Consider the following 549,111-nt stretch of genomic DNA (forward strand, 5'->3'; position numbering starts at 1 on the left):
CCTTATGGCTTCTCAGATCTGATAGTGCTTGACTCCTTCCAGGCTGCAATCAGGCCAGCAGCCTTAATGAGGTTTCCTGTAGTGTCATTGACCTGCCCTTGTCTTGAGGCCTTTCTTCTCCGGAGTTTTGTTACCTCTTTGGAAGGCGCCATCTGCTTTCGTGTTCCACAGATCCTTCCTCTGTTCCTCTAGTCAGAGAGAAATTCTCCCTCCCAGTGTCTCCAGATTCTTCCCTTTTCCATGTCCCCATTTCTCTCTTCTGCATTGTATGTAAAACCTTTAAATTATTTGAGTTAGTACTTGAGAAACACAAATTCAGAGTTAGCTATGTCTGTTCATTCTTTCCCCAGGACCTGCCTGCAATAAGTCAAGGTAAGCAACCACTTGCAATAGGCAGAAGGAAAAAAAGCAAAGTAAGGAAACTTGCAATGAGAAAAGGTTAGTATCTTAAAAATATCCAGTCTAACATAAGTCAGCACGAAATGCAAAATTTTGTTATTATTCATTTTGTTACTCTCTCAATTTCAAATAGGAAAATTAAAATCCAAACCAGAAATCAAATAATCAATCAATCAGTCAATCAATCAGTCTTTCCCAGGTAGTATTGTTAGAGATGTAATTTAAATCTAGAGAGGCAGGCTACAGATGTAATTTAGGACTTGGTGCAATATTATGGAAAGGTTGAATATATTTGTGAGCATCTTAGTTATTTGGATCATTGTAAAGTCTAATTAACTTTTCAATTATGAGACGGAAACTTCCCCAACATTGTTTGAAAGTCAAAACAGGTATATATGTTAAATACTTTTGCTTTTAAAACAGTTTTTCTCACGAACTTGACTAAGGCTGTGTTGACGTCATTCATATCAACCCAGGAAAATATATTTCCAAGACAGTTTGACAAATTTTCACACAGTAGAGGATTTAAACAAGAACAATGGCTCAGTGGGATGTTGCTTGCCAAGACTCTCCTGCCTGCTGGGTTTCTGGCTTTCAGGCATTTTGACAATGATGTAGTCTTTAATTGGCCTCTTTGTGAATGTCTGCTCCTCACTTCTGGCATTAATTGCTAATTAATAAAAGCATGAAAATGTCAGTATGTCAGCACATGAGCCGGTACCTTCACACTGAGGAAGTGTGCAGAGAAGTGGCTTTCAGATTTGGAATAGGCAGAAAAGCAAAAATTCAACAGGTTACAAAATCCTTTCTTCACATGTGCCCTGGTGTGACTGACGGTTCAACTTTCACAAGACTCTCAGCAACTTCTCTTCCCAAGAAAGTTTAGGTAACTAGTTTCTGCATAATCCATAAACTATGTGAAGATTGCTGTATCCTTCAAGGTACTCCATACACAGTGAGGGATGATTTTTGTAACCTGAAATTATTATTTGCTAAACTTGATACTAGTATAAATACACAGAGGTCTGTTGGTACAGAGTATGGACAGGCAACTCAGTCAAGTACAGCTCTCTTTACCAGAGGACTGAAGAAAACACCAAGGCCAATCTCTCATTTTCTATTCACCAGGTCTTCTTCTGATACTCAATGGAAGAACCTGACAAACATACCTCAGGTCAGGCTTTTGAGCTGATTGTGCAGTCCTGGTCAAAGATTCCGTCAAATATTTTCTGCTTTCCCCTGCAAAGGTTCTCCTTCCTTAAGGCAATTGAGAGGAATATAGTAGCTGGAAAAAAATGACAAGTTTATGAAACTGAGGTCTTAAAGCAGTTTACTAAGGAACAAAGCATGAAAAGAAGCACTAAAATGAAAGCATTTTACTCTTTTCCTAAGGTGCAGATCTTTGTAAAATAGCTATTTTCTGTCTATTTTCTTCCTCAGTACACTTGATATACTAGGTTAGTGAAAAGGAGTTTGTAAGGTATTTTCAAATCATTAGATTCTGAATATCAGCTCACTTTTCAATCTCAGTTCTGTCCCAGTCTTAAATGATGCTGTGGTATTTGACTGGTTAATAAAACTGCACAATGTACACTATAGAGAAACAGATACAGATACACAAACAACCACACATACACACGTACTAATTATACACATTTGATTTTCTCTTTATTTCAGTTTCTGGTACCTGAGATAAGATAGATTTTGCCTTGGAAAACCTCTAGGCCACCTAAACCACCAGCTCTTGCTCAGATTATCAGAGTTCTAAATTGCAGTGATAAGCAGGAATCCTTTTGGTAAGGAAAGGATACCTCAAGCTTTCACTTGCTATAATAATTTCAAAAATCTATCTGTTAAAATTCTCATGAAGAGTTATAAGCTTGAAAATGTTTCTCTGCTCAGTGTTCACTAAGCACCAGGATGTACTATTATTTAAATTTCAGAATGTTTAAAAAAAAAAGGAAGAGCTCTTTTTATCTGTTCTTTCTTATGCTATGAAAACCTTCTGTCAAAGCAAGAAAAGTTATGAATTAAAATAGAAATAGAGGACCCAGCATTTTTTAGTAATCTAAGAATACTCAACCTGAGTTGGGCTAAACCCTATACACCTACTTGATGAAAAATACCCACTGCCAAGTATCATGGCAAACTGAAAGAATATCATCATTATTGCTAAAGGAAAATCAATATTTGATCAGAATTTTATGAATTCCAAAACCACCGAAAAAATAATTGACAGAGCTTTTATGCCCCTCACTTAGTCTCCCCTATAGTTGGCATTTTAAGTTACCATGATGTGTTAGTCAAAATTAAGAAACCATTTTGTAGGCTACTATTTGCTAACTCTAAACTGGACTATTTCACTAATATTCTCACTAATCTTGTTCTAGGATCTAATCATGAGCATCAACTACAATGCTTTTCATGACAATGAAATGTTTGACTGCTCACATGTTTTACACTGTCTAAACGAACTAGAAATTGGATTAAGTCCAAATGGTAGAGATTGTCAAGTTGTTCAGCAAGTACAAAAAGAAGATATTATCTCTAAGAACATGTTTGTTTTTAGCTGTTGTGTTCCTGGTAGATCCTCCAAAGACTAGGAACCTTGAGATTTACATAACATCCAAAGAAAGCCACTAAGTAGAAGTTCAGTGAAAACAATACAAGAGTTAGAGGAGTCCTTAGAAATTACACTCAACACAGATGAAGACAGACCAAGCAACTTACTAAAAATAAAAAGAGTAGCCTTATTTTTCCAAAATAGTTAGGAGGTAGTGTCTCCCACTCAACAGTGTGAAAGATGTAAGAAAGATTAAAATATACACAAAAGATGAAAAGCAAGAGCAGATAAGATGAAAGCCTCCAAAAACATCATCTCTTGTAGGAGTTGTCATGGTTTATGTCTGTGTCCCCCAGGCCTCATGAGTTTGCATTGTTCATTTGTGATAGTTCATTGTATAGTGCTTGGATTGATGGTGTCAGTGCTCCACCCACAAAGGAGTGGAGCCAGAATGTGATGTAATGGCAGGAAGAAGGTATGTCTTTCTCTTTGCCAGTTCCTGTTTGCTGTTTGCAGCCACCATGAAAGGCGGGCCAGCCATGCCTGCCTGCCTGGGAGTCAACTGAGTGTGGACTAAAACCTCCAAAGACTGTAAGAAATAAACCTTTCCTCTTCCAACTTGGGCATCAGTATTTTGTCTCAGTGACGAGCATAAAGTAATCAAGACAGAATTTGGTACCAAGAGTGGGGTCATTTGCTGTGACTATACCTGACCATGTTTTTCGAGAGGCTTTGGAAATGGCTTGTGGGCGGGGTTTGGAACCGTTTGGACGTGTCGCCTGGATGCATAGAGCTGGAGCAGCTTAGGCTGTGCTGTAGAGGAGATTCTGGTCAGAGCTCAGGAGACCAGAAGGCTGATAGAAAGCCGGATGGTAAAGACCAGGCTTGGGAGGTTTCTACTGGGAAGGACTGCATTGGTCATTGGACTCCACATGATTTGTGTTATGGCTTGGCAGAAAGTTTGTCTGCATTTTGCTCCTGCCCAGAGACTTTGCCTGAGACTGAGACAAAGGGCAATGGACTGATTAATCTTAAAAAAGAAATTAAAAAGCAATTGAACATTGAGGCTGTGGCATGGCTATTGTTGGGGGCTTTCAGCCAGCTTTATGTTTCAAATCAGGAGCAAAGAGCCCAGCAGGATAATACACAATGCTGTGAGTTTGGCCCAAAGGAAAATTTCTGGAAGGGTGTGGATTGTAAAGACAGAGTTGAGATTTTGATTCCTGAGGAGAAACAAAGAGATAAGAAAGATGGCCCTGGGGCATCCCAGGAAGCAGGTCCCCACCCTGTGCAGCCTCACAGCAAAGGAGAAAAAATTTGCTCAGAGGAAAAAGCTGCAGAGTGCCACGTTCCAGAATGGTGACAGAGGCCCTGTTTGTAACTTCTGGAATGGTAATGTTTATCTTGTGCCTTTGCATTTCAGAAATGCTTAACTTTGTTTCATTTGTACAGGGTCTTACAGTTAAGAGTTTACCATAGATCTTGGTGGAGACTTGGGACTTGGACTGTTCAACAATGCTAAAACTTAAGACTATGGCAACTCTTGGAGGTGGACTAAATGTCTTTTGTATAAAGGATATACATGAGTCCTGGGTGCCAGGGGTGGAATGTCATAAACCTTTCCTTTCTCAACTTGGGCATCAGGTATTTTGTCTCAGCAACGAGAATAAAATAACCAAGACAGGAGTGAAGCCATGAAGCTCCTGTCACAACTAAGAAGTGCAGAAGCTGCCACAACTGAAGGTTGGTGATTCTAGAAGTATGATTGGAAGCCTATATGGACTCTGGAACAGGATGAAAAGTAATGCAATATGAAATCCTTTCTTTAGTTTTTAATCACTTAAAAATATTTCTATGAATGTTCACTGTTACATACAATTAAGTAACATTTAAGAAACCTATAAAATGCTCTAAGATTGGTACATAGAGTGCCTCCCTTATCTTGAAGCTATAGTTTTTGTAGTTTCAATCACCCACAACAACAATGGTCCAAAAATACAATACAGTACAATATAATACGATACAGTACAATATAATACAGTACAATACAATAACATTCTAAGGGAGGGGGACATAGTCACATACTTTCTATCATTTGTTATTGTTTCAATTGTTCTATTTCAGTATTAGTTATTGGTTTTAATCTCTTACTATGCCTAGTTAGCACGTTACTTTTTATCATAAATTTTAATGTAAAGAGAAAACATAGTATATACATACAGTTTGGAACTATTGACAATTCTGGACATCCACAGGAGGTAGGGGGATGGGAAATAACTCTCACATAAGAGTGGGATGCTACTTAAAGTTTGTTTTAGCTACCACACTGAGTCAAACCAAGTGAGACATACTGAGAATCTCCACTTTGTACAAATACAGTCAGTCAGCTGGATTTTTCAGTTATTTTCTGGAAAGACTATTCATACTGAGTGGTATCACTAGTGTTGTCTTGAGTGGTGATGTTTTCCCTTCATGGCAATTCTTGCTTTTTAATTACAAAACATTGACAATTTAGCTTCTTCACTAATAGTTTAGTTTGGGATTATTTGGTTTCTCTTGCAAATGGAATTCAGCACACTCACATAAACATTATTATTTCAGCCTCCCAATTCATCCTTTCCATTATTTAATGCTAAATCATTCACGTTGTTAAAACAGAAATACATAGTAGTTGCCAACATCTACTCCTTAAAACAAATGTATTTAGATGGTGATACTTTAATTGTTCCCACCTACATTCTTTTTTCTAAACTAAATTGCTTTAAAGAAGACTCAGGGGCAGAATGCAAAAGAGATGTGGTATGAACTGGTGGTGGTAGCTTCCAGGGTGAATCCAGTATCCAGGGAAATGTCCCCGCAGCTGGAGTCAGAGGTGGGGAGAAGGGTGTACACTGGGGCATCAGGACCATCTGCTACAGCAACACAAAAACTGTTCTACACCTTCATTCTCAGCCAGAGTTTCCCTACTTTCACTGTTGTTATTCTCTTCCACTTTTGGGGTGGTCTATTTGTTTTAGTCTCATTTCAAAGTAGCTAAGGAAACCAGTGTACAAAAGATGAGTCTTACGTGATATTTATTATCTACATATTTTGTAGATCACATATCCTATCAATTAAAAAATAGTATTTAGAATTTAGTCTAAAAATTTATATTTTCCAATATTTATAAATTATATACAAGTACCGTCACACTGTTAAGTGAAATAAATACTGCATTATATAACAATTTTATAAAGTTTAATAAATATTAATAGAAATTCTAATCACATTTTTCTTTTTCTTTTTTCTTTTTTTTTTTTTTTTTGTCTTTTTCCTTTTTATCGGTATCAGGGATCGAACTTATGACTGCCTGCTTTACAAGGCAGGCGCTTATGCCACTGAGCTAAATCCCCAGCCCCCCTAATCACATTTTTCCAGCTTCAATATACCATCTGATACGGTCATATCTTACATTCAGGATTTTGATATTTATATAAACATATATTTAACATTTTATGTAGCTGTATTGTATACTTAACATTTTACATAGTAAAAAAGAATACAATGCATAATTCCTGTTTAAAGCTTGCTTGCAGTGAATAATTAAAGTCTACCAATAATTGCATTTTACATGAAGCTCATGAAATTGTTATAAACTCCATACCCTAATTCTTTTTCTCCTTGGTAATAATATATTGATAAAAGAAAGTATGTCCTCATACTCACTAAATTTGCTTTCACCCTTAAGCTGCCTCCATTTTCCACTAATCAGGTTAATAAAGTCATTCACTTTTTCATTTCATTGAATAAGATAAATCTACACTAATTATATGCTTATGATGCTGCTGTATGTATGCAGACAATTAAATACTCTATACAGTTCTCAGAAGAAAGTTTTAGCAATTTCAGACATATATTACAGATATTCCCTAATATTTAAACTTATACAAGGGAAATTTTTCATATTTTTTTTTGTCTTTTTTGTTTTTATCGGTACCAGCGATCGAACTCACGACTGCCTGCTTGTAAGGCAGGCGCTTATGCCACTGAACTAAATCCCCAGCCCCCAATTTTTCATATTTTTAAGAAAAAAATATGAGCAATGAGTGAGTATTATTCTCCATCTACAAATACATTTTATCTATGCACAAAATTGGTAAATTGTATTGGTCAGCATTATCATTACTAGAACAAAATTCTTGACACTGGCAATTTAAAGGAGAAGAGACTTGTATTGATTCACGACTTCAGAGGATTCAGTCCATGGTCTGCTAAATTCAAAGCAGAAGCATCATGGTGGTAGGACTTGGTAGACAAAGCTGCTCAGTAGGCAAAGCACAAGGAAAGAACACTAGCTGCAGATATATAGCCTCCAAGGGCAAGCCCCCAATGATCCACCTCCACTTCCTCAAAACACATTCAACTATGGTTACCAAAGGGTTAATCCACTGATGAGTATATTACTCCATGATCCAATCATTTCTCAAGGACTCTCTTAATCCAGTTAGATTGACAATTAAGATTACTTAGCACTATAAGTAAGCTTATTTGCCAAGGTTGACTGAAAAGCAATTTACTTGAAGAGTATTTTGTGAGAAATGTGATCTGACCTTGTTAATTATTTTCTAACCAGCTCTTCGGAAAGCTATACTTAACTCCACCCCTAATCTCCAGTCATGCTTTTTTCTTCACTGCTCAAGTTGTTTTTCTGACTGCTTTATCCTCATCTTACTTGTTTTTAATTTTTTATGTGCTGGTGTTTACCACTTGCATCACCACATCATGGTGACTTTTTTTCATAACATCTCATTTTTAAAATATTATTTCAGAAATGAATTATTTATCATATCTGTCTTTCAATGCCTTTACTGATTCTTTGTTATCAGCAATGATGAATGTTTATTCAATCTATTACATAATTTGGCTAAATATATTTACAGAGATTATATTACTTTGTTTTCAAACTTGTAGCATATAAGAACAGATGGCAGGATTTTCCAATATTTAGGTACGATTATTCAAAACATTCAAAAAAAGCTTGAATTTAAACAGTGCAATTATATATAAGAAAATGATGGTAAAGCAAAATTTGTATGGATTTAAGGCTTAAAGTTCCATATTACCTCCATACTGATAGGCAGGGGGATTTAATCTAACATTATGAAATAAGGAGAAGGAAAAGGCAGATATTGGCAGGAGTATAACAACTCAGAAGTTGCTATCACATCCTTTTCCTGTTTCATCGGTTTTTTCCCTGTACCACAACACATCACAACACATGTGACTGTTACTCAGGCCATTGTTCCTCTAGGACAGAGGCATTACTGGAAGGACAGGCCCAGGGAGAGCATGATAAAGAACACGTATGTACCTGCAGGAAGAAAAGGTCCCAAATACGAGGGATCAACAACAAGACTAACAAAAATACATTTTTTTCCTGATTAATGTGCAAAATCCTAGAAATATCTCAGTCGTGAGTATTATAGTGGCTAAACTCTTGGTTTTAGCTAAATCACCTGGATCAAGTGTCTGCTTCATCATTTATACAGTTCAATAACTTTGGGCAAGTTTCTAAAATTTGCTGTGCCTCAGTTTCATCTGCTGCAAACCAGATTCGGTAAGAGTACTTATTCTGGTAAAGTTACTGTAAGGATTAGATTGTGTCTATATTTCTGAATGTTTGTAGTACATGGTATATAAATGTGATGTATATTTTATTAAGTAAAATATTATTATAATTAAAATATCCTCCTTTCTTGAAAACTTTCTGATTTTTTGTTACCTCAGTATAATACTCAAAGTCATTCCAATAGTCTATCTGCTCCCCACTCTTCTCTGAATTCATTTCCTCTGTTCTGGGACTCAGACAAATGCAGTTCCTAAACCCCTTTGCACTGTGTGAAATTATATAATGACTCCTGGCTATAGCCCTGCAGCATCACAGGTACTTGTAGGGTTGGCCTACAGTCACAGAATTTCCTGGTTTGCCTCGAGCTGGTCCTATTTAACAATGAAAGCCCCACATCCTGGAGACACCCACATTCCTGGGCAAATGAGGACACTTAGCCTCCCTAACCTATTAAAATCTCTTTGAAACTGTTCACACTCTCTTTTACTCTCTGCTAGATACTAATGTCCAGAGTTGCTTAAACCTCTCATGTTGAAAATAACAGAATCTTCATTAGCCTGGGTTTCTAAATAGAGCGGCTTTGCCCTTCTTCCTCCTGAAACTTATTAAACAAAAATAAATTTCTAATTTGATAAACCACTAAGATTCCACTGCTAGCTTAATCAATAAACTAATTTGCAGTCTGGTCCCCTTGTTACTTGAACAAAATAAATATACATAAAATAGCCATTTACTTTGCTCAGAATGTTCCTTTTCAGATATGTGCAGAGCCAGCTTTTGTCTTCTTTGTGCAATATTTAACTCTGTTTTCTAGACCTCTTGACTAGTTTATTCAAAGTATTACCCCACCATATATTCTTACTCCTTAAGAAACATTTTGTAGCAATATTTTCTCCTCTCCCAAAGAATAACTAGAACACAATGGCCCATAAGAGTGACCAAAATCTTCGCACATGGTCTGTTGTATAGTAGGCACTCAGTAAATATTTTTGAAATGAATGAACTACTTTATTTCATTTCCATGGTTTACCAAATTGAACATAATAAAACAAAACTTGACACTTGCCTGCAAGAGGTAGCACATTAATAGAGACTTCATGTGAAGATTCCTCCTAATCATTTTCAGAATAGTTATGAATTGTAGCACTTATATACAGAAAAATCCTAGTATTTGCTATTTCACAATAACCTTTGTTCCTGGTTTCCATCCAGTTTTTCCCAGAACAGAATCTAAACTAAATTGTGTTTAAAATCAAATATTTAAGTCTATAGATACCTTGGCAGTTGTAATCCTCTTAATTTTGGGCCAGACTTCCTTGTGCTTGGCATCATGGTCCCTAATTTTTTTAACGTTACAGCATTAAAGCTGTAACTTACTTTTGACATCTCCTGTCTTGCTGCCTCTGCACTCAAATCACTCAAAATCAGTGACTCTGGGTTTTCAAAGAACATTAGAGACATAGCCAATATTCACCATTTTACAAGTTGTGAATTCTTATGCAAGTCAGAGGCATAGAACCTTGAAGCAAGGTCAAAGACATCAAGGTAAATTTATTCTATTATTATGTCATTATTTCAATATAAAGAATATGTTTTTAATATTTAGTTTCTTGCTTGGAGCAAGTATTGTGTACCAGTGTTTGTGGAAATGATTACAATGCAGAGAACCACAAGTTACACATTGTGTCTTCTTTTCACCTCATCAGTAAACAGAACACAAAGTATTGTTCTGTGGACACTCTCTGGTCCAAGTTCCAGCTAAACACGATTCAGAGTTGGCACGAATAGCATCCCTGAGTAATTACTTTCAGAATGCAGGAGTTTTTGTATTCAAAGGAATGTTACCATGGTGAAAGTTCTCCATCTACTGATAGAATCAGTATGATTCTGGAAAAGATTAAACAGCTCACCACTGGCAGTAATTCCATTGTTTATTTATATACCTCTGAGAACCTTTTCAGAACTGCTGTTATCACTGAAGGGTGCATATTCACAGATTCTGCCTAATGAGAGATAAGTTTTGAATAACCTGTTACAGAGGATCTGATCCAAAATCTTTCGGAATTAATTTTTTATGATGTATTTTAATTTCTTCACCTGTGTACTCTCCCAATCAACCCCCAAATAGACTTTCCATGCAGAACTGGGCTAGGTGTTGGGGTGATGTGACCATCTCATTGTAAAGCCCCAAGGAGCTTGCACAAGAGTGACAAGGATAGAAATGTGTGACACGGGGGTGCAATTCAACAGCTTCCCAAGGTGGAAAGAGACAAACAGAATTCTAAGCTGTGTGTGGTTGTCCAGGTAGAGAAGATAACAAGTGGTGGCAGTGATGGCGTATGCATCAGGGGATCCACAAACAGTTTCCTGTGTTAGGTCCTGGCTGTGGAGGAAGTCTGATGGGACAAACAGGCGAAGAGAGCTTGCAAGATGGGATGTGTCTATGTTAGAAAGGAGTTTAAATTCCATTATCAACATAGAGAAAAGCCAAGAAGCAATGCCATCAAGTTTACCCTTTAGAAAGTTCTACAAGTTGTGATCAAAATGTATGGAAGCCTTTGAAATACGGAAATCATTTGTTTTCATTTCTTTCTTTCAGAACATTCACTTTTCTCTAAAGAACTAGAAGAATTTAAAAAGGTTTAAAAATAAATGGAGGGTTTTTTTTAACTGGCTTTTTTTTTTCAGTACTGGAAATTGAACATAGGACCTCCATATCAATGAATATGCCTAGCACTTTTTACTTTTTACTTTCAACAAAGTCTTGCTAAGTCACTGAGTTGCCCAGGCTTAGCTCAAACTTCATATCTTCCTGCCTCAGCCTCCCAGAGTGCTAATATTACAGGCCAGCATCACCATATCTGACTGAGAGGCTCTTACTGAAGAGATGCAACACTGGTGACTTAAAGAATGAAATAGCAATAGAAACAATGGAGAGAAGTGTTGGTACAGATTGATTTTGCCATTCACCAGGACAGGAATGTTTTAAGAGTTCATGATACAGTTTGGAAGGTCTTTAAAATCTGAATTATTAGCATAACTGAAAGGCATCCATTCTTTTTGTATTGGCTTTACACTTCTTAACCATGCTGAATGTGCAATTAGGAGGAAATTAGGAAAAAGCCAATTGGGAGAAAAAAGAATTCTCTGTGTCAGGGGCTTTTAAATTTTTGATTGCAGCCTGTAGTAAGAATTACATTTTCCATCATTACACACAGACACACAAAAATGGAAACAAAAACTACACAAAACAGTAATTACTTTCATTATGAATGCACTCTGAGATTTTCTAATCTGCTGCTATTTTTATTATCTCTTCACAACATAGCACATTTAATGATTCTGAATATAAAATTTCAGCTTAAGTAACAGGAAGTGTTCTGGGAACATTTTGTTTTTAAGGACATAAGTCTTTATACTGGAAATTAAACTGGAAAAAGACCTGGACTTCTAATCAGACCTAGGTCAATCCTGGACCCTAATTTCCTAACTATGCCTCATATAACAATATTCTTACCCCTCAGGGACACATTGCAATAATATTGCTTTTCACTGATTATTTTCTCAATCTCAGGCTCTGTATTAGTCCACAGAACAAACAAGGAATAAAGAATACAGTAATGACACCACATTAGAAAACTATTGTTCTGATGAAATAGAATGGATCCTAGAAAAGAGTCAGAAATGTATTAGTTCAGAAATGAATGAGTAAAAATATAATGTGAAGCATGTATTAAATTCCTATTAAACAAGATCTGGTTTATTTCCTACTATAGTTATTTCAAACATTCAAAAGAATATATATATATATATATATATATATATATATATATATATGTCTTCATTGTATGGAGATGCATATATATAATGTGACCATTCATCCTGATAGGTCAGCTTCATTGATTTAAAAAACCTCCACCATATTCGCACAGAATATTCCTGGGTATGAGTTTGGGAACTATATGGAGTTGCCTGCCTTTTTCTCTCTGGCACAGTTTTGCTTCCTAGATATCATGAAAGAAGCATTGTGCTCTTCTGCTGTGATTTTTCTTCCTTTGGGTTACTGGATCAAGGACTGAATCTCCATAAAATGTAAACCAAATTAAACCTTTAAATTGTATATGTTTGGTGTTGTGTCCCAACAACAGAAAAGTGATATGTAACATATTACATGTATTTGAAAAGAATGAAAACAAAGCTTAAACACACTTACCCAATAGCAAAATATTTCCAGAGCCTCTGAAGTGCCCTTCGTGCTTTTCCACATAATGTTGCCCTTCCAGCCACCAGAAAGTAACCACTATCCTGCGTTTTATATTCCTTTTCCCCTGGCTTTGCTGCATTGTTTCCCCACATTTATGCAAGTATTTAAAACTGAATTGTTTCCTGTTTCATTATTCTGAAGTTGCCTGTGTGGAACTACTCTGTGTTATTTCCTCTGTGACTTGATTTTTTTTCCCCTCTCAGTGTTGAATTCATGATATTCATGTAAGAAGACACACATGACAGCCATTCAAACAACTTCACTTTTAAATATCCCACAGGTTTTTTTGTGCATTCTTCAGAGGATAAGTGTATGATTTCGTTTGCTGCTTTGCTTTTGTATTATGAACAATGCTTCTATGAGTAGTTTTGCACATGTTTCCTGTGTTCATGGGTGTGAGCTTCTAGAGTCCTGCACCAAAAAAAAAAAAAAAAAAAAAAAAAAAAAAGTACACAACACCAAATCAAAACCGGATTTCAAAATAGCCATGGGGATATAGGCCTGTTATCCCAGTACTCTGGGAAGCAGAGGAAAAAAAGTTACAAGTGAGCCAGGCTGGGCAATTTAGCAGCTTAGTTCCTGTCTCAAAATAAAATATTTAAAAGGCCTGGTGTGTAGTTCAGTGCAAAGTTCCTAGATATATTTCCCAGGACCACCAACTGTATATATATATATATATATATATATATATATATATATATATATATATAAACAAGGAAAGGTTTATTTTTTAATATAAGTATGCTCCATGTAACATTTGAGACACATTTATTGTAAAATTTGTCATTTTTCTGGATTAATTTAACTAGACAGCCCATATTTTTCTTTGCTAAATCTGGCAACTCTAGGAAACTTTCACACCTGGGAGAGGAATCGTCAGGCCTCAGGGAATTCATAGCCTCGACCTTTCGGGTATTACCAAGATGATTTCTGAAAGAGTCAAGCAATGTGCTGGCTCTCAGCACTGAAGTTCTCATTGCTTCCCATCCTCAGTGCTGTGGACTGAGCTGTGCCCCAAAAGTCATGCATCAAAGCACTGACCCTCAGGAGACTGCATGTGACACAAGGCATGTAGGGAGAGAATTAAGGTTAAATGAAATCATAAGGAGGGGAGTCTAACCCAACAGCACTGATATCTTTATTGGAAGAAAAAGAGATACCAGAAACTCTATTTTCTTGTGCCTAGACTAAAAAGACCACATGAGGATGCAGCGAGAAGGTGATTATCCGTAAGCCAGGCAGGGAAACCTCACTGGAAACCAGCCTTATTGCCAATTTGATTTTGGACTTCCAGCTTCCAGAACTGTGGGAAAATGAATGTCTCATTACTGTTGTATTTCATTATGGAGGTGCTGCAGACGACTATGCTCTCCAGTATCTGGTCTACCTGGTATTTCCATTTTTGTGAAGCTGGTGGTAGAAATGATATGTTCTGTTATCTTAATGTGTGCACCTTAGATTACTGATGAAATTAAACATTTTTCATATTCTATTGCATTTTGTATTTTCTCTTTTATGATGCACCTACCTGTTTTTTTTTGCCTATTTTCCTTTTGAGTTATTTGCCTTTTAAATTTAAACTATTGGTCAGTAGCAATCCTTGGGTAATTATATATGCTGTAAATGTCTTTTTTGTACTTTGTAACTTGTGGTTTTGTACTTTTATGATATCGTTTGATGAATACCTTTATCAATTCTTTATTAATTCATCTTTTCATTTATAATTTGTTAGTTCTCTTATTTAGGAAATTCTTTTTTAACTTGCCCTATATTTTCTTTCAGAAATTTAAAATTTTTCTCTTTTGCTTTTTCACATTTGATCTATCAATATTTGATTTTTGTATATGGTAGAGAATAGGGATCTAGTTTCACTTTGGTTCCCGTCTGCCATCGGTTACTAAATTAAACACCATTTCTAGAAGAGTCTAGCATGTCTTTTATCTTATGAACTGCATTTAAATGTATGCATGAATTTGTTTTTTTGGCTTATGTTCTGTTCCACTGGTCAAATATGCCAATGCTGATCCATGCTACACATTTCTTAATCATTTAGCTTTATATTGTCTTGATAGGTAGTAAATCAAGGCCTCTCATACTTAAGAGACTTTGCCTCTTTAGGTCTTTGTTATTCAAATTCAGAATCATTTGAAAATTTTCTTATGAAGCTTATTGGAATTTTCATTGCTTTGAATTCATAGATCACTTTGGGAAAAATTTTACAATGTGAAATATTCATGTCCATGAATACAATCTAAAATGTCACTTATTATAATGTTTTCAAAAATTCACTTAAATAACATCCTATAATTTTTCCAGTTCTATTGTTGGGCAACTTTTGTTGGATTGGTTCCTAGGTAGAGTCTATTCTACTCCAATTCATATTTGTAAATGTAATCCAAAATAGTTCATGAGTGATTGTTGCAAGATGAAATGGTGGTAATATATTGAAATGAAATCACAATGGTTTATAGATTTTTTCCAGCATTATATTTCATATCATCAAGTAGCAACATCTGAACACAAAGTATATAAACACAGCTAAATATAGAAAGCAATGGAAAAAATCTATATGCAATATCCACTTATCTCTGTTCTTCCTCTTGACTCAATGCTATAGATTTGCTATTGTTTCAGGAATCCCCCAAATTTTGTGTGCTGGAAACTATGTTCACAGTATGACGGTATTAAAGTGATGAAATGTTTAAGAGCTTGGGCCTAGTGTAAGACAGGTAGGTCATGGGAGCTCCTTGCTCATAAATGGATTAACAATGGTCTCATGGAATGAGTTATTTCCTGAAATATAGCAGGTTGTTATTGAGAGTACACCACACTTTGGTCCCCCCTCTGCACTTAACTAGTTCCTTTTATTTTTGCTTCTCCATCACATTGTGATGCCACTGAGAGAGTTCTTTACCAGGATGTATGTACTATGCTATTTATGACCTGCAGCTACCAAACTTGTGAGCCAAATAAATCTCTGCATTGTATAAGTTACATTGCCTCAACTACAGTCTATTATTGCAACACAGAGTGGAAGAAGACATCAAGTTTTACTACATGCTTTTTCCTATATTATTTATTATACAGTTCTCCTCAACATTTAATCAATTTGTTCTTGTCTCCATAACTCCACAACCTCAACATTTATTTATATTTCCCTTTCATCAAGTTTCCTGCACCTTTTAAAATAGTAAGCTCTTCTATTTATTACATTTCTTTATATAGAAACCATGCAGCATCCTTTAAAACTGAGCAATGCTTTAATTATTTGCCCTTCATATTATTGATCTGCTTGCAACTTTTCTCAGAATTCTATTTTTTAGTGCACAGTTTAAATAAAGCAAGGAAAACCCCATGGAACTCCTGGAGATAAAATTCACAGAAGTGTAAGGATCCTCTAGGGACCAGTCCTCTAGTTTCCTCCTGTCAGTCTTGTCCACACTGAGCCTCTAGCAATTTGTCAGCACCCTGTAGGCCTCTCTCTCCTGATACTGGTTCCTCATAGATTTTTGCCCCTGGATTTCTGGTCTGATAAATTATGATTCTCTGTGTTCATTTAGCTATCATTCCAATTTGATTGAGAATAACTTATCATATAACCTAATTTCACTAGTGAATATAAATTGTTGAGTTTTTCAACTTTTTACTAATTTTTAAGATAGGATAAATGCTGAAATGGAAACTAGAAGGCCAATATTTTTATTACTATTATTATAATGCTATTTTTAGTCTATAGGTTATATTTAGCTTTCTGAAGAAAAATTTTGTCATCCATTGAAGCAAATAGAAACTGCTTGCACCATGTTTCAGAGTTTCACTCTACAATAATGGAAAGTATATTAGGCAATTTATACTCAGATAACAAAGAACTAACAAACCTAAGTGTTCTGAATAAGAACTATTTGCTTTTTGTCAATGTGTCTGCAGGTCAGCAAACGCAAAGAAGGACCAGGTTGTACATTGCTGGGTTCTCCATGTCCTCTTATCCAAGACTCAAGTAAAAGAACAGACACACTCCAGGACATGAAGCTTAAAGCCCAGCCCACAGTCAATAGCAAAGCCACAGAAATAGGGTAGAGATGCATTATCTTACTCTGGAAAGTAAAGGGAAAGGTAGAACCAATACTGGCTTGTGCCACCGATACTATTTTCCTTTATCTCTGTTTCAAAAAGTTCACACACTTTTGGAATATTTGGTTCATTGACAGAATATAAAAGCTTCTAAGTCAAGGTCATGTACATCTACAATCCCAGTAACGCAGAAGCCTGAGACAGGAGAATCACAAGTTTCTCTCCTCCCTGAGTAACTCAGTGACTTCATGTGAGCTTGTCTCCAAATTTAAAAATACAATAAAAAGGGATAGGGATGCGGCTCAGTGTGAAGGCCCTGGGTTTAACCCCCTGTCCTACCAAAAGAACAGAAGTGTTTTACTTGTTTTTGCAGTTGAAGGAAATTTAAATATCATTGCAATTTTTTTATGGCATTGTCTTTCAGATTTTTTTCTCATTAAATGAGTTAGATTTCTCTAGAAATATATAGGCTACATTTGGTCTTGAAAAACTACTTGAATCAAACAGATTTGATAGTGTTTGTTTTGCTAAACTCTGCTGGACCCATAGTTATATATGATTCATTCCTTTTGACAAAATTTGTCTTTTTTTAATGTTCCATATCCTTATATGTTTTTATATTTCACTAACTTTTTTCAAAGAACTAACTTTTTATTATCAGTGTACTATCATGAAATAACATTATGCTTTTCTCATTAAAATGAAATTTAGTCTAATTTAAAAAAAAACACTTTCAAACTATGCTATATATATGAAGCACTTGATCCATATAAGAAGCGCTTATGTATAAAATTATGTCCAGTTATAGGGTTGTATCATTTATTTCAAAAGTTGGAGAAGTTGTCAGTAAACCAAGTGCAAATATCTAAGTACAACCTATCTGTAGTACAATTTTCTTTCCTGTTGCCTATAATAATCTTGGCTACGCTAATTAAAATTTTCAAATAATCTTTCCTGCACCTAATATATACATGTTACAGAGAAGTTTCTATTTATGCTTGAAGATAGGTAATAAGTATACACATGTGTAATATGCATAGATGTATGCTTCTTTGGTTACAGTAAATGTTATTTCTCTATGCTGAATTAGAGTTACTCTGCATGACATAAATGTATGAGAGAATATTCAAAGAAAATAGATGCATGAGAGTAATTATTTTGAGGTTTCTTAAATACATTATTGTTAACATTAATAATGGCTGTTTATGCATATTAGAGAATGTTACAGATCATACAGCTACCACTAAAGCAATTATTTAAGAAAAATACTCAAATATTTCATGATTCTATGGTTATTATTCATACTTTTGTACATTTTAAATGATCAGATCATTCTAAAGTTGTTCTAAATCGTGGCTTACTAATTTAGTTGCTTTTTGTCCTTATGAGATTAACACAAGTGGTATGCCATCCTAGCTTATCCTTTGAGATCAATTATTTACACTGAAGGATGTCTTACTATTTTTCATTTCCCAAAGCATTTAGCAACTTCAATAATGTTCTTGAGTTGCATAAACCTGAGAAAATAAGAGTGAAGCTAATAATCAGAAGAATCAAGAGTTAATTTTATACTTTCTGCAGAGAATCTCATGATTTTTTTGTTTTGCTTGTAAGTTGATTCACCACTAAGAATTACTTGAAATGTAAATGAGTAATCAAAGTTATCTTAAGTTTTCTTCTATACCTGTAAAATATTATATAGCCTGTAGCTGGGGCTTGCTCTTTATCCAGTCTAATATTTAAGCCATTTATATTAAATGTGATAAATGGACTGAACAAAAAGCAAGTCTCAATTATATGGTACCTGAGGGAAAACCTATATTAAATATAAAGATATAAAAAGTTAAAAATAAAGTTATATGAAAAGATACATCGCACTTACACTACCATAATGTAAAATATAATGGCTATATTATTATTTATTTAAGAGCAAAAAACTAGCAGAAATAAAGTCATTTTTTCTTTTAGCAGTCAATTCATCAACAGGATATAAAACTTCCAAATATTTATATACTTCATTTCATAGCTTCACAACACCAAAAAAGAACAGAAATGAGAAACAGATAAAGCCACAGTTACACCACCCCACTCAATAATGAATAGAACAAGTAAAGACAGGAAAGATTTAAACAACTGAAAACAAGGGCAGGCTGGAAAGTTTTAATTAAGTTTAGGAACCCAGTTCTCCTAAGGAGAGGAGGAGAAATCAACAGAGCAATGCAAACTTTACAAAGATTGAAGCGTGAATACTCCCAAGGATGCTAGAGAGGTTAGGAACAAAACCAAAGTTGGATGAATCATCAAAGAAGGAACACAGGCATATACCAAAAATAAAAAAATAATGGTTTAGAAGCTTTTGAGTAGAGCAGTGTGAATTCAAGGAAATGTATATATCCTTTTTCTCTCTTCCTGCATGTAGGTTACTTACAATTCTTGCAAACTGTATGTGGTCCTGAAGATGAATGCCAGCACAGGTTTACAATATTTGAGGTCATTTTCACCGTTAGACTTTGTGTTATGCCTTTTAATGAACTATTGGCAACTTCTCTTCTCCTTAAGGACTATGTTAAAATTTCAGCCTCAGCCCTCTTAGGAAAGGCACTACAAGGCCCTTCCTGTCTGAGTCCTGTTTGCCTTCAGATCTACATTTTTCTTTCTCCTGCTCTCTTCTGTATGTCAGAAGGCTGTTCTCTGCCTCTACTATTTTTCATGTTTGCTTCTGGTTGACACTGCCACTGTAAAGTACAAGTACAATGGATTAGCTTAGACGGATTTCACTCTCCCTCTGTGCTGTGGGCATTTGAAGTTCTTACACCACCACTGGTCTACAGAGCCAGTGTATTTGTCTTGATATACATAATATGCCGGAACTCACATACTTAAAAATAGGCAATATGAATCCACATAATGTATCAAATAAGTAGAATCAATAATTAATAAAATTCTAAAATAAAACACTATGTCTGTTGGTCTTTAACCTACCAATTATTTAACGAAAAATATATTACAACTTTCTACTATATCTTCCACAAAATAGAAGAAGAAATAATATATTCTAACTCATGTATAAGACCAGTATACTCTAATTCCAAAACTAAATATATCACACAAAAGTAAACTATGGATTCATTTATTTCATGAACATCAATGCAAATACCTTCCACAAAATATAAGCAGATAAAATACAACAATATATAAAAAGAATTATACACTACAACCAAGTGGGATGTGTCTCAGATAAAAAGAAAAGGGTTGTTGTGTCAAAATAAATTATTGTAATGTATCATATCAATAGGCTAAAAAAATCACAGGATCATACAGTAAAAATTATTTAGGAAATTCAACATTTATTCATGCTAAAAAGGGGAATTTAATAAACTTTATAAAGAAAATTTATACAAAATCTACAGTTACTAGCTAGCATCATACAAAGATAAAAAACTAGAATTTTTCCTGCTAAGATCAAAAAAAAGATAAGAATGTATCTTTTCACTATTTACTTTAATTATCATGATGGATATCCTAGCTAATGCAAAAAAGAAGAAAATATAAAATAGAGTGATTTGGATTACATAAAACCCTCCTTATTTGTTCAATTAAAACTCTGTAAGAATTGACCAGAAAACTCCTGGCACAAAACTTAATACACAAAGTTATAACTTCTCTATATACTATGAATAAATAAGTGGAATCTGACATTAAAAACACATTGTATTTTACAGTAGCACCACCCAAGATATACTTAAGTATAAATCTATCATCATATGTACAAAATCTGTATGAGGAAAACTATAAAATTCTAAGGACAGAAACTGCAACAGTATTACATATATCATAGGATATTTAATGTCAGCAATAAGAAGAATCAATGTTTATCAAAGTATCAGTTCTTTCTAATTTGATCTATAAATTCAATGACTTCCAGTCAAAATCCATCAAAGTTGCTTTATCTATACTGACAAACCAATTTTAAAATTTATATAACACCACATTAGGACTAGAAAAACTGGACATATATATACAATAAAGAGAAAGAAAAAGAAAATATAATAATCATACCCATTACAAAAATTAACTCAAAATGGATGATACATCTAATTGTAAAAGGCAAAATTATAAAGCTTCTAAAAATGATATGAGAAAACCTAACGACATTTAGTATGATGATGACTTTTAAGTATAATATCAAAATTATGGTTCATGAAAGAAATAATAAATAAGCCAAACTTCATTAAAATTAAAAACTTTCCTCTTAAAGACAGTATCAGACAATGAAGAAAAAAGATGCACACTGGGAAAAATATTTGCAAAATACAAGAACTTACATCTAAGATACAAAAAGAAGTTTTCAATCTCAGCAGTAAGAAAATGAGCAACTTTACTTAAAGCCTAGACAAAAACCTGAACAAACACCTCATCAAAAAGATATTGATATAGCAGTTTATTTTTTTAATTTTTTGCTTTAAAAAGTAAAATAGGGAAAAGGATAGAAAAAAAATACAGAATTGCAAAAAATAGTAGAAAATTAACTCTAGTTAATGTAATGCATATTTTGTTATCTTAGAAGTAGTTGTTCAGGTTACAAGATTTAGGCATAAAAATGATCAAACAATCAAACAATGATAGCACAAATTGTTCTTTTTGATGAACTAACAAGAAATTAGTAGTCTATCTTATACTACTAGTATATCTCCCCCACACACATAATGGCAAATATCATACCAGAGTGACATAAATCCAAAAGACTAAAAGTAATAAATGCAAACAAGGATGTAGAGCTGGAGCTACTCTCATTCATTGCTGGATAGAATGTAAAAGTATATAGCTACTTTAGAAAGTAGTTTAGGAGTTTCTTACTTAATGAAATATATAGTTATATAATTCAGCAATCACACTCCTTGATATTTAATCAAACATATTTAAAACTTTTATCCACACAAAATATCCACAAAAAATTTTTATCCACACAAAAGATATTTTAATATCTTTATTTACAACTGAAAAAACTTGGAAACAACCAAGATATTCTTCAGTAGATGATAGACACATAAACTATGACACATTCAGACAAAAGAATATTGACAAATGTTTGACTAGTGCCAAAAGAGAAATGAGCTATTTCATGAAGAGATATGGAGGGAACTTAAATGTATATTACCACATACAAGAAGTCAATTTGTAAAGGCTTCATGCTGGAGGGTTCTAATCATATGACCTTTTGGTTCAAGCATAACTAAATGGGTAAAAAGATCCATTATTAAACGAGTTAGGTGGGAGAGAATAATAGTGATCAGGTAGAACAAAGGGAATTTTAGAGCAGTGAAACTACTTTGTACAATATGATAATAGTGGATACATATTAATATAACATTTGTCCAAATTTATAAAGTGTACAGCACTATGAGTGACCCCTAAAGGAAACTGTCTTAGTTACTTTTTACTCATTGCTGCGACAAAATACCTGATGCCCAAGTTGGGAAAGGAAAGGTTTATTTCTTACAGTTTTTGGAGGTTTTAGTCCACACTCAGTTGACTCCAAGACAGGCGGGCATGGCTGGGCTGCAGCCCATAGCAGCTGCAGACAGCAAGCTGGAACCAGTAAAGAAAAAGACACACCTGCTTCCTGCCATTACATCACATCCTGACTCCACCCCTTTGTGGGTGGAGCACTGACACCATCAATCCAAGCACTAGACAATGAACGAATAACAAATGCACAATTCAAACTCATGAGGCCTGGGGGACACAGACATAAACCATGACATGAAACTATGTTTTTGATAATAATAATGTAGCAATTTAGGTTCATTGACTGTAACAAATGTTGATAATAGTAAAAGTTTGCATGTGTGTATGCGTAGATAGAAGATACATAAGAACTCTCTGTACTCTTTATTCAATTTTTATGTAAACCTAAAACTTCGCTAAAAAGTAAAATTTATTAACTTAAAAATATAAATCTTGATATGAGACTACAAGGGATTAAGAATCTAACTATAAAATATCACTATCTATGCAATAGAATTGCCCAAGCTGAATTGATTGTAAAATCTTTAGTCATTAGTAGGTTAACCCAGGTATTCCAATGCTAGCTACCTTCCCCAAAGGGTTAAAGACATCAAGTCACAATGATGTCAGCATACCCATGTTTATAACAACTAATTGTAGCTAAATCTTTGAAACAGCCTATATGTCCATCAACAAATGAGTGGATAAAGAAAATGTATTTATGTAAAATGGAGTACTCTGCTGTAAAGGAGGATAAACTCGAGTCACTTATAGAAAAATGGGTGCACCCAATGCCATAGTGTTAACTGAAGTAAATCAGACAGGCAAGCTTAAATATTTCATGGCTTCTTTTATCTGAGAAATAAAGTACATAAATAAAGTAAAAAATAAAAAAACACACAATAGGAAAAAGAGGGAGAAAAGGTTATTGTAATCTAGCATAAACAATGTGTGCCTTAGTACAATTGTCTAAAAATGCAATTATCTTATGTGTTTTGTATGGTTTAGGTATTAGTCTGATTTTTAATCTTTATATACAATAATTAACTTTTAAGGTCTTATAAATAAATTAATCTGCTGCTGAGAAAATAAAAGAGAAAAAAGAATTGAAATGTGTTATGTATATGTACCAATCTCTACAGTAAATGTAATCATTATGTACTATAAACATGTATTAATAAAAGTTTAAAAAGCACAAGAGAATTTTTTAAAGTACAGTGTCTTGTACAGTACAAAAGATACTTGGGACTGAGTATGATGGCACACATGTAATCCCAGCACTCTGGAAGGGTTAGATGGGAGGATCAGGAGTTCAAGCCATCCTAGGCAATTAGCAACTTAACAAGACCATGTCTCAAAATAAAAAATAAACACAGGACAGAAATATAACTCAGTGTAAAGTCCCTAACTTCAGTTTTCAGTAACACACACACACACACACACACACACACACACACACACACACACATACCAGGAAATAAAGGGAAAAAATACAGTGAAATCTATCTCAGGCTTTCTAGCCTGCAGTAGTAAATGTGGCTCAGATTGTCATTTTACCATAATTATACTGACATTTCTCTTTCACTTCCTTTCCCCAATTTCCCAAGAGATGGGTGAACATGATAATAAATAATGATTATTGGAAGTTGCTGAGCTTTGAGGTGGTATCTTGTAAAACACTAGTTGAAGGGCACGGAAGTCCTAGTTCCAGAAAGATAGGGGACACTGTGATCAGAAAGCATGGTCACATGCACCTTGAAACTAAAGCTAAGATTACCACTTTGGGGAAGAAGGGATCCCTCTGTTCTGTTGTTCTATGAGCTCTGTGGTTGGATCTAGGAGCTGAATTTATACAAGAGCTGAGCAATAAGAGAAAAAAACCACACATTTTGTTAATTATACATATCCATGAGATCATTACAAAAGTGAAGTCCAAAGATCAAGACATAGGGGCTGGGGATTTAGCTCACTGGCATAAGCACCTGCCTTGCAAGCAGGCAGTGGTGAGTTCGATCCCCAGTACAAAAAAAAAAAAAAAAAAAAAAAAAAAATCAAGACATAATGTTCTATTTTGTTTTTAGACAAAATATGACAAAGTTATGAAAGAATGATAGAAGAATGGATATCTGGGTTAGAGTAATAAATTCCAGGGAAGTTCACCGAGCTCTGTGGTGGGAGGCAGGTAAAAAAGTCAGTAGAAGATAACTATTATTGCAGAGAGTGGTTCACTGCAGCTCCAATTATGTCACTGATGTTAAGGCTATTTCCCTGCCTTGCTGTGTGGACATCACTCACAAGTGAACATTTAGGCTTGCTGTATGTTCAAGGAGACAGATCAAATGGTATTTCCTGCATTTAAAATTCTTGAGTGATTTCAGCTTGAAATAATATATAAATTTAGCTTATTTGGAGATAGCATAATTTTGACTCCTTACTGTCCTTCACTCTGAGACTCTTTTATTGACAGTCAAAAAAGCATTTCTGCTTGCAGAGCAATCAATTCTTATAATCATTGTGAGTTACACTTTCTGCTATAACATGGAACTAGAAAGAATACTCCTGAAACATAACAGTCACAAAAACATTGCTTAGTACATTCATGCCCATTACAACAAGCAGGTACTTGCAGCAACTGCAGTATGATAAAGGCAAGATAACCAAACTCTGAGAGTAATCAGCAACAAAAGTCTATGTTTTTCCAATAGACAAGTGACCTAAACCAGAGGATCCTCCAGGTTAAGAGATGAAGAAATCTTAGAATGGTTTGTGGAAAAGAATGATAAACCACAGTATCTTTAAACCATCAACACAAGTAAGGACGAAAGTTCTTTGACTAACCCTTCACTCAAAGCCCTTTAAAATAAGGGAAAGAGGAAGACTGATCTTTTTAAACTTTTTTTTTTATTTTAAAGAGAATAAAACAAAACAGAGCAAATCAGAACAGAACAATGCAAGCAACACAGAACTTCACAACAAGACCACGCGATATCAACAGTGGCTACCATAATGTCTCTTGTTTTCTTTGAAATAGTTGACCATACCTTCACACACAATAATATCAAACATAACAAAATAATATAAAAGCATTCAGAAGAATGAAAGTATTACAGGACTTCAAAACCAGGTAACAGAAAGTGAACAATGGCTACTGCAATATCTTACTTTCCTCAAAAGAGTTGTCCATACCATCACACATAATAAAATCAAATAAAACACAACAGGATAGAACCAATCAAAACAGAAGAACAAAAGCATGATAGGACTTCAGAACAAAATGATAGGATATCAGCAATGGTTACCATAATGTCTTGTTTTCTTCAAAATAGCTGTTCATACCATCACACACAATAAAGTCAAACAAAACAGAAGAGAATAAAACTAATTAAACAAATGAATAAAAGCATTATAAGGCTTCAAAACAATATAGTAGGAAACCATGGTTACCATAATATATCCCACTATTCAAAATAGCTGCTCCTATCATCTGACAAAGTAAAAATCTAATAAAACAAGACAGAACAAAGAAAAACTAAAAAGCTTGTGAAAACAATACAATAGTTCAAAACAAGACAGTGAGAAATTAACAGGAGTTTTCACCTTTTCCTCCCAGGTGTTTCCTCCTCTGTCATTGTTTTTTTTTTTTTTTTTGTTTTGTTTTTTGGGGATCGAACTCAGTACTGCCTGCTTGCAAGGCAGGTACTTATGCCACTGAGCTAAATTCCCAGCCCCTGCTCTGTCATTCTTATAACTATTTTGCTTTTGGATCCCACTAATTCCTTCTGTTTCTTATGCTAGGTCTCACGTATATGAGTTCAAAATATTTTGCTAATGAACATAATCTCCAGTTGCCTCCATTTACCTATGAGAGCCTTGAGATTATTCTACTTTATAATTGGGTAGCTTTCCACTGCATGGAAGTACCATATCTTTCTTATCCATTCTGCAGTTGATGGGAAAGTGTCCTGGCCTTCAGATAAGCCCACGGAGATCCTAGAGGGGGAGTGGGGATGAAAAGGGAACAAGAGAGGCAAAGAATGAAGACAAGACAGAAGTCCGATCAAGTCTCGTTTATTCAAGGAATGAGTATCAAATATATAGGGTATTGAGGAGGAGGGAGTTGGGTTCTGAGACGTCAGCAGGTAACTTAGCAACAGTGGCAAGACTGAGGGTTATAGGTTAAATCAAATTTTCAGATTTCCCACACACGGGCTCATAAGCATAATCCCTGAATAGGCCAGGTCAGACAAGCTACGCAAGGTGCTGCTTAGCTACCAAACTTAACTCCTAGAGGGAGTTAAGGTAGTGCGACCTGCAGATATAAGGTGGTAGCCAATTACAGGGCTTCCCACAGGCAAGTTACTCTTGCTTTTTTTTCTGGTCTCCTGTCACATGGAGCAAATGTTTTCTCTCCTTTGATTTTCAGTCTATGAATTTCCTTTGCAGTTAAATGTGTTTCTTGTATACATTATATTGATGGATCTTGTTTCTTGATCCACTCTCTCTGTGTTTCTTTTTATTGATGAACTGAGGCCATCTACATTAGTGTTACAACCAGCCTACATTGGTTTGTCTCTGCCATGCTACTCTCCTGCTGTTGGCCCTCCATTTTTTCCCTTCATCCAGTTTCCCATCTTGTTTGGCAATCCTCCTCTGCTGCTGTTCCTGGAATCATCTTTATCTCTCTCTAGAATACTCTCTATAAGGTTGGTTTGGTAGTCATGAGTTCCTTCAGTTGTTCTTTATCATGAAAGTATCTTATTTTTCCATCAACTTTGAAAGATAGTTTTGCAGGTTATATCAATCTGGATTGGAAGTTGTTTTCTTTCAGAGTTTGAAACACTTCTCTTCTTGACTTAATGGTTTGTGTTGATAAGCCTGCTGTGATTCTGACTGGTTTTCCTTTATAAGTGATCTGTTTCTCTTCTCTGACAGCTTTTACTATTTTGTTCTTCTGCTGAATTCCTAGGATCTTGATTATTATGTCTGGGTATAGATTTATTTTGGTTACAGCTAGTTGGAGTCCTATATGCCTCAATTATCTGCATGCCAGATCCTTTTCCCATGTTTGGGAAGTTTTCTTCTATTACTTCTATAAATAGCCTTTTAATTTGATTTGTGTTGACCTCTGCTTCTTCACCAACACCTATTATTCTTAACTTGTGCTTCTTTGCATCACCTTACAGCCACTGAATTGTTATTTCTTGATTCCTTGTTATTTTTAAGAGATCTTTCCTTTCACAATCACTAGCTGCAATCCTACCTTCAAGGTTTGAAAGTCTATCTTCAGTCTCTTCCAAGCATTTTTGCCAGCTTTTGATTGACTCTTTAATTTCCTGGATCTCTCTTTGAAACTGTTTCATGCATTGTAATTCCTTTCTATATTCATTCAAGGTTTCTATCATTTTTCTATGCTCCTCTTTTTATCTATGTGTACTTTAGACCTGCTAAACAATTCTTTAAATATGTTTGTGATTTCTTCTTTTACTTGAGACATTATTTCTAATTTGACTGCTTTTACAATCTCATGAAGTTGTTTCCTTACTTCAGTTGCTATCGTCTCAAAAATTTCAGGTGTGTGTCTTCTGATTTCTTCCAAGAGTGTATCTCCCAGACTTTGTCTGTGTGGGCTGGAGGTCTGAGATTGCCGTATACTCCTTCATCTTGACATACTCTTGGGCTCCTCCCAACAAGCTGATTGTGGGGCCCCAGTCATTCACTGTGTTGGCTTACCCCTCCACAGTGTAGGGGAATATGACAAGGCATCTGGGTTTCTCTAATCCCAGATTTACACGGAGGTAGCAAGGTGTAGAGTGAGCTTCTCCAGACCTGTGCAGCTATACTGGGCCTTCCCTGATGATCAAGAGTATGTGGAGGTGGGGATGCTTCTCTCAGCCTATGCATCCTCGCTGGGATTCCCATGAGGGTAGCAGGCACATAGGGGTGCATTTGTTTGATTCCACTGGTGGGTGATGGCTGCCGGATGGAATCAAGGGTCTCTAATGATGGCCTACAGGTGCTTACTTGGCTATGTGTCCCTGTTTTTGATGGCCTCCCACAGGAAAGAACTTTCTGGTTGTGGTGCCAGGCAGACGGACAGTGATTTTCTGGCTCACTCTGCCTGTGCTGGCTGCCCACTTTCTGCCCTACTCAATGAATCACCTCTGCCACTGTTTGGCTCAACAATGGCTAGTGAAGTACATGCAGCGGCAGGGCTGTCCCTCTGCCTCCTAGCTGGTTACCTGAAGGGATCTAGGATGATAGTTGCTCTAGTGCACACAAGGGGGTGGGGCCAGAGCCCCCACCATAGTTATTACAGTGTGTGGGGGGTCAGGCCAACCTGGTTACTAATGGGGAACCTCAATGATGGCTATTGGAATTCACAGTGGTGGGGCTCAGTCCAAACAATTTCCACAGGACTGCTCCCAGTAAGGAGCTGCTGGAGGAAGCCAACTGAAGTTTGGTTCTGGCTTATCAAGCCTGACTCCAAAATGGCTCCCAGTGAATCACTCTCTCCCTCAGGAGAACTGAGCCTTCTGCACTCACCACCACCCAGTGCAGTCTTCTGTGTCTGCCACCACAATCACCATGACCATGTGTCCCTGCTGGTTCCAACAGTTCCTCTCACACAGTGGTCTGGCTCCAGATGAAGGTTCTGCCAACTATCGCCTTCTTCTTTGCTTAAGTTTTTCTTTTTTACTCTCTGTGTGGGCTTCAATTCTCATTTTAGGTTCTTCCTGGGCCCAGGGGACCCACTTTCTTCCTTCATGTCTTCTCCACAATGCTATACTACACATCTGGGCTGTTTCTCTCAGAGAGGTTGTTTACTCTGCTGCTTACTGCTCTATCATTTTCCTTGAAGTTCCAAGATTGATCTTTTTAGACAGTCTGTAATTCTGTAAAGAATAAAAAAGTAAAAGAAACTGACTAGTATGAAGAGTATCTTGGAATCCAGGAAGGAAAGGAGCAGCAAAGAAAGAGAGAAGGAAGGAGGGAGAGAAAGAGGGAGGGAAGGAGGAGAAACAAAATGGGTTGAATAGTATCCCTTCAAAAGATAAGTCCAAGTCTTAAACCCAGTACTTATGAATGTGAACTTATTTAGAAATAAGATCTTTAAAGACATAATTTAGCTAAGAATCTCAGGATAAAATCATTCTGAATTTAGGGCAAGTTCTAAATCTGGTAACTGATGTCCTTATAAAAGAAAGGAGAGGCATATTTGAGATACAGACCTACTAAGGAAAGAAGGCCTGGTGAGGACAGAAAAAGAAGTTAGAGTTATCCAACAATAAACCAATAAATAACAAAATCCACTGGAAGCTGAGTTCATAGAATTGTGAAAAAATAAATATCTATTACCGTAGGCCACCAAATTTGTGCTGATTTGTTTCAGTGACCCTGAAATTTTATACAGGAGTAAAGAAAATGAATAAGAATTGAAAATACTTGAAAATAATTGAAACATTTACACAATTTATAAAATGAAAAAATATTAAGTTATAATAATTCTTCCTAGCCAAAAACATTTACAAGTCTAATAATATTTTGCATTAAACAGATATAAATACGTTTTTAAGGAACTAAGGAAAAATGAAGGAGATGGACTTTTTTCCATTTTTTAAATTCGTACATGCTTGCAGTACATAATGATTTTATTCCTTGAACAAAGGAATGTACATAATACATCTTAACACATCTTAATTGTTTCTCACTTCTTCCTTTCTTCTCTCCCATTCCTGAATCACTGTAACATGGTGTTTTTAACTTTTGGAAAGATACCTAGAAAGAGAGTAGCTGGGTCAAATAAAAGTTCTAGTTTTATTTTCTTGAGGAGGAAATTGTTCTTCTAATATATAGCCTTCACTTAGACCATGCTGCAACAAGGGTCCCCTGCAGTTTGAGCTGAATATAGATCTTTGTTTCAAAGGTAGAAATAAGATAGTTTCCTTTAAATTGTCCTAAAAATATAAAAGATTGCCCTGCCAAGAATTCAACAAAGACAATTTGATTTAATATGTTAAGTAAATATATAAAGAAAAATCATCTTAATTTTGATGTATAGGACACCAGAATAAAAGAAAAATAGAAAATATTAGTGAATGTAATTTTGTTGTTAAACAAATATTTTTTGATTTGTTGATACACACACACACACACACACATACATATATATATATATATATATATATATATATATATGAACTTTAACGAACTGTCCTCCAGTCCTAATATTAGATTTTAGTTCTACAAGTAAAATAAGTACATAACTTTTTACCTCTATAGCACTTAATTTTACTAAAAAGGAAATCAAGTTTTAAAAAAGATATTGCACAAGGTCTTAGGCAGAAGTGTTCAGTAAACACACTTAGAATTTGTTTCTCAGAAATTCAATATGGAGAAAAAACATTCAGGCATTCTGGTACTTTTTGAATACAGTTAGTTGCAAGTGGTAAGATTTCCCTTGCTTATATATAATTTTATTAGCTACATGTTTTTCCAGTCCAATTGCTCTCTGGTGACTTCACCCAGTTTCACAGTTTTAAACATGATCTTATTATTGACAATTTGCAAATTTGTGTCTCCAGCTCAGACTTCCCCAAACACCAGACTCGTGCATTTAACTCATGTGTTTATTTCCATGTACAGGTTGAATAAACATCTCAAGTTTGACATGTCCAAAATACCTTATCTCTTCAAGTCTTCTGTAATTGTTTATTTCTCCATTTTTGTCATTAGTTTCTCTGTTTCTACCATCTTTTCCCCTCTCAATTCTTACACCCAATCCTTCAAGGAATCAGTTTTCTCTCCCTTAATAATATTTCTAGAGTCTCAGCCCATATCTTTCCCTCCATCCTACATTGATTCCATCATCTTTGACCTGGTTATTGTAGTAGTCTGCAAACTGCCATTTCTACCTCTTTCTTTGATCTCTTACAATCAAATTCTCCAACAGCTATGAGGAGGATGCTTTTAAAACTTCTTTATTAACATATTCTTCCACTCCAAATTCTTCCACTAGAATGTTTGCCCCAAATTCTTGTATGGCTCACAGAAATCCTGAATGCCTGGTCTCCTGCATGCTTTTGCTCCAATGTCACCTTACTCAAGTCTTCCTTAACCACGTGTGCACATTTGGATCCTCCAGAAAGCAGATATGAGATGGGGTTAAATGTGGGAGTGAGTGTTGATCAAGAAATAATGGAGAGGGAACATGGGTAGGAATCTGGAGAAGCTGTGAAAACCATCTCAGTCTGACCCAGAGGGAAAGAGGTTGAACGGTTTGTACAGTTTTAGCCACACCAACCTCTGTCCTCTCCACAACACCTGGACTTTTGTCACTTCAGTACACATAATAGATTATTGTAGTGTACCTAGAAGGCTCTATCTCCAGCTTTTGCTTGACAAAGTACCTCTTATCAATTTTCTTCTCAAATTAATCTCATTCTCATAGAGAAGTCTTTCGTAATCTTCCCAAGTTTAAGTAGTTTCCTTCATGTGACCCTTGTAATTATCTTTATTTTTTTTTCCCTTGGAAACACTTATCCACTTACTAATATCACTTATTTCTGTGCTTAACATTTTAGTGTTCTCTTTCTGTTGCCTTTGAGTTATAAGTTCCATCAAATTAATACTAAAGCTCCCTTTCTCACCACTGTGACCCCAAGATCTAACTAGTACCTTCCAAGAGAGTGAATTTTTGACACATAGAGAACACTTAGTAAGTAAACAGTGAATATTTAGTGAACATCAATCACTATAAATAACCTCATAAAAAGGATATATATGTTTTTATATATGAATTATATATATAATGTTTTGGAAAATAAAATAATACTGTTAAAATATATAGAAGTCAGAGACTAAGGAAGAGGGATAACATGTTCAGGGACGTCTCTGAAGATGTCCCCATCCCCTCCTCAGATGTCCCTGACCTTCACATGGTAGACCTGCATTGGTTCAGCATCCAAACATCTCTGTGATTCTAGCAGTATAATTCTGTCTTCTCTGCCACTAGGAGAGACACCTGTGTATTAGTCCGTTTCCTGTACACCAAACACCTAAAGTTTAAAGAACATAATTTGATTCCTAGTTTCCAGTGGACTTAGTCCAAAGTTGACTGATTCCAATGCAGAAACTTTATGGTGGAGGACAGCTTCTTGTTTCATGGCAGCCAGGAAGCAGAGAGAGAAGAGAAGACCCAGGGATGGGATTACACCTTTCGGCACACTAAGGGTTTTGCCCTTAGTGACCCGACCTTCTTATTAGGTCTCATCATTGAACAGGAGAGTTAGAGGACATCACCTATCTATTCCTAGGACATAAAAGGTGCTTTATAAGATGCCAAATGGGCCCTAAGATTGTTTCATGTGCTGACACTTTCAGCAGTATTGATCAGATCATTTTATAATTTACAAAAGCCTACACACACACACACACACACACACACACAATCATACTTGTTCTTCCCACAATGCCATCAAAAATGGCTGTAGGTAACCACTTAGGAACAGAGTTGCTACCTTATGTTCCAGGACAGTAACCCCTCTACTTGCTGCTCAGTGGTTAATGAGCCAGACTGAAATGCTCATATCATCAGCTATTTCCTTGGACCATTGATGGTATCATTTTTGCTAATCCAGGTCTTCTAAGATACAGATGCAAAATGAGATTATATGCACATGAAAGCTGAATATCCACCTATTCCAGCTATTTAAGACACTGGGGTAAGAAGAGCGCGTGAGGCCAAGAGTTCAAAGTCACTCTGAGCAACACAGCAAGACTCCATATGAAAAAAAAAAATGTATGTAGGTTCTCTTAGGGGAAATTCTTGTAATATGTATGATCAGAATAAAGAATAAGGAGAAAGAAAAGTAGGTAGAGGCATCCTAAACTTCTGCAAAGGGTCAGAAAGTTTTCATAGTCTTCTAAAGGCCCTCAATTTGAAGTCATCTATTGGAAGAATGTGTTCCAGTAATGGGCCTTAGTATTCCTGCCATACAGCATTGGCTTCACAACCCATGGAGAACATTGCCTCAACACAAATGCATTTTGGATTTTGTATTATGCAAGCAGCCCTTAGCAGTGAGAGAAGCTCCAACTGACAGCCAGCAAGGAAGTAAGAACTTCACTTCTATTACTGCAGGAAACTGAATTTGACAGTGATTAGAATAAGATGCAAAGTCAGTTCTTCCTCCAGAAACCCCAGGTAAAGGTTCTGATTTTAGATTTCAGCCTTGTGAGATTCAGGGTAGAGACATCAGTCAGGTTCTATCCAGTTGTCTGATCTCTATGAAACATTACACAATAATTTTGTGCTGTTTTGAGTAGCAGGTTTTGGGATAACTTGTTGCAGCAGCCATAGAAAACCAGTACACATTTCAGAAAGCTGGAGTCACATTCTCCAGGTGTGTGCTCTACATGTTTTAAAGTCACTGTGACTTTAAGTGGTCAGACAGATGAATGCTATGGTGAACAATTTTAGTCAAAGTGCTGATAACACTGAGACAGGAAGATTGCTTGAGCCTAAGTGTTCAAGACCAGACTGGGTAACATAGTAAGATCCTGCCTCAAAACAAATGAACAAATAACCAGCCCAGTCCCTTATTCCTTAACTATTAACTATGCTTTATTACCCTCTGTGTACATAAATCACAGGCTTGTTTTGTTGCCTATTTCCATTTTAAAAGGCAAAAAAGATCATTTTTATGTTCATTGCTGAATTTCAAAATACCACGTGAGACCTTGGACTAAAAATGCATGAGCAGTGATCACATTCTTAGCAGAAGAACATAATTATTCTAAAATTTTTACAAATCAGGGCATAAATCAGGAATATAAATACCTCAGTTTTTCTCTCTTCTTAGTCTTGAATCCCTTGCAATCCCTCACTGGCCAAACATAAAATACTTTTTAAAGTTGAATGAATGAATGATTATTGTCACATTTTTCATTTTATTTAGACTGATGTAGTATACTGTTAAACGCAGGGAACAAGAAACCCAAAACTGGAAGAAAAGTTATAAATGAGTATTGATGTTATTGATCTACAGACTTCCTACCTAGGATTTATGTGATCACTTATCTGAATACTATTAGGTCATAGGTACAAGTTTATTTCAAGGGACACCCAGCTACAAATATTTTGGATGACTGTCAAATACCTTAGGTAGCCCCTATTTCTTCACTGGTCCTTGGGTAACTGGAGCTGCCCATGTAGTACAAAAAAGCACTGAATTTGACATTTTATAATTTATGACCTATATCGACACCATTCATGAGGTTTTGTTAAATGTTCACTGTTTTCCATCTCAGATTCACCCTCTGTCCCTCTGTATTCTTCTCTGTGCCCTGAAAATCCAGTCTTTATAAATCAGTTGGGCTCCTTTAATCTTTGCTTCTCGTTAGGTTTGGCCAGTGAGGGATTGCAAGGGATTCAGGACTAAGAAGAGAGAAAAACTGAGGTATTTATATTCCTGATTTATGTCCTGATTTGTAAAAATTGTAGAATAATTATGTTCTTCTGCTAAGAATGTGATCACTGCTCATGCTTTTTTAGTCCTAGGTCTCACGCAGTTTTTGTGTCCACCCCTTCTCCTCCCATTCGCCTTCAAGTTTAGGGATTGGAACAATAATGACTGTTTGATATTACCAGTCCCAGAATGATTCATCAACCCATGCTGGTTTTCCTTAATCACCCATAGCTTTGTAAACAGCCAGCCATTAGGCTCTGTGTTATCACTGGTGAGTAACCACTGTGTCTTACCCTGACTTTGATTAACACAGTCATGAATATATTCTCCTATATATTCTTGTAATAATTTTCAGTGTCTCAATATAATTTATTTATGTATGTGCTATGAGCTCAGGAACTAATTTCATTTTGTCCAAAATGAGAAACCATATACTGAATAGTCCACTCTTTGCCCACTGATTTATAGTACCACTTCTGTCATACACCAAGGTAACATCTATACTTGAGTCTTTTTCTGATTGATAATTTAGTTCAAGAAAAGTAAGGCATTTAACCTTGTGCAGACAGTAGTAGTATGTATTTCATATCAGTGTTGTCAAGAATAGATGAGTTAATTCTTCTGTAGTTTGAGTAGGATGCAGCACACAATAAGAGCTAAAAAAATTTCAATTGTTATTTTCACTAATCTGTGATCTTCCCATAAGTCCTACATTTCTTTAACAGCTACAGTTTTATAATTAATGCTGATATCTGGTAGGTCTTTGCCTATTTTTGTTTTTTAATCAAAATTTTCTTAAATATTTAAAAAGGTTTTCACTTAAAACTATAACATAGGCATTTTAAAATGTTGATAAACATAATCTTTAATAATTGTATAAAGATGGCATAATTTTAATAATTATATAATATTCTATCATGAACACATAATTTATCTATTTTCCTAATATTTTTAACTTATAAAGTTTCAAGTTTTCATAACTAGAAGTAATTTTATGGTAAATATTTTATATAAATCTTGTATTTGTATTTCATATTATGACTTTATGAATCTCAAAGTAGGCTAACTGAGTCAAAGTGAGTAGAATTCAGAATGTTAAAGACCAGATATTTTCCACACATTTGAAACAATAAACAACTATGAGAAATGTCTACTGAGATAGCAGCTTCTGGACATTGTATGTGGTGTGATGTGACTACATGCCCACTGCTGTTGGAGTGCAGAGTTGGAGGAAATTACACATGGAATCTACTGTAAGTAAATCAAATACTCAGTGAGTCCTAGGATGGGCAGGACAAAGTACTGAGTGGAAAAAAGATTAATACTTACCTGGGTTCAATCCAAGGAAAGGGAAACTACTGCTCTTTTCAGAGTAAGAAGTACCTGAAGCAATCAGCTTTCATCAGGTGGCTGACAGCTCTTCTTAGTTATGGTAATGTACAGGAGTCTTAAATCCAGCCTGTACCACTAAGGATTGGATAACTGGAAGCAGCTACAGTCAGTTATAGTTACTATCAATTTGCTCATGCTGCTATAGCAAAATACCACAATCTGGGGGACTTAAACAACATTCAACTTTCCTCACAGTTCTAGAGGTTGAAAAGTGTAAGCCCAAGGTATTAATCAATGTGTTTCTTGGTGAGGGGTTTCTCCTCACAATTCAGATGGTTGACTCTTTGATATGACCTTTCTCCAGTGCATGTATGTAGGAAAAGAGGGAGACCACTATCTTTTAAAAGGACACCATCATAATGGCCTCAGTCTCATAACTAGTCTAACCCTATCTCCAAAATGTCTCCTGTCCAAGTACCAACATATGAACTTGAGAAGAACACAGACATTTTGTCCAAAACAGTGAATGAGAGAGAGAGAGAGAGAGAGAGAGAGAGAGAGAGAGAGAGAGAGAAAGAGCAAGCCTGAGTTGTTGAGCTCACACAAAGCCTCCATTCTCCCACAACTATTCCATTTATGAACCTATTGTGTAAGTACTAGAGTATCCAAGGATAAAGATTGGACTGTCATTTACTGGAATAATTGTTCAGTCCACCTATAGGCTTGTGGCTTTCTGTATCAAATACTGTGGGGTGAATGTTAACACAAGATATAAAGATCCTGACCCTTCATGCCCACTATTGATCTGTTACCATTTCTCTCCCATAGGCGTCTTTGTGCTCAACCTTTCAAACTTAGTTTTTTTTTGGACCCCTGACCAAGACATCCAAGCTATTCATCTACCACCATCCATAAGTACAAGTAGGTCCTTACCTCTGGCCATTTAGTTCTTAGAAAGCTTTCCAGTAATGTTATATTTCAGAATCTTCCCCAAGAAGGATTACATTGCTGGCAGTATTCTATTTTCAGTTTGTACCAGTATGTCAAACAATGAATTAAGCTCATGGGTTCTTGTTTTGTTTTGTTTTTTGCTTCTAACAGCTAGTCATAAGAGTCCTCTTTGAAGCTCCAGATATGATTTAAGGGAGAGGGAGTGGTATAAATGGGACTGGAGGCATGAAAGTCTGGGAACTCCTTGGCTCTGAACTTTGATATGTTTATTATATAATAATATATGTAACAGAGCCCCTCCAACACTAAGTGTCAGTGAGTCTGAAGTACTCACATAGTGATGGTCGATCTAGTGTTCACAGTGATAGGATATTCCGTGGTACACACATTTCAAGTGTACTTTTAGTTCCCTGCCATAAATGAAATTATCTTAGAATAGAACCTCAAGATTCATATTACTACATGTCTTTTGTGGTTTGCCAAACATTCACTCATAATGTTTTTATCTTCCAAAACATCTGTCTAACCTGATGTAACTGTGATCTCTGTGTCATTGAGGTCAAATAAAATTGGCATCAAGAATATGATTTTAGGTGAATTTCCAGAGTCAGCCTGATCTTGCAGGGAGTTAAGTAATACAAATAATGGCATAGAGTTTGTTCCAGTTTGAGGAAGTAAACTGAGCTGCGTATTTCTGTACCAGTCATTAGGTTGCTGCAGTTTGGAAAGAGAACATACAGATTTCTAGGCATTTACATCTCAGTTGTCTAGAACAAGCAATTTGAATAGCATGGTTGTGTTTTTTGAAGACAGTCTAGTGGAAGCAAAGCACACTGAAGCAGGCTGATGGCAAAATGCTTTTAGTGGCTCCAATATAGTCCCATCACAGCAGGTTCAAGTGTGGTGCATACTGAAGACATGAGCAGCTCAGGCTGCCCCAGTGAGGTCAGATGGACCAGCAAACAGCTGTAGACAAAACCAGTCCTCTATACCAATAAAAACAAGCATTAACCTCCCAAAACATAATCCAAAAAGTTCTGAGGGATTTGTTTAGTGTATGTATAGACAAATGCAATATTTCTAGTCCCTTACATTTTTCTTTTTTGACTTATTGTTCACAAAAGCAACTTTCTGTTTTAAATTTTTTCACTTTGTGCCTTAGAATTAAGTTTTCTTTGTTTCAATTTACCATATCAATATTAACATTATCCTTAAACAGTTGAAGCCCTATGTTATTACATTCTCTAGGTTTAAACCCAATACTTTGCAATGAAGATAACATTATTGTGGAATTATTATCAAAAATAGTCGATCTTCTGAAAAAAACCCTCCCTCTAGTACTTATAGTGTATAGCTCCAGTTTTAAAATGAAGATAGATACTTCAGTGATATCAAAGGAAAATTATCTATGGTTTTGTCACCCATGAAGAAAAAGAATATGTGTGCATAGCATAATTACAGAGAGATAAAAAGAAAAAATAGTTTTTTTACAATTTCAAAAAAAGAAAAAAAATTTAATCATGATAGATCCAGATTTAATTTCACTTAATTTTAGAGACAGCTATTTTAACATTTAAGAGCAAAAACCTTCTTATTTTACATAACTAGAAATTATGCAGTATTTAGGGTCAAATTTTCAGAGAGACTATGATAAATAATATGACATTTTAAAAGTATGCTTAAGCCACTAAGCTAATCTCAAATGAAAAAATGAAATGACTTGTTTCATTAGCCCCGAGAGATTGCAAAACTATTCCTTCCTTCTTCTGGCATAATCTCTGCCTGCATTGTTTTAAGCTGTTAATTCTCTGAGGATGCTATTAGTACTCAACTTTTGTATTGTTTGTCCCACACTGGAAATAGTACAGGTGTTATTACTGTCACTATATTTCCAAAGCACAAGTCTCTATTAATCATTTACATTTATGGTTTACCAAGAGCTAATGTCACTGTGTGATAATGCGATATCATTAGAATTATGTTATATGATACTGGTTGTTAAGTTTTCTGGCACAATAAAGGAGCAGAATATAAGAAAAAGTAACCGTGGCCTTTTTATTTAAAGGACATGGAGAAGTGTCCACAAACAGCAAAGGTTTGACTTTCTTCTCTCCCAGGATGTAGGGGGTGTGAGGTATATATAATTTTTGACCAGATGTGGTTTTGGGGCAGGAATTGAGGATGTGTGAGGAACTGATTGGAATTTTCTTCTCACACACTGGGAAAGGAAGGAGGAAGTTGTAACTGGGGAAGGAGGTAGTGGCCATCAGGGTAAGCATCCCCAATTTGGCCTTCCACCATGTTGAACTACAGCCATAATGTCCTGTAATTTATTGTAGGGTAAAACTCCTTCACTGAGATTTCCCTAAGAACAGCATACACTTTCATGCCTCTGTGCATTGGTGTGTGCTGTCCCTGTGGCCTAGAACCCTCTTTTTTCTCTCTGCTTTTGAATTTCTGCTTATAGTCAGAGACAGATCAAGTAGCAGCTTGTGAAGCACTCTCTTCTCCCTAGTAGGAAACAGTATCTTCTCATTTGCTTATACAAGTATTTGAATACCTATTAAACTCTGTGTGCCTCTCTTGAATCTTGTGCTTGCTTCTTTTCTGTCTGCTCTGGCACAACCTAAAATCTTAGAATGGATCCTTTCCATTTTCATTTACTTAGAACAACATTTGCTAAACAGTAGTTAATCAGTGAATGTTTACACCGCACATCCCTTTGCTTTACCAGTGCCTTTGTCAGTACCTGTTTGTAAATGTTTGTCAAACTTAACAGAATCTATTTATATAAAAGACCAATGCTTGATGACTATTTTAATTTCCTCAAACTATTTACATGGCACTGAGAACAGCAGACTGATACTTATTTCTATTGCTATGGACAATCTACAAGTGCATTTAGGAATGAGTATTTAGCTCCACTTTTTCAGTAAAAGCAATAGATTAAGCCCATTATACATGTGTGATGTAATTGGACAACTAAGTAAATGGATGGCAGGTAGTGAGAGATTCCTTGTTAGAGTGAAAGATTGTAGACAAGCAGGTGGAAAGGCTAAAGTGATCTAGATGATAAAAAAAATCAGGATTGAAAGAAAGCAATGTGATTTCGTATTTGCTTAGTATAATATAGATGGCATAGATGGATATGTATGTGTGTGTACTCATGGACTAGTGTGCTTTCATTTCTGAGAAGGCCTCCTTAGTTTAAAAAACAGAGTACCTAAGATCCAAAATATACAATAGATATTGTGAAGGGAAAAGAGAAACTGCTCAAAAGCAAAGAACAATTGGGATAGGGGAAAGGAGAAAAAAAGAAGAAAAAAGATTATAATACAGATAACTATTCTACTAATCTCTGTTAGTTCATCATAAAGAACAGTTTGTGCTTTCATTGTTTGATTGATCATTTTTGCCTATATTTTGTAATCTGAACAACTGCTTTGAAGATAACAATATGTAATACATTAACCACTGTTAATCTATTTTTTCATTTTTTTAAAAAAAGAAAGAATATTAGATGCTTAACAATTTTTAAAAGAAGAAAGAAAAGAGATAAAGGGCAGAGGATTTAGCTCAGCAGCATAAGTGCCTGCCTGGCAAGTGGGAGGTCTTGAGTTTGACCCCCAGTACAAAACAAAAGAGAGAGAGATAGAAAAAGAAGAAAGAAAGAAGAAAGGAAGGAAGGAAGGTAGAAAGAACACTCCAGGAGCCATGAGCACATCCATTGCTTAGATCTTTTTTCTACTATCACTCTCCAATACGCAAAATTAGAACTCAGTAGAGGCATAGATGGTTACCCAATAGGGACAGGAAATATGCAAGTTGAGCATGGAGCTTATGATAGTGCCAGAAAGTGAGGAAAAGGTGATAAAAACAAGGATGATGACAGTGATGATGATGATAATAATGGAGATGATGGGCTGTTTGAAGGGAATGGGAGCCAACTGAAATAAGTCAATGGCCAAAGATGAATCAATTTGAGCAAAGAATGAATCAGGTAGCATTTGGTTATACTTAAAATAAACAATAACTATCTATATGTTTACATTTATCTAGGAAATAGTAACAGAGTGCATGAATGAATTAAAAACAACCCTGTGCAGAAGAATTCCTGTAGTTTTTGTGGTTACTTTCCCTCAAGGTAGTGGAGAATGGTTTCTCATTCCTTAAGTGTGATTTGCACTTTCTGCCTTCCAAAGTTACAGTGTGGAAACGTAATAACAGAGCACCTTACAGTGGAGAAAATTAAACAACTAACAGAAAATGAACAATGGTTTCTGTATATTCTCCTTGCCTATAAAAGTTTTTGCTTATATTATCACATATAATAAAATCCAATAAGATACAACCTGTTAAGACCAATGGAGACAGAAGAATAAAAGCTTGATGGGACTTCAAAACAAGATGATACTAAATCAGCACTAGCTATTATGATGTTTTGTTTTCTCCAAAATAGCTATTCCTACCATCCAATTTTCTCTGCCTCATTTCTGTTGACTTCTTTTTCTGTCATTTGTTTTCAGTTTGTCTTGTTCATTTCTCTTTCTGCTCTATTCATTGTGGCCTCTCTGCCACTATTTCTGGAATCTTCGTATTTTCCTTTTTTAGACTATCCTGCAGTATTCTCTGTAGAGTTGAATTGGTGGTTGCAAATCGAAGCACTTTGTTTTTCCATCAATTTCCAGGGACAATTGTGCAGGGTATATCAATCTTGGCTGGAAGTTATTATCTTTCAAAGCTTGAATTATTCCCCCCCCCATGCTCTTCATGATTTGATGGTTTGTGCTGAGAAGTCTGCTGCAATTTTGATGGGTGTTCCCTTGTAAGTGATCTGCTTCTTGTCTCTGACGGCTTTTAATATTCTGTTCTTATATTGGATTTCTGGAATTTTGATTATTATATGCCTGGGTGTAGCTCTGTTTGCATTGTAGGTGGCTGGGTCCTGTATGCCTCATACTTCTGAGTATCTTTACCTTTTGCTAAATTAGGGAAATTCTCTTGGATTATTTCTGTGAATAGCTTTTGTAGTCCATTTGTTTGTGTCCCTACTTCTTCTTTTATGTTCTTAGTTCTTAAGTTATAGATCCTCTTATCATCTTCTAGCCTTTGTATTATTGCTGCTTGTTTTCTTGTTATTTTTAAGAAGTTTTTCATTTCATGCTCCCACATTAAAAATCTGCCCTCTAGTTCAGATAATCTATCCTTAGTTTCTTTCAAGCTGTTATACCAGCTTTCAATAGTGTTTTTAGTTTCCTGGTAATCTCTTTGAACCTGCTTCGCGTATTCTATGTTTTCTCTATTTTCTCCATCAAACAATTCTCCCCTTTTTTTCTGTTCTTCCATTCCACCATCTGTTTTTGCTTGAGTGGTACTTAGCATTTCTCTAACTATTCTACTTATATCTTGCTTTACTTCATTAAATACTTCACTTTTGAACTCATCTATGAGGCTCTGGAGATAGCGCTATGATAGATTATGTCTATTGGTTCTGTGTCTGATACTGCATGTTTCTCAGGATTGGGGGCTGAGGACCCTTGCTTGTTGCTCCCTCTTCTCATATTTTATGTTCCTTCCATACAAGTGTATATAGGAGGCCCAGTTTCTTTCTTTGACGGCTACAGATTGTTTGAATTGTGCCAACTGGGTGTTCCCGCCCACTGCAGTGTACTAGGGAGACACAGACCTGGGCAGCCTATGCTTGGCCCACCCCTCCAAGTCAACCTACTGGAGGCTTCACTGCTAGGGTGCACCTCCAGGCACTGGAACGTGGTTTGGGCTAGCCTACTGGGTCTTAAGTCAGTGGCAACACCCAGGCCAAGCACTCTCCACCAATCCCACTTGAGAGGGGAATATGCAACTAAGGACACTGCAGCGTCCTGTTCTGGCTAGTCTGCCTTGTCCCAGTATGTCCTTTGCTGAAGCCTCCTACTCTATGGAAGGGTCCCCAATCCGCTCACTCACCACAGGTCGATGCAGGGCTCCCGGCCAGTCCCTCTCTCAACTCGATTCGCCACTTCCCACTCTCAGAGCTTTTGTGCCTCTCTCCTTGCCGTGCCAATTGAGATGCAGCAGCGGCTGCAGGAAATTCAAATCATGGTTTCCAGTGGTGCAGGCTCCAGCTTCTGTGCTGAGACCTTATCTGTTCCTGTTATAGCACCAGGATTGCATTTCCAGTTGGTTTCTCTTAGTTTAGTTTGTTCCTGGGTCGGCAGGGTATATCGCCCCCTGCTTAGGACTTCTTGCCCCGCACCATTCCTGGATTTTAAGTGGAGTATCTCAGAGAGCTTCCGTAGTTGCTGCTATCTATCTGCCATGTTCTCCCACAGTAGAGATATATTCTACAAATTATTTGACACGTATTCTTCAAAACTTTCAAGATTATCAACAAATGAAAGTTTTAGAAACTGTCACAATCCAGATAAACCTAAGAAGACATAACATTAAAAAGTAATGTGAAGTCTTGGATGGACTCCTGAGACAGAAAAGGAACATTAGGTAAGAAATGAGGAAATCTGAATAAATTATGCAGTTCAGTAAATATTTTAATACCTATGAATACACAATGTAAAGAACCCATATACAATGTATAGTTTGCACTGAAGCATAGTGGACATTTAATTTGTCATTTATATATTTTATGCAGTAACTATGTAATATCTAAATATATAATTTTTATAATGATCATTGAATAAAAGAATGAAATATCCTACCTTATGTTTATACTTCTCACCCTACACATATAAGGACCAAATGTAAATATATATATTTCTATGTATGCCCAAATAGAAATCTACTAATAAATAAGAGTTAGTAAGCTATTAAATACATTTCTTGTCCATTGGCTTGGTTTTATGTTCATAATTTGAGCCATTTATTTTTATTCTTCTATTGTCATTTCAACAGGTACAAAAAAAGCATTTGACAAAAGTCAACATGAACATGGAAAATATTTGTAATAAGACAGGGATTCCATTTTTTATGCACAGTGCTGAATGTCCTACCAAGAGCAATTAAGTAAAAGAGAAATCAAATCCAATTAGAGAAGAGTTGTTACAAAAAGTTGGGGAGGATAATATGAAGGAAAGGATAGGAAGAGACTGAGTTATTAGAAAGAAACCTATAATTAGATAGGAGAAATAAATTCTGATTTTCTATTGCACAGCAGGTTGACTATAGTAATGATGTCTAAAATGTTAAGAGAGAAGAGGATACTGTTCCCATTACAAAAAAATGATAAATATGAGGGGGTGATTATGCTAAATATATGATTTGACTATCATGCAATGTATACAGGAATCAAAACATCATATATGCCTCATGATTGTGTACAGCTGTGGTCCAATTAAAACAGATACAAAAGATCAATTAACTACTGGGATTATAGCATATCAAAAAGGGAGAAAAGCAATTCTCATTCTAAAATTATCCATGGACAAAATAGACACTGACCTAGGGCAATCCATAAAGAAACTTCAAGAGTTAAAATTTTTCTAATTCACAATTTGGCATCTTATAATATTGTTATACTAGATACATTTTATTAAACATCAAGAGTAGCTTAGAAAGGGAAAGCTAAAATACCTTATGAATCATGAGGAGAAAGAGAATCTCTCCAACTTAAGCTGACATGGGCAGAAAGTTGACACCTAATTTGCACATACACATGGGCATTTGGTCTTTTAACACACCAGCCTGTGGAAACTACCTGTAGGCTAGATTGTATCTACATCTTGAGTGTCTACTTAGAAGCTTCAGCAGGTCCTCTACACAGATTGAGTGAAAAATGGTCATCATAGTTTGCCACAATCTAATATGGCTCTATGCTTGCAGAACTGATATTTGTGTTCACTTATATACAATCATCCCTTTTCATTCATTGGTAATTGATTCCAGAACCCCTCCAGGATACTAAAATCTGCAGATGCTCAAGGCCTGAATGTAAAATGCTATAGTATTTGCATATTACTTGTACATATCTTCCTATGTACATAAAATCATACTTATAATATCTAGTAAAGATATGACTGCTATTATATGTAATACAATATAATAAGCATAGTATTGTTTTGGGAAAAATCACAAGGAAAGAAGTCTGTGAATGTTTAATGCAGGCTCAATTTTTGCCAGGATTTTCAATCTGGGATTATTTGAATTCACAGATGTAGATGGGACTTGTGGGCACAGAGGGCCACATAGTCTCAAAGTCTTTGGAGAGCACAATGGCTTAGTGAGACTTAGTAGCATTTGAGAGATTAGAAGGTGAGATGGAAAGGGAGAAAAAGCAAAGAAAGGAAGAATTATAGTCTTTCTTTCTTCTTTATCTTTTTCCAACAGCGTTTCTATTACATGATTTAATAACTTACATCAAAACTAAAAAATGTGATGACATGTTGAAATATTCCTCTGAATTAATTTCTGTCAAATCTGTTTTAGGATACACCTTTCCCAAATAAATAAAATTCGTACACAAATGCCAGTTTTGAACTTTATCATTTCTTACTTCTCAGTAAAGTCTGCCGTTTGGCCCGTTTAACTATTAAAGGCCCATCCAAAATGATGAATTTCTATTTAACACTGATGGTTCTTTAAATATTTAGAAACAGATTTTATGTCTCCGATGTGCCACTTAGTACTCTAAGTGGAAATAATGTGAAACTTGTTTATTAAAACAAAATATAACTAAGACAGTAGCTTGCAAATACTAAAAGAATGTGTTTTAAATTTCTCTTCACATAAATTTCCTTAGCAACTATTCATTACTGACGTCTCAGACAAAGAAAGAAAATGCCACCTAAAGAGAAAGACTGCAAGAGAAAAGGAAATTGGAAATCCACACCTTCCTGCCGTGTGATTGCAGGAAGGAGAAGAGGGCAGAAATAGGTGAAGCTGGTCTATGAGGCACAGAGGAGGAAGAAATTTTAGGTAGAGGAAAACGAGCAGCTAAAGAAGGCAGCCTCATAATTTGGCTGACAGAGTAAAGCAGCAAAAGACAGGATGTGCCCTGGCCACATTTTAATTGTATGTGGAAGCGGCAGCCTGTGACAGCCTGCAGAACTTGCAGTCCAGAATCTGTGTGGCCAGAGGCTGTCACAGCAATGAGGAAAAATGATTCCACACGGGAGACTACAAGACATCTGGTTTAGGCTGCACCAAAGTGACTCACAGCACAGCCTCAAAAGTCTTCAGCCCCAAAGAAGACAAAGTTTAACCCAGCTCTCAATAGGAAGAGCCTAGGCCCAGATGTGAGCTCACCAGTCACGTGCATCAGCACCACCTGGCAGTTGACCAGGCAGTGACATTGCTCAGAGACCTAACAACACTGAGGAACGATGAACAATATTGAACAATATTTAAGGATTTGAACAATATTTGGGGATTACTGTACTTCTCATCTTGCTCCATGTACTGCACAGACAGTCCATTTACTCCTGAGAAAAGTTGCATGAAATGCTTTGTCCTGTTAGCAGAAGAACTAGGAAGCACAACCTCTGGATTTAAACATAGCTTATGTTCTGAGACTGAAATCTGGAGGATAATCTGTATTTCCTTAGAATAGAGTTAAGTTATTATTCAGAGGTAGTCACTCTTTATTCTGCATTTCTACTGGTGATCTGTTAGGTACATCTTCCCCCTTGACTTTGGGCTTAGTCAGGTCACTGTGGAAAATGGAAGGGTGGTGGACAACTATGACAAAAAATTCAAGAAGTGCCTGTTTACCTGGGTTTACTTTTCTAAGCTTCTGCTATTGTCATAAGAAGACCCTCTCGAGAACCTGTCCAAAGAGTATGCAAAATGCAAGTATCAGAGAAGCTGGGCCAACTGGAAGACTTTCTGCTTGACTGTGAAATTTTTTCTGCCAATACCTCTCTGAGAAAGTGATAAGAAGCTGGGAGCACAATTTAAAAGTCTGAGTCATGATTCAGTGATTCCTACATGCATATTCAGGAAAGCATCACAAGAAAAATCAGTGTCAAAAATTAATTCTGACCTGAGGAAACAACTGGAGGTCCAGGCAGAGTCAATGTACAGTGCAAAAGAGCTGATGCAAAATAATATGGTTCTCATGATAAACAATCACTGCTGAGGATAAATTACAAGATGTACAAGAAAATGATCCACCTTATTAAAAAGTCATCTGAAATAAGAAACTGCCAGGTTAGACTGTTAAAATATTATCATATTGGGCTGGGGATTTAGTTTAGTGGAAAAAGCACCAGCCTGATAAGTGAGACATCCTGAGTTTGATTCCTGATACCAAAAAAAATTAACATATAAAGAGTCAGAGAAGTAATTCTATCTAGAGTATTAAAGACATTTTTTGGAAAATGGAAACACTACAGAAGAAAAAAAAACTCAAGCCATTTTGGAAAATAACAGAAAATTTTCTTAAATAACAAAATATGATACCTAGAAATAAAAATCAAATTATTTGAATTTAGAAGCTCAGTGAATATGTTGGACTTCAGGTAAGACATATGAATCACAATATCTCAAAGAAAATTTATGCAGAGTAACACAGTGAAAAAAAGTTGAAATTTAACTGTTAGGAGACAAGAAATTAAAAACAAAGATAAGAAGCTTATAAAAATTAGACTATTAAAGGACATGTTTGGTAATTTTTCAAACTCATGTTAAAAAAATCTTCAGATTAAAGTAAAATTGCTTAGCCTACTTAGGATAAATAAAAGTAAATTCACACCTGGAAAAATAATAGTAAAGTCATGATATAGTGATAATAGTGAAAAATTGTGACAAAGCATCTAGAGATGAAAACTAGATCACTAACATAGGAATCTCTGTGCTGATAATTGTCTTCTCCTTGACAAAAGTGGAGGTGGCAGACAAGATAATATTGATATTAATCAAACTGCTGACAGAAAAGAACTGTTATCTTGAATGTTAAAAGTAATCTTTTGCTTAAGAGTTATACAAGAACACATTCTTAAGTATTTTTAAAATGCAAACAAACATACTTTGGTGTTATATAATAAATAAACAATGTGGAAGGAAAAAAGATGTGAGAAACCGTGAACAAAAGAAATAGAAAACAGTCACATAAATCTAAATAAACTTTGGCTATAAAGATGAGTAAAGATTAATTTAAAGTGAAGAATTAAAAATTAAAATAGCTCCCAGCCCTTTCATGGAAGATAGAAGATAGGAAGATGGGTAATTTGAGTTTAAGTGTTCTAACTTGCTCCTTATTCAAAATGAAGTCAGACTCATTAATGGTAGTCAATAGTTCTTCAGAGTAAAGCTAGTAGTTAGTTCTTTAGAGTTAATATCCTTGTTACAAATGTAAAGATAATTGCTAAACAAATAAAAACGAAAGCTAAACTAATTGAGGGAGGGTTAGAGCAGTGAGGAATAAATAAAACTTGACTGATCTAAAAATAATGCTCTGTAATTCACAATCCTGCTTCTAACTACCCAACCTGAAAAAACTCCAACATATACCATAAGAAAATAAAGACCAAAACATTCATTGCATCATTCAATTTCATCAATAACAGGATAAATAAATTGTGGTAATAACATACCAAAAGAACACCACAGGTAACTGAAATAAATAACTACATTGGCATAAGACAATGCTAGACCAGTGCTGAATATAAAAACAGGTAGTAGAATGCTGAATGATATCAATTACATAAACTTTAAGCAAAAAAGAACCCTGTTATAATAGGTGCATGTGAACATATCAGCAAATTATAAAATTGTGCACAGAAAGGGTCCACCTTCACATTGAGGTAGCAGTTACCTCTGTGGGGAGTTTGAGAAGAGTGAAGACAGAGTGTAAGTGAAATAACTCTAGATTTATCTGTGACACTTCTTTTTAAAAATGGGGTTGAAACAAATATGTCAAAATACTGACATTATCTAAATGATAGGTAGCCAAGTGTTTTATATTTTTTGTATTTTTCCACATATTACATAGCTATTTATTTGAAAATATCTTTAAAAATTCAAATGATCCACAAATATGTAAACCAAAATCAGTCCCCTCTCCCTCCTCTGGCAGTTTCTATGTTTCCATATTTCTTTCTCTGTATAAGAATATGACACATATTATCCTGTAATTTACTTTTTCACTCATTGTATTATAGAAATTTAGAAGTTCTTTCAAGTCAATACACATACATATACTTCTATTTTTCATAGTATATTTTATACACTAATAACATTTAGGTTTTTTGTTTTTGAACAGATTTTATTTTTCGTAAGAATTTTAGGGTCACAGTAAAATTGAGTGGAAAGTACAGCAAATTCTCACAGAATCCTTGACCACCATGCCCACTATGAACATCCTGCACCTCAGTGTGACGTTTATTACAATCACTGTGCTCATAATTCTCACACAAAGTCCCATTAAGTTTCCATTAAGGTTAACTGTTGGTGAGGTAAATTCCTAAAAAAGAGAAAAAAGGAACAAAAAGGATTATACAGAATTTCAAAACAAGATTCTGAGAGTTTTTATATCTGTTGTTTTATGTTTTGGGTGAGAAATGCTGTTGAAACAATTCTGTGTTAAACAAATTTGCATATTTACCTCTATACTCTGAAATTTTATTTCTGTCAGATAAAGTCCCAGAAATGAGGGGGTTACATGGAAGAGTGTGTAATAACTATCACCAAATTGTTTACAACAATAATTAAAATATTTTAGAGTTCCACAAATCGTGTATGACAATTCCAGTTTCCTATGTCCTGTCTGGCACTGGAAGATATCAGTCATCTTCATCTTTACAATTCTATATTTTTGATATATTTTATTTCATCTTCCCAACAATTTGTAAAATGAACATCTTTCTTATGTTTACTGGACATTTGTGTTTCCTCCTCTGAAAATTGTCTATTAGTATTTTTTGAATTTGTTAAATAGAGCACTATGAGCTGCTTTGAAGACCCAGAGAGTTCAGGGAAATCATAATGCAGCCATATGATGCCTTAGCTATTGGGTCTTGTGAATGAATAGAAATTTGCCAGGTACTTTCTGAAGTTGAGAATCTGCAAAAGAAAAAAAGCCTTTCATGTAGAAGAAGGAGTGTATATATAACCATCCAGATATGGAAAATATAGATTAGCACTTAGGAGTCAAAGTGCAGGGACAAAAGATCAAGAAGAGTAATTATCACTTCTAAAGCAGAAAAAGGATGAGGAATTTGAAGAACCTGTGGAACACCCAGCTGCAGACGTTCTGTAGACAGTGTGACAAATGTGTCTGGAGCAAGAAAGAATGGTCCCAGAAAGACAGATTTGAGAGTCGTTAAGCATATGGGGTAATTTGTCATTAATTATATCCATGTTGAACTGCATCAACTTTTAGGATTTCCAGAGTGTGGACAGGTTTGTCAGCAAACTAAATGGTCTCCAACTGCTTTCTTTTCAAGCTTTTGTGCCTGTTTTATTTGTTTTTAAATGTCTTTTTCCTTGCTTTTCGTAGTTATTTCTTGGTGCTGTCAAGTACCTATATTGCTCTCTTAGTTTTTTAAGTGCTCTGTACATAAAAGTTGGCTAACCAAAAAATGTATAGGGTTATGTGTAATTAATGTCAAAAGTTATTTGCAAGAAAGGGATAGCAATCTGTCTTGGTAAAATACCAGAACATGAACCTCATTTTATTTAAAAAGCTTTTGATTTGTATTGATTTTGGTGTGTTTTTCAGAACAAAAGTCAGTCTTTGGTTCTAGCTCAATAAAACTTTTCTATGTTAAAGACTCACCATTTTATAATTAACTTCACTTTATAGATAATCCACTTACAAATGGAAGTTTTAAAGAAAAGCATTTAACCAAGTAATTTCCTCTTGAATTTCTGAGACACTCTTGGATGACCCTGCAGTAACTTCACTTGGAAGGAATGCACATGAGGAGACCCATCACTGGCTCCTGGCAGACCAAATAATACTCCGTAATCACAGTTATTCTGATTTACAAATACTAATATGATCTTGTATTTTTATGTTACTATATTGTGCATTTTATTTTACATTATCAAAACAAGATGTGCTTAAGAAGAATCTAAACAAAAGGCATGTAACAAAGTCTAGTTTCCCCATCTTCCAAGTCCCCCAGTTTGCCCTTTACAGGGAACTCTTTAAAAAAGTCTGCTACATGTTAGTTACTTTAAGGTTTTTCAATCACTCTTTAACTGGCTTATTAATGCTTACTGCTTATTGGTGTTTGTGGTTTTCCAATGTTTTTAGACTAGCTCTCTATGATAAAAGATATCTATGATAGTATATCTCTAATCTATACCTCTTCACTTTACCTTATCTATTTCTTCACTTTTCTATGTTGTTTCAGAACAAGTCATACTTCTGTTAGATACTTTGCAATTTAAAATAATTTAGGTAAGTCTATATTTCCTAGCCTAATAACCATCGTCAGTGTTTTTTGACATCCACTGTTACATGCCTATTATCAAAGTAGATAATCTTTACATTCTTTATTATATAACAGTTATATCCCTGACTTGTCTGCGGGCTAATAAACAATTCAAAGTTTATAAAATGAAAATTCTGTTTCATATATATTCAGTGTCAGAGTTTCTGTGCCACTCAAAGGAAATACTTCTATAACCAGTTCCCCTTTTCTTTGTTCCTTCACATCTTTACCATATTTATAACTGGATCTCTTTCTAGCCTAAGATCTGCACTGATTCCTTGCTCCAGTCTAGACTGATTCCCCTTTGGCCCCAGTAAAATTATTATTCAGGGATTGTTTACCACTGTTTTGCTTTGTCTGTCTTTCAAAACTATCCTACCTTATTTTCCTGGTTTCATTGGAGCATTTCTTTAAGCAACTGTTTAAAAAATGATGAGCATCATAAAGAAGACAAATAGATCCATGGAACACAATACAGACACCAGAAGTAAAAACCCACATCTAGAGTCAAATGGTTTTCAACAAGTTTGTGAGTCTATTCAGTGGTAGAAAGCATACTCTTAAATATAAACTAAGACTATAAAAAATTTTAGAAGAAAATTTTAGGGAAATATTCAGGCATTGAATTTAGCCATGATTTTTCTTGGCTAAGTCACCAAAATACAGGCAGCAGAATGAAAATAATAGATAAGTTGGGCTTCATTAAAATCAGAAACTCTAGTCCAGTGGTGGCGAATTTACAGCACTCATGCTGCAATGGACACCCAGAGTCCTCTCTGTTGTAACATAAGCCAAGTTGTTCCAGCAGCTAAGCATGTGAAAACAGTTGTTTTTTCTAAACTACAACCTCAGCATTCAGATTAATTGGAATTTTGGCACTTTTTAATAAACAAGTCAATTTGGGGTTGCACTTTGGATATTCAGACTTTGAAAGTTTCACCACCACTGCTTTAGTCAGTCAAAGAACACTATCAAGAGACTGAAAAGATGACTCATAGAGTGGGAGAAATTGCAAATTACATATCTGATGAGGGACAATTTATTAATATATAAAGAATTTCTACAATTCAACAATGCATAAAGCAGTCACTTTCTTTAAAAAAAAGGGCAAAGGACTTAAATATCTCTCTAAAAATTAATCCAATGAGCATTAAATGGTCTATATCACTAATAATTAGACAAATGTAAATCAAAACCATAAAAGTATTTCACTTCATATCCATTAAGATTACTACTGTAGGAGGAAATAAAAAAGGAAAATAATACATGTTGGTGAGGATGCAGAGAAACTGGAGTCCTTGTGTAGTACTGGTTTTAATATAAAATAATGGAACTACTGTGGGAAATGGCATGGAAATTCCTAAAAAAAATCCCATAACAATCCATAACTTTCTTTTCTGAATACATAACCAAAAGAATTCAAAGAACTAGAATAAATACTTATGCCCTACTGTTGATAGTAATGTAATTCACAGTCAAAAGAAACAAAATGAATGCCCATTGGTGGATAAGTGGATAAATATAATCTAGTACTGTATATACACACCAGAGAATATGAGTATAAAAGAAAGTAATTTGGTATATGTGGAAACATGAATGGACCTTGAAAACACACTAGGTGAAATAAACTAAACACAGAAACTCACAAATTGCCTGATTTCACTTACAAAGCTATCTAAAGGGTCAAATTTGTACAAACATAAAGTTAAATAGTGTGCTAACCAGGACTTCAAGGAGGAGAATGATGGATGACTATTTAATGGATATGCAGTTTCTGCTTGAGATGGTAAAATCATTTTGGAATGGACAGTGGTGGTTGCTGAACAGTGGAAATCTACATAATGCCACTGAAATGTACACTTGAAAAAGGTTAAAATTGTACATTTTATCATATATGTACAAGTATATATATTCATAGTAACATTTATAAGAATGTGGAAAACTAAACTAATTTAAATATATTTTTAAATGATGAAAAAAAGAAAACATTTTTTGTCTTTCAAAGTCCAAAATTTTGGTTCGGGGATCTAGCTGAGTCGCACAAGTGCATGCCTGGCAAGCACAAGGTTGTTTGATCCCTGGTATCCCCACTTCCAAAGGAAAAGCCATTAGTAGGAAGTCCAAAGCTATATTTAATTTTTCCTCAGACTTCATTAATAATTCAGGTATAGAATTCTAGGTTGGAAATTGTTTTTACTCAGAAAAACCTAAAGACATTGTCTTCAGATATCTAATGAAAATTTAATTTTTTTTCATATTTCTTGAAAACTCCTAGGATTTGGGCATGTTTTCTAGAATAACACATGCCTCCCGATGCCTAAAATATTAAAAAGGACTGTTTTCTTATATTTTAAACAAAACATAAAACTTCAAATTTCACTTACATAAATTTACTATGTTAAGAAATATAAAGATCAGTTCTGGTGTTTAAAAATTCAACCCAAGCCAGGCATGGTGGTACATGTCTGTAATCCTAGCACTTGGGAGGCTGAGACAACTGGATCATTGTAAATTTGAGACTAGCCTGTGCTACAAAGTGAGCTCAAGGCCAGCCTGAACTGCATAGTGAGACTTTATCTCTAAATAAATAAATAAATAATAAATAAATAAATAAAAATAATTCAACCATAAACTACATATCTCTGCAACTAATTGGTCATGCATATTGAATTAAGATAGAATTTTCCATATGTATTCCAGTAAGGAGTATGAATCTTATATGGGCATTTTTTCTTCCTTTTATGTTGGGTTAAAACTTAAGAAAAGTAAAATCTTACCTTCTAATCAAGCACTATAGATCCTAACAAAAAATTAGCACTGAAAATCAATAAATTAATCATTAACTCTAAAGACAAAAGCACTGTTGGGACCAATTTTTTCAGGGGAGACTGCTCAATACTTTTTGATATTAGAATTTTAATTAAAAGTGATATGGGTTTTGATTTTTCATTTCCTTCCCTTAAATGAGAAGACTGCCAAGCCTGAAGGCTTAAATACAAATCAGAAATACTTAAAATATATAATAAAGGCTACACTTTTACCTAAACTTTTTCTCACGTATGTGCTTATGATATAGTGGAATGAAACTCCCAACCTACTATGTCCGATATGAGTTCGTGCTCTCTAAAACCAAAGAATGAATTTTAGGAACAAAGGAGGATAAGAGCAGAATATATTTATTACTGGAGAGAGAGAGAGAGAGAGAGAGAGAGAGAGAGAGAGAGAGAGAGAGAGAGAGAGAGAGAGAGAGAAGAGGTCCTGAGCAGGTTGCTAAGGACTCTGTCTTTTCTAGGGACTTTTACCAAGTAAAATCATGAGGATACATGGGTCAAAGGTGGGGAAAAATGGGAATTTGCAAGATGGGCATAAGGCGGGACAGAACTGTGGTCAACAATAAGATTAATTGCTCAGGTAAAATTGATTAAATATGTAATAAGTGGGCATGTTTAACAGCAGTGACTTTCTGTAGAGGGATGGGATGCTGACTCGACTTCCTCAGGGTAATAGAGAACTATTTGGACTGTGGATCCTTAGGATGGGGTTGTATTTGTTTTGCCTTCTGTCTTGACATCTGGCCCACAGCAGGTGATTGTCTCTTCCAAGGCTACAAGGTATCTGAACTTCTGCTCTGGCTCCTTTGAGGGCCCAGCCCTGTCTGACTGTCTATAATATTTCTAACTAACTCATCTGCCTGTAACACTTATGCTGAATTCATTTTCAGTAGCTAGTAGCATTAACTTCCCTGAATTGTCCCCTAAATATTCCATGTACAGAATAGACATTACAACCATGGCAAACATAGCTTACTTCTTCATACAATATGCTTTTATGTTATTTGCTGTTGCCAGGCAAATACAATCTTTCTGCCACTAGAAAGTTAATGTCAAGTGTTCCCCAACTGGCATCAAGGAATACTACAAGAAACATTAATGATTATTATTTGTTCCTTAATTTTGTTTACAATTTCATAATTTCTGAATTTGAATTGAATTATCTTTGTTCCTTAAAGCCAGATTAATTACCTTCACATCCAGCATCACAGCAGCACAGACAGCTAGGGTGCTGCCTTTCAGTTCTTGTACAACATACAAACGCAAGATCGTCCAATGTACAATATACAATATACAAGCACAAGTTTACACAGGGAAGCTCCATCACTGCCATTCCCTTGTTGGTCTTTAGGGCTCAAAACAAAATGCATGCTTTTGTTTTGCAACATTTTATTGAATTTTCTGCCTACTGGATTTAGATTAACTTGATGTAATGCTATTACTTTTTTTCCAGCAGTCAATGTTGTCTTATACTACATTTAGTAAACAGTTAAATTACATTATTTTATTTTATGGAATTTTAGCTTGCTTTTGAAATCTGGCAGCAGTGGCACAAGAAAAAAAAGAAACACAAATAACTCATATTACAGGGATCACTGCCTGAAAATAACACTGATACTGTTATTTTCCTCATAGCTATATTACCAAATGAGTCGATTTCATCATTTTATTGTTAAGCTCCCATTGCCTCTCAGTTATCTTTATAGTTATAAACCATCCAGTATATCTCACCAAATCTAACTTTAATGTAGTATAACCAATGAAATAGGACCCATTATTAACATTTTACATGCATGTACTTTGTATCTTATAGATGGTATTCTGTATATTTAATATCATTAATCCTCAAAGAAATTCTATAAGAAAGGAATTGCGAGTCCTATTTTGGAGATGAGAAACTAAATTTCAGTGGGCAAAAGTATTTTGCTTGCAGTCGCACAGGCCCAGATAATACTGCAGTCTCTGAAACCAACTGCAAGTACCTATTCTGGTTGATTTCTACATGTTCCCAATGCAGCAAATTAAAATGAGAGCAGGAGTTCATATGAGTCTTTGTTCAGATGTTTCAGTGTTTTACTTCAGATTAACTGAAGAAAATAGTCTGTGTCTTAACAATCAAGGTTTCTGTAGTTTGTATTAATCTGCATTTTCAACTCTTTTTTATTTTTATTTTATTTTATTTTTGAGACAGTCTTCCTATGTATTTCAGACTGGCCATGAATTTGCAGCAATTCACCTGCCCCAATCTGAGTGCTGGATTTACAGACTTGTACCACCATGCCCAGCTGAAAAATTTGTTTTCTAAGAAATAGAATTTCCACCAAGTCCTCATTTGAGGGAGCCACTTAGAGGGCACATGAGGGAAAAGAATTTACCTTCTATGATTGCTATCTTTACAAATGTGATTTTAAATTACATAGAAGATAAGCTTTCAAAGCGGGTATATCTTTGTCCTTTTTACAAACTAGGAACCTGACTTCCCCACTCATACTGCAATATTTTGAGCTTACTTTGAGTTCTGTAGATGATTATAACTTCAAATCTAGTGGTTTTAAATGTTTTCTCTACCAAATTTCTCTCAAAATATTGATCATGTAGAGGAGCAAATGACCTTTGAAAGTATAAGCAGTAACTATGAGATAGTATTTAACATGTACATAATATACAATATGTACATAATATATTTAATATGTACATAATATACAATATGTACATATTTAATATGTACATAATATACAATATGTACACAATATATTTAATATGTACATAATATACAATAAAAATATAATTTTAAATGTTATCATTTACTGGAATAAATTAATAGCAGATAATATGCTATAGTTTAGAGGTAAACAAAAACCTTTATGCCTATAATAGTTAAGTAAGTCAGGAAGTAAGTGAATTTAATTTGAACTTCTCAGAAATTTGATTGTTGGAGAAGGATGAAAGCATATTTCAAGGTAAACATATAGGACTATTGAAATTATCTGAAAGATGAGAACTTCAGGAATATGTGTGGAGGATGGGGTGAAAACAGGTTGGAGTCAAAATCCAAGAAATATTCACTAACAAACTGGGATTTATCCAAACTGCAGGGAATCATTCTTAAGCTTACCAAAGATGTTCTTAAACCAACTACTAGTGATATGGGAATGAAATGCCCGAACTACTATGTCCACGAGTTGGTGTTCTCTAAAACCAAAGAAAGAATTTTAGGAACGACAGAGGTGAAGAGTAGAATATATATTATATATGTCATATTATTTAAATAAACAAGAAAAATATCACATTTCTTAGCTGTTCCTTTTATTATCAGGAAAAAACTATAATAAACATTTTTTCGGGACAGTATAAGCAAAATAATTCTGTATTGTAAATTACCTTCTTTAATTTTGTTTTGTTTTTATAAATTGGTTTAAAATATTTGATTATCTGGAGAAGAAATACTTTATAATAAATTTTCATATCTTGAAAAGTAGATGCTTTAAAATGGGAAAGTTTATGGGATTTATGGTTGTTCAGGTTTAATCCTCATCTCCCAAAATTAAATTTAGTTACTTTTAATCTTTATCATCTCTATTCTAAGGCACTGAATATTATTTCTATATTATACTCATACCTATAGCATTCTTTGACTAGTGGATCTCCATATTTCCTTTTCCTTTTCATTTTTTCTAGTAGTACACCATTAATGTTCCTCTTCCTATTTTCCTCTTTCATTGTTTGTGTTACTGCTTTCCAACTTCTTTTAATCTGGTCACATTCTTCTGGTAATAAAGTTCACAGTATTGATTGTGCTTTTCCAAGTCAAATCTTAAGAGTGTCATTTAAATGTTAACAGTCACATTTTTCAAATGAGAATTCCAGGAGTATTTTATAGCTTTACAAACCAAACAATAACAACACCTATGGGCACTCGACTTTCATGCTTTAGGGAATGAACTAAAACAGTTTGTAAAGAGAGGAATGTTTCTTCTTATCACTTACTAGTTAACTAATTCAATTTAACAACCATATATTTTGTTAATTTTTTGTGTGTTAGCTTCCAGTGCTATAACTATTGGTAATTGCCATGGGTAATACAGAAATTATGTAAGCCAATAACCTGGCACTGTATAGAAAATTCTTATGCCTGGGAATTCTATTGTGCTTCTAGGTCTTAATAAGGAAATTTCACTTTTTTATAGAAATACATTCTTCTCCAAACAATAATTTCATGATATATAGTACCTTTCAAGTTTTAAATGAATTTTGTGCAAAATACTGAACTTTAAAGATTTCTCATAAGAATACAAGTATTAAACTAATGAAACTTATAATAAGGAACATGAAGGGGTTATATTAGCCTTCTTTTATATCATGTTACTAAATGCATTATTATTCCATTTAGTAGTTTTAAAACCACCTATGAAAGTGACATATTTTTCTTTGTGTACACTATAGGTAGCTGCATATCCTGGCACCAGTAATGCCCATTACCAGGTACCATATTGAGTTCTAGTGTGGTAGGTGAAATAGGTAGTGCAAGAAGGAACAGGAGAAATCCACCAATTTCAGTGAGATTTCATCATCCTACCCCAGTTAGCATTAACAGTGGCAGGATGTTTTGACTTTTGTTACTTTTCCCTGGAAAGTTTTTGTTTAGCTGTTTTGTGCCATGGAATGAAATGTGTTAGACTGAGCCATGGCTGACCTACAGCTCATGAAGATTTGCTTCTTTACATAGACAAATGATTTTGTCAACACAGTATCATGAGACTGATCTACTGGCGGAGCAGTTTGGGGACTTCTTGTATAGCTGCAGCAGAAAGTCAAATTAGATGGCTTTCATGATCATTAAACTCACTTAACAGGCTGACTTTCCATAGTTGACATTTGATTTTCTTCAGGGTCTTAGTTTTCTATAAGCAATGTGATTAACTAAATCAAAGATGAAATGCACAAATGCTAAAATCTGATTGGTCTTGTTCAGCTCTATATAAAGCAGAAGCATGATGGGGGTAAAATAATCATTTATAGAACTTTAAAATGTTTTTAAAATTTTTGTATTTTAAACTACAGATTAAGTCACTTGTTTTTGTATTCTAAAATTTTTTGTTGAAACAAATCTTCATTTTTAAATTGAAAATTACTAGACTCTTAAACAGAACACCTAAAATGTACACTGACAATATTTTACCTTGTCATACATATAATATACAATAGACATGAAATAAAATTTTGAGTATGAAAGCAAAATGAACATATGTGTTAAATATCATAAACTGAAAATATTAGTAATTAGGCAACCCAAAACAGCAGTTATTTTTTTAAATCACTTTTTCTCCTCTGTAATATATTTAGGTAAAATTTGCTTATATTTGAGTGTGTGCTTTATCATACATGGCTAATCATTTTTTAATAGTTACATCCAGTCATTGTTAATAGCAATTGTTTTTTCAATAATTACTTAATTTTAGTGAATTACTACAAAGCATTTCATATTTATTACAATAACATGTTTATACAGAATATCAAAACATAAGTTTAATAATGGGAAATGATAATTGTCACACTATAGATCCTCTACTTGACAATGCCAAGGTTTCAAAAGCAGAATATCAACTAAAAGAAGGCCAAGAAATATGGTAGGATTATTTTTCACCATTCTTACAATTAATGGTCTCTTTGGAGGTAGGTTTCTGTTGAATGTATTGTCCACTCAGGCTTTATCTTCAGAAAGAGAAAAGGCACTGTTATAGTATCTGCTACAATTTAAACCCAATTGCTTTGCTGAGTTCTTTGTAGACTCCTGTGTCTACATGGAAATTTCTCAGCAAAGACTGTGGGTAACTAATTTAATCTGGCTTTTCATGACTCTGATATTGCCTTTTCATAGACAAGGTCCTTATTGCCAGAAGAGACATATCATTAAATCTACTTTTTGTTTATTAATGATGTGAAGTCTGGGACTAAGAACAATGTTTTTGATTTGTGGTACAGCTATTTCACTTGTGGTTCGTTGCGTTTCCTCTACTATTGGAGATAATTCTATCCCCTTTTTGTCCTGAGCACAGGAAATGTTTTAAATTCACTTTTTCTAAGAGCTCCAGGTTTCTCATCCATTGTGATAAAGGTATGTTGACAGTCCGAAGCTGTTTAGTTCTTTGAGTGGACCATGATTTATAGATACCTTTCTGTGGAAGCCTAAAAGCTTCATCCTAGTCAGTGTCAGCATGCCTCATTCCCAAAGTGTCTACCCTTGTCAGATCAAATCTACATAGGACAATCATGCAGCTAACAGATGAGTCATGTGGATAGATCAGCATCAATCAACCTGTTAGCAATCAAGATGCTCATATCCTACGTCTATCCCTCTTGGGGATCAGCAACAAGTTTTTCTTCTTCAAGCAGCTTGCATTTTAAAATTTTGACATTTATTGCAACTAAACTATATATCTAAAAATTTAAAACATTTTATGCAAAATTTTCCACATTGACTTGCAATAATCTAGTGAAATATGCATAAAAATGTCATCAATATGAAGTGAAAGAGGACATGGAACTTTAGGTCAAAGTTTCAATTTGGTCATTTAACAGTATGATCTTGGGCTAGTAATTTAAATTCTACAGTTCAATCACCTACATTATTAACTGAATAGTAACAACAGTGACTCTTTTAAACAGGCATGATTGAAAATAGTCAACATCTATAAAGAATTTAGTCCAGTGCCTCACATGTAATAAGGTTTGGGTAAAACTTGACTGCTAGCACACAACATAAATACATGACCAAAATAAAATTCCAATGTGACTAAGAATTCACGCTCTATCATTCTCCTACAATTTCAGATCCTAAGCGGTACAATTTTTAAATTTCCAGTTCACTGGCCTCTAGAAACTCCTCACCCTAAAGAGGATCCCCTAGTTAGACACAATCTGGAAGTAGATGTAAGGGTGAATTCAAACTATAATATGACAGGAAAATGTGTTTAAGCACCTGACAATTTTTCAAAATAAGTTCATGCTTAGAACAAGAACTTGTTGTTGTGCTAAGACAACATTAACAAAAACACCACCACTGCCAAAAACAACAACGATGACAACAAATACAGTCAGTATGGAGTTTCTTTCTCTCTTTAAATCTTCAAAGGACAGTCAAATGTGAATCAGTGAGATAGTACTTACCTCTTCAATGAAACACAAGAAAGGCTCATTTTTCAAGCCTTCACTGTAGTATGCATGTAGGATTTTAGTGGCCGCTAAGATGCTGAGAGTTGCTCAGAACAACCCAAATTTTCTGACATTTTTATTTAGAAGAGAAAATGAGTAAATGAAAGCAAATTAGGTCTAAGAATATGATTAACTCTAATTACTCTTCAGTGGTTGCTTTCTTTTTATGACAATAAAAACTATAACAGTATTTGCTCTTATGTTTCTAAAAATTGTAGTCATTATTTATAAACTGGTTTATGATTAAGTAGCATTTTCATGTTTAAAGAAGATTAATGCCCATCCTTCTTTTGGTATAACAAGGTTATACCAGATAAAGCCCAACTGTCGAGTAGAAATAACTCTTTTAGCTTGTTAATATATCCCCTTCCAGAATTTAAAACACATACATACCACTCACATGTTTGTATATTTTTCCCTTTAATGAGATTCACATCATTTTAAAATATTCTTTAGAATGTGCTTTTACTTTTCCTTGGTTTTATTCAGTGTTTTATACTTTCTTCCACTTGATTTAAAAAAAAATTAAATCAAGTTCTCTTTATTAACCAAAACTTGTAAATTATTATCCTTTTGCTCTTAAGATTTTAAAAATATGCTAATCCTTTATACTGCACTATTTATACTGCATTATTCCAGTCTACATACTCTCTGTCAATAACTTGTCAATGCAAATTCCAATGAGAAATTAAAATATAGCCAATATTATTCAGGCTACACTAAATATTTTCAAATACTATACTACACAACAAAGAAGCAAATAACTTTTATGCTTTATGTTGTGTATATACATATTCTTATATTTTTCTATATACCAGTATTATAATTTAGGGGGAAACACATTTTTATTTAAATTGTATTTACCAATATGCATAGGAATATTTCAGGATAAACTTGTATTACCGTGATTTATCTTATCAAACTTTACAAGGGAAGTATTTTAATATACTAATCAGGCATTTCTCTGCTTTAATGTGATTTTGTCACATCACAAGATAAATCTGAGAAATTAAAATAAAAGCAAAAAGAACATTTCTATAAATCTCAGTGAAGGTTTAAAAAAGATGAGCTATGGAGCCATCAGAAAACATGACTGGTTTTTAGCTATATCATTTTAATTTATCCTTTGAAGAAAATCCAAATTCTACTACTAAAGAGGTGGAATCATATAATAAGAAACATAAATGTCATTCAGAATTCAAGGAGTGCATATAAAGAATCCTGCTATTCCAAACAATTTGTATACAATGGGTTATTCTAACTCATTGGGGCATTGAATAACTCAGTAAGAAAAATTAGAATTTTCCACCAGAGTTTTTTTTTCCTTATAATTGCATGCTCCTGGACACTACACTGGATGGATATATAATTTATTCATAGGCCCTATAGCTTGTCAGAAATGGAGATAATAACATATGTTACACGATAGATGAATTATTCCTTGACTTGTGACCACTCATTCAGGTTTCTTGAATCTAGAGAAATTTAAGGTAAAAAATGTAAAACAAATTTTGTCAAATAATTAAATTCTTACCAAGTTGACCAGTAATACTGATGTAGGCTACTAAAGTAAGGAGATTTTTTACCATGTGTAAATTTATGAAAGATTATGAAGCCACTTAAACAAATCATAAGACATCTTTCTAGACTTATTTTACAAATTCTGTTCAATTAGCAAATGTAAAGTTCCTGACAAAAGTTACAAAATAAATATTTATTGGGTGAATACTGTATTTCCCTGAAAATAAGACCTAACCAGAAAATAAGCCTTTACCTGATTATTCAGGATGCTCACAAGTCTTACCCAAAAATTAAGCACAGTGAATATCTTCAGCCATACAAGCACATTTAGTATATCTGTTGCAACACACGACAGATGTATGGAATTATAAAATAATATTACTGTATAATAATATTGATATTACTTACATGATAATCTAAATTATAACTATTTGTAAATACCCAAGTAGATGTTTTTAGAGGAAACAGAGACACCTATATGAAGAGATGAGCTGGAGACCTATTGCTGAATAATGAATCACAGTACAGACAACACCTGAATAATGTGAACATTTGATAATTAATAGATGTGGTCGTGTCTCATGAATTTTCATAATTCAATACATCATGTGTTGTAATGGACATACTTAATGCACTGGTGAAATACAAAGTTTTTTCTGAATTTTGTCCTGCAATTTAATTTTTCATCGCTTTTATGTGCATCAGTATTTTTTTTTCCTTTTTGAGACAGGGTCTTGTTAGGTGTTTTAGGCTAGCCTCCAGCTGACTTTGTAGCCCAGGCTGGCCTCAAAATTTGCAACGATTCTTCTGCTTCAATTTATTGAATGATGGGATTACAGATGTGTGCCACCATGCCCAGTTTGGATCAGCATTCTTAACTGTCATCATTTTTGTTGCCAGTCCTGTCTTGTAAGGCCCTAATTCACACTTGATTTAGAGAAAGTTAGCAAAGCCTAGCCTGCAAGAGGTTATGATGTGTGGGAAGAATTCATGGGATAAAATCACTGATAGCAGTGTTGCCAATGCACTAAAAGCAGACTTCATGGACAAGAAGTGCTCATTTATTAAAGACAGCTGTATTGCTGGACATGAAATATTGGGGTGAATGGTTCTACAGGAAATGGAGAAGCAAGAAATTTAGGCTGAAATTTAGGGGTTAGTTATAACAGTGTTATACAAGAAGATGGCATAGCTGTACATTTTTGTTCCTGAATAAATTTATGTTGTTGTACATGAAAATAAGCCCTAATGCATTTTTTGAGTAAAAATCAAGTAAGTTTTGGTCTTATGGGGGTCTTATGGGGGGGGGTGGAACACGGTAGGTATCTCTCTGAAGCAGTATATGGGGCTTTGAGTTAGATGTAAGAAATGATAAATGATAAAGAAATATGGAATCAGCTCCGAAGGAGCTTATCATTGAAAATGTAAGATATGTACATAGGAAATATGCTGTTATATATATATATATATATATATATATATATATATATATATATCCTGTAAGGAAGTGATAGGCGTCTTTCAAGAGAGCTGAAACACTGTCCTGTGGGTGTCAAAGGAGAGAGATCACAGAAGAGGCAAAGTTTGAAGCAGGCTTGGAAGAAGGTACAATGATTTGAATCTGAAACCTGAAATAAACATTTAAGGACAGGCGTAGGTGTGGAGTGTCACAAAGGTGCGCAAATGCTGTTTAATGGGAAGCCAAGAAATATTTGAAAATAGAGAACTGTTACCTCCAGGCTTGTGGACACCGGCAGAGCCATCTGCAGTGTGTGTGAACTGCCCTGGAGGTTGGAGCAAGTACAGAGAAGGGATCGGACTTCAACAGATCTCTGGAAATGTAGAGCCAGGGGTGGGAACAGGCTAGACTCTGATGAAGACTTGAGATCCTGGGCTTTTCTCGCTAGTGTTCCCAACTGAGAAGCCCTAAAAGAGGCACGGCAGAGGGCCAGAGCAGGTTCTACTGGAGTGTCATGGTATCAGAAAGACCAATTTCCATGTCAAACATCCCCCTCAACGTTTGAAATCTCAAAAAGACCACTCACCACAAAGTAAGGCCCATCAAGAGGTAAGAAGTCAAGTGTGGAGAATCTGAAAGGAATGTGCATTCCTGTGTACATCACAATTAAAACAAAAGTAATTATTAAATGGAGAACATGTAAAACCGAGTGCATTTCGACTTACTTTAACTTCCATATTTCTTGAACTAAAGAAATTCTGAGGTCCCAAGTTTAAACATTATCATATGCTTGCAATATGTGTTTTTCAGTTACCTTGTTTTCTTCAAAGCCCTATAGCTGTCAGGTTGTCTCTATTTCCACCTGTTAAGGAGCACTACAGCCGAACAGTGGTAAGGCCCAGTGCTGGTTCAAGTTCCGTGTCCTCACCTGAATGTGAGGAAGGGGCTGGGTGTCCACTCTGAGACCTCACTAAGCAGACATTTGGCATAGGTAAAGCTGCTAAGTAGATGGTCAAAGAAAGCAAGGCAAGGTTTGAATAGCGCCCCCGTGGGAAGCCAGATTTAAGGCTGCCGACGACCCAGCTTTACCCTCAAGCCAAAAGCGAGGTAATTTGGGCTAGTGATGGTCCCCCAAGTAGAGCTAGAAGTGTCAGGAAGAAAGTCCAATCTTATCTGCGCTCCAGTTCTCCTGGAAGCTCCTTCTCTGGCAACCTAGCCTGCCTGCATCATTCAGGAGCCAGCTGTCTTCGCCCGGGTCCCCAGAGTTCAGTAGCCGGCCCTGGGTCACAGCCCGGTAGGGGCCAGACGAGGGAGAGCCCCGCAGCTGGAAGCGGAAGGGCGCAGGGAATCCCGCGAAGCCTCCGGGGCTTTCCCGGCCGTCGAAAGCGTGGCGGTCGCGGGGCTGTGGTCCTTCGCCCGGTGCCACCAGGTTGAGCGGCAAAGCGAAGCAGGTGGGTGTGGAGCCGGGCCGAGACTGCGGGGAGCGCCGGGCTCGCAGCAGCCGAGAGGGAGGCGCCCGTGGAGGTGTGGGCGGTGCCCGCCCGCGCCCTGGCCGCGCCCTGGGCACCGGCGCTCCCTTCGGCCGAAAGGTTCGCTCTGGGGCCGCGAGGCCGAGGCCGAGGCCCGCATCCCCTCAGGTGCCCGCCGGCGCACGGCCCGCCGCCCCACCTGGCCGCCCACCTCGAAAGCCGCGGGCGCCCGGGAGGAGGAGGAGGAGGAGGAAAAAGAGGAGGAGGAAGTGAAGCGCGAGCAGAGAAAGAGGAGGCGGCGGCCGCTGCTCCAGCCGCGAGTGCGCGGAGCGCGCGCGGCGGGAGGCTGAGGTGGCCGCGGGCGAGTGTGCGCGCCGGGCCGGCGAGCCGCGGGGCGGGGGACGGCGCCCCCAAGCGCCCCGCCTCGCCTCCGGCGCGCAGCCTCTCGCCGCTCCTCCACAGACAGACACACACCCACCGTCCGCCCGAGCGCCCGCCGCCCCCGCCGGCCGCCGCCGCGCCTGGGCAGCCGGAGCGAGCGGCAACTCCGCGGCTGGCGCGGTCTTCTCTCCGGCTCCTTCCCCGCGGAGAGCTCAGCCGCGCCGGATTTTTCCTTCTCTCTCCCAGCGCTCTCCTGACTGAGTGGTGGTGGCGGCAGGGGGATGGGGGCCCCGTGCGGGGAAGGGGGTGAAGATCCACGAAGATTATTGTTCTTTTAAAGGATGCCTTAGCTTCTTCCCGCCGCCTCTCCTTTGAGCCTTGCTACTAGAGACGGTGCACCAGAGTCAGGGATGTGACCAGAGGGGGAAAACAAACGCCAGGAGCTCCAGCCAGCCGGGGAGACCCTCCTCTCCGTGGAGGGGAGGGGGAGTTCCAGCGACAGATCATTGGCGAAGGGACCGTCGCAGGGAGAGCAGCTTTGGAGGGAGCGGGGAATCCCACATCCCTTTGTGGCGCCCGAGCCAGTGCCGCCCGCTGAGCGGGGTCTCTGGGAGCTAGGTAAGTGGCGGGGAGCTTCGCCGCTCTCCGCGGGGTCTTCCCGTAAGAACGATCCTGTAAGAACGAGCCTAGCCAGACTGGAGTTGCTAAAGGAGCTGGAAACTGCCATATGGCGCCCAGTGGACTTACACACAAAGCGGACTTAACCCTGACAAGGTTACTGGAGTAACCTTAACCCACTGAGTGTTAGCCCCCCGAAAAGCTTCCCAGCAGCCTGACTGGGAAGGGGTGGGAAATATTTATTTCTAGGAGACAGCTCTCGTTGCCTTCTGTTCATTTGATGGTAAATGCCACACTCACATGCACACACTTGTGGGACTGGATTAGGTAGGGAGAGTGATGTCTCTGTTGCATGCACAGTCCTAGGAACACAGACATGCATGCGTTTTATTCCTCAGACGGTGCGCAGTCTTGGTTCTTGAGGGCGAAGAACAGATCTCTAAGGAAAGCTTTATGGTTGTTTCCAACACACTCTGCTGGGGGACTTGGGAATAGTTGCCCTGAATGACACCAATTTGCTTCCTCATTTGCTCTCAAGGCTTAAAAACCTTTTCACAATAGTATGTTGCTATCCATTTTGTCGAATTAGGAGCATTTGTGGGTATCCATTCATAAAAATAGTTAGGTCAACTGCACAAACATGCCATTTAATGCAATATTTATGACTGCACAAGTGTTTTGAAAGTATAATAATAAAGACAAGATTGTACTGGAAAATTTAGTAGGCATAGCCATACACTGGATTAATTTCATTCAGGTACAACATTTCTTCTAATCAAGTTATGCAACACGTTCAATATTTTAAATAGCTTCACGTTTCTATTTTTACATTAAATGGCTTTTGGATTTTGTGCAGAATCTTTTTTTTAAAAGCCCAACTCAAAATAAAAGTACGCATTTTAGTGTCACAGTTTTAAAATGAATAGTATTGTATGGGACCGAGAGCTCTTAGTTTATTACCTGTAAACTTCAATCAAGATACTATGTTTCATAGGCAAATGAAAGGTTTCTGTCAGATCTAGTCCAACCTGTCAGTGTAGAAAAGATTTTGAAAGAAGGTAATAGTTTAATAAATAGTAGATAGATGGATAGACAGAACTACGTATACTTATATAAAGTTTTATCTGTTTCACTCTTTAGGTATGTGTGTGTATGAGGAGGTGTGTGTGCATATGTATGAATAAAGTTGTCCAAAGCTTAGCTTATGATGCTTGAATAAAACCTGAGACATCTAGAGGGTTCTTTGTCCTTGAATTAACCAAAGCTTCACCCACAGCTTGGCACTGTATACATGTGTATGGATTTCATTGCTGCTTGAACTGGTGTTTTTAATGTGTAATGTGAATAAAGTGCTTATTGATGTGGCTACACAGACTTTCTGAGAATATTGAAGGCCCAATGCAAAAATGTTCCTTTTAATGTATCTGAAAGGATCCTCATCACCAAAGGAGTTAATATGCACTCTTAATGAAAATCTTGTAAGTCCTGCTCTCATTGGGTTGCATAGAGTTCAGACCAGTTGTTTATCACAACTAGGATTGTCTGATGCACTCTTCTCTCTAGTCTGGCACTCTTCAGACTTTTGGAGAAACGAGTGAATCATTTGGCAGCGTACTTTGCTTCCTTCTTTCCTTCACTTTCACCCTTCTCTCCTTACGTTACTGTCCCAAATATCCATCATACACAAACACACACACACAATGACTTCAGAAAATAACTCCATGGCCTGTCACTTTGAGAGTTCTCATTCTGACATCTTACTTTTCTATATTGCCTCTTTTCTCGTTTTTTGGAGAGAAACAATCCATGCATCAGTTGAAACTATTTCCAAATTCATTTTTCACAAAATCCCACAGTTTGATTTTTCATGCATACTTATCTACTGAATATCCAGATGAGATTGATAGAAATTATTATTTCATCCGTGCTTTGTTTTGCTTTTAAAACTTTCTCGATGCCATGAAGTTACTGTGAACATTAACCTGCCCTTATAGTTTTCACTATGATAATAAAAGTAAAAATGCTAGGAAAGATAGAAAAAAAGAGCAGGATATGGTTTCAGTCACATTTCTTGACAACTTAAAAGCACATCTGAGCAGATTTTTGGTATTTGTAACTGTATATCTGTAAATGTGTATTTGTGGAGCATTGAAAAATGTATTTTCTTCAATGTGTTTATAACACGTTAAAATGATATTACAGAGAGACTGGTATGTGTATATACATATTATGAAAGTAGATCAAGTGATTGGGAAAATCAGGAAACTTACGCTTCATTCCACCCCAATGGGTATTTTTTGATAAAGAAATAATTATTTTCTGGAAATTCTCTGTCTCTTAGAGGTTAATTCCTAAGGAAAATTGTTAAAGTTAAAAAGAAATCTATGTGCGTTCAAAGCTAAATAGATATTTTAAGATAGTCTTTATTCCTGAATATATTATCATTAGAAAATTACATTCATCAAGTGGAATTTGCATAAAAGTGTGATGCCTGTTATTTTCACAAGGACTTCAGAGGAGTTAAGTGTACAAATGTGTATTATGTGAAGTTTTGTTTGTTTCTTTTTTTTAATTCTGAGGGTTTTTTTTAAAGGATTAGTCTTTATGGCACTGTTACTCCCAAAGTGATAAAATAAATTTTATACAGCCGAGCATCTTAAATTTTTTAGTCATATCCTAGAAGTATCTTCACAGTCTAGATCTGTAGCTTATTCTATTTTATTGCTTATTTCCTCCCTGTGCTTCTTAGATATATGTTCTTGCTCTTTACTGCTAGTGTAGGTTGTTAGATATAAAGTAGCACATGAGACCGTTGACCCATGAGGCTAAAGCCTTCTGTAATATCTTGAAAAGTGACTGTTTCTAAAGGTTGAATTGTACCTACCTTTATTATCTTATTTAATCCATGTAGCTACTCCCTAACTCATTCATTAATTCATTTATTAGTTATTAAATATGCATAAGAAGAGTGCTTGACCAGAACTAACAAATGCAGAAGGTACAAGAGACAGTCCTTTCCCTCAAGGATTTTTCATTCTGTAAACAATTCAAGATAACTTTGAATTACTAATTGAAAAGTTGTAGTTGTAGTTCACAATGAGAATTCTCTTTCATACAGAAACACATTTAGAAATTTCATATTTAATGTTAATTAAGATAAACTCATGGAGAGCATCATGAAAATTTGTCACAGTCTATACATTTGGGAATTATTAGAAAATAACAGCAACAACCATAATACTACATTTGATTAAAATATATAATTTTAGATTTAAGTTAAATTAGAATATTATAAATCAAAATATTTATACTATTTGCATAATATTGTAGCCAACACTTAGTTGAACTAGATATTGTTTTAAACATTTTGTAAATGGTATTTTTATCTCACAACCACTCTATGATACAATAAATGTATCTTAATTACATAGATATGAAAAATAATGTTTAGAAACATTTCTTAATTTGTCTAAGGGCACATGGGAAATAAATGTTAAAGTTCAGCTTTAACCCAGGTGTTCTGGCTCCACTCGAACCATTATGATATTAAGGAGTATTGGGAAGAATGATCATGAACACAATAAGAAAGGTGTTTGCAGTTCCTAGATTTATTTGGGAGCTACATCTTCTCATGAAAGGAGAGCATCTTTATCACGACAGGGGGTTGTTTAGGAATGGCCAAAAGTAATGACTTTTTTTTAAGTAGGAGAAAACTCCCAAATTTTCAACAGAAATTTAAAGTAAGATAGGTTAGAGACTGATTTTTCAGATGTGAGTTTTCATCAGAATTGTAACACCTTAGAGCATTACTAGCCTTATTTTGACTATAAGAATGAGATCACCTGACACAGATGGCCTAATGGGTAAATTTCTGATGGTAGTTCTTTCTGTCCCAGTTTTTGTTTAAATTTTATGAATTACAGTATAGTGTTAGAAATATTTTAGTTATGTGTCATATTATAAAAGCAAATTACCAGATTTGGAGTTTAATTTTCTTTTATGTATGTCCCATATTTTTACTCTATAAAACATAATCCCAATATTTTAATGGAAATTGAAATATAGTCACTTAGTGGATTTACTTCTTAGTATACTTTTAGAATGCATTTAATTTATTACATGGCAAATAACTAATAAAATTGTGAAAGCATAAATCAACTTATACATGAGATTTTCATTAGGAAAACTGTATGTGATATTTCAAGTACAGCTCTTTCTAAACAGCTCCTGTTCCTGTTTATGTGAAAAATACCATCTGAATTATTGCCTAAAGGATGCCATAGGGTCAAATGCTTAAGACACATCTTTATGAAAAATTGATATTTTTGTTTTTTGCACAGATGTGAGTTCTCATAGGCTAAGTGACATTGTGTGCCAACTTTCAACGCTTGGCTTAGTATAAAAGTTCACTTCAAAGCTTACATATGCTTCTTCATAAAAACTGGCCTTAAAAATGATATTTAGTTTCTCAGACTAATCAATCAAAGCCCTTTTAATCAATAATATACCTGAATTATAATATTCGTGATACTTAAAAAACATTGACTCCAGTGATATTCCTGGGGAATTATTTGATCTGAATAATGCTTATTAACAAACACCCTCTTGTTGAGTCTCTTGAGATGCATAGGTGTATGTGGTACTTCCTAGGTCCACAAGAAGGACAGGAAATTGGGAGAGTTACACCCAAGTAACTCTGGCATTAGGCAGTATAAAGAAAACTTTGTAAGATTGTTTTAGGCGAAGTGTTGAATAATTGATTTAGACTTCTATCCTGAGAGCCATGGACTGCATATTCCCCACGTAGAATTCTTATTTGGTATTTCATTTTAATGGGATGTACTGAGCTCCTCTGTGCCAAGTCCTAAGGTACTTGTTAGGGACATAAATATGCGTGAGACATTGTGTACTCACAATCTATCAATGTGGATAAAGAAATGCTAATAAAATATCATGAATGTTTTTGGTGGAATTTCATCACTGTTCAGCTGAGTAGCTTTGTAACAGAAGGATCCCAAGAGTAGCAAAATATATTTGTCTTAGTTATGTGTAAAACCATGATTCTGTACTCAGTCAGGCCTACTGTCCCCTTTTATAAGCAGTATTTTGAAATTTCTTACTGCAACAAAAGGAAAGTAATAGTAGGGAAAATGGTAGGTGTATCAACATTTATGTGCTAATTTATACCTACAGTAGAAGACATGTTAAAATAGATGCTTGATCCTGAAAATTTGTACATTTGGATCAAAAGATAATTTAGGGTAAGATAAAAAAATAAATCTGCATAAGGTAATATTCCATTGAAAATTGGTGACATTTGTATACGTGGCATTTTGAAATATGAGTAAAATAAATACATTCATTGAGTGTGACAACTGTAACTGCAAGCAGGTGTGGGTGTTCTGTAGTAGTGAATCAGTTAATATGAGCAGCATTATAGGGTGACATAATTTTCCAACATGGTGAACAAATCTTGGTGAAGTTCCAAATGTGATAGTTACATTGCTAGAAAATTCCTCTGGTGTGTACAATATGATTAGGATCTAGTCACAGATAGTAGAAGCAAGTTCTTCATATATACAAGTGTCTTATGAAAAGTATAAAAATTATGGCAGGGTTCTTTGCATTCATGGGTCTTGCCTTTAAAATACTTGACACCTTTAAGAAAAAACTCACTGCTGAAAGGGAATACATTAAGCATATTCAGCATCACTGATTATAGCTATATTCTCCCACTAAAGAAATCTATCCAATTCTTACACATGACTGGCTAATTTGAAAAAAAAATATTTTCTAGGTTTTTTGTAAAAGAGTAAGTTTAGTAGCTGACTAACAAAAAACAAATTTCAAGAAAATCAAACCATGTAGACTGCTAATTATTGGAGACATCCTAATAGTAGACACATTATATAAACCTGACTGATAGAGATAATCTGATCTTAACTGTCAGTGTTTCCTTTCTGTGTGGGAGTGTCAGACAAGACTTCACAGATGAAGTGACATCTAAGCTCATTTTTAAAAGATGAGTAGGCATTCTCCATGCAGAAAGGGAGGCCGATATAGTGCACTCTATCTGAGGAAACAGCATTTGCAAAGTAGTGTGGTAAAGAGGGCCAGGCAGGTGATTGGGACTCAGCTTTGGCAGTTGTAGGAAAGTGATGGAAAAGGAGACTGGAGAAGAAGATTGAAGATTAGATTTGAAGGGTGCTGTGTACTACCCTAAATCACTTGGACTTTGTCCTGTAGGACGGGTAGTTGGGGTCAACTGCAGTTCTGGAAAGTGACATAGTCCACTTCAACATGGGAGACAAATCTCTGTGCTGAGATGAAAAGATGTACTATAAGAAGAGAAAATTCTTGCCTAGGGAAGCAGTTAGGAACCTGTTGTAGGAAACAAGAATAAGGTCCAGAACTTACTTAAATAGGGATAGTGAAGAAGGGAGGAGAGTTGGATTTCTGATGGTACACACTTGCAGTCCAAGTGTCTCTAGGTGTTGGCAGATGTCAGTACAGGACACAATAGCAAGCATTCACCATTCTCCTGTGTCTTCCAAAGTTGTCATATTAGTTGAGGTAATCTGAGCCTTTGTAATAGGTCATTCTATTTCAGTGGTCAATAGGCATTCAGTTTTCACTTACATGAGACTCCAGCATGCATGTCTAGTATAGTGATTTAGAGCCCCAGAATTTTTATATTGACACTATAAAAAGGAATTCTCTGTATAACTGGCAGTTGTGGAAGAGGTTGAATATAGAGCGGCATACCAAACAGGTGACACATCTTGCTTCCATTTTCATCCTGTTGATGAGGTAGTCACATTGGTCACCTGCCTACGGAATTATGTGACCCTAATCTGGGCAGCCACCCTCAGCAACATTTCTATATCATAGAAGCAGAAACACAGTTCTTTGCTAAATAGCTCTTTCTACCATATCTGCCTCTGGCCACAGGTAAGAAAACTTCAGCCCTAGTCCAACTTGCTATTGAGTCCTTCAATGTCTGGAAATCTTTGAACTAAAATCAGGTAATTTGCCTCCTCATAAACATTGATGGATCAGATTTGGGATAATTGATTCAAAGTTCTCATTTGGAAAAAGGAAGAATGAACAGTCATTGGCCTGTAAGCTAAAGATATCCTAGCAGATGTTAAAGAATTCCTGATCCAGCAATGGGAGAAGTTGATTTGTTAGATCCTAGTTTCACTGTGTCTTGGAAGAACCTTGTCATTGTTTTTGGCAGCCCTGGCTCTTCATTTTCCATCCCTCTTCCTGACCATATCTCATGTGGGTGTTGGGAAATATGCCTTTCCTGGGACTTACATTATTTTATCAGTCTGTTTTTTCTTGGATCATGTATAGTGCTTGGAAGTTGTGTTGTAGTCACTGCTTTCTCTCCCTCCTTCCCACCTTCCCTCTTTCCCTCCTTCCTGTGTGCTCTCTGTTTCCCCCATATTCTTTTGTTTGACTTTTAGTACCTTTTTTAGGGGGGGTGCCAAAAATAGAATTCAGGACCTCACATTTGCCAGGCAGGTGCTGCACCACTGAGCTAACTCCCAGCCTTGACTCTTAGTAACTTTGACAATGCAGTTCCTTCAAAATCTTTATGGTTACTTATCTGTTTGTCCTTGAAGTTATAGTGTTAACTGCAAGGCAAGATTTTTCCTATTCATACAAATTTTTTTTCTTTTTGAGGCAGTGTCTCGCTATGTATTTCAGGCTGGCCTTGAACTCATGGGATACTCCTGCCTCAGTCTCCTGATTGCTGAAATTACAGGTGTGCACCATTAAACCTAGATTTCCTATTTAATAAATTTTGAACTTCATTTTTTTTCTCAGCAACTCATAACTAAAGTAACCAGTTACTTTGGAGTAATATGAAAAATAGGCTTGGGGTGTTAGGTACTTTATTAGTCAGATATTTATAGTAGGGTGAAGTCATTTTGTCTAACTAGAAGGCATAATGGACTTGAGTTGCTCCAAGTTATTTTTTCTTATTGTTCCTCGCGTTTATTGTCCTTGAAACAGTGAGTTTTTCCAGCTTTATAGGTCTTAAGAGTTCTAAATGTTGGCTGTTCCCCATTGTCTCTGTTTTCAAACTAGCAATACTTTCCTAATGTCATCAATTTTTAATGACCTGCTATGAGTAGTAAGATGCAACTGTCATACATTAACATTTCCAACCCTTTCCACTAGTGCTGCAGATTTGCCTTTGAAGTTAATGCACTTTTTAAGGGTTTACTAAGGTTCTAAGTCTCTGAACTTCCTTATCTGTTTCCTTACTGATGGCCACAGCTATCTGTTTAGATTATTATAAAGGCAGCACTCCTGCAAGGTGTTGTTTTCAAAATGAGTTAGGAAAATACTGTCAACTGCAATTAACACCAGAATATTAGCAATTTGTCACAGAAAAATATATTTATGAATCACATAAACAAATGAAGATAACAAAAGCACAAAAAAAGGCACAGCCACTTCTTTAACATCTAGGCTCAGACATGAAAACCACCTCTACTTACATTCTAGTAGTAAGAGTTCAGTTCCCAGCTAGATGCAGAGAAAGTGGGAATGGAATACCTAGCTTAAGAGGAACTTTGCAGTGACAGTTCTCTCTGATGAAGGTAAGTCATAGATTCAGATAGACAATGAAACATTCCTAGTGTAGTACTATTCTTTTAAACTAAATAATGGAACTAGGGGAATGGATGTGTGTTGAATTCACTTACTAGTTAAGCCATGCTGTAGGTCACCTAGCCCCTACCTCACTCCTGTCTTCCCTTTGGCTTTTTTCCCAGGCCTCTTGGACTTATTCCTCAGACACATCTTCATTCATTCTCTGAAGGGTCCCTTATAAGGCTCTTGTGTATAATGGCCTCTAGCAGAGCACTTTAGGTAATTATGGCACAGACATGAAACTAATTTGAATTAAATGGTGGATGTCACTGCTCCTAGAATCTATTTACCATTTCTCACCACGAGGGTTTTTTTTTTTTTCCTGCTCATTTCTCACTGGGTTCCAGACAACCAGCCATCTGTTAGGTCTCTTCCTTCTTATAGCCGTGTTCTCCCATCTTTTCACCCAGAAATTGTGAGATGTCCTTGGAGAGGTCTCAGGGTGCCAGGGTATGACTCCAGAAGTCAAAGGTAGTTCCTTCTGCAGAATTATTTGATCTCTTGTTTGTCTCTGACTTCAAGGGAATTTACCTATAATAGCTAAATAGTCCATTATAGTTTCTTTTTGTTTTTTTTTTTTTTTCAGTTTTCTTCCTCTGAAACAAAGAAGCAGTTCTTATAGCTTCATATTGTCCAACTGGTTTGAAATTGTAGCCAGCTTTTTAAAGCCATGCACTCAGAAAATACTTATTAAGCTCTTGTCAGAGGTAAAGCACTCTGTTGGGTCAAGAGGTTAAATAAGCTTAGTCCTTACCCTCATGGGGCTCCCAGTCTATCTGAGAGCAAATATGGAACACCCAGGTCTTCTCCAGTGCTAAATCAGTGAGTCTGCCTTGGTTAAAGGTCTGGTGGTTCTTTGGCTCATGAACTATTTTGAAAGGAAAGGTAAGAATCTGCATCTGGGCTGTACTGTGCTAAATTGGCAGAGTTGAGACATTCTGCCATGCTTCCTCAAATACACTTTTTTACTCTGCTCTGATACCTGCGTCTTTTTTTTTTTTTTTTTGCAGAGACTATAGGAAACTACTGTTTCTAAAAAATAGTCTCTTTTTCTATTTCTAACACTCAGAATTAGATGATTCGTAAAGGAGATAATCCTTTTAATACATCATGACATCTGGAAAGAATGAAGTACATGACAGGATGGCAGTCCACACAGGCAGAAAGTTAGTCTAAGAGATATTAGAGCGTGACTTAGCTGGACATTAGAAAGGTGTTTGGGAGCAAGTACTTTGGAGATTCATGCAGAATTTAAATGGCCCAGCCCTGTAAGTGCGGAACGTTATGGTTTGTAAAAACGTAGAGTTGGAGAAATCTAGCCTAAGTATCTAGCAAGTGTGTACTTATTTTATATTTTCATTCATAGGAGAATTGGATGATGACCTTATTATCAATGAAGGGGTTCAGATATAACGAACAGAACCATTTGTTTTTTTTTTTTTATCTTTTTATTGATACCGGTGATTGAACTCACAACTACCTGCTTGAGGCAGGTGCTTATACCGCTGAGCTAAATCCCCAGCCCCATAGAACCATTTCTTATAACATTACCCCTCTTTTCTAAATTTCACTGCAGCTCTTTACCAGAACTTTTGGCTTGTTTTCTTGGCCTTTTAAGTAACTTGGCATTTTCCCCTTTTTTTTCTTTTTAACAAGAGGTAGACCTTATCTTGCTATCCTCTACTTAAGTAATTTCTCATGTTTCTTTTCTTTTTTGTTCTTTTTGCCTGAAATGTTTATACTCATGGTCTATATTCTTCTTGACAACAACTAAGATGTTCTTAGAGTCAGAAGTCACCAGAATCTGCAAATAGAGGCCCAGGTTCTACCACTGGGGGGAATGGAAGTGTTTGTTGTATGGAAATATAGGTAAGACAAAATATGATAATTTTAGTAATTGTCTTTTCTTCATTAAAGACAGAACTGTTTTTTCTTATTTAAGAACAGGAAGATTTCCAGTAGAACTTGATGTAATAATGGAAATGTTCTATATCTGTGCTGTCCAATAGTAATCATAAGCCACAAATTTAAAAAAAAAAATTAAATGGCCACATGTGACTAGTGGCTATCTTACTGGAGATAATGCAGGTCAGGACTATTATTAACATGAACTAATATGGGAAAATGTAAGTTTCAAAAGCAGTATGATATGTTTTAAATTCTAGAAATATCCATTTCCATCAGTGTGGGCCCTTAATATGTACATTTGTCAGCAATCTCTGGCACCTAGTGTCTACACTGATCTGATGAATATCTTCCAGGCACATTCAACTAAGGGGATCTAAGTGTACTGTTTTGTGTTTCTGTCCATAGAAGTTGTTCTTTATTGGTGGATTTCTTTCTTTATGTGAGCTGCACACACAAAAAACTATACAACTGTAGAGCATTATCTTTGTTAATATCTATGCAATAAAACCTTAAATACTTTTTCACACCCACTTGTCCTGAACAGAACTTTTCTACTCTCTTCTTTCTCTCTATTTTGTATCCTCAATTCCTTTATAACCTCTAAAATGACGCAGACACACCAGTGTCCTTTACCAAGTTCCTTTTGTTTTGCATATCGATTTCTTTTCCTTTGTGCTTATTTACAAAAGCTGTCTTATCAGTTCAGTTCAATGAAAAAAGAAAAAGTGAAACAGACCAAAAAAAGTTTAGATTTAAATCATTAACACACATGTACACAAAATTTCTGAAATGATGTTACCTGTTGGAGATCAATTAATATATTTTGGTATTCATATTAGTTATATTATTTCAATATTAATTATATGAAGAATGTGAGATACTGTACTGACCTAGAATTTTCCCATTTATCATCTAGATGACGGGGTTGCTTTTTGTCCATTTGAAAGTGTCCATTTGACTGACTCTTGAATTCTTTGACCTGCTTCTCACATGTACAAAGCTTTCCAGAGAGGTAATCCTGGAATGAGACTGTGATGTTTAGATGGGAGTGTTGAAATACAATAGTAAAGTAACATTTTAACAGAGATAGTCTATCTTCTTTTTTCTATTCTGAACAAATGGGTCCAGGGGCTTTCATGCTAAATGTATCCAGTTCATAAAACCATGATTATTAATCAGACTATCATTAAATATTAACTTACTTTTGAGATAAATGTCACTTTAAATTTGGAATCCTGGATTTTTCTAAATCTAAGGAGAGCATTTTCATTAGGCTTTATAGAAAGTGTGCACATAAAAAGTTTAATGCTACTAAAAAGCTATTTTTAAAATTTGGCTTCTGGTTTAATTCAGGCCCAGTAAACTTTTTGCTTTTCAGTATAATAAGTATAGTTTGTAATCACATTTACTAAAGTAAAACACTTTAGGAAGAGCTTTTGCTATTTCTTTTAAATCTAGGGAGCCATTTTCTTCAAGTATTTTATAACATTTGGAATCCAGTGCTTCATAGGCAGTGGCTGCTTAACAAATATTTATTGAATGAGTTTAAAAGTTAATACAAACCCAAAGTGTTTTTAAAATTCCAAACTGTGATTTAGACTATAATTCCCATAAATTAAGATTGAACTGCACAAAAGCTCAAAAAAATATTGGTACCATTTACTGAAATTTTGAATTAGTGTCCTTTCTTTTGCAAAGTATCTAAATCAGGCTGAAAACTTCAACTATGTGCTAGATAAATAAATACTCAGCTGTATATTATCCAAACCTAAAGAACATATGCTAAAAATATAACTCCAAAAGCAACATCCTGTTTTGCAGAGAAGGGAAATTAGGAAATAATGAATCTAAACTTGTATTTCTTATTTATATTTTATGTTCTTTTCCATTCTATGATTGGAATGGCAGAAATTATAGGTATATATTGTAGCCAGGAATCATCAATAATTAGGTTCAACTTATCAGTATTTATAGTTTAGCTCGATATTATATAGATTACTCTTTTTTTTTCTCATTCACTGTTTTAATTTTATATCTATTTTTGGTGTGCTGAGGTAGTAAGATCTAATAAGAAGAACTTGGGCTCAAGAGGTTTGGCTACTGAATAGATCCTAGAAAGACTATTTAAGTCCACTGACATTTGCCCTTTCCAAATACAATAACTTTATTTTTAACATTTAAAATATTTCTAAGAATCTATCATGATTATAAATCTTGAATACTAAGAATAATACTATTATTTCTGAAAGTTATGTACTGAAAAATGTGTTTTAAAATTTAGAGCTTTAAAAACATTTTCCAATCTTTCTCTATCCATAAGAAAATTGTAACATAGTAGAGTCTATACATGCTAATGTAGGAATTGTTTGGTATCTTTTTTCTTTCTTCTGCATCATAGTAGGAGAGCGCTATTTAATATTGAACTCATATTTCCATTTATTTATCATTCTGAAACCTTTAGACTACTGTCACTTGTAGAAAATTCCCGATGTCTAGCAAAAGGAACATGGTTGAGGTTTAGATAATGCTGAGTTTGGGTTGGAATCCTGTGCCAGCATTTATCAGTTGTGTCATTGTGGGCAAGAAGCTTACTTTTCCGAGCCTCAAGATATCCGTAAAGTACAAAAACTTATCCCAAGGTGGTATGAGAAATAATGAAAAAACCTTATTATCAGAAATAAATGGAATAGGTACAGCGGGTGCATAGAATTATTCAGAATTTGGTAGATGTTGAAAATGATAGTCATTGACAAAATTTTAACAAAGCAAATGAAATCGTAACTTTGGCTTTCCCTCAGATACAAATCCAAGAATATCCTTACCTTCTAGGAACTGTAAATCCATCTTGTGGACAATCCAAATTGTAAATCTGAATTCCATTAAATAGCTTATTTTACAGTAACAGCCTCTTGCATTATAGTTGCTCTACGAGATACTTGCATACACAGTGTTTTAAATATCACTATATTCAAATCTAGAAAAATCATTTTTCCTTAAATAAAAAAAGGAGAACAACTTGACAATATTAAAGAAGAATTGAAAAAGATCCCCTTTTTATCATCCTTTACCCACTGCTCCTTTCCACGGGAACTCTATCTGCCAATTTTTTCGGAATATGCTCTCTCTTGGTCCAAAGTAAAATTCCCAATTACTGTTGGAACCATAATTTTTGTGATTTTTTTCCACACTGTTTTTCAAATTAATTATTTCAAGACTGTATCATCTGGTACAAATCACATGAACTCAGGGCTTCAATCAGTCCATCTGTGGTTCCTAATTTTCACATTTTTATTTTAGAAACTGTTGATAGAAATTGACAAATTCATTTTTCTCATCAAATGCTTTGCTGTTATCTTATCAAATTGTGCTAAATTGTATTATTGGCAGTAAATTTAACATCCCAAGATTCATAGATGCTAGGAGGTCATCTCATCCATCTGCTTTATGTTGATACCATTAATTATTTATATTGTTGTGGATTCCTAGCATTCTGCACAACAGAGACACGGGGTAGAATTAAGAGAGGTGGCAGGAGCAAGGGGAAGAATATTTATACAGTGCCATGAACAGATGGATGCTTGAAAATGCTGCTTAATGATTCTCACTAATGACAAGGGTAGATAAAAAAATAATATTGACAAGTGATGTGGAGATGGTGGTGCCTACAGTTGAGGGAATCACTTCCCTTTTCTACTTAATAATAAACAAAAAACCAAGTGGATATTATTTGTGAGCATTTCTGATATTTAAATCAGTTACAGTAATACTGCTGATTTGTTACAAAGTGTTTTCATGCTAAAATGTAAAACACATCATTTCAAATATGTTCTTCAAATATATTCTTTCAATCAGAAAGAAGGCATGTGGCCACCTATGCATTATATGCTGGGGAAGATATTCTGCTTTATACCTTAAATTTTTCCAACTCAAATGCTTCTCTGCATCTTTCCATTAGTATAGGGTTATTCCTTTGAGTTTTCAGTGGAAATACGTTAAATTATTTAAAAAGAAAATAATTATTGTTGCAGACTGTAAGTTTATCTTTTGAAAGATACCAGACTCAGTAACTTTGACACTTTCTTTCATTCTTGTATCAGTGGAAGTTGCATCATATTAGTTTTATTTTTCGGCCTGAATGTCGTTTCTATGAGTGGGTAAGTGTAAGCTAAGAAACAAAATTCTTCATGAAATTTTAAGTTTAAGAAACTAAGGGCTTTTATCCCATTCCTCATATGTCCTATGGGATAATGTAGAAGAGTAGTATACTCACAGAAATCTCATAGTACCATAGTATCTCCATGATAGAAAGAACTATGAAGGCCATCCTTCTTGTCAGCTTCACCATGGGGTAAGAATCTGTCCTATGCATACAGGTCCAGAGGTCTCCTGGGGTCCAGTTGAACGTTACTAGGCACTGGGTCCTATAGTTTTTTGCAATAACACCTTTTGTTGTTGAGTAGCTTATTAGAGAGGAATTGTTAGGGAGACCTAATTATTTATAATTTATTCTCTACCTAGTTCTGAAAAATTTAGCTTTCTTTTATTAGACTTGACAAATCAGGATCAGCAGAATTCACAAATAAATTGGAAGTTACTATAATAAATAACTTTTAATGTTAATCATTTTCATTAGCAAAACATTTGACCAAAATTTTTAAAAACCACACACAGACACACACACACACACACACGATACTCATGGTTGAAATTCATTATTCATTCTTCTGGTGATACACAAATATTTGTTAAGCATGTGCATCATGTGACACACTTGGTAAGTAGTAAAGATGCAAATACAGTAAGAGATATCTGTCCCTTTTAAATAACTCACAGAGTAGTGCATCTGGTTATAAACTCACATGGTACCTTCCTTTCCATTGTAGTTTTATCACAATTTTAGCTAGTTGCTTACATACTTGTTTGTAGAATATTGTTTACCTCCACTAGAATGTAATTCCCATGTTTGACTGTACCTTAAGCGGAGCAGAGCCTCATAAATATCTGAAGCTAAGAAATAATTCTAACTAAATAGTGATGTTACAAGCAAAGCATTATAATAGATAAAACATACTGCAAACTTATTAATGCAAGAGTGGTTCATTTTCCTCAGAGCAGGGGAGAAGGTATTTGCTATTGACCTTAAACATGAATAAGGGTTTCTCAGAGAATATGGAATCATTTTATACATGGAAATCATATTTTATTTGGGGGAGTGGCTGATAATATGCAATGGCTGAAATTAAGGAAAATGATTTATAAATAAATAAATATAATCTACGAATCTGATTTACTTTTTCAGTTAACTAATTCTTGTTGTATGTCACTTAGGGTACAAAGGTCAGATCAGATGCGATCACCTGCCTTAAGGAACTTGGAGAGGATGGATATTAGGCAAATAATGAATCATCCTCACAAATATGAAATTCAGTGTGACAAGTACTGCTACAGGTGAAAGTTAGCTGACTCAAAAATTTTAATAGTAAGATTATTAGAGGACTAGGAGGCCAAAGGGAGCTAAGACGTGATTCGAAGTTGATGTCTGAAGGTAAAGATGCAAAAGAAAAGATACATACCTCTATGTGATAGATGTTTCACTAAAAGCAATAAGAGAAGGTTCCAGAACTTACTAGAAACCAGGAGGCAGTATGACACAGGATAGAAGCATAGAAATAAGCAGTGTTCATTCAGTATTGTGATCTTTGTGCTGCATCATTTATTTTATTATTTATTTATTTATTTTGTTACCAGAAATCAAAGTCAGGACCTCACGTGTACCAGGCAGGAGCTGTGCTGCTGAGCCATATCCCCAGCCCTTTGTGTTATTTCTTTATCCGAGAGCTGGGGAGATATGGAAGTATCTTTTACAACAAGTGGCCCTGGCCTGCTCCTATATGGACCTGCAGTGTACAGAACCAATGGAAGAGGTCCAGAGCAGATGGATACAGTTATCATAAAAGCCAGTGCCAGGAAAGCAGAGGTAAAGAAAAGTTCTGTGAGGTGCATCTCTCATTATGAGCACAGTCAAGCTTCCTTACCGCAGCCATTCCCCTTCACTGAAAAGAACAGTCTGTAGGAGACACCACAGCACAGCTTGGTGTAGTTTGAATCAATATTTTGACATGGGGGAAGATGGAGAAATAAAAGCTTTTTAAGACTTCAACTGGAAGGTGAAAAGCAAAGAATAATGAAGTAGAGTGTTACGGAAAGAGACTTGCCTAGATATACACATCTGTTCTAGTTCAAACTCAGCAGCTACCATATGATGTCAGTTAAGTCACGTGACCTCACTGGATATCAGAGTTAAAAGGTACAAATAAAGAAATTGCAGCAGAGCATAACCAAGCTCCCTTCTGCCACGTTCTGTGATTTCAGTCTCAAGACATGGGAGTACATAAATCATGGCATAATATCCTAGCCAAGCCAATCACATGATCTCAGTACTCTAGGAGGCTAAGGCAGGAGGTTTGCAGTTCAGTGTGAGCTGGGGCAACTTAGTGACTTAGCAAGGTCCTGTCTCAAAACAAGTGAACAAACAACAAATACAATAGTTTTTGTTGTAACTCAGTGGAAAGCCTCTAGTTGCAATCCCAAAATTAATTATCAATATTTGAACTTTTAAGAGAGCTGTATTATTTATCTTGTGTTAGATCTGTTAAACAGATCTCAACTGAGATACATTGCCTGTGAAAGAATCTTCTAAGCATTTCAGATGGATCATTGCATCATCTAAGACCTAAATTACTAGAACAAACTTAACAAAATGCTTAACTATTATCCAAATTTCATAGAATTTTTTATTTTATTTCATAGAGGCGACAGCTACTTTATGCCAAATGTGCAAATGGCATAGGAAATTTAAGTCAGTTACCCAACTAGCAGGTGGTATCAACCACATAGAACACCCGATAGTGGCCGAAGTTTGTGGTTCTTTTTTTATCTCCCAAGATAATACAGTGATCTGTTGTTTGCTATTCCTTTCAGTGGAATCAAGAGTTCCTCTGAATGAGTTTTCTTATGCCTTTTTCTTATAAACTTTCCTGTTTGTTTATCCCATTTACTCCACTGTGAAGACTTTTGCAAAAGAAGACAGGTAAAAGAACACATTTTAGGCCCTAACGAAAAGGGTAGCATCACAGTCATAGAAAATCCACTGGCTGAATGACTGGATGTTCCTATATAAATTGAGCTTTGTTTTTTGCATACATTTTGAAACAGATTGAAAATTTCCAGCCATGACTATACCTTTTAGTTTATAAAAAGTCTAAAATGGTTTACAAATGCCATATTTAATTTTTCAGAATAGGAAAAAAATTTTTGGTCAACTATTCTTATAAAAAGCCATTTTTTTCTAAAAGAAATTCTAGTATATTATTCTCTAGTAATAGCATATATATAGTCTAATTCTTTTAATCTATACTCCGATGAAGGAAATAGTATCTAAATAGAATATTTATAAATTTAGAGACATCTGTGATATTGAAAGATGCTCATATTACGTATTCTTATTACCTGTGTTTTCCTCTTCTTGCTGCAATACAATGCTTCCTTTGACCACTGAAAGCCAAGCTTTCAGGATTTCATTTGAGTGTATCTAAAAAAAGCATTGGTTATATCAAGGATAAAAGTACTGGGTTTTTAAAAACTGGAGTAAATAGTTGTGCTAAAATTGAGGAACATATTGACATCAGCAGTCTTTGATTGCAGAAAAGAAATGCCACCACTTATTTTTTTGAGGACAAGGGCAGAATTTGAGTTATTCCTAGAACTTGACATTGAAAGCCAAAGAAACTCATGAATATTTCTAAATCCTAAAGCAATCCAGGTATGTTCAATTTCTTTGAATAAATGAAAATTTCCAGGAGCTTCCTTTAAGATATTATATCCATATAATACATTTGATATTTTTAAACCTGTTAAAGTTTCATTGTTTTTCATTACTACATTTTGGAAGTGATTTTTAAAATTTCAAGTGATAAACATTTTAAAAATTTTATTGCATTTTATCTAATAGTTGCGATTCTTTTCATCTATCTACTGCAAATCTCTGTGACTCTCTGAAACAGAAAGTTGCTATAAAAATTTGCTACTGAATATCATATATGCAAATTTAAGAAAATTCTATAGAACTATACCCAGAGTGGTATGGACTTAAAGGTCTCAGAGCAGCTTGTTTGCAAATGCCTGCTCAGTGTTTACTAGCAGCCCCAAAATGAAACATTAAACATCACTTTGACCTTTAGGAAAACTGGCTTTTTATCTTCACAGAATTGCACATGTGACTTACCCTGCCTGGCTACACTAAGGAAGTGGCAAGTGTATGACACAATGCTCGTAATTTTGAGACTACAGTTTAAAAAAAAAAATCACCCCCCCCTCAGAACCTCACGCTGTAATTATGACGCTATGATCAGAAAGTTGTGTTTTGTCAGATTTGACCCTGAACTTGTGGCAGCATAATTCCACACTGTTGGTAGAGGAGCAGGGTGCAGCTGTGCAAAACTCAAATGTTTGTTGTTGTTTATTGTTTAAAGAGTCACTTTTGTCTCTAAGAGACTAACAAAGGGATGTTTAGTACATTTGCACTGCCAACTGATTTGTTGCAGGCTTGACTTTCAATTACACCAATGAGGTAAAGTAAATCAACCAACTGGCAAGAGAAAATAGTAACTGAGATTTCACTCATGACATAAATACATGTCTTTGGTTTGTAACTGACCATTTGTGTATATAAATTTTAACCAGCTGCATAACATCTACACAGTTTAAGCATTGGATTATTAAATTTTTTATTATACTTACTAAATTGAATTACATGATTAATTCTTATGGGGTAAAATGATTATGATAGACATAATTTCACTTATAAAATTATATGTGAGAAAACATAGCATTGTATCTACTTTCATTACTAAAAAACAAATTTTGCAAACATCCATGAGTGATAAAACAGGATATTTAACCTAGAGGGAACCAACAGATTCATTGTTAGAAGTAAAATTAATATGGCAGAACAGAACGTAGATTAAAAGTGAAACGTTATAGTACAGGAAAATCAACTAAACACTAAATTAAAAAATGAGAATTGTATAATGTTTTGAAGGTAGTCTGGTGCAAGCCATGATAAAAATTAGAGAGTTGTTGAAATGAAGTAAGAAAATCATTTTCTTAAGAAAGTAAACATGCAGAATGCGTTCACTGACTCTGAGATAATATATGTATACTTCTACATAAAATAAAAATAGTAATTGGAAGAGTAGGGTGGTAAGGTCCATCTCATCACAATGAGAAGAAAAGAATTGTGTCACAAGAAATCATAGAATTTTTGACATGTAGTAAATGGCATTGTTTATTGGATGGAGGAAACTGAAGTCTAGTCAGAAATGTGAAAGGGATGAAAAAGTTCAGCGCAACTGGACCCAAGTGTCCTGAGTTTTACCAAACTGCCCATAAAAAACCACCTGTCATGGTTGGTGCATATCTGTGGTCCTTATTACTTGGTCCTTATTACTTGGTGCTGAGGTAGGAGGCTTGATTGAGCCCAAGAGTTTGAGACTAGCTTAGGCAGTAAAGTGAGACCATGTTTCCAAAAAAGCATGAGAAAAGCAGTTATTGTAGAGGCTGAGTGTAGCTCAGTGATAGAGCATGTGCTTAGCATGAAAGAGGTCCTGGGTTCAACCCATAACAACAACAACAACATCAACAACACACACACAATCTTGTTTTAGATATCTTCTTCTGGAAGACATATATTTTCAGCTCAGGAAGATTTTATATTCAGATAAGATACAGGATATAGAAAACTTTATGAAGTATGTACAAGTTTAGAAATACATAATTTGGTTTTGCAGTTATGCTTAGGTTTTGAGGATGGAAAGAGCTAGAGAACAGAATAATAAGAGAAGAAATGGCAAAAATAAAAATTGTAGTGTTCAGCTTAAGAGAGATGGGAAGGCATGAAAAATCCCCAGAGGAAGGGAGAAGGAAGTATAACAAGAGGACAGACAGGCTAAGTGTCAAAGGCATACTTGATCTCGCCTTATGCTCTATGGTTCATCTGAATTATTGTTTTATTCTGAAAGCTTGGTTAACTTTCTATTCACAGCTTTTCAACTGCTTAAGAATTTGTACCCCTGAATCTCCAGTCTTTATTGGGTAACCTGCAGGACATTATGCCAAGGAAAAAATTAAAATTTTAAACACAGTAGCAAATAATTAGACTAGGTCATCTTTAAATTACAAAAATCAAATAAACAGGCCATTCTCCAACCCTGAATTTCTTTTTTCCTGGTCACTGAAAGGACACTAAATTTAATCCTGTCTTTTATTGTAGGTTTTGTAATCAACAATGGATTTTAGGGAATAGAAAGTTCTTGATCAGTGAAGAAGATATTTTTAAAGTTAAGTCTTATGACTTCTCTTCACTTGAGACACATACTCTACGAAAAAGAAAATCACTATACATCATAGATGTGAAATTATTTAAGACAAATGATGATTTCCCAATAACTCTGGCATGGCATTTGCTTTTAGTGATGGCTTTTACAAGGTAGCAAATCACACTATGCCTTTGACAATATCCATAAGATATTTCTATCAGATTGGAGTTAGCTCTCTTAAACTTTGACATTATAATCAAGTAAAAGAACACATCTTTTTCACATTTGTACAACGCATGATATTCTAAATTCCTTTTATTTTTATATCCAAATTACAAATGGATTGCTCTTACTGCCTTATTTATATGGACTAATCACATACGGCTTATTGAGATATCAGTATACCTAGAGCTAAGCTAGTTAATGGAGACTAGACATTTGAGTTCATCACTGGAATTGCCCATCTCCAGTATGTTTATTGGGTATTTTTTGCCTGATTTTGATATTGCTGTTTAATTTTAAAAATATTTGTAGTTCCTTACCACATACAAAATGCAGACATGAGCATCAGTGGCACCAATATGTATATTATAAGGTACTTGTTATGTGTGGGTACAATGCTCAGTACAGAAAAAATGGTACCACAATTCTAAGACGCATAAATATATACTCATATTGGAGAAGACAGAAGATATACACAGGTGAAAAATTAAAAGCTAAAATTTTTTTAATAGACACAAACGTATCTTTTAATCTTCATTTTCTTTCAGTGGATAGAAATCAAACTTCAGGTATAAATATGAAGATACTTATACTATTCAAATATATCTCCCTATATCAAGCACTTTGCATAAGCTCTCATTTAATTATTATTGAAACACTACCCATGATACTTCTTGTAGTCCAGGTTTACAAGGGAAAGAGTTTAAAACAAGACACATAATTTATAGAATTATTTTATAATAGTCACCCAAAAAGTCAAACACAAAAAGTGCAGGAAATGTTTTCAATACTAAAGACCCCAAAGAATCCATCCGAGGCCTTGGATCCCAATGGCCTACATAAGTGGCGCAATGGCACAGTGTCCTACATAAGTCCAGAAGTCCAGCTGAAGACTAGAGCCCATGACAATGTCTCATGCAAGTCTGTTTCATGGATCTGCACTGGGAAGGCCCAAATGTCAGCATGAACCTAGAAGGTCTGTGTCAGTAGAATAAAGGATCTGTGTGAAGGTTCTTCACTGGAGCCAGGAGGTGATACTTCAAAGTATGAACCAGAGCTCCCCTGAAAAGTACCACAGCCATTCTCAGCTTCAGTGAGGTCCTGTGGTCCTCTGATAATGAGAACAACCAAGTTCATATCAGGAAGCAAATGTGACAAGCTTCTCCAGGTGATTGAATAACACACCATCTTCCTCTCTAGAGCCAGGAAGCAATACTCATATAGAACCAAAGCTCTCCCAAAGTGAACCACAGCCATTCTCAGCAATAATAAGGTCCCGACCTCCTCTGATGATAACAGTTCATATCAGGAAAAAAGCTCGACAAGCTCCTCCAGGAGAATCAATGGCAATAGGACGACCAACAATACCTCTTCTTCCTCTCCAGTTCTCCTTATGTTGGCAACAACCCTCAGGTGGGCCGTCTTCCCCCAGCACCATGCTGACTCAGTTCAGCTGGGTGTTAAAAGTTGCCCACCATTTGTCAGTCCAGCACAGTAATGTTGTCCCCATTTTGTAGATTAGGAAATTGAAGCTTAGAGAGTTTAAGTTACTTGCCCAATCATTATATCTCCTCTCTAATTTTATAAAATTAGGCATATTTGTCATCTGTGAGGGAAGTATATATGTATATGCCTGGAATATTCCAGTAACCATGTAGTTGAAAAACTCCCAATTCAAATATATTTACGGCCATTTTTAAAATAGTTCTTATTTAGTCCATCTACACTTTTTTCACAAACCTAACATGTTCATTTGAGAGGATACTTGCCCTCCAGATGGAGAAATAAATTTAACTTTCAGGATGTAGAAACCAGAGGCATACAGAAATTGGTGTGCATTTTTAAAAGACTGCTATTTATAAGAACTTCTGAAATCTAAAAGTTCTTTCCTTTGGTATAAGCCATTGATTTATGAAGCATGGTGTTTTACATTAAAGGTAATGTTTGGAGTTCATGATTTTCCACAAAGCATTAAAGGAGAAGATAGGTATGAAGCTTCTAGCTGCTGCAGATCAGAATAATAGATCAATAAGGGAGAGAATACTAGAGCAGTAATGTTTTAAATAATTAGCATACAGGAGAAAAGAGTTGGAAGTAAAAGAAGACAAACATTGTGATATACATATATACATAAAGCATAAGCATAGAAACATGCAATTTAGGCAGGATATTCCAGTTACTTCATTTATGCATTTTCTGGCCATATATATTTAAAGAATTGATTTGCTATTTAACATCTATTAAATATATAAAGTGGATATGCATTATACTCATCAATATGGAAATAACTAAATAGAGAGGATAGTCTTGATCTTCAAGCACTTCTAGCATACTGTGGAAAAAATGTTATCACTGTGGTGTGGTGACATAGAAAAGACATTCATGGACAGTTTCATGTTCCCAGAGGGAATATTTTTATAGGAGACTGTCTGGAGGGAGGGAAGTGTGACCTGAGTCTTGAAGAGCAAGCAGAAGTTAGTTAAAAGGAAATGAGAGAAGTGGAAGCGGGAGAAGTGTTATATCCTTCCAGAACATAACACAAACACATCAGAACTTAAAACAGTGATACATACAGTATGGAATTGTTGCTGTGCAGAAATTTCTCCTTAATGTGTTATAATTTCTGTGGCTTAAGTTAATCATGGGCAAACAAGGTGCAAAAGTAATACATGGAAATTTCAGAAATTCATGAGTTAAGTAATTTTTATTATAGCATATTATTACATGTAATTGTGCTAATTTACTATTAGCTCTCTTACCATGCCTAATTTATAAATTATATCTTATGCATGTATAGAAACGAACATAATTTATACAGGGCAAAACACTTTTTGCACTTTCAGATCTCAGTAGACCCCTTATTAATGGCCAGTGCATCCTCTAAAGATAAGGGGTTATTGTAGAATGGGAGAGAGAGAGAGAGAGAGAGAGAGAGAGAGAGAGAGAGAGAGAGAGAGAGAGAGAGAGAGAGAGAGAGAGAGAGAGAGAGAGGAGGTGAGTGTAGGGAGACAAATAGGCAGCTCTAACATAGCTAACTAGAGTTTTTGTGCTAGTGAGATTTTTACTTCCCATAACAATGAGTCTTTGCAGCCTTTCAAGCACATGAGTGGCAAGGTCAAATTTGTATCTTAGTAGATCATTTTAACAGCTGTATATAGTTTTTAGATGGCCAAAATCAAAATTGGTACCCAGTAAAGAGGCTGTTGTAGAGATGTAGCTAAGAGGTGCTGAGGGTTTAAACCAGTGCTTTGGACGGGAACTTGATAATTTTGGTGGAGGACTTTAGATTTCTTTAGGAGCTATCATTGGTAAGATTTGTGCTTATTTGAATGTTGGTGGATGAATCGAAATTTCTCAGACTTTGAGCTTGGGTGATGGCATGCAGTGGGAAAAGCCATAAATCTGACCATGCATGTTGAAGGGATGGTCAGTTAATCATCAGCATATGTATATGACATTCTGCAGTTTGAGAATGCAGTATCTGGTGACTTCTTTGAGAACTGTCACCTTACAGCTGCATATGGCTGAATACATGGCTTCTTCTGTGTAATAATACGTTGTGTCACACCCCTTTCCTAGCCTATAGCAAAGATTTATAGCTTCAAAAAATAAGCAGTCATTAATATTATACCTTCTGGTTTTAACAGCAGAATGATCCTGTAGAAAAGGAAGCTTTCTAGGAAAAACTGTGAGTAACCAAATGATGGTTGTTTTCTTCCAGGGGTCAGTGGACATGCCTGCCTCAGAGAAACACAGCTGCAGCTGACCTCGTTTTTTTTTTAAAGGACCTGGCTGTGCAGCTTTGTCCAGTGCAAAATGGCAGAAAAGGTCCCCCCGGGTTTAAATAGGAAGACTTCCAGGTCGACGCTTTCTCTCCCTCCAGAACCTGTGGACATTATCAGAAGCAAAACGTGCTCACGGAGAGTGAAGATCAACGTGGGGGGCCTCAACCACGAGGTGCTGTGGAGAACGCTGGACAGGCTGCCCAGGACGCGCCTGGGGAAGCTGCGGGATTGCAACACGCACGAGAGCCTTCTGGAGGTGTGCGATGACTATAATCTCAATGAGAATGAGTATTTCTTTGATCGACATCCCGGAGCCTTCACGTCCATTTTAAATTTCTACCGGACAGGGAAGCTGCATATGATGGAAGAAATGTGCGCGCTCTCTTTTGGCCAAGAACTTGATTACTGGGGGATTGATGAGATCTACTTAGAGTCCTGCTGCCAAGCCAGATATCATCAGAAGAAAGAACAGATGAACGAAGAACTGAGGCGAGAGGCAGAGACCATGCGCGAGCGAGAAGGAGAAGAGTTTGATAATACCTGCTGTCCTGAGAAACGGAAGAAACTTTGGGACTTGCTGGAGAAGCCCAACTCTTCGGTGGCCGCAAAGGTACGGAAATCATGGTATTGGTAAAAAGGTGGTTCCAAAATTCCAGAGGATATGGGTTTCTTTATTGCTTTTCTAAAATAGAACCAGATGTGCCTGCGCGGATGGTGAAAAATTCTTTCCAACTTATTTGGTTAAACGTAGCCATTCTTCCTGTGTGATGCCACAAAGTGGTATTATGTTTGTAAATATAATTATCTGCAGGAAGAGGCCTGTGCAGCAGAGTACAGAAGAGATTTCTAATGCCAAATGATGTTGGTGACTGGTGTTGATCTGGAGGATGAGGAGAAAGCTCTAGCTCTTACCCATTAGGTACGGAGCCTCACAGAAGAGCTGGACCAGGGCACCATCTTGCATAAGGAGAAAGGGTAGCCATTATAAAGATAGCAGGTGCTTCCTAGCATGGTTTTACAGAAGTCCAGGGAAAGAGAGGAAAGCATGCCTCTCCCCAGTGGCTCAGAGGGTTGGGAGACCATACACAGAGGATAGAGTTGTCTGATTCAGCTGCATAATGAATAAATGTATGTTCAGAATGCATCCATTTATCTCTCCTTGTGAGGTATACTTTAACAAGGGTGTGTCTGACTGTTGATGCCTATTTTTGTTTTATATTTGAAGCATTACCATCTCTCTGGGTTCATAAAGTACTCTCTTGAAGTAAATTCATATTTTTCTATTGTGTCCATATATATCTAAGTCTCAGGCTAAATTTTTGGTCGCAAATCTCAATGTTTAATTCAACTGCATGATCTTGTGTATCTAATTTTATCTAGAGCATTGGGGGTTAGTGCAAACTGATCTGCAGTATGAATGGTAATTTTAAAAGTCAAAAGAGTCATGTTTAGCTGCAGGAGCCTTATATTGATGTTTTTGCATAATATAGGAAATGGTATATGGAGTGGAAAAGGAAAGAATGTGTCATCATATGAGTTCTTTTTATTACATAGTGTTTTCAGATATCTTCTTCCTTTTAACAATAGTGGTTACATAAATATAATAGACCATCTGAACCTTTTAACTAGAAATTATGATTCTACAGGATAATCCTGAACACATTGAAATTATCATAGGGTGCAGATGATAATAAAACTGTTTCTTGCATTGTTTGATATGTCTGGTTTTGTTTCTGATTGACTTCTAAAGGAATTTTGTTTTCTGGCCAGAGGACATGAACCTAAATGAAATAAAATGTCTTTCTCTTGTGCACAATGAAAGAATGTGTATTTTGTGCCAATAGGTGATTTAACTAGGTTATTTGGTAGTTATAAATCAGTGTTTTATTATATTCATTTTACTGGTGAAAGAAATAAGTTGCAACATTTGTGGGTTTGAAGGAGGGAAAGACTATTGCTTTTTCCTATGTCAAGTGTTGACTTGCATATTTGAGTAATTGCTAAAAATATGGAGTGAATTTCAAAAGTAAATGAGATACACTCTAGATGTGAGTGAGTATTGTTGGTGTTACAGTAACTTCTATAAGGTTTGAGGCAACTGAAGAACAAATTGTTTTTCAATCAGAAGTGCTGGAAGAATTTAGCCAATGATGTAAAAATAAGCATCAAATCAAATAAAATTTGAAAGTTTAATGTGATTTATTTGTTCATAGCAACATTAACATATACCTCAAGTCAAATACTGCTACAGAAAAATGTTTCAAATGTATATGAATTTTTTCATGATGAATTTTCAGTAAGACTAGAATAGGGTCAATAACCTGATTTCCCAGGTAGGGTAGTATATTTAATTTCTAAATTCTAGAAGCAGCAGCCATCACTTGATCGCTAAGAATGTGATGTTGTTGTGAACTATTTAATATACTATTATATTGCCCCATGCATCAGACAGATCATTTAAACTTGCTTCAAATTATGTATTTTCTATGGATAGGATTTCTGCCTATAATAGCACCTACGGACACTGATTTTGGAAGTTTCTATGTAGTTATAAATAATAAATTTGTCTCCCCATTATTAAGGAAGCTAAGTGAATCTTTGTTACCATGAGTAGATTCTTCTCTAAAATTTCTGAAAGTATTTATATTTGTTTATTTAAATGTCTACACTACCCTCTGCTTGAGTGGTACAGTAGTATGGCAATTATTTTCCTTGGATTATATTGTAGATTGGTAAAAATGTTGCTTATTTGTCTGGTTTGGAGCCTTTTGCATGCTCTGTGTGAGATATATATATATATATATATATATATATATATATATATATATAACTACCACCTTTTTCTTCATGCTTCTCAAATCAGATAACTTGTTACTTCTCTGGAGTAAATCTTGGTGAAGAAGGTACTATTGCAGGTATGTGGGATTATAGGATTTTTAGAACTTAAAAATAGTAGGTTTATTACTGCTATATGATGATACTCTAGCCCTTTCTGTGTACTTTACATTACGGTATGTCAGGCCCTTACATATGCATGAAGCTCTTGTGTAGGTATGTGCAATGAATCTCTGTGTTCTTCCTTATTGGCTTAGGAGGTGAAGTATCTTTGGAGGAAGTTGCTTGTTTATCTTGCCTTTTCAAAGACTGCTTATTCAGTTTGGTTATTCGATTGAACATATGTTCTTCATGTGCTATACAGTATACACATAAAAGTAGGCACTTAGCCACTCCATTCGTCCCAGAATTTAAAAAAATATTCTGTTATTCTGTTTTTTAAATAGGAATTTCATGCCACTGAAAATACTTGTTTTCTCTCTTTTGGTTTTCCTATATTTTCTAATATATCTATAATATTTCTGTAATAGAGAAAGCATAAAAGTTTTAAGACTGTCAAATTCCTGGTAGAAGTAATATTCTATCAGACATTTCATAAGGTAGGCATTTACTTACTTAAATATCATATATTCAATAATTCAGTGGTAATTGCTCAGCTGTTGTCATGTGTATCTACTATAATTATTGTACAAAATTATTGCAGGGCCCATTGATTTCTCATACTGTTTTCAGGTATGACCCTGACAACAACAGTTCAGTTGTAGAGAACTGGCTCCCTGATATCCCAAAAGGAGCCACTTTAATTGAATTTTCTTGTGCATTAATAGCTGAAAAATGCAAAACTAGGCTTGAGAATGTGGCATACTTGAAATGTCTATTATTGATAAATTAATATTGTGTACATACACAAAAGATTATTAAATATTATTGTACTTTTCACAAACTGTGACAGGATTAATATAAATTGTTATTGTTTAGCTCTCAAGGGTGTGGATGATCCAGTAATGCAACACAAATTCATGTCTGTAAAATTCATGTCTGCTTTCAGTCCCATGGTGCTTGTGTATACTCTTATGTCGACTGTTTAAATTTGAGGCTGTGGTAAATATGTGGCCCAGCAACATGGGACTGGGGAGTAGCTGAAACAATGATCTGGATTACCTCCACAAGGGATTGCTTGCTCTTGTATCTTTCACAGAAACCTGCAGGCGAGGAGATGGGCTTAACTGGCTGCCATTTCCTAGCAGTGACTTAGAATCAGACCTGATTTTGTATCTCCTGTAGGCCAGGGTAATTTATTCAGTATCTGGATTCAAAACTATTTTTCTCTCTTTTAGTTGACCTCTTCCCAAAGGATGTACGGTAGCCATTCCCCTGTAAATACTGCATGCATTGACTTCAGTCTGAGAGATGTTTAAAAGCCTTGAAGGGAAATGTGTCCTATGGTGTGTGGTAATATCAGGCTCTGGATGAAAAGAGAGTCAGCAGGTAACATAGCCCACCTGAGATCTGAGAAAAACTAGGCTCACCAGTACCAGACAGATCTTCATTCTGGGAATCTGAAGGTCAAGGACCAAGGAAATCATCTGAGCCCCTGGCATGGCTATGCCTTAACCTGGCAGTGTGGATGGATAGAGAGTGAAGATGTTGTCTCACAGCAGAGTGATCTTTGGGCCCAGGATAGGTGAATACATGGGAAGCTACACTATAAGTGGCCCTTGTTTGATGAGAACAACAGAAAGCAAAATCTGGAGAAACACATATCTGTTCATCAGAAGCAGACAACTAGAGCCCCCTAGCATCCTTACTGGGCAAGATATAGGGCCACATGAGACACTGTGTGTTATCTCTGTTATAGATTATAACTGGATGTCCCCCAAAGCCTTGTGATCATAGGTGGCACTTTGGGGAGGTGACTGGGTCAGGGAATTAGCCCATGAAGAATTTATAGCTAAAATTGATGTTGGTAAGTAAAGTCTGGCCTGGAATCACGTATCTCCTTTCATTGGTCTTACTCTCTGCTCCCACCACCATACCATAAGCTGTTTCTTCACTGCCATGACACCCTGCCTCAGAGCCAGATGACTGTGGACTGACACCTCGATAAACTGTGAGCCAAAATTAACCTTTTTCCTCTTGCAGTTGTGGGTGTCAGATATCGTGTCTTAGTGACAGAGAAGCAACTAAAGCAGTCTCCTCCTCAGTTTACTCATTATTTCTCAGTTACCACTTCTTACATTTTCCCCATTTTTCTGCCTTCTTCTCTTTTTCTTTATCTGCCTTCCCTTCCTGTCATTGTCTTCTTCCTCTCTTATTGTTTCTCCTCCTTCTTCCCCTTGGTCTCCTCACTCTTTTTCCTTTCTTACTTGTATCTAAAAGAAATGGCTCCATGTCTTCCTCCTGCCCTAACTCATCCCTTTGTTTCTCCTACTTGTTCTGTTCTGTACCACCTCTATGTTGCATCCTCAAGTAAGCTCTAACTAAGCTTAAGGAGAGAGGGAAATGATTAACTGGATGAATATGTCTCAGTTTATTTTTGTTACTAGACCTTAAAGAGAAAAATTAAGTTAAAATTAAATTCTAAGGAGAGAAGAGGAGCTAAATCATAATAAGATGTAATAAAACACTGTCGAGCAGAGCAAAGATACGAGGGCCACTTGTTAGGCTTATAGGTGTATACATGGTCACATGGAAAGCTTTGGCTCTGTAACACTCTGCATTTAGTTTTCTGATGCTTTCTTTTGTGATTAAAAACATAATAGCCATTAAAACTATAAGTGTCCAGAAAGGGGGGAACTCATGGGCATAACTACACACAGAAATCTGCATTGAGGTATCTACGGGTATGCAGTAGGTCTCAAGTTCTGACACTGGGCTGATTGGCACGCCAGTCTTAATGTTTCAGTGTGGATTGTTAGCCTCTCTTCCTTTCTTCCTCTCTTCAACCAGGATGATTAAGTTGTTTGTGCTCTCCTGGTAACAGTTGCAGCAGTTCAGGGTGCTAAGAGGAGAGGGAATTTAAAATAATTTGGCTAGTCTGTGGAGGTTGAGCTTGGAGATTTATTTTTTCCTTTTTAAAAATATATCATCCATGCAGATGGAGAGGGCAAAAACATGGAAGAAATGAGGCATAAAAGAAAGAAATAGATAGGTTTCAAAACAAAAATAGAGCCAGTCTTGATTTTCATGAGCTTTTATATCTCTCTTAAAAAAATCATTGGATTCCGCTAATATTAAGGGAAAACATTCGTATTGATTTCATACTTGATTTTAAATCTCAAAAGTTATCATTTTCAAAGCAAAGAAAAAAAACTGAGGGTTTTTTTCTACATTACTTAATATTATCACAAACCAAAGTACATTGGCAGTATTTAAGTATTCTGACTTTGAAAATCCTTGTACACTGCTTTGGCTATTAACAGATTTGTTGTCTGTATTTCAAGTGAGAGACTTTGAGAGGTGAATGATCTATTTTAGGTAAGCGTAAGTATTATGAAGAAATGGTCACAATATTTAATACCCTCCACTTTGGTATTGGTAGACTCTAGAAGGTTTTAAATAATGTTTTTGAGTAAATGCTCTCATCTGAATCTTAATTCCAATTTAAAAAGGAGGAAAATACATTGTAAATGTTGTTTTTTAAGTTCCCACAGTACATGTCTTGACCTCACGTAGTTTCTCTGTATTGTTTATCTTTTCCAATTGAACTTTTCTCTGAAAGTTCATCTAATGATTGAATGAAACCACTTTGGTTCTTCTCAGATGTGATTAGTCATTGTATCACACACACACACACACACACACATACACACATATCTATCTCTCTCTCTCTCTATATATATATATACATATCTATATCTATCTATCTATATATATTTTTTTATTTTATTTTATTTTTTGGTGCTGGGAATCGAACTCATTATCTCGCACTTGCCAGCCAGGTGCTTATGCCACTGAGCTAAATCCCAGGACCCATTTATATACATTGTTACCATGTGACTTCTACCCAACATGTTAGAAAGAGTTGAGGTCATCCCTTATAAGGGCTGATGTATTAATATGTAATATATAATGATATACCGATATTCACATTCTTGATTAACACCATGATGTATAGATATGGCAGTTGGTTACACTGTAACTAGACATGAGGAGATACTGTTTTTGAATGTCACTGATATTACCCCTTTGATTAGTCATTTGTATTTCATAGAAATATTTGGTAAATAGTACAAAGTGAAACGTCTTCCCTAATAAAATGTTAATATGATTATCATTGAATTAGTTTTTATTTACTGTTATGAGTTATATATAAAATGCTGAATATTTTATTAGATGTTAAATATTGCATGAGTTGAATCATCAAAAATAAAAAGTTTTGGACAGCTTATTTATTTTTAATTCTTCTTTCTACCTTGTTGTACAAAAGAGAGAGCCCACTAGAAATATATGCATATATACTGATTGATTGAATAAAATAACAAAAAAACTCAATGCAAAAAATAGAAGTAGCTGAAATATATTTAAATTGCCATAGTAACACTAAGCAATGCTTCATTTTATGTAAAATGTTTAAATGATTTCAATTAAAAATTATGGCCTTACAATTTTTAAATGGAGTTTGAAATTCATAAACAATATTTGCTTTTATGATGAGGAAACCCTATCTCTGTGACCTTAATGAGCATTGTTAACTGACTAAAAATAACACAGACCCTATGTACCCATTTGAATTGATCATTCTGATAAAGAAGATATTTCCAAAATCATTAGCCAAGTTGATTCTAAAAGAATTACTTGAATAAAAATTCCAGTTGTAATCAAAACATAGCTCTGTGGAAAAACAACTGCTAAAATACAATTCATAAAGTAACCATAACGGACAAAATAAAATTTTGTTTGGGGCACTGATTTAGCAATGATGATTTTATTATATTTGAAAGTCCTAGAGTTCTGTGACATACAATGATTTGTAATGTGCTGAAGTACAATTCTGGGTTTTGTCTAATGTGAACATGGTCTGTAGAAGCTAATGACTTTGATAATGAGTAAGCTTAGCTGGCAACCCAGCATCATCAGTTTAACAAAATTTATTTTTCTCCTCATTGTTGCATATATTGTCATTAAATGTTACTGTATTTAATAAGGGAGATTATATATAGTAGTAGAGATTTTCAAAGCTCTCACTTCAACTGTCTTATCTAAGTATTCTAAAAGGTCATAGGAGTTCTTAAAGGAATATTCAGCCTGGATATTATTTTTGCTCACTAATATCCTAGATTAAAGCCCTTTCTACATCTATAGCAAGATAGAGAAGAATGAAGGTGTCTCCAGGTGATGACGGCAAACATATTTTATATAGCGTGTTGGAATTGTAGCCAAGGCGCCCTTTTTGTTACTAGCAGCAATATCCAGCCCTTTCCCTTTCTTCTTCTCTTCCTAGACTATCGTGGATGATTGTTTTATAATCTATAAATAGGCAGAACCTTGAAGGAACTTAAAGAGACTGAGACTCCTCAACAATTGCTATTCTACCTATGTTAATCAGCTTTCCATCACTGTGACAAAATATCTGACATGTAAGTTAAAAAGAGGAATGGTTGATTTTATTTTACAGTTTCAGTAGTTTCAGTCCATGTGTAGCTGGCTCTGTCCACAGACACAGTCCACAGACACACTTGGAACTGTGTTTAATTAATTTACTAATTAACTTCCTAGATATTTCTCCACACAATTAATTTGACAATTAAAATTAACCATCACACCAGCCTTAACCTTAACCCAGACATAATCAATTTAGAATAAAGCAGCTATATATGGACCAACAGAGAATACAGAAGTGTGGTACCTGGCACAGAGATAAGTAATGAAAAAGCAGAAAAAGATTATGTTTGCTTTTCCCTCTTAAGTTTTTCCAGGAGACATTAACCACTAATACCAGAACTGTATTGTACTTAGTATATATATATATATATATATATATATATATAACTTAGTTTGGTTGTGTGTATATCTACATTTAAATCATTAACTAATGCATAAGGCAAGTGGAGTTTTGCTCCCTTAAACCACCGCTGTAATATCTTTATAAAGTGTTAAGTAAAAGAACTCCTCTGTAAAGGAGTGACATGTTAAGAAATTTATTTAAGTTCAGGTTCTAGAAGTAAAAAAAAAAATCCACCTGATGGTTGTATTCAAAGTTTTGTGTCCTAAGGTGAGAAACCAGGTGGTAGCAGCCCCCACTGAATAGTATGTGAACTAAATGAGTGTGTGTGTGTGTGTGTGTGTGTGTGTGTGTGTGTGAGCGTTTGTGTGACATACTGCACCTCCCAGTTAGAACATGTTATATTATAAAGAATTCAACTTGCAGAAAAGTCTTATGAACTTCTTCATGCATCTGGTAATTTGATATAAACGCAACTTTGTCATTCAAGTAAGACAGCCCATTCAGAATATAAATCCTTCTGATAATCTGATCAGGCATGAAAATCTATGGGAAGTGCTCTAATGGTCCAAGAATAGAAGGAAGATGTATTTTTATCATTCTATCAGGATTTTGTTTCAGGACACTAGAGGTCATTGCCACTCTAGCTGTCATATTTTAACTTCTCTCTCATTGAGTCACTCCTGACTCAACCACAGTGTTGAATGCTACTTTAAATAGTTTCCTCAAGCCTATCACACATCAGTGCCAAGGACAGCAACGCGATCCCAGCACCACTGTGGATGGGCTTGCTTGTATGCAGCATCCTCCACTGCAGTGAACCTCAGGATATCTGCACATGAGGGGAAGAACGTGTAACCCTCAAATCATTGTTTTTGCTCTAATCAGTATAAAATGTAGAGTACAGTTTTGAGTATGTAACTACAGTTGTCTTACTGGCATTGTCTAAGTTAAGTACTTAACTAGTAGATACTTCAAATACAGATTTCTGTTTTAACATTCAAATTTTAATCTATATCTTAGAGTTACATCTTCCTCTGGAAACATTTTGCATGGTATTATCTAACTTGCTTGTTAGTGTTAGAACATGTAGTTTCCACTAAGATATGGTCAAATTGAAAACTAAATCAATACCAATATCTATGATATATAGCAATAGATTAATATTATGATAAGTCAGATGTGTTTCATTCATGCAATGGAAAATTTCATTTTGGGAAACTAGTAGAGATCCCGCATAAGAAAAATGCTTGAGGTGAGCAGCCTGTTCCATCCTGTACAGTTTTTAGTATAGAAGCAGAAAAGTATTGGTAGACAGTCTTGTTTTTTAAAAAGGTGACAATTTGCAATACTACAGATGGAATGAAGTACATATGCAAAGAAAGAAAATATGTAGTAGACTAGAATCTAGGCTAACTTGAATTTGCCATTTCATATTTGTGTGTAAGAAAGCTAGCACACTTTATTACATTTCTTAAATGAATTCTGCAGTTGTGAAAATTATTATATAATATAAATGAAACAACTTCATTATGAATAATATTAAAATTCAAAGCAAAATTCCATATAATCATTGGTCTTTACTTTTCAATCTCTAGTTCATAAGCTGTTATAAATATTCAAAAAAAGTTTAACTCTGGGGAAGAGACTGGTTATTTGATACCTAAAAAGTAACAGATGCTTTTCATAACAGAAGCTGTTAGCTTCTGTTTTTAATGACTGCTGTGAAGTATGCATACACCTTCCTGCTTCCCATCATAGCAGTTTTGCAGCACTTACTCTGTCTTTTTTTTTGTATTTTTTAAAATTTTACTTAAGGAGAAAAAGAAAAAAAAGCAGAGAAAGGGTACAAGTTATACAGATTTACAGAAAAAAATAAACAGTAGGAAATCACTAGTTAATGGATTACATTTTGTCATCTTAGAAATAATTGTTCTAGTTACAGAATTAAAGCTTATAAAGTGGACATTCCAACAGTGAGACTGCAAACAGTTCTGTTCAATGATCCAATAAAACTCAGTAATATCATTATCTATCTTATACACTTAAACATACATGCAGTTATATCATTTAGAGCACTTTCTTTTCCTCTCTTTTGTACAATGACAATTACACATTTTGGGTTTTGTTGCTCCCACAGTTCTTATTACTTTTTTGGAAGAGAGTAGAACCAAAAGTGACATAACAGAACAGTCAGTCAAATCAAAAGGGTGGATGTAATAGATAATGTAAAAGCATAATACTAGGTGATCAACAATGGTTACCATAATGCCTCCCGCTATCTCTAATAGAATTGCCTATATCATTAGTTAAAATAAAATTTGAACAAAACAGTAAAGAACAAAACCAACAAAACCAAAACATTGGAGACATTATAGGTCTTCAAAAGTAGATAATAGTCAACCAGAATGGGCATCATAATGAATCCCACTATCTTCACAGCTGTTGCCTAAACTTTGGAACCTGATACTATCAAGCAAAACAGAATAGAGGAACATCAGTCAAAACAAGATGGTGAGAGCAATACAGGGTTTTAAATCAAGATAATGGAAAGTCAAAATGGGTCACTATAATATATCCTGATATTTTTAAATTTATTTTCCCTTAATTAAAAGGATAAAAAATAATAAAATGGAGATTGAGATAAAAGAGGGCATAACAGCAAATCAGCGCAGATCAAAACATAACCATTTAAGCAAAATAGTGTTTCACTACAAGATTATCCCGACATAAAAGTAGTTACCATAGTGTCTCTTTCCTTGAAATCTTTGAGAATAACTTCATGTACTGTAGCATCAAATATATCAAAACAATGTGAAACCATTTAAGAGAATGACAGTATTACAGGGTATTTAGAATCAACTAACAGAAAATGAACAATGGTTTCTGTATAATCTCCTTGTTTATAAAAGGTTTTGCTTATACTATCATATATAATAAAATCCAATAAGATACCACCTGTTTAGACCAATGGAGACAGAAGAACAAAAGCTTGATGAGACTTCAAAACAAGATGATACTAAATCAGTATTACCTCTTAAGACGTCATTTTCTCCAATATAGCTGTTCCTATCATCCAATCTTCTCTGCCTCGTTTCTCTTGAGCTCTTTTTCTGTCATTAGTTGTCAGTTTGTCTTCTTCGTTTTGTTTTCTGCTCCGTTCATTGTGGCCTCTCTGCTGCTACTTCTGGATTTTTCATATTTTTCTTTTTTAGAATATCTTGCAGTATTCTCTGTAGAGTTGAATTGGTGGTTGCATATTCCCCTAGTTCCTCTTTATCCTGGAAGCACCTTGTTTTTCCATTAATTTCCAGGGATAGTTGTGCAGGATATATCAATCTTGGCTGGAGATTATTATCTTTCTAAGCTTGAATTATTTCCCCCCACGCTCTTTGTGATTTGATGGTTTGTGCCAAGAAGTCTGCCATAATTCTGATGGGTGTTCCCTTGTAAGTGATCTGTTTCTTGTCTCTGACGGCTTTTAGTATTCTGTTCTTGTATTGGATTTCTGGAATTTTAATTACTATATGCCTGGGTGTTGCTCTGTTTGGGTTGTAGGTGGCTGGGGTCCTGTATGCTTCATACAACTGAGAATCTTTACCTTTTGCTAAATTAGGAAAATTCTCCTGGATTATTTCTGTGAGTGGCTTTTGTAGTTCATTTGTTTGTGTCCCTACTTCTTCTTTTATGTTCTTAATTCTTAAGTTATAGACCCTCTTATCATCTTCTAGTCTTTGTATTATTGCTGTTTGTTTCTTTGATATTTTTAAGAAGTTTTTCATTTCATGCTCCCATATTACAACTCTGCCCTCCAGTTCAGATAATCTGTCCTTAGTTTCTTTCAAGCTGTTATGCCAGTTTTCGATAGACTTTTTAGTTTCCTGGTAGTCTCTTTGAACCTGCTTCACGTATTCTATGCTTTCTCTATTTTCTCCATTAAACAATTCTCCCCTCTTTTTCTGTTCTTCCCTTCCACCATCTGTTTTTTCTTGGGTGGTGCGTAGCATTTCTCTAACTATTCTGCTTATGTCTAGCTTCAGGTCATTAATAACTTCATTCCTGAACTTGTCTATGAGGCTCTCTGTCTCCTTACTGTGAGAGTAGTTTTCTGTCTCATAACTTGTGGGAAGTGAACCTTGTTCCCTGCAGTCCAAAATAATGAAGTGAAGGCCATGTTCTCTTGTTCCCTCAATGATTAGTTTTATCTTCATGAAACATAAGAGGCGGAAGATTTTATATAGAGCACCTGTGTGCCAAACTTGGAGATTGGGTATTTTGACATCAAAGTAGGCAAACATTTTCTGTGAAGGACCAGATAGTTGATATTGGCGATTCTGTGGCTATAAGATCTCTTTTGCAACTACGTGGTTTTGCCACTGTTATGAAAAGCAAACATAGGCAATATGTAAACAAATGGGCCTAGAAAGTGCAAGTAAAAGTTGACAAGCTGGCTAGATTTGACACAGGTTGTCTTGGTGAATTGACAAAAAGTACTGCTTTGAGTCAGCACTATGAGCAAACATCACATATACCATTATGAGATTAAAAACTCAGAAACAGAAATTTCATGTCTAGTAGCCCACACTAACTGGCTTATCAGCACTCATGTCCATCACTTACCCAAAGGTGTTTCCTCACAATGCTTCTTCCTGTCTAGTTGTATTTTTCAGCCATTTCTCATCATTGTCCACTATCTCTGTCACTCCCTGATATTTACTGAAGATGTTGGTTCATGATTTAAAATTGTCTTGAAATTATATCTCCTAGCTATGCTGCAGGATGACCTTCAGTCATAAACCTACTATCAGTGCTCCACATGGATGAAACTGCTGCACCTCCTGAACTCTAATTACAACCACTGAGCCTTGTATGCCCTGCTAAATCTATACTTTGTCCCTACTGCACACTCTTTTGCCTTTCTTTGTCCTGTTCATTTTCAGTTGAGACCACTAGAGACACACTATAGTTTAGGCACTGATAATCTCGTACAAACTATCATGGTAAATCTCCACCTGTCAGTTAGAAACCATTCTTTATTTAGTCAAAAGAATTACCTGTTTAGTAAAACATGTCTCTGACCAATCCTATAGGATCCACTCCTAACTTAAAAACTACAGTGACTTCCTCTTGCCTGCAATATAGTTCAAGCTCATTGTCATTACATGGAAGATCTGTACCACCTTCTTTTACATCTGTATGACTTACTGCTCTTTAAATGCAATGCTTTTGTTGTCCCAGACTACCAGCCACTCCTAAATACAGAACTCTGGTCTGACAGATGTTCAGGTGCACAAAAAGCAGTACTCCCACTATTCTGTCCAGGGAGAACAACCTTTTTCTTATTTGAACAAGAGTGGCTGCACAGGAGCTGCAGAGTATTCACACCTCTGTAGCCACCGCTGCTTCCTGAGCCTGGAAGACTCTACCATTTCTCTATCCTTGTTCTATCTCAGCTCATCATTTCTGTGACATGTCTCTCCACTCCCTGCTTTCCCCTAATTCTCAATTCGTATTACTGAGAGATTCTCTATGTTCTGTGCCTTTCTAGCTGGGCTGAGGGATCGGAGGCATCAGACCACATACCTTCATTTTCTGATATTACTATAACTTCCAACACAGAGGAAATACTTCCTGCCACAATGGCACTCAAGGGCAAAACTAACAGTGTGACTACATATTTCACAATATTTCTATTTCCTTTGTGAAGGAGAACAACAGAGATTGAATGCCTTAGCCTAGTGAGACCTGCGTATGGGTTTGTTTGTTCCTGACAATTTAAGAAAGATGGAAATTTATCAGTTTTAAATGGCTTTATGTTTTCAAATCGGGCAGAATGCCATTGATGTGAGTTTTCCATTTAACATTGTATAAATTCACTATCTGAAATAGCAGTGTAGGCTGCTGTGTATGCTGCAGAGTTTATACAAAGAATGGAATCAGGCACTATTTAGAGGAGCTTTCAGATACTTTGCCTTGCTAGAGTTGCTTATTTTGTTAGCAGAACTGTAGGTTCTGGGAACTGTTGTCACAGGCAAAATGAAGATTTTGTGTAGATGGCAGGAGAGCTCAGTTTGACCCCAAAGATGGGCAGCCCTTCAGTGACATAGAATATGAGTAGATCATTTCATCATATGTGATCACTCATCTTTTGTAGGACATTGGGCCCAAGTGAAGTTTGTGAAGCTATTTTATTGTGCACTGGGACCACTTTGTCTGAGATAGTGAGAAAGAAAACACAAAAGGTTACATGGAACATATTTATTACATATACATAAACAAAAAAGTGTAGTAGAAGCCAAGGATTTGGGATGAACTGTTCCTCCAAGGCTGAAGGTGGATGGAGTGTTGAATGTGAGTGCCTTTTTTGTACCACAACTGAGGGACCCTAAAAGGTAGCCTGACTTTGGTTTCATAATCCCAAAGCCAAAGTACTGAAGAACTTGTATTTCTAGAGGAACAGTGGAACAGAGTCTGCCTCAGAGTACTGTCAGTGGAACAGAGCCTGTCTCAGGGTATTGTCATGGTCATTCTACAGCTGAGAATCATATGCAAAAAAGAGGGGAATCTGGGTGCAGAGAAGTGGCAATCAAGGTTACCACATTAATGCAGGACACTCACAAATATGGATAAATCCAGGATATGAAATAAGATAGCTCTTCATGATGATGTCATTTTCCAGATATTTAAAACGACTGAAAAATTCTTAATGCCACACTGTGAAAAAGGAAAATAAGGAATCCTTATTTTTTACTACTAAGATTGAAAAATCATAATGTTAGCTGTTTAGGAAACCTGGATTTTATTGTAATTCAACAAAAATATTTTCTGGAAGCATCAAGCTTGAATCTTTTTTCATAGAAAATAGGCATCTCTTTTTCCCTCAAAAATTCTTACTATTCATGTGCCACTTAATCATCAAATATGTTCAAATATTATTCTGATATTTTGAGTAATGATTATGGTGTTCTCTAATTTATGTCTTAGAGAAAAATCTTTAGTCAACCTAATTAAAAATTCCCAGTCACTTAGGAAGTCACTCAAGTATTTTAATAATTCATAAAATTATTGTTTGAAAAGTTACTTTGTATATAAAAAAGGTTTAAGCCTAAGTGTCTTCCAAGAATTTTAATGCAATAGTTGCTAAGAGTAAAATAATTTTAATTTGTAAATCCTTGATACTTGTCTGTTTGAATTTTAGAAGCATCATATCACAATTTAATTATTTGAGAATTCTGCTATAGAAGTGACAAAAGTAAACTGTCAAGTTTAAATACACTTCCAATTCTACTATTAATAACTTGTTTACTGATCAAAGAAAAATAATCTTTGAAGAAATCACAAGCTTTAACAGGAGACAACATTGATAGATACACAATGACCAAAAGACCATCTTTATACAAAAATAAATTCAAGCAGATGTCTATTTTGGATGGTATTTGGTATTTCAGGAAAGGGACTCAATTATGTGAGTTTTCACAGAGAAGTTAAGTACACAAGAAGGGATCAAATAGGAACAGAATAATGGAGAGGAGGGAAAAAGTAAACACACAGCCAAAACGAAAGGTATTCAGGTGCTGGGTGAGGGCACAGGCATTTGGGAAATTGTCAGGAGTAGGAAGAAGATAGGAAGGAAGGGAGGGCTGTGCACTGCCCCAACTTGAGTCTACTTCAGAGTCTGCTTTCCCACAGAAGCTCATCGCCAGGCAGAGTCCAGCCTTGCACCTGTCAGTCAGTGTTGGAAAGCAGGGAGGGAGGAGTGTGATGCGCTCGTTAAGGCTCAGGCTCCGGGATAAGATTGACATGGAGGGCTGCTCTCTAACCAGTGTAGTGACCCTGCCAAACCTCAGATTCTTGAGTGAACAGTAAAAAGGATAGTAGTATGTAGTTACTGTGAGAATGCAAAGAGCTAGAATAGATTACCATTGTTACTCAGAATAATCATCACCAAGAATATTCCTGTAAATAGGATTTCTATTGCAATTTGAGAAATTTTATTGGACTGTGATAGACAACATCTGTATAATAGGTAATAAATTCTTTTCATCTTATTTTAAAACTAAACCTTTTCAGAGGACCTAATTGAATTAATGTGTATTGATTTGTCTAAATTTTCATGAAAATGATAGATGGATCTAAAAATAGGTGGCACCAGGAAAATCTTAAAGGCCCTATTTTCTTTCTTTCTTTCTTTCTTTCTTTCTTTCTTTCTTTCTTTCTTTTACTTTCTTTCTTTCTTTCTTTCTTTCTTTCTTTTGTACATGAATGCTATTAATGGAAAAATATGAGAATAAAAAAATAAACAGACTGACATTCCAAAGTTTGATGACAGTACAGCATTTGTATTCAAATGTTCTGTTAGCCTGATAATCATCATCATGTTAATCACCAAATTAACATAACTGTCTGGAATTTGAACACCTATAAATCTGTTCTTTTTCACAAACCTTGCCTTTGTTTTGAGAGAAGCTAGTGACAAGTCTATTACTTTGCACTTTTTGGTTGGACTAGGGCTCATATTTCTTATCTAAGTATCTATTAGTAGGGTATGATATAAAACACAAACCACTGACCTTCTAAAGCCTTTTCATTGTGATGCAATGAAATACTAGAGAGATAGAAAGATGGATGAGAATATAGATAAAAAGAGAGACATAGCAAAGTAAAGAGAAAACTGGGGAGACTGGCATATAAAAATCCATAGTGCAAGTGCCTCTCGCAATTAGACCTTGGGCATTCTTCGTGCCAAAGCAAACAGGAAAAGACAACAACAACAGAAAAGAACAAAATTCCTTTGCACTCTCATTGTTTAATTGTCTACTTTCTATGGTTTAATTTTGGGGCTTGAATAAATATTTCTAAGATGACAGTATGTAATTTATCAACTACTGATTTCTTAGCATTAATCTCTTTTGAAATTCTGTATTATTTCTACCAAATTTTTCTGTTTCACTTTTGTTTTTCTTTAAATAAAAAAAAATCTGGACTTTGCTGACAGGACTTCCTCAGTCAAGTCCTGTGGAAAGAGAAGAAGAATGTACTGTCAGCTCTTCAGATGACTGCTCATTTATTGAACAGATATTACTGCACACTGGGTGCTGTTTTAAGTCCTGGAGATCCGGCTCAGATCAAATAGACAAAATTCAGCATCATTATGAAGGGAGGATACGGGTAATAAATGAATACATATGTAGTCAACCCACTGCATCTGTGGATTTCACCTCTGTGGATTCAACTAACTACTGATCAAACATCAGAAGGGAAATTTGCATCTGTACTGAACACATAAAAGGTTTTATTTTCTTTGTAATTATTCCCTAAACAATACAGTGAAGCAAGTACTTACATAATGTATTAGGTATTATAAGTAAGCTAGAAATGATATGGGAGATGTGTGATATGGGAGATGTGTGTAAGTTATATGCAAATACAATGACATTTTATATAGGAGACTTGTTATTTAGAGTTGCACAGTTATGGATTTTGCTATCCACAGTGGATCCTGAACCAACTTACCAAGAATGCTGAGAGTAGGCTATATAACATAGTAAAAAAGAGATCAATGATATAGTGAAAAGTAAAGCAAGAAGCAAAGATAGGGAGTTTCATTTTAAATGAGCTTTGCAAAAATGCCTTCACTGAGATGGTCAGTGAAGAAACTGTGGATGTGGAAAGGAGAAGGTCCCAGGAAGGAGTAAGAGCCTGACAGGCAGCTGTGGTTCCAGATCAGGATAATTTCCCACTTCAAGGAACACTTAAATGTGATGGGAGAAGCTTTTGGTTTGCAACTTTGGGGAAGAATTGTTGCTATAGTGTGGTGTGACAGGTCAAGATGCTGCCAAACTTTCCACAGTGCACAAGAGACACCTGTCCCTGGACAAGTGGACAAGTATTTTCTAGACAAAACTGCTGGTGCCGAAGTTGAGAAGCCATAGTTTACTGAAGGAGGCTGCAGAGAAGTGTGTCTTGGGAACCATAGTTCAGAGACCTCATAGGAGTCTAGATCCTAGAAAGCCCTAGACGATCTTATCAGGGTCTTTGCTGTTCTTCCTAAGAAATTAGGGAGCAATAGACAAGTTCTGAGCAGGAGTCACTTGATTCCCACTGTAACCTTACCCCACCTTCTGTATTGAAAAATATAGTTTAGCTGAGGGGAAAAATAAAGATGGTCACTACTGGAATAATTCTGGAGAGATACTGAATTACATGTAATAAAACTATACAAAATAAATCAGTATAGCATTTATTCCATTAAGTCACCCAGAATGTTTACATTGTATATTTTTCACCTTAATATTGGCATCTATGGGACATTGTTCTATTTACCCATTTTTTAAACTAGGGGTGAAAAGAGGTGTCTGTCAAAACTTGGATTTCAACATTTATAACAATGGGCTACCTCAAAAGATACAAAAACACCTCTTTCATAGATAGCACCTGCTGAAGAATGCAGGTAGATTTGTCTTCAGTAATCCTTTTCATCAGTTAGCTGTGTTTAGTGCTTTCTAACAAAAAGCATTTAGAAAAATGTAAACCTGAGTTTAGACAAATCCAAAGGTCTTCCTAATGTGATCTAAAAGGGATTGTTTTTTTTTAAAGGTCCATCGGAGAAGACAAATAGACAAATACATGTCCCCAAAAGGCAAACCTATTATGAATAAACGTGAGGGATTCCATGAAAGCAGGAAACTCAAGCAATGAAGTGTTGTGCACCTTTATTTGACTGTGGTGCCTTGAGAAAAGCTCAGAGCTGATATTGGTCAAGGGCTTTTTCCACCTCAGCTCCCTATTAAATAAACTATTGTGATTTAAGTAATCTACCGTGAACCTTTTAGTTGTTCTTAAATATGTAATGAAAATATTTTTTCTTACCTTTTTTATCCCCTTAACTGTAAATGCCAGTAATGAGTTACAGGAAGAGGAAAGTGTTTTTAAAAATTTGGACCAAAATTCACTTAGCGATATTCTAAATCACTCACTACCCCTCTGCAGGAACAAGGATTGCCCCTCAGGAGATATCTTTGTAATCATGATTCACTGAGCAAGTAATAAAAGAGTGCTGTGTTATTGTATGAAAAGACATGTTTTTATGCATTTATAATGTTTAAAATCATGGAAAACAGTTTGGTATTTGCTGAGTAATAATATGCTACTGGCAAAAACTACCATCTGGAACCTAGATTTGAAACTGTTGAAGATGGGAAAAATAAAAACAAAAACAAAAACCTTTTCTCATTTCTCTTTCCCGTCTCGCTTGGCTGTCTGCTCTAAATGATTCCAAGGAGTTTAAAATGGTTAAGAGTGGGCCTCAAGGGCCTTACCCTCATAGCTCCAGATTCAGAGTGACAAACTTGCCTCTGGTGTGTTTGCGCCTTGTGTCCAACATGGAGTGGTCCAGTCCCAGTCTTAAAAGCCTTGTTGAGGATTGATGTGGTTAATATGTCATTTGACTTAACATAACCTGGCCCATAGTGAGCACTTCTAGATAAAGGGGGTTATTGTTATTGCTCTTTTTATACTGTAATGATTTATAATTATATCTGTCCCTGGTTAAGTGGCATAGTATAGGTAAGAGATGTAGCCTTCTTTGTAAACAACTTGTAACGTGAAGAAAAATTTCAAGTATTTCTCTAGGAACTATTTATAATATATCAGTTGATAAAGTTTTCTTTTTTAAAAAATCATGCATTTATTTGCTCCCTTTTAAGTGCATTTTCTGTAAATATGTCTTATTTTCCCTAGTTAAATCTTAAGCTCCAAGGACTGAAACCCATTGTTATTTTCCCCTCTCTCTCTAATACTCAAATTATTGTTATATTGTTGGGCATAGTGTTAAACACATAATCAATAGTACTTCAGTTTTGACTTTTTAAGGCAGAAATTATCAATAATGAAAAAGAGAAAAAATACCTTAAGATTTTATATTTATGGCAACATATGCATTTTTTTCTAGGTTTTTTTTTTTTTTTTTTCTAAACAGGTTTGGAAAACATCTTATTTTGGCCAAATAATGGCAGCTGACATTTGTTTGAATTTGTCGTTTGATTTTTTTATTCTGTATTTTCAAAAAAGAAAGGAAACTGACAGTTTGAAAAGGCATAGTTTAAAACATTTTAAAGGATATGGAATTTTTATCTAGTCACATCTTTTCAAAAAATTAATTGATATTTTTTATGCTCTCTTTCACTCTAAAAGGCTCCTATTAACCCACCAGCATTCCTAAAAAGTGACATACTGATGTTTCTCCATCTGGAGGAGAAAAGTATCCACACTGCCGGATGCCTTGCTCTCACCAGAAGGCACTCCTACATTGCCTTCTCGTAGTCCCCTGACTTCTAACTGCAAAAGAAAAAAACCTTTACAAAACGAACCATGTATAAAACTGTGGAGCTGGTCAGTGTGAAACTCATGCAAGTCTATTTTATGAATCTGCACTGGAAAGGCCCAGAGGTTAGTGGTGGAAGCTTCAAAGTCTATGCCAGCAGGGTGAAGGAGCTGTGCCAGTAGGTTGAGGGTTCTGCACTGGAACCAAAAGCAATAAGGACCAGGGCTCCCCTAAAATTAAGGACCAGGGCCCCACAGCCATCATCAGTGACAGTTAGGTCCCTATCTCTTCCAACAATGAGAACAACCAAGACCATATCAGAAAGCCACTGTGACAAATTTCTCTTGGATATTGAACAGCATACATCTTCCCCTCTGGAGCCAGGAAGCAATGCTCAAAGTAAGGACCAAAGCTCCCCCAAAGTGAACTGCAACCATTTTCAGTGACACGGTCCTGAGCTCCTCCGATGATAACAGCTGAGGTCATGTCAGGGAAGCCAAGGTCCTTCAGGAGAACCAGCAGCTCCAACAGCTCCAAACAACACTTATGAGAACCCAACATCATCACTTCTTTTTCTTCTTCAGATCTCTTTGTCATGCTGGCAACAGTCCTCAGATGGACTTCCATGCTCAGTACTACACTGACTGAGGCCAGCTGGTATTACAAGTTGACCACACTAAGCAAGCTAGTGTGGACATTCCTACTCCATGTTATTTTATTTTTACTACAGCATCTCTCTAAATTTCCAAGCTGTGTAGCCACTTTTTTTTTTTATTATTGAGGTTTTTTAATGGAGTTCCTGGTGATAGTTTGATTAGGGTTTGTTCTGTTTTTTACATAATTCCTAAGATAATTGAACTAGTTCATTAAGGAGATAATAAAGTTTTGGAAACAAATGTGTTGAACTTTTTATTTTCTAGGCACAGACAAAAATAAGCAAACAAACAAACAAACTCAATAGAAAAGAACTAAGCAAATGAAGCGGTGTAATATGATAACACCGAAGGATGAATCCTGTGGGAAGGACAAGTGTTAATTGTCTACCGTGCTACTTTCTGTCTTATCTCAGCCACACAATAAACTGACAAGATGAGTGCTCTTATTCTGACTTTGGAGGATGAAAATCTAAGCATTTCCAAACTTTCTTATTCTGGTTTGAGTAATTCCATCACCCATGCTGTCAAGATGGTATAAATAATCCTTGCAAAAAACAAGGCAAACTGCTGTCAACAGTCCAACCACATCATCTTTATTAAAAGCCTCCTCAATGCTTAGGACTGAGGTCACTTCCGGAAGTCATTTATTTAATTTCTGGCTGTCAGAAAATACCATCCTTAAGTTCTACAAAGAGATAATGTATAGTATCTTTTCAAAGGTTGCTCCGTACTTGCTATCCTGGTTTTAGCAACCCCAAGTTCTTTTTTAAAATATAATTTGTGGAAAGCAAAGATGAAATCTTAAATGTCCTACTTGATTGGTATTATAGTGCATTGCTATCAAGAGACAATATATACAGTTTAGACAGTGGAGAAATAGAGAACTTGGACATTGTAAACGTGAAAATACTTCACAGCGTGGATGTCTTAGCTCCTGCTTTCTTTGTTGACATGACTTGTCACTAAGAGATCACATGGGGCTGCCTGTCCACCCTGAGATAGAAAGTTGCTGTCCACTATTGGTAGCCTGTGGTACAATGGCAAGAGTGGTAGGTTCTCTGTGAATGTCGACTCAGTCAAAGAGTGAGTGAATGACTTTGTTGTAACTAGATAGAGCTTTTAGTATAAACTAATAGTATAAATATTAAAATATGTAGTTTTTAGTGCAAATGTTGAACATGTAATCTCCACAAAGGGCATAAAGGTTGAAACTTCATTCTTTAAGAGGCTTCTTATCTGTTATAGTTGTTACAAAATTGTGTTTACACATTGTTTTACTTGATGGGAGCAGTACAAAAATATTATGGAAACACACACCCACAAGGAGATGACACTAAATAGGAGAAGAAGCTCAACTGGTCACTTAAGACCAAAACCAACAGTTCATATCTTACAGGCCAAGACAATATTAGTAAGTGCATCCTGACTTGTGAGTAGTGTAGGTTACTATTTCCTCAGAAGGTACAGAATATATGATGGCAAATAAATAAATTATTTTGACTCATTTGGTAGGTTTATTTGTGATTTTGGACTCTATCGATTGTCTGCATAGAGTCAAAAGTTTGTGTGTATGAGAGATACTTGAAAAAAATATATATATAATCACTTTATGTATACATTTATGTATATAACTGTAAGTAACTTTCCAACAGTTACTTTCCTTTCAACCTCATATGCAAGTTGGAACAGTGATTCTCCATTAGGATAGTGTCACTTTTTAAGGAAGTGGTGCTGGGTGAACTGTCTCCACGATTGTGACACTGCTGACACTTAGTAGGAAAAGACTGCAATCCTCTGCTTCCCTTTGTGTGTGCAGCCCCCCACAGAGTGACAGAGAAAGTGAAATTCTCTGAGCCAAAACCTAATTTTGTGGACACTGAGTTTTAAGACCCAGTCTTAATAAATATTGAATTTTTCTGGAATATAATTGAAGTAATAATCTAAAGATTTGGTTCTGAATTTGAGAGGGTGTTCAACATTTCTGAAAACCACACAGGGGTTACAGCACTGCCCGTGGGATTTGAGTCACTAATAGCACATATTTTCAGTGATGATACAACTAAGGACAGGCAGGTAACTACTTTGTGACTGCTTTATTCTGTTTGTCTAGTCAAGGTATTCACTTTATGGAAATACAGATTATTTTATGTTCAATTATTTTCCTTTTATCTTTTAGTTAGGTCTTATAATGATTTTTAAAGTATATGTATAGTTAAGTTACCAGTGATTTTGTCTTGGTATGTTGCTATTGACAAAATTTAGAATCCCTAGGCAAAATGCTATTTGCAACCATACAAATTCAGGATTATTAATTTTCTTCTGTATAATATTACATCAATTTATTTTTTTAATATTACACCAATTTAACCATTGGTAATGTATTTCTTTCCTAGGTAGTATGTGGTATAATTAAATTATATGTATGTATATCATCAGGCTCAGTGATGGCGAACCTTTTAGAGACAAGTGCCCAAACTGCAACCCAAAACCTAGTTATTTATCTTAAAGTGCCTACACTGCAATTAAACCTGATCACTGATGTTTTAGTTTAGGAAAAACAATTCATACACATAACATCTTTTGTCTTAAAAGAAAAGCAAATAACATGCATGCAGAGTGTTCACTACCACTGATCCAGCTGCTTTGTAATTTGTTTAAATTTTACTAAATCTAGAAGCAATACAAGAATGCAGTCATCTTCCAGAGATGGTGTTCCTCATTTCCCAGCTTCTTTTATTTATTTAGTTTAGCTCTTTTCTGGAACAACATTGCAGTAGGAAAGGACCTAATAACATAGAAAAGCGTAGAGTTTGTTTTAAAGGAAAAGTTGATTTTTCACAGTGGTAACTAGCATATCATATGGCATATGTGCCACATAGTCCATGAAAAATGAATTATTGCAGAAAAAATTTCCTATCAGAACATAATGAGAATTTTTGTTAGTGTAGAAAGGACTGGAATAAAATGACACCTTAGGCTGGTGTGAGTCAGATAATTCCTGAGATACCTTGTAGCATTTTACTTGTAGATTGTAAGAGATAGCACTAGCATTTCAGTTTTTAAAATACCTAATGAAAATGAAGCATGTGCTCTGACTATAAGATAGTACTGAGCCCTCAAAATGGCAAATTCCCACTTCCTATGTGGATCTGCACAGAAGGGGAGAAAATTCTAGGACTTGTTTAGTCTTCATTTTGTATCTTAGGTTGTATATTTACAGTTGTTTACATATTTAAATTTTTTTTTGTCTTTTTCCTTTTTTTTTTTTTTTTTTATCGGTACCGGGGATCGAACTCACAACTGCCTGCTTGCAAGGCAGGCGTTTATGCCGCTGAGCTAAATCCCCAGCCCCTACATATTTAAATTTTTAAAAAAGCAAAAGTTAAAAGTAAAAGCTTTGGTTCTGACTTTAGCATGTAACATTTGACAAAGGATTGATAATTGAAGGAAAGAGAAATACCTCCTATGAAGTACTTTGCCTCTCATCTTGGGAGAGGTCAAAGTGAATATTGTGAAAGTTATTTCACATTCCTTTTAATATACTTTATCCTTTTCACATGACAACAACCGTTGTGCAGCCAGCATTTTTTAGTTAACGTCTCTAAAAGTCTCTTATAAGTGGTACTTTGAAGGTGTACTTTCTTAATTTTTTCTTTTTGTCTTTTTCCTTTTTATCAGTACCAGGGATCGAACTCATGACTGCCTGCTTGCAAGGCAGGCGCTTATGCCGCTGAGCTAAATCTCCAGCCCCCAAGGTGTACTTTCTTAATGCTAGTACACTTTACATTCAGTTTCTTAGACATTCAGATTCTGAGGTGGCATCTAAAGACTTTATGAGGTTTCGGATCCCACAGCTCAAATACGCTTTTAGAGCCAGACATTGGTCTGCTGCTTTGGAGGCATCCAGAGATAGCTTATACAGGGGCTAGATTTGAGAATTTAAAAATTTCTTTATAAGTATATGTTTCAATATATAAATAACTATTTATAAATACAAAAATATATAAACCAACATAATTTAGCTTGGTAGTCTGAAACTAAGGTGAAAGTTGATGAATGCATAAAACAAGATGGATTTTAGAAGTAATAGAAAAGCGTGTTATCTACTTTGGAGGTGAAACTTATTTAGTAATCCAATGGCAAAAATCATAGATTCTCATAATTAATTATCAGTGAAAAGTAAGGAGTTCTACTTCTTTTTTTTTTTTTTTATTTAAGAGGAAAAAGAGAAAAACACAAAACAAACCAAAGCGGCGTAAGGGTACACGCAATACAGAACTACAAAACAAAACAAAACAAAACAAAACAAAAAAACATAACAGTAAGAAATTACCTGCTAGTAGATTACACACTATCTTCTTGAAAATAGTTCCTCAAATCACAGTATCAAAGAACACAAGGTAGACATTCAAACAGGGAGACTGCAAACAGCTGTGTTCAATGTTCCAAAAACATTGATAAAGTCAGCTATTTAACACCCCCAAACACACTTGCTGTTATATCCGTTAGAGCTCTTTTTCTTTTTTTTTTCCCCTCTCTTTTTTACAACAAAATTTACACATCTTGGATTTTACTACTCCTTAGTGCTTATTACTTTCTTGGGGGTGGGGGGAGAATACAGTCAAATATGGCAAAACAAAGCTGTCAGTCAATACCAAGGATAGACATAGCACATGGTGTAGAACAGAGTACAAGTTTATCAACAATGGTTATCAACGTTGTCCCTTGTTTCCTTAAAAAGAATTGTCTATCTTGTTAGATATTATAAAGTTGGACAAAACAGTAGAGAACAAGACCAATAAAACTTAAGCATTGTAAACATTACAGGACTTCCAAAGAAGACAATAGTCAAACCAGAATGGGTATCTTAGTGAATCTTATTGTCTTCAAAGTAGTTGCCTATGTCTTCAAACTTGATACTATCATATAGAATGGAACAGAGTCTAATGAGTCAAAACAAGATCGTGGGAGTACTACAGGACTTCAAAACAAGTTAATAGGAAATCGAAAAGAGTTACTATTTATATATCCTAATTTTTTTGAATTATTTCTTTAATTAAGACAAACATAAGAAATGACTAAATAATTTTTTTTTGAAACAATAAGGGGGAGATTGAGATGAAACAGGACATAACAATATAACAATAGAGGTCACAGCATGACTGTTTCAACAACCTAGTACTTCACCACCTTATAACCTGACTTAATAGTAGTTACCATAGTGTCTTTTTCCTTGAAATATTTGGATAAAACTTCATATACTCTAGCTTCAAATATTTTCATATCAAGAAGCCCAGAATAAAGCCTTTCTAATTAATGAGTGAAAACTTTATAAGGCTTCAAGGCCACCTAATGGGGAATCATGATTACCACATATTTTTATATATTTGAATCATTATTTACATTAGGGAAACTATTCGGTATTCACACATGCGAGATTGATTTATTTCACTAATGAGTATGGTCTCAAGCTGCACCCATTTATTGATAAATATCTCAATGTGATCCTTCTTTATAGCTGAATAATACTCCATTGTATAGAAATACCACAACTTTTTTATCCATTCCTCAGTTGATGGGCACTTGGGTTGTTTCCAAGATCTGGCGATTACAAATTGTGCTGCTATAAACATAGGTGCACATATATCACTGTGGTATGATGCTTTCAGTTCTTCTGGGAATATGCCTAGAAGTGGAATAGCTGGAATAAATGGGATTTCCAGTCCCAACTTTTTGAGAAATCTCCAGACAGATCTCCACAAAGGCTGTACCAGTCTACACTCCCACCAGCAGTGCAGGAGAGTTCCTTTTTCCCCACAGCCTCTCCAGCATTTGTTGTCAGTTTTCTTGATCCTGGCCATTCTTTCAGGAGTGAGATGGTATCTCAGTGTGGTTTTAATTTGCATTTCTCTAATGACCAATGATGATGAGCATTTTTTCATGTATTTATTTGCCATTTGCATTTCTTCATCTGAGAATTGCATATTCATCTCAGATGCCCATTTTTGGATTGGATCTTTGAATTTCGGAGGTCTGAGTTTCTTTAATTCTTTATATGTTTTAGACAAGAGGCCCTTGTCTGAGAGAGAGTTCACTAAAATCTTTTCCCAGTTTGTGGGCTTTCTTTTCACTATGCTGGAGATTTCTTTTGACATGCAGAAACTTTTTAATAAGAAGTGGTCCCAGTTATTGATTCTGGGAAGTATTTCCCGTGCGGTTTGAGTCCTGTTCATGAATTCTTTACCTACTCCTATGTCTCCAAGGTTTCTACCTATTTTGTCTTCCAATAGATTTAGTGTTTCTGTTTTAATATTCAGATCTTTGGCCCATTTAGATTTTAATTTAGTACATGGTGATAGACATGGGTCTAGCTTTAGTTTTTGGCAAATGGAGAGCCAGTTTTTCCAGCACCATTTATTAAAGAGACTGTCGTTCTTCCAGTGAAACTGCTTGGCTCCTTTATCAAAAATAAGGTGGTTGAGCGTGTTCGTAGTTGTGGTTGTATCTTCTAATCTATTCCACTGATCTTCAGCTCTGTTTTGATTCCAATACCATGTTGATTTTACTACTGTTGCTTTGTAGTAAAACTTCAAGTCAGGGATTGTGATGCCTCCTGCTTTGTCTTTGCTGCTTAGAATTGCCTTTGCGATTCTAGGTCTCTTCTGGTTCCAGATGAAATTTAGGAGTGATTTCTCTAGATCTATAAGGTATGTTGATGGTATTTCTATTGGGATTGCATTGAATCTGTATAACAGTTTTGGGAGAATGGCCATTTTCACAATGTTTGTTCTTCCTATCCATGAGCAAGGGATGTCTTTCCATTTTCTGAGATCATCTTCAATTTCCTTTTTCAGTGTATTATAATTTTCACTGTATAAGTCTTTCACTTCTTTCGTAAGAGTAATTCCTAAATATTTCATTTTTTTGCTTGCTAATGTGAATAGTCCAGTTTCTCTTATTTCCCTCTCTGTAATTTTGTTGTTCATGTATAGGAATGCTATTGATTTCTGAGTATTGATTTTGTATCCAGCCACATTACTGAATTTATTTATTGTATCTAAGAGTATTTCAATGGAGTTTAGGGGGTCTTCTATGTAGAGTATCATGTCATCTGCAAACAATGATAATTTAACTTCTTCTTTTCCTAACTTTACCACTTTTATTTCTCTTTCTTGCCTAATTGCTCTGGCTAGTACTTCCAGTACTATATTAAATAGGAGTGGTGATAAAGGACATCCTTGTCTTGTACCCGATTTTAAAGTAAAGGCTTTCAATTTTTGGCCATTTAGTATGATGCTGGCTGTTGGTTTGTCATAAATGGCCTTTATTATATTGAGGTAAAGACCATTTATTCCAATTTTCTGTAAAGTTCTTATCATGAATAAGTGTTGGACCTTATCGAAGGCTTTTTCTGCATCTATAGAGATGATCATGTGATTCTTATTTTTGGCTTTATTGATATGGTGGATTACATTTATTGATTTGCGTATGTTGAACCATCCTTGCATTCCTGGGATGAATCCCACTTGGTCATGGTGTATAATCTTCTTGATGATTTGCTGGATCCTATTTGCCAATATTTTATTGAGGATTTTTGCATCTGTGTTCATTAGGGAGATCGGTCTATAGTTCTCTTTTATAGTTGGGTCTTTCTCAGGTTTTGGTACTAGAGTAATATTTGCTTCCAGGAATGACTTAGGAAGGATTGCTTCCCTTTCAATTTCATTGAATAGTTTGAGGAGTGTCAGCATTAGGTCTTCTTTATATTTCTTGTAGAATTCTGCAGTGAATCCATCTGGGCCTGGGCTCTTCTTGGTGGGCAAGGACCCAATTACATTCTCAATTTCATTAGCAGAGATTGGGTTATTCAACAGTTTTATATCCTCTTGATCTAGCTTTGGTACTTCATATGCTTCTAAGAATCTGTCTATTTCTTCTGTGTTATCAAACTTTTGAGAGTAGAGGTTTTCGAAATAGGTGTTGATGATCCTCTGTATTTCTATTGGGTCTGTAGTGATTTCTCCTTTTTCATTTCTTATTGCATGAATTTGAGCTTTTTCTTTCCTTTTTTAAATAAGGTTGGCTAGGGGCTTATCGATTTTATTTATTCTTTCAAAGAACCAACTCTTTGATTCATTGATTCTTTGGATTGTTTTCTTAGTCTCTATTGCATTGATTTCTGCTCTGATTTTTATAATTTCCTCTCTTCTTTTGGCTTTGGGCTTGACTTGCTCTTCTTTTTCTAGCTGTTTGAGGTGTAGCATCAAGTTATTTATTTGTATTTGTTCTGTTTTAAGATGTGGGAACTCAGTGCGATAAATTTTCCTCTGAGGACAGCTTTCATTGCATCCCACAGATTCCGGTAAGTTGTATCTGTATTTTCATTTTCTTTTAGGTATTGTTTAATTTCTTCTTTAATTTCTTCTGTGACCCACTGATTACTCAAGAGTGTGTTATTTAGTTTCCATGTGTTTGCGGAATTTTTGCAGTATCCTTTGTCATTAATTTCTAATTTCAGAGCGCTATGATCCGATAATATGCAAGGGATGATTTCAACTCTTTTGCATTTGCTTAAATATGTTCTGTGAGCTAATATATGGTCTATTTTAGAAAATGATCCATGTACTGCTGAGAAGAATGTGTATTCTGATGTTGTTGGGTGGAACATTCTGTATATGTCTATCAAACCCATTTGTTCACAGGTGTGATTCAGTTCTGTTATTTCTTTGCTCATTTTCTGTCTGGTTGATCTGTCCCTTGGTGTCAGTGGTGTATTAAGGTCTCCTGTTACAATTGTGTTACTGATAATTTGAGTTTTCATTTCTGTTAATAATTGTTTTATATAACTGGGTGCTCTGGAGTTTGGTGCGTATATATTTAAGATATTTATCTCTTCCTCTTGGAGTTTTCCCCTTACGAGTATGTAGTGACCTTCTTTGTCCTTTATGGTCATTGTTGGTTTAAAGTTCACGTTGTCTGCAAACAGAATGGCTACTCCTGCCTTTTTTTGGATTCCTGCTGCATGAAGAATTGTTTTCCATCCTTTGACTTTCAGTCTGTGAGTATCTTTCTGGGTTAGATGGGTTTCCTGTAAACAGCATATGGTTGGATTTTGTTTCTTGATCCATTCTGCTAGTCTGTTTCTTTTGATTGGTGCATTGAGACCATTTACATTAATGGTTATTACTGTTAAATGCTGGTTAATTGTAGGAATGTTATCTCTCTGCTGTTGCATCTTTATCTTTCGGTTCTGTTTAATTATTTGCTTTGCTTAGTGGTTTTTTCCTTTGTGTATCTAAACTGTCTTTCAATATTTTTTGCAGGGTTGGTTTGGTGTTCATGAAGTTCTTCAGCTGTTCTTTGTCATGGAAGTATCGTATTGCACCATCTATTTTGAATGATAGTTTTGCAGGATATATCAGTCTTGGTTGGAAAACATTTTGCTTTAGGATCTGGAATACTTCACTCCATGCTCTTCTTGACTTTATCGTTTGTGCTGAGAAGTCTGCTGTGATTCTGATAGGTTTTCCTTTATAAGTGATTTGTCTTTTCTCTCTGACAGCTTTTAATAATCTATTCTTGTGTTGGATTTCTGGGATGGTGATTATTATATGTCTGGGTGTAATTTTATTTTGATTATGACTGTTTGGAGTTCTATATGCTTCACTGATCCTGATGTCAGTTTCTGATCTCATGCTTGGGAAATTTTCAGCTATTACTTCTCTAAATATCCTCCTAACATCCTTCATGTTGTCTCCCTCTCTTTCATTATTCCCTATCATTCTTATGTTATTCTTCTTTGCATCGTCTTGCAGTTGTTGAATTGTTGTTTCCTGGTTCCTTGTTATTTTCAAAAGATCTTTCCTTTCCTGTTCACTAGCTGCAATCCTGTCTTCAAGGTCTGAAATTCTATCTTCACTTTCATTAAGGTGGTTTTTACAACTTTCAGTGGAGTTTTTTATTTCCTGTATATCTCTGTGCATCTGCATTATGTATTCTGTTTGTTTCTTATATTGCTCGTCTAGGGATTCTATCTTTTTGTTTAGTTCCTCCAATTTTTTATCTGTGTTTTCTTTAGATATATTTAGAATCTCTTTCATTTCTTTTATCATTTCTTCTTTTATCTGGGAGATTATTTCGAGTTTGAATTTCTTTAAAGCTTCCTGGAGTTGCTTGTCAATTTCAGTGGCTATTGTGTCCGATATATGAGGTGGATGGGATATATTATCTTCTATATACATCACTCCTAGGGTTTCTTGAGATGGGCTGGAGGTTTGAGGTTGTAATTTGGTCTTTCGTTTTGTCATTTTCCTATATTTCTGTGTTTCAAGTGTTATTTGAAAGCTTCCTCAGGATCTGTTGAAAATCCCCTTCTATGTTTGGAGCTACTGAGACTCTGGCACCGCACTACCCCAAGCCATTAGGCCTACAGAACCAGTAGCCCTCCTCTGCCTGCTCAGAACTCCGCAGTTCCAGACAAGCTGGGCCTCAGGGACACTGTGCGCCCACCTGCCCCTTGGAAGCTCCACAGTTCTTCAATCGCAGCCGGGTTAGGGTACTCACCACAGGCCGCAGTGCTTCAGGAACCTGTGGGCCCTCCCTGGTTGCAGAGATATCCAGAGTCCTCCAGACACGCAGAGAGGCCAGTGAGGGCACCCCAGATCTGCCCAGCTCCTCCTCTGCAGACCTATGGCCAGGCGCGGCAGCTAAACAGGCTGGGCTAGGCTGGTAGTGTGGGCCAGCCCACCTATGGGGAGCTCAGCAGGTCTCCAAATGAAGCCGGGAATGGGGAGGCTGATGTGGAAGCCTCAATCCCACCTCTCTCCTTCACTGCACCTGGAAGCCTGAGGGAACTCCAGCAGTCTGGGCGCAGATATCCAGAGTCCTCCAGACACGCAGAGAGGCCAGTGAGGGCACCCCAGATCTGCCCAGCTCCTCCTCTGCCAGGAGTTCTGCTTCTTAATCCTGTCTTCACCCTCCCCCAATTTTTCTGTTATGTAGACCTTAATTTTCCAGACTTTAAGGAGAGAACTGTCTTAGTTACTTTTCTCATTGCTGATGGAATGGCAGAGGAACGTTGCAGAGGAAAGGAAGTTCATGGCAGGCCGAAGGCGACAAGGCAGCAAACCAGCAGAATATTGAGGAAGCAACAGCAGCAGCCTGCCGCTGCCTTTGATTCCTTCTGGGCTCCCCACCCTTTGAATAGTGACACCTGCATCCAGGATGGGCCTTCCCTTATTCACATCCACAACTATGTCAAACCAATCAGTGGACTAAGTTAGCCAATTACACTTTTTATTAAAAAAAGGAGTAAAACTAAACAGAACAAAACAGAACAAAGCAGATCTGAAGAAAACAATGTGACACAGATTACAAAACAAACCAACAGGAGATCTACAATGGCTACCATAATGTGTCTTGTTTTCTTCTAAATGGTTGTCTATACACATACACACAATGAATTCATACAAAACAAAGTAGTATAAAACTGATCAGAACAGGGTAATGAAAGCATTACAGGCCTTCAAAACCAGACAATATGAAAATTAAAGATGGCTGCCATAATGTTTCTTGTTCTCTTCAAAATAGCTGTCTATACCTTCATGTATGTTCAAGTTAAACAGTACAAAACAGAATAAATCACTCTGAACAAAGAATAGAAGCATTATTGGATTTCACAGCATGATGATGTGAATCAGCAATGGATACCATAATGTCTGTTTTTCTTCAAAATAGCTGTTCATTTCAACACACATAATTAATCGATTCTATAAACTGTTTAGGAGGAGTTCTAGGCATATATAAGCCTCTGCATGTATACCTATCCTTTCTGTATCACAGCAAAAAAAAAAAAAAAATCAGATTACTAGAAAGATAAGAAAGAAAAAAGGCAAATAAATAACAGTAGCAAAGAGCCCAAAACAGTAATGATACAGGCCTTCAAAACATGGCAGTAGGAACAGAGCTAAGGTTTATATTTTACATAGTGATCTTCAAGAGTTCCTCAGGTCACCTGACACAAACATACAATTGGTCCAATCCTATGAATATTAACTGCTTAGTTCTACAAACTTACAGAATTTGTAGCACAGTCATCTTAGCTATCCTAAGTATGTTTATACAAATTTAGATACTATTTCTTTTCCCTTCCTTTTTCTTTTTCCTGCTTTTCCCAATATATTATTTTTTTCCCTTTGAGAAGATTCTTGAGAAGATTCTTTCACTGTATTTATTGAAGATTTTGTATCTTATGTACTTTTAACATTCTTACACTAGGGAGATAATATGGTATTTACTCATGTGAGTTTGATTTATTTCACTTATGAGAATGCTCTCAACTTGCATCCACTTACTTATAAATATCTTAATGTGATCATTCTTTATAGCAATCACACTTTTAATGCCAGCATCACACATACTAGATCCAGCCACCTCTGAGAAGCCCCAACCATGACTGCACGATGCTTGAGAGTGACTTTTAGACCTAACCTGTAATAGAAGGAAAGGAAAGTAAGATTCGTATGCATAATGGTGAAAGTTCATTGAAAGGCAGCCCAAGCCTATGTACCAGCTGACTGAAGAACACAGTCATAGCCCATTCAGTTTTGGATCCCTTGTAGGTAGTAGAGGGCTTTGTGGAAACTCAAAATATGTTTGATGAATTTAAATTATTTTGATTATTATTTTATATAAAGCTCTTCATATTATTTAGCCCTTTAAATTATCAGAATGGTATCACTGAGAATAATCTTATGTAAGTTTATATAACTAAGAGCTAGATAATCCCTTGAAATGAATATTTAGCTACATAAAGTATACATCCAAAACTTAAAGCTTGAGAAATTTACATTTTGGCTTGAGAGATTCATATTATTACTGAATTATGCTATGTCCATCTGCTCAAGTGCTGGATATATTTAGGTTCCAGTGAGCCAAAATGAAAGATTCAATGGATTATTCATCTGCCTCATGCTCTGATACATAGAAACCTTCTGATTTGTAAATTTCAACCAAAAATCTCTTTATTTCATGGTAAGAATACTGTGAAACTCATACTTGTGTTAAGGATAAACTTGGTAATTTTCCTTTTTGCTCTAACAGAGAGAAAATAGAGTTAAAAACACTACAATGATTGCTTGTGCTGGGGATGGATTTGAGAATGACTTTTCTTTTTTTTTTTAGTCTAATATTTTCAACCACACAGTACTATATAACTGCACATTGTAGAGAGTAGCTGAAAGCAATTAAGATGGGGTAAAAAAAAAAAAGTAGAAATATGATTTAAGGGGAAAATAATGATGGACTTTGTGTGTGTGCATGTAAGTGGTTCATTTCTGAGTTCAAATTCTACCTAAAATTGCAATAGTCATCATTAGGACTGTTAATAAATATTTTGTCATGTAAGATATGAACATGTGACTTGTTTTAGCTAGTGAATGTGAGCAGTGTTACCGGTGCCACTTCTTGTTGGGCACTTTAAGATTCAGAGTGAAACTGTGTGTTTGCTTTGGCATGTCTTAATGAATATGAAAAACTATGTTGTTGAGCTTGGTATTCTATCAGGAGAGTTTCTTAGTTACTGTTGAAACTGCACACTCTGATGGTATGTGTTTAAACAGTGAGAATAAGAAAGATACTTTTGTATATCAAGTGAGAATTTGGGAATTTTTTTTGGTACCATCATAATCAAACCTAGCCTAACATGCTTCTGCAAAATTTAAATTACTCATTCAGACCATTTGTCTTGTCTTCCCAAAGGGAAATGCAGGCTTTCCAGATGTAATCATTTGTAAAAGAATCTGGAGGAATAAAAATAAAGGCTTTAGAATTTGAGCTCCTTTAAAATATGCAAATGTGTATATTAAAGTTCTTTTGTGAAGTTGTCAGAGGAGAAAATGATATTTAATGGAAAAAGTTTACTTGTTTAGCATGCTTGATACTTGGTAGTTGAAATTAGAAAATAACAACACTATGCTTATTATTCATGGTTGTTTGTAGATATCTTAGTAAATTTATATAGTAGTTAGATTTAGGATGATGTATTAAGCCCAGTATCTCTATCTGGAAAGAAGTACATTAAAGTACAAAAAAATCGTAAAAGAAATAAGACATATAAAGAATTTTATTAAATTCTTTTTAAAAGCTTTTATTTATTTTTATTTTAAAGAGAAAAAAATCACACAAAAGTTTTTACATCTTTGAGATGACATTTTGTTGAGAGCTTCATATCTCTGTTACTTTAAGATGTGTTCTGTGGTATCTTGTCTTTAGCAGCCATAAGTTCTTCAGCAATTAAAATTCAATAAAAGAAAAGACAGACTTGAATGTTTCATTCTAGTGAGGTGAATGTTGGAGAAATTAGTATAAATGCTTTTCTCTCATTTCTGACTTAATTTTTGGGCAACTACTGGGAGACAGTTAAGAATGCATATGAGATCTGGGTGGGGCTCTGTTAACCTTATAACCTTTCAGAAAGCTGAGTTAGATATGGGATAGCAGAGGGCAGGACCACAGAAGGGTCTGGGTCAATCTCCAATAACCTCTTCCTGGTCTGGTTCATGCTCTGCTGCTATGGCTGAATTGATTTTGAAAATGATCAATGGTTAAGAACATTGTTACGGCATCTGAAATTATTGGATGTGCTGGGTTATGGTTAATTTCATAAATATTAAATGAGCTAGCTTCTGCCAAATGGCTTTGCTATGTGGAATATACAAAATGGAATATACAAAACAAATAGAAATATGCTCTTTTTTGTTTAGATTGAAGGGAAAAGAAAACCTGTTTAGAATGTCAGTTAATACAAATGCTCAGTGAAGGTTGCTTCATTTAATTCCACTCAACAGTAATTAATTTAGCACCGTATTGTGCTAGACAAGAAACAGAAAGATGAATAAAACTAGCCTTAATTTCAAGGAATTTGAGTCTAACAGAGGAAATTATAATTTAGTTATATACCTCATCTGGATTTTGCATATGACTCAGCTTCACTGATATTTATGATGGCCTTTAAAGGATTTGAAAGTGAAAATAAGAGAATAAAACAAGTTTCTTATAAGAATTTAAAACACTTGTCTTAAATTTAACTCTAAAAATTAAAAATTTAATTCTGCTGCGTGACACACAGCAATTCACCCATTTCTGCTCCTGTCATCATTCAAATACATTGCTACTTATTTCTGTGGCCCAGGTCATTAAGAATATGGTTTCCAAACAAAATACAATTATGGAGAATACTTTTAAATAGCCTTGACTTGTGGTAAGTAGTCTTGAAGGTATGACTGAGTGGGGAGGGGGGATACAGATGGGAAATGACATTTCAGATACACTTTAATGGAAATAAGGAAATAAAGTATTTATTTTGATAGCTGTAGGCCAAGCCTTCCCACCCCCCTTTGTCAATGACCAAAAAAAGCAACATGAATTCCAGCAATATGTTCAAAACACTGTGGTACTTTCCTTGCCTAAGCGTCTTTTTGACTCAGGCATGAGATAGCTAGTAAAATAGCTCAGACCTCTAGTCCTCTCCTGTTTCTTACTTATAAAAGTTTTCTCAGCCAATTTAAATACTCTTTTTAAAAAAGCAAAATAAACCATCTCAGAATGTTGAATGGCTTTAAATAGTGCATTAAAAGCACCAAGTTAGAAGATCAGAAAAAAAGTTCCCTCTGTGTACTTACACCAGGCAGAAGTGATGTTTGACACACATCTAGACAGCAGAGGAGACAGGAAAGCTATGAAAAGCTGGTACAAGAACAAAAAGATCACAGTCTGGGGCCAAGTAGAGGAAGAGAGTTGTTCCTCTTAGTTCAGAAGTCTCTGATGGTGCCATGGTTTTACAGAACAGTGATGTGGTGTGACCCGTCACTCACAGAGGTGTAAGCAGCAACTTTCTCTGAACATTATGTCAGTTAACTTTCAGGCACTGTGAGAAAATTCTTGAAGTAAACAACTTAGAGGGAGGAAATATTTATTTCTGCTCACAGTTTCAGAGATCTCAGTCTATATTTGCTTGACACTTGTGCTTTCAGTCTGTAGCTGCACAGTGTCATGGTGGAACCATGTAACAGAGGAAGCCTATTCACTTCCTTGCAGCTAGTAAGTGAAAGAGACAGGAAGGACTCTTCAAGGCAGGTCTCCAATTAGGAGCCCTGAGCCCCTCAACTAGGCTCCATTTCCTAATGGTTTCATCACCTCTAGGTAGCACCATGTGCTGGGGACCAAGCCTTCAGCAACTGTGCTTAGGGGGGCATTTAAAATGAAAACCATAGTATGCATCACCTCTAAACTCATTAACAGAGCCCCCACTGATCTAGCGCCCGCTGACCCCCCAGCTTGTTCCTGCCCACCATGGTTGCTGACTTTGCCTCCATCTCTGATTCCTTAGAGATCCTCTTCATGTGGGTTATGTACATCACTCCCTATGGTTTCGTGTTCCTGAAATCCTTTTTTGTAATTTCTAGTAGTACTTGGATCTTCACTTCATATATTACTAGCTCTCAGAAGCCTTCTGTGATCCTGCAGGTATAAAAAGGCACCATGTTACAGGTTAGTGTTTCCACAATACCCATCTTTAGTTAATTCTACGTGACAGGATTTCTTGCTTAATGGTCTTGAGCAAATGTTGGTCACTTATGGCCCATAGAACAAATCTAGCTTCTAGATATTTATGAAAATAGACTTTTGGTAAAACAGAGCAATATCCATTTCTGTGACTTCTTTTATACCATACTGGCAGAATTCAGTGTTTGAGACTGAGATTGTATTCCATAAGACCAAAAATATTTACTTTTTGAGCTTTTCCAGGAAAAGTTTACTGAGTCTGAGTCTTAAAAGCAAGCAGTATGGCTACAATGTGTAGCACCAAGTTTCTAGTATGTAACACAGTGTTTGTATCATGTATATATTTCATGTATTTTGAAGAAATCAATTAAAGATTTATCCTATAAATTAATTCAATTAATTATTGAATTAAATTGATTCAATACAATTAATTCAAAAATTATTTAATTAAATTAATTCAATACATTTAAAATTAATTCAATAAATTAATTTTAAAAACTAGTCAGTAAAATAGTAAGATTAGTATTCAGCGTCCATAAGATGCTAAACATTCTAGGTACCATTAGTTCATGCTTATATAGTCCTCACAGCAATCTGTGGTATAAGTTTTACTATGTCAAGTTTATAGTTACACTGATGGGAAGAAAGAATAAATGATTTTCTGAAACACTACAAAGCAAAAATGGTTTTACTAGAGTTTGTACTCGAATTTCCCTTTTAGTAAGATGTAGAGACTGTATAATATACTTTGACAATAAAGAGAAACATCTGACATTAAAATGAGATTTCAATTCTGACGTTCCCACTTTGTATTTTTATGCTGTTATCATTAAAATACTCTGTGCCCAGTTTTCCACATCCTTAAGAAGTTATTTAACCTTTCTGGCCTTTATCTCCTCATACAATAAATAAGAAGACTTTAGTGTCTCACTGAGATGCTGTGAAGTTTAAAAGAGCTAGGAATAAATTAGTTTGAAGTGCTTGGCACATGGGAAAAATTAAAGGTATATTCTCCGTTGTCACATATCTGTCTTGAAATCCTTGATAAAAAGCAACATGGGTTGAGTGAGAGTGAAGAAAGTCAGAAACAGAAAGATGACTATCATATAGTCTCAGTCATTTGTGGAAACTAAAAAGTGGATGGAAATGGAATGAAATGAAAATGGAAATGGAAAAAATATAGTGGTTCCTAGAGACCAGGAAAAAGGTGACTATGGAAGAAATTACATAACTGTTATCGAAGCACAGAAGAAAGGAATTTTTTTCTGGTTTTCGAGAGCCTAGTAGGGTACCTATTGGTTATAGTATCATAGTGTAACTCAAAATAACCAGAAGGAAGATAAATTTCCAACACATGGAAATAATTAGTGTTTGAGGAGAAAAAAGTGTTAATTACCCTGACACGAAATAAATGATCATGACACATTGTGTATGTGTGTGTAAGATTACATAGTGTCTGCCATAAAAATATACAAATATATCTCAGTGAAAAAGTAAAATAAAATAAAATTCCTTGCTAGTAGAGACAGAATTTTCAGGAAATTCCATGCTACTTTTAACTTACACTTTACCTAATTACAGAATGGGTCTTCAGCGGTATTTCCTCTTTTGTTCTTTGTATAAAAGGAAGTGGTTCTAGATATAGCCATGTTAAAAGCGACACAAAGCCTAGTTTAAGAAACTGAAAAAGTAAGAAAGACGCTAAATCTTCATTAAATATTGTGAAAGGATAAGAAACTGCTCAAAGAGTAAAAAATAACTCAGAGAAAAAGAGAAAAGAAGGGAAAAGAAAAGATATAAATTTGTATATACACACTTAAGATAGCTAAGATGATTATACTGCTAATTGTATTAGTTCTTGGAACAAAACAGCATTCATAGGATTAGATCAATTCTGCATGTTTATATCTGGTAATATGAGTAACTCTTTTGAAGATAACTATGCAAAATAACAACCTTAGTTATGTTCCTACCACCTTGTTTTGAAAGTCTATACTGTCATTGTTTTGGGCTCTTTGTTATTGTTATTTGTTTGTCTCTTTTGTTTCTTGTTTTTCTCGTAATTTGTTTTGTTTTGGTTTTGGTTTTCCTTCTAATACAGAAAGGTTAGATGTACATGTATAGGCTTATACATGCCTGGAACTTGTCCTACAGAGTTTACAAGAATTGATTTTATTATATGTGATGGTATGAACAGCTACTTTGAAGAAAACGGGACATTATGGTATCCATTGCTGATTTCCTATCATCTTGTTGTGAAGTCCAGTAATGCTTTTACTCTTTGTTTTGATTGGTTTTAATCTATTTTGTATTATTTAATTTCAATATGTTGAAGATATGGACAGCTATTTTGAAGACAACAAGAGACATTATGGTAGCCATTGTTGATTTTCCTATTGTTAGTTTCGAAGGCCTGTAATGCTTTCATTTTTTTGTTTTGAATGGTTTATTACTATTTTTATTGTGCTTGAATTCATTGTGTGTGAAGATATGGATAACTATTTTGAAGAAAACAAGAGACATTATGGTAACCATCATTGATTTCCTGTTGTCTTGTTTTGAAATTCTGTGTTGATTGCATTGTTTTGTTCTGATCTGATCTGCTTTGTTTTGTTTTATTCTCTTTAAAATAAATTTTAAAAAGCAACACAAAATACTGTTTCTTCTTCTGTGTGTTGGACTGAGGAAATCTTCTGCTTCTGCTATTGGCATGAACTATGTCTACTTTTTGGAATTTTCCAAGTGGCATATTCATGATGTCAAATTGTATCTCTACAATCAGCATTTGGTTTATCTCCTGCTGATGTTATTTCCAATTCTCAGCCCAACGATGCAGGAGCACTGTGATGCAGCCTATTGGTATCCATTTCACATTGGCCAAGGCTGGTATATTTTTCATCTTATAAATCGCAACATCAAACACTTATAAACAAATGTAAACATCTAGACTCTAATCATAGTGTGGATTTTTGAGAATTTGTTGTTTCCAGTTATAAATTAGTAGGTCAACAGTGAATCACTGAAAGTGTCATTAATTTAAAAAAATTGACTACTCAGTGGAAATGATTTTGCCAGGCAATATAGAAATTTGCTTTGTAATTTTGTTTCAGATTTATCTCAGTTTCTGTTAAACTAAATGAAAAGATAGAATATTTTCTTCTCATTGTTACAAGAAGAATTAATTTTATTCAGTAGATCAGTGCAGCCTTAATAAGAGAGGTAAAGTTGGTGGTTTGTTCTGACCGCATTTGGGAATATTATTTTCTTATGAATGCAGGATTCTAAAATTAGCCCTAACTTTGTTAGCCATTAGTCATTAACACAAAAATACTAAGAAAGAGAAACAAAATATGTTTTAGATATAGTGAATTCTATGTTGTGTTAAAATTGTAATACCACTGATACCGAAAGGATATCAGCAAATTTGTTAATTATTCTGTATCTTAGTTGGCAAGTTAAGAGCATTTCATTTAATGGTCTTTTAATTAGTCATAATTTTAACTCTTAACAGGAGCTTACGTGCTTGAATTTTACCATGTGTGTCAAATATTGTGACTTATTTTTGCTAAAAAGAGATTCAGGATTTTTCATAAATTCATTTCAAAGATAAAACTTTAGCAATTAAATGTTAATGTTTTCCAGTGGAGAATATGGGAAGTACTGTCAGATATTTAGCTACTAGCAGTTCACTTTTTGTCTCTTAGAGGAGAATTGTGAGCCTTCTAAGTTCAGAAAAAGAGACAAAATTAAAGGCACAAAATTACTTCCAAGCAGTAACATAGAAGGTCCTGATTACGTACTTTGCTGGTGTCTTTCAAGTTGTGATATATATATGTGGCAAATTAGCCTTCTGTAATTGAAAATCTAATCCTTTTTGTGTGGCATTCAAAATTAAATCTTGAATTGATTGCTGGATAGTAGATTAACTTGCTATGATGGCCTGATTGATGACTTAAGTTCCACTATTAAGGTTTAAAGAACAAATATTCAGGCAAGGTGACTTGTCACTGTGGTACTGAAAATATATCTTTGTTTCCTAAGAAGGTAAACCTTAACTCTCTAAATAAAAGCTGATGCAATTTCTTGACCTGAGTAGCTTGAAATGCCAATTCACACATTCTTAACAAAAAAAACCAGTTTGCTGAGAATATCACGGAAACAGTACTTCTAAATGCCCAAATCATATTGGCAGGCAACTAATATGGACAAGCAGTTACAAAACGAAACTCACAGATATACAGATTTATGGATACATTTAAATTTGCTTAAATCCTCAGAACCCAACTCAAGTTTGATCAACAAGCAAGTAGTCGAAAGCCTATGCTTCTGTAAACATGCTCTATTTCTCTTCTTTGTTGTGAAGTTCAGAGGAGAAGGATATAAGCTACAGCCTAGAAATTCTTTGTTATCATTCCTAGAAAGCAAAATATTCTTGGTGCACAATGCAGCTCCAGCATTTTCAAAACTATTTAGAGAAATTGAACTTGAGTGTTTGATTCTCAGAACATCAAAATCAGTTAGTGCACGTTCTGTTTTGATTGTACCAGGTTAAACTTGGGATTGTGGCCTCAATTTTGTCTTTACCCTTCTCCATCTTTTGAGTTACATAATACAAATAGAATTTTCCCATAGATATCCATACTGAAACTTAAATTGAATTTTTCACCATCCTACTGACTTTTAATGAAAGGAAGACTGCATATTTTAAGCTATTTTAGTTTCTTTTACTCTGGTCAATATTTGTTTGCTAAACTTTACAAAATTTCTGAATAAAAGGTCAAATGAATCATGCCACCTCATTCTATGGGTGGGTTCCAGTTGTGTTTTGCATACTACCCTAAAATGTAATGGCTTCAGCAACAAGCATTTTATTATGACTCACAATTTTGTGGGCTGAGAATTCAAGCTGGATGTAGCTTGGCAATTCTTCAGCTGACCTTCATCTGAGGTCAGTAGGTACATTTAAGGCAACAGCTAGTGGGTCTTTGCTCAGAAACCTGGCACATTCATGGGAAGATCTGAAAGTGTGTGTAACACAGGGTCCTCTTCCGTTTCATATGCTTTCCAAGGCTTTCCACATTATCTCTCTAGTAGGACAGTTGGATTCTTGGATGGCAGCTCAGGATTCTCAGAGCGAGCCTTCCAAGAGGACCAGGTGGGAGCTGCAAAGATTCTAGAGACTTGGCCCTAGAAGTGCCAGCACACCCATTGAACCCAAGGAAAAGAGACATTGCTTATTGCCTTGCTAGATGAAAGATACATCAAAGAATTCAAGGCCATCTTTAATATGCCACAGTTGGGCCAACTAACATAGTTACCTCTTAGTTGAGCACTCAAAAAAGAAATAACAGTAAAAATAAATAACCAGCATGTGAGTGGGTGAATGCCACACCATATCGCCTAAAAATTAATGTGCACTTTTCCTTACTTTATTCCTTAAGCAAATAAAATTATCATGCTAAATTTTACCTCTCAATTTTAGCCTCAGGTCATTCCTTGGATAGCTTCCTAAGTAGTATTCCTTGTGGGGGGGCAGGTTGTTTTTTTGTTTGTTTTGTTTTTCTGAATATTAACACCAAAAGTACATGAAAGTACATGTCTGATTGTGTCACTTTTCTTTCATGGTTCTTGATGATATATAAAGTCCTATACCTTACCCTGGCACTCAAGGTCCTCCATTACTTGGTCCAAATTTTCTTTTGAAACATAGCACCGGCCATTTTCTTTACAACTCTTTCACCATTCCTGTTCTACCTGCCATGTTCTACTGTGCTCTGGCCACACTATTTCCTAAATGCAGAATGACTGCAAGTGACTAGCAACTCTCTTCTTCTTGGGTATTATTCCTCCCCACCCCGTCTGCCTATTGAAAATGAATGTCCCATACATCTTTCAAGATTCTGTTCAAATGTCACCTGCCCAGCACTGCCACTGTAGGAACAAATCATTCTTGTAGATACTCACTTAATTGTGTGTCAGAGAAAGACCAGAGCACCATGGTCAAGATCACAGAGGTCAGAAGCCCCAGTTCAGCCAGGCTGTATCAGTTTCATTACTTACTAGTTGTACTGCATTGATTAGTGTCCTTTCAAAATATGTGTCCTCTGGAACCTCCAAAGGCAAGAAGACCATTGCAGATGTAATTAGTCAAATTAAAATGAGGTCAGACTGAACTGAGGTAGGCTCCTGATTCAACATGACTGGTATCCTTATATGAGAAGAAGACACAGAGATAAGCACAAGGAAAGACAACATGAAGAGACATGGAGAACACCATGTGACAGTGGAAGCAGAGACTGGAGCATTGTTTCTGTAAGCCAGGAAATGTCTTGGCAAGACTGTGGCAACCTCAGAATCTAGGAGCACACCTGAATAGATTCTGTTCTTGAGTTTTCACAGAAACCCCTGGCACCCTGGTTTTGCATTTCTAGCCTCCATACATGTCAGAGAATAGATATTGTTTCAAGCCACCAAATTTGTGGCAATTTCTTAAGATAGCCCTATAAAGTTAATATACTAGCTGGGTGACCATAAACAAATTACCTATCCTCTCTGTGCCTCATTTTTCTCATCTGTAAAAATGGTCATAGTAAACACATTGGTCCTAGTAAACACTTCATGGAGTTTGTGTGTGCTTTTGTGTGAATCAAGATGCAAAAACAACTTGCAATACCCTTTGTATATAATAAATGCTCCAGTGGGTAAGCTGTCACTCACATTTGTGTATATCCTCTCCTAGGGAAGAGATCAAATCACATCTTCTTTGTTTTTTGAGTTGTATTGTTTGGAAACCAGTGTGACATAGCCAGGAAAAACAAAAACCATGACTTCAAGTTCCAGATGTGCTATTTAAGAATCTCTGTATAATTCTGAGAAAATTACTTAACCTTGGAACTCAATATCCTTATCTGTAACCTATTCAAGTAATGCACACTAATGTCAGGCTTTTTTTGAAAATTAAAGTTAATAGATGTCAGACACATAATAGGTACTCAGATAATGAAAAGTATATTGTTTTTCTTAATTGCTTAAAAATTGCATTTTTTTTTTTTTTTGGTGGGGAGAGAATCAAACTCATGACCTTGCGCTTCCCAGGTAGGCATTTATGACACTGAGCTATATCCCCAGCCCCTCAAAAATGCTTTCCGATGGGATGGGTAAATCAGTCTCTTAGTACTTATCTAAATAAATTGTTGTGGCATTTAATTCTGTATGATTCCCAAGTATTTTTGTAATTTTGAATTTTGTGTCTTTTGACTTAGATTCAAAAGGTTATCTCTGCCTTGGATTATCCAAAGTATTTTTGTAATTTTGAATTTTTGTATCTTTTGACTTAGATTCAAAAGTTTATCTCTGCCTTGGATTAAATTGTTGAATACAAACACATGATCTTTCAAAAATATGTATTTCATTATTTTATGAACTATTCATCAATCATACCTTCTCGTGTTTTGTGAAGGAGAAAGTCATTTTAATATTCGTCACAAACTTTTCGTGACTGCAGTTGGATGCCAAGTTGATTTTTTTTTCTTTTTCTCATAACTTTATCAACAGTCTTGCTTAGAATGTTTTATTTTGTTCCTGATTTGCTGTCACTTTCAAGACACTAAAATGGTTGACCGTGGTGTGTGCCGCTCAAATATGCAGTAAGAAAGTCCCTGTAGCACAGGCCTAGGAGATGAAGTTAATTAATAGAAGTGGGCTGTAAAAAGTTGCTCAGGAGAAATGTCAGGAAGAAATGCAATTCCCCATTGCACTGCTGCTGTGCTCATTACCAAGCCTGACACCACACAGCTGGAAGGCAGCACTAACAATGCTGTCACCGAGGCCATCTTGCTTCTTGGCAGCAGCTGGTTAATATCATGGCTACACTGGGGGCTCCAGAAGACATCATTAAGGGTTTTGTGGTATTAGCAGCTTTTGGATTTATTCTTTGGGCCTATTTGTGTCATTACCGCCAGTCTGTGAGTATAGAGGTTTTTAACTATGGGGAAAACCATTGTGTGGTCTTAAAACATTTTCTTAGAACAGGATTTCAAGAGAATTATGTGGTTTTATAAGACAACTTTTAAAATCATTGTTAGGGAAAGAGAAGCAAAGTCTTTCAACAACTGGAGGTGTATATACGAGAAGGGATGTATTGAGTAAGTATTTTTAAATGCTGTGGAAAATGCCTCAAGAAGATTGTGGCAAGCCTTTGATGTCACACTAAAAATAATTTAGTCGCAAACCAATTTTGTTAGAAATAAAATGTTCCAAATGAGCCTTTTCTCACGATTTCAACTTTGTCTCTGTCAAGACATGTGACTCAAATTGCTAATAATGGCAGGAGAATATATAATTATAGACAAAATGCTAATTTAGTGCAATTTATTTTTATAGAAATATAAAATCATATTTTAGATGAACTTTTCAATAGAAACTACAAAAATATGATGTTGTACTCTTAGCATTTTCAGAACAATGAGATGAATACAATTCCAACAATTGAAAAATAAATAAAAGAAATGAGAAAATTTACAAATTGACCAAAGTAGTACTAAACAAATATAAATTAAAATAAGAACCTACTTTTCAAATTGTACAGTGACAAAGATTATAAAAGTTTTTTTTAAGCTCAGTACAATGCATATACAATAAGGCAAATCCCCTAGAACAAGTCAAATTGGTATAATTTTTTTGGAAAACACTTTAACAGCTTAATCATATCCTTTGCCCCAGCAATTTTATTTTTCAAAGCCAACCCTAAGAAATAATAAGAAATATATTTAGTATCAAGTATAGACACTTTTTCACAGAATTGTTATAATAAAAGAGCAAGAAAAAATATAAAGGAATGACTGCATAATAATAACAAATTCATGAAATCTGTAAGTATTACCTAATGTTGTGTACTACAGGAACATGTTCAGGACCTAAGTAAAGAAAATATAGAATTATAGCTAGAATATTGTAATATTGCACAAAACTTATATCTTAATACATAGAGGGAAATGTATGAACACATTCATAGTAATAATAATATCCATGATATTGTGATAATGGTGCTTTCTGAATTTGTTACATTAATAATTCATTATTAACATAATGAATTAATAGTAATGAATTAACCTAATTCATTATTAATAAAATGAGTTAATAGTAATGAATTAATTCATTAGCAATATAACAAAAAACAAATAGGGCATCATTTTTCAATCTAGAAGCATATAGAGAGATGATCTCTTCCGCAGTTCAATAGTTTTGGCCTCCTAGGAGGCCATGGGATGGTCACTTGGACCAGTAGGTGATTTACCTGAAGATTTGATAAGCTATGGTGCCAGATTATGAATAGATCTTTAGGGATGTTCCTCATGCACTGGAGACCCAAATAAATGTCTTAACACATAACTACTGCAATCTGTGAGAGTCTCCAGAAAGGAGGCCGAAGTTTAGTTGGAAAAAATGTACCTCTGATAAAGCTACGCTCTAGATGGCAAGGTATCTCTACCAGCTAGATTATAGAGAAAATCTGAGGTTCACTGTCTTGGAAATTGGTCTGGGGCAGCAGTTCTGGGAACTGAAATCACATCATACAGCCAAGATTGTAGATTTGACTTGACAAGAGACCTGGATAAAACCAGTTGCAGAACAATGCGCCATACTCTGCATTAATGTAGGAAGGAAGATAAAGAACTAGTTACATGATTCAGTCATTTGCTAGATCTTTAATGAGACACTTAAAACACAGTGTTGGGGGTATTATGCATAGGGGTGATGCTACAGAAGGTACCAGATGTCAGAAGAAACCAGAGGTTTGGAAAGAAGAGTGAAGTTGTGGATGCAGACCAATAGGAAGGCTAGTGAGGAGCAGGTGGAAGGAAGGTGGGCTTCTTAAAGTGGAAAGTACTGTAAGGAACTCTAAGGATCCCTTACTTCAAAATGCAGTTATTTTGAGGAAAGAAATAGAGGGCTGGTACTTTAGCAATTTATTGGTGACTGAGCTGGAGAATTCAATTGTGATATTGTTATAGTGACTCATTTTCACTGCTGCATTCCCAGGCTGGCATGTCCTGGCAAATGCAAACATATTGAAATTTATGAAGAATAATGACTATAAAACACTTAAGCGTTTCTCTATCTAGCACTAATATAGTGAGCAAGAAAATATAGTTTGTGCTTTGTATTTTAAGATTTATTTAGAAAATGGTCAAGATTTTTAAACCTTCAGATATAAGTTTAGAAAATTCATCTTTTTTTTACTCTGAAGATTTTGTCATTTCCACATTGGAAATGATGGAAGAGAATTTACTTAATATGACTTAAAGAAGATCCATAGATACACTCTTTAATAAAATATGAAATACTATAAGTACAATTTAATATATTTCAACCATTTTGAGCATTATATACTTGTTAAAATTATCATCGTGAAATAACTGGTGATTTAAACTAGATCAATAAATGAAGTGCAGGAATTCATTCATTTACTCATTATTGAGTAATCATTTGTCAGAGATATGCTGTGTGTCAGGCAATGGTCACAGAACCATCATTTCAGTATAAACCAAGAAGACAAGATCTTACCTGAAGGGGTTTATGTTTTCATGTATATCAAGAGACAGTGATCTGAATATTTTTCAGACAATAAGTAGCCTTTCAGGGGTTTTAAAACAGAGTGATGTGATAGACTTGCCAGTGATTAGTTCAGAAGAACCCCTTGAAGGAGGAGACTGTCTGCCTGTGCACATTTGGAGCAGGGTGGGGTGTGCCTCCCCAGGAAAGAGGAAGACCAGCGGGGACAGGAGTGGAAGAGTGATCAGAGAAGGACATGAGATGAGGATAGATCAGCATCAGCCAGAAGAGAGGTCATGTGCTTAGTTTTGACTGTTGTGCAAGCATTGGAGTGAGTGGGCTGCTATCCAGAGGAAATATATTCCCAGGTTTCCTTGGAGTTGTACAAAGTATAGCCTGGGATATTGTCTCTTTTATGTAAAAAGTTCTAAAACTGTTAAATTCCCCTTTTTAAAACCTAGTATGATGTGATCTGTCATCTAATGTATTTTGTTAATTGCCCTGGTTTCTATGTGGAAAAGTTTTGGGGTACCAAGAAGGAAAGCAGAGAGGATGCTGGGAGGCTGTTAAAATAGACATGTGAGATGTGGAGATGCCTTGGATGAGAGATGAGCAACTGGAGATTCAGAGCCAGAGAAGGTGGGTTAGAGTCTCCTGTTGTACATCAAGATGTACAAACAACAGCTCACTAGTTTGGTGCCATTTCTTCTTGCAAGTGATTTTCTATGATGGAAATATAACTTGGAATAAGAGTGATGTGGTGGAGAGTGAGAAAATTATGTCATGGAGTATTAGAATGCAAATAAATCTGATGGGTCATGTTATAACACTTTTATTATATAAGAAAACTGAAACCTAGAGCACTGAAAAGAACTTGTTTGGCATCATGTAGCACTGAGTGAAAGTCAAAGCTAGAACCATGGTTCATGCTTCTTGGGCCAAATATTAAATATATATACACATTCACCAAAGTGCGTACAAACATGATCACAGAGCACTAGGTGATAATTGTTTGCTTTTAGAAATGGCTTAAAAGAGTAATGCTGAAAAATAGCTTTCTGGAGCATTTTTGAAGGATTGGTTGAGTTATAAAACTGCAGTTAATTTTTTTTCCAAAAGTTCTTTTATAAGCTAAGATGCATTTACCATTCAAAATGGGGAAAAAAAAAAACTTTCCAAATTTAAAAAGTTAGCATTAAGCTTTTGAATTCTATTATTTTACTACGAACAGATTTTTTTTCTTCAATAAAAATTAGCATTTTCTAATTCCCTTTTGTTTGTGTTTGGTAATAAATTGGAATAGATACATATAAAATCAGATTAGAAATGTTCTGTTGACTCATATCAGTTATAAAGACCAGGAAAGAAATGTTTCATATTTTATGCCATAATTTCAATTAAGATCAATTTTGGGTAATTTTATTTGTGGTTTTTGGAATATCCGCAAAATGTTTTGGGCTATTGCACATTATGCTCAAGTACATGTGCAGCCAGGGCATTTTTTACTATGGCCCCTAACTGAGTAAGCTGTTATGATTTGGAAATCTTTAGCACTGTCCACACCATTTCCACTGACCTCTGGGATCCAGGGGCTGCTATTCACAAGAAATACATTCCCGGCTCTTTTTTGGAGTTGTACAAAGTATAGCCTGGGATATTGCCTCTTTTCTTATGCAAAGGATTCTAAAAATATTAAATTGCCCTTTATCACCCCTAGTAAAGTATAATACACTAATATTTTGAAAAGGATTTGATGAATTTTGTGATCACATTGTTGGGGTAGGACAGCAGGGAAAGATGTACACATCAATGAACAGAAAAGGATTAGACCATCCATCAAGTTGAGGAGAGAAAAGATAATGACTCTTAAAGCACTTCAAATCACATCTCTTCAAAAGTAGATGTTGTTCTGAAACATAATCCCCTTAGCACCAAGAGTTTGCTATTCTAGTCTCCTGCTTAAATCAGTGGGATTTCTTTCTTCGACTGACTGATGTGCATATAAACTGGATGCTAAGTTAGGAAAAAAGTTTAAAACAGAATCTACACTTTAAGCAATCTAATTTTTGATGTTAAAATGATCTACTGCATAACCTTTCTAATTATATTTACCAAATTCTGTTTTAAAAATACAAGTATGCAATTTGTTTCTTTCTGAAATTCATGAGACAAATCATGCCTAATAAAAAGATTTTGATATGATCTCTTATTATGTATCCAGTAAAAGTAACACTAATATATTGTCAGTTAATAATTAAATAGTACATATATGGAAGGTATTGTTGTAAGTAGTTTAAGATTATATTAACTCATTAGTCCTATGATGAATGTTGTGTTATTGCTTCAATTAAATGTGTGGGCAAGGCATTAAGTTATTATTAAATTAAAAATGAAATCATTCTAAAAGGAAATGAAGGTAAATAAACCATTAGACAGTAAGTTTGGAACTCAAGTAGCTTGCATAACATACAGGATTTGGGTAATTAAAAACATGTTAGAATTAGGCAGGCAGCTTATCTCATAGAAAGAGTAATTGTATGACTCAGATCAAATCCAGGTTTATAATAGAAATGATTTTGTCTCCAAATAACCTTGCAATTATGACCTTGGATCAAAGAACTGTCTTCAGAGTATAGTCTTTTATCACTGATTCTGATTAACAACAATTATGCTTAGTCAAGGAATCAAGAAGTGTAGAGTGAGATTATTCTAAATTCATGAATCCTGAAATTTTGTTAGGAGTGAGGAACAATGATAAAAGAGAAGATATATTTTTAATTCTCAGAATACGTAACTGGTTACTTGAAGATTCCTGAAAAGTGTGCATAAGGTCAATATTAAAACATCGTTATTAACGTTAATCAGTATTCCAGTATAAATAGCTGCATTAATAATGTCAGTATCCTTCATGAAAGGTCTGTTGTAGTAAAAAAAATTATGTAAATAAGTCTCTTCAATGTGGGTGGTGTCAAGCCATTTCCACAGGCTCCCCTGGGGTTAGAGTGAGTCTCACTGCTTTTAAGCTTTGCAAATCTTGGGGTTTTGAGATCCTGGCACAATGAACCTTCCCCAGCTGCATCTGTTGACATCTCCCTGCCTATTTTAACCGTCTGTGATGTTGATGTTGTGTGATATGGACTTGCAAAATAGGTATTTTCCATGATAAGGACTCCATTACAAGAGAACTGACCATGATCTGTTTTGGAGCATTGATAGAAGAAGAGATGATGTTTACAGCAGCAAGCTTGACTGCTTGCTGCATGGCACACTGTGATCCTGGCAATGACTGTGGGAGGCAGGCAACACAGAAGCATGGCACTGTTCTCCCAATTGCACCTTTTTCCTTTACATTTACACAAAATAGTAAGCATTCTCCCACCCTTAACTGATCAAAAATCCTACATAGACTACTTGTTGTCTAATCTTGAGAAATCTTTTTTTTCATATCCTCACTTTATTTGCACATGGAGAGAATAGGATTGTGATAAGACTCAATTAATTAATATTTATGTCTAAAACGTTAAAACATTTCTAAATGTTAACTGTTATTTAAAGTAGAAAACATAATACTTAGAATTGAATTTAAATTTAAATGAAATAGTGGATGTAAACCCTAAAAGTACTATGCAAACATCAGGTACTCTCAAACAGCATACCTATGCAATGTCAATATCAGTATATTACTTGAAACTTGGAATTAATAAATTCTGTGACTTATCTCAATCCATAGCTATTTGGCAGTATTAATGTAAGCTTGACACGTGCCATATTCCAACTTCTTTCACCTACAAACATAAATTTATTGTTTTGAGATTGAAGGATTCAGTAATACTGGGTTCTTATTGGAAAGGGCACTTCACCTACCTGCAAGTGTGTAAAGGTTGGTTATACTCAAACTTTAGTAAACATAAACAACAACTTAATCTTTAAAATCACAAAGAAATGAAACCTACTTAAACCTGGCAAATTTCTGGAAGCCTATGATCCCATCTAGTTCTTTGTCATTTATCCTGATGACATTTATGCCCTATTTTCTCTTTCCGTTAAAATTTCCATCTCTTCAGCAAATTATATCATGGAAGAAGCTATGGGAATTCGAAATGCTTGGCTCAGAAAATCCAGTTCTAATTCAAGTCTTTGTAGTAAAGCTTGATGCGCTGAAGCAGTATCAAGCAGCCAGGTGTCAAGGTCAAAGTCTAGAGTAAAAAAGTAGAAATAGGTGCCTTCGGCTTTGTGGAGGGAGAATAGATGTCTCAATGCTGCTGAATGAAATAATTGATTTTTCCTGAGGCAAGTATGATTTCACTCCTTAGAACTCTTAAGAGTGCTGGAAGTCTTAACTTGCTAAGAATGATTTTTTTTATATAAAGTACAGTAGGTAAAAATAAGGTCCAATGTTCTTTTCAGTAGTGTTAGTTTTTTTTTTTTTTTTTTGTATTTAAACAAAAAAGTCTTTTTGGGGAAATGAAGCAAAATGGCATTGTTAGGAGAGATGATCCCCTGTTGAAATAATGCCGATACAGAGTTAACATTACTTTACTTTTGTGCATGTGAATAGCACACACACATTCTACAAATAAAGGTAGAATAAAAGAAAACCAGAATGTAGTGAAGCAAGAACTGCTCCATAGTTACATAAAGACTAATTTATTTCTGCCTTACTGTGTCATTACAGTGCTCTCCACATTGTGGCCTAAAGAGTGAATTTGAATTTAGAAAGATAAAATGAAAAGTGGATTTCAGTGGGCAATTATCTTCTAACTGAATTTGGTAGTAACAAGTAAAATAAAACAAAAAAAGGCTATCACATTTGGCTTCCGTTCTTACAGAATCTGCTACTATGTTACTATCTTTAGGACAGCTACATATTTATATTCCTCAAAAATAACCTTTCAAATATTTTTCACACTATTATCCATTAACCATTAAGGCACTCACGTATGCTGGAAGTTTGTGTTATGTAGTTATGAAAATATTTCTAATTAGTTCCATATTTCTGCAGCTTTTCACTTAGAAGAAAAAAATACCAAAAAATAAGATCCCTTTTAAATTGAATCAGTGTTTTGCTGTGTGTTAAGATCTGCCCATCTGTAGGTGTCCAACTGGTGACACACTGTTCTCCAGCCTAACCCATGCTTTCAGAATAAGCTTCAACCTCTGTTGGCCTGTCCTCGCCATGCAAGGACATCAGATAGCATTCACACCTCTCATGTAGTCATGCTATACCTCCCTAACGTGGCTCAGCACTGGACTTGTTAGTTGCTGTTGAGTGGTGCATTGAATTCTCGGTTAGCAGACGTTCCTTTCCTCTGCTGGAAATTCAGAAGGGTCCCCATTTAAAATTCATCACCAGAATGAAGTAATGTGGAAGAGTGAATTTCTCAAGCTCTTGCAATTATTCACATCGAGTCGGATCTGTTCTCAATATGCAGAGATTATGGGTTTAAACTCCCACACTGCAGCTGAGATAATGACACCAACTCAAAGCATAAATGTGGACGATCTAATTTTAGTCAGGTGGCAGTGGATTCTCCTGTAGAAATGTTGCCTGTCTTCCTGCTAGGAAGGATGGGGAAACGTAGTCGCACATTTATGCAAACTGGTTTAGCGCTTGTTAAAAGTGTGTAATGTACAATCTGTGTGAAGCAGCTCTTGTTTCTAATAGCATAACAGGCTCTTCTCCCAGTGCTGATTTTTGGGTAGAAATAATTCTGTTAGATATTAACTAAATGGCAAATAAGAAAGAAATGCCTTTTAGTTTTAAATATACATATGCACACACACACACAAAAAGTGTGTGTATATGTATATAGCTCTTGCTATTGAGGGGTTTGATTTTGTTCTAGTGAGAAATTGCACAATGGTAAATGTAGAATCAGATAGGACTCGGGTTCTAATTCTGCTTCAGTACTATAGTCCTGACAAGTTACTTAAATTAAAAACTCAAATTCGTCTGTTATTAGATGAATATCCCCCACCTGACTGTTATTCTAAAACAACTAAATGAAATCACACAGTAAAATGCAGGATCAGGCATATGGTTAGGTGAAATGTTTGCTCCTGCTTTAAATGCTGAGGTGTGGGCATTTACAAAGATACCTGCTCTTATATGAATTGTTTGACTTTTCCAATGATAATTGCTTCATGATCTTAAAAACTTGGCAGGGTGTGACTAGGTTCTCAGTCTTTGTCTATGCCTTTCTGAAAACATCGTCTTTCATTTCTCCTATAATTTCCTGTCCTTGCTCCATCATGATGAAAAAGTTCAGAAGGGACCCACCAAGATGGGTCCTAGGTCATTCGACGGTGAAATGCTTTTGATAAAGAAGCAGAGGCTATGCCATATTACAGGGAGGCCCCCATGAAAGAGTAATAGAAGTGGCCAGGGAGACACATGAACCAGACTCTCTACATAGTCTCAGCTCCTCTAGTTACCCCTAGATAGCACATTAGCAGCAAGTTGGGAGAAGAAAGTCCATTCACAAAACAGGAGCATGGAGTTTCGTGGAAGGCCTGAAATCAAAACTCAGCCTGCATTTTCTTCATTATGTGCAGAGGACACATCATTTTTTTCCCTCTGAATCTCAGCTGTCTTATCTGTATGAGGAAAATCACAAGACTCATTTCTTCCGCCTCCCTTTCAAGGCAGTTGTGAAACTGACATGAGATTTATGTTAAAGTAGTTGCAGTCTGTGGTCCTGATTAGTATCTTTAAATTTGTTGTCAGATCATGTACAGAAGCATATGAGACTCAAGATGGAGCATACAACTCACCTTAATGCTCTGGAATTTGGATTCTCAGCAGTGTGAGAAATACTTAGTACTCTGGCATAAAGTATGGATTTCAGAGCCTGTTCCCATGAATTTATCATTTATTCAATCTGTGATAGAACCTGCAGTCTACCTTTTAACAGCATACAGTTGATTGTTTCGGAAGAGCTGACTGTTGGCCAAAATACTGCTCTGTCCCCTCTGAGGCCAGATCATTGGGGATGGCTGTTTGGGGGAAATTAACAAGGAGCAATAGAATGCAAGAGTATTTGTTGTAGACTGTAAACTTTGATAACTGTACTGAAAATTTATAAAAAATGAATACTGTGAAAAAGAAAGACCCTCTCAACCTATAAATTGGCTTTTGTGTGCCCAAATGAGACACAATTTTTAAAAGTGAATGAATAAAAATAATAAAGTCAGGTAAGCAGATTTATCCTCATGGTATGTAAGATCAGTTACAAGGATCATAATTTGCTTTGATAAGTTATAAAGTCAGTGAACAAAAGACAACTTAAGTTTAAGCCATACAGGCAATAATTTATTGTTCTTGAAATGTCAGATACCCTGTGCAAGATTAGTCCAAGAATAAACTATCCCAAGTTCATCAACCCAAGGCTACCTATTATGACAAGAGAAAAAAGGATCTCTGAGCTTCTGAAGGAATTTAGACATTTCAGCATTCTAAATGGACCATCATGTTAATTTTTTTAAATTTTAAATTAGAGGGTTCTTTTGTTGAAACTAAGTAGAAATCTTTACTGTCATCTTCTATTTCTTATGCAGTGAATCTTAGCATAGCTACAAAATAGATCCAGAATAATAAATACAGCTATGGATTTTGTTGTATAAGTGACATACTTATGGAGCGTGGAAGCCAAAGATAAAGCATAATGTTGAACCTCGTGAATATTAAAAGTCACATGCATGGAGGAATTCTGTGCCCATATTTATGGAATTTACTTTTTACCACCAAGTCAGATACTCTTCAAAATGTCTCGTTGTAAAATTTTCTAGTTCTTGGGCATTTAAATTTCATTCAGTTTTCCGTTCTAACTATTATTTATGTCAAACCAGCAGTATAAAGGAACTTTTTCCTACTCTATCACATTGAGTTTCATTTTCATAGCATGTAATGAAAAAGAAGTTTGAAATACTCCAGTTTATATATTTGTTTACTGTCTTCTATTTCTAACTAGAATGAAGTTTATGAGAATAAGTGTTTATATTTGCCTATGTTGCCATTCTTTTTAGATCCTGAAGATACAGATGGAAAGTTAATATTTCTTGGAAACTAATAAATTTATTAATAAAAATATATAGACAGATACACACAGTTACATAGATATAAGACAAATTGAGAGATAATGGGCAGTATTCTTTAGGGCTCTGCGTTTTGTCCTTTCCTTACCCCTGAAAAATGATGGAGGAGGTTTGGAGGCACTTTAAGGAATCTTACATTACTTATAATTCACCTAGAATTCCTCCTTTCCTTACATTCCGTAGCTTGGGCTAGGTTTCTGCTTTAATGTGATTTATACAGATAAGTTTCAAGTAATCTGTTAACTAGTGATTTGATAATGAAGGGTCTATTATAAAAATGTCAGCTAATCAAGAGGAGTCACGATTCACTGTCCATTTCTGCATTTATATGACACTAGTCTATATCAAATAGGCTGATTTCAGTACTACCCTGCCTAGGTGAGAACCAAATGGAAAAGTCAGGATATGGGAACAGTCTGTACTTTTGGAAGAGCTGACTTTCTGAGGTCAAATGAAAGAAGCAGTATATTTGATTTGGGCCCTTGAACTCTACCCTCCTCAAATAATATTCCTTGCCTATATTTCAAACCCTGCCCTTGCTGTCTTCCTTCTGAAATGTACATCACTGAATTTGTATGTTTGTAGTGACAACAGAAATAAGAGTGTTTTCTTCTAAAGTATTGTTAAGATGCCAGGGAGAAAATGTTGTCTTGGAAAGCCTGTGGGATTAGAGCAGTATTAGTCATTAGATTACCTGCCTGTCAGTTGACACGTTGGTCAGTTAGTGAATGGACCTTTATGTAGGGCTGGAAGAGGAAAGGTTTGCAAAAGTTTGGAAATCAATTGATATATACAGAATTGGTCTGCAATATGGTGTACAGGTTTCAGGCAGTAGGTAACATAAGGTCACCTCTTAAGGAACTTGAGGAAAGGGAAAAGATGAGAACAGACCATTTTTTCTAGCCTCACAGAAGCCTTCAGAACCAGGCCTGTTTGTCTTGGTTATCCATGTTGCATGCCTTCCCCTCACTTCTAAACTCTCCATCTTGTGGTTTTTCCAGACACTAAGTTCCTCCTCACTCCTCAAAATAAATAAATAAGCAACAAATTAAAAATAGAGTGACTTCTGGCAAGTGCTATCTACAGACTATTTTAGAAAACACACACCATAATATTATCTAAGCAGTGTCTCTGGCTCCTCAGCGAGGGATATAAATATGTGGTGGATCAACTTCAGGGCTCCCAGTATCGAACATCAGCAGTGACATTTGGAGTCCTTCATTATGCAGTTGCGGGTGCTGTGCAGCCACCCACTCACCTTGGTACCTACACACACTGCTGTTTCTCATACAGCCCTTGTATTGCTGCATCTGGATGATGGGGAAGCTAAAAATACCTGCGGAGATGGCAGTGTAAACTGATGTTATCTTATAATCCTTGCAAGCTGCACAATGTGTTTTTAAAAAATGATCCTAAAGAATTAGCATATCAAATGATGCAAGTTTCTGTAGGATCTACAAACAGAAAAGTAAGTCTACGATCAAAACCAAGTCATACTTCTTAGGTCATATACCCTTAGACTCTGAGAAATTATCCCCCATTTATCTTACCAATCATTTCACTCTAAATAGTTTTAAAATAAGAATTGTGTTGTGTTGTTGAGTTACTTTCTCACTAATAAAACTATAATAGTTTAAAAGAATTTTAATAAAAAGACTTTTTATTATTTTTCAGGTAATATAGATACAGAGCAGCAGTGAAGGGATTTTGTTTACTCATCTTCATTTTAAGAATTTGATCTTCAAATTTTCTTTCATTCAAATCTCATTTTTCAAAAGAGATTTGTCCCATATTTCATTGTGCACAGACGTGGTCTGCTTCCAGTTTTGAAGACTAAAAACAGTATTCAAAACTGCAGAAATGTGTAATGTAAACATAATGTAGAACAATTTGGTTAGTCTGATTTATTAAATGATTTAATTATCCCTTATTGGATGAGACAGGTCCTACTGTCTAATAGGGCACTGAACACTTCAAAAGTAGCTGAGTTGAAATGTGCTGCAAGTATACACACCAAATTTGTTTTGAAGACTAATACAAAATAATTTTAAGAATATAAATGTGCCATTCATACAGTTTTGTATTGCTTGCATACTAAAATACTGGTATATCTTGGATATACCTTGGTAACTAACTGTTTTATAAAAATTATTTTCACCTGTTTCTATTTGCATTTTTTAAATAAAACATAAATAAAAAGTAGTGTTGTATTTGTTAATGTTGTGTTAGAGAAACTACATTTTTTATTACTTTACTGGGAAACAGTTAAAATAACACTGCCCAGCAATATCAGACGCAAAACGTCATTTCAGTATTCTTTCTAGATATCCTAACTGGAAAGTTAACCATGGAACAGAGCAGGCGGTTTTACTGTCTGAGCAAATTCAATCCTAAATTGCTCTTCTGTAACCTCAACCATAATCAATTAGTGATATCTTGAGGGAGTTAATGGGTATTAAGTTACTGGAAAGAAAGAGATTCAAATGAATTAACAGTAGAAGCAAATATGCCAGTGGCCTTTTACATTTGTCTGTGTCCCTTTCTAGCCTAAGCATTTGTCTTGGAAGTATTGTTTTCTCAGGTGGGTGGGACTCCTGGTCCCACATTTTACATATATTAATTCAAGGATGATACGTTAAGCCCTTAGACACAGAAATGAGTATGGTCTCTGGGCTTCTTGCAGGGTTGTATGTGAATATCCTAGAATATAAAATAATATAGAATCGACTGTGTTCAGAACAGTCTTCCTTTGTGACATAAAAATTAAACTGCAAACTTACACAAATATATTTTTCATATACATTTGATGTCTTTGTCCTTTCTGACATGAATTTTTAAAATCCAATCCCAGCAATTTAATCCCAAACACATTGGTAACATTTCATGCATACAAAGGAGCTTCTGCCATCTGGTGGTGTATATGGCAGTCCAGATCCCCAGATCCATTTACCCCATCTAGATCCCAGCTTCCAGATGTTTCTACTGGAAAAACTTGAAAGATGGAATGGGCCATAATTATTTAATAGGGACATTATTTCAGCTAATGGCTCTTTCTCTTGCTTCCCAGAAAGCTTAGTTGTTTGCTTTGTCTTTTTATTCCAGGATAATATTACTTGACTTACGTATTTCCCTTCACTTATTTTAATTAGCAATAATATTTTTTAAAGTACGGAAATAGGAAATAATTCACTAATAAGAAATAAGAAAATGTTCCACTAATTACATAAGTGAGTATCTAATGAAATTTGTAGCACAATTTCTCTGTCTTTTGAAATATATTTTGCAAAGTTGTTTCCTAATGAATATGCTGGAAAGACTCCTTATACATTTAATGAATGTTCATGTAAACCCAGGCATATACATAGGCAATGATCTCCTTTTAAATATTATTTCACCTACTTTACTTACCCATAGGCAAATTATTTGTAGTTTAGCTATTTGCTCTTTTAAAATATAAATTGATATTCATTGTGTATTAATTATTTCACTACATAATTTTGTCCTTTATTTTATGTATTTTTTTTTAGTTTCTTCACTGTGTCATGCCCTATGTGAAGTATTTTGTTTCTTGATCAAAATTATCTTAAAATATTCTATAAAACTTCCTTTCTATACACTTAGCTTCAGGCTACATGTGTAGGGTATATGAATTTTACATTTAGATTGGGTTCCATCCCTAAGTATCTCATTGTGAATATTCAACTATTCCAAAATTTGCCCCCCTAAAAAATACCCAAATATGAAATATTTCTGGCCCCAGGCATTTTTGGATAAGGAATATTCAACCCAGAATGTGATGTTAATATCAGAATCTACTAGAAAATCTTAGAGTAAATAATATTTTGACTGATTAAATAGATACCTTCCTATACATGCAAAATAAGATGAAGTTGAGAATTACTATCTGTATATCAAGCTTCTCCAAGTGCTTAACTCATTAGAATGAATACATCTGACAATTTGTTGAAAAATACCTAAGAACCTAATAAGGCAGGGATGTGAATAGTCTAGAAAATTGAATTTAATAGTTACTCTATAGTTACATCATAAGGACTATCTAAGGATCTGTGAAGATAACCCTAATGTTATATTGTACTGCAATGTATAGGAATGTTCACAAAAACATAATTCATGTCCAGCAGAATTTGAATTGGGTTTATCTTAGATTCCTAACTAGTTGTTAAATATTTCCTTCTCATCAATAAGAGATCCTGCCTCAAGAATGAGAGCCCCAAGAAACTGGCAATTGGGTTGGGTTCTGTTCCAGCTTACGGCTTGAAGTGATCATGTGAGCTTATGTCAGCCACTTTGTTTTCTTGAGTTGGAATTTTCCCGTTAATAAAGCAAGAGATGAGCTTCCGATTCTGATATTACAAAAACCAGAATAGAGTAGAAGGCAACCAGAGGTTTGTCAATGTCATTTTTGGTGTGTCTTCATCCGCTGTATTTTTTCATCATGAGGCCATTCATTGCTGCATTTCTGGTGCAGACTTCTCTTCCAGTCATCCAGAGTCAATCAATGTTGAGGTTAACTTTCTCTCGCTGTATTGATCTGGTGAAATAATTACCCCAAAGCCAAAAGAGAAAGAAATTTCTTCTCCTAGCTTAGAGCTCAGAGATGTCTGAAACAATTTAAGGGCATTTCTTATCATTTGCCCTTTTGAAGTGGATGTGATCCCAGGGATACAGGTACTCAGGTTTAACTCTGAGAAGAAGCAGGGTTGGACATAGAGGTAGTTGTGGCACTCTGAAGCCGAAGAAGTTGACACCAAGAATGTAAGTTTCATTTTCTGAAAGAAAGTGGAGACAGAAGAGGCAGGAAAGTCAAGGCTATGATTGGAAAATCCCAGTTCATGTTTAGAGAGGACTTTGGAACTCCATCTAGTTAGACATATTTCAGGAGACAATAAAGAACCAAAAAACAGTTATACAGATATTAGAATCAAAGTAGATTTGTTGTTAGAGGAAAGATGAGACCTTTATTGGTTTACAAAAAAAAGTTTCCATTTGTAACATTTTAAAACAAGGTGTCTACTTGCACAAGTTGATTTGCACAGAGAGAAGGGCTTTTTGTGATGTTCTGTTAATCTCTTTTGAATGATATCAAAGCAAATTTGCAAACATTTCTATGTTTCTCAAGTCGCTATGAAAGAAGCTATTTGGATCCATTATCAGTTGGATATGTTGAGATGTGTTTTTCTGTAATACTAAGGATTACAGCCAACATTGGTCTTCCTAGCTACTTTCTAAATGCTTTAGCTGTATTAACTTACTTCTCACAAACCCTGGAAGTGACTCTCCCACAACACCTGTTCAGTAGATGAGAAGATGGATTCACTGAAAAGTGTTGTCCCCCAGATCTCAGCAGAGAGGTATCTGATCCACCCTGCTTGGCACCACAGACTTGTCATTTGCATCAGGTAATCTCTCTAGCTGTAGCTCCCTTTGTTTCCTTGTGACAACACCTTCCTTTCATTAACCCTACAAATATTTGACAGCTTCTTCATCAATACTTAAGTATATATCCATTAGGCAGAGTAGTTATCCTGGTAAGTAGGTTATCTATAAATCATTAGTAGGCAAAAAGCTAGAAATCATAGGCTTTTCATTTTCCTATTCACTCTTCTCCATTTAAATCTGCATGATATTCATATCATTAAATTACTTAACATGAACTATTTTAAAAATACATGCAAAATTTTTAAATGTCTTTATTTTTCCTGATGAGTTCTTGGATTTCTGTACTAGTGTCTCAATAAAATAATATAGACATATAGCTCTGAGGGAAATCTGCATGCTCAGAAAATCTGGGAAACAGCCTAGAGGAAGCAAATTAAGTGCCTTTTCTCTGCAGATATGACTCTGCTATAGAATGCCTTTGCTTTATTTGTGTGCACTGGGCATTGGTTTTCTCAATAAAAAAGATAACATTACCCTTCACCATCTCCCCCCGAAGTTTATAAATCTGAGATATATTTTAACAAGTCATTTTTATCTGACATTTTCTAACCTAAAATGAGTTGAAAATCTACTAATTGCAATAGAATAAAGAATTCAAAATTTAAACTGGCTCATATGATTAGGCTAGCCATGTACTGTAATTCTGCATTGTATGTGCTTGGTAGTGAGTGGATTCTTACAGTGGTCCTCTGCCTCCTGCCCTTTAGCACTCACACACTTGTCATTCTGTTTCCTTGAGTATGGGGATAGCATCTGAGTTGCTTGTAAGCAACAGAACAAGACAAAGGTAATAGGATGTATATAACTACATGTACTCATATTTGTATATTATATAACAGCATGGCCCCCTCCAAACTGCAATCTTTCTTTCTCCTAGGTTGCCTGTGTTGATACCCTTGCAACAACAAGCTAATGCTGTTCTCAGGGCTAAGCACAGCCTCTATGTGATACCTAATAAGAAATAGGAGCCACCAGTATCACAGCCAGAAAGGGCTGAATTCTCCTAGCAAATTAGAACCTTTTCCTTTTCCAGACTGCAGCATCAACCAGGCATTATTCCAGACATACTTTAAGATGTTGTGGGTAGAGCAGTGAACAAGACAACGTCCCTGCCCGTAGCACCTTGTGCTCAGATACACCTAAAATACACACATTTGAGGAATGTTAATTCATCTACATTAAAATGTTAAAGTAAACATTTCAGTGGCCTTAAAATAGAAAAAACAAAATTGCTTAACATCTTTATTTGCAATGTGGTAGGTATTTCACATTTAAGGATTTTATTTGTGGCTCAAAAAGAGGGAGAAATATACTAAAAACATCCCAGTATTGATATAGCAGGTGATACTTTTCCAAGGAGAGAGGTGAGGGCAGCAGTATGCCCAGCAGGTCTGAGCTGCAATTTATTGAAGGGACCAGGAACCTCTGCCTTATTCAGCAAGTACAAAACTAAAACCTCATTTCTGGGATAAGCTTTAGTGTTTCTTGAAATTTGTATGTCACCAGTCAGGAAATACTGGGCTTCTTGTAAGCATAGCATGTTACATTCTATTACATTAGTAAATTTCTGGTATGATACTCGTAACATATCTAGTTCTTATTAATGTCCTATTTAGTTATTAAAAACATGCATTGAGTATGCCTAAGCATTGTACTGAGAATTTTGACATATTCTTGATTTTCTTTAGACAATCATTGTTCCCACTGAATGGATGAAGAATCTGAACCTTAGAGAGTCAGATACACATCCAACCTCCAAGGATAAGGAAGTACAGGGCCGAGATTTTCATTTAGGCATCGTGACCCATTTGCATGTTACCTCCGGTTAGCATGACAAGCATGGGGCCAAGCACAATATCCTTTCATTTATTTCTCATAACAATCCCTGAGCAGTGTTTAAGCGTGCCAGGATCAGCCCTGAAAACTTCTTTCAAACAGCTAATTTAATGAGGAGCCAAAATAAAAGCATGTGTTTTTGGTGTTATAACCACTCCTTATACAACCAGGATAGACGAGGACGTTGAAAGTTATAGTTCTAGTAGGTGACCATTGAGTGCTATTATTTGTGAGCTGTAAAAGATCATTTTATCTATAATAGCTCCCCCATCAGTTTAATAATGCCTAACATCCCAAAAGTTCATGCTGAATTCCTTTAGCAGGTAGCTTTACTATAAAATTATTCATAGCCTTTTCACCTTATCAGTCTTGTATACTGTAGTAAGAATGAGTTGGTCTCATTCTTTCATAAAAGCAGATATTATTTATGGAGAAGAGGATGCAAAACTAGGAGGTCCCAGGTACTAAATCTTTTCTAGAGAAGGAGGTTTACTAAGGAAAAGAGCAGGAGAAACAGTCTAATAGTTATCAGAGATACTCAAAATAGTTTCTGAAGTTTTTAAATTTCAATTTTTTGTATATCTAATTATATTTTCTATCACAGATAACCTGATTTATAACCTATAAATAATAAAAAAATATATTGTCAAACAAGCAAAGTACAATCTGTTCTATTCTACACTCTTTTTAAAATCTTAAAGCTGTTCCAACACAATTTTGATACATTAGAGAACAATTTGAGTATAATGCAAATTTCTTGTTTTTTCTTATGCATGCTTTTTTCCCTTGGAAAAACCTTAGGAACTGGCCTAGTCCTGCTACCTGCACACATTTGCTCCTAAATAACATTCAGATGAGAACCTGTCATGCAACAAGGTCTTGGCCTAGTGACCATGCTAGTCTATTTACCTTTGCAATTTTTTTATGTCTCTATATTCCTTTACAAAGTTTCAATAGACTTGTACTTTTTAACTATATGCAGCCCCAAATTTTATTATACCTGCATATATAAAGCATTTATATTTAGACACTAAGTAAATGATACTGTAACTGAGAAGAGTCAAACCAATTGCCAAAGAACTGATTTCAGGATAGTAACACCAAGAACAAAAATGTATACATTTGATTTCATGGGTTCCAGAAATTCCAAGCTTATATTCTGCCTGTTCCAATGGAAAATAAATTTTTCTTTTCTTAAATTATATTTCTCTGAAATGAAGATTTTAGGCACAACCCAACATTGAGCCATGTTGGTCTGACCTGAGTCTTCTGCCAGCCCCTAGACAAGTTCAGATTGCCAGTATGGCTCTAGAAATGATGTTTTCCAGATGGCTAGTCCTGACTTAAATGCTTACTTTGGAGTCAGGAAGAAAATCCTGAATCATAGAATCAAGGAATCTATGATTCCTTGAATCATAGAAAATGTGAGAGGAAGTTTTGTCTTTTCTCAAAGAAAATCAGGATGCTGTCACCAGAACCTATTCTGGAGTCTGGACAGGCAAGAATATCAGGTAACCACTCTCAGAATTCTCTAAGAAGACTCGGCAGAAACTAAGAAAGTGAAACCTAGAGAGATAAAGTTACATGTTTTCATTGACACATAGCTAATTAAAGACAGCATAATCTTGAAACTATAGGCTGACTCCAATCTCATATGCTATCTTGCCTTTTTCTTATACCCAGGTGACCTATAAAAGCGTGGCTGTCTATTAACCATACAGTTGTGTAAAGTATTATTACTGTTTGCTTGCTAGACCTGGTGGACCCCAGCTGATGAGAAATTGTTGTACATATCTCCCTACTAAGCATTCAGTGAGACAGTGTTGAAATCAGTTATGATATGGGATTTTTGCACCATAGAATTGGCAAGTGTGACAAAGCAGAGTTCCTCCATCACCACCACCAAGAGCTGGTTGTTAAAACATCAACACATCAGTAGTTATCATAGTTACAGGACTGTCATATTCAAGAAAATTCTTTTCTTTTCCAGAGTATTTACTCAAATTGCATAATTACTAGTACAGAAGGAGTGATACAAAAAACAAAAGTTAAAAAAGAATAATGTAATTTTTGTTTTTTCTTCCATTGTACTCCAAGTCTTTAGTGTTAACACATTTAGTGATACACATAGTGATATGTGTATCACTAAATGTGTGTATGTATTTTATATATGTGACATATGTGTGTATTTAGTGGATATAGATGTACTGCTTGTTCGTCAAACTGCTACCATTAGCAAGGCATCTATAAGTAGCTATATGGGTTTCTAGCTACAGACTTGAATTTACTAATATTTCTTTTTAACATAACAGATAAAAAAAACTAGGTATTAAATATAATCTTCTTAAATGCCTGAATTGATAGCAAATCTCTTACATTCGGATTTTTTGGCTATTATATTTGATAGCATTGACCTTCTAGGAGTATGCAGTTATTTTGGTCAAAGAGAGAAAGAAAATATACAGATACTACTTTATAAGCCTAATTCTGAAAGTAGTAAAAGCATTTGTGTTAGTTTCCTGTGGCTGCTGTAAGAAACTACTACAAATTGAGTGACTTAATCAGTGCAAATGTATTGTCTCAGAGGGGCAAGATGTCCTAAGTCAAAGTGCTATCAGGATTAGTTTCTTCTGAGGAACGTTGGGGAGAAATCAGGTCTACAATCTCACCCAGCTCCGATGCTTTGCTGCCATCCATTGACTTCTTTGGCTTCTGCTGCATCACTATGCCTTCATCGTCACCTGGTGTCCCTTTTGTTTGTGTCAGTGTCTGAATTTCCCCCTTTTATAAAGATATCAGTCACTGAATCAGGGCAATGCTAATGAGCTGATTTAAACTTAATTACATACATTAAGATGCTATTTCCAAATAAAGTGACATTCCAAGGTACTGAGGATTAGGACTTCTTTTTTTTTATTTTTTTGTTTTAAAGACAATAAAAAATAAAATCAATTAACAACAAACCAGTGTAAGAGATACAGGCCTAAAAACACTACAAAATCAACAATAGTTACCGTAATGCATTTTGATGTCTTCAGAATAGCTGTAGATAACTGTGGACATAGTAAAAATCAAACAGAATGGAATAGAAACAGTAGAAACAAGACAATGAATGCAGTAAAGGACTTCAAAATAAGCCAATAGTAAATCCAGAATTGCTACCATAATATATCTTGCTAACTTTGAAATAGCTGTTCCTGCCATCGGATTTGACATAATCAAACAAATCAAAAGAGAATAAAACCCAACACAACAAAACAATGTAAACAATATAGGACTTCCAAAACAAGACCTTGGGAATCAACAATGACTGCACCTGTCAGAAGGAGATTCTCCCCCAGATGTCACACTGTGTACCACTATCCTCTGAACCTGTGAACGTTGCCCTAGACCTGCAATGTTAGGGAAACCCCAAAGCACCACAGGCATCCACTTGCTGACATCACATGCATAGCTATCATCACAGCCTGTGTTTCTTCAGATAATCCGGGTGCTTACAGTGTGGATTGGGGTGGGAGAAGGATTTGTGGGATGTTACTTCTTGTTTGCTAGCCCACCCACTAGAAGGGGTGGGGTCTGGCTGTTCCAGTCTGCCAGGCCTCCACACATGTGCTGCTTCCCAGACTGTGTTTGCTCACTTCTGTGTCCTTTGTTCTTTCTAACTCCATTCCTTGAATGACACTGACTCACAGGGAGAGGCTAGGGTCTGGACTTCTATGTATCTGTTTTTGAGAGGGGACATAATTTAATCTCTACCAACATTGTAATTAAATTATTAAATGATTACAAATTCATTATGTTAATATTCTTCATTAAGAAGAGTTCAAACACGTAAATTTGTCATTTCCTTTAAAAAATTTCTTTTAAAAAACAGTTGTGCCTGCTTTGTACAAGTATGATAGGAATCAGACAATTCAACACACTACGTTTTGTTGTTGTGGTTTCATTTGTTTTATATTGTCTGCAAGCTTAGAATGGATTTTACATTTTAAAAGGCTGGAAAAAAATCAAAAAAAGAGTAACATCTTGTGGCATGAGAAAATTACATGAAATTCAAATTTCAATATTGTCATAGTTTGTGTTTGGATGTCCCCGCAAAGCCTCATGCAGTCATGGAGGTGGCTGAATCTAGCATTTGTGACTGGTTCATTGTCTAGTGCTAGGATTGGCCAGGAGTGCTGCACTTGCCCAAGAGCAGGTAGCCAGCATACATTGTAAGGGACAGAAGAAGGTGTGCTTTTCCCTTTTTTCTTCTTTTTGCCCTTTTGCTTTTGTGGCTTGCAGCCACCATAAATGGTTACCCATTAGCTACACCACTCTTCTGTGGAACTAGCTGGGCATGGACTGAAACCTCCCAAAACAGTCAACTAAATAAACTTTTCCTCCCTTTATTTTGGGTGTTGGGTATTTTTGTCTTAGCAATGAGAGAAGAGTAGCCAAGACAGGTATCAATAAAAGCTCAATAGCCACACAGTCACTTATTCATTTATATCTAATTGATGCATGCTTTACTGCTGCACAAGCAGACCTGAAGAGTTGAGAGACTTGCCCATTTACAGGTAAAGCTTGCCTTTCTCTGTTTTAGAATGCTAATTTTGTAAACTGTGTCTCACTCACAACTAACTGCTTCTGCTCTGAAGGATACAGCCCAACCACCAAGGAAGATAATTTGTTGTTAGTCTCCATGCTGTGAGGGGATGTCTTCATTCATAAATATTAACATAAATATAAACATGATTTTGTCTAATCTGCTTGTATGAGAAGTATCATGCAGCTAATTAGTAAGCATTTAATTATAAAACTGCATTGCAGCTCTTAATGAGTGTGCTTAATATTCCACTGACAAAATTAACCTCTGGGATCAAAGGTATATGTTCACTATACCAGTCATGGCCTGAAATGGAAATGTTGCAGTACTTTATGTCTGTTTGCCAAACATAACCTCCAAGATATAACTTTCATCTTGTAGTAATTGGATTCACTTAAATTTAGGGGTTTTACATTTGTCCTTTCTGTGTTAGTTTTGTGTTTTTGCCAAAGCAAATTACCACATATTTAGTTGCTCAGGACACCCCAAATTTGCTATTGCAGTGCTATTTAGGTTAGGAGTCTCCTTGATTTGGCCAGTTTTTCTGTCCAGATTTTAACTGAAATCAAGCAAGGCCACATAATTTTCTGGGAGCTCTGAGGAGAAATTTATTTCCTTGCTTCTCCAGACTTTAGCAGAAATACTTTCCCAAGGGGTTACAACTAGGGTCCCTGCTTTGATGCTCACGGTAAATGGCTGCCTGTCTCACAACTGCCTGCATTCCTGTGTTGTAGCTTCCATTTTTAAACTCTTGAGAAACAGCACATCAAATCCCTGTCATGCTTTGAATTAATCCTCTCCTTGTGCCTAATCTCTCCTGCCTCTTGCTGGACGACAATGGCTGCTTTTAAGAGTTTGTGTGTTTAGACTGATAGTTTAGGTTAGGTTTAAGGTGCAAAATGTTCATCATGCCTTCAAAGTCTCAATTGCCAAGTAACTCAACATGTTCAGCTTCTGGAAATTAGGATACGGACTCTGCCTGCTCTACCTTCTGTGGGTTCTGTCTTTTTTGTTTTTCTTCGATCCCTGAAGCATGAGCACTTGGTCTTGAGGACTCTCTTTTCCATTTTGGGAGCCCCTTTTTGTGCTTAGTCTCTTCTAGCTAGAAAGTCAAACTTTATTCTTCCATCTGTACATATATCACCATGTACACAATTAAACATCAAAGTCACAATATCTCAGAACAGGAGACCAACAAGATGGCAGAGTGGTAAGCAGCAGAGAAAAAGCTTCTCTGAAATTTGCTGTCCAGATTCTGGAATGTAGTAATATGAAGAGGACAAGGAAGTGGGTCCCGTAGACCCAGGAAGGATCTGAAGCAAGAATTGAAGCCCACAAAGAGAGTGAAGAAAAAACTTTCAGCATAGAAGGAGTAGTCAGCAATGCCTTTTCTCTGTGACAGGACTCACTGCAAGAAAGGAGCAATTCAAACCTGTGGATATATGGTGACTGCTGGCAATGCCAGAGGCCTCCACTACTTTTTTTTAAAGGTATTTTCCAGGTGTAACTGGTTTTTGGGTCTGTTGGAAGATCTTCCCTCTTCAATTTGCTGAATATGAGAAATTTCTGCTTGTTTGATCCAGTCCCTGGTTCTGTGACACCATGCACAGCATTTTTTTTTAAGACCCTTAGCAAATCTCAATCATGGAATACCAAGAAGAGCAGCTGTTTAGAACAATTATGTCATTTTTGGCTATAGTACAATTAGCATCAAACATAGACTAGAAAATGACAAACAACCATTAATTTGCCACTTTTAACTATATGCTAAATTTGTGGTTATATAATAAACTCTAAGACAAACCAGAAAATTTTATGCAGCAATAAGTCCCTCATATGTTATTTTTGCCCTTGGGGCTAAAATTTAAAATGGGTTAAGGAGAAAATAGAGAAATGGTAGAAGAAGAAGAGATTAGAAGTAATGCTGGAGGACAAAGCGGGGTGACATTAAGTTTGGAAAACTGGTGCAGAAGACTGGAGGGAGAGAAGCAAGAGATGAAAAAAATCATATAAAGCCACAACCACAAAGAGGCTAGAAACCACATTCACACGCATACAAAAGCAAGATGAAACAATGAAAGAGGAAAAAAAAGGCAAAAAGCATAAACAAAACCACCACCACAACAACAAGAAACAGAGAGAAAAAAAGAAAGGTCCATTTCCAGGTTTGTCTCCACTGTCACTGCTAGACAACCTGTGGAATCAGAAGTCTGATTCCTGCTGATCTATCCTGGCAAGCAAGCAGTAGCTTTTTGATAGGGTAGTGGATAATGTCAGCGAGCCTGCACTTTCCAGCTTAGTTGGTTCCTCTCCTGGATGGCTTTGGGGGAACTGAGCCCTCAGCGCTCACTGCCAGCTGGCGCAGTCCTTCATTCTTGCTGCTTCTCTCAACTGCTGCATCTCTCCGTGGTTATGAAAATAAAACTTCTTAAAAATAATAAGGGACCATAAGAAACCAATCTATAAGCCGCTAGATGAGACAAAGAAGAGTAACTTAAGATTGATTGGAGTCAATGAAAAGCCAAGAGGTAGAACAAACAATATAAAAAAACTATTCAAGACATCATGGCAGAAAACTTCCCTGGTAGAGAAAATAATATGACACACACATAAATGAGGTATTTAAAATCCCAATTAGCCATGATCGATGTAAAAGAAGTTTACATCCAGGAATACTAGTTAAGATTCCAGAAATTCAACACAGGAATAGAATCTTAAAAGCTGTAAGGAAAAGAAACAAATCGCGTATAAAGGAAAGCCCACCAGAATCACAGCTGACTTCTCAGCACAAATTCTCAAGGCAAAGAGAGATTGGGGTAAGGTATTCCAGTTTCTAAAGGAAAACAACCTTCAACCCAGATGGATGTATCCCACGAAACTGTCTTTCAAAAGTGATGGAGAAATAAGACACTTCCATGACAAAGAACATCTGAGGAAATTTATGACCACCAAAGCAATACTTCAAAATATTTTGAAAGACATTCTAGAAAAAGGACTACAACTCCATGAACCCCAAATGAATGAATCTACAAGGCAAAGCCAACAATTAAACAGATGGAGGGGGAAAAAGGAGAGCCTATGATAAGAAAATAACATGACAAGGACAAGTCAATACATATCAGTTATAGCCATGAATGTTAATGGTCTCAATTCACCAATCAAAAGACACAGACTGGCAGAATGAATCAAGAAAGAAGAAGAAACAATATGCTGCATACAAGAAACACATATATAATTCAAAAAGAAGTTCATAGGCTGAGATTCAAAGGATGGAAAACAATACTTTTAAGTGACAGAAATCCAGATAAATTCAGGAGTAGCTATTCTGTTTGTAGACAAAGTGAATTTTAAGCCAAGACTGATTAAGAGAGTTAAAGGAATTCACTACATCATTGTAAAGGGAACAATCCAAGAAGAACATAACAATCATAATATGTATGCAACAAATATCAGGGAATTCAACTATATAAAACAAATATTAATAGACATGAAAAATTAAATAAGCATTTAAACAGTTGTATTGGGGGAACTCAATACCCCACTGTCACAAAAAGACAGGCCAACTAGACAAAAAATAAAGTATTAGAACTGAAGCAAACTTTTGAATAAATGGACTTAGTAGTTGTCTACAGAGTGTTATACTCTACAGCGTCAGGACACACATTCTTCTCGACTGCATATAAGACACATTCTCCAAAATAGACCACATAGTAGCTCATAGAACATGCTTAAGTAAATGCAAAGAAATCAGAATTATCCCATTCATATTATTATATCATAGTGCAATGAAATTGGAAATCAGTGCAAAAGAAATCACAAAATCTTCATAAACATATGAAAATTAAATAGCACCCACCTGAAAAAACCAATGGGTTACAGATGAAATTAAAGAAGAAATTAGAAAATGTGTACAATTGAAAAATAATAATAATACAATGTAACAGAAATTACAGGACACAATGAAAGCAATCCTAACAGGAAAATTTATAGAGTAAATACCCATATTAGTAAAGCAGAGCAAGTGCAAGTAAACAATTTAACAATGAACCTCAGACTTCTTGTAAAAGAAAAGCAAGTTAAGCCAAAAGGTTCTAAGAGGGAGAAAATTATAAAGATCAAAGCAAAAATTAATGCATTGGAGACTAAAAAGCAGTACAAAGTATCAATGAATCACAGAATTGGTTTTTTGAAAGACTAAATAAAATTGACAAATCCTTATTCAATTTTATCAAAAAAATCTACACAATTAGGAATGGAAAACGTCAAATCACAACAGATCCTCAGAAATCCAGAAGAGTATCTACACCTACTTTGAAAACTTGTATTCTAATGAGATGGAAAATGCACAAGAAATGGACAGACACCTAAATACATTACTACATCTGAAATACATTATTAAATGCATTACTAAATGCATTACTAAATCTGAACCTGGAAGATATAAAATCCTAAATAAACCAAAATCAATGAAATTAAAGATGCAATTAAAAAGCTACCAACAAAGAAAAGCCCAGGCCCTGGGGGATTCACTGAATTCTATAAGAAATTTATAGAATATCTAACAGGAATATTTCTCAAATGCTTTAATGAATTTGAAAGGGAAGCAATACTCCCAAATTTATTACTGGAAGCAAGCATTAACCTAATACCAAAACTGGAGAAGGACCCAACTAAGCAAGAATATTATAATAAATATAGATGCAAAAATCTTCAATAAGATGCTGGCAAGCAGAATGCAGCAAATCATCAAGAAGATCATATGCCATGACCAAGTGGGATTAATCCCAGGAATGCAGGGATAGTTCAACATATTCAAATCAATAAATGTAGATACCATATTAACAGAGCCCAGGACAAAAAACATATGGTCATTTCAATAGATGCAGAAAAAGTATTTGATAAGTCTAACACCTTTTCATAATCATAAAGAAAAACTTCTAAAAAAACTGAAATGACTGGGCTTTATCTCAACCTGATAAAAGCCATATATGACAAACTAACAACCAACATCATACTAAATAGACAAAAACTGAAAGTTTTTCCCTAAAATCAGAAATAAGAATATCCATTGTTTCCACTCTTATTCAACATAGTCTTGAAAAATTTAGCCAGAGAAATTATATGGAATAAATAAAGAAAAGGATTAAGTTAAATTATTATTTGCAGATGATATAATACTTCACATAAAAGACTGGAAAAACTCCACTAGAAAATTTCTGGATGTAATAAAAAATTTCTATAGCATAGCTTATTACCAAGTCAGCAGTCAAAAATCAACAGCCTTCCTGTGCATAAATAACAAACTCTCTGAGAGAGAAATTGAGGAAACAGCACATTTCACAATAGCATTCAAAAAATGAAATACCTAGGAGTCAGTCTTACAGGATGTTAAAGACTTCTACATTAAAACTACAGTACTCTGAGAAAGGAGATTGAATAAGATATCAGAAAATGGAAAGACATTGCTTTATCTTGCCTAGGAAAACCAATATAGTGAAAATGGCCACACTTTCAAAACTGATATACAGATTCAATGCAATTTAAATCAAAATCCCAATAGCATATTTCTCAGGATTAGAGAAAAGAATCCTAAAATTCATTTGGAACCATAAGGGACCTAGAATAGCAAAGGCAGTTATGAGCAACAAAGATAAGACAGGGGGCATCATGTTACTGACTTGAAACTAAACTATAAAGCTACTGCAATTAAAAAAAAAAAAAAACAGCATTGTACAGGGGAAAAAAACAGACCCTAACATCGGTGGAACAGATTAGAAGTTACAGAAATACTTCAGGCATCCTAAGCTACCTTATCTTTCACAAAATTGCCAAACACTTTTGCTGAAGAATGATTTTCTCTGTAATAAATGGTACTTGAAAACCTGACTCTGTACATGCCAAAGATTAAAATTGGATCTATATGTTTCACCATACATTAAATTTGAAATGGATCAGAGATATAAGTATTAAAACATTAATCTGCTGGAAGATAGAAGAGATAAAACTCTTAAAGTTATTGATGTAGGCAAAGATGAATAAAATCTCAATTGCACAGGAGCTATCACAAAGAATCAAGAACTGGAATCTCATATTATTAAAAGCTTTTGCACAACAAGAGAAACCACCAACAGAATGAAGAGACAACAGACAATGTGGGGAAAAAAATGTTTGCCAGCTGTTCCTCAGACAAAGAATTAGCATTAAAAATATACAAAAAACCTCAAAAAATCAGACATCCCAAATTTAAAGACCCAATGCAAAAATGGACATCTGAGATGAATACACATTTCTCAAATGAAGAAATACAAACAGCAAATAAATCTATAAAAATGTGTTCAACATTACTGGTCATTCAAGAGATGTAAAATAAAACACGCTGAGATTTCATCTCACCCCAGAAAGAATGGCTATTATCAGGAAATCAACCAATAATAAATGCTAGAAGGGCTGTAAGAGAAAAGGAACCACTATTGGTGGAAGTGTAGACTGGTGCAACCACTGTGGAAATCAGTGTGGAGATTCTTCATAAAACTGGGATTGGAGGTCCCATTTGATCCAGCTATTCCTTTCTAGGTATCTTCCCTGAAGAATTAAAAACATCATAATACATTGATATGTGTGCATCAATGTTTATTGTAGCACAGTTTGAAATAACTGAATCTTGGAAATAACTCAAATGCCAATCAGCCAAGGAATGAATAAAAATGTGATCTTTTTATACAATGGAGTACTACTCACCCATATAGAAAGATAAACTGGAAATTTTTGTAGGTAAATGAATGCTACTCGAGACTATACTTCTAAGTGAAATAAACAAGACACATGTGTAAACATCATATTGTTTCCCTAGTATGATAAGTTGAAAGAGTAAATAAGATCTAAAATGTACAATAGGTATTGTAAAATGGGGAAAAGCTTCAAAAAGAAAGAAAAAACTAGAATGAGGGAATGGAGGAAAGAAGGAAGAGAAAAGCAAAAATAATTTACATATATATGTGTTATTTAACATAGTTATACTACTAATTTCTCTTAGTTAATTGGAAAAAAGGGTTTATGCTAATATTATTTGAACAATTAAATAGCAATATCTTGTCCTCTGAGTAACTAATTTAAAGATACCATTATACAAAATATTAACATTATTACCCTATTATTTTATTTTTCTCTTTAAATAAAATAATAAAATAAAAAAAATCTCAGAACATTTGTACAGCCTGCTGCTGTGACCCTGATAAAATGCCTGTGAGCATTCAAGCTACCCATACTTTCTTTTCCACAGTCAAAGGCCAAGAAGTCAGATTCAAAAATGTTGATACTCTGAAATTTTCAGTAGATTCATGTATTTATATCTGCTCTAACTATAGGTATGTTATCACTTTGCCGTGCAATTTAATGCTTCTGGTTACTTGTATAAATCTTGTTGATGTCCAGATTTGAAATAATTCTTGCATTTAATCCGTGTGAGAAAACTTGAAGCATTCTGAAAACTTGGACTCAAGTATTGCACTTAGGAAATGACAACCAATAACTAAAGGGGTTTCCCAGCAAGGTGGAGGGGAAATAGTAAACAGTATTGCATCTTTTTGCTTATGGACTGTGATCACAGTGATAGCCTAAGGCTTTCTAACCGCTAACATGACCCTGACTCACCCAAGATCTTGCTCCCATTCAAATACTGATTATGTGGGTCTCAGGTAGAAGAGATTTTAGGTTTCTAACCACCTCTCAGGTGACAATCTCTGCAATGCCTTGCGCTACATTTTGAATGGTCAGAGTCTACACTGTAAACAAAATGAAGGAATTTTTTTCTCGAATTGTTTTCACATTTTTTAGGGTGAGTATATCCTTATTCCTGGAAAACTTAGCATCATTTTCTGTCTGGTGTTGAATTTAAGTAACATTTTAATGATGCTTCTTTCCATCAGCAGAGGAAGAATAACTATGAAGAATGCCATTAATTCTAATCAACTCAAATCAAATTAAAGGAATAGCAAAAGGATACAAAAGGATAAACTGAGCTAAAATTTGTATCCAGATAGAATAGGGTTAGCATAAGAAAGCTAATTTCTTTAAGATATTTTAAATATAATTCAAGAATGAGACTGTGGCCTAATGATTTTTGTAGATGGGGAAACATTTAGGGTTTGAAGTAAATCTTCTCTTCCTTCTTTCCTTCCTCTACATCTCTTCTTAAGGCATCTGAAATTCTTTGGGAAGCCAGAAAAGTGCTGGTTTCTGTTTTATTTAGAGTTGAACTAAGCTGTATAAGTCTGAAATCTTAGTAGCATTTGTGTAACTTCCTTCCAGATCTTGTCAGAAAGTACATAACAAGCTCTACTTCTAGAACTGGGGGGACACAGCCCCCCACAATGCTTCATGATGCATGCAGCTTGGTGTGAGGGTAGGTATTCCTGGGGTGGTAGTTGTCTCTGGTGACACTGATGTGGTGTGTATTGGCAAAGCTATGCCCCAGTAAGAGCTTCCTTCTCCCTTGGGCTGTGTATCCTGATGGAAGGCAGACAAAGCAACATTGAAGAGGTGGGTATCTTGTCTCACCTGCAAAGATCAAACAGTTTTAGAGTGCTGTTAAAGCAACAAAATCCAATTTATGGGAGATTCAGAGTCATCAAGATTAGGTTTGGCAACTGTCAAAATGATGGAATTATCTTCTCAGTGTCTTCTTAATCTTTTTATTCAGATGCGTTTGCCTTTTAGAGAGAAAAAAAAATCTCAAAGGAGCTTCATGTGATGCTTCTAGGAAATATAGATCGCTGAATTGAGTAATGAGTGCCCCTATCTCTGTCTGTGAGATCTCACTGTATAATGATGGAAAATGTTCCCAGTCTTTGGTTTTACTTCCTTATGTTGGAAATCTGTAATCTGTGATTCAGAGAGGTTAAGTAATTTGCCCAAGATCATACAGCTGTTAAGAAGCAGAGACAAAGCTATAATTAGTTCTTTTTGACTCTAAAGACAGTGGCAGATAAAGTCTTAGTTTTGGTTGAAAGTAAGAAACAAGATGATCAAATAAGAGGAAAGAACATGGAGCCACAAAAACGAGGAATTAGTCCATTTTCCCCACAACCATGCTATAAGACTGAATAATTGTCTTATGATCCCAGTCCTGAAATATCTGTTACCCAAATCAAAGACAGTTCCATGGTCCTTTTGCAGGGGGAAACAGTGAGCTGGAAAGGAAGAGTGATAGTTGATGCTCTTGCCTTGAATGTAAATTTGCTTAGAAAGCATATGGCTTGTATTAAAATTTTATGTTTGTTGGGGTGGCTTGATATTTCTGATAGAGATTCTGGAAACAAAAGTGCCCTCCCAGTTCATCACCATCACACTCCAACACCCTGGACTCAGTTTCCACTTACAGTCCACAAAAGGGATATGAGGGTGGCATACAGTGTGGACTATTTTAATCTACTGTTTAGTAATATTGCTAAATTAAACCAAGTTACAGAGAATAGCCTTATCCTAAATTCTGTATATTATGATGATCTGGTTGGGAAAGTTAATGTTTTTCTTTCTTGACACATTTCGTTATGGGGTTTTGCAGTTTAGTTCATTGTTAAACAGGTTTTTCTCTTTTCTTTTCTTTTTTTTTTTTGTAAATAGATGCTTCAGATGGTAGAGCTTTTGATACATTCAGCCTGATATGGTCATTTCATCCCTTTCCATTGCATGATCCCTGATAGCCACACCTGAAGCATGCATGTGAGCTGGGAGATGAGGAAGAAGGACAGGAAGCAGGATGAGACAGTCAGCATTACTGGTGATGCTGCTTCGGCAGTGAGATGCCCCTTTGTTCAGTGTCTCTATTAGACTGTCTCTGTCACAATTTTAAAAATAATTAATTATTGAAAACCTTGGAAGAACTCTCTGAATCCCTCTACTCTCATCTCCTTTCTGTATAAATCTCTTTTAACAGGTGAGTCGCACTGATAGATACGCTCTTGACTAGAGATTGTTAAACGCAGTCACCAATGACTTACTGTCAAGGAATTACACAACCTTATATGGGAACAAGTGATGAGGGAAAGTAGAGTAGGTGCTGGGAAGCCTTCCAATGTCCACACCTGAGGCTAATTAAAAGGAGGGACAGAATATATGAACAAGCTGTGGATTGAGAAGTAAATAGAGGGCAAAAACTAACAGATTGTGTGTTAGTATTTCCTTGCTCTTCCCCTTACCAACTCTGAGATTCAGAGTTATATTGTATTGTCATTTGAAAAATGGGAAAGTAACAATAATGCCAATCTCATAATAATTGTAAAAAGCAGTTGAGAAAATGAATGAAAAACACATATTAGCACTTACTTCCCGATGGTTAGAATTATTCCTCTTTTCTCTGGCCTCAGTAAAGTAGTATTAGTCCAGCCTCAGCCATCCAGAATACTATAAGGGATTATTTAAAATACTATGACTTTTGAAATGGATCATGACCTATTCTTTTGTTATCTCTTGCTTTTCCCTTTGTTTTTGTCTTTCACACTACCATAAAACTAGAGTGAACACTCTAAAGTTTTCTTTGTAGATATAACAAAACACATAAAGGATTGGCAAACTACCATCAAACTGCTATGAAGTTAAACCATACTGTTCTTAAATTCTCAGAAGCTATATTCATCAGGATCACTGGCTGCCAAGCTTCGTAAGTGTTGCTAAGTCTTTGACCTTTCTCCAAAACAACCGCAGTTTCCTTCACTACTCACAGCAGCACCCAAGAAAACCCATAACCCTTTATACCTAGGAATAACTCAGAAGCCTTGTGATCCTATTTTCCCCATTGAAAGTTAAAGAAACTATCTTTGAAAGGTTATATAACCTACCAGGACATCTAGTTATTTCTTTCTACCCTGCATCAGTACCCATACCCAAATGGAAAATTTTAAATAAAAACATCTTTCTTGCCTTTACAGGATAAGTATCTGAAGGAAGTGCTTCCAAGAACTCTAGACAACATAAAATCCATCATCTACCTTATGTAGATTTTTGGAACTTATTTCAATTCTTATTATTAGCTTCTAGGTATGTTCACTGTTTTTAAATCATCAGCTTTTAGAAAACACCTTTTCCTACTTCTACTGATGAGATACGAACCAAGTATTAAATTTTAAAGTTTTTTTATGTTTCGCAAATCCATCATGGTACTTGCAGAAGGTAGAATTACAAGGCCAGTGAGTTCCTAACATTTGAGACTCTTGAATGCATCTGTCTTAGTTACCTTCTCATTGCTAGGGCAAAATATTCGACACTCACAAGTTAAAGGTGGAAAGGTTTATTTTAGCTCATGGGTTGTAGAGCTCTGAGTCTTTAGTCAGATGGTTCTAAGGCAAAGTAGTATGTAGATGGGCATGGAGGAGGAGAAAAGCTTGTAATGTGACTGATAGGGATCAGAGTGGGGTGAAGAGAGATGGGAATCTTTGGTATTCCAAGCTATGCCCACATGTTATCAACAGGCTTACCTCCCAACATCACCCCAGCTATATAACCATCAGTGGGCTAATCTAATATCACACAGCCCTAATCTAGTCACCTCCAAAAAATCTCTCCTATAAGCTGATGAAGCTTTGTGAAGACTTCTAGATATAAGCCATAACATTCTACTCGGCCCTCAAAAGACTCCTGTGCATCCCTTTATCCAAAATGCACTTAGTCTATCTAAGAGTTGTCAAAATCCTAACCGTTTCAGCATTGCTGAAAAGACTGTCTGACCAGTCTCTTGTATATTTAAGCTAAACTTTTACCTTCAAGCCCCTATAAAAATGAAAACAAAGTCAATCCAACATACACTGGCTCAGGATAAATATTCCTGTTCCAAAAGGTAGACAAAGGAGAACAAAAAGGAATGTGAAAAGAGGAAGACTGAAATCCAGCAGAACAAGCATTAAATCCTCTAGTGCCATGTCCAGCAGACAGGCAATCTATGGGGAAATAAAAACTTCAAAGGGTTTGGGTGGTGCCACCCCTATGCACTGCTCATGGTTGTAACTGTTATGTCCTCTCTCTTGGACTCTCTCTCTGCTCCCTTCTTACAGCTTTCCTAGGATGTTCCACCTTCTTAGATTCTCCAACATCCTGGAGTCTCTGTTGCACTGGCTCCACCTTCACAGTTTTACAGACTCGCCTCAGGAGCACACTTCCCGGACTCCCAGGCTTTTTTTCTTTTCAAACTCTGTTTAGAACTAATCACACAACTCTTGCATTCTCTGTGTATCTAAACCGTGTAGATGATGGCAAAGTCTACTGCCAGCTGGAGCAGTAGCCAGGCTGCATTCTCTCTTGGCTCTAGGGTCCTAGTGCCTGAATGGCTGAGCACTCTGAACCCATCCTAGGCCACTGGCATTCTGAAACATGGTAATTTGGGATTCTCTTCTTGAAGCAACACTTTTCACCTTAGTGATCCTGAGCCTGCAAAGAATGAAGTCCCACTGGTTTTTGGGATGCCCTCATCTCACTTTTTATATTTCCTTATTCCAAAGTATATGGCTTTTTAATGCTAATCTTTCTAGCAACCTAATTCTCTTCTGCTCCATTTTTTCAGGATACAACTTTAGTGGAGCTTCCTTTATGACTTAACTCAAAATTTTTTAATCAAAGATGGCCAGTTGCTCTTGGTTCTCAATGTAGATCTGGCTAAAGGGCCCTAGTAGTAACCAAGCCACTACCTCAACATTATACTGCCTTGAAATTTCTTCTACCAGATTAATTAGGCCACTTCTCTAATCTCAACCTCCTGCAATGTCTCTGGGCATGAGCAAAACACAGACAAAATTCTGCCAAAGCATAACACATAGGACATGAAGTCCAACTATCAACTTACTCCTTCTTCCAAACTGAAACTTCTTGAACATGTCTAGTCTTTTCCATCTGCATTCTGGTCTCCTAACCAGACTCTCCCATCAAGTTTGATTTATAGTATTCTAGGACTATGTCTCCAGCCAGCATCTCTAAACCTTTCCAAACTCTTCTCATAAGCCAGTTCTAAAGGCTTCTGAACCATATGGCCAGATAGAATCCCAGCAATGACCCTACTTACCTAGTACCAATATCTGTAATCAGTCAGTGTTCCAACAGTGGCCTTCAGAGTCAGGTATGGAAGAATGCAAAAAGTCCATGTGAGTACTGATGATCTGAAGGATTGGTAGGGAGTTGAAGGCCTGGAGCTCACTTTTGAGTCCTGTGGGAGTCTGTATCAGCAAGCCACAGTATCTGTGCTGCAAGGATGAAGAATCTGTGTTGGAAGCCTGGAGGTGAATATTCAAAAACCATAATGAAGACTGGATATTTTCTGAAAAACCAAGAGTGAATCTTCTGTCTTTCCCTTTTTATTCCATTTCAGCTACAAGCCTGTTGGTTGGTGCCACTCACCCCTAGGACACACTTTCTCTCTTCAGTAAATCCATCATTCAGTTACACCTAGAACTATACTAAGCCAATCCAACTGAGGGTTTCTTAGTCAAGTAATCATAGCAGTTAGCTATCACAGTCTACCTCTTGTCAACTAGACACATTTCCTTAACACATTTATGACAGGGCTGTAATGTGCAAGTCTCTCTGCTAGGCAGTGTGAACCAAGATGATATACACACAACTGTCCCATTGGGCAACCTTCTATTAATTTTATTAGTAGAAGGATTGATAAAAGTGATTAGACATGTTTGTATCAGCAGTAATACAAGCCAGCTGGTGGGACAATTATGCATGGATTGCTGGTGATTCAAATTAGTGAGAATGTGTTAAACTTTACTCAGTCCCCAGATACAAAGAGAAGTTCATAATTACGCATGATATGGTACAACTATCCTATGTACACATGGAAGCTCATTAATTCCCTCTCCAGAGTAGAAGCCAAGTTTTTCTTTGTGCAGTGCTTACTCCTAACATTTTATACCTTAAATACTATAATTTAACAATGCTTAATAATCCACATTAAGCCTATCAACATTATGTTACAAAGGATGCATATCAGGAGAGAACAATTACAATTGCAGCCCTAGTTCCTGTAATTGACCATGGAGTTGTATGTGGTATTTATGACTATCTTCTTCTGCTACCCATTCTGTATTCCCTTGGCCTTCAACAAACACATTAGCAGATCTTGGTTCTTTCCCTGGTGGTGTGTCCCATATCTTCAATTCTTGAAGATCCATTTGTCATCCTGCCTAGATTGAGTTGTTGTTGTTTGCCACTGACTTTAGAAAAGAGCATGATAATACTAGAAAACACCTGAAAGGACCTCCTATGCTCCAAGTGTATTCTTCATTTCCTCCATTGTGAATTAATAATCCAATTTTCCCCTGCCAAAACCATAACTCCCTTTTTAGCTTGCTTACTTAGAGGCATGAGGAGCACATGACCGGGGAAAGTCATAGCTTCCAAGTCAATGAAATCATTGTTGTGCTTCCTGGTGCAAGCCTTCTTGCCTCTGGAACTAAGACTTCTAAACCAGCAGAGAAACAGGTTGTAAAAACAAGAAACAGAAATTTTGCTAGTGGGTAACTAGGGGTAATGGTGAGTGGAACCATGTCTACTTCTGCCCTTTGATTCTTGGACCTGCAAACCCTAGCTATAGGAGATATGTGACATATAGTGGATGCTGATTCAAAGCATAGGTGCCCTTTTAAAGAACTTTGCCCTAGCTCTACAAGGTATTGCCACCTAGCTGGCAGTGTACCTGCATCTTTAAAAGACATTCCACCTTTTTATCAATCAGCTTATTCTGGGTGATGAGAAGCATGGTAAGACCAGTAAATTCTATGAACATGAGCCCATCACCTCGTTTCTTTGACCATAGAATGTGTTCTTTGGTAAGAGGCGATGCTGTATGGAATTCTATGGAAGTGGATAAAATATTCAGTAAGTCCATGGGTGGTGATTATGCCAGAAACAATACATGTAGGAAAAGCAAATGCATACCCAGACTAAGTGTCTATGCTAATAAGGACAAACCACTGCCCTTTCCATAATGAAAGTGGTTCAACGTAATTATCCTGCCACAAGTTCACAGGCTAATTGGCTCTACAAATACTGACATACCAAGAACATGAATGGGAGTCCATGTTACTGATCCTATGGATAACCTGCATCATTCTTCCATGGCCACTTTGTTCATGAGCCCATTGAGCAATGACCTGGGTGACTGAAGAAAAATGTTGACTGCTCTCTACAGAACAGGTCATCTTATCCATGTGAGTTTTTAAATCCTCTTCTGCTAAGGTCACTTTTTGGTGAGCATTTCTGTGGGACACAAATATCTTTTCGTCTTTTACCCAGAAAAATTTGCATGCCTCTTCCCCAAGTGTCTTTGTCACCAACTTTCCAGTCAAATTTCCTTCAAGTCCCTGACCATTAGTCAGACCATTGGCCATAGCTCACAAATCAATATAAAGTTGCCATCTGGCCATTTTTCCTTCCAGGAAAAATATATGACTAGGTGCACTGCTTGTAGTTCTGCCACTGTGACAATTTCCCCTTCACCACTCTGTTTCAGGAATGCCCTGCAAGGGAAATATAATGCTATAGCTCTCTACTTATTAATAGTGACTGCATAACATGCAGAACCATCCATGAACTAAGCCCTAGCCTTCTCTTCCTCTGTCAGCTGATCATGTAGTACACTCCAAGAGGCCACAGGTACATGCTTAGAGACAGAAGACGTATACCAGAAGTAGACACAATAGTCTTTTAGGCAACTGTGTATGGGCTGACTTGTGCCCTCTGATGTACCTAGGTTGAATCATTATATTCTGCTTCCATTTAATGACAGATTGTTGCTGTGAATGTACAGCTTTATGACTTGGTGAATCAGACAGTATCCTACTCATGATAGGCAATTCAAGTCACATGGTAACCTGGTATCCCATGGTCAAGTGCTCAGTTCTACTAAGGGCCAGTAGCAGGTCAAGGGTCATTTTTCAAATGGAAAGTAGTTATCTACAGATGATGGCATAGCCTTATTCCAAAATCCTGAAGACCTCTGCTGTGGGGATCTGACAGAGACCCTAAAGAGAATCCCTATCTGCCACTAACACCTCAAGCACTGTTGGATCTACTGGATCGTATGGCTGTAGTGGCACAGCATCCTACATTATAGCCTGAACCTATTGTAGAGCCTTCTCTTGTTCTGGATCTCACTCAAAACCAGCAACTTTTTCAGTCATTCAATAAATGGGCCAGAATAAAATGTCTGAGGAATATGTCACCTCCAAAATCCAAATGGGCCCACTATGTCTCCTTTTCATTGTAGGGGGAGACAGATGCAACAACCTACATTATAGTTTAAAAGGGGGTATCTTAGCATGCCCAACACAACCAGGCTTGTCAAAATTTCACTGAGATACAGGGGCTGTGAATTATAATTGGATTTATTTCTCATTCTCTGGCTTGAAAATGCTTTACTGACAGATCTGCTATGTCCTGCTCACTTGGTTCAATGAGTATATCAACATCAGTATAATGAACCAGTGTGATACCTTGTGAAAAAAAAAATCAAGATCCTTGCAAACTAAATTGTAACACAGAGTTAAAGAGTTAATAAGACCTTGACATAGGACAATGAAAGTATTTTGCTAGCTTTGTCAGTTGAAAGCAAATTGTTTCTGGTGGCTGTACTGGAGAGGTTTGGAGAAGCTGTTTGCTAAATGTATACTTGTATACCAGGTACCAGGAGACGTGTTAATCTGCTCAGTCAAGGAAATCACATCTGGTATACCAGCTGTAATCAGAGTTACCACTTGATTGAGCTTACAGTAATCTGCTATCATTCTCCAAGACCATCTGTCTTCTGCAGAGGCCAAATGGGAGAATTAAATTGGGATGTGGTGGAAGTCAGCACCACTGCATCTTTCCCCAATTTGGTCTTTATTGTAACAGACACTCCTGGGCCACATAGCTTCTGAGACTGACCTAGGATGACTATTTGTAAGTTTACCATGCCACGCACAGTTGTACAGGGGCACTGTACAATTGGCAGGATGTGAATCGATTACACATCTACATATTATGTTACTCAACCTTTAGTCACAAAAACATTTCAGATCTCATGTATTCTTTTATTTTCAAACTTCTTAATATTTCATGTCTTCTTCCACTGCTTTTAGGCTTTCCTACTTCTGGCTATGAGGCTTGCTTTGTATTACTATTTGACCTTCAGCGTCTCCTTATTCTGCCTCTTTTCTGCCTTCTACCCAGATGTAATCCTAAACAGCTATTCAGAAGAGGAGTATGCTTTTCCTACCTACGATTGAGCGAGATACCCAGAAAGTCTGTGTCTTTGTTTGAGTTTGGCACCTAGGATTTCAGAGTTTGAATGGAGCAGTTTTTTGGAGATTGTTCGGTGTCTTCTTAAAAGATGCAAGGGAACAATGAAACTCAAAGGTTCTGGATGACACTATAGGCCAGTTGACACCTAGCAGAATCCTGGCATATGTCTGTTTGTTAAGCTCCCCAGCCTAACCTCACAGGGCCTAGGTTCCAAACTACTCATTTAGTTTTCCTGTAACAGAAAATAATACTAAAAATAGAAATAAGGAGTAGAAACAGCAATGACAAAAACAAACTAAACAGATGCCACAAAGTTGAGAAAAAGAGCTGGTAGCAGAGAAAGTAGGGCTGGATGTAGTTCATTGTGTTATGGATTCATGTATTGTCTTTTTGAAAGCAATTGATGAGGGTGAATTGTTGTCTGTGTCTAATTATAGAGACCCGAGGTGGTGTGGCAGTATCCCTGACCAATGCTAAAGGGATATTTTGGCCCTGTTTGTCTATGCTTTGTTAAATGAACAGTGACCATTAATTCTGCCTCTATTTTTTTGTTGCATGTGTGATTCTATTATTTATGCATCAGTCCCCTGATAAGATAGCGAGTTCTCCAGTGATGGCAACATACCGGTATCCTGTGCCACACACACAGCAGGATTGAAACATGCACCTAGGAGCCAAATGAAGCAAGGAGGAATGAGTAAGTAAGCAGCAGAATCATACCTCCTGGCCAATCCTATTTTTCTATTTCTTATGATAGTGACCAGTGATTTGAAGTCAGGGCACATCAAGGAAGCAGTCTCCCAAATTCTGTCCCACCAAAGTGGTGTCAACTAGGAAACTGTTAAGAAAGCACTGCTTTCAGTGGGTAGCTGCAGTGACATTCAGTGTAGGGTTGCTGAAGAAAATGTTGATTTGAAGAAAAAAAATCATTTTTAAATTGTAAAAATCAGATTTTTAGATGGAAAACTATGAAAAGTCCATGAAACAACAGTACATTAAGAAAAGAATTTAATTGCAGTTTATAATTATTAATATTGCATTATGGTTGTCTTTAACAGGAACTAATTCACTTATGATTTTCATGAAATATTTTATCTTTTCTAAACCCAAGATTTTAGAATGATGCAACCAGTTAATCAGTTTTAAAATGATGCTACCAGCCAATTCAATTTTATATAAAAATGACCAGTGCTGGACTGATCTTAAGAAAACTTATAAAGGTAAAAGAAGAAGCTGAATGTATAACTCCGTAGTAGAGCATTTACCTAGAATATGCAAGGCCCTAAATTCAATCAGTAACACTGGAGAAATAAAAAGTTAGAATTCAGTGCTCTCTGCAGCCATGTGAACTATGCAGGAAATATTCATTATGCCCAGGTACCTCTGCTGGGATGGGAGATACGTATAGGAGTAGAGGAGATTGTTAAAGGGACAATGAGGATTATGAAAGGGAAGCAGAAATGCAGGAGATTAAACAACTGCTCCCTTGTATTTTTTATTTTATAATTATGCCACTGAGGAAACTACCTCAAATTGCCTCTTCACTATTCCGTAAAATTTTCCTACCTGTATAAGTTTTGATGAATCAAAGTGCCATACTTATGCTTTAATTTAGGAATTATTATTTTGGCTCTACTGGTGATGATAAACATACTTCTATGATAAGCATACTCCCGACTTCTAAGCGATCATCTGTTTTCTTAGATCCCTAAACGTCCATGTTATAAAGAACTTACCAGTAAAACTTACCTCTTTGTAAGTACTTAGGTAAGTTAAGTCAAGTTCCTAAAATTTATTCCTCACTGTTCACTCAAGGGAAAGGTAAACGTATTATGTGTTTCTATATCATACAAAAGAAATGGACATTTTTAGATGCCCTTGCCTGTGACTCCTTTCTTCATTGCTTAGCTACTGTCTCTTATTAAGATTTCCAATACTTCTAACCTTTGTTTGTATATCACATTAAATTAGACACCAACGAAGTCAGAGACCTTTGACTCTCCTTGGCTCATCTGAAACCTGAGTGCTTGTGCCTGAGCGCCAGAACTCTGTGACTAGACTGTCTGGCCCTGGATTTTGACAGTTTCTTGTTAGCAGCATGGCCTTAGGCATGCTACTCAGCTAAGAATCAGTTTCTTCATCTATAACATAAATGTTATCATATTACTTCCCTAACAGGAAGTCATGAGGATAGTAAAATAATGTGAGTGAATGCCGGAGACAAGTGTTAAGTGCTAACCGCAATGCGTGTTTTCTCGTATGTACTAGGAGCTATGCACATAGGCTTCTGTAAGCCAGAAACACTCATTCAGTGAGTTGCCAACTGCTTATTAATCATATCCTCTGAATCCAGATTTGTGTTAAGCCCAGGATTTGAGCCTTTGAGAAAGTAGGATTTACTTAAATAAGCAAAGAGAAAGGATGAGCTATACTGCTGAGTACAATAGCGTGTAGCTATATGTGGCTATTGAACACTTAAAATGTGGCCAGTCTGAATTGAGATGTGCTATCACCTGATTGAAACTTAGTGTAACAAAATAAAATGTAAAATACCTCATTAATAATTTTGGGTACATGTTAAACTGATAATGTTTTGGGTAAACTACAAAAGCAAAATGCAATCAATTTCATCTCTTACTTAATTTTTAAAAATTTAACTATTAAAAAACTTTATGTATGTATCTCTATTATATTTCTAGTAGACAGCACTGTTTTACAGAGCACAGCCTATTTTTAAAAAAGAACAGCAGTCATCATATATGAGTGCAAATAATTTATAGTGTGGTTATGCAGGACTGTACTGAGAGCTCCTATATGGTGGGGCTTATAACACCAAGGGCTTTGTAGTTACCTAATTATCTTCTATATATAGGGCCATTGAGGGTGGGAGAATTTTAACAATGACTCTTATTCACTGAAAACCCACTAAAATAATAGAGGGATTTTCCTAACCAGTTTAGAGATATTAAAAGAATCCTGCTTGTCTTCAGCAAAATGAGTTATCAAAATAGGAAAATGAAGGAAAAGTATCTTACTGATGGTTGCCGTATTCAGAGCACTTTTTTCAAGAAAAAAATTTCATTGGCTTGTGTAATATTTTGAACAATAGAGCCGAGATATATTTCGTAGAGTACTTTTTTGAAATAATATATGAAGTGAAATAAGTCTGAGTGTAGAGGATTTGAAAGGAAAATTTTAAAAGGCACATTTTGAAGTTTTTAGCTTTGTCAATAAATTGCTGTTTTGACTTTCAGATAGATGGCTTTTGAGCTTGCCAAGTAAAGGAAATGAAATTACAGCTAGCCCACCAGAACTTTATTTTTCTTTTCATATATGCCAAGTGTGAAGTGACTATTCTCTCCTGTAGTCAAGAGCATGCTTTCCTGGTGTTTCCAGTGCCACACAATGGGTGCCCTGCAGGTATCCTTCCCATTCAAAAGCAAAAAGCAACATTAAGCAAAACCAAAAACCATAAAGTATCTTTCATATTAATTTTGGAAATGAAGGGCTGGGGTTTAGCTTGATGGCTTAAGCGCCTACCTGGCAAGTAAGAGGTTGTGAGTTCAATCCCTGTTACCAACAACAACAAAAAAATTTCTGTAAATGAAGAAGGGAAGATGAAAATAAGGAAGAGAAAAAGAAGTGGTCATTGCTGAGCTACCCCTATCTGCAAGGCACAGTCCTAGGCATTGTCATAGATAATGGCAAATGCATGGGCCAGGTCAGAATCCTGGCCAATAATTTATCATGTGGAACTAGCAACTCCCTGGTCATCCCAGGATATCAGTGGCAGCATGACATACCTCAAACCCTACATTGATCCCCAATTGAGACTGAAACTATTTAATGTTTACCATTAGGTTGCTTTCTGCCCGTTTTGTATGTCTGACTCAGAGCACCCTAAAATCCCAGTTATACCATGGGAGGAAGAGCTTTTCACAGCGTAGGATATGGACACCTGATTAAAACTTAGTGCAGCAAAATAAAATGTAACATGTCTCAATAAGTTTATGTTTGTTATATGCTAAACTGATAGTATTTTGGATATTGTCATGAGAATGCAGTACTTCTGTTTGAGGTCAGCTCACTTTTTCCTTCTGAACATGTACTGTTTTTAATCATTGCTATGATTTCTCTTCAGGAAGACTCTTTTTTAGTGCTATGAATCCCTAATGGGAAGCATAAAATGCTTGAACATTTCTCCTATAGATCCAGTTTTTCAAAGTCAATTTAAGCATAAGCAAGAGAAAAATAAACATCTAATGGACAGATTTCTGTTTGCTCTGAGCAGAGATCCATAGAAAAAATTAAGGCAAAGACCAGACATATTCAAAATAAAATAGTAACCTCAAAGAAATGTGCAAAAGAGAGTATAAGTAAACTTTTCTTGAATATTCCCAGCATTTTGAAATTGACTTAAATGGAACAAATCAAAGGAAATAACTTTGCTAGTCAAGAATACTTTGCATCTGGGGAAAGAATTACCCTTTATTCATTGCAATGAAATTTCAGTGAAATGAACAAGTAAAGATAGCTTTATGATCAGGAACCTAAAATTTCACATAAAATATCATGTTCTTTGAAAGTGGATTTTAAACTGTACATGAACCAATTGTTTTCATACTCTGAAAACAATAATTCATACCAGAAACTTAATTATCCATGTGCACAGTAACTATGCCAACCACATTAAACCATGATTTTAAAAAATCTCACACCTCCTGCTCTTCAGATGAATGCTATCTGGAAATGAACCAGTGTTTTTTGTTTTCTTTAGTTTTGCCTTGAATTATGCTTCTTGATATTTTAACTGTTTACTTACAGACACAATGATATGATTTGGGTCTTTACTACAAAAAGGAAAAAAAGTTAAATTTCATTCAACTTACAATGCAAGGTACTGGTGCCACACATCGGGAACTCATAAGTAATAATATCAATGTTCCTGAGCCATTAGAGCAAACTTTGCCAAGTGGGAACTGCTGTATTAGAAAGTCTGCACATTTTTCTATATAGTGCCTCAACCTAAGATCCTACTTGTAAGAACTGTGGTTAGAAAATAGATAGTTATCATTTTAAATGTGTTGAGTATTTACTTGGGTCACAGTTGTATTATCTCACATTCAATTGTGATCTCTGGAGTATTTTCTCATGCTAGATACTCATTAAACTGCTCATATACATTATCTCATTTAGTCCATGTAGAAACATATGAGTTTATTCCTCTTGTATTACAAATAAAGAAATTGATATTTAAGAATTTTTTTAAAAATCAAAGGCAAGACCCAGATCTAGATTGGCCAACTCCAAGTCTGGAGATAGATTCATTGGCTTTTCAGTAGGCCAGGAGTCTTATGCTGAAGGATAAAGAAAGCAATGCCCCAGCTTGCAGTAGACAAAAACAAAGATTGCCAGAGTTTCCTATACAGTCATTCTGGACATTAGAAAGCTTGTGTTTTCAATCTCTGTGAAATATATCTGAATCATTGCTCCATGATATGTAATTGTAACTGAGAACTCAGAATCCTAACAAATCACACAGCAGTGATGACCACATTCAATATACATTGGTACAAAATACTACATAAGATCTGTGTCCCATGAGATGAAAATTCATCCCCAGAACTTGGAATTTAGATACTGGTTATATATACAAGATCCTTGACCCTTGATGTTTCACAGGCTCCTATCATAGGACATACGCTTTGTGGTTGGAACATCTTGCATCTTGGTACCCATCTGCTGTTACACTCTACATGAGCAGCTACAAGATAGTAGCAGTCCATTATATGCTAGGTGCATATGATTAATGTGGTTATACACATATATAAATACAAACATACTATATAAATATATTTTAATGTAATAGAAATATACATATATCATAGCCTTAATTGTGTTTTAGCTAGGCATGTTAATAAAGCTGCTGTCTTCCAATACTGCTGAAGGCAGCCCCAGGAAAAGTATTATATGTAGTTCCGTTTGATTCACTTGGGTCAGTTATTACTGATGTTAAAGCTCCTAGGCTCTTATTTGAGAATAACTTACAGGCCTCTGTGTTCTGGTAGAACTTTAGAAGGCCATGAAATTCATTGGCTTTTCAGTAGGCTCCAAAATCTGTTTAAAACTTCTTGGTGATCTCAAAAGGGAGCCACATCATAATCCTTTACTTCCAGTTACCTGTCTTAAGCCTTCATCAATTAAGTCACACCCTACTTCAGAGTGAAACTTCAAATGGAAACATCAACCCTTCTATACTTACCAATTTTAGATACTGATTATGAAAAATCTAGGTAAGACATACATCTTTGCTAAAGTCCTTATTACTACTGGTGAATATAATGATACTTTTGAAATAAGACAGATACAAGAGCAAAAATATTGCATGGTTCTGCTGCATTTGTGTAAAATATCTAGAGTAGGGAAATTTATAGAGGCAGAATGTGAGATGGTGGTTACAAAGGCTGGGAGAGAAAGAGGTAGAGTTGCTTGAGGAAAAGTGTCTCAGAAGATGAAAAAGTTCTGGAGCTAGATAATGGTGATGATTCTACAGCTCTGTGAGTGTGCTCAATACCACTGAAATTATACACTAAGAAATAACTAAACTGGTAAATTTTATGTTATATATATTTTACCACAATTTAAAAAATTGGTCACTCTAATTTGACATCTTTGAGAGTATGTTTCCCACTAGTAAAGCAAAGACATTAAATTTAAAGAGTTCCAGCCACGTATGTAGTAATCTTTAGCTTGGGGATATACATTTTCTTCTTAAAAGTGGTTACAAAGGTAAAATAAACAACAACAACAAAAAAACACCTTCTTGTATTTTCCACCACATCTTAATGCTTCCTGCCAGGGATTTTGAAGTTCTGAGAGCGATCACAGAGATACAAAATAAGAAAACATATTTACACAAAAGCTTGTTATGGAAATCTTCTAAGGAGAGTTGTGATTTTGTTTTCTGGCCAAAGTTCCAAAATAAAGAGAGGTTAAGGAACCTCAGTATCATTCAGTAAATAAATGAAAGGGCTAAAAATGGAGCTGAGGATTCCCTGATTCTCATCCTACTTCTTGATAAACAAGTTCACATCCTTCCCTGAATCAGTGAGGTTGGCAGAAGACATGGGGGGCTGGCAGCCTAAAAAGAATCTTCCCTGCCTTAAAATATTTTTTGAATTCTAAAAACCTCTTGTGGCAAAGTAAACCCTGTTACAAATGCTGACTCCTCATCCCAGCCTCAGCACTATCTGCTGAGGAATAGGAACTGGAGAAAATAGATTTCTTTCTCCTAGTCACATTGTAATGATGAATTTTGCTATTCGGATACTTGTTTGGTTATTGTTTAGCTCCGTTTTTGCTTTTTAAAAACTTGTGCTCTTCACATTTGCTTGAACTCTTTTGGTTCCAAAGAAAATTCATTTCAGCTCTTCAGTGTGCTTTGAAAGTATTTCCATTAATTGAAGTTCTTTGGACATCTACCCAGATATATAAATATAATAATTATATTCCAATGAGAAAGTGTGAGCTCAACATTGTCACCAGTAAACACCAGTGGACATTATATTTTATTTAGCCACTAACAGTAGGGGACAGAACTGAGCTCTTCCCAATTTATGCAGCGATTACTAGGAGTTTGAAGAGACTAAAGGAGCACAGAGGGAATGTGCAGGGGAGTCAAGGAGTCAAGAAATGACAAATTACACAAAACTGGTCAGTGTAATTGTGATTAGGCCAGCTGTATGTGCTACACAATGGTTGTCTAATTCAGGATTCTGTCCTCTCACAGAGCTGGGAGACAGAGGCCCTCAGCATCCTGATGATTACGTTTCAGAGAAATGGCTTCCATGTCTTTAAGAAAGATACTCCTGAGTTGTAGGAGATACATATAAATCTCCAAGGGACAGAGAAACGTTGATGGTTATAAGGTCTCTTTTTTTCTTCTCTTTTCTTCTTTTCTTTTCTGTGTATATATGCTGGTGATGTATCCCATGGCATCATACATGTTAGGCCAGTACTGTATCATTGAGCTGCATACCCAGGCCTTATTAAGCCCTTTTTAGTAAATGCTCCTAGAAATTAAAGTCAGGGGCTATTATCTGGTATAGACTAGAAAGAACAATAAGCTTTTGAGCTTTACAAGGTAGCAACTCAAAGAAGGGCTGGGCCATCCTAGGAGGCAATCTTCGGCTATTAGAAGCTATGCTTAAGTTTAGGCAAGTGTTAGTGAACTGTGTGAATGGAACATTCATGAAGAAAATTCTTTTGGTTCTTGATATTTGATGCTATTTCTCTGTAGAAAAGAAAATATAATCTAATTTGGAGTTAGCAACTCAAATCTTGATATTAAGCTACCCTACAGTTCTCTCGTGGCATATTAGATAGGAGAATAAGATTTGATCTGTATTCAATAAACAGTTTGTCTGTGGTTGCCTGTCTTTGAGAAAAGTGTTAGTGGTTTACTTCAGGATGAAAGGAATGATATTTAGCTTTTAAGCAATATTATAATATTTTCATATCAAATATATTAAAAATTCTGATGTATTTGTGATATGTACATTTTTCATTTTTATAGACAGAAATCCATAGTTTGAATAAATATTAATAATGAATAGATGGCAATATATTCAAGCCCACTTAGTTTCAATTCATAAATTGAATTTTCCTGATTAAGTGGAATATAAAATTTGTTAATCTAGTTAAAGAATCTATATAAAATAATCTATATCAGAAAGAAATTGCTGATTTAAAATGATAGCCTGTCTAAATACTTTCATAAAGAGATAAATTATATTTTCTATCAAGTCAAGTAAAAATATTTACAGACTAATAGATGATAACTATAAAATAGAATCTTTAAGGAAATACTCGCTACTATATTTATATTATCTCCTTTGTGAAATCTTAAACTGTGGAAGTTTTTTTTTTTTTTTGCAATTTATTTTTTGTATTGCATATTTTTCTTGACTGTGTAGGTTTTTTTGATACAAGGTCTTGCAGTGTAGTTCAGGCTGGCCTGGATTCACTATCTATCCCAGCCTGACCTTTAACTTGTTGACCCTCCTGTCACAGCCTTCCAGGTGCTGGAATTACAGGCATGCAGCCTGACATTGACTGTATAGATTTAAACATGATATAAAACTGCTTGCTGTGTTTTCCTTGTCTACTTTTAAAAGAAAATATTTTCATTATCTCTGATAACTTAAGAAACTATTTTGTTCCTGATATTCTTTGTATTTTCAGAGTGGAATAAATTGTGCCTTTTAAATTCTTTCTCACATTTGTCTCACCCATAGTTTCCAAATCTGTTCCATTTAGGATTGATGAACATGGGCTAGTGTCTTCAAGTTATGCATCAACCTGTGTCTTGTCTTGGTCTAAACTTCCCTGGGAGAGATGCTAGAACACTATCTCTTGTTCACTTGGAGAATTCTATGACATTCAGTTTGCAAAGGGAAGATAGGAAGATGAATCCTTTAAGGCGGATTTTCCCATTAATCATTTATAAGAATATAAGAATACATGTTTTAATAATGGAGATATGGGTCAAAAAGATCCAGTGGTGTGCTATAAAAAAATTGTCAGGCCTCTGTCTTAGGGTGCTTTTTTTGTTTGTTTGTTTCTTTTTGCAGAGTCTCAACAGACTTCTAAACATTATGATCTTTGCATGGGTTCTGAACAGTTCTAAGTATGACATGATCAAATGAACTGATTAATAGTAGAGCTACCTGGAATAATTGCAACAGGGTCAGACAGTAAATTACAATTATATGATATTTGCATCTCACTAAGTAGATGATTCTCCCGTTGTGACAGGTCTATTTGTTGTGAGAAGGTAGTGAACCTGGAAAGCCCATCAAACGAGAAACAAGGTGAAGGTTGTAACGCACTTCATGTTAAAATGGATCATAAATAATAACCATTAAATGGAATGATTATACCTAGAAATCTTTAAAGTAGTCATACACATATTTAAGCCTTTAAATTAAAAATAAAATGTAATTTGTGGAGAAAAAGTAGTTAAGCAACATAGTGTCACTGTTTTATAGGCCCTGCCTAGAAACAGATTTTATATATAAACTGATTTTATTTTCATCATTACATTCAACCAATTTGAATTTCTAAGATAGCTTAGGTACTGCTCTAAATTTCCAGCCTGAGATTTTCAATCTGCTATGAAGCCTCAAAGCCATTCTTTAGCTCACATTTGCTTGCTGCCTTTTTGTAATGTTTCTGCTCACCTTTTCTTGCCTAAAACAAAAAGAGACAGAGAATGATCCCAAAGAGGATTGGTTTTAACTGAGCACTTCACCATGAGAAGATTCTTACAGTTAATCCTCCTGTACTGGGTACTTTTCCCTTGTTGCTGAAACAAAATACCTGACACCCCAAATGAAGGAAGTAAAGGTTTATTTAGCTCTGAATCTGAGGAGGTTTCAGCCCATAATCATCTGGCTCCAAGGCAGAATGGCATGGCAAAGGAACAACAGTTCGTGGCAACCGAAGACAGCAAAAGCTACAAGAGCAAAAGAGATGCCCACACGGAGAAGACTCTTTCTTTCTCTAATGTTGTATATAGGCCACACCCACTTAAGTGTAGCACTCACACCCATAGTCCCAGCATTGGACCATGAATCAGTCATAAACTCTCAAAGCCTGGCCCCACAATTATATAAAGCTTTGGGGAGACATCCAGACACAAACCATAATACTTCTCAACAATTTCCACTCTACTGATGAGAAAACTAAAGTTCAGAGAGGTTAAGTTATTTACTCAATAGCATTTCAACAGTGGAACCAGGGATTCGCACCAGGTCCCTCGGAGGCTGCCTATACTCTTCACATCTGCATCCCACACCTTAAGACCGTGTCACTGATTTAATCACACACAAATGAGTGATTATATCTCTAGATGTCTGCTTGAAAAAGAATAATGTCAAAATTTATAAGGAATTTTTATGCTTATTTTAATGGGAAAGTAAACATTAGTAATACTTTCTAAAGAATTAACCTTTTTATGTCTTTTTTTGTCTTTAAACTGTGATAAAAAGTAAACTGTCTTTAAACTGTGATAAAAAGATAAGGGTATTGGCAGAGATTCCTTCTTTAGTAAAAGTGACTTTAAATGTCTTCATAGTAACTTTTATTTTTACTCTATGGCAACCAGCACATGTTTGATAGATGGATACATTTGAGATCTTCAAGTGGCACTGAGTGTCACAATAGACATTCTTTTTCTAAATCCTAGAATTGCCATGCCGTGAAACTGTGGAATATTGTGGAAAAATGCCTTCTCCTGTACTACTCAGCATTAATCATGAGAAACCTCAATGATGAGAGACTAGGGAATGAGGAAAAGACAAAAACATACCTTAATATTTCTCTTTCAATATGAAAATGTTTAGATTTTATGCATGAGGCATAGTTCTATGTCATATTTCATTCTCTAAAAGCCTCATAAAGTAATTACATTAAAATTTTCTCATTCTATTAATACCCAATTTTACCTACAGTTGATTAAGGTCATTATGTGTATAAGTAAATAATTCTCAGAGAGGCTATTTGGGCAAAGGAATAATAAACAATCTTCTCTCGGGAGTTCTTTCAAAAGTTTTGTTTCAATTAAGATGGTGTTGGATAACAAAAGCAGCTGAAGTGGAATTATGGATTTGAAGTACTTAGCATCCAACACTAAAACAACTCATTAAACCCCTACTGTTAAATATTACTTAACTTTAACATCCACAGAGACTTTCTGCCCCCCAAAGTCAATGAAGCCAGAGCTGAGCCACACAAACCAGCGATAAAATGCTCAGCAATGACTTGGCAAGCGGCCCAGATGTGATTCTTCCACCATAAATTTGTGTGATAATCATAGTCAACTCTCAGCACTTTTTAGAAAATGTCTTTATTTTTTGTCTGTGAGCACTAGATTTGCAGCCAGTTCATCTAATGAACCTTAGATCATTATCCAATGTAGCATCCATTTATTGCACTATTTCTAGATATAATAATGCTGGAGGAGAAATGATAAGAAATTAACCTCTAAATTGACACACGCAACAGTCTACTTGATCTCTTTACTTGGGTGTTCAATTAGCATCTGAGGGATAACAGGAAGAAATAGAATCCTTGATTCCATCTCTACCTGCCTCCTGCATCAAATAAGTATACCATCTACTCCATTTGATAAATGATTCAATGAAAAAAAGCAATGCTTCATCTTGAGTCTTATCTTTACCTTACTCTACAACAATAGGTCCACTGTTCTACCTCTATTGTTGACTTTTAATTTGACCTCTTTTTCAATATCTTCTTACCATTTGTCCAAGGTGTAAACATCGTTAATCCATGTAAGACCCTGATATAAATTTTCAAAAAGCATTTCTTTCTTAAAACATAGCAATCAATTAGAGTATCACTGTAATATGTTTTTCTTTAAGGAACATCCTTATCTGCTGGACAGCTATTGTCATAAATGTGCGAGTCCATGATGTTCATGCTCTGAATGGCACCCTGGGATTGTGCTGTGCAAACATGTGTGTAGCTGCCCTGAGCTGGGCTGTCATCCTCCAATACTGTAAATTCCACAGGGCTGTTTAATTATCCTAATTCTTTCTCTTTTTTTCACAGAACATTTAGAATAATCTTTTTAAAATCACACATCAGTTCTGCCCTTCCTTACTTAATGCCTTCCAATAACCTACATATACAATTATAGTAGAAAGAAAACTCCCTTACTTGGCCACAAATCTGTATAAGATCTGGCCTCTAGTTGGGCCAGGAGTAGAACCAGTGCTACCAAGATCTGGCGATGGTGGGACTTAGGCAGTTTATTCTTCCGCCCTCTTGGTAAGCACCCCCGGCATGGACCAGGAGGAGAACCAGCGGCTCTGGTGAGCCTACCAGCACGCGGGCTGAGAATGAAACACCCCACTCCCCCAGTAGTTACTGGGGATAGATGTCTTAGCATCTCTTGGGAGGATGACCATATGCAATATAGTAAATATGGGGGATTTCCTTCTATGTTCTATTTGAAGGCAAAGGTTGTTTTCACTTGGTATGTTTCTTTTGCTCTATTCAATACTCTCAATTGGTTTTATAGTGTAGTGTTTTTGGTTTGATTTCACTATACCTAATTGACTGGACAACTATTGTGAAGATAACTAGAAATACCATAGTACCTATTACTACCATCCCAGGATCCTACTGTGAAACTCTGTACCAATTTCAGTGCTTTGTCTCAGTTGGAATTGTTCTGTCTTGTGCTGTTACATTTTTACTACTTTCAAAATAGAATAAATAAATAAATTTTTAAAAAGAGATCTAGCCCCTACTATCTCTTTAGTTTTCTCTGGCCTCGTAGGCCAATATTTAATCAATTAACATTGAGAAGAATTAATGACTGGGGTCTGTCTGTTCAGATTGGTGGATGCTCTTCACCACTTCAGCCTTTAAGTATTTTGACAGTCTCAATTGACCATCTATTTTGGATATGCTAATTTGACCTGTTTTTCTGTTTGTGGAGGGGAATTCTATTCCATATTCCCTCCTTACTTTTGGGGAGCTGTTAGTAATCCTTGGCTTGTAGCTGTATTTGTCTTCACGTGGTCTTCTCTTCAGTCTCTATTTTTTCTTTTGAGGGCTTGTCATTGGATTTAATCCAAGATGTTCTTAATAACTGAAGCTTCTTAGCCTGATTTCATGTGTAAATTCTCTCCTTCCAAAGAGGAGTCTTCTGCAAAGTTTCTAACTGTACATACAATTTGGAGGACCACTATTCAACTCATTTCACTATATAACAGCTTTTATACTTAGAGATTCTATGCTGAAACTTTTCTACCTGGCATTTTAGTTGTTCCTTCTCAGTTACAGTTCTGATCCCTCAAGAAAATCATCCATTTGTCCATCTAAAATAATGTCCATATCTCCCTTATTCTTGATCACTTATTCCACATTTATTTTTCATCATGGTAATGTGACACCACTTCCCCATTTCATTGGGTACTATTTTTTGTTTGTTGATTGTTCTACCCACTAGATCATGATAAGCTCCATGAAATCAAGGATTTTGTCTTCTTCATCCCAGTGTTGCCCATTAGAGGAGTCAATAAGTTATATTCCACCTGGCCAAATCTTACCTGTCACCTGTTTTTATAAATAAAGTTTTATTGGAGCACAGCCATACCCATATGTTTACATATTGCTTATGACATCATTTATGCTGTACCAACAGAATTTGCTAGTTATGATAGAGACCATAAAACCCCAAAGTTTAAAATATTTACCTATCCCTTTACAGAAAAGTACATGTTCCTGGCACGTGTCTAATGTATAGTACATACTATGCTTGTTGAGTTTTTAAGGCAAAGAGTTATTTCTAAGAAGAAATATTAACTTGGATTTAGGGTTGATGCTCTGAAGAGAAATTTCTTTGGAATTTTTTGTTTGTTTCTAAGAAAATAATTCACAACTGTTAATTTGGGTAATTAAAAAGGAAGAGGAAGAACTCGTAAGACAAGATTACAGACTTTTTTAAATCTCAAATTTCTTTGAAGAATGTGCCTTGTTTACTTTTCATAATGACACTACTAGGTCAATATTTTATTCTGTATTCCATAGCCATAGATAAATGAGGAGACTCAGTGTTATCATTACACATTAAGTATCTCCTAGAGACTCATTGTATTGATCCTCAATACAGCCACGTTCAGAGGGGGAGGCTAGAAGGACAGGATCGTGAGGGTGCTGACCTTGCTGGTGGATTAATCCACTGAGGTGTTCATAGCTGAATGGGCTAGTCTGTGGCAGGCCTAGCTGGAGAAAACAGGTCACTGAAGAAGTATTTTTGAAGGGCATGTTTTGTCCCCAGTCTCTCCTTCCTGCTCTGATTCTGTTCTTTCTGCTTTCTGACTGCCATGAGGCAAACAGCTTTGCTCCATCAAGCCCTTCCAGTGTGACATTCTGGTTTCACCTCAGGCCCACAGCAATGGAAACTTCTGAAACTGTGAGCTAAAGTGAATCCTTCCTCTTCTAAGGTGATTTGCTCAAATGTTTTGTTAACCTGATATAGAGCCGAGTAACAAGCCCAGTTAGCAAGAGGCAAAACCAGAACTCTAAGTAGACTCTAACTTCAAGTTAGGGGTTTTTCCTTCACTTTGGTTTCACAGTAGATTTCATCTTCCAAGGAGTACACATCCAGCGGGGCTTACAGCTCAGCAGCACAGAACCTGCCTATCAAGTGTGAGGTGGTGAGCTCAACCCCTGGTACAAAAAACATACAAACAAACAAAAAACTATTCTATATTGTCTCTGAGAACTAGATATCATCTGGCATATACCTCAGGATTGCCAAATCATAGGAGATAGGATCAGACAATATGGTAAATGTTTCAATAAAGAATGTTTAAAAATCATTACAGCAGAAGACACATTGTCATTATTCCCCTACAAAATACTCTCCTTGCTTTGAGCACATGTATCTCATCATAGATGTGCCAGCTTTTAAAGCAGTTGTGAAAGTCCTTTTTCGTGGTTTCCTTGATGTCCTGAAAAGCATTTATGGAAATTTCTGTCAAATAAAAACTTGACTGTGACACATCATCCACTTAATTCACAGGATTTGACACTGTGATCTTCTGGCTCTTTCTCAAAATCAAAATGACCATAGAAAGTAAATGTTTTGAATTGATTCAGGCCACTGAGGTACCCATGACAGTGCAATTAAAAGCACTCACAAAAGAGGACTCCTAGAATGACTTCAAAATTGGCAGAATGATGGGAGAAGTGTGTTTGAAGTAAGGGCAGAAGTATTTTAAAGAGGACAAATCTCATTGTCTTTTACTATAATATTATTTGAAAAAAATTAAACATTTACCACATAATTTATGCTTATAAACCTTATAAGCTTTACCTTACATTTATTTTATTTTATTTTATTTTTATTTTAAAGAGAAAACAACAAAACAGTGATACAGAATTTCAAAACAAGATAATAGGAATTAACAATGGTTACTATATTGTATATATTATCTTCAAAGTAGTTGCTCAGATATTACAAGATATAGGCTTGTATAATTGATCAAACAATATGAGCACAAATCGGTTTTTTTCAACGAACTAACAAACCAGTAAAATAACTGTCTTAGTTATCTTTTATATATTGTTTCTTTTCACTTCCTTGTTTTCTTCTTTCCTTTTAAGTAGTTTCTTTTCCTTTCACAGTATCCATTATAGATTTTGGATTTTATTTACTTTTCCAGTTTCTTACATGAGAGAGGCAGTATGATGTTTATACATCAAGTTTATTTTATTTCAGTTATGAGTATGGTCTTCAGTTACATCCATTTACCTATAAAAGCTATAAGTTTATCCATATTTATAGCTAAGTAATATTCCATTGCATAAAAATACTACATGTTGTGTATCTATTCCTCAATTGATGGTATTTGGGTTGTTTCCAAGATTTAACTACTATAAATCATGCTGCTATAAACATGGGCGAACGCATATCACCGTGATCTGATGTTTCTAATTCTTTCGGAAAAGTACCCAGAAAGAGAATACCTGGGTCATATAGGACTCCTAGTCCTAGTTTTTTGAGGAATTGCCACACTGATTTCCACAATGGCTGTACTAGCCTTCACTCCCACCAACAGTGGAGAAGTGTTTGTTTTCCCCCTACAACCCTGTCAGCATTTGTTACTGATTGATTTATTGATGATAGCCATTCTTTCTGGGGAGAGATGGAATCTCAGTGTTGTTCTACTTTGCATTTCTCAAATGACCAATGATGTTGAACATTTTCCCATAAATTTATGTCATTTGTATTTTTTCATCTCAGATGCCCATTTTTGGATTAGGTTTCTCAATTTGGGAGGACTGATTTTTTTCAAGTCTTTATATGTTCTATATAGAAGTTCTGTGTTTGAAGGGCAGTTGTCTAAAATTTTTTTCCCACTCTGTGGGTTTTCTTTTCCCTCTGTTTGTGGGAAAAAGCTCTTTAACAAGATGAGATCCAAGTTGTTGATTCGTTGAAGTTCTTTCCATCCAATTTGGTTTTTGCTCATGAAGTCTCTGCCTATTCCCATGTCTTCAAATTTTCTATGTACTTTCTTTTCCAGTATATTTAGTGATTCTGTTTTAAAATTTAGATGTTTGATCCATTTTGACTTTAGTGCACGATGATAGACTTGGGTCTATTTTTAGACTTTGGCATGTTGAAAGCCAGTTTTTCCAACACGATTTATTAAAGAGGCTATCTTTCTTCCAGTGAAAATGTTTTTCCTCTGTGTCAATGATAAGGTGACTGAGTGTGTTCATAGTTGTATCTCCATCTGCTAATCTGTTCCATTGATTCTCAGATATGTTTCTTTTTTGCCAGTAGCCTGCTGATTTTATCACAGTCGCTTTACAGTATAACTTCAAGTCAGGAACTGTGATACCTCCTGCCATGCTTTTGTAGCTCAGGATTGCCTTTAATAATCTAGGTCTCTTTTGTTTCTAAATGAATTTTAGGAATATTTTCTCTAGATCTTTAAAGTATGCTAATGGCATTTTAATTGATATTGCATTAAATCTGTATAACAATTTTGGCAGTGTAAGCATCTTCACAATGTTGGTCTTCCTGTTCATGAGCAAGGGATATCTTCCCATTTTCTGATATCCTCTCTGATCTCTTTTTTTAGAGTGCTGTAATGTTCAATGTATAGATCTTTTATTTCTTTGTTAGATTGATTCCTAAGTTTTTCAATTTCTTTGGATGCAATTGTGAAAAATGTGATTTTCCTAATATCTCTCTCAATGAGTTTGTTTGTATACAGGAAAGCTATTGATTTTTGAATGTTGACTTGGTATACAGCTATGCTACTGAATTTGGTTATTAATTCTAGAAATCTTTTGGTGAAGTTTTTGGGGTCTTTTATGTAGAGTATCATGTCACTCATGTATAATAGTTTAACTTCATCCTTTCTATCCTTAGTACTTTTATTTCTCTCTTTTGTCTAATTGCTCTGGCTAATGTTTCCAGAACTGAATAGAAATGATAATAATGGACATCTTTGTCTTGTTCCTAATTTTAGATTGAAAGCTTTCAGTTTTGTCTGTTTAGTATGATGTTGGCTATTGGTTTGTCGCAGATGGCTTTTAACAGATTGAGGCAAAGACCATCTATTCCAATTTTCTGTAGGGTTTTTGTCATAAACACAAGTGTTGGACTTTATCAAAAGCTTTCCTGCATCTATTGAGATGATCATGTGTTTTTATTTTCAGCTCTGTTGATATGCTGTATTACATTTATTGATTTGTGTATGTTAAATGGCCCCTTTGTTCTTGTCATGAATCCCACTTGGTCATAGTGTATAATCTTCTTGATTATTTGCTTCATTCTGTTTGCTTGTATTTTACTGAGGATTTTTTGCATGTATGTTCATTAAGGAGATCGGCCTTTTGTTCTCTTTTTTGATTGAGTCTTTTTCTGTTTTTGGTATCAGAGTAATACCTCCAGGAATGAGTTATAGAGAATTGCTTCTCTTTCAATTTCATTAAAGAGTTTGAAGAGTATTGGCATTAAATCTCCTCTAAATGTATTGTAGAATTCAGCCATGAGTCTATCAGGATCTGGGCTTTTCTTTTTTGGTAAATTTTTAATTAAATTTTCATGAACTAATATTGGGCTACTGAAAATTTCTGTAATTTCTTAATTCATCTTTGTTAATTCATACATTTCTAGTAATCTGTCCATTTCTTCTGTGGTTTTTGTCCTATGCAAGAAAAGATTTTTCAAGTAGATATTGACGGTCTCTGAACTTCCATAGGATCTGCAGTGATTTTACCCTTTTCATGTATCGTTGCATAGATATGAGTATTTTCTTTCCTTTTTCATCAGTTTTATTTATTCTTTCCAAGAACCAACTCTTCAATTCATTAATTCTTTGTATTGTTTTCTTGTTCTCAATTGTGTTAGTTTCTGCTCTGATCTTTTTAACTTCCTCTATTATATGCGTTTGGGACTTGATTTTCTCTTTTTTTCTAGAAACTTGAGGTGTAACATGAGGTTGTTCATTTCTGCTCATGTTGCTTTCCTGATGTGAGAATTTACCACTATTATTTTATCTTTTAGGACTACTTTCATTGTGCTGCACAGGTTCCAGGATGTTGTATTTGCATTTTCATTTGACGATAGATAGTTTTTAAATTATTTTTTAAGTTCACATATGACTCATTGGTTATTCAAGAGGATGTTCATTAGTTTCCATGTATTTATGAATCTTTTGTGGTGCTTTTGCCATTAACTTATAATTTCATTGCAGTATGGTAAGACAATATGCATAAGATAATTTAAATTGTTTGCATCTTTAAAGCATGCTCTATGACCTAGTATATGTTCTATTATAGAAAACATCACAGGTGCATCTGAGAAGAATACGTATTGTGATGTTGTTGGGTGCAACAGTTTGTAAACATCTACTAAGTCCATTTTTTCACAGGTTTTTTTCAGTTGTGTTATTGCTTTGCTAATTTTTTGTCTAGATATGTCTGTTGTGATAATGGGATATTAAGGTTCCATATTACAATTGTGTTATTGTTTATTTGATTTTTCATGTCTATTAATATTTGTCTTATATAGTTGGGTGTTCTTATATTTGATGCATATATATTTATGATTGTTATTGCATTCTCTTTAATTTTTTCCCTAACAAGTATGTAATGACCTACTTTATCTCTTTTGACCATGCTTGGTTTGAAGGTCACATTGTCTGCAAATAGAATAGCTACCTCTGATTTTTTTTTTTGAGTTCCTGTTGCATGGAATATTATTTTCCATCCTTTGACTTTTAGTCTATGAATTTCTTTTTCAGTTAAATGTATTTCTTATATACAGCGTATTGTTGAATCTTGTTTCTTGATCCATTCTGCCGATCTGTTTCTTTTGATTGGTGAATCAAGACCATTTACATTGATGGTAATAGCTGATATGTATTGGTTTGTCTTTGTCATGTGAGTTTCCTGTTGTTGATTCCCTACTTTTCCTCTCTGTTGAATTGCTTGCCCTGCTTGATGGTTTTTTTTTTTTTCTGTTGTTGTTCTTGGAGTTGTGGACATTTTTGTCTTTGTCTAGAATATCTTTCAGTCCCCTTTGTTGTGCTGGTTTGTAGGTATAATTTTCTTTGGTTGTTCTTTGTCATGGAAGTATCTTATTTCTCTATTAATTTCAAAAGAGAGTTTTACAGGGTATATCAACCTTGGTTGGAAATTGTTTTCTCTCAGGACTTGAAATACTTCACTCCAAACTCTTCTTGACTTGAGGGCTTATGTTGAGAAGTCGTCCATGATTCATGACCTTTAATAGGTGATCTGTTTCTTTTCTCTAACAGCTTTTAAAATTCTTTTCTTGTGCTGAATTTCTAGGATCTCGATTATTATATGTCTAGCTAAAGATTTATTTTAGTTGTGGCTTATGTATGTCTCACTTATCTGTATGTCAGATTGTTTCCTGTACTTGGGAAATTTTCTGCTATTACTTCTACAAATTTTTTTATGTCATTTGTGATTATGCCTGCTTTTTCATTGACATCAATTTTAATTATGTTATTTTTCTTTATGTTATCTTATAGCTGTTGAATTGTTATTTCCTAATCTTTTTTTATTTTCAGGAGCTCTTCCTTTCATGATCATTAGTCATAATCCTGTCTTCAAGGCCTGAAAGAATATATTCAGTTTTGTTCAAGAGATTTTGCCAGCTTTCAATGGAATATTTAATTTCATGGATATCTGTTTGAATCCATTTTATGCCTTCTGTTTCTTTCCTGTACTAATTATTCACTGTTTCCATCCTCTTCCTATCATTATCTCTTTTTTTAATTTATCTGTACTCTAGATTTACTGAGCAATCCTCTTTATAAATCTTAATTTTTTTTTACCTGAGAGATTATTTCTGGTCTGATTTCCTCTGTGAACTCATGAATTTGTTTCTTTACTTCAGTTGCTATCATTTCTGAAATTTCAGGTGTGTATTTTCAAATTTATTCCATGTCAGTATCTCTTGAACTTGTTCTGGGTGGGCTGGAGGTCAGAGATTTCACTTTGCTTTATCATCCTGTCATTGTGTATTTCAAAAAAGCTTTTTATGTTTTCTGTGATTATCCTTGTGGGTTTTTGTAGTAGGTAGCTATATCACTAGTATCAAGGCCTCTCTCAGAAAAGTCTTTTTTCATGGATGTCTTCTGTGTGTAAGAGATTTTTTATTTGTGTCTGTCCCATGATCTTACCTTCCCAATTAATTAAGAGTAGATGTTGGAATATGTTTGGCTCAGTCATTGTTCCTTTGATACAGGGCTGTTATGAGGTTATTACCCAATATTGTTACAGAAAGGAGAACAACTGATTACAAAAGATACTACATCCTAGCTAGAGTTGTAAAATTAGCAGTAACAATAGCATCAAACACAATTTAGAAAGTGACATACTGTGGTAACTATTGGTTTAGTATTTTAGACCACAGGAGCGAGCAAAGTAATATAACAGAATTGATCACAAATTAGGAGTTTGTATACAAAGTATTTCCCCTTGGTAAAATAGTTTTACACTGTGGTAGGGAAATTTAGGGAGGATAATATATAAAAAAAGATAACTGGAAAGAAAGTAGAAGCAACACTAGCAGACAAAGAATGACTTCCCAGCTTAATAAACTAGAGAAGGGAGTAGAAAAAAAACAGAATAAAGGAGTATTTGAGAAATTATCTGAACTTGGTCTATGAATTTGGGGAATGGGATTAGTTTTTTTTGTGGTTGGAGTTCTCCCCAGCCACTTAAAAAAAAAGGTAAAAAGAAAGAAAAACAAAGAAGAAAGGGAAAAGAAGAGAAAAAATATTGACAAAAAAGGGCTATCTCCATCTCCATCTCCATCTCTATATCTGTATCTATATCTATATTCTTCCTTCTCCCTTGAGAACACACTGCTTTCTCCCTGCCGTGCCATGAACTCTTTCTCTTCTGTGATGCCCCTCTGACATGATGCCCTATTTTGGAAATAGCCCACTATGGACTAAAACCTCTATAATCTATGAGCCAAAATAAACTTCTCTTCTTTTGACTTGTGAGTGTCAAGTATTTTGTCCCAGAAACAATGAAGTAACTAAGACACCCAGACAGATAGATTCTATGTCTATATGAATGTTAGAGAACAGTAACATTAATAAATGAAGAAATATAAATAAATTAAATCACAAATCAAATAGCAAACAAACCAAGATCTTAGTCTTTCTGCTTATAAATATAAGCCTACCAAAGGGGTAAAAAGTATTCATCGTTATAGTTAAAACAGTAAATAGAAGGGAGGATAATATTATAAGTCATATAATTCTGAAAGATAAAATTGCTTCAGACTCTGGCTTCCTTTATTTTTTACTTACCTGTCCACTACCTGTTGTTGCTGAGTCTTAGAGCTAGATGTGGTGATTTCAGCTGAATTAGGCACACTCCTTGCTCTTGGGAGTGTGCAGTCAGATGGGAAGGTCAAGGGAGATTTCTTTTTTTGTTTGTTTTAATTTAAGGAGAAAAAGAAAAAAAACAAAAAAAGGTACAAGTTATACAGAATTTCAGAAAAAATAAACAGTAAGAAATCACTAGTTAATAGATTACAAATTGTTATCGTATGAATAGCTGTTCAAGTTACAATATTAAAGCATATAAAGTGGTCTTTCAAACAGTGAGACTGCAAACAGTTTTGTTCAATGATCCAACAAAACTCAGTAATATGGTTATCTATCTTATACACTTAAACACATATGCAGTTATATCCTTTAGAGCACTTTCTTTTCTTTTCTTTTGTACAATGACAATTACACATTTTCAGTTTTATTACTCCCACAGTTCCTATTACTTTTTTTGAAGAGAGTAAAACCAAATGTGACATATCAGAACAGAGTGAGTCAAATCAAAAGGATGGACATAATAGATAATTTATAAACAAAATACAAGGTGATCAATAATGGTTACCATACTGCCTCTTGCTATCTTAAGAAGAATTGCCTATATCATCAGCTATAATAAAATTGAACAAAACATTAAAGAGTAAAACCAAAACATTGGAGACATTAGAGGACTTCAAAAGAAGATAATAGTCAATCAGAATGGGCCTCTTAATGAATCTTATTGTCTTCACAGTTGTTGCCTATACTTTGAAACTTGGTACTATCCAGCAAAGCAGAATAGGGGAAAAGCAGTCAAAACAAGATGGTGAGGGCAATACAGGGTTTCAAATCAAGTTAATAGGAAATCTAAGTATGTTACTATAATGTATCCTGCTATTTTTTATTTATTTTTCCCTTAATTAAAAAGATAAAAATAAAAAAGTAAATTAAAAAAGGAGATTGAGATAAAAGAGGGCATAACAACAAAACAGTGCAGGTCAAAACATAACCATTTAAGCAAAATAGTGTTTTACCACAAGATATCCTGACATAAGAGTAGTTACCATAGTGTCTCTTTCTTTGAAATCTTTGGGTATAACTTCGTATACTGTAGCACCAAACGTACTGAGATAATGTAAAACCATTCAAGAGAATGACATTATTACAGGGTATTTAGAACCAACTAACAGAAAATGAACAATGGTTTCTGTATAATCTCCTTGTCTATAAAAGTTTTTGCTTATATTATCACATATAATAAAATCCAATAAGATACAACCTGTTCAGACCGATGGAGACTGTCATGGTTTATGTTTGTGTCCCCCAGGCCTCATGAGTTTGCATTGTTCAGATGTGATGGTTCAGTGTATAGTGCTTGGATTGATGGTGTCTGTGCTCCACCCACATAGGGGTGGAGCCAGGATGTGATGTAATGGCAGGAAGAAGGTGTATCTTTCTCTTTGCTGGTTTGAGCTTGCTGTCAGTGTCTCCCATGAACTGCGGTCCAGCCATGCCCGCCTGCCTTGGAGCCAACTGAGTGTGGACTGAAACCTCCAAAAACTGTAAGAAATAAACCTTTCCTTTCCCAACGTGAGCATCAGGTATTTTGTCTCAGCGACAATCATAAAGTAACTAAGACAGAGACAGAAGAATAAAAGCTTGATGGGACTTCAAAACAAGATGATACTAAATCAGCACTTGCTATTATAATGTCCTGTTTTCTCCAATATAGCTGTTCCTATCATCCAATCTTCTCTGCCTCATTTCTGTTGACCTCTTTTTCTGTCATTAGTTGTCAGTTTGTCTTCTTCATTTTGTTTTCTGCTCCATTCATTGTGGCCTCTCTGCCGCTACTTCTGGATTTTTCGTATTTTTCTTTTTTAGAATATCTTGCAGTATTCTCTGTAGAGTTGAATTGGTGGTTGCATATTCCCCTAGTTCCTCTTTATCCTGGAAGCACCTTGTTTTTCCATTAATTTCCAGGGATAGTTGTGCAGGATATATCAATCTTGGCTGGAGATTATTATCTTTCAAAGCTTGAATTATTTCCCCCCACGCTCTTCGTGATTTGATGGTTTGTGCCGAGAAGTCTGCCGTAATTCTGATGGGTGTTCCCTTGTAAGTGATCTGTTTCTTGTCTCTGACGGCTTTTGTGTTGGATTTCTGGAATTTTAATTATTATATGCCTGGGTGTTGCTCCGTTTGGGTTGTAGGTGGTTGGGGTCCTGTATGCCTCATACATCTGAGTATCTTTACCTTTTGCTAAATGAGGGAAATTCTTTTGGATTATTTCTGTGAATAGCTTTTGTAGTCCATTTGTTTGTGTCCCTACTTCTTCTTTTATGTTCTTAATTCTTAAGTTATAGATCCTCTTATCATCTTCTAGCCTTTGTATTATTGCTGTTTGTTTTCTTGTTATTTTTAAGAAGTTTTTCATTTCATGCTCCCACATTACAAATCTGCCCTCCAGTTCATATCTATCCTTAGTTTCTTTCAAGCTGTTATGCCAGCTTTCGATAGAGTTTTTAGTTTCACGGTAATCTCTTTGAACCTGCTTCACATATTCTATGTTTTCTCTATTTTCTCCATCAAACAATTCTCCCCTTTTTTTCTGTTCTTCCATTCCACCGTCTGTTTTTTCTTGCGTGATGCTTAGCATTTCTCTAACTATTCTACTTATATATTGCTTTAGATCATTAAAAATTTCATTTTTGAACTCGTCTATGTGGCTCTGGAGATATCGCTTTATGTCTATTTTTGCCGTGTCTGATATTGCATGTTTCTCAGGATTGGGGACTGAGACCCTTTCTTGTTGCTTCCTCTTCCCATCCTTTCTGTTCCTTCCATACAAGCGTATATAGAAGGCCCAGTTTCTTTGTCTTTGTCTGTTACAGTTTGTTTGAATTGCACCAGCTAGGTATTCCCAACCACTGCAGTGTACTAGGGAGACACAGACCTGGGTAGCCTCTGCTGGGCCCGCCCCTCCAGGTCAACCTACTGAAGGATCACTGCTAGGGTGCACCTCCAGGCTCTGGGACCTGGTTTGGGCTAGCCTACTGGGTCTTGAGTCAATGGTGTCACCCAGGCCAGGCACTTCCCACCAATCCTGCTTGAGAGGAGAACATGTGACACTGCAGCGTCCTGTTCTGGCAAGTCTGCCTGGTCCCAGTATGTCCTTTGCTGAAGCCTCCTACTCTATGGAAGGGTCCCCATTTTGCTCACTCACTGCAGGTTGATGTAGGGCTCCTGGCCAGTCCCACTCTCAACTCCATTCGCCGCTTCCCACTCTCAGAGCTTTCGTGCCTCTCTCCTTGCCGTGGTGATTAGGACGCAGTAGCGGGCTGCGGGCTCCAGCTTCTGCGCTGAGACCTTATCTGTTCCTGTTATAGCACCCGGATTGTGTTTCCAGTTGGCTTCTCTTAGTTTAGTTCATTCCTGGGTCAGCAGGGTATATCTATCCTTTCTTAGGACTTCTAGCCCCACATCATTCCTGGATTCTAAGTGGGGTATCTCAGAGAGCCTCCATAGCTGCTGCTATCTATCCGCCATGTTCTCCTGGAAGTCAGTTGTCAGCCAAGGGAGATTTCTAAATGGCAAAGACTTTTGAGCTCAAATCAGGTAGAAAGACAAGAAGAACTAAGGTGTGCCAACACATAGAAATGAAGAGTCAATTTAACTCCTGTGGTCATGTTCTTTATCATACCTCTTTATCCCTGTGCTTTCAATTTTGCATCACTGGAACTTCAGAACCAACTATTGTTTAGGAAAATTAACATCTTTCTTCACTTTTTCAATGAACTCCAAGTTACAAAGTACACAAATTTAGACAAAAAGTTAGAAAGAATTAACAGGAAAAAAATATAACTGTCTTAAAGGCAATGATACTCACCTTTGAAAGTCAACTATCTTCAGAGTTGGGTATTTTAATGTGAAATATTTTTTCAGTCTAATGCATGCCAAAAGCCCTACAGCAGAAACTGCACTTGCAACTCTGTGGCATATGCAATACTGAAGTGGCTGTCAACATTCAAATATAATATATGGCATACAAAAGCCAGGAAATGCAAAAGTAAAGGCTTTCACATAATATAACTCATCCAATTGTACTATATAATATCTCATAATATCTAGATAAATTTTTCAGGGTTCTTAGTCACTTTTCTCATCATTGGGACAAAATGCCCAACATCTGCAAACTCAAAGAATAAGTTACTGTTTTTACTCACAGTTCAAAATTTTCAGCCATTTTAACAGCCTCAAAAGCCAAAATGACATAGAGGAATGGCCTGGCAAGGAGGAAAACCGCTCAGTCTTGACAGCCAGGAATCAAAAAGTGAGGGGAGCGCTGGATGGGAACGTACATCCTTATAGATCACCCCCCACCCAGTGACCTGATTCTTCTGACCCTCTCCTAACAGTACACTCAGCACAACCTCTGCACACATGAGGCTTTGGGGGACACTCCAGGTTGAAACCATACATACAGCAATTTATATTATTGCAATAAGCCCATTTTGCCTTCCTTCCAGTATGTCAATCACTGAAACAATGTGTTTTGTAAAAGATAATTTATTCACAAAGTGGTTGAACGTGGAGATGGAAAGCTCAAGTCTCAAATCTACCTCTCTTGAGATAGGTTAGGAGACACTTATATAGGAATGAAGTAGGAAGGTGGTTTAATCTGCTGGGGAAGGTGATTAGAGGTGAGATGATCAATGGCCTGAATATTCATCATCATAGGACACATGCTGAGGAGATTGCAGTGTTATGATCTGAAGGTGGTGTTTTTGACTCTGATGTCCAAAGATCACCTATCAGACACTAACACAAGCTGAAGTGAAGTGAATGGTTTAAGCAGAAAAAGCTTTTGTGTCTCTGAAGAGTAACCTAGATAACAATTATCAGCATAACCTCTACCTCATAAGTGTTGTCTACAACAGAGTTAGTGGAAAACTAATAATATTGTAGATCAGCTTCATGATATCCAGATTTAGTGATTAAAACCAAAGCAAATAACTAATAGAGAATAAAGGCTCAGAATCAGAGAAGTAACAAGTCCAAAGGGTTGATAAACATAAAAAAAACTAGAGGCCATTTGTGTTTGGTGGCTGCTAATTGTCAAAATTAGTTCTGTTCTCCCACAGTGTCTTGCAGATTGGAATCATGTCCCTTTACTGTTACATTCATGGGAATTGCTTTCAAGTCATTAAGAGATACTTCTGAACTGCTAAAGATACATACTTATAATTGTAAGTACTTCTTTTAGTAAATGCCCCAAATTGCCATGGCTCATCAAGTCATAGCTTAGTTTTCCTAGCATTTTCATTTTGGAGATAGAAGAGGGGAAAAATTTTGTTGTCTGAGACACAGATGCTTATAGTCCATTTCTGTAAGTACACATAAGGGGCAGAACCTGTGCCCTCCAATTTATCACTGGCCATAGGCACTTTTCAGTATGTTTTCAAATTCACTTAACTAAAAGCACAGTACTTTTACTTCAATTTAGTAAATGTTTATTGGCTACTTCTAATATTTATATGTTCAAAAATATGCTAGGGACAGTGCAAAATACATTATAGAAATATAGTGTCTTCTTGTACCCATAAAATACAATCTATAGGAATGATGGATTATTGCAGAAGGGTTTACCAAAACAATATATACTGAAATGCAGTGTACTTTGACAGTTGATAGGCAGAAATTATAGGAAAGATCAAAAGAAAATTCCTAGAAAAAAAATCACTAAAGGTAATATTTTAAAGACAGGCAGAATTTTAAAAATGAAAACTCATTGAGTTAAATATATTAATCTTGAGTAAACTTAGCCTAGTTACTCAAAAATAGACTTTGAGTTTCAAATATCTCCAGTTGCAAGATTGTTTATATAAAGCTCTTAACTACTGTTTGTATCACAAAGAACTTACTAAACAGGAACAATTGAAATATTAACTTTAAATATTGAAATATTTTTATTAAAATTGAAATATCTTTAAGTTTTTAACTCTTTAAACATTTACTTTATGAAGTTCACCTTCAAACAACATGTGAAGAACACTATCCTAAGAATTGTAATTTTACCTAGTTTCCATTGAGCAATATGTAATCACTTAACCATGAAGAGTGAAAGTGAATGAGAGGATTTTCAAAATTACTTTGGAAGAGAAACAAGTTTATGTTTGTAGATTAGAAGAGACCTGTTAAGTAGTTATAATGAGAATAACAGACTGTCAAAATTAAATAAGATGTAAGCCACTTACTAAAATTCACATTTATATAAGATACATCTATAAAATATTCTTGTAATAATGATAATCTTATCACCATTCTCTTTTAGTTCTTGTATAATCACTCAATAATATCAGTAGTACCAAACGAGAAAAATTCAACATTATTTTAGGAGAAAGAGAAAACACCCACTGTTTCTGTAGTATTTTGGTGCACTTGTTACCAATAAATATACCATAATTTTATTATTTACAAATAGATTTAAATTGATACTATTAAACTGTCACGCTTCAAAAATCTACAATTATAAAATATTACCTTATTAATCTTGAAGGAAAACCATCTTGCAAAAGCTCTGAACTTTCATAAGGAGGCTTTGAAAGGCTGGATTAACTTAGATAGTGACTAATTTCTGTTTTTAAGCTGTGCAGAAGGAAAAACAAATCCAGACCTTTGTGAAGAGATCATTCTTGCTGCCAGCGGAGGATACACTGGACCAATGAAGTCCCTTAGTGGACAGAGAGGATCCTTAGGAATATTGTTCTTTGCTTTCAAGCATAGGAAAGCAAAAGTCACTGCATTTTTAATGAATGCCTCCTAGAACCCTAGATAACATCTGGTCTTAGGGTAGAAGGAAAGGGTCACCTATCAGGGACTCTGTATTCAGGTGAGAGGATTAAATTCAGAAAAGGTCCTCAGTGTCTAACAGGTTATGGAGCCACACAAGAAGGCTTGGCATGACCCTGTGGAGGGTAGAGGTGGCTAAATGAAGAGATACAGTCCTGAATCCTGATCCGTTATGAGGGGAGGTTCACATGGTTCATGCTGTGTGACATGATTCACACAGCATGCTGGATTTGTGATGCTTTTCCCTTTGCTTTTGCTTTCCCTACCAGATTTTTATTCTTCCTTGAGATCCTGTTCCCTTGGAGATCCCCTAGGGATTCTGACAAGCCTACACCAAACACATTTCCAATAACAGGCATACATAATTATGCCTTCAAAATGTTTAAATTATTCTACAATAATTTTTTTTCTAATGTATGAATTTTCTTAAGTTAAATGAGATTTCTCTCAGCCAAATGAGCTCTCAAACTATTACCAGGAGCTTTTCTTCCAAGGGAAATAAACTGGATTCAGTAATATTCAATGATTTATTTGACTTTTTGTGAAAGAAGTTTGGCTTCTGTTTTTTTAACATGGATGGCTGATCTTGTCATCAGTTTTGTGTAGATTCACCTCTATTTCTATGGCTTAAACTAGTTCTAAATTGGATATTTGGTGAAAATTCATTTCTTTTTTATGCAGCTGAGAAAGACCATAAAGTTTTAAATGAAGTTTTTCATCTTCCTTTTTTAACTGCATTTTTTCTAGCTGCATTTTTCTAACAACCGGAATGCTTTCTCAGATTTGAAACTTTTAATATGATCTTTAAGCATACAAGTATTTTAAGAAATAAACTGAAGAAATTTATTTAAAGTACATGTTTTTATTTTTTAAATGTCTATTTGACTCATCAATATCCCTCAATTCATCAAATTCCTCTTAGATCCTTGTTCTAAGGATCTAAGAGGTTGCCATTCTCTGATGAATCCATTGTACCCAGTTTCACATTCCCGCCAAGCACTATGTCTTCATGAAAAGCAGCTCTGTCTCTTGTCTTAGTTACTTTTCTCTCATTGTTGAGACAAACTACCCAACACCGAAATTTAAGGAAGGAAAAGTTCATTTAGTTCACAGTTTGTGGAGGTTTCAGTCCATAATCAACTAGCTCCAAGACAGAGTAGCATGGCACAGGGGCAGCAAGGTGGCAGAAGACAACAAAAGCAACAAGAGCAAAAGTGGGGAGAACAAGTGTCTTTTCTTCCTTTATATTACAAACAGGCTACCCCCACCCCACTGCAGCCCACTTCCCGGCTCTCCTTTTGCACAGGATAAGGATGTTTACAAAGTGAGAACCTGGCTCCCTGCTGAACCACTTAGCTAAACTTCTAAACTTCTCAGGTTGACAGAATGAACAACCTATAGCCCTAAAGGCATGTCTTCTATACCTCAGAATCTAAACTTCACTATCATTTTATTCTGCTTGACATATTTGTTCACTTTCTCTGACCATTCCGTATTCTCTTATGAAAGCAGCTTCCTGTTTTCTGGAAGTGTGTAATTTTCATCCAAGTGATCTTTTAGTGCTATCTGGAGTTGCTCCACATTTTTCTTTTTTTTTTTTTTTTTTTTTTTTTTTTTTTTGTCTTTTTCATTTTTATCGGTACCAGGGATCGAACTCACGACCGCCTGCTTGCAAGGCAGGTGCTTATGCCGCTGAGCTAAATTCCCAGCCCCTCCACATTTTTCTAATGTGTTTTGAAGATTGTTTTATTTCAGCTACTTGAAACTAGATGTGTGCCGATGCATCTTCTAAAGACTAAATCTTTCTTGTAATGTCAAGCATCAGCTCCTTTTGTTCTAAATATTTAGATTTCTATTCTCTATGTCCTTATCTAGAATCTCTATTTTAAGTTCAAATAAAAAGCAAATCTTACAGTATTTTATTAAGGATATCTAGTTTTGTGCTTTGTTTTGTTATATTTTCTGATACTTTGTTCTTCTGTCTGACTTTCATTAAAGTTGATCAAGGCCTCCAGTTTCATTTTCAATGAGGCTAAGCTTCTCACAGATTTGACCTCTCCTCAAGAGCTGAAATTCCAGTGATTTGTTCTGTGTCCTGTTTGCATAGAGTAGACTTCTGAAGGTGAAAGAAAATTCTACCCTGACCATCAGTACCTTTACTTTCATGGCAGTGCATTGCTACCTCCTGTCACCAATCTCTAGGGCTTGTACAGTTCTGAGCATCATGACCATGTATTTCTCCTCCATTATCCCTGATTACTGACCTGTGCTGGAACTAGCTTTCAATGCTTGGCAACAATACAGATTTAAGAAGACCCTAAACAAATCAGTGCAGGGCCATCAGCACAGACCACATTAGAGGTGAGGGAGAGACAGTGATTCTCACTTCCTCACATTATGAAATACACAATAACATCAAACAATGCTGAGATTTGAACTTAGGCTATTGGAGGTTATGGTTGATAAGCTAGGGCTCTGGGAACCACAAGCCCTTCCTGACCACCTTTAGAACTAAGGGCACCAATTTGCCAGTTGGATAATTCTGCAGTGGATGGGTTTCAGGTCTACAGCCATGGCCAATGCTCTCATTTTTCTTGAATAAACATTTTATATCACAGTCTTTGTGCCCTCTGAAGCCACAGAGGCCACAGTAAGCAATGCTGTTATCCATCATTGGTTTGGGTCTGCCTTGCCTTAAAAGCCCAAGGAGGACACAAGAGGGTCTAAGGGGATTTGGGCTTTCTTCACTAAGTTCAACTTTTAAAAAAGCAGGGAAGAACAGGAAGTAGAATTTGTATAGTCACATTTTATGAAGTTTTATTCCAAGCGTGATAAAGGAAATCCCAATTTTCTGCCTCCCTTTCTCAAGGTATAATTTTTTGATGATTTGAAATTCTTCAGACTGATCATTTTGGAGGCAGGAACAGGGGTACTGTGTCACCTGAGTTCCTTCCCAAGGTGAAGGTTTTTCCTGGGCATGGGGTAAGACCAACATTTATGGGACACTATATGGATTAACTTATAACAGCATTATTATTTCTATTTTTGGTTCTTACAGGTAGATTAACCCAGGTTTTTTTTAGGGGTTGTGTAATCTAAGGTCCACAGAATTAGTAGGTCCCTGATTCTAACCCAGTGTTTATGATATGAAACATGGCAGAATAATTTCAGAAATATTCCAAGTAACAAGGGTGAGAGTACAAGTTTGGTTGACTATATGTTAGATATAGTGTTAGAGAACATTTAAAAGACAGTTTGGACTTGTTTTTTGTGAACGATCATAGGTAGCAGGATCAGTAAAATAAGAGAAGGGAGGTAAAGGAAAGGAAGGAGAGGAGGGGAGGGGACGAAGGGGAAGGGGGTGAAAGAATGGGCAAGACAAGGCAGGGCAGAAAGAACAGAGCACGGCAAGGAAAAGAAAAGCAGGATAAAGCAAAGTTATTCAAGGGTTCAGGCCAGAGTTTTGCAAACTGCTTAACTAACCCCTAATGTTTCTGAATACATATGTGCAGTATTGACTGTTGACAGAGCAATATAAAGCTAGTCAATTGAATTTCATATTCTACACCCCATTATTCTTAAAGAAGAACATTTCTACATTTATCTGTATTATAGTTTAGTGTAACATTTATGTTTTAAGAATGGTTTTAATGCTTAAATATTAAAATTTGATCATTATTTTTACATGAAAAATCACTGGAATGATTTGAGAGAGGAGTAATATGAATGAGGATGTGCTGTTCTGAGACAACAGTATTTATATAAGATTGATTGGAGAGAGAGCAAATGCAAATCAGAAAGGATGATTTGTATACTGATAAAATAATAGCATTATATTTCTGTATTTTTATTGTTTATTTTATAAACAAAGACCTTAACTGTATGAAGTATTACTTCCAAAAACCAACTGCAATTCTCTGAGTTTGCTAATACAATGTCGTTGCCCCTTTATGATTTTCTTTCCATAAATAAATGAGCTTCCTTGGTTCTTCAGATGGAGCTCTGCTTTAAATGAAACTCTCTTTGAATACAGACATTGGGTCATTTCAACCTTTCAGTTCTCCAATTTTCTGATCTAGATAAAAGTTTTAAGAAAAAGGGAATTCATCCTCCCTGGGAGTATAATGTGATTTACTGGGACTTTCAAAGCTGTGAGTTCCCAAGAGATAAGAGCCAGCCTTGCCACCTAACTCTGCTAAGCGACTGCCAGCTCTACACTGTGTCACCTCAGCTCCTGCTTCTGCCGCTCTCCACTGTCCTCCTGGAGGTCTGAATGTGTGACGCTGCAGACATTTGCCCAGGGATTAGGTTGCGCGGCAGCATCTGATGAAGGGAGAGTTCTAACATGTTTTGTGCAAGGGCTGAATCTGAGGTTAAACAAGTATGCATCTGTTTCTGTGGGTGAGGATAAAGTGTCATAAATACATCTAGAGATACCATCCATCCAACTTACACATGTTGCTTCTAACATTTGAAGCTTTAACTGTTTCCATCATCTCTGGCAATCTGGCTTGATTGCCCATGTTCAGCATAAAATACTACCCAGAGCACACAAAACCTTTCTTCAAGAACTTTTCTATGGAATTTGTGATTTCAAAGGAAAGACTACCCTTTCAGATTTGGAATATAGAAAGCTTCTTACTTATGTAACAAATATTTATTACATATCTAGTATGTGCTAGACACTGTTCTGAGTAATAAGGGTACAGCAATTAGTGAACAAAAGTCCCTATCCACCCCATGCTGCATACCACCGGGGAGAAATAGACAAGTAAACTCATAGTGTATTAGAAAATGATAATACTATGAAAAAAGTAATGCTAGAGGACAGAATTGTTGGGAGATTTAAATTTAAATAGGTATATTGTGGAAACAAACCAGGCTGACCTGCCTTGAAAAAACAGCAAAGACAGAAGGTGGAAGTAGAGACATGCCTTCAGTATTCAGGAGATAGCAAATGCCAGACAGACTGACAGGAGGAAAGTGAAGAAAGACAGCAGAGGCATCCAGGAGAGAATAGGGGAACAAATCTGGAAGAACTTCGTAGGCCGTAGCAGAGACTGGCATTGACCCCGTGTGAGCTAAGAAATCACCAGATGCATTTGACAAAGAGTATGTGTTTGTCGTGGTCTTGCTTTTAAATATGATTGCTTAAATTGCTGTGCTGAGAAAGGATAAAGAAGAAAAGGAAGAAACAAGGAGATTGGTCATGTGACTGTGATGATCCAAACTAGAGGACCTCGGCTTTCCTGAAGAGGTGAAGAGAAATGAATGGATGCTGTGTGGGGTTTAACCTACAGGGGGCAAAGATAATCTCTGTGCTTCAGCTGAAGTAACTGAGAAGGTGGATCTATGATTACCTGAGGTGGGGGAGCTACAGGGGAACAGGCTGGGAGCAGAGAAACTTCCAAGTACCTGCTTCTTGTTCTCATAGCTCTATGAACAAAAGTGAAAGAAAATAGTATAAAGCATATTTATAAAAATGATATGAAATTCCTAGGATGAAATTTTAAAATTAGAATTATACCTAATATTTTGAAAATAGATCATCAAACTATTTGGTGGGAACTCTAATTCAACATTACAAATTTAGCCCCTAAGAGAAGTATTTGGTAGATATTCATTTGACCAGGTTTACCATTGTGGAGGCTAAATTGTGCAAGTTTGTTCTTAAATCAATCTTGCTTTTATAAGTGTTTACAAACTGTAGCATTGCATTTGTCTCAGACAAAAACTTCATTTTATCCAGATTGATTATGTTTTATCCAACTAAAAAAGCAACCAAGGGCTTGGCCCAAACAGACTAGTTGCCTTCCTTTCAAGCTAATCTTTAAATTTGTACTGTGAAAATAAACTGGTTACCCTGTCAAATAAAGAAGGGGGAGTGAGCACTCTTGGAGGAGGGAGCAGTGACTCTGAGAGTCCCTGTGGAGACTAGAGTCCTGCATCCTTTTCTGAAGTGCCACAGCTTCACAGCTGTGACCATGTCTGGTTTTTCTTTTAAGTAAAACCAAAAGTGTGTGTTTTTTTTCTAATACTACTTTTTAAAAACTGCTTATGAGCATTTTCAATCTTATGTTACTAACAAAAAGAAAATAATAGCACAATTAACACGAACTGATAGATGCCTCTGCTCAGCCCTATTTTTCTCTCTGAAGCACTCACCTGATTCCATCTACCTGTGATAGAAAAACACATTTTAGATCTCTTCTTCGTATTCCTGTACTTAAAAAATGAAACAAATGCCCTCTTACTTTATCATCCAACTAGAGAAAGTGTTGCTCCTTTTCTAAAAACTTCAAGAGAATAATTACCAGTATCTTTAATAATCTGTGAAGCCCTTTTGAGAACATTACCAAGTGCAATTTTCAAACCATTTTCCTGATTGTAGGAATGAAAAATTAAAAGCTTGCCTTAAATTCTAAACGAAAGGTTTAAGGAGCAGTATTTTATGGTGTTTTGTTTTATTTACTAATTGAGCTGACATGTGGACAACTTTATATTTATAATTTTCAAATAAGAAATGGAAAGTTTTTAAAGCTCAGTAATATTTTCTTGAAGTTTTCTCAAACTTTAAAATTATAACTACTAGAAATGTCTTCAATTCTTATCTATTTTTGTTTACTTTTTTTTTAAGGGTATTGTTTTTCTTTCTACTTACAACACTAAGAATAAAATAGAACACAGGTTTTAGAGCCAGATGTTTGTATTCCGATTCTTTGATATTTTAAATTGTGAAGTTTTGTGTGTTTTTGTACGTGTGAGAGAGACAGACGGAAACAAAGAAACATTAGGGAAGTTACCTGAATTCTCTCTCTCAGTTTGAGTCTCTAAAGCATGAGAATAATAATTATATTCTGGGTACTGTGAGCATTAGACGTGTTAGTTCACGGAAATCACAGAACACTGACACTGATGCATAATAAGCTGCCTCTTCATCCTCTTCTTGTACCTGAATGTTTGAGAACCTGAGCCCTCTCTCTTTATCTGCACACATTTTACAGTCATAACCATTACTGCAGCTTTGAATATTATTCACCTGTGCATCTACTTTTATCTTTGGTCCACTCATTTTCAGAGCATTTCAAATGTTTCAGAGCATTTCAGATTTAAGATGTTTAAATTTCTATTTTAATCTTTCCTTTGTGCCATACACTTTTCCTTCCTCTAGTCTTTCCTGTTTCAGTGAATGACGCTACCATGCACCTAATTGGTTAAATCAGAAACCTAGCAGCTATCTGTGGACTGTCTCTCCTTCCCTCCTGAAATTCAACACATTGCCAAATTTTTCTTCCTCTATATCCAATGTACATTTCAAATCTGCCATGTTTCTCTGTCTGTCTATATTTGTCTCTGCCTCTGTCTCTCTCTGTCTCTCTCTCAGCTGCCTCAACCCATTCTCTTTCCATAACAGCCATACAAATCTTTGGAAGATGTAAACTAGATGTCATCTCCTTACCTAAAACCTTTTAGTGGAGTCTTTTAAAACCTAAACTCAATAATCTCCATACCTTCCTATCAGCGATCTTTATGGTCACAAACTCTTCCCTCAGTATCTTCTGCTCTAACTATGTTCAAAGTCCCCAAGACCATAGTCAGGTTCAGTGATTCACCTAAAGAGTGCATGCAATTTGAAAAACCTGTCTATCAATGATTAGGCTTACTATGGTAAAAGGATACAGATTCAACTGAGCAAAGGAAAAAGATCAGAATCCAGGAGAAATCAGTCACAAGCTTTCATGCCTAATAGAGTCATATAAATACTCCTTAACTCTCCTAGCCATGATATATATGACAAGGCATACAGAGCACTGCCAGCCAGGAAGCTGATGCAGACCTTGGTGTCCAAGGTTTTATTGGGGATTAGTCACATTGGCATGAAGTATCCAGGTGACTGACCTTAGCTACTTAGTCTCCAACCTCTCCAGGACCAAACGTACAACTTGGCCCACAATCACCACCATAAGTCTTATTCTTAGCATAAATCGTCTGCTATGGACCATACCCCCCATCGGACAAAGACATTTTTAGGCAAGATATTCCAAGCAATTACAGGCCTGTTGAGTTAGTCCTTTATTGTACACTAACTGGAAGTTCCCAGAACAGTCCAAGCTTTTGCTTGGGATTTTGTCCTTGGTGCTCCTTTCTCATTTTTAGGATCTTATTTTAAATGCCATCTCATCAGAGAGATCTTTTCTGACTGCATGATACAAGTAGGTCCATTCCTTTTGTTATTCTTCATACAGAACTCGATTAAATACTCTGTAATACTTACCTTAAGTCTGATTAGGTTTTTATGTTCTTATTTACTTGTTTATGGCATGTTTTCCCTACTAGATTTGAAGATACAGAAGGACAGAGATAGTGTGTGCTTTGTGCCACCATATACATTGTCTGAGATGTTGTTATTACCCAAGCAATTTACTGAATGATAAGAGCTGAGGTTTTTACATTGAATATCTATTTCTTTGGGTTTTATTTTAATTTTATCAAATATTTTTGATATTCCACTTTGACAGTCAAAGTCAAGGATATTCTGTTTGCTATATCCATAACCTCCTGGGTTGGTTGTGCTGGCCTGGCAGGTTAGACAATTTCCAGTTTTTTCTAGGACCGCTAGGTGTGCCTTTGTGAAGCAGTCCATTTTGTGAAGAAATGACAGGATCAGGCAGAAAGCTTCTTGTTCCTCATAGTTAGTTAGTTCCTGAACTAACACACATTTCAAAATATATTACAATCATTTGATCATGTCCTCATTTGCATAGTAAACTGCATGTACATAACAGTTACATTTTAACTAAACCAGTGGTAAATTTAATATATCATAGGTCAGGAAGACTTTAAAGTGTATATTATATTTTGTTTCAAATTTAAATATTATTTTAATAATGCTTCTAAAAATAGCTGAATAAAAGTATGTCATTGGTTTAAAGAAGCCTGACACAGAAAGGAAAGAGAAAAATATATCCAGAAGATTCTGACTCACAGTAGTGTGTTTATTTTGGAAATTTCCTTATAATAAACAGAAACTTCTGTCAGTTTTAAAGTTTTGAAAGAAAAAACTAATTGCCCATGGCAATTTTCAGAAAATTTATTCTTTCATAGTAATAAGACCACGTGATGCACATCTCATTCAGAGTTTATACAAGAATTTGAGAGAATACAGTACTTTTAAGTAAAACACAGTTGTAAAAGCCTTCTGTGATTTCACATTTTCTATTTCAGTACAAAACTTGCCTTGTCATTTAAGGTTCTGGAGAATTAGGAACAAGCTTATATTTATAACTTCATCCTCATCTTTAGAAGTACACCATAATGACCTTACTTTGTTATTACTATTCCCTGCTCTCAAATGATCCTGTAGTCTAATTGAATACCCCCAGGTTGGAGAGTTGCCTTAAATGTATGAAGAGACCTGAGTGGACCTGGATGCTCATCAACATTATTTACAGAGCCCCTGCTGAGTATGAGAGCATGGTTGGGGTCTCAGTCCCACCTGTGATTAGCTGCATCACTGGATTGCGTCTTCCTGAGCCTCTGTTTCCTCACTCACTACTGTGACATTAAACAAGGTGATCTCTAAATTGCCTTCAGCTCTAAAAGCCTTTGGTTTCCAATTGAAAAAAAATTAGTGGACACGATGTGTGAGTGCTCTGCTGCCTCCCACAGAACCCTCTTTTTCAGAGCCTCTCCATTCTCATTGCCATTTGATTTTGCATCTGTCACCTAGAAAGTTGCGATCATCTATGGATTTCCTGGCCCACCTCCTCTCTGTAAGATTATTCTTTCTAAAACATAAAACAGTAGTGTCAACAGTTAAAAGTACAGACCCTTCAGCTTACTAGTCAAGGCCATCAACATTACATATCTAACCTCTGTATCTCCCACTGATTTCCCACATTTACTCTTCATGCCCCCAAAATTGTATCACTCCTTGGCTCCAGTCACATCCAATTTCACATATCTCTGTCCCTTGACTGCCTTAGTGTCTAGTAAAGTCCTGCAAGTCACCCCTTCCAAAACATCTCAAGCGTGTTACCTCTTCTATTAATACATAATTTTCCAACCCCAAATAGATATGATCTTTTTCCTTTAAATGTGTCTCTTCTAGTTGCCTGTCCCCGTGGACTTATATTTTGCCTTGTATTATTTTGTATCTAAAACAATATTGTTGTGGAATTTCAGAGCTACATGAAACCTTACAGAATGTTCTTTTGTGAAAGATATTTTATTCATTCTACAGAATTCTAGTTGGTTTTTCATCTAGTGCCTTACTTTCATATTCCTAAGGGATAATGTTTTGCCTAACGGAGTTGTGTATTTGTTGGATAAAGTAGATGTAGTTGTTTTTACATATGAAAATGAGTATATATGTAGAATTCACAAAAACATCCTTTCCTTACGTTAATACAATTGCAAATCTTTACCATGTTGCACACTGTAACCAGAAAAATCACTATTGTTTCATTACCTCTTTCTTTCGACATTTATTGAGAACAGCTACTCTTCATAGGTAGGTTAGAAGTTTATTGCCGTGAAATTCCTGGAGATGAACCAAGTGTTTGTTACAAGGCTTGTGATTGGATTCTGTGGTTAAAAATAAGTCCATCACAGGCTAGGAATATAAAGGAGAATATGGTGAACTGCTAGGTTACAGCTTCATCTTTTACCCTTTCATATATCTGATTTCATTTTCATTTAATCTTTGTAGAATCTCCTTTCAGTAAGTTTAGTATGTTTTCCTCCCCTCTTGATTCTCAGTTCACCCATACAACTTGCCTTCATCAAGGTAAGATTAGTAAGTATGCCATAGACAGAGGCTTGAGAATACATTTTCCTGTCTCTACGTTCACTCTTCTGTAATTGCCATGATCACAAGAGCATGCCTATTAGACTGGTAAATGGTGAGACACTGATGAGTTCCCTGTATCTTTTCAGTTCTCAAAAATTAGCTGATACCTAGACATCTAAGCAAACTCAGCCCTGCTGGACAAAGCCTGGGTCAGATCAGTCTCTGCAGACTTGTGTGCTAAATAAATGGATATGGTATTCCACTGAGGTTAGTTATTTGTTTTACAACATTATTGTGGCAATAGATAACTCACACACTGAAAGAGAAGGTAACCCTCAGTTCAATATGTCCCTTAGCAAAGAAGTAACAAATATTTCAAAATGTAGTGGTTTCCTGTGTGTTTAAGAATGTCTAGAACTGATGTTTATAGAATAATCAAAGATGTTCTAGAAAGTTTACCTTGCTACAAAATTATTGTTTTTAATTGAGTCAAATGAATTAGAAAAACATTAAGAGCAGTTTCAGATCCTGTGGAATTTCTTTTTTTAGAATCATAAAAAGATAATGTTCAACTGAACCATTTCCTTCAAACTCATTAACATAGATGTTTCCCTATAGTTGAAGCATATTAGCATGCTGCTTCTCCACATCAGCAATTATCAAAGTGCTAACATATCCTGAATTATGAATGACATAATAAAATGTAACTGTGGCACAATGCTTTTGGAGAGACAATTCTGGGGTCACCATAAACCCCTGGGTAATTTTGATAAATTAGGATAATTGTGTTGTTGCTCTTATTACCATTTCCTGATACTATCTGATGAAAGGTCAATTTGTGATATTGCCTGATATTTTTTGTTTTAATTTAGTGGTAACTGTTTCTAAACCTTCTATTTGTGTTAAAGACCTTTTTTCTGAAATGTTTTGGTGGGTTACAAGTATATATCTTAGTAGCAAATACAGCCCTCCCTTGTTCTTGGTTACAGTGAGGATCTTATGACCATTAAAAATAATTTACATTCTTATAATTCTTACTATACATGCATTAATTCATACATTGCAATTTTAAAAATAATTTATAGCATTATCTAGAGAAAAAGAAGACAAGTGTTTGTGAAGGTATGAAAAAGTTGGAACCCTTGTGCACTGATGAAGTAGAATGTTATAGTTATTATAAAAATAGTGTGGTAGTTCCACAAAAATTTAAACATAGAATTACTATACAGTCCAGCAATCCTATCTCTGGGTATATAACCAAAGAATTATATACCCATGGACTCAAACAGATATGTGTAAACTTACAACAGCATTACTCACAGTAGTCAAAAGGTAGAAATGACCCAAATGTTCATTGACAAATGAATGATTGAACAAAATATACTGGGTAGTACAGTGGAAAATAATAGAATTTTAAAATATCATTAAATTTTGGCACAAGCTACAATATGTGTGAAACCTGAAAAAAATGTAAAATGAAATAATACAGACACAGAAGGACAAATATTATATAGTTCCACTTAAATCAGGCCTTTATAATAATCAAAGTCTTAGAGGGGAAAAACAAAATTATTACCAGGGTCTGGAAGGCAATAAGAATGGGGAATTATTTTAAGGGGTATAGAGTCTCTGTTTGGAAAAATGAAAATGTTCTGGAAATGCATGTTGATATTGGATTCACAAATGTGAATATATTTAATACCACTGAATTATATATCTAAAAGTTACTTACATGGTGATTTTTGTGTTAGTTATATTTTCCCTCTATAGAAAAAATTGGAGAGACAAAAACTATTAATTATTAGTTTAATTGGTGTAGGATAACTGCTTTTGTCATTCCAAATGCATTTTCTCTCCACTTTCTCAACTGGAAGTGCCAACATGGTATCTTGTCAAAGCAATAAGGGCATAATCTAGAAAGCCAAATGTGTCTGAATCCCAGGCACCTCTCTTATGACTTTAGGGCAAGTTAATTAACCTTTGCTTACCCTTAATTCTTTCTTCTGTAAGTGATGATGATAATATCTAGCTAGAAAGGGGTTTTAAAAGCACTGAACATGCTAGAGTTCAAAAGAATCAGTTCTTTCCCACTAACTCTTCTGATTTTCCTCTGTTGAGTTTGCTAAATACCACTTCTGTTTACAGCATTTTAAGGTATAGGTTCTAGCCAAGATCAAGGACACATCAAGGTCCACTTCATTTTTGCAAGAGTATAATGGCATTTTCAATCTAGTTACTTCCCATTTGCAGCTTGATGTTTTTCTACATTACAGTGGTATAATAATTAGACATTAAAACATAATGCTGCCATTCATTAGTACCGTCAGTTTATCCAAGTTTGATGCAAATACAAGGATGCCTGACAAATATTATGATAAAGCCTGTAATTCTCTTGTATAAATAAAGAAAGTGAAGTCAGTCTGCTTAGGTCCCTGGTGATAGATATATACCATTTTTCTGTGGCATTTGGCATATAGTAAAAGTATTTTTCTATATGCTTTGCTTGGAAAGCCCCAACTTCTGACTCTTAGAGAAGATTGAAAACGACTTGAGTATAACTACAAAACAGTACTGTAGCAGAAAAGCTTAAGAGAAAGATTGAACTGTTGAAAGAATTGTCAGAGAAGTTTATTTCTTGCTGCCGCAGAGCACTAGATGAAATTATATCAAATAAAAAATAAGGAGTTTTTCTGTGCCAAAGTAAAAAAAAGGTATTATGTAGGTTTAAGAAATAAAACATGTTCCTAAAACAACAAAAGTAACTGCTGCTGTGGTTGTGCTTTGCTGGAGGGGTTGACTTCTATTTGTTCTTTTGGTCTTTCCCTTTGCTTACATACAACTAAATGCAGACATGACTAATGGAGCTGCAAAAGTGGTCAACACCTACTGGAAGAAAACAATAGGAAGGAAAACTGAGTTTTTTTAAATCATGAAGCAAGGTGGTATATCCAGGTACATTTGGAGAAAAAAAAACTTGATAAAAATTGTTTAAGTATCTTTGCCAAGGACTTTTTTACATCAAAGCTTTTATGTTTATGAGTTTCCTGATGGAAGCAATGACTAGCAGTCTTTGCACAATTTATTTCAAAGCAATATTGAAGAAAATGAACAAAATATGCAATAAGAAAAAAATCTGTCTCAGCCCCCACGGTAAGGACTAGCTGACAATATAATGGATATTTTCCATTTCTCGAGCCTAGAATTCTAGGTGTTTACAGGCCATATATCACCCTTGGTTCATTCCCACCATTTTCACTGATGTTAATGGAGGCCTGTTGCAGAAATAAGGTAACTCAAAGTCTACTTGATTTCTGAAATGAGACTATTCAATCTTGTGTAAGAGCTCACTATTCCTCTCTACAGACTGAAGGTAGACAAAAATGTTAATGACAATTATGTGAGTGAGCTGGAGAAGAATTAAGATTCAGAAATGTATGGCTTGCAAACATTCATTTGAATACAGAAATGTTTTCAGTAAAGCAGCAATAAAACATTTAAAAGTGATTGTGTTGTTTTGTTCACAACATCTGTCTCCTCTCCATCTCTGACCTAGTCTTAGAATAGGTGTTGAACCTCACATTTAGAGGTGCAAGTTGTGAATAACTGGCATTGCTTGTTTTCCAAAGACTCCACTGCAAAATCAAATGCAGTAATTTCTGAACATAAAAGCTTAAAACCAGCTCATTTAAGTCAAAAAATTAGTGAGTCCAGTAAGCAATGTGCATTTACCTAAATTCCCATGCATAATAAAATTGCTGTTTCTGTATTCTGGGGTTATTAAAATCTCCATTCGATATTCCTTTTCTCTCAAAAACACAGAAAGACTGTAACATGGTTCTCATAGCTTGATGACAGTTTCTGTATCTGGTCTGCTCTTTCTACTTCTATTCTTTCTTTCATCATTTCTTCCCATTGCCTCAGGTTTACACATCCATTCATGTACCATAGAGGTGGTAGATCATAATTACTTAATTAATAACTTAGATTCTTCTTACAGAGGAACATGCCTGGGAGAATTTATCTCAGACTCCTTGATAGACAAGGAAAAGAGGTACAGTTCTTCCAAGTACTTGATCTTTATCTCCTTGATCAGCCAGCCCAGCTTGGTGACGGGAATCCACATTTTGTCCTCGGCCTTACTATCATGAACCCATGGTCACTAAGGCCACTGCTGAAGCGTCCTGTAAACCAATACAGCCTCCTCTAACTAGGCCCTGGGCCTTCAGGATACTCCCCCTGCACTGACATTATCTGCCATTTCGGTGTTTTCCTGAGGAAGAAGCCCCTGTCCACACTTTGATCCTAGACTTCCAGACTCCAAAATTATCAGAGAGTAAATTTCAGTTTAGTCACTTGAATTGTAAAGCTTTGTTATGACAATGCTAGGGAGCTTATACAGACATCCTCCCCTTCCCAAGCCATTGTCTTTTCCAGCTTTATGAACATTTCCCTTCACATGGGACATTCCCATCAGCACACAGGCATGCTTGTAGTCCACTCCAGTTATGGCTCTATTTCTTTGCTTCCTTATTTGACAAAAATTATAGAAGAAATTGTCTGTATGCCTTCCCTCTACTTCCTTTTCTTCACTCTCTGAAACTAACCCCAAGCAGGTTTTTATTGAAAGTGTTCTTGACTTCCACATGTCTAACTCAGTACATATCTAAGTGTTTATTTTACTGTCAGCAGCATTCATTTGACTTCCAGGACACAAGTTTCTTGGTTCTCATAATTCTTTGGCCATTTTTTCTCAAGATCCTTTGCTATTTAATCCCATTTTGTTGCCTTAAATATCTGTCTCATTTATATCTCAGTAAAGGTTTTATAAAAAACAAACGGTGGCATGCTGCCTATCTCACTCTCCAGTCCTATTAAGATGTTCTAAATCTACACGCATTCTTAGATGAACTCTTTCAACCCTCCTGGCTTTAGATAAAATACCACTAAAATGCCAGGGCTTCCAAATTTGTCTCCAGCTTGGCCCTTGCCCCCAAATTTAAGAATTGTCTATTTAGTAACTGCTAGATATCTTTATGTAAATATGAGATAATAGTTTCTAAATAATTTTGCTTCTCTAAACCTGTTCTCCCTCAGTTTTATAAATGACAACTTCATTCTTTATGATGTATAAACTCAAAATTTTGGAAATATTCTTAACTATTCTCTCATTCTTAAATCCCACATTGTATGAAAAAATACTGTTGGCTTTTACTTTGTAACTTCAAGAATCCAACCATTTTTCACTACATCCTCTAGCTGTTCAATCAACATCATTTCTTACCTTGTTTATTGCATGCAAGACTGTTCTAACTCAATCCATGCTTCATTAATAATTGATAGGTAGTATACTCTCCTCACAGCTGCCTGGGTGATCCTTTCAAAACGTAGTTTAGAATGTGTCACCACCTGTAGTGATTCCCTTTTAATTTCTATCTCACTTCTGCCCACGGCCTTTATGAAGTACTCATAGAGTCCTATCGACTCCTAATGATTTCTTCTTCAATTATTCTATTCTAGCTACCCTAACCTCATTACTTTCCAGCCTCCAAAAGCATCCCATGCATAATCTTGCCTCAGAGTCTTTAAACTTGCAGTATTTTCTGCTGTTTGATTGCCAAGTAGCTGTATGGCTCATTTCTTCATTCCTTCAAGCCTCTGCTTCAGTGAGCATTTCAGAAAGCCTTCTATGATAAAACCCATTCCATCATTCTCTAACCCTCTTACTTATTTTATAAACACTGAAAGAGTTGCAAACTTTGAACATGAGCCATTAGAAATAAATATAAGTAAATAGATCAAATTGCTGAATGATCCACGCTTGGACTGGTATTCGACTGCCAAGTACAGTCCAATATTTCTGTGCTTTATTTACTGCAATGATATGTCCACCTTCACCAACTATGTTCCTTGGTGTAAATGTTTGTTTCTTTTTATCTGTTTAGGATACTGCCAAGTGTTCCTGTGTATATTCTTTGGTGAATTTCTTTGAGCAGCTTTTAAAATCTTTATTTTCTTGGTATCTAGATGAATGATTATCACATGCTAAGTTATTTTGAATGAATAATGAATTTAATGATGTCAATAGTGGATGTTTGGACCTTAAATTTTAAGTCAAAACTATAATCATGACCCAAATTGATTCTGCTGTAACCTTGTTTCATGGACAGTTCATTTTGCAGGAATTTAATTTGCATGTTTTCCAAAATGTAATAACTAAGTCATGTCTGGAAAATCCAAGATACATGATGAAGCATTAGTTAAATAAGCTAAAGTAGTGAAAGTAGCATCCCACTTCTAAGGCTTAGTGTGGACAGTGTTTTTACTTGTACACAGGCTCACATAAGGCAAGTATCAGCTATTTTTCAATGGTTCATAGACTGCAAGTCTGTCTGAAGCCTTTCATCACATGATAACCAGATGTCTCTTGGTCTTAGTCTACATCCTTAGTGCATTACATCAGCATTTCTCAAGTTTTTCCATTGAAATACTTCTAATATCAGAGGAGAGCAACATTCATTCCCAGGGGTCTAGCTATGTAAACCAAAGGAGTTAACTGCAATCCAAAAGTGCTTAGTGTTTTATTATTAAAGCCATGGAATTTTCCATTACACTCCCTGAGTTCACAGATATTTCATTTTTTACTTTTTTGAAATACTGAAGGTTGAACACATAGCCTCATGAAGGTAACCACTGAGCTATACCTTCAGCCCCACTGATTTTTGTTTTGACATACACTATTTACATTTTCCCCATAATCATCAAAAGTAAACTATCAGTGAATCATGTCTATCTGTGGCTTTGAATAGTCCAGGGAAACTGACATCAGTTTAAATCCTGAATCTGAGACTTATTACACAGTCTCTGGAGAAAAGCAAACATGACCATCTTGTTAGACATGGCGTTGGCACCCACTGAACTAAACTCACTGCTTACAGAGGCAGCTATCCTATTGTATGACTGCTCTTGGAAGCTGATAACTTCCTGTCTGATCCAATCCTCATCTCTAATGGAATGATGCATTCCTATGTAATGAGTCCTGTTTTATTCATTCTGTCCTATTATGCCAAGATCAATAATGCAACTAATGTCCTGAAGGCTCAATTATACCCAGGTTTCACTGTGGTGTCATCTACCTAGGTGCAAGATTTAGTTTAATAATAATGAATTTCTAATAAGATTTAATTCTAGACCACTGTAACACACTTTCAGTTCTAATTCATTTAGAGATTTTCCCCTCCAGTCCTCCAAGGAATTAACACTGAGAAGAACTATATGGGAAGACCTTATGAACAAGGGGCAAGAATAAAAATATGAAGGATGAGCCTAGGGCTTAAGGGGATGGAAAACCTCAATGTGAGGGGGCAATAGGAGGTGTCATCAGAAAAATAAGAGGTCAAATGATGGAGGAAAGTCACATCTCATCGTCTTGCTCAACTTTGAATGCCAAAGTAATGGAGTTGAAATTCTTTGGGTAAAAGCAATAGTGCATCCAAAAGAACATGATGGGAAGATTTGATCCAGAAAATGATGTGATTAAAGAAACATCTTCTGAAAGCTAATTGAGAAGTCCTACCTGGAATACTGTAGAATGGAGCGGCTCATATGACCAGGCTGAGGTTGTACCCACAACTCAAGTGTGAGACAATGAAACACTGTAGAAAAAAAAAGAGAATAGATTTGGGGACTAATTCCTGGCTATGAAACATCTCTAAAGTGCAAATGTGACCTTATTCTCAAGGCCATACTGATGAGTAATGAGATAAAACATAACAACAGCTAGCACAGGGCCAAGCCAGGCTCTCAGAAATGCTACAGAGAGACTGGTGCAGCTTGGACTCTGGGGCCTGCTGCTTTATTTTAAATTATTTCTATGCTGACGGAACCTACTGCACAATACTCACCTTCTCTGAGGCTCACTCTCTTTGCCTGGAATACAAGAATAGTAATAGAACCTGCCTAGAAAGGTGATTGTGAAAATTAAATATCCCAATGTCTGCTTTTGATTGTATTCTCTCTGCTCTCTTTGGATAGCCTCCAGTTTGGAGCCCCCCAAAAACTGAAGGAATAAACATAATAGTTTGAAAATAAATGGAAGTGGTAATTTTTTTCATATTAAAGGTGATGTTCAAAGGAAGTGAAAAATGATTCTCAAAACAGTTAGTTTTATACAGAATAGGAAATCAGGAAATGGTATGAATTTGGTTTGGAAAATAAGATTTCATAATGAAGGAAGCAATGTTGAATAATGATGTTGAAGAAATAGTAGAAGAACTTAGTAGACCTTTTCTGTTAGAACAGTACCAAATTCAAGTGATGAAGTTATGTGAATCTTTTTTTACTCTTTGTTTGTCAATAATTTGTTTTATGTTACTCAAAGTTTCACCAAGAAGCATCCAGCCCAAATCACTGATTATACTTTTGGAGGGGTCAAGAAACTTCACAAATGTGGCTGCTTGAAAAAATGTGAGAGAGCTGGGGGGAAAAAGAATTGATTCAACTTCTCCATTCTTGGCTGAGATTTACAGGTTAAACATTTTCTTAGTAGACAAGCTAGGTGTGATCTGAGTTCACAGATGCTCTGTGCTGGCACTGGGTGTGACATCCTGCTGCCTTGCATACCCAGCTCCATACTTGGTCACTTCATTATGGTTGGTTAGATGCCAGAATAAAACAACAATGGCAATGAAACGTTTTGTCTGTCCCTTAGAATAGCTACATAGTTACTGGTAAATAATGCCAGATGAAACAACATCTCATACGGGACTCTGTACCAATGGGTGAATGGAGAAAGATACAGTGTAGGCTCCAGATTTTCCTAAATAGTATTTCTATTCACAACCAAGGATGCTATCTTTGATTCTAGAAGAATTCTTTCAGCAAGTGTGTTGATCTAGCAGCAAGCCAACTTTTAGTACAGGAACTCCAGTGATAGTGTTGTTCAATGCAACTGAAGAAACCAAAAGACACATACAGAAATATTTGCTATTCCCATGGTTGACTCTCAAGTGAAACATATTTGTATTCACTTTAGAGAACTGGTCCATGGCATAAGTGACTTTCTCTAATCTTTGGGTCAACATCTATTGATATGGGACTATCAGGCTAAGTACTTCTGGGAGCTATTTGCTCTTCTAGTCAAACAAATGAGCTCTGTGATAGCATGGTGTTAATGGAAAAAACAGATGCAGTGGTATTTTTTGTATGCAGATTTGTTGCTTTTCTTCTTGCTAAGAATAGTATTTTTGCCCCTGTCTTTGTGGTTCAGGATGCAGGTATATAATCCAAGAACTCTGGGGATTTGAGGCCATAGAATTACAAGTTCAAGCTCAGCCGAAGTGTATTAGTCAGCTTTCTCATCACGGAGACTCAATACCTAACACTGAAGTTTCAGTCCATGATCATCTGACTCCAAAGTAGTGACATCATGGTGAAATGGCTTGGCAGAACAAAGCTGCTTAGTTCACAATGGCATGGAATTAGAGCAGGGGAGAAGTAGCAGAGCAGACAAGGTAAAGGAGCCCCAGACATAAACCCCCAAATCACTCCTCCATTATACACCCACCCTTAGAAGTGTGCCAAAGCCAATCAGATTGAAACTCACCCTAACCACCACATTAAACAATTTAGTAGCATAGTGACTGTCTCAAAATAGAAAAAAACGAAGGAAGGAGGAAAGAAATGGAAAAAGGTGGATAGTCAGACTGAGGATGCAGTTCAGTGTTTAGACATTTGGATCAGTCCTTAGTCCTGGATAAAAAAAATCTTCATCTGCTATAAATGTAATCCCACTCTTCATTGAAGTTGGAGATATTATTTCTCATTGCTTTCCAAAAGTTTCCAGCAATACTGTTGCTAGAGTGAATCAACTCTACCTCTTGTCCATTTCTGGTCATTTTACCTAATCAAGATTCTAAGAAGAGCTTCTGATTGGCCTGGCTTACTTCAGGAGACTGTCAAGATACACCTTGACTGCCAGACCATTCCATGGACTCCAAAGTTCTGCTAACAAAAGAGAAAAAACACTCCACGGGCTAAAAGACAATGTGGCTGCTTCAGAGGCAAGGCAGCTAGTAGAGTTATTCATCATTTAGCATGTGACACATGTTCTTAGAGATCTTGAAAAGGCGCCCAAGAGCAGAGAGGTGGAGCAGTCAGAAAGGAGAAGGATATTCCTGTGTTGGGAAGCAGTGCAAATGAGATTTTAGAGGAGCAGGGTCATAGAGGTCTTTAATGAAACATTTGTGAGAGTGTACTTTACCTTGTTAACAGGTGCAGAATGAAGGGTTATGACATCACAAAATTACTTTACTGATGAGGAAGTGAACAGATTAGAAGGCAAGGACTTGGAATGAGGTCTTCAGGCAGAAGCAATGTTAAAACTGACCTGAAAGCAGGAATTAGGAGGAGACAGATTCAATAGATACATAGACAGGAAGGGCAGGGTACCGAGCTGATCACAAGACATAAAGGAGCACTAAGATTCCAGGTGGTTTCTGGTTTCTCGTTCTACTTTTGACACACTGATTTGATGTTCCTCTGAGACACCAAGGTGGCCCTTGCCCAAGAGGGCATGGTGTATAAGAATTTGAAGATCAGTTCAAATTCTTGGCAGAGCAAAGCTGCTTGGGGGGGGGGGTGGATCAGGGCTGGAAATATGGCAGTCTGTGGTAGATATGTGCATGTTAGTTAGAGCCCATAAACCCAGGGAGAGCAAGACAGCCCAAGGAGGTAAATCCTTGTAAATTATAGTAAATATGAAATAGAAGCAAGAAGATAGGGTACAAAGGAGGAAGGAATGTCATCTCTGTTTTGTCCCCACTTATGCTGAAATGTATATAAGTTTGATAAATCTTTAAAACTTCAAACAAGCTATTTTCTCTTAAAAATGAAGGGGGGGGTCTTGCACAGTATACCCTAGTACTTTGCAAAGCTCTTGAATATGTGAAATAGTTGAAAGAAAATGTTTGATAAGTGGCTGCCATTTGAAACAAACCAGTAGGGGAGAAGGAAGTTGGGAGAGAAGTTGATCAATGGATGCTAAGCTATAGTTAGGAATAAGAGGTTCTGGTGTGCCATCACACAGTAGAGTGATACAAATAACCATAAAGTACTGCATACTTTTAAAAGCTAGAAGAAAGAAGTTTGAGTGTTTCACTATAAAGAAATTATAAATGTTTAAGATACAATAACGTTTAACTTTATTTAAATGCTACATAATATATGTGTGTTGAAATAACACAACTCTCCATAAATATGTGCAATTCTTGTTTTTATATGTTGATTTAAAAGTTAGTTTAAATTCTAATAATAATAAAGCAAACAATGTAAGTCTCAAAAAATTGAAGAAAACAGACATGAAAGACTTAATTGGTTCTATTTATGAAAAGTTGAAAACAAGCAAAAGTAATGTATGATGTCAGGAAAGACAATAGTGGTTGGTGCTTGAGGAGGATGTGATCAGAAAAGAGGAGGAGCAGGAGAGAGCTGGTGATGTTTTGTGTCTTGATGATCACCAAGCTGTTCACTGATGATGTAGACACTTTCCATATTTTGATTGTGCTTCAATAAATAAATGGAGGAAGGAAGGAAGGAAGGAAAGAAAGAAAGAGAAGGGAAGGGAAGGGAAAGGAAAGGAAAGGAAAAAAGAAAAGGGAGGGAAAAAGAAAATCTAGAAAAAGGAAAGGTTGAAAGGGAGGGAGGAATGAATTATTAGAAGGTTTTAAACTAGAGTGGCAGTTGAGACTACGCTGGCTGACTTAGGTTTAGCATATGTGAATTAGAAAGCCATTGAGTAACATGTATGGAATGTCTACCTTTCAATGAGATGGTCAAACAAAGGTATTCAAATTTAGGTGTGTCCAATGTAATTTGTTTTGTTTGTCTTTGGCTTTTTGAGACAGGGCCTGTCCATGTGGTCCAGACTGGCTTTGATGTCACAGTGAAGTGCAGGCCAGCCTCAAACTCAAAATAATCAGTCTCCCAAATGCAGGAATAACAGACTTGCACTGCCATGCCCGGCCCACTCAATGTAATTTGAGTGTCACCTTTATTGTGATGCTACCCTATAAATAAACAATCATCTGTATTCCTTTGCAACATTAATCCTTCATCTATAAATAATTCATATCAAAATAAATTTAGGTTTCTGAGCAATGAAAAATTATAATTTTTCTTCTAATTAAAATGTCGGGAAAAGCAAAAAACAGTTCTCTAAAGTACAGTAGAATTGCATTGTTATTCTGAGAAGCAAATGTTGAGTTTAATATACACAGTATTCTTCTTCCAAGTCAGAACAACAATCCTCTGACATAAAGCCAACAATATACTCAGAAAGAATGGCATCAGGAACCATCACTCTTAAATTTGTCACTCTGTATTCGTAGACTTTTCAACAGTCTGAGGTATTTTCTTCCAACTTTTGAAAACATTAAGTGTAACATACGTGTTGTTGACAAAGGCTGGTGCAGTTTTGATGAATCCACTGATGAATGTACACACTGTCGAATGAATTCACATGCCAGGCACTGTGCTCAGTTCAGTGACACCAACATGCTTCCTGATTTTTGGGTTTGCAGTCTGTAGGAAAACACAATTTTAACAGTATTAAAAAGGAAGAACGGACAGTACTCTGACATTGGAAGTGTGAGGGGGAAAGGAAACAAGTATAAAGAGCATCTAATTAAATGTGGAGGTAAAAGAAGTTATCCCCGGAAGAGATGCTACTGCTGAGACCTGAAGATGAGTGACAGAGGGACCACAGCAAGGTCAGAAAGAGGAGACAGAGAAAGAACAGTGTGAGTTTGTCTCCAGGCATATTTGTGGGAACAAAATTTGTAAATGCTTGAAGTACAGCATGAGAAAAGCAGTTCTGCCACCAAACAGAGACTTTTTTTCTTGAGACTTTGTTTAGAAGATTCTACTTTTTTCTCATTTGAAACTCAAAATCTTTCAAATTATTTGTATGTCAAGATCTTGATTTCTCACACCGAAAACTGTCTCTTCATTAGAGCCTGAAGAGTGTGGCCTCCCTTGCCCACATATGTCCTGAAATAAGTCTTTTTGGGCTTCTCCAAGTTGCAATAAATAATTATTCTTTTCTGTAGATTTCTTATTTAACAACTTGAGAGAACAAGAAGCAAATCTACAAGGCAGTAAGTTGGTATCAAAAAAAAAAAAGCAGTCAGTAAATTATCTTGCCAACATAGTAAGCAACCTAGAAACGAACCTAACCTCAGACACAGCAAATCATTGTGTGCTGTAGTGACCTCTTAAGAAAATGTTTTTGTCACTTGGTGATATATGTAATTTTCTAAGTCTATGACTGCTCATGCTATGATAGAATTAGATATCCTGAGTGATTTGGGCTAGAAATCAAACCCCAAGACACAAAATTTGGAGATTAAACCTACAACATTTTTACCCAGATCAATACATAAATTCGAATTATCTCCTAAACAGACATCTTCAGAATGTTTTACTCTCTCTGACAATGTTCTTCTTCCAAGCTTGATGGTTTAAAAATGAGGATGTGATGAGCGAATGATTCTTACAAGAATTCCTTGAGAAATGTGCTCCACATCTAGTATCAATTACCTAGGAAGCTATCTATAAAGCCACTTGGGAACAACACAGAGAATAACACAAAGCATCCTCCCTCTCACTGACAGAAAGTGATGATGTTTGTCTAAGTCCTTGAAATGGGTGAGTATATATAACTTACCTTGTTCTTTTATGTTGATGATTCTTGATAGCAACATATTGGAATGTCTGTTCCTGAAAAAAAATGAAATTTTTCAAAACTGTTAAGCAGTATAGATTTTGTGAGCATTTGTGGAAAACAGAATTAGTGGTTTTTCTCTGTGCTCTATTACCATCAACCAGTTTTAGATGGCCTGTATGACACTAACAAAATTTTGGATGACCTGTGTGACAATAGCAAAATTTTCCTCACAAAAACATAATTTTATTTTATGTATACATCATATTTAGCTGATTTTCACGTTTGACCTGTCACTTTTTCCCCCATGGAGTGGTGAGAAATAAATTTCAGGAGATTTACTCATTCTCATTTCCAGCCAACTTTCTGCCTTGGGGCAGGCATGTGATTTTCTTGTTGGAGGAGAAATTGGAACAATAGAATGCATAAACAATAAAACCACAGAATAAAAATACAAAAATAGACCACATCTAGGTATTGTGCCCTTAACACTAAGGTCACAGACTCTATTGCTCAAGGTAGATAAAGAGTTGGTTCTCTCAAACTGTAATTTTGCTTCACTAATTCATTTTGAACTTAACAGAAATTCAAAATGAAAAAGATAGGCAGTGATGGTTTCAAAGTAGTATACTCTAGGAGATGTAAGCAGTCTTAGGAACAGCAACATTGATCCATATGATTTTACTTGAATGTCTCTTAAACAGGGCTCGAGATCTGACCTGCCATGGGTGCCCCACAAGTGGCTGTTGTTGGGAGCCAGGTCTCCCTGAGCTATGATGGAAGCAGGGATTCCTATGCAGGGCAGCTGGAGGAATTTTGGAAGCAGAGGGAAGGACAGGCCAAAGTTTATGAGAGAAAGAATGAAAAGACCAGAAGCCTAAGGAAATCCTAGGAGGTGGAGATGGAGTCAAAGTCTGGAAACGTTAAGAGGCAGCCCTGAGAGGTGGCCAGGCACATTGCTCTGTTTGCAGCTTCTATAGAAGGTATATCTGTCTGTCTTCAATATGGATACAGAAATGATCCTTGTAAAATACCTATCTGGTTGTCTTTTACCAGCTCAGAATCTTTCATGGATCTGTAACTTTCGGTTAAGAAAAAGAATCCAAGATCTTTGTAAAATGCTTAGCTGTTCGACCTGATTTCTGTCCACCTTTCTGTTCTTGTTTCCTGTGATCTCTGAGGTGCATTCACCACTCAGCGTCCCCCAGTGCCTCACATTCTCTTACACATCCATCAACTCCTTCAGCTAGAATCACCATCCTCCTTGAACCAACCTCCAGCACATTCCTGCTTACCCTTCTTGAAAAGACCAGTGCCCCCCATCCCTACCTGTCACACATACATAGTATCTTACACCTGCATTCTTTATGGTATTCACCATGTTTTATTTTAATTCTTTATGTTTGTCATTTTCCCACTACTCTGTAAACTTGAGTGTACAGAAATCAGGGCTTATTTTACCTTGCATTTCAGTGACTAAAAAAGTGCTTTGAAAAGACACTGAGTAAATTAATGAATGGACTACTGTAGGGTATAATTTCTATAGGTATTATACATTTTTAAATTTATAGTACATTATGTTCATAAACTTCATGTTAAGAGTTATATAGATGATCTATATAGATGGATCTATATAGATGGATCTAGATATATGTGGTACTTTCAAATTTATTTGATTTTGTAATTGCTCATCAATAAATGCATTTGGTGCATTGAAAAACTGGTATGTGACAAGTGCTATGCTTGGTGATATGAGGAGCCAGTGATACAGACATAGCGCTTGTCTTCCAAACTTATCCTTCTGGTGGAAACGAACAGGCAGCTGTTCCTTTCATATTGTGTATAATAAGCATAATAGATTTTGGTAAGCACTATCCTCAGTATGATTCTTAAATTTTGACATGATTTTTACTTTTAACATTCAACTTTATTGGGATAAAAATGTTCATGCCATAAGATTCATATTCTTTTGAAATGTACAAGTCAGTGATTTTTACTATGTTTGCAGAATTGTACAATTGCTAAGTTCAAATTTTAATATATTTCCATCACCCTAAGAAAGATCATGCCAATTAGCAGTCATTTCCCAGCCTCAAGCTTCTACTTACCTGCTTTTTGTACTGTCTTTTCTAGACATTTCCATAAAAATCATATAATATGTGGTTTTTATTAGATTTCCTTCACTTGACATAGCTTTTAGATTATCAGTGCTGTAGCATGTGTTAGTACTTTAGTCTCTTTTTATTACTGAATAGCATCCATTATATCACTATATCACATTTTGGTTAACCATTTACCAGTTGATAGACATTTGTGCTGTTTCTCAGTTTGGGGTAACTTAGGAATTTAAAATATAATTCTGGTTGCAAGTCAGGCTTACGCTATGCTTTGGCACCTACAAAATATGATTGTTTTTATATTGGTAACCAGACTACTATCCATTTTGGGGGGTGTGTGTGCGTGTGTGTGATGCTAAAATAAGACTATTATTTTTTCTGAAATTACTCATTGTATTAACAAGTCTGTATTAAAGCTCACTTTAAGCCTTGGGGGGAAAAGTCCAATTTGTCAACCATGCAAAACTCAGTGTAGCTGTGGTGAAATATTGGAAGAGAATTTTTTTTTCCTGAACCCTGCATTGAGTTTTGAAAGCAGGAGAAATTTCATTTCCAGTCTCCTGCTCCAGTGGATCATCTGCTCCACAGAAAGGGCCATGACAGAAACATCTTGATTCCTGCTAATAGAGATATGTGAAATGCTGCCCAATAAGAGCAACCATATGATTTGATAATTATTGTTTCTTTCTCTCCCCCGAAGCAAATTGCTGTCATTACCAACTGTCATCAATTAAATCAGCTATCATCTCAGTGTCTGTAGACCAGTTGAGATTTCCTCCTTTAGGGGAATAAAGCCAAAAATGAATGCTCTCATTTCTCAAAAAGTCATTCTGCCTTTTACACGGCCCCCGTTTATGCCTGCATATCTGATAGCCCTTGGCACTTTCTGTAATTCTTGCTTTGTCCATCCTACTAGATTTGAAAGCTTCTTGAAGATGGTAACCATATCTTACTTGATCACCATCATTTCCAGATATATCAAATTTTAGACTTTGATAACCAAAGTCTAAACTTATAACCAAAATTTACATGACTATTTTATTGCATTGTGTCTTCAAATGCATAGCAACATTTCTTTAAGTTAAAAACACAATGGATGTAGTTATTTCTTTAACTCAGAGTATGCAGAGCTGTCTTTTTAAACTATCTTTTAATATAATGGGTAAAAGAAGAATTTGGTAAGTTCCTTCCCATTTTAAAATGAGAAAGGAGTAGTTGACTTTCACCTTACAGGACTTTTGATTCCATTCTCCTGAAATTAAAGATAACAGATTTGTCTGCTGGGCAGCAGATTTGGCTGTTAGAGGTATCCATGGCAGACCCTGAACCTGCTGCACCAGTGGAGCCAAGGATCAAGTACAATTGGTGCTCATTTTTATGCAACTGGCTAGTTAGGTCCCCCAGGCTAAAAGGCATTTAATCTGTTTTCCCTCTGAATTAAGTATTTATATAACTTGACATTTTAAAATATAGGCTTTGTCTACCCCAGTGCCTGTCACTCTCTATAATAATCTGATTTGAACTCTGGCAACAGACATGGCCATGCCCTCCAGAACAGCACCTACCTTTCTCACAGAACAGAAATGGAGTCTTACAATGGTAAGGATGCTTATTACTATATTGGACTTATTACCAGTTGACTTAAAGCTTCTCATAATGCCAATGCCAAAGTCGTCATTAAAAAGAAAGAAGTTTTACATCCTGTAACTGTTACTATTTAAGGTCACAGTGGGAAATTCCTTCCAGGTGATAATTGGTTTTTTATCCTAAACATCAGAAAGTTGTAAGCCTTATAATTATTTTAGTAAATATAACTGGTTTTAGTTTTTGTTCTTGCTTAAGGAGCTAATCTGTTCGCTACAATGATAGTCCAACCTCTGCGGATGCTACAGGTTAATTACATATTGCATCTACCAGTATAGCAGCTCACTAATCAGTTGATATCCTCAAAATTCCCCTTCCAGTGATTCTCAAGGAGAGTCTGGGAGTTTTCTGACTTTCCAAAGCTGATAGAGAAATTCAGTGACAGCTTCCTGATCATAGCTTCATCATTTTCTCTTAATATTAGCATGCTCAATCCTATTTAATTTTTGCACTTGCCTTTTTACTTGTGTAATTTTAATATTTCCACAAGATATATTAAAGATCATCTTTCTTGCTATTCTTTGGAGTGGTCAATGATAAGATAGATATAGAAATGCAGAGATAAATATTTACATGCAGCAGTTTGGCCATGGCAGATCCTGAACCTGCTGCACCAGTGGAGCCAAGGATCAAGTACAATTGGTGCTCATTTTAATGTGACTGGCTAGTTAGGTCCCCCAAGCTAAAAGGCATTTAATCTGTTTTCCCTCTGAATTAAGTGTTTATACAACTTGACATTTTAAAATTAGGCTAATATTGTGAATCTAATAATAAAAATTGGGGACTGATAGTTCCTACATCTTAGGGATTTAAATTTTTATTTTTCTATTAATGAATATTTATTATATTTAACAAAATCATCCATCAATGGGGAAGTATATTCTGTACCACAGATAGCTTAAGAAACACTTCCTTGGCCATTCCATAGATAAATGGTTGGTGTGAAAACATGACACATTCCCGTGTTTTGTATATAAAAATGTAGTTATTAGTATTTGTATAAGTTAGTGTGAAAATCCATCACCCTAGCCATCATAAAAGTTATTAAAAATTCTTCACTTCTAGTAGTGTGTTATGACTTCTGTCTGACATTATACTGATAGTCAGGGGCTGCTTTGGGGATAAAGAGATGTTTAAATCCTATGTTCAAGGCTTGTAACCATCAAAATGCTTTCTGTTGCTACTATCATCCCTTCACACATACATAACTTCACAAATTATGTAACACAGCTTTCTACTTCTGGAATTATATTCCATAATTCTGGTTTTATTTCTATTTTGGAAATTATTAATAAATATTTTGTTATCCAGTATATTTTAAAATACAGTAATGCCTTTACTAATTTAGAATCTTTTTTAAAAGTGTGAACTAGGAACAAAGCCTTGATCACAAAAAAATGTGAAGTCAAATAGCAGTATTGCTGGTGAGGTGACTTTGGTGAGTTTTACTTTGTTTTGTTGTAAGGCTTTTTGCTAATGATGAAGTCATGTAACTTGCTTTTGATAATAAAAAACAGAATATTGTCATTATCATAATATTATTGTATCATTAGCATTTGAAAACACTCTTTGGGTCACCATGATTAGCTGTCTGGCCTAATTTGAGCAAATGGAGAACACTGGGAACACTGCATTTCCCGTTCTCATTTCCAGCTGTGTGGTTTTCAGCCAGGCATGGCGGGTCCTGGGTGGGAAAGATGTCTGAACCTGGGTCATGGGGTTCCCACAGCACCTTCCTGCTGCTGATTCGTCTCTTTCTCTGCATATGGAGACCTCTCCTTTGGCACCTGTATATACTTTTGGAAAAGCACTGCCGAGACACTCAGGTGTCTGAGAGTACACCTGCTTGTGTGACACGCTGTCCTTCCTGTGTCCTTGATAGAAGGTTTTCTGGGACATGTTGGGAGCCCATGTCACACAGGGAGCATAAATTCTGTGTCTATCAACCTGCATGTCCATCAGACAGCCAGGAAGAGAGCAAGCTCTATGTTCTAAAAAAAGCAACAACTCCCTGTACAAAATGCCACTCATTCGGCCTCAGGCTGGTGCCAGCCTCAGAAAAAAATAGAGCCAGTTCATAATATTCCAGAGATGTTCTCAAAATGACTTAAATTTTGGCCAGTTTAACTTTCTGTGGCAGCCCTCTGTCTTGATAGTTGCAGAGATGCAATGCAGAGATGCACACTGGATATCCCCAGAGAGGAAAAAAGGGGAAAGTGGAGAGAAGGAGAAGACCTCTTATTCCCTTTCATAACAGAAATATCAACTGTTACTACCTAAAATCCAGCAAATTCTCGAAATGTAAGATTTCTCCCAACCACAAAAACTGTGATTCACAGTTCAGCATTCTGTCTTTCCCTGTCTTAACAGAAAAACTTCCTTCCATTCAAATGGATTCTTATTTCAATCATAATTTGAAATGTTTATTCTAGGAATAAAATATATATATTGTAAAAGAAAATAGAAAATTAATATTAAACTTACGTGTTTTATGTCATCTTTTTTCCTCATGAAGGGAAGGAGAGTAATTAGTTATTACCATAACTAAATTATGAACTAGTAAAGGATATGGAAATATTTTAAATCTAATTTAATTTTTGTTTGTTTATTTTACACAGATCATTTCTTGAAATGATCCCCTGGCAGACATGCAAAGCTCTTTATTTTACATAAAGTGGTTGGGAAGAACATTAGCTTTTAGAGTCAAATCTGTAAGTTTGCATGTGTGACATTCCACATCTGTTCACTCACAAATATATCTGTTTCCTTTTGTCTTTCCTATTGGAAGCCCTCTTCAGTATTCAAAAATACCAGGATTTATATATGGTGTGGATTTGTTCCACTTGTGTATTCCTGCATTTTGAAGAGAAGCCTGTCTTAAGCAGTCATTTTAAAGAACAAAAATAAATCCATCATGTAGCAGCAGTTTTTAAATAACAGTTTTTAATTTGTGTGAAAAATTTGATTAAAATATTCTAAAATATGAAGACTTCTATATAGTTACAGAAATTTTTAAAAATGGTATACTTAAATCTTGCCAGATATAAGAAAATAAAGATTATTAAATGAAAGCTTTAATATATAATATCTTAATATTGGGTACAGTTGCCCATACTATCAATCTGAGTCAGTTAGTAAGTAGTGGAAGTATATATTTTCAATAAGAAATTTTATGACTTTTTTTCAGTAAGCTTTTTCTTATTAAAAAGGTAAATACAATTTTTAAAACAGAACAAATTGTAGCTCAATGATAGGACAGTTGCCTAGCATACACAAAGTCATAGGTTTGATCCTTAGCACTACAAAACAGAAATAAATATAAATATTTATTTATTTATTCAACTTATTCTCAGTTTCAGGCTTCTCAATTGATTCTCTTCTCCTGAAAATAAGGACTCCTAAAATTTCATCACAATTTATATCATTAAATATATTAAACTGAATATAAAATCTTATGAAAGTACAACTTTATGAACCTTTACTTCCTCATTTATAAAAATGGATTAAGAATATATTCAATTTATAAGGAATTTTTCAAGGTTATATGGTTATGTGACAATGGTAAATGTTAGCTAAGATTTTTAATATTGAATAATGTAACAAAAGGAGAATTTGCGTGTATGTCTGTGGTGCTGAAGATCAAACCCAGGGATCCTGCGTGGTAGATGAACACTCACCTCCTGAACTACACTCCCAGAACAATGCTCATTTATAAAACTGGAAGTCTTCTTAATATGTATTGGACCTCTGATTTAATTCACTCATGCAATGACCTTTCATAAAGAGGTTCCTCCAGGCAAAAAGAGCAATCCACAAATTAAACAAGAACTTTACTAAAGGCTCTGTTTCTGTGGCGTATTTTTTCTATTGTTGACAAATTCAAATCATCCCGTGTGTTTCCTAGAACTCATTTCTGATACATTCATATACTGTATTCATAACCCCTGAATGAATCACTGTTAAAAATTTGGTCTTTGTTTAAAGCAGCTAAATCATTCTACAGTTTCTTTATCCTAAACATTCGATACTGTCTGTTTTGTATTGTACGAGACCTCCTGCAAATTATTTATTAGTTCTACAAGCTGACATATCAAATTAGAGACAAAGCTAGAAGGTAAATTGAGTCATTGTGGCCCTAAGGCTGTAACAAGTAAGAGAAGGAGGGACAAAGTCAGGGAGGGAGAGAGAGAGAGGGTTTTTAAAAAGTGATTTAGTATCTGGCACTTGCAGAGTCATCCATCGGAGGCAGTTTGGCATAACCTTCTCAGAAGACTTCGGGGTAAATCTAATGGTCTTGAAGTTTCCCTCCCTGTTCTCTTCCTTTATTCTTTCCTTCCTTCCATAAATATTTATTAAGGGTTTTCTTTGTGCTAAGTGCTTGGGCAGTAAGCCAGGGGTGCCATTCAGGGCGGAAATGGATCCTGCCCTGAAGAGGTTTATAATCTAGAGGGACAGTAAAACAGAAATGAGTTGGACGCATGTGAGATCGTGAGAGGTGTATGAAGTGTCAGGGTCATTCACAGGAAAGAGATGCCTTCCTTTTGGGAATTAAGGAAAATATGAATCTCATGGAAAACTTGATGATGTGATAAACCTTCCTCCAGTAAAATGTACCTCCCGTTATGCACGCACACCTACTTTGTCCAGAAAAGTATACTTCCTATTATGCACATATATCTAATTTCAGAGTTCTAAGTTCAAAGAGTGCTATAGCACCACTGGAGGTGTGTGTGTGTGTGTGTGTGTGTGTGTGTGTGTGTGTGTGTGTATCTAAGCCTCGGTTAGGAATCGTTGACTTTGAGAATAAGTGTCATACTTGACTTGAACTTTCAAGGTCAGTTAGAGTTTGAGCGGGAAGAATACGACAGACTGATGGAGAGCAAGAGCGTGAGGACATCAGAAGCCACGAGAAGGAACAGCCTATTCTGATCTTAGGTCCCATTTGACCCAGCTATTCTCCTTCTGGGCATCATTTGAGAATTGGAAACATCATTCCACGGCAATATATGTATGGCTGTGTTTAGAACAGCACACTTTGTAATAGCTAAGTCTTGGAAACAATCCAAATGTCCATCAACTGAGGAATGGATAAAGGGGTGTGGTTTTTTAATACAGTGGAGTACTACTCAGTCATAAAAGGGATAAACTTGAGACATTTCTAGGCAAATGAACACACCTTGAGTCCAACTCTTAAGTGAAATAAATTGGATATACATCACATTGTGTCGCTGGTTTGAGACCAAAAGTGTAAGTAAGAACCAAAGTGTGATATTGTGAAATAGGAAAAATTGTTTAAAAGAAAAGAGAACTAGGGAAGGAGGAGGGGAAAGGAAGGAAGGGAAAAGAAAAAAATGACGAAGGATAAAATGGAAACAAAGCATTGTAAATAAGTAGGGGAAGAGTGGTTCAAGGGGAGGGGATTGAGAAAAAAGACGTATACAGGCAAAAATTTCCTATGATTTATATGATCACTATGTATATCTAAATTGTACCAATAAACTTAATCAAAATTTTATAAAAAAAGAGAAAAAGGTTTCTGCATAAATCATGTTATTTTAGGGACTTTTATGAACCACCGACATGTGAAAAATTTCTCACTTTGATAAAGTTCTTTTTATCACTTAAGTTTCCTCTGGTTAAGTTTCCTGTGCATTGTTTTTCTTATATATTAGTCTATGGGAAGGCAAGTGAAAAACGGTGGCTTTGTGTAATTAAACTTATCTATCTTTCCTGCATACATCTAAAATGGTGTTATCTCCCCAAGAAACTTTAACTGCTACTTTATATCATCCCAGTTATTCATATGCAAAACTGAAAAGTATTGATCTTAACAAATAACTATTTAATTAATGTAAACATCACTGCTGCCTTATTGTTAAAGACTATTACTGTCCTTTGCCATTACTGGGAGTGTTTCAAGGGCTGCATTCAAAATAAAAGGATTAGTACAGCAGATAATTAAACCATTCATTTCCCATAGCCTGTGAAATATGCTGTTTTCCTCATCTTGGATAAAAATGAGTATCAGTTCACCTGCTACAACTGAAGTGCACATTAACTGAGCTAATACTTCTGTGTGCTTATGAAAGTCCCAGATTTATAGTAAGCACTCAATGAATGCCAACTAGCATCATCATCACCATCCTATCATTGGTATTTTACTTTTGCATTGTGTATTATCTATATCTTTTTCAATACCTAATTGTTTTTAATTAAGAAGTCTTTATTGGCTTGAAACTGGATTCGCATTAGCAATTGGTCCTACCATTTCAGAAAAATCCAACCCAAATTCAGAACATTAAAATTTACCAAACAGGTGATTTAGGAATCAAATTTTAACATGATGTTATTTTTTTTCTAACCTGAAACAGTATTTGAATAAACTACAGGTTCCTTAGGTAAGTTCCTCTAAAGCTGCAGTTTTCAGAATGTGGTTCCTGCACTGGTAACATCCGCATCACCTGGTGATTGTTAAAAATGCAAATACTCTGCCCATCCCAGACCTTCTGCCCCACACTCTGGGTGCAGCTGAGCAAGCTCAACCAAACTTAATCAAGCCCTCACTCCCAGATGATTCTAATGCACTCTAGTGTTGGAGACCCAGCATCCTAACACATTTCAGATTAAAAACAAACTTCACTGTGGGAGAGGTAATGTTAGCTGAACATTAAAAATATTATTTTAACCATTTTCTTTAGATTCAATATTTAAGAAACTAACTCTTGCATAAAAATAAGGAATTGTATTGGCAGTGAAAGTCATTTAGCAACCAAGCTGTCTGTTAGTAACAACCTGCCCTGTGGCCTAAGCAGGTTGATACTGTACAGACAAAGTATGGGCTATAGTATTTTACAGTCTGTCTGTTCCTTTATGTATACTGTTTCCTTTAATTTCCCTGTACGCCTATTTTTTCATACTGCCTACACAGGAAAGGGGTTAGGATACAGTGGCCAACATTAAACATTAAAGGGACCTTTAGATAGCATTTCTAACAACTTTTGCTAAAGAACAAATAAGTGTGTTCATAAATTCACAGATTTAGCAACAAGTACATTAATTGAAGGTGGTTGCCATAGCCAAAAATGGAAAACACCTGAATGTCTAATAGTTTGGAGAACAGTAAACAATTTTAGGAACATATATAAAAGAAAAAACTTTACAACCATTTGAAGTGATATGGATATAACGTAATTTATTAAGTGAAAAAGCTTACAAAAATATACTTTTCATGAAGACTAGATATACACATAGTGTACCTATAAATATCCTACATGTGAGTTTAAATATTAACAGTGATTATTTCTGCAAAGTGAGATCACAGGTAATTTTAATGTTCTTTTTTCGATTATGTGTATTTTCGAAATTTTCTAAAGTGATTTTCCTAACTTGAGTAAACAATAACTATCAAAACAAAATACATTAAGCAATTCTCCTCTTCACCTTTGTCACTGATAAAGAGGTCAGAACCCCAATTAGCCCCTCTCTCTGTGAGAGCACGATCTCATCTGTGTATGTGTATACATCAAACATAAATTAACTTGCTCAAACTTTGTGTCAACTCCTTGGGAAGGGTAGAGAGATTCAGTGAACACTGCCTTCCTTTGAATCTAGCTCAGCTTCTCCCCTACCCTTCAGCTTGTCATCTTCCAGGGAACTCCTCACTGAGACAAAGGCAGATAGGGGTTGCTCAGCAAAGCCACAAGATGCATGCATCTTCGAATAACCAAATGAACTGTGCCTGCAGTATCCAATCTGGGCCTGTTCCCATTGTTAATATTCCAAAATTATGAACATGCTCCTTATGCAGCCTGGTTGCAGTTTTGTCTCCGAAGGAACTCTGGTTTTGTTTTCATTTTGTGTTTTCTCCCCCAGAGGCTGGAAAATAGGACATGTAGTCAATTACTTTGCTAGTGGCGGATCAGAAACCTCAGACTCCCTGTGCATCACAGAGGAAGGGAGGGCTGACCTTGCTGTCTCAGGCTGCCACTCTCTGGAACAAATGATTTGGAGAAACTGAACCATGATGTGCCATTCTTTAATTCAAAAGCCGGCTTCTGCCAGGAATATGCTAGAAGAACAGTGAGCTTGGGCTGTTAAATGTCCTGTTCTGTTTATGGAAGTCCTCTCAGCTTGATGGACAGGCCCGGGGCAGGGAGTCTGCTAGAGAAATGCTTTCTCTTAGAGCCTCAGGAAGCAGTCAGATCATCAGGATTTAGGAGAAATGGTGGGAAACAGGCTTTCCAGGGATCGGTTCTGAATCCTGTTGTTCTGTTGGCCTTCTGTAGGGTCTCTGTGTGCCACCCTTTGCATAGGTCTCCCTAAGGAAGCTTGAAGGTTTGTTTCTCATCTCAATGGAAAACCAATGGAAAGCGCTTATGTAAATATTAATAAATGCTTAGTCAGAAGGCCAGTAAGGAGAGAATATGGAAATGAAATGCCTCTTCTTTTCTAGCTGTACAGTTTTATACACAATTCTAAACTTAATCACGGTGCTATTGGGAGGCAAGAAATTTGCTATGTGCTTAGGCAAGGACATGAAAAATATTCCCTATTGTCATGCTGTAATGGTGTTAGGGTCCAGCTACTGGGAAGAATCTCAGGGATGGAGACTAGAAGGCAGGGAGAATTTATCAGGAAGTGCTTCTGGACTCCACACCTGTGGGTAGCCATGGAAGAGCCTGGAGAGCTAAACTGAGCAAGAATAAGGTGGGTTTCGATACCACCACCAGGGCTCAGCTAGTCCGTACCAGAGGCAGGGTGATCCTTTAACCACTGAGTCAAAGAGAATGGTCCTTCATACCTCTACTTTGAGCAGTCCTAGAATACAGGCTGAGCCATGATCTTTGGCAAAGACTCTCTTTAGAGCCTTAAACAACCCTTCCAGAGGATGTCGGCTGAGAGAAGCTGGTTTCTAATACTTTCATCATCTGAGATGATAAAGGCTTTTGTGCTGAAGAAAGTATAGAGAAGAAACTGGCCCATGTCCTAGTATCTACTGCAAAGGATAGCTCCTCTCCACCACCACCCCCAAATCTGACTCTACTGAGTAATTAAAATGGTTTATTGGGATAGTTGTAGGGATAACTACAATATTGATGAATAACTCCCAATAAAAACATGAAAATGGTGTGTGATTAGAGAGGAACCATTAGATTGAAGGCTATATCATTCTAGAATAAATAATTCTTCAAAACATCATAATATTAATGTCACTCTCAATAGCAGATTGCCTCTGATTCTAGCTAACAAATTTAAAAATAATAAAATGTCCAAAATGAGGCCAAAGACTTAGAATTCTCATTGTATGGTTGCCAGAGGGTAATTGTCTCCTATGCAAACCTTACAGCTCAAAAATCCATTCTTTGATAATGTCAGTGATGGTGATAAACAGACCTTTGCTATTAGAGTTAATTGAAAGAGGTCGGGTCCAAATTACTTTATCAGTTATTTAGTCAATTAAATTTATTGAGTAAATAGTCTTTTATGTAAAGGTTGTAGGGTACTACCAAAGTCGAATGGAAGTAATGATTTCTAACATTTGGCTCATTCTCCACAGTAGAATATTTTAGCATAATTTTACTCATTTAATGAGTTGTGTTAATGCCCCTATCTTACAGATAGATAAAGTCAATCAAGTAAATTAACCCAGTCTACTACCTGAATGTTTACTAGGAATCTGCAGTTTGAAATGATAAACTTATTATGAAATTGTCAGAGAAAACGTGTGTGTGTGTGTGTGTGTGTGTTTATAAGATAGTTAAGAATTCCTGGACTTCAATTTTAGCAGCACTTTCCTACCTAGTAACCACGTATACAGGGGTCAATTTCAGAATAAATGGACAACTACTCTTTTAGGCTGGGTGTGGGGGTACATACCTATATTCTCAGCAATTTATTTGGGGAAGATTGCAAGTTTTAGGCCAGTCTCAGCAACTCAGCCAGACTCTATCTCAAAACTTTAAAAAATAAAAAATAAAAAAGAGGATTAGGGTGTAGCACAGTAGTAGAGTACTTGCCTGCCTTATGCAAAACTCTGTAAGCAATCCTTAATGCCAATATTTTTTAAAAGCACTCTTTTTGAGTTATTTCTCTAAAGATGAGGAATTACAATTACTATGTCAATTCATTTTGTGTGGCTGTAATGGAATGTCTGAGACTGAGTAATTTATAAAGAACAGAGATTTATTTCTTATAGTGTGAAGGCTTAGAGGGCTAATACCATGTGTCTGGTGTCTAATGAGAGCCTTTCTGCTGTATCATCACATGGAGGGAGGCTCATATGGTAAGGGAATATTCATGCTCACTCAAGTCTCACTTCCTCTTCTTTCAGAGTCACTAATTCCATCACAGGGTCCCTATCCACATGACTTCATTAACCTTAATTATCTCCCAAAGGCTCCATCTCTAAACACCATGAACACATAAATTTGAGGATTAAGTTTCTAACACATGAACTTTTGGAAGACATATTTAATCAACAGCAGACTCCAAGTATAAAGATGTGGGAGGTAATAAGGCCAAAAGTATTTCAAATCTTATTTGGTTCAGAAGAGCCCTCTCTTTTTACACAAGTGAGTCCCTTGACATCTCTCCTTAATTTGTTATTTTTAAACTAATTATCTCTGGAGACTGAAGCTTGAGCTATTTACCAGTAAAGTAATGCGGCTGAAGGTTTATTATCTCTGAAACATTTTTCTTTCGATGGCTCTCTCTGTTGCATGTATTCAGCTATCACAGGGTTATCTAAACTCCACCTGGTGGTCCTGTCACTAGATTTTATATGTAGGCACTATGGCCCATTCTCCAGCTCCATCAAGAAAATCCTATACAAGGTCCAGTGTGATTTACCTGATGGAATGCAAAAACAGAGACACTGCACTCATACCTCTGAAGAAAGACATCCTACTGGTAGGTCATTCTAATGTCTATAAAGATGGACATGATGGATCTCTATCTCTTCTTTGTGTCAATATCAAACATGGTGGTAAAGTAGCCCAGTAGATAGTAGGACCCCACTAAAACTGAGTGAGTTTAAGGGAGAGGAAGGCAATCAAGACTAGTAGACCAAGTCATGTGGAGAATACTAGTTTCAGGATTACTGAAGGGTAAGACAGGTGGAGAGAAGGAATCTCATGAGGCAAAGGAGTTGATTCATCAGGTCTATAGAATCTAAGAATGAGATGTTTGTTCCCAGGCATCTGTAAGCAGATCATGTCTCTCCAGCACCAAGAATGGGAGAAAAAATTTGAGTATAAATAAGAGGCAAAGTCTTGAAAGATCTGAGGTATTAACTAAGCAGGTTACTCAAGCAGATTCAAAGGGACAAGACCAGGACTCCCTTCTGGATTGGGCTGTAGTCTGGGGAGTTGGTTAGTAAACTAGAGCAGAAAACCATTCTTGGAGGTGGGGTTCTCCCATCAGCAGGAGGCTCTAGAGAGGAAGACATCAAGCAGACATGCCAAGAGAAAGAATTTCTATGGCCAGGACAAAATGGAAAGAGACTGCCAGATTTGTCTGAAGGAGGCTGAGGGAGCGCTGAACTGGACAGATGCAGAGGCTGAGAGAACATGAGACTGGCAGCTGCACACTGAGCCTCCTGGGCATTGATGGGAAAGGAGTCATATACAGAGCCTCTGTTCAGGAAAAAGGTGAGACAATGATGTCTCTGCCTCCGTAATGTGGCCCAAAGAGGTCCCATAAGGCGTTTCGGAGCATCCAGCTGAGCTGAACCACAGTGCACATGTGTGGGCAGTGTAGACTGGAGCATCTATTGTGAAAAGCCTAAACTCCTTGTGAAAACTTTGATCTTTATTTCACTCAGCTAGAATGTTAAGTCTCACAATTAAAAATAATATGTAGCACTAATCTGAGAGCTGAATACCGACACTTGATTATGGATCTGTTGATGAAAATGCATCTTAGGTTTTGTCTCAAAGTGCTGGTTTCAAACCACCAACCACATTATTTTCTTTAAACTGAAAAATAAATAAGTATAATTCATATTGACTCATATTGAATAATTTTTTTTCTTTAAGGTCACTGTGATTTTTTTCAAGCATAAGGATTGTTGTTTAATTTCCCCATGAAGGTAAATTACCAGGGACTTTCATGATGCCAGGTTTTTCCTTCATGCACACAGGCACAGGGATTTGTAGCTTTTTGTAAGCCATATTCTGAATAGTATTGCTTCCATCTGTGCACACTACTGTGATGAAAACTTCATGAGTTAGAGAAAGGAACATAGTCTTTTCATAGTCTTACACATAATAAAATATAATTTTATATAGCATAAAGCCACCATTGAGGAAAATTATGAACAGAAGTGTCAAAAGTTTATTGAAATAATTGGGTTACACTGCTTCATAATCACATACTTCTCAAAAAATTTTCAAGAAACTAACCTGCCTTGGTGCACACAGCCCAATCTCTACCTGGGAACCTATGTTCAATGCAAATGTGTGTTGCCCATCCATTTGGTTCTCCACTGAACCTGTTGTCCCATATGCCTCCCATGACCAACTCTAGAATTTCTTTATCTAATACCAACCATGTGCCCCCATTCATCACATTATCTTGTAGCTGTTGGTGCTTACTAATGAGTACTTTATGGCCTAAGAAGACTTAAGCTACTCAGTCCCAAACCTTGCCTTCAGATAGTAACAACTAAAGCAGGTCAGAGTGGAAAGAACTTAAATTGCTAAGACATTCAGAGAAAGTAATTTCACAGTTTTCTTTTCTAACCTTCTTCAGTGTTTTAAAAGATGATGTCTTTCATAGACAGAATGTAACTCTGTTTTAAATCTCATATTTAAGCTCCTCGAGCTGTAATTTAAATTCCTCTTGTGAGCCCGGAAAGATGGAGCTGGTGGATGCCTTTATATCTTGAAGGAGCTCCTAATTACTCCTGAATTTCTTTTCTCTTTCTCCTGTATCTGCAAGACCACTGATCTTCAAGAACCACTTTTTTGTTTAGTTTAGTTGCTTTGATTTTGGTTATCTTTTCCCCCCTCTATTTCACAGAATTCAAAAGCGAGTGAGAGGAGGCACAGAGTGTCAGGGATATGAGTTACAGAGTATCAGAAAAACCTGACCCCAGATCTTGTAAACACATGCTAATTAGTCTCCACACCTGCAGAAATCCTTTCAACATTCCACACCACATAAAGAGGTTACTCAGAGCTCAAACACTCAAAGTGGCACACCCCCTAAATATGAAACATAGAACATAAATAATGATAACATTTTTCCTATTCAAGTTTTTTCCTCTCCTGTCTTTAAATCTCAAAATGTGGTCTCAGAAATGTACTTTTTCAAATACATTATCAGTCCATCACAGACAGAAGAAAACAAACCACATGGCATAGTTAAATAAGAGTAATTTATGGAGTGTGTAAAAATGTTCTTTACCAAGATGGGCATAATGAGGGAAACCCCAAGAGATAGTGATACTCTTTCCTCATCCCAAGATCAGAGGAGCTAAGGAAATTAGAACACAGACACGGAGTAGACTATACAAAGAGGCCCCGAGAGGAGCTGAGACACAGGGTAAGTAATAAAATTAGACTGTTAGGATCCCATAGCCCACAGCAGCCAGTCTTTTGCCAACGCACCCACTGGGAAATCCGAAGAGGAAGCTAAATACAAGGAAGCCTTGCCGTAGTCGACAGCCTTGTGGGGCCCACAGCCAGAGGGGCAAGGGGGGAGAGCAGACCCAGAGGCAAACAAAAGATTTCTGGTATGAATGGTGAGGAGAAATCTAGGCTTTTAATATAAAGGTGGACTGCTGTCATCTATTTGGTTTAGTCTTTTTTCTTTATTTGAAAAGGACATTATTTGGACAGTGTGACTAGGGGAAAAAACCAAGTACACAAGGCAGTAAAGCTACAGTTTTGTTCTAAGTTGCCAAAATCATCTAAAATGACTTATCAGGGGCTGGGGATTTAGCTCAGCGGCATAAGCGCCTGCCTTGCAAGCAGGCAGTTGTGAGTTCGATCCCTGGTACCGATAAAAACGAAAAAGACAAAAATAAATAAATAAAATGATTTATCATGCACCATAAAGAATCAACAGTGTAGTAAGGACTGGAAGTTACCATTGATTTCAGAGAGTGCTATCTTCTGGTGCATTACCTTAGAGTTAATGTCTCTCAAGGGTTGGAACAGGCATCAAATCTCTCTGCAGGCTTTTTTGCACCACTGTTAATTATTCAGAAATGTTATCCTTTAATAATGGAAACAATGATTACTGCTCAGTCTTTGATTTCCATATTTTCATGAATCTGCTCTTCCCTCATTTCCCTCAACCAGGAGAAAACTACAGACTTGTTCTATCAGAGATATGTGGCTGAATGTTTTTTCTTATTCTTACTTTATATAGAGCCCACTGCAGCCAGTCTTTTGCCAGTACGCCCACTGACCAATCCCAGGAGGAAGCTAAGTACAAAAAGCCTCTGCTGTAGGCCATTGGAAGAAGCCTTAGCGGGCCTATAATAGTACCTTTTGCCTTTTTTTTTTTTTGTCTTTTTCGTTTTTATCGGTACCAGGGATCGAACTCACGACTGCCTGCTTACAAGGCAGGTGCTTATGCCGCTGAGCTAAATCCCCAGCCCCCTTTATTTTTTCTTAGTAACAGAAGTAATGTGCTACCAAAGTTTGACATAGCTTAAAGAATGTATCCCCTTTCTGCTTCTGTTTGCAGTCTTGGAGACCTAAGTGATTTTAGAAACCAAATTGTCTCCCTGAATTGCCTTTCTACTTTGCAGACATCAGTAGTATAACATGTAACTTGGATGTGTACCCTGCTATGTGACCGAGAAATAGTTTTTTTTTTTTTAAAAAGGGTAGGCACTGTGTAATGTAACACATCATTTTCCCTTGGCTATTTTTTGTTTGTTTGTTTTTGAGACAGAGTCTCACTATGTAATTCAGGCTAGCGTTGAACTCACTATATAGCCAGACTGACCTTGAACTCACCTTACCCTCCTAAGTTTCATTTGGCTAATATTACCTTCTCTTACAACTGACATTATTTACTTCCCCTTTACATATTTTCATCATTAATCAGTGGTTTTATACTTACCTCTCTGGCAGAATTAGAGGCCTCATTGGGAATTTTTTAACTGAAAAGAACAAAAAATAAAAGAAATATCATCCCGATTTATTTCTGTTGATTCTAGTATGATGCAAAATTTTGCAAATTTTATTTGTACGAAGTAACAACAAAAGAAGATTTTTGAAAGAAAAAAAATTTTTTGAAATGTGCTTAATCTTCATAGTAAGGAACCACATTCTTTGAGTCTTTGAGCCTTCTTGTCAGGCGTGGCTCTGTTTGATGAACATGGAACTGCTAAATAAGTTATTAGGTGCTCAGAATAGAGAAGTGTTTTTTTAAGACACCTCTGGGAGTCCAATGACTGTTCAGCTACAGGAAATCCTGCACTGATCCTACATGGAGCACCAGAGTGGAAGCTGTTGACCTTGTTCTCTGTCCTTTCAATGATCAACATCCCACATGCTGATGGTCTTTAGTCTATGTCTACCTACCTGGGAAGCCTTTTGAAACATCTCACCACAAAACCATAGCACATTTCATCCAGTGTCGCCATGCTCTCAGCATCATATTAGTGGGCAGATGTCTGGGGTAGTAATGAATTAATCTTAGTCTGTTTGTGTAATGCTTGATACATTGTGTGGACTTGAGAAGTTTAGAAATTTAAACTTCTGCTCTACTTTTCTTATATACGCACGTATCTTAGCAGGGACTCAGCAGAGAGCCAGGGTCCTCGCCTTGAAAATGTCCTGAGACTGTGCAAAAGAAGGGCACAGAGAAGGTGCCAGTGCTACACTCCCACTCCGCAGAGGGCAAGTAGCCTGCTTACAACAGAAGAGAGGAAAAGAGGCTTTTCTTTCCCTTTGTGCTCTTGTTGCTCTGCGTTCTCCACCACCTTGAATTGTTGCCCGGTTCCACCCTGTTCTAGAGCCTACTCTCTAGTACTCTCCCTAGGACCAGTGCGGAATTTCCTACTGCTGAACAGTCATTTGATTCTCAGAGGCATCTTTTAAAAAGCTGATTATAGACTAAAACTTCTACAAACTGTGAGCCAAATAAATTTTTCCTTCCTTAATTTTGGGCATCGGGTATTTTGTCTCAGCAAAGAGAGAAAAGTAACTACAACAAACTGCAATACAATTTACTAAAATTTTCCAAAGGTTCCCCCAAAAGAGACACTAATATGAAGGAATATTGACAATTTGAAGGCAGTTAAGTCTTCTGGCTCTCTGAAAATCACATGCTGTGGTATGTGTCTAATACTTTGCAATTTACTGTTACATATATTTTTTCTTTCAGATCTTATAATAATCTCCCAATTGGAAACCAACACTTAAAACGATAAATTATTTATCCAAAATACTTAGATCCAATAATAATGCTTTGCTCTACTACTGTGTAAGTGCCACATATTTTAAACTACTAGTATAGGAAAAGTAGAGTAGATATGTGCATATATAAGGCAGGTAGAGACAGAAACAAATGAAAAATGAATGAGCACAGGCCTTGTCTCCACACAGTGAAACTACAGAAGGCCTTTCAGTATTGCTAGTGAAACTGTGCTGTGTCACCTCCCTGGTTAGATACAGCAAAAAACTTTCTAACCAAGATGTTATTAAATATCCAAATGTATTTCTATTCGCTTCCAGAAATTGCAAGAAGTTAAATTTAAAGTACAGGAAAACCTAAAAGAGACACAATGGATTCAAAGACCTCTTCAGGCTATTTAAGCAGACAGTAATAGCCTTTTCACTTTGAGGCTCATACCCAGTTGACATTCCTGGCGCTGACTGGCTTTACCACCCCACTGTGTTTATATATTTTAGAGAGAACACTCTGCAAGGAAACAGGAGACTGTCTGATGGCTTTAGATTACATACCAGTACCTCAGCTAGCCTTATTTGCAATGCTTACAGCCAAAATTAAAGACAGAAGGAAACACCATAGTCAGCTCTGAACAGTGTAAGGAAATCAGTCTCCATATAATCAAAGTTACAGCAATTGTTCTGCACAAGGGGAGTCACTGAAGTTGTCTCTCACACCGAGGTAATATAAATTTGGATTCTGTGGGCCTTCTGTCAGCTAAAGACACAGACCACCATTGACTAGACAAATCTCTGTGGATGACCCATCAACAACCTTTCCAAGACCAAATACTTCTGTTCTCCATCGATGTCCATGCTTGCTCCTTTCCAAGATTTTTGTCTTACTGATAAGCACCCTGATTCCCCACAACTGGTCCATCTAAACATCTCAAGATCCAACCTCCCATTACTAAGCATCTGGAGTCTGTCATCAGATCTTGCTGATTTGCCTCCTCGTTGCTCCTCAAATCAGACTGTAACTTCTCTACTGTCATTGTTTATCTGAGCTACCCTGGTGGCCTGCCTTCTCACCAGTCTATGTACTTCTACTCCAGCTCCTCTTCCACCCTAATCTGCACTCAGCAAGTAGTATGATCTTCAAAACTGTACATCTTACCTACCGTCATCTGTCCTGCATGGCTTCTTATTGTGTGTACAAGGAAGAGGCCTCTGGGATCTCTTCATCCATTTTCTGTGCCTTAGAGCTCCATGATATGCACTGTTTCCCTCTATTTTAGATCACTGCTTAAGTTATGTCCCCTTCTCGATGGCTACCACCTACTTAGTATTCAGTAAGTCTTTCCTTTGTCATATTTGTCATAGTTGTAGCTAATGAGAGGATTCAGTCATTGTTTGTAAACTCCATAACTCAGGAGCTGTGCCTTTCTCTGCTATCCCACATCTTTGGTCCAGATTCTGATATGCAGTAGATGCTGACCCAATAAGTGACTGAAATGGTTTTAGGTACATGTCTGTTAGGACAGATGTTATGCTAAATATACTCTGAGAAGATCTCTGTTGTTTCAGAAGAGTTAAGACATTAAAATAAACACACTTGAATATCTCTTGATTAAGTCAGCTGCATTGCCAACAGTACTATTAATCAACAAATTTAATAAACTCATAACAGATATTGTACACCATGCCTTGTCCATACCTTACTAGTCTAGGTGTCTAGAAAACCTCATTCATTAGCAAGAGTCTCATCTTTAGCTGTTCCACAATACAGATAGCCAAAGTGCTACGGAAAGGAAAGTTTATTATTATAGAAACCACATATACTTAGGTAGAAAATTAACATTTGCCTGAAAGAGCTGAGAAGCATTTGATTTGAATGCTTTATCTAGTAATGTAGAGTTTTTGCTTTTTGTACTGTTTGATTATGAAATTATTAGTTAATGAAATTGCAATTGCACAGGGAGATGTGCAGAAGCAAAATTCCTCTTCAATTATTCACCCTCCATTCCTCATTTTAAGTAGAGCATCAGAATGATTGCATTAGTGCATGTAGAGAGCATGCTTTGCATGAGGGATTCATTTGAACTAAAACATATTTAAAATTGGATAACACACAAACTAAAACTAAGACCTAATATTCTCTGTGAAGCCAAGCCTTGTTATCCTATATGAGTTAATCATTCTGATTATTTTCAGTATCCTTTTAGGACACTGTCCCTTTACAAACCTCAGACGATTTGCCCTCTCACAAGAAATGATTGTCATCATGTCTTACCTTTACTGTGGTAGCTGACTCAGCTTCTAGGTGTCCATCCCTCCTCTCCTAGCAGTTGGTACCTCTGTCACCTACTAAGCCTTGCACATTGAAGGGATTCCTTCCTCATCCTCACAAGGCAGATGCCAAAATGCAAAAGGCCCAACACTGTGATCCAGTGTTCCCCAATCCAAAAGCATTTTGACAAGTACTGATTTAGAGAACCAAGAACTAGTTGAATTTCCCAAGCTCATCCTGAGATTAATCTGAACTGGATTTCTTTTACTGGCAATTATCTAAAGGGGCTAGTAGATTTAGCTCTTCGACTTGTTAAGGAATGTGCACACAATATACCAAGATCACTTCCTGTGTCAGTTTGCTTGGGGAAGTTAGGGTAGCTCCTTACCATTTGTTTGATTATAGTGTTTGGACCTTGTGCCTGGGGAGGTAGTACTCCTTCCTCTCTTCCTTCTTTTATTTAGATCTGAGAGTTTCTTTCCCTTTCTTATAAGCTAAACCATCTCATTTCTTTCACCAGTTATTAGCCTCCTGTTCTTTTACTTGTTCTGCCTTCTTGATCTGTCTTACAGTGTTATGGCTGTATTTCATAATCTTATTTGAGTATATTATATGCCACTCTTTGCTTTGTATTTTTATTGTGTACCCTAAGTTCTGTAAATTAAATATGAGTGAGTGGTTATGGGCAGGAAAATCAATCTTCAAACAAATTAATATTTCAATGCCAGTTGTATAGCTCTTTTTCCATTTAATGTGTGTCTTGGCATAGAAATGCAAAACACTGAATGTATCATTTTGGAAAAACTTAAATCAAAGTGAAGACAAAGAAAACAAGCCAAGTATGCCATAAGATTTTGAAGCTGACTGTTGGAAGAGAGTTAAAGTCTTCATTTGTGGAATCCAGATTTTTTAAAACAAATGACAGCACCTTTATTTGATCATTTCTGGCCATTTCATTTCCACAGTATGGAAAATAAAATATGAATCACCATACCTATGTGGGAATGCCAAAAAAATATAGGACATTCAGATAAATTTGAATATCAGATGAAAATGGATACCTCTCCCAAATATGGCATGGGCTATACTCACACAAAAACATTATTAATTATGTATATGAAATTCAAATTCAACTGAGCATCCTATATTTTATTTGTCAAATCTGGCCCACCCTACCACATGTGAGGAATTTCCTACAGTAATGTAAATGAAAAGATTTAGTATGACACCTGATACGTGATAAGAAGTTGAACATCCCTAATCCAAAAATCTGAAACCCAAAATCCAAAACTCCTTCTGACATGGCAACACAAGTGGAAAATTTTCACACCTGACTCCATGGAATAGATTATAATCAAAATGCAGGTGCACTGAAAGTGATGTAAAACATTGCCTTAGACTGTGTGCATAAAGTGTATATTAAACATAAATCAATTTCTTGTCTAGCCTTCTGTCGCCACCCCCAAATTATCTGATTATGTATGTGTAAACATTCCAGAATCAAAGACAAAGCTCCAAATCTCAAACACTTCTGATCCCAAGCATTTCAGATGAGGGATATTCAGTCTGTAGATTACTTTCCTTTTCCTTTGCTAGGAAGTCAGAGATCATCATTCTGACAGAAATTCTTCATTGTTTATAAAGATGGTTTAGATTTGACAACTTTAGCTTTAAAGACATGTTACTTCTTCCTCTTTTTTACCCAGAAGATGTCACACTTAGTTCCACAAAATTAATTCAGATTTAGTTCCAAAATTTTTAGGAAAGCCAATCACTTTCTGTTTCTAAGGGGAAAAAAATGTATTTTCATAAAGAAAATTTTATTTTTGGTTGCATCAGTATCTTTTTGTTCCCCCTAACATTATTCAAAAATTAAAATGTAGTAAAAAAATATTTAGATATATTAAAATGTTCATTTTATTATACCTCAGAATGGGAAATTGTGGTGAATACCATATGGTATCTTCTATCTCTGCCTAATGATGGTTATTTCTTTAGCTATTTGGAATAATTCTAGGAACTCAGCCAGCAAATTGATCACTAACAATTTAAGAGGAGCCCAGCAGGATATTTAGTGGTGGAGCCAACTAAAGGTCACATTCAGTCCAGTACATTTTCAAAACTGAACCAATACTGAGGGTAGTTAGCCCTCTCTTTTGCTCATGGAAACATTTTATATACTTTCCACAAAGCAGATTAGCAATAAGTGCAAAAATTAATAAAGTTATATATTGTGCTGACACATGCCACCCCTCAGAGGGTAAAATAAAACATGTGTGCTTCCTCTCTCATTGTTTCCTTATTTGACCCCTTCACATCCCTCTTTTTCCCAGACTGTGTAGTCCTTTGGAGCAAAAATAATCTAATATTTTCTTGTATGCACAGTAACTTATATTTAGTGATTTTTGTGAGTGTAGCTAGTTTCTGGAAAGGGCTCCCTTCCTGTTGTTTTGTTTTGATTTGATTTTACACAGCTAACTGCTACATCAAAAGGCTCTCCATAAATGCTCTTGTAGGAATATATACCAGAGAGCTGGTTCTCTGTCTCCCCATAGATAAGTGATACTGAAGAGGCACCTGTCTACAAACCAGGAAGGGGCTCTTACCAGAGACTGAACATGTGGACGTTCTGAACTCAGTCTTTAGTCCTCAGAACTGTGAGAAAGTAAATTGCCTTTAAGCTACCCATTCTACGGCATTTTACTCTGACAGCTCAAGCCAACTGAGGTCGGTACCCAAGAGGACATTGACTGATGACAGATTCATATGTAGATTAGTGTGCACTTATAATTATTCTTTTAACAGACATGTAGTATAGAAAAAAAGTTCATTACATTTAACTGAACATGCAGACTTTGACTAGCATTAAATGTGGTACTATTTTTATAAGAACAAATACCCACATGCGCACACACACACATATCCAAATTCTTAAAAATCATAGTCATATATCAAAATGTGTATCAATAATTGTCTCTGAGTGATTGAATTATTTATCATTTTTCTTTGTATTCTATCACATTTTATCATTTCTAAATTTTGAGTATATTTTACTTTTATAATCAAAAGATTTTTGTTGTTATTACTTCTAATGGATTGATACCCATTTCAGGGAAAGACGCTGACAGAAAGAGACAGTCCAGGAGGTGTTGCCTCATAGCCAAGAGTCTTGTTCTTGAGGGCTGGGAGCTCTCAGTGATAACCACAGCCTCTTGATGCGTTAAGATGAGAAGTCTGAAACTTTTGTAGTGATGCAAACCCTATTTAATGGAAACTCTATCCTCATTTTACTTTTGATCTCATCCCTATTCACTCTCAATTTTTCTGATAATTTAGATCATCGGATTAAAAGACTAGTAAGGTTAAAAAAAACAGAAAATCTTTAACAAGTAAAATCATAAAAAAAAATAATGAGCTAAAGAGACCATTAGAGACAGAACTGAAATGAAATGTTGCAAACAGAAAAGGGGTTGTTCAAAGGCATGACTTAGTTTCTCTGTCCTCACCTCTACAACTATTTTAAATCCCCAGGCCATTCATCTATTTGCTTAATCTCTGAAAAATTAGAGAATTCATTTAGCTATCAAATATTTTATCAATAACACTGCAAACTCAGAAAAGGGGTCATGCAGTTAGCATGATTTGATCATTACACAACATATACATATATCAAAACTTCACATTGTACTCCCTAAATATATAAAAGTATTACTTGTCAGTTAAACATAAAATAAGACTTAGCAATATCCTTTTTCCATTGTTAGGCTTTCAATGCTAAGATTATATGTCTAAAAATGGAAAGAAAACTAATCTAGGAGACATGGAAAACAGTTCAAAACTGCAAAAGCAGTGTAATTGTCTCTTCACCTGAAACCTTGGCAGTTGAACAAGCATGAAAAGAAAAGAAGCTAGCTCTCCCCCATTACCAGATGTCTTGAAAATGTCCCTACACTACACCCCATTCTCAGTTTGATTCCATTCTGATACTTATGCTCACTTTTAAATTGGAAGAAAGGATTGAAAGAGGACCTATGTATTGTTGACAATGCATTGTTCAAAAATTACGATTCATCAGGCTTTCATTTAGCCAGTGGTGTGATATTTAGTTATGCTTCACAGAACTGATTTTTAAAAAGGCATGCTTGCCATTGCTTCCTGATCCTGTTAATCTTGTTTTTCATCTTGTCTCCTCCTGGGTCTAATTCCATGCTATACTAGTATTGTATGATGCTTTAAGACTTAGGTGAATGAAGGGTCATTTGCAACTACAGAAATTTAAAATTTGAACAGACAAAATTTCAATAAAATGCTCCTTATCGGTAATCAACTACCATTCCAAATACATGACAGAAAGCAGCTGCAATACTGGATTAACAGCATCTAAAACAGCCTTTAATAAAATCTATATCAATTTGTATTAATTTCACATTGTTTCAATTGAGTACCATAGCCATATTTTTAAGAAAGAACAATGTATAATACTTACCTTAATGATTGATTAAATTTTACCTGTTGTAAATGACCATTTTTAATCCAGCATAGTCTTATTGAGTACATAAGGCAGTAACTCATGACTAATTCATTTGTCCCAGTTTCTTCACAATCAATGTCATTTTTCCCATTTTCCATTTTCAATGAACAGTGAAATTTGGAGGAAAAAGCAATTAGCTCTATTTTAGATATTTTCATTTTCAATACTGAACCTCCAAAGATAAAATGACCGAATTAAATCATCTATACAAAAATACAATAGGTGAGAATAAATATAGCGTATAATCTGTTTAAATATCAGAATCATGAAGCATGATGGAGCTCAAGGTTGAACTTCTAAAGACCAGCAACATTACCAACTTCTTATAACTTTATCTTCAAGAAAGTTTTCAGATAATGCTCACCAAGTCAGGGTTCTCAGGACTACAAGTGATTGTGAAATTTTATCCCAAAGAGGTTCTCTTTTATAAAAACTGATACACCAAGAGGAAGCTTTACTGACCAGGAAGCCATTTTTCTCCCTTCTCCCCATTCCCTCCTTTCCATTCTATGTCATTTCACCCAGGGCTAAGAAACAACTGCCAGAAATCAGATGTGGATCCTTGATAATCCTGGTGAAAGAGTCAGAGACTCGCTTTGAAGAACAGGATTGTAGTGGATTGGTTGGAATGATATGTGAGTAGAAGAAAAGGTAACAAGGAAGAGGAAACATCATGGATCCGATATATACTATCCCACATTTTCATGAAATGAAATGTTTTGATTACTTGACTATTTCACTTGCAAGAAATTCATCCTACATCAGTGATAAACTGTTTACATAAGAGTTAGAATACAGGGTGATACAAGGAAGGCAAAAATCATAGTGGGCATAATTTAATTTTTTAATGATTCGGAAGGTATTTCTGAATCTGCCAACCCTCATTCGCAGCATCAGTCACCATTGTATCTTAACCATGGAAGTAGCTGCCAAGAGAATTTTCCAATTAACCAAACGTTACTATGCTTTTAAAAATACTTCATAACAAGAAATGGAAGCTTCATATATAAAGTACAATTTAGAAGTGGTTTTGAGTAAGACTCAGTAAATATTGGGATTCAGTGTGACATCTATTCGCAAGAGCAAGTCAGTGCTCAATTAGAGCATGTCATTTAACCTTTCTCAGCCTCTGTAACCCTCAGATAAGATAGGATATTAGGGTCGTCTCTTCTCAGAACAACTTTGAGAAATTAGTTAAGGAGAGAAAAACATACTGTAAATCAATGTGTTTGAAGATCATTAATTTTAGCAACTCTGATTCTTTTATGTTATCCCTGGTCAGCTGGATCTTTGCCCTGGCAATTTTGTCTATCCCAGGTCACTTTGGCTTCCCAGGAACAGCTGCTTAGAGACTGTTGCTGCCAAATCTCCATGTGCATCTGGTAGCACCTGTGAGTTTAGCCAATTAAGCTTTACAGAATACAAGACATTTCCCCACAGTTAGATTTGAGTTCTCTGCTGAGTGTTCTTCCCGTTTGGATGCCAAAAGGATGCTTCAGCTGGAATTCACTGCAGCCAAGTGGGTTCTCTCTGGTACAGGATGTTTTGTTCATTTTCTGCTAAAGATGTTGTCTTTTTACTTTGCTGGCCATGAAACTTGACCCTCTGCCATTGTAGCTTCCATAATTGCCTGTATAACTCTCTATTTGAGATAACTTTACTTGTTTCAAGCTGCAGGTCTTTAGTGGCAAAATGCTATACTTAACTAGGACCTGTGAACACTACAGTTTATGAGTCTGTGAACTCACACTCTACTCTGTGCTGGAGAATCTAATGCAGAGATTATTTTCCAGTATTCACTGTGGTCATGTATTCGATTTTCACCCTGATCTTACTCTCTTGCTGGAAGCAGTCCACAGGCTTCATGGAAACACCATGCTGGTCATTCTCTATTCTTTGGACATTAAGACATTACATTAAGACTAAAAGAAGTGAGGTGGCTACTAGATAGATTCTTTTCAAGATATTTGACTGCAAGGACTGATTGGCAAGTAGTGTAGGTTGAGCATACCTCAGCCAAACAGCTAACATCTAAAATGCCCCAAAAATCTGAAGTTTTTTGACTCCTGCATGATGCCACAAGTAGACAGTTCCACATTAGACTCCATGTGTTTTCTGATGGTTGAATATACTCAAATGTTGTTTCATGTATAAAATTATTTAAAACTGGATAAAATGACCTTAGGCTATGTGTATATGGTATATATGCAACAAATGAATTCTGTGTTAGAATGAACTCTCATTCCTAGGATGTCTCATTTTTATATACCTGAATTCCAAAATCTGAAGAATATTTGAAATCCAAAAGATTTCTGGCTCCAAGTATTTTGATAAGAAATACTCCACCTGTGCTTAGAACCTCTTAGCCAGCCTATATTTATAACATGTGAGGTGTTAAAGCCGTTGCTGGTATATTTGAAGAAAGGAGTAAGTTGCATAAGTGTAACTTCTACCTATTGGCTGCTTTTGCAAACATTTCTGGGATTAATATTAAACATAAGGCTTAATATTAAAAATAAGATATGTAAGAGCATTTTGAACTCTTTAAGGCTACCCAGCCTACTTATTATGACACTCCACATGATGTGGTTGTCATAAGATGTATCATCCTGTACTACTACCAGCAACTTTTCATCTTCCCCACAAAAATGTATGCATTTTGAAAACATTAATTGATCTATCTCAGGCACCTAGCACCTGTGTGCTTAAAATATGATAGAACTGATAATGCATGAATAAGTTAATATGTGAGAGAGTAGGAAGGAAAAGTAGAGAGAAAGAGATGGAAGAAGTACAAATAGGAGGGGGAAGGCTGTGCAGGTGTGAAATTATTTAGAATGAGCATATGTGACACAAAGAGTTTTGTCTTCGTCACCATTAAGCAAGTGTTTCCTTGGTGTGTTCAATTTCTTCTAAACACCTGAAGTTACAGTAAAATAGTATTCTTTGCTTTTCATTTATATGGTGTTTTTAAAATAAAAGCCAGCTAGAATCAAGAATTTTGGTTTTGATTTTGCAGTGAGAGACAAGATTGTGGATAATTGGCACTTCCTCCTGAGAGGACACTTGGCCAGGATTTGTGATGAGGATTCCTTCCTTGAGCAGGCAGGTGGCAGCTGAACAGAGTGGCTGAAAATACATAGAGCTTCTGTGATCGGATATGGGTCAGAATCTGCTCTACCACTAATTAAATCTGTGCTCTTGAATACATTATTTGTCTGAGCCCTCGTTCTCTCATTGTGAAATTGGCTCATGATGGTGATACAGAGACGTGGGAAGCAATGTTTGTAAAGCCCCGTGTACCAGGCCTGGGCCTTATTGATATGCTCTACATGTTACAGTACCAACCAATCCCTACCAGAAAAGTAGCAAAGAAGAGGAGCATTCTTATCTGGCTACCTCTCAGTGCAGCATGTGATGCAATCTTTCTTATGATGGGAACAGTAAAGGGACTACTGTGAACCCTGAGTTCACCCTGGGGATCATTTAAGGAGTTGAAAATGGGGGAGGGAAGCAGGGTGTTTGGAGGGAAGCCTGACACTGAAGTGAACTAAATCTGAGCAAGTGGCTATTTTTATCAGCCCAATTACAGTGGGTGTGTGATCAGGCATCTACTTTTGATCCAGTTCTTTTTATAGATGCTGTGTGTGTTTTTAAAAGCTATATTCCATCCTTTTCCAGGCTGCTGAGCTGATTTAGCATTGCTTATGGGACATTTATCATCTGCAATCTGGAACAGAAAACATCGAGATTAGTAATTAGATACCCTTTTAAGATTTAAAAACTGTCTCGTCAACTCCAGCATAGATTTGACATAACAGTATTTTATCCATAAAGCCTTCAAACACAGCATTACTGTTTCAAAAAATGCTTCAGATTGTCAGCCTGGACTCAGCCTGTGCAGGCAGCATTGGTAAAAATGAAAGCCAGCATCAGTCCATCCCAGCAGCCCATCCTCTTTATGCTTGTAATGAAACCTAGACTTAAACCATTTCAAAATATCTCCTCATTATTGTCACGCAGTTTACTTCAATTAGGGTAGTCTTTCTCCATCCAAAGACCATGTATATAAAGTTACAAACTGTTGGATATAAAAGCAGGAAGTCTGTGCCAACTGGCACTTTTTAAGTATTTGTTGAAGAATTGTCTGTACAGTTTCTACCTTATCACCATACTGAAAAGTTATTTTTATAAGCCTAGTTGCTAGTAGGACTGACCTGACACTTAAACCACAGTATCCCTAACACAGTGCCACATGTGTGTCCAGTGATCCTGGGTAAATATTCCCTGGAAGAAAAAGGCTGAATGAGACTCTGCGCTTCCCTCTGAAAGTCTTCAGTAACACGGAATCAGACTGCAGTATTCAAAAAGGAACTTTGTTAGTCAGTTAAAGGCATTCTATAGGGGGTTCACTGGCTGTGTGGTGCATGCTCATAGTAACAGGGGAGATTTTCAATGATTTCAGACAAAGGTCAGCCATTTCAGAAAAATCTCAACTTTTTTCCTCCCTCTTCTCCCTCAGAACAAGGCCGGCAGTCCACATAGGTCTGTGCTAATGAATATGATAGGTTGTACTGTACAAAATGCATTTTCATTACTCCGAACAAAACAGGCTACAGGGAAAATTTGATAGGTGACTTCCACTCAAAGGGCAAGATGCATTTATCTGAAGGCAATTCAGTGGTTTATAATGGACAGCAGGGCCCCTTTGTCTCCTTGTCACAATCTTCCTGTGAGCGTCACCATGATTCATAGTCAAATTATAGTCACTTTATACCACCCTAGTTATTTAAATCACAGATTCTCCAATCCGTGATCATTGCAATTTTAAATAGTATCCAGGAGTGTAGTTCCATTTTTTTAACTCAGTATTTTGAATTTGTACAAATAAGAACTGGTCTCCAGGAAGTGACTCTGATTATTTCTTGTGCTTTGCTACAGATAAGTATTAAGGTTTTTTAAAGCACTTGATTATAAGCAGTTGGAATCACATTATTCATCTGCAAGATTTATTTCACTCATAAAAGTTGTGTATCTTGCCAAACAATGACAATATTTTCCTATTTCCAAAGAAACCTGTATATCAAACTTGACACTGTATGTTTTTTGTGTGTAAAAGTCTTCTACACCAAAATAAATGAAGTTATACTATAGTAAAATATTGTCCTTGGTGATTTTTAAACTTTATTGTGTATTAAAATCATCCCAAGTATTTGCGAAAATTCAAACATTAAAACCTACTCATACTTCAGTGAGGCTGGGCGTTTTTATTCTGTATCATCTCTTTAGGTAGTAATACATACTGGACTGTTTAATTTCGCTTACTAAGGAGTAGAACAATTCCTAACTCTCTTCTGAAACCAGTAGTGGCCTTGTTTGTCTAGGACTATGTGTAGGATATACACAGTATGCATAGCAGTCACTTTCTAAACCCACTGCCCAGTCCCAGAGCCTCCTGGTTTGTTGAGATGTCAAAAAAATGTTGTTGATAAATGACATTAAAAAATTACAGAAATTGGGCAGGGCTGGACAAAGTTCTACTTTTATAGATATTACAGTTTCCCAATAAATCAAACTGTATGTTAATAAGTTTGATCATTGTTCCTTCTTAGAGAATATGCTATCAAAAATATTTTTCCATTCAGCTATTACAAGAATACAGTCCTTTCTCTGTAATTCCCAGATCTTAGTAACACTGAAACATCAAAAAATTTCCATGTCATATACCAAAACTCATTTGAGAGCAAAACTTAGCCTGAACTGATATGAAGTTACTAATATAATTATTGCATAATCATATAACAGTGTGAATATTGAAATACTTCATTATAAATAAATATTAAAGATTGGTGCCCTATTAGTAATATGCAGTAGTTATTCTATTTAACGTATTAGATTTCCATCATTAAAAATCTGAATTCTGAAATATACCTGTTCCCAAGTTATTTGAATATGAGCTCATGGACTAGGAATGTAATATTTCACAATGATGATCAATAAGGGCAGATTTTTCTGTTTATTCAATCTTTACAGTTGTCCTAAAATTTAGCAAAATAACCAGTTCCTAATGTTCGTTCATTGAAATTGGAGATGATTTTTTGCCACTTTAAAAAATCATGACAAATATTAACGTTCAGTTGAACCATGGATTCTCTTTACATTTCTTTGATGCTATGCCTTATTTGAAACAAACAAGAATTTGATTTGAGATGCATTTTTGACCATCCTCTCATCTTTCAGGCAACTCTGTCTTCTCTCTCTAATGGAAAAAAGATAGGGATAATACTTTGTACGTTAATTTAAGAATTCATAACAAATTTGAAATTGAGATAATTATGATGGTAAAAAACAAATTGCATTAACTTGCAGTGTTATTTCTAATTAATATCAAAAATTTCTACTTTAGGGGGCCTCAACTGCTAAGTCATCATTTCTGGTGTAACAAACATACAAATATTGTTCAAAAGACAGGCCACTTGAAAGAATATTCATTTATTATCTTTATCCCCTCCCCCTTTGCACACATACATGCTCATGCACACACATACACAAACACACATATACACACACACACACACACACACACGCACACATACAGGCTAGCCATCCCTAATCTAAATGCAAAATGCTCCAAAATCCAAAATCTTTTGAACATCAGTGTTGTTATGGGAAAATAACTGTCAACCTGTTAAATGTCAGATGATCCCAGTTCATGGTTTTAAATGGTTTCATGGTGAAGAATGAAGTGGTAAACCAAAGGAGAAAGGAGAATTTCATTAGAAGTAAGGAGAGTAGCTTCTTAATTTCCAGGAGAGGTGTTCCAAGTGGGTGACCACCTTGGGTCTTTGTAAAGGATAATTTATATAATGTGAGTATAACATAGGTCAAACTACGATCAACCTAAAAATCACAAGTATAGCCTTAGCTAATATTACTCCAGTGGAGAAATAAGTCACATAGCAAAGGTATATGGAAAAAACAAGGGCACTATTGGAAAGAGATGGGTCCAGATGTTCTGGTCATCCAGCTATATGCCTGATACCTATCTAAGCTCACTGGGCCAGGTAGTGCTAATGACAGTATAATCTCAATTTGCTGTTTATCTCTCAGGAGGCTTGCAGGCCTGGCTACTGCAACCACATCTCATGGCCTGACTCTCTTTCAACTCATCCCAGCCACAATCTTTGTTGTCTCACCTGCTGACTTTCTGGAGGGCCCAATCCCTCTCTGACTGTATATTAATTTCTAACTTTGTTGTCTATAATAACATGATATCTCAGCTGAACAATTTCATACCATAAAACTTTGTTTGCACACACAAAATTACTAAAAAACATTATATATTATCTTCAGGGTACATGTTTATGGTATGCATGAAACATACACAAATCTCATATTTAGATTTGAGTCCTGTCCCCAAGATATCTCATTATGTATATGAACAATTATCAAATTCAAAAAATTCAAATCTGAAACAATTTTAATTCCAAGTATTTTGAATGAAATATATATATATATATAATATTATATATGCATATGTGTATATATGTATACACAATATTTTTCTGTGTTCTTGTATTTAAATTTTTGTAAGTTCATGTTAAACAATTCTTTGTGCTTCTCAGTTGTATAATATTTGAAACAGAGCTGCTATTAATTTTTGCTTTTTGTTATAGTTATTAGCTTTCACTTTTAATAATTAGACATTTAAGAGACCAGGATTATTGAAATATACTCTATAATTAACAAAAACATTTCATATGGTATTTAAGAATAATATATGCTTAATGAAAGAACCCAATGATGTTTCCAACGAATTCCTAACATAAGTTTGGGTTATACTGTATGTGGCTGAGTTTGCAAATAATTTTGCAACTAAATAAACAGCAATGTACTTGCTTTACAAATAAAGACTATTAGTTATGATTGATAATATCTGGATTTTGCCAACTACATTAAATAATGAGTGCTCCTTATGGACAAAATCAATACCCAATTCTGATTAAAAATCTTGGCTCCAGTTCAAAATTGCCAAATTTTGACAAAGTTATCATTTAACAGCTTGTAAACATGATTACTTAACCAGTGTTCATTAATACTAATTAGTTGAAGATAAATGTTCTTAATAGCTGTATTTAAAGATTTTATTTTCATGATGCTAAAACAGAACCAAATTTAATAGTTTTGACTATCATAACTGGCAGAATCCATTATCGTGGAAGATGTGGCGATCTTAGTATTGAGTCATAGGTCCCCTGCTATAGGATAGGAAGATCACAAAGTAATTATCACCAGCTCGTAGTTGGACACGTGTTGAATGTGGGGATCAGACAACAACTGAGGATGACTATCTTTCTGTAGATTGAAGAGCAACACACAAATCTCAGGATGTGATTGTTATGGAGCTATTGACTTACTTGCTTTTCAAATTCCTTACTATGAATATACCTTTACTGCAGTATAGAAGCACTTCTCTCAGATACCACTAAGAAAAATCTGAATAAAATGTGAGATTTCTTTGATTCTCAAAATGGCAGCCCTATTCCTACCACAGACTTGTGCCACACATATATAATCAAGAATTCCAGACCATTTATCAAGCTGACAAATTCTAAACAAACATAATTTTTAGAAGTTCTTTAACACAGTTCTCAATCTGAAAGTATCTCTGAGCAGTGAGGATGATGAAGCCAGTGTTCTATATGTGTTAGAATCAGCATTCTACCCAAAGAGTATGCATGATGCTCACCAGTTTCTCAGAGGCCTCGCAATGTTCCAGAGAAGGGCAAGTGTCATCATCTTAGTGGAAATATCCACCTTAAATCCTAACCTACAAAGATACCTTTTTCTGTTTTTCATAGGTATTTGTGCTGACCTTTACAATTCACCCTGAGTTCTCACTCTGGACAGGAAGTTTCTCTGGGAATTGTCATCCTATCAATTGTTTATTCCATCAAAAGCAACTTCTAGGATTATTTCTTGTTGCTTAAAGAATAGCTGTTCAAGTTGTCTTCTAAGACACAGTTTTCAGGCTCAATCTTGTTTCCCCTTTTACAATATTCCCTAGTATTTACTTCACCATTTCAGAGGCAGCTTCTGGCCATGTATTTATCAATAGATAACCTACATTTACGATGGCACGGAGTCACATCAAGTGCTGCATGCCCTCCATCACTCTTTAGAGAAAAACAAGTCACTCCTACCCCATCATTGAGGTCTTGCTGTTAATGCTGACTGTCAGCATGTAGTGATTAAGATTAACTTGTTGCTTTGATAAATTGCAACTTAGCACCAGGGACATAGAGTATCCCTGGAAAAATAATAATAATAATACCAAAAGTTAAGTAAAAGAGAATTGTATCATATTATATATTCTCTATGTTCTAGTCAGGGTTTTTCTTCAGTAAAAGTATCTAGGAATATCATGTCATAAAATGTGCTATTCATTTTGACATTAAATTTAGAAAGGAAAGATTTAACCTTGAAGTATTCTTTATGGACATTCATCCTTGACTGTAATTGGTGTTTTAACAGTATTTACATATTGCAACTAGACCAAATCAAGAGACTTTTCTTTTTGTCTTCAAATTTGTCTTTCAAGTGTCAAGTAATACTTGATACTGAAACACATTCTGAGATTCATGTGATATGTTTTTTTCTCATTATGATTCACACTATTTTATAGATATCAAATTCCATAATCCCTCTGCCCTGTCATGATTTTGCTCATAATTTCATCTCCTTCAGTTAAATCTTCCAGCCCTTTGGAAGAAAATTTGCAGCCACATGCCCCTTTCCTTGAGCTGAGAGTCACACAAATATTTATGAACAACTATTGGGTGCCTCTGCTTCACATTAGGCACTAGAGATAGTACCTAAATGAGATAAAGATCCTTGTTCATACTTGAAAAACTAAGGCAATGGAAACTAGACTAGCAATAAGAGATTTCAATACAATGTGAAATGTCATACAGTTACAGTCAGAGATACAACTGTAACAAACAAGAGAAGCACAAAACCACTGAAGACTAGAGAAGACCTGTCAAATGAGAAAACTTCATTGGATGAGGAGGAATTAAGCAAAAGAGAGGGAATACATTTCAAGCTAAAGAACTGTCCCTGGAGATACAAACAAGAGAAGATAAACTGGGAAAATTGTGCGGAGTTTGGTATGGCTGGACACTGTAGTTCACAGAAGAAGATGCTAAAGATGAGGCTGGAACAATAAGCAGGAACCAATCAAAAGAATTCCCTAAAAGGTGGCAGGAGATTTGGACTTTGTTCTGATGATAAAAGAAACCTTTGGAAGAAATAGAAATGGTATTTAATCATCACTTTTATCAGTACAACATAGTTCACCCCTTAATTTTTTCTCTGTTACTTTATGAGTTCTTGTTAAGAACTCATAAAATATCTACAAGTAGAAGAGCCACATCAAATCATATGGTGTAATGCTATACTCAAAGCACTCTACAAAGGAGTAGTGATTGATTGATTGATTGATACAGCTGTTTCTATTTGCAAAGATTTTTTGCATCTGCAAAGATCAAATATTCATGAGGGAAACATCAAAGGCCAAAGGATGAGTGACTTGCCTGAAAGGAGTGACAAAGCAGGAAAAGGCTCAGCTAGAGAAACAGAAGCTTGGTGTTCTTCACAATGTTCTTGGTCAGCCCTGAGTTGTCCTTTGAATTCTTCAACCTGAATACCACCAAAGAAAAACCCTCACCCTATCTTTAAGTCCCAAATACATGCCTTAATTCTTACAAGACCTTACAGTTGTCAGTTCTTCCAACTAAATCCAAAATTTTGGAATTTGTGTGACTATTTTTTATCTTAAACTGGTAGTATTTGCCACTAGTAAATTGAATTCTAAATTTTTGAAAGGGCTATTGCATCCTGTATATTATAAGTAGGCTCTAGGTGTTTTAATTAGTCCTTCATTGTTTTAATTAAGACATTTTCCCTTATCAAAACATATTCTCTTTTCAGGCTTATTTTTTAAATCATGAAGTGAAATACTGTTGATTACTACAACAGAAATAATTATATCAATAAACAAGGAGTTCCCTTACTGTTAAATAGAATTACAGGAATAATAAACCACCATAAAATCCACAGAAAAGTGAACTGAGGTCTTTGAAAACAGAAAAATAGGGGCTGGGGATTTAGCTCAGCGGCATAAGTGCCTGCCTTGCGAGCAGGCAGTCGTGAGTTCAATCCCTGGTACCTATAAAAAAGAAAAAGACAAAAAAAAAAAAAAAAAAAAAAAAGAAAAGAAAATAGAAAAATAACACTTAATATCTTGGTCACCCAAAATGTTTCAAAATGATAAGAATTGGTATTGTTCTTGATAATAATGTTTTAATTTCATGTGTTTTTCTGTACCTAATAACTGATTATAATTTAATATTTGAAATCTGACCCTGATAATAGTTTTAGAAAACTAGATTCAGCACCTGCCTTTCTAGCTTCTTATTTTGACATTCTTCACAATTTATGAACTACCCTACAATTGCTAGAACATTCTATGTATATTCATACTTAGTCTCTTTACCTTTGAAAATATCCTATGCCTTGCTGCTAAATTCTCACTGATCCTTCAACAGTCAATTCAAACCAACTCTTCCTTTACTCCCTGAGAATTAGTAACTTTCTTTTTGTTTGCTTATATTTCAAGTTGCCCATATTCTTGCTACCTTATGTTTACGCTATATTGTTATTGTAATATTAATGAAGGCTTCTGTAGTATTTTGCCATGATTTAAAATGTGTTTGTTCACAGTTTATCTTTGAATCGCAGCCTTTCCTTTAAAATTCAGCTTCCTATTCCTTGAAATACATTTTTAATAATTCTTTTCAACATAGGTTTATTATAATTCTTGCAGTTTTTCCCTGAATATTTTATAATTTCATTCTCACATTTGAAAGCAATTTAGATAGAGGTTGTCTTTGCCTAGAATTCCTAATATCATACAAGTAGTGTATAGTTCATTGATAGACCTGTGGAATTTTTTTAGTCCCTCTTCGACCACATTCCTGACCCACATGCAGAAATAAGTGGGTCTATTGCCTCTCTAGCCGGCTAAGTCCTCCTCCCAGTCATGGGCACCCCAAGTGTCATCTAATATTCCACACCACATATCTCTTAGCACTTTCCAAACCAGCTATCACTCACATTTCCTACCCTCATAGAAGTCCAAGGACAATTCACAGGTGTGCAGTGGTTGGCTTGTGACTTTCTCAGTTCATCAACAAACTTTTCTTTCAATTTGGTTCTGTATTCTTCAAAATAGATGGTTCCACATTAACAGCATTTGTGTTTGCCTTTTGGGGTTAGGATCACCTCTACACTAGCTCATTCCATGTATTTTGGGGTATGGGGGATATATTATGGGCTTGTGTTCCTCTGACATGAGTATCTTATAGGCAGATGGTCTTAGTTTAGTTTTAAGAAGGTGCAGTCTACATCAATAAATATCTGTGGAATGAATGAGTGAATGCATGGTGAGACCAGAGTCTGTCACTTACAGTATTAGATGAAGGCTTCAGTCTGCTTCTATGTAAGATGAGAACGCTGAGTAGAACTTACCATTCTGAAATTGATTCTAAGAAATATAAAGAAATGGCCTTATGAAATATTAGGCATTAACATTGCCTCCCATGTAAGTGTGGCAATATTCTAGACAGTTATGGCCAGGGAAAAGACATGACCAATCTTTTGTATGTCATCTTTAACTATGACTTGTACCTTCTCAAGTCTAGAATGAGCATGTTGAATCCATTTATCTAGAGAATAAATGTTCTAATGGATGACAATTACCTTTTAAAAATACCCCTCTATTTCAAAAGATAGTATGACACTTAAAAAAGAATCACATTTGGTTAAATTTAGGGTGCTGAACAAATTCCAATCTAAGATTATTCTTTGGCACTGGGCCTAGAGCATTTTTATATTATGGTAAATTAAATAAATTTGAATTCACTTTAAATTCTTTGCTTTTTGTATAATTTTCTTCCGAGACAGACAACCAACCAGTAATATTTATTTTTTAGCACTACAGCTAAACATTTTATATGCATACTACCAAATACTCCGTAAGTTTAATTTATTACTATACATCATCTATATTTTAAAACATAACTCTCATCTAATAAATCCTGACAAAATTTCACCGTAAGAATAATATGAAAAAAATAATTGCTCCATAAGTCTTTTTCCCATAGTAAAAATGTCTTTATGTTTAGTCAGTTTAGAGTCTGTAAATCATATTTTCTTGTATTCTTCTTTCTTTAGGGCTCTGCTTTATGCCTCCCAGTTAACTTTATAAAATAATGATACAAGTAAAGAAAAATACTTTTTATTATGTATTTTGCTAAAATCATAGGAAGTAACTTAAGAATTAATTCTGTCAGGCTGCTTTTGAAGCCTGGAGGGAACCAAGTCTTACACATCGTCTAGAGAGCAGAAGGAACCACAGAAATGGCCTAAGTTCTGTCTTTCATGTGTACATGTGAGTCGGTTCCCACAGTTTTTTAGGGAATAAAGTGAGTCATAGACATTTCTTGTAAGTCACCCCATTAGCCCAAGGAGCAACACATGATGATATTTTTCCTCAGTCTTTATTCAAGAAAACCGCCTGTTACAGTTGTGTGAGGCAAGCACGGTACAAATCAGACAGCTAAAGCCCTTGTCATCTTGGTACTTATGTTAAGACTTATCTATCTATCAGGCCATTTAAGTATGTATCACAGCGCACAAGGAGAGACAGTAAATGCATTTTACCAAAATGAACTAATACCTGTACAGCAATGATTACTTCTAAAAAATCCTTCAGGTCACAGGCAAAGGAAAAGCTCCAAGACGGGGTTGGGGGAGGAGTATTTAGCATACAAGACTGGAAAGGGCTCTGGGAGAAAATGTTGGTGAAGCTAAACTGCAGTTATGGAGAAGGAGCCCTGATGTGAGAAAACAAGTGAGAGGAAGCAGGTGCCAAGGACCTGAAGGAAGAACAAAGAACAAACTGGAATCCTCCATGGCTGGGAAGAAGGCTGATGTGGGTGGGCCCCAGGGAACTGGAGGGAAGTCGCGTCCTGAGGGAGGTCCGTGCCCTATGACCAGGAAAGGGTTGCTGTTGTTGTTGCTGTTGTTGTTTTACTTATAAAAGGCTTGTAACATTAACCTGCTTGGTTTCATTATCCTTGCTCCCCCTGCTTCTTCAGCTGCTACCACCCAAGCCGTCATAGAGCAGCTTGGTCTTACTGGACAGGGTCTGAAGAGTCTTGCGATATCTGCAGATAGATCTCAACACACTGCTTGCACAGCTTTCTCTTTTACCTTTGGAATTACATACGTTAACTATTTTATTCTCATGTTCCCTATCCCAGAGAAAGATCTGGTACGAGCTACCCACTCCCACCTTGGGAGAGAAACTATATAAATCTCTGGCCAGATTGAGTGAAGAGAGCCAGCATAAAAGTTGCAATAATAATATAAATTTTCAATAAGGAGTTTTCTATCCTAAAAATATGAACAGTATTGATTAGAAAGAAGGAAAGGAGAGAGCCAAAACAAATATGAATATTTTCAGAGTGGCTGCAATTCCTCATTGCTCAGACTTGTCCTTCACTGTAGACACCAGGCACAAGTTCAGGACCCATCCTCACTTCTGGCCACCTGGTACAAATTCAACAATCCAACCACCTGCCCATGTTTAATTATTGTTAGAAATAACTCACTGGAAACACTTCTGATTATAGTTCTATAGCAAAAAATAAATGTTAGAAGAGATGTACAAGGTGAAGTCTAAAAGGATTTCAAACATGAAATTTCTATCATCCTTAGGATACATTCACTTTTCATCACACTCATGTGTGACAATAGGCAGAGATTGGTACCTGAGCCAGAGAAAAGCCTCAGTATCCAGGCTAGTTATTGGCATTTTATGAAGCAGGCATGGTTGATTGAGTCTTAGGCCAAGAAGTTAAATTCAATCTCCACCACGTCCCCTCTTTCATTCCCCAGAGATGAGGCTGATCCCACCTGGCTGTTCTTTCTTATACAACCAGACTCATCCTGAGCTGTCATTAACTTTAGTTATTGGATGTGGTACAAAGGACCCACCATTAATAATAAAGACACTTTTATCACTCTTACAGGTTCAAGGTTATGGACTACTTCCAAAAACCAGGTGCAAAAACCAGTCATATTCTTATGTGTTAGAACTCATCAAATCAGACTCGTAGTCAGTGGCCTATCCTGTGTACAATTCTTGCCTACAATTCAGGTTTTTTAAGTCAGGAATAAACAGGACTTGTGGCTTAGATGTCTTGGCAAACCGGAGCTTGAGAATCCAGCATCATTATAAAAGCATTACGGCTTCCTGTCATCCAGCGTAGACATCACACAGCATTCCTGTGTGTTTCTTTCCTGGCTGACAAGTGTCACAATTCTACCTCTTCCCTGCTCCAAGTGGAAGTCAGAAATCTGCCTTTGTCGGGCAACATTGCACTGAGAAGAACCTCAGTGTCCTTAACACTTAGAACTAGAAGCTTCTGTCAACTCTTCAAAATTTTCTTTGTCTACTAGCAACAAAAAAGAAAAAAAATACAAAATAATAGAAAAGGCCTAGGTGACTCAGTGGGAAGATTATGTAGAGAACTTGATGCCTTACTTCCCAGTGAGTTAGTAGATGTATGACTTTACTGAATGATTTTCAGATGACCTTGACCAGTGCATAGCAACTGCCTCCTCCACTTCCTGACACAGGTACCAGCTGAGGTGTGGCCTCACAATGACTGTGTCACTCTTTGAAGGGCTGCAATATATCTTTCTGTAATTGCTGGGCCTACACTGACCTGAGGACTTGAAATGGATGATGATGTTTGCATGATGGCTGACTTCAGACAGAAAACCATGAAATTGAATTGCCAGATGTTTCCAAGCATTGTGTAGGCTCACCATCCAGAAAACTGAATTTTCTTCTAACAAGATTATATTGTGTTGGAGCCTTACTTTAATATTTTGTCCTACCATTCCCACTCTTTCCCAGTGAAGAGTTTTGTTTGCTTTGTTTTGTTTTGTCTTGTTTTGTTTTTAAATCTCAGTTTCAGAAGAAATTTAACATCATCTTAATAATTTTGAGTATTTTAAAAGAGTTCCAAGGATTTATTTAATGTATATGATAAGGCACATAGACATTGAAATGATTGTCATGAAATAATTTTTTAAGTTAAAAAGAAAAACAAAAAAAGGATAGAAATGAAACAGAATTTCAAAAACAGTAAGAAATTAACACTAGTTAATATATTGCATATTGTTATCTTGGTAATCTGAACAACTACTTCTAAGAAAGGTTTTTGTACTCATAGAGCTCCTAAACAGGAGACACAGTGCACTATTCCTGTCCACATGTGGAAACACAGAGGTTTGCTGGGGACAGGAAAGGGAAAAATATGGTCAAGAGCCTGTGTTATAGAGTTTTCCAGCAGGAAGGGGTAAGATAGGATCAGGAGGTTCAGCGCTGACTAATTCAGATAATCACAGCAGGCTGTAGGGCATGGAGACTGGCCCTGGTCATCTGGTACTTGGCCCTGGACGGAGTACAACATGGAGTAGAACCAGTATCCCAACACTCTGGGTTAATTAGTTTGCATAGGAAAAGCAAGGTCAGAAACAGATTGCTTGCTTCTCTGGGCATTATTTAACCATGACAGGGAAGTTCCTCCAACTTCAGCAAGGCACCAGATGTCAAAGCAGCAAACAGAAACTAGGAGATGCAATTATGACATGGAGTTAGGAAGAGATCTTTAAATCATAAGTCCTTATACCTTTAGGATTGAGATTTTTTAAATTTTAGTTTTACACAAACAACTCATGCAACTGTATAAAGTTACAAAATTAATCTATGTACTTAACTGTCTTAGGAAGGAAAAAAAAGCAAATGTTACCATATAGAGCAAATTTTATGTCACATCAGAATATTTGGGAGAGCGGTTGGCCTGGAAAACTTCTTGTGCCTAGGCTGCACCGTAGACCAATTAACTCAGAAGCTGTTGGGCTAGGCATCAGTATTTTATTCAGTGCCACAGCTGAGGGTAGTGAGAAGCCATCCTGGAGACTGAATGTTCTGTAATACTGGTTCTTAAAGTGTGTGCCCAGATCACCCACAATAGCATCATCTAGGAATCTGTTTCAAAATGTAAATTTTCGAGATTCCACAGCAATCCAGATAATCAGAGGTTCTGAGGATGGACCCAGCCAATGTGTGTTTTAACTGGCCTACCAGAGGACTCAGCTATACTGTACTGTTTCTCAAAATATACTCTATGCACAATTACTTGCTAGGTTCCATATAAAATACAAGACACATAACTCATATGTGGGAGTGCATGTCTCTAATCCAGTTACTCAAGAAGTTGAGGCAGGAGGATCATGAGTTCAAGGCCATTACTGGGAAACCTAGCAAGACCTTCTCTCAAAATAAAAAATATAGAGGTCCGATGATATTGAGTGGAAAAGAAGAGACAGGAACCCAATAGTCAAAATAGCTTCATTGCTAAACCTGAGAGGGACATATCTGTGCAAGCACAAAAGAGAAGGTGTCTTTTACAAGCTAACAGGCTTTTTTCTAGTATTTTTTGGTAGACTCTTGATAGGGAGGTCAAAAAAATGGAGGGCTTGTGAGTTGCTGATGCATCCTCTGTGTCCTCTATAACCTATCAATGTGTCCTCAGGGGACTGCTTGTGACCTGTTGTCCTTCCTCTGTGACATACTGACATGTCCTCTGTGACTTCTATTTCTCTAAAGTGGCAGGTGAGGTCATTCAAACTGGAGATGTCCTTTTGTGGGCTGTATCAGATGTGGCTCAGTGGTAGAGTGCTTGCTTAGCATGCGTAAGTCCCTGGGTTCAATTCCTCGTATTTTTAAAAATGATACTCAGTTAAATTTGAATTTTAGCAATAAAAGGCTCATGTAATAGTTAGGTCATATTTGTACTAAACAAAATACTTGGTTATCTAAAATTCTCATTCAACTGATTTTCTTTTCATTTTCTTTCTTTTTTCTTTTTCTTTTCCCCCCCAAAATCCAGCATTGCTAATCGTCTAAAGAATCCTAGAAAAAGCTGATTGTAGCAGTGGGTCTGAGGTGGGTCCTGGGATCCTGCATTTCTAACAAGTTCACAAGACTTTTTAATCCTTGTTCCTTGAACCACACTAGAGCAGCAAAACTCTACTGGATATCTTACAAATAGTCTCAGTGTCCTATAGTAGAGGGTAATCAATAAATACAATTTAATCACCTTAAATTCTACAACATAGATGGGATGGTAGTCTTAACAACATTACTCGATCATACCATACCTGTTTTGCCAAAGAACCTGATTTTTTTTTTCTGGTTGAGATTATTTAGATTCTATTTAAATAAAATTCTCTGAATTTGAAAATCCGAGAAAATGTATCCTTTGCAAGAATATTGAGAATACTTCCAAAAGCAAAGGAAATGAACAAGATAGATAATTGCCAACTTATCATAATATTCTCATAAAGCTCAAATCTAGATGATGCACTTTTTATTTTAGAAAGCAATTGAAATTTCTATATTGAGACATTCTTTTCTACTCAGACAAATGAAGCAACTGCAATTTCTCTTCTGTTTAGGAACAATCTGGTGCTTCCATCTCCAAAGCTGCTATTTACATATCAACAGCTTTGTTCAGCATCCCTGTTCTTTGGTCAAGTGTGAAATTACAATAAGTAGAGAACAGAGTGGTACCCACAGATAGTAAGATTTTCAAAAAGGCCAAAAAGGAGTAAACAGGGACATGAAATGAAACAAACAGTGTAGATTAAAAGTACACATGAATTTTCTTAATATAAAACAAATTTATGTCATAATAAACATTGTTTTTGTTCTTGTCTTTCCTTTATGAAGTAATTGAACTCAATGTAGCCTATGAGATGATTTTATGTAATTCACCATCACCTTATCAGAGGAGCTTAGAGACTTGCACCTGTCTATATGCATGGCAGTTGTGTGTTAGAGTTATTAGAGGAGCAAATTGTTTTAGAAGGTTTAGACTTTTTGTTTTTGCCATGTTAAATTTTATTCATTGTTATTTCAAAGGTCCCTAAATGTCCAGTTCTTTGAGGGGAGGGGCTCTGGAGGAGAGGCATTAGGTTAAAATAAATCATAGCATTCCCAACTGTGCTGAATGTACAGAGTACTCAACTCATTTTGGTTTATTTTAGAAATTAGAAACTAAATAAATAGAACATGAAGTTTCATCGTACAGGTTTATTCTTTTTTTAATCCATCCTTTTGCTTTTTGTTTTCTGTTTTTTATTTTTTGTTTTTTGATTATGTTACTGAAGACTGAACCCAGGATCTCACACTGAGGTATAACCCCAGCACTTTTTACTTTTTATCTGAAGACAAGGTCTTGCTAAATTGCCCAGAATGGCCTTGATATCATGTTCCTTCTGTCTCAGCTACTCCAAGTAGCTATAATTACAGGTTTGCACCACTGTACCTGGCTATTCACTCCTTGTTTTATTTTTCCAATTATACATTTTTTAAATTAACAAATCAGAATTGTATATATTTAGAATGTACTTCACAATGTTTTGAAATATATTCACATGGTAATGTAGCTCAGTGGAGTTTATTGATGTAGCATTACCTCATGTAGTTACTGTGTTTTGGATAAGTACTCTTAAAATCTACTCTCTTAGTAATTTTCAAACTATGGCCCATTTTTATGGACTCTTCTCACTATATTACACAATAGGTCTCTTGAACTTCTTCCTCCCAGTTAGAATGTTGTACTCTGTCCAGCGTCCCCTCCCATAATAATTTATTCTAATTTGTATGATGGATACAGTGCTTGTGAGCCAGAAGCCACCCAGTCACTTTGCTAGGTCCACATATATGTTCCAACCAGCCATTTTCTTTGAGACCTTTTTTAAAAATTTTTTTTTCCTGGTGACTATGTGTGTTTCATAGTAAGATATGACCATTTTGCTTTTTAATTTATTTTTATTAGTACATGTTTGTGATACATGATACATACATTCATCCTGAGAAGCTGGCACATGCTCTTATCACACCTTAATCCTTTTTATTTCTCCTTCCTTTCCTCTCCCTCTGCTCTCCATCTCTAAATCCCCTTACCATCTGAAAAAGGCTTGCTCCGTTTCCTGTTATCTAATATTTATTTTGTTCTTTAAGTTATTTATACTTTAGATTTCTCATATAAGTGGAGCTATGTGATAGTAAATCTGTTGTATCTGATTTTTTTCACTATTTGCATCCCAGTTTCAATGCGTATCCATATTCCAACAAATGGTTCATTTGTCATTCTTTATTGGCTGAATGGTACTCCATTGGGTATATATACAGTATCACATTTTTCTTTTTTCTTTGTTTTATGTTAGGTCAAACTTTTTTTAAAAGAATTTTAAAAACTTTGTGAAAAAATTAAAACAATAAAATAATTGCTATATTTATTAACTATTCATAGTGACTGCACATAAAACTGAAATAGTATTTAATACTGAGCCACAGAACAAGGCCACAGATAAGATTGAAATACTGTGAAATTGATGTATTGATCTTTATAAAAGAAGTAAAATTCTAAACTACATAATAAATATGAATAAAAGAAGTCTTGCTAGAATTATGATTTCATTGCATCTATAGAAGTTTGAAAAATAAACTGTTGACCATATCTTCTTTATCCATTTGTCTGATGATGGGCGTGCAGGCTACTTTAAAGACTTAGCTATTATGAATTGTGCTGCTATAAACATGGGTATGCCTGTATCACTGTAATGTGTTGATACCTTTTACTCTTTCAGAAAGATAATTAGAAAGGAAATAGAGGGGTTCAATTTAATTTCTATTGTAAGTTTTTCAAGGAATCTCCATACTGATTTCCATAGTTTACACTATCACCAACAAGGTAGAAAGGTTTCTTTCCCAACAACCTTGCCAGAATTTGTTGTCTTTTGAGTTCTTAATGGCAGTGCTTGTTTCTGGAGTAAAATGGAATCCCATTTGGGTTCCTCTAGTGACCAAAGATGCTAAACATTTTTTCATATACTTACTGGCCAATTATTCTTCCTTTGAGAAGTGTTTATTTATTACAATTTCCAACTTTTTGATTGGGTCTTATATTTTGATGGAGTCTAATTTTCTTTTAATTCTTTAAATATTCTTAAATAGTAGTTCTCTGTATGAGGATCTGGCAAAAATGTTTCCACATCCCAATTTGATATAACAACATTTCTTGATTCTTGGTGTTATTCCTTGTATAATTGAGATTCTGTTCAGGAAGTCTATGCATATGCATTTGTCTTTAAGAGTTTTATCTATTTTATCTTCTTGAAGATAAAGAATTTTTGTTTTAATATCTAAATCTTTGTTCTATTTTTATTTTATTTTATTTCTATACACAATGAGAAATAAAAATCTAGATTCATCTTCTGCACAAATTTCCAACCACGATTTGTTAAAGAGGCTATATTTTCTTTAGGGAATGTTTTTGGCCCTAATCAAAGATCAGATGGCAAATGTGCCTGGGGTTGTTTCTGCATCCTCTGTTCTGTTCCATTGATCTGTGCGCGTGTTTTCATGCCAGCAGCATGCTGGAGCTTTGTCACATAATTTGAAATCTGTGTTTATGATGCTCCCTGCTTTGCTCTCTCTGTCCAGGATTGCTTGTGCTATTCTGGATCTTTTCTGATGTCATATGGAATTTAGGATTATATTCTCTAGTTTTTAAACAATGCTATTGGTATTTTGATTGGGTTGGAGAAACATGGCTATTTGAACGATGTTAATTCTCCCTATGCAGGAATGCAGAATGTCTTTCCATTTACTGATAACTTCTTCAATCTTCTTTTTCAGAGTACTGTAATTTTCTTTATAAACGTCTTTTATTTCTTTGGTTAGGCTAAGCCCCAAATAATATTTTTGATGTTATGATGAGTGGTGTTTTTTCCTAATTTCTTTCTCAGTGGGTTCATTGTTGGTGTACAGGAACACTATTGATTTTTGTGTATTAATTTTGTATCTTGCTGCTGTGCAGGATTTGTTCATTATTTCTAGGTGTCTTTTGGTAGAATCTTTTTGGAACTTCTAAGAAAAGGATCATGGCATCTGCAAATAAAGAATTTGATTTCTACTTTTCTCATATATATATATATATATATATATATCCATTTCATTTCTTTTATATGTATAGCATATATATATATATATACATATACATATATGTATACCTATATATCCCATTTATTTCTTTCTCTTGCCTAATTGCTTTGGCTAAAATTATGAGCACTCTATTGAATAGGAATGGTGAGAGTGGACAGCTTGCCATTTTATTTTAGAATGCACTCCTCATTTACTATGTTGGCAGTGAGTTTATCATAAATGGCTTTTATTAGGCTGAGAAAAGGTCCTTATATATCTATTTTAAGTAGAGTTTTTGTTTTGTTTGTTTGGCTTGTTTATTTGTTTTTTGAGACAATGAGATGTAGTACAGGGTGGACTTGAACACACATAGCTCTGGCTGGCCTCAAACTCAAGCGATCCTCCTCTTAGCCTCTAGAGTTCTGGGATTACAGGCATGAGCCACCATGTCTGGCTTTAATCAGAGTTTTATCATGAAGGAATGTTGGATTTTCTAAAGGCCTTTCTGTATATATTGACATGATCATGTGATTTTTTTTCCCTCACTACTGATTATATGAGATATTATCTTTGATTTGCATATGCTGAAACAGCCTTGGATTTCTGGGATGAAGTCAGCTTGGTCATAATGTGTGATCTTTTTAATGATTTATTGCATTTTGTTTGCCAGTACCTTGTTGAGTACTTCTGCATCTGTGTTTATTAAAGAGATTAAGAGAGTTTATTTGCTGTTGCAGTTGTTTTGTGTTTTTTGTTTTGTTTTGTCTTGCTCCAGTTTTGGCATCAGGATAATATTAGCCTTCAGGAATAAGTTTGGCAGTATTCCTTACCTTTCAGTTTCATTGAAGAGTTCAAGGAGCATTAACATCGAATCTTCGTTGAATTTCTGGTAGAATTCTACTGTGAATCCTTGGAGTGCTGGGCATTTCTCTTTTGGTAGCGTATCTGTTTTTGGTCTATTCACACCTTTTATATCTTCTTGATTCCATTTTGGTAGATATATTCAAATGTATCTAGGAATCTTCTATTTCTTCTCGGTTTTCCAATTTATTGGAATAAAATTTTTCAAAGTAGCTTCTTATAGTTCTGTTTCAGTGATGTTAGTTGTGATTTTACCTCTCTCATTTCTAATTGTACTACTATGAGTTTTTTCTTTCTTGTTTTGCTAAGTTTGGCTAAGAGTTTATGAATTTATATATGAACTCTGATTCCTTGATGTTTTGTTGTTATTGTTCAGACAATTTTGTTAATTTCCATTCTGACCTTTATAGTTTCTTTGATTCTCTTAATTTCAGATTTTGATCACTCTTTTTTTTTTAGAACTTTGAGATACATCAAGTTATTTGTATTTTCTCAGTTCTTTTAATGTAAGCATTTACAGCTACAAACTTCTCTCTTACAAATATTTTCACTCTGTCATAGAGATTTTGGCATGTTATATTTTCAGTGTCATTTAATTCTAGGAACTTTTTATGTCTTCCATGATATCTTTTATATTCATTGATTATTCAATTAGGTGTTGCTTAATCTTCATGTGTGTTTGTGTAATTTCTATGATTTTTGTTTTGTTTTCTTGTTCATTTGTTTTCTGATGATTTCTAGCTTCATCCCACTATGACTTGAGAATATGTAGCAGATTTATTTTTATTATTTTGTATTTACTTTAAAAAATGTCTTAGGACTTCAGATATGGTCTATTTTGGAAAAATATTTCCGTGTGCTGCTGAGAAACATATGTGTTAGGTTATAGATAGCTGGTCCATTCATTCAATGGTGTCATTTAATTCTATTTCTTTACTAATTTTTTTGGTCTGGTTGACCTGTCTAATTTTAAGAGTGGAGGGCTGAAGTCCCTCAGTGTGATTCCACTGGTGTATGTCTCACCTTGTATTTCAATAGTTTTTGTCTTAGGAAGCTGGGTGTGCCAACATTTAATGCATAGGTGTTTACAACTGTTATCACTTCCTTTTTTATCACTTCCTTTTCAATTGTTCCCTTTTTTAGAATGCAGTAGCCATCTTTGTCTCTTCTGATCAGTTTTGGCTTGAAGTATGAAAATAAGTAGCTACTCCTGCTTGGTTGTTTTTTTGTTTGGTTTGGTTTGGTTTGGTTTGGTTTGGTTTGGTTTGGTTTGGTTTTTGGATCAAATTGCATGGAGCATTATTTTCTATCCTTTCAACTTTAGTCTAAGAGCTTTCTTTTGGGTGAGGTATGTCACCTATAGTCAATATATGATTACCTTTTGTTTTTTGATTCAAACTTCCAGTTTGTATTTTTTGATTGGCGATTTGAGACCACTGTCACTGAAAGTTATTACTGGATGATATTCATTAAATCCCATCATTGTTTTATTTTTCCAGTGCTAACTTTGATTTTTCCCTTTTGTTTAAGTGCTCTTCCATTTTTGATGTATACTTTTCTTTGTGCTGTTTGTCACTTGTGGCCTCCTTGTCTCTGTTGATTAGTCCCCTTGAGTATTTTCCAGAATGCTGATTTAGTGAGTATATGTTTCTTTAGAGTTTATTTGTCATTAAAATTTATTACTTTTCTGTCAATTTTAAAGGCTAACTTTGCAAAAGGTAGAAGTTTTGGTTGACAACTGTTTTCTTTTAGGGCTTGAAAAACTTTGCTCCAAGTTCTCCTGGCCTTTAAAGTTTGTGCTGAGAAAACCACTCTTACTTCAATGGATTTGCCTTTATAAGTAACTTGCTGGTTTTTTTCTAACAGCTTTTAGTATTTCTTCCTTTTACTGAATTTCCGAATTTCAGTAATAATGTGGAGAGCTTCTTTTATGGATGTGGCTATTTGGTGTTCTATATTACCTTTGTACTTTATGGACTCTAAATATAGTCATTTCCTCCCATCTCAGGAAAAGAACAAGAAACTTTTAAAAATATAAATACTTACAAGCCAACCTGTTTCTTATATCCTAGAATTACTAGGTAAAACAAGTAACAGTTTGTATACAAAATATCATGACATACCTTAAAACATTTTCTATATTGCAACATTTAGTTCAAACAGTAAACTAATATGTAGGTACATTTAAAAATATAATAAAGACCTGTGAACTCACTGTATAACTGGAGATATAGAATATTGAGTATATTCTACTGAGGTTCTGCACTTTCACAGATGTCTGATGAGGTGAGTTTTGTGTTTCTGAAAGCCTTTATCATCTATGTATAAATCCTTAAAGCATATTCTGCTTAGATATATGACTGTTTAGCCTTCTGTGACTCTTTTTCCTGTCGGTATTATAAGTCAAAGATTCATCTGTTTTTTTCTATATCACTGAACTTTGTTTTCCCCTGTTGCATAATATTCCCTCATGTAGGCATACCACAATTTATTATTTAGTAGCAAACATTTATTTGTGTTATATTCAGTCACTTGATGCTATCTCCTAATGCTTCTATATGAAAGCCTCACATAACCAAAGTTCATTTCTTGGCATGTGCTTCTGATCATCTATCTATACAAGAAAATTTCAAATTGCCTTTTAAATGGCTATTCTTTCTCTATCAGTATATCTCAATGTCCTACACATGTCAAATTAAGAATTCTGTGGAGTAATCAATGTTCAGTATCGCTGAACTAGTATGAAATACTTGTTTCTGTGAATTGTTTTCCACATTTCAGGAGGGACTGCTGGAAGGACCATGGCACAGAGACTTTGTCTTGTTGGTTTCTTTGCTTAATTTTAGTTTAGTTTGCTTAAAGATACTTTCTCTAACTATGTTTTATGTCCTTAAGTTAATTCTTTTTGTAAGTAGTTTCATCAATAGTATCTGCTTCTTGTTTACAGGTATTACTTTGCTTATACAGACAACATAACCTCTTGCTAACAACAGTAAGATAGACTAACATTATTAAACTTGAAATGAATCAGTCATTCACTCATCTTTTCCTTCAGTTTTCACCAAAAGCCAAATGAAAATTAAAGTAGAATATTAGATTTCTGTTTGGCAAATTACATTACAGAATATCGCAAAGCTTGACAGCTACTTTATTTGACTTGTCCCCAGTGACATGAAGAAACTTAGTAAGGAGCTTCCCGATTAGAAAGCAGGAGCAGAGACAAGAGACAGTGACTTAGATTTCCTGTATTTCAGTATAGCAACCCCACCTATGAAAAACATGGCTCCTTGGAAGCCAGACTTACCCCAGACCTAGTTTATTCCTGTTTCCTAAGAGGGAAATGAGCCTTTATCTGTGTTAAGCCCTCCACAGGTGTTATCCTATGCAACATCTATGATATCTCTGTGCATAGATATTATTTCATTGCCATGCTATAGATGAAAAATCACAATGTTAAAAAAACAAATTATTTAATAGCTACCAGTGATAGAGCTGAAATTTGAACCCATCTATTGGCTCCAAAGCTTGATACGTTACATTATTCTTTACCTGCTAGTCCCTTTCACAGACACCCTTTGAAGACAAATGGCCCCATTCAACAAAATAAGTATAGTAATATAAAAATGCCCTGGTGAATCATATAGACCACTTGGATCCTCTAAAATATGCATGTATAGTCAGCCCTGACATTAGGATTCTGAAGAATTTGGCATTACAAACTAGCTTAAGGGTCATTTCAGTTACATATTTTGATACTTAATTAAACATCCATGTAAGTAAGATTTTCCATGTGCCCAGCACACACACACACATGAATACTCATGCACACACACACATGCATGCACTTGTACACATAAAATAAAAGATACACTGCCTACCCTAAAGGAACTTAAAATCTTAGAGCTCCAAGAGAGCAAAAGGAGAAAATATTGCATTCAACGAATTTATGTACCTGTTGTATTTCAGAGATAATCCCATAGTGTAGTAGCTAGAGACCTGAAGGTTGGTATGGATGCAAGAAATGCTGAGGAAATAGTAGTGAAAGAATTAGGCAACCAAGTGCATATGGGTTTGACAGAAACAAATAGTATGGTCCAGTGAACTCCCCACTTTCAGGATGGTATGGCAGGAAGGAGGTAAGCAGGAGAGGGACAGGTTTAGGGTAATCACACTAAATGTAAGTAGACCAACATGAAAATGACTATGAACTAAAGCCACTATGAAAGATGGTCACAGAGAAGCAGCCACATTTAATCTTACGTGTCTGTGACTGGATCAGGATGCCAGATATGTGGCTAAATATTTCTGGGTACATCTGTGAGCCTGTTTCTTCATGAGATTAGCATTTAAATCAATGGACTCAATAAAGTCCACATTACTCTCCCAATGTGAATGAGAATTATCCAGTGCACTGAGGGTCTGCCAAGAACAAAAGGAAAAGAGGAAGCTGTTAATTCTTCTTTGCTGCCTCCCTGCTTGAGCATGAATGTCTCATCTGGTCTTCTGTGTCCAGACAGAGATGTGTACCATTTGGTCTCCTGGTCCTCAGGCCTTTAGGTTCATACTGGAACTGTGCCACCAACTCACAGATGGCAGATCATGAGATTTCCTAACCTCCATTATCACATGAGGCAGTTTATCATTTTGTATAAATGCTCCTTGACCCAAGATGAGTTTACATCCCGATAAAACCATTGTAAATTGAAAATGTCACAAGGCAAATCTACCTAGGTAGCCAAACATCCTAGCTTAGCAACGCAGCACACCATGGCATATGGATTTCTTCCTCTCTGTGATCATGTTGCCCCTGGGAGCTTCAGCACACTAGCCTGCCCAGCATTTAAGAACGTATTCCACAAGGAGGTATAATATGTATGTATCTACCTACTTTCATGCTTACGATTGTACAGCAAACTTCCTGTGAGTTACATCAACCTACCAACAATAGACTGCCACAAATTTTTGGAAATTTCAGTATCCTCTCCTTATATGGCATATACACATATTTCAAATAACTCTTTAGTTAGTTATTTAATAATATGATTAAATAACTAAGTTTTAAGTTCTTGGGCTTTTGCAAAATAACGAGTGAGAGTCTATATTTTAGAGAGTAAACTACTATACCGCATACGGTTTATTTTAGAAAATCTTTAAGAATGATGATTATCTAGGTACTTAACTTCTGTCTTGATCAGTGTTAACATTTAACTAAATCTTTTATTATTTAGTTTTCTTTTAAAAACATAGTTATTCATGTTCCTACAGGAGTTAACCAAATTGAATATTCCATTTGACTACTGAAATCTAGTGAATGTCAGGTGTGTGCATCCTAATTACAGATATACTAACTCAGAGGCCAAATAGGCCTCTATAAAATAGTCTTTTGGCAGATGTTAGAAATGTGTATGACAGAAGAATCAGATTTGGCAAACATATATAGGGCAGAATCCTTCAGTGAGCATTTGAAATTAGGGAGAAAAATGGCAGCTAGTTTCCATAACATCTAATTCAGAACATTAAATTTAAGACTTAAGTGGGGAAAGGAGAAGAGAAGGGAAAATATGTACATGTATACACAAGATAGCTAAGATAATTGTACTACTCATTCTATTAGTTCATTGAAAGGAACAGTTAAAAAAATAATAAAAACTGACAGAATAATGGGCTCCAAAATATATAATAGATATTGTAAAAGTGAAAGGGGAGGAAAGTGCTCTAAAGGATATAATAGTATGTATAGTGTGTAAGATAGATGACCATATTACTAAATTTCTGTTAGATTGTTGAACAGTAGGGTACGTACTGTCAATGTTTGAGTGTCTAGCCACTTTTTATGCTTTGATTTTGTAACTTTAGCAACTATTTTTAGGATGCCAATATGTAATATATCAACTAGCAATTTTATGATGATAAATTTTTTGAATTCTGTATTATTTTACTTTGTTATCTATTTTGTTTTTAAATTTTCTTTTCTTTCTTTCTTTAAATAAAAAATTGGGAAAATGGAAAAAAGAAAGGAACAATTAGTGCTTATATTATTTGATCAATTTTGCATGCCTACATCTGGTAATCTGAGCGACTATTTTGAAGACAGTATACAATATAATGACAACTGTTAATTTCCTATCACCTTGTTTTGAAATTCTGTATTATTTTTATTTTTTATCCTCTTTAAAATAAAAAAATTAAGATTTGAGTAAAATTTTCAGTTGATTCTTACTTTACCTGTATTTGTAATTTTTAAAATGTAGTGTCCATAAAGGACACAATAGTAATACATAGTTAAAATTTGACCTAGACAAGACAAATGATTTTATTTTTAAGACAAATAATTCAACTGTAAATACAAATCCATAAACCATCAAGAATAAATGCATATTTTTAAGTAGAGTTTTCTAAAGGAAAACTGGATAGATGCAGTATTAACAAAAGCTTTAAAATGTATTATCTGTAGTCAGTGAGATACTAACTGAAACAAAACATCCTGTTTATAATACCAAACAACACTATAAAACTGCTGTGCACAGTGGCATATTGCCTGTGATCTCAGCTACTTTTGGTCTAAGCAGAAGAATCAGGAATTTGAAGCCAGCCTGAGCAACTTAGTGAAATCCTGCATTTATTTTTTTTTTTAAAGGAAGAGGAGGAAAAAGAGGAGAAAAAAGAGGAAAAAGACAAGGAGGAAGAGAAAGAAAATTAGGGATACAACTCAGGAGTAGAGCACTTATTTAGCATGTTCAAGGTCTTGGGTCCAACCCCCAGCCCTAAGAGAAAAAAAAGTATCACTTAAAAATGAGAGGTGCACTTGTTCCTAAATGGGATAACTGAAGGTTGTGAAGATGCAGTTCTTTAAAACTTAATCTATTGAAATCCCAGTGATTGACAGATATGTTTATATAACAACAAAACTTCTGTTATCCTGTGAAAACTACTACAAGTAAACTGTAGAGAAATTATTTACCTCTGATGTAATAATTAAAAATCTGATATATAAGGTACTCCTATGAATCAATTATCAAAGCATAACTCAGTAGAAAAAGTGGGTGAATGATATAAATAATGAATTCACAGAAGAAATACTAATCCTCTCTAGTGATTGGGTAAATGTAAATTAAAGTGAAACACTTTTGTACAAACTATCACAATTTAAAGAAATATTATCTATAAAGGCTGAAAGATGTGTAGAAATATCAATTTAAAAAATATATGTTATAGGGAAATTTTGAAAAAAAAATTTGACATCAAAACAAAGTATATGTACCAGCCCATTTCTCAATAGCTCAAAAAATGCTACTGATGTGTGCTCAGATACAAAACTGAAAGCAGCCTACATTTCTAAATTTAGGGAAATAATTAAAATATGGTCTTTTCATACTTTGTATATTATACAGGAATTTAAAAGTGATTTTTGACGTATAATTTCAAGAGAAAGAAGCAAGTCACAATATATGTTCATTATAAATCCACTTATGTACAAAACTATTTTTGTATGCATATATTCATATATATGTTCAAATGCATAGAAATGACAGATGCTGTCAGGAAGGGAAATGAGATCTGAGGAAGTGATAAACTAAGGACTTTTATTCTTGTTTATTCCAATTTTAAATATTGCTCATAGGGATGGGGTGTAGCTTAGAGGTGGAGGGTTGGCCTATCATGTATGAAATCCTGGCATCAATTGCCAGCACCATCAGAAAAAGATAAATAGATAAATAAATATTGTTTATAGTGAGAAAGTCAACCTACAATTTTAAGTGGTAGCTGAGCTACTAGTGATTTTTATATTAAAAGTAATGATCAAATATTAGCAAATGATTTGAGATACTTATGAAGCTTATTTCCACATTTTACATATGTTATATTTGCCATATTTGCTTAAAGATCTTTCTAAAACTTTACATCTTTTGACTGTGCTAGAGATCAAAACCAGGGCCTCATCTGTGCTAGGCAAGCTCTACCCTTAGCCCTAGTCATAAAATCTTATAAAGCTAAAGTGCCAGCCCTTTTTTATTTCTCCTTTCCAGAGATAATCACTGTTTTATACTTTGTACATATCATTGCCATACTTGTTTTTTACCTTTATGAAATGCTTGTGTTTTTAAAAACTACCTCGCATTTTGTTCTAAAATGTAAATGAGCAATGTTATTCACTGTGTATGTTTTGCCTTTTACTATACTTTAAATTTTGAAGATTTATCTGTATTGAGCCGTGAATAGCTGTCTTTCATATTTACATTTAATTCCACTGTAAGAATAAATCAGTTTGTGTATCAAAAAGGAAGTATTCTACAGCATATCTACAGCCAAAGTAAAGTTCAAAATTCAAACTACAGTTTCTACTATCATTTTTGCTCCATCATGAAGTGTAAAAATCCTTAAGTCATGAGAAATCAGAAACTGTGTGTGTGTGTCCATTGGTTTGTTTCCCTGGAGAACTCTAATACAAAAGCTAATGCTTTACTAACAAAATGACTGGCCATTGCCTGAATTTTTAATTATTCCAAGATGCCACTCATGCTTTCATACTTCCTAGATAATATGCAGTGAATTCTCACATAGGCCACATGTTCCCCTTTGTTTCCTTCTAGAATGTCATAGAATCAATGCTGACATTCAGATGGCATATTTCCATTTTACTCAGACTCTGAGATCTCAGTCTATGAATCAAATTGTTAAGCAATGGAGGAGAGATTCTACCCTAAATGTGTCAAGCTGACAACTTACAGAAGAATATACTCCTAAGATTCCTGTATTTTTTTCTTTTTATGAGTAACTTGATAGCAAACCTGAATTTTTGAATAGAATAATGATGTAGGTAGGTAAAAATCCATCATGGTAAAAATCCATCATGTCCCCAGAATACTACTTTTTTTTTTTTTTTTTTTTTTTTTTTTGGTACTAGGGATTGAATGAAGGCTAAGCACATTATCACTGAGCTACTTCTACAACCTCTAGAAAATTAATTTTCATTAATTAGTTATTTCCTTTAACTTAAAATAGTTTTTGGTTCTGCTTACTAAAGATGGGCTTGTGTTGATCAGCACAATCTATATTTGTGTGACTATAAATAACATCATCTTCCATAATGATCATTTAGCAGCATCACTTTTATAACACTGCCACTGAACAAATCTTTATTTAGCAACTCCAGTGCCCTGGCAATTCAGTAGTAAATCAGGCAAATATGTGCCTGCCTTCATGGAATTTATAGTCTAGAAAAGTCATTTAACAAGTAATTACCATAGGAATGGAAATTATTATACATCGAGAAACCCAGAATGTTGGGGGGGGCAGTCTGCAAGACAAGGATGTAACTCTCTGAACAGCTTGTCAGTTGCAAAAAGATTTTTATTGGATCCTCACTTTAACTCTAAATAGTAGACTATATCATTTTACAGTTTATGTTTAGTTATAGTTACGTTATAGTTTAAGAAACCAGCTTCAGTGAACGTGGTGACTTGTCGCTGTGCTTGCTGTCTAAGACTAGAATCAAGCCTTCAGTTTCTGTTCCCAAACTCTTTCCACTCAACACCGCAGAATAGTTGAAAACGAATTGGGTGAGACTAATCCAAGATGTTAATAAAAAGGGAGAATAGTCACCGGCCTAACAAAAGTATGCTTAGAAAATTTCCTAAAATTCATGGTCTTTAGTGACCCTGCAAGACTCACATTATGAAAGGAACTATCTGTGCTCTTTGTTTCTGTGAGAACTAGAATCTGGAGTCTTGAAACTTTGTACCTATTAAGCAAAAGGAGAAGCCTACAATTCAAGTGCTGCCCACCTGCAGTCTCTGGATAGAGCTGCCTAGGAAGACACCAAGACAAATCCACTCCTGTTCAGAGATTTACATGAAATGCTCCATACTAAGCAAGTCCTCCATGGAAGTGAAGCCGTAACACTCAAACCAAAGGACTCTGTCTTTGAAAGGGGGCAAAGACAAAATTCACAAAATGTATGTAAGTCAACTATCCTCTAGGAGGAGTAACATTACTACCCACTTTTTTGAGTGTAGGTTGTGTACAGTGAATACAATATGAAAAGATAAGGAAAAAGAAACTTTATAATGGAGAATCTTTGACAAACACAACCTCAGCTAGGTGACCAAAATTAGCATCAGTAGTGAAAAGTCATGTTGATGGTGTGTGCTCTTTATAAGATGTGATGAGAATGGCTTTTTTTCCCTCTAAAACCCATCCCAGACTAATCATAAGAAAAACATCTGACAAACCCCATCAAGGGATATTCTGCCAAATGACCAGTGAGGCTTAAAGATATTACAATCATCAAAAACAAGGAAAGATTGAGAAATTACCACAGCAAAAGTGAAGACTACAGAGACCTGATGACAAGGGTAAGGTGGTATCCTGTCTCAGAAAAGGAGAGCCATTATGTGAAAACTAAGGAAGTCTGAATTCAGTATGATTTTTAGCTGGTAATACTATATAAACATTGATTCAGGATTTTTAACAAATACATATTTGCATAAGTTGTTCATCACAGGAAAAACAGAGTCCAAAATGTAGGGAGATGATATACTGTATCGTAAATTTCTAATACATCTAAAAAACAATGTTTTTTAAAAAAAAAAAACATTAAAAGCCAAGAGAAATAGCAGAAGGTTGAGCTGACACTATATCAAAAAGGATGTAACAAAATAAGCACATGAGAAGATACCCAACTCTTTGTTCATTGGTGAAATGCAAATTTAAACCACAATTAAATATTATTATGCAATAACTAGTAGCACATAGTTCTAATGATACCAAGTACTGCTGACAGTACAGAGCAGCCAGATTCTCATATGCTGCATGTGGAAAACAAAATGGCGCAGTCACTCTGGAAACTTGGCAGTTTCCTACAGGGGGTGAATAAATAAGCTGTGGCATATTCATTACAGTGAAATACTATTCTCTCATAAAAGTAATAAACTTGATGCACACAACTTAGATGAATCTCAAAAGCATGCTATTGAGTTTTTTTAAGCAAGAATTCATAGGTTGCATCGTTTATTTTTCCATTTATGTGGCATTTGCAAAAGACAAAACGAAAAATATAGATCAAATCAATGACTGCTAGTGGGTAATGGTTGGGAGAGGAATATGACTGTAAAGCAAAGGAATACTGGGAGGCACTGGGCCTTTTTTTGTTTTCTAGCTGTAATCGTGGTTATATAAATATGCACATGATAGAAGGGTTCATTAAAGCAAAACAAAGCATTTTGCCACGTTTAATTTAAAATAAACAGAGAAATGCTTTCGACAACCAGATAATCTCTATAAAAAAAGATAAGATTTGAGAAAATGCCCCTCCTGACCTCAGGAAAGTTTTAGCCTTCCTCAACACAGAAGGCTGGGAGGGCCCCCTCTACGGGTCTGATGCCGTTCGTTGCTCTCCTGAAAGAGATGGAGGATACTTAAGGACTGTCAGTTACACCATGCGTGATTTTCCCTTTGCATTGGTGTTTGAGCCAGTGAAATGCCTAAAACAAATTTTCTAACTTTCCAATGTAAAGTAATAACAGTGTAATCTTAGTCTACGTTTCTCAAACTTATAAATCTAGAGTCTCTAAAAGTGTGGTAATTAATTCCACAAAGCAGTTTAATCCAGGCCTTTTATAATTTTATGAAAATCTTACAGCCTTTGAGAGCATGTGTGAAAAAACTCCCATTGTCTTTTAGAGATGTCTGTCGTGAATTTTGAATGAAATCTTCCCAGTTTGTGTGTGTTATGCTTACTTCTGCTCAATATTGGTGTTGAACATGTACTACTAACTGTGGATTAAGTAGCAGGCATTATACAGAGTAGGTAAAAGAATAGACATGAGCATGGCAATTATCCCTAGCAATAGGACATTACATTATAAGGCAAAACATGACTATCCATATTATTTGAATTATTTGAACTGCCTCTGCATCAAGACAAACTACAGACTCAGTGGTCTGGACAGAAATTAAAACTTTAAATCTCTATTTCAAATGATTCTTCATTTTAGTGAACAGTAATTATCTGTAGAATATTTGTCCTTAGGATGCACAATTTTTACAAGGTTTCAATGAAACAAAAAAGGTTACCCTGGTGGGCCCAGCCATGCCTCCTTGAGAGGTGATGTTCTAGCCTCAGTGGTAAGAGAGAAACAGTGGCACTACAGGGAGTCAGGATGGCACTTTTGTCTCCTAGGAAATCATAGCTCATTAAGGACAAGAGAAGCCACCTGTAATGCCAGCAGTTAGGCAGATTTCAAGTTTGAAGTCAGCATGGACAACTTAGCAAAATTTTGTTTCAAAATGAAATTTGAAGAGGCAGAGGAATATAGCTCAGTGATGGAGTGCTTGCCTAGCGTGCAAAAGCCCCCGGGTTCCATCTATAGTGCCACAAAAAAATAAATCAATAAAAATCGTTTAAAAGAAAGAGTCTTTTTCCTAGAGAATATCTGTAAGTTATCAAATCTGGGAATGGACTTGTATCCAGAATGAGAAGTCTTAAAACTCAACAATAATTAAACATAGTTAAAAAGTAGATGGATTTAGGAGAGCTTGGGTCTCTTGGATATACTATAATAACTGGCACTTGAGAAGTGGAGGCTGGTCCTCTATTAAGTGCTTTAAACCCTCTATTAAGTGTTTTATATCCAGAGTGGGATCACAGAGCTTTTGTTAAATCAAATAGCTGCAAGGGGGGCCCCAGCTTGAGCAGAAAGCCTATGTTTAAAAGGTTATAGTTACTGATTAGTTAGCAGAAATGCCCACCAAGTCCCCTGCTACTAGTATCTGAAGCCAGGTCTGCCCTGTAAACAACCTGAAAAGGTCACCACACCCAGGAAACTGCAGCCTCTAGTGAAACTGGCAAGCTCTCAAAGGACCAGGGTGACTTGGGCTAGATTCTAAGGCCTGCCACTTAGTATTGTCTATCTTGGCCTTGTTATTTATGCTTCTGAATCTTTGTATTGTAAAATGGAAGTGAAATTGCCTATGGCATGTGGGTTAATGTACTGATTAAAAGTAATAATATATGGATGTAAAGCAGGCATACTAGGTACTAGCATCATTTATAAGCCAATAGGATTCTAAACTCTAGATTTCTGCAAAAGAAGTAGAAAAAAGCCATACAGGGGCTGACAGAAACTGACCCCAATGTGGGGAAAGTATTGGGAGAGTTCAAATTAGTGAGCAATGTCCCTAACTCTGAAGGTCCCTAGTCTGGGGATGGGCCTCACAGAGCCTGTGCCTACTGTGATGGATAACGTTACCTGAAGCATTCATTTTTGGGAGGCTGCAGTAGCAAAGTACCACAAGAAACTTATTGTTGTACGTTTTTGGAGGGTGGAAATCCAAAATCAGCGGGACCATGCTTCATCTGAAACCTTGGAGAATGTTCCCTTGCCTCTATCTAGTTTTGACATGTTTGCCAGTGATCCTTGACCTCCTTTGGTTTATAGCTGCATCACTCCAGTCCTCCACTTCCACATGCCACTCTCCTCGCATAGCTTCACATTCTTTTCTTTCCTGCTTGTCTGTTTCTCTGTACCCATTTCCCCTTTACAAGTAAAATAGTCTTACTGGATTAGGACCCATCCTAACAACTTCATTTCAACTTGATTGCTCTCTAAAGACCCTGACTCTAAATAAGATCATGCTCCAAGGTACTGACAATTAACATTTTCAGCATACCTTTTGTTTGGCAAACATAGTTTAACCTGTCACACCTCATTAGTACTAGCTATAGGTCTTTATTGCTGTTTTGCCTTTGATGTTTGTACTTTCTTGTTTTATAAAACAAATGCTCTGGATTTCTTTATCCAAAGAAGTGTTCTATTCTAGAGAACACAATGAGAGAAAAACTTCTTCCACCTCTTTACTTTGGTGCCTCATATGTGCATAAGGAGAAGGCAGAGAGTTAGGGTATAGGAATAGGCAAATCTGCATCCTGCAGAAGAAAGTAGGCCGGCTGTCCTGCTCAGCTGACTCCTGTCACATCAGAAGCTATACGTGTGATGTCTTCTACTAGCTAGAATGGCCAGAAAATTCTGGAACTTTTCACAGTGGCTCAGCCTGGGAGTGAGCAGTGCCAGAAAAGACTCAGCTCCTTTCAAGTTAGTAGCACTTTCTGGGCTGTACAGACTCAGAGTGAAGCTAAAGCATCTAGGAAGCAAAAGCAGCATTCCAGGAAGCAAGTGCCCCATGATACCACACAGGCCAGGGCATGACTGGGGCCAATGGCTCCCTCTCACTTCCTACCATGGCTATTCCTCCATTCCTAGAGTTTTCTCTCTTTGCTACCCATACCTCACCCAGTATCCTTCACTGTGTGATCACTTTACAAGTATCCTACAGCTGATGCAAAGACAATTTTCTAGACAGTACTTTTTAAATCAATATCAAGAAGAAAAAAGAGGAAAATAAATTATTTTGGTTTAGGATGTGTTGAATGTCACATGCTTTGTGGACTGTCCAGGGGGTGCTGTCAGATGCTCAGGAGAAAAATGGGCCACAGAATCTATTTCTCATAAAATGGTACCTAAGACTTGGGAGTCAATGAGATTATTTTATGCAAGCAGGTAGAACAGCAAGAAAAGAGCCCCAGGGAGCACCAGTTTGTTCAAAATGGGACAGCAAAAGACAGCCAAAGACTGAAAAGTTAGGTGAATAGAAGGAGAACCAGGAGAGATGTCACTAAAGACAAAAGAGCAGACAGTTTCAGGACAACTAATCAGCATGTCAAATGCTGCCACTAGATCAAGTGTGGTATTTACAGAATCTTGCCAGAGGTCAGTGGTGTCTTTGTGCAAACCATTTTAGCAGAGTGGTAAGTGAGAAAAACCTGACAACAGAGAGGTTCAGTAGAGAATCAAATGGATACAGCAAGTGTAAATTATTCTTCTAGGAAAAAAATGTCTGTGAACAGAGAGATACTTGGTGATAGCTGACTGAGAATGCAGAATTCAGGGAAGAATATTTTAGGCACATTTCTAAACTATAAAGAAGGAACCAGTACCAGTGAAGAGACTGAAACTCCAAGAGAGATGAATAACTGATATGTAAAGTATCCTGAGTGGAAGGGAAGAAATGATATCAAGAAATGATAGAAGTTTGAAAACCAGGGACACCTTTGTTTTGCCCTCTGTGTGTGCACGTGCGCGCGTGCACACACACACACACACACACACACACACACACACACCCCTAAAGACACAAATGTTCTTCTAAAAAGTACTGGGGTATAAAACATTTTCATTTGAGCCTATCCTGATAGACTAGGGTTGGTGCAATGGGTGCTGCTGTTGAAGTTTTAGCACTAACAAGCAAAAGATAAATGAGGAATAAATGGGGCCAAGGAGAGAATATGAACTGAATCCCCAAAAGTGCTGTTTCAAAGTAGAGGAGAGCAAGAGAGGCCCTGAAGTTAAAGGCCTGAAGTTAAATGTGTCCAAGACTATCGTAGCAAACCAAGAACAGGTGCCCTATGGAATGCAAATGTATGGTGGGGGAGAGGAATCAAAAAGACTAAGAATAAAGATATTGCTGGGTGTTAATTATCAGCCCCAGCAGTGTGAAGGAAAACTTGGGGCAGAAAGTGGAAAGATTTGCCACTGCAGCGGTGCTCTTCCTTTCTCCTCTGAATTAAGTAGCACTCACAGTGTTACCAAAAGGGAGCAGGAGGTTGGTAAGACCTGAGGACAACGTAAAGTTCTGAAATGGTCACTGAGGAACAAAAAAGGAAGCTGATTAAAGACAAGTAACAGGTCTGGCTGAAGCTGGAGACTAGGAGTTCGCAGTACCACCAGTGCTCATGGTTGAGTTACTGTCTGCATTTGTACTTGACAGCCTAGGTGTGGCAGCAAACAAATAGCACTGTGAGATCATGTCACCTGGCAGGTATGGCCAAAGTCCAGGGCCCAGGTGGTCAAGGAGGCTGGGAAAAAGGAAGCAAAAACAAGCAAAAGAAATGTTTATAAACATAGATATAAATGGAACCATACAATTATGTGAGACAGCAAGTGTAATTAATTAAATGAAAATTAGCCCAAGCTAGTTTTTCCATGGCACTTTCCAGGTTCTAAGAGTAAAATCTCTGGGTTCATTTCCTGAAGTTTGTCTTGCTCCACCACAATTCTACAGACTTCTCAGCTTCCATTTCCCTTCTGAAAGAAGAGTGATTTACTCTTCTTTCTCATTGCAGTTATCAGGTAGACAGGAAAGGAAATGAACTCCTAGAGCTACTTTTGCAGTGAGTACGTAATATTTATATAGTGATTGAATCTGTAGACATTAAAAACTCAGGGGCCATAAGTCTATATTTTTTGAAGCAAAACCACTGATTATTTCCCATGGGTATTTCATTAACAGAGAAAAAGCAGAACTCCACAAACTAACCTAATTTGACATTTACTTTAAATATACCAAATGCTATTTATCTAGATTACCTTATTCTTTGCCTGGATCTACTGGGTAATTAAAGGGCAGCTGGAGAATGAGGATAAAATCATGCCAATATTTTAGAAGAACTCTATGTTATTTAATGAATAGTCCAAATACTGAAAGTGTTATGTTGGGACCAGGTGGATGGAATAGGAGCACAGGAGAAGACTGAAGTTGCTTTTATTCAACAAAGCAAACACACAAAAATAAAACCTTGTTTATTCTACTTGGTAAAAGAGTTGGAGGGATAAGACAGAAGGATATGAATCTTCTCAGTTCTAATAGAAATGAATGGTTCTTGGCTCATTTATTCTATTTTATGACATTATATTACATCATAAAATATGAAAAATTAAACTTACCCTGAGGAGAAAAGAGTACTACTTCCTTATACTTATTGGAAATTGAGGCATAAACTATCTTAATGAGAATTTATGAGTGGGACCTGGATAATCTGAGAAGAATTCTGCAAATGAGTGTGCCTTTTTGTAGGTTCCCAATAAATACTAACAGTCACCAGAATTTAAATTTGGTTTCCTACTCCAACTCTCTGCCTTCTCCCTCCTACTGCAGTTACCTAAAATTATGCAACTACAGTGTGCAAGGCTTTGAACAGAACTTATGTTTCTGCCTTTGCGTGGAGTGAATTAAACTGGTACATGACTGATCTAGAATACTGTGATTCTCAGTGAGCTCTAAAAGTGACAGAAATCACTGTTTGTGTTGTTTGGAAGAAATGATGGCGAGGTTTAATGAGGTAGCGATGGGGAGGCTGAGACAGGGCACAAAGCTTGCCCCGGTTCTGAATGGTGTCAGTATGGGTACATGGAAAGGCAGGGTGTTTTTACTCATGGGAGGGTTCTCCAGGAGCCGTTTAGGGTAAGCATGTTCAAAAGCCAGTAATCATACCTGTGTACATGAGTGGAAGGAGACCAGATTCCAGTTCTAACAAAATAACTGTTGGAATCCAGATAAGATCACCAATGTTATGGACAGAAACAAGGAAATTCAGTATGACTTAGGGTGTAATGTCTGGAATTTGAACATCCTCTTCCTGAAACAGATGAAACAATGGACCACACAGTCAGCTCAAATTAATGTCTTTACTTAGTTTTGTTTCTTCCTTTCCTGAGACTTTAAAAGAGCCCTTTTACAAAAATAGACACAAGTTGAAGTAAGGAGAGGCCAGCGTGTCACAGGAAGTAGACTTGTGACCCGCCAACTCAGGTAAATCTCAGCTGCAGCACGTCTCCTTCATGGGACTAAGCAAGTGAACTGACCTGTTTCCATTCTTCAGATTAGAAAGGACGCTAATACCCACTTGTGAGGCTTCTTCAAACACTAAACGGGATAGTGCATAAAATACTTGCCATAACATGTAATAATTTCTCAGTATTCTTATCTTTTTCATTCATAAGTAAACATTCAACTAACCCAGGTGATCTATGCCTGTACTAAAACCCACCATGTTGCAAATGAGGTAGGAAAAGTATAGCCTTGCCCAGTGTCTCAAAATGGGGTTCTCAAATTTGGTTCCTGGACAAGTAACAATGACAGCATTTAGGAGCTTATACCCCACCTCAGATCTAATGAATCAGAAACTAAAAGAGATGCGGCCCAGAAACCTGTTTTACCAAGCACCACAGAAGATTCTCATGAAGTTTGAATATTATTATATTAGGATAAATCAAACTAGGAACTCAGCATACAACAGATATGGAACCCACAGCTTTCCGATGAAACATTTATACTGAGCTCAAGCTTATATTTACCTAACCCTGACCCACCTTGTGTTAGCTTCTCTTTAACCTGAAAATTGTTGGGATTAATTAGGGCCCAAGTCCTGGACTTAGGGAATACAACAACTTCCCAAACTTTTTCTACTGTCAGACAATGTGTGCAGTCATGCATCCTAATCAAGTATGGAAAAGAAACAAAACCCATTGTGTTCCTGTTGCATTAAACTTGTTCTTGGTGGATGACACCTCCTCTTCTCAACTGTATTTGATGACTGAGTGTCAAAGTGGGCCACTTGGTAAACTGAGATCCTTTCAACTATTACAAAATCTCTGTGTCTCAAACCAGTGGTGACAATCAACAGCCAAAAGTAGGCTTTCAAGTGTCTTTAATAGATTAACCTGAGGATTTTAGGAAACACGATCTGCTCACAACTTCTGACTTCTGCAGTCTAAAGTGGAGGTGGACCCACAGGAGATGCTGCCCCACTCTTTTCACTATACCTAATCATTTGTTCCCTGTGTTGGGTGCTGTGTCACCCTGGACTTTGAAATGACTCATCAGCAGGTGTCTATCATACTTTGAGTTAACTGCACCTGTCCTTCTCTCTTCTACTCCTTAAATGGAAGAGAAAAACAAAATACAGCCTTGAGCTTCAAACATATGCATTCACAAATGAGCCCTTTTCAACAATGCTGAAGGAGATTCAGAAAACAAAACCAGCTTTTCCTGTCTTGTATACACAGTGGCCACCAAAGGATAAGCATTGTTCTGTCAAGGTCCAGCGCTTGCTAGAGTGATTGCTGGAACCTTCAGAAAACAGAGATTGTGTTTATAATGAGAGGAAAATGTATAATCAAAACTCTAGCCTTCAGCTGTCAGCACTAGAATACAATACGTCAACTGGAATATAAGCTGACTTTGACAAGAATACCATCTTGCTTGCTTTAGTCAGTCCTATTTGGAGCAACGTGATTTAAGCAATGCTTTTCTCCACAGCAAATGAATGCATAGCAACAAAATCCATTAGCTATGAAAGTTGTGGCATTGATTTTAGAATAAAATGTTGTTCCAAAAGAAGGAAGTCATATTCTAATATCTCCTCTGCTGATAGCCCATACAAGGAGAAATCACCTTGCAAAAGTATATCCGCTTTTATACAGCACCAATCATTTACCTATTTTAATAAACAGCCTAAGATTCTAGATGGAGATCATCAGAAGTTAAACTTGAATTAAGAATCTAAAGCAGGCTGGGAATTTAGCTCAGCGGCATAAGCATCTGCCTTGCAAGCAGGCAGTTGTGAGTTTGATCCCTGGTACCGATAATAAAAGGAAAAAGACAAAAAAAAAAAAAAAAGAATCTAAAGCAAAAATTTGTTTACACTGGCATCACTTTAGCAATGTAATGCTTGGTTTAGAGGCATTCATGGTTCTGTAAGTTCTTTAGAGAATACGTTGTGCTACTTACCAATGAATGTTCTACATAATACCTCCCCCTGCCCTAAGCAGACATGCAACCAGAGTTATATTTCACACATTTCAGATTACTACCTGATTTTCAGCACATATACCTTTCCAACAGTATTCTGTGATCAAAGGATGGGTCTTCTGGACTGCAACCCACAATTTATAGACTTTCCAGGCATGAATGATGTAAGAGCTACAGTTCTTCTAATATAAGCACATCAGCAATCTAAACATGATCTATTCACATGTTTGGACAAAATTTCTTAATATTATTCAAAGACAAATTTGCATACAGATTGGCTTTTAGTGGAATTGCAGGTAGAATCTATCCCTTCAGAGTTCTCCTTCACACTTGGTATTCTTACTCTCTCCTAAGTACCTATTATCTTCTCAGCACTCTGGCTTTATTCTGTCTAATAAGGATGTTTCCTTAAGTTTCTGTTTTTATAAATTGAGCATATGCATGTTGTTTTGATTTATATAATAAATGTCTCCCAAAAGTTCATATGTTAATGCAGTACAGCAGTGTTGAGAGGTAGGACTTTTGAGAAGTGATTGGATCATGAGAGCCCTGACATAATAAATGGATACTTAATGTGCTTTTGGAGATAGTGGAAACTAGGAGGTGACAACTAGTTGGAAAAAGTAGGTCACTGGGGGAGTGTTTCCTCCTGGGAGCTGATAAATCAACTCTCAGGTATTTTGTCACAGTAATGAGAATCTGACATATATATATTCAGATTCATAGAATTTTAGAGGATTAAATGATATATAAGGTGCTGAGTCTGTAGAAAGCGCTCAGTTAATATTAGCTCATATTATTGTTCTTAAGCTAGAAATCTCATGTGTGTGCTTTTCCATTTCAGCACTGAAAAGCTCACTTTGTTTCCTGGTAGCCAAAGGAAAAATAAAGCAAACTATGTTAATATGTGCATGTTTTGCATATACAGGTATACATGGGTACAATGAGTGAACTTTTTATTTTAATGACAAAAGTAAGATTAAAATGCATATCGAGAAAATATTTCTTTGAAATAGGCTAAGTATAAGGTTATACTTGAAATCCTCACCTAAAGATATAAAGATTGGTAACAGTAAATAGTATCTGCAGCAAAAGCTTTGCAAAGTAACAAAAAGCAAAAATAACTTTTAAATAAACTGATCTTGTGATATAATGTCAGACAGCTCTAAAAGGACTTAGCTCTAGGCATTTGCTTACTGACATGCATTTATACTGGAATAAACCTAAAAATCTTAAAGTAATTCATCTCATGATGCATGCAGTTCCTCACACTGCTTGGGACTGTGTTAACGATGGACATGCCTAAGCTCACCTCAGTCCCAGGAAATCACAACTATCTGAGAAATTTCTGAGTCTCCTTTTTTAAAAACCCCATTCCCTAATATAATTCTGACTTACATTTAGTATTAAAATCATTAACTTATTAGCTATATCTAGCAGTGTGTTGACAAATGTGCCTTTTAAAAATCCAGTGCTAGCCAGGGGTTTATGTCAGCAGCACAAGTGCCTGCCTGGTAAGTACAAGATCTTGAGTTGGATCCCTGGAAAAAAAAAAAAATTCAGTGCTAGCTGTGCATAGAGACACATGCCTTTAAGCCAAGCCCTCAGAAGGCTGTGGTAGAAGGATCCTAAATTTGAATCCAGACTGGGCTACATATGGAGATCCTATCTAAAAAATTAAAATTAAAATTAAAAATATATCAAATGCCTTAGATGGGCATTGCATCAAGGCTAAATTCTCCAGATCCAATCCAGAGCCTTACAGGGGACTGGAGCAGTGAATGAAATGGAGAGCCTTGTGGTTGGTCATAAAACCCAAGGGGAGGAGCACCATTTTCATTATGATTATTTGAAAACAAGGCCTCTTTCTCAAAAAGAGATTATCTCGGACAAAGGGAATTGGATGTCTGCCAGGAAAACCAACAACTTCAAGTTATTAAAAAAAAGAGAGAAATTTTTAAAGTATTTACCCAAAGTGACATTATATATTGTCTACTGCTATTTAGGTGCTCAGTAAATTATATTAAATTATTAAGTACCAAGAAGAATGCATTGTGAGTTTAAATAGTGAGTGCTGTTATAAAGAACTGTGCTCAGCACTTTTGGGAAACATAAGCAGCAGGCTTCCCAGAGAATGTGAGATCTGAGTGACCCTCGAACAAGGACTGAGGCGCCAGTAGGAAGCAACTAAACAGCAGCATTCCAAGCATATCACAGTGTGCACAAAAGCACAGGCACTGGAGAGATCCTGTCTTTTTTAGGAATTCCAAATACTTGTATATGACAGGAGTTCCACACTGCCTTAGAGAAGAGCCACAGAGACCAGGACTATTGACTCCAGGTAGCTGAGATCCTACAGGGTGATTTCAAGGATGGTGGTGTAAAGACTATGACCCAGATGCCAAAATGCAGTGTGAAAGAGGTACAGCATTGGAGAGAGAAGAGGACAGAGGATGAACTTCCCTTTTGGATGAAGGACAGCCAACATCTTCTCCGAGACAGTGTAGGAGAATATGCCAAGTTTACTCAAGATTTGGCAAATAAGGGGAAGGAGCCTTTTAAGGGGAAAGTCAGTTTTCACTGCATGCAAGGAAAAGATGACAACACACCATGAGGAATTTGAAGATATAAAGGATTTTCATTCAAAAGGATAGGGTAGAAAACACCAAGAAGTAAGGCATTGAAGAGACAGAGGAAAGAGAAAAACTGTACGAGGCTTATCCTGCAACTAAACAGTGTGCTATTTAGAGGGCAGTAATCAGAGGTTTTTCCATACATTTGACCTCCTTCTGTTAGTGAACCTCTAACCTGGGGTAATCCACTTGTTTTGGCCATCATACATGATCCTATCTTCCATTTGTGTTTTCTGTCTCCTAAATTGAAAACACTAAGCAATACTAATCATCATAGAATAATCCCACACAATTCCTGATTGCTTCTTAGGCATCAAATTTTAGGAAAGTAGGTTCTCAAATTTATCAAGAGAAAATAAGCTTTAAAAGGCTGAACTGTTTTCAGTATTTTCCTGTTTGACATAAGAGACTAGAGTAAGTGTCTATTTCAGGGAAAGTACATTTTCCAAATTCACTAAGATAAATTCCCTGACAAGAAATGTCAGAGGTAGTCCCTCAACACAGAGTTTTGATCTGAAATGTCTTTCAGGTGAGGGCATTTTACTACTCCCCTGATTTTTAAATTTATAAAAGTTAGTGATTTCTAGTTGCACAATGTCCACGAACCTATAAAATGAGCCAGACATCACTGTGTACAGTTGAGGAGAACTATGTATGCAGTCATTCACAAACATTGTTTCTGAATTCCTCTTTCCTAAGCCACATTATGGAAAGTGATTTCTTTAAGCTTCACTTGTATTGTCCCTGACAGCCCAGCCCAGCCCAAGTCATCAGGATAAAGGCACCCAGGGTTATTTATTGACAGTTTCATTCCATTAAGGAAACAATTACTAGCAAAAGTGCCAGGACTTAAGAAGTTTTCAAATGATATTATCTGATTTCCATTTGTGTGTTATGTTATCAATATATCTTTAGTTTCACTGCCATTGTTCCTTCTGGTGACTTTTATTAAACGAAAATATAATAGCAAGGTCTCTGCTTTCAGCCTACCTATTTTATGCTCAAAACATAATTAAAGGTGATATTTCCTCTGATACCAGTGTGAATAGTCATATCCAAAATCTTTGCAATTATGATTATGTGTATCATTAGCATTTTCAGGACAATCAGGGAACACTATCCATATAAATACAGACCAACTCATTATATAATCAATAATGCCGACTACTCTATTTAAAAGGCACATGTAATTAATTCTACACTTCCTCCTAGGACTAACTTCAGTGTGCATCAGAATTGTACAGTTGAAAACACAAATTGGTGGGTCGTACCCCAAAATTCTCTAGTTTTCTGGCCTAGGGCTCCCAAATTAAAAGTTCTAATAAGTTCCAAAATGATGTCTAGAGTCCAGACTGTGCATATGGATAGAATACATCCCATATGTTCAAATCACAGTCCTTGTATGATGAATATGCTTCTTGGGTAATACCCGTGAGCCTCTACAATAATAATTCTCCAGCCTGGGCTTCATAGTGTAAACCATTTCAAGATCTTAAAGAACATAGAATAAGCACTCCAGCTTCTGAGATTATAATTTGAATGCACCCTGGGCTTTGAAGTGTTTGAAAGCTCCTCAGAGATTCTAAAGTGTAACCACAGCCCTAAAAACATACCTATGAACAAACTCTTCACAGTTTGTCTTTTTTTGAACTGTGTTCCTTAAGCAAATCTGTGCCCCCACCAGATATTCATATTTTTTTCTAAATCTAACAGGGCTGAGAAATATCAATTAAACATAGTACTTGTTCTTTCAAATCAGAGCTCTTCCATGTAACATTTCCCAAGTTATTACCTTAAGGAACACTTTATGGAAGAACATTTTCTTCAAAGAATCCTCTACAACTATATGTTTGTGTGTGACTGTGTTGATTTGTTCATTTATATTTTTTAGAAAGAAGACCCATAACTTTCATCAGACTTTTAGGAATATGACCCATCAACAGTTAAGAAATGCCTAGAGTGTCAGATACATTTTGGAGCACTACATAGGCTTATAGGGAGCATATAAAAAGAAAAAACTTTTTTTCATGAGCTAAAACATGGAATATCCATCAGGCTATCTTTGCATGGATTGTTACTAAGTCTTCTTTGTTTGGCTTAACATCTTTGCAGAGATCGTAATTTGTACATTGTAAAATTCACCTAATCATCAAGATTATATACTGTGACCAAGTGATATTCATCCCAGGGATGCTCAGATGGTTCACCGTATGCAAATCAATAAATGTAATATACCATATTAACAGAGTCAAAGACAATAACCATATGATCATCTCAATAGATACAGAAAAAGCTTTTGACAAAGCCTAGGATTCATTCATAATAAAAACTCTAAAGAAAATTGGAATACATGGTCTTTATTTAAATTTCGTAACAGTCATCTATGAAAAAACAACCAACATCATCCTAAATGGACAAAAACTGAAAGCTTTCTCTCTAAAATCAGGAACAAGACAAAGATATCCACTATCACCACTGCTATTCAATATAGTTCTAGAAACTTTAGCCACAGCACTTAGACAAGAGAAATAGATACAAAGAATAAGTATAGAAAATGAAGAAGTTGAATTATCATTATTTGCAGATGACATGATACTCTACATAGAAGATTCCAAAAACTCTACTAAGTATATTTCATAAACACATTCAGTAGCATAGCTGGATACAAAGTCAACACTCAAAAATCAATAGCATTCTTGTATGTGAATAAAAAACTCACTGAGAGAAATCAAGGAAACAAGACCTTTCACAATGGCATCCAAAAAAATGAAACAACTCGGACTCAATCTAACAAAAGATGTAAAAGACCTCTACATGAGGTAGTACCCTAAAAGTATCCTGCAGTACCGTGAAAAAGGAGATTAAAGAGGATATTAGAAAATGGAAAGACAGCCCTTGTTCTTGGGTAGGAAGAACCAAGTTGGTGAAAATGTTCATACTTCCAAAACTGTTATACAGATTTCTCAATCCCAATCAAAATTTCAATAGCATATCTCACAGAATTAGTGAAAACAATCCTAAAATTTATCTGAAATCAGAAGAGACCTGTAACAGCAAAGGCAATTCTGAGCAACAAAGGCAAGAATGGGCATCACAATTCCTGACTTGAAATTATGCTATAAAGCTACAGTGATAAAAACAATGTGGTATTGGAAAAAAAAAACAGACTTGAAAATCAATGAAGCAGATAGAAATTTGCAGAAGCAACTCCAGGCATATTAAGCCACCTTATTTTTGACAAAGGTTCAAAACACTTTCAGTGGAAGAAAGCTTCTTTCATAAATGGTGCTAGAAAAACTAGCTATCCACATGCCACAAACTAAAATGGGACCCATATTTTTCACCATGCACTAAACTAAATTCAGAATGGATGAAAGATCTAAATATTAAAATAGAAACGTGAAATCTGCTGGAATATAGAATAGGTAAAACTCTTGAAGACACTGGTGCAGGCCAAGACTTTATGAATAAAACCCCAATTGCACAGGAGCTATCACAAAAAATCAAGAACTGGGATATTATCTTATTAAGAAGCTTCTGTACAGCAAGAGAAACCGCCAACAGAGCAAAGAGACAACCCACAATATGGGAGAAAATGTTTTCCAGCTGTTCCTCAAATAATTAATATTAAGATACCCAAAAAAACCCTCATAAAACTCAAACCTCCCAAATTTCAAGACCCAATCCAAAGATGGGCATCTGAGATAAATACACACATCTCAGATGAAGAAATGCAAACAGCAAATAAATATGTGAAAAGATATTCAACATCACTGTTCATTCAAAAGATGCAAATTAAAACAACACTGAAATTCCAACTCAGCCCCAAAATAATGGCTATCATCAAGAAATCAACCAATAACAAATTCTGGAGAGGTTACAGGGGAAAAGGCACACTTTTCCACTGTTGGTGGTAGTATAGAACGGTGCAACTACTGTGAAAATCAGTGTGGAGATGCCTCAGAAAGCTAGGGTTAGAGGTCCCATTTGACCCAGCTGGGTGTCTTCCCAAAAGAATTAAAAACATACTACCACAGTGATATATGTGCACCCATGTTTATCAGCACACTTTGTAATAGCTGTAATTTGAAAACAACCTAAATGCCATCAACCAAAGAATGTATAAAAAAGGTATGGTCTTTTTATACAGTGGAGTACTACTCAGTCATTAAGAAAGTCATTTAAACTTTTTAGATAAATGGATGTGACTAAAGAACATACTTACTGTGAAATAAATCAGACTCACATGTATAAACGTCATATTTTATCCCTATTATGAGAAACTGAAACAATATACATAATAATATATATTACCTAGCATATAAATATGTATGTGATAGTTAACATATTTGCACTACTAATTTCTCTTAGTTCATTGAAAAGAAATGTTCATGCTAATATTGTCTGGACAATTAAATGAAAATGTCTTGTACTCGAGTAACTAATTTAAAGATAACAATACACAATGTACTAATAGTTGTTACCCTCTGTCTTGTTTTTGGATTTTTTCTCTTTAATATAAAAAATTCACCTATTAATATGTACAACTTAGTGGTTTTGTTATTAAAAAGAGTTAAACACAAATAGTCTAAATTTAAATTTTCATTACTTACAAAAATCTCATCTCTAATTAAGGAGTTACCTACTACATTATCCACTCTTCCTTCATCTAAAGGCAACCACTAATTTATTTTGTCTTTATTTAATATAAATGGAATCATGTAATGTGATCACTTGACTGGCTTCTTTCAGTTAGCATAATGACTCATCCATGTAACCACAGGTCCTAGTACTTTATGAGTTTTTATTGTTGAACAGTATTCTATTTTGTAGATAGACCACATTTAATTTATTCATTCATTTGTTAAAGGGTATTTCAGTTGTTTTTATTTTTTCATGATACTGATAGGAACATGCACGTACAAGGATTTATTTGAGTGTGCATTTTTAATTCTCTACAATTGGAATTTCTAGATCATGAGTAAATCTGGGTTTAACATTTTCAGGATTTGCCGATTATTTTTCAAAGTGGCTTCACCATTTCACATTTCCATAGCAGTGTATGAGGGTTTCAGTTTTGCTACTTTCATGCTAATATTTATTTTTATTTTATTTTATTACATCCATTTGCATATGTGTAAGGTTGTACCTCATTGTGAGTTTTAATTGCATTTTCCCAGTGTTTAATCATATTGAGCACCGTTTTCATGTGCTTTTTTGCCATATGTGTATCTTCTTTGAAGAAATATCTACTCAAATCCTTTGCCTATTTTTGATTGGCTACTCAATTTTTTTATTATTAGACCATGAAAGTTCTTCTGTACTCTGGATACAGATTCTTTCCCAGATATGTGATTTGAAAATGTTTTATCTATTTATGTGTTGCCTTTTCATTTTAATGCCATTTTTGGTGCTGTGTTTTTTTCAGCCAATTTTTTTAAAATTTTGATGTAACTGAGTTAATCCATTTTTTTCTTTTTTTGCTTGTGCTTTTGATATAAGAAATTGTTGCCTGATCCGAATTTGTGAAGATTTGTGCCTATTTTCTTCTAAAATTTTTATTTCAGTCTATGAGTTATTTTGAGTTAGTTTTATGTATGGTATAAAGAAATGGTTTAAATTCATGTGGATATCTTGTTGCTCCAGAACCATTTGTTGAAGACTGTTCTTTCTCCCACTAAATTTAGCACTCTCCTCATTATTTTGAAAATAAAATGACATTAAAAAAACAAGCTAGTAATATTTTCATACTTTAAAAATCCTACTGAAAACCTGAAAAAAGTAGATATGTATGCTGGATATTATTAATGTCCAGGAGCAATTTAAGAACCTAATTCAACATCTATTTCACACCGATCAAGTACTTCCTCTGTGCTAGTTTCTAGGAGAAAAAGGTAAATGCACTAATTTTTAGCCAATCTTTTAGTTAAAAGATATAAACAACAAATAGTCACACTCCAGTAAATATGATAGAGACACATGCAAGCTGAAATGGAAGCAGAATGTGGAAGGGCTTAATTCTAGGATAAAAGTTGAGCCCAGCCCTGAACATGGCAAAGGCCTTTCTAGGGGAAGGAAACTGATCTGCAGTCCTGGAGAGTGGCTGTAGAACGTGAAGAGAGATTGGAGGTAAAACAAAAAGGCAGTCAGATCAAAAGAAATGTACATGCTTCTCCTGTCAAGTATGAGGCACATTCTGTGGGCAAGAAGGAGGCCCTGAAGAACCTTAGGAATGAGAGGTTTAAGGAATTTCTGGGAGGTTTCTGAGTCTTCTGGCTTTGGTTAGAAGGTAGGCCAGGTACAGCCTCACTGGCCAAGAGTCATAGGCCTCTCATTCTCTATAAACTAGGTGGTCTGTAATGTTTGCATTGCTCCTTCGATAGTAAATTTTCCACTCAGGATGCCAATCACACCTCAAGCTTCTTTCCTGTACTAGAACACTGGCCCCAATAAGATTGAAGCCTGAGGAAAGTAAAATAATAATTTCCCACCAAAATCCAACAAACTGTAATCAACTTGAGAATCAGAATCTTTGTGAGTCATGCTTTGGAGAAGAGGAATGGTCCTTGAAAGGACAAGGGCGGCGTGGTTCTAGAAACTTTACAGATTAGTAACAGTGACTGAAAACTATTCCTCCATGAGCTGTCATGACGTAATTCAGAAAACAGTAAAAAGCATTTTTTTTATATAGATGGTGTCAGGATAATAACACCTATGTGTGAAATCTCTCTGTACTATAGATGCAATATTTCCCCAAAAAACAGTTATGGTTGGAGAAGATGGTCCCTATTATTAAAACATAGGTTCTAGGTGCATGTTTAAAGGAAGAGACTTCTTAAGGGAATCATCTATAATGCCCAAGTTGAGTTCCAAGGAGGAAAGTCTCAGCACTGTAGTAAAAAATACCAGGAAAAGGTTCCTTAACATTGCAAGAAAAAAATAAAATTTTTGTAAATAAGCATTAAAGGGGATAGTATAGCATTAAGTATTGGGCCACAATCATACTATCTAAATTTAAAGCTCTTATTTGTTGTTTAGTATCTATATGATGTGGGTCAAATTTCTTCTTGAAGTGTTAGTTTCATAATCTGTAAAATAAAGATAATGACACCTACCTCATACAGCCATTGTGGGAGTCAAATGGAATAATCCACGGAAAAGGTTTTGCTGCCCAGCACAAATTAAGTGCTCAGTAAGTGACCATCATTATTATGACTAGGGCCAAAGGTACTTTTTATTTCCTCTTCAGAAATCAATATAGATGTAGTACATCAGAGATAATCATCTGTCTTCACTGGTAATAAACATTTCAGAGCTGAGCCCCTGCCCAAACCACACAGCTATGCATTTACCTGTAACAAGATGCATTAACTTCTCAACAATTATAGTGTTCTTCTATTGGATCAAATGATATTTTTAAAACATTATATTTTGATAGGAACTCCGCTATGTTTGTTTATGATGATGTATATAAACTAGAGGAAAAAGTTCCCAGCTATTAACCAAGAACAGAACTAGCTTTAAATAAGTTGTGGTTTCCCAAAAAAATTATCTAAGTTTGCAATTATTATATAGGAAATGGGCATATAATTAAGGAAAGGCTACATTAATGAAAAAGTTATAATGATGAGAAAAGGAAAAATGTTAGGTAATTAACCTTTCTAACAGTTAATGCTAGTGGTTACCTAAGCCTAAGCCTCTTTTTCATGAAATAGCTCATTTGAAAAGCATCCAGTTTTTCTGTGGCATTGTCTTAAATATTTAATTTACTTGCTAGCAGATAAAGTGAGTTTCTGTCTTTGAATGTTTTCTTTGAGCTATAGAGTTTTGCTTTTATCACAACTATCAAAATGAATTTTAAATACTGATTTTTTTAAAGGAGCAGATTTTTCTTGGAATTCTTTAAATATAGACTAATATCTGGCAAGTAAGCAAGCTTCAGATGAAAAATTTAGGTTCTGTGATGCCAAATCTCAGTGATTGATAGGATGGAGCAGACAGGAAACAAGCAAGCACAGAGACCAGGGAGGCTTCTCAGACCAGGAAAGTATGAACACAACCTGGTATAAGGGCGCTGTCATTGGTATGAAGTATTCCAGAACTTAGGCAAACAGACCACTCAATACCATATTTAACCTTTTAAGACCCTAGACCTTAAAATCCAATGGAGGGCGTGCCTGTGCAATCATGGCGGCAGGCCTCAGGAAGACCCACAAGCGGAACACCAAGCAGACATCTGCAGCATGGCATGGCTGCTATCAGAAAGAGTCCATGGCAGGCCAGAGTCTCAACCCAAGGACCAGAGGGCATGGTTCTAGATGGACCTGAAGACTCTGGAAGGAAGCTAAAACTGTGCTCCTACCTGATGAGCCAGACAGGAAATCTGAGAAAGAACTCAAGGACATGGGGTAGAGAGAGAAGAGAGAGCCAAGAACTGGGGTTGAAGGGCAGAGTAGGCCAAGTTGCAAGGTGATTGCTCTCCAGTCACTAAGGTACCAACTAGAGGACCCTGACTAGGGCCAACATTAACTCAAATTTAGGACAAATTGCACCCATAGATATGAGTTAAATTCATATTTCTCAAGCTTGGTGCTGCTGATATTTTGGACCTGATAATTCTTTATTATGGGAGGCTTTCTTGTGCTTTGTAGGATGTTTAGTAGAATAGCTGAACTTTGAACATTACTAAACAGACATGACAATCAAAAATATCTTAATTCATTGATAAATGTCCCCAATGAGTGGGTGGAGCAAACTTTCCCCTGAGTTAAGTAGGCATAGCTGCCCAAGTTTGGGGAATATAAGATGAAAGGGTGCACGGATGGTTATATATTCATAATTTCTACTTTGTTGGTTTTGTTTATTGAGTTTATCTTCCCTAGATAGTCCTTATTTGGACTTTGTACAAGAACTTTTTTCTTCTTTTTAAGCATCACATATTCTCTGGTCATATTTGTCATTTGTCTAGTTTTTTTTTTCTAAGCGCCACTGGTAGGAAATACCTACAATGGCCACTGTTTGCCCTATAAACAGTTACATACCTATATATTACTTACAAGTCTATAGTTACAAGTGTGCTGGCCTGTCCATTTACCATAAGTGTCTGGATGAAATATATTCTATTCAGAAGTTCTAATGGCGTTGTCCAAATTACAAGTCTGATCTGTTGGGAAATTCATCCTTGGTTAAATGATCCTGGTTTCTGATTGATGCCTGTCTCTGAGAAATCAGCTGAGGTATTCTGAAATGGCCAAGGTTAAGGTGGCAATGGAGAGAAGCCTTGCTCATTCTGCCTTTTAGGGAAATTTCTCATAGCACCTTCCTCTCTAATCAGTTCTGTTGATTAGCCATAATCAAAGAATGGGAAGACTGCTTTAAAATCTTCTATTTAAAAAAATTTTATGTTCAATTCCTTTATTTCTTTTTTTATTTTTTATTTTTACTTTAAAGAGAATAAAACAAAAGAGAACAGAACAAAGCAAATCAGAACAGAACAATGCAAGCAACACAGCACTTCACAAGACAACCGAATAACAACAGTAGCTACCATAATGTCTCTTTTCTTCGAAATACTTGAGCATACCTTTACACACAATAATACCAAACATAGCAAAATAGTATAAAACCATTCAAAAGAATGCAAGCATTACAGGACTTCAAAACAAAATAATAGGAAATGAACAATGGCTGCTATAATATCTCATTTTCCTCAAAAAATTTGTCTATACCATCACACATAATAAAATCGAGTAAAACACAACAGGATAGAACCAATCAAAACAGAAGAACAAAAGCATGGTAGGACTTCAAAACAAGATGATAGTAAATCAGCAATGGCTTGATTTCTTCAAAATAGCTGTTCATACCATCACACATAATAAAATCAAACAAAACAGAATGAAATCAATCAAACAAATGAATGAAAGCATTCTAAGATTTCAAAGCAATATAACAGGAAACCATGATTATCATAATATATCCCATTATATTCAAAATAGCTACCCCTACTATCTGACAGCATAAAATCTAACAAAACAAGACAGAACAAAGCCAGACCTAACAAAATTGGGTAAACAATGCAAGAATTCAAGGTAACACAATAAGAAACTGACAGTAGCTTCCACCTTTCCCTCCCAGGTGTTTCCTCCCTTTGCTCTTATATTAACTATTTTGTTTTTGGATCCCATTAACTATTTCTGTTTCTTATGCTAGGGTTCATGCCTATGAGTTTGAACTGTTCCGGCCATGAACATGATGTCCAGTTACATCCATTTACCTACAGAAGCCTTGAGATTATTCTACTTTATACCATTGCATTAAAATACCATATCTTTCTTATCTATTCTTAGTTTATGGGCAAGTTACTCTTGGTTTTTTGTTTTTTTTTTTTTTTTTTTTTGGTCTTTCCTGTCACATGTAACAATTGTTTTCTCTCCTTTGATTTTTAGTCTACGAATTTCCTTTCCAGTTAAATGTGTTTCTTGTGTACAGTGTATCAGTGGTTCTTGTTCTTTAATCCACTCTCCCTGTTTCTTTTTATTGCTAACCTGAGACCATATACATTAATGGTTACAACTGGCATACATCAGTTTGTCTCTGTTCTGCTATCCTGTTGTTGACCCTCCATTTTTCCCCTTCATTCAATTGCCTGTCTTGTTCGGTGATCTTCCTCTACTGCTGTTCCTGGGAACATGGCCATCTTTATTTCTCTCTAGTATATTCTTTAGCACTCTCTGTAGGGCTGGTTTGGTAGTCATGAATTTCTTCAGTTGTTCTTTATCATGGAAGTACCTTATTTTTCCATCAATTTTGAAAGAGAGTTTTACAGGATATATCAATCTGGGTTGAAAGTTGTTTTCTTTCAGAGTTTTAAATACTTCACTCCAAAGTCTTCTTGACTTGATGGTTTGTGTTGATAAGTCCGCTGTGATTCTGATGGATTTTCCTTCATAGGTGATCTGTCTCTTTTTTCTAACAGCTTTTAATATTCTGTTCTTGTGCTGAATTTCTAGAATCTTGATTGTTATACGTCTGGGTGTAGATTTACTTTGGTTATGGCTATTAATTGGAGTCCTATATGCCTCACTTATCTCATGCCAGATCCATTTCCCATGTTTGGGAAGTTTTCTTCTATTATTTCTGTGAATATCCTTTTAATTTCATTTTTGTTGACCCCTGCTTCTTCACCAATACCTATCACTCTTAATATTATGCTGCTTTGCCTCATCTTGCAGCCACTGAGTTGTTATTTCCTGATTCTGTCTTATTTTTAAGAGATCTTTCCTTTCATGATCACTAGCTGCAATTGTATCTTCAAGGTTTGAAGACCTATCCTCAGTCTCTTACAAGCACTTTTGCCAGCTTTTGATTGAATTTGTAATTTCTTGCATCTCTCTTTGATCTGTTTCATGCATTGTAATTCCTTTCCATGTTCATTCAAGGTTTCCATCATTTTCCTTTTCTCCTCTTTTTAGTCTATGTCTTCTTTAGACCTGCTGAACAATTCTTTCAGTATGTTTGTGATTTCTTCTTTTACCTGAAACATTATTTCTGATTTGACTGATTTTACATTCTCATGATGTTGTTTCCTTACTTCAGTTGCTATCCTCTCAGAAATTTCAGGTGTGTGACTTCTGTGTTCTTCCATGACTGTATCTCCCAGACTTATTCTGTGTGGACTGGAGGTCTGAGCTTGCCTTTTGCTCCTTCATCTTAACATTCTCTTGGGTTCCTCCCAAGAACCTGGTTGTGGGGCCCCAGACACTTACTATGTTGGCTGCCACTGGGCAGTGTGGGGTGATGGGACAGGCATCTGGGTTCCTCTAATTCCAGATTTACAGGGAGGTGGCAGGGCATAGAGCGGGCTTCTCCAGACCTATGCAGCTACACTGGCTTCACTGATGATCAGGGGTGCATGGAGGTGGGACTGCTTCTCTCAGCCTGTGTATCTACACCAGGACTCCCACGATGCTGGCAGACACACAAAGGTGTGTTTGTCTGATTCTGCTAGTGGCTGCCTGAGGGAACCAAGAGCCTCCAATGGTGGCCTACAAGGCTTACCTGGCTGTGTGTCCCTGCTCCTGCTGGCTGCCTGCAGGAAAGAGCCTCCAGGTGGCAGCTCCCTGAAAGTGAAGGCAAATCATCAGATTCTCTCTGTCCACATGTAAGACATGGCCTTTTGGCAGCGGTGCACAGCAGGCAGAGGTGGATCTGCCTGTCACCCTCAGCCACACTGGGCATGTGTAGGAAAGGGCCTTCCAGTAGAAGTGCCCAGAAGGCAGAGGCAGATCTTCAGATCTTCTATTGGCTCTCTCTACCTGCACTGGGCACACAGAGTGAAAGGCCTACCAGTGGCGGTACCTAGAAGGCAGGGGCAGATCTGGGATCTTCTTCTGGCTCTCTGCCCACAGTGGGCATGCAGAGGAAAAGGCCTTCCTTTGGCAACACCTGGTAGGCAGAGGTGGATCTTCAGATCTTCTTCTGACTCTCTTTGCCCATGCTCTTTAAAAAATTTTACTTTATGTTATTTTATTTTAAAGAGTATAAAACAGAAGAAAAGCAAGCAAAACAAATCAGTGTAATAGATACAGGACTTCAAAACATTATGAAATCAATAATAGTTGCCATAATGCCTCTTGAAGTTTTCTAATCTGGAAGAATACCATGTAAGATGTTAACAGTATGAGCATATTTCCTACCTGGGCACATTTGAGGTAGCTCTATGTAATATCCACCATGTGCATTATTTGACAGAAAATGACCATTCAGCTGCCACCCTGCTGAGATGAACTTCATGAAAACTCAGCCTACTTTGTATGGCCCAAACCTGCCAAATACTCCTCTACATTCCCTTGTGTGGAGAAATAATCTGAGTTGTACAATAATGGAAGAAAGTGTATTTTAACCCAGGCACTTCAAATATAGACATGCAAGACCACGGAAAGTCTTGTTCTTTTTAGCACATGTTATATTAGAGTAGCTCTAAAATTTCATCATCAGGATGGATGTAGGAGAGTTTCACACAGATTATTTATGGTAATGGTGGTTTTCAAGGTACTGGTGGAAACTAGGGGGAAGCATCCCAAGCTTGTCTAATCCATTCTTTTTTCTTCACAAATACTAATTTATTGCTTTTTACTACAATTCAAATGACATGACATTCATTTTCAAATACAAACACATAATTATTAAAAACATTGACTGCAGAAAGCACTTTGTACAAAATATCAACATAGAAATCCAATAAATAGAACTGACCTTTTTTTACTAAGTTTTATATTAACACATAGTGGTAATAAATAATAAGCAGATTCATCACGAGTAATTGGAATATATACACATTTCATTTTCATCTTTTTCACTCTCTCTTTTCCTTCCCAGCAGTGTTAAATCTTATTACTATTATCTGGAATGTTAGGCAAAATATTTCAACTCATCAAGTATTTTGAGCTTGAGTTTATTTGCCCTCACAAATAACTTATTACCTAAGAACTTTGCAACTTAAACTATGAACCATGCTAAAATGTTTTAAGTTAACATCCTTATACGTAACTATACACAAGTCACTCGTTTATTGCAAAATCTGAGCTGAGCTATGGTCTAGATGAGTCATAATAATTAGTGAGAAATTCAGTAATTGAGAGTAACACTTGTAAAGCTATGAAACTCTTAAAAGAACTGTCATTCAAAATCAAGTTTTAGTCACTCTACATAAGGATAATAATAACAACAATGAAAATCAGTAACATTGTACACTACAGTGCCAAGGTCTTTTATTAACATTAAATCCTTATAACCCTATGTGATTGTTATTCTTATATCCCCATTTTATAGATAAGGAAACTCTATCAGGAAAAATAACTTGCCTAATGTAAGGTCATGAATTTAAATCAGCATTTAAGCCTGGGTAGACTGACTATGAAGTCTGCTGTTATGATTATACTATTCTATTTCTCTTATATGTGAATGAAAGGAAGCTGTGCAGTTTTACTTTCCATTCTAATTTCACATTTATGTCACCTGTTGTAATTTTATAAGGATAATAGAGGTAAATTATATTAATCTAACCATAAATGAGAGAATTATCATTTATAGTATATTATAAATTTGTGTTTCCCTGAGTTATACTTTATATGTTCACAGTAATAATAAACTACACATAAAATACTGTAAGGCTCTAGTATTAATTCCACTGCCTACTATTTGGAGACCTGCTGAAATTCTTTATCAAAATGGCCCTGAAAATAAATTCTCTACTGGGGGGCTCTAGAGGCAAGAGTAACCTAAATGTGGTTTCCTTTGTGAAAAGAAATTTGAGTAGCCAATCCATAACTGGTGGGAGCAGAAGCTTTTAAGTAGATGAGATTGGGACATGGGAGAGGTGTCAAGGAACCCAAGACGGCTCTATTCATCCCTGCCATTAACACCAAGAGAATTCTTTACACAGAGCACACCTCCTCACAGGGGTGCTCTTAACCTCCCTTCAGCACCTTTCACCTTGGAGAGAGACAAAGGCCAGGGAGACCAGCTGTCTCTGCAGGTCAGGGTTTTTCACAGCCTTCTTTCCCTGCCTGGAACAATGTTTGAAAACTCAGTTCTCCACAAGCTGATATAGTGGGGACATCTGCAAAATAGTGCACCCCATTAAGAAGGGCGTTGTGTGCAGGTAATGTCATGAAAAAAAACCTGAAATTCTAATTTGAAAAATACCTTCTGAGGAGCAAGGCCATCTACAACAGGCTGTAGCCTCAGGCTACCAATTTTGCACATCCCTTATGGAGAAGGCTCAAGGAACTCCTTCAGAGGACCAGTTTGTCCTAAGAGGAACTGTGGCTCTCCCTTCAATAACAAGATTTGTGTGTGTATTTTTAAAAGCATGTTCTTTATTCTCCCCCCTAAGTAAATATATATTTTAAAAACACAGATGTGTGACTTGACTTTGTGACTCGACTTTGTGACTCACAGTAAATAATCCAATGGCAACACCCCGCAGCCTTGGAGCAAAAGCAAAGAAGCACTTTGCCTACCCAACCCCCACCTTCCAGCCTTTTATTAATAAACGGTGGGGAAAGTGTGATAAGTGGCTGCATGAATGAGCTTTGCAGAAAGTGACCTATAGGTAAGAATAGCCAGGCTGGCCACATTTCAGATTACAGAATCCAGGCCGTGCCCTTCTTTAAAAACCATTTGATTATTTCTTGTGCTTTCAAAAGCTCATTGCTCTTTATTCATCCTCTTGTCCTTATTTACATATGTTTGGTTTGTGTGGGCACTGGGAGCTCAGGAGGATGTTATCAACTCCACCGGTGAATATTTTTAGCTCTTTCAATGTAGGACTCCTTGTTCACAGTGTCTCATTTGTGTTTCGATGATTGCTTCTAACAAGTATCCTTTACAAACATCTATGGGATGGGAATTTGAGGGTTGAGCCTGAGGCAGATACATCTAACATGGCCAAGAAAAGGGTGATAATCATGATGCACAGTTCAGAAATCAACATGCATTAACACAGGCTCTGTAAGTCAATTACAGATCGTAAGCGCCTCTCCTTAATCACCTGGAAAGCAAAACTGTTAGAGAGAGATCTTTCTGCTTGCTAGGCCAGCTGAGAGACCTTGAACCTAATAAATTACCCAACTTCAACTGGAAAATGAGAAGGGGATGGATAACCTGTGAAGTTCCTTGTCATTTTGACATTCTGTGACTCTGATTCATTATTCTTTGATCTAACACTATATGTGATTTAAATACAATAGACCCCAGAAAATTCAAAGAACAGGAATCACCTTAAAGATGAATTTAATTAAATCTACATTGGACCAGGATCTTAAGAATTAAAAATGAAATTAAATCATTTAAACTGCATCTCCTTTCTCCTCTTCCTCTCTCTCCTCTCCTCCTCTTCTTCCTTCATCTTCTTCTGGTGGTGACTGTTAGGCCAAAGAAACAAGTTCCTATATGCAAAATAAATAGTGTACTATAAACCTAAACTCAACAGACTGGTGAATAATATTGTTATTTTAGCTAGCATGTTTGCCAAGGTTACTATGTCATTATATGAACCAGTTTAATGTAGCATTTAGCAAACAAGAGGATGAGCCTCCTTTGAATTGGAAATGATGGAACTGATGACTGGATTGAGCTGCTGTGTTTCAACAGGCTGAGTCATCCCAATTAGACCCCTGGGGCAAGAGATCAATGTGACTTCTTAGAAAAGTCACCCATGTTTGAGGTATCCAGTTCTTTGTTCATAAAATTGTCATTATAAAAAATATCATCCTCATATTTGTTTGCCTCCATGTCTTTCTCCAAAAATTTTCAGATCCCAGATCTTTTTAAATGACAGAATAATGTATAATGTGGTTGCATTATTAAAAACACCTTAAAACTCTGTTTATATATATATATATGTATGTATGTATATATATGTATATATGTATATATGTATGTATACTTAAACCTGATTTATTTCTTATTCTTAGGTTCAGTAATTGGGAGAAGAAAGAGCAAATAGTAATAATGGCTTCTTTATAAACAAAAAATGTGTAGGAAACTCTTACAAACAATGGGATGCTACAGTGATTTTCAAATTTACATACTCATTAACTTCTTATAAACTATACAGTTTGTTACTTTTGAAGAAAAGTCCAATGCTGAATGCTCATTTGAAATCTTCTCCTACACAAGAAATCTATTATGGCAAACATCTGAAATAAATTTAGCCCTTCTTCCCCAGTATCTTTTAAGGCCAACATATTAGAAGTGCTGCAGTCTCATGCTTTAAACTTATAAGCCAACATTAGACTGAAACTAAATTGTCTAAAATAGCATCTCAGAGAGTTAATAGCTCCTGTGGGTGGGCCATATGATAACACCACCATCACTCAATGTGTGTGGTATTTATAATTAATACTCTCTCCTTTCTAACTAACAGTTACACAGCTCAGTTTTCTAATTATAGAAACAAAGAGTGAGTTTTCACACAGAGGTTTTATTGTTTTTACTGCCCTGGAAAAAATGAAGATTTATGAAGAGAAAGCAATTTTCATGAGCTCCTGGCTTCCTACCAATCCTTTCAGTTGGGCTGTTACCTCATCTCACTTAGGAGGATATTTAGAAGGTATGTCTCTTTGTTTGGGGGATATTAAACAGTGACCAGATTTTACATCATCTTTCTCTAAAAGTCACTCCAACTCACTTGAGTTCCACATAACAAAAATAATATATTCTAAGCCCAGCCCAACTTTGTAGCCTAATTTCCTTCTTGGAAAGCCAAGCAGAAGGTTTGGCTGGTACCTCCTGCTTTGAGCATAGCTGCCAGTACTACCTGCAGAGCAAGTGATGGTAAGAAGCCAGGTGGTACCTAAGCAGCCAATTATAAATAGTGGGATCACTGAGCTCTGTAGTGATTCCCTTTGCCCCAGTGAGCAAGCACACAAATTGCTGGAAGGTAGCCAATGTCCTCCTGACTCATGGTTCAGTTACAGTTTAGCTTGTTGCTTTCTGAGTAAATGGTAATCAGGCCTTAGTATAAGAAACTCAGTCAGACAATGCTAGAATGCATGCTTAGCCTATAAATCCAAAGGTAATGTGAAATTTTTGTCTCTTCTCTGTTATGTATCCCTTTTGGAATAATATTTACCTCCATTAAGTGAAGACATTGGTTTCTGCATTAGTCTGTTTTCTGTTGCTATAACAAGTGTACCTCAAGCTTGTTAACATATAAAGAAGGATTTTCTAGCTCATAGTTTTAGAGGCTTATAAGCATGACTTTGATATCTGCTTGGCTCTGGTTAGGCTTCCCTGGTTGAATCACATGCTAGATGGGCTCAAGATGGCAATTATATGGTCAGACAAGGACACAGAGGGCATCGGGGTCAGGGGCAGGCTTCCTCTTTTGGAACAACCAGCTCTTTTGAGAGTGAACTACAATCCCATGAGAAATTCGATTGCCCCTTCCTGTAGCAGCAGCCTCATGACTGTGAGTAACCCCACATCACAGTAGTTCCACTACCATCAGTACTTCTATACTGGAGGCCCAAAACCTTGGAGGACACCTTCAGTCTTTACCCAAGCCACAGCAGTCTCTATTTGCAAGAGTCCTTTTCAGCCTCGCCTACATTGCCATAGGAATTAAATGTAAAATCCTGCCACACAGAGATTTGTGTTCAGAGCAGCTTCTACATACAGTGTTCATATTTCTCAGGCTGAATGGCCAAGCTGGCTGGCATCTTTAAGCTGAATTAAAACTAGACAGCTTCCTGCTGGTAATCTCCCCAGACAGCACAATATTATTCTAACTGGTGCCAGAGCTCATCAATAAGAACAGAGGGGAGAAAGGAGTTTTTAAATATGTTTGACATGTTTCTCCAACTCTGACCCTATTGATTTTCATTTACCCCTTTTGGAATTCAGTTCACACATTTAATTTGAAAGTCCTTGATTTTAGGGCTCATTGAAAATCTTTCCATCTGACTGTGGAACTCTTCTATTTTACCACAACTTGTCAACTTCAGAATATGAAATTAAAGATAAATAAAGAAAGGGTGCTAGGTCAGTAAATGTAAAACTCTGGTGACTGGATGTTACTGAGGGTAAAGCAGCTGAACATTCTCCTCACCTCAATGCAAAATTGAATATATGAGAGCTGTATAAAAATGGACTGATGCTCCTTAGTGACTTGATATTTCAATACCTTTCCCTACTTTCCCAGATTATTCATCAAATATTATTGTAATTTATATACTATACTTCTTCCTGTCCCTGTGGACATTGCCTGGGAGACAGAATGGAGCTCCCTTTTTACTGGGGGCAGTAGCTCTGAATAAAGCCTTGCTCTAAAGCTGCTATTTCACTATAAATCAAAATCTCTATGTCTGAAATGTCACTTAATAATGTTCAAAGCTGTAAGTGAAATCTAGTGGTTCCAACTCAGAGCAGGAGCCAAATGCTTTGCATTCCTTCACTCAGCTCAGAAACTTTTACCATATTGTATGACTTTGGATTTTCCTTATGTTCAGAGGAAATTGAAAATTGCATACCAATTTGGCAAATGAAGACTCAAATACCTATAGATGCTGATATTGAAATCATTTCCTCTTCAACTATTTGGATAATGTAGCCTTCCTAATCCATCTTGCATTATTTCTCTATTTCTTCAAGAAAATGACTGCAGATATAATTTAGCTGTTGAGGAAATGTTAATGTTCTCAAGCAGAAAGATATCTGTAACATTTACAACATTCGTGACTAGAGAAGGTCCCAAACTTGGAACATTTTAAGCCTGTATCAATTTTTAAGTTGATGTCAAGCTGCATATATCTCAAATTATTAATAAATTCTCATTTATTTTCCTTCAGTCCAATATTTCTTCATGATTAGCTTTGTATGATGTTGAGGTAAACAAACCTAATGCCCTGTCAGTTATATAAAGATAAAATATATATATATTACATAAGGATTGATAATAGATGGTTATATTGCCGGGTTTTGTTTTTACTGTTTTATAATAAACTTTTTATCATTATTTTATAGTATACCGTCTGCTTATTAAAAAGTCTCCTGTAAAATTGTATGCTGTGCTATACCAGCAGCCTCAAACTTCTCACGTTTACTTCATCTCTTACTTATATCAAGAGGCCCAAACATGTAGGTTAGGGTGATTATGCTTTGTGATTTTCACACACTGAAGGAATCATCCAACAACTCTTTGCACTTTGCAGAACATATCTCCATGGTTTAGCAATGCATGGCTGTGGCTAGGATTGCTCAGAGATGAGGACAGTGTGCAAGGAATATTTTGTTTCATTTTGATCATCAAAACCCCAGTGAGGACCTTAAGCCTGGAGCCTTGCTCCTACCACTGCTTCTAACTCATCCTTCCTAAGTGGCTCTTCCCATCTACTTTTTCTGGATAACTCCTGAGTGAGACCTATGCCATTCAAGTAATTTTCCCAATAGTGTATTTGTCTTGCTGGCTAAGAGTGAAGTTCAAGTTGAAGTTCAATTCCCTTTTCAAAATTCTGTTGACTTGGCAGTGTTCTCAAGAAGAGTGTTTTCCCATCAAGTTTTTCTTCCTTTGGGTCTTTTTAAGAATTTTTCAAGCCATTATTACAAGAGAGTACTTTTACTATTCATAAAACTGGTAGTGAATTAGGCGTAATTAGGATCATAAGAAACTTTGAAGTTTCCCTTCTGTAACACCATCCGATTCTTAAATCTACTTGTATTTACATAACTCATATTGTGCTTACAGAACCCTTCTTTGTAATAGTATTGACTTTTACATATTTATGCATATTATCTGAAGAGATTTATATTTTACAAAAATAAATTCAACTTGTCATTATTTTGATCCTTTGCAAAGAGTTCCAGCTTCTGTTTTCATATCCTCTCCATTCTATTCCCCTTCACAAGAGCCATTGTGTACATCAAGTCACATCCTTACAATGATTTCCTGTGAAATCCAAGACTTATCCTGGACCACAAGACCCTCTGAGACCCAATTCAATCTCCAAACTCCTTTCCTACCATTCTCACCAGTTCTCATTCTTCAAACTGCTCATCGTTTAGGCCACGAGGGTCCAAATTTATTCTTATCTGAAAGCTTTTGCAATTTCTGGTCACTCCATGTGGAAATCTCTTCTTCCTGAGTTTTCACAGGATTCAAGGGGCAGTGCCATGTCACCTCCTCAGAAAAGCCCTTGCACTATTTAAAAAATGTCCATCTTTCCCACACATCCCATAAAGCTCTATCCCATAAAGCTTTTTCTTTTCCTCATAAGATTTGTCACTTCAGAATTCTCTTGTTTTCTTGTTTGCTATCCTCCATGAAATGTAAGCTTCATAGGAGCCGAGATCTGTCCTTGGTCCTTGTATATACAATACACACAGAGATTGGGTGAATGAAAAATTGACTTAAGTGTTTTATAAAACTTGTGTCTTGATGTACCATAATAACATTTCTGAATCCATTGCTTTGTGCACTGTCCTTCATCTGAAAGGCTGTCCATCTTCTTCTAGTTAAACCCTGTTGCTCTTTAAATCCAGTCCAGCTGCTTCATCATGTATCAAGGATACCTTTCCTGACTGCCTCAGGCTGGGCAAAGTAACAGTTTATAAGCATTCTAATAATGTATACCCTCTTAATCTCTTCCGTTGAATTTACTACATTTCTATTTTGAATACTTAATTTACAAAGATTGAATATATTAAAAGTGTATAATGTGATGATATGGTTTAAATATATATTCATATTAAACATAATCAAATTAATAAACATAATCAAATTAATCAGCAACCTCTCACCACCCATGCTATACATCAGCAACCCTTCACTTGTTTTCTTATAGCTCAAAATTTGTACCTTCTGACCCACATCCTCCCTACCCTCACCTACACCCAGTTTCTGCTAAGTAGCTTTCTACTCTCTGCTTGAGTTTGCCTTTTTTAGATTATTTACTTTGGTGAGATTATAAAGTATTTGTCTTGTTGTGTCTGGTTTACTTCACTCAATACCTTGTTTTTGTAATTGTCTATTTTATTTCTGGTTCTTCCAGGAAACCAAGCACTCCTACAGGGAAGAGACTGTTCTACTGATCTTTATTTTCTAGCTCCAAGCTTTCCAACCAGAACCTGTACAATAAAAGTTTGCCAAAGGATACCAGAACTTTAAGCCTTCAAATGTCTTACTATACAATAGTTTACCATATTGCCAAAACTCAGTGTGTATTCTCCAGGTGAAAATCATGAATATCTTGGTCTACATTCATTACTATTAAGTTAGACCTTCAAAGTTTTAAGAAAGCTTTCATAATCTAGTCTCTCAAAATTTAAACTATTTCAGCATAAGGGAAATGCGTGTTCCTATAACTTAAAAATAATTTGCATAATTCCTAAATGTAACCTAAATCCACAAATAATCCACAAACCTCATTTTAGAAGTTAATTGCAAAGCCATTTGATCAAAGCTACTAACCACTCAGGAACCATATTGTATTTCTCTTCCTAACAAAAATAAGTGGGATAAAGGAAGGCAAAAGGAATTATAAACAGTCACATCACGGATAATGAGCTCTTGAATAATTGAGAACTGCCTAAATTTGTGTTAGTCATTCTTTGCACTTCTCTAGGATTATCAAGTCCATCTGGGGAGTTGCAAAAGCAACTGAAAAGAATAAAATATGATTTGCTACTTTTTCTCTATTCTCAGGAAGCAAAATGAAGTTAATCCAGGTAACAGCTCAGAATCAGAAAGAAAAATGGCATGGATTTAATAGAATTCCTTAACTGAAATAAGTTTTTTATCCTAAGGGAAGATGATGCTTTTTAATCAGGTATTTTCCTGGCATTCTGTTTTATGTGATTGTCGATACCTGCTTTGAATAATAAGTCATTTATTAGGACAGTATATTTCCAAATTTTGGGTATTGTGTCTGCTTAAACAAGATAACTTGTTTTTGTTTTGAAGTGGTTTAAACAATTCTAGAACTTAACATAGAAGGCACAATTCTTTAATTCAATAGCTATTGAGTGCTTACTCTGTGTCTGCCACAACTTTAGAAGCTGAGTGAGATACACTGTGGGGTTTATATTTAGTGAGACCTTTTCCCATACCCAGCATACTGAAAAGGGCAATTCCATTTTTAAATTCATAAGTATTTCCATATTGAAATGTGCCTTGAAGACACAAAAAGGTCACTAGTTTTCTACAAAAATTAAGTTGTTTATAATTAAATCTGAAGGAGAGGAAACACTTAAAAGTGAAAAAGTGCCTCAAGGCATTTCATGACAAATTTTTCATTAGCCACAACTTTAGCATGAGCAGCATGTAATAAATGGATAAACAAAAGTTGTTCAGTAAGTTTGAGACATTCGCAGGAAGAGTACTCAGCTTAAGCATCCATCCAATGCCTTGCTCATTAAACCTTTGCCTCCAATATCTGTTTAGTGAGTGTTCAAACACCATCCTGAAGCTCTGTAACACAAGACTGGCTGTCATGTGAAATTCTTCTGCAACTACAAGATTTTATATGGGACATATTCCCCTTTTTCTCTACAACCAGATAAACTCACCTGAAGGTCAGCTCTGAGGCTGGGAATTACTTCCAGAGCATTGCTATTTCACTTTTTCTGTTTGATTCCTTGCACAGATTGTTTTACATGATTAGACAATTCATTTCAGACTCTTCAGGCCCACAAGAACTTGAGGATATCTTCTGAGAGTCTAGATTTGCTTAATTCTGAATATCTTAAGCTGATTATGTCTGTGCTGGGATAAAAAGTCTTAACAGCACTGTAATAAAAAATGTGAGAGAAAATACTTGATCACTTGAAAAAGAGACTCAAAAAAGAATATGCATCTCATTTCCCATTTTCTTTTCACTGTGTCTGCATAGTAATTCTTCTAAAGCTTAGGGCTATCACGTTTGGTATAAGTCCACATGTAAAACTGATGGTAAATCAATGCTGAGAGCTCATATTTCATTGCTGCATGCTGATACTTTCCACACTAATCATTTGAAAACTACAAACGATCCCATTCCATTGATGAAGTACTCATCATTTTTTGCTTCTGATCCTGGCAGAATAAGTATCCATTGACACATGTACTAACAAATGAAATGATAACTGCTTTGCCTAAGAACAGGAAGCCACTGCATGAAAAGACTGAGATTAAGACCTAGAATATGATGGTTAAATGAATTTTATGTCATTTTATAAGAAGGATTGGGAGCATAATGTCACAGCAGACTCTGTCTTAATCTTTGCTTTACCAAGTGACCGATATAACCAAGACTCTCCATTCTCCTCTGACTGACTGTTCTATTGACAGAGGATGCTGACCATTCAGAGTGAGAGGACAGACGCTCACATGTTCCTTCCCCCAGATCCAGCTTTTTACTGTTAGTAAGAGTTTGTCGTATTTGCTTCCCAACCTATTTATGTCAGTCAAGGTTGTTGCTATAGTTACATGGCTTAATTCATTAGTACATGAAATATAGGATAATAAAAATGGGTTGTTAGTTTCATGAACACTAAAGTGAATTCTCTAGAGATATTCAGAAAGAGTACCTGGCCAAAATAAAATCTTTGAAATTAGATATATATGTGACAGTTTGAAAAAATTGAAGAGAGGACCCAGGTGCAGTGGCACATGCCTGTAATCTCAGCTACTTGGGAGGCTGAGGTAGGAAGATCACAAGTTTGAGGCCAATCTGGACAATTTATTGAAAGGGCTGAGTATGCAGCTCGGTGGTAAAGCATTTGCCTAGCATGCATGAGGCACAAGATTCAATTCCCAGTATAGTAAACACCTATATACATATGTACATACATACATACCTACATACATAGATGATTGAGGAAAGGAAAGGGATAAAAATCTAGACAAATCTCAACAAATTGCTTAGCAAGGTTCTTTAAGATCCACTCTGCTCTGAAGGAACAACTACTGTAGACTATAAACAGTGCATTTCCCAATATATTTAGGAAAGAAAGATAATGCAGAATTCTAAGAGTTGATATTAAAGAAATGAGCATTGTCTGTCCTCTTCTTTCTCTCCCCCACTCCATTGGAATATAGATAAATTAATGTGCATTTAAGTGTTTTATATTCAAAATGACACTATTAAATTATTATATTTCTTACTGCTTTTCTAACTTTCATTTCTAACCACTAATTACTCTTTTCCCTTATATCAACCAACACCATTTTACTACCTAACATTGAGTTGGGGCATAGGCTCCAAAGATAGACATCCTGAATTCCAGATCTGATAATACTGCTGTTTGTGACTTTGAGCAAGTTGCTTAATTACCCTGATCTTGTTTCTTTATTTGTAAAATGATGATTAAAATACCTATTTCATAAGTTGTGAAGATTATTAAATGAGATGATACATAGGAGGGACTGAAGACAGTGGTCTCTGACACAGGAAATCCGTGCTAAGATTGGATAAGTGAAAGAGTAACTATAGTGAAGTGGAAACATGGTACACAATTGTTTGATTTAAGAGGAAAAAAAGAGTAAATGCCATAAAAAAGGAATACTAGCTGTGATATTTCAGTTATTGGGTCAAGTAATGGTCATTTATTTCAGCTAGTGTTTCTCCAAAATATTTAAATAATCACCACTTATCAGATTGTGATGTAAATGTACTGCTATGATCAATGTTTTGCAGGGTTACCTAGAGTAGGCGTTCGTCCAAGACTCACAGTTATGAAGTGGCAGAGCTACGTGAACTCAGCAGTGTCTGGTTCTAGAGGGCTCTCATAACCATGATCTGCTCTGCTTCTGAGGAAACAATATAGTATCTAAATCTTTCAGTGCCACAGAATACTTAAAACAAGAAGTTACTGGTGAGGCCAGGGATTTAGCTCAGCGTCATAAATGCCTGCCTAGCAAGCACAAGGTTGTGAGTTTGATCAGGGTTCCAAAAAAAAAGAAGAAAGAAAAAGTTACTGTTGATCTGGCTCCTGAAGGGCAAGTAAAAGTTATCAAGGTGGTAAAAAAGGAAGCTGGCATGGAGGAAGGCTGGGAGACACAGAGGAATGCATTTACTGAGGAATGGACAGATGTCTTGTGTGCGGGAGTGGCCTGTGTGTGTCCACACTAAAGTCTCACACTCAAGAACTCAATAAGGATTATGCTTATCCTAAAGACAGCAAGGGAATTTTTGGAATTTTTTGAGCAAGAAATAATATACAGTGAGATAAGTTTTCTGTTTTGATAGGGAGTCTGATGAAGATATGTATTACAAGATGAGCAGTGGCAGGATTTCAGAGTATTGCAATATAAGACCAAATCACTGTGATATGGTAAATAAAATGTGAAAGAGACAAGATGGCCTCCCACATTCCTAGCTCAAATATAAGTGACAATGGGAAACAGGATGAGAAGTAAGTTCAGAGTAGATGATAAAGTTCTTTTGAGTTGTTTGTGGGATAGCAAAGCTAGTATTGCCTACAGATGCTGGAACTGCACTCCTGGAGGCCCAGGGAGAGAAGTCAGGACTGACATGGTGACTTTGAAGCTGTGAGCCATAGGCAGCAGCCCACGCCAAGGTGACAAGTGGGAGTTTTCATAGAACATCTTCAGAAAGGGAACCTGTCAAGGTCTGCAACCAGAAGAACCAGAAGAGATGCCGTCTTCATAAAGGCAGTAGAAAACCAGGACAGAGCAGCTTTTTGCTTTGTTTGTTTGTTTGTTTTCTATTTTTGCTGGTTTGTTTTGTTTTGTTACTTTTTGAGACAGTGTCTCGCTTCAGGCTGGCCTTCAGCTTACTTTGTAGCGCAGTCTGGTCTCAAACTTGCAGGGATCTTCCTGCCTCAAGCTCCCAAATTCTGGGATTACAGATATGCACCAAATGCCCATTTTAGGACAGAGTAGCTTTTTGGAAGCCAGGAGAACTCAGTAGGCTTACAGAGTTCAAGGCCACAGAGGTCAAACAGAGATTTCTTGATATCTATTAAATTTAGTCCTTAGGAGGAGGTCACTGGCCACATTATAGAAGTGGCTTCAGTGGAATGTAAGAATAAATGCCAAATTGCAGTGGCCACTGAAAGAAGGAAATGAAAGCTTGAGTGGAGAATGCTATCAAGAGCTTTGGCACTCTGGGGAAGGATTGTTCTGTGACTAGCCAGCAGAGAGAAAGGATCAAGGGAGAACTGTTACGTCTACTGTTTCTAATAATATCCTAAATTTTAAGATCAAAGAATATCTTAACTTTTCAGGCCTTTGAAAAACACCTAAGAGGCATTCCTTTCAAGTTTTACTTCATTTGTTAGTGATAAGTAAAATTTATTTTTACCTGAAATTTGTATGAGATTTTCCCTATGTTTACCCTATGTCTAGCCAATATAAAATCTCAATGAACCTATCTTCCCTAAGAAGTAACAAACACAGAATGCCTTTATATATTGCTTTTCTATCAATGTCCATTAAAAATGTGTTATAAATCATTCATATTTCTTGATTTATTTTTGCTATATGATCAGAATTAGGAAAAGTTTCCATGGGAGAATTTCCATGAATAAACAGACTGAGGGCAAAAAAGGGAACCCAGTGACTCCCCTGTTTTGCATGTTTAGGACATTGAGAAGAGAGACCCTTAAAATTTGACTGAAATACCCTGACCAAATAACATGAGGTAAGATGTTAGAGAATCAGACAGGTTTTCTAAGTTTCAGACAGGAGAGGCCTAGCATTCTGAGAAGGAACAGGAATGAGCCTTTTGCACGTAGCATATTGCATGTGTGTATAATTGCGGTGTGTAGTGCTGAGAAGCTATAAAGAACCTGTGGGTCCCCACTTCACTTACTTCCTAAAGGAAACAATATATTGAACTGTTGAATCTTCCTCTTCTGTGAAGTCTCCTTTAGTAAAGTTTCACTAGGCAAAACTCCTCCTTCATGGCATGCCTGCTGATGGCATTTCAGAGCAACCAACAGATTCACCTATCTTCAACTCACTCTCCAGTTTTTTGGCATTATCTGTTCCAGAATTCACAAAAATGATTCACGTTCCTCTGCAATTGAAGGAAAAGCAAAGACTTCGAGAAAGATGTTGAAATTAACCTCCTTTACAACTTCTTCCTTTAAATTATATTCAGGTCAAAAAAGTATTAACAATAATAGAAATTGCTAGCACTTCTTAGCACTTACTGTGTGTCAGCCATAATTGTACTAATGAGTATGACTGTAATTCAGAGAGTAAAGGAAGAGAGAGAACAACCTCACCGGGAGTGACAGGTACTTCACGTAACTTGGCCCGTGCTTACTATAAAAACCCAGTGAGGAAGAGATCGTCATCCTGTTTTGCATGAGCAGTAAAGGAGGCTGAAAAAAGTTCAATAACTCATACAGGGTCACAGAACTGGAGCATAGCAGAGCAGGATCTGGGGCTGGGGTCTGGTCTCCATGTTGCTCCAATGCCTTCCTGAGGCCAGATAGCTGAGCTAACAAAACCCCTTTGTATCTTACTTAAAAGGCTCATCTTTTTTTTCTCTGCTATAACCAGAATTTTTAAAATACTCTTTCCTCTCTCAGAAAACTCTATGTGTTTGCCTCTTTTGACCTCTAATAACATGAATGACTTTGTAAGCTACAATGAAGAAGTAAAAAATATCCATGTGTATCAAGGTAAAAACTAAGTATATTAGGTGATGAAGTTCTCTAGTCAGTAATGTTTCCTACTGTATTAGCGAATTTGGTAGGTTTTCCCTTTCTTCCCAGGCCACATTGTATTGATCGTCAGTAGCATTTCAACTGGCTATTAAGCACGTGGACAACCTAGAAGACAAAACTTCAACAATATCAATGCTAGGACCCCATATTCAGTGTTCTATTTTAATTACCCTGTGAGGTTTCCTCGTTAGAAAGTCCCAGTGTCCATCCAGGGTTTAAACACTGAGACTCATAATCTATCTGATAGTTCCACTGGCAGCCTCCCTATAAGCAAAATCATGTGTTTATAAGACATGCATGCATACTTACTTAAATGTTCTGCCTTGATCTTTTATATAATATCAGCCAGATGATAGAAAGTAGCACAGTGGAGGATCAGTGGCACTTACCAATAAAATCATCCACTGCAGGATGTTTTTGATACTTGCTGATTAAATGTTTTAAAATTTAGTGGTTGTAATGTTTGAAAAAAGTTAACAATACCATTTCCTTCTACTCTCCTAAAACCAAAAGAATGATACTTTAAAATCAGAGACTGGCTGCTCAGTTTTTACCCTTTATTCCTGCTCCATTTTTCTCGGTGGAACCTGTGGCCCTGTGCGTGCAAGGCAAGTGCTCTACCACTGAGCTACTTCCCAAGCCCTTGGCTACCTGATTTTACATACTCTAGTTTATTAAGCAACTGAAATGTCCTGGATTTTCCTAGGTTATACAATTTTAAATATATCTCATATTTTCCCGTTATTATATTGATTCACTTGCCATTAATATTTGGTGAAACTTATCATAGTCCACATATTGATTTCTGTTTTAACTAAAATTACATTCATGACCAAAAATGAACAAATCAATAAGCCAGAAACAATTAGCACTAGAAAGAAAAAAACAGATTATGTAGTAATCAATGGGTGGTCAATACAGAGTTAGTGGTTAGGAAAAGCTTCTGTGAGGAAGTGGCATTTGCATTAAGAAACAAATGACAGGAAGGAGCCTGCCTTGTGAAAATCTGAAAAGAAAGCATTTGGAGCACATAGCTAATGTACCCAGGGCAAGAATGGACACATATGCCTGACGCCACTGTAGTTAGGACATCATGGAAGAAAGTAAGAATTGGAGGAAGTGTATTTACAACTACTTAAACAGCCAGTCAGAATCAGTGTTTTCAATGCTGGCTTACATTCTACAGCACTTAAGAAACACCAAAGCTCAAACCCATGCCACACTATCAGTTCAGAGTATGTGGAGTTTCAACCACAGGTGTTACTAATGTATAGAAAAGTTCACTAGCAAAATATGAAGGCCAAGGGGAAGGCATAAGGAAACACAGATGTACTCTACATATAAAGAAATAACTAAATGAATGGCTTTGAGTAGGAAAGTGACCCCATGGTGCTCCATGGAAAATGGATTACTTTGGATTCACAAAATCAAAAGTGAGGAAACCAGTTAAGAGGTAGTTGTTCTACTCTTGAACAAATAGAGAGAAGGGCCCAGAGCAAGCATGTTACAGTACATGCATCCAGTCCGTCACACTTCCTATATTGGAGCTGGGATGATCCTAAGTTTGGGGGTGAAAACAATGGTGATGGTGGTATTTTTTACTGAGATAGAGAGAAGATCAAATAAAAGAACTGGAAAAATATGAATATATAGGCCTCAAGAATTTGTCCTTCAGCTTGTCTGTTGGTCACCTAAGTGGCAGGGTCAACACAAGACTGAGGTTACAGATACAAATTTACAAGACTTTATTACATAGAAACTATTCAAAGTTATCAAGCTTGAATATCTGAAGATAAAAAAGCCAAAGAGGAAATATTTTTTAAATGGCCAGCTGCTTTAAATGCTGCTGAAAGTCTAATAAAGATGGAATCCCTGAGGAAAAAACTTTTGTCTAGTTTAAGGTTTAGGAAATATGTCCACCAAAGGGAATATAATTATTGAAAATAAGATTCTTGCCCCAAGTTAATGGGTATAGTTGGCAAAATAGACCTAGACTAAAATGTATAGGTAAAGATGTTAAAGGGCTCTGTGTGTGTGTGTGTGTGTGTGTGTGTGTGTGTGTGTGTGTGTGTATCTGTGTGTCCATGTGTCTGTATTGTGTATGTGTGTATGTATGGACAGGATCAGTGCAAGCTCATTAAGTGATAAGATTTAGGGTTTCAAAACACTGCAGGAAAAAATATATGGACCGCTTTTCTTTCTACAGTAAGTAGATGCATTACAAAGTAGGCAAATAATAAATTTTGCATATTTTCTATGTCTTTTTTCTCTAAAAATCCAGTAGTACCCAGGAGAGTGGATGGGGAGGAAATAACAATTATGGGCTAGGCAAAAAATTGCCTGGTGTGAGACTAGGAAAACAACTCCATGAAATGATCCTTTAAATAAAAGATCTGAATGTTTTCTACTATGACTTTGAGGTTTCTATTGAAGTGACATGAATGGAATACTAGGGTATTTTCAAAGCAATCTTAATTTGTTAAAGGAAAATATGATGCCTGAACTAACCCTGGTGCCTCATAAGTCTTAGAAGAAATCAGACTATAGTTACCTTTCATTTAGTCCTTTATTCATAGGCAGTTTTATTTCCAAAGTGAAAAGCAAACCAATAAACAACAAAAAAATCCTAAGCTAAAATTTCATGATCAGATGTCCTAAAATTTCCCGTACTGTTATGTAATGGAAAAGAACTAAGTGATAAAATTGCTGACAATGAATAAACACGTATCAAACAAAATAAAAAATCCTCATACAGTAATTCATATACAGTAATCCTCATACAGTAATCCTCATATTCAACTTAAGCAACAATATATTTCTATTGTTTTGTGTATAGCAAACAAGCAAGGAGTTGTCTCAGAGAAATATGTAAATATGTACCAAAAACTAAAATATCTTCTATAATTTTAAAGAACCTTAAAAGGTGGTTGCTTAATTTCCAATAAAGAATGTAACACTCAGGGGAAAAAAAGAATATACTCAAAAACAGGGTAGCCTCCTCCTTGTAGAATACGGTTTGTAAAGTATGAATATACAGGCCCTCCCTTTACTTTTTACAAGGAAAAGCAAACTGACACAGCCGTGACCCTTCTGAGTCTCTATCTGGCATGCCTTACGTTAAACAGCCACATTGATGATCCATGCTCTTTCATGTCACCAGGAAACATTTGCTGAAGGAAATATTTGCTTAAGTTTATTTGTCATGGGATGGCCACCTGTTTGGAGCTGTTGTGATGGTCTGTGTTTGAATTATCATAGATTCAGGTGGCTCTTAACAAAAGAAATTTGTTAGAATTTCTCCTGTGTGCCTGAGTTTTTATCAGAAATATAGAAGGGCAAAGTGAAAACGTGATCCTATTATAAAAGGATATAAAGGGAAATATGCCTGCTTCATTTTTATGGAGGAAGCAGCTGGCTGATGCTAAATGTATAATCATTAATTAGGTAATTTTCTAAAGAGATAGAAAACACATTTATTTTTTCACATTCTTGTGGCTTTAAGGCAGTTTCAGAAAACTGAGTCATGTCAAATTTAACAGTAATTGTGTTGTTTACTTTCTTGCTGGTGCTTTGAGACAATTTATAAACATGTAGATCAATCATTGAGATAATATGATTAATATACCTATTCAATCTGATCATACTTACTCTGATACTGAAAATTATAAAATCAAAAGACCCTAAAAGTACTCCCCTAAAATTGAGACTAAGGAAATAGATTTTGATCCATTGTATAGAATAAATAACTTAGACATGAACTTTCTATCTTATATTATAATAGCTAAGGTAATTACATGGTTTCATCACCAAAGTGGGCAACAGCTAACATCAAAATATATGCTCTGAGTGCACACATCTTATGTAGGGAATTCTAGTTGTACTTTTAAATGTCAAGAAAGTTATTCTCTGTCAATTCATGAGCAGAGAGCTTGCTAGATACTCTTAGAAATATTTTTCCATGAATCTGATAGTCAGGATCAAGTACTTACAGAATATAGGAGTACTTTGTAAGATACAAATAGTTCTGTGTATTTGAGCAGCAGCATATCCTCTCTCAGGTAATAATGATAGCATTATGTGACATTTAATATATAATAGTGAGAACTTCAGGTCATACAATGTTCCATTTCTTGATTCAGGTGATACTGCAGATAACATTGACAATCTCTAAAAGAAAGTCCTTCTGTCCCTGAATGTGCAGAGAAAACCCTCAAAAGTATCTTTAAAAATTTTTCAAGATTCTATCAATGTAATCCCCACAAAACCATCAAAAAAAGGAGCTATAAGTAGAGTGGATCTTTTCAATTTGTCGTCTCAGAAACCTGAAGTGCTGGCTTCATGGCTTACTAATAAATATGTCTCTGCCAACAAGTCACCCCTAAGGCCAAAAGTTAAGTCAAAAAAAGAATCTCAGTTACTCTGGAGGTGGCAGTGGCAAAACATCTCCTGTCCCTGTGCTGAAAGCAGGCTTCTGCGGGACCACATTTGGATGGGCTGCTTTTCATGCTGTAGAGACCACAAGATTCAGCTTGCACTGCCTATCATCCAGTCAGTTTATCCTTGTACTTAATTTTTACCCTTATCACCAAGAAAGCGTGCTTCAAATGAGAGTAGCTTGATAAAGTGAAATGAGGTTTTTGAGATTTACCACCCAGCACCTGCCAGATGTAGAGCATTTTCTCATCCATCTGGGATAACCTGTGCTGACAGAGCTTAGCTTTGCTAAAATCAATTATCCACACCACCCACAGGAGCATGACCTGAGGTAGGTTATGATGATGCCAACTGCTGTGAGTACATGCCAATTTGTAAGAGATTGTTTGTAATGCCATTGTAGCATATCCTATGGATGTCTTTTTTAGAGGATGAAGAAGAGAGGGAAATGCAGCTAAAGAAAACTCTCCCTACAATCCATTTTTAAATATGTTATGCTACTCTAAAATTTCAAAAGTTTACATCTGTATCTAACCATATCCTTCTTAATGTCCATAATGCTGAACCTATTCCTGCAAAGTATTTTCATCAGGATATTTTATGATGAATAAAGGTTGAAAAACACATAGCAATTTTGTATTTGCCCTTTTTCTCCTGAGAAGCAACTTACATCTTTTGCATATTACAAAACTAAGAAAATAGTCGCAGGCCTGAAACACTGCTGCCTCTGTCTACGTTTGTAATACCCATGAAAACTTTCTTAGCTAAGTCTCAAAACTAGCCTACAAAGACAGAAACTTACCCAAATTTCTATGTCTCAATGATTTGGAAATCCACAACCAACATTCTTCGGTGATCCAAGCAGAATGCTCTGACATATCCACTGGATCTTAACCTTTTTTTGAGGCAGGTCCTGTGTATACTTTTTCAAATCTTTAATTTCAGTCGGGTGCTTTTATCTTGAGCAAATCAACTTCAGCTTCCTGAACCAAAAAATTAAAATAATAGTTTCTTCTTTACCCTTTAAAAAACAAATCAGGATATATAAAGGGATCCCCTCTTTTTAATTAAAATGCACTACTCAATACCTTGTTGTTACTGCTTCAATCCTCCAAGAAGTTTGGTTTCAAGAACTCTACAAAATAATGATATTTGTTTTTTTAATACAGAGTTTAACTTGCAAAACACTGATGATGAAATAAACTTCCTTAGCATCTTCCTAAATTTCTGGAAACTGAAAAACCATATTGTGGCTTACAAGAAAGGAATCAGACAAGAGAATAGCATCTAGAGTTATAGAATGGTAGATCTGTCCAGTATCTAAAAAAGATAGTGAAATTTATACCTGATTTTTCAGTCAGGAAAACTAGGAAGTCACATGAAAAGCAGCAAATTTGTGCTCAATACCCATCGACCAAAAACTGTACTGAATGCTGAAGAGAGGAGGTCTCTAAAGAAGTGGGCTTACAAAATATCATGAAATGAAAATTTTGATGTTCTGGGAGGACTAAGATTAATTTTAGTCAGAAGGGCCGCTTGGAAAAGTTTGCATTCAATGCAAGTGTTGATAGTTCATAAAATCTCAATAAATGAAGCTATAAATATTACACACTTGACACAGGAAATTTTACATGTCGAGTGTTTCTCAAGAAGGCTATAGTCCATTGGATGCCAAAATAGAATAAAAGGAATTGGGCAAGCTGGTGGAGGTCAGAGCACAATAGACTTGGAATCCAAGTTGATTAATTTGAGTTTTATTTGTAGACCCAAACTGAAGGTTTTTGATCAAAACTCTCTGAATTGAGACATAAGAGCAGGAATTTAGCCAATTCCTCATGGAATATCTTGAAGGATGTTGAAAGGGGAGTTTGTGGATATGCACAGGCACACACCCAGTCATGTCTGCATACATTTTGTTTTGTTTTTTGAAATATCTTTCTAGGCTTAAAAAGATTAGAAAAAAAAAGGACTTGGAAACCTGCCATTGGAATATAACCATCCTCCTTCAAGAAAGCAGTCCATTTTTTCCTGTGGAAAAAGGCAGGATGCTGTATTGCTGTATTTCTGTAATTTATTCTACCATAATTCATAAATGCTTACAGAATTCAACCCCTAAGAGTGGCACTCTATGTTTCCAGGCCAACAATTGTTGATTAAATTTGAATTTTGTATAAGAAAAATATTCCTGAGGTAAATTGTTCCTCAAAAAAGTCTCTATATATTTATAAGACTGAGGAGTGAGACCAGCAGCTTTCTGGAGTCTTCTTGATCCTTGAGACTCTGAGTTTGAGTCAGAAAATATGAATATTGCCTTGGAGTGCTATCCAAGGTCCAGTTCCTATTTTGTCTATTGGGATTTGGTCTGTTGCCAATGACACAATCTCCACCATTTTTATAGACTTTTTTTGGTCCCCAAACCTCTCAAGGGCAAGAAGACAGTTTTCTGTACTATAGTTGTGTTCCTTCTAACAGATAGAATTTCAAATTTACTTCCCAAAGTGACACTGTGGAATGATATTCATCTTACAGTACCAATAATAAAAACTGCTCCTCAAGTGCTGATATTTGCCATCCAATCAGAATCTCATCTGAATAAAAACCTTCAGGTTCAGAGCTTTCTGAGGAAAGTTAAGGCTTATTCCAACTTAGGTTATTGTCAGCAGCTCTTTTTAAACCTACTCTCCCTTCTGCTTCTTGTATGAGATAGTTCATCAGGGGCTCTAAACATGGAGGGGAACGAACATGATCTGAAGTCTGAGATCTGCATTTCTTTGCTTCCCCTTAAGGAAACCAATGAAACTAAATCTGTGTTAGCCTTTGAGAGAATAGAACCAATACCAAATTCTATCAGAATCTTTTGAATCAAAGATATCATTGTGTGGTTGAAACAGAATTACACAGCATGTTAGAAAATCAATCAAATGATCCCTTTCTAAATACTTGGCTCAAAAAACAAGATATCTTTGTTGATAGCAGTGTCCTTTTTTCTAAGTTTTATAAAAAGAATTGAACATATTAACATATTCACCAATCTCCTCTGAACTCTTTTCTGGTGATTACTCTGGAGAAAATGGATATCATACTGACTAGAGCATAGACTTTGAAATTTAATCCTTTAAACATCAGCTAGTATGTTGTAATTTTCTAGTTCATTCTGTTGTCTTCATAGTTGTGCTTACACTACTGAGCTAAATCCTCAACCCCCATAGTTTCCAATGTCCTTAGTTATTTCTTCTATGGAGCATTTGTTGATTTTCAAATATATTTTTCAAGCATTAATTGTGACACCGTATGTAAAAAAGTGAATGATGTGATCCCTGACTTAAGTCTAGTGAGGGAGAAAGACTGAATAAACCATCCACTATAATATAGTATCCTGTAGGCTGTGGTAGAGGTAGAATCAGATGCACCTAGAACACCAAGGAGGATGCTCTTTATCTGGGTATATCAGATAAAATATGTAAGAAGCTGCTGTTTATAGGGACTTGGACTAGATGTTTCCCAGATGGACTGAATTAGGGCTCTAGGAAGAATGGAAAAAAAAAAAAAAACAACATGCTCTCATTTTCCATTTTACACATTTGCTAAAGCAAATGCAGAATCATTTCAACCACTTCCTCTGACCTCCAAGGAGGGAAAAATTTAACATTGAAAAGAAAAATTAGATAACAGACTTCCTTATTAAATCTCTGTAAAAGATGAGTTTATTATTAGTCCTGTTAGCCTGCCCAGATCTCAATTTGGATAACTACATTCCTCCTACCTAATTTATCCTTGTAGTTTTAATTGGTATCAGAATTTGACTTTACTTCTTTTCAGTTGTTATGTAGTGTTGTTACTTGGTATTAAACAGCTGTTATGTTCTTTCAGAGAGCTGCATATTGTTCACCAACTGATGCAGTGATTTCAGCCCGATAGGGCAAATAAAATCACTTCAAGGGCTTTGGGATGACAAATAAATCCTAAATGCGTACATGTGCAGTGTTAATTATTGATAGAAATGGTTACTAACAATATATCATTGCACTTAGAACAGCACAAAGTACTCTCTTTGGTCTACAAAGTCATACACACAGAAAAATGTTTGTTTCTTGAGATACTGAGTTTGTTGATACAAGCTCAAAAGCATTGATGTTCTTCTACTTTGCTGAGATCATATTGATCTTAATTAAATATATGCTGCAGTGTACTAAGAACAGATGTTCATTTTGTTTTTTAATCAACTTAGAGGAAGTTTGGTAAGTCATTTATGTGTTTGGCAGCGTGCTATGTAACCATTCTCCCTTCATCACTCCTTTTTTTATACCTTACTGGGAATGACAAAGTTGGAAAGTTCGCGACTAAAAGCTACTCCACAGTCCAACTTCAGCGCATTTGTAAATTCATCGCTACTTAGTCAGCCACATTATTGCTGCTGCTATTGTCAAGGGGCATGTTCGACATCCCTAATGAGACTGTCTTTCTCTGCCATCCATTATGGTTTTCCCTTTTTGTTAGAGTTCAGCCCCAGGGTAAGTAAAGATGACCTAGGTAGTAGAAATTCTTTTCTATCTTTTTACATTCAAAAGGTTTTTCTTTGTTCTCTGGGTGAATTTCAGAAAAGCTGAAATATCTTTCTCCAAAAACTGATGCTCAATAAAAATTCATATCTTAAATGTCCTTAAGTTTTATGATTTAAGTCTTTTAAAATGCATGAAAACTAGCAAAATGTAATCACCACCGTGAGGTACATGCTTACTGGTAACAACTATATTTTTTGTTCAAGGTCAATCTGTTAATAAAAAAGAACTAAACCCTTTTCATGTACTTTGGGAGTTGTACATCAAGCAAGTACAGCACAGATACAACAGCATCTCTATTGTGAGATCAGAGACATCACTGACCTGGTCTGAAGCTGTCAAAAGCTGGCCAACTCCCTGCTGTCTGTGCATCTTGGACATAGCAGTCTGCCCTCCACACCATTCTCTGTGTTATCTGCTACTCTCAACTCAGTCCTACTTCACCATACCACCTCACCAGTGTTTTCCCAAACTTCCTTAATGCCTGAAAAATCCCCAAATTCATGACAACCACTCTAGGTAGTTAAGTACTGCACTCCCATCAATGTTGCAATTAAAAGCCAGACATAAAAGCTTTTTCACATACTTATGAAAATTGCAAGGTATAGAAAGGTCCAGAAAAGTTCAGGCATATAGAAGATCAGTTGCCTCCCATCACTCCACTCTGTAATCCTGTGAGTTCACAGGTCTGGAAGAGAAGGAGCAAATGTTGAATCTTGCAGAAAGTGACATAAGAATTGAGTATCCCAAGGATTATTTTGTTCTGAGGACAGGTGGATCCAATGCAGAGAGAAATGCAAATAGGAGCCAGGGTACTGAATGATGGAGATGTCTGGCAAAGGTAGAAAGTAAAGGTTTAGCATGAATGAGGAATCATAAATTACACTCCCTACCCTGTCCACTGCTGTGATAGTCAGGCTGGAGAAGCAGCGTAAGCAGGACGAGGAGCTGAATGGGCCTGAGTTTGGCCAACAACTTTACTTTCCATTCCAGATAGAGAAGGGCGTAGGTGCAGGCTGGAAGGCATTGTGCAAAGGTAGGTAAGAGTGACATGTTCCAGGAAAACCAGTAGTTGGCTATAGCCAATGTGAGGACAGGAGAATATACATGATGAGGAGGGTTCTGGGAAGGAGGTCAAGTCTTGTGCGGATTTGTGAGTCATGTGGGTTTTTCCTTAATCCTAGGACAATAAGGGAATTAAATAAAAAGGGTGTATGGTCAACTGTATGGACACAGAGATTATAGGAAAGAAAAAGAAAAAGAAAGAAAGGAAGGGAGGGAGGGAGAGAGGAAGGAAGAAAAAGAAATAAAAAACGTTTAAAAATTTTATTTTAAAGAGAATAAAACAAACAGAACAAAGCAAATCAGAACAAAACAATGCAAGCAACACAGGACTTCAAAACAAGGCAACAGGAAATCAATAGTGTCTCTTATTTTCTCTGAAATAGTTGTCCATACCTTCACACACAATAAATTCAAACAAAACAAAATAGTATGAAACCAATCAAAACAAAAGAATGAAAACATTATAGGAGTTCAAAACAAGAGGCTAGGAAACCAACAATGCCTACCACAATGTCTCTTGTTTTCTTCAAAATATGTGAACCCATGTTTATAGCATCATAATTAGTAATAGCCAAGTCTTAGAAACAACCCAAATGCCCATGAATTTAGGAATGGATAAAAAAGATGTGGTATTTTTATGCAATGAAGTACTACTCAACTATAAAGAAATGTCACATTGTGGCTTTTATAGTTAAGTGGATGCGAATTGAGACCATACTCATAAAGTATAAATCAACCTCACATGTGTAAATACCATATTGTCTCCCTAGTGTAAGAAACTGAAAGAGTAAATACGATACAAAATCTTCAATAAGTATTGTGAAAGGGTAAGAAACGGCTCAAAGGAGGAAAAATAACTGGGATAGGGAAAAGGAGAAAAGAAGGAAGGAAAAAGGAAAAAGAAAACTTTTTAACAGTCCATTGAGGACAGCAGCTAACAAGAGCAAGTATACCTGCCGTCCTTCCTTTTTTTAAAAACCCTACATGTTGCTACAGTGTCATTCGCATTACTCACTACAAAGAAGACTAGAAAACCTAGTCTGTTGGGGAGTTGCAAATATCACAAGAATATACACAGAGCTAATGGTCATTGGGAAATACATCACTGGGAAAAACTGAACACTTTGGAACAGCAAAACAACAACCACCACCAAATTAAATTAAAAGTTTCTGATAGTGAACATTACTACTGCTTTTTGTACTTCTATAAAAGTTTTTCCAAATCAGGAGTTTTAATCAATGTTGTCCTTCCTTTCATACTTCCTGCTCTCCACATGACTCTCCTCCCCAAAGGTTCAGCCAAATTAACTGCTAATTAAAACATAACATTTGAAAATGACTTGTGGGGCTTTGCTATATAATTAATAAAATGAAAGAAATGGCAGTTAGTTCTGAAAACTCATTCAGACATTGAACAAACAGTTTTTGAACACCTGCTATCAGTTTTTGCCAGCTGCTGTACCACTGGGAACACTAAGATGGAAAACACTGTTCCTGCTCCTTGGAGGTGGGACTGAGGCATGAGGGAGTACTGAAAAGGAAATGCTGGTCCCCACAAGCACCACAGAAGAAGAGGTCTTTTGTTTCCCTAGAATAAGTGCTACTGGAAAATATTAACTTGAAAGCATTAGATTAAAGATAAAAATCGCAGTGGTTCTGCTGTTGGGTGCTAGGGCCAGGTTACCTGAGTTTGAATTTCAGCTTTGTTTAGAGCTCAGTCTCCTGTGTAGTAAGATGGCCTCTCCATCTAATCAGAATAGTATATCACATGGGTTAGTACAGTAAGTGTTAGCCATCATTATTATTATGAGGATCAGTAGTCAGTAGCAAAGTATAAAAATTAAAACAAACTTCAACAAGAAGAAGTATCAAAGGATAGATGTCTTTCTCAAATCTGACCTCCTTCTACAGAAATAAACTTCTCATGGGCCACATTTCTAAACAGAGAGCCATCCTCTCTGAAATTAGACAACCTTGAGAAAGAGGTTGCTGTTGTTCTCAGTATCTGGTATTCTGGCTGCCTCCTCCTGAGTAAGTGTGCCAAATGAAGTGTTGATCTCCTAAGAGAATTAGAAAATGGAATTTATGAACATTATCTTAGACTGAAAATCTGTCCCCTTGCATAGAGCTGTATTCTGAAGAATTATTTCTGCTGCAAACAAATATTTTTAGGAAACAGTGATATATACAGTTAATCCAGTTGATTGACCCAGTGGTGCTTTAAATTAGCTCTTTTACCCCCCATTAGCTAGATTAAATCATCTTCTTCTCAACCTTAAAGTCATTTTCAACTTGGTTTTTTAAAATAATATAATACTTAAAAGTAATTGTCTTTCAAGGTATATGACTCTACCAACACCTTGAGTTTACTGCATACTTCATAAAATAATTCTCTTCTACTTGTGTACATAAAATTTGCAAAGGTAACTTTCCTGCAAAACTCTGTCCTCTGTGAATAATCAAGAGTATGGTAAGGTGAGTCAATGTGAATGAAGTAGATACTTGGCTGTAATCCTGACCATGACCTTGGGCAAGCCACAATTTCTGTTAATTTTATTTGTACAATAGCAGAAGTAGACTATATGAGCTTTACTGTTTTGTTTGATTTCCTGTCCCTAGTTAATTAAAGGCAATGAACAGTTTAATCAAATACATAAGTGAGTGAAATCCATTCAAGTGCATATTTATTGAAGAGTTAATATGCGGGATTCAAGCAAAGATGGTGGATAGATAACATCTGGCTACAGAGGCTCCCTGAGATAATCAACTTAGAATTCAACATAATATAGCATAGGGAGCCCCGAACAGAGGGAGATGAATTCTCTCGTCCCGAGAAGAAACTAAGGTGAGAAGAACCAATCAAACATACGGTCTCGGTGCTATTATTGGAACAGCTAAAGGTTCAGTGCTCCCTCCGCAGCCTGCCACTTGCCGAGCCATCTGAGGTCCCACCGCTTTGACTCACTGGAGGCACAGTCACACTGAGGTCGAGGGTCAGCAGCCAAATGGAGAGCTGAGTTGATGGGGAGCCTGCATCAACCTGTGGTGAGTGACAGGAGTAGAGCCATTCCACAGAAAGGAGGGCTCCAGCAGATGACATTCTGGGCCCGGGAAGGACTGGCAAGAACAAGGGGCAGCAGTGACTTCAGTAAGTTTTTCCCTTCCCAAATGGGATTGGTAGAGTGAGCTAGGCCTGGGTCATGCAACCTGGCTGAGGCCCAATAGGTTATCCAAAATCAATTCCCTACGGTGGCAGTGCACACTAATGCAGTGAAGGCCTCAGAAGTTTGACTGACCCAGAGGGGAGGCGGCACACAATAATACAGTGCAGGCCTCAGCAGCTTGACTGATCCAGAGGGGAGGAGCCAGCATATGCTGGCCCTGTTTGCTACTCACTAACACACTGCAGTGGGAAGGGGCACCTAGCCAGCATGCTTCAGAAGAATTATAACCAACAAAGAAAGAAACTCCGGCCTCCTGGAAGAAACAAGAAAGATGAGAAGAGGAAGCAACAACAAAAAGTCCCCAGGTCCCAACCCTGAGAACATTGACCCAGCACAGGTAAATACAAAGGAGAATGAGAACAGCAAACATGCAATATCAGACACAGCACCAGTGGACATAAAGAGATATCTTCAAGACCTCATAGACGAGTTCAAAGGGAAATATTTAGCCAAGAAAAGTAAGATATAAAAAGATTAATAAAAAAGATGCTAAGCATCCCTCAAGAAGACACAGACAGAAGAAGGGTGAAACTCAAAGGAGAGAACCATTTGATGAAGAATATAAAGAAAATATAGAATACATGAAGCCAATTCCAAGAGATTACCAGGAAATTAAAAACTCTATGGAAAGATGGCAAATCTGCTTGAAAGAAACTAAAGATAGATTATCCAAACTGGAGGACAGGTTTGCAGTGTGGAATTATGAAAGGAAAAACTTTTTAAAAATAACAAGGAAGCAAGCAGTAACAATAAAAGGCTAGAAGACAATGAGGGGATCTATAACTTGAGAATAAAGAATGTGAATGAAGAAGTAGGGGTACAAACAAAGGAACTACAAAGGCTATTCACAGAAATAATTAAGGAAAACTTCCCAAACATAGGAAAAGGAAATAATATTCAGATGTATGAGGCATACAGAACTCCAGCCACCTACAACCAAAACAGAGCTACACCCAGGCATATAATAATCAAGATCCCAGAAATTCAATATAAGAACAGAATAGTAAAAGCTATTAGAGATAAGAAACAGATTATCTATAGAGGAAGGCCCATCAGAATAATGGCAGACTTCTAGACACAAACCATCAAGTTAAGAAGAGCCTGGAGTGAAATATTCCAAGCCCTGAAACAAAATAACCTACAGCCCAGACTGATATACCCTGATAAACTGTCTCTAGAAATTAATGGAGAAACAAGATGCTTCCAAGACAAAGAGGAACTTGGGAAATTCGCAACCACAAATCCAACTCTACAGAGAATACTGCAGGGAATTCTAGAGAGAGAAAAAAATAGTAGGATTCCAGGAACAGTGGCAGAAGGCCTCAATGAATGGAGCAGAAGACAATAAAGAAGATAAACAGACAACTGATGGCAAAAAAGAGCATAACAGAAATGAGGCAGAGAAGGTTGGTTATAACCTCTAATATAGATGGCCTTGATACACTAAATTTAAAAAAAGAACAACATGTGGAGTAGATCAGGAGGTAGGGTCCACAAAGATGCTATTTATAGGAAATGTAATTAACATGAAAAAGAGCACATGGACTGAAAATCAAATATGAGAAAACAATGCTCTACGTGACAGAGAGCCAGAGAGTAATAGGGGCAACTATACCAGTATTTGTGGATAGATTGGAAAGACAGGCTTCAACAGGTAAAAGAATACAATTAGAGATCAAATCCAGGAGAGAGAAGGTTCAGAACCACTTAGGTAAATAGCAGGTTGCCCCCCCCCGCCTCAATTTAAAATCAAGGGTCTTGGTGAGACCCAAAAATGCACAGGGAAAGTGAAAGGGGAGAGAGAGTCTTAAAAAAGATTGCAGAAGATATTAATAGTGTATTAGGATTTAAAACCCACATTACTCGTACCACTCTGCTTAGATAAATTTTATTCTGTCCCAGTTTGTCTACTTGTATTGAATTTGAGGGAATAGACAGCTATCCCAAAAACATCAAGATATAGCACAGTAATTATCTTTAATTTCCTATTATCTTAATCTGGAGTCTTATATGACTTATACTGCTTTATCATGACTGATCTTAGTTAAATCTAGTTTGATTGCTGTTTGGTATCAACAGATTTTATTCAAAACTGATATGATTGATAATATCAAGTCTGAGAGTATAGGCAACTATCCTGAAGATGACAAAACTCACTACGATACATATTCTGGTTTGATTACTCCTGGTTTTTGAAGTTTTATTCTACATATAAAGTTGTATTTTTACTAAAACTGTTATGTACTGATATATTCAATTATACTATGTCTGATGATACAGCCAATTCTATTGAAGATAACAAGAGACAACACAGGAACTATGGTAGAACTCCTTGTACAACGGTCTTATATGTCTTTTTCATTTCATGTGTTTATAGGAATATGTTTTGTTTTGTCTTGCTTTGTTTTGTTTCTCCCTCTAATATAGAAAAGATAGAAATATATGTTAAGACTCATGCATGTGTAGAATCTATAAACAGTTTATGAGAACTGATCTCATGATACATGATGAAATGAACAGATACCTTGAAGAGTGTATTGCTCAGGGTTTTACTAGAGAGAACAGATATAACCTGGGATATACAGAAACAACAAGATTGGCTTACGATAGTCAGTCACAGAGTCCGATGAGGAATCGTGCAGAGGATATCTATACACTGGAGGCCGAAGGATTCAATCCAAGGTCTGGAGTTCACCCTAGTGTCTTGTGCAAGTCCACACCAGCAGGCTGATGAGTCTGCGACAGAAGGTTGAAGGTTCTGTGATGAAAGGCTGAAGAGTCTACGCTGGAAAGCTGAAGAGTCTATACTGAAAGCCAGGAGGCGAGGTCCAAACCAAGGGTGAAGACTGGAGCTTCTCCCAAGAATGGAATGGATTCGTCCTTCCTCCTCCGGTTTTATACCTCGAGGCGATAACCCACCCTAGGGTGAGTCTTATTCTACATCCTTGGGTGTAGAATTGCTAAACCCATTTAGTTAGCTTCTAACTGTCTCAAGTTGACACAATCAATCAACCACTACAAAGAGTATCTGAAGAGTATCTGAAAGAGACAGTAAAGGACCCACTGCTGATCCTAGAGTGTTATAATCTGAAACCCAACAGTAGCATTATTCTTTGTTCAGAGTGATATTAGCCTGCTTGGGTTTGTTCAATCTTGACATAATTGAAGATTTGGATAACTGCATATATGTTTAAGTGTATGGGATTGATAACCATAGTTCTAAGTTTTTGTTGAATAGTTGAACAGAACTGGTTGCAGTCTCACTGTTTGAATCTCCACTTTATATGCTCCACTTTAGTATCTTGAATAACTATTTGTAAGAGCACAATTTGTAATCAACTGGTGATTTCTTACTGTTTATTTTTTTCTTTGAAAGTATACTATTTCTACCTGTTTTCTGTTTTGTTTAGTCTTTCTTTAAATAAAAATTTTTAAAAGAGTTAATATGCAATCTATATGTGCCTAGCACAATACTGGTACATAGCTGTGATGGACAAGAATGAGTACCTACCATCATGGAATATAGATTCCAATGGTGACTCAGAGAGTAAACAAAAAAGTAGCAAAATAGTTTTAGATTGCTAGAAATTCTCTGAAAGAAATAGATAAGTGATAAAAGAGAGCATTCTCAGAAACCATGGTTTTTCTCTCTCATATATATATATATATATATATATATATATATATATATCTCTACTGGATACAGTTCATTGTGATGAGAATATTAAAAAGAAAAAAAGAAGTCTGGTATAAAATAAAAGATGGAGAAGTTCCCTAGAGAGGGTACAGCTCACTGCTAAAATCCGAAGGAAGAAAAAATTTGAGATTTTTAACCAAACTCTCAGACCTAAATATGAACACATTAACATCTAGTGGGAGATTTATATTTATTTTGGGAAACTGCAAAGATATGGCTTTACAGCATGCAGACCATGTAGGTTATGTCCTATATCTCCAAACTTGTCTGCTCCCAGAAGAGCTTTTTTAGATGAAGTATATGAGCTGAAGATGAAGTATGTGAGCTAGTCAATCCAAGCAAGCTGTTTTCTGGGATCTAAGGTTTTTGTGAGCGCTATGTAAGATATTCCTATGTGGGTAAGCCCCCATAACCTTACCCAACCGCCAGGTATAAGTTATTACTGTGCTTTCCATTAATATAGGCCTTATTCATGGCTTCTACAGGCACCATTTTCTTCCAGACTCAATTTGGTTCTGTGGGCTGCTTTATTTTTTCCTGCTTTTGTGTTTCTTTGAGTTTGTCAGATTAACTTCAGGGAAGGTCAGGTCTAACATTTCACATGTTTGTATGCACATGTGTTGTTTTTTTTTTTATTTTATGAAAAAATAAAGCATTTTCACGACAAAATAAAAGAATAACAATGTTCATTAGACTTTTTTATCATTATCTTCAAAGCAGTTGCACATTATGTCATAAACCAAAAATATTCCTACAAAAAAGGAACAATAATACAAGCTTTCTTCTCAACAGATTAAGATAAACTTTTAGTAGAAATGAAATAATTTAGTCTATCTGTTGAAATATTTTTCAAACAGCAAAATATGTAATTCAGGGAAATATTTGAGCTTGCCCCTACCTCCAGCGTCTGACCCATTCGTGCATCAAGGGAAACTGCTCAGCAACATGAACTGGAAAACACCATCTACAGACAGACAGCATCTGGACAGGGGAAAAGAGCCACTTCTGTGTCACAGAGATGTGAGACGAGAATAAATCTATGACACTGCCTGAATTACATATTTCTCTGGGAAATAAATGAAAGAAAGAAACCTGTGTAAAGTGAACAAACACACACACAGTTGTTTAACTGATCTGCTAGGTTATTGAAGGGGTTTGGGAGAAATGATACAAGGGCAAATTCAGTAAAGCTGAGTTATTTCTTAAGGGATCTGAAGGGGGAGCAAATAAAGGCAAAGGAAGGGTTACATGCATGTATGAATATACCAAAATGAAATTTCATTTTTCTGTATAAACAGTATAAACTGAAAATCTGCCAAAATATGTTTATTTTCATGATAACTTGTCTGATGCTAACTTTCCTGACATTTTCAATGCAAGTTATCCATGAATGAAAAATGTTTGTGTTGCAGTTTCTTGGTTGGACCAAATATGGCCTTCCACTTGATCCAACTGAGTCTCATTAAGCAAGAGATTAGTTCTGCCCTGAAACATAACCTGCATTTAATATGCTCTCCAATCCCATAGAATTAGATTGAATTTCAAAAAATCAGCAATTTCTCATACATCACTGATATAGATAGGATATGGGCTTTGGTTGTAAATGCATCCAAATCTTTTTAATAATAATCTCATAATGTTTTTGAAGCTTCATCATGTACCAGAATAAAAGTTCAACATATGACTGAACTACTGAAGGATCTGTTTCATGAGATAGTTTTTTAAAACACTTAGTCTGATGTTATAGCTTGTGTTTAGATGCCCCTCGTATGGTAATCGGTGGGGCTTTTTCAGAGGTAGGTAGGTCTAGAGTGTGTGATGCTGAGCTTAAAGGTGTGTGATGCTAAATTAGTCCACTGATTGCTTTGGCACAGTTCTTGGTGTGGGTTATGGAAGGCTCCCCCTGGTTAGAGTGCTATCTGCCTTACAGGCATGTAGCCTGGCTAGGATACAAGGGACAGAAAGAGGGCTACTGCCATTGCTTGCTGATTTTACTGCTTCCTGCCTCCTGCCTTCCACACAAGGAACTGTTTTTTCTGCTCTGTGATGCCCATCTGCCGTGCTATCCTGCCTTGGAGCCAGCCAATTACGAACTAAAACCTCTACAAACTGTCAACCAAGATAAACCTCCCCCCCGCTTTTTTAAAAATTTTTTTCAGGTTTGTTTTTTTTTTCACCAGTACCAGGGATCAAACTCACGACCTTGTGCTTGCAAGGCAGGCGCTTATGCCACTGAGCTAAATCCCCAGCCCCCAACCTTTCCCCTTTTAACTTTAGATGATGTGTATTTTATCTCAGCCACAGGAAAAGTAGCCAAGACATATGGTGCCTAGCATTTAATAGGCAATTCAGCACATATTTCTAGAATTAAAACTATAAAATAGTTTTAAGAGGAGCCTTTGTAATCTAATCCCCATACTAACCTTGAGTGTGGTATAGAATACATGTTTCATTTATGAGGTGGAAAAAGCTTCAAATGATGCTTGAAGTTAGGAAATGTTACAACACTTTTAGTTTCTTTGGACCAAACTTTGTCCAAGGTTAAGGGATGAGATCAGTTAGTAAGAAAATAGAAAGAGATCCCATGCACTTGACATAATGATCCAACCCATCCCCAAGCCAGATGTTTTCCTAAAGAATACCTACTTATCCTCCAAATCTAGGGTCATATCTAAGGGAACCAAGGAACCTCCCTGATCAAATCTGTTATAAGCTTATAACACCATGTGGCCCTCATAGTATTAACTTTGCTGAGTATTCTACTGAGAGCACCACAAAGGTAAAGTCCCTTTACGTGTTCACACAATTGCAATTCTGTACATATTTAGTTCATTTCTTTATATATTAGATTATACGGTCTTGAAGGGTGAGAACATGAGAAATATGGATTCTCATTCTAGTATGGTTTCAGGACAAAGTGAGTGCTCAAACACTTGAGTTAATATTAAATAAAGTAGTTGGGTCTCAAAGTTGTATGGTCCAATAAGTTTTTTAAATCAAAAAAACAACTTTTGAATCTTTCAAGTTACATTTTTGTTTTTATTGTGATGCCCAGCTCTGTGTGATGGTGTAGGGAAGGTGCCCCAGTCTATTTAGAAATAGTCCAACATCATATATTCCTTCTCTTTTCCAAGAAAAGTAAGTTTCCATGCTAATATGTAGAAATTGGTTATCCAATAAATCTCATTTTCCCTTATGACATTTAATTTACAAATTAAAATTAAATTCAAATGAACAAAAGAAAATGTTGAGTTTGGAATAACTATGTCTCCTCTCCATTGGGGCTCCATGCCACAGGCTATCGGAACCCTGGAGAATTAAAGGGAAGTAAGACTGATTAGTTCAGGGACATTAGTCTCAGGGATAAAGTAAGACTTCATTTTTATTAAACAAATACTTTTAAAAATGAATTCATAGTACTAATATTGCCCTAAAATATGATCTTTATCATTTCTCTCTCAAAGTTCATCAAAATGCAAGAATGCTTCTAAGGAACCCTGAAGGTCCCAGTATTTACAACTTTTAAAAAATCAGTATTTACCATTTCTGGAATCTTAAAATTTAGAAGCAAATGCCAATCTTAAATCATAATCTGATTTCTTTTTAAATTATACTTGCTTAGGGCTTTTTGCAAGGATATTGAAAGTAGACTTTGTTTCTTATTTTTCTATCTTTTAGTATTCAGTCTTATCATGGAACCCATTATGCTTACAATTATCACTCTTATATGTACTGTTAAGGATCAAAACACTAAAAATTCGTTGGCATTTTATCCTTCTTACTTTGACTCCTCCAAGAGTGCTTTTGGCCTGTATAACCAAGCTGTTCCTCCCTAGAGCCTAGGAGATGTGGTAGATGACTGGTTTGTATTTGAGATAGGGAAAGGCTGTCTTGGGAAGATGCCAGTCAAAAGTCATAGCAACTCATCCAATCAGTCTGAAGGAATGTAGGTAGCACAGAGGATTCAGGGCCCAGGGGACAGAGAGGACAAAGCAGGAGGGACAGTGAAACTGTAAGGTTAGGGGCAGGGTATCCATGTAATTTATGATTCATGTCATTTTGAGAATGAAAGGCACTATAGATCACAAGACATAAACCTGGGCTATCCCTGACAAACCAGGAGTCCTTGCTATCATTACAATGAGAAAGAAAAAAGCACTTCTGCAAGCACTTTCTCTCACTGCCCTTTTGCATACAGCTGACCATTGCTGACCATCTTCCCTTCAATGGGCCAGTAAGTTCCTTCTCTTGTTTAGACAAGGAAATCTTTTCAATAAGATGAAGTCAAGTCTTACCTGTGCATTGCCAGTGACCTTAAAGTGATGCACATAGATCCCTGTATTATGTATTAATTTTATAACACAGCTATTAGAAGAGAATAGATTTATGGCCTTTATTCTTGAGAGGTTTTGTCTTTGTTTTTGTTCTGGTTTTTTGGTTTTTTGTATTAGTGGAAATCGAACCACAGGTCTGTAGATACTAAGTAGGTGCTGTCCCTTGGAGCTCCATGCAGCTTTCTGAGTTTCTGAAGGAGACCTTCCATCTCCAATAGTGACATTCGTTTGAAGGAATTCCCAAAACAGACAATTTTATTTCTCAAGATTTTCATGCTCAACCTCTCAGCTTTAGCACTAGGAAGAGAAAATACATTCAGTGCTCACTTATGAGCCCATCCTGAAGTTCAGAAGTCTCCAAGTGAACAGTCTTATCCAAAACGTGAGAGAATCTGACAGAGGATATGGCATAGCTGTGTCAGTTGTGATAATGTAAAGCACAGCCCAATTTTTTTCCTACCTGTCACAACTGTTAGGCTAGAACATAAAAGAGAAATGATATGCATCATCTTCTTATAAGAAGAGACCTGTCCAAAGCATGTTTATGTGATCTATTATCCTAGTATCTCAATCATTGCTTTCACAGATGATGTCTTGTTTAAAGGAATACATTTCAGTTATCTAGAGTGAGTTGCAAAATGCCAGATCTGAAAGGAATCTTCTCATCTTTTCTTTTTTCCGGATTTTGAGTCAAAATTTAAAATGACTTTCCCAACTCTGAAATTATAAAGACATTTTTTCTCTTTCTTCTCAAACTTTTATGGCTTCATTTAAAGAAAACAAACTTAGGTCCACTTGGAATTTATTCTGAGATAAAAGGTCTATTCAACTCTCAAGATAGCTCACCTCTTGTCCAAAAGATACTATTAAGTTATGGTTCATTTTAAAACTTCTTCCACTGTTCTATCTGTTCATGGGCTTGTACCACATTAACTTAATTTTTAAAGGTTTATAATTTTTAACATCTCCTTGTTTTCTCAGAATTTTCCTACATATTCTTGCCAATTTGTTTTCTCACATGAAATTTAGAATAATTTTCTTAAAAACTTACTGACAATTTATTAGGATTGTATTAACTTCGTAAATTCTCTTAAGGACACTTGACAGCTTTCTGTGGTGACCTATTCTCTCTGCAAAATGTGACGTGTTTTCATTTTTTCAGGTCTTACTTTGTGTTATTCAGAAGTGTCTTAAAACTGTAACAAGTTTCCACATTTTCCATTACATTTTGGAGATACTATCCTCAATGAGTCTTTTCCCCACTGTATCTTTTAACTTCTGTTTATATACAAGGACTGTTGACTTCTTTATTCAATGTTGTATCTGCTAAATTCTCTCATTGTATTCATTTTCTGCTGATTTCCTCAGGTTTTTCAAGTAAACACTCTTATTTAAGGTAGTAATAGATTTACTTTCCAATTCTTATATTTTGGTTGCTTTTTTCCTGTCTATTTTGTGAAATGACAATGTTAATGAAAATGGCTAACTTTATATTAACTGTAACATCACAAGAATACTGCTCTGTTTCCCCAATATTTTCACTGCAAGTTTAGGGCTGACATTAAAACATAGGTGGATGGATGGATGGATGGATGGATGGATGGATGGATGGATGGATGGAGGTATCTTTATGATTTCAAGGAATATCTCTCAATCCTTCGGAATTTTTTAATGAAAATAATAGCTGAATTTAGGTAACTACTGAGTCGGTGTATATTATTCTATATTTTCCCCTGTGTCTTTAAATATGCCATATTAATTGATAGCCTAGTGTCAATCCACTTCGTATTTCTGGGATAATCCTTCCTCTGTTCTGAAATGTATTACTCTACTGTGTGGTTAGATTCTGGTTGTTACTATTCTATAAGAATTTTTACACTGATATTTGTGAATTCTATAAGGCCATACTTTTCTTTTTTATGCGGTTCTTTTCAGATTTTTGTCAATGTTGGGTAGATATCATATAAGAAATTTGGAAAGTTTCCTTATTCCTCTATGTCTCAGAGAATAGTACATTCCATGGGCACTAGATCTCTTTAATGATAGGTTAAAATTTCCAGAAGATTTGATTGGCTATCTACCCTATCAAACACTGTGCTAGGTCACTGGAGACACAGAAATAAATAAGAAATGATCTCTGCCTTCAAGGAACTCATAGTCTAATGAACAATGTGCTACATAATGGGGCTATAGGTTTCTACAGTAAAACTCTTAGGAAAGGCTACAAGAATGCAAAGAATGATTTCACAAAGAAAATAATGAACTCTACTAATATTGGTATTTCTTATGAGAAATAAGCAGAAAACCGAAGAACATGGTTCCAGAATCTTTGTCCTCTAAGCCTGCTTCTAGATACTGAAGTTTCTTTAATAGGGAATGAAAATTATCTTTTGTTTATATTAGAAACATTCTAAGATTTGAAATTCAGCTGCCTTGGGAGATGTAAAATTCCCACTTAAGTTTATACCCTAAAGTAATGATTTATGGACATCTGCTCCTAAAGGTAATTTTCATACAGAAAAAGAAAGACTATAGGTTGTAAATTCCCTGAGTTTATGAAAGTGAGACCATGAGGAAGTCTCAAGAAAGAAATAAAGAGTAAATTTTGTCAAAGGTATTTATTTGTCCGGATCTGTCCAGTATGCAATGACTCAGAGAGTACATTAGCTTAACTCTTACAAGTCTCTCCCTCTTTTCTCTCTCACTTTTTCTCTCTCCTTATAAATTTTTATTGAACCATTACATATATACATACATTAAAGTACAGAAACACAGATAAAAAGTAGATAATTTAATTAATTCACACAAGTTAAACACGTTCATCTAACCATTTTCCACCTTTAACCACCCCTCAAACGGTACTCTCCTGGCTTCTTTCATCATGAACGAGGTAGCCTATTTTTGAACTTTATGTAAATGAAGGAATCAACTGCCTGCTTTTTGTATCTGCTTTCTTTTGTTTGATATGTTTGTATTATTATCACGTTGGTACATGTCTTTCAATTCTTGTTGCTGTATTTCTTTATATTGTATGAATATACTACTATTTATTCCTTCTAATATTGAAGAGCATTTAGGTGGTTTCTAAATGTAATGTTAATGGAGTTACTATAAATTCTTGTGCCATTATAACTGTTCTTCTCCACGATTTTTTATGGTCCTTCCTGTAGAGTATATACCTAGGAGTGAAATTGCTATGTATAGGGATATGTTCAGGAACCCCTATGGGTGTTACTAAACCATTTCTAAGGCAGATGTTCTCATTTACTTCCCTCCAGAAATGTATGAGAGCTGTTTCCTCTGTCTCCATCCATACCTGTTAACTCTCACCCTTACCATTTTAACTATTCTGTACAAGCAACAAATGAACATCAGTTTCAGTTTTTAGTAAATTTTTGGCTCCTTTTGATTAAAGGACTCATTTTCAAAAAGTTAAAATTTAGAAGAATAGGAAATTCTTAAATTACCAAAGATTTCATTCATTCAGAGCATAAAATCACCCCAATAGGGACAATTTTCATTTGGCTTGATACAAAATCCTAACATTAATAGGAGTTAATATTCTAGATTTTTAATTTTTTCCTATTCTAATTTTGCTACTTTATTTGGCACACTATTGTGCTAGTAGGTAATACTTTCAAGTGTGTGGAATAATAATGGTTCCACATAAATATTTCAGATAATGAACTAAAGAGGATTATAGGGAAAACAGTGGGCTAAGCTGTAGTAATTAGTAAAAAAGTTAAAGTCTGTCAGAAGGTCAATAATTGGGGTGAGAGAAACCAAAACAGACAAAGGAAACTTTTTATTGAGGTTGAATGATTCTTTGTAAACTGAAAGGTCATGAAGAAGGAATTCAAACAATGTGATTTTTAAATTGTAGGATGTATTCTCAATAGATCATGATCTCTTTAACAAAAACTCAAAAAGTGAAAACTGTCCTCATTAAAGCATACACTGAGCACATCCTGCTTTAAAATTAAGAAAAGAACTTAAAATAAAGGAAGAAAAGAAAATTAAGGAAGAAATGGAAGAGACAGGGACAGAGAAGTTGACACATTCCCAAGTGGTTTCATGGAAACCTGGTTACTTTCATGAGATGAATAGTTTGGGGATATTTTAATTTTTTAGTGCAAATTCTACCTAGATGTAGGTTCTAAAAGGGTAGAAGACTGTTTTATCTCTTCCTATTAATAAATACCTAAAGATAAATTTTAAATATAGTATGTGCTATTTTCTTTAGTAGATCTTCTCAGTGTCACAAATGGTTTTCCATTCTTTTATCCAACAAAATATGCACTCAGATAAAGCAGGGACTTTTGACTATTGTTCACTGTCCTTTTTTTACTGTTTAACATAGCACCTGAACCACTCAAATTTTTACTGCATAAGTGAATAATTGAACAAATGAATCTGGATTGACTCTAGGTTAATATCTTCCTTTGGCTTCAACTGACCAATTCTCATTTTTGTGTAAACAAAAGGCAAAGGGTTGCAATCTGGTCCCATTATACCAAATTTTTATCCAAGAGGAAAATTTAGCATGAAATACACCACACAGTGAGAGAGAATGAGAAGGCCAAGAACAGTCTTGAGGAAGGTCAGCGGAGTGCGTGAAGAATTCCCTGAAACCAAGCAAGCAAACTCTAAAATTGGAACCTTATTATGAAAATTTTGTAAGAAACGAGAGTATAGAGAAGCAATGACATAATATGAACAAATTTAAATACAGTTATTGCAAAATAACTGTGAAAAATGAAAGGAGAAAAAACAGCACAAATTAAAGATTTTGTGATGAAATCACTCAACATTACAACACTATTAAGTAGGACAAATTCTAAAGTATTTTATAAAGTGGGCAGAACTTGAAATCAGCCTTGCTCAAAAGCAAGAAAAGCAGCAGAGATAAGACAAATTCTACTAAAATGAAAATAGATTTCCTTATACAGGAAAGATTAATAGTTTTCTTCAAAATGCAATGAATAGTAATGCTTGTCACTGTAAGAAATTAGTGATAATAAGCTTCTTGAACTAGATCCCTGAACCTGGGTTCTTTGCAAACAGCACAGCTGCCAATGCACCAGCCAGGTTTTATTTTAACAACATTTACAATTTCCCTTTCTGTTGAAGCAAGGCTGAGGGACCATCTGAACAGATAATGAAATAACTGTGAAAGTTCAGAGCATGCTGAACAAAACAAAATATGTTTTGCCTGCTTTACGCAAACTAAACATATTGTCAAGGTTTTGAAGCAGTTAGTCCAAAATATGCACAAAATACAGCAGTTTCTCAAGTAGCCTGACAACAAATGAATTAAATGGAAATGTATCTCTGAAACATTTTAATCAGACCATATAGATGTGCTGAACATTTTGATATTTTTACAGTGTGAATTCATGAATAATGTCTTTTCCTTAAGGACTACCCTACCAAGCTTACTCTAAAACCACAATGCTTGCCCCGTTTTAGTAGAGTCCTTCCATTAGGGACTCCAGGAAGATTATTATGAAACCTCTGTTAAAAAATAAATGAAATTTCTTGCTTATTTTTCCCCATTATAAAGAAACCAGGTCAATGATGGGCCTCCATCACTGTTCTTTCCATACTATGACTCACCCGGGGCCTCCAACTGTGGAATTTCTAAAGCCAACTGGTAGAAACAGTCTTTGATAGCTTTCCCAGAAAACATGCAAGTCTTTATATGTCTGTGGGGGACTTTTCTACCCCCATGCATGGCTGCCATGAAAAGATGGATGAACTCTGGAAATGTACAAAGTTAGAGAACTCTAAAACCCAACTTTCTCACATCCTGATAGGTTATAACGGTCCTGGAAAAGAGACAGAGCCTGTAGAAAAATAATCTTCCAAGATAAAAGAAAAAACACCATCCTTGGAGAAAGTTTTAAAGGGCTTTGAATGAATCAAAGAATTTCTGCTTATGACATCTTTTCAATGGTTTTATATTTCTGGAGGAGGAAATTGTGATTTATAAGGCAAAACCTAGGGCTGTGGCAAGCTGTGTTTTAAAAAGACTTACCCTCTCATTGCCCCACACTCTCTCTCCCAAGCAGTTTTATTCAGAACCTTGCTTGCTGGTCTTCTCTACTCACCATCTAAGGGGGATTCCTTAGTGACTGCTGTAAATTTAGGCAACAAGAATAACTCACAATTCTTCATCAAAAGCATTCCATTTCCTCAAAATGGTATCTGTTTTCATGCACATTCTTGATTATTTCTAAATTTGAATTTATTTTATAAAGTAAAATAAGTAAATAATTTACAATAAACTGTGTACCAGTAAAATGTTTTCTAAGCCAGGGCACAATGTCATACCTCTGTTATCCCAACTACTTGGATGACTGAGGCAAAAGGATCACAAGTTCAAAGCCAATCTGGGCAACTTAATGAGAACTTGTCTCAAAATTTAAAAACAATAATAATAATAATAAATATTAAAAGACAGTAAGAATATAGCTTCATGGCAGTGAGTTTGCTGCATGAGGTCCTGGGTTTAATACTGAGTACTAATAAAAACAATTTTTTTGTCTGCCATCAAATGGAAAATATGAATTGGGGTGGAAGGGTTAGCTAACAATACTGTTATTGTACAATTAAAGAATGTGTAGTAGGAAGCATTTGACAGCTATATGCAGGTTTACCCAATAGTGTCAACAACCCATAGTTGGATCCCTTTGGATTTCATTCTTAAAATGTCTACCCATTTCCAACTTGAGGTAGAAAAGAAAGCAGCTATTCAATTTGTAGACAAAGAAAATTTATTACCCTCCAACAACAAAATTCTTTTGAAAAAATATTATAGTCTACTGCTCTATTAGGTACCAAAAAACCTATTTGGTAATATCGTTTTTTTCTGATAGTCAAACAACTTACTAAATTCATATTTAACATTCCTACTAAGATATAGCCAAATTTAGCACTATTTTTACCTGAGGAGAATCTTTGACTTGGAGTACACAATAGCCATCAAATAAAACCAGTGTAATCTACTATAAACCTGTTCTATGACCTTGAGTTTCACTTTCATTTTCTAAGCCTCCATGCAAAATGTAGTCATACCTCCTTCACACAGCACTATTTTAAGGACTAAGTAAAAGAACTATCACAGTGCTATACCAGTGGGGTGGAAAAATCTTTTAGGTAAAAATGAGATGTCTTAAAATTAGTTAATATTGAATTAATGTATTTTATGATGGTATTTTAGAAACTATCCAGCTTCACTTTATTAATCATATGCGAATATTCAGGCTTTGCATTTCCCTTCAGTAGCCTAAAATAAAATCTTCCCTCTTCCCTCCTGATTCCCTCTTTGGTATACCTACTGGGTATACCATACACTGCATTCGGTCACTTCTCTCTCATTCCTCACAGTTGATTCATCACCAGATCTTTTCAGTTCTTTCATCCACAGCTCCTTCCTTTCTGTTCCTCAGCATTTTAGACAGATCTCCCAACCTCACCCTGTGGACCATTCTTCTTTGTTCACAGATTCATCATTTGTAGGATAGTGAGAGAATAACACCCACAACTGAGAAAGAAAATTCATCCTTCCAACAATCAGACTGTGAAGAAAGGCAAGTAAGTTCAGAGACAAAGCGAACGCAATATAGGAATGATCTGCCAAGGTCACGCCACAACCACAAATTCCTGAACTTTCTGTGTGAAATAATTATCATCTTCTTATTAAGGACTTCCTCAACCTTGCCTTGTTCCTGTATTTCCTAAAACAAACAAAAAAATAAAAAAGATTACTGAGATTTTCAAGAACTAAATTACCCTCACTTTAGGGCAGCAACTTGCCCCAAACTAATCCCTATTTCTCCTCAGCAATGATTCCAATCCAGAGATGATCACCTCTGCCTTAGTGCCTTGGAATTACATATTAAGCCAAGTTCAAGCCTTGTCAAGACACTCTGGGCTTTCTGTTATAGTTAATTGAGTCATTTTATCTTTGTGGTTTGTAGATGTGGTCCTAATTGTTCTATTGGATGGGATAATAATCTCAGTAGGACTTATATAGTTATTATAGAAATAATAATGTAATTCCCTTATGAATGCTGAGAGAATGCAGTGAGTTCATGTGTATGTAGTTCCTCAGCATGTACAAGAGATTGTTTCCAGGACCTCTGCAGATACCAAAATCACAGTTGTTCAAGTCTCCCATGTAAAATAGACTAGTGTTTGCACATAACCTACATCTATCTTCCTCATACTTTTTAAATCTTCTCTAGATTGCTTATAAATCCTAATGCAATGTAATGCTATGTAAATATGTGATGTTGGTTAGGGAATAATGACAAAAAGAAAAGGTTTATATGTGTTCAGTATAGATCTAAGTACATATGACGTGAAGAAGACTCAAGGTACATATTGCTCAACAACAAGAGCTGGAGAAAGGTGAGGAACTGTGAAGTAAAGAGAGGTTACAGCACAGTGTAGATTTCTTCATTCAGGTGTTGTCAGTGTAGTGCTTGGGATGGAACAGTCAAATTATGCTTTGGGGAAATTTCTGGAATTTTTTCAAATATTTCCAGTCTACAGCAAAATATATAGATGCAAGAATCTGTAACATACACAACTGTAAAGCATTAAAGTGATAAGGTCACACATGGTAAGTGCTTCATAAATACTAGATGCTGCTCTTTTTATTATTGTTATCATTGTCATTATCTTATTAACATCCTCATTATTGATGACTATCATCAGTCTCATCCCTTGACAAACCACCATCTTGGTGCTTTATGATATTCACACCTATTTATTCCATATTCAAATTTTTCATTGGCCTTTTTTTGCTATCAAAATCCAAACTCTAAGACTAAACACCCACTATATTGATTATAATTACTTAAACCTATTGCCAACATCAGGTTACATAGGGAACAACAGAAAACTTTACCTCTAAAATCAAGAACAAGACAGAGATGTCAGCTATCACCATTCCTATTCAACATAATACTTGAAACATTAGCTCGTCATAGTGGCACACACCTGTAATCCCAGCACTCAGGAGTCTGAGGCAGAAGGATCACTGCAAATTTGAGGCCAGCCTGGTCTGTATAGTAAGACTCAAAGAAAGAAAGAAAGATTAGTTAGAGTAATTAGGCAAGAAAAAGAAATAGTATAGGAAAGGAAGAAGTCAAATTATCATTATTTCATTATCTCCCAAGATTTGGCCATGCTGGGACTGGGAGGATCCCACAAGAAGCCAACTAGTCAGCCTTTCTGGTAAGTTGCACAAGCTGCATGGGTTCCAGGAAGAGAAAAGTCAGATAGTGCCTCTTGTGAGCCTACTGCCTACTGCCGTAGCAGCTGGCAGGTTCAAAGGACAGGCTAAATTTATAACAATTAAGGTACACAAGAAGCTAAATTCTTGTATTGTGTGGTTGATTTTGCAGACCTGGGGACAGCGGTCTGAGCATCTCTAAGGAGTATGCAATATAGCAAATATGGGGAAATTCCTTCTATCCTGTCTTTAAAATCCAGTATTGTTCTCACTGTTTTGCTTTGTTCTGATTGTTTTTGCTTTATTCAATATTCTGTTTCAATTGGCTTTATTCTGTTTTGTTTCTGGTTTGATTTTGCTATACCTGATGGAATGGACAACTATTGTGAAGATAATAGCTAAACTATGTTAGCTATTGTTGTTTTCCTAGTATCCTGCTTTGAAGTTTTATACCAATTTTGCTGTTTTGTTTTGATTGGTTTTGTTTTGTTTTGTTGGATTTTACTATTTTTAAAATTAAAAAAGGAAAAAAGTATCATTATTTTTAGGTTACTTGATTTCTACATAGGAGATCAAAAAAATCAACCAAAAGACTCTTAGAATTAATAACCAAATTCAATAATGTAGTGGTATATAAAATCAACAAACAAAAATCAATATAGCATTTCTGTACATTAATAATGAACCCACTGGGAAAGAAATTAGGAAAAAATATCATTTGCAATGGCACCAAATTTTTAAATAATTAGGCATTAACCTAACTAATGAAGTGAAAGATACCCACAATGAAAACAAAAGTATTCTGAAAAGGAAAATCAAAGAGGACATAAGAAAATGGAAAGATTCCCCCTGTTTCTGGGTAAGCAAAATCAATATAGTCAAAATGGACATATTTCCAAAATTGATATACAAATTTAATGCAATTCAAAACAAAATTCCCACAGCATTCCGGACAGAACTGGAGCAAATAATCCTATAGTTTATATGAAACCAAAAGAGACTCGGAATCGCAAAAGTAATTGCAAGTTAAAAGAGGAAAGCAGGAGGCATCAGCATTGCAGACTGGAAGTTTATATTACTTAGCCACTGTGATAAAAACAGGATCATACTGGCAAAAAACAGACCCAAAGATCAATGCAACAGAATAGAGGGTGACAAATCACTCCAAGCACATTTTATATTTAACACAGCGACCAAAAACATACACTAGAGGGAAAATACTTGTTTAATAAATGGTGTTGGGGAAACCGTTGTCCACATCAGAAGATTGAATCTAGACTCATATCTCACCATGTCTTAAATCAAAACAAATATGGATCAAAGAACTAAATGTTAAAATAGAAACATTTAACCTGCCATAAGTCAAAAGTAGGTGAAACTCTTAAAGTTACAGGCATAGGCATGGACTTTCTGAACAGAACCTGTTTGTACAAAAATTAGTTCCAAAAATCAACAAATGGGATGATATCAAATTTTAAAATCCTCCACAAAAGAAACAACCAATAGGGTGGAAGACAACCTACAAAATGAGAAAAAAAAATTAACAGCCGTTTTCAAAGTACTCATTGAATATATATAAAGAACTCAAAAGAGTTGACTCCTCCAAAATAAAGGACCCAATTGAAACATAAACAAATGAAATATATTTAAATGAAATAAATCAGACACACAAGCTTAAATATCACATGATTTCTCTTATGTGAGAAACCCAAAGTGTAACGAAAGAACAAAGTAAAAGATAATTAATGGGAAGTAGGAATATAGATCTTTCTCAAAGGGGAAATAATAGAGGAAGAAGAAAGATGGGAAGAGAAGGAAAGAGAAAAGCAATAGAAGATGGAAAAAAAGAAGATGGAAATGTGTTACGCAATTGTGCCAACTCCTTACAAAGAATGTAAGTATTATGTAGTACAAACATGTACAAAACAAGGACGTGGATCAAGAGGTATGTGGAAGGGAAGAAAGAGAAAAGAAAGGGGCTGTAAAAAGCATTAAGATACATTCTGTACATGTACCAACTCCCTACAAAGAATGTACACATTGTGAACTACAAACACACACTAATAATAGAAAAACAAAGAGAAGTGAAAAAATACATTTGTCTTTATACTCTCCTATGAGATCCCTCCACTTAAGCAGGCCAGTTCTTTCCTGGCTTGCAAAGCTTCCATGTACACTGTCTACAGTGCTTTCATTTAAATAACCCTTGATGATCTTTCCAACTCTTGCAGTATGAATCTGTCAGCTCACTACAAAGTCTACCTTCTGCAGAAAGTTTCTTCATCCACCAATCATTCCTTCTGAGCCACATGAAACCTTATTCCTTATTCTCATTTTGCATGAAGTTACATGCATGGGTACTGTTCTCATAAACACAATTTTGTTTTGCAAATTAATTAATTTATTGTTATTGGTACATTTTAGATATACATAATGATGACCTTCATCTTAGACATTTCATACCTGTACATGAATATGCTGTTTCTTTTTGCATTCCATTCCTCTCCCCTTTCAACCTCTCTTTGCCTTCTTATTTACAAAAGCTTTGTTTTCATTTTTTCCTTCTAGTCTTTTCTTGTCCTCTCTTTCTTTTCCCTTTTCTTCTTCACCTTCTCATTTGAACATTTTCTTCCCGTTTCCCAATATCATTATACATTTTGGTCCTTATTTATACTTAAGAAACAGTATAGTATTTATATACATGTGTCTGATTTATTTGATTAAAGACAATGGTCTCAAAATACATATATTTAGTTAGAAAATCTCAAGTTTATCCTTTGTTACAGCAAAGTAGTACTCCTTTGCATTAAAAAAAGCCTCACATTATCCATGAATTGTTTGATGGATATCTACTAAGTAAATTTGTTCAAAAATTTGGTTCAGTTTTTATATCTCATTGTTTATTTTTTGTCTAAGTTATGTGTCTATTTGTGACAGTGGGATATTGAGGTCCCCCAGTACAACTATATTAGTACTTTTTTTGATTTTTCATGCTGTCAATGTTTGTTTATATCATTGTATACACTCATATTTGATTCATATATATTATTGTTACCTCTTACTCGTAGATTGTTCCCTTTATAAGCATACAGTGACCTTCTTTGTCTCTCTTAATCAGTCTTGCCTTGAAATCCACTTTGTCAGCAAACAGCTACCCCTTCTTTCTCTGGGTTCTTGTGGCATAGAGTATTGTTTTTCTCCTTTGAGTTTGACTTTCTTTTTTTATTTTGAAGAGAATAAAACCAAATGAGAGAAAACAAAATGGGGTCAGTCAATGCAAAAGAATAGATACAGTACATGACTTAAAGCCAAATACAAGGTGATCAACAATGGTTACCATAATGTCTCTTGTTATCTTCAATAGAATTGCCCATATTATCAGATATAATAAAATTGAACATAGCAGTACAGAAAAAAATCAATAAAAACAAAACATTGGAGACATTATAGGACTTCAAAAGAAAATAATAGTCAAACCAGAATGGATATCATAGTGACTCTTATTGTCTTCAGAGTAGTTGCCTATACCATCAGACTTGATACTATCAAACATAACAGACTTGATACAATCAAACGTAACATTCAAATAAAATCAGCGAAAGCAATACAGTACTTCAACTTAAGTTAGTAGGAAATCAAAAATGGTTACCATAGTATATCCTGCTATCTTTGGAATAACTGTCCATGCCATCAAATCCAGTACAAGTAGACAAACTGAAACAGTATGTAACCAAACTAAACAGAGCAATGAAAACAATATGGGTTTCAAGTCATGATACAAGATTAACAATGTCCTCTGCCTTCCCTATTTAGACAGTTGCTCCCTTTTCACTTTCACAGGATGCATTGTACATTTTGTATCCCACTTACTCCTTTAGTTTTTAGATTAGGGAGGCAATCAGCTATTTACATAAATGGTTCTGAACCTTTTTACCCCTGAGCTTGGTCTCAAGGTGTATCAGTTTACCTACAAGAGCCTCAAGGTTTTCCTTCATTATATCTGAGTAGTTCTCCATTGTATAAAAGTGTTATGTCTTTCCAACCAATCTGCAGCTGATGAGCAAGCTACCCCCAACTTTTTTCTGGTTCCCTGTCACATAGAGCATTATTTTCTCATCTTTGACTTTCAGCCCATAAACCCTATTTCAGGTTAATTATATTTCTTATATAGAGTATCTTGATGGACCCTATCTCCTGATTTTCATTGATGAATTTCTTTTTGAACTGAATGTGTTTCTGGTATGTAACATATTGTTGGATCTTGCTTGTTGATCCACTTTGCCATTATGTTACTTTTGATTGGTGAGTTGAAACTATTCGTGTTGATGGTTTTGAGGGATATGTATTGACTTATTTTTTTCCTGTTATTTTCCTGTTGTTGGTTCTCTTTTTTCTCCCTTGTTTAATTACTTATCTTGCCTGGTGGATTCATTCCATTGGGGTACATGGAATAGTAGTGTTATCTCTTTCCAGAATGTCCTTCAGAACATTTTGGAATGCTGGTTTGGTGATCATGAATTCTTCCATTGTTCTTTGTCATGGAAGTATCTTGTTTCCCCATCAACTTCTAAAGATAGCTTTTCCAGGTACATCAGTCTGGGTTGCAGTTTGTTTTCTTTTAGGACTTGAAATACTTCACTCCACATTCTCCTTGAGGGTTTGTATTAAGAAGTCTGCTGTATTCTGATGGACTTTCCTTTACAGATGGTTTGTTCTCTCTAACATCTTCTAATATTCTGTTCTTGTGTTGAATTTCTGGAATCTTGACTATAATATGCCTGGCTGTAGACTATTTTTTAATCATGGCTAATTGATATGCCTCATTTATCTGTATGTCACATTTTTGTCTATGCAAAGTTTTCTGCCATTACTTCTATGAACAGATTTTTCAAGTCATTTGTGCTATCTCCTGCTTTTTCACTGACCCTGATCAATTTTGTTATTTTTCTTTGCACCGTCTAGCAACTGTTGGATTAATTTTTGGTGATCCTTTTGGTGATTCTTTGCTATTTTTAAGAAATCTTTCTTTTCATGATGATGAAATGCAATCATGTCTTCTATATCTGGTATTCTGTCCTCACATTGGCTTATTCTGTTGCACATACTTTCAATAGAATTTTTAATCCCCTGAATATCTAACTGAATCTGTTTTATAGAATCCATTTCTTTCCTATGTTGGGTATTTATGCTTTCCATCATTTTTCTAAGCTCCTCTATTTTTATCTGTATCTGCTTTAGAGTCATTAAACAGGTCTTTCATTACAGTCACCATCTCTGTAGTTATCTGAGAAATTATTTCTGATTTGATTTTTTTCTAGAGCTTCATTCAACTGCTTTGTTACTTCCACTGTTACCACGTCAGAGAGTCCACACAGTGACTTTCAAACTGCTCCACCTCATTGATCCCTGAATTTGTCTTTAGTAACCTGAAAGTCTTCAATCCCATCTTGCTTAAGTGTCTTCTAATTTTCTTTTTCTTTTTTTTTTTTTTTTTTGGTTTAATTCCTGGGTTGATGCTTGTAAAATGTTTGTGGCAAGTAGCTTTATTGCTAGTCTTTAGAACCCTTAGGAAATGACTACTTCTCAGAGATGTCTTCCAAGTGTAGCTGGATTTTGGATTTTGAGTCTGTTGCAAGATCCTACCTCTTCAGTTTATTGGAGTTGAGAAGTTACTGCCTGGTCCAGCCCCTAGTTCTTTGACACTGATCTGTAATTTTGTTTATGACCCTTGTCAGTCTCAGTCTTGGCATACCAGGAAGAACAACTGATTAGAAAAGTTATGTCACCTGGACAAAAGTAGTACAATAGCATCAAGCAGCCTAGAAAATGACAAACTATGGTAACTATTGATTTGCTATCTTTAACCATGTGAACTATGTAGTTATATATCAAAATCTAAAACAAACCCAGAAAATTATGTACAGTAAATATACCCTCAATATGGCAGTTTTACCCTCAAGGGAGAAAATTTTAAAGGTGATAGAAGAAATATAGACACGTGTAAGAATAGGAACACATTAGAAGCAAAGCTGAAGAGCAAAGAACAATTATACAAACTTTGAAAAACTGCTAAAGACAAGAGGGAGAGACAGAAGAAATAAAAACAAGGACAGAACAACAGAAATTAGAAACAATCTGCATACTCATATAAAACAATAACAATCAGAAAAACAAATAAAAGGAAGAAGACAATAAGAAAAATAGCCACACCTCCTCAAGGTGTGGCTATGCTGTCGCTGGTAGAGAAATAGGGCAGATAGATCCTTGATCTGTGCTGATTAATCCCAGCAAATCAGTTGCACATTTACAGTGGGGTAGTGATATACATACAGCAAGCCTGAACCTTTAGCTCCATTGAAGTTCAGTCTGGTTTCTGGCTGTGAGGCTGGAACCTAATTTGTTCAGACTAAAACACTCCATGTGTCTGTTGGTGGCTTGAGCTCAGTTCCTTGACTTCCAGCCTACTTGAACTCAATTCTACTTTGCCCCGATCTCATAAACACATATTTGTCCTTATTGTAAGCCCCTAGCTAATCCTGAGTCTCAGACTTTTCTTCATCACAGATAATTTGTTAAAAATTCATGGTGTCTCCTAAATGAGTAACTTCACAAGCCAACTTTTCATTTACCTAAACTGTATATTTATTCCAGAAACTTCTTTCCAGTTAATTTGCACAATGGGTTTGTCTAAGAATATGTGACTTTCAGGATGGTTTTTTTGAAACATGATAAAGTGAGATTTTAATTTCCCAGATTGAGTCAAATGCATAATTTGTGCATAGTACCTCTTTCTGTCTCTAAGGTGTGAAACTTTTTCTGGATACACTTGCATGTATCTGACCTATGGCTTTTATTTTCCTCTGTAATAGCTGTCCTTTTAATATTCCATTTTTTCTTTGTGAAGTATCCCCATAGTGAGTCTTGTGATCTTTTTTTATTTTAATGTGTCCCTAAATAAACTAATATAATTTTCTTTAGCACTTGAAGTTTTCAAAACTACTCAACCTATGATCTCCATATTTAAATTATTCTACTTCTCATCTTTTTGTCAAATCATTTAATAAAAATCTTTCTTTTCACCTATAATGATTTTTTCAGGCAGAATCATCCAATTTCCTTAAATTCATGAGTTTTCCTTATTTATTTTCAACATTACCTCTTCCCTCTGAGACTTTCCTACCTCAAAATTAAATTAAATATTCCCCCCCTTTCTCCTCATCCTTCTTTTTGTCTTGTTCCTCATTTTTATTCTAATTTTTATTCTGCTTTTATGCCAGGGATTGAACTGTGGGACTTCACACTGGGAAATATCCCCAGCCACTTATTTTTATTTTTTACTTTGAGACAGACTCTCACTAAGTGATTAAGTTGCCCAGGCTGGGCTGGAACTTCCAGTCCTCCTCAAGTACTGAGATTGCAGACATGCATGATATATCTGGCCCCTATTTCCATTCTTACTCATCTTCTCCATATGAGTCAAGTGTGTGTTTTCTGACCTCCTTGAAAAAACCTGTAATGTACTAAGTTTTATTGTGGTATTTCTTAACATACTGTAGTGTTTTTTTAAAGATTTAAATGCCCAACATACAAATTAAGATAAGACTATATTTCCTCCGTCAATTTTTATTTCTTAGGAGAAAACATTATCTAGTGAACAAAACAGAGACTGGTGACCTTGACCTGTTGCAGCTTGTTTTTACTCTTAATTTATGTCTAATGGTTTTTGTAATCATGATTATCAGGCACTAAATATAATTGATCTGGTCCCTGCATGCCCAAGAGTATGTTGGAAGGACCTATAAAGACTTCTGACCTACTTTTGGAATTATTAAATAATTATAGTACTTGTTAACATGTGTGATTATTAGATTGCTATTGCTCTTACCTCTATTTCTATTCAAACACTGTATTAAAGAAGGCCTATATGGGAGTAGAGTAGGGAAGGGGACACTAAATTCAAGTATAAAGATCTTAATTCAAGTCCCAGCTTTACTCCTTTAAAGTGAGGTGACTTTGGATGGATGGCCCTTACCTGCTAGAAATCCATTGCCACTATCAAGGGAGGTAATCATAAGTAAATAATAAGGAGCTTTACAGAGTAAAATATAAGCATTTGACATTGTTTGAAAATTTGGAGCTATTAATCTGTTTTCTAGTAGATTTATTCCATGTAAACTCTTATTTTACATTAAAATAATAGTTTAGTTAAAACACACACATTTGTATACATACACATGTGTCTAACCCCCATATGTTTAGTCCTGACTGTAAAATTATAAAACCTAGTGACTAACGAAATGTAGTAACATTCAGTTGACCTTATCGCCTATGAAAAATCACAGATAAAATGAAACAGAAAATTTTGTTTGTTCAGTTTTTTATGGAAAAAAGTAGGGAGAGAGAAGAAGAGAAAGGAAGGAAGGGAAACCAAGGGGAGGAAAAGGAAAGGAATAGGGCTAAGAAAGGAAGGTTGGAGGGATTAAAAGCTAAGAAATCTGCAAGTCCTCCCTCCCTTGGGTTTCTCCTAGCCCCATCCATCCACAATCTTGGGGTCAATTGCCAAATTCAGTGGTTTATAGTGGCTCCTCAGTAAGTCTTATACTCATCCTCTGGCTCCATCTTTACCTTGGTTACTACAGCCAGTGTCTCCTCCTGTGTTACTCCCCCACCTTCTAACCTGTCTCACTTTGCCATTTTCACCCCACTTCAACCTGCTTGCTAATCTGATCATGTCACCATCCATTTTGAAACCTCTGGTGACTTCTCACATCATCTTAAAGAGCCTTTCTTCAGGGATTAGCCATGTACTCCTAGGCTTCTGTACTCTCATTCAAAAAGACCAGTATTTTGCCTTCAGGGAACTTGCTGCATTCTGTATTATTTACAGGTAAAATGTATTTTTACCTTATATTTCCTTTCTTGTGGTAAATTCCTGGGTAGGGAAGACCAGTGCTGCACGCATGGTACGTGCTTGATATCTTTTGTAGTCAGGGTTTGCAAGGGGAGCAAGACAATACAGACACATAATTTATAATATTATTTATAATGGTCTCCCAAGGAGTCAAATACAAGCAAAGTGTAGGAAATCTGTCCACATACTAAAACCTAGACAATCCAGCCATGGGCCTGGATCCTACAACAATATCCTGAATGATTTCAGTTGAAAACCTAGAACCAGTGATAGTGCCTCCCACTGGAGTCCAACTGGAGATATAGAGCCCACGACAATGACTCGTGCAAGTCTGTTTCATGGACCTGCACCTGGAAGGCTCAAAGGTCAGCCGTGGAAGCTAGAAAGTCTATGCCAGTAGAATGAAGGATCTGTGCCAGTAGGTTAAAAGTTCTGCACTGGAGCCAAGAAGTGATGCTCAAAATAAGGACCAGGGCTCTCCTAAGAAGTACCACAGCTATCCTCAACAAAGAGTTCCTAAGCTCCTCCAATGATGAGAACATCCAAGTCCATAACAAAAAACCAACATAACAAGCTTCTCCTGGAGATTGAACAGCATACATCTTCCCCTCTAGAGCCAGGAAAAATGCTCGAAGAAAAGCTCAAAACTCCCCCAAAGGGAACTACAGCCATTCTCAAGGTAACAAGCTCTTCCAATAAAACAGCCAAATTCATATCAGGGAAGCCAGCAGGACAAGATACTCCAGGAAAACCAACAGCTCCAAACAACACCACTTGGGAAAACTTCTCCAGGTCTCCTTTTTTATGCTGGGTGGGACATTTACACACAGCACCACACTGATTCAGTTCACCTGGTCTTTAAATTGGCCATCAGTTTTCAATTCACCACAGTATCTCTGGGCTGAGTGATGGGTCAATCTAGTCATAAAGACAAGACACAGGAGTAAAGAATGGGTGGAAGTTTGGGGCAGTACTCAGGGATAATGTGCTGCAGGGCTCATACCTCAGCATTGAGTAAGATACTCTTACCTTACCTGAAAATAAGCAAGCACAATCAGCATCTCTTACTCTCTTCTCTCTACCTCTGCTGCTCTATTCCAAGGAGCATGATTTATCATTCAGACAATTCAGTTTCTTTCTGCTTGGCTCTCACCTCTTATCCGGTTCAATCTCCAACAGCAGCTGCAATTACCTTTTTTAAGTGACTATAAATCACAGTATATCACTCCCCTGTTTAAAACTCTCTAATGATTTTCTACCAAATTTAGGAAAAAAATCCAAATTTAGGATAGCATCCTCCAAATTCAGACACCTTCCTAGTTCTTTGACCTCTGACACTTCTGTGGCTGGAATCCTCTTTGCTTCTCAAGGCCTAGAACCTTTTTGTCATTATATCTCAGCTTAAGTGCCACCACCTCATCTTCTTGACTACGCAAAGACTATTCTGCATTCTGCATGTCATTGTACTGTAGGATGACTTCTGGCTTCTTAATATAAGTATGCATGGTCTATCTTCTCTGGGGCCCTTGTCACCCTGCCGGCCTTATCACCCTGCTGAGAGAATAAGATATCTGTCACATGGGCTCACACTGCTTTCCCAGAACCCAGTCTTTCTTGGCTTCTAAAGAACAGGAAGGATGTATTTATTGACTTAATGAGCATTTCATCATGTTCTGTGCAAGTCATTTTGCAAACCCTTCATCTCTGCTTTTATGAACATGCTCTCTACTCCTTACAAGATTGCTGTATCTTAAGAACCTCTTTAATACCATATGTTTGCTCAGCATTTATGACCCAGCAGATACCAAAAAGAGAACCCCATCATGAGTCATGCTGTGCAATTTTGGATACCTTGAGAGCAGGTGATATTTTTCACAGTGTCAGCTGCCGGGCTCTGCAGTTGCTTCCCTGTTGCCATGGTAAAAGCTTTATGAAGCAAATTCAGCCCCAGGAAGTAGGTTCTCATGCTTCTAGAGTCTCTGCACAGATACCATCTTCCAACTGGGCCTAGCCCAGGGCGTTGCTCAGGGCAGACCCTCTGCTAATCTTGCCACGAGTTAAATTGAGCTGGACCTTTGATACCTGTAATGCTCTGCTTCCAAACTCCTGCTAGTTTCCAGGATCTCAGAGAGAAGACTTGTATGATTTTGTTGGAAACTAAACTCTCAAAAGGCAACACTTGCACTTTTCTTTACCCAAAATAAAAATTATAAATGAAATGTATTAAACACTTACTTTTATTGTATCATGTGAATCTAAGAACCATCTAAGTGGTAGATATCATAACTAGGTCCATTTTAAAAATGAAGAAACCAAGGCTCACACAGATGAAATGATTGCAGATGACCCAGGAAACCATAGGTATTAGATCTGAGCACAAGTCAAAGCCCAAGTATTCCCTTGGGGTCAACAGACTTTATTTTCAGCTATAAGAATTTTCTGTGAAAGTACATATACGCTGGTTCATAGGGTCAAGTTACAGAGTCAAGGCTTGCAGTCTGTCTCACATTTGTTCCCCCTCCACCACCATGGCCATCAGCACTAGAACCAAGAGTAGAAATGGACAAGATCCTCTGCAAAGTTTCTCTAGAGCACCTCCACAGTCCCCTTTACACTCTGGCTCCATTTTTATTTTATTGTGGTAAAATATATGTAAAATGAAACTTGCCATTTTCCCCATAGCTAAGTGTGCAGTTCACAATGCTATGCAACCCTTGCCCCAGCTATCTCCAAAACTCTGTCATCTCCCCAGACAAAACTTCTGAACCCATGAAACCTTAACATCTCACATACACCAGGCTCTGGAAACCTGGTACTTTCTGTCTCTATGATTTTTGACCACTCTGTATATTTCACGTATAGTGGAATCATACACTCTGTTCTTTTATAACTGGTTTGTTTCACTAAATGGAATGCCCACAAAGGTCATTCAAGTGAAAGCATGTGTCCCTGTGTCACATTTCCCTCCTTTTTAAGGCTGAGTAATATTCTATTATGTGTATGTATCACATTTGTTTATATATTCAGCCATCTATGGTTATTCAAGTTGCTTCTAGCTTTTAGCTATTGTGATGATCATGAGTCACAGATATCTCTTCACAATTGATTTTCTTCTTATATGTCCAAAAGTTCAATTGCTGGGTCATATGGTAATTGTGCATTTAATTATATGTGGAATTGCCATCCCATTTTCCCCAGCTGTACTATTTTATGTTTCCACTAACAGTATAGAGTTCCCAATTCTCTATATCCTTTCTAACACACACTTGTTATTTTTTGATACTAGCCATCCTAATAGGCACATGTTGGAATTACATTATAATTTTAATTTGTATATCTTATTATCTAGTGAGGGTTGGTGATACTGAACAACTTCTTATGTACTTATTGGCCATTTGCATATCTTTTTTAGAGAAAAGTGTATCCAAATTCTTTTCCCATTTTTTAAAATTGGGTTGTGTGTATTTTTATTCTGGATTCTTTATCAGAATTATAATTTTCACCTACTTTCTCCCAGTTGTGTGTTGTCTTTTCACTCTGTTGATAGTGCTTTAGATGTCACATCAAATAAATGATAATTAAATCCAACATCACAAAAGTTTTCCACTGTTTTCTCCTAGGAATTTTATAGTTCTAACTTTTATACCTTGATCCATTTGAGCTAATTTCTGTAATATAAAATATTCTAGTCCCTTTTTAAAGTCTGGATCTACATCCTAAAATAATGGTTTTTCTTTGAAGATCTCATATGTAAATTTGTTTTACACCTACTTTTGTATCCATTGCCTATGATATTAGTGCCTCAAACAAGAAGAATGTAATTCTAACACTAGTATAGGAATTCAAGAACTAGGAACTTCAAACAATTAACTCTTTCCAACTAGATCTCACAGAACACAAATCCTACTAGGGTAGCTGGTCTGTATGTTGAAGTTTCCCTTCTAACAGAAAGGAATTATAGCAAAATGTTTGTGTCTATAAACAATAAAGAAAGAAGAGAGAGATAGCCAACTTAAAGAAGAAAATGCTGAGGTGTGATAAGAATAGTTTGCAAGCAGATGATGAAGATTATGGACAGCTGTTCCCTTACTTCAGTGAGGAAAAAATAAAAGGAAAATAGGTTTACATTTTAGCATGAGAGATTAATTTAGATATTTCCTGAGACTTTGTATCTAGGTTACCAAGGATGGTAAATCTCTTTCTTTAGAGATTTTTCTTCTTAAATAAAATAAAATTGGGGGTGAGGTGAAGTAATTGATTCCTTAGTCTCTTTTCTATTGAAAAACTCTGCAGAAGAAAACTTATATTTTGAAAAAAATCATTTTACTTACTTAACTAGTTAAAAGTTTTGAGCACATTAAAACTCAAAGCACTTACAGATGTAAATTCTATTTATGTTTCTACTTATTCCTTTTATACGATTTCTGTACCATTTATGATAGCTAAATGTAAGCAGCAACAACAGCCACATAATATCCTTGTGTTACCTTTGCTCCTGGTTTTTAAGCTATTTTTAGTACTTAAATGCTGCAGGGAAATAACCAAACAGCCTTAAGCCTGGTCACCTTTTAGCTGGCTGCTGTAAAGAAGAGGTTCTTTGCTTGAATATCTGTAGCATCAGATAATCCAAGAATTAACTTCTGTTTGGTTTTAGATTGTGTCACTTGATTTAGCAGAGAGAGATTGACCTTCTTATGCTGGTTGGGGATGAGGAAAGCTGGCTATTAGTAAAATTAGTTTTTATCCTCAGAGCACACACCAAATGCTCAGGAGGAGAAGAGAAAAGGGAGAGGTAACTTGCACATAGGTAGGGAAGTCAATTTGATACTGAGTTTATTCTTCCATAAGTCACCTGTGAGATCTATCCATGTGTGAATTGATTTAATAACATTATAAATTCCAGGGTTTGTTCCCTTTTCCAAAGAATTCAGAGCATCTTGATTTATATCATTCTTAGGGAGATATGCCTCCTCTGCCCTTGGATACCTCTGTCACTGTGCTATTGGGACTCTTAACTAACACAGACAGTGCACCTCCCAGAAGACCCCCATTCATTTCCCTTGGCTTTTCTCCTACTGCTCACCTCTGGCTCACCTATGTTTACCTGTGTGGCCACATCTCCTCCCACATTCTCCCCTATGTTTCAGTCCTAATCTTTCCCACTGCTTTCCCAGTCCCCTATTCCAGTGACACCCCACTGCATAGCCCCTTTCTGGACACACTACCCTTTCTCCTATGGCCATTGTTTTGCCCTTGCAGGCAATGTCTTTGTCCTTCAGTTCTCCAGAAAGTCTTCCTATTTCTTGTGCTTAACTATCTGCAGACTGACATTATTTTCACAATAGCGAAGGCATCCCCTGTCATGGAAACCAAAACTGCAGTTGTGTATGTAAGTGTCAGTCTCAACCTTCTCTCCTCTCTGAGTTCCCCAAAGAAAGGGATTGGATGCATTCACCCCTGAAGCTCCTGTGTCTATCAAGCTTGCAATCTTGGCTTGAATATAGCATCAGATAATCTAAGATTTAACTTCTGTTTGGGGAAATAAGTGAATAAATTAGTAATAACAAGCATTTCTAAACTATTTAAACAATTATTTATGGTTGTATTTTTAAAAAAGGAGATAACAAATCCACTTTATTTTATTTAAAATGAGATGTCTCTATATTTTCCAGGCTATTCTTAAGCTCACAGGCTCAATAATCCTCCTGCATCAGCCTCCTGGGTGCTAGGATTACATGCAGTACAGTGCTGGACTCCAATGAATAGATTTTATAACACACTCACTTGAGATCTAAGCTAATGTGTTCTACTATGGTGAAAAATTTCAACCAAAACACAAACACTTACCCATGACTTTTTAAAAAATGTGTGGACAAAGAACAAATGAAAAGACTCCTTTAATTACTACCTTGGCACTCAAAAATTGTAAAGAGATTTTACTCTCCAACTTTTGTTCATTCATTCGTTCAGCACATATTTATAAATGGCTACTTGCTGATATATAGGTTACAGATCATTGATGGAGGTATAAGTCTCAAGAATATTTCACCTCTTCCCTACGCAATATCATTTTCTATTCTACACCTTCAAATCCAACTGATTTTTTAATGAAATTTTTTAAATCATAGCCACATAGAACAAGAAGAAAGTGGATGTAAGGAATAATGTGAAATACATAACGATAGAGCAAAGTTTAAAAATACAATTTTTAATGAATTCTCCCATGAGGATTCAGCTTTAGAGTTAGTTATTTGGGAAATAGAATAAAATTATATTCATAGCCTCAAATTATTATAGAGTCTGTTAGATGATATGATGAGAGGATATGGCAAAATAACTTAGTTTTCATGATACTTCAGTAGGATTCTCTACGTGATCTAATATGCTGAATGCTGGGATTGTTGCCGTAATAAGCATCCTAGAAGTACTTATGCATATTTTCATTAATAAGAAATGGGTTAATGTCCATGCACTGAAACCATTTATCATATGGTCCTAGCAGAGAAGTTGGCAGAGGTTCCTGGATTTTAAATGTGCATATTTGATTAGAGCAGCTCTCATAATCTCATAGGATTTTGTTTGAGAAAGGGCAGATTTGCGGCTGCAGGGTTTCAGTGTTTATCCAGTTTAAAACCCTGGACATGTTACAAAACAGCACATGGGCTTCCATCTGTTTGCTCTTTCTGTGGATCTATTTTCTGAACGGATTGAAAAGATTTATTATGCTAAAAATATATTCTATTCTATAGCTTTCAAGCCAAGCTAAGATCATTCATTTTCTAAGCCCTGTAAGAATGAGGATGCTATATTCATCCATTGTTTAATACTTTAAGCTTAGACAGTCCCTCGTACTACTTACCTAAAAGTCCCTAAGTAAAATATGTACTAGTAATAAAGCTGGTGACTTTTCCCTTCTAGCACTCATAGAAAGCTAAACATTTTTGACAGCTGTAAAATAGCCCCTTGTATTTCTTGTTCTGCCTTATGCAGACCACTATAATAAAATCTGAAACACAAATGCATACGTGCCATATCCACACACATTCATTACCTCCTGGTTAACATTAGCCTTTCTCTGTTTCACTCTATCTTAGAGCCTCCTTCAGGCAAGCCTCAACCCTTGAGTGAGTGCAGTTTCATTTTCCTAGTCGCGGTTCTGCCCAGAGAAAGAATCTGAATATCAGCTCCTAAAGTTAAAATTCTATCTGTTAAAAAGTGAAATGAAGAGTAGAGTCTATGCTTTAATTTTAGATAACATTTCCCAAAACTCTTTCCTCAAATTTAAGGATGTTGGAAGCCTGAAATACCACTCCTGAAGACAGTGTTTTACATACTGTGTACATGGAGCTGCTCATGAGACATAGCACATTGAGCAGAATTCAGTTGTTATCCAACTCTCCGTGCCATTTTAAAAAGCAATGTAAAGAAAGGTGTCGATCAGTAAATGACAGACAGTCTAGACCCAATGAAATCTTCAGAGTGGGTGGAAAGTTTTTAGTGTTGTCAGAAATGCAGTGGGAAGAGAGCTTCTGTATAGAAAGCATATGGAATAGTAATGAAGGGAAGTCAGTTCTTGCAAACAGCTCTTCATAGGTTTAAGAGAGTTTTTAAAAATATTTCTTCATGAAGAAATTCTTGTTTTTACTATGTTATGGGTGGAGAGAGAAAAATTGCAGAAACGAGGCGACTTGCATTAGATTACATTACTATTAGTAGTGGATTAGTAGTGGATGGAACGCCCACCCAGACTTGATGCTTCCCATTCTTTCAGCTATGATACATTCCAAATGTGACCTTTCAATATATTGTTCTATTTAGTTTTGTAAACCTTTTTTCCCAAGATTTTATAATTTTAAAAAAGCAAAATATAACTAATGTGTCTGAAATTAAGATGTCCAAATGACTGTTTCACATAACTAACCTTTGATACCACTGATACAGATAGGTATCCTTATTGAATACTGACATAGAAAGTGAAAAATCGGATCTGAAATTCTTACCCTTTGTGGGGACAAAAAGATAGTGGAAAGGAAAAAAAGGAAAAAATGTTGCTTCTTAAATTAGCTATTATACAGCTGGTTATTAAATATTGCTAATGCCTGTCAACTGAGAATATCCAGTGTTCTTCAAAATTGTATTTTTTCTGTTCTTCACTATTTCTTCTGCTTTTAGTGTAACACAACTCACTTCATCATGATCTCATTGCCTTCAAATGACATACTCCCATGCACATTTCTGTAAAAAGGAGAAATTCTTAGAGCTGAAAAAATGTTTTATAGATGTTGGCCAAAGAAGAAGAGATAGGAGAGAAAAGGACATGCAGAGAAAGAGAGCTAACTTTCCTGTTCATAAGATGACCAAAAAACATCAATAGTGAGGAAATGTGCTCATTCACTATAGGTCCTGCCCATCCAGAGTTACTAATATAAAAAGAACTATATTGAGCAACCTAGAACCTATCATAGTGCTAATTTACACTGAAAAAAAATCCTGCAATGCTAGATATCAAATAGGACAAGCTAACTAATTCCTTGTCCATGGAAAAACTGCTTCGCAGATTCTCATTACTCTCATCCCATTCATTCCAGAATTAACTTGTTCCATGCTTTATTTATTCTCTTATATCAGAGTACACAGTAACTTTACATTTTAATATGTTAGACTCTTCTGTATGTTTTATGGAATGTTTTCCAGGCCTTATGGACACAGGGGCAGCATCTGGCAGCTCAGCAGTGGACATACAGCTCTGTCTACCAGTACCTGATCTCCCTGCTTATACTTCAGAGGCCATTTTAGACCTTAATCACATGACATCTTTTATTTGTGTGGCACTTTACAGCCTTAAGCAAAAAGAAAGCAATAAAAATTTGAGTGGCATTGTGAAACTCAGAGCCTGATCATCTAATCTTCATTGAGAGTGAGCCAGAGGGTGAGAGATCCTGTGACTTTGTATAAAATTCCAGGCTTGGCAAAGCTCTAGCTCATCTTGAGTCATTTATATTTGAATTTCAGGCAATTTCTGTTTGGTTCTCCTCCTTATAGATCAATGCTATTAACTAAGATTAATTTAAGTGCAACAGAAGCCATCTTAACCTTCTGCTTTCAGAGCTCACCAGATTGGGCAATGCTCTTTTCATGTCCACAATCACACAGATTAAGCCACATGGAAAGCTCAGTGCTCAGGCCATGGGCTGCTCCGAGATGATGTGTGCTGTTACCCCAACAGCAAGGGCTGTGTGCTTATTGAGGATCAGCTATGTTTGCTTCCAACTCAGTAAACCTCATCTCACTTGTATTACAAGTATACATTTAAGTAAATATTTACTCATTAATTAACTGTGAGTTAACTATGGGTGCTCAAAAAGAAAGAGTTGTTTCTATTAAAACTAAAATGAATGCCTTAGGAAGAAGGTGTTAAGAAAACTCACCACCAAACAAACCTAAATTGTAAAGATTAAGAAAAAAAACATAAAACTATAGAAGAGACTTGAATTTAGTCTCTTGGGTTGTTCACGAGTTTTCAAGCCACTTTAAGAAAGCCAAGGTGGAAATTGCAGAGTATACTTTAAGGAGATAGTATAATCAGAGACACAGAACACCAACTGGCAGGCAGATGTGAATGCTTAAGAGAACTTTACTTACAACAAAAGGTTATTAAAATTGAGTATACATTTAGATGCTTTTAATTAAAATAAAATATTATAGATATATTTATATCAATTTCCATGCTTTCTAAGTTACCCAACAATTTTTGGCTTTAACTATTTGGAAAAATTTCAACAACCTATAACAAACGTTCATTGTAGTGGCAAATAACTATTCTCTGCTTTGTCTGGAAAAGGGTAGAAGGTAATATAGGGATCTGGTAGGTTATGTAAGGACTAAAAGGGACTGTGTTTCAAATGATCACACTGTGCTATAAATTATCATGTTGGAATATTGTTTTCAATCTTTTAAGAAACATTATTAAACTACCTTCTAATAAAACTGTACAGGTTAGGGAAAAGGATTAAGAAAAGCTTCAAAGGGAAGCATCATTTGACTAATCTTTAAGAACTTAAAAGAGATAATAAAGACAGTTCCTATTAGATGAACTAATGAAAATATGGAAATGTATTCTCATAGGAAAGTATAAAGTATGATACAGGAAGAGGAGCTACAGTCCATGCTGGCTAGAGAAAGTGAGACATGAGAAAGAAACTTGCAAGTCATAAAAGATTGCCTTACACTGTCAGTCTAAATAGTTTGAACATAATTCTGTAGAAAATAGTTATTAAAGCATCTAAGCAGATATAATATCATAAAGATCATCTTTCATGTGATGAGGACCCAGAAAAAATAATTCCCCAATTTGGCAATGAGAAAGATCCTAATATCTTCCAAAGAGCAGTTTTAGGATAGGATGCAAATGTTGACTTCAAGACAGATATGAGTACATTGTAAGGGCATTCTGGAAAACAGTGCAGTTATCTCTTTTTGGTGTGTTGAATAGTGGATGCAAGAGAAAAATTAAGCAGTAACAGAAGTGAGTGAGAATGTTTGTTGAGGATTTGAAAGAATGATATCATTTTCAATTACTGTAAAGTGTCTGAGACTAACCCACTTCCAAGCTAAAAAGTGATCACAGAAAAAGTGTTGACAAAAGATACAGGAACACTAAATCAGAGACAAAGCTTTTAGTTACTCCTGACAACAGTAGTAGTCAAAATATTAGTGTTTTTTTTCGTGCTGGTCCTCATGCCTCAGTTCCCACAATGCAACCCAGAGAAGGTCAGGTGACACTTGCATCAGCAAGAGAGGATCATTGTAAGGATCTCAATTCTTTTACAAAAGACAATTTTGTACTTACTCTTGGCTCTGGAAGGAGATACTGTCTCTATCTGGCGAGGCTGCATGCTATTCAAACATACTTGGGAAAATAGTGCAGAACAAAGACAATTACGCCTCTCCTCAAAGACTTGCAAACCACAAGAGACAGAGAATTATTTCCCAACAGGATAAAAACAAAGTCATCAGTGGAAATACTGACTATAAGAAAAGATGAAAAATTAATGGCTAAAATTCTGAAAAGAATTGAAAGAGCTGGAATCATGAGCGGTGAAGTTACTCTTGGTTTTGGAAAGGAGAGGGGACTACATTGATCTAGAATAGAAGATAGTAAGGGAATAATGGGCATGCAACAATACAAATTTTAGAGGATAGAAGTAGGAAGCTGTAATAACTTTGATCAAAATGAAGGAATGAGACCAGGCATGAAGTTCTACCAGGATGGCTCTGGGATGGCGACAGGAGAAGCTCAGAGAGAGGAAAGGTGAAAAATTCTCGTGAGTTTCACATGCGTACTTTGAAGAGTATGACATGCTGTCACCAAGGACTGCAGCTAACAGCAAGGCTCCGCCTAGGAGGATATTGTGTGACTTCTTAGGCTGATCAGAACAGTTCTATGACTTTAATCCAGTATATCTATGCTCTGTGAAAGCTGAAACAAGGAAAGCAAGTGATAGGAGCTATTTATAGGGGAGATAGCAGAAATCTAGAGGAATTCCAAGCTGTGGACATTTAGGTCAACAAAAAAGGAAGATTGTTATTAAATCAAAAAGTTCAGAAGACAAGGAGCTGCCCAGAAGAAGCATGGAAGGACAAGAGCCGGAAAATAGACACTTGGGTTTGCAAAGGGGAATATGAACTTTGACATGAGAGCAGATCCAGATGGCCCGGGACTTCAGCATTGCCTGATGGCAGCAGAGTTCTGATGGCATTGAGTCGGTAGAAGAATAATGACCCAAGAAGACAGTGTGGACCACAAAAAACCCATCACCTCTTCATTTTGTTTCTCTTCATGACTCTCATTTAGCACTTGTATTTTGTCACACCAACTAGGATTTTATCCCAGTAATATCAATTATATATTTGATAGAGGCCACAAACATTTTTTTCTCACAAAGGCATTTTTTTCTCCCTATGGGGTTTTTAATACTTTTTAATACTCTGGGTTTTTAATAACCCAGAAAGGCATCTTCACAGTTTGTAGGTAATGCAGTTTCCCATGTAAATTTGTGATTTCTAGTGATCTGCTTATTTAAGCAGCTGTGTGAGACATCCTTTAACCTGCATAGGAATCAAGTACTGTAAGTTTCAATCCGTGGTCACAATAAGTCATAATACCAAAAAATAAGTAAGTACAGTGGCAAACATCAGACCATCAGATTTCAGACCATGAAATGACTTTACACTCATGTAGATTAATCTGGAAGAAAAAGTAGTTCATGGGAGAAGACAGTATATGAACTAAGCAGAGTGTGAATTTGGAAAGGGCCTGGAGAGATGCGAAGACCAGTCTTGACTTAAGCCCCTAGAGTAATGCTGTTTCCAAGGACTCCTTACTTTGTTTGAACTAACAAGAACAAGAAAAATAATTCAAAGCTGTTGATATGAAGGGTGATAGAACCAAACCAAAAGCCCTTGCTGGGAACTCTCAGACACAAATCCTGAGCCAGGCCTGAGGCAATCTTTCAAATAGTTGTGATTTTCATGGGCCAACTTCCATCCACTGTTTGGTCCAGCAGTAGTGAAGTGATTTTAGTGTCCGTGGTACTAGGAGATACCAAGGATGTACCTGATCTGGCCGTGCCTTTCTATAAAAGAAAAGGGGAAATGGTCGGCTTATGCACAGTGATATTTCAGGGAAGTAATTACTAACTATTGTAGGGAAAAGCTAATCCACATCTTTGAATAGAGAAACACTACAGAAATTTATATAGCATTGTTTTCTTAGTTCTGTCACTCTACTTCAAACCTAGCAAAGGGGCAATTGATTTTTCCAAATGGTGCCAGTGCTAATGAATGGAAAACTGGCCAGAAAAAAGGAATCAGTGTAGTTCTTGACTGAATATTCCTCTAGTGAGACTCCTTCCTAGGGTCCCAATAGTAGCTTTATCTTTGGTGCATAATTCACATTACTGAAGGGAAAGAAATTAAGTGGACACGGTCTGCCTGCCTGACAAGAACATCCCCCACCAAATGCTGACCAAAACTTATTTTGTTCATAATATTTCAAATCATAAGTAGGTGTCAAAACCTCACATTACTGCAATGTGGTAGTGTTTTCAAGAGTTATAATTTACAAATAATGTGTTTTATTATAGAAAGAAATAGTATGCCTCAGCATCACAAAATTAAACTGAACCTGGGTACTATATAGTTGCATGGCTTATGGTTCCTCTGCCTTATCAGAAAAGAGAAAGAATTGAGCAGAAAAAAGTAACAAGCTAAGGATAAGTTCCAAGATGCTTAAAGAAAGATAGATAGTGCCTGAGGCAGAGAGTTCTGGGAATCGCCCTTGCTTTATTATGACTCTGGCAGGGTAATCTATAAACTAATTGCCTCTGTCTTTTAAGACTGGTACTGAAAGTTACAGAAACTGGACTTGACAATACTTGCAGTACTTCAAAATTAAACCTGCACTTACCGTGAAGTTTTCTGTGCAAAGAGTTCCCAGATGTATGATTTCTAAGACCCCAGAGGTGTGAGTGAACTGGAAAGTACAAATCACACATGGCACAAGTAGAAAACCCACAGTTTGTGCTGATTAATGAGGTCGTACGGAAAGCCAAACCAGATAAATCAAATCGATATCCTCCCATTACAAATATACTTCTGAGGGGCTGGGGATTTAGCTCAGCGGCATAAGCACCTGCCTTGCAAGCAGGCGGTCGTGAGTTCGATCCCTGGTACCGATAAAAATGAAAAAGACAAAAAAAAAAAAAAAAAAAAAAAAAAAAAAAAATATACTTCTGGAAAATATCTGTTCCTTCACATGCCCATTCACTCCTTTAGCAATCCTGCTGGTGCGCTCTATACTCATAAGGCATTGGGCTAACTACGAACTTGAACAGATCTCAGAGCACACAGGTATCAACAGATGGCTTTCCCAGGGAGTGTCAGTCTTCACCTGACTGGCTTATTCTTTGTTTGTAACAATTCATATTTAGTATCTCCTCCTTTACTACTTTGGAGTAGAGCAGCAAAGTTTCAACTGTGATGTGCTGCTCAAAGAATTCTCCAGGTTGTAAAATTTAGGGGTGAGGATGTGTTTCAAAGATACAGCACTTGTCTAGTATACACTTGCCTCTGGGTTCAACTCTCAAGACTCCAACCACTCCCCGCAAAACCCACTAGATTACTTCCACCTCCAGTCACATACCATTGTTTTTCTTCTCAATTATGACAAAGATATCAGAAACCAGAGTTGAAAAAAGATTGACCAAAAAGATTTCATTCAAAATTTTCTCACTGCTGCTATAACTTTGTTTTTATTAAAAATTTGCAAGGTAAATTTGCTCCTTTATTGCTTACTTACTGATTTTGTTGTCTTGAGACAGAGTCTCACTATGTAATCCAGGCCAAGTTAGAACTCCTGTAGCTTAGGCTGCCCTCAGACTCACAATCCTCCTGTCTCAGCCTGTCATGTGTCAGGATTGCAGGTATGTGTCACCATGCCTGGGTTGCAAGATGAATTTATTTTAAAACAAGCTCATTTTCTCATCAATTGATAATAAGTGAAACACTGGAGACAATAAAAAGGTACAGATATTTCAGGGGGAAAGTATCCAATCAACTGAGCAGAAAGCAGAAATGCTTTTTTGAGAACAATGACATGCCTGTTTCAGTGACCAGGAGAAGACAGATGCTTGTTGCAAATTGTATTGCGGGCCTAAAGTGATTCTTCATTCTTGGAATTCTCATTGTTTCCTAGAAATTTTACAAGATAAGAAATTCTCATCACAAATGGGTTACCCCTGCCAAGCACCCTGTACTTTATTGCCTATTCACCTCCTTATTCTATTTTCCAATCATTATCAACATTATCAGTAGCTTGGAGGCAGGTGTTGAGATAGGGTCTCACTATATAGTTCAGGCTGGCCTTGAACTCACTGTATCCCAGAGTGTCTTTGAGCTTGCAGCAATCTTCCTGCCTCAGCCTCCCAAGTGCTCAAACTACAGGCCTGCGCCATCATACCTGGTTCCTCTTGGCTTTCAAATTTAAAGTGGACTTCATTAAAACACTTCTCTGTCACAAAGGGTCTGAACTCTTTTCCAAATAGTGGTTTCTAATTTTATAAAAGTCGCAGGCCGGGGATTTAGCTCAGCACCATTAGGGCCTGCCTGCAAGCACGAGGTTGTGGGTTTGATCCTTGGTACCAATAAATAAATTAATTAAATAAAGATAAGTGTGAACCTTACTTTATCAATATATTTAGAATTGTACATAGCCACTATGCATGAAACCAGAGACGATAATCTGTCCTTTATTCATGATCAAAAGAACTGTGGCTTCTTCTCAAAGCAGCCATATCCTCTCCATTTCCCACACCCCTCTAGAGGTACCTCCTGCTCCTGGGAACATCTTGACTCTCCTCATTGACTGGAAAATCATTACACCTACAATGACCCTGGGGTAACATGGACCCTCTTGGTTTCCAAAGATCCCTCTTAGAAACCTGAGTTTTAACAGTTACCAACAATTTTCCACACTAGCAACCTCTGCCCCCTTTACATATTCTTAAACGAGGCCAATGGGCAGTATCCTTCAAAGTTATGGCATCCTTATTGGTTGGACTGTTTCATACTCTTCCCTGAACATGGGTTATTTGAGAGAAAACAAATAATTATATAGAATGAAATCTGTTTACTTCAAAATTCTACCAACTTATAAACCTGGTTTTTCGGAAAAAAAATTAAAGTTTAAATTTTTATCCTCATTACTTAGTCAATAAAATATCATTGAGCCAATTAAAAGCAGAACAAGAACTACTACTCCCAAAGCAATTAATCCATAGCAAGGGGAAAGGTCACAGATCTAGAAAACAAATGTTTTCTTGTATTTCACGTACTTTACAGCACTTCCTAAGCTAATTTCAGAACTTTTTTATGTCCAATTTTTTTACTAACAGTTTAATTTCCTAAGACCAACCAAGACTATAAAATATGTGATTAGCAAAGTTTAGATTTGGATTGAAATGTAAGAATCACAGCTTTATGTCTTCAGGATTATTTTTAGGGTTTTATTCATGCAATCATACTGGTCTGATTATTCCTTAAATTATACTAATTATATTTGTATTATTAATATTGTTCTCATTAGGAACTTTGTATACTGTCCCGAAATAGTCATTCACTGAGTGTTCAGAGTAAATCGTACAGATACAGCTGTTTTCTGGTAGTATAACTTCACCTAAAAGTCCTGAATCTAAATTATAATGTGCATCTCTACAATTATAGTAAATGTCTACAGATATAGTAACATGGAAATAGTATGTAAAATTCAGACGTTTTTATGATATAGTAGCATAGGGAATAGTATGTAAAATTCAGATGTTTTTATTTACTTATTTTTTCTGCAATTTGGTCAAAGGAAAAAAATTTGGTTTATAAAATATTGAGATTTTTAGCCAAACATGGTGGCACACGCCTGTAATCCCAGCACTCAGGAGGCTGAGACTTGAGGATTATTGTGAGGTCAAGACCATCATGGGCTACAAAATGAGCCCGAGACTGGCCTAAACTCTATAGTAACCCTATCTCAAAGAAGACCAAAAAAACAAAAAAACAAAAAGAAAAAAAAAAAAACAAAAAAAAAACTTGAGGTTGTTGAAATGAATGTGAATTTGGGATATTAAATGAACAAGACAATCTCCTTCCAACTTTTTTTGGGCTTAGTGTAATTCTTTTCTACAATAATATAAACCACACATAATTTTATAACAAATTAAACTTATTTTCAATATTATCCTGGAATTTTTAAATTTTTGTTATTAAAAAAGTAAGTCAAGTGGTTAGGGGTATAAGCACAGCACCTGCTTGGCTGGTGGTCCTGAGTTTGATTCTAGATTAAAAAAAAAAGGTAAATCAAATAAACTATTTCAAGTACATAATAACAAAGATGACTCATTATAAGATGTTCATTACCCAAACACAATTATTTTGCATTATTCACAATTCCTTATCCTTTTATTATTACAAAATGCAATGTAGTTTTCTAGTTAAATCATAATTTACATAATATATTTTTTCTCTAGCTCCTATGTTATTTTATTTTTATTATTAAACGATTAAATATGTAAGTAGAAGAGAAAAACAGTTGCACAAGACCTGTTTCTTAGAAAATTTAATGTCATTTCAATTCAGTAAACATCTTCTGAACATTAATTGTTTGCCTCGCTCCATTAGGCATTGTAATAGAAGGATGAATGAATGAGGCGCTGCCTCTTCTCTGAAGAAATTATAATCTAATAAGAAAATGCAAAATCACACTGAAAAATGTTGAACAATCCGTTTAGCGCAATGGTGTGTATTTCACTTTGGGAGAAGAAAAGTTGAAAAGGTGAAGAGAATTTCTGAGCAGAGTTTTGGAAGTCTCCTTTGACGTTTGGGATGACTCCGTGAGTTACATCACGGGTTCACTTTATAAACACACTGGCTTCCTGCCGGTGCAGGCGGGCGGCACACCTGGAATCACTGCAGTCGGGGAGGCTCACACAGGAGAACCAAAAGTTTGGGCGCAGCCGGGACAAATCAGCAATTTAACACAATTGTCTCAAAATAAAACTTTTAAAAAGATTGGATGGAGCTCAGTGAAACGGCCCTACATTCCACCCCTAGTACTGGAGTAAAACAAAATCCACTTTCCCAGGAGTGTTTTAGATTAAAAGGAACGGACTGCGTGCCCTCCTGATGGCCACGCCCACGTGTGCTGCCCTTTGCAACACCGCCCCCAAGTGGTCTTCCAGCCTCAGCCTGAACCCGGCCCTTGCAAGCTGCAAACTGCCTCCAGTCTTCAAATCAGACCCCGGGATGGCAGGCAGAGCTCGCAAAGAGCTGGCAAAAAAGTTATTTTAACTGTTTGATTTCCGAGATATTCACCACACTCATGAAATCAAATATTCTTGCATCAATATTACATATTTCTTTTGACTTCTCTACAACCAATCAAGGATGAGAGATCATCTTAAATACATAAAGGCTTTTAACTTCATTTGATCACATCATCTGATGCTGCTAATTTAGGAGTCCCTGCTTCTTGAAAACTCTTTGGTATTTCTCCATGCTCCCACTGAAGAAAAAAAAAAATGTCCAAATGAGGAAAGACACAAAACACCAAACAGCCTGCCACTATATTCTGGATATTCCAAGCATTTGCTTGCTTTCAAGCATCAGTAGATGAATCCCCGACTCCACCCCGAAACCCCTCCCCTTAACCCAGCTAACACCTGAGCTCTCCGACTCACTGTAAATAGACAGTGTCTCTTGGATTCATGTCCACTTGGGCAGGAGAGCTCAGGGACCACAGAGGGTTCCGTGGGAAGTATACTAAATTGTTTCTCCCTCGTGGGTAGATCACAAGCCAGATCTGCCCTATTGCAGAAAGCTTCCCCTTTCCATTTATTTCCTGTGTGAGCTTCCTTTCTGCACTGCATTTTGCTTCTGACCCCAATCCTGAATATTGCTGCTAGGGAGGCTATTATTTACACCAGTGAACCCAGTTAGCATTTGGAATAAGGAAAAAGTAGCCACAAGCTTTCTATTTTCATTGTATCTATAAGAACTTAAAATGAAGCCCTTAACTAGAAGATCTATCTGTTTTGTAACCATAAAATAGCTGAGGGCTTCGGTTCTGCAATCATAGCCTTTTGTGACTGTGTGAATTACTGACGTGGGTTTCCTCATGGGTAAAGTGAGGACTCTAGTACATACTGAAAGCAGTGTTTTTAAAACTGTCTAAGGAAACAATGGTTTCTACTTTCTGGTTTATTTTGTTTTTGCTTGCTATTGACTTACTTTCTAAAACCATAATAAAAAAAATTAGGATAAACATAATGGTACTTTTAGATGCCTTGGCATTGTCAAATTGCTTAAAATTCTAAATAATAACTTAAATTTCCGTGCTACTCTTGTCATGGATAAGCGACAATTTGCAGATGGGTCTGGACCAGAGACCACACACTGAGTGTTCCTGACTTGGAGAACTATTTGGGACTGCTACTATAAAGAACTTAAGAAAAAGCAAGGCATAGTGCTTAATAGGTATAAAGCGTGACACTTTCATGTTCTTTCTCCCAAAATATATGGTTAGCATTATTTTATTATTGTATCACATCCATTCATTTAGCAAATATATACTTAAAATTCATGGAAATTTGGGTCCTGCCTAGTGCTGGGGATAATTCAATTTCTATCTTCAAGAAACTACTAGAAATTTTTCACTACAATATCCCTCCAAAATAATTAAAAATCTTCCCCACTTGGAAACCATATCATTTTCATTGTTTTCTTGGATTGGGTTTTATTCTCTTTTGTCTTGTTTGATTATGTTAAATCTGATGGCATGAGCAGCTATTTAAAAGATAGCAAGACATGATAGCCATTTTGGATTTACTATTAGCTTATTTTGAAGTCCTTTATTGCATTCATTGTTTTATTTGTATTGTTTCTACTCTATTCTGTTCTGTTCAATTTTTACTATGTTTGAAGATATCTGCAGCTATTTTGAAGACAACAAAAGGCATTGTGATAACTATTGCTGATTTTGTAAGGTTTTGAAGTTGTGTATACTTGTACTAGTTTATTTTGAATGGTTTTATTCTATTTTATTTTCTTTGGTTTTATCCTCTTTAAATTAAAAAATTAAAATCTAATATTGCAGAATTATAAACTTTTTAACTTTTATGTCTACTTTTTATTTTTCAGTGTTTTTATCATCTTTGACATAATCATTACATATATAGTTTCTTCTAAGGATCAGCTTAATATTTATTATTCTCATTCCTTAGACACAAAAATAGTCTTGTAATTATTTTATTATAAATGAATCATAGTTCTCAGTTTCATCTTCTTTAGCTGCACCAGAAACGTTTGGATTGGTTCTACCAATTTTCTTTCTAATGTAAGGCATACATAGTCTATGACTATAAAATTCTTTTTCGTAAATATGAGCTATTTTAATCTGTCAATCATCATTAACACAGATAATAAGTCACCATTCTCCTTACTTTTTAAAATTTTCCCTTTGTTGAGAAATACATAGACTTTCAAAACCAGAAATTTAAGTATTTTTATTTCTCTGAGAAGAGTTAGTCAAAAGTGTACCTTGGAAGCAGGAGCACTGGTATCTCTATTTCAATCACTCTTCAACAGTGTGTGATACTTTTGTCTTCCTAGTGTCCATGCCGTGAAACATAAAGCTTGGGAGGCAGACTTTGAAAAAACTCAGACTTCAGATCCCAAATTTAACGTCTAACAGTGCTGTGCATGCAGATAATTAATGTCCTTCTGTTGAGGTACATTGAAGACAGGTTATTTGTAACACCTCTCCTTTGTCAGAAAAAACATATGCAGCCCAAAGGCCAGAACCATACCTGTGGGGTGACTTTGCATCCCCATACCTGGCATTGTTCTAACACCTGGAATACACTAAGCGAATGTTTGTTGAGTGAATTTATATTCAATAACAGCAAATTTTCCAGGGATGGCTATGTGTTGATCTCATTTTATAATCTGTATGGGCTATCAGCATTTGGGATTGTTCTTGCCATCTAAATTAATACATTGCAAAAAGCCTCTCTGCTCTAGGGAACCAGATGAATAATTATAAAGCAAGTCTTAGATTCTGCCTTATAAAAAGAAATTATTAGATGGAGAATTTTATGGGGTACAGTAATCTCCACATAATTCTATAAATTCCAAGCTCCAGTTAATGTGAATGCCAGAGGAAAAAATTTAATGGAAAAGTTTTATAACCTGACTGAATGAGATGCAGAAGGTTAACACATGGCATAAATTGGAAAAACTAATTATTGCTATTCTCATTTGTGTGTTAGGAGGGTGTCATTATCACAGAAGACAAGACTTTTGTATGAGTACCATTTTTGCAAGTTCCTTTACAGTCATTTTAATTGTAAAATTATAAATCTAGTGTTTGTGGCTGTGTTTAATTTTATGTACCCCACAGCACTTCTCTAATATGCCTACAGTGCATACTTTGCACTGTGACTGGTAAGACCTGATCCAAGCCAGTCAGATACACCCATTGAAGTACATCTTGTAAAAACACTTGGTGGTTCCCAAACTTTATTGTCTTTTTAGAAACTGAAGGTAATGCAGCAAGCCTATAAGCTTTAGAAACACTGGCTTTTTCTATGGAATGAGGAAGAATACTCCAAAAGCAAGCATAGAAAATTCCACCTCTCCTATTTCATAAACATTTAACATTAGAAATTCTCAGCATCAGTGTTTTAAGGTACTCTTCCTGCTGCTTAGTCTTGAGACTCAAACACAAAGACACACTAGGAGTCACAATAAAGTCTAGGGGAAGGTAATTTCCATAGTTTGGAGCCCCTCACACTATGATGTCTGGTTAGAAGAGAGAAAGTGTACTATCGGAAACCATTAGCAACAGAACAGTAAATGATAACATATCAACCCTATGTAATTTAGCACTGTATTACATTTTCCACATTCATTTAGCATACTTCTTATCAATTGAAGAAGAAAACTTGATATGGAGCATTCAAAATGATCTTAAAACTTTCGAAAGGTACCAGAACTAGAGCTTTGTTCTGAAAGCTATAATTAGTGTGCCTCTCAAATGATCTTCTCTAGTAAGCGATGTGATGCTTTTCTGAGAAGGTAAATAGACATCCACCCTAGAGCACCACTGAGCAGCTGCCTATCACTCTATAAAGAGCCCCATGGCTCCGTGGAACTGAAGAGTCCAGTGCTACTGTTGGCTCAACTTCTTCCTGGAGCACTTGCCTTCCAGGAAGTTTCTTCGGAGGAGAAAGCTGCTGCTTACCTAAATTAAGTAAGGGGTCCTTCTTCTCTCCCTCCTTCCACCTTGTTTGAAATGGGGGAAATGGTAGAAATGACACATGCTGCCTAGTTTCAGGATTTTTCCCAGTCTTTATAGACTTCTGATCAAATATGAGAAAATCTCATGAGTGGATGTATACAGTATAGAAAGAAATACAGAAAGTTGGGCACAGTGGAAGATATCTGTAACCCCAGCACTCTGGGAAGCTGAGGAAGGAGGATAACAAATTTGAGACATTCTGAGCAACTCAGCAGCTTAGTAAGACCCTGTTATAAAATAAAAAGTAAAAAGGACTAGGTATGTAGCTTAGTGTGAAGGCCCTGGGGTCAGTCCCCAAGGTCACAGAAAATTCCACCAGCTTTCTCCTCCAAAGGAATTTCCTGGAAGGCAAGTGCTCCAATAGCAGCCAATAGCAGCCCTGGACTCTTCACTTCTATGGAGCAAGTGGACACCATAGAGGGGCAGGCAGCGGCTCAGTGGCTACTCACTGAACAAAAAAGAAAAACCAAAAGGAGTACAGGGAATGAAGAACTCATTTGCTACTTGTGGAAAAAGAGAATAGTGCTCTCCTGAGTTTAATTCCAATACATCGTGCCTTTGTTATCTGCAGTCCAGTACAATAGTCACTACCTACATTGCTATTGATCACTTGAAATGTGTGTCCGTACTGAGATGTACTGGAAGGGTAAAAATATATATCAAAATTTGAAGACATACTGTGGAAAAAATGAGAGGTTTAAGATATCTCTTTAATAAATTTTATATTGATTATATGTTTTAGTGCTAATATTTTAGATATAAAGTAAAATAAAACTTACTATTGAAGCTAATTTTACCTGCTTAATTTGGCTATTAGAAATTTTAAAAATTATAACTATGGCTTGTATTCTATCCACTCAGACAGTGCTACCTTAGACAACATAATTAAAGGCAAAACTCACTCCAAGAGGTTTGTACTTTCTCTAAATCTCTTCCTTATTAGAATCCTGTTCAGGGATAGCACAAGTCTGGGGATAACTTTGTTTGTTCCTTAAAAACTAAATGAAAGAATCACATCTTCTTTGGCACTTGCTAGTATAACAATATTAACTGATACTAATTTCAAAGTTTTTTTTTCTCCTATAAATCTTAATTTCAAAGTTTTAATTTGCTAGTAATAGTACAGGTATGACTTAATGAAAGACTGGTTTAAAAATGTTTTTGGAGTTTTTCTTCCCAGATATGACTCTTAGAAATGATTTACAATTGCATCATGCTTTTCATAAGTATTTCTACTACTTTTCCACTAATCCAAAAAGATATTTAGGTTCTCAGCAGTATTATATATTTTATTTTATTTACTGCTTTGTTTTCACTTGTAACATTACAATGCAAACTGTGTTGCATTATTGCAGTCTCTGTAATTCTATTGTATTAATCTTAGCTTTAGAGCAGAACATATTATTAAATATTTATATGGGCTGCAAGAGTAATCAATAGCCATATTCCACAGCGGGTGGTCTGCAACTGAATGGGTTCAAATGTAAACCTTCTTTGTATGCAATGGTGGAGATAGGACGATAGAATTTGATGGCTAATTTTTCAGTCTTATTTGTCTATATAAAAGTGTTCTATTGATGGATGTACAACAACAAGTGAGTACTAACAAAGTATTTAGTTATCTACCAGTACAGAAGTTTGCTCATTCATAATTTATAATACTGAGCCTTTATATTTATCAGGTACTTTTTAAGTGATACGCATTATTCACTTCAAGATTTTGCAGCCTCAGAAAATAAATCTAAGATCTTAATGCATTCTGATTTAACACAATGTAATCAGTAATATAAAAATACTGTTTGGATACTATTTACATTAGTATACAGTTAATAAATTCTTCCTCTGCAACTAGCAATACCCTATCTTGAGGGCAGGGAATCATTAGTTTCTATTCATTTATGTTGAAAAGAGCCCTGGACTTGCCACCAGTAGGTTTGAGTCCAAAGCATAGATGATACTAACACCTGTGTTATCTTGCACAGCCATTTAAAATAAACCCTATTAGTTTCTCAACCTGATCCCATTTACCAGGCCAGTATATCCATTCTTCAACTGTTCTGGATGCTGACTGCTAACAGAACAGAGTTCTCCAAAGTTCATAGCAGGTCAAGAAGGAGCTACTTTGCCCAGAAAGTCTTGCACCAGCAGCCAGTGACTGAGCGAGGGCACAGAAATCCTGCTCTATTGTCCATAGGTGGGACCTGCTCTAGGGGCTCACCCCAGAGCCCTCTGAGAAGTCACGCTGAGCTAGTCTCCAGCACATGCCTCACACTTGAGTTGCCTTTTTCCTTTATACCACTCTGCTTTCCTCATGCTCCTTCTCCTAAAATCATTCATCCGATACATCATTGAATGAGAATCTCTCTCTCAAGCTCTGGCTCTAGGGAATCTGACATATGATAATATCTAACATCTAAACTTTAGTTTCTTTATCTGTAGAATAGGACTAATAGCTAACCTGTGGGATTATCATGAGGATTAAGTGATACATCATTATGTGAAGTGCTTTGTAGCCTGGACAGAATCCAGCAAAAATAAGCTATTGCCAACTTCAATGTTGTTACTAAGACAATGACAGTAGCTGATTCTATTTTTTTAATTTTTTTCATTTATTATTACATGTTTGCAGTATATAATATTTACACTCATTGGGGGGAATGGGTACATGTACATAATACAGCTCATTTCTTTGTTTAAGGTCCTTTCTCCTTCCCACTCCCCTCCCCACCTCTAAATCCCTTTCCCCATTTTCATTCTGGTAATTATAGTCAGCTGATTTTTATGATATATAATGCTTACATTGATAAGGTTATTGAATTCCTATACTTGGCATACCTTAATTCGACTTATTTTCCCTTCTCCTTTCCCTTCTCCTGTCCCCTTGCCACTGGTCTTCTGGACTCCTTCCCATTTGCAATAGATCTTCCCCTTGTGTCCTTCTATCTATTCTGTATTCTGTTGGTTTGTATTTCGCCTCACTCAAATGAGAGACACCATCTGATATGTAAGCTTGTATGTCTGATTTATTGCACTCAACAGTAAACTGTATTTTCCAGCTGTATCCATTTTCCTACAGATGTCTCAAATTTGTCCTTCTCTTCAGTCAAGTAGTATTCTATTATGTATAGACAGCACATTTTCTTATCCATTTGTCTGTTGATGGATATACCGTCTGCTTCCTGGATTTAGTTAGTATGAATTGTGCTGCTATAAACATTGGTATGCATGTATAATTGTAGTGTGATAACCTTAGCTCTTTAGGAAAGTTATCCAGAAGGGGAATAACTGGGTCCTATGTGATTTCTCATTTTAGTTCTCTGAGAAATGGCCATGGTGATTTTCATAGTGGTTGTACTAGTTTACATTCCCACAACAATGCAGGAAATTTCCTGTTCCACTATGCCTACAACAGCATTTGTCATTCTTTGACTTCTTAATGACTATCATTCCTTCTGGTGTAAGACAGAATCTTAGTGTTGTTTAAATTTGCATTCATCTAATGGCAATATCTTTTCATATATTTGTTGGCAATTTATACTTTTTCCTCTGAGAGGTGTCTGATCTTTTATTCTAGGTGGTCTAATTTTTCTTTTGTGTTCTTATATATTCTAAATATATAATCCTCTGTCCAAGAATTAGTTGAGACATTCTTTTTGTACTATGTGTTATCTCTTTGCTAAACTAACTGATTTCTTTGCTGTCCAGAGGCTTTTTTTTTTCATATTTTTTCGTTTATTTTGAAGGTAGTAAAATACAACAAAACAAGACAGAACAAAGCTAATCCAGACAATGCAGTGAAATTGGTACAGAACTTAAGAGCAGAATACCAGGATAACGGTGATAGTATATCTAATTATCTTCACAATAGTTGTCCATTCAATCAGGTATAGCAAAATCAAACCAGCAACAGAACATTATAAAACCTATAAAAACAGAATATTAAATAGAGCAAAACAACTAATCAGAATAAAACAAAACAGTGAAAACAATATTTGCCTTCAAAGAGAAGATAAAAACAAATCCCCCACATTTGCTATGTCGCATATTGGCATCTTCCCAAGAGGTGCTCAGACCTCTGGTCCCAGGTCAACATAATGAACCCCACAATACAAACATTTAGTTGCTTTGTGTGCGTTAGTTGCTATCAACTCCGGGTGACTTTGGCACTATCCAGTTGCTAAATGAGGGTGGGGGTTGGGGGAGATGATGGGACTTTTGAGTCTCAGCCCATGTGCCAATAGGCTCGCAGGAGCCGCTGCCTGGTTCTCTTCCCGGCTCGCCCGCCACTCGCTGGGCTGCCACAGCTTACCAGGGAGAAGGGTGTGCTGCTTTTTTGCTCAGCCCCCTAAATTCGGATCTCAGGAGGTGCTGACTGGTTCTCTTCCTGGCGCACCCAGAAGCTTTTTAATTTGATGTCATCTCATTTGTTGCTTCTTACTGTTATTTCTTATGCAACGGGGTGCTGTTTAAAAAATCATTTTCTACACCTGTGACTTCAAGGGTTTTGCCTCTCTTATCTTTTAGCAGGTTCAATATTTTTGTTTTAATGACAGTAGCTGACTCATATAATTCTTTGGGAGTTATTTCTACTCTCAAAATGTGCTACACATCTGCTATTGGGTAAATCTCTAAGGTGGTAAATCTTTCTTGGCATTTTCACAAAAATATAATGAACAGAAAATTTTCTAGTTTTTCTCCAAATTCTATTTGATCTAAAACTCTAAATGTTTTCCATGCAAGTACATAAATACTGCTGCAATATTCAGCTTTTTTAATCTAACCCTCCTGACTACCCATGAAGTAAACAAAAACATTGACAGCAACTCATCTGTAAGGCTAAGACATTTCCTCCCAATTAAATTAGAACCATTTAGAGCTATTTTCTTTCCATTCTTTTTGAGGTACTTATTTATTTATTTATGGGCTATTTATTTACTTATTTATTTAGAGCATCTAATTGCTTCCTAGAGTAGTAAGTCTTAATCATGAAAGCTATTATGGCATTCCCTAAACTAGATTTTACTACCTTCCAAATACTGCGCCTTTTCCCTAAGCAGGCACAATACAATCATAATGAAAAAATCTCGTGTTCTCTCTCTCTCTCTCTCTCTCTCATACACACACACACACACACACAGATGTATGCATACTAAGAATGCATCTGAGATGAAATGTAGATGTCAGCTATGGTTGTAAGTATTTGAACACTATTTAAGTTAATGGATATACTTAGCTTTAGATGTCCATTGTCAGCCTACGTACTATTATCTTCCATAATGCTAACCCTGAATCAGTACTTATTTCAGATTTTCACAATGCCTTAAACAGTAAAAACTCATTCAATCACTTAACAAATGATTACCAAGGCCTTACTGAGTGCCAAATACTGTGCTAAGGCTAGGGGACACAGTGGTGAGCAGAAACGCAATAACACCTGCCTCTGAAAGTGCAAATGGATGGATGGTGGCCCTGACTTTAAAGAATATGTAAATGTAACTGTGATAGGTGCTATCAGTGCAGCAGAAGTTGAATAACTCCAGGCTCTCAGAGAAGTATTCCTAAAGAAATAATTGTTAGGCTGACACCGGAGAAGAAGTAAAAAGTTATAAAGCAGGAAGAAGAATATTCTGAGGAGAGAGCTGCTCATATAAAAAGGTGCGGGGCGGAAGGGGCATGAACAAATGTTACAGTCTGAGATAAAAAGATAAGCATTAAGGCTAAGAGTAATAATCTAGCGAAGCAATGAGCAGAATTTAAGACTGAAAGATCATGTAATTAGAAATAAGCACACCCCAGTCCACGTAGATTTTGTGACCACTATGTGCAAGAGACCCTGCTCGCTTTAGCTCTAGGGAGCCTTCCGTGTGGGGACCCCTGCAACACCTCCCCATTCCATTGCATTCATCCCTCCACCATGTTTGCCTTTCAGAGATCACTCTTGTACCTTGAATTACCCTGACATCATGGATACTAAAAGCAGTTAAATCTTGTATTTTAGATATAAGGTATAATGTAATCTCTGATACAGAGTTAATTGGCTCTAAGTCTAAATGTGTTCTCCAAGGTAGTTTCCTAGGTTATATGGCTGATATGGCTGTGCTTTAACTCCCATATACTTACCTTTGCTTGCAAGATAAAATTTTGGTTTTGCATACATTCTGGCAACTCCAGACTGTTTTTTTTTTTTTTAAGAAAAAAGAAAAGAAAAAAAAAAACGAAAAAAGGTTAGAAATATTGCAGAATTTCAAAAAAAATATTAACACTAAGAAATCACTAATTGATAAATTGCCTATTGTCATCTTAGAAACAGTTGTTCAAGTCACAAAATCAAAGCATAAAAAGTGGGTAGGTACCCAGCCATTGACAGTGCAAACCATTCTGTTCAGTGATCCAATAAAACTTAGTAATATGGTCATCTATCTTACACACTTCATACATACAGTTATATCCTTTAGAGCATTTTCCTTCCATTTTTACAATATCTATTATACATTTTGCATCTTATTACTCTTTCAGTCTTTATTATTTTTTTACACTAGAGAGACAATGTTCAGAAAGCTTTTTATATCACAAAAAATCATCAAAATCAGCACATACTGTGATGTTTCAAACTTCCAACCTTTCTATATTTCAACACTCAGCTCAAACAACCCTTCTGCATGAAATCTTACTCTAACCTGACTATGAATTCTACAAAGGCAAGTGTTTTGCATCTGTATTCCTTAGAACTAGTGTAACTTCTAGCAATGAAAAGTATGATCAAACAAAACTGAGCAGACAGTGGATCCGTTTGTTTCCAGACCCTATATATTAATGAGCCAAGAATCTAAACCAGCACTATCAAGTGGAAATCTGCTAATACAATGCACATTTTTAACTTCTGAGTAGTCATATCAATAAAGTAAAAATAACCAGGCATGGTGGCACAGGCTTATAATCCTAATACTCTGGGAGGCTGAGAGAGGGATATCACAAGTTCTATCTCAGCCTGGGCAATTTAGTAACTTAGTGAGACCCTGTTCTCAAACTAAAAAATGGGCTGGGCCTGGTAGTGCATGCTGTAATCCCAGCATTGTGGGAGGCTGAGGCAGAGGGATCATAAATCTGAGTTCTTCTTGGACAACTCAATGATATTCTGTCTCAAAATAAAAAGGTCTGGGCATATAGATAAGTACAAACAACCTGTGTTCAATCCCCAGTAATGAAAAAACCCAGTAAAAGTAAATAGATAAAATTAACAGTAATGTATTGTATTTCATCTCAGGGCGAGAACCATCAGTGTCTCTTGACAGTGTCCACGCCATGCTAGAACTTAAGGTGCTGGGAAACCAAGCAACCAGCTCACCTCCTTGCTAAGTGGAAGTGAGCCTACCAGCACACTGGCTGAGAGTCAAACATCCTGCCTCCCTCCCCCCACCCTGCCCTGTTAGCAAATGGGAGCCAGAGATCTGATTATCTCTTGGGAGGTTGACCATGTGCAGTATAGCAAATAAGGGGGATTTCCTTCTACCATCTCTTTGAAGGCAAATATTTTTACCACTGTTTTGCTTTATTCTGATTAATGTATTGCCCTATTCAATACTGTGTTTTGATAAGTTCTATAATGTTCTCTATTTCATTTTATTTTGCTATACTTGATTAAAAGAACAACTATTGTAAAGATAAGGAGATATTTTGTGATACCTATTAATGTTATCCCGGTAACCTGCTGTGAAGTTCTGTACCCGTTTCACTACACTGTCTAAACTGGCTTTGTTCCATCTTGTTCTGTTGTATTTTACTCCCTTCAAAATAATTTTAAAAATTTTTTAAATTAACAGTAATATATTGTATTTAACCTGACATAATCAATAAATTACCATTTCAACATGTAACCAACATAAAAAATTATTACTACTTTACATATTTTCAGACTAAATGTTATAAATCTAGGTATATTTTATACTTACAGCAGGTCTCAATTTGAAATCATACCATATGAAGTCCACGTGTGGTTGGTGGCCCCGATGTTACATAGCAAAGATCTAGATAGTTAGCATCCAGGTAGGGCCAGCAAGGATAACCATACAAAATGAAATTTTTTAAAACATTCTACATTAGTAGAATAAACTGTTTCCACCAGTTTCTACATATCTGGAGATGACTTAAATTTTATTATCCCTTGAAAAAAAAATAAGTCAGTATTTCCTTTGTTCTTCTTGGGTTACTTTTCTTTGTTTTAAAACTATAGGTATATGTGAGATAACTGAATGCAGAGAATTAAAGAGTATCCTAGAATGATTTTTGAAAAATTAATCTTTAGATTTCAGGGAAAAAAAAAAGACCACAACTATAGTTGCCTAGCAAAATGTTTCCCCTTCCCCTAGAACCAGCTTTTCTCACTTAATCAATTTACATAAAAATTGTTATCATTTGAGTGAGTGAGATTATACAGGTAACCTGAATTCAGGTTTCTCTCCCTGTCCCAAAAAGTGTAGAAACATAGAATTAAGCTACATGGACACAAAACTTTAATGTGCCTATTATTCTTTTACAACTAACTCAAGGACTGACATGTATTTCATGTATTTATTAAGAAATATCTCATTTTACTCATTTTTTCAATTTATATTTGTTGGTCATGTGTTACATACTAGATCTTTTGCTGGACCCAGGCACTATACAAGCACTGTCTTTAAGGAGCACACAGCTTCTTGAGTGCTCAGATGTTGAACATGTTTATGGTGTACATGGTGAAAAGTAGAAGCGCTTTTAGAAGCAAGGTGAAACCTGGACCAGAAATGCAAAGAAGGTCTCCCTGAAGAAGAAGCATTAAAGTGAGACCAGAACAAGAAGTAGGAGAATTCCAGAGGCAGAGCATTCCAGGCACAAGAAAGACCCTATGGAAAATTCAAATCTAGTATGGAATCTAGTGATATTGGCTTCCAGAAATTTAACTTTGCAAGAAATAGGAGTCCATTGTAAGGAGAGGGTGGACCTGAGTGATATGGCTGTTAATGAGGCTGCAGAAGCAACTCAGGGGCAGTTCACAAACAGCAAAATATTGTTCAAAGCCCAGGTACCTATAAGATGTTGGTTGCAATGGGTTAAAAGAAAAAAATGACAGATTGTTGGCCTGGACATGGAAGTGGGTTGATTAAATGGAAGCAAAGACAGGACATGATGACAGGCAGCAAATAGATAAAAGGAAGAAGAAAAATGAAGAGTCAGGAAAAAAAATTATAGAAACTCATTAATCACAATGGAAGATCAAGAGTGGATGTAGACCATTTATCAAGATGCAATAAACTTGGAATAGAGATTCATTCAATGAAAAAGGTTGGCCCTATGCATATATTATTCAATTCCCTCAACAATGTATTTTGTAGTGATGAAAATGAGGCTAAGTGGTTTTGTCAATTGCCCACTATCTCTGCTGGTAAAAAGTACATAAGAGTTATAAACTCAGATATGTCGAGTCATAGTACCAACTCTCTTTCCCCTAGGCCAGTCACTAAAGAGAATTGTATCTGATGCCTGAAAAGTAACTTTTAGAGCTGCAGGTGTAACTCAGTGATAGGGTGCTTGCTAGTAATGCATAAAACCCTGGGTTCCATTCTTAACATCACAAATAAAAAGTAATTTATACTGTTCAGTCACTGACTGAATTATTTAGGAAAAGTTGGTAAACCGTATCTATTTGGCCCAAATAATAATACTCAGAATTTTTCCAGTTCTATTGCTTTGTACATGCATAAATACTCATAACAATATATGTACTATGCTCTGAGCTAGCAGAAAGAATGGTGACACATATTAATCATCCTGTTTATTATTATATTTCTAGTTCACATGGCTCCCATTTTTAAAAATGATAACATGTTAAAATAATTAACCAGAAATAGCCAAATTAATGGCTTTGATATAATTATATTTTATGACTGTTAAATGACTGCTTTAAGATACATTTTTAAGAGGAAACTAAGTTCAATAAAACAGCACTATTTTAATTTTTTAAAGAGTTCTTTTACAAGAAAAAAATTATGCTTGGATCAGGGAGCAACTTTAGCTTTCTAATATGCAATTTAGCCATTTTCTACTGAAGTTCATTAAGTAATTTTTCATAACTGCATTTTTAATGCATTAAAGCACAGAAACTAAGCATTTTTCCTGCTTTGCAGAGCTAAATTGGCAGCACAAATTTGCTTCTCTCCGCAGCTTAACACTGTGGTTATAACCTTTTCAGAAAAAAAGCATGTTTAGAAAAGATTTGAAAACAGGTTGGCCGTATGTGAGATCTCAAGAGAGTTATCACTATAAATCTACTAGAATCCACAGAAAGTGGCTGCAGGATGGACCACCTGAGATGCCTAACTTTTCTACTGCTTTCTCTCCTCAGTACTTACCTTACACCATGAGTTGCTCCTCTCCCTGGTAACTTTCCTTGAATAAATGCAACTCTCCAAGGAGAGCAAGGTTCTCTACCTGCACTTTTTATATCATACAAAAAGAAAATGTTAGAATGAACCTGGGACACAAGTGTTTAGCCTCACCAAGTTCCTATGAGGCAAAAAGAGTGTAAAATGGTTTGTCGTACTTACTGGCATGTTACAGAAAGGGAAACATTAAAAAGGACTGACTTCAGACTCTTCCAGCATAGCAAGCAAAGTTACAAATTCCAAGCTGGGGGATATAACTCAAGTGTATATCATTTATGTGTCCAAGGCCCTGGGCTCAGTCTCTAGCACAAAAAAAAAAAAAAAAAAAAAAAAAAAAAAAAAAGCTGAGGGTAGGATACTGTGCTAGTATTCTATGCTGGGATTAATATCATGCTGGTGCTGTTTCTTAATACATTATTCATGCATTTTGCTAGCTTTTTAAATAACAGCTTTATTGAAATATAATTCACATTCCTTTTAAACAATTCACCCATTTGTTTAAAATGTACAAGTCAGTATCTTTTAATATATATGAAATTGTATATGTATTGCCGCAGTTTTAAAATATTTTCTTAACCCCAAAAGAAACTCGATGCACCTCTACCCTAGACAACCACTAATCTATTTTCTGTCTCTATGGATTTGCCTATTCTGGAAAGTTTATATAAATGGAATCATAAGATTTATTTCTCTGTGACTTTTTTCACATAGTATAATGATTTCCAAATCATCTGTGCTGTAACATGTATTAGTACTTCATTATTTTATTGCCAAATAATATGCTGTTTTATGAATATAGGACATTTCATTTATTTATTCATTAAATCATTGGTATTTGAGTTGTTTTCACCTTTTAGCTATTGAGAATAACTTTGAGATGAACAATCACAGGTTTTGTGTAGGTTCTGTATATGTTGTGATTTCCCTTGGGTATATGAAGTAAAATTGCAGAATCATGTGGCTAGAATTGCCTTCTGAGAAACCCATCAGATTCTCACCACCATACGTAAAAGTTTCAGTTTCTTCACATTCATATTAGCACTTTATTATTATCGGTCTGTTTTTATCCTCACCATCCTAGTAGATGTGTAGCAGTGTGAGATTTTTCCAAATATTGTATTGAAAAATTATAGTCATAAATATTTTGGAAATAAAAATAATATAGCTTTACTACAATGCAGGATGCTAAACCAATCTAATAATACATTCATCACCTCTAATTTTTAACATTTGTGTAATTAGAACATTTGAAATTTATTTAACAATAATGAAATGTACACTACCTTACTATTACTTATATTTGCCACACTATGCAACTGATCTTTTGAAAAAAGAGAGCTTACCTGTGAGGCCTTTACCTCTTTCACTGTCATCTCCCCACCCCTCTCATACCTCCCAGCCTCTGGACACCACCAATTGACTTTCTGTTTCTGTGAGCTCAGTTGTTTAAGGTTCCACACATAAATGAGAATGTGGTTATTTGTCTTTTAGTGTTTGACTTATTTCACTTAGAATAATGTTTTTCAATTCTATCTCCATTGTCACACATGACACAATTTCATCCTCTTTTTGGATATGTATCATATCTTCTTTATCCATTCATACCTTTTTTATTTTTTTCTACTCATCCTTTTTGGATACTTAGATTAATTCCATAAACTTTCTATTGTGAATACTGCTGCACTGAACATTAGAGAGCAGACATCACTTGAATATCCTAATTTTAGATGTGCTGGAAAAATGTCCAGAAGTACGAATGGACTGTGTGATAATTCTGGTTTTTGATCTTTTGAGAAATCTTCCTACTGTTTTCATAATGGTTGTACTCATTTGCATTCCTACCAACAATATACAGGAGCTCTCTTTTCCTTTTTCACATCCTTTCCAACACTTATCTTTTGTCTTTTTATAATACCACTCTGTACCTCTGTGTGTGTGTCTCTGTCTGACTGTCTGTGTCTGTCTGTGTGTGTGTGTGTGTGTGTGCGTGTGTGTGTGTGTGTGTGTGTGTGTGTGTGTGTGTGTGTTGCTGAGGATTGAACCAAAGGACTTTGGCACACTAGGAAAACACCATAGTAACAGCCAGTCCAAAGGGTGTAAGAGAATATCTTTTTGTGACTATAATTTGTACTTCCCTAATGATTAATGATGGTGAGCATTTTTCATGTACCTATTAATCCTTTATATATCTTCAAGTCCTTTCCCACTTCTGAATAAAATTACTTATTTTCTTTGTATAGCATTTCTTTTTATATTTCAGATATTATACTCTTACCAATGAATGATTTGTGAATATTTTTCCTAATCTATTGGTCATCTCTTCATCCTGCATACAAGTATACATATATGTATACATGTATATGTATATTTACAAGTTTATGTGTGGGTATACTATATTATAAAGTACTCCAAATGAAGAACTATCTTATCCTTTTAATAACTCTAAAGCACATTACAAAATTTTGAGTATAGAGTATATGTAAGTGAATTGTCTACTTTAGAAAAATTCACACACTAAACCTATCTCAAAATGTACAATGGCATAGGAAGATTCTTTTCTGTTTGCTCATTTATTTGTTTTTGAAACAGTAAGAACCATAATGAGGAGAGAGACCTTTCTTGTTTTTCACTTTAAGTGCTTATCTTGCCTGAACAAAGTCCATTTATAAAAGTTGAGCTCTTGAAAATTTGCTAATGTCCATAGTGGAAACACATCAAAATGATCAAATTCACAAATTATGATTTTTTCTGCATATCTCTACCCTCAAGCCATTATGTCATTTGCTATAATGCAATTTTGGTAAAAATAAGAATTTGATTTTATCCATGCAATTTAAAGCCACGAAGTGCTTTCCTCACTCCTCTTACCTGACAGCCTTTCAGAGGTAATTACAGTGCTACCCGCAAGGGACTGGGAAAAAAGCTCATAGTGGAGCCTGATCACTTTGGGCAGGCAGCAACACCTACTACAAAGCTCAGTCAAAAGCAAATCCATTGACACTGGGTTGTATAGTGCTTGTGTTATTTTTATGTAAAGGAATATAGGAAAGTCTAGGCTTTGCATTGACCCCCATGTGCTTCAGTGGGTACCTTTCTCAGAAGCATCAGGACTGAACTGGATGTTCCCTTCTAAAAGGAAAACCTCAGTCTGCATCATCTGAAAGCAAAGGAATCCACAAAAGTCCACGAATCTTGTTAAAGATGAATGTTGTGCTTAAAGTTTGCTACTGTCAATTAAGGTGACTTCTTGACGTCCCATGAAAGCTCTGTAAAAAAGGGATAATTCCTGTCTCCTGACGCCAAAGACTGGCCTTCTCAGAGATAGTCACAGACTAAAATGTGTACTTAGACCTTGATTTCATTGAGCAGCACTAGAAATTTGAAATTCAAAGAAGCTTAGAAAATGGTCACCATATTTAATTTCTACAAGTCTAGGGACAAGCAAATATAATTAGTCAAACATAGTTTTCAGGTACAGATGACTAATATAATGTAATTAGTTTTCAGGTAAAAAGAAATGAAAGTCATGACTTTACCAGTATTTTTGCTGTGGCCAATCATTAAAAGTGATCATTAATTTTCTAGTCAATTCCATTAATATTTTTACAAAGAACCTGAGACTTATAAAATTTTTAATTGTTTTTAAATTTCAAAACATTTTCAAGATATTTCCAGTAAAGAAATGTGATTTTCAAGATCTTATTTTTTATTGGGGACCTTTTTCTTTTTTGAATCTAAGTCATTGCACTTAACACTAAAGTTATAAAGGGTAAGAGTTTTCACAGTTTAATCATTTCTAAAAAGGTGATTCAGTAATAGCTTATACTCAGTAATTGAAAGCCGTTTTGTTTTGTTGGTTTTTTGGTTTGTCGTTGTTTGGGAAGTTTTGGTTTTTGAAGTATTGAGAATTGACCACAGGGCCTTTACATCAATCTATATCCCTAGTCTTTTTTGGTTTTTAATTTTGAGGCAGAGTTTTTTACATTAAGTCACCCAGGCATAGACTGCTAGGTTTACAAACAGGCATGTACTACCACAGCTGATTGATAACTGTTATTGTTATTATAACTATAGTTAATCAAGTTACCATTCATCACTAAACAAGTTACCATTCTTGCTTACATTCACTCCAATGAATTTCTATTGTGTTTATTTAGACATGTCATTCTTGCGTCTCAAACCCAAAAACTTCATAGGTAGAAACACTGATGAACCCTTATGAAGAGATTAGCTATTCCTGTAACTGTGATATTCTCACAATAACCCACAAGTATATCATTTCATCTTCACTTTATTTATAACAAAACTATGGTACATTTTAAGCCTGCCATACACCCAGTGTCATAGGACAACTGAACAAAAAAGCTGTAATCAAAATCCAGAATTTTTTTATTGCAAAGGCCATGTTTTTTATACTATTCCAAGTAATTTTCTTTTCAATTACAATAGAATCTTAAGAGGTATACATATTCTCTCTCAAAAAACAAAATGTAATATCTCAAATTAAGCTAACAGTGTTGCCTAGTAGAGATCTGATAAATTCTAATGGTTTATAAGCAGCATGTCATTCGTTTCTATGTAAACAGCACTCCTACAGGGCTTGTCAATGCTGAAAACAACTTGTTCTTTAAGTATTTTAAACATTCCCTCTGCAATCTGGTTTGCACTATTAATTTTACACTATTAAACATGTGTTTCCCAAGCAAAAGTAAGCCAACCCAGCTTGGGCCTGTCAAAATGATAACAAATTTTGAATTAGTAGAATTTTCATTAAATTTTTAAATATTTTAATGGATTTATGATTCCACATCAGATAGTTTTCCAAAATCTTAAGTCAGCTAACACATCTTTTAAAAAAAGAAAGATGGTACTATGATGGAGGGAAAATGAGAGGGAGGGAGGGAAGGGGGAGAGAGAGAGAGAAAGGGAAAGGGAGAGGAGGGAAGGAAAAGGTCATGTCAGTTCCCTACTAGCTTAGCATCCTTTGAGCTGTCATCCCGTAAGAGTCCTCTCCATCATGTTGTCATTAGCGGTCAATGAGCTGAGAGTTAATGTCTGTACACAGAGGGCCTTCTTCATGGGCCTCCAACCACTGAGACGGTGCTAGCCTGCCAGCTTCTGAGTCAGTGTGTACAAAGGGCATCTTTTTCTGCATATGTACCCAAGTGGCAGAGGAGGAAAAAATTCTTATTTCCCAAAACCAAGACTCCAACTTGCTCCATCCATAACTGCACCAGTTGCCTCAATTGATCCCTGATACTGACTCAAATCAATTACTCTTCCTGGAGCAAATGACTTTCGATGACACAGAAGTCATAAAAATGTAGATTGAAGGGTTCGGTATGCCTGTGTCTACCCTGATGGCAGTCCTTTGGTGCTTCTTATTAAGGAAAACAAGTTCAAAGTACGTCTATGAAAACACAAAACTCTCTTGCTCTAAAGTTTAGCATTGTTGTCTCTAGATGTGTCTTTTATTCTGAAAACATTTTCATATCTCTTTTCTGGGTCTTAGAAATAAAATCCAGAGCAAAAAGCCCTCTGTTAATTCTCTAGTCATCACTCTCTTCCTGCTACACAGGAGGTATAAATAATTTATTGAGTTTCCATTAAGGTCAACCAGAGTGTGTATTATGTGCTGCGTGCATGTGGTAGAAGAGGGTGTGCTCTGAGCTAATGATCAAGCATTAAGATAGAAGAAGAGGCTGTTGCATCCTGTGAATGCAGGAGTATCCTGACGTGTAAATTACTGACATGGATATGAAAAATAACACAGAGAAGACAACTGTAATAGGATCCTAAGAAAGCATGTCACATACAACCCTTCCCAGCACTTACTCTTCTTGCCTTGGACAGCTTGATTAACCATCTGATGTTTCCTCAGGAGCATTTGTGAGGGAATACGAATTGCTGCCGGCCAGTTTCTATTAGAACCCTAGTTAATTAAATCCTTCACGAGGGATTCTGTTTACTTTAATGAAATGTGTGTGAGAAGGAATCAGAACCAGCATTAACTACTTATGAAATGTGTGTGTCCTGCCGATGCCTCCAGAGTCTCTAACACAGAACTCACTCCCCAAACCTCCTGCCCTGGCTGAGCACACATCCCTCGTGTCAGCTGGTCTCTTCCCCAACTCCTGGCAAAGACCTTCAGAGTCTCTTCTCAGAATTTCTGCAGCAGGCCCCAGCTCACTGCGGATGACTATTGTAGGCCTCTTTTTCCCTTCATTTCATCCTATGCCAGCTGAATTATAGCCATAAAACAATTCACACAGAACTGGCCTCTGCTGGGACACGTCTGAGGGCCACCTTCATTCCTTCCCCCTGCAGCCAGCGGTTACCCATCTGGGCTCCTGAGGCTTGGGATCATATTCTCTGAGCTGGCACTATAAGCCCCTCTGCTACTATAGAAATACTCTGCCCTAGACATCCCAGGACCCAGGCCTGTACCTCAGTTTCCACTTTTTTGCTCTGCTTTATTGTTCTAAATCTTCTTTCAGAGAGGCTGAAATCTTTCTGAAACTAACATATCTTATTGTGTGGATTTTATGAGAAAATTTACTTATATATAGCTAGCTAGATAGCATAGGGCTCAGCACTTACTGCATAGATAACAATGGTAATCATTATCAAATCACTTACCATATACTCATAATAATTGCTAAGAAATGTTGGTCTTCTCTTTTTAGTTGTTTACATGTAACAGTCATTCATAGAATTTTAAACTATCAATGTTTTTTCTCCTTAAAATCTGTTGAGTTTCAGAATTCGCAAAACACTTTGTTTCTGTATTCCTCTTGTAATAGGATCCTCTTTCACTGCCTGTTACTTATCTGTCTGCCCCTGTGAATCAGCAAAATACTCCCTGGACACCCTAAGAAAACTGCCTCTCACACCCTCTAATGTCACTTTGCCTATGTGGTGCTAAGTATTACTTACAATAATCTATTTGTTTACAGTAATTAGGGGGCACCATCCACCTCTCACCTTTCAGTGTTAGGCCCATGAAGGCACTGGCCATGATGTTAGGTTTGCCACTGGGACTCCAGCACCTGCCACCATACCTGCCACTTTGTGGTTGCTCAACAAATATTTGTTGAATTAATGATGCATTTCAATCCTGTACATATTTACATTCATAAATAAGGACTTCAAAGAGTTATCAGTAATCGAAAAGGCAATAAACATCTGAGTATAATGAGCTTATGGGTTTTGCAAAAACAGTTCACACTGTGAAACCTGTGCTATATTATTACTGGATTATTTCACTTCCCTTCTTGTCCTTCTCAGTCCCACCTAATACTAAGAGCTTTCTCCTGGAAACAAATTTTACTTGCTCCTAAAGTCTGAGCGCTGCACATTCAGTAGATTGTCCTAGAAGGAAAGTTGTTGAAGCAATGCTCAGATGAGAAACTGACCTTTAATTATGATTCATTTCAATTTCAGGTTCAGTTGTCCAATTTAAATTTCTACTCAAATTCTCTGCATAACAAGTGCAATGTGCTTACACAGGACCCCAAAATTAAGAGGTTTCCATCCCAAAAGCACTTGACTTTGAAAGTTTAAAAGCCTAAAATGATTCTCATTGTATTGCTCTGTTTGAATGTATGTTTCAAAAAACAGTGCTTTATAGGATAGACTTTTGACAAGGTAACGTCCGGGGACATCTCATTAGACACATGCAGTGATACTCAGAGAAATAGGTTTGCTTCCTAAAGCAATTACTATCAATACTTTCCACTTATGAATTACTTTTTAAAAGAAAATCAAAGTTCTTTGAAGCGAGTAGGAAGGTAGTGTTTTTTAAACGGGACTCCTATTTAAATTAATTTCCTGTCAAGTTTACTGAAGGTTAAATTGACTTAGCTCAAATGTCATCTTTTCCAGGAAGCCGTCCTAGACATGTGGCATATGGTTTGTGCTTTTTTTGGTGTTCTCACATCATCAATTAGCCAATGGCTTGGAGATAAGTCAATTATTCATTTATAACCCTCTTAATTTCCCTCTGCTTTAGAAATCATTCTATCTACACAAGTAACACCTAATTAATATATCACCAAACACCATATTGTGGTATATACAGCTTGATATGAGAAATCGGGCATCTCCAGATGTGACTGTTTACTTAGTTACAAGATGTTCTTACCTTTGTTCTATGTAATAAGTCCTGTGTTTAGCACATCTTACAACAATGATCCAGAGGTTTCCTTGTGAATAATAACTAGTAGCTCTTATTTAAACTTAACTTGGTTAAATGAGTCTACCCCAGAGCAATGCAGGATGCATTTGTCATTAATCTAATTAAAGAGTGGCACACATTGTTTGCTCTTCCTTACTGGAGTCTTGATAAGATATGCTCCATAAATCCACTCATATTTAAAAAGAAATGGTATGACCCAGCCAGTGGCAGCATCTCTGTCTCAATGTCTTTTATTTTCCTTTGTGTCAAATGAAGATAACAGCACCAAGATCATTTTCTAGATTAGAGGAGGAGACCACTTGCTATGGATAAATCCCAACGTTGCTTAACTATTTTCTTCTTTTTACATTTACCATAGAAGTTGGCATGCAGATTCACAGGAAATAAGTGTTCCAATTCTTTAAAATATTCAACCTTAAAAAACAAATACTGTAAACATGGCAGATACACATGTCATTGGTCAATGAAATAATTGTCTATGTCCTGATGGAGGTTGGTTTTGGTTTTATTCTTGTTTTGTTAATTTAATTACTGCACATTTATGTTTTTCAATTCTGATAAGGACCTTTACTATTTAAAAAGATTCTTTAAAATAAAATAAAAGAGGTCCTTAAAAACATAATTATTATTTTAACTGAACATTTTTAAAAATCCTGCTTTAGATGCCTGAATTACATCCCCAAGAACATATAAAATAGGACAGGTACAGAAAGAAGCTCCTGCCACTCCCAAAGCCAAAGCCCAAAGCAAAAGCTTTGAAGGCCATGCTGAAATGTGTCCACAGCCACAAAAAGAAGATCCGCAGGTCACCCCCCTTCTGCAGGTCCAATGTACTGCTGCTCTGGAGGCAACCCAAAGACCTTAGAGGAGAACCCTGAGGACAAATAAGCTTAACCTGTATGCCATCATCAAGTTCCCCCAACCATGGAGTCAGCACGAAGAAGACAAGACAACACGCTTGTGTGCATTGTGGATGTCAAGGCCAATGAGCATCAGATCAAACAAGCTGTGAAGAAGCTGTGTGACATTGATGTGGCCAAGGTCAGTACCCGGACCAGACCTGATGGAGAAAACAAAGCATATTTTTGATTGGCTTCTATTATTGTGTTTTGGATGTTGCCAGCAAAGCTGAGATCATTTAAACTGAGCCCAGCTGATTAATTCTAAATGCATTTTCTCTTTAAAAAAAAAAAAAGTAAAATGTGGCATTCTGAGTTGATTTGGTTTTTTAAAAAAAATTGCCACTAAAAAGAGAGGAGCCAGGTAGAGTATTAGGATACACATCTGGATGGAAGGCTCCATCCAGGTCCCAGAAAATCAACATGTGTCTCCTTTCCACAGTCTAACATAACCACTACCCATCACTCATCAAACCACTGTTTGTGAGACGGTGTGACTTACTTCTCCCAAAGCCTTCATTTATCCAAATCGAATCAGGACAGTAACCAAAACTGGGGTAGAAGTGCTAGTTGGTGGAAGAGCCTGGGGCCAGCACCCAGGAGGGTGACCTGCACCCCGAAATAGGGCCAGTTTTCTCACAACTACAAAGAGGAGGTGCATCTGGCTCAATAACCAGCTAAGAGAAAAGAATAGAATATGGTTCAGTCAGCTATCTGTGGAAAATGACAGCCATAGTTTAAGTGCACTTAGGAGGCCAGGAGAAATGAGTATAAGGCCAGATACAGGGGTCTGGAGAAAGAAACAAACACAGGAAAAACTTAGACATTTTCAAGACTTTCTATACATTAGGAAGAAGCAAAGGAACATAAGGCTACATAATGACCTTCCTGAGTCTTAGGCACTTTTACCTTTGTGAGTCCCTTCCTTCATTAAAATATTTGCAAACCATATACTTGTTCCAAAGAATATAAACAACTCCTACAACTCAATAACAATGAATAAATAAATAAATTAATTTATTTGGCAAAATAAAAATAGTACTGCAAAGAAGACATACAAACGACCAACAGGTATATGAAAAGGTGCTCACCTCTGTGAGGATGGTCACTATCAAAAAACAAAGATAACAAAGATTAGCAAGGATGTGGAGAAATTGGATCCTTGTACACTTTTGTTTGGAATTTAAATTAAAACAGCCACTATGGAAAATGATTTGGAAGCTTCCAGAATGTTGAAAGTAGAATCACCATATGATCAACCAATCCCATTTTGAAGAATATATCCAAAAGAATTGAAAGCCAGATATCAAAGTGATACTTATCTGTCCATGTTCATTGCAGCATTACTCACAATAGTGAAGAACTGGAAACACCTAAATGTCCATAACCAGGTGACTGGATAAAGAAAATGTGATGCATACAGTTCAGTGTTATTCAGCCTTAAAAAAGAAAAGCCGTGATGTATAATAATATAGATGCAACTGGAGAACATTATGCTAAGTGAAATAAGCCAGTCACAGGGTGGCCAATGGCTGAAGAGACAGGGAAATGAGGGTGATGGTGATGTGTCGTTCACCATCTAAGTGTGACACACCATGTCACACACAATGTCACACACCATGTGTCGTACAGCAATGAATTATTTTAAAAATTATTAAATGTAGAGTTATAGCTACACTGAGGTAATGATGAATACAATCCAGACTGGATTAATTATTGTGTATTAGTTGTTACATTTGTATTTTCTTCTCATTCTAAATGAAGTTAAGATCGTTGAGGAGAACTTAAACATTCTCCTACTACATTTTCATCCTGAAGATTACAGGGCATCCCTAAGGGGAAACAATACATAAATAATAATGTCTCAGACTGCACTTTCACCATCTGTGTATGACCTTGAACAAATTAATGTATCTGAATGTCAGCTTTGCTGTAAGTTGTAGCATTAAGATTTAAATGATACAATGTACACAAAATACTTCGCCTACCACCTGTTTCAAAACACTAAATAATAGCAGGCTTGAGGCATATAAAAAAAGATTTGAAATGGAGTCAAAGAGATGACCTCTAATTCCTTTTTATTTCCTATAGTAGCTGTGTGACCTTGAGCTAAGCATTTAACCTTTCTGAGTCTTGGTTTGATCAGCTGTAATGATACCTACCCTGGCCACCTCAGAAGATTCCTGAAAGGTTCAAATGAGGTTTCAGATATAGAGGAAAGTTTATTGTAGCTAAAAGCATTATATAATAAGAATTATTACTAAACAGATTGAAAATTATGTAGTTATGTCTATAGCTCCTGGCACACTGAAGCTATTCAGTAGAAGTTTATTGAATGAATGAATTAGTGCCTAACAAAGCTCCCAACAGTGAAAATATTAAATTTTTCCTGGGATATTTCATTGTGAAAAATTATTACAAAGGCAGCCCAAGACAAAGACAACAAACAATTCCCGTGAGGATACTACAGCTCATAATTCATAACTCTTTCACAACATCAAAATGTTTAGGTTGCAAGCTTGTGGAAGATATACATTACTTATACTCACCAAATACTTTGAAATTTAGTTTAATTTATCCAGTAGGACTCTTGCTTTTGTTTCCTGTTATAATGTGCCTTCATACCAAAACATTCTTACTTCTGTTATTTCCTTTAAACTCAGTAAGGCTCTCAAATTTAAAAGGACTTATCATACATAAAATTTAAATAAATAAATTGTTCTCTGTGTTACTTTAAATTTGTGTCACTAACCACATATTTAGCAACTGCTTGAGAAATATGATTCGTATTATAGGAGATACAGTAGCTTATTTCCTATTGTAAGAAATATGATAGAAGTGCTTTGCAGTTTGGTAGAGAATTATAACCAAATCTAGGAACTCCTCATAGATGGACCAGTTCTGATCATTTCTCAGCTTTGGAAGGGAATCTCTCAATGTTTAAGAATAGTTCACTCAAATGTAAGGAAATCTCATGCTGGCTTGTCATCACACACAGCCTGTTGTATCACTGAAGCTGTGACCACTTGCCTGTTGCAATGGAAAGTGTCTTTGGAGAATTAGCATGTGGCACACTTTGTGGAAATTTCTCCTTTTGGCAGCATCTAGTATGAACTGGCATCTCAGCAGTGCAGCTGTGATCATAATTGGCTAGAGTTCTCAGCAGAGGGGCACTGACCATCTCTCCCAGGCAAGGAGATCTGTCAGAAGAGTTTCATTCACTCCCACAATTTCCCAGTCTGCCTCTAAACTGCTCATCTGTTTAACTGATTTCTTTGATGCCTCTTCTACAGTTTTCTCCTTTTCCCATCAGTTCTGATGTGGCTCTGTATGTGCAGTGGAAGAGTCCCTAGATAATAGTTTGGATGTTAATTAGTTTTAGTTCTGGGAGAAAAACAGAAGAGAATCTCTAGGCTTCACTTACAAGTTAAGAAAGTTTCTGTGACTTTACTCTTTGTCCCCAAAATAACTCTCTTTAGTCAGTTGTCTCAAGTGATACATGATAGTTAATAACAGCAAGATTCTCTACACAGCAAAGAGGATAGTTTCCGAGGAAGAAAAGCATAAAGTTAGAAATGTGGTCTTTGTCCTTTTCCTAGCCTCCTCTCATAACCATAAACCAAAGCACCTATTAAGAAGTCTTTCTGTCACAAAAATCTTCTAAAAACCTGTCAGCTCATCTACCTAGCACAACTTCTATGTTCCTCTGTGGTGGCCAGCTCCATCTTGAATCTTTTGGAAGAGTGGTATCTCCTCCAGTGGCTCTGCCAATGGATTCCTCATTGAATTCCCAGTATGTCTTGATGCCTGGCGCATAGTGGGATCTAACAAATGTTTATGGTTTGAGTGATTAACATAGGCTCAGCTGTATACTAAAGCAGTAACACCAATGGTTGCCCCAGAACAAAATCATATTTTCTTCCCAGACTTCCAGCCACTTCCATGTCCCACTGTTGCACAACTAAGTGTGTCATTAGTGGCATTTTGCCATCAAAACCCTCTCGCATTAAACTGTAGCCTTGAAAATATCCAGAATATCCCGCCATTAGTATAGTTCTTTCCTCCTAATCTGCAGAGGAGACCATATGTCATGAACATTAAGGCTACTTCATTTATTTAACTAATATGTTATTGTTTATGTCTAGATGTTCCCCCCAGAGCCACATGCCATCATAAGTGAAGCTTTTTTTTTAGAGGAATCTAGATCTGGAGTGTATGACTGATTCATGATACAAAGCTAGTATTAAAGGTCCTAGGATTAATGGTAGGTGATTACAAATCATTCCACTGATTGGTTTGGCACTGCCCTCGTCTTGGCAACATAAATACAATATAACCGATAAAAAGAGGCTAACCTTACCCTCCTTGCTTGCTTTGCTACTTTCCATCTGCCATGAACTGTTTCTGCCCTGCCTGTCTGCCATGCCACCTTGTCTTGGATCAAGTCAGTTGTGGACTGAAACCCCTATAAATTGTATACTATAAATAAATCTTTCCCCCTTTAACATTGGATGTTAGCTATTTTGTCTCAGCAATGAGGAAAAAATAATAAAGACAGAATTGAGTACCATAGAAGTGAGATTGTTGCTGTGACTATACCTGACCATTTATTTGGCTTAGGAACTTTTGAAACTGGATTGTGAGAAGAGTTTGGAAATGATGTCTCGTGGAAAGGTAGAGCTGGAATGCCTTAGGCTATACTTGATAGAGATTCCAGAGTTCAGAATACCAGAAGGCTAACAGAAATCCTGCTTGTAAAGACTAGACTTGGAAGATTTCTTCTGGGAAGAAGGACTCCATTGGTTAGTGAACTCCAGATGATGTGTGTTGTGCCTTGGCAAGAAGTTTGTCTGCATTTTTCTCTTATGCAGAGACTTTGCCTGAGACTGAGATTAAGGGTGGCAGATTAATCTTGCAGAAGAAATTTCAGGGCAGTTTAATGATGACATTGATGAAGCTAGTTAATGAGGACAATTTAATGATGGTGATGCCATGGCTACTCTTGGGGGCTTTTAGCCAAATTTATGTTGAGAATCAAGAGCATAGAACTCATCAAAATAATTCAAAACATTTAGAGTTTTCCCAGAAGAAAACTCTAATAAACTTTAGCCTAAAAAGATGGAACAAAAAAAACTGGTCACTGAAAAAACTAGCAAGAAAATACCAACTATTTTAGAAAAAGGCATCAGAAAAATGGCCTGAGAATATCTCATGAACCAGCAGAACTCCAACCTGTGCAACTTAGAGTTGTAAAGGTGAAGGACTTTGCTTTCGGAAGAGAGCCCCAAAGCACTGTGTTTCAGAATGGTGGTGGCCTGGGAAAGTTTTCCTTGGTATTCGATTTACTGGAACTCAATCCCGATAGCCAAGAGAGAAAGAAGTCTAGCTAATATTCAAGCTGGCAGCAGGCCTTAGCATCATCCACATGCTGCTGGTTTTAGGTGCATATAAAATCCAAGAGTTGTGGTGTCAAGAAGGCTTCTACCCAGATTTCAGAAGAAGGCTTGAGAGGCCAGACAGTGTGTCCCTGAAAAAGCAGCATATGAAGCTGCAGGTGTGAAGCCAAAGGTGCAAAATTAGAGACCTCAAAAGTTTAGAGAAGCCGAATTTAGAGACTGTCTGTAGAAGACTAAAAGAAAGGAGCAGAACTGGTCCCAAAGAGAAGCCATGGGAGATACAACTACCAGAATCAGAACAAGCCAAGCCCTTAGAGTTCAGAACTTGCCACAGATTTCCAGGAATACTGGAAGTGGAATTGTGAAATTTAATTGTTTAACCTGTTATATTTTGATCTTGATTGGTTTTCATTCCTTTCTATTGCCCTGGTTATAACTTTTGGGATAGAAGTAACTTTTTATGCCATTGAATGTTAGAAGTGTTTAACTTTCTTTTCATTTGTACAGAGGCATACAACTAAGAGTTTGCCTTAAATCTCAGAAGCAACTTTAGACTTAGATTTTTCAGCAATGCTGAAACTGTTAAGACATTGGCAATTCTTAGAAATACAATAGATGCCTTTTGCATAAAGGGATGTGCATAAGTCTTTGGGGGCCTAGGGGGGGAATGTAGTCATAGGTAGGGCTTTTTCAGAGGTAGCTTGATCTAGACTATATGACACTGGATTTAATTTATAATTCTAGGGCACTACAAATAAGATTGTGAGTGTTACCCATTCTAAATAGCTTGGATATAAGGGATAGAAAGAGCTGTGATTGTCCCTTACTTTAATTGTGGACTAAAACTGCTACAAAATATGAGCCAAATAAATTTTATCTCCTTTAACTTTGGGTATTTTTTCTTAGCAATGAGAAAAGTAACTAAGACAAATGGGGAAAACATAGAATTATTTGCTCTTGTGCCAGTTGGGGGCTAATCTTTTTATTTAATTTGGTAGGACATCATTCAATTTTTTAAAAATATCTTTACTATACTCTAAAATTACATTGTCTAAACATGATTTTGAAACTTGACTCTGACATATGCCATAACCTTTGATTTTAAAGACAACAACAAAAACCTAACCAAGAGTTTTGACTCTTTCATAATTGGAATAATAGATGCAATGCAACCTACCACAATGGGGTGATCTTAGGTGAGATAAGATATCTGAAAATGTCTGGTTCAAAGCAGCTTTTCAGCAAATGTCCACTGCTACACATAAAGGGGCTCTGCCAGGGCCAAGATGGCCAACATTTAAATAATAACCTGTAGCTACAGATGAGAAGACCACAGCAAGATAGTAGGTATAATGTGGCCTCTGTTTGGGCAGCACCAATGAAGAAGGAGCTGAGGACAAGACCCAAGTTGCTACACAATGAGGTGAAGATGCCTGCTCACAAGCGTCTTTCTGTTGAGAATTAAGGGAAATTCACAGCTTGTGCTATAAGTCACCTGGGATACAGCTAAAATTTGGACAGCTTGCAGCTGGCAGCAAAATCTACCCCCAAAAAACCATTAGCCCATCTCCTTGTGGGTGACCTCAAGTCTCTCCTTTTTTCCCAGAAAAAGCTTTTCCTCAAACTCCTGTTCTCTGATAGCAGATTTGGTGTTGCTGATACTTGTGACAAGTTTGGCATTCCATGAAATAATTGAGGTACAGTGTTTTCCTTATTTCCAGAAAGCACATCAAGAGGCAAGTACAGATTCACCCACCCCTCCTCATTCTGATCCTCAACTTAACAGTGAATTAGAATTTGTTGTTTTGCCAGTTGGTGACAATTCTTTTTCTCTAATGTTTTTTAACTTGCATAGAACATCATTCTAATTTTTAAAAATATCTTTACCGTGATTCAAAATTATTTAAAAATCTGAAGTACGGTAACATTGCCCCAGGGACTGATCAAAATTTTGGAGACATTCCAATATTTTTAACAATATCTTAAATTGCTCCTAGGCTCCATTTTTTTCCCATGGTGAGCACGGGTATGCCAAAGCCTGTCACAGTGGATGTGAGTGGGATTCACTGACTATGGTGTCTTGACTGTCAGTGAGTCAGGTTTCTACCGAGGTTGTATCTAGGGTCTTTTCCTACTTTGCAGAAACAGCAGCTCTGGGAGTGCACTGTTGCCCAGCAATAGCTCAGTGGCTCAGCGCAGACTAATGCATGCAAACAGTAAAGAAAGACATTTGTTCAGTCGCACAACAGCGAGAACCGGCTGTGCAGATGAAATGTTTACATAGCAGGCGAGGCTCTTGCTCGGCTGCCGGAACTGAACATCTGTTGCAGTCCTACCAGGCCCCAAAGGTTCTCATCACCTCCATGTCAGAAACAGGAGGGGGCCAGCCTGACTGTGACACCATCTGTGTGCCAGGGACTCAGGCCAAATGGCCTGGCACTCGAGACTTAATTTCACTCCATCCAGTCTGCACCAAGAAAACTCTTGGAAGAGACTAATAACATTTCTCTGCCTCTCTCTCAGTTACCTAACCCACCACAACATCAAAAGAAACATGCAGCTAATAATTTCTAGCTTCCAGGAGTCCACAGACCCTCTGATCTCATGCTCTGCTCCTCCAGCCTTCAGCTGCTGCAGCTTTGGAAGCCTAGAGAATACTTGTCAGGAAAGATGAAGAGTCAAGGCTCCTTTCAGAGAACGGTGACTGCTGGCACTGTCACCTTTCCTCACAGAGGAACGTACACACAACCTCCCCAACAAGGCCTATATGATGGGTTCTTGCCCTGGTCAAAGAGAGAAGAAGCACATCTGCAGTCTGAAAAAAGGAAACTATGTCTTCTTCCTACATTCCGTTCTCTTTTCCTCATCTCCTTTGCTCCTGCAGGGTGTAGTCCCTGAACAGCGATCCCAGCATCATCTGGGAACTAACTAGCGGTCTCTCGGACCCTTTCTGATACCTGCAGTATCAGAATCCACACTGTAAAGATCCGCAGTCAATCTGTTTGCATGCTAAAGTTTGAAACCCCTAAACCAAGTCTCAAGGAGGAGCGAAAAGAGGATGCTGCTCAAGGAAAAAAGGAATGAAGGTATTCAAGAATCGAGAGATACAAAATCACTACGCAGAAGTTACCTGTTAATATTAGCAATACTGCCCAGAGGTCTGGTTCTGCCTCTGTAGGTGCAGAGAAGAAAAGAACAGGCCTCGTGTTAATAATGGCGCATAGACAATGCAGAGGGAGCATTTCCTCTACCTATCCACCCTTCCGAGCAGTGGGAGGCCCTAGTCCTTAAATTCACTTTCTCCTGCAGCCAGAAATGAGGCAGTAAAAACCAATTGGAACTTCCCTGTCACTCCAAGGCTATTAAATTTTTACAAGATGAAAAGTACTTTTTCCAAAAATAAAACCCAGAGTTATCATTTCAGTAGGCTGGGGAAATGTACAGTTCCTTTTATAACTGTGAATAAGAGCAGTTCTGTAACAATTCTAAATTTCTTATTCTGATTCCACAATCTTCTCTCTCTAACAAGAAAAAGAAAATAGTAATATTATCAGGTGTTATTTAGAGTTTCAGTGCACACTTATGCCCAACAAAACAGTCACCAGATTCCCAAGGCGCTGTTACCACTTCCATGGCAGTTTCTCAGATGTAACAGTGCAGTGTCATGACTGTGATCATCAGTGTTCCCCTATGTAATAAGCTCTTCTATGGGGATAAGAAACTCAATGCCTTCATAGGCTACCCATGGAGGGAAAGCAAGTGAGGGTGTGTGTGAGAGCATATGCAGGAAAGGGACAGTGTGAATCGAGGTCACAGTTCATCTCCAGATGACAACCACGGCTTCTTTAACTCGTTCAGTTATCCTGCTTGGATTTCACAAAGCTGACATTTGTTTTATTCTGATCATGTCAGCTCTCCCACACAAGCTGAATTGTGTGTGTTAATTACCTCTCTGCACTTCAAGTTCCTCAGCATCCGAGCCAGTCGTGAGAATGGTCATGGGACCCCAGCAGCCCATGCTTTCTCTGTTAATCCAAAACATAATTGATGCTCTGCTAGCAGAAATCTTCAAGGACAGGTTTGCTTGGGGTATTTTGTCTTTTGTGTTCTGTTGCTGTGGTTCTGCAGTGTCTTAAGAAATGTTTAAATCACTTATAATGTTTAAAATCCAAAAATTTCACATCTTTGAAAAAGATTCTGGCTTTAAAAAATAAATTCCGGGTTTCTATTTTCCTTTGAATTGGAAAGTCTGACGACACCCTTACTTCTGTGTGACAACAGTTAGCTTAAGTCGAGGCTGCTTCCCTCTTTAGATTGCCTCTCTAGTTCCTGCTGCGCTCTCCACTCCACAAAGTCTTGCGCCTGCACACTCTGTGATCCTGATTATTTATCCACCTGGTCTCAGAAGGCACTTAGGTTTTTGCCCCTTTTTACAATCTGATGTGAAGATCGGTTCCAGTCAGAACTACTCTCCTTGAGTCCAGATGATTGAAAATATGGCTGGAAGAGGGTCCACTTCATTTGGTTTAGCAAACACTAAGATGCTTCTTTGTCTCAGAACATCAGATAAAAATAAGAAGAAATGCCCTGAGAAGAACAGTTAGAAACAACACCTGTGCATTGGTTGTTTAACAGGACGCCAGTGTCAGCCAACATCTACTTGTGTAATTTAGTATTCTCAGTCCTCCTCTAGACCTCTCTCTGCTTCTGGCCACTCCTCAGGAACATTCTGCTTTGTACTGCTCTGATTACCTGCATGTAGTTCCCTTTATGCCTCTGATCTGAGTACAAGGATACTCTCCTCTGGGTGCAGTCCAAATGCCCTTGTTGCCACATTTCACTTTTGTTGTATAAAATCAACTTATCTGCTGCTGTTTCTTTGTTTCCATTTTTATTATGAATTAAGTTAGATTTACAGAAAATAGTCCACCATCTCCTGACTTTATTGAAACCTCACACTTTGCCACATTGCCCGAGATCATTTTTTCCTGAGGAATAAAAGAGTAGATTTGTGGTGAAAGCTCCCTGAGCATCTCACCTCCATCCTATTCTCTTGTCTAAGCTTCTAGGGGTAGCAGCCACCTAAATTATCCTTCTCTTGCATTGCAGCATTTTAAACACACTTTTATATTTAACCATTTGATGAAGGTTCATTGTTAAGTTTTATGCCACTAGAAAATGCATCATGATTGATTTTAGCATTTGCTTTTCTTGATAGGCATATAAATCATGTCTAATTTTTTTACCATTACCAGAAAAACCACAGTAAGTGCTCTGTATCTGTCTCCCTACACATATGTGCACAATTCTCTTTGCAGAACTCATAAGCAGAACTCTGAGGCTGAAGACGGAACTTTTTAACCTTTTTTTAATTGCCAGTTTTTCTCCAAACTAATGTCACCATTACAGTTTCCTCAGAAGCAGTTTATGAAAGCTTCCCTTCTTCATCTTTCCTAGTACATGGTATTGTTAAGGATTCTAATTTGGGTCAAAATCAGAGGGAAATGACATCTTGCCATTGCTTACATTTTTTTCTTTTTCATTACTAATTTCGCTAACCATGGAGATTTCCCATACCATAACTTGGCTATTCACTTATTTTGTTCTTTTTTTTTTTCTCTACTGGGTTATCTTCATTATGTTGATATATAGTTATGCTTTTTTAAATTCTAGTAAAAAATCATTTTAAGTTTGTATGTATTACATATCTTCTCCTTGTGTCTATATGTGTTTATAAGAGATCCTTGTTTTGCAGTTTTGAGTTTCAGTGTTTGCCAGTTAGTTAATATTTTCCTTTATAGCTTATACTTTCTATGTCTTAAGAAATATTTCTCTATGTTGAAGTCATAGATTTACTGTCTTGTGTTACTTCTTCAGAGTTTTCAAGTTTTGCTATGTTCATTTAAATCATTTATCCCTCTTGAATATTCACATGTTAGGAAGTGGGTGTATACTCTTTTCCATCTTTATGGAACACTGTTTTTCCACACTGGTCTGCTTGCCTCTGCCATATATATATGAGTGAGAGAGAGAGAGAGAGAGAGAGAGAGAGAGAGAGAGAGAGAGAGAGTGCTCTTTCTGTGGTCTTCATTCTGTTTTATTGTTCCTTTTTAATCTGTCCCATACTAGTTTCATGTGTTCACTATACAGACCATTAATTTCTGTATTTCAAATCTTGTTAGCTTTTCTTAACCATTTACTATCCTGTGTGACTTCAGATCAGATTGTTATGCACCGTGAGAATCTCTATTGGGATTTTAATTGGAATCACATTGGTGCAGCTTGCTTTGTAATTTCATTTTGAAGTAAATCTTCCATCAATTTAAGTAAGTTTCAATCTGTCTGTAGTTTGGTAAGAATTCTTAATCCTAAATGAGTATTGAATTTTATCACATACTTTTTATGCATCTATTATTAGTCACGTAATTTATAATAACCAGCTGTAACCTGTTTAAAATATTTTTTTTGTTTTTGTTTTGTTGGTTCCAGGACTCAAACTCATGACCTCATGCTTACCAAGGCAGTCGCTGTGCTGATAAGCTGTAACCCCAGCCAACATTTATTTTATTAATGGAGTTTTATATATTAAACTGTGCTTGCATTCCTTGAGTAAATATTCCTTGGGTATACACACTGCTTAACAAACTTACTATCATTAAATTTTATTGACATTCAGTGGTAAGATTGGTCTGTAACTTTCTTATACTTTCCTGCTTACTTTTAGTTATCAGCCAATTAAGTTAAGTAGATTTCTCTTTTCTTTTCTCTAAAATTATTTATGTTTAAAGGAATAATATTTTTCTTGACAATTTCTGATAAATGGTATATAATCCATTCAAGCTCTGTGTATTGAATCAAGAATACCTTTTTGATTACTGATTCAATTTATTTAATGGTTGCTGGAATATTTATACTCTATCTCCTTGAGACATCTTGTTAATTCATTACTTTCTAGAAAATTGTGTGTTTTATTTTCATATTCAATAATATTGGCATAAAGATGTATATCACAATAGATTATAATTCTTAAAAATTTCTACAGCATTGATAGCTATATCCCCTTTGTAATTTCTACATCTTATTACTATTTCTACTTCTCCATTTCCTTCTTCCATCTTTTCTTTCTTTTGCTTTTTTTCATTTATACATCACAAATCTTATCTCTGAATAGTATTTTTTCTTTTATAGCTTTGAAATTATAATTTATTTCCAAGCTGTATTTAGGGTTATATCTAAAAATCCATGATCTTAGTTAGGTAGCATATGCTGTTAGAGTCTCTTCTCGTATTTTAACCTCCTGGTTTCCATACATTCTTTGTTTCTTTTCTTGCAGTACTAGGGATTGAACTAAAGGTTTTCACACTGAGCTGCATTCCAGCCTTTTAAAATTTTTATTTGAAAGAGGGCCTCACTTAGTTACTGAGTTCAAACCTGCAAACTTCATGGCTTGGCCTCTCAGAGTGCTGGAACTACAGAGATCTGCCGCCACAACCAACTGCATAGCGTTTTTCTAATTCTGACTAAAGATACCAATGTTACAACTTTGAGTACAATTAATCCTCTCCCATGCCCAGGAATTCAAAACTATGCTCCTCAAGAAGAGCAAAACCAAAACTTTAGTCTTGCCTGCCTTTATAACCTACAGTTTATCTTTTTCTATGTCAGAAATAATTTTGTTTTCTCACTATTATATACTTAAAGATAATGTTTAGGTCAAAATTATTGAAAGAATAATTTTTTCCTCTATAGCTATTCTTCTGTGTACAGTCTCCTGTGCTTAACTTTTCCGAGAAAGTTCATGAGTCTCTTCAGCATCTCTAAACTAGCCATGAAAGCTCTAACCTGCCTTTCCTTTGCTGTGGTGGGCACTGTTAATCTTGTGCAGCCCATGGCTACTGTTCTATTTTCCTTAAGGTTGTTGTATCTTATTAGTTCACTCGATTTCCCAAATACCACAGAGAACACCAAACAGGAAGAGAAGGACCAAAAAAAACATATCACTTATTTATAGTTCTCTGGTTCTAAACCAAAAGTCCTACCTTAAAATGTTTCTTCTTCTTACATTGACACCATGTCTTTCCTAAGGAGTTAAACGTCAAGTATCTTTCTATCTAGGAAGCATCAGTTCTCACCATCTACTTTTCCCTGGTCAGAAAGATGTATTTTCTCCCAAGCAGGTTCCTTCAGAAAGGGAGCTGAGCTGTCTGGACCCCAGGGTGTGTTTGGCTTTGTCCCCACCTAGTATAGCTCTGGCCCTTAACCCTGGCTTTCCCTGACACTGCTCACAGACAGCCTCAGAAAGTTTCCAGCAATACAGACCCCTTCAGCCAAGCAAAAGAGCAGCAGCTTAAACAGATTATCAGCCATTATGATCACAATGGCAATTGGCACACTGCGAACATTTAGCAAATATTAGACCGTTGCTATCCAGTGGAACTGAAGAGAGACAAAAGCAGAATCAGACAGCTTAACCAAGGTCATATTAAGTAATCACTGAGCCTTAATCTTTAAAAGATAGTACATATCGCTCCAGAGTGACTTATACCAGGAGAATTTGCCCAATTCCAAAAGCATTTCACATCCACATGCCAAGTTTTCTGGGAGAAAGGAGATGCTTTGCTTATGTCTGAGCTCTATTAGTGAAAGATGATCACTAATGATTCCCTAAGCCAGACTGGTAAGAATTTTCCACGACTGTTTTCTGAGTCATGAGTCAGAGAGTTTATGTTACAACCTGGCTGTGGACCTTGAAATGAAACCACAGCATTAGCAATTGCCTCCCTCTACCCCCATATAGCCTGTCCAGTACAAATGCAATCAGCATCCCATCTTACACAGTTTCCTATACCTCAGAGTTAGTCTTGCTGGCATGGATGTTTACTATTTAGTGAACAACCATCCAAAAATTCCAACAAGATAAAAAATATTATTTTAAAACAGCAAGGGAAGAAAATTGGCTGAAATACATAGTAGGTTTAGTTTACTGGTTCGGTAGGTGAAGGGATGATAGGATTCCTGATTTTATTGGATAACCCAATTTCAACTAATCATTGCAAGAGCTTATGAGAAGATGGGCCCAATATCTAGCCAGGAATGAAAAGAGAGCTACCATCTAACTGGATCAGTGAATTCATCCTGAGTCCTTGCACACAGGAGGGGCTGCAGTCTCCCGTAAAAAGCTTCCTTTCAGAGCAAACAGGCTGTCTCAAGGATCCTGTTCTTAAAGTTCTGTACTGCTCTGATGTAAGTAGTTATCCATCTCAGATTTTTAGTCTTCTCAATTCAATGTTGACCAAAGGCAGGACCCACCCCAGTCCTGCTTCAGTAGCCCTCACTACTCAAATCCAACTCACAACCCAAAACTGAGATCAGAGCTCTGGATATTTTTTCCTCTGCCTGGAAAAGGTCTATGTAAACAGGTCTGGAGAAGATACCCTTGAAATTCTAATCAGCCAATGCCCTTGCCTCCCAAAGTGTGTCTTTGGAAGGTACGCAGTTGACATGGGCTGTCACAGTGTGCCTTGTTTTCCTGAGCTGTGAAGGGGATCGGGAAGAGGCTTAACATCCTGATAAAGATTTCCAGTTGGTTAATGTTCTAATCTACTTATAATCACAGTCACATGTATACAGGAAATGTTTTTAAAAGCAGCTATTAAGACTTTGTTTTTGACATTTAGATGTCGTGGAGAACTACAGCAGAATAAAGTACATTTCTTAAGCCTTTGATCACACTTACTATTGATCTTGACACATTGCAGCATTTTAAAGTAAGAAAACATCCCTAAACATAAAGGTAAATGATACCTAGCACCTGGCCCTCACTAAAGCCTCAGACTTAAAAACAAAATTAAGCTACTAGTTCTTCAGTAATAGAGGCTGTTAGTATTCCCCAGTAAGACATGGAACATAAACTGCTACTACCTCTCAGCAGCTAGGAACATAAGCCAGTCTTTCGTCTTCATAATTATTTCATTTAGAAGGCATAGAAAGTACATATAGGAAGATAACAGTATAAAGAGTACGGGGAGAACTCATTTCTTGGAGTGGATTTTAAATGAATTAGAAATGTATTTTTGCCATCTGCTGCTGCTACTGCTCTTATGAAATTTGGGATTCACAAATTGCAGTTTGTATAACACTAACTCTGGAACTCAGAAAATCTCCTGCAGGATCTGTAACCCGAAGGAAATGTTCTAAATTACTTTTGAAAGCTCCTCAGTATCGCGTAGAGCCTGCTTCCTGTAGGGTTTTCCCAACATCTGACAGGCATGGCCACATGCTTCCAGGGAAGAAGGGAGATAGAGCTGCTTCCACCAAGCACAAGGCCACACCCCCACATCCTTAGAACCCTTTACAGCTCGTCTCTGCTGCTACTCCAGCACCACTAAGTGTAGAAATCGTCACTACACAGCTAACCTGACATACGGACAGAGACCAAATAAAATAGGATCCCAGGACACCATAGAATAAGATAGAGATTTAAACAGAAGGTACATTCTCACCCAGATTCACTCAGTGAGGGAAAAAAAAATCTCCCTAATTGAAAAGAAAAAGACACAAATAGTAAAACACAGTGATAAATGCCAAACTCGGAGCACACAAACAAGCCTCATTATTTTTTAATCTTTATTTCTAGGTTTGGTAAGGGCACAGTGGAAGAAAAATGGAGAGTACCTTCTCAAATCATCAGTCAGAGAGCCAGATTCAGATTCTATCGTGCCGAACATTCCTTGGCCAAAGTGACCAGAAGTGTGCCGTCTACCTAAATACCCATACCTAAATGATTCCATTCATTCTCCCAACGGGGCACCAAAACTACAAAGATAAAAGGATGAGGCAACTAAAGAGCTTCAAGTCTCACGGAGGGGCCTCTGCAACTGACAATGACCTTGTTTAATGGAAGGGAGACCTGTGGGAGGGCAGAGAGGAACGATGCTGCTTTGCATAGGAGAGTATGTCTCAGGCTGCACCCAGTGCTCTGCATACCTATGGAGCTCAGGTCCTCTCCCAGTCCTGTCACACTGACCTGAAAACCACTTTCCTCACCTGTGCCCACCAGTCACCGCAAGAATCAGGAGCACTCACCCAATGGGTGAAAACGTGGTGTGCATGAACTTTGAACATCTATTCTTTTACAGAGGACATCATTTTATATGATCCTTACCACATCCCCATTTTCCAGATGACAACACTTGACCAATAGAGAAGTAATACTAATATTATACAGCAAGAATTGAGTCACTGCTACTTCAAACTCTGTGTTCCTTCCATCACATTTCAGTGCTTCCACCACTTTTGCCCCCAAATCATTGCTGTAAGCAACAATGATGCAAACAATCCTGATGAGATTCCTTAGTAGAGATTTCAATCCTTGACAGACAATTAACTCGCAACAGTGGTGGCTCCTTATGGGTATTTTAGATTGCACTGGAGAAGAATGCTCATACAGTGTAGACCAAAGGCACTCACTTCATGAACCTGCTTAAACCCTATCATCCTCGTGGTCAAGAAAATTACACAGAGGAAGCTTGAACCTTTATGACACATAGTTCAACAGAAGTAGTGACCAGGATAATTACTTCCCTTCTAGTGTCATCCATAAAAATGATTGAATTGAACAAGTTTCCTGTTTTGATACATAAATCTCTGTGGTGCAGCTTTCCTTTTACTAATGCAAAACACACTGTGACCCTATGTCATCAGGAGGAAACAATCATATAGAAGTGGGTCCCAGGAATGCAGATAGAGAGCTGGAAATGATTACATTCAACTATTTAAATGCTTAAATGCCAAATAGATGTTAAGTCCTGCATAAAGTTCCAAAACTGTCATTAAAATTATTATATATGATTACATAGCAAGAATTAAAACAAAGGATATTAATAACACAGATATGCTAATGTAATTATTAATGGACAAGATTTATGTGATGCAGTATCTGAAATGGCAGCTATCCAGTTCAAATCATATAAGAACTAGCTCTTTTCAGTGTGTGTGTCAAGAAAGCCAGCACTAAAAATCCAGACAGTCTAGGGTATAATCTGACACTTAACCAAAGCTGATCGTGTTTCACACAGAGGTAGTGATACTTCAGTCTAATCTGAAAGGATGCACTGGCCAAAACTATCAAGAATTTTTTTCTTTAAGAAACAATAATCCTGGGGCTGGGGATTTAGCTCAGCAGCATAAGCACCTGCCTTGCAAGCAGGTGGTCATGAGTTCGATCCCCGGTACCGATAAAAAGAGAAAAAGAAAAAAAAAAAAAAACAATAATCCTTCAGCAATTAACACATCATACTCTTTATCAACCATTATTCATTAGTGTGTAATTAAATTAAATGTCACACTCCTATTGTGTACCTTATCAAATGGAAGTTTTGATGGGCTCCAAGTAGAAAACAGAGAATTAAGGAAAGTGGTAAGTGAGTCTGAATGTCTTGAGAATGGTCACAGATCTGAGAAACCAGGATAACCTGAAACAGAAGGTGGATTAGAAAATGGAAAAAAGCCAACACAATAATTTTGACAACCTTAGCTTTGTTCCATGAAATTAATACTATGAATGGAAATCTGAAACACATCTTTGATATTAGGCAATCCATATCAAACTCCTCTCCCAATAGAAATTATTGAAAATGAATATTTTTCTTCTACCAAGCTCTCACTATTTTGTAGCTGGGAGGTAGCACACTTGCTGCGATTCCCTGGTCAGAAGGGAAAAAGTAATGGCTGGGTGTTTACAATAGGTTCCAGAAGCAATGATCACTGGGTAGGGCTCCAAGTCACGAAGAACAGCAGAAAGGAGCTTCTAGTCGGGCCACAACCCATAGAAGGTCAAGAATACCTATTTGGAAGAGTAAAAGGCCTTACTACAAAGTCTAAGCCTATTGCATTCTTGTTTTTCTAGTCTTGCATAAGAAAACTGACTCCTCTCAGTTAATCCAGACCATTTAAAGGTACCCAGCACTGCCAGGTGTTCTACCTTATGGAACACACAAGAGCCTGAAAAGTTGACATATCATTCACAGTGTGTGTCTAATTGTGGCCACCGTGGCTTACAAGGGTTATGAAGCTAGTCCAAGGTTTGTGTCATTGCAAAGTAGTTTGAACCCATCTGGGAGATACTCCTTTTCCCCTTTCCCATGCCTCTTATCTTGATTCTTTATGTCACTCAGTTCTTGTTTATCTTTTCTAAATTCTGAATGAAAATTGTTGCTTATGAAAATTTTCCCACCATTTTATAGTTCTAGATATACAGTCAGTAGTAAATTAATTTTAATTTCTGTTCAAAAACAAGTAAGTCAAATTATCTTTAAAAGCAACAAACGTCCTGAAGGAACTGGCCGTGAGAATATTTCACTTCTGAAACTATGAGCTTTTTTAAGTGCCAGCTGATTAACCCTGCGGAATATTTAATGATTTTGTCCTGGACTACTGCACAGCCAAAAAATTTGGTTTGACCTTAAGATGATGAATGTGTGTGATTTAGATCTGCAGACTGATAAAAGAAAGGAGGTTTATGCAAGTTGACAAAAAGCAAGATAGCAATGACTTGGTGTGATTTGCTATTTATAGAGATTCTGTTTGCTTTTATGATAGATTTATCTGTCCTGACATTTATTCTGTTTATTAAAAAAATTCACACTCATCAGTTTGCTCTGTAGGCATGGTAAATACATTTCACATGCCATATCCTATTATGCTACATTTATTTTTTTCCCAGCAGGGGCAAAAAAAAAAATCTATCTTTGATTTTTTTCTTTTCACCTGGTTTGAATGTTTTATCACGAGAATGCATTAAATACTTTTAGATATTTCACTTACATTTCTGGGACTTCTATATATTTTAACACACACACCAATTAACTACAATATTAGTAAGTACGACTCAGACTTAGAATTTAACCACATCCTTCACAAAGTACATATGCATGTAGATACATATGCACAAAGACATGCAAAGTAACATATTATCTACACACATATGTTATATCAGCTTAATCTTTATGTATATTCCTTAACAAAATCAGTTTAAACAACTAAGATTAAAGAAGCTCATCATTATTTTCCCACCTGTTTTGTTCACTTAGCAGGTAACACAAGAAAACACATTGAGACATAGGTAGTGCCTACACACACCAAAATACCTAGTCAGATCCTTTTTTCAATCCAGATGTTTGTTGATGTGCAAACTTAAAAACATAATGATTTGTCAAATTGATTTGCCACATAAATACTGATCAGAAACATTCAAAGAATAATTTCAAAACATTATTGAATCAGTTTTAAACTGAAAGCTATGCCATCTCAAATTATACTGAAATAAAATCAAGCATGAACTCAATTGTTTATTCTTCCTATCATCCCTAATTATTAAGCACTTCCCCTCTCCTTTGCAGTGTTCTGTTTGTGGAGGTTATAGCAGGAAGCAAGAGTAAGACTTCTTCCCTTGCTTTCTTGGTGCTAATTAACTATTACAAGAAAAACCTGAAGGATATATGCTATGCCAGGAACTCAATCAAATATTGGATAAAGCTAAGTAAATGATAGAAGGTTCACTTGAATGTTTGACCTGAGTTGTAAATGACAAGAAGGAAACAGTAACGTGACAATCTCCAGGAAGAACACTACAGATGTAGACCAAGTAAATGCAAGACTCTAAAGATGGGAAGGAGAATGAGAAAAGGGTTTTGTAGCTGATGAGCTTAGGTCAAGATATAGACAGGAACTTCACAGGTCTAAGTGAAGACTTTTATCTTTTATTTTAAATGCTTGAGGAAGTCATTGAAGGATTTTAAGAGGAGAGCCAAGATCTGTTGGGCATTTTTTGAAATGTTAAAAGTTTAAGTTAGAACTTTTGTGAATAGTTTAAGTTAGGCAATGGATTAATTGTTAAAATACATGAAATTCTGATTCTTTCTGAAAAATTTCAATTTTGCTTTATGGTAAGTTTGTGTCTCATAACTTTAGATTATTTGAACAGAATGCAGACCCAGGCAGGATCATAATGAATAGGCCATCCCCAGAGTGGAGAGAGGAATTTTGAAAGGTATCGGAGATATTCAGGTGGGCATGTTATATTTTCTGTAGACCCCTCCAACTACAGGGAGTTAGGTGGTAAATAATCCTGTGATCCACTAAACACTGCCCTTTAGAACAGAGATGGGGAAAATGAGCCAATGGTCATGAAAAAAAATCAGTGAACATAGGAGAAAGATACTTATTAGCCATTCTGATGATCAATATGATAGAAGAGCAACCACCTGAAGATATCCCTGTCCTAAACTACCTAAATTGTCAGTGTGTTATATTACATGGAAAGGGAAACATTATTGCAAATGGAATTCAAGTTGCTAATCAACTGGCCTTAAATAGGCAGATTATCCTGAGTCATTTAAATTGGTCCATGTAATCACAAGGATCTTTAACATTGCAAAGGGAGTTAGGAGAGGATCATAGAAAGATATGATGATGGAAGAAAAGCATGAAAAGACTCAATGTTGCTGGATTTGAAGATAAGTGAGGGAACCAAAGTCCAAGGAACCTGGGAAAGAGCAAGAAAATAGACTGCCTCATAGAGATTCCTTCTCAAGGATGGGGATTTAGTTCAGCAGTGTAAGAGCCTGCCTGGAAAGCATAGGGTCATGAATTTGATTCCTGGAACCAAAATAAAAAGATTCCTCTTCAGAGAAAAACAGTCAAATCAACACATCTTGATTTTAGCTGATTGAAACTCATCAGACTTTTGATCTATAGAATTCTCAGATAATAAATTTGTATCGCATAAGTCACTAGAGTGGTGGTAATGGGTTACAGCAGCAATAGAAAATTAGTGCAACAGAATAAAGTTAGGAAACTACTATTTTATCTAGATGCCCCCTCAAAGCCTCATACAGTCATAGATGGAGTTTCTCAGAAGTGGCTGGGTCTAAAGTATGCAACACTGGGATTTATTCATAGTGCAATTCTAAAATCAAGGGCATTAGGATTGAGAGTATGAGTGCTGGGCTGGGGATATAGCTCAGCAGCACAGTGCCTGCCTGGCAATCATGAGGTCATAAGTTTGATTGCTGGTACAAAAAAAAAGGACTGTGAGTGCTAACCACTGTAAGAGGCCAGGATAAGATATAAGGGCTAGAAAGAGCTGTAGTAAAAAGAAAAAAAAATGAGACCTTTGGTGAACTATTTACCTGCTTTTCTACCTTCTAGCCACCATGACTGTTTCTCCTTTGCAGCGCCTGTTTGCCATGCCTCCATGCTTTGGAGCCAGCCAGTTATAGACTAAAACCTCTACAAATTATAAGCTAAATAAACATTTCCTCCTATAACTTTGGATGTCTGGTATTTCATCTCAGTAACAAGAAAAGTAACTGAGACAGAATTTGGAACCAGAAGCAGATCTTTGCTGTGACTGTACCTGACCATGCCTTTGACACTGACTTATGGGAAAAGGAAGAATTAGAAAAGATTTGGAGATGCCAACTGAAAAGTAGAGTTGGAACATCTTAGGCTATACTTGATGGAGATTCTGGTCAGAGCTCAGAGAACCAAAAGGCTGATAAATATTCTGCCAGTAAAGAACAGCCTTGGGACATTCCTGCTGGGAAGAAGAACCACGTTGGCAGTTGAACTCCAGACAATGTCTGAGTTACACATTTGCAGGAAGTTTATCTGCATTTGCTCATGTTGAGATTTTACCTGGGACTGAGATTCAGGGTGACAGAATAACTCATCTTGTAAAAGAGATTTCAGGGCAGTTTAATGTTGAGGCAGTAATAAGTAATGTTAGGAGCTTTTAACCAGATTTATGTTGAGAATCAAGAGCAGAGAGTCCAGTAGAATGATTGAAAACATTTTGAGTTTGGCCAGAAAGGAAGCTCCAGTAAACTCTAGCCTGAAAAGATGAAACAGAAGAAAAATTGGTCACTGAAAAGACTAGAAAAAAAAGTCAACCAATTCAGAAAAGACAACACAAAAAATGGCCTGAGGACATCACAAAAACCTCAAGATTTGACTCAACCCCTACCACCAAAGGAGAAGCAAGCCTGACTACTGCTTACAGCTGATAGCAGACCTTGACATCATCCACACGGTGCTGGTTATAGATGCATGCAAAACCCAAGAGTTGTGGTGTCAAGAAGGCTTCTACCCAGATTTCAGAGGAAAGCCCTTGTGAGGGCAGTGTGTAAAGCTATGAGTGTTAAACCAGAGGTGAAGCAGAGACCCCAGGAGTTTGAAAAAGACAGGAATGTGGATTGTCTGAGGAAAGGAGGGAGCAGAGCTGGCCCCAGAGAGAAGTCATGGGAGCAACGACCACAAGTGCAGTGGGGGCAGAACCACCCAAGCCCTGTGGAGTTCACCACTTGCCACAGATTGACAGAGATGCTGGAAGAGGAACTGTGAGATTTAAATGCTTACTCTGCTAGATCTTTGTCTTGCTTTGTTCCCATTCCTTGATATCCCCATGCTTATAACTTTTAGAATGCAGAGGTCCATTTTATACTTTGAATGTCAGAAGTGTTTAACTTTCTTTTCATTTGTACAGAGGCATACAGCTAAGTTTGCCTTAAGTCTTAGAAGCGACTTTAAACTTAGACTTCTCAGCAATGCTGAAACTGTTAAGACTTTGGTAACTCTTAGAGATGGACTAAATATCTTTCACATAGAGAGATATGCATGAATCTTTGGGAGCCAGATGCACAATGTTATGACCTGTGTCTAGATGTCCCCTGAAATCCTCATGCAATCATTGGTGAGGATTTTTTAGAAGTGGCTAGATCTAGAGTGTATGACACTGGGATTGATTCATATTGCCAGGCAAGGCAGGTACAGTGCCACTGAGCTATATCCTCAGCCCAAAATTTCACTCAATCTGTTTTTTGTTTGTTTGTTTGGTACTGGGTATCGAATTACAACTGCGCTACTTGCAAGGCAGGCGCTTATGCTGCTGAGCTAAATTCCCCAGCCCATATTGCAATGCAATTAATAGCACTATGATTAACAGTATGAGTGCTACTCACTAAGTGGCCTGAATAAGATATAAGGGATAAAAGCAGCTATGATCATCCCTGGGCTTGCTTTACTAACTCCTGGGTGATATAAACTATTTCTCCCCTGCCATGACTATCTGCCATACCACTCTGCCATCAAGCCATCCAATTATAAACTAAAACCTTTACAAATTGTGAGATAAACAAACCTTTCTTTCTTTGACTTTGGGTGTTGCATATTTTGTCTCAGCAATGAAAAAATGTAACTAAGACAGAATCATAAGAGATAAACATAAAAGAAATGAACACAGAGTCATAGGCTCAGGTTTCACTTAAAAGATAAATCTTTGTTCATAAACCAGTGATGGAAATCCTTCTGTAGAAGGTAAGATAAAACAAAGCTCTTAATGTCTTTGCAGTCAACACTCCTAACTAACAGCCTGTCTAACTTAGTACAGGGTACAGGAATATATTTGATTAATTTCTTTACAAATTTTAAATTGTATAAAGTAATTAATACAGCTCCTGATTAGAGATAAATTTTGTTCCTAAATTTGCAAATCTATATTTCATAAACATTTAAGTTGACATTTATAGCTCATAAGAGCAGCAGGACAAAATATCCTTGAGCTATTATTTTCAAATTTCCAAAATAAGTTTCTGTAAACTTCCTGGAATCTTTGAGAATTATGATGAAGCATAATCTATACCCCCAGCAGCTTTGTTTTGCTGAATGTTCCAGACTAAGAGAAAGTTAGCTCAGGATAACCTCTTACAGCTATTGATATTTAATAACTTTGACTCTGATGACAAGTTTCAGCCAGTAACTCTTCCACATGTCAGTGTTGTCCCTGGTTTTATATAAAGCAGCTAAGGGCAGATAACATTACCTGTGTTCCTTGCCCTGGCAATTACTATGGGTTCAGTGTTTGTCTACCTCTAAAATTTTCTTCTTCATTTGGACAGATGCAGCATGTATCTTTTATTTTTTCTTCACTTAACTGTGAGCTCAGTATCTCTCATCATGTCAGCACTAAAAGATAGTCCGTGAATGAATAAATGAAGCATTCTAATTATAGCAGAAAGACTGAGAGAATGGCTTTTTCAGATTCATAATTTTGACTTTTCATACTTATATATGAAACTTCTCTAGTTATACTTTTTGCAGATGTGTGTAAGTAAATAACAAAGGTCATCCAATATATTTAACAAAGGTCAGCTGCACACATTGAACAGCTGAGTACTAAATTATTAGATCAGATACATTACTTTCAATGATTCAGAAAATATTTCACAAGAAAGCAGTGTGTTTAAAAGTGTCACAATTCCCTTTATTGATATATTTTCCTGGAATGACTAATTTCCCTATAGTACCTCAATTAATCATTCTTCTACATCTAAGGCTTTATCACTAGAAAACAAAAGTCAAGATATGACTCATTCAGAGAAATCAAATTTGCAGCTTGATGTCTGCTTCAAGATCAGAAAATTTCTTTTCTCTTAAATTGTCAGTAGCTATTTACCCCAATCAGCACTTAATCGTTGTTTTTTGATGTTATTTTGGACTGCTAGGGAACTAGAATAGTCCTATGAAAAATGTAGACTGTGGTTGTTCCAACAAGTACAGAGCTTGATGTAATATACGTGCATTATCCAGATTCTAACAATTCCAAACCAAACTTTTACATTACATTGTGTCTTTTCCTGTACATGCCCCTATGCGGAGCATGATCACACAGAGATCACACTTTATTAATTTTACATATAATTTCTTGTACCTAAAATTAGTAACCACTCAAAATTTTTATTAAGTTTTACTCTGTATCTGATAGAAAGCTAATAATATAAAGTAAAGTGAAAATAAGAAAATTATCCAGTTAATTACACCTGCTTGATGTGGGCAAAAAGACTGGGTACTTGAAGCTGGAGATGTAGCTCAGTGTTATAGCATTTGCCTAGCGTATGTAAAGCCTTGACCACCATCCCCAACACTTCAACAACCAAAAATTAACAGACCAACAACAACAAAAAAAAAAAATCTGGATAATTAATGCCTCCAGGTCCTAATTTGCCCAGTTTGGGAATGTCATAGGTATTACAAGAAATTACCTGAATATCAAATTTAGAAAACCAACTTCTAGAATGAGCACAATATTTGAAATATGTCATCTTGTTTCTTAAATCCTCCACAGAATAGTCCCCTCATCTCTCCTTGCTTTGTATGCGTAATCATAGTTCAAAATTAAGTGCTTTATTTAAGAACCTATGTAGAAGATAGCAATAGCTAATGGTTTCAAATTAATGTGTGACTACATCAACATATCCAAGCAAAACCAGAGCCAAACACTTGGTCTTAATTACTCAGATGGACTTCCCCTCATTTGTACTGCTTTAATCTCACCCTTGAAAGCATCATTGCTTGGGGAGGAAAGGATGGCTGTTTTAAATTAATCCTAAATAAGAGGAATCATTATAAAATTTCATCAGAAAAAGAAACTCTCACCCTAACATTTTCATCTGGAATTTTGACTTGTTTGGTGAGCCCTATTCTCAGATGAGGGGCCAGGTAGAGTAGACTGCCACAGATTAGGAAGGGTAATGGAGTCCTATGTTCTTCAAAGCTGTTCACTTTTGATAGCTCTGGGTCTTGAGGATCTCTTGGGTTTTTCTAAAGGCAGCCCTTGAACCATGATATCTGCCTTACCTGTCTTCCATTTCATACTTTAAGGTCTATTTTTTAATGGTGATTAATTTGTTTATTGAATTCAGGAAGATTTGCACATCTAACAAGGACTAACCTGTTTAGAGAGAATTGAGCAGAGTTTCTTTGTAACCACTGAGCTATCTGACAGTTTCCCACTACAGGTTGAAAACATCTTTGATACTGAAAATCTGGCCACCTATTTTATCTGGAATGCTTATTCCATGGACTTAATTTCAGAGGCCAAAGCAACACTGGTTTCAACTATACTTAACAAACATATTGAAGTTAGGCTATGGCTCTTATCAATCCAAACCAGAAGTTTGCCTTGCTTTTTTATATTCCTTTCCAATTTTGATGAGCTTACTAGAAATTTATTTTAAAATGCTCTTTCTCCAGGGGCTCATGAATATTTCTTTTCAGTCAACTTCACAAAAACTGCTTAAATTCAATAAATAGTCACTAACTAGTTTCTGAGTATTAACCAAAGGAATTCTAAGGCAATTTTTCTCCATGTTGCAAGGGGCTTTGACTGTTGATGAATTTCTTCTAGATACTTCAGATACTTCTATTTATGGAAGTCTGTCCATTTACTTTATTTGTTTTGCTCCAGGAAACTGATTTGCCCAACTAAAGGGCAATTGCTTTAGCCGCAATCCTTTGTCCTTAAGTAAAGGAAACAAAATATAGATTACATTTTAAGTAGTAATTTTAGTAGTCCTGAATGCCAATAGGCTGCTTTAAAAAACATCATTTATTACATTGCTTTGGTCCTCTACTCTTTCATACTCTGAAAGCAGTAGGTCAAAGGCAGATTTTTTCCTGGTTTTTACATTTTTTTATTTTGAAATAATTTTAGACTTACAAAAGAGTTGAAAAATATTATACATATTTCCCATATGTCCTTTAACTTGATTCCTCAAACGGTACCTTATAAACAGTATCTTATAAAGCAGTATAATTGTTAAGACCCAAGAAATCAACAGTGATATTTTAACTGATATATGTACATTATTCAAATTTTTCTATTTACCCCTCTAATGCCTTTCTCTGTCCATGATTCAATCCATGTTCACACACTGCATTAGTTATCAAATCTCCTTCTCATCCTGCATGTTTGTGATAGTATTTTTAAAATTTTTAATTCATTTATTTTTATTAATACATATTGGCCGCACATGATGATCACGTTCATCATAGGGAATTTTTATTTGTGCATAATATATCTTAATTCTTTTTTCCCATTCTTCCCCCTCCCTTCAACTGCTCTTTCCCTCCCCACTTACCAAAATTCATTCCATTTTTTTCCATCTGTTCTCTTTTATAATCCTTTTTCCCTTCCTTCCCTTGTTTCCATTCCCATTTGAACATGTTCTTCCTACTTTCCAAGATGTATCCTCCATTTTGCTCCTTATTTACCCTTCAGGTTTCTCACACAAGAGAAACAACATAAACTTGTGCATCTGATTTATTTCACTTAAAATTATGGTGTCAGGGTGGATCCATTTACCTAACAATGATCCAAGATTACCCTTATTTATGGCAGAGTAATATTCTACTGTATATAAATATCACATTTCTTTATCTATTCATCTGTTGATGGGCATATGAGCTGTTTGCAAGCTTTATCTATGATAAATTGTGCTATTATAAATGTGGGTATGCATTATACCCACATTGGGTAATGTGGGTAAGCACTGAATGATGCTTCTAACTCCTTCAGGAAGATACCTAGAAGGGGAACAGCTGGGTCAAATAGAACCTTTAGTTTTAGTTTTTTGAGAAATTGCCATACTGATTTCCTTATTAATTGTACCAGCTTACACTCCCAATAGTGTAAAAAGGTTCCTTTTTTCCTGCAGCCCTGCCAGCATTTGTTATGAGTTGATTTTTAATGATGGCCATTGTTTCTGGAGCAAGATTGAATCTCAGTGCTGTTTTAATTTTCATTTCTCAACTGACAGGTCATGTACTGAGCATTGTTTCATATATTTCCTTTCTGTTTGTACTTCTTCATCAGAGAAGTGTCTATTCATTTCAGATGCTTATGTTTGGATTGAGTCTTTAAATTTGGGGAGTCAGATTTATTTTTAGTTCTCTATATATTCCAGATGTTCCTTCTTTGACTGAAGAGTAGCTGATAAAAAAAATTTTTTTCCATTTGTGGGTTGACTTTTCACTCTGTTTGTGGTTTCTCTTGCTGGGTAAAAGATTTTTAATTTGACATGATCCCTGTTGTTGATTCTTTGTAATTCCTATATGAAGGGGGTTTTGTTCATAAAGTTTTACCTACACCTGTATCTTCAAGAGTTTTACCTATTCTATCTTCCAGCAAATCTAATGCTTCTGTTTTTATATTTAGATTATTGATCCACTTCAATTTTCCATTTCATTTTAGTGCAGTGCCTGGTCAGAGAGATAGATCTAGGTTCACTTTCCTGCATGTGGAAAGCCACCTTTCCCAGCACCATTTATTAAAGAGGCTATTTTTCTTCCAGTAAAGGTGTTAGGCTTCTTTGAAAGACAGATCTTTGAGGAACACAGAGAAACAAGGAAGGAAGAGGGGTGAGCTGGAACCCGGCATAAAAGGTGTAGACAACTGCCACAGGAGATAAATATAGCCCTACAGTAAGGAGATGGTGGCAGAATATTCCAAGGTAATGTCAATTCCAGGCATATTTTAGCGATAAGTAGTAGGAGAGTTATAAAATGAAAGACAGAATCCTGCAATATTTGATTATAAGAGTCAGAGATATACATTTTTTAAATATAAAAAGTATAGATTTATATGTTGGCCACCTTTTACCCCAACATAGTGTAACTTTCTTCTGCAGCTTGCTTTTCCCTCTTAATCTACACTGAAGACCACTCTAGTGTAATCTCTGAAGATTTTTCTCATTTCTTTATTAAAGCATCACAGTAGGATGTGCCATAGTTTATAGTACTGAACAACCTTTAGGTTCTTTTTATAAGCAGTGTTAATATTAATAGCTGGTGCACTTTGTATTTTTGCCATTTTATCTTTGAGAAAGAGTCTTATACGTGGGTTTGCTGAGTCAAGGTATATGCACTTTTGCTGGGTACTGCTAACTTCCCTTCCTCAGATGTTATGGGATTTTGTATTCACATTAACTGTGAAAGTCAAGTACACATAATGTTATATTGAAGTAGAAGGTAGCCTGATGCTTCTACTTTCTGTTAAAATAGAAAACAAAGTCATTGGGGTAGGAGGCAGGTGTGAGTTGGTGTCTTGAGGGAGGCAAGGAAGTTTTAGAGGAGTCACAGAAGCAAATGAACAACAATTAGGATAAGACCATTCAGTAACGTTAAGGGCTCAGGAAAGACTCTAGTCTTTGAGTTTCTCCTAGAAGCAGTTGCCATAGTAGGATGTTTTTTTCCAGCATGGTCCATGATTCAAGTATAAAACAAAAAAGAGAAGTGGTTGGATTAATCTGTGGCTGGGAAGAGTGACAGTTGGAGAAAGAAGCAATGAAAATCAGAAGCATTGGCATGCAGTGCATTCTGGATGACCTAAAGGAGGAAATGAAACTAACACGCCCCAGATAGAAAAGAGTTAGGGAGCAAAAGGCCATGATAAAATGGTCAAAGGTAGGTGCCATAGAGTAGTAAAAAGTAAAAGGAGTATAAGATTTTGATTATAGACTAAAATTTTAGAGTTTTACAGTTTATAATCTCAGGTATTAACTTGTGCCAAGTGAGATAGCAAGATTCTGGTGGGACAGTGGAAGTAGATAGTAGAAACTGGAGGAGAAATAAAATTTTAAAAGTTAACAAGCTTAGAGACAAAAAGTTGGAAGAATAGGTTACATGGACATTGATGTCTTGTGATTAGGAGTGGTGCTGGCCAAATTACTAACAATTCCACAAAATGTCTACTATTATTCCACTTTGATGGGCATATTGCCTAACATATAGCTGATGTTATAAAATGAATATAAAATAAACAACTAGATGAATAAACCAATTAACTGTAGCAAAGTCTTACTTAGATTTTGGGATACCTGAAGCTGGTATTTTGTTTTTTAAAAAGGTTTGTTTAGCTCACAGGTTCAAAAATCTGGTGCTGGTTCTGGTGAGGGCACCCTAGCCACATTACATCATGGCGGATGGCACTGTGGTAGGAGCATTGCCATACTGAGAACCAAGCTTCCAACACACACACCTTACTTGGACAAACCTCATCTCAATCCTGGTGTATACCCTGGGAATACTAGTGATATTCATTTGTAGTATTTGAGATAATCTTAGTGACTTGTTCTGACTTAGTCTCTGAAGGCTAACTAGTAAGAAAAATCAAAATATTTCTGTTCTGATATTTTTTCTTCATCAAAAAAATACATACTAGAAGAAGTCTAAAACAACAAGCTGAGAAATCAGAATTTTGTTCTTGGTGTCACTGCTCACTCTAAGGGTGGTTCTGGATAAGTTCTTCATTTACTCCTAATACTGGTTTGTGTTTCTGTGACTAAGTAACTTGATATAACACAGAAAGTTAGAAAGTCAGATCCTGGGATGGTGGCATATGACTATGATCCCACTACTCAGGAGATTGAGGTAGGAAGATTGTGAGTTTGAAGCCAGCCTGGGCTAAACAATGAGGCCTTATCCCAGAGAGGAGAGAATAAAGAGAGGGTAGAAGGAGAGGGAGAGGCAGAGGGAAAGGGGACAGACAGAGACAGAGAGAAAAGAAAATTAAAATTCTGATTATATTTGCCCATCCAGTGTGAAATTCTTTGTTTTAAAATTATTTTGATGCTGGACATGGTAATCCATGCCTATATTCCCAGCTACTTCAGAGGCTGAGGCAGGAGGATTATTTAAGCTCAGGCCAAACGCAGCAACATAGTGAGAGCACATCTTAAAAAAATAAAATTGTTTTGAAGGCAATCATTGAAACTCTCGAACTGACCTCTAAAGCTACTTATGGGAAATCATGCCAGTTCCTTGCCATAGAAGATTAAAGATGTTGAAAATACTTCTCAAATACTCCTTGACCCTAAATCAAAGTTTGCCTCTAAGAAAATGGTCTTCCTCATGAAAGCCAGACATCTAAGACTCATGGTCAGTTTAATAATGTATAAATTTCTACTTAATCAGGTTTTAGAGGAAAAAATATATTTTTTATTCAGCAAAAATTTAATTTTAAATAGTACTTGGATAGATAAGACACAGCTCTTTGGCTTTGGTGAGACTGCATATTAACAAGATAGAAATTAAATTACCTTAGCTTGTTGCTTCTACTTAGCTTTGGTAAAGCAATTTTCATCACTACTCCCATAGTGCTTAATATACACTTATACTCAAAAATTCATCACTTCATATTTTCAACTTTTACTTTAATGCTCTCCTTTTTCTCTCCTCTTATTTCTCTCCTACCTCCTCTACTCTTTTTTCCTGCCTCTTTTCTTCTCAAATACAGCATGATGGAGACAAAAACCTTGTCTTCTTCACTTTTATATTCCATTGTACCTTATATAGAATAGGTGTGTAGAGGGACAGATGGATGGATAGATAGATGGATGGACGGATGGATGGATGGATGGATGGATGGATGGATGGATGGAAGAATAGATGGATGGGTAGATAGATGGATGGGTGGATGGGTGGATGGATGGATGGATGAGTGGATGGATGGATGAATGGATGGATGGATGGATGGATGGATGGATGGGTGGATGGAAAATAGCTATAACTGAATTCTTCCACAAGATCAGGAGACCCATTCATGATCATCTTGTAGCCTTCTAACAGACTTGCCAAATGTTATCCTCATTTTCAATGGGCTTCTGACTTCTAATTATCAAATTATTTAAAGAACCGGTCTTTCAAAGTTTTTCAAACTCCCTTAGAAACTAAGCTTGACTTCTGAAAATGAAGATAATTATATATTTAAAGCTCATTGCAGGCTGATAAAATGCACTTATAGACTGAACTAGACTAGCAATTTATCAAAGATTCTCTCCTGTTCTTGCCCGTGTCTTACCCCTACGATGTCCCCAGTTCACAGGATCTCATGTTCTTGTTCTCTACTTCACCGTGGCCATTCCAATAAACTTAAGAGAAAACACTTGGAATTGTAATTGCAAGAAAAAAAGAACCTTAGTGAAATATTTAGTGCTGAAATTATTAGAGGCTTAAAAAGTTAAGCAAACTTCAATAGTGAGAAGCATTTATATAAGAAAACTTTCAGAAAAATAAGAGTGGAGACTATATGCTGAGTGGAGGAGCTGCTCCACACAGTAGTCTGCAGTCCTCAGTCGTGGGTATTAGCTTCTGATTCCCCAAGAGCACAAATATTGCAATGCTATTGCGTGTCCATCATGGAATAAAACATTTAAACTACTGTCTGTGTGTGCATGTGTGTGAATGCATGCATGTGTGTGTGTGTCAGGATGTCTGTGTATCTGTGGGTATATATATGCCCGTGTGTAGCAAGTTTGCTTCTACCCGAAGAGCTGTGCCCCCAGTCAGATGCCTGGGTCTGACCCAATAGCACAACTTTAACTCTTCCTCACCAAAAATATTGGAAAGACTGATTATTCAGTCAAATCCACCAAACTGTCTGGAATTGATGTCAAATCTTTAGGCTGCAGATAAAGGAATATGAAGGAGTATGGGATCTGATCTGGCCATTGTTTATAGCAGGCATAATTCCAGGCCAAATTCATAGAATTCTCCCTAAAATAAACCTTTCTTGCTATCATTTAAAATAAGCCACTATAGTATTTTCTCACTTCTTCCTTTCAACTCTTCGGTTAAATTGTCCAGCAGTCCTGAACCTGCTATTTGCCTTCTAAATAAATACCTTAGCCTTCATTTCTAGATATAAGCTGTCGGTGTAAAGACAGGAGGCCTTAGGAGAGGGGCAGAAAATACAAAGCAAAATGAGAATTTGGCATTGTGCCTTTTGCTTTTTCCTTTTCACTAGAAGAGGAAGAAGAAGAGGAAGAGCAAGAAGAAGAAGAAGAAGAAGAAGAAGAAGAAGAAGAAGAAGAAGAAGAAGAAGAACAAGAACAAGAACAAGAACAAGAAGAAGAAGAAATTCATTTTGATGCCTTAATTTCTTTTACAGTTTTCCAGCTAAATTTCTTACTTTAAGAAGTCAATAAACCTTTAGCTTTTTATTCCCCTATCCATCTTATGACTATAGCTAACACTTAAAGCTGCAGGAAGACATTTGGTTCATCTTCATTAATCTTAGGATTAGATCAAACTAAACAAGATCATTTACAACTTAGGAAAAGCATGTTTCCATGTTTTTACAACCAAATATTCAAGTGTTTCAAAGATACTTATTGGATCCTGACCTAGATCCCTGATCTTCCAAATGAGTGTACGGTGGAGATTAAATAAAAAGAGAAAACTGTATGCTTTTTAGGGCTCCAGGAGGGTCAAAATCTTTTAGTTGAGCTCCTGACTCTGAGGGCTAAGACAAAGACTTCTCTGGATCAGCCCACCTTTATTAGGACCAAAGATAAAAGGAGGGAAACTGAGGAAAGCACAGACAATAAACAGGGTCTTGGGAGTCACTTCAAAGACTTCTCCAAGTAGTAAATTAAGCCAATTTAGGAGAACCATCTTATCTCCAAAATAACATTTATAGTAGGACTGAGACTGCTGGAGTGAGATGCCTGCAGCTACAGTCTCTATATACTCTATTATACTTGTTGAAGCCAAAGTGTCTTCAGCTGTGGCCTTATCGTGCCCTTTGAGATATCTCTGGCCTCACAGGCCAGTACAGGCCTCAGCCAGAACCAGTGATTCATACTCATTAACTATGAATCAGCTCCCATTGCCAGGCAAGGGGCAGAGGCCTAGGACAGACTCACAGATAAACATAGAAAGCCAATTAGTAAAATTTAAATCCTGCTCAGAGCCGCTTCGTAGTGGGCTCCAACAGATACTCTATAAAATTCAAACTGTACAATGAAAGAAAACTGCCTTGGGATTTTTTATAAAAATCGTTTCCTCTCTTAGAGTAGAAGTTGGTTTGCAAATTAATGAGGTGGAGCCCAAGTAGAGAATTGCATTGTAAGAGAGTGACTCACAATGTTTTGACTTTTTAAAATATATCTTTCCCGACAGCAGCCACTGCCTTGTCATTTGATTGCTTTCTAATTAATGTTAAGTTTTCCTTTATAAATATCACACTTTTTCCACCAGAGCTACCATTTGTGACCTTATATTACCTGTCCTTGCAGGATGCACAAGACAATTATAATCATGCAAGTCTATAGTTACAAAGATATATTTTCTAGATATATATATTCTAACCCAAGCTGTGGTATAGTCAGCACTGCCATAAGGATGTTGCCATTAATAGCAGACAAGCAAATCAATGTTTGTTTGTTTGAAAGTAAAAATAGGTACTTGCTGGTAAGTATGTGTTCCTTGCTACTTTTATTTACAAAGAATTAACTAACCATGAAGTATCCTTGATAAATAAAACCGAGTTACAACCTTCAAGAACTATTTTAAAGTACATTTTTAAAAAGCTGTATGTTACAGAGTAGAAGATAGACTAAGCAGTCAAAGTCAACCCAAGATGTATGAAATGCCTAGCAGGGAAGACCCTGCTTCAAGGCCCTGCCTGGAGTCTTCATGTAGCCTAAAAGAAGAATTTTACCTGGAAAAACACAAAAACATTTAGATCTCTCAGCACAAAAGTGTTTGCAAGTAGAAATCAAAGCTTTGTTTAAAAAGATCTGAAGTCAGGCTGTTACCAGTATTTTGAAATGGAATCCTTTGCTTTGGGAGTCCCAGCATACTAAGACCAGTTCAGTCATCCATCCCAAAATACCAGTCAAGGAGACAAACCTCAGAAAAAGGCATGAAGAAGGTTGTAGTCCATGTGGCCACACGGGAAACACAGACAGAGAGGTTCAGGTTCTGTTTGAAAAGGATATTTGAGATTTATAAAAAGGGGAACAAAGGCCAGAATGGGGGTCTGGGTAGCTGGCAGAATAGGCAGTCCAGGTAGAGTGCAGGCCCTGTTGATGGTGTCTCAGGGCAGTCTGTGAAGTGACCACAGAAAACTCTTTAGGACTTAAGGATGGGATGCAGTTTCCATGAAATAGTTTGCTCCTGCTTGGCAGAGAAAACCTTGCTTCTGTAATGGGGTGATTCCTCCCACTTAGGAGTAGGTGATCTCATCACTGGGTGATCTGCCTGTGAGGTTTAGCTTTTTCCTAGAAACCTGGATAAGCACAGGTTTAAGATAAAGACTGGAGGCTTCCAGGCACCATCCCAGGTGGTCTGGAAGAGGTCATTGTTAAAGATGGCAATTGAGATTCCTGCAAATCTTGAAAATGTCTTAGCTATTTTTATCTTGGTGTCCTCAGTCCTGAAGTAAGATGAGACTGGCTAGGGAAATTTAGGGCAAAGAAACCTTGTGCTACCAATTTTTAGGCAGAAATTTCTTAAGTGATTAACATGCCTATATGCAGAATTCAGTCAGCATCTGACCCAAAGTTTTAAGATAATAAAGCAGATAACAAAAATGAAGATAGAGATAATAAATTTCATCCTGCTTTTTCTTACACATTGGACTTTATAGATCTAGCCTGTAAGTCTCTGTTATAAAACCATGGTAAAGGTGAGTCTCAATAAAGTATTTCTCTCTCTCTCTTTCTCTCTCTCTCTCTCTCTCTCTCTCTCTCTCTCTCTGTCTCTTTCTCTCTGCTTGTCTCTCTCTGTCTCTCTCTGTCTCTGTCTCTCTGTCTCTGTCTCTCTGTCTCTCTCTGTCTCTCTCTGTCTCTCTCTCTGTCTCTGTCTCTCTGTCTCTCTGTCTCTCTCTCACCTCTCTCTGTCTCGTATGTCACTGTATTTAATTTAATTCAAAAGAGGCTGAGACTGGCTTCCCTACTATTTGTAAACCCAATGGGGAAGGATAAAACTTTCACCTTAGTGTCCCCTGAATGTTAGATAATAAAATTTACAACTGAATTAAATATTTCTTATATTAGCCTTTCAATTTATTTTTCCTTTTTGTTTGATTTAAGGAAAAAAAGCTACCCTTTTCCCAGCTTCCTAAGATATAAGTATTGTACATCTGTCTATAGGAACTGTCATCCTCCACTTAGACAAAGACTATTTATCTGTTCTCCTAACACATTCTGGAAACTCCAAGTCTTTGATTTACCACTGTGCATAATGCAATTAGTCATCATTAGTCAGTGTAGGCAAAGTCTACACTGATTTTTTCTTAGGTATTTTTTTCCTACCTTTCTTGATTCATTCAGCATCTACTGAACACCCCTTCTGTTACATACACTGAAAAAACTTTGAACAGTGACGGAATTATGAACTTTTCCTTCTACATGTATTTAATTCCTTCACCTCAAGCATCATTTCCTTGGAGAAGTGTTCTTGAATCTTAGGGTAAGGCCAATTTGGGGGGGGGGGTCCTAGGACCACAGTCTTTCCTTTATAGATCTAATTTCAATTGTAAATTATTGATCATTTGATTAATTCTTGTCTCTTAAACTTGAGAACAGAAACTATGTCTGAATTTGCAAAGCAATTTATTCCAGTAGCCATACACAGTACCACTCAGTTAATTGTCACATTGATTAGAGAGTGATGAACGGATGGATTGATGAATGAAGCAGTTTATTTCCTCCAAGGGCTCATAGAATATTACATAGCAAAATGAGAGTCACTTGTGCTTACTCAGAAAATGAGACTGAGAAGGTAAATTGGGGATGAAATTATAAACAGCTTTGCCAAAGCATTTCAGCGTTCTCTTGTAAACAACATAAAGGCAACAAATTCAAACAACAATGATCGTGTTAGAATTTTGGGGATCTCACTGAGAGCAGAATAGAGGGAAGCCTGGAAATAGAAGAGCCAGATTAGGAAGAATAGGAATGTGCTGCTGTGGCCCAGGACCAGATGCTGAGGTTCAGACAAAGACAACAGTTGCAGAACAGCAGCAACAGAAGGGCTGAATCATAGAACTTAAGACATCCTGGCCTTGTTAGATGATTAATAAAGAGCTGCAAGGAATACTCTTTAGAGGTTGATCTCTTTTCCTATAGAGAGAATGGGGACTAGTTTGCACAAATTCCTGACCCAGGGGATCCACACCATCATGGAATCAAAAAGCAAGTGAAGATTTCACAAAGAGGAAAAATATCCTTGTTATGGCTTGTGTTCAGATGTCCCCTCAAAGCCTCATGCAAGTCATAGGTGGGACTTTTTCAGAGATGGCTAAATCTAGAGTATGTGATTCTGAAATTGATTCCTGGTGTGATGCTAGGCTCAAGGGCACTAGGATTAATGGTGTAAGTGCTTCTCATCCTAAGTAGTCTGGATGAGATAAAAGAGGCAGAAAGATACTGTTAAGAATCCCATTGCTTTTTCTGTCTTCTGCATTCAATTAACTGTTTCTCTTCTGCAATAACCCTCTGCCATGTGCTACTCTGCCTTGGAACCAGCCAAACATGAACTGAAATCTCTACAAACTGAGCACAATAAACCTTTCCCCCCCTTTAACTTTGGCTGTCTCATAGTGTGTCTAGCAGTGAGAGGAAAGTATTTAAGACAATCCCTGAGCTGGGGACTGAGTCACATTTGGATTTAACACATGCAGTAATAGCATAAGAATGACAAGTTGCTGTTCTTTTTCTTAGTTATTTTTTAGAAAGCCTCAAGAAGGTTGAAACTTCAGGTTTAGTAGCAAAGACAGCCAACCAATATTTAGTAAGGTTTGATCATGTACCACACCCAGTAAGAGGATATTGATATGGCTACTAATCCTTGCAAAGCTTAAATACCAATAAGCAAACAGCTACAGATAAGCAAATATATCTCAGGACAGTAAGTTTTCTGATGAGAAAGACAAGGGTACACATGAGAGCTGCACCCAGCCTGGTCCCAGGGCACATGTGTTACTAAAAGATATGTGATCTCAATTTCAAATGAGAAAGAGGTATTAATGAGGAAAAGAATTAATGAAAGAGAAGGATGAACCTGTCAGACTCAAGGATCCACAAGTGCAAAGACTCACAGGCAAGACAGAACATCACACATGATTATATAAAATGGGGAAATAGCATTGTCTGCTTCATAAGATACTGGGATAAATAAGTGAAATAATGCTTGTAGAATATGTAGCTTCAATAAATCTTTAGTAGTACTAGTAGTCGTCATCGTCAGCACCATAGTACTAAGTATAATCAGCTACTCCAGAAACGTGGACTTGAGAACCACTACGGCACAGATAATGGTGGGAAGAGGTGATGAAAAGATAATAGCAAAGAACACCAGCATTGAAGCAACACATAAAGGCTTGAGGAAGAGGGGTAGGTCATCCAAAAGATACAGACCTTGAAATGTCATTGTATTCAAGGGCAAGTAAGGGTTAGTGACCCTGAGACAAGAGTTTCAAGGGAAGGGAAGGAATGAAAGCAAAATTACAGCAAGTACAGAGGAACTGCCAGATATGAATCACTGCTTCATATGCACAGGCCTTTTATTTAAAAAATAAAAAGTGAAGTCAGTGTATAAGAACAAAGTAAAAATGTGTTTTGACGGTGCGAATGTAATTTTGCCTAAGGGCTGTGGTTCAGTGTGTAACAAAAGGACCTTCCCGGCCTGGATTTGGATGCCCCAGCCTAATGTTTTATCATGCATTGTCAGTTACTGGCAAGGGAAAGGAAAAATAATAATTCTAAAGTCAGTTCATACGGAGACTTCTTCAATACACTATCCAAGCATAATGTTTTTCTTTTCTGTTCTCAAGGCTTTTTTTGAAAAGGAATTGGACTCTATATAGCATCAGTAGCAATTTTCTGCATAGCATGCATATTCACTTAAAGATTTCATTTTCCCATTTAGAGCATTAAAAGATCTCTTTTGAGAAGAAATTCTGATAACAGTCTACATCTCTAGAGCTCATTTCAGGGTCTTCTCGATGATTTGTGGAGTCTAACAGAGCCTTGCCTTCTCCTCACCCAGAGAGAATACGCAGATTTGGAATTGTCACTTATCCTTTTGTGGACATTTCATGTGATTGGTCTTAGGTCCATTAATTGCAATTCAAACAAGTGTTATTCCTACCAAACACACAGAGGCACACACGCACGCACACACACACTCACACTCACACCATTTTACCTGGTAATAGCACTGGGCAGATAAAAGGACTGAGCACCAAATGACTTGTTTTTAGACTGCAGCATTCTAAACATCCCTGATCAAACTACAACCAGATCCCCAGATGAACACTCCTCTATTAGCCAAGATTCACTGACGTGCAGCGGGTAATTCTTACGTTTGAGGACTGCTGTGTTAATTCCTCTTTTGTCAAAGACATCACTAGAGATAGGTTGACTGAGTTCAAACCCCAGCTCTGCCACTTACTAACCATGGAAAACATACTAAATCTTTCTGTGCCTCAGTTTCCAACCTTGAGGAATGATGACAGCGGTCTAATCAGCTGCCAAGGCAGTGGTGAGAGCACTGTGGATTAAAGCAGGAGCATTTCTACAGACGTGTGAGTGCTCTGTAATTATTCATCTATTTCCCTCTCTGCAGTGATATCTCCCTTACAATGTGCTTAAGAAGCTGGCATGAGACCATAAGTCCATGTTACTATGTAAGTTATCTCTCTCCATTTATTTTGTAATTTTATACCCTAATCAAACTTGTTCAGGAAAGAGGGGATAGATCCTGAGCTATGTCATGAAAATACATGTGTGTCTTCAGAGTTGGTTCTTTCTCGATGATTTAGTCCCCATTTACTTTGCTTTCCTCTTTTTTAAATTAACTCAGTTTATTGGTACATTTTAGGTATACATAATGATCGCATTCACCTTTGTATGTGATGTACCTTGATTTTCTTATTTTTCCCACTCCCCATCCTCCCTCCTCTCCTCCTTACTTAAAAGTGCTCTGTTTTCATTCTTTCCTTCTTTTCTCATTTTTCCTTTTCCCTTTCTTCCTCCCCTTTCCCATTTGATCACTTTCTTCCTATTTCACAGTATCTATTATACATATTGCTCCTCACCTACACTTTCAATTTCTCACATTTCCTCTTCTTTTTTAATGGAGTCTTGTTAAGTAACGAAATTGCCCAATTTAGACTCGAATTTGTGTTTGTAACAACCCAAGCATGTAAGCCACCTCCATGTAGAAAGGAGTTTCCTGGATTCTATTGAGTGGAAAGGGAAACTTTCTTGGGGAGTTCAGAAGGTGGCAGGTGGTCTTCCTTCTCTGCAAATGGATGAGGTGCAGGGAATCTCACCTAATTTCAGGAAAATGTCCACTGACAGCTTAAATCCTCCAATACTTACAGTCCTCATGAGACAAGTGACAAAGAAGGTATACATGAGCCCTGTGGTAACCTAATTGCCTCAGTTCAAATATGTCAAAGATAACAGGATGGAGATATATATCTACTTACTTATATCTTGTATACATGTAAGATATCTAGAAACTAGATATCTTATTCCATGCAGTAAACTGAGACTTTAGATACTAAGATCATTTAATATCTACAATTTATCATACAATAATAGTGCTACTGTAATCATCAGTTATACATGAGAAAACTGTAGCACAAAATAAATAAGCTCAAAGAAGACTAAATAGAGAATAAGAGGCAGAGCAAGGATTTGGACTCAAATAGTTTAAGGCTAGGGGCTGCATCATTACTTATTATATGTTCCATTGCTCAGTAATTAACACATAAAGTGAATACCTTCATAGCCCAGAGGATGCTTAACCTAGGGCTTTTTTTATCTGCAAGGGGAAAAAAATGTTTGGGAGAAAAACTCTGACCTTTTGAGCAACCTCACTGGAAACTTATTTATTGCTATTTTGCTCAGAAATGCATCACTGCTCCAACAAAGAGAAAGCTTAGCAACAAAGCTAATTTAAGTACCAAAGACTGAAAAGGGAGTTTATCTTGAAAACACCCTCCAACACTTTCAGCAACTAGTGCTGTGAAGTGAGGCCAAATTCAGAGATAAAGTGAATATAAATAAAAAGAGAAGTCATTTTATATTTTCTCTTTAAAGTATACAATTTCTAAAGAAAAGATGCCTTTTATGTAACATATGTACTTCCAGGAGAAGCCTGGGCAAATTTGCAGCACAGCATGATGGAACAGAGCCACCTACTGGTGAGAACAAGTCTCACTTCTAAGTCTTCAGCCATAATTGATTTGGAGGATGCAGCATTTCTCATTATTATTCCATATGCACTGGATATGGGCAGCATGTTGGTAAGATACAGAATCTTCCTTTGGAGATTACATTTTGAAAAAATATCAAGTGTGTTCAGCTATTTATACAATAACTGAAGCACAGGATTTCTATTCTTCCTCATTTACCAAACTACCTAAAGGATTCTGGATCAACTAACTTTGCTTGGGCAATGCAGGCACCAGGTAGTATTTGGCATCTAACACTGGTTCCCAGCCTATCATTTGAACCCAACTGTCATTGATTGGACACTTGCACTTGAATGATAGGTAAGACAGTGTACCACTGGTTCTCTGGCTCAGAAGCAGGGAATCAAGATACTCATCATTCCTGACATCACAGGTAGCTTTCAACAGGTGCTTACATCTGATGTGGCCCCCTGAGGAATCAGAACTGGTCTTACCAGATCAGAGGTTCTTTTTCTGAGATGGGATCTTGCTTTGTAGTCTAGGCTGCTCTTGAAGTCACTGTGTAGTCCAGGACTGGCCTTCAACTTGTGGCAATCCTCCTGCTTCAGCCTCTGAAGTGCTGAAATTGCATGTGTGTGCCACCAGGCTTTGCAAATCAGATGTTCTTGTCTCTGCTGGGATACTCACACGTTACTTTGATTCCACAGAGATGATACTTTCCATGTAAAATTGCACAAATGTGTAATCATTTGAATTCTCAACTTTTCAGTTGGTTGGTGTTGGGATCATGCTTTGAAAAACGTTACCTTTCCTAAGTTTTGATTAGAAGAAATAGTTCAGAGAGGAGAAGTGGGGGAAAGGATGTGTTCTAGTTTGTTCAGGTTACTATAACAAAGTACTAATCATTGGGTGTTTTATAAACATCAGAAACTTATTTTTCCCAGTTCTGGAAGTTGAGAAGCCCAAGCTCGCAGCATTGGCAAATGCTATGTCTGATGAGAGCTCATGCCTTCCCACATCATCCTCACACAGGATCTCACTCAGACCTCTTTGACAAAGACACAAAATCCCTTCATGAGGGCTCTGCCACCTAATCACTTCCTGAGAGCCCCATCTCCTAACATTGTCACCTTGAGGGTTAGACTTTCAACACAGGAATTTGAGGTGGCACCAACATTCAAGCTATAGCTGGTGAAAGAACATTAATTTTATGAGAGGAGAAAACTTTGTAGGGAGATGGCAATACTATGCTTTTGTTTGCTTCTGTTAGTTTAAAACACTTTAAATTACATAAACTTTCTGAACGCCCTAGCCGTGATCATGTATAATTGAAAGTCTTCATACTTTTTGAAGAAACAGTTCTCTGTTGGGTTGTGTGGATGCACTGGTTGATGTTTCGTGGTTTCATTTTCTATGTGGGATATGGAGTTAAAGTAAGAGAATTTGCCTACATGAAAGTACAACTGAATGATAGAAAAGTGATTAAGACATCCAATTACTTAAATGGGATAATTTGATATATGAAGGAATAAGAGAATTTTAAACAAGTTAATGTGAGATATTTACATTGAAATTGCAAAATAAGCTGACTGAGAATCTTAAAAATAAATTCATAATTACTACTGATTAAATTTTATACATTAAGAATCTAAGTATAAGCATTGTGTTACATGTTAAATAAAATAAAATAGATCTCAAGTAGATATGTCACTGAGGAGTTGTAATCCATCAGAAGAAATAAGACAAATACTTAAGTCACTAAATAATAGAAGAAAACTACAGGGAAAGTGAAAGAGATAAAAGCAATGGTTTGCATATTCTGCTCCTTGAATTCCCTCTTCTCTGCATCCATTCCATCCCCAGAAAGAATATGAGCAACCTAGAAACAGTTGAACCAATTGGAAGTTAAAGAAGTTGTTTAGTAATGACATGTTCAGACTCTGAGTTAACAGGGGGAGAGGAGGGGAGGAAAAAAGATGGAATGGCAGACAAGTCCTCAAGGATGAATCACTAAATTTAGGGGCTTTGATGGAGAGCTTAAAGAATAGTTACACATAAGTGTAGATATTTACACAGGATATTAGAATCAGAAAAAACTTCAACTGCCAGGCTGGTAATATGGAACAAAGCAGTACATTCAATAGAAATACAAATACAAATACAAAAATCTGGGAAGTATTCACTGCAAGAAGATGGACTGAAGGACAACATCATTACGTTTTTTTCAACTTTGTAAGACTAAAGGGACCAATTGTTATGTAAGAGGAAATAGCTTAGAAAAGGTGAAAATGTGGAAATAATATTGGGAAACTATTTCCAAAACAAGAGATCCTGCAAGATATTGGAAGCCCTCTGAAATCTTGAGCATAGGAATGTTATTAATTTACTAACATGAGGGGTTAATTTGAAATCACTTTCACTACCACATGCTTTTGTAAAGAGGTAAGTATAAAATATGATTAATTATAAAGGTTTATAGATATGAACTTCAGTAAATCAGTAAGCTGAGAAGTAGTAAAATTGGGAAAAGTTAATTTAGAATGTGAATAAATCAAATGAAATAAACTTGTCAGTGGCTAAGAGACACTAAGAATCAAAAAGTTAAAGTTAGCACCAAATGTACCCTCAGTGGAATGAGAAAGAATAAATACTATAATCAGATGACTAAAAGCAGTCATATTAATATATGTGCTATATCATCCTTATTGTAATGTTCAGATAAAAAGAAAGCCAAAAAGAGACAATATAAATGAGATGTGATTTATTTATGCTCTTCTTAAATGAACATATGGTCATTTTATTGAAAATTAGAATAAATTCTAGAGCTAAAAGCCTGAGCCCTATTCCATAAATCGATTCTATTTAAGATGACCTTAATTGACAATTGTTTGTGGCATAAATGGAGTCAAGTTCAGGTTTCAGTTCAAATAAAAGTTTGTTCTGTCAATGAGAATGAAATTGGCAGAGGAAGAAAATGATTTACACCATTTAAGTGGTAAATTATTAAAAGAATAACTGTTGTTCCAAACTATATTTCTCCAGAAGTATCAACCTTACAATTGGTAGGCATAATAGATAAATATTTGTATCCTACTTTAAAAGGTTCCCTACTCAAATATGTCTCCATTTCTTGGCACTGAATTTTTATCAATAAAGACAGATTCCCCTGGGTCAAGATTTAATCCACTTCTCACAATGGTATCAGGATGATTGAACTGGAGCTGGAGGCAAAGATAACTGAGGAGAAATTTTAGTGCAGAAGAGAAGGAAAAAGAGAAAATGATAGAAATGGCAGTGCTACGTTGGAGAGCGCTGGGCAGGTCCCAAAGGGGCTAACAGCTCGCCTCCCACCCATAGGGACAGGCAGAGATGGAAATATAGGCAAAGGAAGACAGGTAGATGAAAGATGTAAAGGGGAAAGAAAGCAGAAAGCTGAAAAGTAACTATGAACACAATTTGCCCAGCGGTGTTTACCAGCCTGGCCAGGAATGCCAATATGCAATTGAGCAACTATGTGCTCATTTTCAACCTATCTAGTCATGGTTTTATAGAGAACAAGTTGGCTCCTTTCAGCCTATTTCTACTGCTAATCTGCCAAGTCTGTGGTGCCTGACAATCTCCCAACTATATCATTAAGATGAAAACTTTAAAGTAAAAAGATCAAGCAGCATAAAAGTATCTTTTGCAGCAGCACCAAGTCATCATCTGACTGTGCTTTATTCTCTGATTCACTTAAACTTTCAGAAGCAAACATTTACTCTTATGCAACAAGAAGAGAGGGATTGGGCTGACACCATGGTTTTTCCATCTATTACTATTAACTTTTTTGTTTATATAGAAAGCTTAAATTTGTCTTCCTCACCTTATCTTAGAAAAAAGTTAAGAATGTGTAAGGACCACAGATAATATTCAATGGATTTGCAAATAAATAGGAATAATAATAGCACATATTTAATGGGTATATTTTAGGTTTAATATTTAGTACTAGAAAAAATCCTAAAGCTCTTTTTAAGAAATTCTAAGCTAATTTGTAAATAATGTGCAAAGTGAACTTTATTATGTTTACTTAACTACTTAACGCTATGAAATATTACTCTTAAAGAAAGAGAAAGCCGAAGTGTTTCCTGGTGTCCAAACATTTTAAACTCCTATAAGCCACTTAATGGGGTGCAACTGACCTGTAGGAGCTGAGGCTCTGTGGGTTTCAGTTTTATGTACTATCTTAATATAATACGTTTAGTCATATCCTCTGCCTGTTTGGTGATGTTGAGTTTTAGTGTCTTGGCAAATATAAAATTGGCCTGGCATTTAAAAGCCCTACAAGTTAAAAAGACAGAGCTACACTCAATAGCTCTGCAAACAACAGCTGTGACCTCAATAAAACAGCATCTATTTGTGAGTAAATAGTGTGGAAAGGGCTTCTGATCACACACCATTCTAGCACAGAGAAAAATATTTTCAGAATTGTCATCTCCAAGAAAGATATTCATGTGCTTTGTGTATATAAATGTGTTGTTTGTATGCATACATATGTTATACCATCAGAATAAGGATCTACTGTGAAAATTTTTCACCTAACTTTTTAGGCATCTTCAGCACTACGTAGAAGGACAGCTCCCTCGGGTTTGTTCCAAGAGTGGGGATCCTGTAGCCCAGTCTACTAAATCTTTCAGTTCTCTCAGCTGTGACTTCTAAGACACATTTAAATAATCCCAGGCCTATTTTAAAGCTATTTTTAAAAACAAACGACAGACTGATTCCCTCTATGGAGATCAAGAAAAAAATCTAAGCAAAGCATTAGCTTTCTTAAACAGGGCTTGTTTCAAAATAGTTGTGTACCACACAGATCACAAACACTGTAAAAGGACTATCCTTCCCAGCACTAGAAAGAAATGGATGTGTGGTATCCTTCAGACATGACTTCCACCTCCCTTTTGCAATCAGCTTGTCAGCTGTTGAGCTGTGCGTGGTCACCCCGTCACAGCTTCCAAGCCATACTTCATTTCCTGTAGGTCAACAACTGATAAACTGATTGAATTTGATCAGATGAGGATCCCCAGCTTGATGTTTCAGAATATTTTAAGCTTCTTAAAAAGTAAGTAATTCAAATATGAAATATTTATCCTATATATGAGAATCATCTGGACATTATGAAACACTCAGTAGACTATAATTTGGTGGCTGAATTTTGCCTTGCTAAAAGGATGATTGCAGGCATGTCTTCATTGGTGAAAATTATCCATGTTCTAATTTTTTTCTTATCAACTCTGCTCCTGAAGAGTAGATGTCTCATGACCAAATAATGAAAACTAGAATTTAAACTCAAAACATAATATATTAACTAAGAGTATCATTTAATTTCAACTATTTAAGTAATATATAACTCTCATAAGATTAGTGAACACTTAATCAAAATTTCAGCCTTTTATTTTGAGCCAATTCCTAAAGTTGGTTCAAAAACACATATTTAGAAATCAATATTAATTAATGACCTATAAATAATGTTTACTTCTCTTAAATCATGAATGATTTAATCAGAAGTTTAATAAGAACGTCCTCATATAGCAGTAGTGATAAAATACAATTTAATATGTGGAATTTCCATATAACAATGGTTTAAGTACTAAATAGCTTTGTGATGATTAACAAAAATTCAGTGCGCCAACTATTATCCTAGGAAATGACATGAAGTTAAGTTTATTAAAGTTTATTTACTTAAGTTTATTAAAACCCTAATAGTGACAAAAATATGAAAAAGTAGAAATAAAAAGATAGAAGCCTTAATCTCAGAATTAAAAAAATGCAAAATGACTAAAACAAAGTAACTATACAGAGTCACACACCATGTGATATTTTGATAACAATAGACCACATATACACTGGTGGTCCCAAAAGACTACCTTGCCTAGTGGCACTGTAGCCTTCTTAGCTTGATGTAAGTATGATGTTCACACAATTCCAAAATCACCTAATGTTCCAGTCCTCAGAATTTAACCTATTGTTAAGCTACATGTGACTACACAGGTAGATACGTCCTAAGCCAAAGTTTTGCCAAAAGAATGAGTTCTGTCTTTTTGGAGGGAATGTAGAAAGTAGTCTACCTTCTCTCCCATTGGCAGAAATTATTCAAAGTTGTACTTGGGAAACATTAGACCTGTGTAACTTTTATGTGAAGCATCCAATATGATAATCATAATTTTAACACTATGTTAGTTGTTATTGTATGGCATCTAAGTATGAACCAGTATAAACATCTACACATGAACAACAATCTAAAGAACACGAATTACTCTTCCTGACAGTTTCTGTTCTAATCACATCTATCCTACTCACTTTTTTAAAGTTCATTTAAGATCTACCAATAGGACCCTACTCAGTTTGAAAAATAATGCCATTCTACACATGTTTCGGGAGGACTTAACTTTACTAAAGCCTGCATAGCAATGAGAGAAAAAACTATAGTACCTTTGCGATGCTTTTGACACAAAAACTAGTGTATCTGTAGAGAGCAGTATGATAATTCCTCAGCGCTTTTAACTTACAAACCGCCACTGTAGGATTGCTTTAAAGCTGGGTTTTTAAATTTCCTAATGTGAAAAAATTTCTTGTTGCTATCATAAACTCTCTTAGTCTGCTATTTGGTAGTGTTTCCTTATTTATTTTTGTCTTGCATGACCGGCTGATATAAGTGACTTTTACAGCTTCTGGGCCCACGTGTTTTAACTTGTCCTGAGCTGCTACTTAGAATGCAGGTGTTAATTACCTACTTAACAAATCCTAGCTGTTTACTCCTAACAGTAAATACAACTTAATTTCTCCTAATTAATACTGTGTTTGCCTAATGTCTAGGGTCCCAAACACTACAGCTTTTCCAGTGACATTAAATTGACTTTTGAAATGAACATATAAGACAGCTTCTATTCTTATTCTTATTCTCTATCTCTCATTAAAGACCAGACCCTCTCAATAAATAGTATACCCAAACTGTATTCATTTCCTCAGATGGCTATAAAAAACAATTGATCACAAATATGTAGCCGAAAATAACCGAGAAATGTATTCTCGCACAGTTAAGGAGGCTAGAAACCTGATCAGGCTGTCAGCAAGGCCTTGCTCTCTCTGAAAGTGCAAGTCTCCTCCCTTGCCTCTTCCCACTTCTAGAGGTTGCTTGCTGCTCACCCCGTTCCCTTTTCTGCCTGTGTTGCCCTACAATTATTTTCCTTCCGTGTCTCTCATGTCCTTCCTAGAAGCTAACATCAGATGCTGGGTGAAGACCTCCTCTAATGTAATGTGAACCTAACTGATTATATCAGCAAAGACCCTATTTCCAAATAACATCACATTCTTTGTTCTGGGTATACATGAATTTTGGAGAAACACTATTTTTCTTAGTCTACACTGAAATTCATTTTCTACAGTCCTGCGGGCTAAGAAGTCCAAGATTATAGTGCCAGCAGGGTCTGTGTCTGGTTCTGTCTGCTTCAATGTGCCTGATCATGTGGTTAAAAAAAGCCTGGGTGCCACTACCTTCAGCCTCTTTTATGAGGGCACTAATTCCATGTATGAGGGTGGACTCCCGTATGACATGTAACCACTTCCTTGTCATATTATTGCATTGTGTTTTAAATTTGGAAAACCATGTTCAGATCATAACACTCTTTAAAGCAATGTACTGGGTTTCCAAAGGGACCTTCTATTTGTTTCCACCTAACTTGCTGAAATCAGTCGGTGATATTTATAGAAATGGTGAATTCATTACATAAGAAACAATGTACTAATATCAAACAGAAATCATATGAGAAAGTGCTCCTAACCCTAACAGTATAGACTAGTTAGTATTTTTATTCACTCTATAGCACATGTTAAAAATGCATTTAATTATCCTAAAAATATTAGCATTTATGTAGGAATGACAACACCACCTCCCCTTGCATTAACCAGTTTCATCCCTACAAGATTATAATATACATGAAATTATCATGCTTAGCCTCAGTATATAGATGGGAAAACATCTTCATCTCTTGACTCAGATAATGCAATTAACTGAGTAATGGAATACAAGGATGTGGGTCAAGGTACCTGACTCAAAATTCAGCATTTTTTCCTCTGTCAACTTGTATTATGTTATATGAAATTGTTTAAAGCCATGGCTATCAACCACAGACGGAGAGAAAACCAAGGTGGAATCAGAGATGACCTCAGCATCATCTGCAAGCCTTTCTTTTCTAACTACATCCACCCACCTACCCCGGGATCTCTAATGTCATGAAGTACTCTTGTTCCTGGGACGCTGAGACAGCACAGAAGCTTCTCATAAGCCCCAAAACCTAATTATTTATCCCTCTACCCAGAAACGGGATCAACTTGTTAAAAATGTGTGGAAGAGCCTCCAATTCTCACATTTTTTTCTTCAGTGACATGCATTTGTGTGTAAGGCCAGTGCTTTTCAAACTTAAATGGGCACAGAAATTGCCAGGGCAGTCTTACTAAAATGCAAATTCAAATTATGTGGGCTTGAGATCAAGCCTGATATTTTGCATTTCCAATCTGTTCTCAGATCTTGTTTATTGGAAGATCATATTTTGAGTGTCAAAGCCTTAAGTAGCCTTTATAATAGAACCTAGGATGAGTCTATGTAATTGTAGGAAGTGTCCACATTGTACACCTGTGTGAACAGGATGCCTCTGCCCAATTAACACCTCCTCAGTCCCCCAAGTACAACAGCACTGGCCCTCATTCAAATCATGAGTTGCCGCTTGTTGCCACCAAACAAGCCAAACAGGATTGAGTGAAAATGTCTTATTTGTGATGCTAAGCTTTATGCAGAAAAGGACCCTGATCTTTCTTGCCACAGAAGCATCCATGAAGTACTCTTGTTCATGGGACCCTAGGACAGAACAAAAGCTTCTCATAACAGCAAATGTTAAGGGAATCCGGCAAGTTTCCTGCAGTTCCAGCTAGAGTTGGCTCTCATCTCACTTTTCCCTTGGCGCTGCTACACCATTTCAGCATGATCCTCTCGTGTTTTCTGTTTTCTGGCATCCTGTCATGTGGTCTTAATGATGTTGACCCCCAAAAGTACTTTTTAGAAGAGATTTGCTGCAGAGATTCATTAAAAGGAAAAATGATTGCATTAAGGCTTTTGTTTTCCCTTTCTTTGAAGCTACCGGGACGTGGACTTGAGATACGGGGATAATGATGGAAATAAATCCTTGCAATGCTCGGTTAATGGTGATTGATGAGTTGATGGGGCTGACTAGGTATCCAGGGAACAAAGCCAGTTCCTAATGGCACTTTAATTCTGGAAATTTAGAAGACTTCCTTGCAGAAATTGGAAGACAGAATGGGTGAGAAATAATTCAACAAATGAGACTGCATTCAGGGAACAGCAAGTATAAATAGGACTTTAAACTAGTCTTTCCCTGGGTGATTTCAGAATGTGCACTTAAGATAAAATTTTGTAAAAGAAAACAGTTCTGGAAAATTAGATAGTATGCATGGTGTCTTATAACTTATTCATGTAACAATACACTGTTGTTCAACTTGAAGAAATTTCGCTATTTCAAGGTCTGAAGCTCTGATTAAATATTTTTAATATGAGAAAATATTATTTCCAAAAACAAATGAAGATTTAGATCAAGGTCCACTCTGACTCTTCTATTCCTAAGATAATAATTGATATTTGTCAGAGTGACTCAGACTTCTGTTATCTTAGTCATAAACATGGGAGAGTCCTAGGCTCTCCCGTCTCTGTCAGGTAGGTTGAAATTTTGCCTCATAAATAATTTTTAGCCTGTCCCCCCGCTGCCCCCTGCACATGCACACACACACACACACACACACACACACACACACACCACTGTCCCCTTTGCTACCATCACAGCAGCAGTAACAGTCTTGCTCCTTGTCTCTCACTGCCTCCAGTTCAGTCCCATGCCTCACAACCAGGGATCTTTATAAGATGCAACTTCAAACACACCATGGCCTTGCTTGCCATCCTTCCATGGCTTTTCTCCTTATATTAGCCACCTCAACCTTTGGCAAGCAACAGAACCCCCTGGAGAACTTGTTAAAATGCACACTGCTGAGCCTCTTTATAGTTTTGACCCAGTAGGTATGGAGTAGGGGTTGGGAATCAGACTTTGTAACCACTTATCATATAATACCAATGATACCAATTTAATGTTGCTGGTCTGGGGCCCACACTTTGAAGAAAACTGGTCTGTGGAAGGAAGCCCACCAAACTCCTCTTCTTCACATCAAATACTCTCCAGAAATTGCCCATTGCTTAACTCCTCAGAAGTACCCTGCTCCACTTTCCCCAGCACCTCCGCCGATATCCAACCACAACACTCTACTCAGTTCCTGAGAGTCAAGATTATCAAAGTTGGTTGTATAAGTTGTGCACTGCACATATGAAAGCATCACTTGCATTACAACTCTGAATGGCACCCTCTAGAATTGATCAGTACACAGCCTATACCCTTATAGGTAGCACTCTTGAAATCACCATGAACCCTTCCATTCTATCTAGGCTTCTTCATGGCTGCACCCAGTCACACAAAATTACTTGGGTTTTTTGAGGAAACCTCAAAGCCTTTACCCAGCTTCTTCTCTCAATGTACTTTATCCCCTTTTGTGAGTGGCAATATTTACCTTTCCTTTAAGGCTTTTCTCTCAAAAAGATGATTTATGATTAGAAATGTTCCTTAATTGAAGAAAACATGTTTGTGACAGAAAAAAGAAGACTGTTACAGAATCTGGATAAAGCTAGTGTTCTAAATACTGCCTAAAATCTGTTTTTTCTCCCTCAGGATTTCTTGAATTATCCTTTGAAGAATTAGAAACCTAATTGGGAGAAAAGTAAGGGAGGCTTCTGTTCATTTTTTTAATTTTGTTTTAATTCTATAAATATCTAAGATGCTTTATTTATATGCACATGGTTTAATGAATTGTATTTGCAAGTATGTTTATGAAATGGAATATGGAACACTGAAGTCTGCATGTGTATGAAATCTGTCACCTTCCTGTGGGGGTTTTGATTACACGAAATCATGATAGATAGGTAGATAGATGTTTAATGGATATCCTATACTATTAATTCTTAGTGCCTTAACTTTTTTCACTGATCTTTATAAGAAATTGTCACTTCATTAACTGGTTGGATTAACTTCAGATGCCAAATTATACTCAACAAAATAAGTGATACAGAGTGAATAGCACATTTTTTAAAGAAAACACCTGTGAAGGTGAAATCCAAAGCCAATGTACAGTCAAAAGCAGCTTTCCTGGAGAATAAGAATTTAAAGGGAGGGCGAGAGAAACAATCTATTCTGTGTAATGAAAAAAGGATTAATAACAAGTATAGGGCTTAAAATTAGGAAAGATTATATTGTTGAATTTGTAAAGCCATTCTGTTATCTCAAAATAATAATATGAATTTCTATTTTTAAAAAATATTATAGTTGTTTAAAGTTTTAGGCTGATTTCGGTCTATGTGGAAGCAACCAAAAATGAATCTGTTATATTTTTCTTTCATGGTTAGAAAATGTTAAATTTCTTAAAGGTGGATTCTCATTTTCTCCAATTCTGTGGACCTCTTCCTCTTTTAATGGTTACTAATTTATTCAAAATAGATTTGTAATGTTGGGCGGGGTGACCACAAGCCTGTAATCCCAGGATTTGAGAGGCTGAGATTGGAGGATTTCTGTGAATTGAAGGTCAGCCTGGGCTATATAGCAAGACCCTGTCTCAAAAAAAAAAATTAATTAATTAAAGAAAGGAAAAAGAGAAAATATCTTATCTTATTTGAAAGACAGAATTGTTCCATGTGAAAATGTCATGTGCCAATTCAAGGGAGTTGTAACAGACTAGAGTTAAATCTCTGGCTAATGTCAGCTCAAGGAGGAAAGGACAGAGAAACTTACCAGAAGGCACTATTAGAGGCAGAAATCAGTGCTCTCCAGAGCACGTGTTGTTTCTCCTTCCAGAGGAGAAGCTGTATTGTGAATGTAATTCCATCCCAGCAACTTTTCATCTCCAATTGTCTCAGTTAAAACTTCCCTATTTTCATCACAAGAAAGTCTGAGCATCATTTTCCCCTGCATCAATATGTCAAGGATAAGATTGCCTGATCAGATGCAGGCTACCTTACCAAATATTAATTTTGGATAAACAGCAAATACTTTTTAGTACATCTCCTACAAATATTTGATTCAAACTTAACTGGGCATCCTATTATTTTCCCTTCTTAAATCTGGCTACCCTGCAAATGCACCTCTCTGAGTACAAGCAAGGCTGCGATGGGAGTCTTTCTGAGTCTAAGTACACGCAACAAGTGTCCACTCTCCTCTTGTGAATGTACTCACCTATTTTGTTGAGTATAATTTGGCAACTTCCCCAAGTTGCACCATTCACATATCAAAGAGAAGAGTCTAAATGTTTGTGTTGTGCTCCCCTTGAAGGAGTGCAGGAAATGAATGCTGCAAGTGAAACGTTTCTCTTGATTTCTGATTTTGCTTCAGCTCAGTTAAATGAAAGAGGAGGCATCTTGGGTGATTGGCAGCTACTGGGAAAAGTCTAACGTAGGCCCGTCTTAGTTCATTTTCACCAAGGGATGGAGAGCCTGCGGTTCTGGCTCTTCTAATTACACATTCTGCTTGAATGTGCTCCTTTTATAGGTTATTGGAAGAACTATCATAGCCTATGGATTGGCTATGGTATGGATAGCCATATAAGGATGGGAATGGATATATGATTAGGGAAATTCTCAAAGAAGCAAAATAATTAACAAAGCAATATAGATCACAAAGCGCCATCATACATTTTGCTTTATTTGCCCTCCAAGCAAATATATATTTTCCACATTTTCAATATGGGACTCCTGAGTCCTAGAAAAGCCAATTATTGTGTCCCAGGTCACAAATGTAACAAAGTATGTTAAATTTGGGTTCAAACTCAGACCTTTTGACTCTGACTCTTATATTTCACCCTTCCCCTTGCCAGGCACTTCATTAGACTCCTTCAACCTTAGTTTCTTTAAGTATAAAATGAAAAAGAAAATATTCTCATATTTCTTCCAGCTTGATTTTTACAGTCTACAAATACAAAACTCCCAAGTTAAATGAAAATGTGTTCAAAGGGTGCAGTCCACTCGTTCTCTTTTTGCACCTTTTCCCCAAGTTGTACCATTCACATATCAAAGAGAAGAGTCCAAATGTTTGTGTTGTGCTCCCCTTGAAGGAAACTAAGCAGTGCACAGAAGAAGAAAGCCCTGGCCCCTGCCCACAGGTAAAGGAAGTGGTATCTGTGTTCTGCTGAGCCTAGCCCTTCTCCATTTTCACTCGCAGGGTCTGAAGTCTTCTCTGAGGACCAGATACCTGGGAAGGGAGGACCTAACCATGGAAGTGGGTGTTAAGAGTCATTACCCCCACCTCCCTACACTCCTTTCTTTGCAGAGTAAATAGGAAGCATGTTAAAGTTCCCTTCATCAGCCTTCATCTATTGACACTGCTCCTAAAATACAGTGATGTGTCACAAGTAATGAAAGCCTATTTCAGAAGATACCAAGAAAAATCAAAACAGGATCTATAGTCATAAGCCAAAATTCCTCCCAAATAATTGATTTTGTATGTGAAAATAAGACAGAAATTACCCAGTGGCACTGGGTCACATCTCCTATCCCACTTCCACCTGGAAGTCATTGTGGGGACAAATGATGACCAACATCAACCTGCCCATCAGCTCATTCAGTAACTCCACAAACTGGGCAAGAATTTAATTCTTTGGTCTCTGTTATCCCCAAAACCAAAGTAATTTTTAAAACAACTGAATCTTACATGCATATTCTTGGCATTTGGTGGTGTGGTATTTACTACATAAAGGGTCTTGCTGCATGTGCAAATCAGCTGAGAATATGCAAGCAAAGGAGCCTCTTTTGTTCTTGGAGAGCCGAAGGGACATTTGGAAGAAGAAAAGATTAATGTCCAACCAGTAGCTAGCTTAGAAAGGAGAGCACCGCGTGAATCAAGTAATATGAAAAACTAGAACTAAAAAAAGTCATAGATAGTTCTTCCTTTGGTGGAAAGCAAAGTTGCTTTCAATTTTGCTACATCCAAAAATCTTTTGGAAAATAGCTTGAAATAGGAGATAGGTGAATGAATTCATGAAATTCTAAATGACTTCCCAACAAGTGGGTTGGCAATGGCTTATCGGCTCAGAAATGCCAACCTACTATGTCCTTATTCTGAAAATAGAGAGTCATGCTTCTAAGAATGCCTGGCATTAGTATTTTTGGTTTTTCTTTTTTGTTTTTGTTGGGTTTTTTTCCCTGTCACCTTAGAGAACTTGAGAACTTAGTTCTATCCTGAAAATTCTTACCATCATTTTTCATGTTGTAGTACATTCTCAATGAGATTTGAAAATATATAGATTATACCTCACCAGGAAGATAAATCAGGAGTGCTTTGTAGCAGTTAAGAGCTTTTAATGCACATTCTCTCACACGGTCACCCAGCATATGTGTATGACGGGCAAGAAGATGAGATGAAGGGAAGGAAAAAAGGAAACGCAACTTGGAAATTTCTGCATGAGGCACAGAAGTTTCCACGTGTTTTTGTGGAAACTGTAATGGCGGTAATGCACAGCAGGTTATAACACATCAGACTAGCACATTTCTCTACATTTTTATTAGTACATGTTTATAGTACATAATTTCTATGTGCTTTGTGTAAAGTTGGTGTATACAGACAATACATCTCATCATTACTCCTTTTATCATCCCTCCTTCCTGCCTCAATTCTCTTCCATTTTTCTCTTCTTTTTTGGTACATGTTTGCTGTTTATTGTAAGTTGTAAACATGTGAAAATAAGACAGAAAAAAAATTGTCTGATAGTATGTGAAAGTGGGTTGCTTCTCACATCCTCCCTTAACCTTAGTACAACTCTTTAGTGATACTGCCAAGCTAAATGGTTTGTCGTAAAGGAAAATAAAGATACATCTGAGTATCTCATGCAAGCAATTGCTTAGGTAAAATAAATATATCTGAAAGCACTGGAAATATGAATGAATCTGGAATTACACTTACATGGAAGATACATAATTTAAGTGGTTTTTATTCTCTCTCAGTGCTACCCCAAGATTTTCTCCAAATACATGGCCACAATTTCTTACACTTATCATACATCACATTTTACAGGATACTTTTGGGCACGTGATCCAGATTGATCTTTAATCCTCAGAGGCAGGTGAGGCCAATGTGAGGTGCCTCATTGAGATAAGGAAATTGAAACTTGGGGAGGGAACTGGCTAGTCTGCATGGCCAGCAGAGATAGAGCCGAGTGTTTTAATTGCTCGTTCGGTGTCTGTTTCCACCACTAAATTGCCATTATCTTCAAAGGATTAAAATCAACAAGTTGATACAACTGAGACAAGTCTAAGGCTGCCTTACTTCCTCTCACAAATAAAAATTGATAAAACCAACTTGGAATACCTACTTATGTAAGTGTTGGAAGCCCTGTTCTTAGGTCTGTGTGAGCCTGTGAATGTCTGTATCTAACTGAAGAACTGGGGAATCATCTATATTATTCAAGAGGGGAAAATGTTTTATCCAGAAAGAATGTCTGTTCTCAGCAATAAGATGCTTGAAACATACATGGCACTATCTTTTGCAAAGCCTTCCCTTTTGAACATTTTATATTTCTGAAGCAACAAAAATTTATTTCATCCTTTTGACCAAAATGTCAAGGTTATTTGTAACTCGTTCTTGATTTGGCTTACAAATATGAATGGAATTAGTAAAATGTTTTAAGTTAGACTTAGAACCACCAAAATCTAGAGGTAAATGAATCTTTCAGATGACCTAATCCAAATCTCCAACAGGTAAGAGCTTAGAATCTCCATTCCCTCGCCATGTACAAGCACAAGTCTATTTGCTAAAGCTGAGAGAAGAATTTCCACTCCTGCCAGCTCTAGAAGCCAGTTGTTGGAAGTGACAGAGATTCACTATCTGAATCAGTCAAATCCTAACGTGTGTATAGTTATGACAAGTGAAGCATCACTTAGTGCCATAAAGGTTTGTGGTACTAATGTCAATATTCGTGTCTAGTTTGTTCTATGTCTTAAACTAAATTTCACCTTCATTTTATTTATTGTGTTTCAAAGAGAAAAAAAAACCTCTTCAATAAAACAACATACCAACATTTGTCTAATTGCTCCACAACTCCACATCTATATATATATATATATATATATATATATATATATATATATATGTCTACAATGCCATCTTTGCAGTACAACTTAAAACTTGTGGTTTTTCCTAACATGAATGTGGGATTGTTAAGGGCTTTAATGTTTATTTTTTCCTTCAGGAATTAATCTTCTTCAAGAATATATTCCTTATCATTTTATGCATATATTAAATTTAATTGTGTTAAGAGTAACCATACTTGTTAAGTTGCAATCAGCTAGAATATAGACTGCATTAATTGATATTAGTTAATGTTTAGCTTTTTTCCAAAATCAGCTAAATAAATAAAATGCCCTACAAATCTGCATCTAAACTTTTACTATTGCGATTGATTGGTCTGTCTTTTGAAAAAAATTCTGAGGTATACACATACAAAGAGTACCTGATTTTATGGGGAAAAAATACAATATACTAGTAATAAAGCACTGTTCTTTAAATTAAGAGCCATAATAATAAAATAAGAGCCATGAATCTCAGCACATTGTGAAATACATTGTACTGTGATTTTCTTTCCAGCATTTTAAGAGCAAAGATGAGAGCTAAAAGAACCAGAGGGGAAAACAATAAAAGTTATTTTTAAAAAAAGGCATAAGGGCTAGGAAGGTTGTCATGTGATAGAGCACTTACATAGCATTTGCAAGGCCACAGTGTCACCACATCACCACAGAATTACCACAAAATGAATTAATCACCACAAAATAATTAATTAAGGAAGAGAAAGAAAAAGCCAATAACCTAGAAGTAGAGAAATTTAGAGAAATGAAAAGTACAAGGGTTGATAGCACACAACATGATACTTTGACCCAGAGACGGTAGAATGATACAGGGCCAATCCTGCAGGGACACGCACACTTGCCCAGCAAAGCTTTACTGGGGAGAGGAGGAAATGACTTCAGCCAAAATTGAACTTTGGCTGATGGAAGAGAGTAGTTGGTGGAGAGAGTGATCAAGCTTCTACACTCAGAGCAAAAAGAGTAGATTTTTATTAATTTTCTGGGATGAGCTACAGTCCAGTGATTTCCATTAGCCAGGGGCATTTTTGCTTTAAAAGATGTTCCTTCTTGGGGCTGGAGATTTAGCTCAGCGGCATAAGCACCTGCCTTGCAAAGCAGGCGGTCATGAGTTCGATCCCTGGTACCAGAAAAAGAAAAAAAAAAAAAAAAAGATGTTCCTTCTTTTGATCAGTTTGGAGCCAGAACCCTCCTCCTACACTGTGTTCATGATCGACTTGTCCTAGAAGTTACTGAATTTCCAGGAACTAGATCTGGTGCTGTCATCCTGTGCAAAGCATGTCAGCCTTGAATTTGATGGGCTAACAAGTGGTCACCTTCACTCAGGACCTGCTGACTTACACTTACAGCTGCTTTCATCACCTTGCATAAATGTCCTGGTCTAATGAGAAAGTTTAAGGTCTTCCATTGTTTGAGCTGCGGAGGAAGCACTGAGGAGTTGGAGTAGAAGAAGCACATAGCAGCCTCTTTGAGCAACAAACAGGCCAAGCTAACCCTGTACTCACTCTTGGAAAAACACATTTTTAAGTGATCAACCTATCTACATGCACAAATGAGTAGAATCTGATTCCAGGGTTAAGACAGCACAGGTTCCCTGGTATTGACTGACAGCTTTGTTTTGCCATATTTGACTGTATTCTCCCCCCCCCAAAAAAAAGTAATAAGCACTAAGGAGTAATGAAATCCAAAGTGCGTGAATTTTGTTGTAAAAAAGAGAGGGAAAAAAAAAAAGAAAGAAAAAGAGCTCTAACGGATATAACAGCAAGTGTGTTTAGGGGTGTTAAATAGCTGACTGTATCAATGTTTTTGGATCATTGAACACAGCTGTTTGCAGTCTACCTGTTTGAATGTCCACCTTGTATTCTTTGATACTGTGATTTGAGGAACTATTTTCAAGATGATAATATGTAATATACTAACAGGTGATTTCTTACTGTTATGTTTTTTGTTTGTTTGTTTGTTTTGTTTTTTTTGTTTTGTTTTGTTTTTTTGTAGTTCTGTATTACGTGTACCCTTACACCGCTTTGGTTTGTTTTGTGTTTTTCTCTTTTTCCTCTTAAATAAAAAAAAAAAAAAAAAAGACAGCACAGGAGACAGACACACTCTGAAGACAGAGGTACGAACCTTTATCCGATTTCAGTCACCCATGACTTGCAGGTCTAAGTGCAGTCAATGTCTTTAGCAAATGTGGCCTTCAGGTCCCTGAGTAATAACCTAGGAAACTGTTCTCATAAATGCCAAGTCAGATGTAGGAAAATAACACTATATTGCCCACATGTGTGACCTCCAAAATTAGTGATGTTAGGTTGATTAAGAGCAATTGAAACTAGAGAGTTTGTTTAGGCTTTTTCTTTCTTGTAAAAATGTTTAATTTCATACAAACACCCAACATCAAGGGGTTTCATCAGGGTCTCCTGATGAAACATGGGTCTGTTGAAACATGCCATGCTGCTAAGGACAATAGTTTACTGTATGCAGGACTTTATTTTGTCATCTGAGCCTTTTGTCCCATCACTACTGCACAGTTGGGGTCCCTAACTGTCTTAGGAGAAAGAAATCAGAAGTCCTGATGATGTAGAACTTTTTCACAGTCCAATTTTTACTGAACTGTAGCCAGTAGACATTTAATCCTTGCTCATTAAATTGTCTATTAGATACTGATCTCTAAACAAAACAGTCACAGGATATCTTTTCAGAGCTAAATATAACTGAGACCAATGACACCTACCAAAGTCATAGAGAAAAGTCAGATGTAACCAATCCAGACCTAATCTAGGTAAGAGAGATCTCCTATTTCACAAAGAATTTTGCATTCCAAATAAGCACAATCCTTACTAAGCAAAACTGCTTCCTTATTTTGTTCTCAAACACAAGTCTTTCCATTCTGCCCCATAAATAGACCTGGGTTAACAGTGAGGAAGTCCATCTTGCACTCTATATATTGTAAGCTTATACAGACTTCTCATACACCTATTCTTCCCCTTTGTCTTCCTGAAGTCCTATGTCATTGCTACCTCTAACATATAAGTATCTTTCATTTATTTAACATCTGCGCTCTGTATAATCTTTAAAGCAACCATTAAGTAGCTACAATTATTGCTGCCTTCTATCAGATTTGTAAACTGAGACACAGTCAGGTTAAATAAAGTTTCTCCAAGGTCACAAAGCAATCAGACTGCCTCATCCCAAAACCCAGACACTTGACCCTCTTATTTCTTTCTGAGTTCTGCCCTTTCCTTTCAAGACTGACATTGTGCTTCTATTTCTTCTGCCTAGAAGATCTGCCCTGCACTGAGATCACCATGGTCATTCTTCAAGCTCTTCTTTGTGAAATGTACCTTGCCTGAGAAAAGTTAGTGAATGTCTTCCTTTTCCAGCAAGACGCCAGACAGGAAGCCACACATCCCAGGACAAATGTTATGCTCACATGGACCCAGTGTCAGTACTCACCACAGAGATGAGCACTGGTCTAAGGAGAAGCATTGGTGTATTGAGTGCCATATTTTCTCTCTACATTTGTGTTTTACATTTGTGTTATTAGTTGGAGAATAAAACTCCTAGTGACCATGAATTCTGCCTAGCTTATGCAGCATGTAAAGCAATTCACTTAAGGAATAATAAACCAGGTGGTTAAGAGAGAAAAATTACAGATAAGAAAGATGATTACTCCCCAAAAAGCTATTCCAGCCATATGGGGCTCTCATGCAAATGGTGAAAACTCACACAAATGTGTCTAAGAACAATAATTGAGGAGGGGTGAATCCATTTTTTTTTTCTAATTGCTTAGTTCCTGGATTTAAATATACATCAGTCTTTTCAGTGAAATGAACTCATAAAGAGTAAATGTATTTGTACTCATTAGAGAATTTTAGGTTGTAAAGTTACTTACATTAAAACTTTTCCAATAACTTGGAGCATTGCATATCATTTAAAAAGCCAGTGATCCATATGTCACTCGCTGTTATACAACTGAAAGGATTTGCTAACTTGACTTTCTTCTCTTTTCCAGATCTTGGCCATTGTGTCTATCTTGTTCATCGTACTTTCCACCATTGCTTTATCTCTCAACACCCTACCAGAGCTGCAGGAAATGGATGAATTCGGACAACTCAATGACAACTCCCAGCTAGCACATGTGGAAGCCGTGTGTATAGCTTGGTTTACCATGGAGTACCTTCTGCGATTCCTGTCCTCACCAAACAAATGGAAGTTCTTTAAAGGCCCATTAAATGTCATTGACTTGCTGGCCATCTTACCATACTATGTCACCATTTTCCTCACAGAGTCCAACAAGAGTGTGCTGCAGTTCCAAAATGTGAGGCGAGTGGTCCAGATCTTCCGCATCATGCGCATCCTTAGGATCCTGAAACTCGCGAGACATTCGACAGGCCTGCAGTCTCTAGGGTTCACCCTCAGGCGGAGTTACAACGAACTGGGCCTGTTGATATTGTTTCTGGCCATGGGGATAATGATATTTTCCAGCTTGGTGTTTTTTGCTGAGAAAGATGAAGATGCTACCAAGTTCACCAGTATCCCTGCATCATTTTGGTGGGCCACCATCACCATGACCACTGTGGGCTACGGTGACATTTACCCTAAAACATTGTTAGGGAAAATTGTGGGAGGCCTCTGCTGTATTGCTGGCGTTCTGGTAATTGCCCTTCCTATCCCAATAATTGTGAATAATTTTTCTGAGTTTTACAAGGAACAGAAACGCCAGGAGAAAGCAATTAAAAGGAGAGAAGCTCTTGAGCGGGCCAAAAGGAATGGAAGCATTGTTTCTATGAATTTAAAAGATGCCTTTGCTCGAAGCATGGAACTGATCGATGTGGCTGTCGAGAAGGCTGGAGAGTCAGCCAATACAAAGGACTCGACTGATGACAACCACCTGTCTCCAAGCCGGTGGAAGTGGGCCAGGAAAGCTCTGTCGGAAACAAGCTCCAACAAGTCCTATGAGAATAAGTACCAGGAGGTTAGCCAAAAAGACTCCCATGAGCAGCTGAACAACACTTCTTCCTCCAGCCCACAGCACCTGAGTGCCCAGAAACTGGAGATGCTGTATAATGAAATCACCAAGACACAGCCTCATTCTCACCTGAACCCGGACTGCAAAGAAGAGCCTGAGCGGCCATCTGTGTACGAAGAAGAGATAGAAATGGAAGAAGTAGCCTGCCCGCAGGAGCAGCTGGCTGTGGCACAGACGGAGGTCATCGTGGACATGAAAAGCACCTCCAGCATAGACAGCTTCACCAGCTGTGCCACCGACTTCACAGAGACAGAGCGATCACCTCTGCCACCGCCCTCTGCATCTCACTTGCAGACAAAGTTCCCCACTGACTTCCCAGGAACAGAAGAGCACCAAAGAGCCAGAGCCCCTCCGTTTCTCACACTAAGCAGAGAGAAAGGGCGGGATGCCAGGGGTGCCTCTCTAGATTATGCCCCTGTCGACATAACTGTGAATCTTGAGGCCAGTGGTGCCCAGTGTGGGCTACACGGTCCTTTGCAGTCTGATAGCACCATTGACAGCCCTAAGAGCTCGCTGAAAGGGAGCAACCCACTAAAGTCCAGATCTCTCAAAGTAAACTTTCAGGAGAACAGAGGCAGTGCACCCCAAACCCCACCCAGCACAGCAAGGCCACTGCCAGTAACAACAGCTGACTTTTCTCTCACCACCCCGCAGCACATCAGTACCATCCTCCTGGAAGAAAGTCTCCCCCAGGGAGATAGACCCTTGCTGGGCGCTGAGGTTTCAGCACACTGCCAGGGACCTTCCAAAGGGCTGTCCCCTCGGTTTCCCAAGCAGAAACTGTTTGCTTTCTCTTCAAGAGAGAGGAGGAGCTTTACTGAAATAGATACTGGCGAGGATGAAGATTTCTTGGAGCTTCAAGGGGCAAGGCCAGACAAGCAGGCAGACTCCAGCCCTAACTGCTTTACAGATACACCTAGTGACGTGAGAGACCCTTTAAGAGAAGAGGGCTGTGTGGGCTCTTCCTACCCCCAGAACACAGGTCACAGTTGTAGGCAAGACATTTACCATGCTGCAGGTGAAGTAAAAAAGGACAGTAGTCAAGAAGGGTGCAAGATAGAAAACCACTTGTTCGCCCCAGAAATTCATTCCAACCCAGGAGACACGGGTTATTGTCCCACACGTGAAACCAGCATGTGACTAGTTACAGAAGCAATAATAATGAAAATAATAAAAACTTGTTTCTTAAGATGCGATTAATAATGCCTGTGAACTAAAACATGGGAAGCCCCCCCAAAAAGTGCATAAAATGTTATTTTTGCATGGCATGAACCATTTAGTTTAAGTACTGTTTAAATAAAGAGTCAAGACTGCATTTTGTAACAAAAAAAAACTGAAGAACAGTGAACCAATAAAGAGAGCTCTATTAGGAACCAGTACTCTGCAATGTTTGACATTTTTGATCCTTTCATTTCAAATTGTAGGCAGATCAAGTTTTAGCATTTCTGTTGCAATGAATCTTAGAATTTGCACATGAAAGGATGAAATGTCATTGCATGCATTCATAATTATGAGGAATAAGGTGCTTTTGAGCTTGCAAAATGCGTTGTGTAAATAATGGGGCCTGGATGCAAAAGTGTCAAGAACATGTGGAAACAAGTTTCTGAGACACAGATATTTCCTTCATAGCTGCAGCCTGGAGGAGCTGAACAGACTTCCTGTTGCAAAATTGCAACCTCTTCTTAAACCATCTCGCATATCTTGCTCGGGGTTATAAAGGTCTTATAAAAATAATTGTTTAAAGGAATACAGTATTTTTATTCATTTGTGATATAATTCATAGGGTACTCTTTTTTTTTTTTTTGCTTCTGCTAAGTTGTGGCATTTGTGATTTTACTTGTTAATCATGGAAATCAGCAGGATTTAATGACCAGATACTACAATATTTTAATCTAAGCTTGAAATTTTGCCGTTAAATTGTGTATCATGCCACAGCCTAGTACAGTAACTGTATTTTTTAAAAATGAAAATATAGGAAAGCTTTTTTAAAAAATGACACTCTATATTTGCAAATTCATTCTTTTTTAAATAATTGTATTTTGGCCCTCTAGATACAAAAATATTTTCCTCTTATATTCCACATAAACTTTTCTAACTAATGGTATAAAATGCAGATATGCCAAAATGGGCATTCCATGACAGACTTTTGACAAACTAAACTAAAAGCAGGGTCATTTAAATGAGACTGCCATCACCCTTCATAGATAGAATTGGTTCCAACATGAGTGACCGTGCAAACAGGGCAAGGTGGGTAATAGGCTCACTCAGCGTTTCTCACTATGGGGTGGGATGATGGGAAGACACTGTCATTTGCTGAAAGAAGTTGGTCCTTTTGTAGGTGAATTTTGCTCCAGCCACCAATAACAGTAGCACCCTCAATAACTGCAACAAATGAAAACACCTTCTTAGGTTTGCACTCACTATCCTGCCCTACAAGTGATCTGGACTATGTTTGTTGAAATTCTTCCAGCATTTTCTACTGAGAGCCCTGAAATGCAGAGGAGCAAAGGCACTGGCTGGAGGTTTCCCTATTGATGAAGTCTGGGTCGGAACCTGGGTCATCAAGCAACTTTGCTTCTCAGGAGCCAAGGCTGCTTACATAGGTGCAAGCTAGTAGGTACGTGATCTTAGAGAAGCCTCTACCAGCCCCTTTGGGTCTAGGCTTCACCCGGATAAAATCCAAAGCAAAATTATCTCTAAACTCCCCTTACACTTCCACAAAATGTAATTCCTTGTCTTCCAGGCGCTCCTAGATTTTGCCTCCAGGGCTTTTAGCAATGTGCTTTTGCCCTTATGCATATGCAGTTCAAGGAATGAGTCAGAAAAATGCTGGGCCTTATTAAAAGCACTTCTTGTTTAAAAGAAAACTACTCTAATTTTCACTATCGTTTTAAAAGAAAAACAGGGAAACTAGTTCAAATACTTAAAATGAATCTAATTTAAGCCTTTAACATTCCTTAATTAACAGAATCTGGTCATTAAATCTCAAGATAAGCAAATGAATTTTGATCTGGGTTGAACTCCAAGCAGCCCTGCTGCTAAAAATAACTTAAAACATTTCTCTTTTCTTTTTACTGTGCTAAGAATTTAATGGTTGTCATGTTTGTTTCAAAACATAACTTTAAGTGTTTATGATCATTAATCATTGATATTTACAGTACTCATTTATTTTAGTGTCTAGAACTAAATGTTGATCAGTTTTGTAAATCTGAATGTTTGAATTTTCTATATATAGTTTTTCAAAGTCAAGCAGGGTATATCTGCTGTTAGGTAAATAGCAAATAATTTATGAAAATCATTTCGTTACATATCCTCATGGAGCAGTTATTTTCTGTCTCTTACAGGTGAATCTCAATTTTTAAAATTCATTTCACTGAATAAGTGGACTTGACTTATCATCCTCACAACTGACTAATGCCTCACATTTTATGTGTCTGTTGGGCCTTCTACTGAGAAGCCCACTCCAGAATATCAGTAACCTTGTCCAGTCAAGGAACACTTGACATTCCTCTCTGGAAGCATTCTCCCTAAAATTTACTTACTTTTCAATTCAAAGTTTTTGTTTCTGTTTTTGAAGTTTTAAAGATTTTTCAAAAACATCCTATGGAAAGATAATCCTTTAATTCTCAGTTCCTGTGGTCTGAAATCTTAAGCTAGGGGAAAAAAGGGAGGGAGAGAAAAAGAGAAAGGAAAGAAGGAAGAAAAGGAAAGGAAAAGAAAGAAAAAGAAAGGAAATAAGGAAGGTTTTCTTTAAAATTTTTGTTTCACAAGGAGGCAGTTTGGGAACCAGGGTGTCTCAACATGCACTTCTGTAATGCTTTCTAAACCTTTCCAGTGAACTGCAAATAATTCTGAGGGTAAACATGCATACCTAGAAAGATCTGGAAATAATACCTACCAAGCACATGGTTCTTTTAAAGTTTTATGTTTTACATTAAAAATTTGCGTCAGTATTGGATTTTACCTCATGATCCATCTGTTGTCAATATTTTTAAATGATGTTTTATATTATTACCAACTAGTAAAACGGATACTCTTACAACTTTAAATACCTCTTTTGTACTCCCTGAAAAAAATGCATCTACAGTTGGAGAATCATTACCTGAATAACAGGAATATAGAGATTGGTGCCTTGAGACTTCTGTAAGTTTTTGCTGCTGAGAGAGTTCATTCATCATTGCCTAGCTCAGTGTCCAGGGACAAATGTCAGCAAGTAAAGACGACAAGTGACTCAAAATCACAGTCCTCTGAATGGCTAATCTGATTCTTTCAGCTTTCTTAACAACCAGTGCAGATTGCCACAAGATCATTTTAGCTCAAAAAATGGAAACCAGTCACAAGAGGATCACCCTGGGGGGCATCAGAGTCTGTCTCGGGTAGGTACACACATACTAAGTAGGTCCCTAAATTTAACTTCATTAATCTCTAAACATTTGATGAAAAACTTCTTTTGTTCAAGCCAACTACTCTGAAGTAGACATGTGATCAAGCATTATCCTGATGTGACTAGATTTAGTAATAAAAAGAATACATGCCAAGTGTCTGTTCCTATTAATTTTTTGTTAACAGATTCACTCTCGTGTAGACACCAGCCCAGTTAAAAAGTTCAAGTTATTACTCTTGTTATTTGAGTAAAGAAAAACCATATGTATGTAGAGTACTTCATGCTTTCTTCTCACACACAACAATTTTCTAAAGTATTAATAAAGGGCATCAGAGGTTTTGTTCTTTTTTCAAGGTCACACAGATCACTGGGAAACAGTGGGGCCTCAACCGTGCCGTCTGTCTTTAAGTCGAGCATTCAAAATATTACTGGAAAGTATGTTTAACAAAAGGATTTTATTCTATTAATGTGTGAAATTATGTAAATGAAAATGAGGTACATGTATAGCCATGTAGTTTATTTAAGGCAGCAGTAGAACATGACAAATAAAAATGAATTGAGATCATTGGCATGGACCATGTTTAGCACATATGTTTGCCAATTCCAATTCTGGCCAGAAGATGCACATCCCTTGGCTAAAGAGAAGAATTCATCATTCATGATGTGATATGATATACAATATTAGTCAGAGAGCTGCAGCAGATCATGTGACTTTCCCAAACAGAAATAAATAGAACTTTAGAAGTACACCTAAGTTCAAAAATATTTTCTAATTCAATTTGATCATTTGTTCATTCAGCAATGACCAAACCAAGGGAGCCTATGACAAGCACAAATGGTATTATTTTCCAAAGAACTTTTTTTCCTAAGAAATAGATGAATGGTATAAACCCTGATACATAGTAAATTTTGAATCAGTTTAGTCTTCATGCTTGAAATAGTAAATGGTTAATTCAATTGAGTGAGGTTACAAGTTTCCTTTCTTTATCTGACAAATTTAGTAATTTTTCAGGGCTAGGAATGTAGCTCAGTGGTAGAACACTTGCCTAGTGGGCAGAAGGTTGTGGCTTACATCTTCAGCACTAGAAATGAAAGCAAAAAACAAGAAATAACTTTTCAACTAGATATATTGCTTGTCAGAATAGCTAGTAATAGCTTACCACAAATAGCTAGAATAAATAACATTAATGGAAAAGTCTACAAGTACTCTTGCAATTTTGATAGTTAAATGATTACAATTGAAGCATTTTAATGTTTTTTCCTACTTTTGTTTGTAAGCAATGTCTTAGGGATGTATCATTATCTTCTGCTTATCCCTTCAATATCCAAAAATTATTTAGCTTGACTCAAAGGATTTATGTAATATAGCTATATGTACGTACATATATATGTATAGATACATATATATGGAGAGAGAACTAAAAAATGTATATGTACTACAGGAAAAGAAAATCAGTGTGATATTTCTTCAACAGATGGTGTTACCCTCATATTGGGGATTCTAGAGGGTATCCTATATTGCAGGAAGCCCACCTCACTGATGGCCCTTAGTGAAGAAATTGAAAATGCATGCACAGTACTCTCAGTGACTGAGATTACCCAAGCAACAGTTTGCCATAGTAATAAAGTTCTGGAAGCTAATGACCATCACTTTGACCACCTTTTGTAAGTGTAAATGCCAAAAGTAATGTGTATTAATCTCATGATGTCTCAATAAGTTTAGTGTTAAAATATTTATACAAATTTTTCTTTTCCTGAAGCATATATATATATATATATATATATGTCCATATTTGCCACTGCAATGTCCTGTTTCAAACCAAGGAGAAAGAAATAACTATAATATCTAAATAGAAATGAAAATATTTAAAGACCAATCCCTGCTAAGAAGAAAATATCCCAACTCCAAAGTCCTACGTATTTTCCAATTTAACATATATATATTTATATATATGAAAAATTTAATACACATATATATGTTAAACTGAAATATATATATATATATATATAGCTATCCTTTAATGAAAATAAACATTTCTTCTACTTGCCTTTTTAAAACTGCCTGACTGAACTGTATAAATCCATTTTACCATTGCCATTAATGCATAATCTCATCCTTTATGAAGTCTAAAAGGGTTTTAACCTATAAATGTACACATAAATATAGTATAATAAGTCATCTCAAAACCAGCAAAAGATATAAGTACAAAGAAAGTGAAAAAGATTAAGAAAAATGTAAGTAAATTGGTGTATTTTTTTAAAAAGAAAAGTTTGTATTAGGTATACATGTATACTTGTATAAAATTTAGAATGAGTAGTTATTCACATAGAAATTAGAATTGAGGCCATAATTTCCAAATTACTTTCTCTATTAAAAATTTTTTATCATCATACAGATATTTCTAGATTGCTATTAATGAACAACAAAAATTTGCATGTTTACTATGTGCCAGAAATTAACTCATGTGTGGTTCAGTCCCTCAAGTTTAAAACCTAGAAGAGATTTCATAATTGATTCTGTATTCCATAGTGAATTCCACCAGATGAGCTAGAAATAATATGATAGTAGTCTGAGTTTTTTTCTGAGAATTTCTATAATCCTGTTTTGTTTTGTGAGACCTAAATTGCTTATTTTTTATTCCTTAATCTACAATCTGAATTTTTAGCATATAGTTTCTGAACATGCAGCCTCAAAGTTACAAGAGCTGTCTGGAATTCAATGACAGTGTATTTCAACAAAGACATTTTTCACTTCAGCAAAAGAAAATAAGATTCCAGTCAAAAATTATATGCATAGTAATTATTTTTAACAGTTCTGGTTGATTTTTTTAAATCCTAACCTGTGTGCTAAGACCAAAGACATTGCAATCTGCTCACCTGATAAAAGCTGAAAATTAATCTGAACAATGCAGTTTATGTGCATAATTCTGGAGAACAATATGACTGAGTAGTTAGTTCTTCCTTCAGGTATTGTTTCTGCATTTAAACCAAAAGCAGCTACAACTTGGGTGAAGTTTTTTGTCGTTATTGCGGTTGGTTGGTTTGTTTTATTTGTTTGTTTGGTTTGGTCTGGTTTGGTTTTGTAGTCACACCTTAATTTTCTTTTTCTTATCCCCAAATGTCTGTTAAAACTGTGGTTATACCCTACATTGCACTTTCACAATACTCCCACCAGTTGCCGCTAAATCAAAATCAAGTCATGAATTTAGCTAAGTACCTGGCCTGCACTCTGAATACAAAATTACTTTGATCATTCTGACATGAGTTGGAAATTAGAAAAATGGTAGTTTTTTTAAAAAAACAAGAAACCTGTGAAGGCAAAAATATTGAGTTGATGAACTCAGGAATCCATAGTTTGCATTCTACATAAAAATTACAAGTAGAGCCCAAAATATCTCAACTGACCCTGGTGAAAAAACAGGTGTTTTAAAACTCCCCGTGGACAGCTGGGGTGCTGAACAGAAATTCTGCTATAGCCATATTCCTGGCCCATCTTTAAAAGATGCTTCTAACGTTCTTCTTCGCAGCATATGGGCTAGGCTATGTTTTTAACTTATGAACTATACTCAAAACATATTTAATTGAAATTAGGAAAAATTTTTAAAAGAAAACAAATACACAAAAAGCAGTGTGCACCAATGTTGTTTGAATTGCTTATTCATCAAGTTATCAGAATTAACAGCAATGTATATGTCATAAAAGTCTTGCTAAAGAATTGGCAAAAATTTTCCTATTTAGTTCAAAAATGAAAGAAAGTAAAAAAACGGTGACTTACAAAACACTGTTTGTCACGCAATAGCCAAGTTCCAAACTTATGCAATTTTAAAGAGGTATTTTCAGCCATAAAAAATTCACAGTGAATGGATAACAAAGATTTATTAAGCAAATATGAGGCATTGATAGCACACTGAAGTATTTTTAATAACCTTTACTTTAACTACAAAATCGATATGTCAGCTCTTAGCACCTTGTTTTCAATCCAAAATATTTTCTATTTTATACCGCTGCTTATTCTATTTGCTTGCTCTGATTTAGTTGAACAGATGAGAGTAAGTGAAAGGAAGAGTTTAAGGGGGAAAAGCTTTGGAAAATGTATTAACATTACCCAGTGCACCCTGAAGAGTAAGAGAAAAGAGGACATTATTTGACCGTCTCACTCCTTTCTACCTTCTCAAATTTACCCTTTTGGTCTGAAAACAAATTCTCATGATCAGATCTCAAGATCTTATTCATTCCGAGTTTTCAATCTTCTTCTGTCTACGGTACCCAGCAGCAATCCTTCCCAAGGGTCTGCTGCTTAGCACACATCAGGTACCAAGTCAAAGACAGAGCTAACTAGGCGAAGGCTAAAGCCAAAGGAAACATGTCCAGGGGGCCAGAAAAATACATGGATGCTTAAAGAAAAAGAAGAAAAAGGATTTTCTCAGTACAGCATAATCCATGATTTGACAAACAAAACAATGATCTAAAATCTTATTTCATGGTTAACAGAAAAAAAAATAGATTTGTTTTGTTTTATTTCGGGTTGGTTGTTCTAGAAATCAAACCCAAGACTCCCAAATGCTAAACACACACCCTACTTCTGAGCTACACAGTAGTTCAACCCAAAAACACAGTATTATTTAAGCCTTTGTTAAGTTTTTGAATTTCAAAGGGAAACAGTTGAGTTGATGAAAAAAATAATGTCTAACTCACTAATTTATCACAAGACACCATCCTAAATGTACACTTTCTACTAAATGTCTGTATAACCAACTAGTGCATCTGTTTTCAGAGCAGTACACTGAAAGAAGAATTCCAACACTCCCCTTTTCTTTTTCAGTCATAACAAACATTTTAATCAGAGAAAACTGATACTATTCCAGTAATTTTCATATGGTTCTGGGCCAAAGTTTCAGAGCCATTTAAACAAAACTTTAGTTCAACGTAATAAGAGAGAAAGCCATATCAAAAAATCATAGTTTACTAGATGTCTAATTACATATAACTCATATTTGGATTAGAATTTTTAAATTACTATTTATGTGAAAATATTTTCTGTGGCCATTAGAAATTAACATTTCTCATTTTATTATAAATATGAGTACTTTTTAAAGTACTGTTACAATTTAAATGAAATAGTGTAAAATAAAACAGCTAGTACAATGCCTTGCAAATAGATGAAATCAAAGTATTCCAAAAGAAATAATTCAATGCACATTTGTGTTCTAGTTTTGTAGTCTTCTTAAATTCTTCTGTGGCTTTTGATAAATTGAAAAATGTTATGATTATTCTGTTACATTATCCTTCTCTACATACATAATAGTATTAGCCTTTCATCTTATATTGAAATCCATTTAATACAAGTTCTTAATATAAGCTATCCACAAAATTAACATATGTGGACCTTCAAAGGCCAATATTTGGGAAGTGGGAGAAGAAAGGAAGAAATGCAAGAAGGGGAAAAATAATAAAATAAATGTGTGCATGATAACCCACCATTATATAAAATAGAGGGCATTTTAGTTACAAAAAAAAAAAAAATATATATATATATATATATATATATATATATATACACACACACACACACACACATATCTATATCTCACTATGTGGATTTGAAGAGAGTATTATTTTGATGAATAATATACTCCAAAAAAATGAAGTAGTGCAATTTTTTACATAATTGCCTTAAGTTTTTAATGTTTAGTAGACAAAGAAGAAAATAGCTTCCTAAAATTACTAAGACTTTAGATATGTAATCAACTTGAAGACTCTTACACCCTCATATTACCATACATTTAAAAGTTTGGTCATAAGGTGAATAATCAACACACTGGCCCATATCTGTCCTTTAAAGATCTGTAAAACTAGGAATACACTTTATAAAGTAATTCACAACAAATTTTGTTCCAAATTTGCCATAATCAGCTATTTTCCTGGACAAACTACAAAATGAGAATAAAAGATTTTGATGTTAAAAATATTTTCTTCATGAAATTTTGATTTGAAAATCTAAAATGTAGAATATTATCAGTACGGACTTCATCAGAGACTATTTATTTTACTTTGTTTTAATATTAATTGTATTGATTAAGAAAGATAATACAAATGGAATCATGTTTTTAATGCTAACGTGTTTAAAATGCTAGGTCATACAGTCTAGGTGAAGCCCTTTGTCCAATGAGAGCAGGACAGCTGGGTGATGACCATGTACTGCTCCAGCCACCGTGGGTGGCACTGTGGAACGGGTTGGGGGTGAACACTGATAATAGATTTAGAAATTTTTTCCTTGGGTTAAGGATGTAGCTCAGGGGTAGAGTGCTTACCTAGCATGCAGAGGCCCTGAGTTCAATCCCCATTCTTTCTTTGACCCTACCAAGCACTAAAATTTCACTTTCAGGAGGTCCAGTAGTAGTTACTGGTAAACTGAAAATAATGCTTTGATTTTAATGAGGTTTTTGGTTATTTTGGGGTTGTTTAAAATTTCATCATTTTGTTTTGTTGGGGAAATTGCATTGAAATTTTATGAAAACTTCAGTAGAGCACATTACTTAGTTTGGGCTTTCAATCAATTATTATGATGCTTAAATAATATCCATATTCTAAATCATAGTTGCATGATAGCTTAAATTTTATTACTGTTTAGTTATAACCTAATAAATACTGTATTCCTGTTTTTTCAAAACAATAAAGTTTCTAATTTATTAAATAGTATTCTGATAAAACATTATGCTGCCCAACCAGCTCTCTAAATGTATTTATGTACTCTATGTAGTTTATATGCAAACTCAATGTCAACAGTCCTATGTCTGCTGTGTTTAAAAGCTGTCACTGCGATTGTCTCGTCTTATCTTACCAGCACCTTAGGTTATGGTGTCATATACATAGACCATGGTACAAAGATCACTGTAAACTGCTTACTTAATATCTAGTCCAAAAAGGTCTAAGGTAGTGCAATAATACTTTCAGTTAAAATGGCTCACTGTGTGAATCATTTCAATCTGTGCATTCTTTTACCATAAATATTGAAGTAGGATTTTTTAAACTGGTTTTTCAGGCTTACAATAAAAATCTCCATGTCACACCTATGTAGTCAAAATATGTTAAGTAATTGAGCTTAAAAGTGTTGCCTACTAACAAAGTAGAGAAATATGTACTGATTTTCCCGTAATTTTAAAGTTTTCTGTTGCCAATCAAGCCTGCCTTGAATAGTTTGTTTCACCAGGATTTTGTGTTTAGGGGGGGGGGGGGAGATACTGTGGTGAATTTTTATCTGTCTGAAATTAGCTGTTTTCAGTCAATGACAAAGATTGCTCAGAAGTGACCTATCGTTAAAATCCAGTATTTTTAAATATATTTACTTTTTTTTTAATCCAGAAGTTGAAGTTGGGGGCTGAGGGTGTAGCTCAATGGTAGAGCCTTGCTCAGCATGTGTGAGGCCCTAGGTTTGATTCCCAGCACTGAAAAAAAAAAATTGGCTATCCACAAAATTAACATACGTGGACTTTCAAAGGCCAATATTTTCCTTGGGAAGTGGGAAGACAGAGGGAGAAATAGGGGAACAGAAACAGGAAGGAAGGAAAGAAGGAAGGAAAAAAGGAAGGAAGAAGGAGAAGAGAGGAGGAGAAAGAAGAAGAAAGAGAAGGGAGAGGAGAGAGGAAAGAAAGAGTTTATAGTGTACGTTTTTTTGAAAGTCAGTTGACTTTGTGGAAGCCATATGTCTTTGTGTGCACACACATGAGCATGCCTGTGCGTAGAATCAGGAGAGGAGGCCTCAATTACTTTTTTTCTGTTTGTTTACTAGAATTGTATCCTTGAAAATTTGTCAGACTTTCACAACTCACTAATTTAACATTTAATGCTAGAATGATAAGGTTATTCTTAAACTCAGGACAATTCTGTGAAGATTCACAGTGTAATTTTCTGAAAACTTAGAGTGAAGGTATTCAGTAGCATCAATTATTAATGCATACAAAAAGCCTTCTTGGGAGTAATCCTGAATGATTTCTCCATAAAGCAGATTAACATATAACCCATTCTTTTTTTCTCAAGTTGTATAGATTTTGTTTCTATTAAGTCCCAAGCATCTCCCAAATTAAAAATACTCAAAACTTATTTTTAAAACCTAAGGAATAAATTATCAGGTGTTAAACATTAAGCAAATAGTTCTTAAAATTGCACTATATAGACAGATATCTGTTAAAGAAAACAGCTTCATATTTCTAAGTTATACACGTATTAGGGATATAGGTCCAATGGCATGAAGCATCTTTCACCTTTATTAACGTCAGTGTTTTAGAGGGTTTTCATACTAGTCTATGAATGCTCTAAATGCTGCAGGGAAAAAGAAGCACAATCAGTATTTTATTTTTTAAGATGTTTCTGTTGCATTATCCTATCTTCTCTACACACATAATAGCATTAGCCTTTCATCATATGTTGAAATCCATTTAATATAGATTCTTAATAATAAGCTAAAGCACATACATAAGTGGCTGTGTCTTGTCTAGTCTCATTCATCTGCTTCCACCTGATTTTTCATTATATTTGCAAACAAAAAGCTTTGACTTAAATTTTGTAAATAAGATATAATTCCACATATTCTGTTTGTTTAGCTCTCCATCCTGCACCATTAATACAATGAACGCCTTTCTCTCCCATTTAATGGTATGTGTATCCATGTCCCCATATCTGCTGCATTTAACTCCATTAAAAGAAAGCGTGATTTCATATTAATAGTTTTGTTGTTGATCAACTTAATATTTCTGCATCAGTCAGCATACTGATATGCATGTAGTAGTCTGTACAATTGTTCAACATCAAAATACTTGTTTACTTTATGTCAAAATGTCTATGAAATTTCTGGCATTGTTCTCCATTTCAGTCTAGCAGAATAAGTGAGATAGAAAATAAATGTGTAAATGAATCATCTGTGTCATTTCAGTTCTCTGCATGAAGCCACTGTAACATTAAGCATGGCATACATGCCATCACCCAGCAACTCATGGTTTCTTGACACCTCATTCCTGACTCCATGCTGGTGCATTTTGGATAAAGTGCAGAATAAACCTGCCAAGGGAATAAAACCTGGGAAATAACCCTGGATTTATTCCCAGAATAAAAGGAAAGGGAATAAAAAACATGGATCTGCTGCCTTTCAAAGAAAAGAAAGATTCTGCTCCTTGTTTCAAGGGAATCTTTGTGCACAGCTGATATATATACATATATGTCATTTGGTTTATATTTTTTAAAAATTCAGTGCAAACCACTCTGTCACATGGTGGAGTGAAATACTCGAAGAGCTTTGGATAATCCCCCACTGCCATTTCTAGAACCAGCCCAGCCCAACCCATGTAGAGCCAGCTTCGTAGGTGTGTGGTAGGCACAGTTGCACAGGACAGACATTCAGAAGGCCCCACACTTAGTTGCATGCCCTGCTGTTGCTATCTCAAAATTATTGGTGCTTTTTGAAGGAGGGTCTCTATTTTCATTTTGTGATAGGCTCCATCCATTATATAGCAATTCCTCTTGACCTGTGCAGTAAGTGAAAGACTACAACTCAGACCGTCCAAGACAAGAGGCTGACAGATAATCAGAGGACAGCCTTACTTAGTTAAGAAATTCATGTAGTACCTACTATACACCACGTACGATACATTTATTTTCTGATTTAATTCTCATGAGCTACCCTTGTTATTATCCTCACTTTACAGATGAGGAAGTTCCAGCACAGACAAGGTAACTAGCTTGCTTAAGATCATACATCAGGTAAAACCAGAATTTACGTATAGGTGTCCTGGTTAAAAGAATTTAGACACCTGGCTGCTTAGGCCATGAAGGCTCTCACATTGCAAAGTCACCTTTCCAGCAAAAAAGAAGTGTTTCATTTGTTTATTAATGAAGCACTAGAGACATGCATTACAGTTTTTAGCTTAAAGACTGTTGATTACTCTAAAAATTTCAAGGATGAAATCTTCTGGAAATTGTAACTTTCCCCAGCAAATTTTTCTGACTTTTTTTTCTTTGCCAAATATACAAAATGAAGTTCTTCTTTTGGTGGGAAGGTAACATAGTAAAACAAGGATCTCTCTTAGTAATTTAACAGAAGGTCATAAACATTAAGTAAAATGCTGCTGGTGAATTCATGGCCTGACACAGATGTGAGTGCAGAGGGCCAGATCCCAAACCATGTCCTGACTTCGCTTAGCAGAAAGGAGTAACTCCGAGGAAGGGCTGGCCTTGGGCTTGGAGCCCACTCGTCCCATCACCCCTTCTGCCTTCCCAATGCAGGTAATACCACGTATCTTCCTACAACAAGGAGGCCCAGGGTGCAGGAGTAAGGCCACCAAAGTTATCACTTCATCTAAAAGAAGAAAAATTAAACAGAAGATGCATTTTTACGGCCATAAGAGGTTGGGGTTGGTGATGTAGAGTAACTGAATCCTGGATTATAAGAACCTAATGAGAAGTTATGTGCTTGCTGCTCACCCAGTCCGCAGGAGCCCTTCTGCTCTGGGTTAATGCCCATGGCCACAGTCATAGATGAGGGAAGAGGAATCTCCCAAAGAACCCACTGCTTTGAGTGGACTGCCCAGGAGCAGCCTATGCAGTCAAAAGATTCATAGGATTATCCAGTCATCCTACAGAATTGGCAACATCCACGAGAAGGACAATCTGTTCTCATAAGGAAATACAAATCTCCCAGACACACTTCTCTGTTCTATACACCACAGTCATTTCCTAAATCCTCCTTTTCTGAAAATTCAAGCTAAAAACAAACTAATAGAAAAAAAAAAAAAATGGGAAAAGTGGGAAGGAACTAATCTGCTCCTAAAATTCCATCTAATCTAAGAGAATTGGTGCAAAACTAGGTCTTCCCCCTGGTGACCTCATTAAACGCAAAATTTTCACCCCACATGCCCCACAGTACGGTCCCTTCTGTCTACTCCAGTCCTCCCTCTTCATCTTCTTCCCTTGGTCTTTGAAAAATAAATCTTATACAGTACATGATTTGGGCAACAAAAACGTTGGAAATGGGAGGGGAAATAATAGCACAGCATCTCCTCTAAGAAAACTAAAAAAGATTTTTTTTCCCTCCTTTCTCCACCTTCTTCCATATTCGACCTTATGTAAACAGATGGGTTTAACAGTGTGACTCAGAAGGCTGCTGGCGCCAACGCTGAGCGTATTCCTTTCTTTGCTCAGCCCTTGTGACTCCTCTGACAGTCTTCTGAGAGGTAAAGATGATCAAGTCCTCTAGCAAGCACTTTAGAGTTCAACTAGGCAAGCAGTCAGCCACCCTCATCACGGCAAAATGCTGTGTGGCGTCTCTGATTGGTAGCGTGGACTAAGGCCTCCTAGGACTTTTGTTATTTGTCATTCATCACCTAGGAAGCCAGTGTGATGCCAGGAAGCATCAGTAGGGAGCATAAAATATCAGAACTCATTACAATGCTCAAGGTTGCTACAAGACTCCAGGTTTACTTCTAGTTTTTATAACTCACAAGTAGCTTGGGTGAACTTGGAGTACCTTCAGAGGAGAATCACAGTGACCTCTGTGGGGAAATAAAAGAAAATGGAAAGGGTAAAAAAGAAAGGATTGATCTGAGAAATAGCAGTAGTTCAAAGACAAAATTTTTTTAAATCATACCACCATACTAGAAGGCTGCAATAACTTTTATTTGATAACTTGTGAATGTTTTGTTGAGTGATTTTTTTTTGAGTACCAGGGATTGAAGCCAGAGCTTTCACAATGAGCTACATCCCTAGCCCACCCCCGACCTTTTAATTTAATTTTGAGACACTCTCTCACTAAATTACTAAGTTTCCCAGCTGGGCTCAAACTTTTGATTCTATTGCCTCAGTGTCCCAGAGTACTGGAATTACAGGTGTGCACTTCTAAATCCTGGCTTGAGTGATTTTTTTTAAATAATCAGTATTCAATTATTCAATATATCTTGTGTCTTTCTGTCCTAAGCACTGTGCTAAGAACCAGAGACCCTAGAATAATAAGAAAAGTCTCTTCCCTCAAAGAGCTTACAATTAATAATTTTATTAACAGGGATGGCAAAAGTTGGTACAAATGTGTCGTTTCTTTCATGTCCCCAATCTTCATTCACTTCAACCACTAATTATGCTTTCCTTTCCACTGACTAGGATTCAGCCTCAACATATAACTCCCAGATCAACTACTGCCAAGCAGTAAGAGCTGCTAATTCCAAAATTATGCAATTTTTTAATCACTAGACAGACAAAAAGCATGATATATCTCTTTACAATAATGGTCTTGATAATTATTATAATGACAGCTGATGTGCTTTGAAAGCTCTTTATGTGCCAGATTCTATTCTAAGAGCTTTATAGGTGCTACTAGCTCTTTCAATCCTGTTTCTCTAAAGTGATTGGTTAACAGAAATTTTTTGTGCCATCAATGAAGGCTCATTTAAAAGAAATGAGAATAAACTTCACCATAAGGAAATAAGATGTCCTTCAGACAAATTTCCATACATGATGGATATTTCACATTAGTGATAACAAGACAGCTAGTGAGATCTTCTTCCTAGGATGTCTCTGGAATTAGGATGGATTCTTTTTATATTATTATTATTATTATTATTATTATTATTATTTAAAGAGAAAAAAAAGAAAGGAAATAAAATTAAAAAAAAACAAGGCAGTAAAAAGGTACAAATAATACAGAATTTCAAGGAAAAAAATACAGTAAGATATCACTAGTTAATAGGTTCCATATTGTCATCTTTGAAATAGTTGTTCAAATTATAAAATTAAAGCATGTAAAGTGAACATTCATACAATGAGGTTGCAGACAATGCCAATCAACGATCCACCAAAAGTTCAGTAATATGGATTTCCATACTACACACACAAACACACATGCAGTTATATCCCTTGAGGTTGCACACAATGCCAATCAACGATCCACCAAAAGTTCAGTAATATGGATTTCCATCCTACACACACAAACATACATGCAGTTATATCCCTTAGACCATCTTCCTTTCCTTTCTTTTTAATGACAATTACACTTTTTGGGTTTTTTTTACTCTCACAATTCTTATTATTTTTTGGAGAGAATAAAACCTAACGTGGCTAAACAAAACAGAGTCAGTTAGAACAAAAGGATGGGCATAGCACATGATGTAAAAATAGAATATCAGGTGATCTAAAATGGTTACCATTGTGCCTCTTGCTATTTTTTTAAAAAGTTGCCTATATCGTCAGGTATAATAGAATTGATCAAAACAGTACAAAACAAGACCAATAAAACCTACACTGGAGACCTTACAGGACTTCAAAAAAGATAATAGTCAAACCATAATGGGCGTCATAGTATATCTTATTGCCTTCAAAGTGGTTGCCTATACCCTCAAACTTGAGGGTACTATCAAACAAGCCAGAATATAGAATAATCAGACAGAACAAGATGGGGAGAGCAATACTGGGGTTCAACTCAGGTTAATAGGAAAACAAAAAAGTTACTATAATATGTCCCGCTATTTTTTAATTTAGTTTTCCCTTAATTAAAAAAAGTAAGAAAAAATAGATTAATGTTTAAAAAAGGATGGGATTGAGGTAAAAGAGGACATTGTATTAGAACAACACAGGTCAGAACTGAACTATTTAAGCATCATTGTGTTTCACCCCCAGATAATCTAATATAGTAATAGTCACCATAGTGCCTCCTTCCTTGTATTATTTGAGTATAACTTCATATACTATAGCATCAAGCATATCAAGACAGTCTGAAGCTTTTCAGGAGAATGAAGAAATTACAGGGTATTTAGAACCAGTTAACAGAAAACGAACAATGGTTTCTATATTATCTCTTTGCCTATAAAATTTTTGATAATACTATCACATATAGTAAAATATAGTAAGATACCACATGTTAAAACCAGTGGAAACAGATGTACAACAGCTTGATGGGACTTCAAAACAAGATGATATTAAATCAGCACTAGCTTTTACGATGTGTTGTTTTCTTCAGAATAGCTATTCGTACTATTACCGATACTAAAATTGAACAACCCAGGTTAAAACCATTGCAATTAATGAGTGATAACATTATATGGATTAAAACCAATATGATTGGGAATCATGTTTACTGTATAATTTTATGTATTCTTATCATTTTTTACACTAGGGAAACTATTCGGTATTTATACATGTGAGTTTGATTTACTTCACTTGTGAGTATGGTTTCAAGCTGCATCCATTTATTTATAAATATCTCAATGTGATCATTCTTTATAGCTGAGTAGTACTCCATTGTATAAAAATACCACAACTTTTTTATCCATTCCTCAGTTGATGGACACTTAGGTTGTTTCCAAGATCTGGCTATTACAAATTGTGCTGCTATAAACATGGGTCACATATATCACTGTGGTATGATGCTTTCAGTTCTTCTGGGAATATGCCTAGAAGTGGAATAGCTGGGTCAAATGGTGTTTCCAGTTCCAGCTTTTTGAGAAGTCTCCAGACTGGCCTCCACAATGGTTGTACTAGTCTACACTCCCACCAACAGTGTAGGAGAGTTCCTTTTTCCCCACAGCCTCTCCAGCATTTGTTATTGGTAGTTTTCTTGATCCTGGCCATTCTTTCGGGAGTGAGATGAAATCTCAGTGTGGTTTTCATTTGCATTTCTCTAATGACCAATGATAATGAACATTTTTTCATGTATTTATTTGCCGTTTGAATTTCTTCATCTGAAAGTTGTTTATTCATCTCAGATGCCCATTTTTGGATTGGGTCTTTGAATTTTGGGGGTCTGATTTTTTTTAATTCTTTATATGTTTTAGACAGAAGTCCTTTGTCTGAGGGGCAGTTCACTAAGATTTTTTCCCAGTTTGTGGGTTTTATTTTCACTATGTTGGAGATTTCTTTTGACATGCAGAAACTTTTTAATAAGAGGCGATCCCAGTTATTGACTCTGGGAAGTATTTCCCGTGCAGTTTGAGTCCTGTTCATGAATTCTTTCCCTACTCCTATGTCTTCAAGGTTTTTACCCAATTTGTCTTCCAATAGATTTAGTGTTTCTGTTTTAATATTAAGATCTTTGATCCATTTAGATTTTAATTTAGTACATGGTGATAGGCATGGATCTAGTTTTAGTTTTCAGCATATAGAGAGCCAGTTTTTCCAACACCATTTATTAAAGAGACTGTCATTCTTCCAGTGAACATGTTTGGCCCCTTTATCAAAGATAAGGTAGTTGAGTGTGTTTGTAGTTGTGGTTGTATCTTCTAATCTATTCCACTGATCTTCAGCTCTGTTTTGGTTCCAGTACCATGTTGATTTTACTACAGTTGCCTTGTAGTATAACTTCAAGTTAGGGATTGTGATACCTCCTGCCTTGCCTTTGCGGCTTAGAACTGTCCTTGCTATTCTAGGTCTCTTCTCACTCCAGATGAATTTTAGGAGTGATTTCTTGAGTTCTATGAGGTATGTTGATGGTATATTTATCGGGATTGCATTGAATCTGTATAAAAGTTTTGGGAGAATGGCCATTTTCACGATATTTATTCTTCCTATCCATGAGCAAGGGATGTTTTTCCATTTTCTGAGATCATCTTCAATTTCATTTTTCAGTGTATTATAATTTTCCCTGTATAGGTCTTTCACTTCTTTTGTGATAGTAATTCCTAAATATTTCATTTTTTTGATTGCTAGTGTGAAGGGTGTTGCCTCTCTTATTTCTCTCTCTGTGACTTTGTTGTTAGTGTATAGAAATGCTATTGATTTTTGAGTATTGATTCTGTATCCAGCAGCATTACTGAATTTATTTATTATATCTATGAGTCTTTCAATGGAATTTTGGGGATCTTCTGTATAGAGTATCATGTCATCTGCAAATAATGATAATTTAACTTCTTTTCCTATCTTTATGCCTTTTATTTCTCTCTCTTGTCTAATTGCTCTGGCTAGTATTTCCATTTCTGTATTAAATAGGAGTGGTGATAAGGGATATCCTTGCCTTGTGCCTGATTTTAAAGTAAAGGCCTTCAATTTTTGGACATTTAGTATGATATTGGCTATTGGTTTGTCATAGAGCCTTAATTATATTGAGGTAAAGGTCATCTTTTCCAATTTTCCGTAAGGTTCTTATCATGAATGAATGTTGGACCTTATCAAAGGCTTTTTCTGCAGCTATAGAAATGATCATGTGATTCTTACTTTTGGCTTTATTGATATGGTGGATTACATTTATTGATTTACATATGTTGAACCATCCCTGCATTCCTGGGATGAATCCCACTTGGTCGGGGTGTATGATCTTCTTGATGATTTGCTGCATCCTATTTGCCAATATTTTTATTGAGGATTTTTGCATCTGTGGCATTAGGGAGATTGGTCTGTAGTTCTCTTTTTCAGTTGGGTCCTTCTCTGGTTTCGGTACTAGAGTAATATTTGCTTCTAGGACTGATTTAGGAAGGATTACTTCCCTTTCAATTTCATTGAAGAGTTTGAGGAGTGTTGGCATTAGGTCATCTTTGTATTTCTTGTAGAATTCTGCAGTGAATTCGTCTGGGCCTGGGCTCTTCTTTGTAGGTAAAGATTTAATTATGTTTTCAATTTCATTAATAGAAATTGGGTTATTCAGTAGTTTTACATCTTCATGACCTAGCTTTGGTACTTCGTATGCTTCTAGGAATCTGTCTATGTCCTCTGTGTTATCAAACCTTTGAGAGTAGAGGTTTTTGAAATAGGTGTTGATGATCTTCTGTATTTCTATAGGGTCTGTAGTAATTTTGCCTCTTTCACTCCTTATTGCATGAATTTGAGCTTTTTCTTCTTCTTTTTTTTTAATAGGTTGGCTAGAGGCTTGTCGATTTTATTTTTTCTTTCAAAGAACCAGCTCTTTGATTCGTTGATTTTTTGGGTTGTTCTTTTGGTCTCTATTGCATTTATTTCTGCTCTGATTTTTATAATTTCCTCTCTTCTTTTGGCTTTGGGCTTGACTTGCTCTTCTTTTTCTAGATGTTTGAGGTATAACATCAGGTTACTTATTTGTATTCATTCTGTTTTCCTAATGTGGGAACTCAGTGCAATAAATTTTCCTCTGAGGACAGCTTTCATTGCATCCCACAGATTCCGGTAAGTTGTATTTGTGTTTTCATTTGTTTGTAGGTATTGTTTAATTTCTTCTTTAATTTTCTCTGTGACCCAGGATTATTCAAGAGTGTGTTATTCAGTTTCCATGTGTTTGTGGGATTTTTGCAGTATCTTTTATCATTAATTTCTAATTTCACAGCGCTATGGTCTGATAGCATGCAAGGGATAATTTCGACCCTTTTACATTTATTTAAATATGTTCTGTGAATTAATATATGATCTATTTTAGAGAAGGACCCATGTACTGCTGAGAAGAATGTGTATTCTGTTGTTGTTGGGTGATATATTCTGTACATGTCTATTAAGTCCATTTGTTCACAGGTGTGATTCACTTCTTTTATTTCTTTGTTGATTTTCTGTCTAGTTGATCTGTCCATTGGTGCCAATGGTGTGTTAAGATCTCCTGTTAGAATTGTGTTACTGCTGATTTGGTTTTTCATTTCTGTTAGTACTTGTTTTATATAACAGGGTGCTCTGGAGTTTGGTGCATATATATTTAAGGTAGTTATCTCTTTGTCTTGAAGATTTCCCCTAACCAGTATGTAGTGTCCTTCTTTATCCCTTCTGATCATTATTGGTTTGAAATTCAGGTTATCTGCAAACAGAATAGCTACCCCCACTTTTTTGGGGTTCCTGTTGCATGAAGTATTGTTTTCCATCCTTTGACTTTTAGTCTGTGAGTATCCTTTGGGTTAGATGGTTTTCTTGTAGACAGCATATGGTTGGATTCTGTTTCTTGATCCATTCTGCCAATCTGTTTCTTTTAATTGGTGCATTGAGACCATTTACGTTAATGGTTATAACTGTTATATATTGGCTTGTTGTTGACATGTTATCTTTTTGCTGTTGCATCTTTATCTTTCTGCTCTGTTTAATTGTCTGCTTTGTTTAGTGGTTTTTTCCTAAATGTATCTAGGCTGTCTTTCAGTATTCTTTGCAGGGTTGGCTTGGTGATCATGAAGTTCTTCAGCTGTTCTTTGTCATGGAAGTATCATATTGCACCATCTATTTTGAATGATCGTTTTGCAGGATATATCAGTCTTGGTTGGAAATCATTTTGCTTTAGGATCTGGAATACTTCACTCCATGCTCTTCTTGACTTTATTGTTTGTGCTGAGAAGTCTGCTGTGATTCTGATAGGTTTTCCTTTATAGGTGATCTGTCTTTTTTCTCTTACCGCTTTTAATATTCTATTCTTTTGTTCGATTTCTGGGATGGCCATTACTGTTTGTCTGGGTGTAGTTTTATTTTGGTTATGGCTATTTGGAGTTCTATATGGTTCACTGATCTTGATATTGGTTTCCAGTCTCATGTTTGGGAAATTTTCAGCTATTACTTCTCTAAATATCCTCTTGACATTATATTGTCCCCTTCTTTTTCATTTATCCCTATCAACCTTATGTTTTTCTGCTTTACATCGTCTTGCAGGTGTTGAATTGTTATTTCCTGATTTCTTGTTATTTTTAAAAGATCTTTCCTTTCCTGTTCGCTAGCTGCAATCTTGTCTTCGAGGTCTGAGAGTCTATCTTCACATTCATTGAGGCAGTTTTTACAACTTTCAATGGAGTTTTTGATTTCCTGTATATCTCTTTGCATCTGCTTTATGTCTTCTGTTTGTTTCTTATATTGTTCATCCAGGGATTCTTTTTGTTTAGGTCCTCCAATTTTTTAACTGTGTCTTCTTTAGATATGTTCAGCATCTCCTTCATTTCTTTTATCATTTCTTCTTTTACCTGAGAGATTATTTTTAGTTTGAATTTCTTTAAGGTTTCCCAGAGTTGCTTCTTTATTTCAGTTACTATTATTTCAGGTATGTGGAATGTGTTTTATTCTATGCATGTGGTTCCTAGGCTTTCTTGAGTTGGGCTGGATGTTTGATGTTGCATTTTGGTCTTTCGTTTTGTCATTTTCCTATTTTTTGAGCTTTAAGTGTTGTTTCAAGTGAGGGAGAGATTCCCCTAGACCATATCTAGGCCCGACAGGCTGGGCCCGCAGGAAGCCATGGCCTGGCCCCTCAGGGGAGAAAGAGTGTTCCCTGAGACTGGGATGGGATTCAGTGCCTAGGCCCGACTGGCTGGGCCCAGCAGGAAACCGCACGCTGGTCCCCAGATCACAAAGAGAGTTCCCCTAGACCAGGGCGGGATTCTGTGCCTACTGGACTTGCTGGTCACAGCGGGAAACCACAGGCAGATCCCCAGGCAATGAACGGAGTTCCCCCAGACCGGGGCGGGATTTCTGGGGCAGGATTCCTTGCCTAGGCCCTACTCGCTGGTCCTGGCAGGAAACCGCGCTGGACCCCAGGCAACAAAGAAAGTTCCCCTACACTGGGGCAGGATTCCATACCTACCTGACTCACTGGTCCCGGCAGGAAACCACAGGCAGATCCCCAGGCAATGAAGAGAGTTCCCCAGACCGGGGCGGAATTCCTGGGGAAGCTAGGATGTATTCTTACCCAACTGTAATGAGCAGGGTAAACCTTTCTCAGTGAAGAACACACTCGATGACCTTTCTATTTCCTTTTCATTTCATAGATTCTATAATTTGTGATGCTCCAGAATCAAATTTATTTCTTGCCTAAGTCTGTGGTAAATTGTCTTCATTAAATTGTCTCTACATCCACTTAGCACTCATGATAAATTAGCCATGGAAGGAGACAAGCAATTTGCAAAAACACATTTTTAAACTTGTAATAATTTCATATCTACATTTTGTGCTGAAGTACAAATCTAGTTTAGAAAACTGCTCTCAAAAGTATCTCAAAGAAAGTTCTAGACATGCTACAAGAATTAAATCCTAGAAATTCTAGCAAACAAATCACTATAACTTGTATGAATGAGTTAATTTGTGCTGACATGCCTTGTATAAGGATGGGTATATGCTCTTATGAGAACTTCCTATTTGTAGAAACAAACTGATTCTGAAATGATAATGATTTAAGGAAGAAATAAAAACAATAGGAATAGTAGACAATTTTGTAATTCAATTTTTTTCTCTGATCAGGATACCAAAAAAATCATTATTTATGATTTTAACAATGAATTTCCTATACTAATCAGCTTTTTGTTACTCTGACAGATAGCTGACATAAACAAACAAAGGAAGAAACAGAGAAAGAAAGGAAGGGGCTGGAGATAAAATCTCAAGGGCACACCCCAGTGACCTACACCCGCCAACTATACCCCACCTCCTAGAGTTTCCACCACTTCCCAACAGTCCATTGACTGGCAAGGTGACTAAAGTCCTCATGTTACAATCACTTCCCAGAGGGCCCAGCCTTGAACCAGTCCTCCAACATATGAATTTGAGGACAAATTTCAGATCAGATCCATTCATCGATCAAACACAAAATCTGGAGATCAGTGAGATTAACCAGGACCTGAGTGAATATGGTGCATTATTAACCCCCAGGACAACCACCAGGACAGGAATGATGCTATGAAACAACTTTGACAATGTTAGTCTAAAATCATAAACTTTTTTCCACTCATGGATCCACAAGTGCGTTGAGATGACTATGAGTCAGGCAATGCCTCTAGATTCAGGCTTGCTCTACACAGATCTTATTGCAAAACTGTGACTGCCCAACTTATTATTTCCTCTATGGAAATGGCAGATATAAAAGACCCCAAACTATGCCAGCACATTAAAACTCAGGTCCCATACATTATATTTGTTCTCATAATGCAGTTGAAGGCAAGTCATGTAACCAAGTCAAAAATCAGTAGGGGAAGAAGGTTGTTAAGGTTTAGATCTGGAGTGTCCCCCTCAAAGTCTCATGGGTTTGGAAGGTACTATACTTACCAGCAGATTTGTCTACTCCAAGTTCAGTAGCTAAATGGACCTGGTCAGAACCCAGCAGCATATATACCCCTCCTTGATCCTCCCTTCACTATCTGTTTCCTGGCTGTCTTGATGTGAGCTGCACTCCTCTACCAGCCTCTTCCCCCACACCTTTCCTGCCTTGGAGCCAGCCGACTAACAACATGATCTTCCTTTAAGTTGTGGGTGTTGGGTATTTTGTCCTCATGACAAGAAAGTGCAAAAGCAAAGGTATACTCTCTGTCCAAAGTGAATTATAGCAAAAGAAGGGAAATAAGAATTACGAAACCAAAGCACAACCTAACAGGTTTCCTTCTCTTGGTCACAAATGATCCTTTCATATTTGTTCATAAATCACTCCCTACATTAGTTAGCTTTCCATTACTGTTACCAAATACTTGTGTGTAACAAGTTAAAGGAAGAAAGATTTATTTTGAGTCATGGTTTTAAAGGCATCACCCATGGTCAACTGGCTCCATTACCATCGACCTGTGGTGAGGCAAACATCATGGTCGAAGGGCACGTCAGAGAAAACCTGCTCACCTCATGGCAGCTAGGAAGTGAGGAGAAGAAAAGAACCTTAAAACCTGAGAGGAATGGGCCAGGGACCAGATAGAGTCCTCAAAGTCACACTCAGGTGTTTCAATTAAGTTCCTTCAATTAAGCCCCGCCTTATAAATTTCCACTATTTCCCAATAATCCCATCAAATGATAACCTCATCAATGGATTAATCCATTGATGACATTAGACTATGTCATATCCCAATCAGCTGCCAAAAGCCTCACCTTTGAGCAGATGAGACTTTGGAGGACACTTTACATATAAACCATAACGCTCTGCTGAAACACCCCCAAACTCTCATCCAAATGTTGAGTCAGGTCCACAATCTCATGACATATATTAGACCCCACTGAAAACTCTGCTTGATTTGAGGTGTAAAAAGCAAGTAATATGCACTAGAACCTGCACTTTCTAGTGACAGAACATGGCTGCCTACAGTAAACACTGCCTAGCAAATGCCAAGTGGTGAAATCAATACAGGTACCAAAAAAAAACTATAAAAAATAAGCATTCCTTATCTGTGTTCTAGATTTAGGACCCACTAAGCCTTACCTTTCTCTGTCTTAAGGCACAACTTCTCAACCTGATTATATTCTCACCTTTTAAAAAACTTTCAGGTAGAGTTTATTTGGGAAATCCTGATTGCAGCATGTTTAGCAGCATTACTGGTCTCAACCACTAGATGGTAGCAGCAATCCCCATGGTAACAAAAACAGTCAACTATAAGGTCCATTTCGTAGACCGCGGATCAATATTAAGCAAAATTCATACTGATAACAATGAGCCGTCATCATATCTTGAACCTCTTTATAGATTAATTAATGTTTCTCATTGGGAAGAATCTTAACCTAGGAACTTATTGGGTTCAGAATAATTTTCAACTGACAAGGATCAACACTAAATGCTTTCTTCTTGACAATCATTTAATAAATTAACTACACTATTCAAAAAAATTACAAGCATTTCTGTTTAATTGTGAATTTATTATTTTATTGGATCAGAATTCAAAGTTCTGACTCTTTCTTCAGTTTACATGCATGTAATCTTCCTCTTGACTGAAATCTTTTCTGGAACCACACAGGATTTAAATAAATCACTATACTAATAATAAACGTAGGAGCCCAAACAAAAAAGTCCAAGCAAAAAGATTTTTCTTTTAATATAACAAAGTTAAAATTAATGAATTCTATTTCTGGGCATATTAAAAAACCATTATGTTAGTTCATTCAGTAAATAATGAATATATCTATTGTCACATAGGCCATTGGTTTGATGAAAGAGAATAGCCAAGGTTCACTTACAAATAAAAGGGAATTGCTCAGGTGTATTGCATCTTTAAGGACATTACACGGTTTGAGTTTGTGTTCTGAATCTGTAGTTTTTATTAGAAGTACAAGTTTAAAATTACTGTTTTCCTTCTTGCTCTTTTTTCTTTTTCTTCTTTTTGGTAACAGAAATCAAACTCAGTACCTTGTGCTTTCCAGGCAGGGGCTGTGCCACTGAATTATAGCCCTGGCTCTCTGTTCCTCCTTTTGTTCTAACCTATTTTTCCTACCTGACTCAGGGTGGTCAGGGAGCATCTGAGCCTACATCCTCTTCCTTTTGTTCAGTGCTGATCATAGCCTATGTTACTCACGTACCTCATCACTGTCTCTGGTTTGGAAAACAAGGCTCAGCGGGAATATTCTCAAACTAAGATGGAAAGAAGATCGAGGACAGAAGAGGCAGTGAACCTGTGCTGTGATACATGCTGACCCTGAATTCGTTGTGTGGGATCCCAGTGGCTGCTTCCTGCTCTCCAAACACGCCTGCTGAGGACGTTCTGCCTCTAAGAGCACTTCCAGGAATACGTTGAGGGACCTTGTACTTTCTCTTAAACTTACTTCAAATCACCCTAGGTAATTACCAGATATTGAGGCACTGAAAGGAATTTCATGAACAGCCTAAATATTCTTGGTGGAAAAAGAAAACTTTGCTCTCACTGAACAAGTAATCAATTGCTATTCTCCAAAGAGCTATCTTTTCTTCAAGCGTGTAAAGCCCATTTTGGGATCTTCATAAATGTAACTACTTTGTAAATGAGCAGCCATCAGGGCCACTGCACCATTAAAGAAACAAGCAGCAAGCCAGGGAATGAGGTCCCTGGCACAAAGGAGACCGTTCCTTTAGCTCTGAGAAATTGTCTGCATTGCAGTTTAGACTATAATGGATTTTTATGCTGGGGATTGAACCCAGAACCTTTTGCATGCTAAGCATGTGCCATAGCACTCAGCTACGCCCTTGGCCTAGGTTGCAGTCTTAAAATGCTGAACAGTTCCACATCCAAAGTATTTTTTAAAATGCTGTTTTAAATTTGTGAAAGATAATATTATTTAATAAAATTAAAATGCCAGGTGAACCACGATGCAAAGAATTAAAATTATGATAGGCAGCATCTTGCAAAACAACAAAAACAATACAGTTAACAGACATAGGGTTATAGTAGAAATCTGGAATATTTCTCCAGTCCCTATTCAAGGCAGGTGGCATAACCCTCCATGCCACAAAAATAAATAAATAAATGCAGGTGATGGTGGTTTTACATGTTGTAACCTGGCTAAGGCACCGCTATCCTATTCTGTAAGCATCGTTACCCTGACCTGTGTTTCAACTCTTGTCTCTTATGAATTATCCCCTTCCAGAACAGCAATTTGGTCAGAAACTGGCTGACCCTTAGGTTGTAAAACATTTGCTGACCGCTAGTTATAAAACACTTGATCCCGGGACCAACTGGCCCTGATTGTAAAACATTTGCAGAGATTAACTCCCTTTTTGTATAAGCTCCCTCCCCTTTTCTTTTCTTTTCTCTTTTCTTTTCTTTTCTTTTTTTCTTTTTTCTTTTCTTGGCAGTTTTTCCTTTTAAAACCCCCGTGTAACCTAACCTGGTTACACAGCTCTGCAGATCCCAATGCAGGTTGTGTCACTGGGTACCAGCTAAAATAAAGCACTTCTTTTAAAAGACATCTTGCCCCATTTTTTGAACTACATCTCAGGGCCTCGTTTTTTGGGCACAACATTTGGGGGCCTTCCCAGAATACCTTAAGGACCCCTCCCCAAATTATTCACCGATAGGCTTAATACCTGTAAGTGTTCCATTTAATTTGGGACTTTTTGCCCATTTGGGTGCAAACATTTGTGGCAGATGAGACAGGTGCTCCTTCTGCACCAAAAAGAGATGCTTCCGGGGACTTTTTGCCCATTTGTAATTTGGGGGTTTTTTGCCCATTTGAATTTGTCTTTGTCACTAACTTAAGGGCTCATTGCCCACTTGAACTTGTCTGTTACAGGCTCCATGTGGCTTATTGGACTCAAGGATTATAATGAAAATTGTTTCCCTTTAGGTCACTGGCCTGTGGACAAAGCTGGACAAACAACTTCTACTTTGGAAACTGAACCAATAGATTCAAATCCTAAAATTAAGAAAATGATGGTTGAAATGGGATATCAAAAAGACAAAGGACTAAAAAAAAACTTACAGGGAATCAAAAAGCCTGTTAAGATTACACCTAAAGATGACAGGCAAGGTATTAAATATCAGAAGGTTTTTGACAAGGGCCATTGGTGCTTCTCCCCTCAAAATAGCTCTGCCTTTATAATGGAAAACTAAGGAGCCTGTTTGGGTAGATCAATGGCCCCTTCAAAAGGAAATGCTAACTCAGTTACACAAATTAGCTAAAGAGCAATTACAACAAGGCCATTTAGAAAGCCCAGTTAACCCTTGGAATACTCCTGTCTTTGTTATTCCAAAGAAGTCAGGCAAGTGGAGGTTGTTACAGGATTTAAGAGCTGTAAATGCCTGCTTACTTCCTATAGGGGCTCTGCAGCCAAGACTGCCTGATCCAACTGTAGTTCTTAGAGACTGGCCTCTCACCATAATTGATTTAAAAGACTGTTTCTTTAACATTCTTATTTTCCCCACGGATAGACCAAGCTTTGCCTTTTCCAGGCTTAATTTAAACTTTAAAAGATCAATACAGCTAATAACATAGAAGTGAGATTATGCTTGTGTCTTAACAGGTGAAAGACCCACAAGATATACACAGCATTGGTGGGAGACACAATCAATGCTGAGGACAGCCTTAGGTGATAACCCTACCAACCTGGGCCCAGGGAGACCTGCCAATCAGCCAGAAAATCAGTTCCTAGCTCCCCCAAGAGACCAGGAGAAAAGACAAGTGATCTAATAAAATGATATTTAAGCAACAATCTGTGAGGCTAGAGATATAGTCACTAAAGGGGGAATTCCACCCACCCCTGAAAATCTTTTGGTTGCCTTAATATTCCTGCTGGCAATATCTGTAGCTATGACACCTGTCTCGGGAGTAGTCATGGACTTATGTCCCTAATCCACCTTTTCCTAAGGCTCCCCAAGGTCTCATTTCTCTCCTGGCATCTATCTTTTTCACTCATCCCCACTTGGGATAACAGTAGCTGTTACAGGTACTGTTTACTGTGGAGGAGAGGGAGCACATTTGCACCTTGGGATGAAAAGCTGCATGATCCAGATAGAAATCTGTCCTCTGATCCTGAACGCCTGAACCGAGTTTTCCCTTTATCCCACCCCAATTGGAATCCTAACAGGACTGGAGGTAAGGAGGCTCTTGTGCAGTGTTGCCAGTTGTTTCAGAAGCCCTTAAGGATGCTGCCAAAAACCCACCAATTTGTCCAAGGTTTCAGAGGTAATACAATTGGCTAATGAGTCTCCCTCGGGGTTTCTGGAAAGATTGCAAGAAGTCTATTGCATTAATACACCCATAGATCTGGTAGCACCTAAAGATGCAAGGGCCATTAATATTGCCTTTGTAACCCATTTGGCCCCTGATATTGAGTGAAAATTGCAAAAGCTTGAGGGATTTGTGGGAATGCCCCTTATCTAGTTATTAGGGATTGCTCAGAAGGTATTCAACAACTATGAAGATTCGAAGTTGACAAAAGTATTAGAGGTTCTGACTGAGAAAGTTACTAAGCCAGATACAAAGTCTCTCCCACCCCTAGATAAAAATCAATGTGCTTATTGCAAAGAGAAGGGGCATTGGCAAGAAGACTATCCCAAGCTCTTCTGTGAGCCTTAGATGAGCTGGGCTATAAGGTCTCTGCTAAAAAGGCCCAACTATGCTAAAAACATGTGACCTACTTAAATTACCAAGTCCATAAAGAAAGTGGACTCTTTCCTCCCAGCGAGTGCAAGCCATCCAACAGACTCCAGTCCCTGTGATTAAAAAGCAGGTGCAAAAATTTCTAGGAGCCATAGGATATTGTAGGCTTTAGATTATTAATTTTGCTGAGATAGCTCAGCCTCTTTATGACTCATTAAGGGGAGCCACTCAGGACCCTCTAGAATGGGACAGGTTCTCAAGACCAGGCTTTTAAACAGCTGAAACTGGCCTTAACTGAGGCTCCTGCCTTGGCGCTGCCAGACCTACAAAACCTTTTTCTCTCTATGTTGATGAGAGGTGAGGAATAGCAAAAGGAGTTCTGACCCAGAGTTTGGGACCATCACAGAGGCTTGTTGCCTATCTTTCCAAGATGCTTGATAACATGGCAGCCAGATGGCCACCTTGTCTACAGGTGATTGCCTCAGTGACTCTCCTGGTAAAGGAGGCTCAAAAGTTGACTTTTGGACAAAAACTCTTAATTGTCTCCTCCCATTCCCTGGAGACCGGCTCTGCCAGACCGGTAGCTGTTCAGCTCCTGAGTCATGCACTATCAGGTGTTACTTCTGGATCTGACTACCATCAGTTTCAAAGAAACAGCAGCTTTAAATCCTGCTACTCTGCTGCCTGATGATGACCCTTCTTTGTCCCTCCACGACTGCATTGAAGTTACTGACCACCTTACAGGGCTCTGACCGGATTTGATGGATGAGCCCCTATCTGGAGTTCCACCATATTTCTCCAATGGAAGCAGTTACATCTATCAAGGTAAGCAGGTTGTGAGAGCTGCTGTTACCACAGACTGTCAGATTCTATGGAAAAAAGTCTTGGAGCTAGAAACATCGACCAAATGGGCTGAACTCATTGCCCTCACTGAGGCCCTCAAATTGTCAGAAGGTAAAGACAAACATTTATACTAATAGCAGATATGCATTTGCTACTGCCCACGTTCATGGGGCCACTTATCAAGAACAGGGTCTACTGACTTCTGGAGGCCGAAAGATCAAAAGTGCTCCCCAAATTTTAGATTTGTTGGTTGCCATTTGGATGCCGAGGAAAGTGGCTATCATCCACTGTAAGGCCCATCAAGTAGGAGATGATCCTGTTACATGAGGAAACAATCTGACAGACATCACTGCCCAAAAGGTGGCCATAAAATTAGTGGGGATTGAGGTGGCTCCAACATTACTGCTGATCCCACCTGCTCTGTCAGAGCCTATTTATACCTGAAAGGACTTGCATCTGGTGTCCCAACTTCAAGCAAAGCCTAATATGCCTAATATCCTTGGGGGCTGATATCAACTGCCTGATAAGTGAGTCCTCCTTCCTGAGGCGTTGGGACATAAACTTATCCAACAAGCCCATCTGTCCACTCACCTGGGAGAATCAAAGCTTGCTGCCCTCTTTTGAGATTGTTTCTTTATTCTCCAATTATCAAAGCTTACCCAGTCTGTGAGCCTCAGATGCCCCCAATGTCAATTGGTGAACCCAAAGTGACAGCAATAAATAAGGCTCTCTATGGGAGACTCCCTCCCCTCATCTGTAAGATTTCTGAAGAAAAGCTAGCTGATCTAGCTAACCAAGATCTTATTAAGTCCCTCCAGGCCCTTCAGCCAGCTCTGACTTCCATCCACTGGTTAGTTCAACAACATCCTTCACCTACAGCTCATTCCGAGGATGAACGCCCTGCAGGGGAACCTGGAACACTAGTCCTCATCAGGAGACATCACCAAGAATCTCTCAAATCACAGTGGGAAGGCCCCTATACTGTGTTCCTCAGCACTCCAACTGCCGTCAAAGTCACTGGGAAACCTACCTGGGTTCATCATTCCCACTTCAAGCCAGTCCCAGCCTTCAATGGCAATCAACCTGCAGATAAGTGGACTGTTATCCCCCTCCCAGGAACCCCTTAAAGCTTAAGATTGCCAAATGTACCTAATAGTCTTGTTCCAATGGGTACTCCCTTATGGAGACTTCAGGGGCAGTCTAATAATTCCCAATTTTGAACTTGGAATATAACTGATTAAAATAACGTTGAGGTGTTGACAACCAATGCCACTGTCCATGAGATAATTAAACTAGAATTATGTGCTCTGTTAAATAAGATCCCAGTAAAAATTAGACAAAAGAGGATAAAGACAGGACAGTATGTTATACAGGATGTCCAGCAGATTAAAGGAAGACAAATTGGGCCTTGCAAAGACCTAAATAGTCAAAAAAAGTTACAGTCCATTGGCTGGTATCTCTGCCCCCAGATACAACAACCAGCTACTGACCTTGCCCATATTGGAATATCTAGAGATTATCATACCTGGAGGTGTTCACAGTCCTTACAGACAAAATACTTTTTTAGATGTTGGGGTGGTGGGATCAATAGATTTAGGAGTGTCCAGCCTCGTAAATGGAGAACAAAATTATAGGCACCTGAGTGCGCTTATCAAGCAAGATCTAGTCACTCTCACTGACTCTGTCTCCAAGCTAAAAGATCCCTTGAGTTCCCTGGCTGAGATGGTTTTACAAAACTGATGGGGACTAGATCTCCTGTTCTTAAAAGAGTGAGATCTCTGTTTGGCTTTAGGAGAAAACTGCTGCCTGTATGGCAACCATTCTGGGGTCATCAGACAAAACATGGCAAGCCTTAAAAAGTGATTGCAAGAACAAGAACAAGCCAAGTAGGTCAAACAAAACTGGTTTGAACACTGATTTTCTTTTTCCCTTAGTTAACAACTTTGGTAATAACAGTCACAGAGCCTTTGTTAATCCTCCTTGTCCATGTAACTGTTGGACCTTGTATTATAAACAAATTAGTAAACTATGTCAAAGACTGAGTTCAAACTGTTAAATTAATGATCCTAAGGGCACAAGGCTATGGACAGATATCCCTTGAACCTCTTCCATGAGTCAATGATTTGACTCACTGGCTAAAATCAGTGGGGAATGTTGTAACCTGGCTAAGGCACGGCTATCCTGTTCTGTAAGCATAATTACCCTGACCAGCATTTCAACTCTTGTTTCTTGTGAATTATCGCCTTCCAGAAGAGCAATTTGGTCCCAAAACTGGCTGACCCTTAGGTTGTAAAACATTTGCTGGCCACTAATTATAAAACACTTGGTCCCAGGACCAACTGGCCTTGATTGTAAAACATTTTGCAGAGATTAACTCCCTTTTTGTATAAGCTCCCTCCCCTTTTATCTTCTTTGTGGTTTTTCCTTTTAAAAACCTCCTGCAACCTAACCTGGTTACACAGCTCTGCAGATTCCAATGCAGGTTGTGTTGCTGAGTAGCTAAAACAGAGCACTTCTTTTTAAAGATGTTTTGCCCCATTTTTTTGAACAACATCTTGGGTCCTCGTTTTTGGGGTACAACATTACATAGTCTAAAACCAGAAGTATCTTTAGGATTTGGATGAAAATGTAGAACACTAAAAATCTCAATTCAGTCAATATTTGATAGATAGTATGCTGATTGCAAAGAGACCTTAAATGTTAACATGACAAAAAAGATTAAGTATGTAAGGTAATGGATGTTAATTACCTTTTTAAAACTATTTCACAATGTAGACATACATTAAAACATCATACTGTTCATTGTAGATACATATATGCAATTTTTATTTTTTAATTATTTCCTAATAAAATAAATGAATCTTTTAAAAGTATTAAAATCCAAGTTAGAGCCCCTGCATTCAAATTTCTTTGTACCTGAGGCAATTTTCAAACCTCAAGTTTCTCTTCTATAAAATAAAAATGGTAATAGTAACTAATAGGGATTTTATTAAAAATAAATGAGATAGCTCATAAATGATGCTTTACAGTAGTGCTTGGCACTTATAAAGCACCAAATGAATACTACCCATGACTACAATCATGATGACTCAACCCAATAGACAAAGAGAACAGAAGAAATCAAAAAAAAGATTAAACAAAAGCTGAGGTCCAAGAACTGTTGGACAATTTAAGAAATTACAACACATGAGCAATTAGAATTTCTGGAAATAATAAATACAGAACAAAAGAATCACTTGACCTAATAATAACAGAATTTTCCAAAATTAATGGCATATATCTGTGGGAGACAACTCCAGTGACTCCCTTTGAATCCAAAACAATTACTGTGACTTCGATTATTTGGAGACTCATTTCCATATACTGATATGTAAAAGCTGACTAGTGTGTTTCCTTCTCTCTTCAGTTGGCTCTAAGCATTGCAAATAATGCTAGCGGAGGTGCTATTATACAATATCTACAGCCAACAGACAGTCTTGCTTCCTCACATAGTGTTCTCCATATACAAAACTGAGCATTCAGAGATGTTAGAGCAAATAGCTCCCGGAATGTCAACTGGGTACTAGCCTCAAGATAAGAGGCTATGACTCCCCAGGGCACAAGAGTTCGAATATCAGAAACTGAAGCAATAGCCTCCCAAAACAACTCCATTGCTACCCTAATTGGATTATGTAAACTGATCCTTCTGCATATCTTTATCTCTGCAATTTAGAGATGCCAATCTTGCACCTGGCAAGCCAGCTCCAGTTACTTAAGTAAGTAATTCGATAATTCCTGCCATCCTTACTATCAATCATCCCTGAGCCACTCCCCCTTCTTCACAGTATAATAAACTCTGAGAGAGACCTACGATCAAGGTCTTTTCCCGCATGTCCTCACTAGGTTGAACTTAGGACCCTTTGGTTGCCCTTAACTTGGAATACGTCTTGGTGTCTTTACTCTCACCATGGATTGGATTGGTGGTGGTAGATTGGAATTAACTTGCTGGGATTCCAATAACATTTCAATGGGATTACAAATATAACTTTTTGATTGTAAGAAAAACTAGAAAGAGGATTACAAACCTTGTATGACTGAACTAGATATTTGAGTGTGCAATATACACCAACCACAGATCCAGGAATCTCAGCAAACACCAAGCAAGACAAATGCCAAAAAAATCTATGCTTGTACATGTCATAGTCAAATGAAGAAAAAAGAATATTAGGAGATAATCTGGAAAGAAATGGAGGTTGTGCATGCATACCATACCTGCAGAGGAATAAAAACAAAAATTACAGTGAGCAAAGGGAAATGTTTGCAAAGCTGGAGCATTCAGGATTGTTAGTTACAAAAGAATAAACCTTTGACCAAATCCACAACACTGTACCTTACTTAAAGTGACTATATTTTATTTTATTTTATGTAAATTAATATAATAATAAAATTAATATAATAATTAAAAATTTGTCTGTAAGTATGCCAAATTGGTTACTACTAAAGACCAGAGCATTTGAAAAATGGGTATAGTCCTTTTCTATCATTTTTTAAAAGGTATAAGAGACAGTCACAGGGTGGGAGGAACACAATAATTAGTGTACGTGGTGAGTGGCCTAAGAGAAATAAGAAAAGTTTGGAGGGGCAAAAGGATAAACCTCAGCAGTTCTTTGCAAGGCCTGAGAATGTTCTTAGAGGAAGTGACACTTGAGCTAAGGCTTAGAGAGTAAGTGGGAATCAACAAAAATGTCTTTCCATTGCCATCAATACCTTAGTCTCCAATCATCACGCATTCAACCCATGTAACATGGCTGAGGCATCACAGCTTCCTAGACAACTCTGTAATATGTTTTGTGTCCTCTAGATTTTGGCATTTCTTTCACTTTAAATTTGAAAGTATAATAATAAATATCCGGAACATAACCAAATTGCATTTTATAATGCTTCATGGTGACTTGACTTAGATTTCTTTTTTAAAAAAGCAAAATAACATACAGAAAAAATTTCAGACAGGCTCAGATTTTGCACTTTGTCCAAATTTTGTGTGCAGTCATGAAGTAAGCAATGTAGTGATTGCTGTTCCTACATTATACAAGTCCAATCTGGGCTATTACTAAAAATTGGGAAATTAAAATTTTTTATTGAATTCACTTGCATTGAATTTATTTTTTAACATACATCCCAATTTTTTATTTTGTTTTTAAATTTTTTTGTTAATACATGCTTGCAGTAAATCATGATTGCATTCATTGTGGGAAATTGGCACATATACATAGCACATCTCAATTCTCTCCCCACTACCATCCCTTCCACCCCCTTCTAAAATTTTTTTTGGCCATGGTCAGACTCATTTATCTATTTTATAAGTCCTTATCAAGTTAATTATCACAAATACAGATTGACAGCCAGATAGACCAAAAAAACATTAAAGACGCATGAAACAGTATTTGATACTAAATCAAGGTACACTTTTAGATACATTGCCCTTACTGGACTATAATAACATTTTTCTTCTCCTTTTTTCCTTGTCTTGTATTTTGTACTTTATTTCTATATTGGGCTTCTCATGTAAAAGAATCCATGTGATATATAAGCTTCTTTGTTTTACTTAATGTTGTGATCCTATGGTGCATCCCTTTTCTAAAAAATGACTAGAATTTATCCTTCTTTATGCAAAGTAGCATATCATATGTAAATACTATATTTTCTTTATCTATTCAACTATTGATGAAATTACAGGCTGCTGTAAAGATCCAGCTATTTTAACTTGTGCTGCTATAATATGTGCATGCATACCTTATTATAACATATCTTCGACTCTCAGGAAGATACGTAGAAGGCAATAGTTGCATCAAATGGAATTTCCAATTTTAGTTTTTCAGGATTCATCATACTGATTTCCAGAATGGCTGTATTTTGTTGTTGTTTTGGTTTGGTTTTGCCAATATGCTGTTTTTATTTCTGTATCTTTGTAGCATAACTTGGAAGTCCAGAATGGTGATACCCCCTCCCATGCCCTTGCTGTCCAGAATTGCTTTTGCTATTCTAGGTCTCTTCTGGTTCCATATGAATTTTACAATTGCTTTCTCTAATTCTGTGAGAAATGCTCTGATGTTTTGATTGGGATTGTGCTAGATCTTTATAAAATAGTTTTGGAGGGGCCGGGGCTTTAGCTCAGCGGCATAAGCGCCTGCCTGGCAAGTGCGCGATCATGAGATCAATCCCTGGTACAGATAAAAAAGAAAAAGACAAAAAAAAATAGTTTTGGAAATGCAACTATTTTGGCTATATTGGGTCTGTCTCTCCAGGAATGGGATATTTTTCCATTTTCTGATGTCCTCTTCAAACTCCTTTTTTCAGAGTAGTATAGTTTTTACTGTAAAAGTCTTTCACTTCCCTGGTTAGGTTAATTCCTAAGTATTTCATTTTTCCTGATGCTGTTTTGAAAAGCATTGCTTTCCTAATTTCTCTTTTGGTGAGTTTATTATGGGTGTACGGGAACTCTGTTGAATTTTGAGTGTTGACTTTGTATCTGCTATACTACAAGATTTGATTATTAATTCTAGGAGTCTTTTGGTGGAGTTTTTGAGGTCTTCTATGTAAAGAATAATGTCATCTACACATAATGATAATTTAATTTCTTCCTTTCATATTCATATCTCTTTTATTTCTTTGTCTTATCTAAATGCTGACTAATGTTTTGAGAACTGTGTTGAACAACAGTGGTAACAACAGATATGTTTATTTTTTTTTCCTTATTTTAGAGGGAAAGCTTTCAGTTTCTCTCCATTCAGTATGATGTGGTATCATAGATCACATTTATCACAGGTGGCTTCCATAAGATTGAGATAAAGACTTTGTGTTTTTTTCAGAGTTTTTATCAGGAATATAGATTGGATTTTGTCAAATGCTTTTTCTATAACTATTGAGATGATCATGTGATTTTTGTCCTTGCTTCTGTTTATGTGATGTGCTACATTTACTGATTTACATGTGTTGAACAATTCCTGCATCTTTGGAATTCCACTTAATCATCATGTACAATCTTTTTTGGTGATTTTCTGCAGTCTGTTTGCCAGAATCAGTTTTTTTGGGTTTTTTTGTTTGTTTGTTTGCTTGTTTTTTGTTTGTTTGTTTTTTATACCAGGGGTCAAATTCATGACCTCATGCTTGCCAAGCAGGTGCTTACGCCACTGAGCTAAATCCCCAGCCCCTGTTTGCCAGAATCTTATTGAAGTTTTTTGCATATATATATGTTCATTGAAGAGATTAATTTATAGACCTCCTTTTTTGCTTGGGTCTTTTTCTGGTTCTGGAATCAGGTAATGCTTGCTTCTAGGAATGATATCAGGAGTACTACTTCCCTTTCAATTTCATTAAAGAATTTGGGGAGTATTAATTTTAGACAATCTCTAAAGTTCTCACAGAATTTGGCAGTGAATCCATACTATGGGTTTTTCTTGGTTGTGTTGTTTTCTAACTACCATTTCATCAGTTTTGTTGACTGACACTAGATTAAGATTTTTTTATCTTCTTGGTTCAGTTTGGGTAGTTTATATGCATCTAGGAATCTATTTCTTCCAAATTTTCCATTTTATCAGAGTATAGTTTCTTAAAGTAGTTACCAATGATCTTCTGAATTTCAGTAGAATCTGTTGTGATTTTGACTTTCATTTCTAATTGTGTGGATTTAAGTCTTTCCTTATTTTGATAAAATTAGCTAAGGGTTTGTCTACTTTGCTTATTCTTTCACAGAACCAATTCTTTGATTCATTGATTTTTTGTGTAGCTTTATAGTCTCAATTTTATTAGCTTCTGCTCTGATCTTTATCATTTCTTTCCTTGTACTAGCTTTCAATTTGAATTGTTCTTGTTTAGCTAGGACCTTAAGGTGCATCATTAGTTTATTTATTTGAGTTTACTGTTTTTCAAATGTGGAAATTCACCACTATAATTTCCCCTCTTTGAACTACTTTAATTGTGTCCCATAGGCTCCAGTATGTCATACTGGCATTATCATTTCATTGTAGGAATTCTCTAATCTTTTCTTTCATATCATGTGTGACCCACTGATTATTCAAGAGGATATTGTTCAACTTCCAATTTTGGCATAGTTTCTGTGGTTCACTTTCCAATTGGTTTCTAGGTTCACTGCACTGTGACATAATAATATGCATGCAATATGCATATTTTTATTACTTTGCATTTACTTAAAATATGCTTTATGGGTTATTAGGTGGCTTATTTTGAAGACAGGTCCATGTGCTCTTTTTTTTTTTTTTTTGAGTATTGAATTCATGACTGCACACTTGCAAGGCAGGTGCTTATAACTCTAAGCTAAATCCCCAGCCCCTGAGCCATGTGTTCTTGAAAAGAATGTGAATCCTATTGTTGTATGCAACACTCTGAGGATATTTATTAAGTCTGTTTGCTTGAAGGTTTGGTTCAACTCTTACATTTCTTTGTTGATTTTTTTGTCTGATTGTTCTATCCTTGTGATAGTGGCATACTGAGGACTCCATCACAAATGTATCAGTGTTTATCTGATTTTTTGTGTCCATTGTTTAGAAATTGAATGTGCTGGGTGTGGTGGCACATACTTATAGTCCCAGCACTCAGGAGACCGAGGCAGGAAGACTGCTGCAAGTTTGAGGCCAGCCTGAACCACATAGTGAGTTCAAAATGCCAGACTAAATTACATAGCCAGAACTTGTCTTAAATAAAAGAAGTTGGATGTATCAGTATTGGGTGTGCATATGTTTATAATTATTATCTCTTCCTATTGAACTTTTCTCTTAACCAATACGTAGTGACATTCTTTGTCTCTTCTAAAGGTCTTAGCTTGAAATCCACTTTGTGTGAAATTAGTATAACTACTCCTGCTTTTTTCTAGGTTCCCACTGAATGCGTTATTGTTTTCCATCATTTTATTTTTAACCTGTGAGTTTACGTTTTAGTTAAATGTGTTTCTTCTATATTACATATTGTCCTGTCAATCTGTGTCTTTTGCTTGAAGACCTGAGACCGTTCACATTGAGAGTTATTCTTGAGAGTATTGACCTATTTTTGTCACTGCTTTATTTTCCTGTTGCTAATTTCCTCATTTTCCCCTTTTTGCTTAGCTGCTTATTCTGCCAGAAATATTCAGTCTTTTTGGCTTCATTGTTTCTTTCTAGGATACCTTGGCGATATTTTGTAATGCTGATTTGGTGGCCGTGAGTCTCTTGCGGTGTCCCTTCACATGAAAATAACCTTTTTTCTCCAATTTTGAAGGAACATTTTGTAGGACATATAAGTTTGGGTTGAGAGTTGTCATCAATCCAATCCCTCATGGACTCTTTAAGGTTTCTGTAGAGAAGTCTGCCCTCATTCTGAAGGGTTCGCTTTTATGTGTGATTTGTTCTCTTTCTCTAACAGCTTTTTAAATTTTGTACCTGTATTGTCTTCCAATTTTTCACTTATTCCAATGATTCTTAGTTTTCTTGGAATCATCTACAAGCTATTGGATCAATTTTTCTGGTTCTCTTGCTGCTTTGAGGGTGTCTGTCTTTGAAGGCATCGTTGTCTTCTAGTAACATTGGTCACTTCTGCTGCCCCCATTTTCAATATAATTTTAATTCCCTGAATTCCTGACTCAAACCCTTCATGGCTTCCAATACTTTGCTAAATTGGTAATTTGTGTTTTGTATCATTTTGTGTAGCTCATCTAGCTTTTCATTAGTGTCTTCTGAAAATTCTTTTTTTGGGGGGGGCGGGAATCAAACTCATGACTTTGCGCTTGCCAGGCAGGCGTGTAAGCCACTAAGCTAAATCCCCAGGCCCCTTCTGAAAACTCTTGTATCATTTTTGTTATTACTTCCATTATCTGTTTAGTTACATTTTCTATGATCCTGGTGACTACCTTTTGGATCTGTTTCCTAACTTCCTCTGTTATCTTTTTTAGTAATTAAAGTGTGTGGTTTATGAGATTCTGGCCCTCAGTGCCCTCTGGATTGGCTTTGGAGGAGTTGGGAGTTTTGAAAGATGTTTTGTTGACTTATCTTTTCTTATTTATACTTTTATGCTGAGGCTTGCAGACACTTATAAAGACTTTGATAGTATAGATATCTCTTCAGTACTTTTCAGTGATGTCCTTTGAGCATGGCTAACAATATAGTCCTTCACCTCAGCCCCAAGATCCAAACACAGTTGGGAAAGGAAGCTGCATTGTAATTAGCCCCACAACCAACTTCTCTGGGGATGTTCTCTAGTATTGTTAATGTCACAAAGTTTTGGCTTATAGCAAAATAGGGACAATTGTGCAACCTTGATAATATCCAGCAAAGTAGCTACAATAGTATCATCCAAGACAATTTGGATATTAATGTACTATAAGAACCAATTATACACCACCCATAACACTAGAGAACAAATCCATAATTATGGTGGAAATCTTAAGACAACCCATGCATAGACTTACAGATAATATACACTAAATGCAATAGCTATATCTCCACGAACCGTAGAAAAGAATTCAACAGTAATTTTACAGAGTTAACTATCCAAAGGTTAACAAAGCTTTATGGTGATACTGTTAAAGATACAGAATTGGGGGTGGTAAAATGAAAAAGAAAAATTAAAACCTTAAACTGTGTGATATGAGGATAGTGACGTGATATAAAGGACTCTTTGGGGAAGTAAAAGAATGTTTGTAGAGTTAGAGGTAAAAAAAAAAAACTGACAAAAAGTTAAAGATAAAAGGAAAACAGGACAGATAAACAAAATTATACAGAGAGTAGAATAAGAGAGAAAAAAGCAAAAAGGTAAAAGGAGGAAGTAGATAAAGAAAGAAAAAAGAAGAAAAAGATATAAGAACAAGGAAGAGGACAAAGGAAAATTCTCCAAGGCCCAACAACTGATGAGGAAGGGGAAAAGAAAAGAAAAATAATAATAATAATAAACAATATATGCACACAAAACAAAAACAAAGCCAATACCAAAAACAAAAACAGAAAAAAGAAAAAAATTTCTTTATGGTTTCAAAACTGTGGTTTTCTTCCAGGATCTACAATTCTACAGCTTTAGGGCAGTGTTTAAGTTAAGACATAACTCTGCTCACACTGGTAAAGAAGGCAGTCTGACCCCAGATCTGTGTTGAACGCAGTCACAAACAGGCAGCAGGACTGGGGTGAGGGTTTCACTGGGGTGAAAAATCACAATGCCGTGATTTTTCAAAGTCAGAACAATCCAGAGCCTGGCTTTCAGCCATGTGGGTGGAGCCTGTGGCCCTTAGCTTCCACTGCACAGGGATCTCTTGCCAGTCTGACTATGGCACCCTGACCACAGCTGTTTACGGTGGCTGTCTCTTTCTCAGTCACTGAGGAATGTACCACTGGGAGCCCTGAACTGAAGCTGTTCTCTGGCTGCTCTGAGTTTCAGGTTTAAAGAATCAAGCCGTTCCCTGGAATGATGTCTGGCCAAGCACTCATTCTAGGGGGACACAGTGGGTACTTGACTAGAGTCACTCACTAGCTGTGGCCTGAAGTCACATGGAAACCAAATCCTGCTCTCCGCCTGCAGATCACAGCACCCACCAGTCCATTCTACCACTGCATTCCTGAAGCCCTCTAGGATTTCAGCTTTCCCTTCATCTCTGTAGATTCGGCCTCCCTTTCCCACAAGGCATGATCCAGGATCAAAGAAGAAAGTACAGACTGTTCCTTTTCTTTTTTGTGTTATGTTCTGTCTCTTCAGCTTCTCTGTAGGCTTTTTTTGGTTTTTGTTTTTGTTTTTTGTTTTCATGGGGGAAAAGTAAAACAAAATTTCATAACAAAATGATAGAAGAATAATAATAGTTAATATATTGCATAATGTTATCTTTAAAGTAATTATTCAGATACATGATATGGACATTAAAACTTCTTGAGTTGCACCACTGTGGGCAGGGAGACGCAGCCAGATTCACCTCTGCATGCCAGCCACTGCCATCAGAAGGCTTGTTTCCTGTAGGCAACCAGCACAGGCAGGGAGACGCAACTAGCAGCCCCTGCATGCTGCTGCCACCATCAGAAGGCTTCCTTCTTGCAGTAGCCAGCAGGGCAGGGAGATGCAGCCAGACCTGAATCTGCTTGCCAGGCACCACCATCAGAAAGTTTGCTTCCTGCAGGCAGCCAGGGAAGTCAGGGAGATGCAGTCAGACAAGCCCTTGTGCACCTGCAGGCCACCATTGGAGACCTTCGCTTCCTTCAAGCAGTCAACACTCACAGGGAGAATCAGATAAACACACCCCTGTGTGCCTGCCACCACAGGGAGAGTCCCAGTGGGCATGCAGGCTGAGAGAAGAAGCAACTCCAGCACCACAGACCCCGGGCCATTAAGGAAACCTCAGTGTAGCTGCATGGGTCTGGAGAAGCCTGCTCCACACCCTGCTACCTCCATGGGAACCTGGGGTCAGAGAAGCTTAGCTGTCTGTCCCATTCCCCTACACCATGGAGGGGTAGTCAATGTAGGACGTTCCTGGGATCCCATAACTGGTTTGTTGGGAGGAAGCCAGGAGAATGCCAAGATGCAGGAGCAAAGGGCAATCTCAGACCTCCAGCCCACACAGAACAAATCCAGAAGATGCTGTCATGGAAGAAAATTGGACTAACACTGTCAGGAACCCACTCAAGAGTCTCGATTATCAATATTGAAAACCCAGCCAAGAGTCCCAATTGTCAGTCTCAAAAATGTCACAAGAAACAGACAAGTATCATATTCCAACAATGGTTGAGAAATCAATGTCTTTGGATCCAACCTCCTCCAATTCCTGTTTTAGCCACTATTTATTTGGTCTACATAGTGATAGATGAGGCTAGCAAAGGATTACAATTCATTCAAAGATTCCTACTCCAGAGGGCATAGATAATCTTAGTTTGAAGTATCTTGACCTGAATATAATCCTATGATGATTTAAGAAGACATAGATGTATCTAATCCTTGAGTATAATCTTGAGATGATTTAAGAAGGTGTAGATGATTTTATACTTGGAAGAGTCAATGGAAAATCTCAGATGGGTGGTATCAACAATCCCAATCCTTCCTTTCATCCCACAGGTAAATGCACAAAACTAATCACTATGAATTTGTGATCCCCAACATAACACACCTGAAATCTCCAAGAGGTTAGCAACTGAAGTAAAGAAACAACTTCATAAGACTGTAAAAGTAATTAGATCAGAAATAGTGTCTTAGGTAAAAGAAGAAACTTCAAACATAATGAAAGAATTGCTGAGCATATCTAAAGAAGACATAGATTTTAAAAAGAGGAGCATAGAAAAATGATAGAAACCTTGAATGAACAATATATGAAGGAATTACAATGCATGAAACAGATTCAAAGAGATACACAGAAAATTAAAAAGTCAACCAAAAAGTAGCCCAAACCACTTGAAAAAAGACTGAAAACAGACTTTCAGACCTTAAAGACAGGATCACAGCTAGCAAGCATGAAAGGAAAGATTTCTTTAAAATAACAAGGGACCAGGAAATAACAATTAATGGCTGCAAGATGATGCATAGAAAAATAATTTTAAAGTGATAGGCATCAGTGAAGAAGTAGGGCTCAACACAAGTGCAATAAAAAGACTGTTTACAAAAATTATAGTAGGAAATGTTTCAAACATGAGAAAAGGATCTAGCATACAGATAAACAAGGTATGTAGAACTCCAACTAGCCATAACCAAAATAAATCTACACCCAGACATATAACAATCAAGATCCCAGAAATTCAGCACAAAAATGGACTTAAAATGGACTTAAAAGCTATTAGAGAAAAGAAACAGATCACCTATAAAGGAAAACCAATCAGAATCACAGCAGACTTGCCAATACAAAACATTAAGTCAAGAAGAGTTTGGTGTGAAGTGTTTCAAACTCTGAAAGAAAACAACTTCCAACCCAGATTGATCTACCCTGCAAAACTGTCTTTCAAAATTGATGGAAAAATAAGATTCTTTCTTGATAAAGAACAACTGAAGGAATTCATGACCACCAAACCAACCCTACAGAGAGTGCTAAAGGATATTCTAGAGAGAGACAAAAACGACTATGGTTTCAGGAATAGCAGGAAGGGAGGACTGCCAAACAGGACAAGCAGTTGAATGAAAGGGAAAAGTGGAGGGCCAGCAACAGGAGGATAGCATTGCAGAGATGAACCAATGTATCCTGGTTGCAACTATTGATGTAGATGGCCTCAATTTACCAATAAAAAGTAACACAGGGATCAAGAAACAAAATCCATCAATATACTGTGTTATAGATTAAAAACTGGTGGTCAATTTAACACCATGCTGAATTAAATCAGCATGGTGCTGAGCACAGATGGCCCAGCAGAGGAAAATTGCAAGCATAAATAGAGACTTGGAGAAGAAGAGTGAGAGGCATTGTGGTTTCCTCTAAGTGTGACTGTTCTGAGTCATTGGTTTTCCTGGAGGAACTCATCATGACTAGCTCATCCAGTGTGAGTCTGGCCATAGTCATTAAAGGAGCTTGGAACCTTGTTGGTGAGCGTGGCTGTGGTTCACTTTGGGGAAGCCCTGGCTCTTATATCGAGCATCACTTCCTGGCTCTGGAGGGGAAGATGTGTGCTATTTTAATCTCTAGGAAGCTTGTCATGTTGGCTTTCTGGCATGTACTCAACTGTTCTTCTTGTCAGGGGAGTTTGGGACCTCTGTGTTGCTGAGGATGGCTGTGGTGCTTTCAGGGCAGTCCTGGTCTTTGTTTTGAGCATGACTTCTCAGCTCCAGTGTAGAACCCTCAACCTATCAGCACAGCTCCTTCACCCCACCCCAGAGCTAGACTTTCTAGCTTCTACTGCTGATCTTTGGGCCTTCCCAGTGCAGATCCATAAAACAGACTGGTGTGAGTCCTTCTTGTGGGATCTAGACCTCCAGTTGCATTTGTGGGAGGCAATGTCATAAGTTTTGGGTCTTCATCTGGACTCATGCAGTACATTGCTGTGGAATCCAGACCCTTGGCTGAATATTCTGTATCTTTAGTGTTGTAGACAGATTTCCTGCACTTTCTTATGTTTAGCTCTGGATGACCATTATAAAATAATGTTATGAATTCTGTGTCCTGATTGTAATTGTTCTCCTCACAACCCCTGACTACAACAGACTATATACAAGAAACACATTTAACTTGAAAGGAAATTCATAGATTGAAAATCAAAGGAGAGAAAACAATTGTTTCATGTGACAAGAGACCAGAAAAAAGCAAGGGTAACTTACACACCAGCTGTAGAATGGACAACAAAGATATAGTATTTTCATACAATGGAAACCTACCCAGCTGTAAAGTAGGGTAATTTCAAGGCTCTTGTAGGTAAATTGATACAACAGGAGATCATGTTCATGGGCAAAACATTTTGAACTCATATAGGTGAACACTGAGTTATCTCCCTAGTATAAAAAAGCCAAAGGAGTTAGCAAGATCCAAAAATCACAATAGATATTATGAAAGTGATAGGGCAACAAACACCTAGGAGGGGAAGGTGGTAACCACTGTTAATTTCTTTTTGTCTTGTCTTGAAATCTTGTATTGTTTTCATAATTTTGTTAGGTTTGATTTTGTTCTGTCTTGTTTTGTTAGGTTTTATTGTGTCTGATGTATAGGCAGCTATTTTGAAAATAATGGGATATATTATGGTAACCTTGTTGGTCTCCTATTATTTTGTTTTGAAGCCCTATAATGCTTTCATTCTTTTGTTTAGATTGACTTTATTTTGTTTTGCTTTGTTTCTTTTTAATATGTGTGATGGTATGGACAGCCATTTTGAAGAAAAGGAGACACTGTGGATTCGCTATCATCTTGTTTTGAAGTCCTACAATACTTTTATTCTTTTGTTTTGATTGGTTGTATTCTGTTGGGTTTTATTTAATGTTGTTATGTGTGATAGTATGGATGGCTATTTTGAAGAAAACAAACATTATAGTAGCCATTGTTTCTTTCTTATTATCTTGTTTTGAAGTCTTGTAAGGCTTTAATTCTCTTGCTTTGATTGGTTTTAGTCTGTTTTCTATTGTTTGATTTTGTTATGTGTGAAGGTATGGACAGCTATCTTGAAGAAAACAAGAGACATTATGGTAGCCATGGTTGATTTTCTATTGTCTTGTTTTGAAGTCCTGTAATGCTTTCATTCTTTTGTTTTGATGAGTTTTATTCTATTTTGTTTTGTTTGATTTTACTGTATGTCCAGGTATGGACAGCTATTTCAAAGAAAACCAGAGATGTTATGGTCGCCATTGTTGATTTCCTGTTGTCTTGTTGTGCAGTCCCATGTTGCTTGCATTGCTCTGTTCTGATTTGCTTTGCTTTGCGATGTTTTCTTTTGATTTTGTTTTTTGTTTTTTTTGTTTTTTTTGGTTTTTTTTTTTTTTTTTTTTTGTCTTTTTCCTTTTTATCGGTACCGGGGACCGAACTCACGACTGCCTGCTTGCAAAGCAGGCGCTTATGCCACTGAGCTAAATCCCCAGCCCCCTTTTGATTCGTTTTATTCTCTTTAAAATAAAAGAAAAAATTCTCCAATCAATATTAGCACAAACCTTCCTTTTCAATGAACTAAGAGACACTAGTAGTATAACTAACTTGCATTTTTTCCTTTTCCCTTTCTTCCTTTCCCCTTTACCACATCCTAGTTCCTCTTTCCTTTTGAACAATTTCTTCCTGTTTCACAGCATTTCAGACCTTATTTACTTTTTTGGCTTCTCACACTAAGGAAACAATATAATGTTTGCACATGTGAGTCTGATTTACTTCATTTATAAGTATGATCTTAAGTTGCATCCATGTATCTTTTTTTTTTTGTACCAGGGATCAAACTCACATCCGTGGGCTTGCAAAGCAGGCACTTATGCTGCTGAGCTATATCCCTGGCCCACATCCATTTATCTTTAAAAGTCTCAAATTTATCCCTCTTTATGGCTGAACAGTATTCCACTGTATAAAAAGACCACATCTTTTTTATCCATTCTTCAGTTGATGAGCATTTGAGTTTTTTCCAAGATTTAGCTATTACAAATTGTGCTGCTGTAAACACGGATGTATATATATTGCTGTGGTATGATGTTTTTAATTCTTCTGGAAAGATCTCCAGAAGAGGAATAGCTGGATCAAATGGAATCTCTAATCCTAGTTTTTTGAGGTATCTCCACACTGATTTCCACAGTGGTTGCACCATTCTACACTCTCACCAACAGTGGGAAAGTGTGCCTTTTTCCTGTAACCCCTCCAGCATTTGTTATTGGTTGATTTCTTGATGATAGCCATTACTTCTGGGGTGAGATGGCATCTTAGTGTTGTTTTAATTTGCATCTCTTGAATGACTAGTGTGGTAATGAGGATACAGACACAGGAATATTACAAAGAATGACTCTCAGAGGATGAATGAAATTAGCATTTATAGATTCTAATTAAACTTGTCTTCCAGATATAATGGTTTTGGGTTTTTTTTAATTTTCACTGAAAATGTTACACATTTAAACTGGGAAAGATAGTAATAAAATGCTCAAATAATTATAAAGAAATCAGTGCAAGAATGGTACCATTTTAAATTTCAAAGTTTCTTATCCTTCTAAGCCTATTCAGAGTTCCTTGAGTCATAGACAACACAGATGCACCAGTGAGACATCTAAGATAAAAATAAATAATAAATGTGACTATGCCATCAAAAAAGGTAAATGTTTTCTTTTAAATATCAGTTGTTTATTACCATTATTGTTACCACTGTCATAACAACAAATCTTGAAACGAGAGTGTAGGAAGCCCAGAATGTTAAAGGCATAAAACTGAACATTTGGCACCTTCAGTTCTATCAGGGTTATAAAGTTGTTCAAAACTTTAAAAAGCAAAATAAAAAATATTTCTGTATGGACTAGATGGTTAAACAATAAAAGAGGTTCTAGAGAAGTAGCTCAGTTATAGTTACAGAGCTAGCATAGCTTGCAGGAGACCCTGGGTTTGATTCCCAGCACCATAAAATAAATTTTAAAAAATCATAAAAAGCACTGAGATCAGTAGAGTTTCACTTGGATCTTTTATAGCATACTCAAGCAAAAATAAGACTTTATTTTCCTCCAAAACACTGAAAAATACCTACCAGTGTTTAGTTATTGCTTAGGAAAGATATCTCCTTCTATTTTAGTGGACCTGCAACTTTCTCTCCTTAATTAGAGTCTCCATATTGTCTGGCCATCTGTCTCTGGGTCCTGCCCAAATTGTGGTGATGGAAGGGGTACTTGGTGATCTCATATGTTTAGTGGGAGGATAAATTCCACAGTTGCCTGATCAGGACAAAATGCCTCTAGAGAAAGACACATGGAACCCCATAGTACTTCTTATGTAACGGCTTTCCCCTGGCTGCAGAGATTCCAGGTTTTCCCTACAAACAGCTGATATGAAGACACCATATGCAGAACATATTCTTCCTAATATGCTGTCCGTATATTGTCTCCTTCTACTTAATTCATTGCTGGGGGAAAAATCTTTTCATTTTTCCCATGTATATCCTCCTTTTCTTACACTCATTTTGGCTATCAGCTAAGACTTTGTTTGGGTAGTCAACAATAGTGACTAACTCTCTAGCTAAACTCATTTTTTTCACATTTGGTCATATTCTCTGGCACTGTCTACAAAGATAGCTTTCAACATTCATGCTCGTCTCCATATCTGCTTGTTCCTCCTCCTATGAAGAGGTAAAACCACTGTGTGCACCATGGAATCTTAGATGGCCTTAGGCTTGCTTTGAACAAAAATCCAGGGAGAAAGTGACAGTGTACTGTTTGGGGCCCAGGTCTTCAGAGGTCTGGGGGTATCAATTTCTGACATTTTGGGACCTCGATGCCCTAGAAAGAAGTCCATGTCTATCCTACTGGAGTAGATATCATGTGGAAGAAAAGGTCCACCAAGAAGAAAATCAAAGAGCCCAATATATATAAGAGCTCAGCCAAGGCCATAAGAAAGGAGACGAGGTTGCAGTCTTTTCAGCTATCTATGTTACCAGATTCATGACTGAAGCTACCTTAGGTCCTCCAAACCCAGGTGGCTGCACCAGCCTGCACCATTTGTAGCAGAGAAAACTTACAGTGGTACCTCAGTTTACACACTTAATTCTTCCCACACTTCTGGTGGGAAATCAAATTGGATGAGAACTAATTCAATGGTTAGATTCAAAGTTGACCTTGTGGAAAAATTTGATTTGGTTCTCATCGAATTCAGTTTGTGACAAGAATCATTGAAAGAATTAAGCTTGGGTTGTTTTGTTTTGTTTTGTTTCGGGCATCAGGAATAGAGCTCAGGGTCTCATGCTTGCCAGGAAGGTGCTGTGACACTAAGCTATATTCCCCAGCCCAGAAAAAATTAAGTTTGTAAAGTACTGCTCTATTTCCATCAAGTCACGCCTGAGTTTCTGATCTACAAATGTGTAAGCAAAGACATGGTTACTTTAAGCTCCTAAATTTAAGGGTAAAATACTATACTGCAATAATCTGACAAAAATACTGAAACAAACCATTGTAGTAACAGTCTCAGATCAATGTCACACTGTGCTATGATCTCTTGTAATGTAATATTACTGCACCTCCCACCAAGAAGTGGAATCTTTTACCAACAATGTAGTAGGAGAAACTTCATGCAAGTAAGTCCCAGAGCCAAAGCCACAAAAGAACTTGCTTCAATCCCCAGACTTTTAGAACCTAAACACCCACATGCTGAAAGAAGCCAAGTGTAAATAGGTGGTAGGTAAGAGGCCATATGGAAGAGAAACACCCAGCTGACACCGAGTTCCATTTGACAGATATGTGAGTGAGATAATCTTACAACCTCTGACTGTAGACACACAGGTAAGCCCAGGCAAGACCACTCAGACCTCTGACCATGAGAAATAACTATTGTTTCAAGCCATAAGTGTTGCAGTGGTATTTTGTGCAGCAGAAGGTAGTAGGGAACAAATGCTCACCTATCTGGATCCTGGCTAGTTCATCTGGTCTGGTCACTCAGGTTTCCCCAACCCAATCATCATCCAACTAACTGCCTGATAAGTCTGAACAACACAGACAACATTCTGGCTCCATTTGACTGTTGGAGGAATAAAGCCATGGTCAGGTCCACAAGCTCTAAAATTGTAATAGCTGGAGTTAATTAGGGCTCTGTCACTGATAAGAGAAGCTACCTACCTGTAGGTAGATGAGCTACCTACTTTGCAAGCTTCCCTTTTGCAAACAGGAGATAATTATAGTAAGCTCCTCACAGGGTTTTGAGCATTCAATGAAATAATCTACATAATATATGCTCAGTAAATGTTAGTCTTATTTTTCAAAGGCATGGGATAGGTTTTTATGGAAAGTCTTTGCAAGTTTTTAAATGAAGTCATATCCTTTAAAAATCTTTTTATAAAATGAAACTGCGAATGAAAAGCCCACATTCCATAGCCTTCTAAACCATCTTCAAAGAGTTGTCATGGTAGTACTGGAAGGATTATAGAGAAAATGGTACAGGGCATTTTTATGGGATAGATCTGGAGGAGGGAATGCTTCTAAATGATAATTTAAAATAGTTTTGGGAGTCATAGGAATCTCTGCTTTAAAAAGTAAAGTTGCTACTTTCAGTTACTTCCTAGTAACTAGAGTTCTTAAAACTTCCCCAGACTTCCTGTGTACATGAAGACAGGCACCTTAATACCTGTTGTAAGTTGATGTTACACAACAGCAACATCGATAAGATAAAAGGTATGGAAAGAGAACTGGCATTAAGTTCTATAAAACGGAATGAGAGAATCAATTTGGGGATATGGGGATTGGGGATTGGGGATAGAAGAAGTAGCAAAAGGGAATTAAGCAACCCCCTTAATCACTGAAAGGAAAATAAGAAAATAATCATTGAAGATTGAAAATTTAATAAGGAGACAATATGTGTATGCATCATTAATCTGTAGACTGGGAATAATGGGCAGGTAAGTAACAGTTTCTTTAATTACAATGCAAATAATTTATTTTAATTGGTTAGGGGCTCTCCCTTAGAGAATTACTTCATGCAATTGAAATATTAAAATTGTCAGTATGGTGGATTCAGAGTGAAGCATTTTTTAAAATAAGAACAAATAATATGCAAATTCTCTAGAGCCACACCATAACTCTGGAATATTTTTAATGGTTTTATATTTCTTACTATATATTTGAAGTACATACTGATAGCAGTCATGATGGGAGTTTGGTACACGTCCGTGATGTCTTAATTCTCTTTATTTCCCTTTCTCTTCCTCCTACCCCTCTCTGTCCACCCTCCTTCCATCTCTTAATCTACTTCCCATTTGAAAAAGATCTATCTGTCTCCTATTATATACCTCTTATTCCTTATATAATTTATACTTTGGGCTTCTCATATAAGAGAAACCATGAAGCCTGAGTATTTATTGAATTTCACTTAACATTATTGCCAAAGAAGTAATCCATTTTCCTACAGATGACCAAAATTTGTGCCTCTTTATGGCAGAGTGGTACTCCACTGCGTATAAATAACCATATTTCTTTATTCCTTCACCTATTGCTAGACATAGAGTGCTTCCAAGGCTTAGCCATTATGAGTTTTGCTGCTATAAACATGGTTATGTGTGCCTTCAATTCTTTCACAGATACACAGAAGGAAAATAGCTGAAATGAAAACATAGAATTGAAGTTCTATTTTTGTGTTCTGAGGACTCTCCATACTGATTTCCATAGTGCTGTACTAGTTTACATTTCCACAAACCATATTGCAGGAGCTCTTTTTCCCCATAGCACACAAACACTTGTTATTATCTGATTACTTGGCACAGTCATTCTATCTGGAGTAAGTTGTAATCTCAGTTATTTATGTTATAAATAATCTGTTATTATTTGCATTTTTCTCCTGACGAAGGATGCTGAACATTTTTTCATATACTTATTGGCCATTTGTGCTGCTTCTTTTTTTTTTAATTTTAATTTTAAAGAGAATAAAACAAAAGAGAACAGAACAAAGCAAATCAGAAAGAACACAGCATTTCATAGCCAGACAATCGGGCATCAACAGTGGCTACCATAATTTCTTTTCTTCGAAATAGTTGAGCATACCTTCACACACAATAAAATCAAACATAACAAAATAGTATAAAACCATTCAAAAGAATGAAAGTATTACAGTGCTTCAAAACCAAATAACAGGAAATGAACAATGGCTATTATAATATCTCACTTTCCTCAAAAAAATTGTCTATATCATCACACATAATAAAATCAAATAAACCACAAGAAGATAGAACCAATCAAAACAGAAGAACAAAAGCATGGTAGGACTTCAAAGCAAGATGATAGTAAATCAGCAATACCATAATGTCTTGTTTTCTTCAAAATAGCTACTCCTACCATCACACATAATAAAATCAAACAAAACAGAATAAAACTACGCAAACAAATGAAAGACTTCAAAGCAATATAATAGGAAACCATGACTACCATAATATATCCCATTATGTTCAAAATAGCTGCCCCTATCATCTGACAGCGTAGAATCTAACAAAACAAGACCGAACAAAGGCAAACCTAACAAAATTGTGTAAATAATGCAAGAGTTTAAGACAAGACAGTGAGAAACAGTCAGTAGTTTCCACCTTTCCCTCCCAGGTGTTTCCTCCCTTTGCTCTTACATTCATTAACTATTTTGCTTTTGGATCCCATTAACTCTTTCTGTTTCTTATGCTAGAGTTCACACGTATGAGTTAGAACTGTTTCAGCCATGAACCTGATCTCCAGTTGCATCCATTTACCTGAAGGAGCTTTGAGATTATTCTACTTTATAGCTGGGTAGTTTTCCATTGCATGAAAATGCCGTATCTTTCTAATCCATTCTGCAGTTGATGGGCAAGTTACTCTTGCTTTTTTTTTTTTTTTTTTTTTTTGGTCTCTTGTCACATGAAACAATCGTTTTCTCTTCTTTGATTTTCAGTCTATGAATTTGCTTTCCAATTAAATGTGTTTCTTGTGTACAGTGAATCAATGAATCTTGTTCCTTGATCCACTCTCCGTTTTTTTTTATTGCTGACCTGAGGGCATCTACTTTAACGGTTACAACCAACCTACCTTAGTTTGTCTCTTCCCTGCTATCCTCCTGTTGTTATCCCTCCACTTTTCCCCTTAATTCAATTGCCTGTATTGTGTGGTGATCTTCCTCTACTGCTGTTCCTTGAAACATGGTCATCTTTATCTCTTTCTAAAATATCCTTTAGCACTCTCTGTACGGTTGATTTGGTAGTTATGAAATCCTTCAGTTGTTCTTTATCATGGAAGTATCTTACTTTAATATCACTTTTGAAAGATAGTTTTGCAGGGTAGATCAATCTGGGTTGCAAACTGTTTTCTTTCAGGGTTTGAAACACTTCACTCCAAAGTCTTTTTGACTTAGTGATTTGTGTTGGCAAGTCTGCTGTGATTTTCATTGGTTTTCCTTTACAGGTAATCTGTCTCTTTTTTCTAACAGCATTTTATAGTCTATTCCTGTGCTGAATTTCTGGGATCTTGATTATTATATGTATGGGTGTAGATTTACTTTGGTTATGGCTAGTTGGAGTCCTATATGCCTCACTTATCTCATGCCAGATCCTTTTCCCATATTTGGGAAGTATTCTTGTATTACTTCTGTGAATATTCTTTTAATTTCACTTGTGTTGACCCCTGCTTCTTCACTTACACCTATCACTCTTAAGTTATGCTTCTTTGTATCATCTTGTAGCCATTGGGTTGTTTTTCCCAATTCCATCTTATTTTTAAGAGACCTTTCCTTTCACAATCACTAGCTGCAATACTATCTTCAAGGTTTGAAAGTCTATTTTCAGTCTCTTTCAAGTGGTTTTGCCAGCTTTCGACTGAATTTTTAATTTCCTGCATCTCTCTTTGAATCTGTTTCATGCATTGTAATTCCTTTCCACATTCATTCAAGGTTCCCATCATTTTCCTATGCTTCTCTTTATTCTCTGTCTTCTTTAGACCTGCTAACAATTCTTTCAGTATGTTTGTGGTTTCTTCTTTTACCTGAGACAGTATTTTCGATTTGACTGCTTTTACATTCTCATGAGGTTGCTTCTTTACTTCAGTTGCTATCCTCTCAGAGATTTCAGATATGTGACTTGTTTTCTTCCATGACTGTATTTTCCACACTTATTCTGTGTGGGGTAGAGGTCTCCATTTGTCTTTTGCTCCTTCGTCTTGACATTCTCCTGGGTTCCTCCCAACAAGCTAGTTGTGGGGCCTCAGGTACTTCCCGTGTTGGTTGCCCCTAGGCAGTGTAGGGGGATGAAACAGGCACCTGGGTTCCTGTAATTCCAGATTTACACAGAGATAGCAGGGCATAGAGCAGGATTCTCTAGACCTATGCAGCTACATTGTGTCTTTGCTGATGATCAGGGGTACAAGGAGGTGGGGCTGCTTCTCTCAGCTTGTGTCTACAGTGGAACTCCCATGATGGTAGCAGATACATAGAAGTGTGTTTGTCTGATTATGGTAGTGAGTGATGGCTGCCTGAGGGAACCAAGGGCCTCCAATGGGGGGGGGGTGCTATAGATACACAGGGCTTACCTGGCTGTGTGTCCCTGCTCCTGCTGGCTGCCTGCAGGAAGGAGCCTTCTGGTAGCAGCTCCCTGAGGGTGAGGGCAGATATGGTGGTTCTCTCGGCCCACCTGGCCCCTTGTAGGATGCAGCCTTTTGGTGGCAGCATACAGCAGGCAGAGGTGGATCTGTCTGTCTTCCTCAACCCACATTGGGTACACAGAGGAAAGGACCTTCTGGTGATGACACCTAGCAGGCAGAGGCCAATCTCCTAGTTCTCTCAGCCTGCGCTGGGCATGCAGAGGAAAGAGCTTTCTGGTGGCAGTGCCCCGCAGCAAAGGCTGATCTGGTTCTGTCGGCCCATGCTGGGCATACGGAGGTAAGGCCATTTTTGCTTCTTCTGAGAAGCGTACATTTCAGTTGCTTGTTTCTTGATTTGGGGAACCTAATTTTTTGAGTTCTTTTTATATTCTAGATACTAGTCCTCTTTTAAAAAACAACACAGAAAATTCCAAGAAAAGAAGTGTGTACCCTTATGTAGTTGTTCTGGCTTATATCTAGATGGCTTCATCCCCAAAGCCTCATGGGATCAGAAGTAGGCTTTTGAAAGGTGATTGGCTTATAGGGCTTATAGGCCGACTTGCTGTTAGGAAACGGGGCCTCATGAGGAGAGATGGGTCACTGGGATTGTGGCCTGAAAGGGTTTGTCTCCCTCCCCTTGCCTCTCTGCTTCCCTTCCCTTTCCAGAACATGCCATTCTTCTGATGATAGGCTCTATTCTACTATGTGATATGACCACATATCACATTTTCATGCAGGGAAATTTTGTCCACTATGGGATTTTGGCAACTTCTAGAGATACTTTCTGGCATTACTTCCACTACACATCCTATAAGCACAATGTCACTAGTGCAAGAGAATATGGTGAAAATGATGCTTTATGACTAAGCCAAGCCATAAAGGGTAAATACAACTTATGCCAAGCAGAAGCTGGGAGTTATTCACTTTTGGAACTTAGTCACCATGAAATACAAAACTCACAGCCACATGGAAACCAACATCAGAAAAACCATAACTCTGGCTCTTGGTTCCCCATGAGGTTTCAGCCAGAAACCAGTAATAATTTTGCCAGCTATATGAATGCGTTCTGATCCTCCAGTTCTTGGTTAAGACACTCAGCTGATGTGAGGAGTAGGAATGAGCCATCTCCATGAAGTTATTAAAAAAACAGAGTCATGAAACAAGCAAATGGTTGCATTCTTTTAATTCACTATATTTGGTTTCCTAAATAGAAATAGAAAACTGTTATCTACCTGTTTACCCATCTACCCATCTATCCATCCATAATCCACTCACCCATTCATCCATCTAATCTCATGAGTTGCAGTAACTCATACCTTATAGTGGTATTTTACATTGTTGACAAAACATTTATATATTTTATTTTCAAATAGTTACCTAGTAAAGACAGTGAGCTTTGAGATCTTTGAGCAGCAATACTTCCTTCCTGGAGACCTTTAGTCACCGCATATTAGTAATCCTAAGCAGAGATACCTGTGACTCTTACATGAAGAATACCACATTTATTATGTCAGTAAAAATAACACAGTAAAATAAACTGGAATTCTAAAATTGTATAGCAGTAACATAAAAGAACATAATTGTTGATCTTTTCATAATACTTCTGAAATAAATACAAAGCTCATATGCATTCAGCAGGGTAAAAGTATTATTTTTAAAGAACTGATACACATATTATACAGCTATAGTGCTTCATTGGAAAAAATAAAAATTGTCCCAAATGAAAACTATTGAAGTAAAGTTTAATAATGGCCTTTATTCCTATTCAAAATTTCTATATTACATTTCAAATATAGTTCCAAAAGACTTTAACCAGTCCATTGACATAGCAGAAAAGATAATGGTGGCCACTGAAATGTTGTATAACATTAATGGGTATCTTGGAATTTATCTGAATAATTATAGTTAAGATCTTCACCCTAGTAGTGCTGTGTTGAGATAGATATAGATGATATGGATACATAGATAATATAGATGGATATAGATATAGATGAAAATTATGGCTTATATTAGATGTCTTCTCCAAAGCCTCAGCACTCATAGGGGAAGCTTTTCAGAGCTAGCCAGATCTAGGTTGTGTGATATAGGATTAGGGTATATGGCATTAAATTAGTCTGCTGATGGAATTAGCATAGTTCTGAGTGTGGATGATGGGGCAGCCCATCCTGGGTTCAGATGGCACCAGCCAAAAGGTTTGCAGTTTGGATGAGATAAAAGGAAATGATACTTGTTATTGCCTTGTACTGATACTTGTTATTGTTATGTACTGCTTCTCCTCTGCGAGGACCCTTTGCCATGCCACCCTGCTTCGGAGTCAGCCAGATACAGGCTGAAACTTTTACAAACTGTGAGCTAAGATGAGCTTTTCCTTTTTTAAATTTGGGTGTTGGTATTTTTGTCCAGCAATGAGAAAGAAACTAAGACAATGATTAATAGTTTTAATCAGTGTTTTTATATATAGTTACATACTATATATATATAGTTTTGATCAGTGTTTAAAAATCAAAATGTCAATGTACAGAATACTGTCTTCTATAAAAGCATTAAGCATCTTATTTTTTTGCTATGTTTTGTGGAATAAAACTGGATGAATGAATGGATAGATGGATGGATAATGGGTAGATAGATGGATAGATGTATGAATGGACAGATTGATATATAGATGACTGATCAGTGAATAGGTAAGTAGGTGATAGATTATTAGATAAAATGATACACTCTACTGTGGCAGCAGAATTCAAGTAAAATTTTTAATCATTACAATTTTCTAGGTAAAATTTATCTTGAATAATGGGACCTCAGACTCTGCTCAGAAAGAATTGCTTTTTCTTTCCTCACCCTGGCTGCTCAATCTCCTTTACCTCTACCTACCAGCCTTGGATCATGCTAGACAGAGGACTGGCTCCTAACCTCATAGGGACTCTTATAAATGCAATCCAGGCCTTGTTACAGGCGTTTCTCAGTACATTTGTCCTGAAACCATAAGTTTTCCTAATGCCTTTTCTCCTAGTATGTGACCATCTATCTTGTTTCTACAAATGTATGTTGGTCAGCTTTCCACTGCTACAACAGATACCAAGATAATAGAATTATAGAGACAAAAGGTTATTTTGGCTCATGGTTGTAGAAGTGTTAGTCTATTATCAGTTGACCCTTTTGCTTTTAAGCCAGGCATGAAACAGTACAATGTGGCACGGCATGGCAGAGCAAAACCCCTTACCTCACACCTGGGACTTTACAAAGGAAATGAAGTTTCAGCCCCATGAACTCCTCTGAGAACAACCCTACTCACCCACCCAGAGACCTTCACCCAGCTAGGCCTTATCTTTTCCAGGTCCTACACCACCCAGTAGTGCCCTGCAGAAAACTGAATCTTTACCACATGGTACTTCAAGGAAACACTTATGATCCAAACTATAGGGGCTGGGAGTTTAACTCAGTGGCATAAACTGCAGGCAGTCATGAGTTCGATCCCTGGAACCAATAAAAAAAAAAGAGAGAGAGAGAGAGAAATGATCCAAGCTATAAGGTCTGGGGTTGTAGTTCAAGGACAGAGCACTTACCTCACAGGCAGAGTCCCTGGGTTTGATTCCCAGCACTGCATTTTTTTTTTCTGTCTTTTTCCTTTTTATCAGTACCAGGGATCCAACTCACTACGGCCTGCTTCCAAGGCAGGCACTTATGCCGCTGAGCTAAATTCCCAGCCCCCAAGCAATGCATTTTTTAAAAATCTGCACCATAAATCTGGGGGTATAATTCAGTGGTAAAGTATGTGCTTATCGTGTGCAAGCCTGGATTCAATCCCTGGAACCACCACACATACAAAGTAGATCCAATCTAGGCTTTGTGTGTTCTGCTTGCCTGATTAGCCTTGAGAAAGTCTCTCTCCCTCCTCATCCAGCCCATCTGAATCCTTGCCCACCCCAAGGGCAGGGTTCCATATCTTTCTCCACCCATTATCATCCACATAGTCTTAAACTCTACAATGACCTCATGAAAGACCTGCAACGTGACTCCTTGCAACCAAAAAGTATAATAATCTTTAAAAACAAACTTTCAGAAATAGTTGCACAGATTAATCTGTGAACTGGTTTAACTGCTCTGTATAAGTCATTTTAGAATAGTACTCAAACAATCTATGGTGAAGGATCAGTTTCTTTTTGATTTCCAGTCTCTGCTGTGCATGACCAATCTGCAGGTCTCACTCTATGCACTTACGAAAGTCACCATATAGAGTTCAGTAACACTTGACCTTGCCTAGACCTTTGTTCAACAAGACAAGTCCACTGATTATATGCTTGGATGTCTCAGCAATATTTGATTGTTACAAAGGTTTCTAAATACTTAATCTCAGCTTTGTACTTTGCGGAATAGTAATCAATAGTTCACAGGTTGGCTTAAATTGCAAACCACATTCTGAGTAGCCCTGGGCTAGAAAATTCAATTAGTGGGAATGCTTCCTTCCCGAGAGTATCACTTACCAAAGATATTAAGTGTAGAAATTTAGTATCTGGCTGGAATTTTTTATTTGTATTTGTTTTACATTCCAAAACATCATTATAAGTGTGAAAAGAATAAACATTTGACATCAATGCACTTGTACTCTAATCCTAGCATCACTGCTTACTAGTCACATGGCTATGGGCAGTTAACTTTTTGTTTTGTTTGGTTTTGGTTTGGGGACAGGGTTTCACTTTGTGGTTCAGGCTGGCCTCAAGCTCATGGTGATCCTCCTGCCTCAGCCTCCAAAGTGTTAGGATTACAGGCATGTGCCACCATGCCAGGCTTATGGGCAGGTTAAACCTCAATTATCCTGATTTGGAATATGTGGATAGCATTTGTGATCATTGTCAATTTGAAAGGATTGAGAGATTTGTAGATTACTAAAGCACTTGTGGATATGTCTGTGAAGGTGTTTTCAAAGAAAATTGACCCATGTGTCATCAAACTGAGGGGTAAAGCCCTGAATGTGGATATCACCATTCAATGTGCTTTCAGCCTGGATAAAATAAAAGCAGAAGAAGGAGGAAGCCCACCAGCACTTGCAAGCTCAGTTCTCCTTGAGCAGGCTTGTCTATTGTCACTGCCATTGCTGGTGGCCATTAGGCTGTGCTACCTTGGTCTTTCAGAGCAGACTCACACCAGCAACTTGCTAGGGAGCTTCTAGGAATTCAGTCTCAGTCTATGGATGCATCCTTGGTCCCTCTTTTTCTGAGATTTCCAGCTTCTTAGACTGAGTTAATACTGAATTCTCTGGCTCTACAGCTACTGGGGGACACCCCTGTAAGCCAATCAAATTATTCTGAGAGCATAGGACTGAAACCAGCTAGGAAGCCTCAGAGATCTACAGTCCTCATTCCAAGCTTCTTGCAAAGACATGGAGTTCACAGGTACTACAACTGAGTAGGCCTCCCTGCTTAAGCACATATTTTGCTGTTAAGTCTTTTTAGTTTTGTCTCTTTTCATTTAACTCTAAGAAATAACATATGACTAAAAAATATTAGTTATCTTAGTTAGTATGGATATGTTAGTCAAGCTACTGAAAATGGAAATCACAACCTTTAAGTCAAAAATGCCTCTAATCAGTTCATTTCTATATTTCATCTGATTTGTTTGGCTTGCCCAAAGTACATTAATATGCAGCCTCATACACACATGTAGTTGTTGGGACCACCTCCATCGGCTCTGAGTATCATTACATGTTCTCAATGATCATGTTCAAGAATGTGAGGGCTCCAAAGCTCTTCACCTGGGCCATTTCTGAAGAGTGTTAGTTACAAAAACCTTTGAGAGAAAGTCTTCCCCCAGACAAGAAAGAACTTGTGTATCATTCACTATAAAAGCAATAGATTCCCCAAGCTCAGCGTTTCTGAACTTGCATAGCTGCTTAAATACACTAGGATAACCAGTAGAGCCTCTGCATCACGCCGTGGGACTTGAGAGAAGGGAGGGACAATAAAATACTATGTTCAGCCTTACTTTGCTGTAATGAAAAGAGATTTGTCTCTGATTCAGGATTACCCTGCTTTTTGCCTGCACTTCTTAACAGACTGACTTGTAAGCGGTGTGACATCTCAGATTCTTTATAGGGTATTTTTTAGCATAATAAACTAAAATAATAGCTAAAAGTAATGAAAAGTAGAGAGAGTACAATATGCTGAAACATAAAAACTAGTTCTATCTATCACTTAAATATCTCTTTATATTGCTTCTAGCTGAGTGTGATGGTTTTCCCCGTAATCTCAGAACTCAGAGGTGTAGGCAGGAAGATCATTGTGAGACTGAGGCCAGCCTGGGTTACACAGTGAGTTCAAGGCCAGCCTGAACAACATAGTAAGACTATCTCAAAAAATATGGCGTTTTTTTTCTCCTGAAGTACTAAACAAAATTTTCTGGTTCCAACTATGGATTAGCAGATGGTGCTGTTCACTCGACTCCATTACCTTCCCTAACTTCTGTTATTGTCAAAATATGTGGAAAGAAGATCTGAGCAGTGGAGGCAGCTCATCAAAGCCTATTGTGTAAGGGCCTCAAAACATAGCAAATTAAAAAAAAAAATGCTGGTGGCCCATATTTGAAATCCTAGCACCCTGGGAAGCCTAGGCAGGAAAATCCCAAATTCAAACCCAGCCTGGACATCTTAGCGAGATCTTGTCTCAAAATTGAAACAGGGCACATAAAAAGAGGTAGGGTTGTAGCTCAGTATGAAGGCCTTGGGTTCGATTTCTAGTGCTGCAAAACAAACAATGATCTAAGGACTATTCAAAATTCTGCCAGGGTTTTAGATCAAAGTAAGACAAATTTTCCATAAGAGTACTATGAACCTACTTAAGGGCATGAACAATCACAAAAGTTGAAATATAGCTATATCCTAATTTTAAAAGCATAGATTGTACACAGTAGTACATACAAATAGTCTCAACTACTTGGAAAGCTGAAACAGGAGAACTGCTTGATCCCAGGAGTTCAAGGCCAGCCTAGGCAACATAGCAAGACCTTATCCTAAAATATAAACAAATAAAAAATATATGTATGACTTGTCAGATTTATAAAACAAATAAATTACATGTTTACTCAAATAACAAAATCTCTTTTAGAAAAGGATTACTTTAAGTCAGTGGTTCTTGACTGTGTAATCTCCCTTGCTCTGCCCTCCAAGGACATTTGGCAAAATCTAGACATAAGTTTGGCTGTGACAGCCAGGTAGGGCTGTGTCAATAATTTGTGGCGTCTCTGACATTAAGTCCATGTGATGATTGGTGTTGGAATTGTGTTGTAATTGGATTTTTAACCAGAATAGCCTCCACTTGTGCTCTGGTCCTTGGTAAATGACAGATGATTCTACTGATGATGGCTCCTCACCATGGCGTTCCCTTTTATCTCTTCTTGCGGCCATATCAAGGCAACTTTGGTGTCTGGAACCAAGACCATGCCATACTGATTCTCAGGCACAGCCCACCTGGTCAATGGGAAGAATCACACTGCTTTTGCTCAGTTAACTCCCAATATAGTAGTGCTTTTTAGAAATAACTCCACTCCCCACCCCCATCTCACCCTTTCCCATCACAGCAAGCCCTTCCTTGGCCTTTGACATTGCCTGAGCAGGGCTTAAGCTCCAGTCTACTATTCTTCCTACTGTTAAATCACAAATTAAAGTTCCTTGCAAGAGAAACGTCACCAGGTCTCTGTATAAGCTTCATTAGATGAGATATGGAAGAACAAGAAATGGTACTTCCAGTCCTCTCTCAAGGAAAAAGGATGGTCTCATATCTGCTACATGCAAAGACATTGCCCATTCTCTCCAGACATACCTTCAAGCAGTGATATAATTAGAATAGGTTCTCAGCAATTTCCTTAAAAAATTAGAAATTTGGGCTGGACATGGTAGCTCACACCTGTGATCCCAGCACTCAGGAGGCAGGAGGATCATCAGGAGTTCGAGACTACAAAGTGAGCTCAAAGCCAGCCTGAACTGCATACCAGACCCTGTCTCAACAACACAAAAAAAAAATCACAAACTTACAATATTTTGTCCTTCATGTTAAAATCTTACATTGATTATTCTTTGGTGGCATATTACTTAGAATTTTAACACGTGTTACATGTTTAATTTAAGATGACAGACAAACCTGAAAACAAGGAGACAGTGCTGTTGTTGTTTTGTTGTTTGTTTTGTAGTGTTGGGGATCAAACTCAGGTCCTCTTATACCCATAGCCCCAAGAAATCAGAAGTTTAAAACAAAACGTATAGAATTCCTTGCTAACTCAAAATTACTAAGACAAAACAATTACAGTGAATCAGTAAAAGCATTAGACTAACAAAAAGTGGTTTCCAAGTAACTTTTCTAGGGAAGAACATGAGTTTAAATCTGTTTAAAATGCCTAACAGTGTGCATTCTAGTTGGTCATTCTCAACTGTTTCTTGCTTTGACAATTTCTTGTAAAGGTGAAGGAAGGCAAAATAAAAAAATAGGTCCTACAGTTAATCACTTGACCAAAAGGAGCCACATAACTCACAACTTTGAAGCATGATTCATATCTATACATTGTCCTGTACTGAGAATATTTGTAACACATTCTTCTATCCTATGTTAGACAGGTCCTTAAGAGTATAAGCTATGCTAGTTTCTTGAAACTCAGTAGCTTCATAACATATTTAACCTCTCTTAGTTTTAATTTTTCTTTTGTGTGATACAGTATAAAATAAAAACAAAAATCCTACTCAAGACCAGGTATAGCGGTGCACACCTATAAACTAGGGAGGCAGAGGAAACAGGATTCCTTAAAGCCAAGAGTTCACAGCCAGCCAAAAAACAAACAAATCAAAAAAATTTCTTTTTCAGATTAAAAATGGTACTTTAACACATTTTTATTTTCTTTCCAAAAGTATTCTAATATGAAAATAAATGATTAAATAAAATGACAGAAGTTGGAGACAGATAATAGATGGATAAACAATAAGTACACAATTCTGAAAACAGATTTTGAAAGGCTCTTGCCCTAGTATAAATTACTGAACGGTTATGGCTGTGGTCTAACCTGGCAGAAGGTCAAAGCGGGAATTCCTACCACTTCCTGCTTCTTCCTCAGGCTTAATTGCAACTCCCCTTCCTGTTTGCACGTGAAGAAAACTCCAGTCAGCTCCTTGCATGTCATCAATGCCCACCCTAAGTGCCACCCCCAGTCAGAGGTCATATGTATATCCCATACCCCACGTTCCAGTCAGAGGTGGCTAAACCATCTATGGCCATGGATTCCTCTCCATGTCCTTGGAACAAAGACCATATTTTACTTTTATTCTCTGTTTTATCACACCAAAAACTCTTTTAGATTTGTTAGTGGTCATTAATTTAGCATAACACAGACATCTGAAACTAAATTCTGGGATGAAGAGATTCTTAGGACTCTAGAAAGTCTTAAAAAAGAGAAGACAATGAAGAAGAAGAATATACTAGGGTCTTTTGCAAGCCAAAGGACAGTCTGAAGTTCAACAGATTTGCAGATAGGTATATCTCAGGTACCCTGACTTTATACCTTAGTCCACTTTCTGCTGCTGTAACAAAAACTGAGCCTGGATCACTTGCAAAGGAGGGCCTCATTCTGAAAGTAGGGCAGTGAAAGTGTTGCAGGTAGCCAAGTTAGTTAGTAATACTATAGGCAGTGAGATAGGGCTGTGTACTCGAAGGAGCTGGAGCCAATTAAGACGCCAGATGCTTTTAGTTCTTCTGGGAATATGCCTAGAAGTGGAATAGCTGGAACAAATGGGGCTTCCAATCCCAGCTTTTTGAGAAATCTCCAGACTGACCTCCACAATGGTTGCACCAGTCTACACTGCCACCAGCAGTGCAGGAGAGTTCCTTTTTCCCCCACAGTCTCTCCAGCATTTGTTGTTGGTAGTTTTCTTGATCCTGGCCATTCTTTCAGGAGTGAGGTGGAATCTCCGTGTGGTTTTAATTTACATTTCTCTAATGAGTAATGATGAACATCTTTTCATGTATTTATTTGCCATTTGTACTGCTTCATCTGAGAAGTGTGTATTCATCTTAGATGCCCATTTTTGGACTGGATCTTTGAATTTTGGGGGTCTGATTTTTTTAATTCTTTATATGTTTTAGACAGAAGTCCTTTGTCTGAGGGACAATTCACTAAGATTGTTTCCCAGTTTGAAGGTTTTCTTTTCACTATGCTAGAGATTTCTTTTGATGTGCAAAAACTTTTTTTTTTTTGTCTTTTTCCTTTCTATTGGTACCAGGGATCGAACTCACTACTGCCTGCTTACAAGGCAGGTGCTTATGCTGCTGAGCTAAATCCCCAGCCCCAATGCAGAAACTTTTTAATAAGACATGATCCCAGTTGTTGATTCTGGGAAGTATTTCCTATGCGGTTTGATTCCTGTTCATGAATTCTCTACCTACCCTTATGTCTTCAAGGCTTTTACCCAATTTGTCTTCCAATAGATTTAGTATTTCTGTTTTAATATTCAGATCTTTGATCCATTTAGATTTTAATTTAGTACATGGTGATAAGCATGGGTCTAGTATTCCCAGGAGAACTGAAAACATCATACCACAGTGATATATGTGCACCCATGTATATGGCAGCACAATTTGTAATAGCCAGATCTTGGAAACAACCTAAGTGTCCATCAACTGAGGAATGGATAAAAAAGTTGTGGTATTTTTATACAATGGAGTACTACTCAGCTACAAAGAAGGATCACATTGAGATATTTATAAATAAATGGATGCAGCTTAAGACCATACTCATAAGTGAAATAAATCAAACTCACATGTATAAATATTGAATAGTTTCCCTAATGAAAGAATACTAAGAATACATAAAAGTATGTGATAATCATGATTCCCTATTATATTGCTTTGAAGCCTTATAATGTTTTCATTCATTAATTGGAATGGTTTTATTCTGGGTTGTATGATTTTATTGTCTGTGATGATATGAACAGCTACTTTGAAGAAAACAAGACACTATAATAGCTAGTGGTGATTTAATATAATCTTGACTTTCTGTTGAAATTAAAGATAAATATAAACTCGATGCTAGAGTGCCTGCCTAGAATTCCTTGGCTCATCTTGAGCATTGCAAATTTTAAGTCTTCAGTAGGATTTAGTGTTGTACCCCAAAAATGAGACCCCAAAATGTCGCCCCAAAACGTGACAAGACATCTTTTTTTTAAAAAAAGAAGTGCTTTTATTTATCCTGGCACCAGTGACATAGTGCAGTGTGTAACTGGCTTAAATTTTGACAGACTTTTATAGAAAAAACAGTGAAGAAGACCTTTGTTTCCCTTTGCTTGAGGACAGAGAAGTTTGGCAGGAATTTACAGTCATTGGTCAGCTAAGAAATGAGAAAGATCTTTATTTCCTTTTGCTTGGGGGCAGAGAAGTTTCACAGTTGGTGGTCAGCCATTTCCTTCTTTACAAGAATTTACAGCCTTTTGTCTACTAATTTCAGGATCAACTATCTTTCACAAAAGGGGGACAAAGGTTGAGAGGAATTTGGGTAACTCCAGGTCGACTGACAATTGTTGTTCACAAGGGAACAAAGGTTAACACAGCAAAAAGGTTACCAGGGTAACAGTGAACACAGAAGAGTATGGTGGCACTTTATAGTTACAGTATGACATTTAGCACTGACCTGGGAATTCATGTGCAGATAGAAATACCAAGTCTGCAGAATTCTAGACTGTCAATTTTACCACTGAGTGGCTTCATGGAGAAGGGAGCTGGACTTCACACGCCTGCACCACCTGTATATGGGCCAGGACCTTGCAGGAGGAGAACAGCCTCAATATACCACTCTACTCTTGTCACTGTTGTACTAAAATGCTAAAAAACTAAAATAGTTAGCTAAAAGATAGTTATTAGCAAAAATAGTTAATTAAAAAGATAGTTATTAGCAGTATTGTCATTCTGTGCTGTACCCTAGTAACCACAAACACCAACCACATAGTTATACATTAACTGACCGCATCATCTTGCTGTTCTGAATGTGTCGTCCTCCCCCCACCCCAATCACCTGTTTGCTGTGTCAACATTTGTTCCCTTTGTAAGAGACAAATGATGTTGTGTCAACCACTGTTTCCTTTATGAGACACAAATGTTCCTGGAATTGGCAGACCAAGGGCTATGAATTGGCTAACTACCCACTGTGAAATGCCTCTGACCTCAAGCAAAGGGGAACAAAGGCCCACCTTGTTTCTGTTTCTCATTGCTATGTACCTTATTAAGTGGTCAATGAACTAATCATAAATGAACTATAAAACTCTGTCAAAATTCTAATCCAGTTGCACAGCTTTGCAAACTCTATCTGCACTGTGCCGGTGGGTACCAGCTTAAATAAAAGCTCTCTTTTAAAAATGTCTCCCCCCCCCTCTAGAGGTTGATTGATTGTGTCAACTTGAGACAGAAGCTAACTAAATGGGTTTAGCAATTCTACACCCAAGGATGTAGAAGAAGACCCTCCCTAGGGTGAGTTATCACCTCGAGGTATAAAAGGAGAGGAGGAAGACAAATCAATGCCATTCTTGGGAGAAGCTCCAGTCTTCGCCTTTAGTTTGGACCTTGCCTCCTGGCTTCCAGTACAGACTCTTCAGTTTCCCAGCATGCACCTATAGCCTTGTGGGGTGTACCATATGATCAGTTCTCAGAGGACGAGAAGACTAGGGCCTGGTTTACGGATGGCTCTGCACGTTATGCTGGCACCACCTGCAAGTGGACAGCTGCAGCATTACAGCCCCTTTCTGGGACATCCTTAAAAGATAGTGGTGAAGGGAAATCATCACAGTGGGCAGAACTTCAAGCAGTGCACTTGGTAGTACATTTTGCCTGGAAGAAGAAATGGCCAGATGTGAGACTGTATACTGATTCATGGGCTGTAGCTAATGGTCTAGCCGGATGGTCAGGAACTTGGAAGGAACATAATTGGAAAATTGGTGACAAACATATTTGGGGAAGAGGTATGTGGATAGACCTCTCTATATGGGCAAAGGATATGAAAATATTTGTTTCCCATGTAAATGCTCACCAAAAGGTAACATCAGCAGAAGACAACTTTAATAATCAAGTGGATAAGATGACTCGTTCTCTGGACAGTAGCCAACCTCCTTCTTCAGCCACCCCAGTCATTGCCCAATGGGCCCATGAACAGAGTGGCCATGGTGGCAGGGATGGAGGGTATGCATGGGCTCAGCAACATGGACTGCCACTGACCAAGGCTGATCTGGCTACAGCCACTGCTGAATGCCCAGCATGCCAGCAGCAGAGGCCAACACTGAGTCCCCAATATGGCAGCATTCCCTGAGGTGATCAACCTGCAACTTGGTGGCAGGTTGATTATACTGGACCGCTTCCATCATGGAAGGGACTGCGCTTTGTCCTCAGTGGCATAGATACCTATTCTGGATATGGCTTTGCTTTTGCTGCACATAATGCTTCTGCCAGGACTACCATTCGTGGACTCACAGAATGCCTTATCCACCATCATGGAATTTCACATAGCATTGCCTCTGACCAAGGAACACATTTCACAGCTAAAGAAGTGAGACAGTGGGCATATGCTCACGGAATTCACTGGTCCTACCATGTCCCTCACCATCCAGAAGCAGCTGGATTGATAGAAAGATGGAATGGCCTTTTGAAGACACAGTTACAACGCCAGCTAGGTGGCAATAGTTTGCAAGGCTGGGGTAAAGTACTTCAACAGGCTGTATATGCTTTGAATCAACGTCCATTATATGGCACTGTGTCTCCCATAGCCAGGATTCACGGGTCCAGGAATCAAGGGGTGGAAGTAGGAATGGCGCCACTCACCATCACCCCTAGTGATCCACTAGCAAAATTTTTGCTTCCTGTTCCCATGACTTCATGTTCTGCTGGACTAGAAGTTTTGGTTCCAGAGGGGGGAAGGCTTATACCAGGAAGCACGACAATGGTACCATTGAACTGGAAGCTAAGACTTCCCCCTGGTCATTTTGGTCTCCTCTTGCCTCTGAGGAAACAAGCTAAAAAGGAAGTCACGGTGTTGTCAGGGGTGATTGACCCAGACTACCAAGGGGAAGTTGGACTACTACTCCACAATGGAGGAAAGGAAGAATATACATGGAGTGCAGGAGATTCCTTAGGGCACCTTTTAGTATTACCATGCCCTGTCATTAAGGTTAATGGAAAATTACAGCAACCTAATCCAGACAAAGTGACAAGTGGTCCAGAACCTTCAGGAATGAAAGTATGGGTCACTCCACTGGGGAAAGAACCGAGACCTGCTGAGGTGCTTGCTAAGGCCAAGGAAATACAGAATGGGTAGTGGAAGAAGGAAGTTCTAAATACGTCCTCGTGATCAGTTACAGAAAAGGGGATTATGATTACTACTTCTCCTCAAATACGGTTTCAATGTAACATAATGTTAGACGTAATGCTGTGTTTTGGGAATTGTTAAACTTGTGTTATAATGTTAAGCTTATGAACTGATAGGAGTAAGCATCAACCAAAGAAAAGTTACATTGTGTATTTTGGTAGGGGAATTTTTGTGTTTCCATTTGTACGAAGGACAGTCATAACATGTTAGGTGCAATTATATGCATGTTTGTGTATCTGGAACTAGTTTAAAGAAATGTGTCTGGTTGCCAAGTTGACAAGGGGTGGATTCTAGTGGTTGATTGATTGTGTCAACTTGAGACAGTTAGAAGCTAACTAAATGGGTTTAGCAATTCTACACTCAAGGATGTAGAAGAAGACCCTCCCTAGAGTGAGTTATCACCTCGAGGTATAAAAGGAGAGGAGGAAGGACAGATCAATGCCATTCTTGGGAGAAGCTCCAGTCTTCGCCTTTAGTTTGGACCTCGCCTCCTGGCTTCCAGTACAGACTCTTCAGCTTCCCAGCGTAGACTCTTCAGCTTTTCATCACAGAGCCTTCGGCCTTGTGTCGCAGACCCATCAGCCTGCTGGTGTAGACTTGCACAAGACACTAGGGTGAACTCCAGAGATCTTGGATTGAACCCTTCGGCCTCCAGTGCATAGACACCCTCTGCACGCTTCATCATTGGACTCTGTGACTGACTATCGTAAGCCAATCTTGTTGTTTCTGTATATTCCGGGTTATATCTGTTCTCTCTAGTAAAACCCTGACCAATACACGCCCCCCATTTTGATTACTATCTTGGGGCCTTGTTTTGGGGTACAACAGTCACCAATGCTGCTGTACTTGTCCAGTGCAGTTCTTCCGAGAAAGCCATAGGTGCTGAGTGTTAAAGCAAAAGGTACAAGCACACAAAAGGGAGAGGGCTGGGCCTGTAGCTGGGTGATAGAGTACCTGCCTAGCATTCCCAGAAGCCCTGAATTCAATCTCAACACCACACCAAAAAGAATACGAAAAAGAAAGAGAAGAGAGGAGCAGATTCAAGGGACTCAGGTAAAGCACAAATACTATCTTCCACAAGATGTAAATTCATTTTCTTCTTTCTGATCAATAGCATCTGCAGCAACTTGGAAGCAATTCTAAAAGAAAGAAGAATGCATAGGGCAGGGTAGAGTAAAGAGATGAAAAGAATCTGGGTCAGTGATGATGGTGTAGAGTTAATGACTGACCAACCTGAGCAATACCCACACCCAGACATTTTGTAGGGCATAATACATTTTCCTAGTAATTTAAGCTGTTTTAAATGATTTTGTTTTTGTTATTTGTAATCAAAAGCATGCTAAATAATCCAAAGAGAAAGGAAAATTATCTATGGCTCAACAGAGAATTGTGGGGAACAAAAAAGCAGTCCTGATTCGGAGTGAGCATTCCAAGGATGCTTCTAGTGCCGTGACCTAAACGTGCAGGTGTGACGTACCATGTTGGTACTTGGTGGGGAGTAGCAAGAGGAAACTGATTTGGAAATCATAAGAAGTTGTTAAGGACAAGGTGCTGCCTGTAATCCTAGTACTCAGAAGGCTGATGGGAGAGGATTGCCATGAGTTCAAGGCCATTCTGGGCTTATGTGAGCTCAAGACCAGCCTGAACCACTCTGTGAAATCCTGTCTCAAAAAGGAAAAAGAAGAAGAAGAAGAGAAAGAGGAGGAAGAGGAGAAAGAGGAGGAAGAAGAAGGAAAAGTTGTTAAGGCCGGAAAAGCAAACATGATGAGCCATTTTTTTAAAAAGCTACTTGAACTTATTTCCTACCCAAGTACTAAACAGGCCTGATGCTTCCTACTTTCTGAGAGCAGAAACATTCAGAGTGGTATGACCATAAATACTTACTATGTATGAGCTTTCTAACCAACTCTTTACCCACCTGTACTTAGCAGTTTTGCATTTTGGGCTTGTAAATGAACTTGCAAGAAAGAATATCACAGATTAAAGAAAAAAATTGGGAAACATTGCATAAAAGGCATTATACCATGTAGTAGTTCCTTTCATCAAATATTTCGTTGCATGGTGACCTCTACTGGCCAAATGTATGTATCACTAGGGCTGACAAGCTCATTTAGTTTGGTGGGTCAAGAAACTGCTTAATGTAGAAAGACAATGCTAGCCCAATATTTGGCCAGAATACTAAGTATGTGCCTCATGATTCAGTTGTTGTTGTTGCTGTTTACATAGACAGGATCTCACTATGTAAATCAGGCTGACCTCAAACTCAACAATCCTTCTCTCCTTATCCTCCCATGTTTTTGGGATTCAGGAGTATGCCAACGTGACAGTCTTTTAAATTATAAATTAATGAAGTTAAAAAGTATAGTAATTATGAAATTATACTTCCTGATGATTGAACTGACCTGTTATTGAAATCATGCCTCCTTTCCCTGAGGGAGAAAAACAAAACCCTGAAATTTAATCTGCTGAGGAAAAATAAGACCCTT

General features: G+C 36.4%; 1 protein-coding gene and 1 pseudogene across 1 annotated transcript; both read left to right on the forward strand.

Moving 5' to 3' along the window:
• The first annotated feature begins 66,398 nt into the window (after window positions 1-66,398).
• Kcnb2 (potassium voltage-gated channel subfamily B member 2) lies at window positions 66,399-480,296 on the forward strand. The gene is made up of 3 exons (XM_023561723.2): window positions 66,399-67,044; window positions 91,942-92,615; window positions 474,742-480,296. Exons 2-3 carry the CDS (start codon window positions 92,037-92,039, stop codon window positions 476,896-476,898), a joined length of 2,736 nt encoding a protein of 911 aa, XP_023417491.2. The 5' UTR covers window positions 66,399-67,044; window positions 91,942-92,036; the 3' UTR covers window positions 476,899-480,296.
• Window positions 410,189-413,614, forward strand: LOC106025761 (large ribosomal subunit protein uL23-like; annotated as a pseudogene).
• Window positions 480,297-549,111: the final 68,815 nt, after the last annotated feature.

The sequence above is a fragment of the Cavia porcellus genome, unplaced genomic scaffold (genome assembly GCF_034190915.1).
Source record: "Cavia porcellus strain 051 isolate PalLab524CR breed Dunkin Hartley unplaced genomic scaffold, mCavPor4.1 scaffold_10, whole genome shotgun sequence".
NCBI lineage: Eukaryota > Metazoa > Chordata > Mammalia > Rodentia > Caviidae > Cavia > Cavia porcellus.

Bases quoted from the DNA above. Each gene is read 5' to 3' on its own strand.
- Kcnb2 (XM_023561723.2), top strand. From the start codon at position 92,037: ATGGCAGAAAAGGTCCCCCCGGGTTTAAATAGGAAGACTTCCAGGTCG. The intron at 92,616-474,741 runs GTACGGAAATCA...TCTCTTTTCCAG, and splicing joins ACTCTTCGGTGGCCGCAAAG to ATCTTGGCCATTGTGTCTAT.